General features: G+C 39.5%; 10 protein-coding genes across 24 annotated transcripts; 3 read left to right on the forward strand and 7 right to left on the reverse strand.

Annotated features, from left to right (window-relative positions):
* Nucleotides 1-6,543: 6,543 nt before the first annotated feature.
* LOC146332465 (SH3 and multiple ankyrin repeat domains protein 2-like) lies at nt 6,544-325,359 on the forward strand. The gene is made up of 23 exons (XM_084717344.1): nt 6,544-6,726; nt 26,963-27,033; nt 97,411-97,638; nt 110,637-110,840; nt 114,247-114,318; nt 119,013-119,121; nt 130,759-130,910; nt 132,032-132,199; nt 136,560-136,676; nt 145,051-145,128; nt 165,806-165,872; nt 204,016-204,436; nt 220,656-220,795; nt 223,608-223,721; nt 235,508-235,589; nt 244,671-244,753; nt 253,511-253,635; nt 290,025-290,160; nt 292,197-292,277; nt 297,836-297,948; nt 299,156-299,261; nt 301,272-303,777; nt 323,012-325,359. The coding sequence occupies exons 2-23, from the start codon at nt 27,022-27,024 to the stop codon at nt 323,538-323,540; spliced, it is 5,643 nt and encodes a 1,880-aa protein (XP_084573470.1). The 5' UTR covers nt 6,544-6,726; nt 26,963-27,021; the 3' UTR covers nt 323,541-325,359.
* A 12,980-nt stretch (nt 325,360-338,339) lies between these two features.
* cttn (cortactin) lies at nt 338,340-360,479 on the reverse strand. Of its 3 annotated transcripts, XM_084718224.1 has the most exons (16): nt 360,319-360,478; nt 357,745-357,848; nt 357,561-357,634; nt 357,339-357,468; nt 356,269-356,379; nt 355,601-355,655; nt 352,280-352,390; nt 351,240-351,350; nt 348,220-348,330; nt 345,272-345,382; nt 343,160-343,215; nt 342,016-342,085; nt 341,660-341,916; nt 340,667-340,799; nt 339,837-339,905; nt 338,340-339,186 (listed from the first exon to the last, which is right to left on the reverse strand). In XM_084718224.1, exons 2-16 carry the CDS (start codon nt 357,829-357,831, stop codon nt 339,050-339,052), a joined length of 1,623 nt encoding a protein of 540 aa, XP_084574350.1. In that variant the 5' UTR covers nt 357,832-357,848; nt 360,319-360,478; the 3' UTR covers nt 338,340-339,049. The 3 variants fall into 3 exon arrangements, with proteins under 3 accessions (XP_084574350.1, XP_084574368.1, XP_084574358.1); XM_084718242.1 differs by lacking the exon at nt 352,280-352,390 and having other exon boundaries at nt 360,319-360,479; XM_084718232.1 differs by lacking the exon at nt 345,272-345,382 and having other exon boundaries at nt 360,319-360,476.
* Nucleotides 360,480-362,951: 2,472 nt separating this feature from the next.
* On the reverse strand, nt 362,952-418,597 carry ppfia1 (PTPRF interacting protein alpha 1). Of its 11 annotated transcripts, none has more exons than XM_084717632.1 (32): nt 417,480-418,597; nt 414,197-414,466; nt 397,741-397,842; nt 396,740-396,904; nt 395,909-395,983; nt 393,333-393,434; nt 391,465-391,698; nt 391,165-391,311; nt 389,852-389,986; nt 386,110-386,193; nt 385,117-385,248; nt 384,824-384,886; nt 384,548-384,627; nt 383,591-383,741; nt 382,330-382,553; nt 382,009-382,240; nt 377,452-377,481; nt 376,364-376,488; nt 375,572-375,744; nt 375,364-375,457; nt 374,892-374,903; nt 373,528-373,609; nt 372,516-372,716; nt 372,096-372,158; nt 370,367-370,393; nt 368,612-368,787; nt 368,278-368,375; nt 367,932-368,107; nt 366,412-366,480; nt 366,123-366,291; nt 365,828-365,892; nt 362,952-364,512 (listed from the first exon to the last, which is right to left on the reverse strand). In XM_084717632.1, exons 2-31 carry the CDS (start codon nt 414,464-414,466, stop codon nt 365,837-365,839), a joined length of 3,747 nt encoding a protein of 1,248 aa, XP_084573758.1. In that variant the 5' UTR covers nt 417,480-418,597; the 3' UTR covers nt 362,952-364,512; nt 365,828-365,836. The 11 variants fall into 11 exon arrangements, with proteins under 11 accessions (XP_084573758.1, XP_084573676.1, XP_084573593.1 ...); XM_084717550.1 differs by having other exon boundaries at nt 362,952-364,534; XM_084717467.1 differs by lacking the exon at nt 365,828-365,892.
* A 3,382-nt stretch (nt 418,598-421,979) lies between these two features.
* On the reverse strand, nt 421,980-431,739 carry LOC146332468 (CUB and zona pellucida-like domain-containing protein 1). The gene is made up of 6 exons (XM_084718372.1): nt 431,581-431,739; nt 425,482-425,675; nt 424,955-425,355; nt 424,317-424,416; nt 422,664-422,856; nt 421,980-422,581 (listed from the first exon to the last, which is right to left on the reverse strand). Exons 1-6 carry the CDS (start codon nt 431,642-431,644, stop codon nt 422,445-422,447), a joined length of 1,089 nt encoding a protein of 362 aa, XP_084574498.1. The 5' UTR covers nt 431,645-431,739; the 3' UTR covers nt 421,980-422,444.
* Nucleotides 431,740-436,930: 5,191 nt separating this feature from the next.
* LOC146332469 (uncharacterized) lies at nt 436,931-483,492 on the reverse strand. Of its 2 annotated transcripts, none has more exons than XM_084718284.1 (14): nt 483,304-483,492; nt 482,235-482,446; nt 481,882-482,019; nt 481,380-481,518; nt 480,233-481,289; nt 479,924-480,065; nt 479,694-479,837; nt 479,558-479,611; nt 479,319-479,377; nt 479,021-479,211; nt 477,423-477,823; nt 477,008-477,107; nt 475,662-475,863; nt 436,931-437,716 (listed from the first exon to the last, which is right to left on the reverse strand). In XM_084718284.1, exons 1-14 carry the CDS (start codon nt 483,424-483,426, stop codon nt 437,580-437,582), a joined length of 3,099 nt encoding a protein of 1,032 aa, XP_084574410.1. In that variant the 5' UTR covers nt 483,427-483,492; the 3' UTR covers nt 436,931-437,579. The 2 variants fall into 2 exon arrangements, with proteins under 2 accessions (XP_084574410.1, XP_084574381.1); XM_084718255.1 differs by lacking the exon at nt 436,931-437,716 and adding an exon at nt 474,511-475,537 and having other exon boundaries at nt 483,304-483,491.
* LOC146332470 (uncharacterized) lies at nt 461,850-471,944 on the forward strand. The gene is made up of 14 exons (XM_084722996.1): nt 461,850-461,993; nt 462,959-463,170; nt 463,320-463,457; nt 463,713-463,851; nt 463,942-464,156; nt 464,234-464,415; nt 464,896-465,037; nt 465,136-465,279; nt 466,295-466,353; nt 466,965-467,155; nt 468,632-469,032; nt 469,404-469,503; nt 470,200-470,386; nt 470,473-471,944. Exons 1-14 carry the CDS (start codon nt 461,871-461,873, stop codon nt 470,607-470,609), a joined length of 2,370 nt encoding a protein of 789 aa, XP_084579122.1. The 5' UTR covers nt 461,850-461,870; the 3' UTR covers nt 470,610-471,944.
* Nucleotides 483,493-491,734: 8,242 nt separating the features above from the next.
* LOC146332471 (uncharacterized) lies at nt 491,735-500,562 on the reverse strand. The gene is made up of 13 exons (XM_084718478.1): nt 500,328-500,562; nt 499,280-499,470; nt 498,954-499,118; nt 498,518-498,653; nt 497,556-497,886; nt 497,307-497,451; nt 496,747-496,890; nt 496,004-496,062; nt 495,409-495,596; nt 494,344-494,738; nt 494,162-494,258; nt 493,811-493,991; nt 491,735-493,252 (listed from the first exon to the last, which is right to left on the reverse strand). Exons 1-13 carry the CDS (start codon nt 500,478-500,480, stop codon nt 493,116-493,118), a joined length of 2,322 nt encoding a protein of 773 aa, XP_084574604.1. The 5' UTR covers nt 500,481-500,562; the 3' UTR covers nt 491,735-493,115.
* A 1,929-nt stretch (nt 500,563-502,491) lies between these two features.
* On the reverse strand, nt 502,492-515,380 carry LOC146332472 (uncharacterized). Its single transcript, XM_084718590.1, has 13 exons — nt 515,226-515,380; nt 512,768-512,958; nt 512,531-512,695; nt 511,759-511,897; nt 510,508-511,612; nt 510,262-510,406; nt 508,931-509,074; nt 508,524-508,582; nt 508,230-508,417; nt 506,209-506,603; nt 506,024-506,120; nt 504,288-504,468; nt 502,492-502,953 (listed from the first exon to the last, which is right to left on the reverse strand). The coding sequence occupies exons 1-13, from the start codon at nt 515,361-515,363 to the stop codon at nt 502,817-502,819; spliced, it is 3,084 nt and encodes a 1,027-aa protein (XP_084574716.1). The 5' UTR covers nt 515,364-515,380; the 3' UTR covers nt 502,492-502,816.
* Nucleotides 515,381-527,550: 12,170 nt separating this feature from the next.
* LOC146332473 (uncharacterized) lies at nt 527,551-540,690 on the reverse strand. Its single transcript, XM_084718714.1, has 14 exons — nt 540,555-540,690; nt 538,366-538,568; nt 534,851-534,988; nt 533,907-534,024; nt 533,565-533,751; nt 532,152-532,293; nt 531,857-532,012; nt 531,486-531,541; nt 530,648-530,823; nt 529,297-529,697; nt 529,083-529,179; nt 528,207-528,435; nt 528,042-528,077; nt 527,551-527,948 (listed from the first exon to the last, which is right to left on the reverse strand). Exons 1-14 carry the CDS (start codon nt 540,678-540,680, stop codon nt 527,776-527,778), a joined length of 2,238 nt encoding a protein of 745 aa, XP_084574840.1. The 5' UTR covers nt 540,681-540,690; the 3' UTR covers nt 527,551-527,775.
* A 1,204-nt stretch (nt 540,691-541,894) lies between these two features.
* On the forward strand, nt 541,895-557,939 carry arfgap2 (ADP-ribosylation factor GTPase activating protein 2). 2 transcript variants are annotated; one of them, XM_084718836.1, is made up of 17 exons: nt 541,895-542,046; nt 546,072-546,190; nt 546,439-546,511; nt 546,645-546,776; nt 549,056-549,136; nt 549,600-549,705; nt 551,153-551,206; nt 552,154-552,195; nt 553,054-553,106; nt 554,252-554,388; nt 554,482-554,613; nt 554,807-554,935; nt 555,062-555,214; nt 555,341-555,467; nt 555,605-555,692; nt 556,436-556,560; nt 556,669-557,939. In XM_084718836.1, the coding sequence occupies exons 1-17, from the start codon at nt 541,975-541,977 to the stop codon at nt 556,687-556,689; spliced, it is 1,644 nt and encodes a 547-aa protein (XP_084574962.1). In that variant the 5' UTR covers nt 541,895-541,974; the 3' UTR covers nt 556,690-557,939. The 2 variants fall into 2 exon arrangements, with proteins under 2 accessions (XP_084574962.1, XP_084575048.1); XM_084718922.1 differs by lacking the exon at nt 552,154-552,195.
* Nucleotides 557,940-559,632: the final 1,693 nt, after the last annotated feature.

Consider the following 559,632-nt stretch of genomic DNA (forward strand, 5'->3'; position numbering starts at 1 on the left):
TTCCCAAACAGCTGTCAGACATTCAGATGAATTTCTCATATGATTGAAATTTTGGTCAGCAGTTGTCAGGCTAGCGGTAGTTCATTATGCTCTTTTATTTTTGATAATACAGGGAAACACAGGGACACAGCTCCACCCAGAAAAATCAGACAGTGTACATGCAGCTTAGGAGGAGAGGTAATAAACTACAGAAAACACCTCTGTATCATCTCTCTTTTCATTGCAGGTAACCAACTTGAGAAAAGTATTGGATCTATACTTCACATTATACTGTTATATTTATATATATATACATATATTATGTTTCAGTGTGTTTAATTGATTTTCTGTCTGGTTCCTTGTGGATATGTGATACTACTGATTATTTGTGCATAATGGATTTGATGGTGATACCTTGTTAAAACTGAACTATGTGCAGCCTCACTTCATTGGCTGCACCTGTGATGATTATCCAGTGCTGGTCTTGATTGACTGGCAGCTGAAACCAGCCTGACCACACATGTGAGCTGCCATTTGTTTTAACACACCCTGAGAAAGAGGTTTATTACTTTTTACGTTTTAAAACTTTTGTAAAGCAATGCTCCTTTGTATTTTATGAGTATGACTTCACAAGTCTCACCCCCGCTTCTCTTTTTTTTTTTTTTTGGTGGCGTGAAGATGTGAAAGTGGAAAGCTCAGGTATGTAAGTCTGGTGGAAATGTGGTGCAGAAGTCATGCATGCTCACTCTGACGACTGAATTCTGAGCAGAGAAATAATAGCTATAAATTCATAATTAGACTCATTTTCCTGTAAAGAGTTTTTCTTTCAAATAAGTTTATGACTGCAGCAAATTATGACATATTATGACAAGTTTTAATAAGAAATAGTTGTGTGGTTAAATTTAACTTCTGCGCAGTTAGCAGAGTTCAACGTGAATGTTTTTTCTTTTCTTCAGAAATTTACTTGCCTGGAATCAATTTTTATTTGCCCCTGTATAATGTTTTATTTATTAGCGGTCATCAAATTAAAAAAAAAAAAAGTTAATCGTCATGTTAAATTTAGGGCTGTAACATGTATAAAATGTCAGAAAACAGCGAAAAATGTCTAAAACTCAAAGATATTCAGTTTAATATGATGATGAATGAAGAAAAATGGGAAATCTCCATATTTTAGAGGTTGACAACAGCGTTTTCTGCTATTTTGCAGTAAAAATGACTCAGAACTGATCAGGCCATCGTGGGGACTAGTTGTTGCCTTTTATAACTGATGTTTTGTTTTTTCTTTACTGAAGCAGAAATGTTAGAGATCTAGCAAACCTCCACCAAACATCATCCATAGCAGGTGACTTTAGCCGCTGCCAGTGTCATTAACAATAGTCACGTTTGTGAGAGACGTGCTGACGTCTCAAAATCAGTGTTGTAATGTTGGGTTAATTCCAAAATATGTCTCATCACTGTTTGTTCTGGTTACAGTTTGCTGATTAAATGTTTAGTTTTTACCTTAAATGCCTTTCATTGTTCCCTCTGCCAAAAGAGGTCACGCTCCCAGACATGATTGTTTGTTATTCATCAGGATATTTCCAAAAACTTATTAACAGATTTCAACAAAAATGTGACTGTTAGTCCATTGGCTGAGGAACAAGTGATTTGTGTTTGGTGTGGGTCCAGGAACGTTTCAAAGGATTTATTTGAGAGAGACCTTTTTGAACAGTTTCATGAAGTGCTTGAATTAAAAAATATCTGGCACACGTATCCCATGGTTCACCGAGCCGAGCCGGATCCACATGCAGATTAAACATTATGACAGATTTTGGGGATTGTGCAGCCAGGGTGGAGGAAGAGAAGTTCTGTCTGACTGTTTGTTTCAGTGGTACATTTAAGACTCAGAAACACTGTGTGGGGACACAAAGTCTCATTTTCTTTCACTTTACAGCTTCTCCAGCTCGATGATATCACACGTTTGTGCTTTTAGCCTGTTTAGACTTATTTACATGGCTCTTACTGGACTTCTGAATAATTAATTTAACTTTTTGGACAAGTCCTTAGAGGAATAGTTTGATCAATTTGGGAAATACACTTATTTATGGAAGCCTGGGACTGACATATACTTAAATATAATTTAATGCAGTTATCTCAAGACCACAAGTTATTTATGATCTTAGGATAACACAATTCATTTTCTTATGATCACCACACACACACAGTTCAGACAGTGTGCATGTGCACATGAACGTGGCTCCAAGCTAAAGATCTACAGTGATGATTCAGGCTAAAAACATGCTGGATGGATAATGCTGAGCCTATCTGGTCAGGGACAGTTTCACCATCTCCCCCTTGTGTCAAGTCTTTATGCTAAGCTAAGCTAAGCTAACTGCCTCCTACTGTAGCTCTAGCTCCACACTTAAACCACAAACATGAGAGTGGTGTTGATTTTATCATCAAAAAACTTAATTAGTGTGTATTTCCCAAAATGTTTAGCTATTGCTTTAAATTAAAGGTATTGAACTTATTTTGCAAAAAAAAAAAAACTATCAGCCACAATCTCTTACTTCTTCAGAACATTTTATATTGTTGACTGGAGATGGATTTTGAGTGTCATCCATGGGTGTGGCACGATGCCTTGGTAACGCCCCCTACAACGCAGCCCTGGCAGCACATTTCACCGACATGCATGAAAATCGGTAGCCATATGCATCATGTCTACACGTCCATATAAGAGCCAGAGCCTAAAGCCAGCAGAGTACAGTCAGCCGGGCTTTGTGATACCCGCAATGTTTTGGCAGAGCTGGAGGTTGGAAAGGTGGACGTGTGGTTTGGGATCTTTTCTCTAAATCACATATACACAGCTCTGATCTTTTTGTTGCTACTGTGTGAATACTCGCTGTGGAGACAAAAATGGCATCGCTCACACTCTGCTACCTGAGATTTTGGCTCTGGATGTCTGATATGTTGCTGCTGTCGGCGGACAGAAATAAAAACGAGTGTGTGCACACACTCCTATCAGACCCTGGAGTTCACACGTTGGCTCGCCCCTGGGGTAGAGCCAGGCTGTTGGTCTGGCTCCCTGCCACTGTTGCCATGATCAACATCATCCCGTTCCAGCTTGTAGCGTGGTTGTCATGGTAATGACCATTTATTTGCAGGGGGCACTCCAGTCTCCAATATTTCCGGGACACACACACACACAGGCAGTGAGAGGAAGTGAAGGTGAGACAGAGAGGAGGAGGAGGAGGAGGAGGGGAGTTGCCAGACAGACAATTTGCTCAAAGGGCAGGTAGATGAATCAGTCTCACATCTCCCATCTCAGGGTCAGCCCATTCCACATCACAGTAATAACCAAACGGGAGCACAGATATCAATCATTTAGTGTTGTTGACGGTTCTTCTTTTTCTCCCTCAAACCTCAGTTTTCTCTCTGAACTGTGAAACATACAAAGATATTTGGCTTCCAGACAACTCAAATGACTTGAAACAGTAAAGAGAATCTCATTGGAAGAGACAGCGAGCCAGACCTTTTCTTTTCACGATAAATGATAACTTAACTAACTACTGAGTCACATGTTGGATCCACGTGCTCCTGGGATGGTCCCATTTCCAGAGCTGGAGAATTGTTCTGACATCAGCGTGCTCAGGAGTTTTTAGGTTGTAACCTAGAGACAACATGGATGCTACAGAGCAGTCCCTCCAGGACGCTGTGATGTTGCAATCGTGACATTTAATGCAAATCCAACAAATCTCAGTGAATCCTGCACGACCTTGCAATTTTGCAGAATCACCGCAACTTTTCCGCAAATTTGACCAATCGTTGTAGATTCCTACAACCTCCAAAAAATATTTTACTTTTTTTGTGGAGTAAAGCCAAAAAGAGCCCAAAAAGCCAGTGAAATCCTGGAAGGGTCAGGATGTTGAGCTTGATGTTGACTGTCATGAGCCTCCCAGTGAAGATTCATGTTGCTGAAACACTTCAGTGTGATCCCTTTCATTTAGGGATCTAAGCAGCGTTGCACACTGCAGATCCTTATTGTTTTTGTTCTGATAATTATTCTTTCTTTATTTTTCTGTGTTAAAAGTATCTGTGCAGTAAAAATTGTAAGACAAAAATTGGCAAGTGGGTTGCAAATTTCAAAAAACACAATTTTGACACTTTTGGCACTTGTTGACCTCAAGGTGGTGCTACAACAATCAAGTTTACATTTTTGCAATTATCTTGAAAATTGACATTGACTCGAAATTATTTCACCAGTTTAATCTCTACATTCATCAGCATCTTTGCTCACTGACTTTTTCTCAAATTAATCAAAATCCTATTTTAACAAACTCAATTTAGACTGTCAGGCCAATTGTTCCAAAAATAAGTCCGATCATCTACAGACTCTGCTGATCTAAAGTTATCAAAGGAATTTTGATAATCAGTTTGAAATTCATTAACTAATTCTTTTTTAAAGAAAGCAATTTTCTAAAATTTGCAAGAATTAATCTAACATGTAATGCATTTTACCCTTTTCCCCAAATACAAAAAAGTTTCTATGTCATAATTGGCTGCATGAATTTTGCAAATGAAGATTTGATAAAATCTGGAGTGGTCTCTTAGTTCTTTCCAGAGCAGTACAAGTCTTTTTACAGTCTGATGTAGAGATATATCTCTGTAAGGTGTTGCCATTTCATAGTTTGTCCCCTGAAGAGCAGTGGACAGGTTCGTTTCCAGCCGTGTTAGCAGGACACTGATTGGATTGTTAAAGTTGGTCCACACTCCCACGTTCTCCTCAGGGATGAATTCTAATAACTTTAGTGACCCACAGCTGTTCCTCTAGTTGTTGTTGAGGGCAGTGATGGCAGAAGACACAAAGGTCTAACTATAGTGTGCTTTTTTTTGGTTACAGATCAGAGATCAGCTGAACAGAGTGGAGTGAAGCAGGGATTCAGGGGGTGGTCGTGTGCTGCGGTGAGTCTGATGCATGTGGTGGCAGGAGAGAGTTAATTTAGAGACGTTGTGTGTGATTATGAGGAGTTTGTTCGTGTTGGTGACGGTGAGCGCGGCGGAGATGAGTTCTGTGGTGTTCCTGTACAGGAGGAGCAGAAGGTGGGGTGTGACTGACGGTGCCCTGAGTTTCTGGATGGCAGACAGCCTCTGTTGGCAGCATTCAGGGAAAGCTGAGCTTATTGTTTGGTGATTCCAAGGTATTTAAACATCTCAATCATCTAACAGATAATTCAGATGTAACAGTGGAAGGAACTGGGTTTACTGTAGGCTTCAGTGAGGACTTCCTTAGTCCTCCATTTTATTGCACTCATTGTGGAGAATTTAGCAGTTGCTCCGTGCAGCTGACGTCAGCAGTTGGTCCTTTTTATGTTTGAAAACTTGTCACCATTCACTTAAATTGTTTAGGAGATTCTGAATGTTATTTTCCTGTGAAACTCTGGCAGTGACTCAAAAAATGAACTCAAAAAAAAAACTTAACCTTCATTCGGCATGAGGGTGAGAAGATAATGAATGAATTGTCATTTTTGGGTGATCTGTCACTTTAAGATGGACAATATATATTTGCAGTTACATATGAACAAGAATATTGTTACATTTTTACTGCAAAACTTTTGACCCACCTGAGTGTTACATCTGTCCCGACTGACAAAGTCAAATTAGGCTGTAGTGGAAGTGTTCCACATTTATACAAAATAACACCTGTACTGATCGAGCACATGTAAGACTGATAAACACTGAATATTGGTGTCTGTCAGTAACGTTATCTTTTAAAATGACATTTACCTGAGCATTGTTACTTTTGTCCCAGCTCTCCCCTAATGTACTCCACGTTAAAGCCTGGAAAGTCTGATCATGTTAACCTAATACTTTAATGATATGTAAGCCTGTGGTATTCTTAGCTTCTTTGGCTGCCATCAATCTTTAATGAAGCCTAAATTAAGACACTGAAAATCTTTTATTTCCTCAGAGTTGTCTTTTATCCGGAGCTTTTAAACCTGAAGTCACATCCAGCTTTTAGCTGCTGCAGCTGGAAGTGAAGATGTTTTATTAAACTGCAGCAGCTTCTATGTATTTCTTCTATTTATAACCACCATCATGTACTGATAATGAACAGCTTGGTGTCGACTCTGACTCTGAATTTTTCAGATTCCGTTTTTTAACCAAAAAAAAAAAAAATCCTCCTGGATGTGCACCTTCAGCCACATTTCTGCTTCTGGCCTGAGGTGACAAAAATGACAAAGACCTCCGCAGGCAGGCAGGCAGGCAGGCAGGCAGGCAGGCAGGCACACATCCACCTGCCTGCCGTACGGCGTTTGCATGGTGTCCCTCCTCCTCCTCCTCCTCCTCCTCCTCTCCTCCTCCCTGCTCTCCCCTCCTGTGTGTCGGTGTCAGGCAGGAGGCTGTGATGAGCTGCTGCTGCTGCTGCTGCTGCTCGCTGTCTGTCGCCTCAGATTGAGTTTCAGCGCGGCAGCAGTCGGGTTTCTCTCCGGGAGATCAGGTTTTTTAAAACGCTCCTCTCTGCCTCCTCTTCCTCCTCCTCCTCCTCCCCTGCAGCTCGTCCCTGCCCGGCTCCTGTCCGCTCCGCTCCGCGCACGGAGCCGCACTTTGACTGGAAGTTTTCCCCGGTGGAGGAGAGCTGCTCCGCCGGAGAGTCGGAGGCATGAAGCGGCGATAGGAGCAAATAACCGAGAGAAGAAGAGAGAAAGAGGACAGAGAGGAGAAGGAATAAAACAGTCTGACTGAACAAGAACAGGGACGACGTCCAAGGTAAGCCTATTTTTACTTTTTATATCTCCCTGATACACAAAATACTGCAGTAGATCTTCTAAAAATACTGCAAGGACTCTTCTCTGAGACTTGAAAGTGAGTTTTTGGTCCACCTCTTCCTACTTTTCTGTTTTAACCCTTCAAAGGTGGACTGCTGTGCAGTTTGACACTGAACATGATGTTGAGTAAAGCCAACCTCATTTCTAAAGAAATTTGTTTTTGAGGCACCATTTTAATAAAGGTTTTATAATGGTTTAATTAATGGCTAATAAACAAATTTAAGCAATCATCAATCAAACTAGGAAAAGTATCAGTTACAATCAATCCAAATGGCCAAACCTTTTTCATTACTTCTTCCAGCTCTCAAAAATGGAGATAAAAGCAGATTGGTTTGATGTTTTCCAGCCCAGTATTTGCTCAGAATCGACCCAAATATAGTCTAAAATAAACAATACAAATGAATTCATAAATGATAGCAATAGTACTGTGGTTCATAACTATTTTCCAATATAACATAATTATAAAACATCAATTGAAGTGTTCACAAGTGGCCTAAAACACATTAAATTGCAGTGCAGCTATAAACTAATTTCTTTAGCTCAAAGACCAAAAATAATAGGTTTGATCTAACTTTGCCAACTGCAACAAACCTTTAGAGTCTGTCAGATAAGTCTGCTCCAGATACACGGGCATGAAGATGGAGAAAGAGAAACATGCTATCAAGAAGCTAAAGAAATAATGTTTTTGTAATTTTGCAAACGGCTTATGTTATAATGAAAGTACAGATGTGATATCTTCTCTCAGCAGAATGAATTAAAGTGATAAAGTTGCACAGAGTGACTGGATGTGTTCACATAATGAAGAGATTTCTAAATTCATTTCTAATATACTTAAGTTTTTAATGTATTTAAAAAACAGCCTCATGGTAAACCAGCATAAATTCTCTCCACCCGCCCAAACCCGTTTTAACCCGCACAGTCCAACCCAAAACAGTGGAACCCCCCCCCCCCCCAATCTGTCGACACTGGATCAAAGTTAAAATATTCTAAAGCTCCAATCAGTGAACCGTGTTGGTCTGCGGAACCCAGTTTGAAAACCATGGGTTTATAACTAAGGAAAGTTGGGTACCACTTTACAATTAGACTACACTTCGAGAGAACTGAACAATTTATCAAAATTTTATCAAAATCACAGAATGGTCTACAGCAATTTTCGAATTGTAGGATGTGCAGTATTTGTTAAAGGTGAAATGTGAGTCAGAATACCATTTTAAATGTAATATTGTGGTGCTGCAGAGGCGTCCCAGTTAACAGTTTAGTTCAGGCCCCTGAAAAAAAACCCAAAAACACCACAATCATTATAATGTGTTTTTCACTGGAAATGAGAATAATGATGTAAAAATGATCCTTTACTGTAAAATCACAAATCATATCGCAGTTGTAACATCAGTCAAAATGATTATGATAAGATATTTCTTCAAAATCTTTCAGCCCTTCTTATAAATTATTCTTAAATGGTTCATAATGAGGTTATTAAATACCTTGTAAGTGCTTTATAAATCATTATTTATGCACCTGCTACCTGGTACATAAACACTTTCCCAGGGTTCTTGACTTCTCACCCAGTTCATAGAGTTTAAGCATTAGCATTAGCTTATATCAGCCAGCTACAGTTATGAAATCAGCTTGTGAGAGTCGTCATTTTAATCCACAAGAATCAGCTAGAAATGAGAAGCACCTTCTTCAAGGGATCACAGACCTCGTCTTTCAACAATTGCTCCCAGCTTTGATGTCAAATCTGCCACCGTTTTCACCGTAAACTGCATAAATGCAGTGCGAGAATAGAAAGCTTGGCAGGGGTCGCAACAGTAACTAAGGTAGGCGGGGCTTAGCGAAGGCTCAGTTGACCCCTCGACATGCAGTTCAATATCTGAATGCCTGGCGAGGAGTTTTTTGTGTGTCTGTAGACGTGCAGTTGTTACTGTTGTTATTGGACAGAGACAGCGGGGGACAGTTTTATCTCGGGCTAACCCTCCTGTGGACGTCAGAATTGGACGTCATAAAAACGTTCTTTCAGGCCCCACAGGGGACGTCTTCTCAACGTACGACAAGATGTTTAAAAGACATCTTCTGGTTGTTTCTTTGCTCAGTGCGAGGGTTGGCTGTTGTGATTGATTGTGATCATTGATTGACAATGAAGACTTTATTATTTTCAAACCTAAAAATAAATTTTAAAAAATACTCAGAGGGAATTCCTTCCTCTCAAATTGGGCATCGATGCTCTAATGTGCTTCTATTGTGGGCGTTCTTGGCATGAAAAAGTTTGGGAACCCCTGTTACAAACTAATAAGAAGAACAGGTCTTAATTGTCAGGTTCTTGCTGGCTGGCAGGTCATCAACAGTGAAATTATTATTAAATTTGTTTATAATGGCTAATGAGTTTCACACCAGTGGGTCATAAACCAGGAGGGGCTCATGCTGAGGCAGGGGCGAAATGTGAAAGAGAGAAAAGATGGAATAATAACTTTTTTTCACAGAAGACATTTTTAAAGCACAGGTGTGGCTAATATCAGTGTTAATGGCTGCATTGTGACGCAGTAATTGCAGGAGCAGAGGCAGCGTTAACGTTATTCTCTGCACCTGATTGGTCAGAGTGTCTGCTGTGAAAAGGGTCTGTGAATCTGCATCACGAAGATGAAGAGAGCAGTTTGGCAGAAGTTTAATTTTAATTTCATTTTCTTAACAGAAACTTGAAGGCTGAAAAGAAACATGGGCTGCAAGGTCACAGGTTTCTCTCTTTGTGATAACAGCTGGTAACTTAATTAAAAATCCATGTGAGATGAATACAGTCAGTTTTACAATATTACACCTGTCTCCAGTTAATCCAGTTAATGGTTAATCTATTGTTAATAAATGGGTTTTGGTCCAGAAACTCTGCAGCAGAATTAAAACTGTAGATAAACTTTGAATAACTTGGAGAACCCCCCCCCCCCCACCACCACCACCACCACCAAATTTGTATTTCATAAATTGATATTTGTCATTATTTGGGTGCTTGAATATTAAATAGATGCAGTTGAAAATATTACATTATTAAGTAACCTACAGAAGAAACCTACAGTTAACCCACAGAAGAAAAGTAAATCACTTAATTTGACTCAAAATCTATTAAAATAAGTTGCTTTGAAATTTTGAGTTTTCTTAACTTTCTCCTTTTTACAGTCTGCACTAAAATGTTTTCAAATTTCATCAACTAAAATACGTGTCACAGCCTACGTCTTCGACTCGACGCCTTTCTCTCTAAATTTTTCTGGTTTCTAGCCTCGTTCTATAGGTGCCAAATCCAAAAAAAGAAACGTGTCTGAGAATTTATAGTTGCAGCTCCAGACGGACTTCTCTTTCTGTTTTGGGGCCAAAATGTCTCTTTTGAAAGTACAGGTTGCAGACCAATGGACTAAACTGTCTGAAAATGATCAGCAGATTAATTGACATTGAAAATTATTGCTAATTGCAGTCGTACCGTGCAGCACTTTTCCACGAGTCAAACGGTCAGTCGGTCCGTTGGAGTCATCTTCCTGATTTGATGAGCTGGTGATAAATCCGGTGTCCTGCCGGAGGAGGATGAACACCAGCCAAAAGGATTTTTCACAACCTGGCAACTCAAAAGGTGTTCTAATTAATGGCTAATAACTGACATATATAGCACTATCTGCTACATTAAAAATGTCTCCTTTATGACGCAGTCCACAGTGACTCAGACTGTGTCCTCAGTGACACCGAGCTGCTCTGTCAGATTCTTCTGTACCTGATCAGGAGCCAATTTGAGCACTTTTCTTTTTTTAATATAGAAAATAATTTTAAAGGAGGATATGACAATGTTGAAAGTCCTCTGGGAGACAGAAATGTCAGGTTTTTAAACAGATGTGGATGTGTTTTTTTTTATACTGATCAACCATTAACGTTAAAACTTATAAAGCCCTTATAAACGGTGCCTCATTAAAAAGAGACAAAGAAGCACTTTGAACGGTTTGGTGTTCGGGTTTGCATTTCTGTTCTTTCTAAGCGTCTTTCTGCTTCACCTCTGTGTGGCAGAGGTGCATCTTTGAGAAATATTTCCAGTTCTAGAAGCTCGGTGATGTGGCGATGCGCTGCCATCAAATGGAAATCGTAGTTACGAGTTGGAAAGTTAAGCTTGTGACATTTGAGCTTCCAGAGAAGTTCCAGTTTAAGAAGTTGTGAATAACACAAGAGGGGGGAGTTCATATTGACTCTTCTTGTGAATACGGTAAACACAACCCCATTTGAAGGCAGCGATACTCGCAGGGCGATTTGGAAACTTCTGTAGCTGACTAGCTAACACGAGCCAGCTTTTATCACTTGTCAGTGAAAATGTCTCTCTCCATAGCTCTCTGTGCTGCAGTATTTTGTTGCCAGGAATGTTCATCTTTCATTTAACAAAAGTTATTCAGGAGGAAAAAGATTTCTGAGCTGGAAAACATGCTAAAGGCCTAATTATACTATCAAAAACTGACTCAAATGAAGTGTTTTCTGACCGTGTCTGAAAGCAAAAGTGTTTAAAGGTGTTGGGAAGAGTAACACTTGAAGCCAGGGGGTCAAGTTGACGTGAAAGATGCCACTCATCACAATCTTCACTGTAGATCCTTAACTGAGAGCCATGTTCATGTGTGCATGCACACTGTCTGAACTGTGGTCTGAACTGTGGTGTGACGGTGTGCGCACACACGTGAACGGCATGTTGAGGCTTTTGGAGACTTGGATTGCAGCAAGATTCTGCAACACAGTCATCCTGTGAAACTCCAACAAGAGTGGACTGAAAAACTGGGGTGAATTATCCCTTTAAAGTGGCTTCATATCAGTTTGCACGTCAAAATTTTGAACTCTGTGTTAAAAAAAAATTCAGATTTACTTCAGCCAGAAGATCCTTTGGTATTATTTGAGATTTTGACACTTTACATCCCCAAAAAAGACACACACACACACACACACACACACACACACACACACACACACACACACACACACACAGCTTCCTGCTCATCCCACCATCATTTCATCAGTTTTTTTTTACACCTCTCCTCCCCTCCCTCTCTGACTCACTCACTGTGAGGCCTCACGTCACGTCTCTCCACTCATTCATAAAAACGTTCTGTGTGACTGTTGTTGTATTTAACTGTGTTCTTACTTACGTACAGTACGACGCATCACATCTCACATTGTTCCCAAATTTAGACTGATTGTACAGGTGTGTTTTTCAATGACTCAGTGTTTTTTTTTTGTAGAGCATCTGTGTTGGGAACATAAATTAATTTCGGGCACATTAGAGCTCAGCACCTGTTCCATCAAAGGTCTCGACTTGTTGAGTCAGTCTGCTTTGTGTCAGACTGGTCGCTGAAAAGCAATTTTGCCAGTGATATTTCGAGGTTTAGATTAGTCTGGTTCACACGGTAACAGAACACTCTGGACTTGTTGGTTTCACGAAGTAAATGAGATTTCTCTTTGGTTCCTGTCTAACGGAGCTGTTTCATCAGGCTTGCGTCTTGAGTTTCCAGGTTTTAACATCCCTTAACTGATTATTTGATGCGGTGATGAACTCTGTTCAGCTGTCACTAGTAGTTCTTTCCACTAACAAATCTTTTGGTCTGAGAACTATGTGGAAATGAGGGCTGAACAGTTTATCAAAATGGCAACAAGGTCTACTGTCTACAAAGTCTACTGTCATTTTCAAATCGTAGGAGGTGCAATATTTGATAAAACCCTGTTTTTGTCAGACTCATGAAAACATCTTTGTAGGGCTGCAACTAATGATTATTTTCATGATCAATTAATCATCATTTCTATCATAAATCAATCAGTTGTTTGGGCCAGAAAATGTCAAAAAGTCAAAAAGTGTTTCCCAAAGTCCGAGAGATGACGTCCTCAAATGTCTTGTTTTGTCCACAATTCAAAGATATTCAGTTTACTGTCAGAGAGGAGTAACAGAAACCAGAAAATATTCACAGCTGAGGAGCTGAAATCAGAGACTTTGGACAAACTGATTAATCAATTATCAAAACAGTTGCCAAGTAATTTAATAGTTGGCAACTAATTGATTAATCAACAAATTATTGCAGTTCTGTATTGTTTGATCACCGTATGAATCAGACTTTTCACTGTTTTTCGGTGAAAATGAGAAGTAAAAATTATCATTCCCTCTAATGTTCTAATCATTTTCTAATCCTCTAATCATATCACATTTGCAATATCAGGAAAAATAATCACACACTGATATTCAAAATTGTTCCGCCCTAATGGAAATAGTGAAAAAGACACCATCATAATCTCCTAGAGTCCAGGGTGATGTCTTCAGATTGATTTTTTTTTGTCCAAGCAACAGCCCAAATCCCAAAAGAATCAATTTGTAATCGTATAAAACTTCTAACATGAAGAGCTTTAACTCTGTATGGATGTGAAATGATTGCTGCTGTCGGCTCAGGATGAAAAAATGGTGTAGAGACACTGTAACAGGATCTTGTTTCAGGGTTAATAAATTACAAAAATCAACAAAGACAGAGTTCGGGTTAGTAGTTAGTTTCCTTTTTGTCTTTTTTCCTGAGTGTGAGTCTGCATGGGGTCTTTTATTTTGAAAATTGACCAGATTCTCTATGGTGTTCCTGTGTGTGACTTCCTGTCTGCTCGATCTGGTCTGTGCAGACGGATGCAGCATCTGTTGAAACCAGACTCTGTGTGTATTCTGTATTCTGAGAGCTGCTGCTGGGATGTTCTGCTCTGCTGATGGTGGAACAACAAGCAGTTATCATTGTATTTTGACCAGTCATGTTGTATTATTTGAATCAAACGAGACGGAGATCAGGGAGTCATCTGCATAGAAACAGCTGCTGATGCCTCACTTATTATATATTTTACCTAATAGTCTCACATAAATTGCAAAGTGAGGATGATGCAGTCCTAATACCACTCTGAACGGTTATATCACACAGAAAACACGCTAACACGCTATGGATAGCTGGCCAAATGCACACAATGTGATGGATACGAAGATACCATGACAACCGTGAAACTGTGAGAACTGTGATAGGTCAGTTTCAGTAAATATGAATATGATTATTAAGGCTGCAACTGACTGTTTTAAAATAACAAGCATTGTGTAGAATATCTGAGCAGAGCACGCATTTTAAATGTCAATATCACAGTCGATCACATTCATTCATTCAATTGTAGGAAGCCAAAATAATGATCAACATTAATATTTGATTAGTTGCTCCGCCCTACAGGACAGAGCACAGTCCTGTAAATGACATGATATCAGATCAGAGCATAGACTTGTACTCCCGATATTTGATGCAGTATTTTGGGCAGTATCAGAGGTATTTCTGATACTGCTCAGAACAACCTCACTCAATTCCCTCATTTGAGGGGCTGGAACCAGCAAAGGTTTGGCATTTTTTATTGGTAAATGTCTTAAATGGTTGATCAATCAATTATCAAGCTTGTTTTCACTTCATTTTCAGCAGATCTAATCGATTACTCAACTTCTGATTATCTATTGTTATCTCTGCAGCTGAAATCTTTACTGGGCAGAAATTCTTCCATGTCAACAAAGCATCTGATTTTTAATTTAAAATGAAATAATATTGAAATGGAATGTAAAATATAAAGAAAGAAAAGAACTTTTCACAGTGTTTCCTTCTGGATCACCCTGAGTTGCCCTGTTGTCCCAGAACTCAACAATTTCACTCATGTTTAGAACTCAAATAAAGGCAGACAGATGCCATAAATCCATCAAAAATTGGAATTTTGATACTGAGAAGTGCAGAAAAACCTCAGGACTCGGGCAGAAATAGCTGTTGGGTTTGGTTGAGACCTGTTTTCTGAGGCAGTGCTGGGATTTCATGAAACCATATCATTTCAGCTGCTGCTTCTCATCTGTGACATCCAACCTGAGCCACCGAGGACTGGCATTTGCTGTTGGCTAATTTCCGTAAATGTCAGGTGTAAGCATATAGGTGGGTGGACCAGCTCGTTTACCTCGAGATGTTTAATTAATGCTTAACGGTTCTGCAGCCTGCACCTGCTGCCTCCTTCCAGTGTTAAAGTATGTGTGTCGTGCATCAGTTTTCTCTCCTGCCTTTTGAGAAAAGATTTTCCAGGAATATTAATTTGGATCACTGTCCACTTCCTCCCCCAGCGTCTTTGTGTTTACCGGACGCTGCAGGAGCCGATTCATGCTCAGCTGAGCTGCTCAGCTCACTGATGTGGAAATGGTCTTGTGTAGCGATGGTTATCTGAATGAGGTCAGGGGTCGGGGGAGTAACTCCTCAGCTGTTTCTGTTCCTCACTTCCATTTATTACACTTCAAATTGAGTGTGTGTTTCAGGAAGGCACTGACCTGGACACTGAGACTGAATGAATCCGCTGCAAATGTTGAACCTGATGAACTTCTTTTTGCAGCTGAAGTTTTGTGTCTTATCTCTGTGCTGATCTCTTTCCTTCCTCTCTGCATCTTAAACAAATCAGTTCAGTCAACCAGCAGGAGACATTAAGTCTAGACCAGTAACTTGATAAAAACCTTGGAACGTCCTGAAATACATATTACAGGAGAATAAAATGCCTGAGCAAATAATATAGGTTGTAAAGATGCTTAAATAAACTAATAAATAGTGTTTGCAAGATTTCATTCAGAGTCTTACGATATTATCTGATCTGTGGTTGACTCAGGCACGATTTAATCTTCTTTTGGTTTTGGCTTTTTACCATCAATTGGTTTCACTTATGCCAATATTAAGGCAACTTTAACTAACTTACAGTCAGAACTAAGATGATCTCTAAAATGTGCACCCTGCTGTGCATTTGAGTGAATTTGAGGAGTGACTTTAAAATCCTTAACTTCAAACCAAATGGAGCCTTCATTTGAATTGAAGAGATATTTAATAGATCTTTTAATGTTTAAATATTTTCAGTAAACTGTTCACAATCTTATAAATGATTATTCACATAAATTGAACTATACTGTGCATGCTGATTATTTAAACGCTCACTGAGAATTTAAACATTTTTAATAATCATCATGAGCCTCTAATTCAAGTTTAATGTCAATAATATTTAGAAAAATGCTAAAGTGAGTGGCGTTGTCAAGATACCAAAATTTTTAACTTTGATACAGTGCTGTTATTAAAAAGTGATACTCAATACCTCTTTTAAAAAAGAAATACAAATGTCCCAGACACACAAAATAGAAAATGTTTTTCTTTCTTTAAAAAAAGACAACAGTGCTGGTTAGGGATGCATGCAATTAGTTGACTACATGATTAAACAATGCCACTTGCACTAGTCAGCACCAGAAATATTTTACTCATGCACTGTGCCAGTTAACTGCTGCTTCTATGATGTTATGCAGCTGCCTGCCACTACTGCCCGCTGCTGCTTCCTCACGCCATACGCCGTAAGCACTGGATGTTTTTATCAGCAAAGTCAGACAGATGACAGCTCGGAAAACCAGCACAGTTTGTCAGTGTTTTAATCTAGAACATGGAAATAACATTGAATGTAGACTGTGACAGAATAAACTGGTACATAATCACTTGACTGGAGAAACATGTGACCACATTCAGCACAGACCTGGACGTTAACCTGCAAGCAGAGCAGCTCCTGCTGCTGCTAGCTCTGCTAACGTTAGCCACACTGTGTAGCACGCTGCAGCTAATGTCAGCTCCAGGCTCTTTACCCACAGACTCTGTGATACTCTTTGGTATGAAAAGGTGAAGCATTTAGCGAGATGTTGTCATGTTGTGTAGGGTAATGTGTTTGTATTGCACAGCACAAAGTGTCACACATTTAAGTGGAATTTAAAATAGGATTTGGTGAGTGTAGACTGTGATTAACGGCTTCAAATGGCTCTTAATATGTGCTTTAATACACTACAGACATACAAATTCTGAAATATTTTACATTATATACATCAGACATGTCTGCAAAGTTGCAGGTGTTTGTTTTGATTAAAAATGTAATGCAAGTCTCAGGGCTGTAGTCAAATTTGTATGTTTTTAGGCCAAAAAAAGAGAAAGAAAATGAATTATTAACAAACCAGCAGCCTTTATTTTTGGAGATAAAATTCACAGAAAATACAACTAAGGTCAGTTATGACAGTTATGTAAAAAAATATGTATAAAAAGAAGAATGAAGATGTCTCAGACTTTTTTATGGTTAGTCCAGAATATCTTCAGGGGATGTGGTCGCACTGGGAGGATTTCAGCTCATGACCTCTGTACTTTTTAAAACCTCTCCTTGGCGATTAAAGCATAATTAATGCTGTTCAGATATGGGTAGGAAAATTCAAAAGGAAGGGCTGGGAAAGATTGTGGCTTTAGTTTAATATTTTAAGAAGTCAACACTGAATTTTAAACATGAGACTTTGTGACCTTTTCAATATTTAAGCAAAAGCACCATCTTTCTTCAGCCTCGTCCAAGTGTTGTAGTAGCTAAACCTGAACCACATGGAGGGGGTGCAGTCCTGGTCTCTGTGTCAAAGTCTTGTGCTTGGTCCAAATACTGCATATTTGGTGTAGACATGTTATTCTGCCACATTCATGAGCTTTTTACCGTAGTCTGTGCAGCCTGTATCTGAAATGAGTAACCATAGCAACATGGATGCAGTCAAAGCCTCTGTTACAATTTATGGCAACGCAGTAACAAGCTAACATTTTATTCAGCGTGCCTCATCTTCCAATCACCACAGGATGGCGACTGTAACACTCGAGCTGCAAGAAAAATCCAAAGATGAAAAGTAAAATATCTCAGCTACAGATTATAGGTCGGCAAAACTTTATTTTAACTCATTTCAAAACTTTGAGTTGGGCTCAAAACTCAGACATCTATTGCAGTGAGTTGCCTTGAAATTTTTATTTGAACTTTTCTTTTTGTTATTTTACACTGTTTGAGAACAGCTACAAATCATATTCACTGTTTGTCATCCACATACATACACTGTTATTAACTCTGAATCTTGCTGGCATGATGATGATCCACAAGGCTCCTGTTACTAAGTCGTGTCTAAGGTTAGTCCTATTTACTGGAGTAGTGAACAGTGTCTCCATTGCATAAGAACCTCAAGGGATGGTATGATTGTTCCAGGTATTAGTCGAACCCCCAGACATGGCCAGGAAAGTTTCAGCTTCTGAAAAAATTAAGATTCTCATTGAAAAATGCATTAAAAATTTTTAATTTGTCTTGGCAAGTGACCAAATATAATCTAATATATGAATATGTATAATACCATATAAGTGGAATAATTTCCTTTGAGGATAATCAGGAATTAATGGACTCTGCCGAGACAATAGTTCGATTCTGGCTTCCACATCGTCCATTAATTCCTGACAATAGACAGCTCATCGGGGCATTATCCCTAACTTATTACACCTGTGTGCTCGTCCTCAGTTGAAATGAAAGCATATAAGATCCCGTCTCTTCTCTGGAATGAGGGTTTTTAAAAGTCATTCTGGGAAATACCAAAGAAAAGTCCAACAACAGCTTATCATAACAAAGATAAACGTAAGAATGTCAGACAGAAAAGAAAATGAAAAACCTGCCGACGCCTCGCTCGCTACAGATTCCCCCTCAGATCTCCAGAGAGGAGAGCACGGCCTCTTTCCTGCTCCTCATTTATCTCTGAGCTGACACAGGACCAGGGAGGGGGCAACAGGAAGTGTGTGTGTGTATATGTGTGTCTGAGTGTGTGTGTATGAGAGGGAGAGAGAGAGGCAGCTTTGGATTTTGTCATCAGTGATGATCAAAGTCAAACTTGGGGACATCTGAGTCCAATCACTCCATCAGCCCTGCAGGGTTTATACAGAGAGGAGGGGAGGAGGAGGAGGTGGGGGGAGGTAAAGATGGTGGAGAGCTTTGAAAGAGAGACACAGACAAACAGAGGATGGAGTGAGGGAGGGATGACAATCTGTTGTGTTTCCAAACTTTCTCATCTCTCTCCCACTCCCTTCCTCTCCCTCCTCTCCTTTATTTTACCTCTCCTCCCTCCTCCTCGGCCTCTCCTCCCTCCTCGCCCACCCCGCCCGTCTGTGGCCTCCTCCTCCCGCTGTGACTCGCATCTGCTGGGAAAAAAAGCTGATCTTTAGTCTTGGCAGGGAATCCCCAGCATGCCCACCGCCTGCTCAGACCGGGACTGGTGACGTAGTGCTGTGCAGCGCAGGGTGGATGCCGGCTTTCAGAGCTGAGCTTCTTACCTGTATTCTTCTCTCTCGCCCAGAAAAAACAGATGGCCTTTTTCCCACAGAGCTTTATCTTCTCTGAGGGAAATAGAAAAGGAGCGTGTGATGATGATGAGCTGGTGGCAGAAACACGTGGTTGGATTTGGGTTCTGGTTGTTCTGGATTGTTTGAGTCTGTCTGTTTTCTCACTGTCCATTCTGGTCATAGTGATCCCCTTAAAGAATAGACTGTGTGAAGGAAGTGGACTCGGCTTCTGGGTATGGCTGCACAATTAATCAAAATTTTATCAAAATTACAAAATGACAAGGTAAAATGTGTCAAAACTTTTAAATTAATGAATGTCATGAGGCAGAAATGTCCTGCCCTATAAATCAGATTCTGCAGACTTAAAAAAGAACATAATTTGGCACATATTCCTGCAAAAAATCATACCATAGTCATTTTAAAATGTTTTCAATCAAAATAAGAATAATGATGTAAAAATTGGCATTATCTCTAGTAATGCAAATCATATTGTTTTTGCAATATCAGTCAAAATAATCACATTAGATGTTTTTTTAAACCTCCTTCTGGGTCTGTAAAGTGAAGCCTGTGCTGAAGTGCCTTAAATATGCATTCTTTTTAATGGCCAGAAGTCTGATGGTATGTAAGCTTATGAGAAAATTAGCCTCACTAGATTTATGTCCTCAGGAAACAGCTTCCTAATCAATTTATGGTCTCAATCACTGATTTTGCCCTCAACAAATATTGTGCCTTTTGTGATTCAAGTTTGCAGCTGGACATTTTGCGAGTTCAATAAAATTCAATTAACTGTTCAGGCCTGGTTGCTACCACTTTTACTGTCAAGTGCTACTAAGATGACATCCTCAGCTCCACACTTTCATCCAGATAAGGTCACTTCTGGCTCCGGCAAAACCAAGATGGCGACGACCATCATGTTAGACTCAAGGCTTCAAAACAGGACTCCTGAAAGCAATAGATGACGTCACAGTGGCTACGTCCACTTCTCTTATACAGTCTATGATTGAAAGACAAGTAAACCTGTCATTTATGGAGTAATCTATGTTTTTATATACATTTAAAGGATCACATAACTGAAATGTGACAGTTGCTGTTGTAGTGCCAAACCCACAGAAAAGTGTTGAATTTTTGTTTCTCGTACCCTGTTCATTCATTAATAAGGCAATATTGCTGCAATTTTTTTTCTCTTAATTTAATGTTTCACACAATGTGTGTATTTACAACGTGTAATTATCCTGCATAATTATATATATCCATATATCTCTCCATACAACCATGTATTTCCACATATCTGTATAAGTGAAAGGTGTATATATTATATAGTCTGTGTGTGTACTTTTCTAATTTAAATCTTTATTTTATCTTAATTCCACTTATCCTTTTTCTACCTGTACTTTTTGAGCTGCTGTAAAGGTGTTAACGTCTCCGATATGGAAGTATCATCCAACTCTGCAGTTTCCCTCAGCTCTTTAGAGTGTTGTAACCTTTCAGCCTCTTTTAGGGCACAGTTTTGATTTCACGTTGCATTTACTTTATATTTTTTTCTCATTGACCTTGTTTCTACAGCAGGCTGCACTTTTCAGCAGGAAAGCTGTGATAAACCCACTGAACACTAGGAAATGTTAAAAAAGACAAGCACATCCCACAGGATCAAGAAATTATCAAGCAAAGTTGAAACAGATCCGCACACCAAGAAGAAGCTCCCATTTAAAGTATTTTAATGAGGAAGAGCCTTGTGCTCCAAACGTCAGAGAAAATAAAAATCCTGTTAACAGGAGCTTCTTGGTGTGAGGATCAGTCAGTTTCATCTCAAACACATTGTACACTGCCTGCTTAGCACCGCTTGTGGGAGAAGTTTGCCTTCAGGACTTTCTGCCAAAAAGTTTCAAGCCTTTCTGCCAGAAAGGTATGGGTTAGGGGAAGGGTTAAAGCAGAAAGCCCTGAAGGCAAACTTCTCCCACATGCCTCAGCAGCAAACAACAGCTAGCTGGAGCGGAGAGCATTTAGCAGCTAAAGAGATTGTTCTCAGGAGGAAGAGACCAAAAATACAGACAGGAGAAAAGTGAAAACTCTGGACTCGTTATATTCACTACATATCAATTAAATACTAATGTTACTTCATGTATGCTGGATGTGTAAATATGTAACTGTTTGCTAACACGCAGCTTGAAAGGTTTGGTGTGTAGCCACAGTGATCCACTGGAGAGGAGCAAAAGAGAGAAAGTGAGATGAGTTTTTTTTAAATCCTACACACTGCATGTTCACAAATCCAGACACATGATGGCATAAGTACAGTACAGTACAGTACAGTACAGTACAGTACAGTAGTGTTTCGCTCAGGTCAGTCAGTGTGCATATTTCTACATGTAAAGAATTTATATTCATACATCTTTTTCTTTTTTTTAAGAGGAGTTATGCATTGAGAGCTGTTATTGTGCAGTGCACTTTGTACAGGTACTTTGTACTTTTTATAGTAACATAAAAATAAAATCAATACATTAATAAAAATGTATAATGCTAACTGGTGTTAGCATTTTGGGTTCCCTAGATGCAACCAGTAGACACCGAGAGTGACGGACAGACACGACGTGCCACTACAGAATTGCTGGAACACACAAAGCGATTGCCAGGTTTGTCTTTAGAGGGAGAGGGTCCCTGTCCACGGAGACGGCCATGTTTCTTTTGTAGCACAGGATGGAGACCCAAGCACTGGTTCTAGATATGGCTTTTTGCGTTTTTCTTGGCCAGTTTATCATTCCCTATTGAAGAAAACTTAATCCCAGTTTGACTGAGAGTTTGCTGTAGTGGTGTGTTTATGAAGTATGCCGGTACACTGGTGAACTTGACAGACAGAGCAAATCTGAGTCATTGAGTTAACCCAGAGATGTGGGTTACGGTCTTGGACAGTGGGTGACCGGAGATGATCAAAGGATGGGAAAGCAGAGCTCAGACTGAATGAAATTGCAAATGCTCTTCACCACAAATGACTACAAATGTGTATTGTTCTTCAGAACCCAGTCACAATGCAAAGCACTGTGTCGAGGCAGTTACAGGATACAAACACGGTACATTGCTAAAAAATTTGGTACAATACAACGAAAGTCAAAATGTACAGTAAACTTAAATGTGAGTTTAGTTCAGGTATCTGAATGTGCATTATATTCATGTTTGTCGCTGCCCAGTGAAACATTTGACAGGTTAATTTGATGTATAGCTGCAGCTACAGCATCTATATTAATCTACCATTTTCACTTTTAAGTGCAGTTATGCAACGAGTGCGATATGCAGAGCTGTGACTGTGGTCAGTCGTGCTTTAAAGTTCTCTCTCAGCTGCGAATGTAACTGTTTACTATAATTTATTGATGGAAATCAGTGCATTTGCTTTGGCTCCTTGCATCACCGAGGGCTCTCGGTTCCTGTTCTCTGAGTGCTCACTGCCAGCTGGGTTTTGGTCATCCCTGCTCTCCTGTGTGTTTGTGTTTGTGTGTTTCTTTTAATTGCAGCCTCACTGGAAAGGTCCTGCCTCCCTCTAGATGCATTCCGCTGCACGCTCTATTTTTTCCTGCAGATTCACCAATCACAGAGCTTCCGGCTGCCACACAGGACACCGGGGTCACCAAACCATGAAATCCTAGTTTGATTATAAATACGTCTCCACACAAAACACTCTGAAGCTGTTAAATGGGTATGCAGTCGCCATGGATACCTACTATATGATGAGTTACTGGGAAGCCCATTTGATGCCCTCCTGAGGAGCTGGTGATTCAGTGGTAGACTGGGTGCCTTCAAGATGCTGCTTTTGTTTTGCAGTTTGTCTGTAATCTGCATTTATCTATGAGTTCCAAATTTCATTTTACAATTTACACCTCAGTGATACAACAGGTGACATACGATCCATTCTTTACACTGACGTTGCCTTCATCCTTGGTGATGAAGAGTTCGTTCTGTGATGTTTCTGCACAGATGAGATCAGCTGTCAATCAAACACCACTGTGATGTGTTTTTCTTTGTAGTTTGTGTTCATTGTGTTTTTCAAGGGCTGAGAAACGGAGCAGAGATTTGCAAGTAGTGGGCGCAGTTTCCTTTGTTCACACATTGTGGGTGTCCGTGCTGCTTAAAGGGCTAGTCCACTGATTTTTTTTTTACACACGAAGATCAGTCATCAGTGCCTCTGGAGAAGCTTTAAGTCTGAAAGGTTATCAGATTTATCTCAGGTGTGGAGTTTGATTGATGTGGATGTAGATCAGGAAGGGGTTATCTATGACATTTTTAAGTTGCATATAGCTCATGGGAAGTGTAGTGATCACTGTTACAGTGTTTGAGCCATACTAGTGATTTTTTTTTTTTAGTTACTTTTTTTTTTTTGCAATTTTCACTTATTCATGCAGTTTCCAAAAAAAACACCTAAAACATTGCAACATGCATTGCAGTTTTGTTTTTTGTTTTTTTTAGAAAAGCTGTTGTGAAATCAGGCGTTTTAGGCTGCAACAATCCCCAAAAAGCCAACAAAATCCTGGAGTGACTGTGAAGATTTTTCTGTGGAAAAAATATGTCTCAACCATAAAACACCTGCGTTTAGAGTGGAGATTTTCTCTGTAAAATATGATCCAGTTTTAACAGAATCAGTGACTAGTTGGTGGTGTGTGACTTGGTACCATAAAGTGCTCATACCAGCAACACAAGTTACACAGTCCAGGACCAGGTGTACAGAGTGACAGAGGCACCATTCACTCTATTACAAGTCAGTGTAGAATCTAAATGATGATAAAGTGTTTATTTTAAGGTAAAATAGTTACATAATGTTACTTTAAATAATACACACACTCTAACAGTCTTATATCTCATAGTTTGGCTCAGACTTTAGATGATTCTCTGAACCAGATTTAACTTTGAAAGCAGTTTTCTGTGCTCATAGTTATATTTCACTTCCCCAAAGAGAAAGACCTTGCATATGTTGCCAAGAACTCCTCCCTGCACCGTTTACACCGACTGCATTCAGACAGTAAACAACAACGTCTCAAGGCCGCTGCAGAAACACTCAGTGTTGTCTCACTTCTCATAAATCTACTCAGCCCATGAGGTCACTACGTGATCTTCAGTACAAAGTGTTGCTTTTTCATAATTTGAGGGAAAGTAAATTCAGGAAATGGGACTGTACACCGCAGCAGGATTTTACTGGTCTTGGATTTATATTTAAATGTGACTTCTCTCATCAAAGGATCAGAGAGACGGGCTGTCTAATAACCAGGACATTCTGTCACATCTGCATTATTTAAAAGGACTGCGAGAGTTTTTTTTACATTAATGAGGGAATGAGCATGCAAATATTGTTTGATTTGATGCTGTTTTCTTGGCCAGCGTTCTCTTGAAAACCCCACCCGACACAAGGCTGTTTACAGGACATTTGAACATATTATCTAACATAATTTTAAAGACTTTTAAACCTGTTTGAGGTGTTTTACGTGTAGAGGTTATCTGTTGAATAATTCAGTAGATAATGTGTCACTACTTATACTGAGAAAACCAGAATCTGTCTGTCCTGAATGTGTGGCCGTCTTTACCTTCAGTTATTTCTTATTTTCATATATCAGCACGCCTCGTCGTGTATTATCGCTTACATAATATTCACTTTGCATTTCACTGAATTAAATATAAATATCATGGCTGATTGATTACATCACTGTCCTACAGTTCCTACAGTAAATGCTGTGTTTCATCTCTTCACATGTATACATACGTATACATGTATATTATTCATTTTGTAAACCTCATGTTTGCTCCTCAGTTCTTTAGTCTGCATTCATCTTCTGCTTTTTCAGCTCCCCCTCTAAATCCCATAATGCACTGTACGTTACACAGACACACACCGTGTATCATAAGTAACAGGATCACATAGTCTGCAGGTAAACTGTCATTGTTCACCCGGAGCTGCTACACAGTGCAGCTAATGTCAGCAGCAGCTCTCCTTGCAGGTTAACGTCCATGTCTGAGCTGAATGTGGGTACTAATTGCTCTGGTCGAGTGGTTATATGTCGGTTTATTCTTACACAGCCTGCATACAACCTTATATTCATTTTCTAGATCAAAATACTGACAAACCACACTGGTTTTACGAGATATCTTTGGCCCACTTTGCTGATAACAACATCTGGACCAGCTGGTCATGAGCGAGGTGAAAGCTGCAGCACTGGCCAGTGGCAGGCGGCTGCGCAGCACGCAGGAGTGAAACTAAACTACACTAACTAAACAAACCACAAGAAATTCAGTTACGACAGCCAGAGCTGATCGCAGCCATTCTACACAGTGGTCGTGATTCTACCAGCAGCACTTCGGATGCAGAGCGGAGCAGAGAGACGCTTATGGGACTAATCTATTTTTGATGGGTGCTGCAGATCGAGAGCAGATCGAGTGAGCAGGAAGTTAGAGAGAATCCGGCCAATTTTCAAAATAAAAGACCCTGCGCAGACTTGCGATCATAAAGACAAACTATGCAGAGTACTGATCCAAAATCTGAGCAAATAAACATAATAGGTGAGCAAAGCACTTCGCTGCTGAAATGCATCTGCTGCTGGTGGGGCTGCAGACGAGTGGAGTCTGAAAAACACACACATGCGCTTTAATTTTGGTGTAAAAACGATATGATGTTACAGTTGGTGAAGGTGGAACTATTTTCAACTACTTAATATACTGCTTTGTAGCTTTATCCATAAGAATATATCATAATTTATTAGTTGAATTTATATTTTATATAATGACCTGATCTGCAAAGTACATAGTAACTAATGTCAAATAAATGTAGTGGAGTAAAAAGTATAGTATTGGCGTTCAAATGTAGTGAAGTGGAAGTATAAAGTAGCATGAAATAAAGTACAAGTACCTCAAAATTGTATTTAATTGAGCTACAGCACTTGAGTAAATCTACTTAATTACTTTCCTTCGCTGAATGTATGTTGCACAGATGCACACAGTGACGACTCCTCTGCAGTCGCTGGTCCGGTGTCTCAAGATTACAAGGACGATATTCAGCTGAGGAAAGAACTGCTGATTTTTATTCCATCTTTGATCTTCAGCTGTTTACTTGTTTGTTTTTACCCCCTCCTCCTCCTCCTCCTCCTCCTCCTCCTCCTCCTCCTCCTCCTCTTCCTCCCTCCTCCCCCCTCGCCGCCCATCCTCAGAGATTCGACTGTGTGCGCAGGCAGTTGCATCAACAGCGAGATTCCCGTGAAATCACAGTCTATTGAACATAAATCTTGAATGCAGTTATTGTACAGGAAGGTCATATATTATGTATGAGCTCTAATTCTAGGTCAAAACCTCTTCATAAGTGAGATTCTGTGCCTCGGGTTATTGTGTCTTATAATTCTGTTTTAAAAAGTCTTATTTTCTGACACCTAATTTGATTATCCACAGCATTTATTTGTCATTTGGAGAGATTACAACCTTGGGGAAAACATGTGTTAGACCTAGAATGATTAAAATGTCACAATACTGGGAATTTCCTCACACAGCAGAAAGGATAGAACAGTACATAAAATAAATAACCAGTGACGTAAATGAAAATTTACAAAAGAACCCCCTCTCCCACCCACCCACCCTTGTTTCTGTGCAGGGAGCGAAGTGGGGAGGAGAACTGTTGTAGGTGGATGGTTGATGTGATTAATGCTGATGCTTTGTGTTTAACATGTTGCATAATCATAAATGGGATTTGCATGTAACAAACACTCTCACTCAGTCTCGATGTCTTTGATAAGACAAACCATATTCCTTATTTATGTCTATATTTTGACATGTTAAAGCTCAGAGACACGTGGGATTTTTCAGTAACTGTCTTATGTGGTGGTAGAGGTCTGTACTTCTCACTATAAATATTAAATATTGAAGCTGATGGCAGTGTGTAGAAGGCTCCAGTGATTTAATTTACTGTAGACATCTCTGTTTCCTCCCTCCCTCCCCCTCTCTTCTCTCCTCCCCACTCAGGGAGCCTGGGTGCAACAGTGGAACGTCCTCCTTGAGAGAGCTTCTCTCCTCTGGATGTTATGGCTGAAATGGTACGTAGGCTCAGTCAAAGGCTAAAAATATAGTTGAAATTAAGCAGGATGATGAACAAGCAGGAAGAGACATGAGTGCCTGAGTGTGCATGTCCCCTTTTTTCATGTATCACCTCAAGCTGGGCTTGAATGCTGGAAACAGGATTGACTGGAAGAAAAAAAGAAACATATCAGCTGTGAAAGATTTACTGTGACTCGGGAAAGTTCAGAGGGTGGGGCAACGTACAGAAAATATTTTGGTGCTGGAAATTCAACCTCATTCTTAGAAAAAAAAATCATCAGAAATGGATGGATGTTTGTGGATAATCCTGTCTGCAGCTAATCTCTCATACTACTGGACCCCATTATACTAATATTTTTTGTGCACATTTATGAGTGTTTGCTCACGGACCTCTTGTGGTTGCAGTGATTCACAAGTTTTTAAAAACTTTGAAAAACCTGCTGACTCTTCACTCGTCTTAACCTGCTGTTAGGAGCTGCATGTGATCAACACCTGCAAGGCTAAAATACTCTGTTTCAGGACGCATTCGGGTAGAGATGAACCTTTTTTTTTTGTCAGTACTGATCCCATTCCGATATCTGAATTTGGATATCTGTGGACACCCATACTATACCTATACCAGAGCTAATATTTTCTTGATTATTATTTTTTCTATATTATTATCTTTATTGTTATTATTATGGTTATTGTTACCGGAGGTACCAGAGATACAATTCTTCGGGACATGACAGGGACAGCATAATAAATGCTTACAAGTGCTGCAGTCTGCTGTTAAAAGCCAGAGGGAGGAGAAGAACGTCTACCAGCACTGAGCAACAACAACTACACCTGTAAGAAAGCAACATGTGCAGCTGCAGCGACAGCTCCCCTTCAACTCGTCCAAAAGGAAAAGTACTGATGCAAGGATCGATCCAGTTAACACACGGAGCGGGTGGGTTCGGATCGACTTTCTAGAAAATACCACGGGTTATGACAGACGGGTCAAGTGACAAAGCACTGGTATGAGTGTTAATGACTTCCAGAAAGCCTGCATGCAACAGTCGTCCTTCTACCTTCCTCTCCTCCCTCTGTCTCCTTCTCAGTCAAACACACACACACACACACACACACACACACACACACTGGCTGCAGCAGTGCACACAGTGGCGTGTCCAGTGCACTTTGTCAGCTCAGCTGATCGCTGCTCAAAGCACTGTGAAACACCAGGCTAAAAACTACAGTATAGACCTACAGATGTGTTTCTGTTAAAATAAACTGTTGAAACATGAAGGGGAAAAGCAGAGGATTAGAGAAAAAAGCATCAGACTTAGTGTCTGAGCAGAAATCACCTTTGCATGAATGAATTTTATTCTTGCTTATGTTTTTTTTTTTCTTGTGGTACTGAATTTGGTATTGCAAATTGTGGAAATTCATTAGTATCAGTATGGATTACTGCAGGCGCACTGCACCGGCCTCTGACTCGTTTCTCCCTCGTTGTGTCCGTCGTGTCTCGGACCTCCGCCTCTCTGACACAGAGGCAGCAGCTTCATTGCAAGCTGAACAAAACAGCAGCAGCACGACATTTTGCAAACCTTTGAAGGCCAACAAAAGAATGAGATCCAAAGATCCATCTCAGTCCTGATGCTGCGGTCGCTCAAACTGGACTGTCATTCACAATGTGACACACAACAACAACATCAAATCCATAGTGACCAAAGTCCATTAGAGCAGCTGAGCATCTCAGTGACCACCAGCCCCCACAGTCGCTCAGTTTGATTTGTCGAGTTGAGGAGTTGTGGACCACGATGTGACAGTGCAGTTTGGACGATCAGATGATGGATGTCCACTTCTCATTTTTCTGCGATGGAAAGCTGCACCACCGGTGTACATCGCATCATTACCGCAACAACCCATGCAGATAAGTTGGTCTGGACACACAAATCCATTCTGGTTTCTGATCTGAGAAACAGATCTGTCTGCAGTCTGAACAAAGCCTGAGTTATTCAAAGAAGTGTTTTTCATCACTATGAAGAGAAACAGACTTTGAGAAAATTCTCTATGATGAAACTGGTGCATTCCACAAGATCTCTTAAAGCACTTGTGCGGAGAGCCACTTAAGAACACATCTGTTCTCACAAGTGGTTCTTGCGAGATGCCCCAATGTTTCACTCCATGTTCAGAGTTCTGGCGTGGAGCCATAACAATGAGACCATGTCAGAGAAGGTTACAGAGCGCTTCTAAAAGAAGTCGCAGCTGTTCATCCTCGGTGTGAAACTGATGCCCTGTGGGCAGCTATATGAACGCTGGACGCAGCTTCTCAGTATGCACAGATAAAACTACAGACTTGACTCGCACTGACAGGATAACGAGTCATATCATTCTCTCTGTTATTAGGGAATTAAAGCAGCAGGTATCGGCTCGACGGGGAGTTTCTGAGTGGTAGAGATGTTGTTGGTATTTTGGCACTTTTGTTGTTTTGTGCAGCCGCAAATAAAATCTCACTTTATGCTCTTGTAATAAATAAGCATTTACTGAGCCTTTCTGGTTACAGGAGCATGTTTTTATGGTTTTTATATCACATTATCCAACCAATCACCAACCTTGTGTTTGTCACTGTGTGTGTGTGTGTGTGTGTGTGTGTGTGTGTGTGTGTGTGTGTGTGTGTGTGTGTGTGTGTGTGTGTGCAGCATGGTGTTTATTCACTATGCAGTCCTTAAATGTGTGTCATTTATCTCATGCAGTTCCATTGATTGTCCCCCCATCGCTCTGCCTGGCAGTGATTGGACACTTTTCTCCACTTGTCTCGTCTCCCCACTGTTCCCAGCAGCAGCGGCGGAAAAAGACAGGCAGCGCTTTAACATATTTCTCTGAGCTGCTGCCAATTTCATCCTCAATTTGTCCGCATTTTGTTTTATACAAAGTTTTTTTTTTTAGCTGTTATCTGGAAATGTTGCTATGGGATGTGCGATAACGAGAGCTTTCCTATTGTAGCAGTTTCATTGTGAGTATGATGAGTTGTTTTTCTTTTTAAATTGGACCCATTTATTCTGGACGCAGATGGCTGCTAATACGAGGGACATGAGCATGCAAAGTCTGTCAGGCAGATGACAATATGACCACTTAGAGATTTAAAAAAAATGGGACTTGGGAAGAACACTGAAGTCTGAGAATATGTGTGGGTGGTGAGGGAGGGTGAGGGGTCCAGGTTTTTCAGTGAGCGAATGAATTAGCAGCTGAGTGAACAAATTTGGCAAAGAAAACTGAGAATGAGGGCAGGAGTCTGAGGCAGAGAATAAATCAAAGACTGTGAAGGTCCTGGTACTGAATCACCATCCTCTGGGCCCAAAGTGCTGCTGGTCTCAAACTGCAGTCGGCGCAGCTCCTGATTAGGTGGCTAAATTGAAAACCAGCAGGATTCTGAGACAGGAGAGGATAACCTTGAAGAGAAAGTCAACACTCTAAAGGAAAACCAAAATCATCGCCTTCAAACTCAGGCCCTCTGAAAGTTGGAGCTTCGACGAATGCTGTAACAGAACATAGTTGATTTGTGATCTGTACTGATGAGGAAAGAAAAAATATCTATCAGTGATTATTTTGATGGATATTACAACTGTTATATGATTGGTGATATTAGAAGGAATGCTAATTTTAACATCATTATTCTCATTTTCATTTAAAACATATCATCATTATTATCATATTGTCATTTTTGTGTGATTAATTACACAATTTAACCATCATGTTGTGAAATATAGTTTTACTGCTGCAGCAGAATCCTGCATAGGTCCAGTTTTGTAAACTTGCACCCACCTGAACCTGCAAATCTCAGTTATCTCTTGGATCAAATCCAGAACCCAAACTGTTAATGTAAGTCCCGTGGCCCGACCTGCACCCTTTATTTAACTCACAACTGTCCTCTCAATTGGTGCGGCAGCTCTGCTCCTGCAGCTCTCCATTTGTTTCCTCAGCAATCATGTGCCTAGCTTGCGGCTATGCAGTTAGCAGTAAAGCAATGCTTTTCTCTGTGCTAAATTTCTCTCAAACGTGCGACTTGGCCTTCGACAATGTATCATCGAGGTATCCACCCCTGGCTATTCTTGCCTTTATGTCATCCATTTATCTGTGATATAGTCGATATCACAGACAGTGACGACGTCCCATTGTTTGGCAGGAGTCACAGCCTTTCATAATAAAATAAATCCTCACAGCTGCTTAGGTTTGAAATGACTATCAGTGGGTTTAAATGTTCAAAATACAACACAATCATTTTCATTTCTGATTTCTCCAGGGAAAAAAACATGTTATTGTGTTACATGTTTAAAGGGCTGCAACAAATGATTATTTTCATAACTGAATTATCTGCCATTTGTTTTTCTATTAATAATCAATTAATTGTTTTGTCCATAAAATGTCAGAGAATTGTGAAAAATTTGATCAGATTCTCAGATTCCAAAGTGACGTCTTCAAATTGTCTTGTCAATAAACACCTGATGAAATGTAGGTATTTGTTCCGTTTCTCGTCAGGTTACTTTGCTGTATTCTCATTTACGTTCTAAAGATCATTAGTGATTAAATTAATTTGAGTTGTGGCCCACCTGCAGGGATGAATCAATATGAAACAATGAATTGTAACAACAAAGAAAACTCGCTCTCAAACTGCGCATGTGATGCAAGACTGTCTGTAAGAGTCAGAATCGTTCAAAGAGTTTATTAATGTGAAGTTTACTGCTCACAGTTCTGTTAGTGGAAGCAGCGTACAGTAGTACAGTACACACACCAGTGCACACTGACCCACTTTTACCACATATAGGGCGTATAAATAATTCATATTCTATATGTTCCTGCCTCTGTGTGTGTGTGTGTGTGTGTGTGTGTGTGTGTGTGCATTGTGTGTGTGTGTGGGTGTGTGTGTGTGCATTGTGTGTGTGTGTGGGTGTGTGTGTGTGTGGGTGTGGTTGGCCTTTAGTTTATTCAGAGAAAATATCAATGAGGACGATTCATGAATTCAGTGAGAGGAAACATCCTGTCTGTAGGCCGGTGGTTCTTAAAAGAGCTCTTCCAAATGATTCATAGTTTAAAGTTCTGCTCTGTGTTTCTTCATGAAGCCGGATTGATTTTATTATTAATAACAATAACAATAACAATAACTCTATTCCAAAGCACTTTGACAGACAAAGCAGGAGCAGGATACACAACAATCAGCAAAATGACAAAACAGTGATGATAAACAAAAGTTAAAACTGTGGTAAAATTATAACATTAAGAAAAGGACACCAAAACATTTCAGACATGAGACAGAATAATAAAAAAAATATTTTTCGTAAGTGGCTAACAGTGTAAAAGAGAAATAATGGTTGCGGATGTATTCAAATATTTTCTAAGAAAAGTAGAGCTGCAACAGTTAATCAATTAGTAATTGATTACTAAATTAATCACCAACTATTTTGATAATGGATTAATCAGTTAAAGTAGTTTTTTTAGTTAAGTTGTGAGTTTTTTGAGAAGAAAACTTATTAAACATGAATATTTTCTGGTTTCTTTACTCGTGAACATCTTTGGATTGTGGGCAGAATAAGATTTTGTGAAACAACGATCCAACAGTTTTCACTTTTCTAACATTTTGTAGATCAAACAAGTAATCTATTAATAGAGAAAATAATCAATAAATTAATCGACAATGAAAATAATTGTTAGTTGCAGCCCTGAAGAAAAGCGGTAACGTTACATAATCTTTTCAGTCCTGGTTGACTTGGCAACTCCTGCGGTCACTTCCATCAACCACCGACAGCAGCGACACGTTTTAAACCGCTGCTCTGTGAAAAACGTAGACGAGAAGCCGGCGTGTCTGTTTACACATGAAGAGGATGAAGAGGATGAAGAGGATTCATGGCTTCGTGTTTTCTGATCAAACAGAAAGTCAGTAGACAGCATCCTCCTAACGTTTTGCTGTGAGCGGCTGTGATCTGATCTCCTGCTGAGTGTCTGCAGTAGTTCTTCACACACGTCACAGAAGAGAAGTTTACCTTGATGATGAGTTGGAGGTGAGCTTCTTCTCACATTCAGAGCCTCATGTATCCTCTCCGTTTGATTTGCACCTCTGTCTTCAGCTCGCTGTGGTTGTTGGATTCCTCCTTAAAACTGATCCACTGACAAAATTTGTTTTGGAGTTTCTGCGTCATCGGTGCTGACCAGTGCTAACAAATCCTGTGACTGCTTTACATGCTGAACACTTAAAAAATGTACAAACAAACTGTTTTAAGTTAGAGTGAATGCTGCAGAGGTGTTCTGGTCAACATGACATTTCTAGAATTCAGAAAACATCTTTGTTTAGTACAGATAATTTTTTTTTCAATGAAAATGAGAATAATGATGAAAAAATATCATTCTCTCTAATATCGTAAATCATATCGTAATTGTTAAATCAGTCAAAATAATGGCAATAATGGATTAAAGGAAGAAATAAAAACGAAAACTAAATTTAGTTAATTTATTTAGGAAGACATACAGTTACACATGACACAGATGCACATAAACACACACGAAAAATATGTGCACAGTCATAACATAACACAATAGTTGTGTATAATCAGAATAAGTGCCTCATGTAAACGCATCAGTCTTAGGAGACTGATCCGATCCAGCTGGATTCGATTTTCAATCTGGTTGAGAGCGGCGGTGTAAACCTTCAATAATCTGTTCAAAATAATATCAAGTGATCGCATAATCCAATAATTTCCCTCTCTTGGAATAAATATTAATATTTATACACATGTGGGGAAGATTGCAGTAGAAAAGAGAAGTGTTCTGTAGCTGATATGACTCCTCTGTTAGAAACCTTCAAAGAATTAAAGACACTAATATTGTTCCCAGGATGCAGTGTGGGTCCATCCTGAAAATGAGCGGGCGGAAACACTTCCTCTTCTTTGTTACTGGCAGTTGGCAAACTGGAACCATTTCTTCTTCTTCTACAAAAGTTATATTCTGATTAATGCTTCCTCGTATGTGAACACATTCTGTACTTAGCTTCATGTAAGCAGTCAAGTTGGAATTTCTAATCAGACTGATTTTAATTGAAGAAATATTACCATGTAAATATCAGTAGAGACACAGTGTCATGTATAGAATGTGTCTTGGCTGCAACTTACGATTATTTTCACTGTTGGTTAATCGGATTATATTATACAAATTAATCGATCATCAGAATAGTTGATGATAAATTTAATAATTAATAATAATCAAGGTGTGACATTTAATTTGACACTTTTTCCAATTTTGTCTATTGGACAGCGTACGTAATGTAATAAATTTGCACACGTCTCCTAGCTGAGACTCAAGACGAGGTGGGAGAGGCGGGATGAAGTTATCGTCAATCACTGATGGATGGGCTGACAGTGGTCGGTTGAAAAATTTGATGAAGTGAATGTTGAAAGTGAAGCAGCAGCGGCTAATGTTCAGTTTGCATTAGCAGAAACTAATGTAGCTCTGAGTTTAAATCAATGAGATAAAATTAAAGTATATGCATGCATCATTTTCTATTAATCCCTTGAGGAAAAGGCCTTTGCAAGGTGGACGCCACCATTAGGTACAAACTGTACTATGCCACTGTAAAAATCATAAGTATAATGATACAAATGTAATTTTCAGTCTGACTGGCTGGAGTGGTTACTGTAAGCTTTGTGTGTTTTTTATTGTTAGTGTGTAAGTTGTCTGAAACACTGTACTGCTGCTGTCTTGGCCAGGACTCCATCAAAAAGGACATTTTCATAATCTCAGTGGGTCTTACATTGTTAATTCTAATAATATTAATAACAATAAACTGTTGCAGGGGCCTGCAATAACCAAGAATTCATTAAAGTTTGGACATTAGAGTCTGTTAAACACACCACAACTGCAGTGCAAAACTGCACATGAATTCACACATTTAAATGGTGTCATGAGATAATTTGAATTTAGTCGCATAGAAGCAAGAATGTCAGCGCTTTAGCATAACCCAGAGACATGGGGCATCGCTCCCACGTTCACATGGTGGTAAATCAGAGTCTGCAGGAGCTGAGAGTGCTGAAAGTGGCCAGATAATGAGCTGAAGGTCCTTAAAGAAGCCAATTAGCCCTAATAAGCTACAGTTTCTGGCAACCCGGGGGAGAGGAAGAAGTGCGCTTATACTGTACCACACACACACACACACACACACACACACAGATTCGTGCCTCTGGGAGACGGTTGGTTGTTTGGTCCCTGGTGTCCGGGGTGACAGTTATTGATCAGGGGACGATGGCTGCTCCAGTTTGATCTCTCAGTCAGGAGGATTCATTACTCCTCTGCTGCTCCTGTTCAAGCTAATGCAGGAGGAGGAGGAGGAGGAGGAGGAGGGACAAAGTTAATTCCCAGCCACATGCACCACATCTCTGATCTGAGAGGAGTCGATGTATAAATTAAGGCCCCTTCAGTCCCTTGTTATTGACAGATGATGTTCTCACATGTAATCATTGACTGTTGAATGGTTTCAATCTAAACAGTAACAAGAAATACTGCAGGATCATGTGTGTAGCATTTCAAAATTTCCCCTGAACCCTCCAGAGGATACGCACAACGGACATGCAGTGCATCCACACTAAACCTGCCAAAGTTTTGCCGTCCATCCATATCGAGCTGGCAGTTTGCTCACCATCAGAAAATCTTCTGTTGGGCGGATAAATCTGAAAACACCGGCATCTGTTTCCATGTGTTTTGATGTGAATTTTACAGTATCACATTAGAATGTATTAATGGAAACTTGAAAATGAATTTGAATTTGAATAAACATCCTATTTTTTGCTCACTTAAGGTAATTTCAGCCTTTTGCTCCAAAGAGATTTTGCTTCTCTTTTTTTTCAATTTTCACATGCTCCTGCAACTTCGTTGCAAAAAAACACCAAAAAATAATGCAACAGTTCAATTTTTTAGAAAAGCAGCTGTGAAATCAGGCATTTTAAGCCACAACAGTCCCCCCAAAAAGTCTGTGAATCCTGGAGGGGCTGATTAATGTAGTCTGTCTGAATCCAAAGAGGTCAAAAGCAAACCACAGTTACAGTCGCAGTCACTGAATTTGTGTGCGACTGCTGAGTGAATAACAGTCGCGGATAAAAACTGCGAGGCAGCCAGAGGGAACTGTAGGATAACATGAACCTCGACAGCTGTCAGTTTGCAGTGCAGCAGCAGCTCAGGTGCAGCATCAGTCAGTTAACCCAGTGTTTGGTTTAGCACCCCCGCAAAATATCCATGTGTCTCAACACACCTGCTGCTGTCCTGATCCAGCACAGCGGAGACTACCTGTCTCTTCCTACAGGACTTCACACAACAGTTAGGGTACTTGTGCAATTAGATAAGAATCAGGCTGATATTTAATATTTTTTTTCTTCTCAGCAAATTCTAAATCCCAAGACACAAAACAAATTTATAATAATAAGTACTGTGTGCGTATCACAGAATTTCTTCCTCTGTGCTGTAGAGCTCTGTTGTCGTCCAAAAACTATTAAAAACACATCAGTGAGCCGCACTGCTGCACTGGCTGACATGTTCCTTCATCACCATGAACACACACACTGTAGTTTATTTTGACTCAGTCCCACACACACCGTCCTGCTGCCTCAAATACTCACTAGATCACCAAACATGGATGAATCCACAGCTGAAAATAGTCCCCAACTAATGCAGCATTTCCGTCTAACAGGTCCTCATACCGGAACAACGGAACAGGTTATTTTCCAGTGTTTCCCAAAATAAAATGTATGACTGTTGGAGAGTGAAGGGCGTGCTGGACCTTCACTGTCATGTGGTTAATATTGTGATTGTTGTTCTTATTAATTATTAATGATTGATCCAACGTTAACATTTTCAAGTATCCATTTAGGAAAAGACACAAAATTTGAAACTGTGTTGTGGATAAAAGAAGACATTTGAGGGCAAAATCTTGAGCTTTGGAAAACATCGATCAACACTGACCAAACAACCAAACAGCTAATTGATTAATTGAGAAAATAATCAACAGATTAATATTTCTCTTGACTGAACGTTGTTGCTCTTTATACTGTGTCACCTGATCTCCTCCTGTGTTAAACTCCTGAAAAGTACAATGCCCAGATGTTTTGTGAAATGACTGAGCCTGTTTAAAAATATGAAACTACATTTTCATAGTCATGTCTTCAGTTGGAAACTCTGGTCTGAGTGGAATTACCTGGACTCACATGGAGTATAATAACAGCATAATGGACTTAAAAATCCTATTAGAGGCCATGAAAACCAGGAAAGTGGAGGGTTAACAAGTTTCCTTGATAGCAGCTTAACACAAATAATCAGAAAAAACTGCAAAGCAAAACTGAATGGAATTAATTAATGACTGAGATCAGTATTTCTGTCAAAATAAAGGTCTGCGTGTCTCTGCAGCTGACATGGATAAAGGCCACTATTGGAGAATTTACTGTACTTATTTAGCTAATTGAATTTATTTTGCTCAGACTTGCACCGACTGTCAGATAAGCACAGTTTAATTAGTGTTGTGTTTCTGCTTTAATTATATTAATTCCTTAATGACATCCTGTGTCATGAGCTGCATGTAAATGTGGTGTTTGTTGCAGAAGCTCTGGTCAAAGCCTCACACTGATCATAAACACTTAATCTTTGATTTGAGGCTTGAAACCGGTGAAGATTGAGGTGTTTGTGTTGTGATATTGACAGACACTGATTGTGAAGGATTGTTTACAGTGTGATGGACAGATTGGAGACGACACTTTTGGATGAATGTGACAATCATGTCGACAACAACATATTCTTTCTCAAGTGTTTCAATCAGAGCGACAAAAGAAAAATGAATTTGCTGTTGTGCACACACACACACACCTGCAGCGCAATGCTCTGAGTCTGTGACGGTGTTTGAGGCAGGAATGAAAAAATTTGTTCAATTTGAATCTTCAGCACACTTATCATTCATATCCTTCAATCTGAGCAATTGGCTGATTTGTTTCCCCACAGCGAGACAAATTATAAATGTTATCAGTGATTCCTGTGTGTTCGTTGGGAGTACTTTCACGTTTTTCGTCTCTTGTTGTTTTCTGCCTCATCCCAGAATCTAATTGGGACGGCTGGTTAACAGATTAACAGGCGGCAATTGTACGTACAACACAGCCGGTGAGATAAGGCCTGATGATTGCGTTCATTTAAGGGGCTGCTACCCTCTCTGCCAGGCAGAATGGATTGTGCCTCTCCGATCAAGATTCTCGCAGCCGTTTGGAGCAGAAGAAAAGCAATTTCACACCAAAAAGTACACAGGAGCGGGAAAAGAGAGCTAACGGCAGAGGACACTGAGTGTGTTTGGTGATGTGCTGCTTATACACACACAAGAAGCACATTTTGCCCTGCTTCATCCAATCCCTGCTCTGAAATTGATAAGATAAACAGCAGCGTAGACCTCAGCATGGATATCCAAGAGATCTTTGTGGCCGCAGAGGGATGAGCTGTGACATTTGTGTAATGGAGAGCAAGTGTGGGTTTTGTGACCGATGCCATTGTGGAGTGAGATACGAGACGCAGATGTGTGAGATTCTCCGTCTTATCTGCGGCGAGATGTGGCCGAGTGGAGGCCGAGGAGGCTGAAGCTCGCGCACAAAGAGAGGAAGGTTTTATCGCTGGCCGTTATTGAAGCCTCTTTTTCCATTTGTTTGCTTAGTGCCTCGGCATCATTAGAGAGCAGGAGAAAGAGGCCGGTGCGGGCTATTGTCTGCCTGTCCAGGTGCCAGTAACAATTATTGTGTATTTGTTATGACCGCTTTGCACTGAGAGGCATTCACATAAAGGTTAGAGAAGAGCTTTATGACAGGAGGGTCAGTGACTCAGGAATCTCATTAAGTCTGCGTCTCCTCAGTGCAGGATGCAGGGGTGGAACTACCAGGGTGGCACAGGGTGCCAGCTATCACTCTGATAGATCTGAGGATCTTAAATGTATGATAGCTCTAACCTGATCTCTGTAAAAGCCCCATTTACTATTACTGTATTTTAAAATATGTGTCTTCATGAAGTGCTTCTTCGTTTTATGTTTTTTATAGTCGCTGTGGTCTAACTGTTTTTCCTGATGTATAAAATAGGGCCGTCCCTGACTAAGATTTTCTTCAGTTGAATCAGATTTGGCTGCCAGGTGCAGTGCAGTGCACCACACTAAATTCCTATTTGAGACTACATGAGTGTGTTTTACCAGTTAGACTCACATTTTTTTAATGCCTTTCTTTGTTATGTGTGATGTGAAAATATCAGATTTTCTCACAGTCAGCTAAAAGTGTGCATCCTCCTGTAGTTCAGTTATAAAATCAGTGGACCTGCAGAGCTTCTCTCCCGAGGCTGCAGCTGCTGCCCAGCATCACCTGCGCTGCTCGCTGCTCGCTGCTTTACCCCGTGAATAAAGGATTTATTTCAACCAAACTAGAGATGGTGATTGTTGAGACAGTTGAAAGAACCAGGACACTGAGTTTGAGTTAGTTTCTGTAAAGATTGAATGAAGCTGACGACGATGCAAAAACAGTCTGGTGAGTTTGGTGAGAAATATCAAACAGCTGTTTAAATGAAACATTTTACTCTTTAAAATAAGATCTCTGATGAGCCTTTCCTTAAATTTGTCAGACAGTAACAATAACCTCTGTCACCAAACAACAAGCAAACAAGCAAGCGTCACCTGTTCTGTGCGCCTCATTGGTGCTCCTGGATGAGGCGGCTGACAATCTTTCTGGAAGTCATTCATACATTAATACTCTTGTCGATCCGAACCCGCCTGCCCCGAGCCTTAACTGGGTCGATCTGCACATCACACTTTTTCTTTTGTACAAGTGGAAGCGGAGCAGTTGCTGCAGTTGCACATGTTGCTATTTTACATGTGTAGTAGTTGTTGTTCAGTGCCGGTGCAGCCTCTCCTGGTCCCGACTGCTTTGCTTTTGGCATTTTTTTCCTGCAAAATGTGTATGTAGGGTTGCCACCTTCCACTACTGGAGATACAGAACATACAGGTATTGGTTGTTTTGTTGAGGCGTGTTTTGTTTAGTAATAATTGATTGTGTGATGGATAGATTATACTGACTATATTCAAATATTTACTGTTGTTTGAATTTTTGCCCACATCTGGGAAACTGCTCTTTGGGCAAACAAGCGTGTCTAAATTTAAGATCAGTGCAAGTGCAACATACATAAGCACTCAGCAATAAATGCATTAATTCAGATTTACTTAATAAAACATCAATTTATGATCTGTTCTGCACACTTATGTTCAATGAAAGGCATGTTTAAAAAAATGTTTTTTGAAACAATTCATTGATTTCTGTTGCCACCTTTGCATATTTTTCCTCAAACCTTTAATCATGACCACGATAGTATCATGTTTCTTAGTTAAAATATGTTTATTTGGGGGCATGTTTGCGATTAAATCAGCATGTAGTTTATCTGCCTCCTATCAAAGTCTCCACGTCACCCTCTTTCCGGCCATGAATATTTCTTTAGATCCACCCCTAGTAAGTCAGTAAACATCCCACTGAGACCATGTCCACACTGAGCCAGATAATAATGAAAGCTTTTCTTGGTATTAGCCAAAAACAGAGCTGATAAAACAAATTTTAAAAACTTCAGTTATAATATGAATTTAAAAAATCTCATTGAACAAATGAGAACTAACATGATTCTGAGTCTGTGTAGCCAAATCCAAACCTATATTATAAAAGCGTCATTGCTGTGGGAAGGTAGTTGTGTTTTACAAACTGTTTAGCTTCACCTTTATCCATAATTTTCCATCTATGATATCGTATCCACAATCCTTCCATGTTTTTCTTCTCAGATGGTTTGGTTTCATGACCGTCTGTTCAGCCTGGCCTGCGAGTGTCCTACATGTTGTGTTCGTGTAGAGAACAAAAGTTTACTGAGGGCAGCGGGGCATGCAGCGGGCCAGATGGACCGTGCATTTTACAAACACCCCCGATGGAGTGCAAGGCTTGTTGCTCTTGTTCACTATGAAATGTGAATTTAGACAGATTTTTACAGATGGAACATTAGATTTTCTTTTCCCATGTAAACAGAGAAAAGATGTAAAAGTATGTCACTGAGAACAACTAAAAGAGGACTTTTGTTATACTGAACCTGCTGTCTCTCACCAGAATCACTGAGCTGTAACTGTCTGATAAAGTACAGTTTGTTTTTCTGGTTGGTTAAGTGTTTCAATGTGGATGCGATTTTTACCTGGAAATGGTGAATTAGAAGTTGTTTACACATGAGAACAACTTTTTCAGATTTAGTGAATTTAGAGTTGACTTTAAATGTCTCGTAATGACAGCGCTCACATCACAATAAAGCATCCATATAAGATCTGTATTATCTGTGCATTTCAAAAACTCCAGCAGCAAACGAGGAGCCAAACTTCCTGTGCAATATGCAGTTTTTCTTTGAAATGTGTCAGTATTCCTCATCTTCATCCATTCCTCATGCATGAGCACTGCAGCGTGTCTGTGTGCACACAGCGGGTGTGGATGGGAAAGACAGAGGAGGGAAAAAGAGAGATTAAAGTTTAGCCGTGAAGTTGTCAAGTGGCAGTAAATGTACAGTTTGCCCACGAAAACACTGCAGAAGAAGTTCAAGAGTTTCCCGTTTCTTTCTTCCCAGCTGCTGGGTGAAGTGACGGGAGAGTCTGTGGGATGAAACTGGAGCAGAGTGAGCTGATCTGGAGCGCACTCTGCTCCACATAGGTTACACAATGTAGATAAAATACATTTCCAATGCCTTTTTACGTTTACACGTGTTGTCAAAAAGATAAATGTTCTGTATACCTAAGATATAAGGATGAACAGCCGTGGATGGTGGGAGGGGTCCATTCAGAATGCCTCTGTAGGCTTCACCCCTACTTCAAATAACAATCACATCTAAAGGCAAAGGCGTTTATGGATGTTCATAATGGTCCCACTAGGAGGTCTGCTGTCTGCTTGTGGTCTCAACATAATGCATTGACCAATGGGATAATAGCACACACTTAGGGACAGTCTCTCCTCAAAGGCAAAGAAAATCAGTCACCGCTGGTAATGGCTTTATAGTTTCAGTCATTTTCAAAGCAAAAATGTTGAAACATTTGCTGTTTCCTGCTTCTTGAATGTGAGAATTTGCTGCTTTTCTTTGTCATTTATGACAGTAAATGAAGAGTGTGTGCGTTTTGGACTGTTGCTTGGACAAAAGAAGCAAACTAAAGGCTCTGAGAAATGGTGATGAACATTTTTCTCAATTTCTTTGACATTTTATAGACTTAAGAATTAACTCATTAATGGACTACTAGATGATGAAACTAATCGTTACTTGCATCCCTGTTTTCATGCATAAATTAATGGAAGTAGTGATGAAGTAGTGAAGAATTAAAAAGAAAGCTTGAGAGAGATTTTCAAGCCCCGCCTACTTTCACACCTCTACAAATGACTGTGCAAAGTGAGCCCAGTTGTCAGATTGTCTGATTTTGAAGTTACAGCCTTTTCCCAATAAACATGTTGGGAACAGAGTTTTCTGGTGTTGTTGAATAAGGGTACGTCCTTGTCCTTGTTGAAATCTGAAAAAGATGAAGGCATATTTTATTAATCCCTGAGTTGAAATTACATTCTTTTCACTCTGTTGTAATTTTTGTACATACATACAGGCTGTTCATTTCAAATAAGTACATCCCGTCCTGCACAGACAGGCACAGACAGAGAGACAGAAGCTCGAGGTTATTTGCTGGTTGGAACGGGGCTTCCTGCTTTGGCACATTTGGCCTGGTAGACATCACTGGTTGGCGCTGCGAGTGGATTTACCTAGTCTCTTGTCTGGCAAACTCCCCTCTTGGATTTAACAGTTAATTTTCAACAAAATTTCACACCTTTACTGCAAAACAAGTTCACCTGTGTAACAAACGCTAAGTGTAAAAGTCTACTTTGATAAATTGTCTTCAGAAAAACTGCTTTCTTACAGTGAACCTGTGCAGTCGGTTATGATGCTTAAATATTCTGTCAGTTTTTTCACTGTAGTTTAGTGTAGATATTTAAAAGCTGTGCTGCTCGCTCTTTAAGTGAATCATCACCTGCACTTATATTTCTTTCAGACACTTTGCACTTTTTTTTTTGACACCAAAACTGAACCTGTAATTAAATGTATTAAGAGTTCATTTACGTGCATTTTGTGGTAGTTGTGTTGCTTTAAGATTCAGAGTAACGATCACTGCGGACAGTGTAATAATATGCAGAGTTTTTATTGGATATTTGGAGCAGCTTGAGAGAATTACTGCCCTCCAAGCTGCTCCTTGCTGTCCAGTGTTTTCCATACATTGATTTTTTGTGGCGGCCCACCACAGTGTCATCACATTGGTCGCACATATTGTTTCAAAATGGGCTGCACACAGCACATTGATTCCCTCTTTGTGCCACTCGCAGTCTCCCTCTTACAAACACACTGACAACAGACGTGTTTGTGAGTAGCTCCTCCTCTCTGTGCACAATCTGAATTAAAACATGATCATGCACGAGAGGAGGGTGTAACTACACCGGTCCAATGAAAATAATGGCCACGCATCATACAGATGTCTTTTGAGTTTTATTCCATCTCTTTATCCTCCGCAGACACCGTAAAAACTAGAAAAATAAAATACATAAAAAACAGCATTTGAAAAATAAATCTCTTATTATTTTAAAGTCTCTCAACAAATGTCCAGCATTTAGACAGGCTCAACAATAGACTTGAATATCTGATATAGACAGGTCCCGACACGTTAGCATAACAACAGAAAACATATTAAATTGCCCATTCAAGTCATAAATGTTAGAAACAGATACAAAAACAAATAAATGTAAAATAACAGTTACCGTGTGCGCCTCTTGGACCATGTAGAATATTATGTTGAGGCTGTATGTACTTTCTTTTCAACCATGTTGGCGCTCTCTGTCATCATACTGCCTCAGCCCATAATGCCACGGGTGCGACCTCTGACCTATTACTCTATATCAAAAATAAACTTACATAAAGAACAATACATCCTTTTTAACCAAACAATATTTTAAAGGTGGTATATATTTAAATCATTTTTAAATTAAAGCTATCTTTTTAACACACAGCTCTTACATTTTTAATCCATTTTAATGATCATGAATTGAAACATTAATGAAATTATAACTGTTTTGGAAATGTGAAATAAACATTTCAATTGAATTTTCAATAAACATGACTCTTAGACAGTTACAGGGGGATTGTGGTTGGATTTTTCTTGCAGAGAAGACGGATGGCCAAAGTCCTGAATAGAGTGAATCTGAATGGTTACATCATGAACACCTCCACACAAACTTACCTGCACAATGCTGTTGATCAATGCTGTCGCTATATTTCATTCGTTTGAAAAAATATAAAGCAGTGGAGCTGTAAATGCAAATACCGGCCTAGCTGAGATGCCTCCTGCTCTGTATTTGCAATTTCACCATCTTCCTCCATGTTTTCTTGTCACTCTCTTCTTCTGAGGCGGTTGGTAAAAACCAGCTTCGAGGCGCATTATCGCTACTGTCACTCTCATGTCATGTGATAACAGAAGCAGTCCTGCTACTCAAAAGACATTACCTTCCAGATCATAGCAGAGTAGCTCCTGCAGTGGAAATGATATCGCCAAATCTCCACCGGTGGACGTCATATCGTATCGTATCATATCGCTCATCCCCAGGACTGTGGAAACCAGCTTCAGTTACACAGTCTGAGCTGATCAATAATTACTTTTTTTATATTTCTGTTTAGCTGCAGGTGATTTTGAGGCATCCACTCCTTGATTTTGGTTCAGCAATCATGAACCAGAATAAAGCTGTCAGGGTCATTAGAGATGACAAACTCATCTGTCATCTGTGTAAAAGTGACCTGATCAGTTACATTTTTGCATTATTTGACCCCATAGAAGCATATAAAGAGACAAGTGCTATTTTATGTAGAATATAGAATATAGAATGAATATGTATCAATAAATCAATATTTTCAGCATGACTCTGAATTTACTGCAGAAAATTATTATTGAAAGCATTTCAGATAACAACACGTCTTTCCCATTTTAAACTTTTTCTTTGCATTTTCATGGCATTTAAGTTTAAAGCTGACACTGATGCTGAGTCGTTGTGTCTTTTGGGTGTGACTCTGCCCGCTGTGACATCATGGGCATATCTTCTATAAGATCCAGACAGATCAAGATAGAGGAGAGAAATCCTCTCCAACAAAATGTCAGTTTTCTCTCTTCTCACCTCTTTATAGTTGTTTACCTGAAACGACTTGTTGGTGTCGGTGGCGATGCTTTAACTCTCTGTGAGCTCCACTTCACCACAGGAGGCTCCTGGCTGCTGTCCTCTCCTCACATCACTCTGGGTCTAATGTGAATTTGTATGAAATTCCATCTGTCGTGTTATAATCATCCATAAACCGGAGTCACAGTCTCTGAGGCGACCAACACACCTGAGCACACCTCGTGCAGCCCTGAACACAAGGCGGCATCTGTTGTTTTCTTGACCTTATGTACTGAAACTTGTGAACACCTACAAACACACACACACACACACACACACACACACACACACACACTCACAAAATGTGAGGAAGAATGAGTAATGAGAGCCCACCAAGCCTTTAGTTAATTAATTGTCATGCATTTGCTTCTCGGGGAAATAAGTGTTCAGTCACTCGCCGAGCGCAGAGGATTACTAAGAGAGAGGAGAGAGTGACAGAGCAGATAAAAAGAGGAGAGAAAGAGAGAAGGATGGCCTATTACGCTCCATTTAGACTCTTCTCAATTTGGAGGAACTCCACTGTGTGTTGGCCTCTTTACACCGTCTCATCTGCAGAGACGTGAGCGATGTGAAAAGAAGGCAGGGCAGAGGGATGACAGTATGATGAGTCAGGGAAGCAAAGAGGAAACTTCAGTGAGGCGGAGGCCCATTTGGGTGGAGTCATGTCTGCATGGTTAATAATACGATTATAAACACACTGAAAGCATGAAGAGAGTGGTATTCATGCCAAGTCCAATTCTGGCTTAACAATGTCCCAAAATATTACAGTATTAATTAATCAATATATGATTTATGGATGCATGGAAAGAAAAATAAATAGAAAAAATAAATCCAGCAACTACCAAAATGAGAACAGCTCAATACAGTGTGGGAAAATCCTTGGTATACTCTATAAATATCACATATCTATAGAAAATCTGTTCTAGTATCTTTACACAATGTAGAGAGTATACACAAGAACACACTATACTAAAGTTTAAAAGTATATAAGGGTAAAATATACAAGGACAGGCTATATAAATTTTTAAAAAAAATATACATATAAGTGGTATACAAGAACACACTCTACAAAAAAACTAAACAAAGAAATAGGATTATAAAATAATAATAAACTTTATGTCATACAAAACATGCAGTTCAATGTGCTTTAAAACAAGGAATAAAAACAGGGAATACAATACAATATATATATATATACTACTAAACTAATCAACTAATAACTGCCAACTAATAACAGCATGAAAGGGCAATTAAAAGTGACCTGTGGGAAAAAGTCTCAACTATGCTAACGTATCCTTTGTACTACAGACAGACTTGGTTGAAAAGGCGTGTCTGTTTAAAAATCTCCACAGAGCCTCTCTGATATGTTCGGGTAGGCAGTTGTATAATTTTGGAGCGTAGCTGAAAAAAAGCTGCATCTCTAATTTTCTTTTTGTTGGGGTTTTGGATATCCAGAGAGCTGGTAGTAGAGGATCTGAGAGTTCGTGAGGGAAAAGACAACAGTGAGGTAGAGTGGGAGTGGAGACGAGACATGCAAATTAGCTAGTAGCAGTACAAGATGTGCAATTAACCATGACCATGGTACTGAGGGTACAAACCAGAAACAGAGCAAAACAAAGTTTGGTTGAATGTTCAATTTATCATTGTGGCTCAGACGTAGAGGGGATCGTCCACTAATCTGGAGTTCGGTGGTTTAATACCTGACTCCTCCAGGCTGCATGTCGAAGTATCTTTGGGCAAAATGTTAAACTGTGGTCGCTGCAGCGCTGAGTGTGTGTGTCAACTCTACTGCTGCAACTAACCAGTGTTTTCGGTATTGATTAACCCAGTTATTCAAACGTTTTCTGGCATGCCCCCCTTTCAGAGGCTGCAAAAAAGTTTGATGCTCTGTCATTTGTCCTGCAGGGCTGAACGTGTCATATTTTCCCGTTATGAAGGTGAACACTGTGTAAATAATTGGGTGTGTGACATCACTTGTCGGGACTGAATGAATGTTGGCATCATGTCTCTCTGAAAACTTGACTTTGCTTCTTGATCTCTTGATTCTGTCTGTGAGGTTCAGGAGAACATTTAAAACCAGAAAATAAAGCCACAAATCTGAAAAAGCAAAACATTATCATAACAGCTAGATAAGACATCACAAGGTCAAGAAGCAAATAATCAATCACAAATCACTCCATCGATTTTGGAGGGGGCAACTTGTTTGTTACTGAGGAACTGGTCGTGCATTGTGATTATTAGAAAGACCTGAAAGCAGAGTAGTGTTAGCTTATCTTTTCTCCTGCAGTGCATAGTCCTGATTTGAAGATGTTCTGTTACTTTGTTTACTATTTGTTTTGTTATATTGAGGTGGTGCTTCTGCATTGTACCTTTCATAAGACAGTCAAGACGCAGACAGAAAAGGGAAGGACATGCAGCAAAGGTTCTAGGCGTCTTAATCACTCTGTCATCACGACGCCCCGAGATACTCTGGGTTTTACTCATCAGTCTGATCCACATGACCTACAATCCTCATTAAAGGCAATGTGCTTTTAAAATAAACTGGAGTCAAAGTATACACTAATACCATCCTGTTCAAAAGGACTGAAAATGTTGATATTGGACAATTCTGTGTGTTCAATGGAACACAAATTGTTAAAGTCAGGAGAAAGTTATTGTTAACCTTAAAGAAAAGTGAATATTAGCTGCAGGTCTCTCACACACCCATCGTCCTCTAGGACCTCCACACTCTGAAGTCACGTTCATTTAAATCATAACAGAGGTGATCTCAGGGTACTTTTCATATACAGTACATCTAGAGTATATTTGTATAGTGTTTTTTATAAAGACCCAACAATTCCCATCATGAGCAAGCACTGGAGCGACAGTGGCGAGGAAAACCTTTCCATTAAAAAAGTAATAAACAGTAGCACAATACAAGCTCCATATCAAGATTTAGTAAATAAAGTAAAGTAATAAAGTGAAAAAAAGCTCATGTCCCACGCCCGACAAGTTTTTATCAGTCTTTAATGATGGTGGAATTTTAGTGAAATCATGCACATCAGTAAACTCTTGTTTGTTTGTTTTCTCTACAGAAATCATAAGCTGCGATCGTATAATCGCTTCTGTGAGTGCAAGAGAGTGTCAGTATGTGATGCCTTAATCTACAGCTCGTCTGCAGCTAATCTCAAATAGCACTGGACAGATCATAGCATAGTTTTTTGGGCACATTTATGACTGTATGCTGAAGGACCTCTGAGATTCAGAATTCTTTTAAAAAATACATATATATGTTTTTATGGCCAGAAGCATTATATTTGCAGGTTGTCATTTTCTTGTGAATGTGATATCTCAGTTGTGGTGGCATTGCAGTAGGTGCTTCATGAGCTGTTGCCTGGTGGGTATCCTCTTCATGGTGCGGCCTAGTTGGTGTAGCATTGGCCACATGTATTGAGGCTGTGAGTCCTCTGCAGCAGCTGTGGGTTTGACTCCCGCCTACTGCGTGTCATTCCTGCACTCCCCATTTTCCTCCCCACATATTTTTTTCCAGTTCCCCAGGTCCCACCTGCAGTGGCTCTATGCCTGCCCCACAGTCTGAGAACCACCTAATTAATGGGATGAGAATGCATACAGATGAAGAGCCCTAACAATAAGCTTAATCAAAGAGGGAAGCATTAATTTTACTCTGTCTTCTGTCTCATAAAAGGCACAAAGCACACTCAGGCCGCACTACATCCTGAGGTGGAACAAGACATTATTTGTGTGCTGCAGATTCATCCTGAACAGGCGTATAAATACTGGGGGAAAACTTGGCAGGTCATCTGGGTCGCCAACACACACAGTATGCCGTAAAAATAATCATCTGGGCAGTATTATGAATGTGCAAAAAGTAGTTGATTGCACCTTTATACTTCAACCAAAAAATGACTACTGGAATTAATTTTTCATGCCCTGCATGAAGGAGCAAAGAGGAAATTAACCTGATGTCATTTCACATGTTCTGCAGCTGCAAACGGCTGAAAATCTTCCACTTTCCCATCAGCTGGAGCTCTCCTAAAATGATTCAGTATTTATGAGCTTCAGGGGAGTCACATCAGATGCTTTTCATTCTCTCATTGAAGGACTTCATGTTTTATACAATAGGTTTTAAAAGAGGCTAAAGACAGCGCTCATATCAGTTCAACCAAAAAGTTGGGATGTTAAAATCACAACAGTTAAAGCAGATTCAACTGATCCTCATGAATTCTTCATTTCATCCAATCAAAACAACTTTTCTGCAAATTTGACCAATCATTGTAGTGTTCCTGCGCAAACATCATACATGTACGTCTATAAACTGACTCAGTTTATACTACTCAAAAATATGCTGTGGACATTTCTGTAGAATGATACTTCATTTAAAATGGAAGCATGACACATATTTTACATTTAGCACATATTGCAATTTGTGATGTCAATAAAATTTCCATCAATCAGTCCCTCCAGGATTTCACAGGCTGTTTTGGGGATATTTGTAGCCTAAAATACTTGATTTCACAGCAACTTTTCTAAAAAATAAGAAAAAATAAGAAAATTGCAATACATCTTGCAATGTTTGTGTGAAATTGTGGGAGCAAGTGAAAATTGCAAAAGAAAGTTGCGATTTTATGTAACATATTTCATTACAATCATAATCAATCTGTTTCAGGGAGAACAAAACTACATTTTATTGTGTGTGTTGTAAGTAACCTCATCAAAAAGGCTCAGAAGTACAGAAACTGTATGAAAATATGCTTTATTTCTAGATGAAGTGCACAGAGTGTTGATAAATGTCAATAACTGTGACAAACTTTCTGTTCTTTTCACCACCTGTGACAAAATAAAAAAAATATTAATGCAAAAAACTAGTGAATAATAAAATAAAACATTGACTGGGTTCACTGAGACCAACATGTATGATGTCAGTTTTTTTTTTTTTTTTTGAACATTGCAAGGCTGCACAGAATACATGAGGATCGGTTAAATATACGGCAACATCACAACTTCCTGAAGGGACTGATTAATGGTTCAGTCGTAATATAAATGGTATTTTTTTCTAGATTTTGGTACCAAAAGGATCAATTGCAGGCATCGTTTGACTGGAGAGGTTTCGATACCACTGGGTTGTATAATCCATACCTTTAAAGTACTGAGTGCCGATACCCGGCCTAATCCTGAGCCTATTTGGTAAGGTTCCTTAGGACAGTCAGAACAGAGTGCGCTCTTATTGTCACTGGAAGAAGTTGCTTTTGACTTTTAATGCATGGCACCAAAATAAAAATGCAACTTTTATTCCCCAGCAGTTTCATTGCAAAACAACATCTAAAACATTGTAACATACATTTTTTTTTTAGAAAAGCTGCTCTGAGATTTTAGGCCACAAGATCCCAGAAAAAAAGCCTGTGGACTCCTGGAGGAAATGTCATATTTAAGATATTTCTGTTGAGATGTACTGTAATAAACTTCCCAAACTGCTCAGACCAGTAATTAGTGTCTCCATGTATTTTGCTACAATACATCAGTTACAACATTGAACACAGTGGGACATATTTGTGGGACTGCTGGAGAGTGGAGTGGCAGACGGAGCGCGCTCGGCCCACAGACCCTTCCTCCCTCTTGGCCAAATCTCTCAGTGAGCCTCTGAGGAGTCACGTGAATCGTTTACAGCCAGTTTCTGTATCATACTGAAATATTACCTGGCCGTGACATTTGGCAAAATAGAGAACAAGCTCAAATGGTGCATTTATTCAAACTGTCAAGACTGTATTTGAATGTAATCTGATATCCTGAGAGCAGACCAGTGGGTTGCATAATATAATATGAATATATTACAGGCTAATAGTCTGCTTCATTTTTTCCAATAATGTTGTGTCAGGAGGTGTCATGGATGTTGGCACTTCTGTTCTGAAATCAAGGGCGCGATTCACATCTGGGACGCCACCTCATCAGATCCCACTTTACTCTCTAAGTAGAAGCCAATCTGTGAACAGGCTGCTCATTAATCTGAGTTGAACCTGTTTAAGATAGAGAGAGAAGCTTCAGGGTCCAGACACAAACAGTTTGAGGGGAGCAGTGACCAGGAGTAATGAGGCAGAAGAACAGCGCGCCGCTCGCTGCTCGTCCTGACAGCACAGAATAGGATCCACTATCTAGATAACGCGGCTCGGCCGAGGCTGTCACTCACAACACAAGGGGTGTGTGTGAGTGTGTGTGTGTGTGTCTGAAAACTCTGCAGCACACATATGGACATGTCCGTGGCTGCATGCCCATTTGTGAGAGTGCAATGTGTCCAAAGGCGCTGCTGTCTGCAGACCTTATTTGTCACAGCTCATGTGTCACAAAGGGAACGGGAGACTCTCCCATATGTTTCTCATGTCTGTGGAAACTATCAACCCTCCTCTTATTCTACACTCTGATCACGTATTAGAATAAACTCTCTGATTCATCAGTGTAGTGCTTTAATGATTAGCTGATTAGTTGATCAACAGAAAAATCAAATGAAATAACTGATGAATCGTTTTATTTATCAAGGAAAATCCACATATTTCCTGTTTCCAGTAGGATTTCCTTCTATTCTTTGGTTTATATCACTGTACACTGAACATAAAGTCGCTTGAAGATGTTACATGAAGCGACTCCAAAATTGTGATCTGCATTTGTGACTATTTTCATTTTATAAACTGCATGATTTATTGATGAAGAGATCGATGGAAGAGATGAAATCGATAAAGAAGGTAATCGGTAGTTGCAGCCCAACATCCTGGGAGTGAAACAGAATAGAAAATATAATATGTGACACAGTGGTTTGCACCTCTGGTCCTCACCAGAACAACAAACGTAGAGGACGTCTCTGTGCAAGCACCTCCTTACGACCCATAACTTTATTTATTGTTAGGCGGCGACCTCTAGTGGCCGTAGTAATTATGTACACACACACACTTATGTCACAAACATAACATTACTGACACTATGTACACAAGTACATGTCAAAATGTCAAACCATGATCTTTTTGTAAAACTAACCAAGTAGTCTTGGTGCCTGAACATAACCAGACTGTAACTGTTGACATTAACCACGAAGGTCTGGTTCACCTGTCGCTGGTCATTTTGTGTATGTATGACATTTTGGGGATGGACTTATGTTGTTTTGGGAACGATGTTTTGTAAATTGTCACATGTCATTTTGGGAATGTGATGTGTTGTTTTGTTACATTTGTGATAACAAATTTATCGACTGCTCTTTAGATTATATTTGCTATATTCAGTTATCTTACACAACAGTTTTGTGTAGGATTGTCTGTCATTCTTGTCTTGTGTTTTCCTCTTCTCCTGTCTCCTGTCTTTATCACCAAAAGTCATCACTGAATTGATATTGAAGTACAAAAATACAGTATTTTGGTAAAATCTTTCTGCACCTCCTCCTCTTTATCCAGAACAGTTGATAAAACTGGCAGATTAAGAAAAGAAGAGACTTAAAACTGCTTCAAAACAGTTTTGGCATTTTGTATTAATTGGACAGTTCACAATACAGCATGAAAAGGAGAACTGGGAGAAAAGGGAGGGATGATGTCCAACAAAGATCCTGATCCAAATTCAATCGAAGGATACTGCAATTATGTAGTGTGCATCTTAGACCACAACACCTCTGGTTGGCATAATTTTGTCAGGAAATGTTAAATTAACACAGAAAACTACACAACAAGGCGACAATAAAAGGGGTAACACATACAGTATCACTTAAAAACATCACCAATGGACTGAGAGAATGACTCTAAGGAGGACAGATTTACATAAAAAAAGACTTGATATCAAAAGCTACTTGAGATTTTGGTGGTCTTCTCCTCTTCCTGCTGCCCGAAAACAAACTGCTGGAGTGTAACTGAGACCTTAAACTGCCAAAAAGGTGTGAATTTGTGTGTGTGAGTATCTATCTGTGTGTGCTCTTTGATGGACTGGCAGCCTGTCCACAGTGTCCTCCTGCATTCAGTGTCTGATAGGATAAGCTCTGGCTCCTGTGCATGAGAATAAGTGGATAAAGAAAATCAGTGGGTAAATATATTCCACTGAATGGTATCAAACGCTCCATCTGTAAAACACAAAAGAATCCCACGTCAAATAAGATGTAATGTAACAATACACTGATACAAAGGAGGTAATTTCTAAACTCGTTTGGTCACACGGTGACCTCAGGAAATCCTTTAATAATTTCCACAGTCCCGCTGACTTTGCCTCCTCCTCTGAGCCTGCTTCAGTCTAATCTTTTGAGCGTTCTGCAGACCCGCTGAATTTTTGAACCTCTCCCAACTCCCAGAAATGACGTTAGAAGAGAAATCTCACCCAGATGGTTTAAAAAGTCCATCAACAGACATGTGGAAGAATCAAAATATCCACACACTCCTAATCCCATTTCAGATGCGGTTGGGATTAAAAGTCCTGGCAGTGACAATCGTAAAGCAACCAGAAGTCCTCACATAATGAGGTTTCCATATTTGCATAATGTTGATGACATGGTTAATTGTGGACACAAACAGAAATGTTTTTCTTTAACATAGAGTCAATAATAGTCATTTTTGACCAGCTCAAAATATACAGTTGCATATATAGGCGCCTGAGCAGTGGAGCAAATGGAGTAAATGCATCAGGGGAGCAAAGTTTGCTACCCAACTTTTTCTTTTTAAAAATAGTTATCATCACACAGTCACTACGCTGTGTCTCCTGGCTATCAATTATGGTTTGTGCATCTCTTTAATATGCATCTTGATACATTTTCAACAATACGATGCATCTTAGCAATTTTTAAATAGCTAACAATTCAGTATGATATGATTCAGCCCAGTCACAATGCAATACGATACAATGCAATGTGTGAATCTTAATTCTATTTTGCTATATTTGTTTGGTACTATTAGTTGCAAGCCGAAATCATGATAGTTTGACTAAATCCAGTAACAGGAGAGAAATGAGAATCTGTGGACAAACTTTAAAACGGTTTAAAATGCATTTTTGCAGTAAGATGATCTGCTGCTCTGTTTCATATGAAAAGTGCTGTAGTTATTGAATTTGACCGTGTAGAGGAAGTGGGGTGTGGAGGAAAAGTGATGCTACATGTTACCTGCTCTCCCAGTGACATCTCTGTGGGTCAGGAGACTCGTGGCTCTCTACTCTGTTATAAAACCTTAACTTATTCCACACTTGTGTGTTATGAATGTTTGGTGGTGCAACATCAGTTCTTTCACTGTCTGTTTTGAGGAAATGAAGAGAAGGAACAGCAGTCCAGAGAAAGCGGTGCAGGCAGAGGCAGTGGGAGAGAGAAAAAGGAAAGTTCCTTGATGCTAAAAATGAAACATACGCACGTCATAATGAGATGTATCGATACACTTGTGCTGCATCAATTTTTTTCCAATTCACGTTCAACTTTTTACCGATACAGGCCATCTGAATCCATGCACTCACATCTTACACGTTAAGGCCTGATGTATCGAATGCTTGAGTGAATCTTCACACCCCTGCTATATATATTTTGATTTTATCATTCTGGATGTGGTGGAGGGTAAACTTTACATGGGGGCGGCGGTCCTCCCTCAGGAAAAAAAAGTGAATTTCCTGCATTTCTCCTCCACCTAACCTCTTGGATTAAGTTACAAACCAGCTACCTGCAGTGCTCATCGTCTTTTATGATTAAGTTACAGCTTTTGAGCCGCGTTTTGACACAACCAAAGATGTTCAGTTGAGCAAGCATATGCTTTTAAAGGCGTGGGATGCAATGTAATATACATGTTCACTATCTAATTCTGTGTCCCAGGAGAAGGAGAAGTAGACTTTGTTATATTGTATGAATTTTTTATGCTCTGTTTCTCTATTTGTCCTTTGGCTAAATGAATCAGCAGAGCTTCACAGACGAGATCAACACAGATGTATCCAGGCTTTCCTTTATTATACTCTGTGAGTAATTATACAATGTAACTGATGACTGATCTGATGTTTCTCATTTGTGACTCAGTTTAATATTGTCACTGTTCCTGCTCTGGTTGGTTAGGTAACATTTGACAGAATATTTAGTCCAGACACTTTATATGCAGTGCAGTTGAATAAATATACCATCAGAACTTAACTTTGAATGTTCTTTATCACACTGACACTTCCTTAAAGGTCATGTTGTAGAAATACTTTATTACTAAGACCTGAGAAACATGCATCATGTATTCCAAATGTAAAAATGTGTTTAATTGATTACACAAACAGATTCAGTCAGAATTCAGTCTGAAGTTTTACAGACTGCTGAAGGCCGAACAGGAGAGAAGTAAAATTAAGGCACTTTGCAGCCGACCAGCTAACCAAGGACGAGCTTCCCTGAATAAAACATGTAATAAAATGAAAAGCTGTCCACAGACAACCAGAAAACTCTTCAGAGTGTTTGAAGATTTCAATTGGACTCACAAATCTTTGTTTAAAATATGATCGGTCTATAATCCTTCAGGCTTTGTTTGTTTGTTAGTTGTGCACCAATGTTCAAAAGTTTGGACTCACTATCCACAAAAGCTTGATTCGGCTGAGAGGACTTCTCTGTATTTTAAAATGGTCTTCCATCTTCTTAGCCTGCAGGAAGTCTTCCTTACAAATTGATGTTGATGCAAAAAAGAAGATGCAAACAAGTTTTGTACAAGGAGAACAAAACACTGTACAATACTTAAACCAGACTGACAGTTGAAAGAGCGGAACGAGACAAAGATTCCTCTGAGCAACAGTTCAGTCAGAATATGAGAAATCACCAGTCATTGGTAAAAGAAACTGGAAGCTTAGCATCAAAATTTGTGCAGATTTAAATGGAAACAGCTGCACATTTCAGTCTCAAGTGCACAATAATGCCTCTAGCAAGCAGATGTTTTGCTTTAGCAAAGCTAGTCCTAAAGCAATATTATTTAAGATTTGGTATTTTCTGCAATCACAAATGTCTTGGGGCAGCGCTAAGCCCAAGATGCAGCAATGTTGCTGCTGTAAAATAGTGTCAAGGGGGAACTTGTTTTGGTGGAACGTTTGCATGTTTGGAAGCATTAATGTGACTACATTACTGGTAATAGCTGTTTGCTTGTTAGCGTCCCAGGCACTAATTTGAGATTTTTTTTGTTGTTTCCTGGGCACTTTGAGAATGTAGACATTGACACCATGTTGCCTAGTTGAAGCCAGTGATGAATGGCAGGACTTACACCTGCAGTTTGCATCCGGTGAGTCAGACCAGTCTAGCACTGCTGAATATTGTTTTGGTGCCAGTAGTTCCACTTTTGTCTTTCACAGCAGCCCTCTGTCAGTGCAGAGGGGGTGTTTTCATGTCAAAAATGATGTCAATACATACCCTCTGTACACAGTTTGCTTTTTTGAAGTTGAAAGGACAACGCAAAACAGAAAACTGTCACCACAAGATGGATCTGAGTACCTCTTGTGTCAATAAGTGTCAGGCTGAGATGAATGGCATCGTTCATTGTCAGTTTTGTATGGAATCTTTCTCTGAATAGAATCGATGTGGGGGCGTTTGTGTGTTTTTGGGGGCGTCTGCAGCTGTTCTGACCTAAAAAAAAAAAAAGAAAGAAAGAAATCTTTCTTGCTTCAGTTGTGTTCACAGATGATTTATGTCCTTTTGTACTGGAGGCAGCACTGTTGTGCTCCAGGCCAACAGTTGCACCGACTGACCGCAGAGTGACTCGATAATTCAGGTTGTCTGTTCGGGTCGTCGCTCCTGGGTATACTGATGTGATGTGCTAGAGGATGTACTTGTTGTGTGTTTTGCTTCAGTGACACCATCCTTATTCTGCCTCCCAATGACAACACCCGACTGAAAAATCATTCTGTTCGAACATGATGAACATACGGTTTTGGGACCTCCACTTACTGACTTCTTGTTCTCTTCTTGTTTAAAATGTTGTTGAAAGATGTCTAAGTCCCTGGTTTCAGCTGGTGGAAATGATGTTTTTGTGTTGGTGCTCTGATCGATCCATTAAAGCAGATATGACCAAGTCCTCATGTATTCAAGCTGGCTGATTTGATGGGAAGAGAAACATTTGTGACCCAGGACTTATGTAACACAGATTGAGACTCAAATCAAATTTATATTGCCTGGCAGAACATACAAAGAACAAAGGCAAGACAGCTTTATTTGTGTATCACATTTCATATGCTGGGTCGATTCAAAGAACAGACAAGAGATACAAAAGATAAAAGATTTACGAAGTGAAATACAACAGTTGAAATCAAGTAAAATAAAAGATAAAGGAACACAACAAACACACAGTTGTAAATGCACATTGTTTTTCTTCAGTTTTCTTCTCCCATGTTCTTCCTTTTTCTACTTTTGATCTGACATCAGATCTCGCTGCCAAAAGATGAATTATCTTGTGCAATTTTAGGCCGTCACAGACGAATGACGACTTTCGTGAATAAAACGTCGTGGCTTCACAACAGTGTCACACTATGACAGAGATTCAAAGACCACCGTTCTCATGTTCTTGTGATCAATGACAGCCTGGGACAAAATTCTGACAGTAAATTTAGGATCACTAACTATGCAGCTCTGTTACTGCAGCTATGACCTATGTCTACTAACCAGCCAACAGGAATGCACAAACATGCATTTACATTCCATTTTTGCATGTGTATTATACTACAAATACTCAACGTTACCTCAAGCTCACTTTGCAAAATTGGTGTCTGATGTTGGCATCTTTTCTCTCGCCATGACAGAATCTACATCCTCCTCCTCCTCATCTTTGGAATTATTTTTTTCATACACATAAACACCACAATTACAAGAGTTCCAGGCTTTTAGAGGTAAGGCCATGTAAACTTTGGTGGCACCCAGGCCAGATGCCAGGGCTGCAAAGTAGCTTCATTTGAGTAGCAGCTCAAATAAAACATCAAATAGTTCTATTATAAGTCTATAGGAAAAACTCAGTAACACCAAGTCCACCAGACTCCATCACACACAGATAACCCACAGGCCCACTTTCCTTTGAGGGGAAGGTTTGTCAGTAACACACAGTTACAGTAAGGCTGTGACTCATCATATAAAACTATAATAACTATAACTATAATGAGGTGAGCTTCTCTCGATGGACTCACTGGATGCCATCTTGGACGCCATCTGCATTCACTATCTTGTTCACTGTAATATATCTATGCTGTGAATGTGTTAAAGTATTTAGGTCCCTTACTGAAGCAAAAGTACTAATACCACCCACACTACAAGTAAAAGTTCTGCATTCTAAACCTCACTAAAGTAAACGTGCATATATATTACACATAACTGTCCAAATCCCTGTTGATTTTTATATTTTAATAGGCCTACATTTTCCATTTAGGACAAGTAAGTTTGGCTGTCTGATCCAAATCTTAACCTATCATTTTGCTGATGATTATTTGGCAGATAAACCTAGTAACCCCTTTAAAAAAGAAGGAAAAAAAGAATGACGAGCCATTCTTTTGAACGGCTCTCAGAAAGGTTCAGAGCCATAAGATCATTAATTGTCATCAATGTGAGACATGTTTCAGGTTAGAGGAACAGCAGAGTTTTGGGAGTAGAAGTGAATAAAATTATTAGATATGTGTCATGTAGTCCTGGGTATCTAAAGACCTCTAGAGACCTGAGGTATACATACAGTATGTCCCATTAGACTGGTGGAGACGTCCCTGATTATCTAGGTGATGTTAGTGTCCTTACTTGCTTTCTTTTTAAGTTTGTCATTTGGACTTGAATGCATCTTTATTGTTGTATAGTTTCACTCATTCTACCGTCCCTCTGCTTCAGTTTCAGTTTAAAAATTAAACTGTTGCAATAACTCTCATGTGCAGCTCATGATTTGAATAATTTCATGCTATGAGTGAAGTACTCATCCTTTTTAAATGTTTTGAGGTGTCCTAAAATTAACTGTAAGTGCTCCATTCTCTTGCTGTATGACCCTTATCATTTTAATGTTAATGTTTAACTACAAAAATTCATCAGCAGCTTTAGTGTAGATTAATCTTTTGCATGGCTGTGAGGGGTTGATGGATATTACTTTGGAGATCATTTTAATATACCATGTTAGTCAGCATGGTTTGTTAAAGGAGTGGGCAGGTGGTAAAAGCAGTGTGACTGAACAATAACCAAACATGTGAAGAGATGCAGCTCACTGCTGAACAATGTCCAGGGGATTCTGATGCAGAGAGAACATAACAGAAACTGGGCAAAGAAAAAAGAGAAAAAACAAGCCCTGTTCTTTTGAGAGCCACGACTCATCTGTTTGTTTGGCCCGCTCTGGGCATGCCTGCTGCGCAGTATTTGTATCTTTACCTCGCAGGCATTCGGCTGACACCCGCATCCAAAGCAAATAACGAGCGGTGAAAGAGCCAGAGGTCCAGCGCCATGACAATATTCTGTGACCCCGCAATGAGCCTCTGCAGGAGATGAGCAACTTTTTAAGCTACCAACGCAAAGTGAAGCCAAAACCTGAGCGTGATGAGGTAGAGATGAAACTGAGCTCTCATAAATCAATAACTCTGGTTTGCATGTTGCCTTCACATGCACAAGCAGCTTGTTTTATGACCTCTGGATAAAATACCTACCGGCTCCTGTTCTGTTTTCTTTACACACAGCGTGTGAGGTAATTTAACAACTTCAGCTGTTGTTCTCGCACATCCTGTCGTAAAGGTTTGGTCTTTTTAATTTTACATAAGGTATCACGATTACTCACCGCTAGTGTCGTTGATGCGAGTTTGGTAAATGGAACATCTCCCAGCCAGCTGTGAAAACTGCAAGACAAGACTGAAAGTATTTAAGACCAAGTTTTACACTTTTATACAACTTTGTAGTGCAACTTGGACACAGAGACTAATTAACGGACAGCAAATCAGCTCTCAGCAGCTTCCTGCCGTCTCTGTGCTTCAGCTCTGCCCTGACTTGTCCCTGGTTCCTGAGTCTCAGCAGCTGTCTGTCTGCTCTGTACATCAGCTCTGACAAGGTCCACTCCACACTTGCATTAGTGAAGAAATATTACTTTTCCCCACCGGTGATGCTGAGAACTTCATGCTGCAAATGCATGCTCACGCTGCCATATTGCTCAGTTGTTACTGTTTGCTTGGCAATGTGTCTTTGCAAATTGTAGGGGTGAAGCTTCTGAAGGAGTACTGAAGGGAGGGGTGGGTTTGCTTGGCTGTTGTGTTCAAATATCAACTGTCTTTCTCCAAAATAACTACTGGCTAACTATTGACACCCACTTTTCCTGCAGGGACTGGAAGTGCTGGACATTGATGCAACTCATAGGAAATATGGCTCTTATTAAAACACCGTCATTCTCAAACTACACGTACTGATAAAATGTGGTAAAGTACCATCTTCAACTGTACTCTACTGAGCTACTTTTCTAGTATTACTATACAGTCCCAAAGTCCATTTTCTGATTTTTGTTTCAATCTCAAGCAAATCACTCATTATAGACACTGTAACACTATAAAATATAAGCAGAAAAATCAATATAGGAAGAAAAAAATATATTTGGACAGATTTGGACATGTCAGTCCTATCAGCAATGATCTAAATGGGAAAAAATAAAATAATACAAAGAAGTCAAAATGTTTGTGTTAGAAAGTTGTTCAGACAACATTTATTCTGCCTCTGGATTTGTTATCTAACCAGCTTTGGTCCTCCTGCTTCCACTTTGTGACATTAGTGTGTTTCACACAGACTCACACGCCTGCCCTCCTGGGGCTGTTGAACCTTCTTCTTCACTGGCAGCCTCAATTTCCTGCAAGAGTGTTTATTAAAACACTCGAAGCATGTGCTACGTTTGCTTCATAGCAACAAGCAAGGAGGCACACGGAGGAACCACGTCATACCTTCTTATCTATCTAATTTTACTTCTAGTCTAGGTTGAAAAACTGTATTCAAAGTTTGGATTATGTGGCCCAACTTTAAAAGTGAGCCGAACATCTATAATTCTAACAATCTAAAGACATGCTGTAGACCTGCTGAGTCATTTCATACCAAAAAACAAAGTCAAGGCAGTTTTATTTGTATAGCACCAAATCATAATAGAAGTTTTCTGTGGGCACTTTTCATATAAAGCAGGTCCAGACCATACCCTTAATAATATTATTTACAGACACCCAGCAAGAGTTGGATTGATGGCAATCAGAGAAACAACTTATTTTAGATTTGATTTGATTTATTTGATTTTCATTTATTTATTTCAAACATTAAGATATAAACACTTGTGTTAAACACTGCTTTTATTTGATGTCTGATAATAAATAAAATAATTAGTGCAGGGGCAAGTAAAAATAGACTTGGGGCAAGTAGATTTCTGACCCTGAAAAAAACACTGATGTTGAAATCCTACATTGAGAATTAGAGACATACAGTAAAATTAAGAAAGAAAAAAGAGACTAATTAACTTGCGTGACCCCCACCAATTTAAAAAAAAAAGTCAGATTTCATGTCACAACTCTCACAAAGCTTTCCGAAAATTCCACAAGAGGGGGACATTCATATAGATGATTCTCGAGAACGCGATAAACACAACCCCAGTGAAGGCAGCAACAGACTTTGTTCAAGCTTCAGCTTCAGTTTGAACCGCATGCTCATTTCTGAATGTTGTAGTACTCTTACATTGTGTTTCTACCCATCCAGGTATGAAAACACAACGTACTGCATTAGTATTCTGAGTGAAACTTGGACAGCGCAGACTTTAGTGAGAATGTCAGCGTCAGCTTTAACGGCGTTCATCCACCACTTTCCAAGCTTCTTCTCTGCGGATCAAAGTGTGGTCAGATGAGCTCAAACGGCCGTCACTTAGTTTCACAGGTGATTTTATACAATCACTCGGCCCACGCCGAAGCACACGCTACCCACACATGTATCTATTGAGGCCTCATTTTCAGGGCACGTTGGATTGTTTCGCCTCACTGTGGCTCCATATAGTTTCTCATGAATATTCAGCGTGCACAGACAGGCCCCAGATGTAAGCATCAGGCAGAACTGGGCCACGTGTGTATAATTGAAGAATTCCATTAAACTTTAAACTTGGATGGCATTCCTGAATGGAACGTCCTGATGAGCGTATCCATGCTTTTATCAGTATTTATGAGTTTAATGGTGCAGTTGGTTTGAAACAATAATTATTCTACACTGAAAAAAATCTCAAACGATGTTCGACGCACTCAGATGTAAAAGTCACACTAATACACTTTTGTCTTGATCACAGTTCGGCCGGTTCAGATTAGGATTGCTGTTAATCAGCGACGACGTTTACACACAGAATATTCAGTTTTTCATCCTCATTCCGCAAACGCTAACATTCATACTAAGCTGTTTACACGGTTAATGAAGATGAATATTCCACCAATATTCCAGTTTACATGCAGCCGTGCATAATCTGATTAATGTAATGATGTCCTATGGCTACACCCTACAGAGGAATTTCCCTCCTTTACAAACTGTAGTTATAAACAGGCAAAAGACTGTTTGTCACAAGGTAAAACACCAGTGGAGACACATGACAGAAAGAACTTTATTGTCATTGTGCTCAGAGAACAATGAAAATCTTAATATTCTTATTGCGCTGTGTACATTTCGAAAGAACGCTGCTAAAATCCAAATAATATTGTCCTCTCCCACATCTCTGCATCTAAAAAAGCTACATTTGGACAGAGATGCATGATAAATATCAGAGATTGTCGATGATGGGAAATTTATATTATTATTTATTACTCTGACAGTGAAATTAGAGTTGATAACTAATGGCAATTATGATATCTGATTTGAGAGATTATGTCAAAACACTTCATTTCAGTTCTTATGCAGAATGCCCTTTAACAGTGGTTTTCAAACTGAGGTCTGGGGACCAACAGTGGTCTGTGAGTTGGTCCCCAGCAAACGAAGGACTGGAATATTTTCATTTTCATCACATTTTGATCACTTTTTTGGAAGCTGGAACAACACGGGAAGAAAGATTATTGAAGGACTCTGAAGACTTTATTATCCTTGTGCCCAAAAATAAAAAAAAAATACTCAGATGGGATTCCTTAAGACAAAATCCTCTCAAAGTGGTCACCATTTTTGTGGTGATCCTTAACATGAAAAAGTTTGGGAACTCCTGTTCTATAAAAACCAAAGTAAATTTTTTTTACAGGAAAAATACTAATTTCACTGTTTCGGATTGATTAAACAGAATATGTGTCTCACATGACCTGTATCAAATTCAGAATATTGTCATATTCAGAATAATGGCGGAAAACCAGCATGCATGTAAACACAGTCACTGTCTTTTCATTGTCTGCTGCCTCTGACCTTTTTGAGTAAACAGCATTATTGACTGCAAACCGTTCGCCATCATGACCCAGTAATGTGTCTGCAGACCTTTAGGCTGCACTGCTGTATGTGGCCATGCATTCAGTACTCTTCCTCTTCCCGACATGCACTATGCTCCACTTGCTTGTGTGTTTGCACCACAGTCTCTGAGGGAATAGGAAGCTATTATATCTCTGCTGCTCCTCTCTTGTGCAGTTTGCTTTGCGCTTCCAACACAAACCAGAATGAGCTGAGATCTCCAACATGTGCTGCAATGTAACTGCGTGCACAGTCCATTATTTATGTATCTCTAGTCCTCTTAGCTCTAAATGACTATTAATGGCAGATTTTCAGAGACTTTAAATAGAAACTATTCTTATTATCTCACTCTGACATTCACAGAGAAACGGTTATCAGTGTGCATTGTCACTGTCATATGATTTAACAAAACAAAAGAGGGAAAAAAAAAGTTGTTTTGCAGAGTGTGGTGGAGACACCAGTGGGATCTTCATGAATAAAACCTGGATTGTAGAGTTTAGCTGTAAGCCTGGCTTCACCAGCCAAATCATACAATGCTTCATGCAGAGGAGCTGAATGGCTTCGTGATTACTGCTGTCAAGCTGCCTGTCACTCACACGCTGCCGCCGTCACAGCCATTTCAATTAAGGAACGAGCAAATGAAGGTAGTTAGGATAATGATTTACGTATACAATATATGGGGCGTATGAGGTTCATGTTTTAAAATAACATCATTGTTTGAGAACAGGTGCCTTCATTTATATAATTCAGGCTCCACATTGTTGAAGTTACAGTTCAAATCAGTTGTATAAGTGTGTCATTCTGATTAGCTGGTTTTTGAGAAATACATGTGCAGTATATGCACAGACATACAGGCACACACTGATTCAGCTGTGAAGGTTATAATGTGGCATTGTCCATCTAATGTACATGCTGAGACTTGTAAAACACACACTAAGTCCCAGGACTTGTCAGTCTCTTGCTTTTCACTCCCTTGACAGTTTCCTCCATCAACAGATGGATTTAATCGTAGTTTAGCTTTTGAATTTATGCTTAAACCACCTATCTGCTGTCACAGACATCTGTGGTTTTGTTTTGTTTTTTCCTTGGTTGAGACCAAATGAACAGACCAGAAGAGCAAAACTAAACACCTTTTAGGTCTTTTACACTGTTTTAAATGTGTACTGTTCTCTCTTTTACACACCTAGTGAAGTTTAAACCCTGCAGGCAGACATCAGATCACACAAATCTCCTACTCTCTAAGCATGAAAAACTTTTCCTCTGTCATAAATGGGAGCTTAACGTTCCTGCTCAGCCCTCAGGCCCAAATGCACAGAAAGCGATGATTGACGTACATCATTTGATGTTCCTATAGAACACTGCAGGCATCAGATCTGAAATGCCAACGATACAGAAACAGCAGTATTTTAGTAGAATGTCACCATTTATATGTAGTAGCCTCCTCATAATCTTCTGTAGTAACAGAGAAGACATCAGTTGCACAAAAGGACCCCCAACACACACACACACACACACACACACACACACACACACACACACACACACACACACAACAGAACCACAGGAGCTGCATTCTGGCCCTGACGTTACATCACTGACCGTCTCCTCTCCTCCTGTCTCCTCGCAGTCGCTACAGAACATTTTTAGATTTACCTCGGCATCAGAGCTAACTCTTCAAAATATCTGGATTTGGTCCTGACTGATGAGACGTTTCACAGCAGTGCGTCCTCACAGGGGGCAGTGGAGCTGGACCAGCGTGCAGCCTGGGTATGGCTCAGCTGTGCTGTCTTAGAATGAACTCCAAGCAGGTACTGCAGCTGCAAAAAAGAACAGCTTTGGTTGTTGCGTCCTCAATTGAAACAAGCTCAAGGAGACACATCATTAAGGCTTTTGATCACTGTTCTGCAGTTTAAAACAATAGATGTTTTCAGTGCATTCAGGGACTTTACATTCATTATAAAAATTATTAACAATAACAATGATTCGTTTATCAAAAGATGTGAATATTATACTAATATTAATGCTACTAGTACTGCTACTACTAATATATTTTTTATTTATTTAGCTCTTTTTAAAACACAGTTACAAAGTGTTTCACTTGGGAGATAATACAGACACACAAATACAAATATACCTACATACATATAAATCAATGTACATACACGCGCATACATATGTATGATGTATAAATGTAGATTCAAGTGGACAACTTAAGCAAGGATCTAGTTGGGAGAGAACAACATGAGTAAGTTATTTTATTATTATTTCAGTCTATCAAGTGCAAAGCTGTTCATGAAAGAACTGGGTCTCTGAAGGAGATACTCTGAAGATCAGAACTTGTTCCATCACCAGGAAACTACAGAAGTGAAGCTAGCGGTCCTGTTGTGGTGGTTGTGTCATGCACATGTGAGGAGGCCTGCCTGTAAGGAGCAGCAGTAGTCACTGAGTGATATTAGGAGAGCCTGAACCAGGAGTTGTGCTGTATGTTCAGTCAGGTAGGGTCTGACCTTCCTGATGTTGTACGGGAAAAACGGCACGACCAAAGAATCAAGGCTACTTGGACCTTGAAGGTTAGTTGGTCGTCAAATTTTCGGGAAAACTTTGTAGGTGTGAGCTGAGTTGATTCCAGCTGGATATTGATCTCTTGTTGTATAGAGGGACTGGATGGGATGACAAGGATCTCAGTCTTGGAGAGTTTAAGTTCTTTCATCCATGTGGAGATATCAACAAGGCATGACGAGATCCGAGCAGAGACTGTGGTCTCCGGAGGGAACGACGGGAAAGGCTGGGTATCATCAGCGTAGCAAGGATATGAGAAACCATGGGAGTGGATTATTGCACCAAGTGAGGTTGTGCATATTGAGAAGAGGAGGGAGCTGAGCGCCAACCCCTGAGGAACCCCTGTAGATAAAGATACTCTAAAATATCTCCCTGAGAGGAAAGACATAAACCAGTGGAGGGCAGATCAGGAGATAGCGATCTCACTGAGTGTGAAGAGGAGGATTCGGTGGTTAACTGTGTCAAAGGCAGCCGACAGATTTAGCAGCAGTAGAGCTGAGGACTGACCAGCAGCTCTGGCTGAACGCAGTGATTCTGTTACCAACAGGAGTTCACTCTCAGTAGAGTGACCCTGCTTAAAGCCAAACTGCGTTTTGGGTTGAGTGTAGGTTTTTTGGGCAACAGGATGACCTGAGTTTGCCTAAATGCTGCAGAGAAAACACCCGTTGTAAGTGAGGAGTTGATGGTGTGTGTTTTGATGGTTTTAAGGAGTACCTTAGTTTTATTAGAACTGAGATGGAGGAAACTTTTACAGAAGCGAGGCAGTCATGGAAGGAGGTGATGATATTCAGATTAAGAGGTTTAACAGAGAAGTAAAGCAGCATGTCGTCGGTATAGCAGAGGTAAGAGACGCCGCTTAATATGTGACCCTGAATACAAAATAAGAGGTAAAGCCAGTAGTCAATTCATAAAGCCTAACAAATTACACACTTGAAGGCTGGTCTCCACTTATCTGAAGGCTGTTTCAGAGTCACTGCAGCTTCTATACAATTTTACAGTTGCTCAGCTGAAGGTGGTGAAAAGAGGTTCACTGCCATGTAACACTGGGCATTCACTCTCGAGTTGGCACAGCAATTATTCACTGTGAAATGAAGAGTATGCTCATTTCTTCCCTCTCTTCTTCTCTTCTCGTGCTCATACTCACAAATATGCACACAGACACACAGGCTGTGTTTTCTTTTTAAAAGCAGTCGACCATCTGTGTCCTTGTGTGCTCTGTTTCTCTCTGCTCTCTTTCTGAAGACAGAAGAGAAAGAAAACCAGCAAAGTGAGATCATAGCAGAGTGCTGGAGCGGGGTGTGAAGCCGTGCTCTCAGGTAGACACCAATCACAGTTGAGCATTTCAAAGCCCAGGACGCCGACTGTCATTTAGCCGCACTAACTAGCAGTTTATTGTCCCCACTAGACGCTTTAGTCATCCTTTTTGGACCTCAGCAGGGTGTCTCCATATCTAACTTTGACACCCACTGAGAGTGAAAGTCAGTCCCTCCATTATCTCACACACCTGATCCTTTCGCCGATCGCTCTGCCTTACAGCAAAACTCTCAAACTTTCCACACTCGTATCATTTTTCTTATCGTCACCTCGGTTTATTCTTCCCCTCTGCGCTCGACTGCTCTCCTCCCATGTCTCAGCGGGGAAATCACTCAATTCCTGTCTGATTGTGCAGGTCAGTAGGGAAGGAATTGGAGGGCATAATGGCACTGAATGACGGTGATGACATGCTGCACGGATGAAAGGGGACAAAAGCTGCCACTTGGCTCCGAGGAATACTTGTACTCGATGTCCACACATAACAGTTTATCCAGCATGAAAGCTTTCATCTGAAGGGACTGCCGGCTCCTCTGTAGTTCCAAGAATGGCAACCAGTGAATATAAAGTCAGTGTAAATGGCATAATATGAAGTTCAGAAAGCAAACGGTCACACTATTACAAATATTAGCATGGATCAACTTAGTGGCATTTACATTTGGATACTGTACTGTTGAAATGATACGTTGCTTATATTAATGATTCTACATAACATTCACCAATGACAATTTTGATACTCGTTAAAGTTACATATCAATTATGTCATTTTAACTTGAATGTCTTTCAGGTTTGGACAAAAAAAAAACAATCACAAGATGTTACTTTATCTCTGGGAAACTGTGACAAACTGTGTGGCATTTTCACAGTTTTCTAAGTAAATGAACCTTTAACCTCAGGAAGAAGCAATGACCCAAATGATATGTAAGTATGTCTGCATACGGCATATATACCTGACCTGACAGGAACAAGGAACAGTCTATATTTAGTCCATCTTTTTTAATAAAAGCAGTTGGGATTTAAAGATTATAATGCTTACAAAACACAAGCTAACTAGCTAATTAATTTACATCAATCATTATTAAGCTCGTTAGCTAGGTAACTTAATATTTGACCCATTATGTTGCTTTTACAGAAAAAGAAGAAGGTAGACTGAGGTACCCTGATGCTCAACTGTTATTGGAGCACAGAGCAAAAAGGGGTGGGACTTAGGATGGGTGAGTTGAGCTCACAGTTGAGTTTACAGTTCTCTGAGTTCCAGTGCTGTTTAGGGACACCACTATTTCTGGAATATTCAAATATAAAATATATAGGGGGAAAAAAAACTTTTCTGCTGCACACAGAAAACTGCATGGTATTTTCCCCAAAACGGAATGAAATTACCATAAAGTGGGCGTGTCTTAAAAGCAGAGACTCGGTTCAGACCCACAGGTGGGTCACAGGAGATTTTATTTGTGTGACCCAAAAAATAGAAGATTATGGAAGAAATTATGCAAATTATAGATTTACACGTGCAGGTGAACATTTAAAATTTGCATATTGTTTTACTGATAAGAAGACAAAAATGAGAGCCTGTTACTTCCACCTATTTTGTCTTATTTATGAAGTGGGCTAAACCCAGCCTACATTCAAGCAAAGAAATCTTTCAAAATTTATTGATAGGACCTATTGTGAATTGGATCATGATGGTTTGTCATTGTAAAAAAGTGGGTCCCCAGAAAAAAAGTTTGGGAAACACAGCTCAAGACTCTTCAAAAGAACCCATGTTCTTTCAGATATCCTGATATGAGACGTCAAAGGACCCCTTCGAGAATGGCAGTGCCAGTTTAGCCCAACTTTGGAGCATAATTTAGTCCCTTACTGACAAGCTTTAAAACCCTCTGAAACTGACACTAATGTCGCCTGCTGGCGTGGGCGAAGACGAGCAGTGCTGTTATTTTTCTTGATGGGACGACGGTCTCGTTTTATCTGAGGAGGGCGAGCTCTGCACATAAAGACAAACTACAGATGATCTATTCATCGAAGTCAAACCCACTCAACACAGCCATGCACTGTGTGTGTGTTACTTTTGTGTTGATTAAAGCAGCAGGTGGTAGATTAACAGAAATGATACACTGATTAATGTGTGTGTGTGTGTGTGTGTGTGTGTGTGTGTGGGCCCGTCTCTGTGTGTGACTTTGTGTTTGCCAGTAAACTGTTCAGAATGCAGTTCTTTTGATTGCAGGGCAGGGAACTTTAACAAGGTAATGGGGGGCTTTTTTACAGTTCGGTGTGTGTGTGTGTGTGTGTGTGTGTGTGTGTGTGTGTGTGTGTGTGTGTGGTAACCCTCACTCTCTTTACATTCTTTTGTACTCCTTGCATTCCTCAGTTTGTGAATGAGTTAACCACAAAAGAAGGAGATGCTCATCAAACTTTAACTGGGACCACTGAATCTGTCAGATCTGTCAGAAAGAAGATGAAACCACAGACTGAAACTGTAAACATTGTTATCAAAGTTTGGAGGTTTACTTTAAAAATGTATTCCCATTCAATTACTAATCACTTGTCAAAGGAGAAATATGTATTACACTGTATTTGCTGTTATCAGACTTTAAAGAAACATAGCAAGTTGAAATACTCTGACAACAGCTGCTGTGTCCCTGTTTGAAATGTCTATTCTAGCCTGTAACTTGTGTTTTTATTTGTCTCTTTCATGTTAATTAGAGTTCAAATTAATGCTGAATATTTGTTGAAGTAAGTAAGTGTGTTTTTGAGTTGTAAGAAATCATTAATAATCTTTTAGAAGGAGTAGATGTTTATAACTGTTAAATTGAGCAAAATGTTAATGGGGTTTGGCAGGCAGGAGAGACAGGCAGTCACTTAAACTTATCTTCCAGAGTGTGTGATTTCAGAGCAGTGGGCTTGTTTTCAGGATAACAGGCTGACCTCCTGCAGTGTTCCTGCAGCCTGCCTGAGCTTCAGTCGGGGGAGGAGGGAGGAAACTGCTTACTTCAGCCATAGATCAAATATTGCATAGAATTTCAGCCTATTTAAGATACAGTCTGTGGCTTCAACTTTTTATTTGGACTGCAGGACTACTTTAAAAAATGTAGTCAGTCACCCAACCGAAGTATCATAATATAAAAGTAATGTAACCTGATTACTTTAACTTTGATTTACTTTTAGATTACTCCTAATACAAAATACAGTGAAATTGTTTAGCCTTGTATAATTTTTTATGTTCATTGTTGATTTAGAAATTGTTTGTCCAGCTATTTCCTCCTTTGTTATGCACAAATACACATTTAGATTCATGACTTATGACCTACTAGAGGTGTGTGGTGGTGGATGTATCTGTAGAGATGCTGCAGTCTTCTGTCTGCATTTCCTTATTTTCTCATTAATTTGCCGCTTGCGATGTTTTACCTTTAAATGTGCTATTCACACTTCTGACTCACACTTGAAGTAAACTGCCATAAACTTATTGTAGGACTTGTCTTTTTACCCACACGCCGTCCCAGTTGCCAGCATCACCATCAGGAGCAGCATTATTGATCAATGGATTTCTGTGTAGCTGATGTTAGTGGTTGTTCTTACCTGTAAATGCACATTTAAATCTAATTTAAAGGCATAAAGAGCTGCGACTGTGCTTTCATTAATTTAATTAACACAATAAGAGTTTTGATAGCTAATCATCAATAATGTGGATCACTTTACTTGTGCTTCACTTATAACCAGGAACAGACAACATGTATGACATACGGTAATATAACAAGACAATATCTGGTCATACATCACAATATCAATATAATATTGATATTGTTCAGCCCTAATCTGTAACTGTAATCAAATTTACTTTTTTTATACCAAAATGATGCAGTCCATTACTCTCTGAGCCTGATTGTTAAACATGCTTAAATTTCAGTGATGCCATCATCAGCTTGGCTCTATAATTTGCCTCAATTATATGATAGTTGTTCAATCACAGTGTTCCAAGCTTTGGCTGAGCACAAATAATGAAGTGGTGAGATGTATTTAGTACCAAGGTTTTAATAACAGCTGTATTTACTGCTATTATTCCACCTCCCAGTTTGACACTCGGGGACAACGCGCTGCATGACTGGTGATCAATCATGATATATCCTACTAATTAAAAAGTCCTCATTAAAGTGCTTATTAAAAATGGATTAGGTGGTATTTTTCTCCTCTGTGGTTTTCATGTCGAAGTGGCCATGTCTCAGGGGATTTTCATTGTTCCAGAGGTAAGAAGAGGGTGTGTGAACGCTCAGCACTGTGTGTGTTTTTTTTATCATTTGGAATCAAAAGGCTATTTGATCACCATTGAGGTGTGAATGTGCCGTAGGGTGGTGACAGATGGAGGCTGATGGTGAGGTTACAAACACTTGAAGAGGAGAGTGCAGCATCCCCCAGCTGAGTGGTGTCAATCTTCAATTGATGGTTCACAAAAGCTTTAATGATGAACACGATGCACTTCAGTAGCTCCATGAGCACACTGGAAGAGGAAAACAACATAAAAACATCCAAACAGAATACTGCACTGAAGGCTTGGATCTTTCAATAATATCTCTCAGATATTTTATTGTAAACCTCAGACTGATAAGTTACTTTTTATATTTTACTACTTCCAACCTGCCTGTCCATCTAATGCTGCATTTTGCCTTCACTCATGGACAAATCCTGAGATACTTGACCTTCTTTGCTCGGGGCAGCAGCTCACGTGCAACCAACAGGGAGCAATCCACCTTTTTCCTGCAGAGAACCATGGCATCAGACTTCACACTCTTCAAACCATCCCAGTGTGTGCTTAAGGTCACGTTCTGATAAAGCCAATAAAACCACATCACCTGAAAAGAGTAGAGATGCAATTCTGAGGTTCCCAATTAGGAAACTTTGCTTTCCCTGGTGATACCTTGAGATTTTCTTCATGAATGTCATAAGCAGGATCAGGGATGAAGGGAAACCCAATACCCAATGGACACTTGTTTGACTTTGTGTCAGAGACAAAACAGATGTAGACAGGGTGAACAAACTCCCATGACCGCCCCAGCAACCCTGCAAAAGTAAAGAGCTGGTCCACTGGTCCATGGTCACCTCAATCTGAGGTTTGACGGTCAATCGGAGCCTCCAGTCCAGCATCCTGGAGCGAACACTTCCAGAGAGGCTGAGCTGTGTGATACTCCATAATTGGAGCATGCCCTCTGGTTACCACTTTTACTTGTAAACATGCAGTAATCAATATTTTTAGATCAACAGTGGATCAGAAGACTACATATGTGAAAGCTAGTGATGAAACCACAGAAATCACCCAACCCTGCATTTCCCCTCCAACCATAGCATCTGTTAGCTTGTTGCAGCTTTAAAGTCCACAACTTGATAATCCCACCGCTGCCTGCTGCCTACGAACACAGTTAGTAACTTGCTGGTGAATATTGTGAAACAGTTGCTAAAGAGCTTGTCTCTATACACAGATATGTGCATATGAATGCAGAATCTGTAGGGAAAGATTTCTGTGTCAGTAGCATTCTGGTTTCTGTTTGTAGTTTGTTTGTAGGAGTAGTATTGACCAATCATGTAAACAGTCCATGTAGACAGCAAAAGAAGCAAAATGCATTGGCCATAATGCAATCTAAGAGCCCCTTGGCTATTGTCTCACAATGATTGAACTTATTAGCTTTCTTAAACTGAATCTGCAGATACAATCTGGTCATAGATGTTGCCTCTCAGCTCCAACTTCAGCCTTGTGTCTTAAGTTGCTAACTGGTCTTTGGAACAATGTGAGGTGCACTGAAGAGAAAGTCTTGGCTTGAATATCAGTTATATCTGTGTATGTTTCCCCCAGAGACTAAATTATTGTCACATGATAGCCAATGGGTTCCATTATTGCTAAAGAGACAGATATTTCTTTGGCAGGAGTTGGTGGACACCAAACTTTGTTCAGAGCAGAATGAATATTGGACGTACATTGACTCCAGATACATGCTCATGTAACTTCATGTCTACTGGATGACAGCGGTCAATTGTTTGCCAACATGTTTGCCTGATGTGTTTGCAATTTGATGCCCCTTTCCCAGTAGCCAAAATGACAATTCTGATAGAGTTGTACAAGGTGGCATATTTAACTTAAAATGAAGAAGTAAAATGAGTGCTGTTCCAAAACCCCTGAACACACCAGGTACACCTTCACTATGTTCTCTGATTAGACCACTTCTCTGGACTTTGTATGTGTCTACAATCTTGTAATTATTGACATCTCTCCAGTTGCAGCTGTGACAGGAGGGGAAATTTACGATCAGTCTTACTGATTCATTGAGGTCTAATCAGACTCAGATCCCAAACAATAACAGAACACAACATCAACAAAACCTTGAAAGAGGATGAGTTGAATCCTTTACCTGCTGTGGTAACATATGCTGCAACATAAACCTAAATGATGTGACAATTCTTCAGATAAACAAAATAACTAAACCAAAGAGGATGACAGTTGTTTGTTACAACAAATGTTAAATGAAATTATGGTTCATTGACCCAGTGTATCACTGTTGCCAACTTACACACACTTACTTTCAAACTCATTTAAAACTCTGACAAAATTTTTAATGTCAGTGACAGTATGAAATAGAGTTATTAACAAACCATGTACCCTTATGAGCCAGATGCAACACAAATAAATGCTTTATTATCACTTCATGCTTGACTTGACCCACGTGAAACCACTCTTTTTTGTTTTCCATTGGCAAAAGTTGTGGATAGGTCCCGGTACTGTTTTTGGTATTTCCTGGGTTGAGGTTTGAAGTTACTACTGACTGATCGCAGAGAATTGTGCAACTTAAGCAACACGGAGCAGCCAGAGTCGTCTCAGTGCCTGCGCTCTGATGTAAGATTGCCCAACAGTGCTTCGTCTTGCTGACCAAAAGCCACATACCAGTAATCAAGACCACCAGCTGTTGTGTTTGTGTTGCATTGAAGATGGTATCATGGAGGTTTCAGGCAACAGTCAGCTAAGAATCTGACCTAGATTTAGGGGGTACTATTGGCAGTGGAAAACAAAAAACAAGGAAAGTGCCTGATACCAAAAGTGAGTCAAATTGAATCAAGCCGAGATGTAAAAAATAATGAAGATGAGGCGAAAGAAACACAGCTTTTCTTTTATTCAGAAGAAACCATTCAATTCTTCATAATATAACTGAGGTAAACTGAGGTCAAGTGGGACTTAATGTTTTTAACCAAAACTGTCAGAGGACAGAAAATAAATGCTCGTCTTAGTCAGACCATTCATTTGTTTTCTTTTTTGTGAATTCAATTAAATTTCCGAAAATTTTGGTTAAGGCTGTCATTTAATCATGTGGAACAGGAGTGACGCTCGTGATGTCCTCACCACAAAGGAAAAGGCACCAGCAGTCCTAACTGGCACAGCTTCCTTTGAATTCCAGTTAAACACCACATGGGTCCTTTTGCAGGGCGTAGGAGCACCTTTAAAACCTCCATCTACTCTTTTAAAGTGCTCATTAAACATCCTTTTAACTCCGGCTTTACAGATTTCACGTCTCCTAAGAAACCTGCGAACAATGCTCTGTCCTGGACTGACCTGGGAAGTCTCGGAAAGCATTTTTACAGCGACGCTTCCAATTGGAGATGATTCAGTTCCTCCGCCTACACCCTCTGTTGCTAGGCAATAGAACTTTAACCCCTTCCCCCCGTTGTGAGGGTTAAAAGGCTGCAGAGGTAACCTTTAGACAAAACGACACCACAGCATTTCAGGGACGGAGCAACAACAGGAGATTGTACATGAACAATGCAACCACCTTTGTGTTTGTTGTTTGCTTTTAGTACTAGTAATTATGTTGTTAAAGAAATATGATTGATAGAGGAAAACTGTCAAATTACAAGGACGCCGAAATATTCACAGACTGTTTAATCACAGAATTGCAAATGGAAAAAATAAAGCAACGGTTAAAATAAAGTCACATTTTGCAATATGAGCCTCACAAAACATTAATGCCGCAATACAATTGACATTCCTCTGTCAATCACCTCATAGACCCGCCCCAATTTGAGCTTTGTGACTGTGATTGGCCTGTCTGGATCAGGCCGGTGGAATTCTGTCTGACTGGAAGGGAGGTCAGACTGTTCCCAGAGTAAATAAAACACCTGAGCTCAGCAGATTCGTCTGGTTCCCAGGCTACGCAAAGATGAAGAACAAAACACTCCAGGGAAAGCGTGTATTTTCGGAACAACAGACCCTCGGAGCAGTGAACTTTTGTTTTCAGGAGAACCGGCTGTCAGACAAATGGACTTTCGGTCCAGTGGGACATTTTTCGGGACTATTGGGGTTTCTGAATAATGGACTGTCAGAACAATGGGCAGTCCCAGGAATATACCACCAAATATCACAAACAGAGTCAACGCAGGAATGCAGGAATGTTTTGCTTGATGTTATGTTTGAGGCACTCGGGGTGTATTCCATCACAGCTGATAAATAAGTCTGCGCAGTGTTAGTCAGTATTTGACTTGAATTAACTTTGACTTCTACTCAAGGCTGAAGACAGAGTTTAATCCATTCACACACGTGTGCTCATGTGTGTCACGTTTTTGAGAGACGACAAAAAAGACGTCATCGTCCAGACTCTGCAGGCCTCCTGCACACCGTCAACATACAGAGAAATGCAAAGCTTGACAGCCCTAGTTGCTAAGCTATGATTGGACATTTGCTGTTTGGAGGTGGGGCTTAGCAAAGGGTCAGTTTACATGAGTTGAGGCTGTAACTGTGAGGATGATTTACTGTCCTGATGTGGAAATCACAGTTGTTATCTGTTTTTCTTTCCTTTTTGATGGACTGACAGACTGACAGATCTGGGTCAGACTACTGTACGTTTTAACTCTGTTGTCACACAAACAGATGGATTAGATATTATTGGCCCGGCATGTGCAATTCATTTCCATTTCACAAGGTTTTTATCATCACAGGCCTGTATAGTGAGAAAAAGATATGCATCAATCATGCACCCTTAAGGCTGTTTGTCACTTTTGACATCCATCATTGACCCATCACTCACAAGCGCATGCACACACACACACACACACACACACACACACACACACACACACACACACACACATATGTGCACAGGCAGCATCAATCAAACTCAAACTGGCTTCACAGTCTGTCATTTCAGTGATACAAAAGAAGCACGAGGACCACAGAGATTATCTCTGCTGAGTGAACAAGCTCATCACTTCTGTCATCCTCGGCCTTTCGCTGCTTTCAGCTCCAGCTTCTTATTGACCTTCACGGGAATAAATGTGTTTCCCTCATCCCACTCGTTTCTCACAGAGAATATAACTGTTACTGGTAATGTAAATGACACCTGTGCTGCACAGAGGTCTAATATATGGACACATATGTCAACATTCAGACACAGAAAAGGACATATAACACATGTAATGTATGTATGACCTCGTGAAAATTTTATATAGTCCATATTGTATTAGATAATCATGTGAATACAAACCATATTACCCCTTAGATAATATCTCTAGTATGTCTGTGTCATGTTATTTGCATAGATATATTTATCAGTTATGAACTTTTACATAAATGTAGCTGAAATATAGTCATGACACTTGTTGCATAAGTTTATGTATGTAAGGCTAATCTTTTGATGGTTTTATCCATATGAATGAATGAATTACTTAATTTTTATTATGTCATGCACAAGCAGTGTGCCCGGTCCAAACAAGGTGACAAGACACCATTATTTAGAAGAGCAGACCAGAAACCAGAGTAGCAACATAAATAACAATTAATATTAAACGAAAAACCATCCTGACATTTTGTCTAAGTTTTAGAAACAAAGTTAGACTAATTATAACTTAAACCATTCAATTCTGTCATCATTACAGCACAGACTTTGAACAGACATTTCACTGAATATTGATATTCTTAACTCATCATAAAAAGGACAAAACAGAAGGAAATATGACTCATTCTTAACTTAATGCACACTAATTCACACAATTCACACCACCTGTCGTCCTACTGAGGGCTTTTCACACTGCATTCAGCCCCAAGTTAAGAGAGCAGTTAGCCCTGGGCTAAGGGAGCTGCTAGCATATAGGCGTAAAAGAGCTTTCACACTGGAACAATTCTGGCACATTATAAAGTGGGATAACCCGGTCTTTAGCCAGGACTAGCTGGCCCTACTTTAGCCCCAAGTTTGTGGGGTTATCCCCTGAAAATAGACTAAACCCAAAGCTAAAAACTGTCAGTGTGAAACAGAGTTAAAAGCTTAGAAGAAGAAGATAATCAGCCAGGTTAATGCACCTGTGTGGGTGTACAGAAGCTTTAACGCACAGCCAGAAGAAAGGCAGTGTGAATCATATAGCCCTTAATCCTGGGTTGACAGTGTGTGTGTGAAAAGGGTCTAAGTTATCCCAGGGTTAATTCTTAGTCCAGGGGTAAGTGTGAAAAACCCTCTGGATGTTTTTAAATCTGTCAACGTTCAGATTCAGAGGAAGGATTCCTGCTCTCAGCTGTGCAACTAAACACCTTTGACTTCTTGTTAAGATTGCTGTAACATCAGATTCAGGTATTCAGATTTGAATATATGTTAGTAACTTTGATTTTAACAAAATATCATCTAACCACTTTGCCTCAAATCTAACGAGTAACTTTCCTCTTATTGTGTTTATGCTGCATGATAAATATTGATATTATTGAAGGTATTGTAAATTCCTTAAAAATATCATGAATCTCTTTAACCCACAGGAAATTGCGCAATTTACTCCAAAGAAAAATCAGTTTTTTTGACACATTAAGCAAATGATTCCACAGTCTGATCATTTCCTTCATGTTCCTTCATGCCTTTATTAGTATATCATTGTGTAAACATCTGATAGTTGCACATTTACTATCACATGCTTGAGTGAACATTTTTAAGTCTAAGGATTATTGCTACAGTAAACTGAATATTGTAAATGAAGGACTCTACCGACTTTGCATGTTTTTGTCTATTTACTACAAACCATGCATGCCTGATATTCCTGCTGACCCACATCCTACAGGCAGCTGCAGGTGTTCTTTTGTTCCTGAAAAGAAGAATGAGTAGGATTTTCTTAAAAGACGGTGTCTAGACTCATGCAAAACCAATTCGACACACTAGAAGTGTGTGGTGGTGCCTGTATCTGCAGAGACGCTGCTCTCTGCCTGTGTTTTGTTTTTTGTTGTGTGACGTTCAGGTTGTTTCTGGGTGTCAGCTTTGGGCAAATTACAGCATGCAGGGTGTGAGAGTGGAACACATGAACAAACATGGAATATACTTTCTATATACTTTCTATATACAGAGACAGGACATTTGAAAGTATCAGACTGATTGTTTGTTATGTAATAGTTTTATTAACATTTATGTCAACAGTTAAATACCTGAAATTCACATAGTTTACAGATGTGTTTCGGTCTACTCATCGGCTACTGACTGGAGTCAAGATTATTATTATTTTTTTGATTTTTTTATGTTAATGAAGTATCAGGTGAGACAATATTCAATCTTTCAGTCTTGCTATCCTCGCCACTTAGCAACCATAACCACAGCACTGCTGCACTTAATCTGAAGCCTGTCATTACTGTACTGTAAAACTCAGCTAAGTGTTCAATACTCATGACGTCGCTGTGATAACTGAAGGGCTTTTCACACTTTAAATCTTTAGCCCTGAGCTAAGAATTGACCGTGGGATAACTCAGCACTTTTTCACACACATATTGTTAACCCAGGGTTAACCTCAGCCCAGTGCTTTACGATTCACACTGAACTTCTACTATCCCTGAATTGAATGTCTGTTGAAACCACTGACAGATGAAGATGGATGATGCCAAACTTGAAACCTCAAAAATAGGGAGGATTTTTAAAACTCAAAAGTTTGAGTTTTACAGACAGTGTTTCCTGCATTCAGGTGACTTTAAGAGAGTGAAAATAACAAAATGACACCGCAAAAGTACAAAGTACACTGCAAGAGCATTAATTACAATGAATTACTTCTGACTCTTGGGAAAGAATACAGAAAAAGTTGTGCCTCTAGTGTGAACTGACATGAACTCATCCATCAGTTTGGTCCTCCCTGACACTGAAAAATAAATGACGCATCAGATTTTGCAAACAAAACAAAACATGCCCCTTTCCTTTTAAACATTCCTTAAGAAAGGTCTTAGGAAGTCTGGTTTGGTGTAGCTGTGTTGTTGTCTAGTTGGAAACAGCAGACTTTTAGAGGTGTAAAGGGGTTATACTCTGCACAGTGTCAGAAACAGGTTGTTATACTGAAAAGTAAAAAAGTGTGAAAATTTGTGAGAAATCAAAATACAAGAGAATTGTGATTTAAGGGGGAAATCAGGAGAGTGCAATGATAAATCAGGAGGGTTGGCAGGTATGATGACACATCTCCACTTCCTCCCACTGTACGTAACTTAAGACAAAATATCCCAGATTCACGTGCCGCCATCTTGTTCTGCTGATGTCATTTGAAGCCAGTCTGTGGAGTAGTGATCAGGGTTGGAGCTGTGATATTGAGGTCCCGCCCACACAGCTGGTCGGCACAATGGCGAGCAGAACTCAGCTGTCAATCATGATGTGAAAACCGCTTTTTATGTCATGAATTAACTAATAAAAACTAAAAGAAAATAACATTTGAGCAATCTAAAATGACAGAAAAATAATTTCAGGTCTACTTTGATGTTTTAGTTTTATTAACCCTGAGAAGGCTGTGTTTATGACCAGTACTGCAGCCAGCCACCAGGGGGCAATGAAGATGCTTTGATTTCACTTGTGGTGAGAAGTCATGTTGTCCATTTCTATCTGCAGTCAGTGGTTGGAACACACGACTTCTGTAGGCTACTCTTACAGCCTTTTAACACAGTGCTGAGTTGATTTCCAAGAATAAGAAGGTACTCAGAACACTTTTAGCCCTCAATTATATCAACATTTATAAGAAAAATCATTATGTAATCATTGAAGTTTAATTATCCCTGCACTGTAAACACAAAGTAAGATCATTGATATTTTCAAGGCTAAACGCTGCAATAGATTTTTGGGTTTTGAGCCCAACTCTTTACTTTTCTTCATTAGATAAACTTGAAGAAACTAAAACAAAAAATATTTGAAAATTGATCACAGTGAGATGTAAACCTGATTTGTTTAGTTTTAATTAAGAATATTAAAACTTTAACATTTACGGTCACTTCAGTGAATTTACTCATTTAATACAATGTTTACTACAGTGTTTTGAGTTTCTAAAATTCAAAGCTTTAACTTTACTAAAGGGTTAGGGTTAAAAGTATTTCAACAACAGATTAGTAGTTGGTAAAACTTTCAGAACTTGAGTTTGGCTCAAAATAGTTCATTGCTTTGAAATTTTGAGGTTTATTTGTTTTGACAGTGTGCTATTTGCTATCTCAGCAAGTTGCTGCCTGTTGTTCTCATTAAAATAGCATGTTTGATTTTTACAGTTACACTCAGGACTGTCGACTTCCTGCAGCTGGAGAAACAATTTGAAAAATACTGGAAAAAGTGAGCAAATGATAAAATAGCGTGACTTGCCAAGATGTTAAGTTGAGCTGGAGCTCACCTGGAGTTCACCTCACGCTTATGAAAGTCTCTATAGACCAGCTGTCCATGCAGAGTGATATCTGAACATGAAATATGTAGCATACATTAGACAGACTGGTTTCTGGTTTGGCACAGGAACATGAGACTGTGTGTTATCACTGGATTTCTGGAGTTGCTTAGTGACACAGCTGTAATCATACCTGTTCTTCGATGTGTTGTGTCTTCTATATTTACTCCCAGAGTGCTCTTTGCAGATTGTCAACCATCTCACCTTTGGCGAAAACAGTTATTATTTGTTGGGTATCTGTTCTCTGCAGGCTTCAGCAATCTGCAGGTCTGTTCCCAGCTTTAGTACTTGACAAGTTAAGAAGTCAAGCATTAACATTTATTAAGTGAAACTGACTAAAAAGCTCCACACTTCATGGCATTAATGGATCAAGGCTGAAAAGTGCCTTTGAGTCTAATTCTGTCATGAGCAATTAAGTAGAAAGATTCAAAGCAAAAGGACTTTTTAGTACCATCAGTGGACAGGAATGGAGCTAACAGCTCGAGCAGATGTCTTCAGGCTGTTTAAATGTCAGGAGTTTAGTCAGTGTGTAAAAAGGACGATAAAACCTGAACCAATCATGGCGGGATTCTGCACCTATAGTAACGAATTTTCAGGAGCTCAGTCTGTCAGATTGTTCCCGGTGCTTGGAGGAATCCTGTTCTCTGTATCAGTGTCACAGGTAACCTTTTCCTGCAGGCTCTGGTTTAAATAACGCAGGGATCACTGGTAACACGCTGCTAACGCGACAGCGGTTGTCATTAGTCTTGTTACAGTAATTTACTGCACCTTGGTGAGTCGTATGCATAATAACAGGTATTTATCATTACAAGGAAGTGCTCTCAGATGGTTGGTTGTTAATGAGTCTGTTTAATATTCTCCTGTGATGGAGGGCTGTCTGTCTCCTCTCTGTGTGAGGTTTGGATCCCTCTGAATAGGAAAACATCTCTCAATCAACAAGCTGTGACAGAAAGAGAATCTGGGTGTTTGCCTGTCACATAAACACACACACACACATACACACACACACACACACACACAAAGACACACACATCACGCCCAACTCTTCTGTGCTGATACTTTTTCACAGAAATGTACTAGATGTCTGGTTTGAATTAAGCGTGTTTTATTCTTCTTTCACTAAACCATATCTGAACTCCTGCCTCACCCACCAGGCAACCAAATAGTAGCCTCTTTACATTGTTAGTGGGTACAATTTTAAGCTTAGCTTCTCACTTATCTTTTTTTCAAGGTTCAAGGTTATCTTTATTATTATTCCCGAGGGGACGATGTGTTGTACAGCAGCAGCAGCACCAACCACATAGCAAACCACAGATAAATACAATAATCATAATAGATAGCAGCAGGGACAAATGATTTTTTATAGCCTATTTGATCTTCATCTTGGCTCCACATGGAGCAGCTTTGCAGTGAGGTGGTTAGGATCGGCATTTCAGCATTTCAGACTGGTGTGGTGGCTGTTTCTCCTGTTTCCTGTAAATGTTTCACAATAAAAGCCTTGTCAAGAAATTAGAGAGGGCTTTTACTTTGAAAATGATGCAGGAAGTGTTTGTATTCACAGTAATGCAGTAACTTTAACTGCCAAAACAAGAGCACATCAAAGCGAGGCGCGTACTTACCTTTAAGTTAAAACTGGTTTACAGCAGATAAGTGTGTCCTTCCATCAGGTAGTGTTTATGTGCCTGTTTAAAATGTGAAACAGAGGTCATTATTCTAATATAATCTGGATCTCATTCCAGTTTGGTGTTTGTGCTAAAAAATGATCTGTTTTTTTGTAAGACAGCATTGGAATAAGTGCATGGCAGACTGATGTAGCGTTCCAGTCTAATGTTGTGTCTTGGAACCAGATCAGCGAGTGTTGGAGACGTGTCATTGTTTTGAATCTGATAATAATCTGATAATCTGATTACTTTAGTAGTTCTGAAAAGTCATGGTGTCAGAATGTGAAAGTGCAGTGCAGTGGTGAGTCCAGGGAGAACGTTGCAGTGGATCTGAAGCTCTATTGTACAGTCTTGCTATTGCTTCTGTAATTTCTTTTGTGGTGAGGGATCAGATTAGGAGACAGTCAGATATTGTTGAAAGAATTATTGTGTGCAGATGTGTGTCAGAGACAGTATGAGTAAGTTATGGTCTGATCTCGCTATAAACATACAGTTGAGCTTCTTCGTACAATTATGAATGTGATTTCGAGAGACATGAATGGAGGAATACTCAATTTGATATTTGTAGGTTTCTGTGATGGTTAGTGTTTGACTTGCAAAATGAATCAAGAGCGAAAGTTAAACCACGCCTCCTTTTTGCCTTTAGTTTGGACTTTCGCCCTTGGCAACACAGGCCAACGAGTTCATTTGCTATCTTGCAGATGTGGCAAAAATCGCAACTGCGCTGGTGTAAGAAAGCAAATGCACTTGCGCCACTGGTGCATTGGCTTTGTGCCAGGTGTAAGATAAGGCCTTGAATGTTTGTAAAACATTAACAAATGTGTACATGCATCAACTGTACAGTGTTTATTAAATTAGCATAAGTTGCTATGTCATTGTCTCCTTACTGTATCAATCCAACAAATTTATTGGCAACTTCACATCAGTGTTTCTGACACTGAGGTCAGCCTCTGAAGTAAAAGAGTGACTCTCTTAATGGCAACGTGTGCTCGATTTTATTCAAAGAGCCATTAAAACGCTGCTCATTGCAGCTTTAATGTAACTTAATGTACTATATTGAATGTATTTATTCTGCTCTAATGGCCTCCAGCACTAATTCCATGTGTTAGTTTTACAGGTGTTCACATCGCCCAAACCCATTCCTGTCACGGACATTTACACTAGAAAGAACATTGCTTTTCTCTACCTCTCTCCCTTCTTTTCTCTCTCTCTCTCTGTCTCTCTCTCTCTCTCATGCACTCATACACTCGACTCATGCAAATCAAAGCAAATTACTGTGTTCATTACTGAACTCTGCATACTCTCTTAGGTACCTAAAGACTTAGAAAGTCTCTGAGAAAGTCTTTTCATCTTTTCAATTACACCACTGAATGAAATCAGGGAAAAATGAATATAGGGATGACAAAAAATGGCCTTTTTACAATGAACAAGGCTGTGTGTGTGTGTATGTGTGTGTAGAGTGGTAAAAAAAAAAATCCAACAAAAGAACCAGTCACACTCTCCTTCTTCCTCTTTCTCTCCATCTCACACACACTTTCACACGTTTACTTTCATAGAAGCAGCCAGAGAAAGTGAAGTTGCTTAAAGCCAGAGAGTTTGTTGTGGCTCCGGAGAAGTTCTCTTGATTTGACGGTGTTGCCACCTCAGGTCCAGTTTTACGATGGTGTAAAAACATGCACCACATCCTCAGTTTCATATTTTAGCCAACTTCAGGATGGCAGGTTCAGGCCGCACAGACTGCGTGTCCTCATCTATTTTGGTTCATGCATGTGCCGCAGTTTGACGTGCAAAAGCGCTGGTCGGTGGTGAATATAGATCAGCGGGTGTGGTGATTATAAAATAATCTCTCAGCCAGTCACATAGCTCTGAAACAGCTGAGCCAATCATGGCTCAACATGATAATGATAGTTTAACAAACAGAAAGCTTTACCTCAGAAAACAGCTCCTAATCATTCAGAGGGTCCCGACATGAACACACATCACCACAAATCTGCACCCAAACACAGATAATAACCAGAGAATTTTAGCAAGAAATTTATGCCCTACATGGTCACAAAGTTTAATAATTAATGTCACACAACAGCATTTGTACTGAAATATGCTTCAAGGATAAAACCAGATATCTCCTTCATATAAAAGCAGAATAAAGTTACAATGGACCCGTCTGTTGTGTGTACAGGTCTGTATGGTTACATGACAGCAGCCTGGTGTTTTCAGGCGATTCACTCTGGTGTGCCTCTTTTCAGACACTCCTAACTGCCTTTAGGTTCTGCAAGGATTTCATGAACTGAAGGAGAAGCTTTTCATACAGCGTAAGGCCCAAATCACACAGAACGCTTCTGGCAGGTTGCAAAATACAAGGGATTGCCTTTTGTTGAAGGTTTTGTTTTTAAAAAATAAAAGAGCAACAAGGCCCTTTTTTAATTGTTGTGAGGCAACTACCAAATCAGCTGCCCTTTGTGATTTTGCTGTGAATTAAACTTAAATTTTGATTAGCTTAACTTCCTAGTTAGTAGATAGTAAGCTGCCTAAACGTTTGCATTAAAAATGGACAGATGGTGGACACGCGCTCTGGCTCTGATTGAGAAGCTGTTTTCAAATACTAAACTGGACTTAGGGAAACAGAGACATGGACAGCTTGTCCACGGAGATGTTGGCACTTAGCTAACGTTAGTTTAAAACAAATCATGAACGGTACGTTGACAATTATTAACACAGTTTAAATAAATGAATGGAAACAACTCACCCAAAATATCAAGTAGTGCACTAATTTGGCTCCAGGCTTCTGTAATCTGATCAAATCCTGGTACCTACAGTTGCTAAATTCATACAGCTCTGGGTATCCAGCAACAGCCACCACTACTTTGTCCTGTTATTTCCAAGTGTCTGTAAGTGTTGTCCACAGAAGGCTTAGCTAACATTCTGATTGGAGATTGAGGAAAAAAGGACGTCAACAAAGTGAAGTGTATTTATGTTTGTCCTGCTCAAACTAATTTAATTAATGAGAATTGGAAATGAAATGTTAAAATCTTTTTCATTTGATGAGACACAAGTGTTCTAGTTCTGCATGGTCAAATCCAACCATCCGTAACATTATCTCTTTTTTTGTGTGTGTCAGATAACAACAATCATTTTATGTCCTCTTATGTTCTTTTCATTGCTGCTGCAGACCCACACTGTAGCCACTGGTTTACCTCCATTAATTAAAGATGCACCCAGAAAGTCATTTTGTCCTGGAAGAGCGCCGGCACACATTAGAAACCTGATAGATGTCACAGCGTCCTGCTGCAGATTCAGGTTAATGAGGCTGATCTGTCGAAGTTGCTGGAATGGTGCAATCTCCTGAAAACTGTCAGTCAGTCAGAAATATGAATGTCATCAGCCCCAAAAAATCAGCCTGAGATTGCATCAGACCTTTCAGCTCATGGGTAGCTTTTCCCTGAAATCTATAATGATGTTACAACTCGGTGACCACTCAAAAATATTCTGTTTTCATTTTGTCATGTTTTGTTTTCCCCCATTTAAAAAGACTTTTTATTCACATTTTTAGCTCAAGTTGCACAGATGTAACTTACACCAATCAGGCATAACATTATGACCACCTGCATAATATTGTGTTGGTCCCCCTTTTGCTGCCAAAACAGTCCTGACCCGTCGAGGCATGGACCCCTGAAGGTGTGCTGTGGTATCTGACACAAAGATGTTAGCAGCAGATCCTTAAAGTCCTGTAAGTTGCGAGGTGGGGCCTCCATGGATCGGACTTGTTTATCCAGCACATCCTACAAATGCTTGGATTGAGATCTGGGGAATTTGGAGGCCGAATCAACACCTCAAACTCGTTGTCATGCTCCTCAAACCGTTTGTGAACCATTTTTGCTCTGTAGCATGGAGCATTATCCTGCTGAAAGAGGCCACAGCCATCAGGGAATACAGTTTCCATGAAAGGGTGTACATGGTCTGTAAGAATGCTTAGGTAGTTGATACGTGTCAAAGTAACATCCACATGGATGGCAGGACCCAAGGTTTCCCATAGTGCATCCTGGTGCCATGTGTTCCCCAGGTAAGCGACGCACACACAGCCGGCCATCCACATGATGTAAAAGAAAACATGATTCATCAGACCAGACCACCTTCTTCCATTGCTCTGTGGTCCAGTTCTGACGCTCACGTGCTCATTGTTGGAGCTTTCGGTGGTGCACAGGGGTCAGCATGGACACCCTGACTGGTCTGCAGCTCCATACACAACAAACTGTGATGCACTGTGTAGTCTGACACCTTTCTATCAGAACCAGCATTAACTTCTTCAACAGTTTGAGCAACAGTAGCTCATATCGGACCAGCCTTCACTCCCCATGTGCATCAGTGAGCTTCAGCCTCCCATCACCGTGTCGCCGGTTCACCACTGTTCCTTCCTTGGACCACTTTTAATAGATACTGACCACTGCAGACCGGGAACACCACACAAGAGCTGCAGTTGTGGAGATGCTCTGATCCAGTCGTCTGCCATCACAATTTAACCCTTGTCAAACTCACTCAAATCCTTACACTTTCTCATTTTTCCTTCTTCTAACACGTCAACTTTGAGGACAAAATGTTCACTTGCTGCCTGATATATTCCACCCACTAACAGGTGCCATGATGAAGAGATAATCAGTGTTATTCACGTCACCTGTCAGTGGTCATAATGTTATGCCTGATCGGTGTATGTGCCAAGTTATCAAAAAGTCACACCTAATTAAAAAATATATAAAAATAAAAATTAACTCAAATACTATTAAGCTTTGGCCGTTGCATGAATGACCGCCGTTTATGGTTTTCCATGCAGTAGCATGTCTTCAGGCTGGGTCTTTAGTGTTGTTGTTGAAAATGAATTGGCTATGAATGAATTAGCATGCTAATCAGCTGATTATTATCACTTTGTGTGACAAGAAGAAATTATTTTTGTCTTTGATTGGCTTTTTTTTGCCGCTGGTGAAACGCAGCATTAGGATTTATGATCACATATGGAAGTTCAGCCCGTGTACGTGTCTCTGTCTGTGTGTGTGTGTGTGTGTGTGTGTGTGTGTGTGTGTGTGTATAAAGAATTTGTCTCATTAATGTAAATTTCCCCTGACAATGCACCGCTTCATAATTACAGTTTTCAAATGTGTGTGCTGTGAGTGTGTTTGGATTGGTGGTGTGTAATGATTATGTTGTGGACTTACGTGATTTTGGGGTAATATGTATGTTGATGTCAAGTCTTAATTTGATCTTGTGATGAAAAGATTCAATATGTGTCGGCTAGTTTAGGTGCAAAATAAGTCAAGTCATATCTGCAAGCCCAGTGAGCTGTGATGCCTGTCAAACATAAAAGCAGCTGTAAGAAAGGACAAAAGTGAAAAGAACAGGAGGCTTTTTTATAAACAGTCACAGGCCACAGATGACCCCCTTCGTGCAGAAATGTAGCAGTTCAGTTGGCTTCAGCATCGACGTTGCCCTCAGTGGTGTAACAGCGATGCAGCAGACACCGTTAGGATAGAGAGCTGGATAAAACAAAAGGTAGACCTCTACTTTCCAGTGCAATAGCTGAATAGTGCAGGCATGGTACAAAATGACCTCACACTAATTGCAACAGAAATTCTTTCAACTCTCCTTGTCTCATAAGTCACCCAGTCTTCAGAATTTGGACAGAACTGAATTTTGAGGGGGTTTGATTTTTGCTTGTCAAAATGAACCAACCTCCCAGTGATTAAATTTTTTATTAAAGGTAGACATCAACTCTGTCAGATGGAAAATCTGATGTCTTACAGACACGACAACATGTTGCATTTATCATTTTACTGCCACAGTCACAGTGAGCAGCCCATAATTTTTTCAAGTTGCTCAGAGTTTTTCAGCCTCTCAAATATGGAGTGAGATTTTCCACTTTTCTCATTTTATTTTCTCGTTTTATTATCATATCAAACTGAATATCTTTGGGTGTCTGACGAAATGAGACATTTAAAGACATCAATTTGAATTGGGAGAACTGGGATGGACTTTTTCTTTCTTTTTTTTTTTTTACTTTTTTGACATTTAAAGTTGCAACTTTTTAAAATAACGTGTGACTGTTCTTAACAAAAGCAAAAAACTGGGCTCATTAGCCTGCTAATAAGATGATGATAAACAATGCAATATCCATAAAGTTGTTCAATTAAATTATTATATCAGGAGATAAAAAAGTGGTAACAGGGTTAAAAAAAAAAAAAAAAAAAACATCTCAGAAACACGTAGAACATTTTCATGGAGCAAACTTTTATGAGTATGAAACGTTTATCAGTTTTTCTGTTGTAATTTGCATGAGGTTCATCTCTTTTTTCTTCACAACTCTACTAAAATGGCATTTTTGGTTGGATCATGGTAGGACAGGGTTTCTTCAACTTATCACACCACCTCAGAAAATATTGAGCTCTCCAAATACTGCTAAGTGTTTCAGCGCCGTTTGGTGCAAGCGGGTTTAGTGAAGACCTCACTGGCTCTTCTTAAAGTAGCCGCTGGCTCTCATGCTCAGTTTATTGTCGTCCACTTCATTTTCAACACGGCGGCTCAAAATGTTCTCCTCTTGAGCTGCACTCCCCAGTCTGTAGCTACGATTGCAGTTTTTCTGAAGCAGCCATTTTACTTCTCTTTATTTGACCTCTGCTTATTGTCTCACCTTCACAGTTTAGCTTGTAACCAGCAGATGGATGACGTATTCACACGCTACGTTCATGACTACACAGCAGGCTGAAACTGAAACATTTCACTAATCTGATATTTTATAGATTTTCATTAGAAATGTTGTAGTATTTTAAGGCTTTCAGTAAAAATGACAGTGTGAGTGTAAACTATCAGCAACATGTGCAACAGCTGTTGGTTGCCATAGACACTAAAGTGTTTTCATCTTTATATGAGCTCATAGAAAATGATAATCAAGTTCATTTAAGGATCAATCATTCATCATTGCAGTAAATTGCTAATCTATTTGTTTACATTCTATTTCAGCACATCTGAATACTTAATGTGTTTCTGCAGCTCACTGTAAGAACATATACACACAGAGACACACATGTTGGCACGTACACACTCCATATGACACTCTTTAGTAACTAGTTTGCATTTATAATTGACCACATGCTGATTGGAAAAACATGGAAGGAAATTACACCAATTACAGTATGAAGTCCTCAGCAGGAGGCCAAAATGAAAATGTGCAAAAAGCTCCAATAAACCAGAGCTGATGTGAAAACTGGCAATTTTCTAAATGTCTTATTATAACAAGTCACACACTCAGTTTTTATCTTACTCACTTATTTATTTATTTATTTTTATCCGTTTTGAGACATTTCTTTGTCACACTCGAGGAAAACGCAGTGAAATCTGTCTTTATTGTCAGGAGAAACAGCACAGTAAATCCCACAACAGAAAGCAATCTGTGGAAAGAAAAGCTGATAGAAATGAAACCGTTATCTGTTGTCATCAGAAAACATTTTCATCAGCAGCGTCCAGGTATCTGGGACGATGCCGTGACACGGGGGCAAGCCGCTCTGCTAATGGACATATATACAGCGGGATGAGTGTCACCGGTTGGGCGCAGGGACACACACTCACTCATTTCAACTGGCCCTGCAGCTGAAATGTCTCATCTGTCCTCTGTTGGCTTTTCTGATTGAAGAGTGTCTCCTTCATCAAACCAAACACTTCAGTGTTCTCTCACTGAACAGTAAAGAATGGATCGGCTCTTCTCGTTCAGTCCTGATGAAAAGAAGTGATCACGTCGGTGGTGTTGCAGAGACTGTCAATAATCCAAATGTGTCCAAACAGCAGAGGTCAAGTGTCAAACCAGACATCTGTTATTGAAAGAAACTAGAAGGAAACTCAGAGCGCAGACTCAGGCCTGCAGTCCACATTCTTTTATTATCTGCATATCTGCAAGAGCAAACTTCCCGGTTAATATTATTCCTCATCAGTAAAGTTTGAACATTTTTCCTCAATATCTCTGATGGAGCTTATTTATGACAATTCAGGACAGTGATTTGCACGATATGTGTGTATGTATGTTTTTAATAATCACACCTCAGTTTTGCAGCAGACATACAAATATGTACCCTGTTCCTGCTGAGTGGCTGAAGCTGAGAGGGGGTGGGCTTTGCTGGATGAATGATCTTTGGGAAAACTAAGTTGTTGGAAGTGGTGTTGGTGGGCCACTAGGGGGCAGCCTTCCCTTCTTCGTAAACAATGAGCAAGCTGCGCCTGCAAACACGAGCAGTTTTGATCACGTCCTCAGTCCAGTCAGTACGTTTACTAGTTTGCAGCCATAGACGCTGCCAATTGCTCTGAAATGGTCTTGATCCTGTCATGAATCTGTACAACTTAAGTCTACCAGTGGGATGTGGATTCTGATGTATCATATACGCAACAAACAGACGTTTTGGTTATTTTGGTGCCAGTAAAACCTTTAATTCAACATTTGCAGCTTGATAACTGGTCTGGATGACTGGGGGAGACTGCTACTTCTGTTGCCAACATGCATGCATAGCTTTTTGATGACATCGTTGCAGTTTGCACGTAATGAGTGAGCTGCACTTGCAGTTTGGCAATGGAAGTATGGCGAACCACAACAGCTTGTGAATGGGTGCTGCAAACACGAGCAGTTTTAATCGCATCCTTAGTCCAGTCAACATGTTTAATAGCTTGGAGCCATAGACACCACCGATTGCTCTGAAATGGTTGTGACCCTGTTGTAATCTGGTAGAACTTGAGTCAGTGGAATATTAATTCTGATAACAGTGCATGCAACAACTGATATTTTGGTGATTTTGGTGACGGTAAACCGTCTAATTCAATGTTTGTAGCTTGGATGACTGAGAGAGACTGCGACTTCTGCTGCCGAAATGCGCACACAGCCTTTTGATGATGTCGGCTGTAAAATGGTCTATTAATCCCAGTGCCTCAGTGCAGTGATGGGGACGATGTGCTTTAGGAGATGCTGTCCTTCAGATGAGACGTTAAACTGAGGTCCTGACTCACTGTGGTCATCAAAGATCCCATGGCACTTATAGCAAAGAGTCAAGGGCTCCCAGGTGTCCTGGCAAAATTCCCAACCTTGCTGTCTCCATCTGGCTGACTAATCATCCCCCAGTGTAACTGATTCAGTGTTTCCCTCCCTCTCCACATTAAGCTGATGGATAGACAGCATGAAAAGCCTGTATTTATAGTTAAAGTTATGTCAAATTAAAAATGTTTCACCGGTGCAGGGCCGCAACAAACAGTTACTGCAATTATCAATTAATCAGACCGTTATGTTCTTATTCAATCAATTTATTGTTTGTTGCTATTTACTTTACTTCATATTCTTATTTTTCAGACCAACAGTCCAAAACCATTTTACTATGACACAAAACAGAGAAAAGCAGTAAATCTTCACATTGGAAAAGCAGGAACAAGTTAATGTTTTGGATTTCTTCCTGAAAAATGATGCAGCTGATCCTGAAAATCTGACCACTCATACAGTTCTGATCTTGCATCTCTTGCTCTCTCTGTTCTTCTTTGTCTTGGTTCAAACCTAAACAATTATTTTTTAGTTTTCATAAAATACACTTCCTCTTTTTCTTTGGCTCACAGAATCTAGGGCAGCAATATCACAGGTCGGGGTTGCGTGTTTGGATGTCCGATGGCTGTTGTTGTAGTCTGAGTGGCTGGCTCTTGTTGTTCCTGATCCAACAGGGAGGGGGAGGTGTGAGTGGAAGTGAGCAGTTATTTGCACTTGAATCACTAAGTCACACCCACCTCAGTGCAATCAAATCCCTGAGCGGTTTGATCAAAATTCTCTCCAAACGAGGCATCACTCAGAGTGGGAGTGGGATGACCTACTGCTTCCTGAAGTATTTTTCTTTTACTGATACTCTGAATGTTCATCAGCTTCGACACAGCAGAAAACAAGAGTCTGTTGTATTATTTCATATTGATGAAAGTTGATGTTGTAGCCAGCTTCAATCGTTTCATCTCAAACTGTCAACTGTCAGAACAAATTCAGAACAGTTTGTCACTGGGAACAAATATTCAAACAAGCAGAAAGTAAAATGGTGAATGTTTAATCACATTTATAAATAGAATATTTAGCTTTAGCTCCCCGTCTCACAGAAACTTAATTTGAAGCTTAAAGTAATTGGATGCTTGTTAGTGTAATGATCCCTGGTAGTCGTAGTTGACTTCTCACCTTCAGTCCACTAGTCTTGCACAGCCAGCCCGCTCATTTCTTTAAACCAATCACAAACATCTTGGGCGACCCAAGATGGCCATGGTGCTGCTGCAAGATAGTGTCGAAGGGAGACTTTTTTAAATGGAACATTTGCACGACAGGATGAGAGCGCTGGTATTAAAATAACTACATCACTGCAAAAGAAAAAAGAAACAGCTGTTTACACTCGTACCATTAGTGTCCCAGGTGCTAATTTGCTGTTTTCAGTGTGTAGGCTGCAGCTGGAGGTTTTTGTTTCACAGGGTCCAAGTTGTGAAACTGCTCCAACTCACTGTCTCTGCAGTATATGAACAGGATTTTTAGGGTGTTTCCACAACTGCATGTTTTAGTGTGGTTAAATAAGGCTCTGGTTTGTTTTCCCCCTTGTTGTAATTTGTTTTGGGCAGGTGTGACCACTAAATCAACCACACCGAGACCCTTGAAAAGAGTCTGGTCCCAATTGAACTGTGGTTCATACGTGGTGGAAACACAATCCGACCTCGATCCAGCCCAGCTACCAGGTGTTTGAGCTTCCTTGGTTTAACATGCTGACAGTTAGCATGTATGTACATGTTCACTATTCTCTCTGTCTTTCTGCTCAGTCGTCGGAAGGCAGCACAAAGTGTGAAGCATTCTAATTTCTATAAGATGTTTCCTCAAAGTGCGTTTGGCATTCTGCTGCTAAAGTTTTGTTGGTATATCGCCCAGATAATTACCATGGTTATGAGCAAATGTCAGCTCAGTCACTGCATATTAATATTTCCACAGAAATATGCCGTTCTTGTTTCCGCCCCAGACACATCTGACCAATAAGCAGAGTGAGCATTCTTGTTTGTAGTGATGCATTTTAGGTCGCTTGGATTTTTCTCTGTGTGGAAAAAAAAGGAAAAGAAAACGTTTCACAAACTCATCAAATAAATCAATCTATAGGTGTGATAAAGCCTACAGAATCATAGACACATTGTGCAGTTATTTTCCATTTCAATCCGAAGTGTATCACATTTCAGTCACCATAAATGTCTGACCCTGACTACACTGACTTATATCTGTGCAGTTTGTCACTAGAGTTGTTTTTTCACTTTCCTTTATTGAAGTGACAGATGTCTGTTTACTCCCCTAAAATCTGAGATTGAGATTTAAACATAACATAAAAACATAAAAAAATTAAGAGTTAACTTGTTAGAAATGTTGCAGACTCAATGTAAGGCAAATAATAGAGTAACGCCAGCTTAACATTAAAGTTCTCTTTTGTCAGATAACTTTGTTTTGTCCACAGACATTCACAGTCAAACTTTAATCAGGCCTGAAAAGTTGAGCTTGAAAAGGCCAAAGCCCGACAAATTTCTGTCCAAACCCGACCCAAACCCAGTCCTCATTAGTATATTTCAGCCCAAACCCAATTACCACCTGACATTTTTCTTAACAAGCTTCCCTCTATGTACCAAACAGTAAGAGTCAGCAGAGACTACTACAACTGATAATAATAATATTAATGATAATAATAATAATAATAATACAGTCCAAACCCGATGTAAGCCCAAAAAGTATGTGAGACCCGACCCAACCCCATCGGGTCCCTTTGGGTTCGGCCACAGATCTCAAGCTCTAATTCACAAACACATCACCTCAGTGAAAATCCTCCACTGCTTTGAGGATTACCTATGATCCTTTGCTATTACTCCTCAGTACAAGTACTTGCTACATGTTGTTCCATGTAGTGGGATTTAACTGCTCATTTAACCTTTTAACTGTGTGACACAGGCAGAGAAACCTGAAACCTGCAGTGCAGAGCAGACTTTAGCATGATCAACCACTGCCAGCTAGCTAACAAACATAAACGTATATATGATGCTAACCACACTGACCGCTCTGATATGTCTGCTAGTTGCCAGTTTTGGTGATAACAGAATAGTCTGGGTCTAACCGAGCGAGATGTACAGCTGAATTTCCGATGTTTCCTCTAATGCTAACACTCGCCATCTTGGTGCTCTTTCAAAGATCAACCTAACACAAGCAGCGGTGGCAGGCGGGGCTCGAAGCCAGATTCAGAATTTCTAGACCTAATGTGCTCCCAGCCCCATGCCAGAGTTTTGAAAAACTTTTTTTTGTGTGTGTGTGGGAGTAACATGTTAAACAAAATACTAATTATAGCAGAGTATTTTTACATACTTTAAAACATGTCTGGAGGGGAACTTCAAGATGTTCTAACTGACATTTCTGTCTTAAAGGTCAAACATCTGCAGGCACATGTTCAATTAGTGAATTCCTGCTCACTAACCTCGAATAAAGTGGATTTTAAGATATAAATAATTAGATATTCAGGTTATTTTAAATGTCTTAATTCTCTCCAGGTCACTCATGAGAGCACTGCCACAAACGGTGACTGATGAGAAGTTACGTGTTTAATTTTCCGATCCATAAATCATGCTGACGCCTCGGCTTAATGAAGTCACTTGGCCCGCTGCCTTTAGGGGAGAAGGGCCGTAGGTCAGGTTGTGCGGTTGCTTGCAGGTGCAGTTTTCAGCCTCCTGAAGTTATTTTACTCACACGGAGTGTAACGTTAATGAAGTGAAACCTTTTGTGAAGATTTGCAGTCACATGAATTCCTGTGGGAGTTTCCTGCAGGCTGCACAGAGCGCAGAATGGATGAGGATAAACTAACAAACTAACAAGCTCCATCTTTAGGGGCTCTCTAAAGCCATAAAAGGTCTTATGGGAGTGTAGGAATTCTTAAATTTTAATGCCTGCTTTCTCTACACTCTTAGAAATAAGGGTTCCAAAAGGGTTCTTCCTTCCAGAAAGCTTATTGGCAACTATTTTTATATAATTAAGCATTTATTTTGAGCAAAAATGACAAATATTTTGTAGTTCCAGCTTCTCTAAAGTGTGTATTTGGCATATGTGCGCTCTTAGAAATAAAGGTTTCGAAAAGTTCTTCCTGAAGGGCAGATGTTCTACCCAGAGCCATTTGCTTCTGAAGAACCCTATTGAAAGGGTTTGTCAAGGGTTCTTTGTAAGACTAAGAGTTCCATTAAGAACCCATTTTATCCACCTTTTCCTTTTTCAGGAGAAAGTGTTCTTTCAGGATTGATGGAATCAAATTTTTTGTACCATTATTTTGAAAGATTCTTGGTAGAACCCCCAAATGGGTTCCAGATAAAACCCTTGGAATATAAAATAGTTCTCCATAGAATAAAAAGGTTCCCCATAGAAACATTGACTGTGTTCTTGATAAAACTTTTGGAATATAAAAAGGATCTCTATAGAACCCACTGAGTGTTCTAGATAAAACCTCCTCAGGGCCCTTTTCCACCAAATAAGCTTTGGTTCTTGAACTGGTTCTGTTCAAGATCCTTGAAACTTTGATGCTATTTAGTGGACCAGCCAGCATTTCCCCCAGTTTTAAGTGGAACCATTCTAATGAAGGATGGCATCACCAGAGAACGTTGCAGAATGAGGAACAACCTGTAGAACATGACACACCTATTTCGGTTCCCAAAGAGAACCTGCCATTTTTTGGTTCCAGTTCCAGAGTTATTTTTGGTGGAAATGCTGAGAACAGTTCAAAATTGAGTGCTTGAACTGTAACAAGGATGGTTCCATGTTGGTTGTTATAGATAGAATCCATAGAATATGAAAAGGTTCTTGGTAGAACCTCCTTGGCAGGTTCTAGATAAACCTCTTGGAATATAAAAAGGATCTTGGTAAAAAAAAACAAAAAAAAACCTGGATCGGTTCCAGATTAAACCCTTTTCATATGAAAAGGTTCACCAGAGAACCCTGATTGTGTTCTAGGTAAAACCTTTGGAATACAAAAAGATTCTCGGTGTGTTCTGCATAAAATCCATGGAATAGCAAATGTTTCTCCGTAGAACCCCCTGAATGTGTTCTAGATAAAACTCTAAAGTTCTTGATAGAATCCCCTTGGTGGGTTCTGGACAGAATCCTTGGTATACCAAAAGGTTCTCCATAGAAACCCTGATCTCCTGGGTGAGTTATTGTCAGCACCCTTAGAAGGTGGAAAGGTTCCTGATAGAGGGGAGGAACCATTACGCCATAGAAGGGTTCCCTGTAGAACCTCTCACAGGGAGTTCTGAGTGGAACGTTTCATAGATGGTTCTATGTATAACCCTTAAAGCTGGGTTCTAGGAAGGTTCCTTTATAAAAGATTTGAACAGCAACTAAGAAATGTTCTCTTATGAAGACAAGCCGTAGAACCCTTATTGGTTCTAGTAAGCACCTTTATTAGTAAGAGTGTAATGACCAGTCTGTGTGTCTCTGACCTTTTTGTCCCTCCCTGTCTGTCCCAGCTGAATCCGCCGGGCCTGCTGAGTATGCCCCGGAGCCCCACCTCCAGTGAGGATGAGATGGCCCAGAGCTTTTCCGACTACTCAGACGACTGTGCCTCCGACAGCTCCCGCGAAGAGACCATTTACGAAACCATAAGGGCCACGGCCGAGCCATCACAGAGCCGCATGGACGACATTCACACCAACTCGATGGTCGTCCGCGTCCTCATCCCCGACCTGCAGCAGACGGTGAATATCTGAAGGATGAGCGCTGAAATGTGGAGAAATTAACATGCGTGTGAGAGTGCATTTGCGTGGGAGTCGATAAGGAATATGAAGCAGATTTGTTTTTCAGTATTGACATCTGAGTATTGATTATCCATCCTTCTTGTTGAGATCCACTGGAGAATTAATGATGGTGTGTCTGACACCTCATTTACTGTGCAAGAGCTGTTTTTGGAAGCTGGTCCAGAGTAAACTCAAGTACATCACATATTGTTTATGTAGAGCTGGAGAGGCACTCACACTGCAGGGTCCTCTGTGTTCTTTCAGCTGTGGGTTAGAATCACTCAGCATGCATTAAACAAACAGTTATATTTTAAAAAATGTCCATAAAGTGAAGGCGAGTGTGAACTCTCAGGAGTGATATGTAGAAAAACTGAGCACAGCAATCCAAATAGTGAGTTGGAGCCATAGACTGTAGGTTATAATCCCGTTTAATATACAATCTGTGGTTGAAAAGAATTATTTCCCTGTGAAGCTCTGCAGGCTGCAGGAGCTCTGCAGGAGCGCAGGACCACACTATATCGCAAACTGACAATAACATGTGAGAATGAGGCTGCCTAAAAATGCCTGACTTCATGGCGGCTTTCCTCAAAAACTGTGATGCTCTTTAACAAAAAAGTCTCTTCGGAGCTTTTCACACTACACTTAGCCCCAGGCTAAGAGAGCTGTTAGCTCTAGGCTAAAAGAGCTTTCACACAAGCCTGGAACACAACATTCTACAACGTTCAAATCAGTTGTTGTACCAACCAACATTTAACCCAGGGCTAGTAGAAAAGCAGTGTGAATGATATGGTCCTGACCTTAGCATAGCCCCAGGTGTGTGAAAAGGGCCTAAGCCACCCCAGGGTTAAGTCTTAGCCCTAGGGTTAAGGATAGCCCTGGGCTAAGAATGTGCAGTGTGAGAAGCTCTTTCATGTAACAGTCCTTTCCATAATGTCATCAAACACTCAGAATAACAACCTGAGACTGTCAGAGTCAAAAACAAGCAGTTTTAGTGGATTCACTTTGACAGGTGCAGCTGCTCAGGAGGATTCCACTGCAGCCTGTCTTGCAGCTGCAGCGGTCTTGCTTAGTACTGGACTTTTTAAAAACTTTTTGGGAGTTTTAGAAGTTGCTGTTCCCATTAGTCACTTATGCACAAAAACATGAAAAAGTAGGTTTCAGGTTTGACAATACAGAAGTTTTAATCTTAAAGATGAGCCTGCTCATAAGTTGGCCCAACATTTTTCCTGGTATTATAACTTGTCTTTTATGTTGTAATAGGTCCTCAACCCTTCTATACATGTATAGATAAAGTGGCAAAATGTACCTTTTAAGTAAATGAATGCTTTTAGTGTGCATATAAGCTGCCTGCTTCTCAAACTGTCTGATGTGCTTTTGCAGAAATCTTCCACTCGTTTCCATTTTAATGTAAAATGTTTGACTGTAATGAGCTGGACTCACGTGGTGTCTTTCCTGCTAATAACACGCCGCGGTGTGTGAACATTGAGTGGGCGACATGCAGGGGGTTGATATATACTGTAGACTTGTGCGTGGGTGAAAGTGTGTGCTTACAGGGGTGTTTGCATCATTGTGATTCCGTATTCAGAGGAACGTGTGATTGTAAATTGTTGTGGGGTAGACATGAGATTTTGTAGATCTTGTAAATGATTGAGGACGGGGACAGAGAGTTGTGTGGGCGCAGCACGGTTCAATACTGAACAATATAAGTCTGTATTGATCAGTTATATATGTCAAGATCAGCTCCGGCCTTCAGAGCACTAAAGCTGCCTGTGTAGAGTTGATGTTTTAGTGCAGTTTATAACAGATGAGAGGATGATAACATGTGGAGGCCCAGAGGAAAAAAGTCAATGATTGATGTAACACGTTATAATTGTCCCCCCGTTTCCCATTAACATGTAAATGCATGGCAGGCAGATGAACAGCAGAAAGCTAACAATGCATAATGAATGTTAATCATAGGCCCAGACCTCATACCTACATAAACAGTGTGACAGAAAAACAACAATGATACCAGGATATCATATTTCTGTACACTGTAGATTCTCAAACTGTGGTATGTGTACCACCGGTGGTACGCAAGCTCCCTCTAGTGGAGAAAAGAAAAGTCCGAAATATTTTTTAGAAATGAAATAAATTAATTTAAAAGCACATGCTATCAAAATAGTACAAACATTTGAATTAAAATGCAGAAAATATGAGGTGATTGAAATGTAATTTAAGCTAATGGCAAAACTCTACCATGTGCACCGTCTTACAGGGAGGCTCCATCTTCAACAGTTCAGACAGAATCACACAACCACTCCTTCTGTTCTTACCTGTCAAAATAAAAGCCCCAGACTGTGTCACTGCTGCTTGATCAGTGTGGTGCTGATGTGATTGGTTGCTTTCAAACACAGTTTTGTTGCAGGTTTCGGGGAAATTACAGTACATTACTGATCACGTATCACATAAGTGTTAAAATGATGGTACATATACGATAATTATCGTTCATCTGGCACCACTGTTGTTAATCAGTGATCAGTATTGTTCTGTAGAAAAAATCTAAGAAATAAGGAGTTGATGAGTGTCCTTTAAGTTTGCCTCCATAAAATTGGACAAACCCTGACATATACTAATGTATATCTGACATCTGTCTTTTTTCTGCAGTTAAGACACTTTATTTTTCTGTTTTTGTGATTTGTCTTTATGTAAATAACTAAATCTGTAGTGAAACAGAGCTGATTCTCTGTTTTGATAGCTGTTTTTTGCTTAATATGTGACCTTTTACTACAAGTGGAGAGAAGTAGAAAACAGGTCAGTTTTAGCTCCACTTCGTACAGTACTTTACACTGTTTACAAGGTTCACTAATAGAATTTAGGTCAGCTCAATTTATGTGAATTATTCACGTTAAAATACCCTAAGCTGCTGGCAGTCTTTCAAGTTACCAGACCTAAACCAAAGTTCATTCAAGTTGGTGTTTTATGGTAGGATCACTTGTTTTCACAGTAAAATAACACTTTTTTTTTTTTTTTAACCATGAAATATCTCTGACTAACCTGTGATGAATTGATTGCCATGATGTACGCGTAGTGACTGGCTGGATCCCTCAGTTTATCATTTTCATCCTCACTGCAGATGGCCTTAAGACACAGATCTCTTCTTTTACTGTCCTGTCCAAGACAGGGATTTGACTTATGCCTGCTCTCAGTAATAGATTTATGTCATTGTCACCACTTTCACTGCTAGAAAGGTGGTCATTTAATAAAACTGGGCTGTCTAAATGGTCAAAAGATGCAAATATTTCTGAACCTGGAGCTACAGGACCAGTGAAAGTATAGAAAAGGGGCTGTGGTGTTCCCTTTTGCTCAAAAGGAAGAAAACCTACAACAGTCAGAATGCACTAAGCTTCACCAAACCTCTAAACACTCCAGCTGGTGAGTGAGGTACTGACAGCTGAGTGGTGCCTGGAAGAGAAAAAATGGTGGCCTGTCACAAACGTTCTCCTATTACAGCCGAACAGTCACTAAAATATGTTTCAGAAAAAAGAGAAATAGGCAATGTAGTAACAGAGTCTTTATTCAGATACGGTTAGAGCGGCTTAGGCTGATGGTTTGATCTGAGTTTCATGAGTCGCCCCCTGCTGTGGAGGCGGGCACATAAGATCAGATCAGATAAGATGTACATTCATTCATCTCATGTAGGGGAAATTCAATCTGACACAGCAGCACAAGGGAAAATTTAGCAGCACAGGGAGAGATTTAGTAAAAATAAAATAGAATAAAAAATAAAACAGCAATACTACATGTGATAAATACAACCCCCATTGGGTAAAACAGAAATAAAAACAGAATGCAACGATTTTCAAATCCTTTTTGACTTGTATTCACTTGAACACTATAGAAAGACAAGATATTTCTAATAATAATATAATATATTTAATATTAGATATAGTCCAACTGTTTAAGAACATTTACCAACACAAAACTGCAGGATTTTAGGGATGTCACAACCCCGAGCTCATCTGAGATGGACTGACACAAAGTGGAAGAATGTCCTGTGGTCTGAATCATGGACGTCGTGTCCTCTGGGCTAAAGAGAATAAGGACCATCCCGCAAACTTCAAAAGACAGCAGCTGTGATGATATGGGGGTGTGTTAGTGCCCATGGCATTATGGGTAACTGTCACATCTGTCAAGGCCCATTAATGCTGAAATGTTCATACAGGTTTTGGAGTGACATCCAGGTGAGGCACAAAATACAACAACAGAGACCCCAGACTGTTGAGAACCTGAAGTCTTATATCAAAACTTCAACAAGTGTTGTTAAAAGAAAAGCTGATGTATCACAGTGATTAAAATGCTCATGTCACAACTTTTTAAGAATTGGGGTTGCAGAAATCTTTGTATATTCGTGTGCAATGTTTCTAAAATAAACATACAGCACAGAATCTTTTTGTAAATAAAACTGCAGTATCTGTGGTGGTGACATTTTAATCTGTGTGGCTTCAAGTCTCAGTCAGTGGAGTAAAAATGTAGAATCTGTAGTTCAGACAGCCCTACAGCCAGCAAAGGTCTGCTGGATGACATAGAAAATGAGCAGGGAGCTCTGGTTACCGGTTATGTTACAAAGCTGTTTGAAAATCAGAAGATTTTCCCTTTAATTATTCCAACTTTTTCTCTGAGCCTCAGTGAGCTAATAAACTAAAATTAAAAAAGGCATCTGAAAAGTCACGTAGATTAACAAGAAAAACGTAATACACTGAAAACAGATGCTTTATTTGATCTGCTTTAAACCCTGATATTTAATACATCAAGCCTGGAATTCAACTGTGGATATGAACACAGCTTTAACAGTGGATTTTTTTTAACATATTTTATTAATTTTAACTGTGGGAATTATGAATGTTTTATTTACATAGCAGCACTATGCATTCACCATCTGCACATTGCTGCTGTTAATGAAGCCCCAGGTGTGTTGTACTTACAGTATGGGAGAACAATGTGGCTCATTGTTCCTCTTAAACAGCTGCAGAATGACCGCTGCAGCTTTCGGGAGCAGCACATCGTCGTATGCTGCATGTCCACTGATCATACATCCTGTATGCTGCAGCTGTCAATGGATATTCCTTTACTGTCTTTCCCACAGAAGGTTTGGACATAAAGGTTTATCATCAAAGAGCAGCGGTGCCCGACTGTAGCTCCCTGTGGATGAGCAGCTGGAGGTGCTGCCAGAGTCCGTACAGTAGCTTCATCTCGGGCAGCTAATGCAGCTTTGTACTGTAGCTCTCCGTTTGATGTGTGTGTCCCTGGGGACGGAGGACAGTTCCAGATAGCTTTACACTGGATGTCCGTGACAGTACAGTGAGTTAGAGCTTCTCCCCATCATGTGTTGGCAGAACAAAACAGGAGGGCAGGAGAAGGAGGAGGAGGAAACAGGAGGTTGGCATGGAGGCTGCTGGCAGAGCTCTGCCTTCAGCAGGCACCTGATGCCCCTGTCTCCTAGGTGTCCATCCTTCATCTTGACTCTTCATCATTCACTTTTTGTCCATCTTGGGTTTCTATTTCAATCTTCTTTTATCCTAAAGTGACCAGATTTCTGAGATAAAACCCAGGGATATTTCCAGTTCATCATAAATCACAAATTTCAGTGTCAGTCAATGTTGAGGCACATCTAGTCAGAGTTTTCACCATCTGGAAAGCTTGTTTAGTTTTTGTAAAGTTATAGTTAAAAAAAGGGACGGAGTCATCGACCCAGAGTTCAAACTGGAGTCCGGTCAAATGACCAAACAGCTTTTCCTTTTATTTCCTTCTTTTATTTTGAAGGTGCATTAGTTTAGTTTGACAGTTCCTTCAGTTCCATCCATTTCACTTGACATAAGCACTTGGTGTTAGCCATTAGCTGTTAGTTAGCCAGCCAGTGTAAATGGCCTTGTGGGTAATTAATAAACTGTTAAAATGTATTAACAGGCAACCATTGCAGTGCTGCTAAAGCTGGAGTGATATGACAGGACCTTCTAGACTTAGTCAATAATTTGGTTGCTGAGTTAGTAACAGAAGAAGAGTTGAGCTGCTACAGCGAGAAGCCTCACATTCAGAAGTCAGCCTTGGCCCGGCCCCGCTCTGCCCGCTCTTTCTTGCCTCATAAACGTTATTTCACTTTGCAGCCTGTTTTAGTGCACAGTAAAAAAAACAACAAAAAAACAAACAAACAAACAAAAAACAAACAAACAAACAAAAAAAATCAGGGATGTTTGTAGGGAAGCACATCTTTTCATTTGTGTTATAAAATTTCATCCTTCTTAGGAAAACACAGGAACTGTTACATACAGCTGTTAGCAGCTGCTCCAGACCACTTTAGAGCCACTTTGCAAAAGCACTTTGTAACTTCCTGAATGTTGATCTTAACACAATGAAGGAACACTGTGTGTGTGTGTGTGTGTGTGTGTGTGTGTGTGTGTGTGTGTGTGTGTGTGTGTGTTCCAGTGGGGTTGGATCCTCAAGGTACGATGTTGACCCAGAGATGAACTCGTGACCCTTTGATGTAATTAGCTCACTGGTTATAACTGCAGCATAGTGTGTGTGTGTGTGTGTGTTCACATGTGCACTAAGCTGTCTCACATGTATGCACTAATGCTCCTGATTCCACATTCATCACTGAGCACTCAGCGGTGCCACTTGATCACATGATCGAGTCACACAGTCCACTTAGAAATCAAACTCGGCTGAATAATTCAGACACACAGAGACACACAGAGACAAGCAGCACGTGCACGAGAACCCCACCTCTGATATACAACTGCAAGGGACAAAAGTACAGTCAGAACATTTGTTTTATTAAAAGGAGATCATAATCTGCTGGTAGTTTTGCCTCTTTTTATCTGATATAATGTTAAGTGAAACTGACTTTTGCTCTTAATTTCTGTACAATCTGTGTTAGACATTTTAGGAAACACACATACTCGCACACTTGCACTCCATATCACACCTGGTATTAAAACGTGATGTGAAATGTGTCATACAGGTGTTGTGCGCTGTGTTCATCTGTGCAGCTGATCTGCTGTTAACAAGGCAGATAATTTATCTAAAGACGCCGGTGCTTCAACACACCAGGACAAACTGACACAAGATTGTTTCATACAAAAGAAGGAATAACTTCATGTAGCACATTTGCCAAACTTACAAGAGGGGACAAATAATTATGATTGATAATTAGTCATTCACATTTTTGCAGGTTGATTGTGCTGATTGATACATAAGACATGAAAAATATGAAAACTTCATATCATGATTATTAGGGGTGCAATGGATCACGAAATTCACAGTTCAGATCATATCAGGGTTTGGAGTCACAGATTGGATCATTTTCCAGATGGACAAAAAAAGACAAAAAAAAAGGTGGGATTGGAGAGAAATTTTCTTAAAAGTGCACCTGGCTGGGATCGCTCTCTGTCTGCAGTATTTATGCATATGTATATATATATATACATACATCAGCTCAGACTGCTCACAACTCAAATTACTAGGATTACAACATAGTTTTTTGCATCTGTATATATAGTGCAGTTACAGTTTCAGTTACTAACATCAGTGCTTACACACTGAACACTGTAAATTATGTAAATTCTCTGATTGTCTATTGAAGAATTATTAAATCATCTTTCTGTCTCTACTGGGCTTTGCCCTATTATCACGCATAGAATGTTTAACTTAAAAGATAACTAAAATTCATACTGTTCATGAACACATCTCCCCAGGCATGAATTAGGTTTCACCTCCATCTCAATCAATTATCTCCTGCATATAATATGAGGCATTTTGCAAATATTTGTCCAATAACTAGAGGGACATAACACCTCATCATATCAGGGACAGTACCAGTAGATCCTCGATATGGTCCGTTTATAAGGATAATACTCATCTATTCAGCTTCACCTGGGGAGCTCCCTTTGTTTTTTATTTCGAAGAAACGTATTTACATCTTGAGGAGTTTGAAAACTAATGTTCTTTCCACCGTATGTGATCCGGAGCCTGGCAGGGAACTGCAAACTGTACTGGATTCCCTCTGAACGGAGCCTCTGTTTGACGCATCACGTGCTTTTCTCTGGCGTTGCACTTCAACAGAAAAGTCGGAAAAAAAAACTTCACCTGCCTGTTTTCGTACAGCACCTTTCCCTTTTCCTGCGCAGTTTTTTATCAAACGGACCTTGTCACTGAAGTTTAAAAACTTCATAATCAAAGGTCTGTGGGAATGAAGTAGGGCTCATAGATTTTGCTGGACCGCCCAGAATGCGCTGCGCTCCTTCGATCCGTACAGGTGTGGGGAAATTCTCGGCTCCGAGGACGTCGGGGAGCCGCCTCTCCAGGAAAACCTCAGCGTCCTTCCCTTCTGCGTGTTCCGGGAGGCCGATGAGGCGCAGGTTGGAGCGGCGTGAACGGTTCTCCATGTCGTCATTCTTCTCAGTGAGCGATGTCACGTTGGCTTCCAGGTCGGTAACCTCAGATGTGAGCTGTATTGTAGCGTCCTCTGTTTCACTTATGCGGCTTTCAGCTGCGGTTAGCCGCCTTGAATGCGTCTAAATCCTCTCGGATGTGTGTGATGCCGTCGATAACTTCCTTATGCCTCGCCAGACTTTCTGCCTTGAGAGAATTGATGGTCAGAAGTAAGTTACATCATCCTGCCGTTGATCGCGTGCTTCTTGTTGGGTGGTTTGATCAGAGTGTGGCCTTGTCACCAGCTAGCCTGGTCAATGTTAGCTTGTGTTTTGTTGCTAGCCGGCGTCCACCTTGTTACTGGTGGTTTAAAGTTGAACAGACTTTCAGTTTTTGCTCTTGTTGACATTTTCTTTTCTTTTCCCTCTCGAGGTAACTCTGGTCCGCTTTTTCGTTCGTTTGTGTGCGATTCAGGACTTACACAGGGTGTATATTGTAGTACTAGTCAGAGACTCAAGGAAAATGTCTGCCAAACTCGCCGCCATAACCGGAAGTCCCCGGCGGCCTGTTTTTCTAATCATTTCATTTTGGTGTCAGCTGTGCGGTGCATGTTGCTGTTACTGGTCGTTTTAAAGATTTTACTTCTTTCTTTCACTTCTGACATTATGTTATATTATGTCTCAATGTGGTGGGCAGGGCCTGGCTTGATAATCTTGCCCTGGAGTCTGGAGCTGGCTTTTTTCATGGCTGACCTACACACTGAACAAGCTACCGTATGTGTCCTGTTGGGAGTGAGAACAGGCTGAAACTCCAAATTAAAACTCATGTATATGTGTTTGTGTACATTTACAAATCAGAGATGCACATTGTTGATTATAGCGAGCTTTTAAAGTGTTTAGAAGAAAGTTTTGACAGTTTTAGACTGGCTGTTTACTCTTGCTTCCAGTTTTTATGCTAAATTAATGATGTTCTGGCTTCTGCTCTGTATGAATTGACTAGTGCTACTGATCATCTCCTCTCAGCTCTTGGCAAGAAAGTGAACGATGAGTTTCCCAGAGTGTCAAACTATTTCTTTCACTTTTTTTCTGATCCCATTCTGAACTTGTTATAATGAGCCTTGAGATTAAAATTGGTGGCAGCTGTAACAATGGTTCTCTCTTTCACACAAGCCAACACTACAAAAACATCTCGGGCAATGAGAACGAGCTAAAAAAAAAAAAGAAAAAAATCATAGAAAAAGACACATGTAGGGGGTGGTAATGTTTCTTCTTCCCCACATGCTTTTCTGTGTCCTTGTCTCCTCTGCAATCTTCAAATTGTCCTCCTCAAATAAGCTTTTTTTCTCACTTTATTTCACCCATCTCCCCTCTCATTCCATGCCAGTACACAGCTCTTACATCCAGATGGAGACACCATCTTTTCAGAGCTCGTTTTGCTAATGACTCAAAGATTGGACACAATGGCAGACTGAGGTTAGACAAGCAAGCTACTTCTCCAAGGACTGTTGCTTTGGATTCTTGGACCACGATTGGAGAGCTTGAGGGAGATACCACTGTCTCTCATGGTTTTCCATGGTTTCCATGGTGATACACTGAGCCACAGCGGCCATCATGTCTAAACTGGAAACAAATGTTCTTTCTGAAACAACCTGAAAGCAAAGTTCTTTTTCATTTTGATGCTTGTAATTGTGACCATTCCAATTACGCAATTACCTAAAATAGAATAAATAGATAATCTGGAGGAGCTAGAAAGTGTTGCAGGGGAGAGGAACGTCTGGAATACCCTGCTTAGTCTGCTGCCGCCATGACCCAACCCCGGGTAAATAGAAGAAGATGGATGGATTGATGGATGGATGGATGGATGCTGTCACTTGGAGTTGCTGGGTCCCCATAAATACTGTTATCCAATCCCAGCTCTAAAAAAGTTAGGACAGTGCATAAAACATAAATAAAAACAGAAAGCAATGATTTACAAATACTTTTTGACTTGTATTTGATTGAATACAGTACAAAGACAAGATATTTAATGTTTAAACTGATAAACTTACACTTACTCTGGATTATTTCTAAACCCAGGATCTGTGATGGTATCAGTGTGAGTTAGTGCCCATGGCATCATGGGTAACTGTCACATTTGTTAATCTTTTTCAGAGACGTCTCCTTCGTAGTAAAAGAGTTCAGGTACTAGACTGACCTCCCTGCAGTCCAGACCTGTATCCTATTGTGGTGCATTATGAAGCACAAAATACGACAACAGAGACCCCGGACTGTTGAGCAGCTGAAGTCGAATATCAAGAAAGAATGAGAAAGAATTTCACTTTGAAAACTTCAAGAATTAGTGTCCACAGTTCACAAACACTGACAGTGTTGTTAAAAGAAAAGTTGATGTATCACAGTGGGAAACATGATCCTGTCGCAACTTTTTTGGAACTTGTTGCAGAGATCTAATTCAGAATGAGTGTATATTTATAAAAAAACAATGAAGCTAATCAGTTTGAACATTAAATATCTTGTCTTTGTACTGCATTCAATTGCATATAGGTCAAAAAGTTTTTGCAAATCATTGCATTCAGTTTTTATTTACATCTTAGTGAATGTTGCAACTCTTTTGGAATTGAAGTTGTAAAAAGACCTGCTCTGTAAGGCCCTTGAGAAATAATTTTATCCTATTTAAATAAATGGGCAAGCACATACAAATATTATGGAAAGTTATTTCATTGCTATTTTCTAATCTATCTAGGCCAAAATAACAAAACGTGACCTTTAGTTTCCAATTTACACTCTTAATGTCTATAGCCTGCTTAGTGTATAATTTTAACATTTTCCATTTAAACAAAATAAAACATTATGTGCCAACTTTTAAAACATTTTATAACCAATTAATTAGCCAATTAATTGTATTGCAGAAATGTTTTTTAAAAAAATGAAGCAAACAGTACTTAACAGTAGTTATTCACATGTTTTGAATGCTGTAAACAAATCTAATCTTGGAATAAAGAACAAATTATCAACATTTATAAATAAAACATCTTATTCCTGTGATTCCTCAGCACCAGCAACTATCTACAATCTATCAGCAACAGGAAAAAGTTGTGAGCATCAGTGACTCTGCAAAAACTTGTGTAGACTGGTGAATTAATCAATAATACACATTTAAGAATAAAATAAAGAGTAATTAATATTTTTCATTTCTATTTTTGATTATCTGCAGAGTATCGACCTGAAAACAAAACTATATCTGTGAGTGATTATCCCTGTTCATACTCTTATCTGTATGATGGATCCTCCAGGATACAAACATTCAGTGCCTGACTGTCGAAGTTGTGAAAATGTAATTTTTGTTTTTTTTGTTTTTAATGAGAAGGCATAAAATTATCCTTAAAAATATAAAAATAGCAACACTTACATCACAGCCAGTGTCTTTGTTTACACATGCCGCCATTTGGGGGTTTTGATAGAAATGATGAGCAGCCGCCCTTCAGTGTTTCACGTTATGTAAAGTTCAATCATTTAAGGATTAAGCATTTGTAGATACTGCAAGAAGTGACATCACAATAAGCAAATGTACCTGTCAGTTGTCCATTAGGGAATACAGTACCAAGGTGGTTTACAGACTTTCCTGATGGACGGATAGCTTTACTTGTTGCTAAAGCAGTTAACCGCTAACGTTCCACACATGCAACACATTATCACAGCTTCATACACATTGTTTAAGTTGAACTCACATGGAAGGCTGAGGAGGCAGCAATAATGCGAGTGGATGGAAATCTGCCACTGTAATAAACCAGCAGGAGGAACGAAGGCCATATCAGTCCAAACAGGCCTGCCAGATGCCAGACATCTGTTTCTGTATACTGTACCTTCAACCCTTCATCTTCCTCTCCTCTCCTCTTCTGTGCCCGCTCCACGCCAGGCAGGAGGATTATGGGTAGGCAGAGTTCACAGACTGCTCATCCCTTCAGCCTTTATCACAGACGCAGGGTTGCTATCGCCGGCTGAGCAGCACATCCAGCTGTAAACACTCACAGACACTTCGTGAATGCCACGGCACAGCGCCCATAATCCTCTCTGATTCAGACCAGGCCATGAGTCCTGCATTGTGTGTTTTTTAACTCCGGGGAAGCTGAAGACCAGAGGGCGGAGGGGTCGTGTCAATTACATCCTCAGCGGGCGGAGTGGTCCTGTTTAGCATGTTGCACAGAAACAATAAAACAATAAAAATCTTGGCTTTGCTGCAGGGTTTATTTGCAGTAACTGGGACGGGGTTTGTCTTGTTGAAGCACCAGTTTCGATGTGTCTGATCTGGTTTGATTGGGCTCCATTGTTCTGCGATTCTATTCAGATCCTCTCATCACTCTCACGTCTCAGCCTGTTAGCATCTGTCAGTCTAAAGTTGGTCATAAACGGCTGTCACAAGTTGATAACGTTACGGTGTTTTGGTCCATGATGAATGGTTCATTTGAGTTGATTGTTGTGACTGCAGGCCAACACTTCAGTCATCAATGTGCAATCAATTTGTCTCTCACACACTTCCTGTTTCTCTTCCACCAGAAATGCATGCGGTTCAACCCAGATGCGACGGTCTGGGTTGCCAAGCAGCGGATCCTGTGTACGCTCAATCAGAGCCTGAAAGACGTCCTCAACTATGGGCTTTTCCAGCCAGCCAGCAACGGGAGGGACGGCAAGTTCCTGGATGAAGAGCGCATCCTCCGGGAGTACCCCCAGCCAATCAGCAAGGGTGTTCCATCTTTGGAGGTAAAGCATAAACTAAATTAGGAGGCATGTCAGTTCTTTGAAAAACTTATTTTACTGTAAACTTGCAAAAACACGTAAACACCATTCTTAAAATAAATAAACCAACAGCAGTTAGGTTGATATTTCTGAGTGCATGATCAAAACAATGTGATTTAAGAGAATTAATCATTGAGATATCTTATCAAAACAGTCTAACACCAGTTTCATGTTCATTGAAGTACAACAAACAAAAAAGATTTATAAAAATAAAACAGAGATATCTGAAACCTTAAAATATATCAAATTAATCAATATGTTGAGCTGAAATATTCTCTAATTTTAAAATCCCCCATTAAAAGATGCAGAGCCTGAAAAATGACAAAGGATTGAGGATTGAAAGAGAAAATCTATTTAAGTAAATAAATCATACTAAAATAATAAGTTATGTCAGCATCTAATGACATCTGAATCTGTGTAAATCCTGCAGTGTGAAATGTTTCCAGCCTCTGAACTCATGTTTTGGTTCAGTGGCACCTTTTTTAAAAAGCCTGAAAAAAGCAGATTGAAATTTTTTGTGGGTGGAGTGTTTCACTGTGTTCTGGGGGATGGGTCTAATTCCTGGTGTTTGAGACTGCAAGCACTTGTACATTACTTTATGTTAATGCATCAGGGGTCAAACCCAACACAAGGTCTGAAAGCCTGTCATCCCAAAAACAAACACCCATTGCTCTGAAAATCCCCCCTGCAGTTGTCAGTTCAGTTCCTGCTGGCTCTGTCCATGGTGCTGAACTGACAGGGGTTTTACCCTGAATGACAGGCTTTCTTGTCTTACCCCAAATACCAGATAAGCTGCTGCTTTTCCTCCTAGAAAGTTGTTTTATGTGTTAAGGTGACCGTAGCCCTACATGTTCGATCTGCCCCCACCACTGAACACTTTAGATCCAGGCTAAAACCCACTTGTTTTCGCTTAGTTTCTAAAGGGCCTTTCTCACTGCATTTAGCCCCGGGTTAGGAGAATCATTAGTCCTAGGCTAAAGGAGCTGTTAGCCTAAGGCTAAAAGAGCTTTCACACCGGCACAATCCTGGAACAATCCAAAGTGGGTTAACCCTGAAGGGGCCTTCACGTGATAAGAAACACTTTTCTTTGGTCGTGTCTGGAAAGGAAGCCTTGATTTGTGAAACTCTCCTGAGATTCCTTCATTGCGACATTGCACAAATGTTAAAATGATCACTCTCACGAGATCTTCCGCAGGGCTGGGGTTCCCTTCAAGACTCGACCATGAGACTCTCTGTCCTCTGCTTGTGTCATTTCAACACATCTTTTCTGCCTGCGTCGTCACATACAGCCGTTATCTCATTGGTTGTGCTTTGAAAGGTCAGCAACAAACGAGGTCAGAGTTCAAATAATTAACTTTTTGCACAGCGGTAAGCGGCAGACTTGACTGATGTGCCATGCTGAGGGTAGCGGAGCCATTCAGTCGGGCACCACCGCTCTCTCTATAGGAAACAATGGGACAGCCAGTGCAAAGGGTTTTTACTGGTGATCATGTGTTGGGGTCGTTACTTTAGCCTAGGGCTAGCTGACCCTGCTCCTGAGAAGAGTTATCCCCCAAGTTTGCAGGATTATCCCCTGAAAATCAGCTAAACCCAGTCCTAAAAGCTGCCAGTGTGAAACAGGGCTAAAAGATGGAGAACAAAACTACAACAAACCTCCGTTAACATGCAGACAATATTCCAGTTTCACCCTTATTCTGAAAAAGACAGTATTCCTACAAAGCTGTTTACAAGCCTAATGAAAATGAATATTCCTCTGATATTACTGTTTACAGCTGTGCGTACTCTGATTATGTATGCTTCATTCAGGCAAAATAGTGTTTTAAATTTTGCACCAGTTGCAGACTTGTTTAAAGGGATAGTTCACCCAAAAATGAAAATTTAGTCCTAATCTACTCACCCTCATGCTGATTGACGGTCAGGGTCTGCTGTAGTTTAAAAGCGTTGCAGAATCTCCCAAACAGTGTAAGTGAATGGTGACTAGTTTTCAAAACAACCAGAATATGCAAATGCACACCGTCACACCCAGTTCAGTTGGTGTGGGGGTGTGAATGTAACTCCAAGCTAAGGAGCTACAGTGAAGATTTAGATGGTGTAAATGATGTATTTGTAGTCAACTTGGCATGTTGGGGCTTTAGGAGACTTGGATTACACCCGGCAAGCAAGTTTTTATGTTGTTTTGAAAACTGGTCTGCGACACTGTTTTCCTGTGAAACTCCAGCAGTGTTTCGTGGACTAAAAAACTAAACCTGACCTTCAGTCAGCATGAGGTTGAGTAGATAATGACGGGATTTTCATTTTTGGGTGAACTATCTCTTTAACAGTGTGACCTCAGCCTCTCTCTTTCATTCATTTAAACACCGTCTTGAAAAGGTCAGCATCCTGACATTTGTGCATATCCAAAAACATGTTATTTAAAATAAAATGTTTTAAATAATGTTTGAAAGTCAGTGTGTTTCTCCCTCCGACCACAAATATGACATTTTCTTTTTTGCACATATCTCTACTCCAGTCCTGCAGACTGTTGCCTCTTTGGTTTGTTTACAACACAGAGATCTTTATCAAATTCAGAATATTGCCGTAGTCTGAATATTGGTGGAAAACTCGTGTGCATGTAAACGCAGCCAGTGATCCATTGATGAGTGGGAGAAGAGCGGATGAGTTGATGGATTGCAGGCGTGCAGGCTGAGAAAGGTGGCTCGTTAATTGACAGCAGGTGAACAGTGAGTGACAGGACAGGAAGAACACAACAGAGGACGAACAGAGAGCGCGTTGATTAAGGTCAGGGTTGTGCCCATTTTGGTAAGTGGGATATTTGGTCTGAGAGAAGAAATAAGTTTGCATCTGTGATATGATGGTCTGTTACATCACTTATCGTCATATCATCGTCATGAGGAAATCTGTTATCATAATTTCTATCGTTCCACTGTTCTGCACGCTGTGACCGTTAAACTTTAAGAAGAAGAATTGTCTGTGAAAGAGAAAACGTGTTAAAGTAAATCAGAAATGATCAACCACAAATTAAGATATTGACAAAGACTCTGAAACTGCATCCTTCAAAGAAAAGACATGATGTTATTTCATATTTCACACAGCCTGACAGTACAGGTTGTACAAAACTAATAAAATGTGGCATCAATAAGGAGGAAGACACATCTTAGATTTGATCCCCTCGTGATCCTCTTTCACGAGGAACAGTTGCTTTCAAGATGCACTCAGAGGTGTCAAGTAAACAACTCCTGACAGAGGGGGAAGGTTTTCAGTCCCCACATGTATTCTGTTATTGGAACAGAGATTTAATAGAAGCCTTGCTGGACCCAGTGTTTTGTTTTGGACCTTTGTGTTTTTTAATAATTTGTCTTTCACTCAACAGTTCCGCTACAAGAGCCGAGTCTACAGGCAGCCCAACGTGGACGAGAAGCAGATCGCCAAACTTCATACAAAGGTGAGATCACATGGTCGCAGTTTTCTCTTCTAAATGGCAAAAACTGAATTTAGATGTAAGACTCGTTTGCGGCCAATGTTTGGGGTTCTTAAGAGCACATTGGCTCACAGAGAGTGCACATGATTTATAACACGAACACAAGTGCCAACTTTGACTGTGAGCAGAAACGGGTTATGCAAATGTGGCAATCAGTGAACACATCATCAAGGAATGTTTACTCCAACTTGATTTTGGCCTTAAAACAAAGAGCATGTATTATTTCCTGTGTCATCCAGATTTTACACATAAAAACATACTGAAAAAAATCTATATGCTGGAAGTCGGTTACTCTGTGCCAGAGGATTTTTTTCCTGGAAGGACCTTTTCAACACCGAGTGTTTAGAACAGCAAATAAAAGCTTTTATAAAGTGGGTAAAAGCAGCTGAATCACTCTTTTGTTCGCGATCACTGATAGATTCTGCCTTTTCCCGCACATAGTGGGTAATAATGCCAGCCTGGAGACACTGTGGAGCTCGCATGAGCAGCTGAACAGACAAAGAAATTCAAGAAAAAAGTGTCACAGTAGCGCCCACCTCAGTCTGACTGCCGACTGGCCTGGAAGTGCAGTGTGAAAACACCACAGTTTTATGGCAAAGGTACGGAAGCCCTGCAGGCATGTGAGAAAAAAAGAAGTCTACTGATCCATTTTCTAAGTCTAATCCAAACTGATTTCTCTTGTGTCTCTTTTTTTGTAACTGAAGGAGAGGTGATTAAAAATTTTGCCAGGATAATCTTTAAGGTTTTTTTTTTCATATGTGAAACAGGTGTTGGGTCCACATTAAGTAAAAGAGAGGAGGAAGGTTTTTTTTATTTTACATTTTGAAAATAAAGTCAAAATGTCAAACTGTCATTATTTGTGCCAGGCACAAGAGAAGATAACTGATAGCTGGAATTAAAAAAATGTATTGTAGCTTCATTCTCAAAATGTTCATGTGATGATAAAGGAAATCTGTAAGTCTGCATGCTGCTCAGAAGGGGTCTCTTCTTTCCCTGCCAGCCCCAACAGCAGGCTCCTCCTCTGCTCCGTCTCTTCCCACCCACATGAACTGAAGTAAATCTCTACAGTAATTTTTTAGCCTCTTTATCGTTGTGTAAGGCTGAGTCTGGGCTGATGTCCCATAGCTACTGTAATCCTGTAGAGCAGCCAAAGCATAAGTGTCTCTGGCAGCTCTCTGTTAGCAGCACACTGGGAAACTGTCTGACAGCTGCTCTAATTCTACATCTGAATGCAGGGAAGAGGACAGGAGAGGGAACACAGAGAAATAAAAAAAAAGACACATCTTATAAGCATGAAACAGATGAACACACACAGAAAATACACATTTACACTCTTTGCAAATGTCATTAGTCAAAAAACGTCTTCTATAATCAACATTTATTTCCAGTTTAGAGTCATGTTTTTTTTCCTCGTCTCTTGGCCTGACCCTACTTTTTGGAGCTAATCCTGTTTGCCATGCAGTCTGCTGCTCTGTGGTTGGCTGGAGCTCACGCTGAGACAGCCAATCAACCACCAGCTTCACAACCTGTTTCAGCAAGGACAGAGAGAGAGAAAGAGAGAGAGAGAGAGGGCACCATCCTCCAGACTCTGATTCACCAGGCCTGCAGACACACACACTCACACAGGGGACATATCAGCTACATTAAATAAAACATTGCATGAAAACACAGGGCCGCGTACACGAACCCTCGACATTTCCAGCAGTGACTCATGGTTGATATCTAAACAGCAACGCTTCATATCTGTGGTCAGACCTGCTTGGTTTAACTCGGTCAATTAACTTTATTTAAGATTTTATTTTTAACATTTTTATATAAATGAGTAATTTTTGATTAAAAATAAAACTTTATTTCTAAGCTTTGAAAAAGTTATCAGTTATGCCCCAAAGCTCTGGAACATACTACCTATAGATATCAGAGAAGACAGCTCGCTAAATATTTTTAAAAGAAAAAAAAAACACTCTACTTTAGCCTTTAACTGTCTCAGATTTAAAGGGATTGTTCACCCCAAAATGAAATTTCAGTCATTATCTACTCCCCGTCATGCTAATTGAGGGTTGGATTTAGTTTTTTACTCCACTAAACACTGCTGGAGTTTCACAGGAAAACTGTGTTGCAGAATCTCCTGAACAATGGAAGTGAATGGTGACCAGTTTTCACAAACTGAATCACAAGATACCCTTTAAAGCCTTTTTAACACGTGATTAATGGTTGGTTAGGTTTTTAAACAGAAATTACTTGGGTAGGTTTAGGATAAGGCCATGATTAGCAAACAGTGTCTGTAATGTTGCCATGGGAACTTACATGTGTTGAGTTGATGTTGAAGAAAATCACTTTTTCCCGTTTACTTTAGGTCATATTCAGACATTAAATTTTACACAGCAGATCATCCACACACTAAAAGAAGGATGAATCCAGCTGCACTGGATGATGTTTTTATGATGATCCTGCAGTTTGTTGCTTTTAATAGAACACCATTTAGAAAATTCATCAGTCCGTTGGTATTTACCACAGATAACCTAAATGCACCACTTGAGTATCATGTTTATGTTCTGAGAGCTCTACAACGTGCACTTGTTCCTGGCAGTGACTCATCATGTTAAACAGTAATGTTAGCTTAATAATCAGACTGAATTACCATTTCTGTTTTTGCTTCATTATGCAGTCTGTCATCATGCTCATGTCGGCTGTTTACTTTGGGAGGTGTTGTTATTTTGTCCTGACCAATTTAGCAGCGACTGACGAAGATTTGGGCTGAGATTCAGAAGTCTGGAATCCGGCTGGTGATAACAATAAAGAGACTCTTAGCAGGAATCTCTCAAGCTGATATTTTGACAGGCTGCTCCCTGCAGAGCTGAAGGTTGGAGCTTGGTCTAATCACCACCTCTAGGTCCAACCCCAACCCAAAACTGTCCTCTTTGACAACAGGGTATACAGTACTGAGGTGGTTTTCTTCCTGGGTTTGTCTGCTGGCACCCCTGGGCTGAGTCAGCCTCATGGTGACCATGATCAGACCAGGACCAAACACAGCCTCCGAGGCCAACAAGGGAGTACAGTACCAAGTTGATTTATAAAGTTTCCTGGTGGACACACAGCTTTAGTTGTTGTAAAAGTAGTTAATCGCTAACTTTAGTGATGTTAGCTCGTTAGTTTGGTTAGCTGTGCCGCTACTTGACTCAGCTAATGGCAATACAGTCATAGACAGTAGCAGAGGTGGCAGTAAGTCAACATCAGGTATCAAGCAAGTCCCAAGTTAATGTAGTGAAAATCAAGTAAACCACGTTATCGTTCAGGTTAAGTGAGTCACAAGTCAAGTCATATAAACTTCTGATGACCTGCCCCATTTTCCAAATTAAAATCAATGAAAAGACAACAGTCATGAAAAATTGAGTTTTACTTGCAACATTAATAATCCCACCCCTACCCCACTCCCACAAAAATGCTCCTGCCTCCTTCCATTCTGTTCCCATCAATCCAGAGTCTGTGTGTCTGTTTCCTGCCCTGTCTCAGTCCCATGGTCTACAGTGAAACCGACTGCCATCCTGCAGGATTCCCCAAAAAATGTCATCCTCTGCTGCGCATGCTTTGGTTGAAAAAAAAAAAACAAGATGGAAACCCTCACAGTGCCAAACTTGTGGCTTCAAAACGGTAGTCCACAACCACTTTATTCACTTATTCTGCTGTCTATGACTAAAGTCAGCACCAGTTAAACTCTATAAATCACCTCAGTATTGATTTCCCTGTAAGTCTTGGAGGTATGTTTGTGGTCACGTTTACTGTGAGGCTGCTGACCCTGGTCCTGCTGCCCACTAATGACTGCAGTTGGCGATTAGCTACTTTAGCAACAAGTAAAGCTATCTATCTATCAGGACACTCTATAATTCACCTCAGTACTGTACTCCCTATCACTGAGAGTTCAAGCTGAACATTTGTTTGTTTTTAAAAGACTGCTAGTGAGCAAAAATCTCGTGAATGAGTACCGTTCAGCTGAATAAGGAGAGGAAAAACTAAAATCATAGCAAGAAATAAATGTCATGTTCTTCTGTGTATTGGCTGATACTCAATTTTCAACTTGGATTTGAGTTGGGATCAAGGGAGAACACGATGTGATCAGGACATCCCTGCCTTAAGTGTACTCCCACCCTCAAGTCCCTGCCTTTTTACTCCTCCTCATTTATTCTTGTGCCTTTTCTTCTCAGTCTATTCTTTTATTGCTTCCCATTGTCTTTTTCTTCTTCTGCTATCTCATTCTTCTTTCCTCATTTTCTCCTCTCCTTCGGGGAGCTGCTCTCTTATCTATTTTTATCATGCGGCCTGGAAAGAAAGCAGACGGGAACAGAACAGAAATCAGCAGCCATTCCACTCCCCACAATCGCCACACTGTCATGTCCCCTCCTGTGCTTCTCGGTTTCAGTTGCCTTTTATTCTACATTATGTTCCTCCATCTTTAACAGTAAATCTCCCTCGGTTTCACGCTGTATTCCTAAACGCTTCCACTTTTCACCCTCGGTTATGTTTGACCCTCTACACCTTTCTCTATCTCCACTTCTATTTCCGTCTTTTTACAGCTCTATCCTGACTTTTTCTCTCTCACACCCACCACCATTTGTTCTTTCTTCTCGCTGTAATAGCTCTTTTCTGTTCTCTGGTTTGTGCAGGCCAATCTGAGGAAGTTCATGGACCTCATCCAACATAATCAGGTGGACAAAGTGGCCAAGTTCTTGGACAGAGGCTTCGATCCCAACTACCATGACAGTGAGACTGGAGGTAAGGATGTACTCTGCATACAAGCACAAACAACAAGCACATTAGACAAAGACTTCGGACTTAAACAGAATTTCAATGGTGCTTTTTTTGGAGTTCCAAAGAATAAAGAGACTATGTTTAAATGTGACTTTGTACTTGTGCATATGCCTGCAGGCACATAAGCCGAAAATAGCCAAGCTTGCCATTTTTATGCTATTATCTCAAGATCTTGAGCTAATTATTTTGTTGTCTTGAGAAAACAAGCTTTGTTATCTTGAGTTAATGAAATAATCGACCTGTTATCACAAGGAAAACTTCCTCTTATTCTTCATAATGTTTATCAGAGACCAGGATTGCCACGCCAGCATGCGTAGACGGCGTTTTGACTGTAGCAACTGATTTAAGTTGCAAATGTCAGATCAAGGAGACCTCATTTTTGATCAACATCAGACTTCAATCAAGGTCTACCACGGGCGGAAACTTTATTTTGTCTTTCTGTTAGAGATAAAATTCAGATCAGTCTCGTTATTTAAGAAAAAGACCAACTGCAACTTCACAGGCAGATGCAATGCAGCGATCGTTTTTTAGTGATAAATTAGTCTTTTGTTTTCTCGAGATAATGATAGAAATTATTCTGTTATCACAAGAAAAGGAGCTTTGTTATCTCGAGATAAGGAAATAATTAACTTGCGATCTCAAGATGAAATAAAAATTGCAAGCACGGCTGTTCTTGGCTTCCATACGCATGCATTCTTCCTACTGCAGGATTCTCTTCAAAACAGGCATCTGCATTTGTAACTGAGGGCCATTAGAAACACAAACCCTGGAGAAAGAGTAAGCTACTTAGATCCTCCAGAGGCCTGTTTCCCAATCAATAATCTCGATTTATGTGAGGTGATTGGCCCAGTCACAGTCTTAGCAAATGTCATTAATCATTCTGAAGACAATTTCCACACAGTGTGGCCACTTGTTGCTTCCTGCTCAGGCTTGGTTGACTCTCAGGATAGATTCATGTATAGAATTACTTGTACAGTATGTAGGTTAACAGGTAATGAGAGACAGGTGGATGTAATTTGCTGAGGCAGCAATTAGGTGTTCAGGTGTCCCCTTAGAGGTTGTAGAGGTCTTCATTTGTCAAAAAATCTTTGGACCCAACCTGAAACAGATCAGGTCAGGTCAGGTCAACTCACACACATAAATAAGGGAAACCAAATCTGCATAGACCCGAGGATAATTAGATCTGATCCACAATGTGTGCAACCCAAACTGAAGAGGAAACACCAGGAGTGGCAGCAGGATGATGCTCCATCAGATAACAGCAGCTGCAGTGATACATGCCATTTCTCCAGCATGTCAGTTTGCACTCTCCATCTGCCTCAAATACCATATTTTTCCAGGAAGTTTTTCCTCACCATTGTCACCTTAGTGTTCGGTCTGTGTAAATAATAATACAGAGAGTAGACTATGGTCTCTACCTGCTCTGTATGAAAAGTCCCTGAGAGCTAGAATGATTTGGCCCTATATAAGAATAAAGTAAAGTGACTTGACTTCACCTTGTGAGGCAGCTAATAATGCAAGAATCAATCTTCTCAGGCTTTAACTTGTGCACTTGGGGCTGAATCAGTGGTTTGGACCAATCAGCTACAGGTGTGTTTTAGGTTTGACACAGGAAGAAGCGACTCTGTTCAGGAACAACAATGGCAGCTCCTAAAGCAGTCAGCGTAGATGCTGCTGTGTAGCATCAGTTACACAAGAACTGGAGAGTACTTTCTCAATGAAAGAAGAAGAAGGCTTTTCTCAAAATTAAAGATGTTTTCACTCTTCTCCCGAATGGCTTCGGCGAGAATTTGACAATGTCAGTATTTTTTGAAAGCCCCTGCAACAGTTTTCAAAGACGACTGATCATGTAGTTTCTGTGTAACCAAACGGCAACTTCTGGGGCTGGAAAAACTGAGGAGCCAAAAACTGCAGTTCCCCAAATGGCCACTGGAGGCTGGCTCCAAAAATTAGTTAATCTCCATAGTGCAACGTGTCCAACTTTACAGCAGAAATAAACTTGTTTGCAATCTCTATTCCAAATGAATGAATGGGGTGAATTTTTATATAACTCACTCATGTAAATTTTATTATGGCTTAAAGTTATTCATAATTAATGGTGTGGCCACTTGAATGACAGGTGGGTGGCATCAAAGATGGCTAGTCGCTAACAGCCCACCTTGGCTCCACCCACACTCCAACTCTTTGCCCATTCTTGGACTAGCTGGGAGTCAGGAGGACGCAGCCATGACGGCGATGGCCAGAGACAACCATACTGAGCTTCACAGTGGCTCTTTAGAAAATTAGGGGTGACATAACAGAGACTGTGTCCATCTTTTATTCAGTCTATGTGTATAACAAACCAACTGGTGCTTCAGGTTAAACCAGATGGGAACCTTTAGGGCCTTCTAGGCCTTCAGAGAAAGCCCGAACATATCAGCATTTCAAATGTTATATTTAAATATAATCTATTTGATTTCTTTCATGTAATTATTTGGCTATTCTCTTCTAATTCTAATTTTAACCTAATTTTCTATCAAGTTTGCCTCAGAAATGAAAGGGTTACTGTCCTGAAAACACTGAAATAGAGTTATCCAATCAGATTTTGTTGTTGTTGTCTCTAGGCAGTCTGGGTAAGTTTTGACTGTACTGAAGTCCCAGCTCTAACGGTTCGCTTTGCCACTGTCCGGAACAATACAACAGCAATGAAGCATTAAAATCATTGCTGAAATAGTCTCTGTGAAAACTGTTGACAGGAGGTCAGTGGATTAATTGGAATAGAACAACCGACCAGAACTGCGACAGCTAACTCAACTCTACTCTAACTAACTTGGCATGGTACCAAAAATGTGAAAGTTTGTGATTTGGGTAAATTGCCACTTCAGTACAACACTTTTGTAGTTAACAGCCTGTTTAAATTCCAGCCTTAGTTGATGCTGCTGCTACAGTAAAGTGTACTATAACAGAGAGAGCAGTTTGGTCTCGGTGCCAAATGTAAAAAGGCTGCTAAATACCTCTGACGTGCAGAGGTTCAAAAACGTACCAAGCAGCCAGCAACTGGAGCATGTTGCCCTCTGGGCAGCAGCAAAGGATTTTGTTTGTTCTGAGTATCTTCCACGTGTGAACATTGGAGTTGTGTACCAGGCGTTCCTGAGAGGAAATCTGTGTGTTCAGTCAGCCTGCTGCTTACAGAGTAAATAGAGTTACTGTAGCCAAAGACCTGGCGCCATGTTTGCACACACAACCACACAGTGCACAGAGTAATGAGCTGTGTCCTAATGTCAGTGTGTTCTCAACACAGCTCACAAATGTTCCATAAAGTCAAAGTGAGCAGGTGTTTCATGCAATGCTATGCTTGAGAGAGTTGACAGTCCTCACAGGCCCAATTGGAGGCAGAGAGTCCTGTCAGGGGGAAGAGTCCAACCTGGCAAGAATGATAACATATTATCTCCCATCATGCTCATCCACTCACTCGCACACTTGACTTGATTTGCTGTGGAGCTTCAGGAGGAACATGTGCATCTTTGTCAACAGTACCGCTAATAGACTGAAAAGGACTCCACTCACAAAACATGTGGAGTGTAGAGGACGAGAAGCGACACTCTCATTTTCGGTGGCATAAAACTGAGAGCTCATGTTTTCTGTGGTTTTCCAGAGGTTTTTTGATAATTATGGGACAGCAAGCTGAAGTGGAATTTGTTAAGGAAGGTTTCAGGGAGATGTATTTACAGTGAATGAGGGAAAATGTAAATATGTAAAATGAGTCTTAAAATCATAACATGCCCTTATTCTTCAGGTGAAGGGCTCATTGCATGGGTCAAACAGTCTTAGTAAAAAATCCAAAATGCAAGGTTCCTTCAAAAACACCAAGGCACACTGTAAAGTTTGTGTAAAGTTAAAATGCCTTTATTTTACATGGCAAAAAGAGTTAAAAAATGACCAGTGTGTATCGACCAACACAGGTCTTCATCAGGTGATCAGCCATAAATTGTGTCTATATCTGATAGAAAATTCAAAATACACGAAAATTGGTAAATGCCACAAGTTTGTTAGTTATTAGAACAAATCTGTTGGTTCTTGCATGAGGACCAATGGTTCTTATTTACAGGTGATATATTCATGAATATTATATTTATATTGTGCCATATTCTGCCAACAAATTAAACTCATCTTTCAAACCTTCAGGTGGCGAATGTTAAATACTGTAAAGCCAGACTTTGAATGGAATACCACTTGAATTGTGTCTGCTCATCCCGTCATATTGGCTTCTGGTTGAGTATCGTGCTCAGTGGAAACAAGAGTCAGTGATCTAAAGGATTGACAGGAAGCTCTCAAGGCACCGTAGTCACACACCGCAGAACGACGAGCAGGGAGTCGGGTTAAGAGCTTCTGGAGTGCTCGTGTTACTGAGGCACCGAGAACCAGCAGGCACACGGGGACACTAATCAGTCAGAGAGGACTTATGAAGAGCACTCAGTGAGACAGGAAGGCTCGCCGTTTTATCTTACGAACAAAGGAATCATCCTCTATGATGAGGGTCTTTTTAATACGGCACTGTTTTCCTCACTGTATTGGCAGAGGGGATTATGGGATTTCAAAATAACTTTTAGCAATCATCTAAAGCAGCCTGTATTTAAAATCCCATTACAATAACATGGTAACCAGTGCTGGTTAACCTGAGTATTAACGGTGGCAATTATGTTTATTTATGACCATTTAATGAATATGTCAGGGGTGTCTCAGCAGTGCAGGTGCTCTCAACACAACCAGCGCTGAGTGGAGAAATTGGCCAGAAAAAAACAGGCCTATTGAGGCAAATAAAGGTGGAGCTGAGAGCAGAAAAGGTTATTAAGCAGAGAATTGAGGTTATCTTAATGGGCTTTGAGAGCTATTGTTAAATGAATGCGTTATTGCTGATGGAGAGAGGCGTCTCTGCGGATTAAGAGTCTTGTTACTCAGCTCGTTCTAACTATTGATTTCAGCCGTCCAGCAGCAGCTCTCCATGTGATTAACAAAAGAAAATATAAACACTCCTCTTCTTCTTCTTCCTGTTGCTCACGTCTGCACACTGTCAGAGAAATCAGGGCTCCTTTTCATCCCTTTTGAAGAGACCACTTGCTTCCACTCGTACTCTGAGAAATAACTTCCACACACACTTGAAAAATTGCCCAAGATAATCTATCACTGCAAACATGGAGACCTGATTTCCTTTGGTAAATGTTCAGTTTATCTCAATTTCACCACTCTGTGCTCTGTTGCTGTCAATCTCCTCACATCCAGAGGACTTTTTCCAAAAAAAAAAAAGGCAATATACAAACACACTAATTACGCACACACAAGAGGTTGCATGTTCTCTCAAAGTAAAGGACTTGGCAGAGAAAATAAGGTCACTTAATTCACTTTTTACTTGAACAGACAAAATGTATGGGAGACTGATTTCAGACAGCTGCATTAATCAGATAATGAAGAGCTGAACTCAATAAAATGCAGAGCCCTGATCCAGGCCAGCATGCTACAGATCTCTGTCCTGCCTGGAGGTTTCCTCTGGACTTTAAAGTTCCCATGAAACAGCGAGCAGAGTGCTTATTGCTTACATGTCCTGTAAAAACAGGCAGCTAGGGAGGGCGTTTACGGTACGCCCCACGCCATGCAGCTAAAGCGGTTCATTGATGTAATGCGAGAAGGGAGAGCAGCTCATATTAGCTTACTCTCTCTGGTCTGAGCCCTCCCAGTGAACATGTGACCTACCACAATCGCTGAGACTGATGGAGGCCAGGTTGTTCAGGGAATCCAGTACCAAGGTGGTTTTCTTACTGGTCACAGCTAATAAACTAACAGCAGTTAGCGGTTAGCTAAGTAACTTTAGCAACAAATTAAGCTGCCTCTCCATCAGGAGACTCTGTAAATGACCTTGGTATTCCCTCTCGGTCATGGGGAATGTGTTCGTCCCGGTGACTGGCCGTGTTCACAGGGAGGCTGCTGAGCCCGCTTCTGTTGCCACTAACAACAGCTCACAGTTATGGTATGTTAGGACTGCTGGTGACAAAGCATCAGGCTACATGTCATTTTTAATTGAAGGTGGCATCATGAAACTGACATCTGACAACTGTTTTCAGCTGCAAATGATACAGTGACACATCAACCAATCATATGTCTCCCTGTGATACTGTGGAAACAACAGAAGAAACACTCATTATTGCACTTAGCCGGTTTAATTAATGAGACAGATTAGATATTAGAAAAGACAGCTGGAGTGAAGACAGGAAAGGGGGAGAGAGGGTGGGGTGATGTCATGCAGCAAAGGTCTGCAGGCGGGAATCAAACCCACAGCCGCTGCAGAGAACTCACAGCCTCTGCACGTCTCCAGTTTTATTTAATCCTTCCCTTTTTTTCTTACCATGACATCAACAAAAAGTTGCAGCTTGATGATCCATGGCCCACATTTTGCAGTTTTGTAGCTGTGACGATTACAGTTACAGTTACTTCAGCTACTTTTGCAAGAAGTAACCTAAAGCCATCTGTCCATCAGGAAACTATAATTAAATACCCGAGACTTGAAGCTGAGCAGCTGGAGGACATCAGAGGGGAAGCCAGAAAATCTTTTCTTCATAAAATATGATCCAGTTTCACCAAAATCAGTGAGTTAAGTTATAAAGCTGTGTGAGGCTGCCAGAAACACTGCAGTCTGCCATGGTGAAAGAATAGATTCTCTTTCCATGCTCCGCTGTGTCATAAGTGAGAAAGCATTTCATTTGATGCACATTTAGGGTACGCGCTGCAGTGCATGATGAGTCATCAGCAGTTTTTAATTGTTTTCCAGAAAAAGACAAACTTTAAAATAGCATTAAAAATACCCAACAATGCCAACAAAATGACTTTTTATGTTATTATCAGGAGGGACACAGATGTATAGGTGATACGTAACAAAAGACATATGTAATAAAAACACTTAAACATTGATTTTGACTTCATGGGAACTTTTAAACATCTCACTCACTCGAACACTGAACGTGCAAACTCCCTGGATGATAGAAATCAAATCCACAAGGAAAAAAATCACATCAAGCGGCTGTGACTAAAAACATTTGAGATCGATACAAACCACATAAATCAAAGATGGCGCAGGACGCCGTCTTGGTCACTGACTGGAGGAGAGAGCTCTGTGCTATAAAACTGAAATTATAGAGATTAGAAACAGTTAAAACTTGTTTACATCTTCCAGCTCCACTGCAGGCTGTTTGATTGATGCTGCCGCCGCTGCTGATACTTGATTGTCAGAACAAGTCATTTTTCTTGCATCACAGAAGACAAAAATGAACAAGACAAAAGAACAAATTTAAGACAAGAAACATTTAAATGTTAAAATACATTAACAAATAGAAGATGATAATCAAGGCCCTTTAATGTAGGCTACATTTGATCTGGGATTAAACTCCATATTTAGTTTTAGGATTAACTTGTGTACAAAAGAGTTCTTCAGTCTGACCGTGTTTAAGGTGTCGTCATGAACAAAATGATTATTGGGTCTGTGATTATGCAAGATGAAGCGCCAGATAACACATAAACTGACGCATTTGGGTAAGTGGACAATTATATATGAATATCCTATGTGCTACACTGTTATGGCTTAAAGGTCAGTATGCATACTAAAACGTGTTTGTGTTGTTGATGGGCACTATTGTCCTACAATGAAGTGCATAAAGGATTTGAAAGAGCTGCTCATAGCTGGAAATTAGATTGTGAATAGTGATGAGACAGAAAAACAACACAAATAGGACACATTCAGTCTTAAAGCTGAGGTTTAATTGACATCAAATCTGTGATTATTACTCAGATAAGCATGTTTATTTCTCATATACTGTCTATAAAAACAGTATCCTGTGAAACATTTCTGTAGGCTAGAGTGCATATTGAAATGAGGACACATCGATTGTCTCCGAGTGGCTTGTTTTGATGACCTCATTTAGATTGAGACATGTCTAATGATGTCTTAATCAAAGCAAAGTTTTAATACTCTCATTAGTTGTGACAGACGATTGACCTGATTTTATCAGCCTTCTTCACATCAGTGCAAATGAGGTAACAGCAACCTGAACACCGCCGTGTAAAGACGAGCTGTCAAATCCTAAATAAAGAGCAGAGTCGTGTGTCAAGTGTTCTTATTTTTTTCTGTTATATGCTGGTTCTTTATCATCCGCGCCCGGCAGGCCACAGCCTCGACTCGAGGCCGACCTCATTCATTTTCACACTTTATTTGAAATCTGGAGCGTGCACCTTTTGCTGATTTTGGGAGGTCAGTCCAGTGTCATTCAAACTTGAATGCCGACCACTTAACCACAACAAAGAGACTAAAAATGAGTGTCGGGCCTCCTTTCAGTCCACGACCTCAAAATAGATCTCCTTTATGAAAGACATCATGCAGCTGTGAGTCAAGTTTAGAAATTCAGCAATGATCCAAGAACAAACTTCATCCGTAACGGATCATTTGTTCACATTGGATAGATTCTGTCGCTCTGCTCCTCCCAGTGAGCGTTGGATAAATACTTGTATCATATAATATGCATGGGCACAAACAACTGGCAGACAGTAAATGTAGATCAGTTCCTGTCTGGCGTTAAAACTCAAGCAGCACTTCAAACAGGAAGCTAGACGTGCTCGGCCCCTCCCCACCATAGACCCATTTTTGTCATTTTTATGGGAGGATGGGGGATCTTTAGGGGGAGACAGCACGTCAGCACATAGAAGTGGTTTACATCATCTGAAACCTGAACATTAGTTTGAGATGCAGCTCAGCACTGCGTGTAAAGTTTTTCTGGTCATAAATCTCTGTGGAAAGTGGAAAGTCTGAAGTGTTTGAGGGTCTTAGAACATTATGATGGTCAGTCCCATGGTTATCTATCAGGTCTCAATAGGATTTTGTGCAATAAGTCAAGAATCATAAAAATGGTCAAAATCCCTCCAGACTGACACATTAAGACACAGAGAATTAAAGAACAACAGGGGATTTTTAGGAAACTTTTAACATTTGGAGAAAAAGAATAAGACTTTTCAGTGATTGGATGGTGAATACTTCCGTTCTGGCGATTGCTCAGAAACCCCCTTATTGTCGATATCCACAGGAAAGCAGTTCATCCTCTGAATGCTCCAAGTCTCATGAGGCTGTCATTATCCTAGAGGTCCCTATAGGTCATTTTCTTCAGTGACGTCAAGTTTCAAAAAGTGATCTCTCTACAATGAAATGGTTACTATGGAGACTAACATCATCACATGAATGCAGTTGGGCTCATTGAATCCACAAGAGTCTCAGCTTTCATGATATTCCAGCAGTGTTAATGGGCCCTAGTGTGCAAGAATTTTGAAATAGAACAAGACACACACATTTTACTGCATGCAAAAATCTGCTTTTTTTTTTTTTTTTTTTTTGCCCAAACCTGCAGGTAATTAGCATGAAGAGGGCATGTGGGTACCCACAGAATCCATTTTCATTCAGATATTTTGAGGTGAGACATCAAGGGACTCCTTTGAAAATGGCCAATCTAGCTTTCCCCTCACCAAAACGTAGCCTACGTTTATAGCGTTATTTAGCCAATGTCCTGACAAACTAACATGACAGCGTTCACACCAACAGACTCAAAGGGTCTTCCAGTTTCACATGATACTAGTGTCACTCTGCCTTTAAAACTGAGCCTGCTACAGCATCTGAAAAACCATAAAGTTGTCAGAGGACAAGTGTGTCCCCTCAGAGTTTATTAATGCCGTAGATAAGGCTGTGAGCACTTGGTGCCCTGCACCCAGCGTGTGATGCATGCTGGTTGAGTTTTAATGCCAGACAATAAATGCAAATCATTTCCTGTCTGGCATTAAAACTCAAGCACCAAATAGCAGTTTAATGCAATGGGGCCATTAGGTTAAAAAAAAATATGTATTTATGAGGACGGGGAGGAGGGTAATACTCTGAGAAAAAGCTCAGCATTTCAGAAATTACAGGAGTGAATTTCCAAGATAAAAGCTTTGATATTCTCTGAGAGTAAATCCAGACATTTTAACAAAAAATAAAATTGAGAAATAAAATAAAAATTCACAAAAACACAAACTCACAAAAACATTGTAGCGATGTGGAATTCCAAATTATTTCCCAGAATAAGCCCTTTCTTCTCCGTTCTTTTTAAAAAAATATGTATGTATTGATTAGAAATTTACAAGATATTCTGTCAGAGTAAAGCAGTAAATTTCTGAGAAAGATACAGAATATGTTTTTCTTATAAATTTAGGACTTTAATCTTGGAAATTATGAATTCATTATTTTTTACAGAATATTACCCACTTTCCTTGGCTCAGTTTTTATTTATCTCTTTCTTTCTTTATTTATTTATTTATAACACTGTTGTTAAACACCTTCATCTTTACACCACCAAAAACAGCTGATGTTTTGCTATATTTTGACGTGACTTTGATTTTGACTTGAATGACTGGTTGTATCTACTCAGCCTGTGATGCACGTGTACGTAGCAGCTGCAAAGAATCCAGTCAGTGCAGATCAGATCTTTAATGACATGTAAATATATTTCTTGGGTAATATTCCAAGAAAAAAACTACAAGTTGAGATTATAATAGTGAATTTAAAAGAAAATAAAGCTTGGATAATCTCTCTGAGATTTTTTGATTAAGAAAACTGAGAAATTCACAAACTAACAAAACAAGTGAAGCAGTGTGGTTCAGTGACAAGAAACCCAGTTTTGTTTTGTTTTTTTTTTTGTTTTTTTTTTGAGTTTTTCTCATACATACAGAATTTTTTTTCTTAGAAATTTAGGACTTTTATCTTGGGAATTGTAAGGTTTTTTTTAAGAATATTACCCCCATTTCATTGGCTCCATTTTTATTAACTAATTTATTTATATATTTATTGTAACACCCTCAACTTTACATCACCAAAATCATGCTGTCATTTCTTCTGTATTTTGACTTTGTCTTGAATGGTTGTGTTCACACCTCTACGCCTACTAAAATCTCACACCTGCATGTTTCAGTTTACTCTCATTCTCTCACAGACTCTGGATCAGTCTGGATGGTAAATAGAAACACCAGTGAGGACCTTTACTGGTCTGGAGTCTGGTTTCGGTGGTGCTTCTTGCTACTTTGCTGATTCTTATTTCACCCTGCAAAAAAATCTGAAACAAGCCTGGCTTACCTGGTCAACTTATTGTATAATGTTGTCTCCAGGTGCAAACTGTGGTTATAGTCTGTGTCATGTGACTTAAGCTGTACTTTACCTGTAATTGCTCAGTTTGAAGTTAAACCAAGCAAATAGAAAAATGCAGGCAGACTTTCCCAGGTGGTTTATACCAAAGAAGACAAACTGTGTCATCACATCTTCAGTCTCAGTCCCTGGAGTCGTGTGCCACACTGCTGCTTCTTTGGGTACATTCACATCACTGTTTTAGTTGTAGGATGTTACTGAGATTTTTAGTTTATATTATGGAAGTAACACTTTTAAAAGCAAAGCTGCTGGATATATTTAAAACATGAACATGCCTGGTTGCTGCTGGGTTTCTTGCCCTTTATTTGCTCTCCATTACAGATTACATTCATAAAAAGCACTCTGTCTCCGACTTCTTTTCCCAGAGAGCCCGCTGACATTTGCAGCTCACCTGGACAATGTGGTGGAGATCATCAAGGTGCTGAAGAACGGAGGAGCCCACCTGGACTTCAGAGCCAAAGACGGCATGACCGCCCTCCACAAAGCTGCGCGCTCCAAGAACCAGGTCACACTCATGGTAATAGAACCTGCTCTCCGCTATTTTCAGCTTTTTGCACCCACTTGCATGTGTATTTCTTAGAGTTGTACTCACAATCCAAGCCTGACATTTTCCACATCACGCTCAGTGATCTTTTTGCATCACAAGCAGCGTCAGTTTTTTGATGTATGCAGGTCTGTCAATTAACAGTACAAAGAGATGATGAAGCTTCTAGTAAAGACGAGAGGGGACAAGACTTTAGATGTCTCTCTGAGGAGCGAATACAAGCAAAATCTGTTTTATCTTTTAATCCATTTTACAGAGCACTTTTAGTAATAAAAAATTTAATAGTTGTAGGTTTTTTTTCCATTCAATTATCATGTTTAAACTTTTGTCAGCTTTGATATTTTAATCACTTGTACTTTATCTTTCATGACAGAATAAAACACTTTGTAACATTTCTTTTAAAAAAGACCTTAAGAACTTTAGAAATAAAGTTTATTATAATGATGAAGATATGATGACGATTATCATCATATCTGAATGAAATGAATAGTTTTGTTGGGGTTGTGTGAGGTACTTTTTTATAGTCAGTGTATTACCTACAGTAGATGGTGGTTGACACACTCCCTGTTTGGAGAAGCAGCAGGAGAACTGGTGGACAATGTGGACAACAAACATATCAAACAAACAAACATATTTTAGATATAAAAAAGATCAATATCAGTTGACACAAGATAAAGAACCATTTACAGGAAAGACAAACCGCTAATTTTAGCTACACAGATAAACTGCTAATTTAAACTACACAGGCCAACTGCTAATGTTACCAACACAGACCAACCAGTAACATTATCTGAACAGGTCAACCACTAACTGAAGCTACAGAGGCCAAACACTAATTTAAGTGACATAGACCAACCACTATACCTAAACCAACCGCTAATCAGACCCACTGCTTACTTAACTACCCTGAAATCCCATTAGCTAGCTAACCTGTCAATGCTACTATTAATACAAATTTCAGGGCTGCAGGTGGTGCTGCTGGTGACCAGGATGGTGTGTTAGAAAGGAAGTGTCTGTCAGTTAACTTGAAGTTTGAGTGTGAATACATTATTCAACAAAGTACATTTCAATGTGTGTAATTCGTTCGTCCTCAGACCCTGCTGGAGTTGGGAGCGTCACCGGACTACAAGGACAGCCGCGGTCTGACCCCTCTGTATCACAGCGTGGTGGTGGGAGGCGACCCCGGCTGCTGCGAGCTCCTGCTCAACCACCACGCCTTCGTCTGCTGCCAGGACGAGAACGGCTGGCACGAAGTCCACCAGGTAAACACACATGCACACCAGCTGATCCAGCTGGTGCAAACACACACATGAGCACAGAGGGATTTTTTTGGCTGTTTGTTATGTGCGACAGCTTGTGTTGGGAAAGCATTACTAAAGCACACACAGACACACACAGCCTTCCCCGGCTGTGGGCGACTGTCTTGGCAGCTGTTACCCGTCGATGTAGATAAAGCCATTTAAGGAGAGCCACCCTGCAGCAGTGACAAACTATGAACGTCCACACACCGTGTTGTGTGTGTGTGTGTGTGTGTGTGTGCATATGTGTGTTTGGGCCATCAGCTTTATCAGATTGCTTATATCTCTCGCTCTCGCTCTTGCTGTCAAGTTGCAAAATCTCTGCCTTCCCCGATCCATCCCGATTCAGACATGATAACAATCAGCTGTCAGGCAGGACAGTGAACAACACAGCAGCTGCTGGCTGCTTCAAGGTTGTGTTCACATTCATTCAGAAAATCCTGGAAATTTTAGTAACCTCCTGATCCTTTTCATCCAACAGTAATTAACACAACATGGACTTAAAACCCACTATAACAATAAAAGCTAAATATTAAAATTCATGACTTCATTAATAACTTTGTGTTCTCTGCCTCCCAGCTCTTCTGAATAAAATCACTTTTACTGATCTTCTCACTACATCTAAGAATGCTTGACATTACAGACGGAAAACACGTCATCTGAACTAGGAGGGTTGGCGATATGGCAAAAAGATCACATAACAATTTTTTCTTTAGCATGATCACAATCATTTTATCATGATTCTGTTTCATGTTTCAATCTGTGTGCAATTAAATATTTTTAGAACTAGAGCAAATGGTTGGATGCCCCAGACTACTTGCCTGTTTTAAAAAAAAAAAAATCATACTCCTGACATCAAAACACTGAGTGAAGATTAAAGAGTTGAACTAAAATAATTCACTGATGACAAAAAACATTATTAAGAGGAAAGCCATTTTAGTCAATTCTAAATAAATATATACATGAATAAATACATAAACACTTTTATTTATTCTAGGTGCTTTTACTTCCTGATGGCACATTTATTTATTTCCTGTTCTTATATCAGTCCCTTCAGGAAGTTGTGATGTTGCGATGGCAACAGGTCACGCAAATTCAACCAATCCCTGTGACTTCTGAGTGACCTCGCGATTTTGTCTAAACTCCACAGCTTTTCTGCAAATTGGACCAATCACCACCGCTCCCCATGAGTTCTATCCGTAACAGCAGTCCCCCGTGCAAACATCATACATGTACGTCTCAATGGACAAATATGAGCTCCAAAATGATTTTACCTTTTTGTGGAATATGCCCCAGACGCAAATAAAGTAGATTTTGTCAGAGTTCTTTGCAATCATGATCATTATGGTAAGGTTACTTAGAACTTTTAATGAATTATACAAAGAAAAGCAGCTTTCTTTTGCAATTTTCACCTGCTGCTGCAATTTAATTGCAAAAAAATGGCTAAAAACATTGCAACATGCATCACAATCTTTTAGAAAAGCTGCTGTGAAATCAGATATTTTAGGCCGCAACAATCCCACTGTGCTATATGCATATGCAGAACAGCACTGAATATATGAGTGTGTGGGAGTTTGCCTTTAGGGCTTTCTGACAGAAAGCATCACCTGCCCGGTCCTCGGGTGAATGAGTGTTCCTCACAGCCATATTTATTTATTTGTGTTTATTTAATATTGACTAGAATGACTTTCCATAAATGTTTTATTTGTTTTACGTCATTTATCAAGCAACAAGACTAAAACCCCATTTACCTTTGGATTTAAAATGTTTTTTGGTAATCAGAACACAGGCGGACAGCTGAGGCACATCGCCATTCATACCCGTGTTTATCATGTGTGTCCAGTTACATCTCGTATTCAGATTTCATTACCGCCTACATCACTTCCTCTAGGAACGACTACCAGTATTGTTGCTTTCAGCGTGTCTGTTTGGAGTGGAATGACTGTTTGACCCCCAGAAATTCAGTCTGTAACGTTCTTGAGAACTGCTCATCCGATCGACTTAACACTCAACACTGCACTCCCTTGGGTGCTCAGCAACACACCCGCCAAGTGTGAAGTCGATCGGATGAATGGTTCTCGAGATACGTGAAGGACAGTCATATACACATGCAAACAGAAACCACTTTCACACATACACTACATTTATCTAGACACTACTCGGAGGAGCTGTATGTGTGAACACAAATGTCCACATTAGTTGGCCCAAACTTCACCCTGTCAGCTCCTGTGTCCAAAGTCAGGGTGACCACGTGTGAAAAGAGCAGGACAGGGTCTGGAGCGAGTGAGCGGGCGCGTTGACGATGTTCCAGTGTGTAGCTGCTTTGGTGCTTATCTGTTTGCCTGTATATCGCTTTACACTCTGTCACTGATCATTTTGTTTTCATTAAAGGGAACGTTCACTCAAAAATGAAAATTCAGCCATTATCTCCTCACCCTCATGCCAGTTGAAGGTCTGGTTTAGTTTTTAGACTTTTCTTAATATAATATGTGTGCTGGAGTTTCACAGGAAGACGGCGTTGTAGAATCTGGTGTAATCTAAGTCTCCTAAAGCCCTGACTAGCCAAGTTGACTTGAAAGACGTCATTTACACCATGTTTTTAGACTAAATCTTCACTGTAGATCCTTCAGCTTAGAGCCACGTTCACGTTCACACACCGTCTGAACTGGGTGTGTGTGGTGTGATGGTGTGCATGTGCAAGTGAACAGCACAACAGGGCTTTAGGAGAGTTGGATTACACCAGATGAGCAGTAGGGGGGCATTTTATGGCATTTTTCCATTTGAAAACTGGTCACTATTCACTGCAATTGTTTGGGAGATTCTGCAACACTGTTTTCCTGTGAAACTAAAAAACTAGACCTGACCTTTATTCAGAATGAGGGTGAACTGTCTCTTTAAGTCTATCTACTGATCAGTTTAAGTCTACATAAGTCTCTCATGTTTTAATGCCCGTCTTCATCATCTGTGATGTGACAACATCAGATTAGTCAGAAAGTGAAAGTGTGTGTCCTGCAAATCCCAGCACAGCACGAAGTGTCTTTCCTGCCAAGCAGGCAGACTGGAGTCTTGCTACCCTCCGTGTCTATCACTCTTCTCTGCTTCCATTGCAGTTTTTTAATTTTGAGATGTGGTTCATTTTGATATCAGCGCAAAGAGCAGTCATCCTTACAGATTAGTCCTTGTCCTCCTGCACACTCTGCAAGCACCAGCTCTTGCCTGAACCATACGGACAAGGGACAATCTCTGAATGTATGCTGCATGTATGCAAGAGCACATTTGGACAATATTCCAACTTCACACTCATGTGAAAACGGCTAGAGAGACACAGAAAGACAGACTTCTTTCCTGTGTAGTTTGATGATGCTGCTACAGCATCACCTATGGGTCAAATGGCACCAGATCTGTCATGATCACTCAGAAACTTAAACATTTCCTCCAAAGGTGGTTGCAATAGCACAAAGCATCCAAGAGATGTGACTTTGTTTGTAATATAAGTTCTGCCCACAGCATTTGAGCAAACTTTGAGGTCAGCTGTAGTAAAACTGTGTGGAATATCAAAAAGCAACTTTTTTTCAGCCTGATCCAGAGATGTTTTGTACCAAAGCTGGTGACACTTGCTCAACTGTCAGTTGAAAAAACATTCAGCAGTAGACATTTGAATGCAATTTCAAATCTTTGAACCAGCTGAGGTGAGATTAATGGAACAGTAAAAACAGACTTCTAAAATAAAGCATTCAAATACATTCAGCCTAATGTTTCCTGGCTGTGCAAATGCTTTTCTAACCAAATTTAATTCTTCTGCTCACTTTTTTCCCCCTGTGGCCTGCTTGGGTTGATAAGCAGCTATTTGGGTTTTTGTCATTCCCTCACAAATTTCTGTCTCTGAAATAAGCGACAGTTTAAATTGGCCATTTCAAAATAATCCCTCCTTGCACCAAACAGCAAAGTCCCGTCTGTCGCCACCACGACCCCAAACATTAACGCTGTTTAAAGAGGAAATTGGTTCATAAAAGCAGTAATTTCTTGCTCAGCATCTGCTTGTAATTGTTTTAATTTACACTCTGCTGTTGGTGAATTCAATTGTGCAGTTGTTTCTTTAAGTTTTCACTCTGCACACACTCATCTATCCCCCCCATCTTTTGATGGGTGGGTTCAAACTGAGGTAACAGCTGCTTCATCTTGATGTTATCTCCTCTGCAGCACACTGACATCTAGTGTTAAAGGCCGCTCACTGCAACTACTGTCTAGTGGAAATGATAAAGGCTTTACTTGACGGTGAACTAATATAATATGTGTGTGTGCGTGTGTGTGTGTGTGTGTGCAGGCTTGCCGGCACGGCCATGTGCAGCACCTGGAGCATCTGCTGTTCTACGGAGCAGACATGAGCGCCCAGAACGCCTCGGGAAACACTGCTCTACACATCTGTGCCCTATACAACCAGGTGAGCTGGCAGAGAGTGTGTGGGTTTCTGTACTTGATGAGTATAGATGTGCGTGTGTGTGTGTTTGTGTGTGTGTGTGTGTGTGTAATGTGAATGAGAGCACATACCACTATTGGATTGACCTGCTACTATTTTAAGACAGTTAAGCCAGTTCTGTCAAATCTGTTGTAGAAAGTGGGAGAAATGTGGAGCAACATACTGTCCTGCATGTAGCCTGTAAAAGGGGTGGATGTGTGAGGCCAGAGATTCTCAGTGAGGGGGGGCTCTGATTACAAAGCATTAAAGGGATAGTTCAGATTATTTAATGTGGGATTGTATGAGGTACTTATCCATGGTCAGTGTATTAACTTCAGTAGATTCTCCCAGTTTGGAGGCAGCTAAGACATGTGGACAGCGCCAGCAGCAACAGATATTTTAGCCACATAAAAATATCAATATCAGTGCAAGTGCACACTATGTTTAGAATATTTTCACCACTTTACTTTGCTACCAGACAGACTTTTTTGGTGGGAAACTGCTGTTATATAAACCAAATATCACTCACCAAACTCCATGCGTCAAACCAGTAATTTTATCTGGCAGAACACAGGAGTTGCTGAACTGCAGCTCCCTCAATCTGTCAGCTAGTTTGTGTTACTGTGTGACTTTGGTGTTTTAAAAGGATCATTCAGATTCACTGAAGCCACTCACCGACATAAACACCCTAACCAACTGAGGCCGCGGTAGACCAGTGACTCATTTGTTCTGTGAGGTAAAATTACTGATTTTACCCCTGGAGTTTGGTTGGTTTGGAGAGAATGATATTTGGCTTATAAAACAGTGCTTTCCTGTCAGAAATGGCAAGCAGTGAAAACATTCTAAATATAGTGTACATTTAAACTGATATTGATTTTTTTAGATGGACCTTTTAGATGGCTAAAATATATTTTGTTCTCCTGTCCACAGAAGTACATTGCTCAGCGTCTGTGCTGGTTCTCCTCTCTGCTTCTCCATCCAGCATCTACTGTAGCTCATACACTGACTATCACTACCTCATACAACTATCCCTTTAACATTATTTTCTTATATAGATTTCATGATGAAGATTAGTCCCAAACGGTCGACTCTGTGTCAGCATTGGTCTTGTAATGTTTAGGGTTAATTAAAACAATAGATGGTGGGTTTTCAAACCTACCTCAGGACATTCAGCCTTTTCAAAATTACAGGTGTTAAACCTCCCGTGGACCTCAGTCCGGACCAAAAAGCCAGACTTTGGTCTGGTGAAAAGTGGTGGTCTCAGTCCGGATCAAACTGAACCATGGCTCAGTTTGTTTCCAGTGTGAAAACATTTTTTGGATGGTTCAGACTTTCGGCGCAGTTGCAGGAAATTACGACAGGATATCATCAGAGCTGGAAGAAATAAAAAAAAACAACTCACCAAAACAAAATGAGCCATGGAGCAGATGGGGACAGGAAGAGACCAGATGTTTAATTTATATCTGGTCTGACGACTTCATAAAGAGTCAAGTGGAAAAAAAACCTGTTGTGTGGTAGGAGAGCTATAATAATATTAGTGTGACAACAATGTGAATCTGAACTGTAAACAGGCCTACATCAGACACACGCCCGTCTGCAAACCAATCAAATATAGGGAGACGCTGCCCATGTAGGTGATGAGGACGAGACGTACATATGACATGTCAACAGTGTCTCAAAAAAAAACAGAACCTTAGTTTGGACCTTGGTCCAGACTTTTAGTTAGATTACAGCTCAAAAATCATGTTTAACTGTGCAGTACCTCTTCAAAATGTTACTCTGTCATATGCTTTTAGCGCAAGGATTTAAAAGTATTTGTTTGGTTTGTAGTTAATTTGATTATTTCCTATGAAAAATGTTTTTACTTATGATGTACTGTAGGTATTATCTTGATTTAGACTTCGATGGTTGCACATGGAGCTGGAGCTAAATGGTATCTCAGTATCTGCTTGATACTGGTGCTTTCACAAAATATGAACAGAATGAGATTTTTGATAAATAATCATCAAAATGTGATATAATAACTAAGTGGGTCAAGACAAATAGCTCTAGCTCAGCTCTAGTTGCATTCATCCAGCTGGTTGCAGCCACGGCGTACAGGTGGGATGAGGACTGTTTCTTCAGTGACACACCTGAGTCTGTTTGATTCCTCTGTACCTGAAGAAGAACCCATTTTGCCTGTAAATGTTGTATTTTTCTGAATGTAATAAAGAAAACATTTCAAAGGGAGCAGATGCTTTGTAAATCCGGAACATCTGGAACATCCTGTTAGATCACTCAGAACTGACACGAGGACCTTTAATACTCTGTGCTCACCTTCACTCTGTATGCTGACGCGTGTTTGCTGCTGTTACTGCTGCTGACTCCACATCATTCAGTTCTGCTCTGTTTGAACACACCCTGCAGGGTCTTTGTTCCTTTTTCCCATGGGATGAATTATTTTAAATTCTGCTTGCACTTTATTTATCATGCTCATGTATTTGATGCTTTAATGCTGGGCTCCTGCAGATTGGAGAATTCCCAGAAGTATATACATACCACCAAGTCACTGTCTTCCTCTAATAGCAAATTATAGTTAGAACTATGTGACCGTTTCCTGACACAGCCTCGGGTAACAGCTAATTTACAATTTTGACAGGAAAAGTAAACATCTTAAATATACTTAACTCGTATAGATACAAATTTATCCAAAATAGTTTTCTGTTAATACACATGACAATGTTTTTTCTTACATTTCTATTTCTGATGCATTTCTCAACCAAATATTTATCGTTTTCAACCTAAATTCAACCATTAAGATTCAACTGAGATGTACATATATATTGTGATATAGACTCTTAAAGCCCTAAAGTGTGGTGATTGATGAGAGGTTCTGTGGCTTAGATGTTGTATTTGAAAACATTGTGAGTTTTGTTTCGTCAGCGTTGAGAAAGTTTTAACTCACACAGGGACAAGATGGCGTATGGTATTAAAAACAAGTTGTGTCTGACAGAGAGCCAGGTTAAGCTTAGATGCAGAGCTGTATATTACAGTATCATCAGCATAAAAGTGAACATTTGCATGAAAGCCATTTTGATCAAGACTGTTGATATGTAATGAATAGTAGTGGTCCCAGGACTGATCTCTGGAACACGCTCTTGGTGTTACCTTCAGCCTCCATGCACAGAGATCTGTAGTCTCCTCTGATGATTGCTTCCAACAGCTGCAATTACTGTCAACACACTATTTCTTAGAGTCTGTAAAGGACTGAAATCAAGACTTGATGATGCACTGGTGTGATATGTCCTAGTATTTATATTAATAGGAATACAATAATACAGTAATATTTATCATTCACAGTGCACAAGAAAAACCAAAACAGACTAAAAGTCTATAATTGCATTGTTATGCAGTTTTCTTGTTGATTTAATGACGGCGACACAATAAAAATAAGTCTGTGACACATTTTGTGTGGTAACTAGAGATGTTCCAATACCGTTTTTTCCTTCCTGATACTGATTCTAAAACCTGAATTTTGCATACCTGCCAATACTGAGTACAAATCTGATACCAGTGCATTCAAAAAATATATTTATTATTACTTTTATTATCATTTAACAGCTGTAGGTTACTAACCCTGTATGGATGTGAATGCTGTCATTGTTATTTCCACTGACTGAGACTAAACATGAACAAGTACATACGGACAATGAATGCCATAGAACTTAAGACTTTGCCATCCTGGGAAAAAAAAATACATACAAGACGCTGCTAGGAAATAGTAGTGTTCCATTTTGGGGTTCATATATTGCCTGGTATCAGATCAGTGCATAGAATCATGTACTTGCCAATTGCTAATAGCACATATTTGGTTTTATCTGAGCCATGTAAAGATAACGGTATCAGAGCAGCCTTCATCACAACTCTAAGTCTGGGAAACACTGCTGCTGATAAATCTGTCAAAGGTGCAAAGCTTCCATTGAATAATCATCTTGGGGTCTTTGTGGTTTTGTTTGTTTATTTTCCATTTAAAATGTCTTAATATATATAAGGCTGGTGATATTCTCTATATTTCTAATTGTCAATAAATCCCATGTGTAAACACCAACAACAATAAATTGATCACACTAACAAGTATTGTCTGCGTATCCAAAGACTGATATATCACTATTATTATTTATTTTTATACAATAAAACACAATTGTGTCTTTTTTAAGTATGGTTTGCTAAAAACTACAGTGAGCAGCTGTTGTCGAAATGTCTGAGTCTTACCCACAGACTGGGCAGAGAAGTGAGAAAGCATTGAGAGACGGAAGAGACCAACACATTGTTTGCTTTTGTCTTCTCATAGGATTTTGTTGACAATAAGAAAATACAGAATAACTCCAGCCTTATTCCTTAACTGAATGTGTAGAAAATAAAAGAACCGTCTCAAAGACCACTTCACTTAAATCTGTCAGTATATCCTCTAGCTAAAGGTCAGCGGCAGCCTCTAACCCTTGTTTGTACGGCCAGCCATCTGAGACCATTTAACACTTTGCCCTTGGAGCGTGGCCAGTTAAGCTGAGAATCAAAAACAGCCCACTGGTGCATTTGAATCAAAGGAAACATTTAGTCCCACTTAAGAAAGATAATTCTGTTTCTATAGAAGAGGAGCCACGTGCTTCTGACCTTTTCTGAAATTGCCTTTCCATTTCTTGGTTGCACAGCATGTTGTGGAGAAGGTCGGAAGTGTGAAATGCTGCTTCTCTGTCAGTGCATGGAGCTGTGGGAAGGTTGATTCTTAAAGGATAAGGCTGGACTTATTGTATTGTTTCCCCTATTATCACCATATAGCATTAAAAGAAACTCTGTCTGTTAGTCAGTTACTTGCTACAATTAGATTTGAAGCATTGATGAAATTGTGAAAACATTAAAATAAACGAGAGGGTTGAAGCCATCCATGGGTGTCTCAATGGAATACCAAGGGGGCTTATGTCAAGTCAGATTTCATTTATATAGTCTGAAATCACAAATCACAATTTGCCTCAGGAGGCTTTTCAATCCGTCCTTACAGCCTTGAATCAGGGGAGGAAAAACTACCCCCAAAAAACCCTTACAACAGAGAAAAAAAGGATTAGACTCACAGAGAAGAAGTCCCTCTCCCTGGACAGAAAGACATGCAAGAGATGTCATGTGTACACAGTTTACCAACAAAAACACATGCAAACATACAGAGATCTAGATACTAAACTGTCTGTGAAAAATGTGGATCCGTACCACATTTGCTTATGCAGAATTATGCTGTGAACTGGATGCAGAAGTTCTCCCTTCTTTTCTCGGAGCAGTTCCATCGTTTAGAGGAGTCTGTATCACCTCTAATGGCACCCATTCCTCCTGTTCCTCAAACAAATTAATAAGATGTTATTCCCCATCCAGAAGTCTCACCATTTCCACCAGCTGACAGTTTAACTGACTTGACCAGCTGCTATGAGCTGATTGGCTTTTGAAACGGAAGCAGAGGAATGAGATAAATCAGATTTTGGATACACAAACGATACTCATTAGCAGGATTAATTCAGTGTTGGTTTTGGTCTTTTCCTTGGACTTGTTGATGACAATAAAAATCTAGAATATCCCTCGATCTTATCATTTAAAGCTGCAGAGCTGAGGCACTGTAGACGATAATGATGGCTGCATCTGTGAAACAGAGGGGGTTGATGTAACCTGGATTATTCTGTTATTAGGTTGTTATATTGTAGGTCATAAATATGTATGAGCTCTCACTCCTGCCTGGTAGATGGAGTACTCTGAGCAAATAATTCCAGAGGCTATAATTTATGTCATGAGGAACCACATGGACCCCAGGAAGGCTAGTTGTTAAAGGATCCTGCAAATGGGGAAGTCAGATCAGTAGTGTTGGGACAAAAATTGAGCTCTATGCCATAGAGGAATAAAATATATCAGGCTTTCAGTACACAGAAACTTGTAGGATTGGTAGGATCAATTCAGGAAATCAGGAAATGTTGGGTTTTCATTGGTAGAAACTGAACATGTCTTCGAACAGCTGAAAGTGACCAAAACAGTAAAATAAAGCAGATGCCTAAAAGTAAAAACATCGATGAAGGAGAGAAACTGAATGTCAAACCACAGAGTTTCAGTTAGGAGCTACAAAAGTACTGATAGCTGAATACACAGATACCTTTCAAAGCCTCTATCATTCCTGCACACACGATGCTTTCTGGCACAAATCAGAAAAAAATGAAAAGAAGGAAGGCAAACTCATTTACTGGAGATGGGAAAGGAGACAATCACCTATTTTTCGCATTTACTTTTCACTCCTAATTGTGATCAAGTTAGCTAAAATAGTTTTAACATCCTGTTTGGTTTTTTCGAAATAAAGCTTGCTGACTAACATTTCAGGTGAGGACCACAGTCAACAAAACTACTTTGGTAGGTTTAGAAAACATGATGATTTGGGTTAAAAACAATGTAACTGTTACTGCCCACATACTTCCAGGCATCCTTTATGTTGGCATGCATGTAAAACTATACATCTACTAGAGCAACCAATCCCAAAATGAAATGCTGTGACCTACCCAAATCTTTAATCACAACCCTGATCAACACAAGAGATTAAATACAGTGTTTCCATGTATAGGCTATTTTTTACTTCATAAACAGAATATTTTTTCTTTAATGTTTAAATATGGCAATGCAGTGCAAATTTTTATTCCATCCACATACATGTAAGAATTTGTAACCTTGCAAAGCTTGCAAGCTTGTAACAATAACAAACACGGCGATACGTGATGAAGTAGTAATGTAGGAAAAGACACAAAAGTGATCTGTGCGGTTAACGATGAACTCATTTCCAGTACTTGAGGATTATTTAAACTTCTTTGTCGCTTGAAATATTGGCAACACTGCCCCCATAAAACTCTGTTTTGTCTGAATCCATCAACTTTTACAAAATGTGCACAAATACGGACAAAATGAGTTCTGAGCATCATCGCCCCCTGCTGGTACTGGACCTTTATGCACTTTTCACGATTAGACAAGGCAAAATATGAGACTGACACAGTATCTTCAAGTGGATCGGCAGGTCTGTTACACACTTTGGCGTGAGGCCGGACTGTGTTTTTTTTTTAGTATTTTCACAGGATTTGTGGATGATAATACAAATATACAGTAGAATATCCCGAGTCTTATGATTTAAAGCTGCAGAGCTGAAGCATTGAAGACAATAATGATGGCTGCATCTGTGAAACAGAGGGGGTTGATGTAGCCTGGATTATCCTGTTATTAAGTTGTTATACTGTACGTCATAAATATGCATGAGCTCTCACTCCTCTCTGATAGATGGAGTACTCCAGATTCCAGTGCAGAATGTTGCATAAAAACATAGAAAGCTAAAAACTTCTGGCGAGAATCCTCCTCCTCTCTACTTCCACTGTCATCTTCTCCATCAGTGATCTTCACTCACTAACACAACATGAAACGCACAAGAGAAATCCATTTGAAGCTGAAGTTTCCTCTCATGTCCAGGCTGCAAACATCCTGGATTATCCTCAGCATTGTGGACATGATAAATCTGACCTCTCTCACACTTTACCCTCTGTCTCTCCAGTCCTTATATTTCCTTTTTTTGCCCTGGTTCTAATTATATCCTAAAAGCTAAAATGCCTCTGCCTCAATTCATATCTCTGATGTGTCACACATTTCCATTTTGAAGCTTCATTATACAGTAAACGCAGCTTCTATAGAAAGCGAAATGTCGTGGGATTGCCACACTCCAGATGGAAACGTCCACGAGTAAAAATAACACGTCTTAAAATAAGATGTCTAAATGTCTAATGGCAGAAATATTTGTAATGCCAGCAGCACTGTACAGATGATGGTTGTGTATCAGGATCTGTGAGCGATTTTCCAACTCTCAATAGCTTATTGTGGATCTAAAAAAAGTATTTATATTCATGTGTGTGTGCACAGTACATGCGTGGTTGAGCACTTTGTGGGCGATTTGTGCAGTAGATTCAAACCCCTCAGCACTCTCCATCTCTCTGTTCTTCTCTCTATCTATCTCTCTCGCTCTCACTCCCTCTTTCTCTCTGAGTGGAGCAATAGATACACACTTAACAGCGAGTGAAGCTCCAGTCCTCATATAGGTAGTAGATGTTCTGTTTTCCTTTGCCTGTGTCAGTGCTGGGATGTTTAGCCACACTGACCATCAGTGCTGCTCTGCTCACTTCTTATGCTTTTGGAAAATTTCTGCTAATGTCATTGGAATCTTCTTCTAATCTGCCTTTTTCCTCAAAAAGTAGGAGAATTAAAGGATCTCAGTGTTGTTTTACACATTTTCTGAGCTTTATTTAATATTTTTTCTCCTTTCTTCCCTCAGGATAACTGTGCCAGAGTGCTGCTTGTTCGTGGAGCTGACAAAGAAGTAAAGAACTACAACAGCCAGAGTCCATTTCAGGTAGAGTGAAAAAAACCCCCCAAACACTCCTCTTCTTCTTCACTGCCTTTTTTAATGTGTAAAGCGATTATAGAAGATTGATTTCTGCTTTCAGTGTAGGGAAAACATTTTTAGTAGCAGGCACATTTTCTTCGTCTCATTTGTTACCATGGCAACAGTGCAAAATGGTCAAGGTCAGTTGCAACCAGGGATTGCAAATGTCTTGCTGGCCAACATAAGATTCCTTTCAGATAAACAGCGTTTAGAGCAGAACCAAAAGCGAGCATCAAACCTTGACAGCGTCTGTTTGGTCATTTAGTTTCTTTACACATTGAAAACACAGTGTGTTATCTGCTGCATGTCTAACTTTCAGGAACTGAAAAACAGCTCAAGATACAATTTTGAGTTTATCCAACTTGTCCTGGAAGAGTTTTATAATGGATGAGCATGTAATCCTTCAGTTTAGTAAACAGACACAGACCTCCAGCAGGCTTCAGCTTCGTTCCACCGTCCTGAGCTTGGAAAAAAGAAAGTCTTCTCCTGCTCTGCTCCCTGGATTTACTTCTCTACAATCTAGGCCCCTTGGAAATTTAAAGCCAAGTTAAAAGTCCATGCAACTGCCTTACTTGAGCTGGATTTAGTCTCTTCCTTAGTGTATTTGATATTTGTATTCCCTGTCTGCTGTTTTTATTTCTATTTAAACTGTACTGGGGTTTTGGGCAGGTCTCCCTCTGAAAAGAGATTTCAATCTCAAGGGACTCCTGGTTAAATAAAGGTTAGATTTACTTCAGTTAAACAGTATTTAGAGGACAACCAAGAGCAAACATTAAACTTCAACATTGTCCGTTCAGTCATTTAGATGCTTTACATACTTGAAACGCAGTGTGTGTGCTAAACATCGACTTTGAGGAAAAACAGGTCTAGATGCAATTTTGATTTGAAAGGGTTTTGTAGATGAGAGCTTGTAGAAAAACTTGCAGTGTAACGTATTGCATAATAGCGCTGACATTTGTACCATGAAAAATCAATAAAGATGTTCAAAAAAAGGAGAGCTTGTAGGAAGAGTGTGTACTCTTAATGTAATCTTTTCTATTTTAAGTTCCCATGAAGACAAAATAGATCTTTAAGTGTTTTTATCAAATATGTTTTTGGCTTTATGTTACATATATGCCAGTATCTGGTCTAACAATGACAAAAGTTGATTTGTAGATATTCTCGGGTATGTTTATTTGTGTTTTAGAGTTTTTCTTTTACTAGAAAGTGATTAAAAACTGTTGACTCATCCTGCACTCGAGGGCAAACACTAAATTTGCATCCAACGAAATGCTTTCTCGCTCATGACTATTACTACTAAGTAGTATTAAAACTTCTCCAGTCAAAAGTTACCTGCATTCAATCCTTTTGGTACTCAGATCTAGAGGAACCTTCAAAAGAAGGTATCCAGTGAAGTAATCAGTTGGGTCACTTTAAGGGTACTGGGATTGGTTCTGGTATTGTTATTTTTTAAAGACGGGGCATACACTACATTTACGTCCAATAAAAAACACTTTCTTGCTTGCTTATGATGCAGCGGAACATGGAAAGAGAATCCATGAAGTCACCGGAGCGGAATGGAATGTTTCAGGCAGCCTGACCTCACTGTACAAAAACACAATTTTAGAATTTTAGTCACTGATTTGGGTGAAACTGGATCATTTTTTAATGGAGATAATATTTTCTGGTTTTCCATGATGTCCTCCAGATGCTCAGCTAGCTGTTAGCTGACAACAGAACCGGGCTCAGCCTCGTCCCAGTTAACACAGCCTCCAAGACAGTCAGGAAAAACTGTACTGAGGTCGCTGGCAGAGGTTCCTTGGTGAAAAATAACTTTACTTATTGCTAAAGTAACTCAGTGAATGATTAAATGCTGTTAGCTTGGTTAGCAAAGACTTAGCCCCACGTGCTGGGAGCCAAAATTAGCAAGAAAACTACCTCACTACTGTAGTTTTAGTCCAGTCATGTTCACTGGGAGCTCTCAGCCCGAGAAGAGTGCGCTAATAGGACTATTCTCCATCCTATCGTTACAGCCAGGGACTGCTTTAGCTGCATGGTCGGGGGACGTACTGCAAAATCCTATTGGCTGCTCTAAATATCAATCATGTATCCATGATACATCCCTCTCTGACTGCCTGTTTAAAGTAAACGTGTAATCAATAATCTCTCCATCAGCCATTCATGGGAACTTTAAACTGTAACTGGTGAAACAAGAAGAGAAAGTTTGAGAAAATATCCAAAATTGCTGTTGATTTCATGTGAAACGTAGCAAGTTAAAGAAAACAATAATGCTGTTATTATCAATCAATCAATCAATGATTTCATGTTATTTCAGATTTATATTATTTATAAAAGTGAGGCACTGTCATACCAGCAGACCTAAAATTTTAGCGTGTGTGATTATATGAGCTGGTATTCCATGTATGCTTCTGCATGTTGACTTGTATGTTTGTGTTGGTAATGGTTGATGCGTGTGCGCTTCAGCCGCTCATCCATCCCTGGGAAAAAGCCCCAGCAGCGCTAAGAGCTGCCTAGCTGGAATGATTGACTCATAACCTACGCCTGAGTTACAAAAGAGCCTTATTCAGGCGGGCGTTTATGAAAGGCAGTCCCACAGGGCCCTCGACTGTCCTCCACAGCCACTCCAGTGGAGCGCTTCATTAGCCAGAGCGCTTCATGAAGGGAGTGAGCCCGGGCCGAACGCGGATCACATCAGGGTGTTAGTCAGCATTTGAACGCTCACCTGTGGTGCTCGGTGTGCAGCCGTGGCCCAGATTTAGCTCTCCCGTGTTGATGTGTGGTGCAGGGGTGGTACAGTGGTGGGTTCGAACCTGCCTGTTGGTTGGGGCCCTTCTGTGTGGAGTTTGCATGTTCTTCCTGCATGGTGGTCTGGATCCTCCCACAGGACAAAGACATGCAGGTTAATTGGCGCTGTGATTGACTGGCAATCGGTCGAGGAACCCGCCTCTCGCCCACTGTAGGGTGGGACTGGCTCCATGTACAGTATAACGAACGGACAGATGGATGCATGGATGGATGGATGGATGGATGATTCGTGCAGCTTTATTTCTCTCTGCATGATGTTTCTCTTTTATTTGAGTCCATTGCAGCATCCAGGATCAATAATCTGCTCTGTTGCATGATGGATTTGAAAAGACGAACTTTCTTCAAGTGAGGCTGTACTCTTAAATATCACTTAACACTATAGATTTAAAGGGAAAATTCACCATTTTAATGTGGATGTTAAGTAATTGAAGTCCGGCAAAATCAATAAATGCCTCAGTTTGTTCCTGGTGTTGTTGCTAAAGAACTACAGGCTATTTTAGCTCATATTTCCAGCCAGGGGGCCCGTTAGATGAGTATTTTTGTCATTTAACGCCATGTTTTGGCCAGCAAAGTAATAGTTATTGGCTAGGGTTGTGATACATGGCAATTTTGGGCGTGGGAGTCAGAAGCTCAGTGCATGTAGCAACACTGAGGAATTTATTGCTTAAATTGGCTACTTTTCCCATCAACACTTACTGGACATCCACTTAAAAAGTGGTGACTTTTCCCTTTAAAGAAAAATCTGCATATGAACTATTCAGTAGATTCCTGATTATATTACTGTTGTGTTATTTGATTGAAGAGATGGATGACAAATTGGATAAATTTGTGTGCACACTAGTATCCCAGTTTTGAATCTAAACCTGGTTTGGATCATGTTTGAGACATGACATTTACATGGAACATGAGAAACATTGTTATTCTGTATGTATGATCATAACTGTATTGAGGTTTCTGATTGTTCGTGGGAGTTCAGGCATGTCACTGACTCCCAGACACCCAGCAAATATTTCTGTTCTGTAATGACAAAGTTGGTTGGTGTTACAAAAAAATGCCTGGGTGTGTTGCTTCAGGTAGTGCGAGACTTGGAGAATCTCTGACAAGAAGCACTGAAGCTCTTCTGGAGGCTCATGGGACTCTTTTCCACCAGATTAGCTCTGGTTCTCCAAGTGGTTCCATTCTAGGAATTCCCTGGAATTATGGTGCTATCTAGTGAACCAGCCTGCGTTTCAACTAGTTTTGAATAGAACCATTGAGATCAAGGAAGTCGTCAACAGAAAGCGCTGCACAATGCACAATGACGTATAGAATATCCCAAAGAATACCTTCACTGTTGGTGAAAATGCTCAGAAAAGTTAAAAATTCTTGAACCGGAATGGGGTCGGTTCCATGTTGGTGGAAAAGAGCCCATGGTGACTTGACAACTATATGCTGATTTTCTTTCTTTTTAAAGATATTTTTTGGACCTTTTTGTCTTTATTAGCAGATAATATTACTGACTAGTCCAACAAGAAGAAAACCAGTCTGCCATTTGTCTGTCAGCCTTTTATTTCACCAACCTCTGCAACGGCGAAAAGCCAGTCCCACATTTATCCTTGACCAGCAGCCTCTTACTCGGTCACTCTCTCTTTGTCTCTTCTTTGCTTCTTAACCTCGATGTCTGTAACTTACTTCTTCATTCCTCTGGGCACGCTGCATCTGCTGCATAGTGCTGCATCTGTCCTCCACACAGCTTCATGCCCCAAAAGCAACGTTTCAGAGTGTTTTGTCCACCTGATTATGTTGACCCTTCTCAGATTTTGTTGATTTAGTAATTTTTCCTTGATTTTGGGGCTTCTACCATGGATAGAAGCTAAATAGATAGATAAATATCTCTTGTAATGATCAAATCTGCACAGGGTCTTTTATTTTGAAAATTTACAAAATTCTCTACGCTGTTTCTGCCACTGACTTGTGGCCCACTTGATCTGCTCTGTGCAGCTTGACACAGCTTCTGTCAAAAACAGATGGAATCACAATCCTTGCGTAGAATAGCCATGAGCAGCTCTTGTGGTCGTGGTGTAGCCATGACCAGTAAAATCAATTTATGTTGCTTGTTTGCCCAGCTACTTTTCTGGAATGACACCAGCGCCACGCCCCAAACGCAGTCCAAAGCTCCTGTGTTAGCCAACACTGCCCCAGTGCTCTGAGCTCCAATTCCAGGCAGTACCGCTAACTGAGATAATAGCTATTAGCTACATTTAGCAGAAGTGTACTTCATTGTCCATCAGGAAACTCTGCAAGTCACAGAGAGCTGAGGTGTTACCCATTTGTCCCAACGTGGCCACCAAAGAAAACGGGCATACGAGATGCAGAGTGGGAATGACATAGTCAGCGTTCAGTCTGTTTTCTTGAAGCTGTTGTTTTAAGGTAGAATAGTCACATATATACATGCTGCTTTAAGGCAAACACTTTGCTTGAAATGATTAAGTTAAACACCAGAATTTTGTATAAAAATGCCAGAACATATACACTACAGTGCAATCTTACCATAGCTTTAGAGAAAAGCAGAATATTTTTTTTATCAGTTGATAACAGTAACAGGAACACCATCAGAATTCCTGACTAATGGGTTCCTTCTGCAGCCAACATTTTGTTCTGGCTTTGAACGAACATACAGGCAGAAATCTGTTGTAAAAGAGACAAACAGCAGTTCTTGTACTGACAGCAGAACAACAAGCAGCCACTAGACATGCTGTGGACTCTCACTTGTTTTCGAGTGGAGAAACTCGCTCTCTTGCTCTTACTATCTTTATCACTGTTGCACTCTCCACCTACACATGGAGCCAAGAGCTGAATCCAACAAGTTTATGCTTGTTTTCTGAGCGGCCGGCCTTCCTGGATATGTAAGAAAATCAGTAACTGAAGCCGAGGTCGGAGGCAGAAAGAAAGAAGGATTAGTGCATCAAAGACAAACTACAAATTACAACACGTGATCTACTTCACTACATAACTCGGCAGGAATCCAGTGAATCTCATTCTTTAAAGTGCCAGAGTACGTTAGGATGGACATTTATACACAATACAGCCAAAAATATGTGGACATGCAAACATTTCACCCATGTGTGATTCTGGAACATGTCATTCCAAAAATGGTTTGTCTGGTTTCAGGCTTTTTACCAGCTTTTATAAGCTGGCTGCAGGAGATTTGCACCCACTCAGATACAAGAGCATCACTGAGGTTCAGCACTGATGTTGGGTGATCAGGTCGAGCTCCAATTAACCCCAAAGGTGTTAAATGGGGCTGAGGTCAAGGATCTCTCTTTTGCACACGTAATGGGGGAAACTATTTCTTTATAGAGCAGCTTTTTCCACAGGAGTGTTTAAAAGGCCAAGCAAAAACTGTTGTCACAGAGTTTTAAGAGCTCTGTTGTCTAAAATATCTACTGTATGCTGCTGCATTATGATTTCCCAAACCAAGAAAAGCAAGCCCAAGTACAAAGGTGTGTGGACAGAAGTTTCCACTTTTGGCCATGTATAGTTATTAGCCCCATTTTTTGAGCTTTGACATGGGGAATCATAGAGGGACTGTCTGAGTTTTTTGAAGTGAGGTTGTATGAGTCAGTGTATTAACTACAGTAGATGGTGATTGACACGTCCCAGTTTGGAAAAGTGACAGGAGTACTGATGTAGGGAATTTAGCAATGCACTGCTGTGGAGAGGGTCAGTAGCAAAATAAATCTTAGACACCTAAAAAAAATCAGGCGTTTTATTGTTTTTTCAATGCGTTTTATCACCGGACTCCTTTTGATAAAATCAATAGTTTTACCTCACAGAGCTGGTCTACTGCTGCCTCGAACTGTTAGTTTGTTTGTGTCTGTGTGACTCCTGTTTAAAGCTGGCGTGCAGGACTTTTACATATAAATAAATGTCCATTACATTCGAGTCCTTGACAAGCAGCTTCAAACAGTGCTGATTAAGGCCATCTTCAACAGGTAAATCTGCCTGTATTTTGCAGTATACCAGAGTTTTTAAATCTGGTGTCTGTGGTGACATGCCTGTGCTGATGCACTGTATGACAACCAGAAATGATTGGTTTGCCAGAGCTGAAGGGGAAAGCAACCATAGCAATGGATTAGGCTACAGCAAGTAGGAGTTGGATAGAGCCCATGGCAGAAAAGCCTAACAAGCATCCAAGAAAAGTTTCTGATGCTCCAGATAAAAAAGAAACTCTGCATTCAGAGAAAAAGTTACAGTCAAAAAGCGATCAACTGCAAAAGCAAACACAGATAAGTTTTCTTCGTTAGAGATCGCCGAAAGAAGGGACTGAGGGCAGATACAGATGCTGCATTACTGTGTTTGTACTGGGGGGGCAGATGCTTGTCTCGTGTCCTTTAATTTTCTCTAGTTTTCAAAAGTCTGCAGGACAGATGCTGCAGAAAAAAATGTGAGGAGCGTAGTCACAAACTACCCAGATTTAGGCGGAATATGATGGAAACTAACACAGAGTGGGAAACTGTAACTATATGAAGCTAGATACAGATAGCACTAGTAACATGTCCCACATTGTCCTACATGAACACTTTCTTTGTCCCACATTTAGTTTGTTGGGATCTGGTCACTAGCTAGCTTCAGGTTGATATTTTTAAAATAACTGGAGTAGGCTATGTAGCCATCACATTTATCCTACCTAAATAATAATAATTATTAGGATTATTTTATTAGAACAATGGAACTTTCTCTTTATTTTGTAATTATTCTTTAACAAAAGCCTGGGACTTCGCTGAGCTTTGTCTAACATCACAAGCACACGTCAACAGTGTTTGTCTAGTTACTTAAACTGCCAGAAGAGGGAAACAAAAGTTCCCACTGCAGGTTTTCCACACCAAAGTGGGGATGTGTTGACCGCCGTTTACGGACTATGGAGAAGTAACTGAGAAGTCACTAAAACAGCAGGGAGTATAAATACTTTTTGTTTACTATATGGCCAAAAGTGTATGGACAACCATGTCCACACAAAAAAGGTCAGAAACTACAGACAGGTTTCACACCTGGCCTTTCTGTCTAGGATATGAGATGTGATTGTCTTAAACCAAGTGTCTGAGAACAACCTGTATGACCCGAATCAGTCTGGCTTTAAGCAGGGTCACTCTGCCGTGAGTGCACGCAGTGTTGTTAGATCTGTCAGCTGCCTTTGACACAGTGAGCCTGGTATCTCAGGATCTGCCCTCTGCTGGTTCAGATCAGGGAAATATTTTGGAGTTTCTTGCAGGGGAAAAGTGTCTAAACTACGCAGATTGTCCACAGGGGTTCCTCAAGGGTCAGTGCTCAGCCCTCTTCTATTCTCAGTATATACCACCTCACTCAGTGCAATAATCCACTCCCCTGGCTTCTCAGACCTTTGCTATGGTGACCCACCTAACTCTACTCCTAGAACTCAGGTTTTAGGTAAAGACTAAAGACTCAGTTCTGTCATGAAGACCTCTGCACTTGATTGACTGCAAAAAAAGCATGCATCCTATGCATGGACTCTCACACTGCCTGTAGTGATGTACTGATGTTGTTCTCTCATGACTAGATCTTTGCTTGTGTTGAATCAGCTCTCTGATGTACATTGCTTTGGATACAAGTGTCTGCTAAATGAAACTGTAAATTGCAGTTTCATCTATATATGCAAGTGTTAGCGTACTGTAGTACAAGGTATTTGCAGTGGGTCATTACATTTTTCCATTAAGGTTTTGCTAATAGGGGAATCCCCTTTTATAAACTGTGTGGCTCTTTATGTGTGCCTGTGTTTTTACCAAGTCGGACGTTCTGTGAAGAGAGTGGGCTTTCTGCGTGCTCGTTGATTGAGGGAACTGCTTGAAAACACCATCATTAGGAGCCAAATTAACAACAGTAAAGTGCAAATGCTAATAAACCGTGATTGCCACAGCTGAATGAGGCATGCGTACGCCGCGCTGCTGCGTGTGCTCTTAATTAGGACACTGTGTGGGTGTGCGGCCATGCCATTTGATAATATCATGTGTCAGTTCAGTCTCTGGCAGTGTGTGTGTGTGTGTGTGTGTGTGTGTGTGTGTGTGTGTGTGTGTGTGTGTGTGTGTGTGTGTGTGCTACAGCTTAGCCAGATAACCATTGTTGCATTCAACAAAAGGAAAAGAATCTGAAGCATGGAAAACTCCCATCATCCTCTCTGAGTGTCCCATTCTCTTGATAGAGGGCTTTCAAAGAGATAAAAATTCATTTTCTTTATTTAACAATCCCCTTTAACAATCGGTCACATCCGCTCCACTTCCTCAAACTCTTCTTCGGCATTTGCATCTCCCCGATCTCACCTCTGTGCTCTTTTAAGCTTTTCATCCTCTTTATAATACCTAATTTCATTTACCTTCCTTCCTTTCACTCCATTTTCAGTTCCCTGTTCTTTATATCTGTTCTGCACTTTCTTCTCTGCGGTTCTTCTAATCTTATTCCTCTCTCCACTCCTCATTATATTCATTGTCTATTTTCTACTTCCTTCCTCCCCCTTTGTATCCTGCCCTCTTTGCCCCCACACATTCTCTTGTTCTACCCATCGCCCTTGGCACACACTATAAGTCAGACATGATTTCCCCCTCTGCTTCTCTCTCTGCCTTATTATTCAGAGTCATGTGCTGCAAATTACAGCCACCAGTGACGTGTCGTGTAGTGCAGAATGCCAAAGTGTTGTCAAAGTACTCAAATGTGCACGTCAGATTATTCCAGAGGCGCACATGTCATCTGGCCGAAGCAAAAACAGACATTTTGTCATGTAATTATTTTCTGTGCATAAATACTTCTGTTGATGCTAATGGAGTCATCTTGCTTAAACCCAGAATAAACAGCTAAGTTTTGGTGCCATAGCAACAACTGCTGGTCACAGCAGCCCAAGAGATGCTAGCAGGGAGACCTCCATCTCCATCCCCCCATTCCCAGTCCCTCAGTGGGAGTTATTAACAGCAACAGCACCTGAAAGTAATAGAAAATGATTTAACGGGGGCACATATGCAAAAACATGTCACTACAAAGATTCTGAAGCTGATGTTTTTAGTTTGTTCCATGCAAAATTACCAAAATTTGCATCATCCTTAAAATCAGTTGTTGAAGCTGCACTAATCAATATTGTTTTTTTTGCCAGTGGGTCAGATTAGTTTGCATAATGTGAAAGGGGTCACTCATAGTGACAAACCCACAGAGAACACAGTCCCCCTTTGGCAGTTTATTGCCTTTTAGTTCTCTGTTTTGCTGTTATGGCAACTTTACCCTTAAAAACTGGTCTGACTGCTTTTATAAACCTCATCTGCAGCAGCAGGCAGCTTTTTTTTTCCAGCAAAAAGCTGTGAGAAATCCACTGTACACTTCCAGCCAGTGGCTGTGTGGTGAACATAATGGAGCATTTGGCAGTTAAAGAGTCAGATATTTCCCCCAAGAGTTGGTCAAGACCAAAACAAATCGAAAAGGAGAGTGAATATTTGACTAATCAGGTGGCCACAGACTTCAGAAAAGGCACCAAATGGATGTTTCTCTGTGTCTGCTGGATGGATGGATGGATGGATGTCTGCTTGCTAACATATTTATACATAAATATACAAATATTTTTACCCTGCCTTAAAATGTCCAAAACAGTCAATTAGATATTTTGATCAATCCAGCCGAGTAAATTCACAGATACAAATTAGTGTGGAATTTCTCCATTCATTGTCCCTTTACAAGGGGTGTTCTCAACTAGTATGTCTATTGCATCTGGATGCAGTTTGACAGACCTACAACCAATCAGAGCAACGAAACGTGGGATTTAATGCTAGGTGACATCTGCATGTTGGGTTGGTGTTTGATCTGTTTTCAAGCAGAAAAAAAGTGGCAGCCCAGTTGCAAACTTTCTTGTGATACAGCTAAACAGACATTTGTGCTGAAACCTTTTTTTGTACATGTTTGAAAATAATGTCTTCATCTTAAAAACTCAGTGGAGAAAGTTGAGGATATCTGTGTGTAAGGACTTTTTAGTAATAACTGAATGTAACCCAGACTGACTCAGTGGGCATTATGAAGGAGAATACAATAACTCTGGCACCCTCAGTCTCTCAGTACTGGAGTCTGATTACCTTGTAAAGTTTGTAATTGATGGGTAATGCACTCTATTTCAATCGCAACACGCAGCTCCTCTGCCTCAGCAGGACCCCTGGCTCTCTTCCCCTCCTTCCTGTCTTGGACTTTTGTTCTTTATTGATTGTTGATTGATTTTTCCTTGGTTGTGATCTGGCCGACTTGTTGCCTCTGCTGATGTTCCACACGGCTGCACGTTCCCACTTTGTGTTATACACAACCATTTGTCTCCATGACGACCAGGGCAGAACAGGAAAGAAGTGATGTGGGGGCGGTGATGGTGGTGATGGTGGTAGGCCGTGGAATGATAATGAGGGATGAATTGGAACTGTGTTTCCTGTTGCTTATTGGTTACCTGGTCTGACATTATATTTCCTTACCAATTAAAATTAAAATCAAGCTTGAGGCGAGCGCCCTCTGCTGGCCTCTGTCCCCTCTCCTGCTCTGCTTCTTTAACTCCGGTTTCCTCTGAGTGCCTGGAAGGAAAAGTGCAAGTGGGCCACAGCTGAATCAGTGCAGAGAGGCGAAGAGAAATCAAATGATATAATGGGATTGGATGATAAGCATGCACTCCTGCTGAAATGCCTGATTAAAATCCTGCACCCAAAGGTCCATGCTTCAGTGAACTCCTCATTCCAGCAGCACCGTGACTGCCAGTGACTTCATGTGGAGCTCATTGCTTCCTGTCCACTGCTGTTTAGTGAGAAATGCTCTCATGTCCCTGCAGAGCCAAATTCAGAGCCAAGTACAGTTCTGTCATGATGTTTTAGTGATGTATTTCTCACTATGTTGACAGGAAATCAGTCACACGTTAAAATACTCATGTAGAGTTGAATGAAAACTGAAGTGACATACATCTATCAGTTGTGTTGTAACAAAGCAACACTAAGTATGCCATCTCTTTTGAAGACTGCACTCCATCTTTGGTTTACTTCCATTCTTAGGGCTCATAAACGGCTTTTTTAAAAAACTACTTTTTTAACCTGTATTTGGAATCACAGCAGTGTACACAGTCATCTTTAGTTATATAACCAATCAGTGCCTTTTAAAGCAGCGTTATGCAAGATTTGTTTTGGTTGGTTGCGCTTTGGTGCACCTACAGTTTCTAAGTGCAGTTCACTTGTACACCACTGTTGTAATGATTTCATTACTTATTAGCAAAAACTAGTGAGTCGACAACTTTGCTAACACAGCCAAACATCAAACAAGTGCAACAGTACAAGACACTCAAACATTTAACCTGTCCAGCAGCCTCTCGTTCTGTCACTTTCTTTTTCTCTTCTTTGCTTCTTCCCTCCACCTGCCCTAGGTCGGAAAAACCTCCTCCTCCAACACTCCCCAGTCCATATAATGGACTAATAGGCTGCACAGCTAATTAAGCTAACTAGATAAAGCTACAGTTAACAACCATTAGTGGTTACTTTAGCAACACGCAAAGCTATCTGTCCACCAGAAAACTATAAATCACTGAGAGTTGAGGCAGAGCTAGTCTCCAGACGATCAGAGATCTTGCTGCCTGTGATTTGTAAATGCAAAATAGTTGCTTGAACAGTGGCGAGAACAGGCTAGCTAAAGCCATCTGTCCATCAGGAAACTATAAATCACTAAGTATTGAGGTATAGTCTTCAGATGATCAGAGATCTCGTTGCCTGCCACTTGTCTGGGGATTTCTAAATGCAAAATACAGAACAGAGAACAGCTGCTGACAAACCTACACCCACATTTTTTTCAAGGACGCACCTTTCGCTTTCTCCCAATTCTCTTCAGAGGTAGGTACAGGACTTCTCTGCCCCGATATGAAGGACCGTCCTTAAGACCGGTGATTGGTTCTGTTCTTTTTTTTTTTCTTTAATTGTTTCGGGGCTATTCCTCATTAGCATTTCCTGCAGGATCCCACCTGCCTCCTCATCCAACACTTTCCCACCAAATTCCCAGTCCATATAGAGTCAGCTGATAGGACTACTAGCTGCACAGCTAATTAAGTTAACTAGCTAAAAACAGCTACAATTAGCAGCAATTAGCATTTACTTTAGTGATAGGTAAAGCTATCTGTCCATCAGGAAACTTTAAATCACTGAGAGTTGAGGCAAAGTTAGTTTCTAGACAATCAGAGATATTTTCAACAACCAGTCAACTGGGGATTTTGCAAAATAGTTGTTTGAACAGTGGCGAGAACAGCTGCTGACAAATGTACACCCACATTTTTTCTAGGACACTTCATACTGGACACAACACTCTCCCTCCATTCTCCTCAGTGGTAGGCACACAACGTCTCCACCCCAATATGAAGCACTGCCTTAAAGACTTCTATTTAAAAAACTCTCTAATTGTTTCCACCCAGTTTTAGCAACAAAAGCTGTGAGATTCTCCTCAGGCTCTATTAAGTGAACTGGTGTCACATTGTGGAGTGGTTCTGACAGAGGCACCGTTCACCCTATTAAAGTCAGTGTAGCATCAATATCATTTTGAAGCTGTTATTTTAAGGTAAAATAGTTTGCTACTGATGCTTTAAAATTGTCTGACAGGCTATCATTTCCCCAATTTTGTGACAAACCAATCAGTAGCATCTGAGATAATCAGTGAACTACTGCTAATTTAAAGCAGGACTCATCACTATTCTTGATCCATAATAATCCCTTTTATATTAAAAGAGGAATCCACCAGATTTTTAAGAGAAATCCTGCGTTACAGCTGGAGATGAAGGATTTACAAGAAGTGGACATTTAACAAATGGGAAGTGTCTAATGATAGATGCTGTTGCATTATAGAAATCGTAGGATCCAGTGTTTGACTTTGACTTTTGCGAGTCTCCCAGCTTAATGGAAGTGCAGTACCAAATCCCCTCTAACACTGAAGAAAATCTTTGGTGCAACTTGTCTTTTATCAGTCAATTAATTGCTGAGCTCGGGTCCAGTGAGGCAAGAAACGCAAGCAGTCAGGCGGTCAGACAGGCTGTAAACAAGCCAATCAAACTTAGAACACCAAGGTGACCGGTAGAACTGTTGCACCTGTTTTTAGAGTTGTCACCCCGTTCAGTGATGAGTGCAGTTTATGAAAATATAACCCATGCAGGCATTTCATGAGGATGCCACCTGGTCGCCTCCCTGGGGAGGTGTGCCAGGTATGTCCAGCTGGGAGGAGGCGATGGGGCAAACCAAAGACTAGGTGTAGGGATTATATCTCCAGCCTGGCCTGGGAGTGCCTTGGGATCCCCCAGTCAGAGCTGGTTAATATGTGCGGGGAAAGCCTGGAACTGTTACCTCCACGACCTGACTTCAGATTAGCGGTTGAAGATGACTGGATGGACGGACCAATTGTAATGTCATTTTAATAACAGAGCCTCGACTTACTGTTCTTTGTGCAACTTCAAATGTCAAACAAAGCTTGAAGTTGTTGCATCATTTTCGAACTGCACCTACATGTAGTTTTTTGGAACAAAATTATCTTTGGTATCATTGTTTCCAGCTGGAGCTCAGTAATGTGGTGTTAGTTCTTTGTGGGTCCTTGCCATTGGATTGGTCCAAACAAAGTGGATCTGGTGAATTAAGTGTTGACTTGCTGAGAATGAATAATGTTAAGACTTTTTAATCTATGGATTTGGGGGAAAGTATCTAGTATTTTCAAGTCAAGAGGCTGAAGTCCAAGTGAAGTCATCAATCATTGTTGTAAAAGTCCAGGTTGAGTTGCAAGTCTTTTTTGATTTTGTCAAGTTGAGTCTAATAGCATCAAATTTGTTTCTTGAGTCCAAATCTTGTGACTCAGTCTCACACCTCTAGTCACTGAAATGCTGTTGGAAACAAAAATTTTGTGTAAGATATGTAAAGAAAAGAAAATCAATTGTAACTGGTTTTAACCAGGCTACACCTTAACATCTTTAGACCTCTGAATCAACAGGATAGACTTGTGTGCCTTTCCAAAAGACTGCTGTCTTACTGCCACAAAACCATGACTATTAAGTCTTTAGTGCAGCGTTTTTTTTAAAGTGCAGACGCGCAGTCAAATGGCGGCTCCCGAACGTGACATGGAATGAATGCATTACATTTTCATCATCCACCGTCCATTTCAATTCTTTGACTTTAAATAGCCTACATTTCATACACGACTCAGCTAGTGCGTCAAACTGTGACCCCCCAAGAAGCGTCAGTGGGTGGTGGACAAATCAGCAGTTTAATGTGGAAGTGAGATGTAAAAGCCACCACGAGAAATACGCTGAGGAGAAAAGAAGGTTTCATGAAAAAATGGATCACCTCTCACTTTGTTAGACTTTGCTGGAATGGAAAATGTACTTAATTAAAATACAAGTAAATTCTAATTTGAAAATGCAAAAGCACATTCTATACTACCTGATAATAGGTAGCCTCAATATGGGTCTGACCCCTCAAGATATCTTGGCGGTAGGAAATTCAGGGCTTCATGCTGGGTAGTTTCAGGCAATCCTGACCAGAAAAACAGCTGCCGTCTATGCTAGCTTTACATTTTTTGTTAGGCGGTGACCCCTAGTGGCTGTAATAATTATGACCAGAGCAGTATAAATAGCGAGAAAACCTTCACATGGAATGGATCAAAGACAGGAATTTAACCCAGAAGACTGGCATTTGTGAAACCAGAAGTCAGCGTCAGCTTATTTAAAGTATTAATTTACTTATTTATGTTTCTGAGTTACGTCACTTCACACCAAACACCAAATGAGTTGCATTTAGCCAAAGACTGTGATTAGGTCTCTACAGTTTCTCTTCTGTTTAAACCCAGAGATAAAAAATTTGTCCTATTTGAGAATACAATAACATATTCAGTGATGAATTTCAAATACACAGACCTGTGCAGGTCGGGGCATACAGCAAATGTGGCCCGGATGCTAAACAGTTGACATGGCTCCGAGTTCTCATGTGTTATGGACACTGCACGATGATGTTTCATGTCACCTTGTGTGTCCAGCAGATGGTGCACATATGAACACATATAAATTATACATTTTGTTTCAGTATATCATTTTTAGACAAAACCTCACACATTTCACAATATGACTTCATCGAGGTCTTCAGGCTTTAATGAGCAGATTTGAGCTGGATTTGGTAAACCAGCCAGGAAGAGCACATTAAAGAATAAAACACATGATTTCCTGTTGCCTGTAGGTGGCACTATGACTCAGAATGAGTTTTATAAACTAGGTGCCTTCAGGTAGGAACCAGGCATCTATCGAACATGAAAAGTTTGACGCTGCAGTTTAACAAAGATGAAAATAATTCACGGTATTTCATCCTCAAAGTCTGAAAGCTTTTCTTCACAGATTTTATCCTGTTGTGGTCAATCCACTAGTTGGTCACAAATCAGCGTAGATGGCGCACACCAATTCTGAAATTGTCAATGGTAGAGTTTGTTAAAATACAATACATGGAAATCCTCCAAAATGACCACTAAATGAAAAATGTCCTACTTCCTGTTGGTTTCAGGCAATGGCTTCAAAATGCTTTTTTCTATGTCTGAGCATGATACATATGGCTACTGATTTTCGGTGCATGTTGGTGAAAAGTGCTACCCGGGCCGTGTTCTCAGAGGCGTGGCCGGGCCATTTCGCCATGCCAATCCCACGATGTTTAAATTTTATGCCAACTTTGATGAGTTTTTGTGCATGTGTAGCTCCTCAAGAATGTGGTCATTGCATGACATCATGATGACAATAAGAACAATAATAATGATAATAATGAGTGTTATTTTACATCTTTTACGTCTTATTTTTTCCAGCAAAATACAAATGACAAAATACTCAAAAGTTATTTTAAATACATTTAACAGATATACTGTCTATCTCTACCAATCACAAATACTACTAGAAGTTCATGGTTTTCGTGTGTGACCCTCCCTAATTGATTTCCTGTTAGGTGTACAACACACGAATAACACAGAGATTCAGCATGCTGTGTCTTTAAGGTTCAGTGAAGTTCAGATTGTAATGAAACGCAAACTGTTACCACTTTACCAAATGCTTCAAACATCTTACAATTATATTTAGGCCACAGTTGAATTGACAGCTTCATCTGTCACTCTGTCACTTCTTCCTGTCGTGTTACTCGATCCCATCCAGTAAGCCTGTACTGGGATCCGGGTTCCTCTGGGAGAATGGCCTGTCATAGATGTGTCACACTCAGTGGGAGATCCTCCGAGTGAGTGGGAGATCGAGGCGGCATTCATCATGAAACATACATCCCCTCCTCCATCGCGCTCACAGGAAACATCACATTTTCTTCCATGAAGAAGCACAAGATTACATCTATTGACACACAGTTTAGTTCAAAGTAAGCATATTTCTTTTTTCAGGGTAAAAAAATTCTTGAATATATTGTATATTAATGCGGCGTGTTGAAAAATTCAAGAGGATCCGCGCTGGTGCAAAACATCTTCGTTAGAGAGTCCCAAGTGTTTTTTTCTGGTCGGAAGTGCTGTGTTTTTATTTATATGAGGAAAAGGTCAACTGTGGAGGGCGGGAGCAGGATTACTACTCTTCAGCCAACTCTGCTTTAATAATACACCTTCATCACTCTCCTCTTCATCTCTCACTTCCTCCTGAATATTTGTTCTCCAGGAATCAGAGCAGGCATGCTTATATAATGCTGCTGGGTTTCCCTTGAGGTGTGTGTGCACACGCGTGTGTGCGTGTGTGTGCATGTCAGTGGAAAATGGACCTGACTATTTTTACGTCGATGATCCTGACTCGAGGCGTACTGTAAGTCCTGTAACACCCCACGAGCTCCGCGCCTGCAGAAACAAACGACTGTACAGCAGCAAGACAACAGGCAGCGTGATCTGGGTCACTGACAGTGTAACAACCTCTACAGCCAGCAGCTACACAAGGAAACCCCTCTACTGCCCCCTGGTGGACACACACAGAACATACTGCTCTGTGTGATGTGGCCAGTTGATCAGAAATTCACAAGTAAAATCCCTTTAATTTGGCCAAATGAAGATAAAGAGTTCAGGAAATTACCAATTAATTATCAACCTCGTGTTCAACAGTCAGACATTTATTCAATACCAAATATTCAAAGTAGATATAAGATACTGGAAATAATACAATCAAATATGCCTTTTATGGGTCAAAAATTAATCTAGATGGAGAGCTGCAAGCCATAAATAATGGTTGATTTTATATAATATTATCCTTGGTCACATTCATATACAATGACAGAAATAAAAAATGAAATAAAATCATTTGAAATAAATCAATAATGACAATGGTAATAGACATACAAAAATAATTATATAAAAAACAAAAAGAAAACAAAAAAAGCTAATGATTGGGCTGTAACACTGAATTTACTGTACAGCTCAGGATGCCTCAGAATGGATCACACATTCAAATAACTGAAACTTTCAACTGTAGATTAAATGACCAGACAAACACAAAACCTCACAAAACAGTTCAATACAATAGTTGAAAAAAAAACAATTCAGAGAGGCTCTGATTTGAACCCTTTAGGCTGCAGTTTGTTGTACTGGATTGCATAATGTTGTACAAATATTTTCCTGCTGTATAAATGTGATGTAATGTGATGCACAAAATATTGAAAACACCACGGATTAAAGCCTCAATTTTTACAGCTGAAGAAGCAGCAAGAAAGATTTAAAGTAAGATTGTGTTTCTTTATTTTTCCATGTTTTTAAAGCTGATTTTTTTTTTTTATCATGATATGATATTATATCGATTCTTTGGACAATGATATGATGTTTGCCAATGTCACAAACTCTGCTTTGATATGATTTCGATTTGATTCAATTCAGGGGTCTGCGATTGATGTCATAAAATTTATATAATCTCAGCAAAAGCAACTAGATTCAATATTCATATTATATTCCAGATAAAGTTGTATCTTAAAGATGATCATATGGATCGATATTTTTACTTTGCATCGATAATATTGGATCGTTGAACACTGACTCTATATATTGATCCAGATCGATGTATCGTAACGGTGAATCCTGTCGTAGCCGTTCCTCACCTCTTTGGCTTCTGACCCCTTAAAATTAGGCAAAATCTATGTGTAACCTTTTCATAACCATTTCAGTTTAAGAGGTACATCATCTTTTATGCCTTTTTTCCAAATTTCTACACTGTAAAAACAAAAAAGTTGAGAAACTCAAGATTTCAAGGCAATGGACTACAATAGATTTTTTAGATTCTTTTGCTGATATAATTTACTTTTCTTCTTTAGATAAACTGAATTTTAGAAACTTTTTTTTAAGATTCTAAAACTGAAAGATTCAAGTTTATCTAAAGAAGAAAAGTAAATTATCTCAACTAAGATTATAGGTCAGCAATTTTTTTTTTTCAAAACATAAGAGTTGGGTTGGAATCAAAACTCAGAAATCTATTGTGGTGGCGTTGCCTTGAAATTTTAAGTTGTCTCAACTATTTTATTCTTTTTACAGTGTATTTTAATGAACTTCTCCCAGACTGTTGAGCCAAGTGGTCAATTCAGAGGTCTGTCACTCTACTTTTTTTAGTATAATACCCATCATTGTGACCTGTACACTGAGGTTGGTGCCCCTCTCTCTCTCTCTCTCTCTCTCTCCCTCCCTCTCTCTCTCTCTCTCTCTCTCTCTCTCTCTCTCTCTCTCTCTCTCTCTCTCTCTCTCTCTCTCTCTGTACAGCATGAAAGACACCATGTTTTATTTATTTATAAAGCTCTCATTGGTCCTTTATTTTCTCATATTCCTTCAATGCTTTCTTTTAATGTGGGCTCTTACCAAACTCGGTCAAGTGATTAGATTACACTGCAGGTGTCGACTGTTTTTACTGAATTTGGAAAATCCATGTTTTCATATTGTGCACCTGCAGCATGGAACGACACACAGGACAATTTAAAGCTTTTCTCATTTTTATCCATAGAGCAATTTAAATCTTCCAGGTGTTCCTGTTTTAGCTGATTTTTGTGTCTTGGAGCTCTTATTTTATTTTTTGCTAGGCTACATTGTAAGTTCAGTTAATATGAAAAATCAGTTAACATTCATATCTCCACACGGCTTCGTTTGACTGTGACCAAAATCAACACAGATGTTCTGTGGATGGTAGATATCAAGTTTTTTGAATGCTGTTCAGATCGGCCAAAGATTAGTCCACAGTGATGTTATAATGTCATGTCAGTCTGACGCACGCTACTTCAAATAAACTGTAACCGTTTGTTTTCATGTGTTAACTAATGAATAATGCAACATCCCCATTGCTGCAGTCTCCAGTCTGTCCCGCCTCCGTAACAACTTTCATTTCCTCCTCAAACATACAACAAACATGTGACTCTGCATGTGCGCTCTGTGCACACGCCATCATGCCATGTGTGAATCATGACTTGTACACGTGTGTGTGCGCGTGTCACAGATAGATTTCTGTCTGCAGATGATTAAAGCCATGAAGATTGGATTTTTTTTCCAAGTTCAAACTCTGAGTGTTTGGAGAAAACTACTCTCATTATTGTGATTAAGCAGCTTTTTGCTTTCATTTCAGTATTAACAAATTAAACTCGGCTACTTTTGGAAACATCACCTGTATTTCCTTATAAGGTATTCTGCAGGAAACCAGAGTGTATTTTTATTTAAATGATCTGTTACTGCAAGAAGCTATTTCTGTAAAATGCACGCTTGTAGAGTATTTTTTATGCCCTTTTGTGCTTCCTAATTTTTTTACATACCACCATCTGGAAGAATTTATAAAGATGTTTATTTCTTCTTTATCTGTTTCTCTCTGCAGGTGGCCATTATAGCTGGAAACTTCGAGCTCGCTGAACTCATCAAGAACCACAAAGAAACAGATATAGGTAAGCGGCAGAGCAGCAGCTCCTTCTTTTCTTCTCCTCCATCCGTCCACCTTTTCTTCAGCCACCCAGCGTGCGTTCCTGAATGTCTCTCAGGATACATTTCAAATCCCCCCGTGGTTTGATCCGCCTAAATGACCTCACGGTATAATCCCCGCGGTGGGATTTACAAGCGCGTTGCCAAGAGGATGAAAGTTTATGTTTACACCAGGACAATCCCGGGCCGATTAGGCCAGGGAGAAATGATCAATGCCTCAGCCAGCGGAGGCTTTGGTTTTAGTGGGAACCGATTGGTCGGTCTCCAGAGGCATCCACTGGTCTGTGCAGTTCTGTGTGATTAAGTCTGTGGATGGATTTAACCGTTCTTCTCTTGATAGTGATTGTTTTTACACAGTATAATGCTCAGTTTCATGAATTTTGTGGAGGCTTTAGGAAAAAAACATAAGTTCTTTTTGTGTGTGTGTCAGATTGAGGGTCATGACCCTGCTGTCTTTCAACGACAGCTCTTTGGAGTTAAAAAATCTGAGTTAGTCTAAGTGATACCAAATTGACAGAGCCACAAACATGGCTAAATTTAAGATTTGAACTTTTACTGTTTTGTTTTACATGCACTCTTGCAAATGAGATTAAAATGAAAAATTGAATATGCTATTGTATTGATACTGGTATCTTTAGCTGTGTGGAGTTTGCAGATTCTCCCAGTGCCTGCTTGGGTTTCCTCCTCAGTGCTCAGTGGGCAGCCACTGCTCATGTGTGTCAAATGCAGACACTGAATCTGGCTGTATAGGTGTACCCTGTATAATTGTATATGTCCCAGTAAAGTTGTTCTTTACCTTTTATAATGATAGACAAGATGACAGCTCCCTAACATTGAAGCCAAAGGATCTGGAGCACCGCCTGGGCACTGAAGTTAATCTGCAGATGATAAAACCTATCATTCTGATTAATGGGTGGGAAATAGTGTGTCTCCTAAGTAAGAGAGATGCTGTGTGTGCATTTACACACAAGGCACAGCAGCATGAGACATTAGTGTGCACATGGAAACAAAACTGAAAGCAACCTCTCTAATCATTAAAGCAAATAGTTAATGAAAACAGTCATACATCAATAACAAAATCACCTGGAAAGCTTGTGCTGCTAGACATAATAGTGCAACTTACAAGGACCGGTACAGAAAATACCATGTTTGGGTTGGTGAGGGGTGGATGAATAATGTATGCATGTGGATTTGTATGAACTCAGAGGCCGTCCACACATCGCCGCTGTCTACAATATAGACAAATCCAGCGACATGCTGGAGGTTTTGCTGTGGTGGCATTTCCTTACAGTATGAACATGAATGAATGTGAGGCATCATAAGAAGTTTACAGTTTTCTTCTTTGTTCCTTAAAGTCTTGAATACCTGATGAAAAATGTGACTTTGTATATTTTTCAATATGTTTTACAAAGTTCTTCATCTCTAAAATGCTGTGGAGGTGGTGCGTTTTTTTTTCTGACTGTTGTGACAACCAACGTCCAAGCAACGTCTTTTGATAGTGACAGCTGAAGATATGACAGGAAAAGGGGGTAGAGAGAGAGGGGGGGTGACATGCAGCGAATGGGCCGCTGGCGGGAGTCAAACTGACGGCCGCTGCAGAGGGTCGACAGCCTCAGTACATGGGGCGCATGCTCCACCAGCTGAGCTACAGGGACGCCCCACTACTATGTAAAACCTGAAGAACATTAATAGCGGCATCCTAAAAGGAACCTTCATCAGTTACTGAGGGTCGCTGTTTAACACTGTCAATCCAGTTATCCAGACATGGTGTCCAGAAGGGAATCCCAGACCTGCGAGATCTTGCAGCAGTAAATAATTTAACAAAACCTTAAAAAATCTTGCAACAGTCAAGCAAATTTTATGTTTCCTTCTAGACACAACCAGCACACACAGGGAGTGACTGACAACCTCCCACTGCTGTAATGGTGGTGCTGCTAGGTGGCATAATACAGCGATGGAGGAAGGCCTCCATCGCTGTATTATGAAATGGCGCACGAAGCTAACTTCTGTGTCAGAGGTTCTGCATCATGCAGCCCATAGAGCGAGCGCAGCAGAGACTTTCTGTAGCCAAGCAGCTAGCTTCTGGTTTAGCCCTCTGCTAACTTTAATGTGGATAACTGGACTTCTAGACTTTTTAAATATTATTGGAATGAATGAATGAATCAAATTCTGATTCTGTGATTGTGAAGCCCAAGTCACGATTGACATCTGAGCCCTGCTCGTGATTGAGTCGGCCGGGTATATGGGCGGGACCTCGATACCGCGGCCCCACAGGGATATTTTGGCTTCATTTTACTACAGTGAGAGGAAGTGGAGACATGTCATCCATCTTTATTTACAGGTTGCAGGTTTACACAGGCAGAATTTGGAAACTTTGGGCTTTCAAACAATGTGTCAACTTGTTGTTGAAGGGTGAGTGAGAATTCAAGCAGCTGCAATCCCAAATAAGTTAACAGATGACCCTCTCAGCCTGGATTTTGTCCACAGGGTTAATTTTGTTCAAATGCAACATGGTGCCTGTGTATGTGTGCACTGTATGAGAGTTATTTCTCTCTGCATCTGTGTGTGTGAGAGGAACGAGAGGGAGGTGAGAAGACGAGAAAGATTTCTCACCAACATACGAAAATGAAGAAAAAAGATTTTTGAACAAATTCCATGTTTTTTTTCCTTCTTTCTATTTATTACCTTCGTTGCTTAGTTGCCACTTCGTCATTTGTTAGTTCTAGAGATGCAGATCATCGAAGGCAACAGATTTAAGTCCTAATAGAGAGACAGTTTATGTTTCAAAGCAAATAACCACAAATCATCTCAATCCTCTCTGACCGCTGCTCACAGCTGTTGTGTCGATGTTGTCCAGGTGTGTCGATGGTTTAGAGAAAATACAAAATGTCTCCAGTCAGCTGAAATGAACACAGAGGCTCACCCAGGCCTGCGGAGCAGTTTGTGGTGCACAGCGATGGCTCGGGGATTACGGGGCCTCAGAGAAAATGAGAAAAGATGAACAAACAAATGAATCTATAAAGGAGGACAGAGAAAGATTGAGGGAGAAATGAATGAAGAGAGAGAGAGAGAAATCTAATCTAATCTAAAGATGTAATCCTGCAGTTGTTGCCCGCTCTCGTGGACGCCACCCACCAGCGGGCGGCCTCACATGGAGGCGACCTGGTGAAGGGCTAAATGGGACACGGCGGCGGTACAGGATTACCCCCAAAAAAGCCTTGTTGCCGTCCACATCTGGAACACACCCCCACCTCCCTCCTCCTTTCATTCACACCGTTCCAAGTGCTTGGCTGCAGCTGTGAGCGGTAGCCCGGATTAGTGAAAGGTGATCAGGTAGTTTGGACGTCTTTGTTCCGTCTCCGTCCCCTGTGAGCCGTCGGTACTGTGGATTTGGGGATGGGACATCTTTGCTTCCGGATTCTCGATTGGCCACCATGGGTTCAGGCTGCTGCAAAGGTGGGTGTCCCCGAACCCACCCGTCCTAACCGCTACCCCACCCCTCTGTACTCCCATCAACCCTCTACCCAAGTCCCTCGACTCACCACCCCACCTCAAACACACATGCTCACACACTGGCCCAGGCCTTCTGGCTGGAGACAGCTTGTGTCCTGTTGAGCCTCTTGCTGTGTATATGCAGATTTAGTGTGTTTTAATGTTGATCGTGGGCTGACTGTGTGTGTGTGTGCGCCTGTGCGTGTGTGTAATATGGTCTAAACACCATAAGCCCCGTGGCTTTCACAGTTTCTCTTGTCCGGATGATGTAACAGTTCAGCCTCACAAATCTTCTGTTTTATTACGTCATTCTTTTTATATTTCACCTCATTGTCCAGGCTGGACGACTGACTGTGCAAAATTGAAATGGCCCCCAGACCTCCAAACCCCCAGGGGCCATGAAAAGGTTATATTTTAGATGTGATTTAAAATATGAAGCACTGAAGCAAAGTACCACTCGGAATGAAACAAAGGAGGAATTAAAGTTGAGATGAAATGAAAAATGCCTTTTTTAGCCCTTTTACATCACATCCCCAGTCAACTATTTAACAACACAAGACCTTTCTTTTCTTTCTTCCTGTTAAACAAAATATGGCATGTGCTTATGCAGGTCTTCAATCAACCAATCGATTTTAACCAATAATATCATGACATCACCCATCAATCAGTCTTCAGCTTTTAGCCACACAGAGCTAAGAGCTGCATGGCATGTCAGGTTGTGAATAGGGCTGCAACTAATGATTATTTTCTTTGACCTTTAATCTGTCAATTATTTTCTAGATTAATCGATTAATTAATGTGCGTCCGTGTGCTCCACGTTTTTGGACCCATTTTTTAAGTGACAAGCTTCTCTGCTGCGTCATCATGACAAGGTCAACTAGGCTAACTAACTTTTTAGCTAACTCAAAGATAATGTTTGTTTTCTTTAGCTAATGTTAGCTAGCAAACAATGCCACTAAACAACTTTTTAGATAATTGTAGATAGCAAACAAAGTAATGTTTTGTTTATTTTTTATCTAATGTTATCTAGGAAACAGTGTCACTTCTTGTCAACTGTTTAGTTAATCTTAGATAGCATCCTGTTTGGTCCGTAAAATGGTGAAATGTGAAAAATGTTGATCAGTGTTTTCTCAAGTCCAAGATGATGTTCTCAGAAACCAGAATATATTAAATATTTACATTTAGCTAGAATCAGATAATTTAGACGTTTTTCCTCAAAAAATGACCCAAACCAATTAATCTAATGGTGGTGAGAAGACACCAGTACTTAAGTAGAAGCACTGTTGCATTGCCTCTTTGTGATTAATTGTATTGTGATTGTCCTAATTGTATATAAGGTAGGAGAGGCAACATTACTGCCACAAAATGTACTGATATATCCTAAACATATTCTTTTTAAATCTAATGATACATGTGTGTTAAAGATGATCTGGACTGCTTTAAGTATTTTCTTCCTGTAATTCTGTTTATTTTGACGTTTTCCAGCAAAATTCTTTCCATGCATGAGATTTTGCCCGTCTGTTATTGTCAGATCTCCTTCCTCCTCCCATCTGTTGTTTTGTATATTTTGTCGAGTAAGCTTTCATATTGTGGAGACTCATACATTCGGGAGATGAACCCCCCCCCCCGGTCAATCGCCCACTGTAAAATATATTCGGGCATTGACTTTCTGTTGCTCAGAGGTCAGCTGAGGTCAGTTTGTGCTCCTGAGGAGCTGCTGCTGACAGGACGACTGGTCCAGCACTCAGTTGTCACCGACCAAATCCAAGTCCTCTTTGCACCCGGGGTAAAATAGTTAATGTGTCTATTTACACCCGCATGGCTAAACCAAACTAAACTGCGCCTGAAAACTGAAAATAATTATTTAAAAAGATGTTTAATTACCTCCTCTCTGCATGGACTTTTGTCCCACTTTATGGCTGACCAGGAAGCTGGGTGTAAACAGCTGATCAGCTGCCATGTGACTATTCTCACCTGTGTGCAAATAGACATTCCATTAAAAAATGTGTGTCTCTTTGTATTAATTTATTTGTTCATGTATTTGAACAATAAAACAACCAGTCAGGATTTGCTAGCACCAAACTTACCAATCAAATCGACTCAAACAAGGGTCATCCAGGTTCTGCGGTCCTGGTTCTACGGTCCTGGTTCTCCCAGTCCTCTCTGCTCTGCTCAGCCTTGTATATTTTTTTTCCAGTTCTGAGTCAGACATAGCTGAGTAGAGCAGATGTAATGCACAATCATTTTGATCATCTATTAAACATTTATGAAACAAAATGACAAATATCTGCTCAAACATGAGGACTTGTCCCTTTATTGGTACTTTTATTCAATCAAAAATGAAAATTATCATTATTTACAGTAGAGCTGCAATAATTAATCAAATATTGCTTGATTATCAAATTAACTGCCAGGTATTTTGATAATTGATGAATTGGTTTAAGTAATTTTTTAAAAAGGAAAATGTCAGCTCTGATTTCAGCTTATGTGAATATTTTCTGTTTCTTTACTCCTCTCTGACAGTAAACTGATTATCTTTTTCTTTTTCCACTATTTTCTGACATTTTGACTGATTAATCGACTAAGAAAATGTTAGTCTCAGTATCATAAATCTGCCACGGTCTTACTGACTCACAGTGAATAGACCCCACAGTTCACCCTCCTCTCAGCTCCCTAGTGTGCAGCTCTGTATATCATCCATAACCTGCTGTGCACACAACAGAGTCAATCCCACATTGATCTCAATTATTGTATTAAGGACACAATGGATTCAGCCACCGAATGCACACAGAATATGATCATACTCATCCCTGTGTCTTCTTGTATACGGACTGTAATCGTCAGCGTGCAGGAACAGAAGGTGTCAGATCACAGTTACAGATCCAGTTTGGATCATCAGCAGTTTGCTGCATGTGCTGCACGCTGCTGCACAACCTCTCCGTCCACAGAGCGAATTATTTCAATCAAAGCTTCAGATTTTGTTTTTCAATCAACAGAAGGTGCAGACAATAATCTGCCCGTCACGTCTGGCTGGACAGCGTGTACGGATGCTAGACTGCAGTGACAAACACAGAGGTGGTGCCTGATGAAGGTGGGTTAAGTGCAGGAGAGGGAGCAGCAGCAATGAGCACCAGAGCTGCACATTATTATCATCATTAATTTGCTGGTTATGAGTTACCCCGACACTCAGAGGCTCTTAATCAATCAGTCAATTATTTCATCCTCTCGCTCAGAGTTCACTCCAAGAGAAGAGACGACTCTCCTGACTTCAGTTTCAAGTGTTTCAGTGTCTCTATAATGTCCAGATTGACTCCTGTGCAGAGACAAAGACAGACAAAGCTGCGAAATAGGACACAATGTGATTGGTGGAGCAGAAATAAAGGCTTCTTAAAGGGCAATGACACCATTTACTGACTGTATGTAGCCTGACATTGTCTGTGTGAGTGTGTGTGTGTGTGTGACCTATATACTGTAGTTAATAGTCAGTCATTCAAAGGGCTGTGCATTGACACGTGTTTCCATGGAGTCAAATATAGTACAGGACACTGAAGACACCGAAGACTGTCAGGTAACCACGTCCACACTGACAGTCACACTGGTGGTAGTAGAAGTAATTAGCCTGACTAACACTGAATTTTTGAGGTTATTGTCTGTATTTAAGTAAAAAAAAAAAACGCTCTCATATCTGTTTTTCATAAAAGCATTAGCAAGTATCTCATATAATTTAAATATCCTCTTTTGAATGGTTGTGAGAAGTACGCTTTAAAAAGTGAGTATAGCTTCAAATTTTTTCCAGCATAAAATATTAAATTTGTCACATATACATGTTTTATTTAGCTGATAACTTAGTTTGAGTTGATCAGAATGAAAAACAACAAAACTCAGTAATATATCAATTTTTAACAAACATTTCTTCTTTAAAAGCAGAGAACAGTACTGAATCTGCCCGCTTGTTTTGCTGCCAGGGGAAGAAACAGTTTGCTAAGAATATCTGAGTTACTTGATGAGTCTTATTTTTGCTCTGTGTTATTAGCAACAGTTAATTACTTTATCATTATTTGCACAAAAATGAAATTGAACATATAGCTTGTCCTCAGCTTATTCAGTGATCGTAACTAAATTCAGTGCCTGAACCTAAAATCACAAAGTATATGTGTCTGAACTTCAGACATTTCCAGTGAAGTGATGAAGTCTGTCATAACCAGGTGAACAGATGAACAGATGATGGTAAAAAAAAAGTTGTTCATTGTTACTGACTTACATGAATAAGCTACTAACACTCAAAAAATATTAAGGTAAAACTTTGCATGGATATTTCTGAGTAGAATAGAAAAAAACTAAAGATGTTAGAATAATGTGACTTTACGATTTAACAAAGCCGTTTCATTAAAAATAAGTTGTCTCTATTTAATTCTTCAGGGAAAACCTGTAATGGAATTGTGAAATAAAGAAATACTGATGCTTCTATACAGGGTCAGACTGAGAAAAAAATATTGGCCTTTAGACGTTGTTTCATTTTTGATCGTCCTGGACAGATGTCATGCCAAAAAGTGTACATGTGCCAAATATTGTTTCTCATAGTTTATATATGTGTACAGTCACTTTTATCCGGAACAAACAGTCAGAACTTTATGTCCGCTGTGTTTCTTGTCACTGAAAAACGTGAATCGCAATTGTGGCCAATTTTGTCATGGATTTTCTCTATTTTTTCTGCTGAAGGTCCGCTATGTGGACGGCCCCTCTGGCGTTTGCCAGAAGTGCCAGATTGCCAGTCCGAGCCTGCGTCCATGTAGGGCTGACTCAAATGCGTCGAGACTTCTACATGGTAACTGACATCCAAATCAGTATTCTTCTTCTAGATACTGATAAGAAGCAAAAAATGAAGCTTCTCTTTGGTGTTTAATTGGCCTTGAAACCTGAGCACATAAAAACCAGGTGTGTGCACGTGATACAAGCGCACAGAAACTGTATCATTGTCACCAGGGAGCGCTTCTGCTCCACGTGCCCAGATGTGGTCCTGTGAACACGGGGCTGTGATGAGAGCGTGCTCGACCCTCCCTGTGGGCTTGAAACCGCTCAACGCTCGCTCGCTCGTCAAGTTGACTTTTCAGACTTCAGGGGGCGGGGATGGAATAAATACCAGCTCTGAATGGTTTGAATGGTTAATCATATGTTTTAGCCTTCACAGTCACCCGATTCCAACCCGACCACCATCATCAAAAATGTCAGATTATAGAAAATCTTTTCAAAGAAAAGATGTACACTTATCTGTCACTCATCTGTACGATAAGTAGAGCCTGACTGAAATGTCGCCTGGTCAATGAGCTTTTTATTTTATTTTTCTTCATTTTCTTCATTTCTACACTTGGCTCACAATGTTTCGGTGCAGAAACCACAAAGAATAGGACAGTTTTCATTCCAGCTCAAATATTCACTACATCACCGCTAATCTGTGAACATATCTCCTCTAAAATCAGTGTCGCTATCAAATATGCCATATTGTTCAGGCTCTAATAACAAGTACATCTCACATTGTGATGGTTTTGTTTGATATTTCCTTAATAAACACACACACAGTGTACATAAATAAATAGTGCAGCCAACTATCCTGCATAATAAGGAAAACATTTATACATCCACATATTTCTCTTCAACATCCTCTCCGTCTTTTTCATTAATTCACAACACATTTCCATTTTTAGACATATAGACTTTCACGAGCAGCAATGAAGATGATAATATTCAAACTCTGCAGCTGAACATGAGTCTGGGTCACAGCAGAGCCAAACCACAAGACAACAATAATGGAAACAAAACAAACATTTAAACTACTAATGCAGCAGTGAGTTAATTCCAAAATATGTTTCTGAAAAAGGTCATTTAGTTTCTTTACAATTGACGCTAAAATGGGACACACACACACACACACACACACACACACACATATACACAGTATTATGAATGAGTGTATGGTGAGGATGTGTGTGGTAGATATGTGTTGTATTTGTCCTCTCGTACAGCAGTAAGCCTGTGTAAGAATGATTGACAGATGGGTGTATTAGACCACCCGCTGCCAGCGTGTGATAATCCCACAGGGAGTATGTATTGACCAGACACACACACTCCCATATGACACATTCACGCACACACCCGAGCCACTTTCACCCTCGTTTGCTGCTGGATTTACAGTTTAGAAGACGCTCTCTGTTTCATTCAAATCTGCACCTGAATACAATCCAACTCCTGCCAGAGCCACCAAAAAATAACTTAAAAAATCCTTCCAAAAAAACCCCAAAAAACTAAAAAAAAAATCCAGCGCTGGCTGACACACAGCAGGATCTCTGCTGCAGGAAAACAGACATCTACCTGTCAGCTGGAGGAAAGTCGTGCAGGGCAGAGGGGACGGCATGTTTATGCATCAGGGCTTATTTTTATTCACACACACTGAAATCGTGGTTAAAAAGAAACAAAACCACAGATGTTTAAAAGAATAAATCAATTAGAAAAGCATAATTCTCTCTCGAAATATCCTACAGTGTATTTGCATAACTGAAATCAGTTTGATGCTTCTTAATAACATTGTTTATCCTTTGCTGTATGAATTTAACTCTACTGAGAGCCATATATTTAATAGTAGATGCAAAATGAATCATCCCATGAATAAATGCACAATATATAACTGTGAAATCAAAACCAAATACACCTTTAAAACTCAGATGATTGTTATGAAATGTTTTTATACTTTTCATTTTATTCCTGCTCATTTTAATTTAATCCCAGCAGTTTATTTTAAGTGATTTCACTTCCAGGTGCTGCCACTCCCACATAATATTTCACATGCATGCATCTGCAGCCTTTTTAAGGTTTCAAGAAAGTTTTCTTAAGTTCATGTTGTCATGACCTTTTTGTTTTAGATATGAGAGTGCTGTTGATCTTCTTATCAAATTTTCAGCAAAAGAAGTGAATAAGTGTATGTTTAAAATGTCCAACTATTCCTTTAAATATTATCAGTCGAAGGTCAGGTTTAGTTTTTTAGTTCACAAAACACTGTTTCACAGGAGAACAACTTTGCAAAAAGTCTTATTTGGACCTTTATAACCTTTATTTAATCTATTAACTAACATCTACTAATCACAACATTTGTTTTTCCAAAGGCTGATGATTAAATATTTATATCATGAGCTGAAATAAAAAAAATAAATAAAGCTTTCTAGATGACTAATAATTAAACAAAAATCTATCTTATATTATCACCAATAGTCACAATTTATCAAGCAAAAAATGCAAAACAGTCCTCTGTTGAAAAGTGACAGTTACCTGTTTTTTTTCCCTCCATTTCATGTCATCTTAAATTGAAGCTTTTTAGGTTGTGGACAGATTTTGTGGACTTAAAGGGCCATGTATAGGATTGAGAGCAAGGTGGGCAATTATTTTTAGGTCCTAATAATTGCCAAATCTCTAATAATGAAACAGTCAGAGGTGTTCACTTCTAGTTCTGGTCACCCTTTTTGAACTGCTGTACGATGAATTGTTGGCTAATATTTTGTTGGTAATCTCCAAAACTTGATGTTTTACAGTGAACCATGCAGGCCGCACAAGGGTTGCAACGATAGTAGCAGCAACAGTAAAAGAAGAACAACATAAAGAACATAAATATACAGCAGGATACAGTTCATTATCATTACCAATGATCACAGCCCTGACCCCTTTCAAAATAAAGGTCTGATAACAGTTTAATAGTAAGCAGAATGCTTTGAGTGTGCCCCGGGGCTGCCTTTTGGCCAAATCTGATTTAGAGGCATTTAGCTTTGTCTCACTCTCCTTCCAAATGTGGAGGAGAAGCGGCATGAAAATCCCCAAAAACCACGAAAGGCCGCATTCAGAACTATTATTTAGCTTGTCCACAAAATGACAGTGTAACATGCCATACTGTATGGAAAAGGAGCTGCACCCTCTGTAGATAAAAACAGCTTCTTGTAGATATTCTTATTTTCAGGTGATTTTACTCTAATGAAACCTTACTTATGAATATTTTATTCCATTTTGGTCATATTCTGCCAATAAATCCCCATAAATCTGACACACTGGACCTTATAAATATGTTGTTAGTACAAAAGAATGAAGTCTAGATTTTTTCTTCTTCCACTACAACAAAGTGGTTTTATCTGTATATTTGATGAAGGCTACATGTTCATTTATTCATCATTGTCAAATGTTCTTTTTTCTTAAACAAGATTCCTACTGTGATGTGTGTAACATCCACACACACCCTGAAATCTGTGCTATATTCGGCTGATTGTAGCAGCAGCGTCCTCAGGAAGGAGGACAAATTGACTCTTCAACATCCTGTTAGCGAGGAAGCAAAACTTCATTCACACTGAGGCTGATTTATTTATATTTTACATCAACGCATGATGCACTGCAACTTTTGTAGTTTCTCACATCCTCAGCTGCTGCAACACATCACGTACATGAAGCGCTTTGTCCTCGCGGAACGTAAATTATTCTGAGAACATGAGGTGGAAATTAGCATACGGCCCTGAGGGGAGCATTATTTCAATGCGTGACAAACAGCTAAACTCCTCATTAGTATTGATTGGTGATATAATTAGATTCAACCGTGAGCTGCAGTTACTGATAAACATGCTTCAGTAGCAACAGAAAATTACCTGCATCTCAAAAGTGTGTGTGTGTATGTGTGTGCATGTGTGTGTGTGTGTGTGTGTGTGTGTGTGTGTGTGTGTGTGTGTGTGTGTGTGTGTGTGTGTGTGCATGTATGTGTGTTGTGGTGTCAGATCCTGTGCATTCCTTCACAGACAATAACAACATACTTTACAGACCAATAACATATATCTGTGCTACTTATTTCAGACAGTATTTCACAAAATATACCATGCAGATGGTCCAAAGTCCCCTAAAAAACACAGTCCAGCTAATACCAAGAGTTTGTGGACATGCCTGTGTGTGTATGTGCTTTTGTTCACTTTTCATCATGTCAGTTCCGTCCTGCACAGAGCAGCTCCATAGATACACAGTTTTCCCAGTTTGCTGTGGAGGAACTTGACTGGGCTGCACAGGGCCGTGACCTCAACCCCATCCAACACCTCTGGGATGAATTGCAACATTGAATGCAAGCTAAGCACTTTGGCCCACCATCAGAGTTGAACCTTACCAGTGGGCGATTTTAGGGGGGATGAGAGGCGATGTTATCCCCTCGTTAGCAAAAAGACCAAAATGCTTTCCCCTTTTTAACCTGCCGTCTCTCCTCTCCATCCCCGAGAAGCAGAGAGAGAGTGCAGGGGCAGAGGAGTTGTTTCATCAAGGCAAGGCAAATTTATTCTTATGGGGCCGAAAAATGCCTGATATCACAGCAGCTTTTCTGAAAAATTGCAATGCATGTGGCGATGTGTTGCAAGGTCGTGCAGAAGGATTGGTTGAATTAGCGTGGATTGCTGTGATCGCAACATTGCAGCTTCCTGGAGGGACTGTATAATTGACCTGTTCAAATTAGATTACTGGTTAAAGATATGCATAAATAGGGGAGTGGCTACTTTGAATGACAGGTAGGTGCCGTCACTCGGTAGCCGCTTCAATCGGCCACTTCAGTTCCCCTTGTGGTCCAACTCTTGGGTTACCTGAGAGCCAGAGCCACCACACTGAGCTTCATAATGGCTCTTCAGAAACCTTTGAGTGATGTCTCAGAGGCTCTGTCCATTATTTATTATATAGTCCACAATTGTAAAGAGGATGGTGATGATTGTGTGGCAGGGCTGGAAAATCCCTGCAGTATGTTAAACCTCCAGTGCACAGACTGACACATGAAGAATGGAGGCTGTTAGAGCAGCAGATTAATGCCCATGATTCTGGAATATGTTCAGTAATCACATACTGTATGTGTTAGCGTGTCTGTATACCTTTTGGCCATCTGGTGAAATCCGTTGACTGACATATAAACCTGTAGGTGTGAGGTTTGTCAGCTTTCAAAAATAAAGCATTTTTCAGGAAAACCTTTGATTAACAAATAAGATTTAGATTTATTTTAGTCTTAAAATATTGATAGCCCTTTTTTGTATTTTCTCTCTTATTTTTACCAGTTTGTATGAAGTGGCAGTGCACACACAGTATGGAAATACTCATGAAGAAAATCTGCTCTCATCACTGCATTATTGCATTCTTTATGACAACATATGCTTTGCATGTAGCCATCTGGTATGTTGCCCTTCAGTGGGGTCAGCTCTTGGATGAATTTGTATCAGTGTGTCACCATGCTGTGAAGTTGTAGTGTGAAAGAAAGAGGACGGAGGAAATAGAGACGCCAAGCTTTAACAAGCCTTCATTAGGCAGGACAGAGCGGAACCAGATGGCTTCACACAACAGCCGAGCATGAAATCAAACACGGTGGAGGCAGGATGAGGGCAGAGGAATCTACGTTACATCATACAGCAGGCAGGTGTGTAAGTGTACAGTAGCTTTAATGATGTATGGGGCCGCCCCCCTCGGAGTTGCTTAGCAACAACAAGGATTTGTTTCTTGAGGAAGCTGCTCACCAGTCCATCGTTCGCTCAGAGTCATTTTTTTCCTTTGTCCCCCGTTTCCCAACAACAGGCCGATCTTCAGCGCATGGTCACTTCCTGAAAGCAAATAGAATAAATCTAAAATTTCCGTCATCAACTACTAATCCCATCAGCCTCAGCTTCATACTCAGAACCGGTTCAACCAAACCTAAAAGACGTTTGTCTTGTGTAAAATGTGTTTAAGAACATAAATCACCAGTTCATCTCAGTTTGAATCACATGATAATTCATGAATAAATTAATAACAGTAAAATAGACCTTATGTAATTATAATACTTCTCATATTACTACATATTCATTCAAAAACCTGCCTTCTGATTTCATCTATGAGCCAGACGATCAGCTCCAGATGGGCGTGGTCTGAAGTATCGAAAGTATTGTAACCTTTGTGTGCATAGATGAGAGCAGATTTTATCTTCTAGTGTGATATGTTTTATATTTTTATAGAAGACATCAGTTGCCACATCAGTTACGGAGTATGTTGTCAAATCTCATGAATGTGTTGCTGAGACAGAGACACAAAGTTAATTTTCTCCCGATTTGTCCGTTTGAAGATGCCATTTAGTGTCACAGTGTTCAGATGATATGTGGCTTTTGAAAAATGGCTCCAATATTTACTTCAGTGACTGTGAGTTGAAATAATTGGTTTTAATCTGTGCTCAAGTTCATTTCTCCCATCGGAGCAAATAGACTGGAGTGAATAAACCAGCTCAGAGCACCAGGGGAGTGTTGGTGTTTACAACCGCTAGCACAGGAGCTTTGGACTGCTGGGGAGAGGTGGGGAACGCTGGCAGGGAGCAGCGCTGGACTGGGCACCAGAACTGGAGCTGGGAAAGCTGACAACAGAACAGCACTCAGAAGCCAGTGAACACGGTCAGACGGGGACTGAAAACAGCCCCCCAAGACCAACAGAGACCAGTTTGATGACGGAATACAGCACAGAGGTGATTTACAGCAGCTCCAACCACGACTCTGACTCTGACGACTAAGACACAGCAGGCAGAGTGAGTGAATGAGGAGTGAGAGGGAGGTCAGGCACAAGTCACCGCCTGTCTCTGGAAGCCTGAACAAGGTTATGGTGGGATCAGACCTGAGGTGCAGACTGGACAATACAGTGACTCACTATCACCTCCTGAGATGCAAAAGTGGTTTTATGAGACAGGATGAGCCAAAACTAGCTGGTTAGCATGCTAACTTCAGTAGATATCTCTGCAGTACAAGACATAGATGTTTTTCTTTTGGCTTTTTTGGTAACACTTCATTTTCCAGGTCCCATAATTTCATGGTAAATAGGTAGTAATTAAAATGTAATATATTTGAAATTACCCACAGATTACCTCTAAATTACCTCCAGATTTCATGGTTAATTATGTGATAATTAGGGAGTACTGTTTTCATGTTGTGGGTGGTAATTACAAAACAATGATACGGACGAAATTTCATGGTAAGTATGTGATCATTTGCAAGGATCTTTTTCATGCAAATTAGCAGATACTCACCATGACATCTGGGGATCATTTGGATTTAATTTGTGGGTAATTTCTAAGAAATATTACTTTGTAATTGCCACCTATTTACCATTAAATTATGGGACCTGGCAATTGAAGCATAATCTTTTTTTTAATATTTTGGGCAGTGAGAGTGGGAGGATGACATGCAGCAAAGGGCTGTAGGTGGGAGTCGAACCCGCAGCTGCTGCAGAGGACTCACAGCCTCTGTACATGGAGTGAATGCTTTACCAAGTGGGCTACGAGGCCACCAATGCATAGATGTCTTTGATATGATGTCAAAACTTTTGTTTTCTTCACATTCTGTTGATAATTTCAGCACATTCTTGAATGTTTTGAACTAAAATGATTACATATAGCACCTTTAAACACAGGTGGTTTTGATGCAGTTCACATTCTCCTCCAGTTCTTTGCACAGTTTCACTTGTTTAAAGTATTTGAAAATATTAATTTATTGTTTATAACCTATAGATTTGTGGAGCATCTTACAAACATCCATGCAACCAATGCATAGTCTTCTCTTTCTGCTTTTACGTTTGGTGGAATGGAATTTATATTTACACTGGGTTTGCATCACATCTTTATTTGCATTTGCTCGTTTTGAAGAGAGGTGTGTGTGTGTGTGTGTGTGTGTGTGTGTGTGTGTGTGTGTGTGTGTGTGTGTGTGTGTGTCTTGGGGTTTTCAATCTGCACAGTCAGTTGTTATTTTCCTCTGTTCTTTTCATGTTTTATTAATTTTATATGTGCAAATGAATCGACTCTAAACACCTGAGGCTGTGACTGTAAATGAGATTCACATGACTGAATGTTGTTTTATCACTCCAACAGGACAATTTCTGATATCACTTTATAAAGGGAGAAGCTTTTAAATGAAGCTGTTTGTTCCTCTGTGAAACATTTTTCCATTTCAGTAAAAGTTTTTGTAGTTTTTTTCCGCTCATTCTTTTGACAGAGAAAAAGCCTCTGAGGCAGCGTTTAGTCCACCGCCGGAGCCCAAACTCTCCGCTGAAACCACACAAATTTAAATCAGTGAGCAGTTACTGCCATTAAGTTAAAAAATATTGAATAAATATTGAGTGATTGAACCATTAAACAACGAAAATCAAACTGATTTGCAGTCCACAGTCTGTTTTTCTGTCAGAGACGAATCTCCATCCTCTGTGCAGAGCTAATGACCAACATGTGATATCTGATGAAGACCAGCGTGTTCTTCCACCGCAGGTTGAACTTAAAGACTTGACACTGACACCTGTGGTCATCAATGATCTGCTGCCTTGACAGAGTGTGTGAGTCTGCCTGCTAACAGAGATTCTACTGAAGGTCTTTGGTCCTGCTGTTAAAGATGACGTGAAGCCGGTTCAGCGTGTGTGAGATGAAGGAGCAGCTGAAGCCTCAGGAACTCATCTGCTCATTAATTTGATCACGAGGTTTTGCAAGTTTTTCATTTTACTTTCAGTCTCTTATTCATATTCAACATGTTCTCACTCCCATCGTGTCAAATACAGCAGCTCGTTAAGAGGAAGAATGTGTATTTTTGAATTTGGAGTGAGCTGTCCCTTTAAGGTGGTTAGGTCAGGTTCATGCACCAAAACCTGGTTCGGTTTAGGAAAAGTGGTTTGGCTTCAAATAAGAACTCAGCACTGACTCTTGGTTTCCCACAGGACATGAACCCTGGTCTCCTGATTGTAGTTTGAATTTTGTTAACTAATTGTTTTCAACATAGTTTTAGTCAACGACATATTTGTAACATACAAAAATGAGATGATAACTAAATAAAACTAATTTAGACTGATTATCAAGTTACTGAAAAATATTAAACTAGTTTTTTTTACAGTTGGGTGATAAATGAAAGGAAAAAAACAATATTAAGTGTAGGATGTTGTTCAGTTCTCTCTGGCATTGATTCTCCAAGTCTGTGGAACTCTGAAAATGTAGAAATTCTTGGAAAAGATGACAACTTTAAAGAGTGTGCGGATGTGTAAACATGTGAGTTATTAGCTGGAATATTCACTTACGGATAATTTTATGGTGTTATGTCGTATCAAGCAAATATCACACAGAACCATCGAGATGTGATTGTACTTGTCAACATAAAGGCGAGTGTGATAAATTAGAGTAAAACCCAACACCAAGTGTCTCAGTGAGGTGTTGTTCCACCACAGCAGCTTCAGTGCTTCTCACACAGATGTTCACTGATGTGTTGACATGTGCTGACTGAAGGCCACAGCGTATGATTCACGTCATCTTCATACTCATCAAAGCATTCAGTGACCCCCCTGTTCTGAATGGAAACATCTGCACTTCTTCTGTTTCTACACATATTTATTCAGGGATTTTCCTTTTTTATTAAAGTCTGACTGATGCATTAGCTGGCAAATTATCATTGGATCATTACAGATGCATTGTATCATTTGTGCTTTCATTATGTTTGTGACTGAACAAGAAGGAATAGCAGTATATAAATGCAGTTCATGAAATGTCACATTTAGACCTTGAAGACAAGGTGCTGTAGTTAAAGGGAAAATTCACCATTTGTCCAGTCAGTGTTGATGGTAAATGCAGTCAGTTGAAGCAGTTAATTCCTCTGCTGCTATACTGAGCAAGAAAACTGAGTTCTCCTGCTTGCAGAGCCGTGCAGCAGTGCCTGTGTACCAGGATGCATTGAGCATCGAATTATCTGACAAAAATCCTCATCTAGCCCCATGGTTACCCAGAGGAGGAGATTAAAAAATCCAAGATGAAATCGCCTGTAGTTCTTTGGTGACCACCGTACACACTTGGAAGGGGAGGGTGAGGTGAGCTGGTTGCAATCTGCAAGGTCTCGGCTTGATGCCACTAAATGCCTCTACATGTTTTGTCCAGCAGGTTTGACTCAGTTTGTCTTCGTCCCAATAACCACAGAATAACTATCCTGTGAGACTTCCTGCACTGCATGGAAGCATCTGCATTTTCTCTGCTCGTTCCTTTCGGATCATCCGTAAGCAGTGATCTCAACTACAACAAAAAGCCAAAACTTTTATATCAACCTTCTCCTAATACCTGCACATCTACTACCACTGTGTCAGTTACACTGGGGACGCTGCTGGGGACATGTCCCCACCACTTTCTGAACTGGGCAGTTTTGTCCACATCACTTTTAAAAGCCATAATTTGTTAAAAATGTTCTGAAAAAATGGGTCACCCTGGTAGCTCGGCTGGTTGAGGGTGAGTCCTCAGCAGCAGCTGTGGGTTCGATTCCAAACTGCCCTTTGCTGCACTGGTGGACTCTGGTGGACTCTGGTGGGAGGGTGAAGGGGACGATCATCTCCATGATCTGAAAAGCATGATAAAGTGTGCTCTTGTAGCACTATTAGTTTTACTACAGAGAAACACTCCTTAATTATTCCAATCAAACACCTTCGATAAAGTGATAACACTAATAGTTCTGTAAAATATAAGTTGTAAATCCTCTCAATACTTGGCTTGAAATAGTGAAAATGCATATATGACATCAAAGTTTAGTTTCTCATTGAGCATCCACAAAGATCTGAATGAAAATAAATGTTCATAATTATCAGAAAGACATTTTTTCAAGACTGTGTTGGTGTGTCAGCTCACGTTTGATTGGCAGCTGCTTCTGGCCTCCAAACACAGAAGCTAAGTAATGTCCTGCTGTGGACCGCTGTCAACGCAGGCAGCAGCAAAACCTGTTTTAGCACCTGAACAAAGGACCACCTGAAGAGATCAATATGGGTTTAAGTGTATGCTATATTTAGAACATGTGGCCACTTCACTTACAGCATTTTCCAAAGAAGAAGTCAAGCTGCTGTCTCTGCTCTCTTTATAGCCACCAGACTCCATGGACAGAAACAGTGTTTTTATGTCAGAGGACACAGGAGCTGCAGGAGTTTGTGTCTCTTAGCTACTTTGTTTGTTTGTTTGGTGTTTTAACACGTTTGTTCAGGTCTGAACTAACATTACTTGCTGCCGATCGAGGCAGCGGTAGACCAGCGACTCCAGTGCCCTGCTTGGAAAAATGACTGTTTTTTCAATGGAGTTTGGTGGATATGAAGAGAGCACAGACGGTGGCTCCAGTTTGTCATCGGTAAAGCAGGGAAGGTTCCAAATGTAGCGTACAGATATTGAATTTGGCCTGGGTTAAATCACTGTTTGAGGAGATATAAGGTTGAGCTGGCTCAGACTCAGAGAGCAGCAGCAGCAGGAGAAGAGACGTTTTGTTGCACCCACATAGAAACTGACATGGATTTTTTATGATAGGTTTGTGGAATTACTTCAACATAAAATCTTGAGTTCAGCCACGTCCAATTCAAACCCAAGACAGGAAATTGTAGAAAAACTTAGATGACAGTATTTCACATTTGGATTAAATCTGATTTCTAATAGTTGTATTTGCTTACTGTTATACACATCAGAGCCTAAATGACAGGGTTAGAAGACTACAGTGGATTTGGGTTTACAGAGGCTTTAAAGTGGTAAATAACCTAAACGGAAAAGAAATGATGCATGTACAGTAAAATTGGGGTTAAAAATAACTTTGTCCTCCACCCCTTTACAAACCAAAGTGACACCGTTGTCTCCTGTTAGAGTTACTACGAGCACCACCACATGGATCACACTCCTCCTTGTGCTGCTTCTCCACTGTGCAGTTGTGCAGCGCAGCGTCTCCCTCATGGGGGGGGGGGGGGGGGGGGGGGAGGGGAGGTGTGTAAGGGGCGGGGTAATGGAAGTCGTATGAGTGTGTGTGTGTGTGTGTGTGTGTGAGCAGAGGGGGTCGTGCTGGCTCAGGGAGCTGCTGGTAGTGAAGGTGTGAGCGGGATCATGTGCGCTGTGCGCGGCTGCAGCTCCTCTCCGCAGAGCCGCTGTCCGTGGTGCTGAGAGGGAACTAAAAACTCTGTGATATGAACGAACTGTGAGGACGAGGAGGAGTAGCAAAGGAGAGAAAATGAAGTCGATCATCAATGCCTTAAAAAAAGAAGGTAAGCAGCTCCATCCTCTTTGCTTTTTACACTTTTTAAATCAGGCGCTTTGGTTCGGACGCGCAGCAGCTCCAGCGACAACTTCAGGTGGATTTACAGCCGCTTCATGAGGAAAAGTCCACATGCATCCTCATCTCTTTGTTAAAAGTGCTTCATTTGCATTGAAACAGCGCTTCATTAGAGGTATTTTTATCGTAGGCTGGAGGTAGGTCGGCGCGTATTTAGGTTACAAGATTAATCTGCGAGTTGTGTCTTTTTTTGTTCGGACGGGAAAGAAAAAGGAGGCTGCGGCGCAGGACTGGACTAGTTTTCGTGTCAGATGAAAAATGGGACTCCAAGGTGGAGAAAACACCCACAGACATGATGAGTGTGTTCCTGCTCCCCTTTACCCAAACAGACCCTAAACAGCCCATCCATCTGCCCGTGTGTGAAACCGTGTTGGTGTTTGACGCTTTGATTCAGCCCAAGATATTTTCTCAATGAGGAGAGGAGGAGAGCAGCGGGGAGAGGAGCCTGCAGGAGGGGGGAGAGGAGCCTGCAGGAGGGGGGAGAGGGGCCTGCAGGAGGGGGGAGAGGGGCCAAAAGACCTGGAGTCTGTAGGAATGAAGATATACTGACATATGACAGCTTTTCATGGACACTTCTACAGCTGATTCTGCTTTTATTATAGTTCTTATCAATATTTTCCTGACAGTAAAACCCTGATTAGCACCAGTAAGTAGGATTTATTGGGTTAATGGAGCTGTTGGATTGTATTAAACTGGTAACTCACTGTTGTTACCAGGGTTGGAAGGGTTACTTTAAAAATGTATTCTGATACAGTTACTAATTAAAACATGTAGTCAGTAATCCAATCCAAGTATCACAATATTAAAGTGAAGTAACTTGATTCCTTTGTTACTCTAGGATTACCTCAATATAAAATATAGTGAGTTTGTTCAGCCTGATATTGTGTTTTTAGAGCTGCAACTAACAATTATTTTCCTGTTTTATTTGATTAATCTGTTGATTATTTTCTTAATGGATTACTTGTTTGGTTTATTAAAAATCAAAAAATGGTGAAAAATGCTGATCAGAGTCCAAGATGTCGTCCTCAGATGTCTTGTTTTGTCCACAATTCAAAAATATTCAGTTGGACAGGAGTAAAGAAACCAGAAAATATTCACATTTAAGAAAAAAATACTTGAAACCATCAATCAGTTATCAGAATTGAAACAGACTGATACAGACTATTTAAAATAGTTGATAAATAACAGATTAATTGTTGCAGCTCAAAGTGTTTTGTGTTTGTTGTTGATTTATTATTTTGTCCAGTTGTTTCTTTCTTTGTGGTGTGAAATGTATTTGATTTAATTGGTTGATTTAAAGACAAAAGTGAATCATTTTTCCACTAGAGGCCATGATAATGAATTGGCAGCTGTGTGTGCACTGTTCATGGGAGGATACCATTTCTCTTCTTAGTAATCCCCATTTTTACTGAATGGATCTGTAATCTGATTACATCTTTTTCATCTGTAACTGTAATGAAACATAGTGACCTTTTTTTTTGTATCTAGATTACATAAGCCCGTTACATGTAATCTGTTACTCCCCAAGCCTGCCAATAAGTAGGATCTGTTGTGTTAATGGAGCTGTTGCAGTGGATTGCATTATACCGGCAGCTCAGTTGTTACCTGGAGTGAAATGTGTGTAAATGTGTGTAAAGGCTGCAGGTTTGTACCAACGTGCAGCTGGGAAATGAAAGATTTATGGTGTCAGTGAAGCTTCCAGTGGTAGAATGTAAAATCTATCTTATAAAGACGGTAGAGCTGCGATTGAACAATCGATTGAATCACCATCTATTTTGATAATCAATTAATCGGTTTGAGTATTTTTTTAAAGAAAAATGTCAAAATTCTCTCATTTCATGTTCTTGAATGTGAATATTTTCTGATTTCTTTACTTCTCACTGACAGTAAATTGAATATTTTTAGGTTGTGGACAAAAAAACTTTTGAGAATGTCATCTTGGGATTATATGGACCAAACAACTAATCAATTAATCAAGAAAATAAGCAACAGATTAGTTATAACAGTTGCAGCCCTAAAGGCAAGGGATCAATACTTTTAGTTTTGTGTGTCAAAATGCACAATATCTTCTATTCTTCAGCAGAATAGAACAGAATAAAATAGCAAATATAGCAAATGGCAAACTCTCATTTGTGGCTGTGGTCTGTAGAAATGAAATGGACTTGACTGTTGTTGGTCTGTCAGGTTCTGGAACACTAATGTAAAATCATTCTTTTTGTAAAGTTGAAACTCGTGTTCAACTGTCCGTCTGTACCTGTAATATTTTCGGTGTTTCAGAACTTCAGTGCTTTAGGCTCACTGAACACTCCCTGTCAGATCTGATCTCTTCAGCTCTGCACGCTCAAATTTCTTGCAGCTTTTTTACTGATGGAGTGATTCAAACACAGTGACTGAAAGGTTTCACCGAACATGACAGAAACCTGGAGGTGACATAAAACTGTTCATGCAGTTTATGTCACTGTGATTAGGACCACATGTTTTTTCTCTAAATTTTTATCTCAGTTTCAGGGCAGGCAGTAAAAGGTTTGGTTCCTTCTTGCTAAATTTATTTAAAACATGTTCCTCTCCTCCTTGAAAACATTGGTGCTGAGCGGGGCAGGGGGCTTCCTGACTAGCACTCCAGCTGACTGGAGGGTTGCAATCTTCTCTAGAGAGAAATCAGTAACTATTCAGCTAAAGTCAAAATAAAAACATAAAATTAAATGTGAAATCCTACCCTTCAGTATTTTCTTACGTGATAAACACGACAGAAGCTATAAATACTCCGTAGTGAGCCGTAAATTGAGGTCCACAGAACTTATGAATCATCACCATTTTGCGTCACAGCTGACAGTGTAGTTTCACATGGCTGTAATTTACCCATCTGTCATCTCACAGGCAAAGCATCGCATCGTGGGACTTTCAGAAAACGTAAGGAAGAGCTCACTTTGGACGCTTTTTGCTCCATTGTCAGAATTCTTATGTGGACCAACTGTATTTCCCAATTCCCAATTCATGTACTGAAATAAGAGGTTATAATTTGTCTGAGTGGAGAAAAGAATTCAGTATAATCAACATATAGAGAATTGAACGCCTCTGGCCTCTGGCTGCTCTGAAAACAGGATGAATTTCATTCAGTTCAGCTTTAAAACTCTTTTTAAACCGTGTCAGAACATAAAGGCTCAGTGCAGGTTCTCTTCAGTAGGAACTTTAGCTACACTTAGTTTATGTTACAGTTAATGAATAATATCAAGCTAGACGTTGTGGACTGTTTCGTCTTCCTGACCACTCAGCTACAACAGCAGCCACATGCAACTGATTTTATTCACTTAAATTAAAAAGCTCCATCTGATGGAAATTTTAAATACTACATTTTCCTCCTAAGTTCATCATTTTTAATTTGCTGGATATGATGAGAGGAGACGATGTCCTGCAACCTGAACAACAGGTTGTTCTTGATAGCGGCTACATTTACATGCACAATAATTTTCCATTATAATTCAGAATAAGGCAATATTTTGAATTTGATACAGGTCATCGTTTTTTTTTTATTCTGAATCCAGCATTATCTGATGAATAATTTTGGGCTGAAAAATTAATTATTCTTTAAGCCTCTATGTATTTTGAAATATATGTAGTTTATGAAATGTTTTGGTTTTCTTTACTTTTTCAACATTTCTAAACTTCAAAAATATGTTAAAAGCCTTCAGTAACTAAAACTAACATTACCTACTGATAACATAGGTGTAAAAATGTGCTATTATAAAATTATTATAAAATATTTTTTTTAATGAAAATGTTGGCACTTTAAAGTTGACTCCCAGATTTCCATCAGCTCAGTTAGATTTTTTACAAAATTCTGATTTAATCAGGCATTAAAAGGGTCAGCTATACCCTAAGGACCCCTGTCTCACTTCCTGGTTTAAAAAAGTTGTGAATACTGCTCAGATACTGGTAAACTTTATATTTTCTGAGAAATTCATTCAGTAATATTTCGATCACATCTCACCTGTAACATATCGACTCTGTAGTCCTTCTAAATCAAAGCTAAATAAGAATTATGGTTTAAAAAAGTGTATATTGATTAACATTAAGGAAACTCTAAATAAATAAAATGGCTGCTCACTACGACTCTGCTGTGAAATGAAAAACATTTTGTCAACTGAAGTATGCATCAACATTTAATAAAAAAATAAATCAGGACAAGTTTGGCCTATTTCAAGGCTTAATAACCAAGAGTTTATCTTTTAAAATATGTTTTGCAGCATCATTGAAGAGTAAAAATCAAAAAGCCCTGAAAATACAGTTTTTTCCCAATTCTCAAGAATTCCTGACAACTAATGTACTTATTTATGTGTCTAACCAGGTAGTTTTTTTGCTGAAACTTAATCAAACTTGGCCATTTCACAAAGTTAAGAATGTATTTATTATTGTCACCATGATGACAGAGGTTTCTGAACAAGCTTTACTTTAACAGTTAACCAGACGTTACATACGTGTTAACCTTGATGTCATGACTGACTCTTGTTGGAAAGAGTCAGAGCCAGTCAGCACATGTGGTGTGTAATGACACATATAATTAGCTTTTTGACTCAGCCGCTGTCTGTAGTTCTCGTTCTAATTATTTTAAGCATGTTTGTTATTTACAGTCAGGACAGCTGACGTCACGTGTGTGAGCAGGAGAAATGACTGTAAAAAATAAAAACTGTCTGAAAACTGTGAGAGCAGCTTTTGTTTCACAGTTGTTGAGGTTTCAGTTCGGAGCTGCAGCTCAGCTGAAGTTAACCTGACTTTGATGAAGTTCTCTCTTCTCTCTCCTCCCTGCAGAGTTTGTCCTCCATTCACCATCTCGTCCAAATTTAGAGTTTTTTTGCTCTGCTCTTTTTCCATTTTCTGCCTAAGCTGCAGCTTAAATTAGCAAAGAAAGGGGGCGCCCCGGTGGCCTAGAGGTTAAGCTGCTTACTGCGGCATCCTCGGTTCACCTCTGACCGGGGACCACGTTCCTCACGCCCCCCCCCCCCCCCCCTTCGTCCTCCAGTTTGTGTGTGTTGCACTGTGGTGCCTCTGTGCTGCTTTCTGGCTGCCAGTATTTAAAAAATCCTCATCATGTGTGAGGCGTCTTGTCTTTGTAGGTTCTCAGAAATTTTAGGATCTGTTCCCAGGTTAAGGAAAATGTAAACTGGGGTAAACAGTTATCAGTCAGCCTGGTTTGTGTTTGAACTGATCTGCAGAAGAAGAATCAACTGAATCTCTGCAAGAGGTTTCCCCAAAATCAAAAGTCAGAGCTGCCACGATCATCAAATTTTAGTCTTTGATTCATTGTCATACACGTAAATGCAATTTTTTTTTTATGGAGAAAGAATAGAAAATACTTAATTGTCTACCCTTTGTGTGCAAAAGGCAGAAGTTTGTCATGTGCAGAAAATCTCATATCTGCAATTAAACGATTTAATTGTTTTATTTTCTGTTCATTTCAAGCCACTTAAAACATTTCTGTTTGCTTTTTACGCCTTGTGAACAAAGGTTTCACAGGCATGAAGAGTAACTTAAATAAACAATAATAATCAATTGTACATATTTCTACACACCTTTTTTACATTTTCCTATTTTCTTCTAATTGTCCCATTTCTGTTAATTTCATCCAGATGTTTTTATAGTAGTGATTTTGGAAACTATTATAACACAACCTGCCAGTAGACTTTAAAGGAGTCCAAGCAAGTTGCAATAATTGCAAAGTTTTGACGACCAGTTGGAAGATTAAAATAATGATGTTCATGCTAAGGTGTTTGTGAGATTACTACGAAAATGAAAACTTGGGTGGAATTTGCAGCCCCCTGGGTGATTTTGGTGAATTTTTGTCTTGCAGTTTTTGTTGCACAAATACTTTTAGTGGAGAAAAATAAGAAAGACTAACAATCAGAACAGGTGAATGATTGCGGTCAGCTCAAATAATCAGGCGATTATATAATAATTGTGACAGGCCTAGTTCTAAATATACTGACTTGATTTTATTTTCTGATCAGTGTTCCATAGTGGCACAAACTGGACTGTTGAAAGACAAACAGCATTTGAACTGTTAGCATAATGTCAACCCCATCATGCAGCTCAGTGACTCTCTGACCTCTGACATGCATTCTGTGTTTCCAGAGCATTTAATTATATAGATTCCACTGATTGCTTTTCCAAGCGTTACATAAGATGCTTGGCTTGTTTTGCCCCCCCCCCCCCATTTTACTTTATAATGAATTTGTGTCAGTGATTGTGTGCAGGACACTCAGAGAAAGAGAAAGAGCTGAAGTTAAACCTCACTCCAGCAGCTTGGAGGCCACACGCACCTCAGGGACTCGTGCAGATAGCCTGGTAGCTCCGAGATGTGCTAGCTCATTAGATGTTAGCACCTCTTCTCTTCATCAACACGTCTGCTGCAGACACACAGAGAGAGAAAGGTCTGAGATATTAGTCTAGGGAAGTGATAATGACTCAGTGAATCCTCTCTCAGATGTTCAGACTGCCAGGAAGCAAACAGCAGGAAGCTGCAGCACAGCGACCGGGGCGGCCATGCTAACCCAGTGCAGCTGTATTAATCAGCTTATAATCAGGAGATGCTTATTGGAATGGCTGCAGGCCCTGTTCTGCTCTCCCTGCACTGTTGTAATTGCGAGGAGGAGAGCCAGTGATGGCAGTTTGTAGGCTTGTCATTTCACAGTGTAATGGAGGAATGTATCCACGGGGAAATCAAGGCCAACCTCCATTACTGGTCCAGTCCAACCGACAGTGCAGTGCAGGCAGCGAGGGCCAGAGGAACTCGGCTCTGCTTATGCAGCCCTGATAATCATGCTAATGATGGTCTGAGAGAGAGCAGCGTGCAGCCAATCACCAATCTCAGTTCGATATTCGAGTGCGTCTGAGCTGCTGTACATGTCCGGGATAGACAGATATATCCGTCCTGTATTGATTTTAGCCGTCTCGTGTTGGAGTGGGACCCTCACAGTCAGAGAAAAATAGATTGGATTTTGATGGATTGATTAAAAAATGACAAGACGTGTGCAATAACACCAGAAGGTGCAGAAAGAGGACATAGATAGATGGATACACGTGCATGTTCATGTGTACATAGTCTCCTGGCAAGTCTGACGTCACTGAGAGAAAAAATAGCACCCCAGAATGAGAAGGTAAAGCTATTTATATGACTTCTGCATCTCCTTGGCTGTGCTGCACAGATGCTGGTATGTGCTTTGTTTTCCAGCACAGCACACTCATGCTTTATGCAAAGGGTTAACTGCACAGCCCTTTAAAAGGGATAGTTCAGATTATATGTAGTAGGCTAGAATCGGCACTCAGTGTATTATCTACAGTTGGCACACCTGCACCTTAAATAAATAACTAAATAAATGTAGGTTAAGTGCACACTATATTTACGATCTGAGGGGAAACTGCCTTTATTTAAGCCAAATATAATTCTCTGCAAACTAACCAAACTCCAGAGGCAAAATCAGCAATTTTATCGCGCAGAACACAGGAGTTGCAGTTTTCTGCTGCCTCTATCTGTTAGTTGTGTTACTGCATGAAAAAGGACAGTTCAAATTGATCAAAGTCACACAATAACACAAACAAAGTAAGAGATCATGGCAACGGTAGACCAGCAACTTCCATGGTCTGTAAGCTTAAATGACTGATTTTGCCTACGGAGTTTGGTTGACTTGGAGAGAAAGATATTTGACTCATAAAACAGTGGTTTTCCTGTCTGAAAAGTCTGTCTGACAGCAAGATAAAGTGGTCAAAATATTCTAAGTAAAGTGTACACTTGAGGTGATACTGTGATACTTTTTTGTGGCTAAAATACCTTTTTGTTGCTGACTCCATCCTTCATTGCTTAGCTTCCATGCTGGTGCCCCTCTTTGCTTTTCTTAACTGGGGACATACTGACCAGCATCTACTTTAGGTAAAACACCGGCTGTTGAGATGTGCAACACATCCTCCAGCCCCTGTCTTTTCTCATTGGCTGTAGCTTTTCTATAGCTTCCCAACCCGTCCCCTAGACAATCAGATATTAAATCTGCTTGCATCTTTGACTGGCTCACACATTTTCACTCACAATAGCGTGCACGGATTTGCCTCTTATCTGGGTTTTTTATTTTTGTTGTTAAGGTGAAAATCAGGACTAAAATCCTGCAGTGTGAACTTGGCTTTTTACACACACTTCAATTTGGCTCTGTTATAACTATCAGCTCAGAGGCAGACATTCTGTAGTCGTACATATTCAGGACGGCTGTGGCTCAGGAAGTAGAGTGATTTTCCAGTAATCAGAAGGTTGGAGGTTCAATCTTGGGCAAGATACTCAACCCCAAATAGCTCCAGATGGCTGTCCCATCCAGGAAGTGCCGTATCACTCCTGATGAGGAGGCCGCATGGCTTCCTGACCGATCAGTTTATGAATGTGTACGAAATGGACCAGTTTATCATTCCATTTCTATTCTATTTAGTTCATGCTTTAACATTTATTTTATTCACTTTGTGATGTAGGAAGGAATGTTTGCCTGAACACTTAAAGAACTGGAGCTCATGTTTTTTTCTCATGACGGAGGAGGAAACTGCTGCCATGTAATGAAAGTCTTTATGTTAACAGAGAGTGGTGGTGGCAGTGAGCAGGTCTTCAGTGCAGAGCCTCTTCACCAGCAGTGGAAACTTGTAAGAGAAGATAGAAGCAGCCCAAACTGAGTAATCCCAGTTCTCCTGTTCTCCACTTTGACTAGTGCCTTCCAGGCAGAAAATGTTCATGTTCATGTTCCCATGAATGATGCTTCACTGGTCAGTACATGTACTAATTAAAGTGTGAATAAGTGCTTCTAAGAATAAAATACAACAATTGCAAGACACACAGTCACCCCTTTTATCATGCTAATTGTACAGTACATGCTCAGCTAGTGGAAACTAACAAGCATCATTGTGCCAGCAGTCTTATGGATACAATACAGAATTATTAATCTTCACATTTTCAGATTGATTGCTCACATACAGTTTGTTCATTACAGTTGCAAATGTAGGATTGTGTCACAGTTAAATTTAATGTAATAATAATAATAATAATAATAATAATAATAATAATATTAAATAGTGATTATGTGTGTTTCATAAAGTAAAACTGAATATAGAGGTCACATAAGACTTAACTGAAAAAGTTTCATATTGTGGACATTCAGTCAGTGAAACAGGACTGGTCAGTAGTGGATACAACTTTATTATTAGAAGCATTAAAAGATTTAAAGATGCTAATATTGTTCCCAGGATATGATGTGGGTCCATCTTGAAAATTGGCAAGCAGAAAGACTTCTTCTTCTTTGTTTACTCGTAGTTGACAAACCAGAGCCACTTCTTCTTCTTCTGTTAGATTTCTGTTAGAGTCTCTTCCAGTGTTTCCACAAGGGACGTTTATTCTGACCTGGCTGTTAATCTGACTAGTTGTGGAATATTAGGGTCCATTAAAATGTAGCAAGTCTGAGCTTTGTCTCTCTAAAGCAGTGTTTCCCAAACTTTTGTCCCAGGAGCCACTTTCTAAGGCTTAATTTCTGCATAAATGAATGTTCTTCAGCATTTTACTTCAATTTCTGCATCACCTTATATTATCTTGACTAGAGCTGCAAAGATTAATGGACTATTAAATTAAACGCCAAACAATTCTGATAATCAATTTAACAGTTTTAATCATTTTTAAAGAAAGAAAAAGTCAAAATTCTCTGATTTCAGCTTCATAAATGTGAATATTTTCTGGTTTCTTTACTCCGCTCTGACAGTAAACTGAATATCTGGACAAAACAAGACACACCATGTTGGACTTTGGGAAACACTGATCAATATTTTCAGACATTTTATGGACCAAACAAGTCATTGATTATTAGAGAAATTATTGCCAGGTTGATCAGTAGTTGAAAAATAGGTCCAAGCATGTGAAAAGTGGAAAAACTATTGCCAGATTGGTATTTTTCACCATGTCTCACCAACAACTGATCGATCAATCATGAATATAATGAACAGATCGATCTGCAATATATTATTTGCAGCCTTAATCTTGATGCAATTTATTGCAAACATATACAAATGTTAAATAATTTATAAATGAGAAATAAATACATTTAGATTGAGTTAACAGGACATCTCATTGGTGTTATTTCCTCTACAGAACATTTTAAATTACTGAATTATAAGAACATAATAAAAACACAAACAATTAAATTTCTTCCATAGTCTTTTTACTTATTTGTCGACCCAAATCAATTCTCCTGTGAGCCACTTGTGGATCCCGACCCAGTTTTTGGGAATGACTGATCTAAAGGGCGAAGACTGTGGGCGTGGGTGTGAGGCTGGGAGGTAACGTTGAATGTTAACTACATTTTGTCACATTAAATCAAATATTACTGATTATATAGAGTTACAGCAGCACAAGGACAGAACAGATACAGATAAACAGAGAAACTGAAAGACAACAGATAATGAAAAGAGAAACTATACATGAGCAATCAGACACAAAACACAAAGTTACAAGGAATAACTGCACTGGACATACAGAACCCACAACTGCAGAACTGCATCAGAGCAGAATGACATAGTGCTGAGATTAGAAGCAGTAAAGTCAGTAGTAATAAATGTGATATAGTACCGTCAGCTAGAACAGTGTTCACCAGAGTATCATAGTATACGGTGAAATGCAGTGATATAGTAATGAAGCTAATCAACAGTACAGCAGTAAAGCTCAGAATAAGATATATAGTATAAAATGAGGAAAGTATTTTACAAGGTACAATGGAATAATTAATAATACATAGAATAATAATAATGATAGTAGCACTAAAACTAATTGTAATAATAAAAATAATTTATAAGTGTACTGCACCATATAATATTGTATTATCGTGCGCAGTATTTGCAAATCAAGTCCAACGAGGACGATGGGAAGGGAGAGTGTGCATGTCTCAGGTGTCCTCATGCTTACGCTGATGTAAGTTGATGAAGAATCGTCTTCCATCTTCACCATAAACCATGAATCAAGAATCATGAGAGCTTGTTTTAAAGAATTCACAGCATCACAGCAGCAAAGGCAGCTTTTATTCTGACTGTAAGTGTTGAACAGCTTTGACATTAAGAACTTTTAACAAACAAAGACCACGGCTTCATGTGGTATAAAAGGTGGACTGTTCGAATTGGCAGGAGGGTTCAGGACAGACAGGATGAGGGTTGTGTACGGGTCGTGTACGAGGGGATGATAGTGGTCGAGGAGAGCAAAGAAGGGGGTTTCATGGGGGGATGGTGAGGTTCGTGGCTAGAAACTAGAGTGGCTAGAAACCTGCAGGTTAAGATTCAGGGTGGGGCACATCTCTGTTAGCTTCCTGCTTCATCATCCCCCCCTCTGGTCCCCATAACAGAAGAAGCATTACTTATTCTATCCGGGGGGGCCGAGATTGAAGCCTGGGACTTTCTCGTTGTGGGGCCATGGTGCTGATCTCTGAGCTGCCGTTCTGCACTCTGAAAAGGGTTTAGGGGAAGTGTTGTGAGAACTGAGACTAGGCTTAGACACGCTTACACAGGTACGTACAAGTGTTTGAATTAGAAGCTCACAGGTGATTGAATTTGTGAACCTCTTGTTAGATTTGTACATTAAGTTGTACAAACTGATTGTTTCATAATGTGACACGCTGAGATTTGGGTAGTTTTAACACCAGAAAAGATTAGTTTAGGTTAAACTTTATTGTCTTTGGCTTCACCAACATGACAAGACAGACACCAAACAGGACAATTAACCATATGAAAAAAAAATAATTAATCAGTTTAATCTCAGGCAAGTCAAGTGCAGTTCATTAGCATTTTGAACTCTATTATAAAGAGTGTTTAAAAAAATAAATGTACACATTCAGCAAGGGGTGAGGTGAGTGTGTTAGTCCTGTTCAACTGACTATGTGTTAAAAGTTTAATGATTTAAGTGCACAACTGACTGTGTATTTATTTAAAAATGATTGCAAATGATTTCTTCTAAATGTTTTTGGTGACTTGTGGCTGTCTAAAGTAAAATTCCTGAAGTGAGCAGTTTTAAATGGGACGGATCACTTGTGATATCAAGTGCTTTCTTTTCGACATTCAGTACACGCCCACTGCTTAGTTGCATTTGTAGTTTCCCTGTGATTTTGCTCGACTTTCTTCCTTTACACTTGAAGTCCACGTGTCCATTTGTGCCACACAAACATGTTAAAGGACCAGATTCTTGTACACCCTTTCAAGAATATACAGGCTCACCCCAAAACTCATTAAGCTCCCTGAGTAAGGATAACCTCTGTGTAGATTTTTAAACTGTAATCTATTTGAAAAAAGATAGCAGACTCCCGCACACTGTCTCGCTTTCTAGTGATTTATTGAATATCCGACGTTTTGGTCCAAACGACCAGACCGAAACGTCGGATATTCAATAAATCACTAGAAAGCGAAACAGTGTGCGGGAGTCTGCTATCTTTTTTCAAATTAAATTATTCCTCTGACGCACCTGTCTGACATTTCAGGTGTGCAGAGACCTTCTCAACATTGCTTAAACTGTAATCTATAAAATTAAGATGACTGTACATATAAGTTCCTATCCTATTTTAAACAACTAAGCTTTTCAGCAAGGTTACCCATAATTGTTAGGGGTTGATGTGAATCTGGGATGAACTGCTCGCTGGATATGATAATTTCTTTGGTTTTGCTGGTGTTTATCTCAAGAGCTCTTGACCGACACCAGTTCTGGAGGGACACTGCATGATTAAAATACAGACTTTCCCCTGCAACGTCCCCTTAACGTAAGAGGCTGATGAGAGCCGTATCATCCGCATATTTAGGTAACCTGAAATTGGAACACTTCGCACTAAAAAAAACCCAGCAGTATCACATTTTTGTTGCTGGTTCTTGCCCTCACTTCACCTGTGGAGATGTCAGCCTGCTGTAGTACACTAAATTATATATTTTTTTCCAGAGTGTCTGTCTAACTTTGGCCAACTCAGCCTGATTAAAGACTGTAATTCACAGTTACTATGAAGGCTAACAGCAAGCACACTGGTTCAAGAGTCCATCTGGAGTTGATTTCAGTTGGATTTCTAAGGGACATGTTTTAAGAGTGTGTACTACATGCTGTTGCATGTTGACAGACTGATTTGGAGATCAATAACAGACTCCCACAAAGTATTGCAACTAATAGATTTTAAAACAGACCTGTGTTTTGTGCAGCTCCCTATAAATCTCCACAAGAGAGACAATAGAGTGCAGCAGCACTTTGAAAGATTTCTAGTGTTCTTGACTTCTTTGATTCTGAGCTTTTAAGCCGGTTTGTATTATAGCCATGTGCAGCAGTCGTTCAGTAACAGAGGTCTAACAGGCAGCACTGTACTGCAATTACAGTCCTGATGCTGTAAGGACTAAAAGAATAACTGGTTTCTCCACAGTTGCACTTTTCCTCTGGTTCAGTCACAGTGACAAATGGTTTCGTTGTTGTTAGAAAAACTAACAAATCATTCTGTGACTCTGATCCAAGGTCAGTGTGACATTTCCTCTAATGGTGGTTGAGAGTTCAGGGTTAGTGGTCCTCTATCATCCGTGAAGGGCAGCCTCACACACAGACTGGAGCTCTGCTGTGGAGGTCTGTGGAGAGAACTGTCTCCACTGACATAAGGCTATTTTGCGCTGCTGGTGCCAGATTGTTTTTCACTTTGTCGAATTAATGAATTAACTTGTGCGATGCAGCTCAAAGTGTTTCACAGTTCAGCAGCAAGTTTCAAACCAGGAACTGGCACAGGGAGACAAGGAGAATTTATTTATTCATCTTAATAAGTTATTAAACGCAGGTGAACAGAATGAAGGTGTGGAGTTTTAGCTTCTTTTCCAACTCGTTCCAGTCACTTGGAGCTGCTTATTGGATACTATTGAAGCTTCGTGCCAGGGAAGTCAGGGCAGTGTTCAGGGAGGGACTACATGTGTACAGGATGGTGTCGTCAGCATGCACATGGATGCGAGAGCTGCCTGCAGCGTTGTTTATGTAGATCCTCAATAGGGTTGGCTCTAGAATGGACCCCTGAGGAACACCCTTGGACATGGACTCGTCTTTCTGTCCCTGTCTTATTTTGGATGGTGGGTAATTTTGCAATGGCTGTTTCCGGTAGGCCAGTATAGAAAGTGATAACTAGAGAGAAAAGCATCTTGCTGGCTCTGTGGAGGTTTTACCTTCACTTTTTTTGCTTTAATGACAAAAGGCAGTTTTTGGTCAAGTGTAAACGGGTCATGGCCAAACTATAGAACAAACACTTTAGACTATTGGAATCCATTTCTGCAATGATAGGTCGCACAAACAGCACAGCTGCATGTGCAGTTCTGAATGTTTGTGCTTGCCATGTTTTTATCTTTTCTTTATCTGCATGTTCTTTTCTCTTGAGTTTGGACTTAAACAGATCCTTTCATTTCTGCTGCCAAGTAAATACCTTCAGTGCTTCAACTGCAACTACAACTTAATAAAGTTTTCTCTGACTTTAGTCCCTTGAAATGCTTCTATTAGAACTTCTTTCCTACAACCAACATTTTAAGATATTTTTCCTGTTTCCAATATGTCAACTCCAAAAAAAAAAAAAAAAAAACTTACATTTTGGAGGGAATTCAGATGCAAAGTTATTGCCAGATATTTTTGAGCACCACTGATGCTGCCAAAGACAAATGCTGGAGAAATCGTGGAGTCAATCACTTCCACATTTTCTGTTCGTGCTCTAAACTGGGAGGACGTATATCGAGCTCTTACAGAAAATATTCCACGCTGACATCCCTCAAGACCCACAGATCACCTTATTAGGGGGTAAAAACCTGAAGGCAGAGAGAAGAGCTGCAAATTATTTATTACAGATACTAACTGGAGCAATGAAATGTTTTACAGTTAACTGGTTAAATCCTGAGCCACCCACGTATGATTTGTGGACCCAAAGGATCTGGGATATGTATGAGATGGAGAAGATAACCTTCTCTGTGAGGTTACAGAAGAAGAGATGGAATTCTGTAATGAGTTTATACATGAAGTTATAACTTTATTATTAGAGTGATAACCTCATCCATTAACCCCAAGAAAACAGATATGTGGATGTTGAGTTATTTTATTTGTAATGAATCTAATTACTTATTATCTTTGTTTTGTTTTTGTTTTTTTTGAGGGGCCCTGCAGCTCTGCTAGTTTCTTCTTCTTCATCTTCTTCTTCCTCTTTTTCTTCTTCCTACATGGAAATCTGCCTTCCCATCTATGAAAATAAACCAAACATTGATCCAGTCTTATGCTAATATTCCTGGCGCTACAGTAACCGTCTTCAGTTTAAAAATTCATTAAAAAGCAGTACGTGCTATCACTTTCACCAAAATGTAGCCCCAATCGGGCATAAATGTTCACATGCTTTGAGTTGGCAGGAATGATGAAATCCATCAGTCTGTTTTTCTCAAAAACTGTAAAACTAATTAAACCTCTAAATCTCCTCCCACGGGTTTTGCTCAATTGACACCAAACTCGCTTCACAGCATCTTCAGACCGTCCAGCCAGATTTTTTTTGATTTATCAAATATTGAACCCACAGTGCATCAGAGTGTTTTACTGTAAACAGCTACTGCAAATCTCACTTAATACGTCTCCAATGTTCATGAAAATAAATGCCAAAAAAAATATGAAGTCATAGTAGATGTACTTTGGCAAATTTCAGAATTTTATCTCAAAAACCGACTTACTTTTTTTTAAAACCATTTTGAATTCATGTACACTATTGATGTCGATGGATAACGAAGACGTCAGTTTGTCACTTATGGAGCAATCAGTCCTTTTAAAAATTAAATTACAGATGTCTTCATGTGAATTTTGTCCTGATAAGTGAAATCTGCCTTTACACCTGTATGAACCTTTCAGCATTAATGGGGCCTTGACAGATGTGACAGTTACCCATGATGCCATGGACAGATGCTGTCTGTTGAAGTTAGTGCTGGTAACAATCTGGATGGACACGACGTCCATGATTTGTGAAAACAATCTGAAACGTGGACTTTTCCACTTTGCTTCCATCCATCTCTTGTCTTTGCACTGTATTCAATATTCAATACAAGTCAGAAGATTTTTTCAAATCATTGTTTGTTTATGTTTTACACAGCGTCCCAACTTTTTGGAATTGGGGTTGTTTATTTTCTATTCTTATGGCCCGGACAGTTCTGCTGACAGACCCTCATGTATTTCTCATTTGTCTTCCTCCTTCTTCATCCTCCTCAAAATCTCTGGCCTTGACTCAGCTTTAGTTCATGTTTAGTTTTATATTATTTTACTACTTCAATTTTTGGACTAAGCACAAATCCTGGGGGGGCAGGGCCTTCTCCATCGCTACTCCCACCCTCTGGACCTCACTCCCCAAAGCCATCTGAGACTCAGGACTCACCTGTTCAACACTGCTTTTAATCATTGACAGTTTCGTCTCCTCATTCCTCGCTTGTTTGTTTTTGTCTTTTTGTTGTTTGCTATATTGTTGTATGTTGTTTCTTCCTTTCTCTTTTCTTTTTTTGTCAAGCGTCTTTGAGAACTTTGAAAAGTGCTATATAATGAATTATTATTATTATAATTATTTATTTGATTTATGTTTTATTTATCCATATATTATAATTCCATTATACACAACTGTAATGATTTGATTTCACAGAAAATAAAAAGAAAGTTCCAAACAAAAAAAAAGAAAGCAAGCAGATTTAAATTTTGGAAGTCTGGAAGCCCCTTTCTCTTATTTTTGAAATTACTGCTCCAACTAACTTTCACACTAAAAGTTATATCATTTCAGTCACCATCTAAAAAATAAACAAAGAGATCAGAAACAAGTAAAGTTTCTGAGTCTACTGAGAGAATTAAATGCTAAGATTCAGAAGATGAATAAAAAATTCTTCTGGCAAAATTGAATATTCTTCTTCACTCTTATACATGCCAATTTGGATTTGCAGTAGACTTCAATATTGGCTTTAATTATTTGGCCACTGTGTAGGAGATCAGATAGATCTAACTATTAAAGCAGACAGCATGTTAGGGTTATAACTGAGATTTATTTATTCACACTTAAGTCTGAGATTAAGTTACTCCTACTGTTTGATTTATTGTAAGCTTTTTTGTACACATATGTACTTTATATCAGTGTGCTTTGTTTCTTTAATAATTATTTCCTTATTGAAAGTAATTAAATTCATTGATACTATGTGAAGCTGATTCCATACATGTCTGGATGTACATACATACATACATATTTTTTCAGTGGGTTGTATATTATTGTTCATTAGTATTTGTTGTGTTTTCTCAGAATTTGATCTGCCTTTGCTTGAAGAATAAATGAATAGATTTATTTCACCAGAAGATGGAGTGCCTGTTTTTTTTATTGGTTGTCTGGATTCCTTAATATTAAGCACGACTGCCTGGATCTTGTTGTGTTGCAGCATGAACTGAACCGTCTTTCTTCCACAGTGCCTTTCCGCGAGGCTCCAGCCTACTCCAAACGCCGCCGGGGTCCAGCTTCTGGCAGCGGAAACGATCAGTCGCCCTCCTCGCTATCAGCGCCACGGGTCCTCCTGCGCTCCAACAGCGACAACAACCTAACGGGCAGTCAGTACCAGCAGCAGCACGGCTCTCCTGGCAACTGGGGCCCCCACCTGCAGCAGCACCAACACGCCCAGCCCCACCTGCACAGGGCCCCCCAGCAGGGTCACTCGCAGCCTGGCTCCTCAGCATTACACCGCAGCCTGTCACCCCAGCTGCTCCAGCAGATGCCCAGCGGCAGCCCCAATGGCAACGTGGTGGTCCGGACCATGGGGAGGGGGGCGAGGAGCCGGTCACCCTCCCTCAGCCGGCTGGGGGAGGAGGCCCGACGGGCACAGAGGCAGCCCAGGTGAGTCTCTGCAATGTGCTGGAGAGAGTGTGTGTGTGTGTGTGTGTGTGTGTGTGTGTGTGTGTGTGTGTGTGTGAGTGTGAGTGTGAAGGCGTGACAGTGTGAAATACACACTCTGTCCTCGTCTGTCCACTGAGTTTTTATTTTTTATTTTTTATTTTCACGAGATCCAGACAGTCTATCCTGCAGGTCAGAGGTGAAAACATGACTCACAAATATTTTCCTGTCAATATTTTGCTGGCTCAGCTGAGATATGGTCTGGACTGTCTGTACATTTAAGATGTCATCACTGTCACCACCATTCAGTACCTGCGTGTCCAAAGAAGTTCTGCTCTGGACAAAATCTCAAACCACCTTCAAACCTCCCGACCTTATGTTAAGACTTTGGGGAGAAATCAGATTACAGTAAATGGACTTACATTTATGTAGTGCTTTTCTAGCCGATTGACAACTCAAAGCACTTTTACAACTATATGTCATGGACACTTTGACATGCAGACAGGAGGAGTCGGGTACTGAACCACCAATCTTCTGATTAGTGGATGACCTGCTGTCCCTCCGGAGCCACAGCCACCACAATGGCATGAAAAAGCTTTCTCTGATATTGTGCATAACTTGATTTCTCTGATTAACCTGGTTAATTAAAAGAGAACTGCAACATTTTACACATCAGAATTAGGAATGCACGATAATATCTGCACGTTGTTGGTAAAGTTAGGGGGAAAAAATGTGCTTATATCAGCAATCTGCCAAAGCAAGTTGGGAAACATCAGCATATTGAATATTGGCCAAAATCCAATATGATGCATCCCTAATCAAAATGTGTTTTCAGGTGTTGACGAGTACTACGGCGCATGTCAGTGTTGGTTGGGGCTGATTACTACCCAGTCAGTCTGGTCTTGTTTTAATGTAATTTTTCAATGCAGTGACAACCCAAACTAAAGTCCTTTCACCTCTGTTGAATTGTGTTAGAGGCAGAAAACTCAGAAACATTAAAATATGTTTATTTTTTCAGGTTGTCCATTTGTCCCTTGTTGACCATTTCCAAATGCTTCCACTTGGACTTTGATTAGAATTGAAAATAACACATTAAATTTTGGTGGTCAGAGGTCACTGTTACCTCTCCAAACATGTTCTTGGCCATAACTCAAGAATTCATACGCTCATTATGACAAAAGATATTTTATATCCAAAAGGCAAAAGGTCACTGTCACTGTGACATCATAATATTCTGCAGAAACACCCGTCTTATATAATGTCATAACTCAGGAACAGATTGTGACCATATTTCACTGGACTGGTGACACTAATCGTTGGTTCCCACCTGAGACTGGGACTGTTGCAGAGATCGTCTGTGCTGTCGGTTTGAAGATGTGTTTGAAACATCCTTATTTCAGAATTTGTAGCTTCTTCACAGTGACATATTTGAAGCATTGTCTTCTGTCACTACGAGACATACAGCTGAACAATAAGGTTAACAAAGTCAAGTCAAATAAATATTATTTATATCCCGACTGTATTTACCTCGAGAGGCGTCGCACTCTGAACAGCAAACGACATTAATGGTCAGAATGGTAGAAAACTCAGGAGGAACAGTCTGCTCTGTCCCCTCTGGAAGAGGGCTTTAGTGTTGTGAGTCCAGTTTTTGATTGATTTGGACCCTGAGGTGCTTGTGTGAGTCCACCTTCTCCTCTCCCTCCTCTTCCTCTGCCAGTCCACCAGCAGCTCATTGGTTTCTGCTGATATTTAGCTTCAGATGATCACTGTCAATCATCGTCATCATCAGTCCTCTGTCCTCCTCTGTGAGTGAAGACAGCGTGTTTCTCACTGGAAATTATTCACTGGAATCATACATATAGTACACAGTATAGTGACAACTTCCATTTTATCAAAAAAAAAAACCCACTTAATATCTTTCATTAAATTCCTTCAGTCTTTAGACGAGGCAGGTTTATTTCTATAGCACCATTCAGACACAAGGCAGTTCAAGAGCACAGAAATACATTAAAATAAAATGTTAAAAGAACATTAAAATTTCATTTGAGATCATGAAAACAAAAGCTAAAAGCAAACAATAAAATAGTTAAAATATTACAGAAATTGCATTTAACAAATATATATTACTCCATATATTTAATGAGACTGGACAGACATGGATGTAAACACTGACACTTGACAGGTTTCCAGTGGCCATGAGGTGATTATTATATTTTGTTGAATGTTGAGTAAGTTATTTTCAAAATGTGATACCTCACATATTACTAGTTACTCTCATTTTAAGTAATAATATTATTGTCTGTGTAGAGTAGTGTGTCATACCAGTGTTTCTCAAACTTTGTCCCCCAAATATTCAGCACATTTATGTGTATACGTTTTATTTGTTGCCATATTTCATCCATGCACATAATTTGCTCACTGTGCTGCAAACTCATATTGTATAAAATCAATATATCAAGATAAAGAACATGCCAAAACATAAGCATCCTAAACAGGATCGATAACCGTATTTTTTTTAAAATGAGAATTAAAAAAGTAAAAGAAGAAAAAAGAGAAAGAAAAGTCAAACAAACAAAAAATAACGGTAAAGAAAAAAATCATAACAATGATAATTACAATCACAACATGACAAAATATTATCCCTGTCCTTATTACTACCATCATCACCATGATAAACAGCGTCACCAATAATAATAACAATGATCATAACAACAACAACAGCACCAATAACAATAATAATCAAAACAATAGCTAAATTTGTTAAAGTAATGATCCAAAATGTAAAGCCTGGCTGGCAAATGATTCCAAATGGGAAAAGGCAGAAAGACAGAAACCAAATATGGTCTGAAAAATCTACAGAGAATCTCACATATGAGTCGGGAAAGTTTTGGAATAAATGTGTAGGACGCCTCGACACAGTAAATATAAAATGTAAATGCAGACCAACATTGAGTTTGTTTGCATGTTTGTTCTTATCATTTGGGTGAACTCAGCCTTTAACAGAGACAGTCTTGATGAGATGGTGTGTGTTGAGACGTCTCAGTGTGTTTCCTCCTCAGAGCTCAGGCAGCGCAGCTACAGTAAGTCTCCATTTACTGTAAATACTCTATACGTGCCGTCCCACCATCCCCCATACGAGATGATGTATGACGGGTTCCTCCGGGAAACATGCCATCAAAAAGACTCTGGCTTCCTACAGTAACCACAGCAACGGTTGCTATGACTGCCTGCAGACACTTTGCAAACCCATTCAAGTTTGTATGTATGTGGTATGCATGCATATATGTACCTGCTTTAAGGATGCTAATTCCAACTTTGTGTGTATGTGTGTGTGTGTGCGTGTGTATGTGTGTGTGTGTGTGTGTGTGTGTGTGTGTGTGTGTGTGTGTGTGTGTGTGTGTGCGTGTGCATGTGTGTGTGTGTGTGTGTGTGTGTGTGTGATTCCACCTCCACCTGCTATACTGCACCATACCATCACACCTGCATGTATATCTGTGTATCTGTGTGTATTTCTGCTCTGTCAGGAACATGTGGTTCGGTGGAGGATTAAAGTGTGACGGCCGTTTATCTTGCAGCGATGTAACTGTCAATCCCGATTAAGACACATGCTCTCTGGCCTCTACCTCCTCCTCCTCCTCCTCTTCCTCCCCCTTCCTACTCCTCCTCCTCCTCCTCCTCCTCCTCCTCTTCCTTGGCAGATGGACACATTTGGAAGCACTCTGCTGCACCAACACTACCCACACTCTGTAGCTCAGCCTCTGTCCAACGTTGAGTTGAGAGGAGAGGAGAGGAGAGGAGAGGAGAGGAGAGGAGAGGAGAGGAGAGGAGAGGAGAGGAGAGGAGGTTCTTTGTACATTATAGAAAAGATGAAGCAGTAGAATTAAGAGCAGGATGAAGAGCAGTTAAAGGAGGAGGAGGAGGAGTGAATAAAAGCGCAGAATGAGGGGTTTAGAGTGAGGGTGGAGGGGACGGAGGGGAAGACAAGTGAAGGAGGAGATGAAAGAAGGGCCAGAGAGACGGGGGAGGACAGTTGCCTTCTCTTCAGCAGGAACATGAACATCACTATCGTGTCTTTTGACATTCTTCAGTGTAAAAAAAAAAAGAAAAAACTTGGGGGGGCTTGTCGAGAGAAAGAGAGTTTTATTGTTGACAGAAGAGATGTTTTTGTGAACTGACAGAATCTTGTAGAGTGAAACATGTCTTTGAATTTCTCGTGTTACATCTGAGAAACTTCACAGTCTTCACATGTCCTGAGCTGCTGTTTCATTGGTTTTAGATATAATCTGATTCTGCAGCTTCCAGCTTTGATTTGACAGCCGACACTGTAATATGTGTCATGACCTGAGCTCCATCAGCAAATCCTTACAGGCACCTGTAACCACTTGATGGTGATCAGTTTGTCAAGATGTCCATCAGTGGACATTTAAGTTTTCATTTATCATTGTTTTTGTAGGTCTAAAGTGATTCTTGCATTCCTCAATTGTAAAAATATGTAAATCAAAAAATGTTTGGATAGGATTGCTTCCTGGACTCACACTACATTTGTTTGAGGTGCTCTTTGGATAGTGACACGTGAACTCAAAAATCACTAAAAACTCCAAGGCATGCTCCTTTAAAACATCATGCTGTGACATTAAAGGCATCTTAACTGTTTTAACCCTCTGTGGGTCGACGATGTTGATCCCGTTTGATTGTTAAATATACATTTACCAGCTGTTTGAAGAAACAACTGAACATTTTATTACATTAAAGTTTGTATTTTTGAGTAAGATTTAAGATTGAGGTCCAGTAGGAACCAGTGGGCTCTGGGCTCAGAGCCACAGACGGTGTGGAGAAGTCAGAATGTACTCATTGCCTCATTTTTGCCTTTTCAGAGGATTTATTGATACTAAGAAAAGACATGCATTGCACATTTGCAGTAGATACTGCATAATGACAGCTGTTTCAAATGATATCAACCTATTGATTGGCTGTTATCAAATATTATCACTTCAGTTTTAATGTTCTGTAAGGAAAAAACTGAACCTACCAGTCAGCCAGAAGTTTGTTGAGACAGAACTTCTAACATAATCAGTGTTGACTTTTGGTTTTACATGGGACACAAACAGCTGTCTCCTGGGTAAAAGTCCTTAGCTTAGCCCAACCTTAACTTTAGCTGTCATGTACTCCACTTCCTCCCGGTGTAAGGTGAGCTGGACTCTGTCTGTAGTGGATCTGGATTCATTTTGAACCTCTGTGGTCATCCAGCTCACTTATCAATGATAATGACCTACTTAGACAATTAGGAATTAGAGTAGGGCTATAATACCTCAAATCTATACTTCCAATGACAACCAATAAAGCCCATTTAATGGGCTGATAACACTTGAAGCATAAAGACATAATGCCTCTTTAAAGGGCGTTCAGGACATTTACTGAGACCTACTTCTGTGTGCTCAACTCCTGAGGCGGCGTGGACGTCTATACCTCACCACTGTCACCTCAGTGCTGGCTCTTGGTGGGAACTCTGCCCTATAAAGGACAAAGACAGTAACTTCTTCTTTTTTTGTCAAAAAAAAAGTGTTATAATCATTTTTGTGACATCAAAGACTTCCTTTGTCATGTGGACAAGTATTGTCTCTCAGCTCTGTTGTATTCTGGAGAAAATTTGGGGTTGTAATTACAGTAACTGCAAAAAGCCGTAGAGAAGCCACTGTAACTTCAGTTATGGTATTCTAACGTGAAATATATGCAAGAAAATTCAAAGAAATATGTGAATTACATGAAGTATACTACTATATATAACAACAGTATAGAAAAGCATTAAAAAATAAAACTCACAGACTCACCACTGCAACCACAATGATCCCAGGTGTGAAAATGCATTAAAATTAAAATAAAATTAAATCAATCTGTGTCAAATTTATCGGAAATGTGTTTTGATGGTATTTAATATTTTTTCCATTGCAGCATATTGTCTTTTATATTTAAAATTCCATTTTTATTTTATTACAATATAAGTATTAGAACATTCAGATTATCAGGAACATCCCAAAAACATTGAAATAATTTGATTCAAAAAGTTACTTGGAACATCACAGGTGTACCGTAATATAATAATAAATGTAAATAAATAATGATAATAAGAATAATGTAAATAATAACAGTAAAAGGTGCAATTTCATTTTAAATCATTATCTGTCTATGGATTTGATCATATTTGTCATTATTCTGCTTTTTAAATCTGAAGTGATCTGATAAAATGGAAGTTTCTGCAAAGGCAGAATACAGGAACTTCCAAATAAGGTCAAAGGTCAAATCAGAGGTCAGGGTTAATATATAGAAAGAATAACCTGATATAAAGCTATAAAACTGCCACTTATCCAATTATCTGCCTACAACTATTTTGATTCAACAACAAGAAAAGTTTAAAGTCGTTTTTTCAGTTCTGTGTTCAGTTCTTTGTCTCTTTGTAGGAGAGAACCGTTCAACAGTCAATGTAAATAATTTTATAAAGAAAAAATCAACTCTTGCTTTACATGAAAAGTGCTTTGTGATATCTTCTGTTCTATATAAATACAGTTGACTTGATTGAATAAAATTCTTTGAGTATCATGTATATTTAATAAATGCTGCTCAGGACACGTTTCAGTGGACATGACCTTGTTATAAACCGGTTAAGATGGCAGATTATGTCGTCCCTCACGCTCCGTGTCCAATAAGTGTGAAGTTTAGCTGTCAGAGCTTGTCCAGGCGTTCCCACCCTGCTTCCCTTTAACGCCTTCAATTCCACTGCTTTCCCTCTTTGCTTCTGCTTCCTTCGACTTGGCTTGATCTTCCTCTTCCTCCTCTCCTACCAATAATCCCCCCCCCACATCCAACCTCCACCCACACACACATGACAGCATCTCTGTGGCTTCCCCGTGCTCCCACTTGACATCTCATTTGTTAGAAGCCAACTCACATTCACATGCGAACCCACACTCGCTCACACATACTTACACACACACAAACAAGCACACACACGGTGACAGCTGTCAGTCAGCCCCAGGGTGTCATGGCAACAGCTTCCCAGCTCAGTGTGGTGAGAAATGAGATGTGTCCAGTGTCAGGACAGACAGATCTGGAGATGATGAGATGCAGGCTGGCAGTAATTTGACTTTTAACAGTGAAAAATCTGCTGATGAACGCTCGCTGCTAAACACTGTTGTTTTCAGTCTGAACAGAAACAGTCACGGAAAATGATAGAGACACACGAACCTGCAGGTCAGAGGTGTATATATGATTCACACATACACATATTTTACTGTTAATATTTTGCTGCTGAGTTGCAGCACGGCTGTGATCGGTTTCAGGGGCCGTTATAGAAACCATCACCAGCTCTGTAGGTCTGAAGAAATTCAAGGGTAATATTACAAACAAAATAAGATTACACCACAAAGAAGATTTCCTCTGTGAGTTTGACACGATTATAAAATTCCCCCGATTGATTTGATCCTGTCAAAAAGCAATATACACAAAACAATAACACGAGGCAATAAACACCAATTCAATAGAGTATGGAACATGACAAACTGCAAATAAAAATCATTAAAAGTTTAAATAAGATGTATCACAAACAGGATAAAACAATTAACATATTTCCATAGTGGTTTAACAAGGCATTTTATTCACTCTGCTTCCTGAATTTATATGTATGATGTACAGATTATATATGAATTAAGTATTTTGTAATCAGCATCAGATTGTGAAGCTTCATTTGCATCATCTGTGTGAGACTTAATTTCTTTTTTAAGTAAGTAAGATGTCTAAGTAAGTAAATTTGATGTTTAAGTAATTCAGTGTTTTGAATGAGTCTCACTCAGCTTTCTGCTTTAGTGATGGCAAGATACCTTTTTTTTGGTGATAACAACTTGAAATTGCCGCATTAACTTGCTCTTTTCATTTCAGTAAAAGTTTGTCTGTTAGGTTTTTCTCAGTATTCTATATCTGACGTCATGACCTCCACATCTTTTCCAGATTTTTTCCCCTAAAGTTCAGCTGCCAACCAAGTCTAATGGAAGACAAGTTATATTTTGTGATCAAATTATGTGTTATGTCAGATATAAAATGCTTCACCTTACTTGGTTTAACTGTATTTTTTAACTTTTAGTAAACTCACTGAAACAAACCAGCTGTTGTTAAGTTAGGTTAACTTTAAGTCATGCTAATATTAGCATTTATTATAATTATATTTAATAAACTTAAATGACACACTAAGATCACAATAAAAAAAACATTTTTTCCTGAAACCACACAATTATGTTGTGAAGGAGCAGTCTTTTACCTTTAAAGTGATAGTTCACCCAAAAATGAAATTTCACTCAATATTTACTCACCCCTGTGCTGATGTGAGGATGGATGAAAATCGATGACCAGTTTTAAAATGTAAAAAAAAGAACACACACAAAAAAACCACAAAATGTCACCATACTGCTCGTGTGGTGTAATCCAAGTGTCCGTAAGCCGCGACATTAAAATTTGACCCAAGAAGACGACATTTACACCATGTTTTCAGCCTAAATGTCAACTGTAGCCTCTCAGACCTGATGTGTTACTTGAACTTGCTAACTTGATTTGAAAAAACATAATATATTTGTGTTACCATTTGAAGCATTTTTTAAAAGTTGGTCCAACAGTTCACTTTTTTCGGGGTGAACATATTATCTGAATCTGCTTTTTGCATTTACACCTGGTATTATAGGTAAATTGTGCAATATTATTGAATACAAACAAAGTTAAGTTTAAGTCAGAGTTGAAGATGCACTGTGTAACGTGTTGCATGTATGTGATTCCTGGAAGCTGCGACGTTTCCTCGTTAGCAGTGTTCTTTCACTGCAGTAGGTTTGGGGTTGGGTTGGCTGTGATGGTACGGATTTTTTCTGACTGCGGTAAAACAGCAAGGTATTCCCATGGGATGGCGTTTTTACTGCAGCTCAATAATTGACTTTATTGAAGCATAGTGTCATAAGCTCAGCGTACCTCCATTAAGGAATAGAGGTGTGCGTAGTGTTTGTGTGCAGCGTGTAAGTGAGCGGCAGAATGAAAGTTAAGCTGAGCAGAAATCTAAATTTAGCAGTTAGTTGTCAGTGTGGCAGTGAATGTACAGTTCAGGTTACAGGTCTGTTGTTTCCCAACTGTTAGAAAAGTGACAGGGTTAGGCTAACATTAAGCTAATGCTAACACCAGCGTTGTACCTTTACAGTGAAGCTTTGTTATCCAGTCGTGAGCTGCAGTGTCGGAGATGTAGTAAAATAAATCCATAATGATAAGTCCAACACTGATTTTTTTTGTCTGTGGTCACTTATCCACTAGCATGTTGTTAGCCACCCACTGGCAATCTCATGATGCATTTGGTTGAGTGTCGATCAATCAGAGGATGTGTTCCTGACTTGTGACAGCTCTGCTTTCGGTAATGAGCTCAACCTCTGCAGTAGGCTTGACATGATCGTGGTAATGCTGTTATCGTCACAGCCTTCGGAGAACATAGTGGAACATTTAGCTGCCTAAGAGCCAGATAGTCCTCTTAGTTCAGGACAAAACAGAAGTAAACCAGAAGAAAACTATCATGTGACATTTAAAAACTGAATCTGATGTGGTCTGGACTCATGCATTAACATGTTTTTCCTGAGCCAGATCAGATCCAGATTATATGTTAATACCAGGTGCTTATCTGTGCAAGCATGACACCATCACAGTGGCTTTAGGTAGATTGTACACTGTAAAAACTGTAAATGTTGATTGTTCTGCCTGTGTGTCTGCACTGTAATGTTCCCTCTCTCCTCCTCCTCTCTCTTCTCGTTCCCTCTCTCTCCTTGTCTCGGGTGATCATCCAATAATAGCACAAATTATGCACAGCTGGTATTAATCAACACTGTCTAATTAGCACCTCAAAGCCACCTGGGTAATTGCCAAAAAAAAGGAAGCATGAGGGAAAAACATGGCTGCTGGTTTCTGCAGCTCAGCTGGTACCTGCTGATGTTGTAGGCCGGATTCAGTTTGATGCGAATGTGAAGTGGCTTCGTGGGAAATTATGTTTCTCCCACATTGTTATACCAACGAGTCCACATTTAAAACCGGTCCTCTGCAGCCATGATGACGACATGCTCTGTGTGCACAAAAAACAAAAAAAAACAAAAAAAACAAAAAAAAAACTTGTGGAGCAAAAAGTTGCTGCATGACTGAGACTTCTGGTAAAATCCCTGAAAGATGATTTTGTGAAGTGCTGTGAGGCGTGATGCACTTTACTGATCATGTTGAACACACATTAGTGTGTGAAAACAGTTTTGTCAAGTCTGAGAAAATAATGCTGATGATGTCAGAGTGATGTCATCAGGCTTAATCTTTCTTGGACTTGAACGCTACAACTACACACTGTAAAAAAAAAAAAAAAACAGCTGAGACACTCAAAATTTCAAAGCAATGTGCTACAATAGATTTTTGAGCCCAACTCAAACTCTTAAGTTTTGAAATAAAGGTTAAAAAGTTTTGCTAACCTATGATTTATAGTTGAGATCACTTACTTTTCTTCTTTGGTTAAATGTCTTAGAGTTTTAGAAAAAAAAAACAAATAGTTTTAATTGAAAAAATTAAAATGTCTTACTTTTACTTCAGTGAATTTACTCATATGTTTTTAAATACAATGTTTTGAGTTTCTAAAATTCAAAGCTTTAATTTTATCTAAAGAAGAAAAGTAAATTATCTCAACCAAAGATCAGTAGTTGGTAAAACTTTTTCAGAACTTAAGAATTTATTTGGGCTCAAAACTCAAAAATCTATTGCAGACTGTTGCCTTGAAACTTTGACTTGTCTCAACTTTTTTTTTTTTTTTTTTACAAGCGCTTGTAACAAGAGTAACAAAGCTGTTTACTTTGTGAAGCAGCTGGATTCATGAGATCATGAGATCGTGAGAGTCCATCTTGCCAGGTTTCAGGCTGTGCACTTGTGACTGAACCACTGTGGTTCAGACCACAGTTTCTAAAGACGTGAGCACAGATGCTGCTGGCATCAGTTAAATTGGAACTGGAGAGTTTCTGCTTTGAAAGAAGACCTTGTTTTTCTTGATGGAGAAAAACGTTTTCACTCTTTTCCTGATTATCATCAGCAAGAGTGTGACTATGTCTTGTAGCTTGTTGATTGGTTAGTTGATTAGCTGGAATTAGCCCTGTGATAGATGGTGACCAACAGATGGTTCACCCAATCGCCGGCCAAATGTTTTTTGAAAGTGCCTTCCCTTTTCCAAATAGTTTCTACGGACAACTTCTCACGATTCCTTGTAACAAACCATCTGGTGCGTTTGGTCTCAAACTTGCAGGGTCAGTTTCTAGATTAGGGCTCAGCAAACTGCAGCTTCAGAGCTGTTTTCCTGTCTGCTGTGGCTCTGACAAAACATTATATAGAAATGAATAAATCATGAAATAATGAAATTATTTTCTCAACATTTTAATTTTCATGTCTCATTGCCGTAGGCCTAAGGTGATTCATACATCCTTTAACTGTCTACAGCTTCGTGCCATTTCCTCTAAATTTTGCAGGTTGCTGGTCTTGAGTGTCCTGAAGCTAACTATGGATGCCATAAATGGTTGTTAACCCCTGGTCTATACAGTTACCCAAGATTTATGAAATTCTTGTGAGATTATTACGCTTTGTTTCCTCATTGTGAACCTTGTATATTGTGACAATGCTGTGGTTAATATCTGAGGAGGTTTTAGAGCAGATCTCTTGGTTAAAGTTAAGAAAAGATAATGCTATGTGGCTATCAAGGGTTAGCATCCAGACACAACCAGCTTTCAGCATGAAGTTTGAAAGATGAGGGCAGATTGACACTATTAGGTTGCATTATGGGAAATGTAGGATACACTGTTGTGTTTTTATTATCTTGACACATACTAGAGACTAAATCTCTTGCCTCTTCTGCATCAAACTTGTTTTGATTCCCTCAACTTATTGCAAACGAGTGCAACTTTAATACACATGTTATTACAATGCAACACGAGACAAGTGTTGAGTTTCTGTGATCAGCTTTTTGAGTTTATCTCAACTTTGCCCCAAAAGCTTTTGAAATTTAATATCAATAGTTGGGCAGATGCTTGAGGGTTATATAATATCCACTTCTAAAAAAATTATTTGCTTTTGTTTGTTCTTGTTTTTAAATTTTTAGTTGCCTCTTGAAATGATGGATGTCCTCATGAGACCCCTGTGTCGTCTTTCTGCCACCACAACATTGATTTTTGCAGTTCTTTAATAGTGGCATGATTCAATTACTTCTAATCAATAATGATCACCATCAGTTTGATGGGGCCAATATCAGCCACATAATCTGTTTATAGTGTTAGAGCTGAATGTGATATTTTAAATTGTTATTGGAAGGTGAGTTTTCCTCATGTGCTTTCGAGGCTGTTGAACGTGAATTCTACCTTCTGCCTGTTTTTACTTCTATGTTTTTGGTCACTGGTTTGACCATAAGACCCTGCAGAATGAAAGGAAGGTCTATAATGTGATATAAACACGTTCATAAGACTAATGCATACAAGGCTATATGAAACTATTAAATGCTCTATAAAGTTTTTGCAAATGAATAGAGAATAAAGAGTTTTATAAATCCTTATACACGTATTATAACATTGTTTTGTCATATATAACAGTTTTTCTGAGTAGCAACAAGGGAACCACAACTTAATTTCATTATACAGTCTTGTATTTTAAGATGATAAATAAATCCTTTTTGTATTTTAATGTCTTATGACTGTACTTATAATGTATTATAGACGTTACCTTCATAGAAAGTGTTAACAAAAAGTTCAAATAAAAGTTTAATGCTGTTATACTTCACTAAATGAAATAAAACATTGCTGACATGATGAAAAGTCTTGTTAAGAATCAAAAATACACCAAACTTGTACTTAAAATATTTGGAATTGGAATGGAGCCCACTCTGACTGACATGCCAGCCATCAAAGAGAGCAACACCAGAACTTTTTTAGTAGTTGTGTGTTAGGATCCTACAGTGTTGTACACGGAGTAAATGACTGTGTTACAGTATTACACTACTGCACGTCACGCTGGTACACAGAGTATTACTCAGAGTGCACAGTTGCAGTTTTGTCCGTGGCTTTCCCTTGGAAAACGTGTGAGCAGCCTCACTAGGTATTGAATGGGGTTAGCTCTCCAAAGGCCCGTGAAGGTTTGAGGAGGAGCGCAGTCTGCAGGACAAGGTGACCCACTTACTGAAAAAACCATTTCCTTCCTCTCTCTCAATCCCTCGCTCTCGCTCTCCATTTCCTCCTTTCTCTTTAATCTCCTCGTTTTTCCTGCGCTGTGGTTTTTATCTCTGACTCTTCTTCACTCCTTCTGTCTCTCTGCATCATTCAAACGGTGTCCGTGTGCTCGACGTCAAAAGAACATGGGTGAAAACTTTTTTTTTTTTTAGTTTCTATAATTTAAGATCATACTTAAGTCCCTGTGGCTCGACCTCATATATCTGACATGAAGATTTGAAGACATATTTGTGTGTGCAGCCATTTAGCTTTATGTTTCTGAGTCATTTAACGATTCAGACACACACACCATGGCACATGACCCCAGGCACACCCTCTACCCCGTTCTTCATCTTCACTCTGGGCATAAATACAGATCTCTGGCCTGGAAAAATCCGTGTTATGGCAGGAGTTTTGTCCCCTCTGCCAGAGCATCGCTCAACCAAACACACCGGTAACCGTCACGTGTGTAGGTATGTGTAGATAAATATTTCATGTCTATCATGTAGTTATATTCAGCACAACGTTAATGTTTTTTTCCTCCTGCGCCGTCGGCAAGTGGGTCAGAAATTTATTTGCCCAAAGTCAGTTTTTATTTGCCCCTGTACAAATATTTGCGAATTCTTATACTTATACTTACTTATATATTGCTGGTTATCAGATAACAACAACTACAGTTAACCGAAGGTTGCAATCTCTATAAAGTGTCAGAAAATAGAGAATAATGTCCATCCCGGTTTCTCAAAGTCCAAGGTGATGCTTTAAATATCTCATTTTGTTAGATGAAAACACAAACAACACAAAAATATTCAGTTTAATATGATAATAATCAGAGAAAGCCAGGAAATCTCCATATCTGAGAGACTGAAAACAGCATTTTCAGACATCTATCATACACTGCTACTGATTTCTTTCTTAAAAACATGACTATTAGACTGATTAACATCTTCAGTGATGTATTGACTGTAAGATGTACTTGTGTTTTTAGTCAGAATGTAAACTTCATACTTCTGCTCTGTGATGGCTCTTGTTTTTTCAGTCTATCCCTCCTTCTGTTGTAGTAAGTGTTGTTCTGGTAGTTGACCACTAAGTGGCGCTACATCATCATGTCAGGTACATCAACCAGCACCACTGTCCTCCTCTCTGTGGTCACATCTCACCTCCATGGATCTTCATTTATTAATTTAAAGGTGCAATCTGCAGCTTTTTCCTAAAGAAAACAATGTATAGACTCATATAAACATAAGAAGCTTGTATTTCCTGATTTTTTTCACCAACATTTCACCAACCCAGAACGTTGGTATTTGACATCCTGATGCATTTAGGAACAGCTCGGTCAAATCTTACTGACTCTTCCTTTAAATCCACAGAAAACACATGATAACAGTAAAGACACGACTAAATTCATGAAGAAACCTTCATGGCTAAAACAAGGTAAAGTTAAGTATGTTATCTGGTAAAGGTGCATTAATTAGCAGTGAGACAAATAAATATATAATAAGGGGAATTAAAACATTAAAAACTATAGGAATTACACTCAATCAGATTTGCAATTAAACCCTGGAACCCTGTATCAGTGGTATTAATGAGAACATCTTATGAGGGGAGATTTTTTTATCCAGGTTTTGGACAGGTAAAACCGCTGCCATCATTCCAAGACAGCAAGACTGAGAGATATGGGAGGAGCTTTTGTAAAATCACATTTTAAATAAAAAATATACAATTGCTGAAAGGATGGAGGATGAGGGAGTGTCGGAAATCACTTGTCTTTTTACATCTGTACAAATGCAGCCAGGATCCGTTCAGATGTAAGAGTCAGAGTGTCTCTGGAGGACCTGGTGGTTCGAATTTCACACTGATTCTCCTCTAGCATATATTTTTTGCATCATAATTTTGTTATACTTTTCTAATACTAAGCCAAGTCCCAGATCGCTCCCTGTGTGGTCTTTTGAGTGTCGTGTCTCCTACCCAGAAACCACTGCAGCTCTGTGGGTCACAGCCTGCCCACATTTTGCCCCACTTACTACCGCAAGACACGTGCGTGCTGGGCCTCTGAATATCTCCTCTGCATAATTGGTTTGTGTGTATGTCTCTGTGTGTGTGTGTGTGTGTGTGTGTGTGTGTGTGTGTGTGTGTGTGTGTGTGTGTGTGTGTGTGTATGCAGGAGTTGAACAAAGTGACAGCCCCTGTTGTTAATGCTAATTTGGGGAAGCTCATAATGTTCCTTTCATGCATTTTTCAGACATGCCAGATCTTTGCAAGTTTTCACAAATTATTAAACGGTTTAAAAACTTCCATTATGTCCTTATGGTTTATTGACTAGCAGCCTTTTAGCTCAGGTTGTGAAGATTTTAGGGAAGTGAAACAGTTTAAGATGATCTAGGAAATGACATCACAGTGAGCAAAATACCAGTGTAAATACCAAAAAATGAAATAACTTATAGAGCGTTAAGAAATGTTTTGTTCATGTTTCTACATTCAGAATCGTTTTAGACCAATCTTTTTGTTTCTTTGGGAACATTTTCAGAAAAACATATCTGATTTTTGTTATTTTCTTTATTTATGACGCAATTTCAATAAATTTATCCATTTTTGTCATTGACATGGATGGATTACTGAACGGGTCCAAGGTGTCAGGTGGCCCCTGGACCAGAGTGTCTGTTTGACATGACTGTCAATGACAGTTTACACAAAACGACTATGAAGACACAAAGCAACATAAAACAACTAGAAATGGACACAAAAGTATCTCAAAGAGAGACAAAATGATTACAAAGAGACAGTCTCTTTTAATCTGGGTGTGCTCCTATCACAGAGGGGTGGGGGAGCCTTTAACATGTCTGCGTCCAGGAGACCATTTCTCATAATCTGTCTATATAAATTAGATTTTTTAAATTGTGCTTGAACCCCAGTCCTGACCCGTGGTGTGTTTTTCTTGTCTCTGTCAGTCCCAGCAGTCACGGCGAGGCAGTAGGCCCCAGGAGGAAGCTGTACAGTGCAGTTCCAGGGAGACATTTTGTGGTGGTTCGTCCTTACACGGCTCAGGCAGAGGGAGAGATCAACCTCTACAAGGGCGACAGGGTCAAAGGTGAGACTGTCGGAGGAGAACCGGAGTTGCTTTTGTTGGTTTGGTTCATTTGTTGTTTGTTTGTTTGTTAATCACTGGGGGGGTCCACAGTCCTCAGTCCAGTGTCCTGACCTCCAGGACAGACAGTGTTGTTCAAGTGCCAGTATGTCAGCAGGCCTTCCATACTGCATAACCCTGCATCCCAACCAGTAGTGGAAGAAGTACTCATCTTTCAGATCTTTAAGTTAAAGTAACAATTTATTATGTAGAATGGATAATTTCAGAACAATATGAATCATATACATTATATTATCTACTTATGAATACTGATGCATTCATGTGTAGGCATCCTTTAAAGATGGGGTACAATTTTAACTACTTCATATACTGTACTTTTTAAAGTTTATATAACTACTACTAGTACTATTTTATATTCTGTTTGTTGATTTGACTTTGCATTAATAACGTGAATCTAAAGGGTAACTTGTAGCACTTGAATAATTGTACTTCGTAGCATTCCAGCATTAACCTCAAGTTTCCTTCTCTTGGAGTATGAATGAGTATGATGAATACCAAAATCAAAAAGTAAAAAGGCTCTGATTGGTTTCTTGCCTTCGTTTCATGACTGTGTCTGAAAATGAGAAACTGAAAATCAAACAGCTCATTAACATATCTGATGAAAATGACTCCCTCGACTCTACAGGCTGTAAATACAGATGCAGACGAATAACATCCTCCTCATCTGCAGACATTAAGAGTTACACTGCAGGTCTGTCAACAGGAGTCAGCTCAGGTCAGGAAGTACAGCGGCTGAAAACCTGATGGAGTCTCAGATTTAAATATTTTAATCAAAGTAAACATCCTGCACAGAGGCTTCGATGAAGAACTGAAACAAGAAGATGCAGAGTGAATATGATGCTGTCAGTGTGGAATAATGTGGTTTATAGCTACTTCAAGGACCAGTGTGTAGGATTCAGTTACATCTAGCTGTGAGTTTGCTGTATGAAACCAGCTCACATCACCCTCCCCTTCCAAGCGTGCAGAAGAACCTGACAAAACTTGCAAACAACATAAACGGCGGCCCTCTTTATAGCCAGTGTTTGGTTTGTCCATTCTGACATCCTCAGAGATACAATGGTTTTCCCAGAGTCAGAAACTAATAAATGCCTTTGGACAAACCTTTTTAATGTATTTGATGTAGTCTGTAGTTATATCAAACAGCAGTATGAGTCTGTATTTACTCAATTCAGGATTTTAGCAAAACTAAGCAAGTAAGCATCTTTGTTTAAGCTTTGTCTGAAGGGAGGCCCTCAGTCTCAGACCCCTGATCTAAGGTGACAAAAACACAATCATTCTTATTTCCAGGTGATTATACACTAATGAAAACAAACTTAAGAATACTATATCCTGGATCTTAAAGGCCAAAATGCACTAAAGGCATCTGACGCTCATGTTTTGAAGAACACACATTGTTCTAAATGGCAGAACATGCCCTGAAAGCATCTTGACAAGCGTCTATCTGTCTTGACGCTCACACTTTTTTTGAGCTTTTTTCTGCAGCTGCAGTTTGTGTTTGAGGAGAGTAAAATGGAATAAAAAAAGGCATGAACATGAAGAGCTGACCCACAGCGGAAAGCGAGGGAGGGAGAAGGAGAGAGCGTGTGATTATGGATAGATGTTCTGACTTTGATATCAAAACTTTTTTATGGTCATGAATCATAATGTTACCATACACTTTTGTGGTGTGTGATTTTTTTACTCCAAGTCTGATTTATGTACTTTTAAATACTTAATTACTTCATGCCGATTAGTGAGGAAGGAGAGAAAGGCAGGAGAGAAGGGAGAGGAGGCGTCAACTGATATAAAAACTTTTTTGATGATAAATCCTGATGTTCCTGTACAGTTCTGTGGTTTACACACTGCAGACTAAAATAACTGTCTCAGTAACAAACAGACAGACGTGAATATTGTGCACTATTTAGTCATCATATAGACTGATCTGAAAAAAGGTTGAGGATTTTCCCCTCAGAGGACAATATTTTATTAATAACAAACTATTAACAATAATATCACTAAAGAAATAAATAGATACATATAAATAGTGACCTTTTCCTAAAATACTGCTGGTTCTGTTGTGTTGGAATTTTAAATCTGGAGCCTATTTAACGCACATCAGTTAAAGCCTTTAGTGTGTTTTGGCCTTTAAGTACGAAAAATGGGACAACTGGATGTTAAGGAGTTAAAAGAATTGGATTGAAACAAACTGTGACCATTAAAAAGGTTTTCTTGAGTTTTGGTGGGACAATGCAAACAGAATCTTTGTTAAAATGAAATGGCTTTTAAAGCAAATCTTTACCGACAAACAAACTAATTTAGGATTTCTCAGGAAGAACAAGTTTTTGAGACTGCGAGCTTGTCAACGTGTGCAGGTTTCAGCTGAGACTTCTTGCAGTTCAAACTGTTAATTAATGATATTTATGAGTTTTGATTTAGTTTAAAATGGATCTCATTTATCAGCTCCATGATGAATATTGCTGTATTCTTGTACAACACTTACTGTAATAGCTTGTTATGTTTATAATATCCTTTACCTACTATTCTGGATGTTCAATTTTCATATATTGTTGAAGACTTTGTAAAAGCAGAAACCTTTAGTTTAGTATTGTACTACTTTCTATTCAAATGTGGCATTTAAAGTGTTTTAAATGATCTCTGAGGATGAGCTGTTCTATTCTTTCGCTTTGTGCTCTGAAACTGATGTCATTTTTCACTCTCTTCTCACCTCTTTCCCACCTCCCCCTCCTCCTCTCCTCTCTCTGTCCCCTCGGTCCAGTTCTGAGCATCGGAGAGGGGGGTTTCTGGGAGGGCAGCGCCCGCGGCCAGGTGGGCTGGTTTCCAGCCGACTGCGTGGAGGAGATTCCGGCCAAGGCCGCCGACGAGAGGAGCTGTAAGTCTAACCACTCGGGGTTGCGTGGTGGTTGGAGGTGGGACGTTGACTTATGTAGGACATGTGCTGTCTGCCGTCACCCAGTTTAGTGGAGAGAGCGGGGACACAAAGAACAGAAACGGAGGCTAAATGCTGCAGGTTCCTGAGGCAGCGTGACAGCACGTGGCTGCTTTTTCTCCCGTCCATGAGCTGCATGTGTCTCCGCTCCTGTGTCTGCTCGTCTCCCAGTCTCTTTCCATCTCCCCAGGCTGTGGCGCACAAAGCTAAGCGCTACATTGGTGTGCTAACTCAGCTGTGCTCTGATGTCCTCTGGGTGCAGGCTAATGAACATATCACGCCATGCTCCGTCCCCCATAAACAGCACATTTCTCCTCGTCCTTGCAGTCTCTCCTCTCGCTGTAAGCAAACGTCTCTGAGTGCTGTCAGTGTGTCTGTGAAGGTTTTAGAAAAGGCCTGTCCTCTGTCTTCCTTCTGTCTGTCCTGCTCTCGTCCTTGTTCTCCCTTGTTCCAACCTTTTTTTAGTGATTAAATTTGTATTAGAATATGAATCAGAGAGATGCAGACATACAATCAGAAACACAGCAGTCAATAAAAGTAATAAAACTCTATATTATATATAAGGACTGGTCTGTACCACCCAACAATAAAATAACAGACCCACCAAAAGCCAACAAGTCGCTATTAAAATGCAAACACATATACATGCTAACGTACAACTGGACCTACATAATGTACATACATACTGTACACTCTTAGAAATAAGGGTTACAAAAGGATTCTTGCTGAAAGGCTGAGGTTCTACCCAGAACCAGTTGCATCTTGCTCTTTGTAAGACCAAACGTTCTATTAAGAACACTTTTCATCCAAAGAACCCCCCAGGGATTTCAACAACAATCCTTGTGGAACTCTTTTGTTAAAGGTTTGTCCTGTTCTTCGTACCATAATTTAAAATAGGTTAAATACGTTAAAGATAAAACTTTTGGAATATAAAAAGGTTCTCGATAGAACCCCCTGCCGATGTGTCTCCATCCTTCTTCATGTCCTTGCAATTTATTACTTTGCTTTTAATACATTAGAGGAGAATTACTGATTATTTTTATTTTCTGTAACTGCGTGCAACATCAAGACTGATATCAGCCAAAATGGATAGAACAAGAACACATAGAAAAGACGATTCCTCGGTGTCTCCATCAGTGTGTATTAAGCACAACAGACATGACAAGACATAAAAGACAAAACAGTTTGAAAAATGACAAACAAGACATACCAGATGAAAAAGACATAACACAGCAAGACGAAAAAGATGTAACACAATGGAACAAGACAAAAAACGACGTAACAGACATGAGACAAAAATACGTAACAAGATGAAAAACAGATAAGCACATAACAAAGAGAAAATGATGTATAAAAAGTAACAAGACAAAAAACAAACAAGACAAAAACATAATAAGATGCCAAACCAACAGGACAAAAACAATGTACCAACAACATACCAAAAAAGATGTACCAAGGTTTAAAAAATGATGTAAAAGACATAACAAGACCCAAAGGTCATAACAAGACTGAAACTGATGTAACATGATGAAAAAGATGCAACTAGACAAAAAAACAATGTAAAAGACATAAGACAAAAAAGATGTCACATGATGAAAAACAACATAAAATATGTAACAAGGAGAAAATTAGCGTAAAAGATGCAACAAGACAGAAAACACACAAAAAGACAAAAAACCCACAAGACAAACAAGACTCAACACTAAAAGCTACTTAAAGATGTAACAAACTGAAAGCAATGTACCAAAACAAAAAAAGACGTTAAAAGATGCCTGAGGACGTTGACTTTTTACTTTTATACTTTGAGAGGACTGTGTAGTCTTTTTCTACACAAGTATCTGTACTTCTACTCAAGTACTGAATGTGTGGACTTTTGCCACCTCTGCCACCAGAACGAGTCCACTGGCAGTCGGAGATAAGTTTTCTCTAGAATATAACGATATTATTTGGAGACGATTTGTCTCGTTCCCCGAGTGATAAGGTGAGCCCAGAAGTCTTCATGAATGTCCTCAAATGCAAGAAGAAATAAAAAGCATAACTTTCTCAGATGAGTACAGGCCCTTGTCCCCAAATATGTTACCAGAAGAATGTTGTGTTCCACCATCTTTTTCATCCTCTGGTTTTCTGTTCTCTGACAGTGTTTAATTATTGACATTATCACAAAGCACAGTGTTGCTGGAGTCAACTCCCCACACCCACCCGCCCGCCCGCTCTCTCTTAGTCTTCCCTGCTCTGAGGAGTGTGTCAGCGATGATGGAGGCAGATGGGGAGCAACTTGTTCTCCTCTCCCTCTCGCTGTTCGCCTTCTTCTGGGTGGCTTATTTTAAAGCCTAACCCAGGGCCATTGGCACGGGGAGCTCTGCTCACACTGCGCGGCATCCAAATTGCCCCCAGGTCTGCCTGCGAAGAAAGCCTGTCAGAAAATGGGAGCACAGTATGGTGGCTCGCAGAGACCCATTCAAAGGCGGCCCCAGCCAAGGCCAGGGGCCATGCATGTGTGTGTGTGCTGCAATTAGACGGGCGGTGAACAGCCTGAATAGAGTCTATGAACAGTTGTGGCTGATTGGGGAAAAACGGGCGACTGAGAAATACATTTTTTGCCAAAATTATGATTACCATGTGAGCGATGAATGTAGAAGGTTGAAGTGAGTCAAAGTACAAGCTTTTATCCATCCATTGTCCAGCTGTCTATACATCACGTTCACCTTTAAAGGAGCAGTTTCACATTTTGAAAATACGCTTGTTGGTTTTCTTACCAATAATTAGATGACAAGATGGCTTTCCATTAAAAGAATAGTTTGGATTTTTTTGAAGGATGTTTGTGTGATGTACATAGTCATAGTTGTTGTATTATCTTTAGTAATTTAGTTTTGTTTTGCACAGTTAAATAAAATACACAAACAAATAAAGGTGACAAACAATATACAGTAATATCTGACATTTACAGGCAAGGTTAAGATGATCAGAAGAGTAGATACTGTATCTTCTCCCTCTCTCATATGTGAAATGTGCAAACTATCAGTGTATATGTGCATTTTACCCCCCCCCCACACACACACACACACACACAGATTAAACTTAAACACCTTTAGCTTCTAATCACACTAATTCAATAGATGCAGCAGAATTAAACCCTGCTTACACGTGCTTTGTTAGGGTTCAAGTTGGGACCCTTGAGAGCACTTGAGGAGCACACACACACACACACACAGACACACACACACACACACAGATCAGAGAGAGAGAGAGAGAGAGAGAGAGAAAGAGAGATCAGTGGTTAATCAGGTATAGTTGTGTCAGGGGGCTGCAGCCTCCCAGACCAGAGGGCAAACACTGCAGATTTATTTTAATGCTTTTCAGAGTGAACCTTTACTGAGGTCACATACAGCCTGACTGCAGCTGTTGGTTTCCATCTCAGTATTTTTATGCAATTTATGATAGAAAGATCAATCAAATCTCCTCAGTGTTTCAAGACATGGCAGCTTGAAATTATGTGGAAATTATTGTAGAAGAACATAAATATTTGTCAGCCTGATTCACAAATTATGATCAATGGCAGACTGAGGCCACCTGACAGCAGCTGACTAATGGAGGCTCATTCTTTTGTTGAAAGGACGCTCCACCGATTCAACATTACACTCCTATTACTGCATGAAAAAGTGGATTTTAAGCCCAATAAATACCCGCAAACTGTTTCAGTACGAATTTTGTTGAACCCCTACCTCATAATGATAACATTTCATTTGAAATGTCCAGCCACCTTCTGGAGCAAAAGTTGGCCCACAGCAAGTACCTGAGACTTCAGATGAGGCTGGAAATGTCTTTTTGACACCTCTTAGTCTATGAGTCTGCGATCAAAAGAGACATTTTTGGTCAAAAGATTTAGAGGAAAAGGCACCGAGCCACAGGCGCAGGCTATGACGCGTATGTTAGCTGACAAAATATTAAAACTTTTTAAAATTTTGGTGCACAGGCTACATATTTATTTACAGTTGGTGAATGTAAGGATCACCTCACTTTGTAAACAAAGTGTTTGAGATGACTAAATTCTTCATAAACTCCAACATCTGTGAACAGACTCAGATGTGTAATGCCCCTTTAAAAAGCAGTGAAGTATTAAACATGAATGTCATTAACTAGAAGCAGGTTTGCTGTTAAGTTCTGCCTGCAGAAACTGTTTCGTGAGTCCTTGTCACCATCTGATGTTTCTGGAAAAACAAGCTCATGACTGCCTCACCACAGTGGCAGGAAACATCATGAAATACATTTCTACTGAGTTTTAAAGCCAACTGCATGAAAATGTTGCTTTATTGTACATCATACGTCATCAAAACACCACCAGCGTTTACATCTGACACTGCTGATGGATGCTCTGCAGATACTTCAGTGATCACAAAACAGGGTCTTTTTTTTAATTATTTAGACTTTACATAATTTCTCAGTTAAGTTTTCAATTCTAACTCATTAAATTCTAATTTACTTATCAACATCAATGTGTGAATGCTGTTTCAATGGTTTCTGCACATTGTCAGGGATAAAATTCACGCTGAAGCCATTTATTCTTTCTTCTGTTGGCCTAAAAGTATCTATTTTAACATGTTGGGTCTAAAAAGACTGGGAGAAGCTCATAAAATGACATGTGAAATGACCACGGGTTTCTAAAATTCACACAGACAAACAAAAACAGACAACATGAGTCCCAGTGGTAGCTGCAGCCCTCTGTGCACAAATGAATGTACTGTACATCATCTGTGCACAGCTGTTTGTATAATTAAAAACAACACTGACTAATTAACCTGATTTTAGAGAAATGCCTGTTAAAAACAAGTCACATGTCACTTGTTATATGGTCCCATAAATGATGTATCATTGTGATATCTGCAGACGGATCGTTTTTCAACACACTGTTCTTTTATTAGATCATGTAAACAGTGTCAGTTGGTGGAGGTTATCTCATACTATGCACATATTTAGACTGTGTATTTAGGTAAATGACGCCTCTAACCAACCGGAAACAGGAGAGATGCAGTAACAAACAGATCTATCTGTTCTTTAATTAACTCATCACCCTGAAGCATCTTACTAATGTACAGAACACACAAAGGACGGAGATACACTTTACCTTCTCATTGTTTACTGAGAGAGTTTATGATATTTATATACAGTACATTTTACAGAGGATGGTGTCATTCTTATTATACCCCCAAAACATGTGACCATCACCTTCACATCTGGCACAAAGGGCACAATAGCAGGAACATCAGCTCATAAATGTCATCAGTATTGTAGGTGTTGGTGAGCAGTTGTTTTTTGTTTTTGTGATGCACCGTGTTTGTTAAATCACACCATGCAGGCTGTATTTACCGAGCATCAAAAGGCCTCAGCTGGCCTCCGGGCGGGTAATTATTTTAGTAATTGGATGCTGCTGCTGATCTGATGGGACTCTAAGAGATGATATAGAGCCATTTTCAACATGCTGAAATAACACGACTGTTTGAAAAGTCCACGGTTGTGAGGTAATACATTATCTCTTTTTACTTCACTCACAAATTCCATAATGGCCTTTTAAGTTGTCTTATTTTTAATTTATTTACAATAAAACAAACACACACACTAGATATAAAGCACCCAGTACCTTTACGCAAAGTAACAAAAAGAAACTCAGTGGATTCATATACAGCAGGGGTTCCCAAACTTTTCCATACCTAAACGCAGGGGACCCTCTTTTGCAAGATGTCTTTGAAAACCAAGTGAACTATTCTTTGGCCTCTGTAGGGAGCCTTTGTTTCAAGTGACACTGAAGTTCAGACGTTTTAAACACTAATTTTAGAGGGTGTCGAGGTTGAGAACCTAAGTTTGGCATCCACAGCCATTCTTACGTGCAGTAAACCCATACTTTATGTATGCTGCATCATATTTATGAGTTTTACTCGGCCAGGAGTTCTTCAGGTTTTTTGCAGCTGGGCTGTTGGTCCACTATTGAGGTTTTTTCCTTTTGTGCTCAGATATGGTCTTTACTGCTAATTTCTCTCCTGATATGTCTTCTAACACATGAAAAACATCTGATGGACGTGTTAACAAGGTTAAAAACATGATTTTCTGTGGACAGGATCTTTAAATGGTTTAGCATTTTTCTTATGCCACCCTGAGACCCCCCTGGAGGCCCCCAAGCACTCGCTTTGGAAAATTACTGACATACAGAACTCCCAAGAACAGTCCACAACTGCCAGTCCACAGTGATTTCAGATAAAACAGTTCAATTAAAATATTTCACGTTGTATTTTCACATGAGTTGCATAGTAAAATTGTGGTGAAATAGACCCTCCTGTTCTTCTGCTCTCTGTGTACTGTGTATGTACTCCATCGCCTCCATTTACCCATTACCTGCACACTACAGGTTACACATGACAACATTATATTTCACCTGAGCACCTGGGGCCCATTTGGTCTGTTTGGTGATCCAGCTGTGGCCTTTTACAGAGTAAAACATTAAAAATGGTATGAGACAGTTAAAAGTTAAACATGTAGTCTACAGCTACAGTGTTCTCTGTGTGAGAGCAACCAGAGGTTCATGAAGGTGTTCTAACTGACCAGTAGGGAGTTCCAGCCATTTAACCTCTTGTGGGCTCATTAACATTAACATCAACATTAACTCAACGTCTCTGAGGGTGTTAATGACCTCACAAGAGGTTAAAGGCCTGGAACTCTGACATTAGACGGTTTGAGCTGAAGAGGCCTTCAGGATGATGAAAGGATGAAATGTCTTCAAGAACCTCAAGCAAAGTCCTTCTTGAATATCATGACCTGGATGACTGAGAATCTTCACAGACATCAGCTGCAGCTCCATGAGGCTACACACAAGATAAACACTAAATTTGTGGGAACCAAATATCAGTGGAATTCATCCACTACTGAAATTCTACATTGTTCACTTGTATCACCGCATCTGAATTATTTTGTAGATGTATCGAGCAGCACCTACAAAAACTCCCTACAACCATTGCACATGTTGGCCATCGAGAACACACTTAAGATTTGTTTTTAAGATCAAATGCATCAAAATTCATGGGTCTGGTGGAATTTAAGACTGCACAAACAACATATAAAGCGAGAATTACTTTACTTCCTGACAACACAGAAAACAGATTCACAAGCATGTGTTTGAATCTGGGGTGATTTTGCAGAATACTCTGTGGCAAGAAATTAAACAAAGTAAAAATATCAGATGGTTTAAAAAGATGTACAAAGAAGTTATTGTTGAGAAGTACAGAAATGAAGAAGGGGAATGTAAAGCACATTAATGGTGATACTGTGGTTATCGGCTCTTTTCTCTATTGTTGATTATGGAGAGTGTTGATTAGGTATGACGAGGGCAGACATAGTGGTGTAATTGTAGTGATGCAGTGGAGAGTGGATTAATGTAACTGATTGATTATTGATGGATTACTAAAAAGATAGTGGAAGGGCCTGACAAGCATCTTACATTATATACTCCTTTTTGGACGTCCATCCATCCATCTTCTACCTCTTGTCCAAAGATGGAGGTAACAGTTCCAGCAGGAACCCCAGACTTCACTTTCCCTGGCCACGTTAACCAGCTCTGACTGGGGGATCCCGAGGCGTTCCCAGGCCAGGATGGAGATTTAATCCCTCCACCTAGTCCTCGGTCTGCCCCGTGGCCTCCTCCCAACTGGATGTGCCTGGAACACCTCCCTGGGGAGGCGACCGGGTGGCATCCTTACAAGATGCCCGAACCGTCTCAACTGGCTCCTTTCTACACAAAGGAACAGCAGCTCTCCTCTGATTCTCTCACGGGTGACTGAGCTTCTCATCATATCCCTGAGGGAGATGCCAGCCACCCTCCTGAGAAAACCCATTTTGGCTGCTTGTATCTGCAGCTATGTTCTTTGGGGTCGTGAGGCTTCCTTCATGACCACAGGGGAGAGTAGGAACGAAGATTGACTGGTAGATTGAGAGCTTTGCTTTCCGGCTGAGCTCTTTTTGTCACAGCGGTACAGTAAAGTGAGCACAACACCCTGCTCTGATTTTCTGCCCCATCTCATGTTCCATTGTCCCCTCACAAGAGAATTCCCTCACTTGGGGTTTTTGGAAATGAAATGTTAATTTATGTTGTTCATCAGGTTTCAGGTTGGACTGACACCATGACAGGCCAATACTGTCATCTTCAGAGCCACACCAGTGTCTCTAAAAATAAATAAACATAGTAAAAATAAAAAAAAAAATCTGTCAAAATCAACTGCAAATACAGTTGAGACATACTGTGACTGGTCAGAGATTGTTGATTGATTACAGAGAAACAGCTCCCAGTATGATGGTAAATCACATCATCTGAGCAAAACAAAACTCAACATCCATCACACTGCCAGTGGCAGTTGATACAGCTGTGCAATACAGCTGTTTCACTGGAGGTAATGATTGATGTTGTTTCAGAAAGAGGCTGGACAGTAACGTCCCGTTTGTCGAATAAACGTCACGTCAGTTCCTCCGTCTCATTCTCGCCTCTCTCCCTCGCGTTGTCAGGTGAGACATGAGTGAAGGAGGGAAAAATGAAGAGCTGTAAGGAGCTCAGGGAGGCCGAAGCAGAATCCACTGCTGCTCACACACACACACACACACACACACACACACACACACACACACACACACACACACACACAGACCATGCATGCACCATCTCTATTGATCTGTGACCATAGAAACCAGCTGGTCGCAGTCTGACAGCAGTTGCTATGGAGTGTGACTCTGTTGTGGATATACTATCCCCTCTCTCTGTCTTCATACATCCTCCTTATTTTTTTTTCTTACATGCATCAACCCTCCTCCCCACACACCGTCCATCTTTTTTCTGGAAAAACAAAGCTGTAACCCATTTTTCATCTCCACCAGTCGATTGTCTCCTCCTCCTCACTCCTCCTCCTTCCTCCTCCTCCTCCGATCTGACACTGTGGACGTAGAATCGGGGGGGGGGGAGAAAAAAAAATGTTCCTGCAAAGATGACAAGATCTAAGCCGGATCAGAGGAGATGGAGTTTCTGTGAAAGTGTGACAGCTGGTGTGAGAGAGTCTGTGAAGGAAGGGAAGAGAGAGAGAGGAAGAAAAGGGGGGAGGAGACGGTGCTGAATCGGACAAATAGATGAGACGGGCTGAGACAGCAGGGATCTTCTCTCTGCAGGTCCTGTGTGTTTAAAAAGCAACTTTATTTTTGAAAATCTGATCTTTTCTGACATGTCTTTCTTTAGTCTGTGAGAATATATAGTTTAATTTTACTTTTTAAGTGAAATTGTGGGCAGATGAAGGAGGACTACAGCCAAAAGAAAAGAGAGAAAAAAATAGAATGTTTTAAGAATCTCATTAACCTGAATGACACCAACATCTGTTAAATATGTGCTGGAATTCAAGGTCTTTTGCTTCTGTTTTCACCTTCTACATATTCACAATGTTACAAACACCTTTACAGTTGTAGGTTAAATGGTCAGGCCTCTTATTTCTCCATTTATTAGCCAATATTGCCACCCTCTGGATCTCTGCTTAAATACTCATCTCAATGTATATTGATTAATGTTTAATCAGGGCCTTAATTGACACAGTGTTGGCAATTCATACTTCTCTCAGTTCATTGGACCTCATGCATGAATCGTTTGTATGCACAGATTTGATCTTTTTCATGTGAACAGTGCCTTCAAACACTCGTAAGCCAGTATGCACAAAAGCCAACTCAGGTTTTATGCTGTGAAATATTAATAATGAAAAGGACAAAGTAATTTGCTTAATGAAAACACATAATTAAAAGAAATGTTCATTTAACGATTTTAAATCCTTACACTTAGAGATGAATAAGTTACTGAGACAGATTCTACCTGGAGCCTCAGTTTAGATCAGAGAGTCTAATCCTCCTCATCTGCGGGTTCTCACCGCTGTCAGTTTCCTTCCAGAGAGAGTTTCTTGATGGGTCTGACGTCCAGGCTGCACCTGCTGCACCTCCATTACAGAGAAACCTCTTGAAATCACTATAATGAAGCTCCAGTGTGCTCCTCTATGTCTGTTAAAAGTTTCCATTTTCTTTTTTTCTTTGCTTGTCTTCTTTTTTCTGAGTTTAACGCCACCTGTCAGATGGTTTGTTGCTTTATGGTTTGCATGCATCACTTGACTCTGCTGCCTTCATATGGATTTATTGTGGTGTTTCCATATGCTAATTGCAAACTTTCTGGCATCCAGTGGAGTAGTTGCACAGCAGACAAGCATACATTCCACTTTGCTACTGTGCATGCACATTAACTGTCACTGTTACTGGGACACTTAATGGAACAGAGCCGTCGTTACTGTTATTAAGTCCACTTGTGTTTTTCCTGCTGTCAAAATGTCTTTTGTGCAGCCAGTCCCTTTCCGATCAGATGTGATTCATCGATATACAGATTTGGCTGTCAGCACACATTTAATGATTCCCACATAGGATTTTCATATTTTCCTCCTACTGCTGTGTTTAAGAACAAATATAAGAGAAGAGTAAGAAAACATTTATGCATGAGGCTCATTGTTTTGGTTTTTCTGTACAATAACCTATATATGATACACAATAAATTTATGGCATCCACAAGTGCATGAGTGTCTTTTAGGGTCTGATGTAAAGTTCATCATCAGAGGGTGCATGCGACGACTCTGTGACTTGTGACTGCGCAGACTCGTCTGCAGACCTCTGCATGCAGCCACTACAGATAGCGATCAACTGCGCATGTGTGGAACGCATTCCTCCAAGTGGACCCAGAAAGACTGTAATAGAGACCTTTTTTTAAAATGGGCTTCCATTCAAATCATCCAGCAGCAGGAGGCTTTTTTCAGCTAAAAACCTCTGATAAACCTGCTGTATGCTGCCTGCGCAGCACCGAACGGCAGAAAGACAAGAAAGTAAGCATCTAGCTGGTGAAGAAAATGGGACAGATATTTTTACCTGGGACAAAATAACAGAAGTAAAAGGACAGTGAATATTGGACATACACTGCTCAAGAAACACAACTGCAAATGAACACGAACGTCGCTCTGTGTCAGCCAGATTTTTAAAAAGGAGATTGTTAACTAAGATGTTAGCCATTAACGACTTTTTAAAGTCATATGACAGATTTTATTTCACTTTTTTTTTTCTCAAGTGGTCAAAAATATCTGTTACTGTGCAGCTTTGAAATCAGCTAATTTGCAAGTATAAACAGAATTATTGTACTATATTAATACAGTTGACTTTGAGTGAGAGCCTTAATCCTTAAAGCTACAGCTGTGTACGAGGGGCAGACTTGATTTTGCTGCAAGAGAGACACATTGACACTGTCTTCACCAGGACAAAAGACAAAACATCAGTCATTTGTGTGAATGTCTAAAACAACATTATGATTCTCTCCTGTCAGGAGCAAAGGTGAAGGTCATGTGACTTTGTTATATCACTGACAAATCTCTCAGCTCTAAGACATTAGTATTAGTATTTGCACAATATTAAATTGTGTAAAAACAAGTATAACTTCTCCTTTAGGTATAATTTTCCCTAAAAGACTCTTTAACATGATATAAAGTTCAAATGTTGTCACGTCAGTGGAGAAGCAGCATTTTTACTGACCAATACTTGTCCACAGTAAAGCTCCGAACAGCAGTGTTTGATTAGCAAACAGTTGGTATTGATTACAAATTGGATTTGAATATTGATCTCATTCTGTTGTGTTTTGGCAGATTCCCGGGCGGACCGAGCTGACAGACGGAAGCTCTTCAGACATTACACTGTGGGCTCCTATGACAGCTTCGATGCCTCCAGGTGAGACTCCACACACACGCTCAGATCATATATACAGACTGTATATTCATGTGCATGGATATATGATAGTAAAACAACGATCTTTAAAGCTGGTAAATGATTTTCTTTAAGTTTCAGGAGGTTGTTTGTTGTTTAAATCTTTCCAGTCTCTCTGTGGAATGAAATCTACATGCAAATACAAAATCTGCAGACTGATCGACTGTTTATCTTTGCATCAAGCTGTTTGGTTTTCGATCTTCAGCTTCTGATGGAAATGTTTCCTCTGTTCTTGAGGGAAAAAAAGGGAAAAGCCATAGTAGGACAAGAGGGTTTAAGATGCGATCGTGTCCTTTCAGTTAAGTGAAAAGTCCTGTCTAATGACTCCTGACGTTGAATCCCAAGGTCTTCACCGTCTTCTGCTCTTAAGTTATTCTGCTCCACTCCTCTCTTCTCTACTGTCAGATCCACTTCAATACAAGCTTCATTAGAAATGAAGATAGATGTTTGCTCCTCTGTTTGTGTGTGAGTGTGAGAGCTGAGATACATAGCGCTCGGTGTGTACAATCTCCATCGTGAACAAATCCTATTTAGAAAAATCAATCTCAGGTGAGCTGGATGTCCTTGCAGGAGCATGAATATGGATCAGCTCTGGTTGCGTTTGCTCGCACCAGGTCAGCGGTCCGACATCGTGAGGCATGCCGCGGTTTGCAGAACATGTGCAGTGGCTTTAACCCCTGCATGGAAGCAACCAACGATGCATGCTGAGGATGAGGTTAATGTGACCTTCCTCTTCCTGTCCTGCAGGTAGAGATCGTGCTGCAGAACCCCAGAGAACTCAAGTACTTTTCTTGCATAGAGCTGACCCAGCTGGAGCTGAAAACTGAAAAAAATGTAGAAAAACTTAAAATGATCAGACACCTAAGTCTAAAATAAACTGACAGTTACATTCAGCTTCACATGGAAAATAATAATGTATAAAATAAAATAAAATAAAAATAATAAAAAAAAAATGCATAAATATTAGCAGCAAAATGTAATGAAAGTTTTAAAGTACTGCTTTGCTACTTTTGACTGATTATATATATATGACACCATTAGATTATTAATACTGAAGCATCAGTGTGTAAGTAGCATGTTGGAGGTGGAGCTGGTCTGAACTGCTCTACATACAGTGTATAAACACCAGATACATCTGAGGGGTCGAGGTGATTAACGGCAGAGAAAAGAAGAAAAAACAAAGTTCTGATGCACAAGTCTGCCTTAAATTTTTATATTTTTTCTCTAATCTTTGCTTTTTGAGGGAGATTTTATTATTATACATTTTATTATTTGAATTGTGACTCTGATGACTGATTACTTTTTGTAAGAAGCCAAAAAGACTGAAAACCACTGATTTAGCCTTTAACAATATGTTGTTTTTTAAAATCGTGTTATATCGCCCATGGTGTAAAATCTTCATGTTGAAAGTAACTAAAGATGTCAAACAAATGTAATGGAGTAGAAAGCAGAGTAGAAATATAAAGTAGAAATAAATTAACCCTTTTTTGTGTCTGAGGAGCCACTTTAATATATTTGTCAGTATTGATTTAAGTCCATGTCAGGGTCCTTTTTCAAACCTGACATGCTGACAGTCTTTCATCAACTAATGGAAATCTCTAACAACGTGCTGATGGAATCCTATAGACTGCAGGTTTGGTCTGTACATGATTAAATATCTTCGTTAGGATCAAGAATAGCTGACATCCTCAAATTGAATTGGAAAGATTTATAGTGTACACAGTGGCTTTTTTGTCAGTTTTAAATGACCAAACTGTTCACTGTACACGTCCAGACAAAATGTCAGGCCCGTGCAGTAATATATAAAATGTGGAGCTGTGTGTGGCGATAAGGCCATGAAGGACAGTGTGACATTTCCGTCATTACTCTGCTGGATTTCCTCTGGCAGGACTTGCTGAACATGCTGGAAGGTGCTTTTCCAGTAAGTGTCCAATATGGGTCAAGGTGAGCCATCTCTGCCATCTCTCAGCCGGCTGGTTGGCCGAATGCGCCTAAAGACCCATGTGACTTCAGAGATCCAGGGGAAATCTCAGCTGGAAATGAAACTCGAACCTGGATATAGAGTGAGAGATATAGATTCTGTTCTCCCTAATGGAGAAAACTGTGCCACAACCAATATTTTTCTCGACATCTGATATTGGAATGTCACTTTGTGCATTTCTTTTGGAAAGCTGACTTTTCCGAGGCACTCACATCAAGTCCTTTCTTCTCTCTTTAAAGATTCATTATTGTTTTTTAACTGGCAGAGGGTGCCGTTACATTTTGCATGAGGCAGGAACTCCCCTGCTCTGTGTGTTTATGGGCTGGAAGAAGGTGCCAAACAGCGGTTTGATCTCGGCTCAAATTAAAAAGGAAAGATGAACTGAGCCGTGAGTGGCACCAAAATATTGTTGACAGTCTCAGGAGATCAAAAGAAGAATTCACATACGTTTACAGCAGATATGTCTGGAAAATGATCCTCCCACAGGATTAGGGTTACCACAGTCATCTTACTAGATAATTGCAAAGAACAGGACCAGAGCCATTATTTGAAAAATATTGATTCTTCTCCGATTTGTGAGAAACTTTTGCTGGGAAATACTGATCCATTCTTGTTGGCATTGATGATAAAAGTAGTATAATGTAAATATATTTGTGTAAAATACATTTTGGATATACATTGTGTAAGAGCTTGGGCTTGGAAGGTTGGTTCAACGCCGGTTGAACCAGCAGGTTAAATCTGGGCTGGGAAAGTGAGAGAGCACTTGACCCAGACTCTATGACCCCAACGGCTGAGCTGCTCAGGTCAGACTGTGGTTGTACTGGGAAGCTTACTGGTGTAACCTTTTGTAAAGATTGGCAAACAATATTTGCGCATATCCAAAAACCTATTGATACCCAAAACTTTCATAATGTTTAAAAGTTAGTGTTTCTCCAGGAATGGGGATTTTGTTTTGTGCTTGCATCTCTACCCCAGCATCGCAAATGTTAGTTAGTGGCTACTGCAGTAAAAAGTCTATAATGCCTCAGTGACAGTTCATTGTGGGCTTAAATAAATTATAACTGTGCTGAGATGTTATTTCCAACACAGTCAGAAGAAGTTTAGAGACAAACACAAAAAATGTTATTAAAAAAACCCCAAAAAAGATCTCATTAGAACAAGAAAGTTTTCTTGTTAAAACACAGTTTTTAGTTGTAAAAATAAACATAGCAGTTTTTTAAATAGTGGCTTCGATGTGTTGTAAAAGTCAAAGTGTTTGTCACTGACTCTTCGATGCTGCATGTCCTGATGATGGTGTGAGACTAAAAGCTTGACTTGACAATTAAAAGTTTCACACTGAGACAGTGTGCAGCAGGAGCTCTCTTCTTCTTTTCCATTAGTCTTCAAATCTGACTTGCGGACAGACAGTCCGTCCCTGCTGACCGAGGCTGCAGCCGGGGTGAGGAGCAGAGGGAGGGAAGCCAGATGTGGATTTTCGTACATGATGCATCAGCTCTCTGCTGTCTAGGATAAAACGCTGATGATGCCGGTGCCCGAGGAGTCGTTGTAGAGTCACAAATGAATGCATGAGCTGGTGACTGAGAGAACTCTGCAGCATTCAGAGTGTGCCATTGAGAGGTTAGAAGCCCTCGTCCGCAATGACAGATAGATCACTGTGCATCATTTTCTCTACCAGCCATCAGTCATGCGGCATAAGAGCTTGTTGACTGTCAAACCACCCTTGAGCCAGACCTCCAAACTCCAATAAAAAGTTTCACATGGACATCAGGAGATGAATGTCTGACAAACAAACCAGAGCCAGCTTGATACAGAGCGTTTTTTTACGGCACGTCATCAATCCAGAGGTCAGCCATGTTGAAGGTACTGAATATAAACAACGCAACCAAACTCCCAACTGCTCCTGATTGCTCAGAATGGTCAATTTTGGTCAAACAAATATAAGCTTGTAAGAATAACAAACTAGTTTCTCATCAGTTGACTTGCAAATACTTTTCAACCTCTATTCTATTAAATACAGTTCAAAGACGAGATATTTAGTCCGGGGTCTCTGTTGTGGTATTTTGTGCTTCATAATGTACCACATATTTTCAATGGGAGACAGGTCTGGACTGCAGGCAGGTCAGTCTAGTACCTGAACTCTTTTACTACGAAGACACACTGTTGGAACACGTCCACAATGTGTCTTGGATGGCAGCATATGTCGATCCAAATCCTGTATGAACCTTTCAGAATTAATGGGTCCTTCACAGATGTGACAGTTACCCATGATGCCATGGACAGATCCTTTCTTTTGAAGTTAGCGCTGGTAACAATCTGGATGGTCCTTTTCCTCTTTAGCCCGGAGGACACGACGTCCATGATTTGTGAAAACAGTCTGAAGTGTGGACTCTTCTGTCCATCTCAGATGAGCTCGGGTCCAGAGAAGTCTGCAGTGTTTCTGGATGTTGTTGATATCTGTCTTTCTCTTTGCATGGTAGAGTCTGAACTTGCATTTGTAGATGCAGAGACAAACTGTGTTTACTGACAACGGTTTTCCAAAGTGTTCCTGAGTCCATGTAGTATCCTTTATACAATGATGAGGGTTTTGTAATGCAGTGCTGCCTGAGGGGTCAAAGGTCACAGACATTCAGTGTTGGTTTTCAGTCTCGCTCCTTACCTGCAGAGATGTTCAGAACGTTGTTCTTAATAAACAGTTGGACTATTTGCAGTTTTTCACGCAGTATTGAACCTCACCCCATCCATGCTTGTGAACCACCGAGCCTTTCCAGGACGCCCCTTTAATACCCAATCATGGTCCTGTCACCTGTTACCAACTCATCTGTTTACCTGTTGAATGTTCCAAACAGATTTTTGAGTATTTCACAACTTTCCCAGTCTCTTGTTGCTCGTGTCCCAACTTTTTTGGAACATGTTACAGGTATCAAATTCATAATGAGTGTGTATTTACAAAAACAAGTAATGTCTATCAGTTTGAACATTGAATATCTTCTCTTTTAACTGTATTTAATTGAATACAAGTTGAAAAAGATTTACAAATCATTGCATTCTGTTTTTACTTTGCAACATTTTTGGAATTGGGATTGTAAAAATACAAGTAGTTATTTACTGTTTCAATGCTCTGATGTCATTTTGCATTGAAAGATTGAAGAAAAAATATTTGTCTGTAATATCAGTATTGGCATCAGTCCCTAAAATCCAGCATCAGTTGGGCCATAAAACAAACGGCCGTTGCATTGCATACAGCAGCTCTCCTCCAGACTATAAATACACTGTGGCCTCCCACGGCGGAGCCCAGATTGAGGCGGCGTGCTCCCTGGGGGAAGCTTGCACTTCATCCCGTACAGCCTGTCGAGCAGCATGTCCCACATCCTGCATGCTCCACTTTGTTTTGATAAAGCCGCCTCACACTGTCGTCCCCCTCTCAGCACTTGTTGAACAAGATGACACCTCCGATAAACTGTCTGCAGGCTGCGGCGCGTTCGCTGACCTATCGAAGCTGCCACCGTGTCAGTTTTGGGTGATCAAGGTGTGATTACCTGTGGACGCCCACTGTGAGCCGGAGGGTGTGTGTGAGTGTGTGTGTGTGTAGGGAATGCTGGGAGATAACCTTCAGTGTGTCAGCAGTGCGGGCCTCCTTCCTCTCTAGACAGATTGCGTTGCTAAGGGAACTGTTGCTAGGATGGCAGTCGCACCTCTCTCTCCGTCTTTATTCTCCCCTCTCTCTGTCATCCCACGTGTCTCTTCAGTGTAATCCCCCCCCACCACTCGATATAATCTGAATGATGCACCCTCACTGCAAACACCTCAGGCTGGAGGAGAAAACTTGGCCTTTAAGTTGCACCTCAGCTCTGCTTCACAACCCAGATGACTGTGATCAGTCTCCCTACACCAGCACAGCCATGATTACTGCAGGAAATGAGAGCTGGAACGTACCATTTTATGCATATTCTAGAGAATGGGGGAATAAAACTGCTCCTGGTTATAACGCACAGGATTGTGAGCTGAAGGGAAGATGTCAGATTAGACAGCTGACTGCTGAGTCAAACTTGAAGAGGTTCTTGTCATTTTGGAGTAATCCTCCTCTTGTAGTGGAGAAGCTGCATCACCATATGGAGGATTCCTCACATACACAACTGCAGCAGCAACAGTGTAGGTCAGGATTAACAACCACAGCTGCTGTTACAGTTAGTCAAAGGGAGAAAATGGGAGACATAATGTCAGCTGCATGTTTTTAATCTGTGCATTTAAGGCTGCTGACTGCAGGGCCGGTCTGTCTCTGCTGTTGATTAATGAGGAAAGAAACATGGAGGATCAACCTGCGAGCACTTTCATACACCTGAAATAAGTTATTAACTCTCTCTAGATAGATTTTGTACTCAAAAAGACTGGAATTCTAGTTACAAATAGCAATGGCAAGGTTCACCATGCAGATGACTGTCCTGGCGCCCCAGATAGCCTACCCAGGGTCCCAAGGGCCCCATATTCTGTCACGTTCTCATTCCCAACTCGAAATACAGCAGCTTGGTCAAACTAAGACACTGTAAATACACTTCTAGTCCGACTATAATGACTCTGTCGTTATAGTTTCTTTGAGAAATATTTTATAAAGTTTTGGATGGACAGGACAAAGTGAAGTGACCTTTTCAATTCAAACTCAAAGTCATATGTGGTATAAAAGAAGTAATCAGTGCAGTGAAATTATAAGTTCCCTATGCCTCTCTACTGGTGCGATCAATTATTCTATGTACAGATATAAAAATATACTAGAAACTAAGTTTAATAAATAAAAATAAGAAAGGATAAGAACAAGATGACAAACAGACAATGTGATGATCAGCTGTGCTAAAATAGTATAAAACACTGCAGTATAGTGTTGGACGATACGAGAATTTCTAGTTTCGACACAATATCTTGAAAAATATTGATAATTGCTACCATTTTTTGATACCACGGGGAAAACCTGACTCAACATTGAGGGTATAACATTTACATTTTTTATTAAAAGATAAATATAACGAGGCAGAGGAGGCGGGACTCTGTGTGCAGCCTTGTGTGTGTGTTCACTCGCTGTCAGTTACGAGAGAAAAGAAGAACGTGCAGCTGGTACCAGAGTATCAATACTGCAAAAAAAAAAAGATAATTAAAAGCATTTCAAATATTCAGTACTTATATTTATTGATATATTGGTATTTTTGACAACACTAGTGCAGTATAAAACATTATGTGCAGTGTAATTTTCATCATGGTAACAATATTCAGGTGGCCTTTGTTGTCATAGTCAGGTATGTTTATTTGTAACAATAACAAATATGTGGTTAATATTGTGGTTAGTTATATGTCACAAAACTACTTGGTTATGTTTATGAAAAGATCATGGTTTGGGTTAAAAAATGGACGTCACTTGTGAAAGGCAAGGCGAGTTTATTAGTCGAGCACATTTCAACAACTAGACAATTCAAAGTTCTTTACATAAAACATAAAAAGCACCAAGAAACGTGTAAAAGAGACATAAAAGAAATATAAAAAATACTTTTCAACAACAATTAAAAGAGTTTAATGGAAAATAAAAATAAGATAAAGGAGAAACTTCTTCAGGCTTGATTTTAAAGAACTGAGAGTTGCAGCAGACCTTATTTGATGGAAGTTAACTTAAGTTAAAAGAAGTCAAAGTTGACTTTTGGTTTCACTCTGGACATGAACCCCAGTCTCCTGAGTGAAAGTTATGTTATATATAATATTCCTATTTTCCATATTTCCTCTTGCTTATATTTTTATATTTTCATTGATGCCTCTTTATATTTTTTGCTGTCTGCTTTGCGGCTGTAACACTGAAAATGTCCACGTTATGGGACTAATAAAGAAATCTGACTTTGACGGTACATAAAAACGTAACTCTAGAAGGATCTATACAGCGTCATATTCTGAAGCATATTGGTCTCACTGACCAAGCTGCCATATTTGATGTAGACTGAGACTGAGAAGGTGTTCATTGTGTTCATTTGGTTAATTGATTACCAATATTTTTCCCCTCAAGCAAATCTGACCACACAAATGAGCAATCTATAGTTGTTTTGTTCCCTCTTGAAAAATGATGTACTTTTTTGTAAGTTTGGTGAGTTTTTAGAATGAAAGTTGTTGTTTTAAGGTGAAAGTTTAATGTTGTTTTACAAAAGAAAGAAATTCGATTGATCAAAGAACAGAAGTGACAGATGCCACAGACTTATTAATTATCAATCAGTCAATAAACTGATCAGGCAGTTAAGTTAACAGACGTCGGGTCATATGACACCCCGCCGTCACCCTTTTCTGGTCACACACCCGCTCCCCCCTCATTCTCTCTCTCTCTCTCTCTCTGCCACACACACACACACACACACACACCCTCCCCACCAGCAGCCAGTCGGTTCTGTAGCTGTGATTGCACATTGCGGAGCAGCACCGCACACCTCGAGACATCATCATCCTCACACACACACACACACACACACACACACACACACAGACACACACCGACACTCTGCTGCTGCTCCCTCCCTCACACTCTCTCCCTCCACCCGGCGAGCTGCAGCCTCTCTCCCCGCCTCATCATGAGCCATTAGCGGCTAACACCACCAGCCTCATGTCGCTTCTCCTCGACGGCGCAGCCGAGCCCGCGTCTCCGCGCCGGAGAGGCGGCTGACCGGCGGCGGCGGCGGAGCAGCAGCAGGAGGGGAGGAGAGGGGAGAGGAGGGAGTCGCTGTCGTCGCCCCCCCCCCCCTTTTTTTTTTTTTTTTTGGGTCGTCTCTCTTCTGGAGATGCTGTCGCCAGGCTGCCGGGGCCGCTGTCATACCGTTTGATAGAGACAGAGGCCGGCGAGAGGAGGAGGAGGAGGAGGAGGCGGAGGAGGAGGAGGAGGAGGAGGGGGTGGTGGTGGTGGTGGGGTGGGGTCGGGGTTGCCCTGCCCTGCCCTGGCCGGACTAGCTCTCCTCCAGCAGCATGAACCTCCACTCGGGCAGGGCGTCCGTGGCCATGCTGCGGATGATGGGCTGTGCTAACGGGCGCTCTGCTCGGCATCTCCTCCACAGTGACTGCGTGGTGGACGAGAAGACGGTGGTGCTCCAGAAGAAGGAGAATGAGGGCTTCGGCTTCGTCCTGCGAGGGGCTAAAGGTACCAACATTTACACACTTTTATCTTTTTTGTGTATTTGTCTTTTTCCGTCATCCCCCAAACATTAACATCAGTCTATTTTAACCACACAAACTGCACTGAAACAACCAAAATTCACCTTTGCATACATGCAAAATGTGCATTTTTGTGCGGTTTGACTCATCTGAGATCAGTCTGCTCTGTTGTGTGTGTGAGAGAATGCATGAAGCCCCCCCCTCCAAGAACAACATGCAAATAAGTTGTGTTATTAAAAATGCATGTGAAAGCAACTTTATTGTGACCTTTAGTGAAGCCCTGTGCACATACCCACACAGCAGGAGTATCAGATGTGATGGCATGTGCTGTTGTCAGGAGTGCCAGCTGATGGTAAACTATGGCTGCAGCTGATATCGATCAATCTGTTGATTAGTTCTCCAAAATGTGGTAAAAATTATTTTGACAGATATTGTCACTGCGATACGATAAATTACAATTTTCATTTTTACTGACAAAAAGCTATTAGAAAACTTGAAATTGGCCATATTGCAATTTCGAGACTATTTAGAATACTTGTGCAGCTCTACTGTTGATCCTTTTCTCAATTAATTGATTAGTTGTTTGCTCCATAAAATGTTCCAGAATGGTGAAAAACCGTTTCCAAAAGTCCGAGGTGACGTCCACGATCCAAAGATATTCACTTTACTGCCACGGAAGACTAAAGAAACCAGAAAATATTAACATTTTACATGCTGAAGTGAGAGAATGTGGACACTTTTGTCTTAAAAAAAAAAAGGTTCAATCTCTATATTTTTGGGTTATTCTGTGATATACAATATATATCTGATACAAATGCATTCTCAAAAATAACATATTCTAAATTCTCAAAGAATGTAAACATAATGATGACCTTAGAGAATATTATGCATTGCTGTAGATTAAACTACCCCAAGGTAGTTAAAATTAGCACAAACTTGAACATCTACAGCAGTAAAATGCAAAAAAACAAAAAAAGCCATTAATGAAGTAGTGATATTAATGAAAAAAACATCAGACATGATAATAATACACTGACAGGGAACATTTTACTACACTCAATGAGTACTTAAATTAAATTTTACAATAATGCTCTCATACTTTTACCTTAGTAAGGTTTAGTTGGACAGGACAGTATGGACAAAATCAAATATCACAATATTTTTGACCAAATACCTTACAATCATTTTGTGGGAATGAAGATTAGTGCTTTCAAAAATATGAACACAACGAGATTTTTCATAAATAATCATCAATAATGTGGATGTAATGACTCTGGGACTAAAATCAAATAATAGAAGATCAGGAACAATCTGATTGGTTCAGAACATGACGTCACTTTACTGTAAAGGATCCTTTAAAACCAGACAGCATATATGACATATCATTATATAACAATATCTGAAAACTAAGACGACATCTAGACTCATATCATGATATCGATATAATATTGATATTATTGCCCAGGGCTGATCATAAAAGGATGAAAAACTGTACAAGGTGACGTCTTATTTTGTCCACAGTGCAAAGATATTCAAATTTACTGTCACAGAGGAGTAATTAACCAGAAAATATTCATATTTCAGTGGCTAAAGTTGGAGAACTGGGAAATTTTTTTGACTCAAAATAATAAATCAATGAATCGTTTCAGCTTTAGTCAGAAAAGTAATGATTATTTTCATTACCAATGAAGTTTACTGTCATCAACAGCTGATGAAAATTAGGTTGCAACTAATGATTATTTTCATTATTGATATTGATTATCAATAATTAGTTGTTTGGTCCATAAAGTGTTAGAAAATGATGAAAACTATTTGAAGTGACGTCCTCAAATGTCTTGCTTTGTCCTCAATGTAAATTTATTCATTTCACCATCATAAAGCAAGAAAGACACCAGAAAATGTTCACATTTGAGAAGCATTTTAGAAAATTTTGACATTTTTTTCTTAAAAAAAAAAAAAAGACTCAAAATAATTAACTGTCAATTAACTTATTAGTCAATTCATAATTGATTAGTTTGAAAAGAAATCAGAAAATATTTACACTTGCTGAAGCTAAAATAAGAGAATTTGGACATTTTTTCTTAAAAAAAAAAGACTCAAATCCATTAATCAGTTATCAAAAGATTCAGTGATTAATTTAATCGTTTATTCGTGATCGATTAATTGTTCCAATTCTAAAAGAAACCAGAAAATATTCACATTTGAGAAGTTTAAGAACTGATTAATCAATGATCAATTAGATTTATTTCATAGTTGACAACAAATCGATGAATCTTTGCAGCTCTTTAGTAAACCTACTCAAACTTGTCCACATTTTTACCTCAATGTGTCTGACAGATGTTTTCCAGCGACTGACTGAACATCTGTAATATGACATCACTAGTTATTCGAGGAAAGTTGTGAAGAAATCCTCGTATTAAAGAACAAATCTGTGTTGGTTTGTGTGTTTTTGGCGACGACCTGCCCTTGTTTACCTCTTCCCACCACATCAGGAGTTGTTGTGATGTGAGTGGCCTATCCAGGCAGTTTGATATTTCACCAGGCCGTGAGATTGGCTCTAAAAATAGCCAGCTTGAGCTGCTGCGTCGGTTTCTATGACGATTCTCGCCATGTCATAATCCACGTTGCATTCCACAACTGTGCGGTGCCGTTCGATTGGTCTACGCCATGGTTACTGTCGAGAGGTAAATTTAGTATATTCATCATGCGGCCGCTTTTTAAGACACACACGAGGAGGGGAGAGAGGGAGAGAAGAGGGGGAGGCAGAGAGAGGGAGTGACACGGAGGGAGAGGAAAAGAGGGATTTGGCTTGAAAAACAAGAGGAATGTTCTAGTCATTCTGACACACTCTGCTATCACCCCGGGGAACTGACCCAGCCGAGCTTATCCTGCACGGGGGTGAACACACACACACACACACACACACACACACACACACACACACACACACACACACACACACACACGAGCACGCAACCACGCACTGATGCTCGAGCTGTCACATAAGCTTACATCCTCTTTTTTTTTTGCTCTGCGCGTTTCTGCTGTTTTTCCCTGCTCTCCATCCATCCCTCCTTCTTCTCTCCCGTCCTCCTCCCCTGTCCACATCTCTCTGTCACACACGCAGGCAGACACCTAAAGAAACAGTCATCACAATCATGTAAATACCCTCATGAAAGCCCCTCGTACGCGCTCGTGGACTGTGTCTTCCAGTAGGAGGATGAGTTATAGGAAGTGTCACTTGTCACCACCGGTTTCTCCCAGCCGCAGTATTTTTTTAACCTCCCCGAGAGCAAAGAGGGAGAGAGGGAGGGCTGGAGCCATGTGTGGGGAGGATGGAGTGATACTACAGTACAGGCACTTTTAAAGAGAACCACATTACAAAGTTCAGTAACAAAAATTATGCATTTGTGCCTGTTTGTATGCACATGCACTCCAAAACATTATCTTTCTCTTGCATGATGGTTTAAAGTGCAGCACTACTGTGCCCTCCAGCATAAATAACCATATTTTTTTGTCATGGTCTCCATTATTTTTCTCATTTCTCCTGCTTAAATGTAAATATCTTCTGGTTTCTTTACTCCTCTGTGACAGTAAACTGAATATCTTTGGGTTGTGGACAAAACAAGACATTCGCTACCATCACCTTGGATGAAAAATGAAAATAATCGTTATTTGCAGCCCTAAATCTTTTTAAACATCGGGTATGCCTCAGTACTTTTTTGAGGGGATAGTTTACATAATTTAAAATAGGATTGTATGAAGTACCTGTGGTAGATGGCAGTCAACACACCACCAGTTCAGAGAAGCAGCAGGAGAACTGTTATAGGAAGCTAAGTAATGTACTGCTGTGGACAGTGTTAGCAGCAAAACACATTTTAACCACTTTAAAAAAGGCCCATCTAAAAAACTAAATATAATGTTAAGTGTGCAATATATTTCAAATATTTTGCCTTGCTGTCAGACTGCCTTTGCCGTTGGAAAACTGCTGTTATAGAAGCCACATATCGCTCTTTCTAAACCAACCAAACTCCATTGGCAAAATCAGTAATTTTACCTCACAGAACATAGGAGTTGATGGTCTTTCGCTGCCTCGATCTGTTCATTTGTTTGTATTATTGTGTGACTTTGGTGAGATGAAATTAACAAAAAAAACAGAAGTCACACAATAACACAAACAAAATCACCAGTCAAGGCAGCGCTAGACCAGCAACTTCTGTGGTCTGTGAGGAAAAACTGATGATTCTGCCAATGAAGTCTGGTTGGTTTTGAGAGAGTGATATTTGACTTGTATAACTGGATTTTCCTTTTTGCAAAATCAGTAATTTTACCTCACAGAAAACGTAAGCTTCTGATCTACTGCTGCATCAATTTGTTCATTTGTTTGTGTTATTCTGTGGCTCTGGGGAATCTGAACTAAACTTTTAAAACACCAACTAACCAATCGAAGCAGCACTAGACCAGCAATTCCTGTGTTCTGCAAGGTAAAATTACACTGGTACTCTGGCTGCTTCTCTAAACTTGGGTCGTGTCAACCGCCATCGACTGTTGATAATACACTGACTATGGATAAGTACCTCATACAACCCCACTTCAAATAATCTAAGCTATCCCTTAAAGTATCAGATGAAATGCAGCTGAAGTGCACAGCATTAAACCACTTTGTCAGACTCTTAGTCTTGTTTGCTTATTCTTTCATCAGATAAATCACTATTTTGAAAATTTTAGATCATTCTGGGTTTTTTAGGCTGCGTTGGTTGAGACAAAATTATTTATATTATTTTGCTAAACAATGTTTTTTGTTGGAAAATGTGTGAGATTTTTAAAAATGTATTATTTTAGTATTTGTTACACAAACCAAGGTTAAAGACTGTCAAATGATACCAGCTCTAAAGAATAAACTGTCTGTTCACTCATGCTCTCCTTTTCATGTTCTGTCCTTCATCAGATACCCTAAACAGAAGTAAACGGATGTTTAACTGTGCACAGACTCTTAAATATCTCATGAAAAATCCTGCAGAGTGCAGAAAACATCACTCCCCTCCTGACACCACGGTCTTCCTTTCAATACATGATATTTGTTCTGTAGGAACACTCTGAGAAACGTGTGTTTAAAGTAAAGATCGATGTGATCTGCTGTGTCCTGATGAGTTTCTATGTTAAATCTAGCTTGGCTTAGCTTAGCTCAAAGACAGGAAGCAGTAGGAAGCTGTTAGCCTCCGTCAAAGGTCGACAACAATAAACGTAATCTTTAGAAATGCCAAAGCTTTCATATTAACACATCCTGTCTTGTTGTCTTGTTCGTTGGTCACTAATACTTTCAAAAGTCACCTTTTGTTCCACTGTGACAGTTAACCGGCCCGTCCCACTCTGAGGTCAGGAGTGCTGAGATGCTAATCGGCTCCAGCTGCTGTTGGTCAGCAGATAAATCCAAAAGCTAAAGCTGCAGAATTCTCACTTTGTTGCAATGAGAAAAGTGTTCAGGCATGAATTATTCCAGATGGTTTTTACCATCTAACCTCGTAACTGAATCATGGACGTATTAAGAGTCACGCTACAGAAAGAGGCTAGGTTAGCTATTGTGTTGCGTATCTATATTGGTTCATTAACAATACAACAGTGTGTAATTCATCTTTAATTAACTGAACAGGATATATTAGAGTTAGTATTGGATTTTATTTAGATCTAACTGCCAGCAGGTCCCAAATGGGAACTCAGTCTCTAACTCTGAATTACTATTAAAACTCAGCTCAACTCTATTTATGTAGCACATTTCATACATGCACACGGCCATGTTGAAATGACACAGGCAAAAAAAATAAAAATAAAAATGAGCAAAAATAAATACAATTTTGCAAGACCAAAAATTACAACTATAAAATGATCAGAATCAATAAATAAAAGTCAGTAGAATAACAAAAAGAAACTAAACACCAAAGATGCAAGTAATTTTAAAACAGTTAAAACTTAAAATGAAGGCTATAAAAGCCAGATTAAAAAATTATAGATCTTTACTTTCTTTACTTTGAAAAACACAGAGAGCATGTTACCATCCAGAGGCAGTGAGTTCCTTAATTTAAGGTTTAAAAACTCAAGATGGTCTCACTGGTTCTTTTATGGGACACATAAGGAACATTTAAAAGAAACACAGTGAAGTACCTCAGTGATCTGACGGGAACATAAAATAAGAGAAGATCTCTGATGTAGAGAGGAACAAGGTCATTTAAAGCTTCATAAACGAGTGAATTAACTTTAAAAATGAATTCTAAAATATGCAGGTAGCTGGTGTAGTGTGAAGCAGGAGGTAATGTGATCGGTTTTCCTCGTTTTGGTTCAGACTCTGAATGAGCTGCAGTTTTTTTATTGTAATCCAGTACAAAGGGATAGAAAATACACAATAGTCTAAATAGCTTGAAATAAAGGTGTGAGTATTTCAGAATCTTGCTAATTAACATTTAAATCAGACTTTAAAATCACTCCCAAGAATGTGATGTTAGTTTTAATCTTTTAAGCACTGAGTGCAGTTTGTCTCCTGCTGCTTAGAGTCCAACTAAACAAAATCTAATTTTTCCTTTACATTTTCTATCACCTACTTAAAAATTTTTTACCCAACCATTTATTTCAATAAAACTGGGAATGTTTCCTGCTCTTGTAAACGGTCTCTGCAGTATTACATGGTTAGAACTTTTCTTAAAACTATTTCTATTTCTGCACTTCTTAAATATGCCAGATATGAGGTGAAAAGATGAATTTTCATACAGATTATCAAGCACTTGAACTGCCAGGTGTTTTGAACGGCATTCGGCGAGATGTTCAGTGTGACTGACGTTCATGCAATATAATAAACAAACCGAGTTATCCCTCTTAGCTCATGAGTGCTAACTACACTAACGAGGGTTCTGAAATGTGGAACAACTTTTTTGCCGACACTAGATATCACATAAAAGCCCAAGATTATGTCATATTTAGTTACTGTGAGTTTTGCATTCACCGCTTCTAAGCAGAAGGCAGACGTTAAAGTTACCTTGGAGCCTTAAGCCAGAGATATACTTGCTTTTAACCACACATTTGCATCCATTCGCATCATGGCTGCCTCGAGTACTCGTGGTTCATTTGGATCGATGTTTAAATTCGTCCTCAGAATTAAATGATACGTACACAAACACAAACGTGTGGTTAAACAGCAAGTGTGTCTCTGGCCTCGATGGACAAGGCCTCTCTTTCTCCAGGCAGCTGCGTCTCTGTCTCAGAGCTAACGTTGCTCTTCGTCTGCGGTGTCTGCTGCTGTCTGTGTACGCATCCATTTGGTAGTATAATCCAGGCTTCACCCGGACTCACCCTGGGTTCTGCCATCTTCACAGAGTGAATGAGATTTATTAGAATGATTGCTCACTCTGCACCTACTTCTGGGGACAGAAATGTCCACAGAAGTACACTGCACACTGACAAAAGACAAATAGAAAAACAATCTGATGATTGAAATCTTTGACTTTCAAGTTGCAGAACTATAAAAATTTAAATATCAATTGGCCGACTTGTGTAATGTCATCAATTACACCTGTGTTTGGTTATAAATCTGAACTGTCCTGTCATTGTTTCACTTTCTCATCTGACAGTGTCTCACGTTTTGTGTGCATTATTGTATTGTTTACCATGACTCTGATACCCTTTTCTGATTGGCCGGCAGGTGTGCGTTAAACCTGTTTAATGCACACGTAGTTTGGCTCAACTTTAATCACCGTTCGAAATTCATCTGCTACCCAACTTGTAACCATAGCAACGAAGCTCACTTGTTATCAACTGCAGCAGCCAGCTGAGTCAGCAACTCGATAAACTAACGACCAGGAAGAAAAACACGCCTGTGGTTCATTTTAACATTTTTTTTCGATGTGTTTGGAGAATACAAGTATATAGAAGAATGGGACGCAGCAGAGGAGAGAGAAATGGGGAAGAAAAGAAAAAGAAACAAGTGAAAAAGAACACAAGGAACTGACACCTGAAGCGCTTCAAACAGAGGAAGTCAAGAATGAAAGTGGCCAAGAAAAAAAGGCAACAGAATGAGCAGTTAATATACTGAAACGATACCTTGCATTAATTTTATGCCTCGGTTCAGTCCAGGCTGGCGGCGAGTACAGTGTGGCAAGTTTAATGAGCAGTAGAGCTGGTATTAACTGCCATATCTCACATTTCAATATAATAAGTGATACAGAGTTCAAGTCAAGCCATGCTGTCTTTAAAGTCGTGTTGAAACACAACAGGAAAACCAGGTGTCAGTTCCTTGTGCTGTTCTTTCCGTTCTTCTCCATTTCTCTCTCCTCTGCTGCATCCCATTCTTTGAAATTGTTGTATTCTCCAAATAGATGGAAAGAAAAGTTAAAATCAACCCTCACCTCGTTGTAATTCATACTGTGACTAACCACTTGGTTGTAAAAGGGACTAGAATTATTCCTTGTCATGACAACAGTAAGCTCTTGCTTCATAACTTTCTGTTTTTTAGTGCAGAACTTTTAGCAAAAAAATCTGCAAATGCTTTTATTTCATATTGTTGGCAAATCACCATGGTGTCAGCGGGATAATCAACTTGTAGGTGTGTGTTAAACGGTTTGAGATCACTTTGTGTCGGGTGGTTGTTCGTCCTTTATGCACACCTACTTGTTCATTATCCCTTACATGTAGGTTTTCAGGTTTTTGTGATTCATTTTGTTTCTCTAACCCTCTCCTCCTCTGTTTCTTCACCGTGCAGCGGATACGCCCATCGAGGAGTTTACTCCCACACCTGCCTTCCCCGCCCTGCAGTATCTGGAGTCGGTGGATGAAGGAGGAGTGGCATGGCAGGCGGGGCTCAGGACGGGGGACTTCCTCATCGAGGTAAGAGCTGCTTCATTTCTGGTGTTTGTTGTATCTGCATGTGCAGGTTGGTTGCAGAACCTGGTCCAGTTTGGTCAGGAGAAACGAAGAGTTCTAAGATTTCTGCTTTTGCAATAACTTAAGGAAAACTCCTTGTGCTTATTGACTCTGATTACATGTTGGCTTTGGTTTCTGGTTCCAGTTGTTGTGGTTGGGTTCTGTCTTTGCTGTCATGGTTGCTTACATGTTGGCCATCTAGGATGCTGAACTCACTCTGATGTTGCAGTATGTGATCAAGATTTTATCATAATACTCAGGTGCATTTGAAGATTTTATTTGAAACCGCTTCAGCAGCTCTTTACTGTGAAATTGTCGGTTTGCATGCAATTAGAGCAACAGCTGATTCCTGCCACTTCTGATTGGGACGGTGACTCGTAGATAGAGGAAAACATTTTGGACACATCGTCATGAGATGAGCAGAGTGCAGAGGGAGTCTTGAGGCCTGCGTTTAGTGCTGCTGAGGCTCGTCTACATGCACTAGCATGAGCAACTGACTCCAAAAATCAGCCTTACAACGTAGCGTGTTAGTGCAAACTACTTCCACTTCCCCCTCCCGACTATAGACCCATTTCTGTCTTTTTTAGGAGGGTGGGGAGGATCTTTGCAGGAAGATAACAGGTCAACAGTATCTGCCACATAGAAGTGGTGTACATCATCTGAAAGCTGGGAACCTGAAGATTACTTTGAGATGAAGTGTATAAAGGCTCAGGACATTATGATTGAAGTACATGATGACTATTCCCATGATGCTCTACCATGTTTGTTAAGTTGTTGCAGCAGTTTTAGGGTTGAAACCATTTATTAAAATGTAACCACTTTTGACTATTCAAGAATTGTTAAAAATGGTTTCAAATCCCTCCAGAATACCACATTTAGAGACCAAGATGTGGAGGAATGTCACAGAAAAATTCAGGCTGTGATCTGGTATCAAAAAGTTTTGCGTTGGCGAGCGCTTCTGTTCTGTGGCTTGTTCAGACAGCCCCTGGTTGTCAGTGCACATAGGAAAGTTATCCATCCTCTGACTGCTCCAGGTCTCTGGTTTGTGGTTGTGAAGTTTCACGAGGCTGTGGTTATCATGGAGGTCGCTATAGGTCATTTTATACAGTGAGGTCAAGTTTCAAAAATGTTCTCACACCAATGAAGTGGCTACTATCAGGACTAACATAATCACATATGAATACAGTTGGGCTCATAAATTTCCATTCAGACCCAGTTTATACACTTCCAATACTGTTCAGGGACCCCAGAATGCAGAAGTATGCAGCAAGATTCAAACAGAGTAATGTAGTTACATTGTATGCAAGAGACTGCATGGGATTAGCATTAGCATGTCTGTAAAGGGGGGCTCTTAGGTGCCCATAGAACACATTTTCATTCAGATATTTTGAGCTGAGAGGTCAAGGGACCCCCGTAGCCAGCACGGAGCGTTATTTAGCCAACTACCCGACAAGCTTGCAAGTCGTGGTTTTGTAATAATCGATTCCTGAGCCCGCTACTGCCTCTGAGCGAGAGTAATGTCGGCTTGGGACGTAGATCTCCCTGCAGAGTCGAAGAGATTAATGTGGTTGATTAAGGAATGTGGTACGTTTTAGATTTAACAGACCACAGGATGTTAACTGTATATCAAAGTGCAGAGAGCGGAGAGTTGGCAGTGAGGTCCAGTTTTCCGGCTCTCGCTGTTCATTGAGCGGGTCGGTGACGGCTGCAATGAAAAGACTGACTTGCATGTTTTGGTTCTAATCTATATTTATTTTTGGGGCCGATGCCAACACAGCATTAATGCAATGGTCCCTCAAAAGTGGTTAATACTTTTAGCAAACATATAAACTAAACTGATATTCTAGTATATATTTGATTGGTTAATTGGTGGTTACAGTCGGTGCAGTATAACAGTGGGGGGATGAGAGGAGGAGTTTTAAAGAAGAAATCAGTGTTTATCTTGTCTCTATTTGTCGATGTCAGTCTGCTGTGTCTGAAAATAATATTGTCATCATCGTGTGTGTGTGTGTGTGTGTGTGTGTGTGTGTGTGTGTGTGTGTGTGTGTGTGTGTGTGTGTGTGAGATCTCCTTTACTTTAATCGTACTGATGAATTGGATTTGTGTTCAAATGAGAACTACATTATTGTTTAATTAAGTGGTTTCATTTTTCATCTGGTAATTCACTTGTTCAGTTTATTAGACTTCAGCACCAGGATCTGTCCGCAGTATCAGTTTGCTCTCCACGTTACTGTATTGATCTTAAGGTTGTAAATGATGCTATTTCTACTTGGACTGAAAACAGCTTGTGTAAAAGTTTGATTTTCCAGTAAGAGCCGTCTGTCTGAGGATTTTGGTGGGAACTGGAGCTACATACCACGGTGATTCTGTGTATTTAGTGTTGATTTCTAAATGTTTGGTTATGTTGTACATAAGGAAAATGACTTATTATAGCGCTATGTATCTTCTAGAATGTGCACTAGCTGGAGGGAAGATAAATAGTGTTACACCACTCTTTGACTTCCTGGCTCCTGTCTGCCTGTTAACCACTGGGAATGTACCCCTGTAACAGCCACCCACAGCACTGCGTGTCATGGTGTCGTCAGGCTGGACTTGGCTTTCCGCTCATTTCTATGAAAAACCAGTAAAGATACGTTTGCTTCTTCCTTTGATCACTTCTGACCAAATTATTTTCATCTCGTCTGAATCTCTGCTCCCCGAGATTCCTCAGGCCTGATCGCTCTGAGGGGGATTAGCTTAGCTTTAAGAATTACAAATGGCTGCTGGTAGGACAACACACACACACACAACAACAGTTTATTGAGGCATCTCGCTTAATGCTTCAGTGATGCTGAAATAGAAGCTGACACTAACCTCTTGAAATTCTTTATAGAGGTCGGTGTCTGTTCTGCTCGACTAAATTTGTTGTGTTAGTACACTGTAAGACATTTCAAGTTGGTTTAACTCAGAAGTGCACGTTCACCCGCTGCCTTAAAGATGCAATTTAACTTAAGTTTAAGATTAAATTTGTCAAGTGTGTGTTAATATTAAGTCCATAAAGTTGATTTAACCACAGTGTGAGTTCAAACTAAAAGAAAACCCATCTGACTTGGTTGAACAAACACACATTCCAGCATTATTGTAACTCACATTTTCCAATTAAAACAACTTAACTACATTTATACATAGACTGTCTCCACTGGTGTGAGAAGTCCTTTCTTGTTTACTAGAAAACGTTTCTCTCAAACTCAAAAGCTGCAGGAACTGTTTTTTTCTCTCTAGTTCCCGTCTCAATCCAAGTTCAGTCAACACATCAGATCTGACAAACACACATTCTATACATTCTATACATTCAGCAACAACACATTCCTTACTTGTCCATTATCAAATCATTAGATGCAGCATAAAATGTTGAGTGTTTCTTCATGCAGTTTATTGTGTTTGGTGTTCTTTTCTGTATTTGAGGAGATCTGTCTGAGGTCTAAGAGGTCAAAGAGATCCTTAACTCGCAGGTTTTTGAAGATTGTATTTTGTTACTCAGAAAGTCCATGCATTATACTGTGACATAATGTAGGATCACCGTTTGTGACCAAAACAAGAAAATACAGTTGGTTATTTTAAACAAAATAACCATTTTTCATCAAGAGAGTTGGCTGCCCCGAGCATGGGTGTTAGCTGCAGCTAGGTTGCCGTGACGACAGATATAAACACATACATAACTGTATGTTCGGCAGGACATATAACATCACATTAAACACAGTGACACAACTGCTTTTTATATTACATCCTTTTTTTAGCTAATGTTACAAGAATTAGAAACTGGACTCAACAACAAGACAACAATAAATCCATTTTCTTGGTCAGTAATAACACATCAGTCGCTGTCGTTTTCCTGCTCATTTATAATGTTCACCGCACCATCTTTTTGGTTGGCGTTGAGAGAGATTAGGGGATCAACGTGGGAGGGATGCAGGCTTGCCGGCTGTCAGGTGACTGTGTTCTCTGCCAGGGAGAAACCCTGCTTGGTTGGGGTGCTGGGGGCAGAAATGGCCAGGTAGCTTTTGGAAAGCTTCTCTAGAATAAAACAGGATAAAACAGTCCTGGTCATGTGCCCACCACTCCACTGGGTTTTCTATCGTAAGGATGTGGGGTGTCTGACAGTAATCCTGTAGCTCATCTGCACTGTTGTTGGCCTGTTTTTTCTTTGTGCTTTGATAATGCGGTCCAAACAGCTGTCCAGTCTGGCCTTTGTCTCCTCACTGTTGTCTCCAGTGTCAGTCTCAATATCATCTTCACCTGCAGCGAAAATTAGACACAGAATTCTGTCTTAACTATTTAACTGCTTAGATACATTTATTTGAGCAACTATAATTAGCTTTTTAGTAATTTTCCAAGGGTCCCCACTTATTTCACTGTAGAGGAGGTGAAGGAGGGAGGTTTTACTGCTCAAGCACTTCTTTGTGTTTAACCTTGAAGTAAAAGAATGGGATGTTTCAGTGGGTGAACCTGTGATGGCACCCAGACACTGTGTCCTGAGAACAAAATACAAACTGCTTCTCAAGGTCTCTGATGAAGTCTCAGACCCACAAACACTCACAAGGTCATACAAGAATACTTTACAAGTGGAGTCCAGGTTTATGGGGACCGGAGACCTGATCTTACACCTGCGTGTAAGGACGCTGATGTCTAAGGAGGACATGAGGAAGTTTTTACAGAATACATGAGTAAATATGACATTTAGGTATACATGAAAAAACATTTCCACACAACATGATCCAGTTAGACTACAGAATTTTGATTATCTTTACTGCTGTTAGTTAGCTCACGTTGTTCGTAGTTATGAGATCTTGCCTCATGGTGTCTTTGAAGGACTGAATAACCCCCCTGATCCAATAAGATTTTATTGATACCAATGTTATTGTTGATTCTGCTTATCGATCTGATTCATTACTGATTCATGTGGATGCTCTCTGTGGAAACTGTAGGTTTATACAGGTTTTCAGTGTCAACAACATAAATCTTATTATGAGTCCTTCAACCTTAGTGGGGCACTGTAGGATTGAGGCATTTGCATAATACCCATGATGCATTGCTGAGGGTTTAAGTTTAATGTTTTATGTTCCAAAATACAAAATGTTTTGCTGTTACTTTCTGTTTAGAAAACGGTGGTTTATGTTGGTCCTTGTCCATTTTGTGCCACTTTAGAGACGTTTTCTTTGACACCATGAGTGAGAGGTCTTGTGCATTTCACCGTTCCAGCTGGAGTTTCTGAGAAGAGCCTGGGATTGCTGGCCTCAGTGTATGATCAGCACTGTATGAAGTGAAACCGGTACTTTGTCATGTTTTAAATTTAGCATAGAAGGTATACGTAGTGGTATGCACTGGGCAGAAGTATGTGAATATGTGCAAAATAAATGTGAATCACTAAACAAAATCAAAAGTTTAATTTCTTAATGATCCCGTAGGAATCATATTTTTGGAACTGGTTTAACTTTAGATCCAGTTCTACATGCCCATTCCTAGTTCTTTTAGCTCCTGAAACGTTAATACATAACCATTCGTGCAGAGAACAGAGAAAAGGTCCTAAACAACTACCCTGCAGAACCCCACATTTCATCAGAATGATAACTCTCACAAAGTGATGATGGTAGCAAGGATTGATGCATAAGGAACCAGAAGGAGCTTCAGCTGTCCACCACCATGAAGGAGTGCTGTATTTGGTTGTTGGGGAGTGGAGAAGTGTGAATGAATGTTGGTGAGCTACACCTCCAGGATGGTCAAACTCAAACAAAGCCACAGCAGCGATCCTCTGAAGTTACTGTACTGCAGTGTGAGGTCAGAATAAAACCCACAGTGATTGAAATCAGCGCGGTGATACTGTGCTCACACTCATTAGAGAATAGGAGCTGTGGCTGGCTAAACTGCAGCAGCTAGAGGCTGTGCAGCTGTGAATGTGTCAAACATTTTCAATCCCTCCGATGCGTTTTGTAAACACGTTCGTTCTCGATGCATCTCCAGTTTTGACTTCAGACGGAAGCGGACTGATTAGATGATTAAAGGGGTCAACAGAATATTGAGATAAAACAAATGAGAGATGAGGAGTGAGGGGTGCTGAAGCTGAGCTGCTGCAGACACACATACAGTTTGCTCTCCTCATTTGATGCTCCATTTAGCAGAAACACAAAATAAACCCATCCCCGGCGCCGCGCTGCCTGCGCACAGACACGCAGTCGTTATGGAGTCATATAAGAACAGGGGAAAAAAAAGTGCACGCTCAAAATAGACAATGTGCTTTTTCCTCTGACTTTTTTTTTCCTCAGCAGCTGAGATGTGATTTGTAATATGCGAGGACACAACAATGACTGAAATCCCTACAATTATAGTCAACACATGACATTTCTCCTAATATATGAGCAAAGCATAATATTTGTCAAGTATTTCAGTGAGTGGACCAGCTCAGATTAGTAAGATAGAAGATGATTTCAAGTAAAAATGTGTCTTCAGTATGGAGGCATTTGGAAAATAACCCCGAGAGATCAAATAATGCAACTGCTTACGCAACATGATGTAATTTTCATTTGTGCGGGCTTCCTAGAAATCTGGACAAACACAGGAAATCTGTCTTTAAGTGTAGAGGATTTGGTTAATTTCAAAATATCTCAAGTGTCAAACAAAAATATCAAATACAGACTTTTCCTTGTTCAATCTATCCAACACTTGTCGTTTTAACTAGGACCAGTGTCTGTTTAAGATGTTCTTTTTTTTTGATAGTCCAAAATGATGAATTGTACAATATACAAGTTTCGGATGGTAAACAGAACCGGGTAGCATTGTAGTGGATGAGAGAAGGACAGTAAGATTAGTGAGGCCGGCAGAGAATTCTGTCGATGGTAACAGTAGACAGCAGTGCCATACAAAGTCAAAATATTATAACTTTTTACTGTATTAACGTTATCTGAGATAGCTCTCTCACACAAGGAGAAAACATGGCCAGTCTGGACAAAAAGAAGCTGATCATTTTGGTGCAACAACAAAAAAATGTACCAAGATGTTACAAGAAAGGCTGACATCAGTATATCAACCATATGTAGAGAAAGCAGGATTTTATAGCTACGTACATTGCCGTAATAAATCCGTAACGATAAATCCAACACTGAATGTCTTCTGTGATTGCTTGTTGTTAGCATGTTGTTAGCCATCCACTGGCAATCCCATGATGCTTCCGCTTGAATCTGTTGACCAATCAGAGGCTAGGTTGTGTTCCTGGCATGTGTGTGACAGCGGTGATCCATAAGTGTATTAATAGATCCATACGCTGACCTTAAACACATCCCACAATAGAATAACATGAGATTGACCCTTCAGAATCAAACTTGTGGTGATGATGGTAATGAGCTCACTCCTGCAGCTGGTGTCATGTGACTGTGGTGATGCAGTAATCATTTCAGTCATATGCGAAAGACAATTAAGGATTCATTGGTGTGCCATTTTATGTTGATTCATAACAAATTTAACTTTTATTAAGTTGCTGAATATTCTGTCATCCCAACTTCAAATGAAAAATTTAACTTGAACATGCTGATGATGTGAATGACTGAACTGTAACTTCAGTTGTGTACGGTGCAACCAGAACTGTCCTAGATCTGAGGCGCGGTGCACAAAAGCAGTTTGCAAGAAAAATGCTTAAAGACCGACTGCAAACGGTGGCAGCATCACGCTTCAGAAATGATTGACACTTGCAAATTGCAGATAAAGTTGCAAGTCTAGCAGGCTCTGGCCTTCACGTGCACGTGTCACAAATGCAGTATTTGTTACGATCAGTAAAATGTGTCAAAATAAACCAAAAGAAATGATCTCAGGTTGCAAATCTCAGCTCGCATGTTTCAGATTGTGTGAAACGTGCCACAGATTTACATCCATCACAGAGGCTGAATGAAGAGCAGACATATAGACCATTGAATTCTCTTTATTATTTCTGAATGAACCAAACAGAAAAAAACAGCTATAAGTGGTCTAAATAAAGTCTATATTTGGTTCTTGACACAAGTACTCGAGCAGCTGCTGCTGCTCTAATAAACAGTGAAAAACAAACGAGGCGCTCTGTGCCTCAGCCGTCTATGACCGAGCCAAGATGGATTCAAAAGGAAAAGAGGATGATTACAAAAGATAACTACAAACTAAATGCGTGTCGGTTGGAGCAGTTGTTCATTCTGTCCTGTAGTTATATTACAGTGGAGATGCGGTTGCCATGGCAGCCGGTTGGCTCTAGTATATAATCCCTTTACAGTCCCACCAGCTGACCTGCTGTATTCAGCTGCTAAACAGATTTCCAGATGTTTCTGTTATTCTTCTCCGACAGGTGAACTGTCCATCTGCATGTGTCCATCACACGTGATGGACGAGAATTTGGACATTACTTATTTGGATGATGTATTTTCCTCAAACACATACAGAATATCATCACCATGAGCCTGATTCTTTATCGATTCCTTGATTTATTCCTGGTCAGTTTTTTGTGTGGGAAATAAAGTAGGCATCCACACATTTTCACACAGGTTGGCTGTTGCCTGAGAACTGCAGCGTCAGTCTGTCATTGTCATCACTGAAAATGGATGAAATGAAAGAATGTTTGGACAGCATTATGTTTTCTTAGTCAAAGAAATAATCTGCCAAGCCTGCCTGTGTGATGCTAATCAGGGCTGCACAATTAATCGCAATATTATAGAAAATGCAATATGGCAAAGTGCAGTATCCAAATGGCAAAACCACATAGCAATTTTTTTGGAAAACGTGAGAAAACAGCATTATAATGACGAACAGCAGGGCTGCAACTAATGATTATCTTCAGTGTTTTATTTTAATGATAAAACAGAGCAGATAATGTTGTTGTAGTGGGATCATGAAGTTAGCAGACTGCTGAGTAAATGTTTCCTGATTATTTTACCTTGTAACAGCACTGTTTGTGTATATTTACACATTTACTCCTGAGAGTCTCATTGTCTTTTTCTTGGCTGCTCGTTGTTATTAATGCTGGAACAACACACTTATCTACCGATTCTCTACTATCACGATACTTGGGTGCCGATTCACTATGTGTTGCTATTTGATAGAACTGTTTATTGCAATTTTGTTATTTTTTTAACACAAGATGATGGGAAAAAGTTGAATCACACTTGTAGAGACTGTTTATCGTGATTCATATTTCCAAAAATAATACACATCACATGTCAGTCAGTTTCTGAGTTTTATTTCAGCAGCATCGTTGCTGTACTGCATATAAAACTGGTAAAAATGGTGCAATACTTTTTGATGAAAGAATACATTTATCTGTTCCCGTTCATCCAGTAGTAAGAATTTAAATATATACATATGTTCTCTCCTGCCGTGCGGTGCTTCCATGGTCATGACTCATTCTTGTCACAGGTTTTAAGCAGCGGAGATGCAGGAGCTTGACGTCATCGTTCTGCTGTCAGAAAAACATGCCGACATCGATAAAATAAATTGCCCAGAGGTATACAATCGGACAATTTGGAACTGATTCTAGTTGAGGATCGATTCCCATCCATATTCTCTTCTCCTTTAAAACACATTATATTAAGTGGAACAATCTTACGGATGGTTACAGATAGATTTTGATTGATTTTCAGATGGGTTGAAGGACAGGAACAAAGACTAAGAGACACACATAAATGGAAAAAAGCCAGTGACATTTTCAAAAGATTGTGTTTTTAACAGAGTAGACTGATATCTTTTATATCATACTGCTATTTATTTCAAAGTACCTGACCAAGAAGTTCTAGTGGAGGTGTGTGTGCGTGTGTGTGTTTAAACATCTGTTTTTGTGTCTGCATGAGTGCACATGTGCCCTGTCTTCCTCCTACTGTACATTAGCAGAACATATCCATTTGCATGCATGATTTAGGGCTTGGCTAAGCATCAATCTTTCATCGCCTCTTACAGCTTGGCATGAGGATGCACGCATGCATTTTGTGCACTCGTACACAAGCACTCAAATCATTTGCCTAAATGTGTTTAAGTGGGTGCTTGTCGTACTAGTCCCCATCAATAACCGGCACGCTCCGCAGTCTGAGGCTCATATCAATACAGCTTGTTGACTTTGAGTAAGTGAGACGAGTCAATGAGGGGGAGCCTTGTGCTGCGGTGGCACGTGACAAAGAAGGGAAAGGAGTGGCTATTGATGTTGTGATCACCTGTTTGCTGCACTTGGAGGGCCAGAAGTGAGGAAATGACAGGGTCAGAGGTGATTCTGGTGACACAGACTCCTCTCCTCTCTCTTTGTCCTCTTGGCCAGTGAAGTGTGTGCTGTAGTGGTGCACACACGCAGCCAGAGCTGTTCCCCGTGGCCACAGGAGGTGGTCGGTCATCATAATTGCGTGGTGTCCTTTGGGATCATCTCAGCGCTGCTGATTAAGCCGAAGGCCGAGTTCATCATAGGACACGGTGGCTCATTTTCTCTGCCTTCGTGGTTCACATACCCAGTGTTTTTTGTTCAAGTTGCAGAGATTTGGAGTTGCTTTCAGTGTTTAGGATCATTTCTGCACTTACAAATTGGTCTTTAGTCTCAAGGTGCGTCTGTCATCTGTCTGTCTTCAGAGAAATTCTCGTGTCTGCACCAAAACCTCTTTATTTGTTGTCAGATTTGAGTGAGATTTAAATTCTAAATGCTGCAGCTGACTGTCTGTGTGCAGCCTGAACTGATGATAAAGACAGATTAAAAGAAACATTTTTGACAGATACAGTTAAAGAAACTCACTTCTGCTGGCCTTCCAAATAATTTGATGTTTGTTTCCCATTTGTTCCCGTGCATTCATCACTCTGTGGTAACTTCTGTGATTATATCTGATGAGGATATAATGTGTGTGCAGCTGTTGCAAGCTGTCTCCCATTTCTCCAAATGCAGATGACGAAATCCATTTTGCTTTTAAGAAGCAAGAGAACAAGTTAGAAAACTTTGACTATTGTGGGTAAATGGAAGAAAAATTAAGGAGCTGGTGGAGGGGCGTAATATTCCAAGAAAAAAAATCTGAATTTACAAAATTAAAGTCATAAATTTACTATGTCTATGGTGTGATTAGATTGATCCAACCTGGCAAAGCAAAGCAATGTGGTCCCTTGACCAAAAAATCTACTAATTTTCCAATTTTTTCTCATGAATTTATTACTTTATAATCTCAGAGAATATGCATTTTTTTCTCGTAAATTTATGACTTTAATCTTGGAAATTGTAAGTTTTTTCTTGGAATATTACTCTGCTCAGACTGCTCAGAATTTTTTTTTTAACATACAATGGCCCTAATACATTGCCGTACTCTTTTGAGAGTAAGAAAACAGATATATATTGAAATTCGCAGTGAAATAAGGCCCCAAATTGATGTGACGACCAGTTTAGTTTCCCTGACAGAGGGAGAGTCAGTCAGCTTTGGTGGAACACTTTCAGTTTTCAGTATTGACCCCATTTCCTGGTCAGAGAACAACATGAACTGTCCCAGAGATCCACAGTCCCCTGGAGTTTTCATGCTTTTCTCCCGCTGCTCTCAATCATTTGAAAAGGGCTAAATTACCTCTTGAAAAGGTTGGATCCATTTCACAGCTTGAAGTAATACTTCATCTGCTTCATTTTCTTTGTCTGTGGATGTGAAAAAAAAAACTTTTTAGACTTTGACCAAAATAATAAACCAGTGGTGTCACTATGGGGATGCTGCGCTGGTCAATTAAAACCTTACTGAGGCCAGAATTTTTAAGGCTGACATTGATGTTGATATTTGAGAGACTAAAAGAATAAAAAAAAGTATATCAGCCGACAGCTGGTATTAACATTTTGTAAAGAATCCTTTACCAAGGTATGTATTGTGTACTGTACAGTGTACTAGGAGATTTTAAAATTAAAAATCTAAAAATGAGCTTAAACTGAATCATACATTTCTCAACAGAGCAGAATCTTAAACTCATCAGTAAGTTGTCAGTGTGGCAGTAAATGTACTGTTCAGGTTACAGTGTGTCCGTTTATAAATGCTGCAAGACCAAGAAAAGTCTCATCTGTTGTTTCCTGCAAAGGTTAATGTTAAAATAAGATAAGATAAACTTTTATAAGTGCCACAAGCTAATGCTAACGCTACCATTGCACCTTTACAATGTCTGAGCGACCACACCAGACACTTTGAAATCCAGCCTTGAACTACAGCGTCTTTATTTAGACTTTGTAAATGTGTGAATGTCTTCTGTAGTTATTTCTCAAGTATTCTGCAGTGAGCTATCCACTGGTAATCCCACAGTGCCTTGGGTTGAGTCTGTCGACCAATCAGAGGCTGTGTTGACTTTTGAGTGACAGCGTTGATCCTTAGATATATTAATAAATCCATGTGCTGATCTCAGCTGAATTGCACATTGTCACCTCACAAATGATCCTTAGCTGAGTACAGACACTGGCTTTCACAGAGCAGCCAAAAGTTTCATTTAGGCCTTTTGGCAGGTAATTCACAGCCTTATCATTAATTATTTGCTGCTGATGGCAACATCTGACATCTAAACCTGCGAAAACAACAGTCGCCTTCTAGAAATGAAAAACCTGTGTCCACCTAAATGTTTTGCACGACGCTGTTTGCTAACAAACAGGAGCAAAGAGAGACAAAAGATGCAATAAGACGTTTGTTGGAGCGACTCTGGACGTCAGCCATGTTGATGTATCCATCTGGCTCCATCATTGACCATTCCATGAACTCCAACAGAGGGATGCTGCACACTAACTGCTCTCCCAAAGTTAAAAATATTCCCGTGTCCTCAGATTACCTCCCAGCAGCTCACGGTAGATGTTCAAAACTCTGCTACGAACCAAGTGGAGCTCCAGAGCATCGACAACAAGCAGGAGGATGTTTGGGCACTTCAGGGAGCGATTAGGTGTCTTTGTAAAAGAGAGCAGTTGTCAAAAAGCTGCTGTGTGAGACACAATTATGTAGTGAATGTATTACCGCCCTGCTAACTGTACATGGCATGCATAAAAAGTTCTGCACACTATTATGTGTATGCTTCCTGTTTGTGTGTCTGTGTGCAAGAGTGTGTGTGTGTGTGTGTGTGTGTGTGTGTGTGTGTGTGTGTGTGTGTGTGTGTGTGTGTGTGTGTGTGCATTGTAGGTAGATGGAGTAAAGCACTTACTTTCTTATATAACACACAACTTTGGCCAAGAGAAGGATGTGTGACCAGTGTAACATGCAAATGCATCTGCCTCCCTGTGCCCCCAGGTGTGTGTGTGTGTGTGTGTGTGTGTGTGTGTGTGTGTGTGTGTGTGTGTGTGTGTGTGTGTGTGTGTGTGTGTGTGTGTGCATGCGTGCATGCGTGCGTGCGCGCACTTGTCCTTCTGTCAGATCTCTGCCTCCCTGCATCTCTCTGAGGGCTGCAACACAGCACACAACTGTCAGTTGTGCAGTGAACTAGCACAGGCCGTCCTCACTGTTTCTTTCTCCAAAAGCTCTTAAAGAAAGAGGAGGGAGGGCTGAGCTCTCTTCTCTTTCTCATCGCCGTGCAGCAGCAGCAGCAGCAGCAGCTCACTGACTCTGCCTCTGAAAGAAAAACATCCAAAGTCTCATATCCCAGCCGCTGTGTGCACGCTTTGATTTCTGGAATAAAAGGCTTTTCTGTTCGTGTTCAGGCCCAGCTATGATGTTTTTCCCCGGGATAACATTATAAGCATATATGACGTCAAACAAGAAGAGATTATAGTCTTCAGCACTGTAGAGCTGAAATATTCAATTAATCGCCAACTATTTTAATAATATATTAATTATTTTGTCATTTTCAAGAAACAAAAGAGAATATCTTTGGGTTGTGGACAATAATAATAATTTGAGGACATTACAACATTTTAAACCATTTTATGGACCAAACAACTGACTGACTGATGGAGAAAATGATCGACAGATTAACTGATAAAGAAATTAGCAAAGTATTTTAATGCAGGAATGTATTAATCTGAGGGATGTTTTTACAATGTTAAATTGGGCAGCAACTAACAGTTTCATTGTCAATTAATCTGTGGATTATTTTCTTGATTAATTGACTAACCCTGTCGATTAACGCTGTCACAGCTGTGTCAGTTGAAAAATAGGGCTACAGACGTACAACCAAGTCTTTCCTGTAACCACTATTTTCATTATTGATTAATCTGTCCATCATTTTCTCCACTGATCGATTAGTCGTTTGGTCCAGGAAATGTTGATCAGCGTTTCTCAAAGCTCAAGATGACGTCCTCAGATGTCTTGCTTTGTCCACAACCCAAAGACATTGGGTTTACTGTCACAGAGGAGTAATGAGGCTTTGGGTTTTTGACTGTTGGTTGGACAAAAAAAAACAATTAGAAGACGTCACTTCAGGGTCTGAGAAACCGTGATGAGCACAATTAATCAGTTAAACATGAAACTGATCATCAGATTAATCAATAATGAAAATAATCCGTAGTTGCAGCCTTAATGAGCAAAGATCTCCCAATGTACACGTGTGCTTTCAGAGCATTCATAAACTGGAGGAGATCTAACTTCTATCCTCTAAAGTCAAACTTCTGTATCTGATTTATTGTCACACACTGAAGTGATGTTCATGATTAAAAAGTAAAATGTACCTGTGCTCTATTCAAAAGCTGCTCTCCTCATAGATCCGGACAAAATATGCAGAAATATACCTCTTTAAATGTCACTTTGTCATCCTGAAGGCAGAAAGCTTTAAAATGCAGTTAAATATAGACGAGAGAAGCTGCTGTTTGAGTCCAGGGACACAAGCAGACTGTCAAACGTCTGTTTTCCCGCTCTGGGTTTGGTTTCTGTCTGACCTGGTTTTTAGATTCACATTCCAGGTTGCATCATATGTTTTTTCATGTGGACAGAATCATCTTACATGAAATGAGTAATTGAATACTTACCTTGGTTTCGTGCTGGCATTAGGTCATCTGTGTCTGTGCTGCTGGTTGGATTACAGGCATTATTGCCCTTGACCCAGTTCAGCTTGAGTCAGCAGCCAGTTTGGCAGGTGGCAGCGAGGCTGACCACAGGGTTAGAGGGCCGACTGTGATGGCAGCTCGCTGGCTTATTAAAGAAATACAGAGTTCCCCTGTTGATTTTTACCAACATTTGACATTTTACTGTTGAAACAGTGAGGACGGCCTTTTATGAGGGGTGTCACGATTCTCCAAATAGTCTTTGAAGTGTCAGGCGGTGTGGGGCTGAGCAAGATACCGATATTATATCATATCATGATATGAGACTAGATATCGTGATAGATTTTGGATATTGTTTTATCATGATATGGTATAAGTGTTATCTTTTTCCTGGTTTTATTTGCTTTTTAAATCCGCATTCCTGATGATAAATTATCAAAAAATGTCACTGGGTTAATATTTCGTGAAAGCACTGATAGTTGTCCCTATAATATTGTTGTAATATTGAAGTATTTGGTAAAAACTTCAGCCAATTCCACCCCTTAGAGTGCACAACATGATAATTACTGATAACGACCGATGTGAAACTTCAGTATCGTGACAGGTTTTTCAGCTGCATCACCCAAGTCTGGGTGGAGAGGAAAAAAAATACTGTGATTTGATTTTGCTCATTTGGATCTATTTTTAATTTATTATTGAAATTGTGGCGCCCCTAGTTGCTACAAGAGCAAATGTTTAAAATGTCTTATGTGAATAAAAATGCAAGTAAAATTACAATAGCAGACGTTGATTGACCGCGTTGTGTTTTTTGCATCATCTCTGTCCATCGGTTGCGGCGTGTAACACACGACTGTCAGTCACTACAGTTACACTTTATCTAGCTGGCTGCTGGGAACCTCATTAACATTCTCATTAACGGCAAACAGAGTCTGCAAACATCTGGTGGCACGTTGCTGCAGTAGATCAGTCTAGAAGGAAGAATAAAGAGCATGATGCAAGTTCGCTTAAAAGAAAGCGATTTCATTGACTAAGGGGATGAGGACAGGTTGATTTTATGACAGCCAATAGTCCTGCCGACTTGAGATGTGCTGCTGTACTTTTTTAGTTTTCTTTGTAACATACATTTTTTTCATTATTGGCTGTAGATGTCAGTGTTCATTGTTGTGTAATAAAATGATGTTACACCTCTGTCTAAGGAGGGAAGAGCTGCAACATAAGAGAAGGTGTTGTTCCCTTCATGGTCCACGAATCAGATCTCAAGACTGGAAAAGTGCAGCTGACTCATTTATTACAAAATGTGTCATAAGAGAAAGTGCTGGCAATATTCTATATTTTTGTTATTGTTCGCAAAAACCCCATGAAAAGGCCAAAACAAACAATACTGTACTGTTTATGTAATATTTAAAGCCTGATATATCTTCTTCCTCTGTGCCATAGAGCTGCACTGTTGTCCAAAAACTATTAAACACACATCAGCGAGCCGCGGCGAGGAAGGTTTATTTATACAGCATGTTTCAGGCACAGAGGTAGATTCAAGGTGCTGGACAGAGAATTAGAAACAAGACAATGACTAAAAAATGACTCAAACCAATGAATCAATTATCAAAATAGTTGGCAACTAATTAATTAATTAATTAACGGACAGGAGAGGGTAGGATGTGCTTGTATAGGTATGTACAGGTGATCAGCTGGTGTCTTCTACTTCCTGAACTTCAGTTTTAAACTGTGACGAAGTGCATAACAAGGTTTGAGAATAACCACTGTAGCGTCGGTCAGCTTTATTTGATCAGACAAACGGGATCCTTCAAGAATCTATAATGACTTTATTGATCAGAATTTTAGTGTCCACTCCAGAAAGTCTTGTCACGGTGCAGACGTCCGACTCAAAGTCACGCTGCGGTCAGACGCCGACTGTCACCGACCATCTCTGACAACAAAATAAAAGTCCCTACATTATGACTCATCATGTGGCGACTCAAAGTTTCCAGTCATCCTGAGACCTTGCGTCGCATATGAAGAAGTTGCCTGCAGCTATTACATTTCCTGTTTTCAGAGTTTCGATGAAAACCCACAGAGGAAGTGTCTCAGTAAATATAATATAATGCTGTGGGAGTGATAAAGTAGACTTAAAATCACATCGAGGAAAGATAATAGAGAAGAAAGTGTTCAGAACTTCCCTTCGGCTCAATGCGGCTCAGACAGATGGCCTGTGTGTCGCTGTGTGTGTGTGTCATTTACATACACGTGTGTGTGTATTTACACTGCATCTGCATTAGTACATTTGTGTTTAGTGTGCGTTTTGTGTCCAGGTGTGTGATTCTAAAGGACCACCTGCAGTCACTGTACACTTGTGCTGTTTATCGCCCCTGTTGCATCCGCAGTGTTTTTTACAAAAAGGTCCATCTAACAGACTGTTTTTGTGTCATTTAAATAAATATCTGCCATCTTTCTTTATCCATGAGGATTGTCTCATTTTTATAAACAAAAACTAAGATGATGTATTCAGTGTTGGGTAAGTTACTTACAAAATATAATATATTAAATATCATGACACAGTGCAAAACAGAAATATAAACAGAGTGCATGGTTTGCAAATACAAAGACAAGATACTCAATGTTCAAACTTTTCTTTTAACACTCAGTCAGTGTTTGTGAACTGAGACACTAACTGTCGAAGTTTTAAAGTGAAATTCTTTCTCATTCTTTCTTGATATACGACTCCAGCTGCTCAACAGTTCGGGGTCTCTGTTGTTGTATTCTGTGCTTCATAATGCACCACACGTTTTCAATGGGAGACAGGAGACTGCAGGCGGGTCAGTCTAGTACTTGAACTCTTTTACTACGAAAACACGTTGCTGGAACACGTCCACAGTGTGTCTTTGCGCCTTATTTTGTTGATTAATTAATCCTGTCACAGTCGAATTAGTTGAACAGTCACTTCTTTCTTGTAATGATTATTTTCGTTATCAATTAATCTGTCAATCATCAGTTTTGTCCATAAACTGTCAGGAAATGTTAAAAAAGAAATAAATAAAAAATGACTAGTGTTTCCCAAAACCCAAGACGACGTCCTCGGAAAGAAACCATAAAAAATACTCACATTTAAGAATCAGAGAATAATAATCTGCAGTTAATTTTATAATCAATAAATCTAGTTAAGTTAGCTGTTTTATGTTTCATAACACACAGTTTACTTTGTGTTTGTGTTGTGTCTGTTCACAACATGGGAGTTTATGTTAATTGTCATTTTTGTGCAGGTTTATAGTTTGATCCATTCGTGAGCTGCTGTTTAGTCTCTCAATATGAATTCAGCTCCCTCAACCAAAATCCTATTAGCAACATGTTATATTACTTTGTTACTGCTAAAAGTAATATATCACTGTAATGGGTATTGATTCAAATTTAGTGTTAATATTGATCCATTCATAAAGCTACTGATGAAGTTTGGTCCATCCTTCATTTGAGAACTTTGAGTGAGTTATTAGTTACATGTTTCATGCATGTTTCCTTTAGTTGTTGAGAAGTTATACAGTGTTTTGTGCAGAGTGGATGTAATGACTGTGTGTAATCTGAAAGTTGCTGCTTGCAGTGACAAACCCACGGAGAATTATCACCTGACTCTGTTCAGGTTTACTCAAACAGCTCATATCAGCCTGCCCAGCACCGAAGAACACACAACAAAACAGGGAACTACCTGGTGCAGAAAGTGGAACATTTATCAGCTAAAGAAACAGATGTTTGTCTCAGGAGTCGGTGGAGACAAAAACAGAGCTGAGAGGAGAGTAAATATTGTACTTACATTCGTCAGGTGGCCAGAAACTCCCAGTGAATGTTGATGTCTGCAGGATGTGTACATAAACTACTGTTTTCTCACACGATCAGCTGTGATAATATGTCAGTGTCTTGTTTACAGCTCCGCTGCCTCCAAATGGCAAAAAATCAATTATTGACCATTTCTGAAATGTCAAAAAATAAAATCAGTGGGTGTTTCCACCGACTACCTTTATATGATGTATCATCTTATCCTCTATATAACAGAATGATTTTTTCCATGTGTAGCCTGTTGGGTTTTTGTCGGACTGTTTTCTGTCTGACATGACATGTGTCATGCCTCAGCCAGGTCAAGTTTATGTTTGTCCAACACCGGGTATTGATTTTTGTCGTGGGAACCCGGGAAGGCTTGACGGAGAGCTGCGCCGCTGCTACGGGCCTCAGATGTGGAGAGAATGAAGAAAGCCCTCCATCATCATCAGTCCCCCTCAGCTATTTACTCACTCCCCACCTCGACACTGATCAGTACGTCTTAGTGAGAGTCAGGATTCTCTCTCACATGCAGCTGTGTGTTCACAAACCCCTACAAGTCAACGCACATACGCATCGACACGCAGTGAAATCACATGACATTCAGTCTTAAAATAACACGGAGTGGAAGCGTCGTTTCCTATAAATAATTTATTTATAGGTACAGCGCACAAAGAGCAGCGTGCCTGAGCCCACGGTGCTCAGAGAGATGCTTTTTATTTTTAAAACAACCACAACACAGCCCACTGTCAAAATGTGGCATGAGACTCGAACCTTTTAAGATGGCTGCACGGGGAGAAGAAGAACGAAATGGGGGTGAAATTCTGGCGAAGACGTCCATTGACAAAAAGATAGTCATTTTCAAATTAAGTCCCCGTTTAATGATGAATGGTATGATCCAACTCCCCCCCCACCAGCCCCCCCACCAAACACTGATAACATTCTCAGCACCACTCCCACCTCCAGCGGTATCACACAGCAACTGTCGCTTAGCAACCGGGAACATGTTGTGCCTGACTGTGTACACAGTGATAATGCAGCTTTTAAGAGTAAAGCTGAGCAGAGACTCGGGAGACAGGCAGTCTGAGCTGTAGTTTGCTGGAGAATGGAGGACATCAGGACAGAGACGAGGGACGAGGCTGGAGATGGAGGGCTGCAGGGCGGAAGAGCCGACCGCAGCCCGGTGGTGACGAGACTGAATCAGTGTCTGCGGACTGGGACAGGCCATGAAGAGGCCAACCTGAGTCTGAGTCTTAGTTTAGTCCACCTTCAGGGTGAAGTGAGAGTTGATTTTTCTGCAGATGAAGAACTTTGGTTTTTAGGAAGTTGATGGCTTGATAATCATAAAATTATCAATACAGTTACTTTCACTTCATTCATCCATAGTGTGTTCACCACTTCCTGCTTTGTTTCGCTCTAACCAATCAGTAGCTAGTAACATATCCTGCTGCAGCAAACCTGACGAAAACAGCTTCACCACTCTGATTCACACCTGTCGCCGTTTCTGTAAACTCTGTAAACAGACATATGCATATGAACGCAGAGTCTTTTGGCAAGAGACAAGATTTTGGTATTGAGGCGTTCTGGTTTCTATTTGTAGTCTTTTTGTAGTCTGACCAATCATGTCACTGCTGGCTTTGGTTGCGGGTAAACTGTGCATGCGGAGAGCAAAAGAGACGGAACAGACTGACCGAAATGCAATCTCAGATAACGTCGACAATGATCTGATGACAACTTAATAATCAATCAATCAATCAATCAATCAGACTTTATTTATATAGCACTTTTCAAATGGACACAATGCAACACAAAGTGCTTCACACAATAAAACAATAACGCAGTACACCCCCCACCCCCAACACACACACACAGCAATGACTTTGTAATTAATAAAGACTAAAAATAAGAATGTCACTCATTAAAATGGGAACCGAGGAGACGCCATCATAACTGAGGAAACACCAGAGGCAGGATAAAAACTCAGAACAGAAAATAAAATAAAATCAATCAGTAAATAAATAAGTAAATAAATAAGTCAGTGTTAATAAAATGTATCTGCATTCCTTTGCAGATCAGCTGAAATGTTTTCTGGAGCCACAATCAATGTTTGCATCTCAAGTTGCCGATCAGACTGTAAACGATGACCGGCAAAAGGTAGAGAAAGTTTTGGCCTGGATATCGTTTATTTTTTTATCTGCTGGTCACACAGGAAGAACAAAACATTGGTTGTTGCCCCAAGAGGCTGAATCATCATCAGACAATATTTGTGGCCATGTTTTTTCTAACTCTGGCACAGGAAGATGATATCTCCATCTCCATGATTTGTCAATGAGCACAATGAATATTAATTGTCATGCCCATATGGGAAAGAGGACCAGCAGAATCTGTTCTTCAACTTTTAATTTCCACACTTAACTCAAATCAGAGTGACTTAATTTGTCTAATGAGCTGACATTTGAAATGAGCAGGGAACTGTTCTAACTTGGGTGATATAGAGGTTATGAGACAGTTGATTCCAGATGCTCCCGTCCACCAAAAGCTGTTTCTAGTTTGAAGCTGTCACTTCAGCAGCACATAAAGATTCTCAAGTGCTAATTCACTCACTCTTTTGAGCATCCAGTCATGCTAACAGCTTTGGTTTTAGGTGCTAAAATACTTTGAGATAACAACTTCTGATCCTGTGCAGAGGTGAATAAAAAGCCTTTATTCTCATTGTACAGAATACCTCAAAGTTATCAGAGCTGCTCCTGATCAGTGCAGAGAAAAAGAGCCAAGGAAACACAACAAAAACAAAACAACCTCAGAAAAACATCCACAGTTGACACAGGTACTAAAATACAACCTCTGAAGTGAATACAATGTGATTTTTCTTTAGCGTAAGTGTTTTATTGCACAAGAATTTGCAGTAGTATGAATGTCATCATTGTTCCAGAACAAATGTAATAACTGCAGTAGATCCAGTAGTGAGCTGAAGTGACTTGTGAACTTCTCAGCACTGAAAATTTAAACTTGGAAAAATGCAGCAATGACTTGTTTGTCCACAAAAAATGTCACCAGCAGTCAGAATATTCCAATGAACACACTGTCAACAGTTTTCATCAGGACTATTTCTGTGATAGAGATATGTTCCAGTCCTGTGAGGCCTGTCCATTATCCAACTGGAACTGGAACTGGGATTTTTTTTTTTTTTTTCCGGACTGCAAATGGACTTCATCCATATAAAAATGTTCCTCTCATTCACCCACACAGAAGCGAGTTACCATGCAAGTCGCGAGCCAATTTGGACACTTCGACATGTGGACAGCAGAATTATTAGAGTTTTGTATTTTTCATTAGTCTTTATTTTTATGTAGTTTTTAATTTTTGTTTTCAATTCAGTTTAGTTTCAGTTAAAATCAGTTAGTTTCTAGATTCACTCATTCATTTTAGTTTTTGTTTAAAAATATTTAGTGTTAATGAAGCTTTTATTAATTTTGATATTAGTTGTATTTATTTTTCTTTACTAAAACATGGGGTTATTTGTCACAGCAAAGCAGCTCAGAATGGATGTTACACTACAAACACAACACTTTCTGAAAGTTTTGCCTCACCCAGCAAACACACGACAAACCCATTACAAACACAACAAATAGTAACATTTGCATTTTGGAACATAAAATAGCAAACTTAAACTTTCTGCAGTGCATCATGGGAAATTAAACAAATGCGGGCCATCTTTAAGCCTGAATTAGCTGCTGAATGCCACAAGCCAGAAACCTACAGCTCCCCACAATGACTGAAGGACACCATTACGCAAACTACACAAGCTTTCCAGACTGAACTTCATTTTCAGCCTTGTGTCATCTTATTACTACTACTACTACAACAATTACCACTACTAGTACTACTACTACTGCGAATGATAATAATAACGATATAGATAAATAATAAATCATTAACATAAAAAAATAGAGGACTGGGATCTGTATAGTATCAGCAGATATCCAAACTCGGATATTAGATTGAAACTGAAAAAAAGAGGATCGGTACGTGTCTACTGAATAACAAATTGACAAATTTAAACTTTGTGCAATGCATCATGGAAAGTCAGGCAAAACCTACAGCTCCCCACAATGACTGAAGGACACCATTATACAAACTACACAAGCTTTCCAGACTGAACTTTTCAGCGTCATGTAATGACAATAATGACTATAAGACTATAACTAAAGACATTTTCTGTATTTTTTTTATTTTAACTTAGATAGTTATTCTGTTTGTGACAGTTTATTTGAGGGCTGTGTGTTATTCATAGACCAGAAGTTCATTCACATCCACTCTATTGACATGGAGGCAGAAATCTCAAGAGACATACAGTATGTCAAAACTTTGGCACAAAGCCAAACAAACCATCTCAGTATCACCAGGTGGAACGGATAAAATATGTCCCTGTAATCTGGGTGAACTGACCCTTTAACTAGTAATTGTACAGTAAGCCCAAAGAAATCAGACCCAGAGATTTAAGACAGGAGCAGCCTGTAGATGTGTCTGCGTCCTGCAGGCTGGTGTGTCAGGGTGAGTGGGTGTGAGCTCGGGGCGTGATGCAGACGTGGGCTTGTGCCTGTCGACTGTTTGGATCTGTGCCAGTGGGGCAGAGTGGTAGTTAACGCTCTCAACTATCCATTAGTGTCCTCCTCTGTGCTGCATGAGAGGCTTATCTATTTCTGTGTGGCCATTGGCTGACGAGTCTGTCTCGTGACTTCTGTTCGGTGACCTGGACCCAAACACTGAGCCGACAGATTCGACGACAGACGACGCTTCAGTCAGTCTGTCCGTGTCGCTGGACTGCAAGTCACACACCGTGTTTGTCGGAGTGTGTTTGAAGAGAGGGAACTGAGAATGAGTGAGCCTGACCTTGTGTGTTTGTGTGTTTGTGTGTGTTTCCAGGAACCTTTATCCTGTATGGGTGGAGCTGGTTTGAAGCAGGCCACCACTGAAGGAATTAAGGACTGCATGCAGAGTGTGTGTGTGTGTGTGTGTGTGTGTGTGTGTGTGTGTGTGTGTGTGTGTGTGTGTGTGTGTGTGTGTGTGTGCGCCCTAGCATGTGCTCTCATCGTCAGTTTGATATGCAGCCACATGATTCATCAGAGTCAAGACTCCTCTAAGTAGGACTCTGAGTCATCAGAATAAAACTCTTGTCTCCATCTTCCCTGCCTCCTCCCCTCCTCCATCCTGTTTCAATCCTTTACTTTATTCTTCTTTATGTTTTCCTGTGTGTGTGTTTCTCTTTCTTACACACACAGTTTCTGTCTGTATATTTCTGTATTTAATGAGCCTGCTTTGATGTACTCCAGCTTCCTACAAGGGGAAAACACACACGCACAGAATTCAGAGAGCTCTCACCCAGCCCCCCAGTCTTAGATGCAGATCAGCTCCATGTTTCAGATGCTGATGAATGCTGCTCCTTTTATGTGTGGGTGAAGGTATGCAGCCATACACAGGTACATCTACACGCCTGTGTGTGTGTGTGGTTGTGTCGATGTTTCATTGCATTTCATTGCTTCTTTTTTTTTTTTTACTGCACAAGAAAGAAAAGTCATTGTCATTTTAATTCATTGTTAAATGTGTTTTATTTCTCTTTCATCTCTGATTGGCAAGTCAAAAGACTCCAGATGTTGCGGCTAAATTTGGTTGAAAAGTGACGTCTAGGCTGCGTATTGCGACGGCATTTAAATGAGAAGGGATGCACTGATCCGATTCGCTGGATCGGGGTGATACTGACCTTTTTAAGCGGATTGGTTATCAGTGGTGCGACTGATCCACATCAAACACAGTTTCTTCATCAAGCTCATTATAAAATTCATTGTTTCAGCATTTAAATCCATTAACAGTCACAGTGAGTCTCCAGCTCATCTCTTAGCGCCACAGCAATCCTCGACCTCGTCATCGTACAGGGATGTTAGGATTTTATTTATATCAATATTGATAATGCTTATCAATACCGATACTTGATTGATGACTGATTTCATCATCAGTGAATCTGTCGACCATCTTCTCCATGAATTGATGAGTTGTTTTTATCCAGAAAATGGTGAAAAATGTTAATCGCCATTTCTCACAGCTCAAGGCAGTGTTGGTCTGAAGGTTAGAGAAGGTCGCCGCTTCAGCTCCTCTGACCACCGGGAGAAATCTTAGGTGCCCTCAACCCCAACCACTCCTCTGGGCTCTGGGCAGCTTCCAGGTGTGAATGTGGTTTGGGCGTTCTTGGCAAAGAAAGCATTTCTCTCATGAATGAACTCTCCTTGAATGAATGAAGGTTAAAAAGGTGACGTCCTCAGATGTCTTGTTTTTCACATTTGAGAAGCTGAAGTCATAGATTTTTAATGACCCAAAATCATTAACAGTTTATTAAAATGGTTGACATCAAAAATAGGTGACAACTGATCGATTATTTTCAATTAAATTCATTAGGCTTTATTGACATTTCGATGTTGCAGATCTATAGTCAGAACTCGTATTGATACCTAAAGCTTCAACAGTTAATTCATTATTACCTTTTGCAGAAATAAGTTAAATGGTTTCCTGAGTTTCCTGTGTATGAGGGCTGTGGTCAACAAATGTATACCTGAATATACACTTGCATACAAATTTGGGTTAACATAAATTAGATGTGCTTAAAATGGATGCTTACCAGGTTTTGAGTTAATAATGATAGAGATAAAGTGTGTTACCTTGACTTGATGAGGTCGACACAGTCGCATTTTTAGTGTGCACCATGGTTACGCAATGTCAAACTGAATCGTCTGATGCTGACAGCTTCGTCATCATTAGGGGATCTTCAGGAATTTTAAGACATCAGCTATGATATAATGAATCAACTCAGGATGGGAATCACTTCGTACCTCATGATTTGATTCGATTCCGATTCAGAGGGCTACGATTCAATGATTTTAGGGACTTTAATTCACGGTTGGATTGTATTTATCTACGGCTGCTCACGTTCAGCCATCTTCAACAAAACTCAAGAAGTCCAGTTTAGAATTAAACATGATGTTACATTCAGGGGCAGGAATATTTTTGTCTGATTTGATTCAGAATCTGAATGAATAGAAAAAGGTTTTCAGTCTCTTACTCCAGTTTTCTTGCTGAAATCCTGAAATGGTCTGCAACCTTTTTATTAATAAAAAAATAATTTCATTAATCATCCAGTTAATCAGTTTGAATGAACTGCTGATAACTCTAGCGTGTGCGCACTGTAAACTGTCCTGTGCTGCAGTCCTCACAGATGAGTTCCGCCTTTTTCGTTCCGTCAACATCAAGTTATTTGACATTTATAAAATCGATTGATGACATTTATGAATTGATTCAGAGTCTTCCATGTACACATCATGATGCATCAAAGAGTTTTTACCTCTTGAATTAATGTTACATAAATACAAATAGCAGTATTTTTCCAGCGGTGTATCTATATCTCAGGACCGACCAGTCAGGAATCAGTGCCAGTTTAGTACCGGGTCTCGATACCCTTCCCTGTTACTATATATAAAAATCACCCCTCTAAGTTCAAGTCGGTATGAAAACAGATTTTAAATTTGTGATAAACAGAGCAGTGATGTCTGATCAGGATCTTTACATGTTCTACACACTCTGTGGATAAATTTGGCTCCATGAAAGAACATCGGTTGGATCAGAATGTGAGAGTTTCATAAAATCCGTCTCCTCTCAGCGTACTGAGCTGTGTAACCTGTGCCCACATCTGCTTTCCAGTGACTCACAATAAAAGTGACAGCATTAATCATACGTTCAACCTGATTCACGATTAGCTGAGAAGGACGAGGCGTCAGATCAGAAAACACTCGCACTGGTCATTTAGTTTGGAGGACTTGTTGGTTTTCTTCCACCACAGAGATCTGCTTGGATTATGAAGTGAGATCACGAGCTGCCGTCTGCCGCAGCTTCCCCTCCACATGCTTTTATAGCTCGGCGCGCTCTGGTAGAGGATGGAGGTGACGTTGAGCTCTCACGCCCCAGATTTTTCTAACCCTCGCTGCCTCTCCACCTCGTTGTCCCATTTCTGTCACCTTTTCCATAAAGGTTCGTTGCTCTCTCAGTGTTCATTTTCCTTTGCTGACATTATCTTTTGTGCACATTCAGCCATTCGAGCCTGGCTGACATTCATCCTTAATGTTTTCTTTTTCATGAACTCAATTTTTCACCTTGAAACTTCCAGAAGGTTCGTATCTGCTCAGCAATACAAGAGTCATATAGATTAAATTCACGTGTATAAATGTTGCGTTTAATGGCTTCTGAAAACAGGAAACCTGTAGCTTTTGTTTGAGTTGTCATCCAGTGTTCCTCTCTGCTATAAAAGACCCCTGATTTAATTTGGGAGTACAGCAGGTTCCTGTTTGAATCACAGGTTTGACCTTTAAGAGCGAAAATGTCTCATATCTTTTAATTTTTTTAAAACAAGCTCACCATCATACCTCCTCCTTTCCAATACCACACAATCCCTGAGTGAGTATTTTTGTTACACCCAACACAACGACAGCAAAAAGAAGGATGTTACCACAAGTTTCATTCAGTCAGTGAGGTATTACAGTTTTACAGCTGGATATAGAGTTTGATAGAAACTTTGAAATTCATTTCTGTGTACAGTTTGAGTTATATGTTAAAGGGATAGTTCAGATAATTTGAAGTGTAGCTGTATGAGGTATCTCGCCAAGTTTAAAGCGTGTCGGCAGTCTAACAAGGATAAAACCAAGACTAATTAAAATTCTTTACATTTTTACTCTTAGACTATACATAAAGACAAACAAGAGCAGTAGTAGGCTATATGGCTACAAAACAAAAAGTTATTTCAGTCACTTATTTCTCTTTTTTTGTGCATGGCTTTGTTGAATACTCTATTCTGATTGGTTAATGACAGCATTCTAAGGTCGAAAGTGTTATTTCTTTACAGCAGACTGTTGCTATAAAGAACAGACCGTTCCTATGGACACTGTTCTGATCTGATAAAAAAAAAAAATACTATTTTGTGTTAGATTATTGGTATTTTTTGGTACAAAACCATGTAACAAGCAGATTGATGTACAGTCAGCAGGCCACTAATGTGAAGGCCATTACATCATTTTAAAATGAATATTTTGTGTGTTTGTGTCTTTTCTGTGTCCCTTCAGGATGATTCATGACCCCTTTCCCTTTCCAAGATCCCGTATTTCACAACAACGACCTGCTCACTGTACATTATTCCTGACATTCTTTCCTTACATAACACAGGATTGTATAATGAAATGTGAGTTGTAGTCCCTTTATGCTACTTATAAATCTAAAATGACATAAATAGATAAATAAACAAGTCATAAATACTTTTTACAGTGGAGCCAATTGGGAGTTTTAGAGGAAAGGCACGCACAATGAAGACACAGCACATATAATTTGTGTTTCGCAAATCTAGGATTCCCTTCTAGACACAACTCTTAAAAAAAGGCAATCTAAAAATTCTATGCCAGTTTAAGTTTACACTATATTAAGAATATTTTCACTGCTTTCCCTTGCTGTCAAACAACCTTTTCTGATGGGAAACTGCTGTTATATAAGCCAAACACAGCGCTCTGTTGTTCAACCAAACTCCATTGATAAAATCAGTAATTTTACTTAATAAAGGACAGGAGTTGTTGGTCTACAGCTGCCTTGATCGGTCAGCTTGTTTGTGTTATTGTGTGACTTTGGTGTTTTAAAAAGTTGGTTTGGATTCACCGACGCCACACAATAACACAAACAAACTGATTGATCCAGGCAGCAGTCGACCACAACACACTTGTTCTGTGAAGTAAAATGACTGATTTCACCAACGGAGTCTAGTTGTGTGAGAAAGCAATATTTGTCTTATACAGTGGCGGGTTCCAGTTTCAGTGATGTAAAATAATGAAAATATTCTTAATGAATTGTACACTTAAACTGATATTGATTTTTTAGGCGGCTAAAATATGTTTTGTTTCTGTTTCTGTGCTGGTTCTCCTTTCTGCTCCTGTGAACTGGGGTCATAATACACTGACTATTGAGTCAGTCTTCATACAACCCCACTTCAAACAATCCAAACTATCCCTTTAGTGCTCGTATCTGTATTTATATTGGTGAAAAGAGATCAGCTGACCTCTGTCTGCGGCCCCGTTAACCCGTCCCTGCTCTGACAGGCTGGATTACCAGCGTGTCGTTTTAGCACGCGTCTGCATTGGTCAGATTATAATTGATTAATCAGATTAGCGACTGTCAGTGAACGCGGCATGAGATGAGATTGAGTGATCGGACAGATTCAGGGCTGCCTCTGTGCAGCTAAATGGGCTGGATGATACTTAATGTTGTGGAACTATTATAATGGTTATGATAATGATAATGGCTTTTGAATAGGCCCTTCTGCCTGATCTGACAGACGGACGGCTCTCACATACATATCGCATTGGAGACCTGATTTCCTTGTGTGTTTTGCATCTATATGTGTGTGTGTGTGTCTGTGTGTGTGTTTGTGTACTATTGATTAAACCGTTAATGTTCAGCCATAAAGCTGCTGCTTCACTGCTGTTTTTCTTCCTTGCACTTATTGGTTCAGGACCGTTTTAGCCTTTATGGCCTTCAGGCTTCATCCATCTTTTTCATTTTTTTTTTACTCGCTCACTGATTCAATAACTCACACACTGTGTAACCCATCTGTGTGTCAGTGTTCGATGGCCGTGTTCACACCAGCGTCAATGACTGTGGAAACTGATCAATACCACTTAATCGTCGGCATGTAACTGATAGCTGACGTATTGATTTGCCCCCTGACGCCATCGTCTGACCAGTTAGTTAGTTACAGACGCACAGCGGAGCTCCAGTAAGGTGAATTGTTTCTTTTTTTCTTTCAATTCAATATTATTAATAGTTAAAATGGTAAATGGACTGCATTAATATGGTGCCTATCTGCCTTAATGGACAAAGTGCTTTACATTACACATTACACACGTCTCTTATTCGCACACACAAGGGCACCAGCCTGTCCATCAGGAGCTACGTCGAGTTCAGCGTCTTGGACAAGGACACTTTGACCGATGGACAGATGGACAGATATTTATTGAGGTCTTTACCAGCAAATATGTTTTCTTTCATCTGGAGAACAAGATTTTTAGGTCAGAACAACAAAATACAGTTTTACAAGCCAACAAAGTCCCAGTGAATGACTGCTCAATCTCTCGTCTCTCACAGTAAACATCAACATCACCAACACCAACATCGCTGCCCCTTGTGACGTTATTTTACATGAAGTGTTTTACCAGCGACTCCTGATGCTCTTTAACCTGACATACCAGATGGTTCCTGACACAGAACCATCTGGGAAGCCGTCCATAGGAACTGTTTGGAAAGAGGCGGGTGCATCAGGTGATTGGATGAACCATCTGTCACATCTAACTTAAACGAATCAGACACAAATGGATAGCTTGGAGCATGGCGACACAGATTCTCGCGTGATCTCGCGAATCTGGCTGCCTCACAATTTAAGATGCTTTTATCAACCAGGAAGAAAAAGGATGAGCAAGTTCTGTTGCTCATGTCACTACATCCTGGTACGAAAACACAGAGGGATCATAGCTTCAGCAGCTAACGTGAGCGTTTGGAAGGAGAAAGTCATGGCGTCACTTGACCAACATGACCGTTGTCTAGTCTTTCACTGAATTTCAACAGTTTTCCGACAAACTGCGACTTTCTTGACCTTTAAAAATATCTTTTAAATTGACAGACATCATGTGTGTAATTCATGGGACAGTTCAAGAGGGATTAAAAAAGTATTTGTGTCTCTCAGTTGACTGTTGTTCAGATTTGAGCGTGGTGGTCCAGTGGAAGGGGAGGGATGTGTCAGCAGGACCAGCCATTGTCTTGTGTGTTTCATGTTTGGGATTCAAATGTGGAAGTTTGATGCTGTGATATCAGGTGATGGGAGGATGGTAACCTCTGTGTTTTCTCAAAGATGCTCTTTGGTGACAGGTGGCTGAATATTAGGCCATTTAGTTTAAACCTCCATGTAATGTGCTTTGGCTATACAGATAAGTTATGTTATCTTTTTGCTGTCTCTTCGCTTTTTGCTTTTTCTTGCACATTCTATATCAAACCTGCTTACTCTTTATTTTTCTATTGATGCTGTTTTAACCGACAGTACTTGCCTTAATCTTTGTTCATATTTTTATCACTGTGTCTGGTGTGATGCACCAACATGCCACAGCAGATTCAGTGTAAGTGAAAACCTACTTGGCAATGAAACCATTTCTTATTTCTGATTCTGAGTTTTGAAGTTTAGACGGTCAGCTCTTCCTCAACATTAACAAGATGAAGGAGCTAATCTCTGAAACCTGCAATAAACTCACCTCATCTCATTTCCTCATTTCTATCAGCGGTCAGCCGGTGGAGACAGTGGAGAGTTTCATGTACCTCGGCATCATCCTGGACAATAAAAAGAGCCGTTGCAAATTCATAGAAGACTGACCACAGCACATGACCCCTGCTGGTCCCTCAACCAATGTTTCACCCCCCTCTGGCTGCACATACGGCCTACTAATCTTCAAAAAAAAAACTTGCTTCATGAGAAGCTTTGTGCCGTCAGCTGGCGCTGCTTTAAATAGCCTCAGCACACTATAATTGTGTTTATGTAATGTTCCTATTGTTTATAACTTGTTTTGAATATTTTTTCTGGGTACAGACTGTGAGAACAAATTTCATCTACAGAGAAGATTAAAGACTGAATGGGAATCAGAATCATGTAGTTCACATAAAGCATCTCTGAACTGAAGTCAGCTGAACTCTGCAGTGTTATTATTACAACACAAAGGTGATTTCAAAGTGCTTTACACACTTTATCTGCATTTGTTAAACTTTAAAAAGGTCCATCTAGTAGCTGGATCTGGAGCTTCTCCTCACATCACAGGCTCTTCATTAACAGATGGAGTTGTAATGGAACTGTAGTTAAAATTGTGTGGAAATATTTAAATTTCTGGGCCGCCCTGGTAGCTCAGTTGGTAGAGTGTTTGCCCCATGTGCTGAGTTCTCTGCAGAGACCGTGGGTTTGATTCCGGTCTGCTGCCTGCTGCTCGTAGCTAAAGACTTTATATAGACAAGTTGTGTAGTCTGGCTGACTTTACACTGTGAAACTTTAAAGCAACTAGTTGCAGGTTGCAAGTTGCATGAAACTTTTTAATTTTTTTTCCACTTTACAGTTACAACAGTTATGTTAAGTCTCATGCAACATGATTTAACAGTTCATTTCACTAAATTTAGCGAGCTGGTATCGTTATTTCATGAATAATAACTGTTTTCTGACAGATTATATCAAGTGGGAAATGTCATCATTACTACATATATATCTTTGTAGCTCAGCTTTTTAAGTTTTTACTGTGAAACAAAAAGACAAACAAAATGACAGATATTGAATTGCGACATGATTACTGGGAATGAAGGTTTTTGCATCACAATCTTCATTTTCACTGGAAAATAAAATTAAAATAGTGATGATGTGACATTTGTTGGGGTCTGTACCAAACATGTTGTCTGGAGAACAGTATTTATAGGTCAGGGCATCTCTGCAGCACCACAGTACTTTATTATAATGCTACACACGTTTTACCTTCATCAAAAAACTGCAGCTTCTGTGATTTGAATATTACAGTTTTGATAATATTTCAATTAACTGTGCAGCCTTAGTTTTTATATTATCCTCCTACAAAATGAAAACTGAATGTCTGAGGACAAATCTAAATGTGACACAATGAAAATGTAATAAAATGTGAAGAAATTAATTTAAGAAATAAGTAGAGAGACAGTGAAGATGAATATTCTTCACAGTTTGAGATATGAACTCAACCCCTGAAGATGAATCTGCTCTCAGTTTTTTTTTTCTTCCTTGATCCTTGTAAGACTCGTCTCTCGTCCTTGTGCGGTCTCTCCAAAATCAGTCTTACAACAAATCCAAACAGGATTTTCACTATGATTTTGGCAGAAGAAAATATTTGTGTGTGTGTGTGTGTGTGTGTGTGTGTGTGTGTGTGTGTGTGTGTGTGTGTGTGTGTGTGAGATCACATGAGCGTGTGTGTGTCCATCCTTCAAGCGTAGTTACATAATAGGGTGGAAAGACAGAGCGGATTACATAAGGCTACCCCTATAGTGAACTAGTGTACTTGTCTGAACGTGTGTGTGTTTGTGTGTGTGTGTGTGTGTGTGTGTGTGTGTGTGTGTGTGTGTACTGGAGTGTATCAGCAAGCCTCCGTGTGTGTGATGGAGCACGACAGAGGGAACACGAGGTCACGCTCAAACAGCTGTTGGAGCATTTCTCTCTAATTACCAAAATGTCCGCCCCTCGTGACGCGTTTGTTAGATTAAAACCACGACAGAGGGAGTAAAGTCTTCCTCTCCGTGTGTCTAAATCCCTCCGTCTCCTGACGCTTCACCTCGCCGCTGTCGCTCCGTCGTCCGTCTGCATTCAGCCCTCGGCCGCCATCCATCATCCCGCTCTGTCGCTGCAGGCCGGTCCCTCTTTCATCCCTCCATGTGACCCCTCCTCTGCTGTTTGTCTGGAGGGAGAGAGGAGGGGCGGAGCAGACCGGGGAGGAGATGAGAGGAGCGGCGCAGCAGCACGGCTCATATTAAATTAGACGAGCAGTAATGAGATTAAAAACCATCCACGTGGGCACACATGTACATGTTTGAAAGAGAAAGTATCAAGTGTGTGTGTGTGTTTATCTGCACGGCCAAAAATCTGATACGAGCGTGGGGGTGTGTGGCGTTTTGGGTCCCAGTCACATTCAGATGTTAATACACGAGCTGGTCCTACACACACACACACACACACACACACCCCTCGCCTTTAATTATAACTGGATTGTCACTGAATTTTCTGCAGCAGGATTTTTTTTGGCCACAAACCAACTTGTTCTGATTGTCTTTGAAGACTGGCTGTGAGGGCAGCGGCCGCAGCTCCGTCTCCTGCCGCCAACATGAATACTGCAATTATGAAGATTGGCAGCAGGACAGGAAGAAAGAGCGAACACCCAACCAACCGCCGCCCTATCTGCATATCCACGCTCAGGCTCAAAACTGAATTTTTCTGCCTTTTCCTTGAAGTCTTGTTAGCGACGTGAGACGCTATCTGCAGGATGAATCGAAGGAAGAATCTTCACTGTGAAGATTAAACTGTTAAAGTCAGACTTTTCACCACGAGAGACCAAAAGAAAAAGTGTCCCCAATGACCTGAACTAGTGCTGTCCAACCAGCAGTCCAACAGACATAATCAGCTTATTACCACAATGAAGAAAAGCATCAAAGCTGGAACTATGTTTCTCATTTTTGCTTGAAAAGTGACAAACGATTCATCTGATTAGTTTTCTGTTCATTTCATCTCAATATACATTAGAGCTGCAATGATGAATCAATTATTAATCAACCATTAAATGACTCACCAACTGCTTTGGTAGTCGATTAATCACTTTGAGTCACATTTTAAGGAAAAAAAAGCACAAATTCTCTGGATTGAACTTCTTAAATGTGAATATTTTCTGGTTTCTTTGCTCCTCTTATGACAGTAAACTGAATATCTTTGAGTTGTGGGGAACATTTTAGGACGTCATCTCAAGCATTATTTTTCATATTGATATTCTAGTAGTCAGAGGATATCATCTGGTACAGACACGGGTACTCAGAGACACCAGCAGTATTAATGTCTCCTCCAGTGTTGTTGTCAGTAGGTGATATGAGAAGGGATCCTTCTCCATCCTCTGGTATCAGAGAGAGTTCAGGAGCAGAGAGGTTGTTCAGTTGAACGTGTTTGTCTCGTCTGACTCATTGATCCTGTATCTGACTGAGGTTTGTGACTATTAGAATCTATGGGCCTGAAATATCAGTGGGCTCTGTGCTGTGATAAATCCATGGCGCTGTCCGCGGTGCTGAAGTAGCAGATGGATTACAGCTTTTTCTTTGAGTCCGCACTTTGTCTTAAAAAATAGGGATAGGGATAGTTGACCCAAAAAATGAAAATTCAGTCATTTTCTACTCACCCTCATGCCAACTGACAGTTGGGTTTAGCTTTTTAGTCCACAAAACACTGCTGCAGTTTAACAGGAAAACAGTGTCGCAGAATCTCTCAAACGGAAGTGATTGGTGACCAGTTTTCAAACATAAAAAACAATCAATTCCTCCATACCACTCATCTGGTGTAATCCTAAAGTCTCCTAAAGCCCCAACATGAAGTTCACTTGCGTGCGCACACCATCACATCACACACAAGTTCAGACAGTGTGCACACACATGTGAATGGAGCTCCAAGCTAAAGATCTACAGTGAAGTTTTAGTCTAAAAACATGGTGTAAATGACATCTTTCAAGTCAACTTGGCATGTTGGGGCTTAAGGATCTTGGATTACACCAGACAAGCAGTATGGAGGCATTTTATGTTTTTATTCTGTTGTTTTTTTTACATTTGAAAACCATTCATTTAAATTGGATATTCTGCAACACTGTTTTCCTGTGAAACTCCAGCAGTGTTTTGTGGACTGAAAAACTAAACCTGACCTTCAATCGACATGAAGGTGAGTAGACTTTGGGTGAACTATCCCTTAAATGAGTCAGTTAACGAGTGTTAAAAATAAATAAATGACCAACAGGTTGCTGTTGTTCAGCAGCTCTACATGTATGATGCGACATTTGTCCCGCCCTCCTCCACAGTGATTGGACGGCTGGGTAAAAAGTGACGAGGTCAGCATTTTACCCAAAGTTGAACATTTGTCTACTGTCTGCAATCAGAAGAACGCCGCACTCAGCGCAGAATAGATACGTAGAACCTTGTGCTGCTGCATTTGTAGTGCAGTGTAATAACCCCTTAAGAGCTCTGCTGCTTGGACTGGATTTCTCCAGGTGACATGTCTTTGTTTGGTGATGCTAAAAGCAGGTGGGACATGCAGGGTCAATTTGGGACAGGAAGCAGATGTTTCATGTCTGTTCCATGTTGAAATGAAAGTGAAGTGAAATCTGTTCTGATAGAACCCGTCAGATGATCTTGATGGTGTCAAGTTGTTCCACCCAACAGGTGTAACAAAGCTAAAAGGACAGTGAGTGAGATGTCAATCAAGAAGAAGTCTGACCTGTGTGAGGGGACCAGAGGTGTGCAGGGACACAATGCTCAAATACAGTTAGTAATAATGCATCATTTGTAATTGGGACACTTTTTCATATTGAAGTATAATGTTAGTCCCTCCCTTTTCTCTGTGGTTGGTCAGCTTCTTGCCACATCATGTGTCAGTCACTTTGATGAGTCGACTATCTGGAAATAGCACCAGTCCCAGCATGAAGCCACCACAGGCTTCAAGTGACAGTCTGCTGCACATTCTGCTGCTTTCCACCACTGTTGTTTTCATATTGACATTAAAGTTACAGGTTGTACATTTGGTTCTCAGAGATGGTTTTGTTGCCGCTGTCTTCTGTAAACATTGACAGCAAGTCTGTGTTGTGAAATGCACGATCAAACTCAAAGGAACGGACATTTTTTTTCCTCTGCTGACACCGATTATACACGTCACATTACACAGCAGGCTGAGAAGTTTGTTCCCAGCCATTAATGGCTCTCCTGTTGTGTGTTTTGGCAGGTAAACCAGGAGAATGTGGTGAAGGTGGGCCACAGACAGGTGGTCAACATGATCCGCCAGGGAGGCAACCGGCTCCTGATCAAGGTGGTGACAGTGAGCCGGAATCTGGACCCCGAGGACACCGCACGCAAAAAAGGTACAACAACCTGTAGCAGAGTGAGATATCCCATCAAAAACCTCCGATCTGATATCCAATACCGGCCAAAATCACTGGATCGGACACTGAGGGGAAAAAAGTAGAATCCGATCTGATCCATTAGTCCAGACCTGAGCAAATCATTAATGCTCCTGAGTGTTTGCTGATAGAGAAATATTGTTAAATGAGATATTCTTTTCAGGACATAGAATATCAGCAAATTGCAACATGCAATCCCTCAGACAGACATACATACAATAAAATTTGAATTGTAGTTTTAATTGGTATGACACAACAGGAAAAAAATAATTTAGCAGCCCAGATTATCTTATATTTTTGACATCATGTTGCGTGCTGCGTAAAGAGATGTGTCACAGTAACACAGATGAGCACCATGTGTCATGTGAACAGTAGCGTGAACGTGAGTGAGACCTGTCAGCATCCTGTCATCACATCATCTCTGTGGAGTTATTTTAAACTGAAGCAAGAAAAAAGAAACAGAGCCAAGTGCAATTTATACATATATTGACTTTATTTTAATTTCATTTTCAGTGTTTAAATGATGCTGACCATTTAAAAAATGGGGCTAAAATGTTTGTGTGTGTGAAAAAGTTGAGCTAAAAAGAATGTTTTATTATAAGCTTAGTTGTTTAGGAGATGGAAATACATGATGTCTGATTGGTATTCAAGGTTGCCGTATTGGTATTCGGCATGAAAAAGTGGTATTGAGTCATCCCTGGTAAAAATAACTGATCATGATGTTTGGTGTAATCATACATGGATTAGAAAATAAAATAATATTGAGGAGCTTGAGGCGTGGAGCAGCAGGACACAGCTGTATTACACCCTGTGTGTAATAAAATGGTGTGAAAAACCTTCTGCTGTATGGATGTGCTAACAGTTGTCCCTCCTGTATTAAAATACCAAAGACTGCAGTAAAGCAGCGTGCTGACTGATGATGTGTTATGTAATAAAATCCCTCAGAGGCAGCAAGAAACCTGACTTACTCCATGTTCACAATGCAAACAAAAATAACACGGCACCAGAAGTTGACATGCGCCGCTGCTGAATGTCAGAAGTCAGCTGTGGCTAACAGACTTTGTTAGGTGTTAGAAACCATTAAACGATTCAAAACCCCAAACTGTCACTGTCCAGGATGATAGGAGGCGTTACAACGTTCCAAATTGCGTACTACTCTTTTTACTTTTCATACATACTTCATCATGATATTGCACCTTGAACTTTGACCCTCTTGTGCAGACATCCATTGCAGTCTGTGCTCATTTGACAGCTCAGTCAGTGCGTTGTATCATCCACTGTGCCGACGTTTGTGGGTCAGAATAACCAGAAAAGCATGCATACTGCATACTACTATATAAGAATCTTAGCTCAGAAGATTCAAGAATAAACTGAAATTATCAACAGATTGTGAAGAAATAACTGTATCATAACTGTGTATCATTCTGTAGAGATATCTACTGAAGTTAGCATGCTAACCAGCTAGCCCTGTTTTATAATAGTGCGTCACTTTAGCGTCCGCTCTGCACTCAGCCCAACAACAGCGAGGTGGTTTTCTTGCTGGGTTTGGCTCCTGGCTCCCCAGAGGTGATCACACCAGAACTCCCACTCAGGCCATCAGAGGTGGACGCTGGCTGATGTCTGACCTCCCTTGGACTCCTCTCCTGAACCCACCGTGTCTTCGTCATCCCTGGAGTCAGAGTCCTGGTTGGAGCCACTGTAAATGACCCTGCTACTGTATTCCCTGTGGTCAAACCGGCCTCTGTCAGTCTCTGAGGCTGCTTTTGGGCCTGATCCAGCTGTGTTTACCGAGAGGCTACTGACCCTGGTTCAGCATTCTATCAGCATTCCCACCACCTCTCGCCAGCGGTCTAAAGCGATGTAAACAACAACAGAAGAAGAACAGAAGAGGAAGATATGGTCATTTTAAGCAAACAAAAGCAAAATTCTAGTCTATGAGAAAATATAAAGCCTGTATAAAAGAGAATGACGTGTGTGTATCTGTCTGTGTCCCTCAGCTCCTCCACCACCAAAGAGAGCCCCCACCACAGCCCTGTCTATGCGCTCCAAGTCGATGACCTCTGAACTGGAGGAACTCGGTAAGAACGTCCTGGTTCGACTTGAACCCACGATGTCATTAGAAGTCTGAGTCTAACAACACTTCTCTTCTCTGTTCCTCTTTCTTATCTCATTGATTGTTTAATCTCTCAATAGTGGATAAAGGTAAGCAGTTAATGCTGCATAACCTTTTGCCATCCATTTCGCTTAACTGCAACATCCATCGGCTCCCACCGGCTGAATGAAGCTTTTGTTCCGGCTAATGCAATTTAAGTTCCCATCATTTGATTATTTTGTTTTAATTTGACTCTTAGATAAAGAAGTTTTGTTCTTTTTTTTTTTTGCTTTTCCTCTGTCCTCATCTCCTGTCCTCCTTTGCCATTATGCATGAAGGACTCTTGCTTCTAAAGACCCACACACCCATGAGCTGTCGCTGTGGCTACAAGGCGCAAATAAGTCGATAATATAACATTAGTGTGAAAGACTCATCTCTGTTTTTTCTCGCGTCTTTTATGTGTGTGATGAGGAGCACTTCAGAGGATCCTCTGTGTGTTGCGTTAAAAGTGCTGTGCCGTCCTAATGCCTCCTGACAGAGAGGGCAGTCAGCGTTTCTGAGACACATGAGCACAAAGAGACACATAGGTGCTGAACAGTCCTGAGAGAGGAAGGAAGGATAGCGAGAGAGGGGACAGGAGGCATGAGGCAGCATGGAAGGGAGGAAGTATGTGAGATAGAAAGGAAAATTCCCCCTGAAGGTTCATTTTTCACTTTGTAAACACGTATCGATTTATTATGAAGTTATTTAATATGCTAAAGTTGTAATCCTTGAGAGCCCTGGCTGATTTTGGCAACATCCACGGTTGCCATAGTAACAGCAAGTGCAGTTTAATACTACAGCCAACTCTCTTGAGCAGCTACTTCAGAAGTCAAAAATACAACAGAAGTGAAACTGAAACTATCTGTTTACAGTGCAGTCAAACGGACTTGCTCAAAAAAGAGTCAGTCAATAATAATTTCAGGTTTGATCAGAACAGCAGGACGCAACAAAAAGATCTGGTTACCTGGCTGAGAATATTGGAGGGCTGCAGCTCTTCATCTAACCGATCACTGTGGCTGCCCCTCATCTTCCATTACTCATTTGCAATAATTAAAAATGTTTGGTAAAAATGTCCAAAATGACTGCGGTCTGGAGGTGGAAAACAGTCACGTGGCGTTTCTTTGTGGCTGCTTCACAATTAAAACCACCTCATGTTCCAACAGTTAAATGTTCTGAGTGTGAGGAAGCAGCAGTGGAATCTTCCCGATGCTCTTGGTCAGAGATACAGCAGGATATGAATACTATAATATTTTCAAGATAATCTTGTAGTTCATGTGTTTAATTTTTTTAATATTTGAAATGAAACAAACCCATGGTCATATTTGTTTGTCATGTCCTGCAGACTGGAAGTGGAGTGGAGTTATATTGACTGAAAAGGGAGCTTAAACTTTATTTTTTGCTATTGCATTTATAATAAAGATTTAGATGTTATAATAAAAGCTTTGAGAGTGTGGAAAAATTTTGGCTTAGGTACGTTGAAAGTGCTTGAATTTTCCTCTTAATAAGATACCCTGTAAAGGGTTTGTTCAACTAGACGTAGTTCATCATGAGATAAAATTGGACTGGATTATTTGCATATATCATTTTCCTGCAAAGCCCTCATGCTTACAGTGGAAATCTGACTCTACTGTGGAAATAGTGGATCAATTTGTTTGTATTAGCTAACATTAGCCACAATAAGCTACTGGTCATACCAGACCGAGTAGCAAAATCCTTCAGATAATTTGAACTGAACAACAGAGCATTTTGTTGCTTTTTCAACTTTTCATCAGTAAGAGGAAGACAGTTTTCATTCCTCTTTCAAATTTTACAAAGGCTACGTTTAAAGCCACGTTGTGAATCTTCATCGTGTAAAACTTTACACGATGAAGATTCACTGGTTTAAATTAAATTAAATTAATTAAGTATAAGTTGGAAACATTTGAGTTTTGAACAACAAGCAACGTACAGCTCAGGCTGTGAGAACTTTTTATGGACACTTCTCTCTATGTTGTATTAATATATAGTTTGAATGGTTAATAAAGAATAAAAAAAGATGAATCAATCATAGCACCATCATTAGTTGCAGCTTGATTAGTGCAGTACACAGTTCTGGATCAATCATCAGTAATTGCAGCTTTGTGGCCTGTGTCAAAGGTGTGCAGAGAGCAGGCAGAGAGATGAAAGGTGAATGAATAAATAAATGACAGGAGAGGGAGTCCACTCATATTGCAGAAAAATGCTGACAGAAAAAACTCCTCTGGTCAGCATGATTTTTATAGAGCTGCTTATTTGACACATTCTGCATTTCATTCTTTACTTTATGCATTTATAGTAGTGTTAGTATTGCGTGGTGGTGTTGTTAGGTCTAAAGTGCATTAGTGCTTCAAGTTAAATTATGGGATGCACACAACATATGCGTTAGCTGCAGAAGGACAAATTTATATGGATGAAAAGGCACTTTTTGCACATTTTTTTGCAGCTATAAAATATGCTGATATTCTCCAACTCATTTTGGCTGATTGCTGGTGCCAGTGCATATTTTTCCACCTTAGTTGTAGAGAACATAAACTATTAGTCCATTAATTGATTATATAATTATAATCGATTCATCTTTTTATCAATTTTTCAAGCAAAAATGTCAAACATTTGATGGTTCCAGCTTCTTAAATGTGAGGATTTGCTGCTTTTGTCTTTTATGACCGTAAATGAGAAGTGTTTGGGTTTTGGACTGTTTGTTGGACAAAAGAACAGTTTTGAAGAATCACCTTGGGCTCTGGAAAATAATGATGAGCATTTGTCACTTTCGTTTTTTTGGCATTTGACCAATCCTGAAAATAATTAGCAGATTAATCAATAATGAAAATAATTGTAAACTACTGGTGACAGGTTTTTTCACTGGTCACAGGACTAATTTCCATTGTGGCCCTTGTTGTAATTAGATAGCATTATTTTTATTGTCAATTAATCTGTTGATCATTTTCTCAATTAACTGACACAATGTTGTCAGTTGAAAAAAACAAAAAACAAAACGTGGAGCACACGGATGTATGTACACACAATCACACACAATCACACACAATCTCACACAATCTCACACAATCTCACAGCGTCCTTTGGGCCTATTTTTTTTAAGTAATTTCCATTAGTGATCAGTCTGTTAAGCATTTTCTCAGTTAATCACTTAGTTGTATGGTCCACAATAGGTGAAAAATATTGATCCGTGTTTCAGAAAAGTCCAAGATGATGTCCTCAAATGAAGTCAAAGATATTCAGTTTACTCTCACAGAGAAGCAGTAGAGAAACCAGAAAATACTCACATTTAAGAAGCTGAAATCAGAGAAGTTGATTTTTTTCTTAAAAATGACTCAAAGTGATTATTAAAATAGTTGTTTATTAATTAATTATCAATAAATTATCAATTCATTGATTAGTTGTTGCAGCTCTAATATACTTGTGCATAAAAATAATAAAATATGGCTTTAGCTGCATAAAAGCAAATTCAACATCAATATATTCAAAATACAACATGACAGATGCTGAGCAATCACTGCAAAAAGCAACTCTGCTGTCTGTTTTTGACACGTTAGAAAAACTCCACACTGCAGACAAACTCGTGTAATTCAAGCGTTGTTTTATCAGCCTGTCATATCGGCAGAAATATTCATTTCAGGCCGATACTGATATTTTAAAGCCTGTATTAAGGGAATGTCGATGACATGCCGATGTTATCATAGATCCCTACACGAGTAAATTTTGTTCATCTTGGGAGAAGGATTGAGTCTGTTTTTGTGCTTTAAAGACTCAGAAATCTCTTTCTGTCGCCCCTTTAAGCAACTCTAAGGAAAAAGAAAGGTGGTAAGTTACAGTAGGCATGTTTAAATCTGATCCAGTATTTCCAATGATTGGTTTATGTCACGTACCTTCCCCCCCCCCCCCCCCCCCACTGTGATTAACTGGCACTGTTGTTACATGTTGACGATTTATTTTAATATTTCTAGAAGAATTTTATTTGACTTTCAGTGCAACCAAACAGTGTTGCCTGTAGCGTATTTGCATGATTTTACAATGTGTTTTTGCAGACAGCAGTAACGTGTTCTAAATGTTGTTGGTGCATGGTTTAATGTTGTAGTGATGTAGAATAGAAAGATGTTTGTTCACAACCACAGATTATTGTTTCTTCTTCTTTTTGGCAGTTTAGATGTTGCACCATGTGGATGCTGAGTCGTCCCATTATTCACTTTTGATTAAAAGATGTAGTCCACCTCAGAGTGCCTCCTAAACCCCTCACACAGGCATTTACAGGAGCGAGCCCACAGTATTTACTTTCTGGAGGAATTTCAAGCTTCAGATGCAAAACGAACATAGCAACAGACCTTTAATGAGGAATTACAGAACATTTTGTGTATCTTTGTGTGTATGTGTGTGTTTGTGCATATGTAAGAATGCAAAACAAAACACTGTTTGCTGCAAGTCAATGTTTGTTCAGTTTACCTGACCTAAAAACGTTTGCTGTCATGTCTCTTCTCTTCATGTGTGCCTCTTTTTTCCCTCTTGTGTTGCAGGCTTGTGTGTGTCACTCTGTGTGTGTGTGTGTGTGAGAGAGAGAGAGAGGAGGGGGAGGTTTATTCCAGGAAATGTTTCACTCACAGATAGGTTTCCAGGGCAACTGTGTTGCATGTTGTCTGATATGCTGTAGCTGCAATCCAGTTGGGAGGCAGATCGGAGTGAGAGGAAATGTGCATTTTTATCTGTTCTGTGTGTGTTTTGTGTGTTTGTGTTTTAGCTCTAACTGTAGTTAAGGTCATTGACGCTCCTTTCCTCCACTTTCCTCCCCTCCCCACCTCTCCCTTTTCCCACTCCTCTCCTCTGTGTGTAGATGCGCAGAAGAAGAGGATTGTATTCCAAGTCACTCTAAGTAATCACTCCCCCCTAATGCATGGAAGCTTTCTACATCCTAACAGAGCTAGTCAGGGAGGTGACACAGTCAGGAGGCTAGATGAGGGCTAGCATGTAGCTTCTCTGAGCGAAACCCTTCAGGTGGACTCTATCTGATGGCATCATCACACACCAGAGGGAAGTTCAGTTCTGCCAAATTTGCCGTTGACACCTTTCCCACATCGCAGGCTCAAAAAAGATAAGAGTGAGAAAGCAAACGGCAAACTTGACAGACTTCACATTCATTGCTCATTTTTACATTTTTAATGAGAGAACAACCCTGAGAGTTGGATGATGCTGCTGAGTCGGCTGTTTGGAAAGAGCTTGCACGGCTTGCAAGGCTGGACACACCCGACACATTTCATCAAAGTCCCCCTGTGCCCAACCCCTCCCCACACACAAACTATTTGTTTCAGTGTTTTTTTGTTTCAGTTTCATCTGCAGTTCAGTGTGGACACACAGGGGAGAGTCACTGTGAATGATTAGCTTGCATTTGGCCCATAAGAACTGTACTAAGGCTTTGCAAGTGAAGTCATGCCCCAACGTCGTTTTTGTCGCTCATTTCGGCCTCGTCTTGTCTTGCAGACAAAGTTGAAGAGATGACACACGCCCAGAAGACGTCGCCTGTCGATATGAAGATCGCCACAATCAAACCACGCCCATCCAGTCGCTGTTTGGTTACGCAAGCTGATATGAATGTGAGTGAGCAGAACTCAATTGACAGTGAAAAATATGTGGAATGGTGGAACACATTTAAATCACGGTTAAAAGAGACCTGTTATGCTTTCCCTTATTTTCTAATTTCTAATTCCTATAAGACAAGAGCTTTGGTTTCAGCCTGCTCTGAATGCAAGCTTTCCAACATTTATTTTTCTGTGTGGTCGTCTGCTCTGAGCATAGCACACCCACAAAGTACAAGGACATGTCCATCCACACACTCAGTTTATCGTTTTGTACCGAGGTGCTTTACTACGTCTCTGACCAGGACTCTGTAATATTTTATGGAGAAAATAATCTCTGGTTTTCCATCTGACATCCTCTGGCTGCTCTGCCTCAACTTTTTGTGATTTACGGAGGAGACAGATGGTTTTACTTCTTTCAAAAGTAACAGCTAACTGCTGCTAACTGTAGTTGCTGTTACCTAGTTACCTCAGTTAGCTGTGCAGCGAGTGGTCCTATGAGTTGACTCAGCTTGGATTCAGAGCTTGCAAAACCAGGAGTGTTGGAGGTTACATCACTAGGATGACCACCAGGGTGAGGAGGTCTTCAGGCCCAGGCTGGCGGGAAGGGAGCAAATTTGCTAAGTGCAGCTACAGTTAGCAGTAGTTATCAGTTACTTCAGCAATAAGTCAAGCTATTTGTTCAACAAAAACTCCATAAATCACAGAGAGTTCAGGTAGAGAAGCCAGAGGATATCAGAGGGAAAACCAGAAAATATTTTTTGTCCTTAGTAAATTTGTTCCTGTCCTGCCAGCCCGTGCCTGAAAACCTCCTCCTCCCTGTATTAATGCGAGTGGTGTAAAGTTAAGTTGTTTTTGTAACTTTGCTGTCATATGCTGCCAAACTGCCCTAGTGGAGTCCTGGAATAAAAATATAGAACTGTAAATGAGCGTATTAGGTCCCCTTTAAATAATTAGTTTTTAAAAAATTTGATTCATTACACAGAGTATACAACAGTCAGTGTTTATGGGTGTATTTGTGTGCCACCTCCACAAATCTAGTCCTTCCTCCTACAACCTCCTACAATTCTATGAATTTTATACAGTCATACAGTTCGTTTTATAGCTTATTTTAATGATAGATATTTGAAACTAAATGTTGTTAGTGTTGCTCTCCACAGCCAGCAGAGAGCCAATTAAAGATGTTTGTCTCTGGGTGTATCATTAACAACATTCTGGTTTGCAGTCCATGTATCACGACCGCCAGGGAGTAGCAGTGGTGCCACCCACTGTGCCAGGGGCCTTCCTGGGGGTGCCTGAGAAGGGCACCATGAAAAAGCAAAAGTCCATAGGTATGAATCCGTCAGTGTGTGTGTTTCTGTGTGTGTCAGTGTGTGTCAGCTTGAGTTGTGAACTGCACGTCCAGTAGCCTACCTTGTGCTTTTAGCTTGTCGTAATATTCTGTTAATGCTCAGAGGACTTGCTCTGTGTGCTCAAGCAATATTAAAGCTAATTATAGATAAATTAGAATGATCCAGTCAGCAAAGTGTGCTTTCAGGCGATAATATTGGAGGTCATTAAGCATATGCTGAAACCTCATTCTCACTGCCGAACTAGAGGGACGTCATGCAGGCTAATGTTACTCACAGCTCTTTTGATTTGCAATGCCATCATTATTATGACAAAAAATTGATGCCTTTTTCACAATAACTGCAATGGAAGCACTTTTAGCATGTTCTGCTTTGATGACACTCTGGGAAAATGTGACACATGGGAAATGCTCTCCTCTGAGAATTAGGAGTGTCACTCATTGACTAAGTGCCCCTGAGCAAGATGCTTCCTCACCCCAACTTTCAGTTAAAAAAAACAAGCGTCCTCTGCAAACCTTTCCTGGTTAGATGAATTCCTGAATGCCAGCTACAAGCTAAATAGCCATCTATCCACCTCTAAATACATAGATACTTCTAGAGGGCTGCTTTACATCTGAATGCCTCTCCATGTCTGAGCAACAAAATATGCACTGCAAGCCATTTTGAACCTTTAACTGACAATTTTATCCAACACTTTTTAATGTGCACTGCTCTACAATTACTCCATGGCTACCAGGGCAGCTGCTGGTCATCTTGGTGCCCTAATCATAATTGCTTTGTGGTGGCCAAAAAAGCAAATATTTGATTGTTTAGTCTTGATAAAACATAATAGATCACAATAGATCAATTTGAAAACCTATATGATGAAGCAGTTATGTATAGCTTGTATTGCCTACAGTGGTCTAATGGTGCCTGTTGTAATTATACGTCATCTTAAGTACTACATACATACATACATACATACATACATACATACATACTAAATGGTGGATGATATTCGTGCTTTTTTTATTATTTTAAAAGGTCATGGTAAGTTATATAAAAAATATAGATAATCTGTAGATATTAACAACAATTTATCCCAAAAGCAGTATCTCAAAATAATGACGTACATAACCAAGTATTTCAGAATAATAAATATCTCAAAATATTGAGTTATTATCTCAAAATCAAGGGAAATTTTATGCAAATTATAAGTAATGGCTTAGTATATAAGTCCTTTTGGGAAGGTTTCTCATTATTCTGCGATATAACCCAAAAATTTCATTATTATTATTAAATGACTCATTATGATGACTCACAGGATCTTCTTCTTTTTTTTTTGAAATTGGCTTCTACAGATACAGACAATTCAGAAACAAGTGTATAACAGATCTGTGTCTTACTGCCAACAGAGACTCCAGTCTGCAGTGTTTTTCATACACTTCACTTATATACCATTGAATTGTAGAGGAACATTAGGCTTTGTGATCTAAGAAAGTTTGACACTTTTGTCCATACTCACATGTTCTATCTGCTGCGAATTAATCAATTGATATATAGTTTATAATTTATGGTTAGGCTGTTTTGGTGCCCCCTACACCACTGTCAGCACCCTGTGCAGAGCATATGATGTACGTATACACAGCAACGGCATTGATAGAAATAGATAAATACATTTTAATTCAGCACTCAGCCTTTTGTATAAATGCTTATTCTTGTCCTTATTTCCATTTCCAAGAATTATGTTGGTTCTGTTGGGTAATTGGTCAAAATAACTCCCCAGAAAAGTCCCACGTGGTGCAGAAAATATCTCATAGTTTGCTATTTTTATCTATATGCCCTTTCACAAATTTCAGGAATCCCCAGCTTGAATAAATAAAGGTTAAAAATTTATCTCACATCAACAATTGAGACATTTCCTGTGGAAGGAGGAGGCCTGCAGGAAACAAAAAATAGGGATGTCTGCCCGAGGTCCTCACATAAGTTTTCTTTCTGCTCCATTCCTCCAAGGTACATCGGAGGATGAGAAACAGGGATTCCTCACACCTCCCCTACTCAAGTTCTCCCGCAGCCTCTCTATGCCTGACACCTCAGAGGACATCCCTCCTCCCCCAGCCATTTCACCCCCATCGCCACCTGCCTACAACTCAGCTGCAGGTCCTACACCCAAGAGCTACGGCACGACACGACCCAGCTTCACCCAGAACTCACCCAATGCAGTGACGACCATTAGCCGAACCACCGACGTTGGTACGTTAAGGCGTGGTTATTTCCGCCAGAGCTCAGAGCAGTTTGAGAGCACACGCACTAGAGGGCGTACGCCAGTGCCGGAGAACCCTTACTCCGAGGTGGGCAATAAGACTCTGTATGTGCCAGCGAAACCAGCTCGAAGGAAGGGCATGCTAGTAAAGCAGTCCAATGTTGAGGACAGTCCTGAGAAAACATGTCACATGCCATCAAGCCCCTCAGGCCCGGTTTCCATGCCAACTACGCCTGTAGAACGAACGTGCTCCTCCATCCCCATCCCCACTATCATCGTTAAGGAGCCCTCCACCAGCAGCAGTGGCAAGAGCAGCCAGGGTAGCAGTATGGAGATTGAGCCCACCACCCCTGAACACCCACCTCTCACGCCCACTGTTGGTGGAAGCGGAGGTTTGCGTCCAGAAGACCCTCTTTCTCTAAGCAACCCCTTTGCGGCAGCTATTGCCGGGGCAGTACGGGACCGGGAGAAGAGGCTAGAGGCAAAAAAGCACTCCATTGCCTTCCAGTCAATAGACATGGGGGATGATGACTTCAGTAGTCCCACGCCAACCCCTCGTCTTCGCCAGTCAAAGTCCATCGATGAAGGCATGTTCAGTAGCGACGAGCGGCTTCGAAGGATATTGGCTCCCCCTCCTGCAGCACAACTTGGGCCCCCTGTTGGGGGTGGTAGTGGCAACATGACAGATTTCAACACTCCAGAGCCCACAGTGGTGCGGGAGCCTCTAAACACAAGAACAGGCCAGTGTCCCAACCTGGACAGTCCTGTTAGTCTCCCTTCCACTCCTCCTAAGAGCCACTACAGGGCCAATGGGACCTACCTCCATCCTGTCACCGGCAAGCCCTTGGACCCTAATTCTCCACTAGCTCTGGCCCTGGCAGCTCGTGACCGGGCCATGAAGGAGCAACAGAACCATCCTCAAAATCAGCCACAAAATCCTCCTCAGGTTCAGCAAACACCCAAGCACGAAGCCCAGTCCCTTCCAATTCAGCCAAGCCACAAACCAGACCTCAACCAACCGCTGTTTATTGACACCAAACTCCGCTCCGGGATCGAGACGAGTTTTGCTGCAATCTCCACTGCAACCATGGGGCGACCTGGCCGAGGTGGCCTGCGGAGGCAGATGACGGAGCAGAAGTATGAGTCTGATGGAGCACGGGAAGAACGGCAGCATCAAGCAGTTGAGGAGAGGAAAAGTGCACCAGCGGATGTGGCAGACACATCGCAGCCCAAGTCGGCTGGGCTGCTGATGGTCCACACCACCACAGACACAAACAAGGTGAACAACCAAGACGTTGAGGGGCAGGACAGCAACAGGCCATCTGAGCTGAAAGACCCCAACCAACCCGATCCTCTCAAAGCTCCAACACTGTCCGCCAATCCCCCGCCAGCCTCGTCACGGAGGAGGAGCATTCCCTTAGGCGAATCCATGGAAGAACCAGTAAAGCTACCTTTCCGTATCCCCCCTCCCCCTCTGGCCTCAGTTGACATTGATGAGGATTTTGACTTCTCAGAGCCCCTCCCCCCACCACTGGAGTTTGCCAACAGTATTGACATTCCTGATGACCAGGCTAGTGCCATTGCAGAAATGCTTCAGCAACAGAGACGGAATGGGGGACCTCCTCTACCCCCATACCACGCTCACGCCCCTCCACCTGTCACTGATCAACACAAGAGGGTGGCAAACAGCATGCCGCCCTCATATCCTCCTCCGCCACCCGACCCAGAGTCTGGAGTGGGTGACTCGGGCATCGAAGAGGTAGACAGCCGCAGTAGCGGGGATCCTCAGCACATGGAGACCACCAGCACCGTTTCCAGTATCTCCACCCTGTCATCAGAGGGAGGCTTCTGTGACAGCACTCTGGAGAGCCTCTATGCCACAGCAGATGGTCACGCCTTCCTGGTGGACCGGCCCCCTGTGCCACCCAAACCCAAGGGCAAGTCCGTCATCAACAGAACATCGCTTTATCACGACGCTCTCATTGAAGAGCCCCCGGAGTCCTATGGGTCACCACCTCAGGCCCCTCCCCCTCCCCCTTCATCCTCTGAACCTCCTAGGACTCCTACTCAAAGGACATCCAAGCTGTGGGGCGATCAGCCCCCTGAGCTGCGCAGTCCCCCATCCACGCCAGACAACAAGAACACCGTCATCACCGAGCTGAGCTCCATTCTGCAGCAAATAAATCGCGACAGGCCAACCAAGCCAGGAGAAAGCCTCGACTCCCCCACGGGGACCAGGGGGACCTTCGGAACAAGGTATGTGATAAGTCAGTCGTGAATGACTCAGGGTTTCCAAAGTCTTTTTTCTATGTGAGTGTAGTAATGCACCATGCTTTCCATGACCTGAATAAGCCCTGTCTGCTGCAGTCCAAGATATTCCCTCATCTTACAGTGTATCATTTATTCCAGCGGTTTGGGAGAGTTGAAAGCGTTTCCTACAACTTTCAGAGATGCTGGGGGTGTTACAGGATTGGTTCAACCAATTTACAACAAAACACTTTTACACTTACACTTTTGTTTTGTGGTATCCATCACAAATGAAGCCCTTAACAGTTTTCATAGGGACGATGAACTGGTCCACTGCTTACTCATCACTGATTATACTTTTCACTTCAGATATGATTCCAACACTTGAATTTGGATGTCTGCCAATACTGATACCATATCAATACAGAAGCAGTTCACATCTAGTCAGAGTTTTTACCATCTGGAAAGCTTGTTTCACGTTCATGTTTTTAAATTTGGACTTGTCGTCCTCCGACCATTGTGGAGCAATGAGTGTGAGAGACAATGCCCTCATTTCTCATCATACACTACTGAATAGCGTTGGTATTTTGTGTTCCAAAATTCAAATGTTTTGTTTGTATCTGTAATGTGTTTGTTCAGAACATGGTGGTTTTATGTTGGTTATTGTCATTTTTGTGCTCGTTTACATATTAAACCATTAGTTAGGCAGCTACATTTCTTCACCCTGGCAGTATTTTGCAGTTGTGTTTCGGGGTTGGTGTCTCCTGCATTGAATGATAATATAGTTTTGATGTGAAGACTGCTTTTTGGCTCTCAGTTAGTAAGACTGAGGAATCTGGATTGGTACATGGATCATGTTGCATGTTATTATCAGTATCAGCCTCCCCTTCTGATATTGGATCTGTCCCAACTCCACTTACAAGTTTGGTTTTGTGTGGACAGTTTTGTCTGTTGTACCTGTCGACTCCATGTGATGATGTGAGGGTTGTACTACGAAGGAAGCTCAACACAGCCAGGCTTTGTTTTGCATGAACTGGCTCGCCAAAACCTTAAACCCCAGTCAGAGATAACAGTGGTTATCAACTTTCTTTGTTGTCCCAGGCTTTCTTCTTTAGACTCTGTGCATTCACATATAACGGGCTGTTTGGTGCGTCATTTGACTCTTTTTCCACACAAAATGGAGTGATGGTTTGACGCCAGCTTCAGTCAGCAGGAACAAGCTGTTATAACGGAGAGTCATAAAAAATATATCACGACAAAAATCAAAATAAGGCAAGACAGGAATGCAAATAAGGCAAGACAGGAATGCTGGCAGAAAATTACTAATTTACTTACATTGCTATTAATGCCTGCCATTTATTTCTGATATGACAGCTGCATATTAAACAATTAAATTTGGTACAGCATTTTGATACTGTCAAATCAGGATCAAACATAAAAAACATCATTCAAATTGCCTGCAGCTTGTTGTTTTATTGTTTTGGATGTTCTGCTGTGTAAATATCAAAGTGAAACGGGGAAAAAAATATTTTCCTCATCACCAACAGAGAATTCCATGACAACATGATGCATACCTTGGGCTGCTGTAATTACATTACACAGCTTTGTTCGGTGACATCGCTAATGTAAAACTCAACAGGATGGTGTATATAATGTCTTTCCTCAGCTGGGAATCTATATCGCTCATAAAGAACATCATCAGGAAAAGAATTAGTGAAAGAGCAGTGCATTTTACAGCCGATTTAACCTGAAACCCATCCAACCTGCTTCAGATCAGGTTATGAGGTCAGTAGTCTGACTCACTGGATGCACATGACCGGTATAAGTGCTGTCATTGGTCGCTTGTTCCAGGTGGCATCGTGGTGTCCGCTATGTATGTTTTCAAAGTCCCCGGGAAACAAGAACAACCTCCGAGCTGCACGGAGGTATGGTGTGGACATAAACAAGCTAACAGCTGTTAGCTTTTCTTTTGCAGTGATGTAGTTATTTTGATTCCAGAGCTTGCTTCCCAACATGCAAATCTTCCAAAGAAAGTTCCCTCTCGACACTATTTTGCAGCAGCCCCGTCGCTGCATCCTGGACTTAGCTCTGCCCAAGATGTTTGTGATTGGCTTAAAGAAATGCAAACAAAGAGTTTTTTTCCTGATGGCTGAATGTGTATGTGTGGAGCCAGAGTTCAGAGTTCAGCATAAGTTACCATGGTGATCTTGCCAGGTTAAAAGAAAGCCACTTTCGGCTTTAGACTCGACATTCCTCGCTAACCCATAAATCTCACCTAGTAGTACAGCTTCAGGTGTGTCTTGTTGATTACGTCTTTGGTGCACGTAACAAGCAATCAAAGGTGAAGAGATCTAGGGCATCACTACCCAGCTGGTTATTTTGAGTCATGTGTGAAGTATTAAAAGGGACAGAAAGTGTTTGTATGTCACTGTGAAGGTTATAGAAGCACAGTCAACACAAGGTTCTTCAAAGGCTTCATAGTGTTGTGGCTTGCACAAATTCTGTTCTATTCAGCACCTGCCAGCAGTTACAGACTTTAGTAGTCACAATATTTGGCAGAGGCAGTAAAGAACAGTGTTGAAACAAGCTTTTACTTTATTGTGTTAGCAGATCATGAGATTTGTGTATCATGGGGTCATGATCTGTAGGTAACCTACAGTTTACGTTCTTAACATGAAGATCTGATGAAAGACTCACTGTGGGGGAATTAAATCCTCTGTTTATAAAGTGACATATTTGCAGGCATCATTCAGCTCATCCTTTCACTTTTTTATCTGTTTGACATTTATTTGCACTGTTTCCTGTCACATTTATCAACTAAATGTTATGGATGGAAGCACAAAACACCAGCTGAAATTGATAACAGTCACTATAGGCAATAAACATGAGCGCGAAATCTGTTTACTTGTAGATAGATATGGCACATTTGGTATAACAAGATTGATTTCCTGCTTTGCCATGTTTGAGATTGTTCAGGGCACGCAGGAGTCAAATTTGCAGTAACTGGGACAACGTTTTGATGGACCCTGCACCTGAACCAGCTCAGCTCATGGTTTTTTAAACTCACATCTCCCGTGTATGAGAGGGAAATAAAAAGCACAATAAATAATTCACTGCTCACATGCATTTTGTATGAATGGTCCCATCGCTCATCAGAGAGGTGTAGAGAGCTGAGGGAAAGAGTTGATTCCTCTGGGCGTTTGTGTCTTCTTATCTAATAAACACTGTCAGATCAACACAGTGACGTCCATTTGTGGTAATTACAGTGAGATGCCCAGCAGCTGCTCGGGTCCGGCCTTGTGTACCCCCCTCCTTCACGCTTCATGCCACACACTATCATGTTATCCTCATTTTCATCCTCTGCTGTTCAAAGTCATGTCTGTTGACCTTTACACCTTGTACTCATTTCATTTTCAGCTCACGCCTCTCCATCTCCATCTCCATCTCCTGTAGCTCCTTCACCTCTTCTTTCTTCATGCCCTCTGTGTCTCCCATCTCCACAGGTAGGTTCCATCGGCTGCTGAGCTGTTTCCGCTTTTATGTATTAATTTCTCTCCATCGCTGCCGTGCCATGTGGGTTTGGTGTCTGCCTGCCAGTCTGTGTGTTGACACATTCTCGTGAACACTCAAGAAAAATAGAAACTTCATACTTGAACTATATGCTGCTCCTATCGAGTAGATATAATTAGGAGCACTTTGCTGCATAAAGTGGCATAGCAGTGAGGAAAAATGGAAACTGCTGTTGCTCATTTCAGTATTTAAAGGAGCTTGGTCACTTAAGTTTTTAGCAGTGGGATTATATGAGGTACAGTCTGAGTGTTAACCAGTTTGGAGAAGCAGCAGGTGTATCGGTGTGGGAAGCAAAGCAGTGTTCTGCTGTGGACAGGGTCAGCAGCAAAATGTATTTTAGACAAAAAATCAATATCACTTAAAGTAGACTAATCGGTAATCTGCAATGCTCGGAATCGGACCGGTTTTCGCGTGACTGGCCTTGACCGGTGACAGGCCGGTCAGCGCCACAAATCCGGTTCTGTGCCGGTCATTGTCACACACATGTTCTGCACGATGGTCACGTCATGCACGCAGCAGACAAACTGACCATGACGTCAACACAGTGCTGATAACAGTTACACACTCAGACGCTTGCTTGCATGAAGTTGGTGTCAGAGACAGATTCCAAGAACAGGATAAAGAGAAGACAGACAGTCTACAACGAGACAGAGCAGCTGACAATGTCGCAGAACAGCCTTAAAATCTCTAGCTCTTCAGGCTAATGCTAGCAAGCTAGCAGCAGACTGCTGTTCACAGAGGGACAGTTAAAATCTCACCTCCTGTTCTGGCTGAAGAATAAACAACCTGTGTTGATGCGTCTCCTCAAACATTTTCTCATCCAGACTCGTTTAACTTCTGTGTTTGTTTTTCTCACGGCAAAGTTTTACTGCACCGCATTAGTCTCCGGTTTGTTTACATCTGCTTCCACAGGAGATCACGTGAAATTGCGTCCCGCGAAATCCCGCGAGATTATCTCGCGAGATCACGTTCACCCAATTCATAATCTTAATATAAAATTATATTAAGGCCTGGTTGTAATCTGGATGATTTTAGAGAAAGTATTAAATGAATATTTAATAGTCAGTGTCTTATTATGAACATATATACAAGAAAAGTTGCAAAAATGTTTGTGAATGCTGTCATTTACAGTTCTCAGAAAAACTGAAAATCGGAATCGGCTAAGAAAATTGAAATCGGTGCAAGTCTGACTTAAAGTGTGCAGTATATTTAGAATAATTTAATGACTTTATCTGGCTGTCAGACTGCCTTTTCTGATGGGAAATTATGTTATAGAAGCTAAATATCACTCTCTCCAAAGCAACCATACATCCAGCCCTCTCCCTATTTCTTCCCAGGATCACAATTCTCCTGCATTTTTTAGGTTTCACACATGTTTTCCTTTTCATTAACACAAACTGCTCCTGCCATTTGCTGCTTGTCCCCTATGTGCGTTTTCAAAGTCCACGCTGAAAACAGCAAGTTAGCCCCTACAACGCTAATAATATGAATGTAAACAAGCTAACAGCAGTTACCTTTTCTTTTGCAGTGATGTAGTCATTTTAATGCCAGAGATCGCCTCCGAACTTGCAAATGTTCCACCAAAACAAGTTCCCGCTCGACACTATTTTGCACCGTGGCTGCATCCTGTTCTTAGCGCTGCCCAAGACATTTGTGATGAGTTTAAAGAAATGCAAACAACGTGTTTTAGGTCTGCCAGGGCGTCTGGCTATGCAAGACTACACCAAACCCGACTTCCTAAGAAGAATTCCCCTCTGTTAAGTTTCTTAAGGAAAGGGACATGCATTTTGTCAAATCTGCCCCATCAATTTTCTTTAAAAGGTAGAAGCAAAAAATAAATGAATGAAAGAAAAGTGATTGTATTTTGTTTTCTTTCCAGAGAATTGAAAGTGAAATTAATAGTGCTGAACATGAAAATGCTGTTGCAGCATTATTCTTTAAAAGTTATGCTTTAAATGCTTTAAACAAAGTCTCAAAATCCAGCCTATATTTGAGGTCTTGACGTTGGCAAGTATGACCAAACCCCCTCAGGAAAAACAGTAATTTTACCTCACAGATTACAAAATTCACTTCAGTGAATCCAAACTAACCCCCAAAGTCATGAAACAACACAGCAAACTAACTGATTTAGACAGCACTGGACCAGAAACTCCCATGTTCTGCGAGGAAAAATGACCATTTTTATTAAAGGAGTCTGGTGGCTTCAGAGAGAGTTATATTTGGTTTCTATAATAGATAGAATAGTGTAGACTGGAACTGATAATGCTTTTTTTAGATGGGCCTTTTTTTCAGCTGGCCATGTTGCTGCTGACCCTGTCCTCAGCAATAGATCATTTCGCTTCCTAGTTGTACCTCTTACAGCTTTACTTAAAATAATCAGCACTGTGCCTTTAACATAATCCTAGATATGATACTGAATTCATTTTAATGCGGCCGTATGTTAAGATGTTAAGAACCACTTGCAGAATGAATTATACACAATGCATAATGAATCACCTTATATAATGACCTCATTACCATGGCGTTATGTTTAATCTCATGGTGGTTATAGTGTGACATTAGGCATCTTCTGCCCATAAAACAAAGAGTTATCCAGTTGTCTCTTTGTGCTGTTAGTGTTTTTATGACGTTAAGGTATCAGGTGCATGAAGCTGGCCGCCTCTCAAAGTAAACTGTTTATTCCCCCCAAGCCATGCATTTGAAATGATTTCCTGCGCTGAGAGGATTGTTTTATTCAGTGAGGTTTCTTATAGCTTCCAAAAAGCAGACATCATTATGAACTTTTTGTTGCCATTTTAAGTTCACGTGACTCATGTCAGATTTATTGCCAACATGAGCTGTGATTTGGGAAAAATCTTTTACGTCATCTTCCTAGTCACAATTACAAGAGGGATGTGTTGATTAATTTTTCAGTTTCAAGTTTTTCCCTCTTGGCCTTTTGAATTGCATAAGAATGTGTCAACAAAGGCAGCGAAGTGCTGCTTTGAATTCACACACGTCAACAGAACAGAGCAGCACAAGGCGAGGCCAACATTACAGCTGCGATGACGTTATGATAAAGACCGCTGGTGCATACTGTTTGTACCGTAGGAGCTGTCAGGGCTGGATTGTCATGTGATCTTTTGAATAAAGCTGGATAACATGGGCGGGTAACGTGATCCGGGCAGCAGGACTGTTTACCACGTTGTCTTGTGGTGTGAGAGCGACGTGGCGGTACTGCACCTCTGAGCTGGTTCGCCAACCGCCTCAGAAGAAGAGAGGGACAAAAAAACATGAATGAGAAGAAACTAAAAGGGACGAGGCTTTTATTCTGAAACTATTTTAGTTTTACTGTTTTGAAGCTTTTCACTGTTTTTCAGTTTTTTTTAGTGTTGTCTTATAATGCAGCTGTTTTTGCTTTTTTTTTAGGAAGTTCCAAATAGAAGAAAAAATGAATTTAAACAATTTTGTGATTTAACAAAGAAAACAGTTACTGCATCATGATATACACCATTACCATGATATGAAATTACATATACTGTGATGTGAAGATTTAATACATATCGCCCACCCCTACAGACGGTGTACAGCACATTTTATACTCAAGGAAAACGTGGTATACTTTACATGGACCATGTGGTGGCCACGGGCCCTGCAGTTACTGGAAGACGATATCAGTAGATGATTTTTTTTTCTTTACTTTCAAGTATGAGTTTGACGGACCAGTGATCCTGTGAACACGTTCTACAGAAACTGCATTAAAGGATGGTGGATTAAATTTCCCAATGACTGCTGAAGCTACATTCTCAGGTTTTAGTTCCAGTTTTTTTGCAGTTCGTGATTTGATTTGTTGCTTTCATGCGGCGTTAAGAAGAGGCATTTAGAAATCTCAGACTCGGTCTCAGACACCCAGAGACGACATTTTAGGACATTTTCAAAACTTTACCCTGCTGTCAGACAACTCTGTCCAAAACAACCAGACTCCTTAAGGAAAAACAGTCATTCAACCTCACAGAGCATGGAAGGTGCTCATCTATCAGTGCCTTGATTGATTAGTTTGATTGTGACATTGTGAATCCACTGCAAAGCACTAAAGTCACACAGTAACACAGTCAAACTAATCAGTCCAGACCAGCAGCTTCTGTGTTCTGAGACATGAAACTGCTGTTTCTGCTTAAGGAGTTCGGCTGCTTTGGAGAGATTGATATTGGACTGACAGTTTCCTGGTCTGACAGAAAGGTAAAGTGATGAAAACATTCTAAATATAGCATAAACTAGGACTGGGCAGTATCTACTTTGTCATACCTTCATACCTACCTAACAGTTCACCGAGGTAAACAGTGTATGATGGTGTTTGTGTAAAAAACAAACAAACAAAATCATGCTTAATAGACACACAATTGTGTGTGTCCAATATGCAATTAGCCTACTTAGGGTTGTTTTTTTAACACTTTTGGCACATAGAATAATGAATAGATAGAAAATAATCATCTTCTTTGATAGATTCTTGCAGGAGGACTCGATTACACGTTGCCTCAATGGACAGTGACTCGTCAGTCATGTGGAAAATAAACTGCTTTTGTATTGGAAGAAATCATCTTATGATAAAGTTAAATGTGGAAATATATTTGTGATTTCCAAGCTAGGCAGTAATTGATTACCTAGGAGGTTTCTGAATACCCTCGTATACCACCCAAGCCTAGCATACAATTAAACTGATACTGATTTCTTATGTTTCTCCAAACTGGGACCATGTCACCCATCATCTACTGAAGGTAATACACTGAACCTCATACAACCCCACTACAAAAATCCCTTCAAGGCATCTTGTGTTATAGACTTCATGAAAAAAAATGTCTGTTTTGTTTAATTTTTCCTGCTGACCCAGATTGACTTGATGTCATGGCTGCCTTTTTATCTGTGTGTAGTTTGGAGGAACGTTGACTGGTCTGATTAGCTCAGTTCACTTCATGAATCAAACAACCAGATGTCATCCTGCCCCGATGTGACTGCAGCATTCAGCCGTCACTCCTAAAGCGGCACCGAACATCCTGCTGAAATCGCTCAGTTGCTTGTAATCTGGTCTTTTCGATTGTTGCTCTGAGGGGTTTGTGTACGTGTTTCTCGTGTCAGATGGAGTTTAAACCCTACTCACTCGTCTGCCACCGGGGTCTCTGATTATCTGCCTCCGTGCTCGGAGGGGGTTTTCATGTCGTAGTTTTGCGGAGAGAGGGTTGCCAGGCACCACAAAAGAAGATAAGGTTGTAGGCAGCTAAGACAGGGAGCACCTCGTCATACGAGGAGGCCTGCGGAGGGTAAAGGTGGTCCTGCTTCTGAGAACGTCAAACAGATGGCAACAGAGATGCACAGAAGATGGCCTAGATTCACACATGCTCTTCCCCTCTTCCTCTCCCTCCCTCCATCCTTGTGCATAATCTCCTGCTCTTCCTCTCTCATGTTTTCACCCTTTCCTCCTCGGTATGTTGGAATCATCCTCGGCACCAGCGTTAACATCAGATTTTCTCCTTTGGACATTTGTGGGGTTTTTTCTCTCTTCTTCTTTTTTTTTTTTATCTCTGTTTCTTAGCCTCCCAGATTAAATGTGCGTTGGTTGTGCCTGTGGACGAAAGGGTTGCTTAGCAACCAGCTGATGAGAGCAGCCTTGAGGCCTGCAGTGATGTCAGTCTGAGTCGGGGGAGGGGTGTGTGTTTGTGCGTGTGTGTGCATGTGTGTATGAGAGACGGAGCAAGAGGATGGCAGGCCTAACCCTCAGCAGAGTTCAACATCATCTCACGCAGGTCACGTGCCGCGCTGCTTTAGTAGGCCACCGTTATGTAACCCAGCACAGCCGAGTCAGTTTCTGTGTGTATGTGTGTGTGTGTGTGTGTGTGTGTGTGTGTGTGTGAGTGTGTGCGTTCAAGCTTCTATAAATAAAGGCAGCGTGTGCATGCATGCCAATGAATGCGACCCTGTATGCGTGAGCCGGTGTGTGCTAGAAAGAAGCAGGGAGTCATGCGATGTGTGGGCGTGGCGAAGGCGAGGTCTCCCACCACAGATATCAATAGCTCTGCATCACTTTCCTCCCAACATGCTCAGCTGATGGAGAGTGAGCCGAGCCGAGCCAAACCAAGCGTTGTTCCAGCGCTGAAATGAAGGCCAGCGAGCGACACGTGCTAACATTACTTATGCGTGTGTGTGTGGCGAGGGGGGACTGGACTATGTGACTGCATTTGTGGTAGATTTGGAGAATGTGTCTGTTTGTTTCTAGTCTGTTACTTTCACAGAACGCAGCTCGTACCTGAATGGTTTAAAGGAGTAATGTATGAGAATTTAGTTTAAAGGCACAGTTCACTCCAATATCAAAAGTACATATCTGTCCCCTGGCCTGCAGTGCTTTTTATCCATTCAGATTTTTTTGATGTGAGTTGCAGAGTTTTGAAGATATCAGCTGTCTGCCTTCTCTCCAATATAATGGAATTAGATGGCATCAACAAAATTCAACACCACTGTCTCTTTCCAGAAAACACAACCCCATTACTCAAAATAATCCACAGACCTTGTTGTGACAACTTTCGTGTAAGAACTACTTTCTTTCTTCAGTAGAATCTGCTGGAACTACATTAGAATCTATAATTACTTTCTTTTCTATTAGAAATGGATGAGAGGCTCGTGCCTGTGACAGTGCAGGGTGCAAACGGCAATGGCGCCCTCCTCGGCTGAACTGTAACCTCTCATCTGCACTTCCTTCTGCGCAGCGATACAGTTGGTGGGTGTAATTCGGTAGAAAGAAAGTAGTTCTTACATGGAGCTGCTCACAACAAGGCACACAAAGACACACTGGTTTTGCAAGCTGTATGTATTTTTTGATGTTTTTGGCACCACAAGCCGAGTGCCATTTAGTGCTGTTATATTGGAGAGAAGACAGATGTCTCTGCAGACGATATCTCCAAAACTCTGCAAATCACAACAAAAATATCTAGATGGATGAAAAGCAGAACAGGCCAGGGGGAAATATGTATTTTTGATTCAACAAATTCAACAGAATGTGAAGAAATAATAGTTCTGATGTTATATCAAAGTGTTATATCTACTGAAGTTAGCATGCTAACTAGCTACCTTCAGCCCATCCTGTCTCTTAATACCACTTTGGACCACAAGAGGTGATAGTCTGATAGTGTGGCTCAGGCCTTCCCCTGTAGTTTCAGCTGAAAGGTGTGCACAAGCAACAAGTTTGCTACATTACACAAGTTCTTGTAGCTTATTTAGTCTAAAAAATGAACCAAGTAAACTGACATAATGTCAAGAACCTTTTTTTGTTATTAAACAGAAAATGATTAAATAGTGCGCCTTCTAAATTCAAATTTCTCCCTGTTACTGAATTAAAATGAGCTTCATTTCCTTGTTAACTCATGGTAATGCTGGTTGAGTGGATTCTTCACATCCAGACTGAAATATCTCTGCAACTTTGAGATGTATCTCAAAGTATGTATGAAATGTTGACATTAATGGTTTCCAGAGGATGAGATCCACTGACTTCAGTGGCACTCTGACTTTTCATCACAAAAGTTTTTGCTTACAAACTAACTACAGTGTTGACCATGATAATAATCAACTGCTAAATGTTAGCATGGTCACTATGAGCAGGTCAGCTGTGTTAGCATTTAGCTTTAAGTACAGCTTCACAGAGATGCTTATGTGGCTGTGGACTCTCACCCCGTGTCTCGACTGCAAGCAGATCAGATGTAGGAATGAAACGATTACAGCATTAATATCGTGTTTGATTACCACACTTTGAAAGATTCATAGTAAATACTGTCCAGCATCAACCGAAGTTAGCAACATATCCAGACTCAGGCTCAGGAGCATTGTGGGTTTGTTTTGTGTCAGTGAAATTGCCAAGGACATGATTCTGCCTCAGATCACTACCATGATAATACTGATAACTGTCCTAATTTTGGACAAATCGTGACATGAATTTTTCATACCGTTTCTTCTTTAATCAGACACGTTTTTTACTTGTGCTCATGCAACTGATAAAGCTGTGTTTTAATCCATGCAGTTGACCACATCAGCTCCATGCAGGCTTGCCTGTCAGATGCGTCTCACAGGCATAACCGTGACCTGAAGCATTAAGAGCCCTTTTCCACACACAGAGCTGGTCTGGCTCGACTCAGTTTGACTCGACCTGTCAGCCCAGCCACTTGAAGGTGTGTCTTTAACTGAAGATGAGCTCGAGGAGCCTCAAGTCAAGTGGCTGTAAAATAGTGGAAAAACCATTCATATATGTCACACTGTTTCTTTCAATTCTCCACAATAAAAGTCCCCTGGTGTTTTGTTATGTAAATGCTTTTATTATGAAGTAGCACAAACAGGAAATGTTTTCATTCATCAGCAGTAACTTAACAGAAGGCCGACACAGCTGAAAGCGAATATGAAACAGCAGATACCTGAAAGTACAAACAGCGACACAGGACAAACACTACATTTCAAAAGATAAAGATTCTGTTAGAAGCTACAAAAGTACTGAGAGCTGAACATAAGGAGACTTTAAGAAACTTCTTTCTCTCTGCTCTCCTGCACACACATTAGCTCAGTATCACAATACTCACTTGGTCAAGAGGGAGAAAGGAGGGCCGTCACAGGTTGGCCACGGCCGGCGAGATGTCACCTCAGCCCGCTTGGAGGAGGGTCATACTTGCTTTGGCCCCTCTTTAGAGTAGGTCCATCCCAGGCGTGTCTCAGTGCAGCTCGGTGCACTGAAAATGATAATGGAAATGTAATTCAGCACGGTATGGTTTGGCTCGGCGCAGCCAAAAGCACCGGTGGAAAAAGCCCATTATTTACACTGCCAAGTCTATTTTTCAACAATTCACATGTAAATGTGAGGAAAATGCCCAAAAAATGCACAGAATAAATACATATAATATCCATGTTTTTATAAATCTCAGTGAATTAAAGTATATCTTTAACAGCAGGATTCATATAATGGAGACTGCTGCAAAAAAACAAGGATAAGGTAATGTGTCAAACATGCCTGCTTTACCGTCTTTTTAAGTGTAATTTAAGAATGACTGAAGTGTCAATTACATCTGTGTGTGTTGATGGAAAAATAGATCAGGAATACTCACACATTACAGGAAAATTGCACACTACACAGAAAGTTTGGCTGCATGTTGCTTTGAAATCATAATACATCCATGTTTAAAATGACGTAGCATTGACAGTCGGTTCAGTGTTGTGTGAATGCTGTTGTGATGTTTGTTGTCTAGACACAGGGTTAGTTCTGGTTTTGTGTGTTTATGATGAACAGATTTGCTGTCACCAACTTGCATGTGCCTTCATCCACCGTCAGCTGCAGGCGTGGAGCACACGTTTGTTTTTAATGCCATTAAAGGTGCAACTTGTCACTGAATGAATGATGACTGGATCATTTCCAGGCCCGTGTGGATATGAGTGACGCTTTTTAAATGATGATTGTGTGTAAACACAGTTTGCAATGAATGAAAATTATATGCACAGACACTCTGAGAGAAATTCATGGCATACCATTGTCCTCTTTTGTTATATGTGACTCCTGGTAGCTGCAAGAAATGGTAATAAGGTCAGAGAAGCTAAACGAGGCTCTGTGCTAATTAGTCTAATAGGCAATTACATACTTTTCACATCAATTTGACTCCTGTAACAAAAAGTATTTAATAGATGATAAAATACCAGGATACCAATTAGACAAGTGCTTGACAGATCTCAGGTTAAGTATTTTTAAGCATCTGTGCTGATTGTTTTGAATCAGAGTCGGAGCGTTGTTGTCCGGTCTGATAAAAATCAAATTAAAATGTTGTGACCTGGGAGCCGGAGTCGTATTTTAAAAGTGGTGTGCAGCAGTGGAAACAGTTACGTTCCTCCATGCATTCTCCTCTTTCATCTCATGTGTGTCTTTTGCGTGTGTCTCTACATGTTTTTTTTTTTTTTATTACATGTCCTCCGTCTCCATCTCATCCATCCAACACGACCTCCTGTGGAGAAGCTGGTGTTGAAAAGTGAAGACTGTAAGTTTTTTTTTCTCTTCCCTGAGCGGCCTGTGGCGGCTTGGTGAAGGCAGCACTTTAACAATGGCCCAGTTCCATTTTGGCAGAGCGACCCCTTTAGTCCCCTTCACTTCCCCTCGGGCTGTTCCATATGTTACAAGTAGGAAAAAGCGATATCTAGGCTACACGTAGAACCTCGCAATTGGTTGGGGAAAAAGTCAGTGAGAGAGCGAGGAGGTCAGATTTTTCTGCCCTCGGCTCTGTTTTGGCACAATTTTTCTGCTGACGATTAAATCAATATATCAGGAGGAAGCTCAACAGGGAACAAAAATCCTCAGGGGAAGTTGAAGGAAGGTGTGATCATCCTGCATGGATTGGTGTGTGTGTGTGTGTGCGTGTGTGTGTGTGTGTGTGTGTGTGTGTGTGTGTGTGTGTGTGTGTGTGTGTGTGTGTGTGTTGTGGTGGGGAGAGGGGTCCTTGTGTGTCACTGCTCCAAATATCAGCACATCCATCACTCCATCTGGAGCGGCAGGTATCACATGAGGGTGTGTACACACACACGCACGCACACACACACGCACACACACACGCACACACACACACACACACACACACACACACACACACACACACACACACACACACGCACACACACACACACGCACACACACACACTCAGTCTGTGTTTGTGCTTGTCGTGTTGGACTTGTTTTTGATTCGTTGGGGCCTGTTCTTGGCTCGTGTTCAACCCTCCTGTTAGCTCGTTGTTTTAGCTTTGATAACTCAGTTGTTTTTCTACATTTTTCTGATTGTCAACAAATTCCAACAATGTGTCAGTCCGTCTGTCGGTACTTTCTGACTTCCTGTTTGTGTTTCTCAGCTCCAAGCACATCGGTTCCTACTGAAGACATAAATAATGAAAACAGGCTCACAAATATTTACTATATTTTTCATCAGTAAATTCTGTAGTTGCTCGATCATAGCAAAAATCACAATCACATTTTTTTTGGTCAATATTGAACCAGCTGCTTATTTATTACATTCATTGAACGTAAAAAAAAATTGGAACAATAAATTTCCTTCAACTTTAAAAGTGACTTTCAGGATGACTCGTCTGCAGATGTCTTCAGGTTTGTTCAGTTGTCGCTCCATGCAGGGCATCAAATGTGAAATTTATCCACGTCTGTTCCTCTCATATGTCGGCATTTCTGCACATGCTAGTCGACTTTCCAGATAGATTTGCCAGATTCCGGATTAATCTGTATTTGGTGCTGTAGGTGAGTGTTTGTGGCAGCAGGACGGTGAACTGGTGAGCTTCACTAATGTGTTTTAATAGCTTATTTTGCTTTTTAGGTTGGTTTTGTTGTAATTTTTTGTCACTAAGAAAGACTCTAGAATATCACCAGCCTTTTAAAAGATTAAGTTTAAAGATAAATAATTTTTTCAGTCTAGATTTGGTGTAAACCTTTTTTATTTAGGTGAAATGTAAATAATGTCTCTTTGCTGATGATGTCAGTTTCTCTGAGGGAAAATGGCTACTTTAATATTCTATTATTCTGTTCCCCCGCATAGTGTAAAGGCTATTAATAGGTTAGAGTAACCTTCCCCTCCCCATGCAGTCATACACACCCATCCATTAAGAACCAGTGGGTGGACTGAGCGCTGCAGGCGTCCCTCTGGCTGCAGAACACTCAGCATGCAGCGGCTTTTTCTCAACCTGGACGCCTGCACTCAGTCTTTGTTACCGCGGCTACAGAAATAATTTCACATGAATGTAATAAGCCATTAAACATATTAACAACTGAGAGTTCTGCTTTAGCCTGGACGGTCCTTTAAATGCTGCACATTTGAAACAAGGCTGTGAAAGCTTCATTTGGTCAAAGAAATATTAGACTTCTTTCAGATACGTTTTGTTAGAATAAAAATGTAAAAGATATTCATTGGGATTTGTTGAATTGGCGTGACTGAAGTACAGACTGAAATATAATTTAATATCCGGAAATATATAATGACTTTACCCCCAAACAAGACAGTTTCAAGTCATAAAATCTCACCAAGATCAAGCCACTGAGTTTGAAGCCCTTGAATTAAATGTGGGAAGATTGTTTTTATATTTTTTATAAAAATCTTCTGTTCTTCTGTAACCTAACAACCTAATCGCTATTATTTACTGTTAATCCTGTGCCTTTATTGAAGAGATAATTTGGGTTATTTTAAGTGGGATTGAAAGGGGTACTTTTCCATAGTCAGTGCATCACCTACAGTAGCTGATGGTTGATTTTCACCACTTTATCTTGGTGTCAGACAGCCTTTTCCAACAGGAAATCGCTGATATATAAGCCAAATGTCATTCTCTCCAAAGCAACCAAACTCCATTGGCAAAAACAGTAATTTTATCTTGCAGAACACAGGAGTTTCTGGTCTACTGCTGCCTCGATCTGTTAGTTTTAGTTATTGTGTGACTTGAGTGCTTTAAAGGGTTAATTCAGATTCACAAAAGTTACACAATAAGACAAACTAACTAATCGAGGCAGTGGCAGACCAACAACTCCCATGTTCTGTGAGATAAGATTAGTGTTTTTGCCAGTGGAGTGTGGTTGCTGTGCAGAGAGTGATGTTTGGCTGATATAATTTTAGTTTCTGTCAGAAAAGTCTGTCTGACAGCGAGGTAAAGTGCTGAAAATATCTAAATACAGGGTGCACTTAAATTGACATAGATTTTTTTTTTAGGTGGCAGAAATATAAATATAAGATTTGCTGCTGACCCCGTCCACAGCAGGACACTTCTTAGCTTCCTACACCAGGACTCCTGCTGCTTCTCCAAACTGGAGGCATGTCGACTGTAAGCAACACACTGACTTTAGATAAATACCTCATACAACCCTGCTTTAAAAACCCCAAACTATCCCTTTAAATCAACGGGTAAATAGAAAACAAGTTAGCTAGTTGACATTTTTGATATTAATCCGCAGTACAGTACAGTACAACAATACAAATATTTATTATGATAATGACCAAGCTAGTAATTAATAAATTGCATATATCTTTATATGTACAGTTTAAAAACAGTTTGTTTTTTTTTTTAAAAAGTGAATTTGGAAGTGATAGCAGCACCAGAACCTGAAGTTCTGTTGGTGGAGTGATTCCCTTTCCCGAATCACAAATTGTGCTTTCAAGGAAAAAAATGACATTAATGTAGACATGAATCAGAGTACAAGACATGACTGCTAATACAGAACTGCTCATAATAAATACCAACATATGTACATTAAAGAATATCAGAGAAGTGATGTTAATGTAACTAAACTGTCTGTTTAGAGATTAAAAGGCTGTGGCCTGGTTTAACACTCAGCATGTAGCTGCATCTGCTGCTGCAGCTTTGGTGAAAACGTTATTCCTGTGCTGCCACCTACTGTTCACTGTGTAGCATTACAGTATGAACTCCTTGATGTGAAGATCAAATCAAATCAATGACCTACTCCTCCTTCCCCCTCCAACATCTCCTGACAATTTAAAGCTGCTCTGATCAATAAGTTTAGATTAACTATGGATAAAATGATTGTAATGTAAAAAAAGGCACACCCATAATGACAAACGCAGAGAAATATTAATACCCTAGCTGATATCCACGGGATCAGGCCTCAGGATTACACCACGTCAGCCTAGTAAATCTTGCGACTCACTTGTTAAAAAAAAAAAAAAAAAAAGGAATAAAATACACTTTTTTAAATCCAGAGCTGTTGATGGAAGTAACTAAGGAGTGAGGTATCTGGCTTCCTTCTCATCTCTGTCGAAACCTGGACATGTGCAGAATTGATGAGACACTTGTGAGAAAATTGTGGAGGGCAAAGACAAAGTTTATGAGCTGAAGCACAAGTGAGCATTCCAGTTATCCTGCAAACAGGAGTTCAGCTGGGTGTCAGAACTCCAGTTATATGTGGCACAGTTTGCTGCACAGTTTGACAGCGAGGCGGATAAAACAGGGTTGATAAATTGACTGCATTTTATACAGCAATTTTTATCGTTTGTCGACCACTCAAAGTGCTTTACAACTGCATGTCACATTCACCCATTCACACACACATTCGCACATCAGTGGAACCGCCATCGGCTGCAGTTTGAAGTTCAGTATCTTGCCTGAGGACACTTCTACGCGCAGCACATCAAGTTTCTGAAAAAAGCCTCACTTGAGTGCCACTTGAGTGAGTCAGCAGCAAAATAATAATTCAATAACCACTTCCAACCACGAGTGAAAAAAATTATTAACACTGAACCCTGACAGATGCACGTTACAGTTTGCAGTTGATGAATGTTGGAAGCTACGATATAACCACACACAGCACTTCCATCATGATCAGCGCTCTCTGATCACGGAGTTTTAAAGAGACCCTAGACCCACAGAAATAGAGCCGACCCACATCTAACTGACTGCTTAAAACATGGATCTAAACCCGTACATGTCCCCGTTTGGGTCTCAGGTCCAAGGATTTGGCTGGACCTGTTAAAACCGCTAGTACGTAGGAAACTCTTTGCTAACTTGTTGCTGTTAACCTTTTAAGGTAATATGTGGAATCTGCATCTGGATGTGTTGTTCAAGAGGCCAAAAAGATCAACTAATGCAGGTTTTAAAAAATGCAATCAGCGTTTTATTCGTATGATTACCTTTCTAGAAGAAAATGAAAGTTTCTGCAAGTGATGAATTTAAACTGACATCTATATTCCAGTTAGAAAGTCAGTCAAAAACATTTAATATCAGTGGTGTGAAACACAGCGTGTGGAAGGCTTCAGTCAGGCCGATGGATGACTTTGCAAAGTATAAAAACCTGCAGAGCAGTCATTAATTCCAGGCCAGAATACAGTCTGAATACTTATTAATTACTTAATACTTAGATACTAATTGTAACTATATATATAACTTAAACATATAATACTATAATAATAATAAAAGTAGTTGTATTACTATGATATTTAATATTGTGTAAAATATTATTGATTAATAATAATAAATAATCAGACTTCTTTCTTACAACAGTTTTGGTGGAACCTGTTGTGTGGTGATTCCAGATGCACATCTGGAAAATTTAAAGAATTTCCAGATCTATCTGTTTTTTTTAATCATAAGGAGGTAAAATGCTGTAATGTAGTTCAGTTCTCTGTAGTTGTAGCTCCTCTGTGATCTGTGTATCGTAATGCACATATAATGACAGCAGATTGACTGAATGTGGAAAAATTGAGACACTTTTAAAATTGTACTTATTTTTCATCCCAGTGTTAATCATCAGTTTTGTAAACAGACACTTCATCAACTGGGAACATTTTCAGAATGTACTTCTTATCACTAAGGGAGAAATTTGGAGGTGTTGTTATTTATAGGTTATTATGCAATGGTTTTACTGGTCCGGCCCACTTGAGATGAAATCAGGCTGTATGTGCCCCATGAATTAAAATGACACATCCCTGCTTTAAATAGTATCCAGGGGACACGGTTGACAAATGTAAGGTCACTGGACTCATGGTTTGTTGTCTTTGGGTTAAAACAGGTAAAACATTCTCTCCAGATCTGTACGATCGTCTTGAGTTACTTCACTGTCCAGTTTTTGCTCGTCTGTCATCATCATCACCTCTGTCCGCCTCTGACTGACCTGTCGTCTCCTCCCTGTCCCTCTCAGGCCTCCCACAGAAGACTCAGGAATGCGGAACAACGCTGCCGCCGCTGCTGCCCTCACCTCCACCCCTCCCAGCAGCCTCCCATCCCAGACGCATCCCTGCAGCCCGCCGGACTCCGCCTCTTCCCTCACCCCCTGCTCCTCACTGCCGCCCTCCGTGTCACCCACCCTCACCGACGTCTTCGGCCTGCCCACCCCGCCCATGGGCAGCGGCGGCGGCTACAGCCTGAGCTCCTCGTGCGGCGGCAGCGGGAGCTCGCGCTCCCCGTCGCCGCTCACGCTGATGCAGGCGGTGGCGGCCTCGGGCAAGCCCTTTGCCTCCAAACCCATGGAGCTGTGGAGCAAGCATGATGTGGCGGACTGGCTGGAGAGCCTGAACCTGGGGGAGCACAGGGACGCTTTCCTGGACAATGAGATCGAGGGCGCCCACCTGCCCTCGCTGCAGAAAGAGGACCTGATAGACCTGGGCGTGACGAGGGTGGGCCACCGCATGAACATCGAGAGGGCCCTCAAGCTGCTGCAGGACAGATAAGCCCCGAGGAGACGGGGTGGCGAGGAGACGCGTGGAGTCCGGTCCGAGGAGAGGGAGGTGTTACCGATCACTTTTACCAATCTCTTCATCAGACATAATCTCAAGTCGTGGAACTGGGTAGAAGTTTTGTCCAAGCTGATGCTGCCTCTTGCTGTTTTTGTCCTCTCTCATCCTCCGTCGCCCTCATCTCAGTGCTCCGGTCTTGTCCGCCCTCTTCCTCCTTCCCACCGCCCCGAGCATCAGGGGATCATGGGATGTCAGGCGGAACTGCAGGGCGAGAGAGAAGAGAATAGCTGCTATGTCACATCATGGAGAGAGAAAGCAGAGGAGTCCAGTACGAAGGACTGACCAGAAAACAAGAAACTCTGGAGTCGCGTGAACTCAAACACTGGAAAAAAATCCTTGTCTGGAAGTTTATTTCACATAAAGACTCGTGCTCACCCAACTGCTTTGGAATACTAAAGACTTTTTCCATACACCCCGGTGTGGGTGCATGAAAACCAGCTGAGCTGGTCGTTGCTCCTTTTCTATCTTTGCTAGAGTTTGTTCAGAGAATAATATTTCTTCACTAGAGTCCTACCGGAGTTATATTTCTGGGTGCATCTAAGGTTGTAGAGAAAAATTTGAGATAGACTCCATTTTTTTGCTTTTCACCTGTTTGTGTCAAAATAAGAACATAAGCTGACATGTTTAAATGAATATTAAACCATATCTCATGTCCGTGCACACACAGACACATACACACACTTTATGCACAGTGCCACACACACACACACACACACACACACACACACACAAACACACTGACAAACGAACACACACCCTTCACACACCCTCAGCATGTGTACACACACCGATACTACGATGGCCTTCTTCTCCTGAGAGAGAGCAAAGCGTGGAGAGAGGTGGTCACCAGAGGAGGAGCTGCGCTGTAGCCAGTCCACACCCGCCCGGTGTCCACCTCATCATACGAGGAAGACAGAGGCAAGGACACGAGGTACAAGACGGACAGACAAACACTGGATCTTCTCACCTTCGAATGGTTTTACCAGCTTGTCTGTCTGTAAAGGGCGTCCTCGTCCCTCCTGGATTTTCCCTCTAGTGTTGTGTGTATGTGTGTGTGTGTGTGTGTGTGTGTGTGTGTGTGTGTGCGTGTGCGTGTGTGTGTGTGTGTCAATGGTTGACCCAAAATATCATTAAGGCCAGTTTAGTTATTTCCTCTATAGGACACAGTGTAGGTGAACTAGAGCTGATCTTTACTTTTGTATTTTACTTTCCTTCATGACGTCGGAGCTCCTTCACTTCACCATTAGCAGGTCAACACTTCACGTGGTCCCACAGTGACGCTAATGTATCAAACACCCTGTGTGTGTGTGTGTGTGTGGTAGAAGTTGAGGTTTTAGAGAGAGCGTTTTCAGATAAAGGAATAATCCAACATTTTGGGAAGTAAACTTATTGGCATTCTTGATGCCAGTTCTTTATATGTGACGCTGAAGCCTGGAGACAATTAGCTTAGCATAAAAGACGCTGAGAAAACAACTAGCCCGGCTGAGCAAAGTTTAAAAACAACATCTGCCTCCCAGCATCTTTAAAAGCTCCCAAATTAACATGTTATATTTCCTCTAGAGCTGAACAGTTCATGGGACTTTTATCAAAATCACAATCTGGCAATTTTCAAATCGCAGGCAGCACAGTAATTTGTAAAAGGGAAATGTGAGTTAAAAAATAATTTTAAATTGAATGTTGTGATACTGCAGAGATGTCCTGGCCTACAGACTGTATTTAAACTACAGCTGCAACGATTTATCAATTATTAATCGACTATAGAGTTAATCACCAACTATTTTCATAATTGATTTTTAGTAATTTTTAAATAAAAAATGTCCAAATTCTCTGATTTCAATTTCTCTAATGTGAATATTTTCTTGTTTATTTGCTCCTTCCTCCTTACAGTAATCACATTCTCTGACTTAGTATAGACCAAACAACTAACTGATTAATCAAGAACATAACTGAGTCAGATCAAATTATTAGTTGTGGCCCTAATTCTAACATTTAGGACACGCAGAACTCTGTTTCTGTCATTTAAACTATGATGAGTAAGAAACTAGAAAGAATCAGATTAATAACCAGAGTTTTCACACTGAGATTTGAGCCTCAAAAGATGAGTGAATTGTTGGTTTTGCTGAGATCAGCAGTTTTCTATTGACAGGTTTTGTTATTTACAGATGACACCTGACTTGTTTCGGCTCACGGATCCACTTTGAAGCGCGACGGCTGAGCTGTTAAACTTAACATTAATTTATTAAGGTATCGTGAACGCTCAGGTTCAGGCAAGGTCACAAAATAATTCAGAGACAAAACAACGTGTAAAAAAAAATTGGATGCATAATAAAACTTGTAATCCAAAAACACATCAACTTGCATCATCATGATAGCGTTATGAATGTGTTATGACTAGTACTGACTCATCCAATCATCGAATGACTGTAGACTTCTTTAGAGGCAGTTTATCTGTTTCCAGTCTTAATGCTAAGCTAAGCTAGTCGTCTCCTGGTTCTAGCTCCATGTATTTAGTTGAGTGTGTTATCAATCTTTTCATCAAACTGGAAAATGAATAAGTGTGTTTTCCAAAATGTCGAACAATTGAAAAGCATTTTATGGAATTTGAATCCAGTGTCGAATCCTTTTGGAGCCCTTTTTTAAAGACAAGTTACACACAACCTAACATTTAAGAACTGAAGCTCATAGGTTGATAAAAAATCAAGTTTTGCTAGAGAAATTAAGTATTTTCTATTTCACTAAATGACTACCTGAACATTTTGTACATTGTTCTTTGCTGATTAAATAGAGAACAGAGATTAAGACTCAATAAGAGATTCGTTAGCATCGCGCTAATTTGAGTTTAAATCCAACCAGATTTTAAACGAACCAAACAACATCCCGAACTGCAGCGGCTCACAATCCTGTGATTTGGACCGCAGAGTCAAAGGGAAAGTACCGTTTTAGACGGAAACAGCTTTTAGTAGCCCTCTTTTCGTAAAGAAGGCGTAAAGAGACGCAGCAGTGCGCTAACGAAGCTGTTGCAGACCGACACTGGCAGCCTCGACAGAACCAGACGGTTCGTCTTTGAGGATGAACATCTGATCTTATAATTGTACGTATGAGCAGGTTGATACTTTGTGAAATCTCATGAAATCTCACAGAAGCGTCGGCTTTTAGAGCAGATGGAGAATCTGTGGCTTCAGGGTTTTATGTTGAATTACGTGTTCACGTAAGTCCTCATGCCTCGTCCTGCCCTCTAACCACTGTGCAAAATAAAATAAGCAGAGAATAACCTGACAGAGGCGGCAGATGTTCATCAGTGTGAGCCCTGACTGAGATTAGAAAGGGATAGAAACCGTTTCTGATCTGCTGCAGATGAACTAGACTGGACTATGAGCTTCTCCAAGCTTCTCCCACATTCTTATCCGGTGTCTCCCTGCAGTTCCGGCTGCACAGACGGGATTTAAACTTTGTTATAAGGGTCCAATTTAAATCAGCATTTATAAAGCTGGACATTTATATGTGTTTGCTAGCAACGATTACAGGCTGGTGAGAAGTAGAAGTACAGTATGTGTTGAAATGTGTGTATATAAGAGTGTTTAACAGGATAAAAATGTCTATTTGATTATATGTATAGCTCTATTAAAAGGTTTAGAGTAAAAGAAAAAAAGAAATTCTATGAAGGTTGATCTATAGTTGCCAGAGCTGACCTGAGGACCAGCGCCGTGGTCTCATTCGCCCCATCATCCTGCAGAGGATGCCTTAAATAGCTCACAGTTCCCTTCCTCCACTATCTGCACCACCGTCGGTTGTCTGTAGAGAAAACGAGCTCGTGTTTTATCTCGAAGTAGATTCTTTCAGAGCACGCCTCACGTGTGCTTCGATATGTGCTCGACAGTAACCCAACGTCTGGAAATATATATCGTTTTAGAGCAACTCTCACCCTTGTTTGGTTTCATATCACCCTCCGCAGCTTCATGTAGGTGCAGCTTTTTAAAAGGAGACAGATGAAACATACACAAGCTCTGTGTTCTGTGAACATTAGCCGTACGGAGGCTGGCACGGGACAATGCTGCTATAATCCTGTTCCTGTTTGAACATGTAACTTATTTTAAAACAAACAGCGACGTGTCGGCGGGGGCAGAAAAGCACAGTATTTTTAAAGATTTGTATAGAGTTCTATGAAATTTTATAGAGGTTATCTGAACAAAACCTGTTCAACACTGACGCCTGGATTGCCAAAAAAAAGAAAAACACAGAAATACTATATAGATAAAAACGTGGATATTATTAGACTTATGGGTTATGTAAGAAGCAATATTTATTCTGAATGAATCTCCTTGGTTGTGTTTTATTTTCCCATTTTAAAGTTACATATCATGATGCGATCACTTGTCAGTGTTTTAATAAAGTGTTGCCTAAAGTAGATACATACATACGGAAGCCGAGAACGGCCAAACTTACAATTATTATTTTACTGCCGGTATCTCGAGATCACGTTAATTATTTTGTTATCTCAAAATAATTCTTGTTTTCTCCTAATATTGGGTTAAGCATTTCATTATCTTGAGGTAACAATTCTTGTTTTCTCATGATAGCAGGTTAATTAAACTTGTTATCTCGAGATAAGACAAATCTTTTTTCTTGTTCGAAATGATAAAAAAAATCTTTCTTCCTGTGATACTGGGCTAATTTATATCTATCTCAAGATAATACAATTGTTACTTTTTGTCATGTTTACATGTTAATTATGTTTTCTCATGATAATGGGTTCATTATTTCATTATCTCGAGATAATAAAGTTTTTGTTTTCCCGTGATGATGGGTTGATGTATCTTATCTCGATAATACAGTTCTACTTTTTTCATGACGACCAGTTGATTATTTCATCGTCTCAAGATAACAGTTTCTCAGTTGCTAGTGATAATGAAGTTTTATTTTATCTCAAGATAGTACGATTCTCATTTTGTCTCATTATAGGTTGATTATTTTTGCTATCTCAAGATAACAACGTTAATTTTCTGGTGAGGTTGGGTTAATTTATCTCTTTATCTGGAGATAATATGATTGTTGTTTTCTCATGATAACAGCTGAATTATTTTTCTCGATAACAAAGTTTGTTTTCTCCTGATGATGAGTTAAACAGCACTCACTTTCTTGTGATATCAGGTTGATTATTTTTGTATCTCAACATAAAATTCTCATTTTCCTGTGATAATGGTTTGATTTATCTTACATTTATATTACAATTCTACTTTTCTCATGATAACCAGTTGATCATGTCATTATCTCAAGATAATTCTCAGTTGCTGGTCATAGTCTGTTAATTATGTTGTTATCTCGAGATAACAGTTCTCGTTTTCTTGTGACAACAGGTTGATTATTGTGTTATCTGGAGATAGAAATTTTAATTTGTGAATTTGTGCTCTTATATCTCGTGATAGCAAAGTTAGTGTTTTGTGATAACAGGTTCATTTAACTGGTTATTTTGAGACAATTCTTGTTTTCTCATGATAACAACTTAATCACTTTTTCATCTCGAGATAAAGAAACTAGTTCTTTATAGTAATTTTGTGTTAATTGTTTCTATTTTTGAGGTAATTCTTGCTTCCTTTAATTATTTTGTAACGTTGAGATAACAATGGTCTTTTTTTTAGTTTCTTTTTTCAAGAAAACATTTCTCATTTTCTCATAACAGTTTAGTCATTTCATTATCTCTCGATATCAGTTTGTGTTTTCTTGTGATAATGGCTTAATCATTGTGTTCTTGATAAATTGTCTTAATGTAATCATTTTCGTCTCTCTTGATGACGGGTAAATTCATTTATCATGAGATAACAGTTCTTGTTTTCTTGCGATAGCAGGTTGATTTATTTCATTATCTCGAGAAAACAAGCAAAGTAATGTGGAGATAACAGAATAATTCACTTGTGATCTTAAGACAGCAGCATTAAGACGATAATTGCAGGTACGTCCGTTCTCGGCTTCCGTAGAGACACTCTCTACTGCAGTAGTAGACTTTAGATATTTCGGCCAATCGAGTGATCACCAAACCCAGGTATCTTCTGACGAACACCATCTGCCTGACTAGACTTCTCTCATCTCCTGAAATCCCTGAGTCTAGAGTGTGTGTGTGTATAAAAAGAGCAAAAACTGTAAATTTTTTTAAAAAATATATCCGCAGGCCATCTTGGTAGGAAACTATATGAAACCTATATATATGTATACATACATAAATCCACCAAAAAGATTTAGTGGTGGCTGTTGGCTCCTTTACGTGGACCAGCAGGTCACTAAGCAGTTTTCTCTGTGGAAATGTAGAGCTGAGTAGATGTAGTAGGAATCTTTAAAGAGCATCACCAGGCCATGTTTAAGACGGGCATGGCTCACTAACCCACTTCCACTCCCCTTCAACACACTGCTCCCACCTTTATCATCGTCCAACATTTGGGTAACTGTTTCTTTTGTTTTCTTTCTTTCTTAATTAATTAATTTATTTTTTTCATGAATAGATTTTATTCTTTGATTAAGTCTTCATAGAGGCTAAGATGTTTTCGGTAATTTGTGCAGAGACTTGTGTTCATGTTTTCTATGTTGCTGTAATTTTGTGCTACTAAATCATCATAGAGTCAACTAATTACTGAAATGAAAAGAGAGAGAATTTTCCTGTAACTGCACTCTTCCTTCCCCCTGCCCCCTCAAATCCTCAAGACTTCTTGTATGGCAACCAAAATTCACTGTAAGAAATAAATATAATATTGCACTACTGTTGTATCCCTCTCATTCATTACGGCCTGCAGGCCTGATGGATCTGTATCGTTTAAAACCAGCACCCTTATAGAGTTCTTTTTTTGAAGGTTCCTCTTATATTAAACGTATAAATAGTTTTTTGTTTTTTTTTCTAGATCTGGGGACCAAAAGGATTGAACGCAGGCGTCGTTTGTCTGGAGAAGTTTTGATACTAATCAATACTTCATTATTTCAACAGATACCTGAAGGTACTGAGGTACTGAGAACCGATACGCAGCTCTACTCATCACAGACTCAGATCGTCACTTTGTGTGGACTGAAGTATTCTCATCATTTTTCAAATAACTCATTAAATCAAGTAAGAACTACTCTGATTATCGATTAATTAGTTTGAGTACTTTTTGAAGAAAAAAACTAAAATTCTCTCATTTCAGTTTCTCAAATCTGAATATTTTCTGGTTTCTTTAGTTCTCTGACAGCGAACTGAAAATCTTTGGGTTGTGGACAAAACAAGACATCAGAGGACGTCATCAGGGGCTTTAGGAAACACTGATTTTCCTTTCTCACCATTTTTTGACATTTTATAGACCAAACAACTAATCGATTAATCAAGAAAATAATCGACAGATTAATTGATGATAAAAAATAATCATTACTTGCAGCCCTAAACAAGACAATCTGAGTGAAAGGCTCATTGATATAATGTAGCAGGACTCTATGATAAGGATTGTCCACTTGTCCAGGGCAAGTAAAATGCCACACTGGGCAAGTAAATCCAGTAACTCACTTGCCCAACCAAGCAAGTGGTAAAAAAGAATTGAACCATTAAACTATTTTGATAATCTATTAATCATTAAAGTATTTTTTTAATGCAAAAATGGCAGAAATTTTTGTTTTCAGCCTCTCAAATATGGATTTTCTGAATATCTCTGGGTTTTAGACAATATGAGTTATTTAAAGAGTTTTAGATTAAACATGACAATTAACTTATAACAAATAAATTAAATAATTTGTACAGGTGCATGTCAAAATGAACAGGTCAGCGAAGAAAATTTTAAAAAGAAAACACCGATACGGAACCAGTTTCAGTGTTTCTGTTTGCTGAACTACATCCACCACCTGAATCACCGTGCAGAAGGAAGCGTGCATCTACTCATGGATGAGAGGATCGTGTTTGTGACGGTGCAGGGTGCAAACATCAATGGCGTCCTCCTCAGCTGAGCCGCCACCTCTCCTCTGCGCTTCCCTCTGCGCAGTGATACAGTTGGCGGGTGTAGAAAGAAAATAGTTCCTACATGAAACTGCTCACAACAACATTACCGATGAGTTTTTAAATTTTTTTTTTTTTTTTTTTTTTTTTTTGGCACTTTGAGACCCACAAGTCGACTGCCATCTAGAGAATGTGTGCAGTTTTGCCACCTTTAGAGAGAAGGCAGACATCTGTACAGCTGATATCTCTGATCTAGAGCACTAAAGGTAAGAGGAAAAACATGTATATTTGATTTTAGAGTGAACTGTTCCTTTAAACTGAACATGTTCATGCTTTATCTGAAATATTGTATATCAAAGATGTGAGAAAACATCCGGAGAAACTCTCTACTAAATTAAAACTTTACACCCAAGTGTTCATTTGTTGTTGTTGTTGTTGTTGTTGTTGTTGTTGTTGTTGTTGTTGTTGTTGTTTAAGCAGATAATCATTTAAAGAGTTCCAGATCGACTCCACTCTCTCTATTTTAAATAAGCTTTGAATGTTGTGTGTTCACACTGAAAAGTGACTAAATGAAGTAAACTCAAATCAGTCAGTGTGCAGATGATTCCTGAGATTTGTGACTGTTGTTGATGGACACAATGTCCCACAATGCATTGCACCAAGGAACTGGAGGAGCCGCTAACAGCTGGAAAAAATCAAAGCTAATTGTAGACGGTGGTTGAAACAGCTCCAGGAAAACTTCTGGAAAAAGTAAAAAATAAATAAAGTAAATGATAAAGAAACTGTAACATAATTGAAGTGTATAAAGTGAGTCTGTAGGTTTGGGTTTACTCGTGATGCGGATTTGGAACCAGAGTCTGAACTTCATGAATTTTCAGGTAAGAAATGAACCCGCCGTCCAGTTTATTAAGTACACTGAGCTAAAACTACTGCAGTCTAATACAACAGTCATGTAATAATCTATAATCAATTCATGGAGGTTTTAATGTTCCGTTTACACTGAAACTGATTTAGAGACGTGTTGATTCTTCGTGGTTATTTTTGGAGGTCTGGAGAGAAAAACAATATACCGAGGCCATGTTTTACTGCTAAACGAGACACAGTTTGTTCCCACGTTTATTAATTTATGAGCACAAGATAAATGTACAGATAAAACAGGCTGCTGCAGTACATTAACCCACCGTGCGTAAAGACGCGCAGAACTCATTCACCTTTAGTTTGCGCTGTGGCTCATGTTCATGGACTTTAACTCTGACATTTGCATTGTTGTAAATTAACATTGTACATGTCTGCTGGTGTCTGATTGTCTTGCAATTGTTCACAAAACTGACTGTTGTACGCGCCTCGTTACGCGCGTTGGACAGAGTGTGTGTTAAGTTCATTTTGGTGAACTGATGTAAGGTTAATTCTTTGGTCCCACAGTCGATGCACTTAGCTGTTTACTTTAAAAAATAAATAGAGAATATAATAATTACAAGGGAATGTAAAGTAGAATTGTTTGCAAAATGGCTCCACACAGAATATTACAGGTAATAATTTCACTAATGTACAATTTGTATTTATCAATAAATGTAATCATGGTAAAAACAAAGAGACATATTTTAGCAGAGTACTTGACACCAGTGCATCCTATAGAGGCCTGTCTTATACACAGAGGGATTCAGTGACAGTAATAATACATGCAGGTGCACACAGAGACTGAAATACCTCATCATAAATACTAAAATTAATGATCGAACAGGATTCACTCAGAATGTATCTGGGTGAATGTGAATCGTGGTTAAAATGTTAATATTTTCAATTAAAACTATTTAATTTTCAGGCACCAAAATGATAACAAATCAGGTTCAAGTTTGAAATACTTTTTTTTTCTCTAAAACTCAAAGATTCAAGTTTATCTAAAGTAGAACAGTGAATTATCTCAACTAAAGATTATAGGTCAGGAAATCTTTTTTTGAAAAGTGTTTCAGTGTGAATGATTCTTATATTTGCCAGCTATAAAATATGTAGCCTATACACCAAATTAAAAATAAAGGTTTCAATAATATAATATAATATAATAATACTCCACCCAGTAGACCTGTTCAGTAGTCGTCCATGTAAACAGGAGACCCTGACCTCCATCCAACATATTTGATGATCACAGATAATATCAGTATCAGTTCATCTGTCAGCTGATGAGAAACAAAACATCTAAGCAGGAATGCAGAAACACACACACACACACACACACACACACACACACACACACACACACACACAGTGTCTGTAATTACACAGTTTGTCCACCAGAGGGCACTGACAAGTTTATTTCAGCTGTAAAATGTCTTACTGCGTTCACATCCTGGTCACAAATAATGTGAAAAAATAAATCAACAAAATATTTATTTGACAGAATACACATGCTGATATATCCTGAATGTTTCAAACTCTTAAATATCATAAACTCAGACTGTTCAGACCAACACTCAGTGGTTTTAACCTTTCATGTAATTAATCTGTTTTATGTGAACAATTTTTGAATTTTGGATTATTTATCAGAACTGGGAACCAGGAGAAGCTGTTGCCAAGACAGGAGGTCCAGACGGGGATATATCATCATCATCATCATCATCATCATCATCGTCATCGTCGTGGTGAAATCCACTCCACAGAAGCATCTCTTCACTGTGGTGAGGTTTTTACTTTTCTACCTGTCAGATGATCAGTGGTGTTCAGGTGTTGCTGCTGTCCTCCAGGTTTCTGACCTTTTCTTAAATCACACGATAAACAAAAACGATGTGTGAGTTTATTGAGCCAATCAGAAACAAGATAAAATCATCTTTACAAGTCTCATCACAAATGACGAGACCATCCTGAGCTTTCAACTTTTATTCTCACTTCAGAGTCAGGAATATTTCATGTCATCTCCATTATAAGAAAATTCCCTGAATTCAAAATCATACTTATGAAAAGTGTTTTATCAGCAAAATGTAATTAATGTAAAAGTCAAACCGTCATCTTAAAATGTTACTTGAACAAATCTGTTAAACAGCTGACGTGTTACAAACATATTTTTGCATGTCGAAAAAAAAACCCATTTCAACTAGTCACAACTGATTTACACATAATTAATTAACTTAATAATTTAAATATCAGTTAATCCCTTTTTTTTTATCAGTAAAAATAAGTTACAGATGTCTACAATTAAATTTGCACGTTGAAAAAGGATTGTGGCTCGTGAGAATTTAATTTCCCATCTCAGATGTCAACAATCTCATTTCTGATCTATTCAGCATCTCAACAAACCATGTTCTATATGCTGCCCTGAGCAACATATTAATGTTGGATATCATTAAAAAATAGTCGATGATTTTTTAGTATCTAAAATTCAATTCTGACTACTACTGAACATGAAATAATGAGCTTTTACTCTTAAGATTAATCAATTCTATTAAGCTTTTGTAATCAGAGGGGAAAATGAAACGTTTAAGTTGCATGTAATGAGTGAAAGTGTAAAGAGTACATTTAGCATTTATCTCAAATATTTAAGCTCTGATCAATATCTGATTGTGGCAGCTGATTTCTTCAGTGTTTTTGAGAGCTGCTAACTTATTCAGGTTTACAGTGTAAATATCTAAAATCAACATGTCAACTATTAAGAACTTAATTAAATCAAAAATTAACTTTTTGACAGGTGATAATAGAGTCTTTAATAAGAATTCCTGTTTGTCAAAATGAAATTGAAATCTATGTTGGCTTGGACTTCTAACTAATCAAAGTGCTTGTTGACGTCTATAATTACTGATTTAAAAGGTTTTAGTTGGTATTTAATGAAACATCTCAACCTGTAAAGTAATATTAGCTGTTAGTAAATGAATCTGAGTAAAAAAAAATTAAGACTTCGTGGTGTAGAAGTATAAGATGGTATGAGACACTCAAATAGTTATACATGAAGTAAATGAACTTAACTTTTCACCACCGTCATTTTTCAAAAGAACAGCAGGATCTGAAATGTTAGTGAGATCATGGCGTCCTCCAATGACCAATCATTTTAATTTGATTGACTCGAGCTCTTCTCATATTTATCTGTAATTCATTTTGTCAGCCAGTGTTTGTTTGTTGGAGATAAAAGTATGTTAATGTTGACGGTGGTGCATTTATTCAATACATACTTATTGTACTTTACTTGAAAATTTCCATTTGAGACAAAAATATTTCCACTTCACTTTATACTTCTGCTCCACGTTTAAGTGAAACAGATAATAAAATAAATTGTTAAAGATGAAACCAGTAGTTTTCAATATTTTTGGCTTTTGACTTCCTTAAAATCAGTGTTCAGCTGTTTTCATCAACCAGAGATATATTAAACTTTTCATTTAAATAACTGTTCAAAGAGGTCAGGTTATTAAATATTTCACACAAAAAGTAAAGATGAGAGAAAAATCCAATCAATAAAAACAGATTTATGAACCAGAAATAGCTTTTATTCCTTTCCTCTGTGAAAGGAGTGTGACTGTTAGATGAGGACAAAAACTTGTTCCACCTCGAGCTACAACAGCAAAACAATAATGATAATAAATCAGAAGTATCAACAATGTAAAGGTTTTATTATGTGTCATAAGTTTTAAAAAATGTGGTACTTTTATTTAAGTGAAGGATGTGAATACTTCTGCCACCACTGGTTGACATCAGTTATTGATTTTTAATATAGAATAATTATTTTCCAGAGCAAACAAAAGACAATTATATTGATTAACAGTTTGAGGACGTTAAAATAAAAAAACAACTTCCCAAACCAGCTCATCGTTCATAGTTTATTTATTGAAACTAAAAAAAAAGAACAAGCAGGTAATGATGTGACTCAAGCAAACAGAGGTACAGATAAAAATAATGCATTTGAAAAGGTCACTTTTTTTTTTATAAAACCCCAAAGATGAATTTAATGAAAGCCCTCACTCTCTCACACACACACACACACACTCACACACCTGTTTAAGCTACACTACTGCGATCCACAGACGGTCGTCTGTTAGAAATAATTAGTGTTTGGAGAATTTACACCAAAGCCTCGTCCCTTAAACAACAGCTCGGTTTACGTCTCTACTGCTGATCAATCACTTATTTTAAAGGTCACTCACTCTGAGGTCGGCACACTGTTCGGGTCGTGATGTCAGCTGTCGTCACGCCGCCTCACGTGTGCAGATTGACACATTATGACACAAAAACACCCCGAGCACCCACAATTACACAAGTCTGGTCCACATCCAAAGAAAACCACAGTGACAGGGAACAAAAATATGTTTTCAAATCTATTATTTCTCCAAGCGTCATAAATCAGGATCTCTCTGTACACGACTCGAAGCTTCATGAAGATGATTAAAATAATACTATGAGCTGCTGTAGTTTAGCTTGTGATTTGCCACAGCGGAGATGAAGTCTCCGTCACTATGGCCCCGTTGTTCTGTGAACAATTTAAACATCAGCAAAGGAGGAAACCTGATTATTGATCGTTTATAAATCGACCTACGACTGATGCTGAAGTGTTCAGAAAGAGGAGAGGGTGTTCGACAAGAAGCTCAGTTTCCCACAGAGAAGTGCAGCTTCAGTCAGGAGGGGAATTTAAACTTCTGTGCAACACAGCAAACTTCACGCACACAGACCAAGAAGGGTTTTATCAGCTTTTTGGTCCATACTGGATGTTCCTGCACAGTATGTAGCTGTCGATATATATTACAATCCAACTTTAAACTGCTCCTGCTTACATGAAGGTTGAGCTACTGAGCAGTGAGCACCCTGAGCCCCGTGCACAAGACTCATCTGAGACTTTTCATTTCATTACTCTGGTCTTTGGTGAAACTAAAATTCCTCTCTAACCTGTGAAGAAGCAGCAAAACCTGCTCATCACCTCACAAAGCTGAACTCAAACACTGTTTCTGCAACTTCTGGCTGTGAGGCAGGAGGTTAAATCACCTCAGGTCCAACACATCCATGTTGCATTTTGTAGCTTTAACTATTACACAAGCAAAGCTTTGTGCGTTTTAAAGGGTAATTTTGGCATTTTTCAACCTGGACCTTCCTCTGTTTTGATGTTTCAGTGATGGTGAAAATAATTTGTGAAACTGGTCCAGTATTGAGGGAGAGTGCTGCAGCCAGCAAGAGCTGAACTCAACTGCAACATAACCCACGCAGTCCACTAAAGGTGCTTGTTTTTGCCACCGACAGTCTCAGATTGAAGTTTTTGTTCGTTTAAGGAAGTACATTTTGTTTAACTAGAACAAGCTGTTATATCACTCTGTTCAAAGCAGCCAGACTCCATTTATAAAAACTCTCTTTGATTTGGATTTGAATTTATTTGAACACAGCTGGAAATGATCTTAAGATTAAGTTCGATTCATAAAAGATAGTGACCATAAAAACTCTGCTTACACACCAGCGATGTATCAATCTCAAACTTAATTTAAACTGACGGCACAAATGAGGGTTTAGTCAGGAATATCCAGGGACCAGAACAGAAAAGGAAACTTTTTGGAAGACTATACTGCAGTGATAGTGGAGGAGACTGAAGCCAAACACACAGCTTGGGAACATGTTGCTATTAATTCCTCACACCTTTAACTGATGAATCCAAACACCTTGTTCATAAAACTGATAGACAGGTCAACTCAGGCACGTGTCCAAAAACTGCAAAAACCCTCCATAACCAGCAGGAAAATCACCTTTAGTCAATTCCAAATGTTGTAAGGAGATAAAACAAAGTAAGGTTTTATGAATGAGGCTCCTGTTCTACCGCTGCCTAAGTCAGTTAGTTCATTTGTTTTTTGTGATCTAAAAGGTGGAAAACTTTTGAGGCAGCGGTAAACCACAGAGGTAAAACTGCTGCTTGTACTTTGAACAGAGTGATGTAGCAGCTATTTCTGGTTAAAATGATCTCTACTCTTTCACACAAAGGTTCGTCTCTGCAGGGATCTTTTTCATAAAGCTGTCAGACATCCAGAATAACAATCTGAGTCTGTCAGTGGCAAAAACAAACAAGAACTTTCAGTGGACGGACCTGGACGTTCTGCAGTTACCCAGGATTATGTTGCAGCTCAGTTTTACTTTTGCCAGCTGCAGTGCTTTCGCTCAATACTGGATCGATTACACAAACTGTTGTATTACGCACTTTAACACCAAAACACAGGAAAATAGGGTCCAGGTTGAAAAATATGGAAGTTACCCTTAAAGCCCAGGTAATGAGCTTTATATATTCTCTTTATATTGAATTATTCTGACTCGTCCTCCCTGTCTTCTGCTGCACGCAGGGAAACAAAGTGAATCTGGACTTGGTAGACGGGGGATGGAAAAAGGAGCAAAAGAAAGCCGACGAGGAGACCTGAGGACGTCTCGCAGTGTCAAAGCACTAAAGATGGGGTGAAGAGAGAAAAGACCAAAGAGTGGAAAAGGAGAGGGGATTTCAAACGGTCTCCTTCCTCTTTTTTTTTTGCACAAGGACAGGGACACAGGTCGTCTTGGTGGGGCGTCATCATTGCCGCACCTCCACGTAGTTGGCGGGGAAGAGGCCGTAGGCGCCTCTGCACACGCCTCGCCACCAACCCTCGTCGATCATCTCGATGTTGGTGATGATGTCATCAGGGTCGAAGGAGATCTCATCATCGCCGGCTGAAACAAGAAAAGACATCGTCATTAACAGAAAACTAATCAGCCACAATTTTGATTAGTGTTGGTACTTCTGATTTAGCTGATAAAGTGTTGGACACACTTCTGATCATAGACTCTGGAGGAACAATAAAATCATTAACTCACTAAAATCATTCATATCATATTCAAATCATATTTTGTTGATAAATAATCATGTAATAAGAAGGATAACGTACAGTGAGCAGGTGACCCTTCAGGATGATTCGAGACCTCCTGCATCACCCTGAAGGGATTTATTTCACAATAATGACCTGCTCACTGTACATTATCCCTGACATAACCACTGACATACATTAGTCTTTGTCAGACAAGGAATTTGTAACGTTGCTGCCTTCAGTTTTCTGTTAAAGTGTTGTAATTTTTGTTTTGTTCAAGGGTTATAAAGGCAAAAGCTACTAATGCGGCGTCTGCTTCTGCAGAGCTGTGCAGTTTCTCCACTTTAGACTGTCGATCTGAAGGTTTCAGTGGTTAACACTACATGTAAGCACGGCATTAGGGGTTACTTTGTAGTACTAGCTGAGGTTTTACTTTTATTTTGGTTGAAAATTTAGTTGTTAAAGATGCCAGTGGGGCCAAACCTTTTCATTCTGTGTCCCAGCTTTCAGTCTCACCTGCTTGGTAGTCGTACAGAGCCACTGCCGTCACCCCGAGGTCCTCACCGTACTCGTACTGCTGGGCGTCTGCAAGAGAACGATGGTTCGTTAGTAAAGAAACTACAGACCGACTCCGTTAGGCGCAACATTCTACAGAAGTCATTCAAGTCTCTGACTCAATTCTAATCTTTTCTTTTTCTTCAGGTGTTTTTCTTGAATTTTGTATCCTGTATTTTTCTACCTGGAGTATTCATACTGTCAGTGTTGTGTTTATTAGGTACATTAAGCTAAAACTAATGCAGCCTAATACAGCAGTCCTGCAGTAAATCTTCCCTTCATGAAGGTCACCATGTTCTGTTTTTGTTCAGACTGTTGTAGAGAGCTGCAGGATCATTGTGGAGGAAGATATCTGTAGTCTGACCAGTGGTTCTATTTATTTTGCTGAGGACAGATAAAGAACTGAAACAACACCTCGTCTACAGGTGTTCATGAAGGGAGGATTGTTGTCTTACACTACATTAGTTTTTGCTTGGTGTATCTAATAAACAACTGAGTGTGTTTTAATATTTTCATGAACAGTTGGACCAAAGACAATTTCCACCTTTGTGGATAATTAAGTTTTACTTTGTGTCACTTCTGCTTTTCTGTAAACTTTTCACAGCTTTAGTCTCAAACAGGAGGCACCTCTGATCTTCTGTCAGTAGGTGTGAAGCTGAAATGATTACTGGATTGACAAAAAAACGGCTAACCTACCCCACAGTTAATCCTAATGAGTTGTGTATCAAGAATGAACGCCAAACATTTGCTTAGACGACAATACAACACTACAAATGAAACAAGAGTCTCACCTCCTGCTGCGTTCTCCTCGGGGTTCTGGTAGAGATCCTGGTCCTCCTGCTGTGCGTACTGGTTCTGTGGCTCCGCCTCATACTGCTTCTCTCCGTTCTCCTCCGCAGCATCGTACAGCACCTCCTCTGTGTTCTGAAAAAGCAAACATCACCGGTTTAACTGAGATCTCTCTCTGCAAAGAGCAATAAAAAATACTGATTTATGAGTTAACAGCTTCAGTGTTTTACTAGCTTAATGCTGCTACTGACAGTAAGAGGCTGATCAACAAACCCGACGGTAAAACAAACACTAAAGGCGACATCAGAACAAGTCACTGCCTTTTTGTTGAGGATTGTATTGGAAGTTGTTTGTTCCAACTGCAATAATGTTTGTAGTTTACTTGCAGAGGTGCAGAAGCCCAAAGATTAAAAAGTTTCTCATTTAAAAAGTGTGAATCCACAAAACAATTAATTTCCTGAATCACCTATCAAGGACACTGTTCATTCTCAGCAAGTCAACACTTCTCTCCCCACATCCACTTTGTTTGAACCAGTCCAAAAGCTTCCAGTCAAGTTACAGCAGAGAACCATGAAGAACCAACATCATGTTACTGAGCTCAAGTTAGAAAAAATTATACCAAAGACCATTTCAACAACTTCCAACCTTGTTTAACATCTGAAGGTGCATAAAGAACAGTAAGCCGAGGCTCTGTTGTTAAAAGTTCATTACATTTGTCTAAGAGAGCATTATGACATCTTTAGGACTCACAACTCAAAGATAAGGACTTGAGTGCAAAGACTTACAAAACAATACCTTAGTCACACCTCACATCCAGCAGGTGTGACCTGCTCCTCTTTTATGGACCCAATCCATTTCATCCATCCCTGCTTTGTAATATTAAAGAAAGTAAAGTCTTACAGAATAAAATTCTGTGTCTCTCCACCTGAGAAGTTGCATCTTGTAGCTTTCATTGAACAGCACAGAGAATTCCTATAAGAACCACCACGACTCACCTGGTATGAAGCAGCTGGCTGGACTGGTGGAGTGGGAGTGGGAGTGGGACTGGGAGTGGGACTGGGACTTGCAGCAGCGGGGACGGGAGAGGGGGCCTTGGCCGTCTCTTGGATTTTACGGCGCGCCTCGTCTTGCTCCAGCCTCTCCTTGGCCTGTCTGCGCGCTCGCTCCTCCTCGGCCCTCTTTCTGTCCTCCTCCTCCTTCTGCTTGGCGATGTTCTCGAAGCGAGCCTTGATGCTTCCTGTGCTGCTGCCAGCTGATGAAGTTGGAGAGCAGGAGGACAAATAAACAATGTGGTGAGTTCACATGATGCCTAAAGTTCAGAGTCAAACAGCTGATGCCGATGAATGCTCACCAGCCTCCACAGGTCTGGTTTTCTGGTAAGATGGGCTCGGCTTCTCCACCTCCTCAAAGGTCCCTGCACTCTGTCAGCCAGAGACAGACAGAAGGAACACATTAACAAAGACAAAACACTCCAGGTGACCAGGGTAAAAGTTTTAACAAGGGATGGGTAATATAAATGATTTGAGAGATATCATCTTAGATTTTGTACATCGTTATCTTGTTCTATAGCATAAGTGTTGTCGTATCCTGGTTTTAAAAACTGCCTTTCAGTAATGCAGGGATGGATTTTTCTGAACTTATCAGACTGTGGACATGGACTGCAAAAGAAGCATTATCTAATTAAATATGCACTAATTTGCACACGTTTCCAGAACAGAAATCTGTGTCTCTTACACATTTACAACCTATATCCTTAAGAGAAATCTACAGATACAGATTTCCACTCATCTGAAAGAAGAAAGATTTTGGCGATTTTTCTTCCATAAAATGACCAGTGCATGAAAAAAAGACTGCTATGTTTTTGCATGATGTGTCTGGCTGATCAGCAGCAAAAAATGTTTTGAGCCGTTTACTTTGCTGTCAGACAACATTTTGGATGGGAAACCAACATAATATGAGCCAGATATTTGTCTCACCAAAGACTCAAAACACAGGAGTTTCTGGTTGACAACTGCCTCGATCTGTTAGTTTGTGACTTTGTGACTGTGTTTTAAAGGGTCAGTTTAGATTCACCAAACAAACCAACAGGTCATGGCAGCGGTAGACCAACAGAACCTGTGTTCTGTAAGGTAAAATGACTCATTTTGCCAATGGAGTCTGGTTGGTTAAGAGAGAACGATATCTGATTTACATAACAGCAGTTTCCTGCCAGAAAAGTCTCTCTGACAGCAGGGTTAAGTGATGAAAATATTCTTAAATATTCTACTTACACTAATATCATACACTTGAACTGATACTGATTTTTTTCCAAGTATCTACAAACATGTTACTGCTGACTCTGTCCATAGCAGTATATTGATTAGCTTCACACACCAGTACTCGTGCTGCTTCTCCAAACTGGGGGTGTGTCTACTGCCATCTACTGTAGGTAACACATTGACTGTGGATCTGTACCTCATACAACCACACTGTAAATATGCACAAACTCCTTTTACCTTATCCATGCGGTCATTCTGGACACCAAATTTCCCTCCAAATCCTTTTGAATAATCTGGTAATAAATGAGAGAAAAGTGAGGGTCAGTTTCTGTTTAACATTAATGACTCAACCACAGTCAGCTTCATCAGAACTTGTTTTCCAGAGCAGACTGTAAAGTTTATTTAAGTCTCTTCATTATGTCACACTGTTAGAGACATACTGTAGATTAGAACCTTCTCTGATCTGCTAAAGTTCAGATGAAGCAGACTGCGGCTGGTTTCACAGGAACTGAGCGACTGAACTGAAAAGAGCTGCTGAGGGACTGATGAGCTCATGCAAACCTGTAGAGAGGAGAAACAAAACAAAAACTGAATGCAGACAGAGACAGGAGGACTGACAGGACAGTCTTAACGTAAGCCAGACAGACAGGTCGGGGTCAAGCAGCTATCTTGGCTCAATGTCTGCACTGAAGATCAGCCATGTGTCTGTGTGGTCACAGCAAGAGCAGGGACTGATAAAATGCACTGAGGTCAGACGACATCATGCACAAACTGAACGCAGCAGCAAACAAATAGAATCATGGCAGCAACACAAACAGCAGGGGTGGAGGGCCGAGGTGATATACAGTCTACAATAAAAGTCGAACTTCAGACCACATTAAACTGTGAACACACACTCGATAATCTCATATAATGTAGTAATGTATGGGCCACGCCACAGGAAGACCTCTACATTTCTACATCTAACTTTCCTGCTCCTTTTGGACGATATAAGCTGTATATTAAGGTGCACACTGTTTGATATCACCTGGCCCAAAATTGAAAGCTGCCTGTGTCAGGGGATGGTCTGTACAAAATAAAATTATACATAAAACAAAAGACAATATAAAAAAGAACCAAAATTTTAAACTGGCCACACCTGAGCAGCACAGAGCCGACAACAAACTGCCTCATAAGAAAATAGAGTTAGTGACTATCAACTAAAATGTTGTTTCCATCCTACGTGTGACTAATAGTTAGACTTTGTAACAAGTTACAGAGATTGTCTGAAACTGCAGCCTAACTATATGATAACAAATCTCTTATTAAAAAGGGTCAGTTCACCCAAACAACAAAAACACACATCTTCCCATTAGGCCCTGGTGACATCTGGATAGTTTATGTTTTGTCTGTCAAAGAAACATTGTGTATTATCAATCATAATATATTATGCATTTGGTACACTCAACTGGGCAATTATTATTATTTGCTCATGAATATCATGTAGTATGATTTAAAAAAAAAAAAAAAAAAACTCCAAAAGCTACTTTGAATCTCAGCTTTGATTTTCTACAAAAGAAATAGTACCAATTAAACAGCTGACTAGTTAGCATTAACAAATTAGAGACTAACCGCCGCTACAGACCATTTTTCTTGCACAAACCTACAAAATTGTAAATATTAGTTGCATATTTCTTAAGGGATTAATATTGCACCAGTGGCAGGCAATATAGTATACTATTATATGAAATTATAATGTATATACTAATATTATAACATGAATATATTAATGTTACACAAACATACTATTGTATTAACATTACATTTTATTTAATGTTGTATGACACAAATACCCTGCACCTCTGTCTCATTTTTAGAGAAACCCTGGATTAGGTCTGTGGATTGTTTTGATACAATGAAGAAAAATATTTTAGTTTGTAAAATATGGATTTTCTGTATTTTTGGACAACACAAACAAAAAGATCATGTGATGTCACCAGAAGTGAGTGAGAAAGTACAGTATTTTTTTGCACTTTGGGTGATCTGGCACAGAAATTAGCTCGTCTCCACTGTTCATGTTAATCGGTTGGTGCTGCAGAGGTGGGAGGGAAGGTGTGCAACAGTGGTGTTGGAGGGTGTAGGAGGTCGTGGGGGTTACAGACAGAAGGGGTGCGTCTGTCAGGAGAGGAAGGCGTGTCCGTCACTTAAAAGAAAACAGCCATTACTGAGGATGAGGAGGGCGGAGTGAGTTTCAAGCTAGGAGGAAGCAGTTTTTTTTTCTGGAGAAAGGGTGGGGGGTAAGGATCAGGAGGAGGGGGGGGTTTAAATGGGAGGTGGGGTAGGGTGTGGTGTTCAGGGGGGTATCTGTGCCTTTCTGGGACTCGTGCTTGGCCAGGCTCTCCTTGTGCTCATAGCCCAGGGCACACTGGTCCTGCTTCTCCACCTCTACCCCATACTGCCCTCCAAACCCACGCTTATAGTCTGCAACATAACACACACACACACAAACACACACACATACACAGACAGACAAACATAGACACACATGACAGACACAAACACACACACATATATACATAAAAATAGACAAACATACAGAGACAATGATACCCCGGGCAGGCCTGTCACTCGTGCTCAGTGATGTGAAGGAGACACATTATGGTTTTAAAAGACGACATTTGAGGGAAAAACTTTAATATCTTCATTCTTTTTCACACAATGTTGATGATAAAGATTTAAGTTACTGCTGAGCTGCTTCTCAACATGATCAAGGTTGGAGTTTAAAGCTCCTTCCCTGTCAGTAAGTCGGACTGCTTGATAAGAGAACCTTCCTGCTCCAGTCAGCTCTCTGTGTACAGCATGAATCTGTCCCTCCTCTGTACCTGGTCTTTATTTCTGGTTCATTTCTTTATCAGCTGCCTCTCAGGAGAAAAGAATGTGTGTGACATTTAGTGACTCACTGCTTTGCTGTAGATGTGGTCTTTCAAAACAAGGTCAGCTGAACGCTGAAAATGCCAAGTTGTACATATTTTAGAGCAGCCAGCTTCTGAAGTGGGGCGAGAAAATGTGTAAATACACCAGAGCTGCAACAAGTAATCTATTATTAAAATAGTTGGTGTTTAATTTAATAATCGATTAATGGGTTTGAGTAATTTTGCAAGAAAAAAAAGTCTAAATGTTCTAATTTCAGCTTCTTAAATGTGAATTTTATTTGTTTTTTTATACTTCTCTGACAGTAAACTGAATGTCTTTGGGTTATGAGAAAAACAAGACATTTTAGGACAGCTTTGGGATCAGTGATTGACATTTTTCACAATTTTCTGACATTTTAAAGCCAAGAACTATTAATTGAGAGAGAATAATTCACCAGTTACTCAACTATGAAAATAATTGTTTCTTGCAGCCCTAAAACACACATCATGCACAAAACTAGAATTATAGAATCTAAAGTTCATATGATTCAGTAATTTATGGCTCATGTCACTGGAGGACTTCCACACTGTAAACAAAAAATCGTGTAGGATATTTACATGAAGCATTTACAGGTATGTCGCTTGACATCACCTGGCTCATGAAGGCTGTTTATAATGAGGAATAGGTAGACATTAACTCTTTTATTCAAGTCGAGGGCTGCACTAACAAATAAATAAAGACAAAAATTAAAAAAAGGCAAAAAAAAAAATGGCCTGCTATACATATTTTTACAGCAGACACCTTCCTAAACGGGATTTGTCGGCATGTATCACATAGTATCACAATATTTTGCATGGGAACATGGTATTGATGCACGGACACCGAGTATAAATCTTATATTATAGAAATTATTAAAATTGCAAGTGTGAATTTAACATTTCTGTACTAAAATCATAAAATCTATAGCTTTCTCAGTTCACTAGATGTTGCTGAATTTTCTTCTGGTGAGGTCAGCACAGGTCATGGTCAGTAGGATTAGTAAGTTTTCATGACTGTTGGTCAGTCTGTTGGCTTGACAATCCCCTTCTGCTGCCATGAATATGACTGAAGTGAGACGAACAGGCTAAAAACAAATAAAGTTTTCCTCTCAGGAGATTATTTGCAGTTGAAAAAGGTGATAACTTGCAATATGTTATTGCAGTACTCAATGTGATACTTGAGTATTGTGATTATTTTGTATCGTAGGCCCTCTGATAATTCCTATCTCTAGTAAAAAAAAAAATAAATTATTGCATTTACAGGAAGTGCACAAGTAGCTACATTTCCTGGTGTGTTTAACACAAACTGAGAATTTCAATCAGACCCGAGAACGGTGGTGAAGGGAGACTTTCTCTGTTGTCTCATTTCTGCTCCAGCCGTGGTTCAAAACTCAATTTCAATTTTGGTTTCTTTCATCTTGTCACTTCATTGAAAGGACAACGGCTCTGTTTCTGCTAGTTGCAGAAGTGCAAATGTGGCGAGTTTGTAAAGCGATTGAAGCGCTGGCCATTTTAATCTCCGCTCAACTGCTGTCAGATTATGAGTTCTGGAAAGTTATAAAGTTGCAGATGAATGCAGGCCACACTGACCGCTCATCTGAAACAAAATAAAAAGGATATTTCCATATTTTTTTTAACAACAGCACTTATTGACTGTGAATGGCAGCATCAGCTAAAGACCCGGCATGCAAATCTAAATCTGAGCTGTTGGTTTCACTTCCTCTATCTCAAGCTTTTTTTTTTTTCTTTTTTTTTTTAAAAACACACAGATTGAGGAAGTTGTCAACCTTTGAAAGACCACATCCAAAGCCACAGTGAAACCACATCAGAGCTGAACTGCAGGGCTGAAGAGGAAGAGGGCTTTTACAGTGAACACACACTGTGTGCTAAACTCAAAGCAGACAACTTATAACTGCTGAAGTTTGGTGGATTTTCTCCCCATTCGAAGTTCGGGCAAAAGTCAAACAGAGGTTTTGATGTGCAACAATATGAACAAGAGAAACATGTGATTATCAGTTTCTGCTCTCTGTTGAAAACAGTAACAGCTGTTGGAATATTTAGACTCAAGTAGAGTACAAAAACCGACAAGCTTCAGCTGAAGATGATTATTGTTAAGCTGGTATTGATTTTCTCCTGCTTGTGAACATAAAACACTGAAACCATCAGCTTGGCTCATATTTGCTTTGGCATCATTAGTCTGAAAGCACTGCAGTATATCTGAACACTAAGGATACAGTGTTTATTTGAGTATGGATGCCCCACAAGTAAAACCACTGATTGGCAATTACATGCATATCCACATCTACCTGTATATTTTTTAGATGGGTCCTGCTCAAACACACTGAGAAACCAGATCAGAGACAGTACCTTTCTGGGACTCATGGAGCTGTAGTTTCTCCTGGTGATCCCATCCCAGCGCTGATTTATCTTGTCTGTCCGTCTGCACACCAAATTTGCCCCCGAAGCCTTTCACATAGTCTGCAGAGACACAGAAGAGAAGAGATTAACACCTGAACATGTTTCTGTGATGTGATTTTGTCCTCTGGTTGAATTAGATGAAGTATGAGTGATAAAATCATCACTACTGATAAACTGCATCAATGAAAAACATTGTGATAAAGTAAATTCTCTGGTAATTCCATTGAGAAACTGGTTGTAGATCAACTAACCTGATAGGAATGGCTGCTCTTGGCTAAACTTACAGGGTAATTTCCAACATTTTCCAAAAAAAAAAAAAAAAAAATGTATAGACTCAACTCATAGAAATACACTTATTATGAAACATCTCTTATGACCCACTAGAAGAGTGTGGTGGTGTTTGTATCTGCAGAGACACTACAGCCCTCTGCCCGTGTTTCCTCATTGTTTTCTTGTGCTCGGGACATTTCACCAACACAAAACATTGGTATTTGACTTCCTGAAGCGTTTATGAACAGCTTGGACAAATCCTAGTGACTCTAACATTAATTAAAAGCAAATATCCAACAAAACATTTATGCTCACTGATATAAGAAAACCTCTTCTTATTGACAAATCCCCATTATCTCACAGTAACACCACACTGCCCTTCCCTAATCTGGAGGAAATGTTCACCATCATTACAGAAACTTCCTGAAATCTGATCTTATCTCAGTTTAGGATGTTCAGGATCACAGAAACGTTTCCTATCATATCTTAGGATAGGCATTTAGTTTACTACAGAACTGTCCTAACTGAAGAATCTCCTACGTTAGGGATCCTACATTAGGATGGCCTAGACCCTGTCCTAAAGTCAGACACTGGTGAAAATTGCTGCATCATTGTTGTTAGGTTGCTATGGCAATGACAACGAAGGTGGAGAAAAACAAACACTGAAATTCAGTATTGTGACTGAAAGGTGACTCAAACCGTGTGGTGATGCTTTAAATCTTTATAAATCCTTATCCTGGGCTGATAATTGGTATTACAACTTCACCAGAAGGTGGGGGTTCCTCTCCTTCATCAACACAATTAATGCCTCAGACTCACTGAAGCTAAAATTGAAAGCTAGTCTTCTACAGTCCATTAGCCTAAAGAATGTTGTGCATGAAAACCTGGACAGACTGAGTGAGACGTCACTGTTGGGTGGTTATCAAAGACACTAGCAAAGTGCATAAAACAAGCAAAGCAGACACATCAAATCAGAAAGGTCAGACCACTGTACTTAACTATAAATCTTTAAACATTACAATTGCACTGAAAATAACAGCAGCAATAAACAAGTTTGCTGATTTTACAAAAGTCCACAATTTAAAACAATCACCAGTTTTCTGCCCAGACGTGACTGAAACATAAAATAACACAAGCACTTGAGATTTCTTTCTGTAATGACACTTCAAGTTTACAGAAGATTCAAAATCACTAAATGTCATGTTTTCATAATGCAGTGCCTCATTTTTGTGGGAGAATGTTCATTGATAGAAGAGCTCAGAATGTCTAAATGGAAAAATCAGCTCAAAAACACATACAGAGTTGGAACAGATGTATCTATGGTGTGCTGTATGTGATGCTTACTGAGCCACTTCCTGTCACTGATGCAGCTGCATGATGTAAATATTTATCAACACAACCAGCATTTGTGCGGCATTTAAACTTCTAAACAGATACATGCATTCTGCACAGGCTGTTTTATCATTAGTGCATGAAAATGGCTGGCCTTGTTATCAGAGCATATGACCTGGTTATCACAGCCCGCACCACATATGCAAACACACCCCGGTGCATTGTGGGGAATTCTTGAGGTAATCTACGCCCATATCTATAAGCTGCAGTTGGCCAATCAGGCAGTAAAAACAGTGCAGGTGTGTCAGACAAGAAGCTGCAGGTAAAGCTGCAGGTAAAGCTGCAGGTAAAGCTGCTGCGCTACGTTCAAACTGAGAGACCAGACAAGTCAGAACAGACATGAAGGGTGTGACTCATTCAGGCCCTCTGGACACATAAACTACTGATAACAGCGATCGCAACAAACAGAGAGTGATGATGACTGATGACTCGGAAAAAAACTGACTGTTTTAATAGTTAGTCTGTGTTTTTTTTACTCATGAAAACAGACTCACCTGGCTGATGTAGAAACCATTACACATAAAACAAATTAAATATTCTATATCCTGAACATTAATATAGCAGCAAACAACTATTTGCTATGTAAAGATTTAGTGGAGTAATGGCCTCCTGAGCAGAGAAAGAAGTTACACTCCCTCTGTGTGTGTGTTGTAATCTGAGCTTCTCTGTTCTTTGTTTTGGTAGCTAGTCTGCTTAGTTAGTGCATGCAGCTTTGAGGAGTGCGATACAACATATACAGCCCTCACTTTATACTTTTTTTTTAAACAGAAAATCTACATTTTTCTATTTTATTTTTGTACTCACATATGTATTAGGGCTGCAACTACCAATTATTTTCTTAATTAAAGGATTAGTTGTTTGGTCTATAAAATGTCAGAAAATGATACAAAATGTCAATCATTGCTTCCAACAGCCGTAGATGACAACGTCAAATGTCGTGTTTTGTCCACAATCCAAAGATATTCAGTTTTCTCTCATAGAGGAGTAAAGAAAACTGAAAATATTCCCATTTATTTCATATAAATTATTGAGTTTTATTTTGTTTATGTCGAGCTCAAATGTTTTATGATCATCTGCAAGGTAAAATCTCTTTTTATATTTTTATTAAGAGTCCAACTGATACCTGTGTCAATATTTGAAAGTTTAAAAAAATCAGACGACATGGCTGCAGTTTTTTTTTTTTTTTTTTTTTGCACATGCACAAAGCAGAACATTTTATATTTGGAGGATAAACTGATGACTGCTCTCTGATTTGTTTTTCATATTTCCTATGTTTTTCATGTTGCTGTGTCTGCGATGATACCCACCTTTCTGTGACTCGTGCCTCTCCGTTTTGCCCTGGTACTCAAAGCCCACAGCACTCTTGTCCACCTTGTCGGTCTCGACACCATACTTGCCGCCAAAGCCTTTGGCATAATCTGCCGGTGGCCGGAACAGAGCACAGGAGAGGAGGGGGAGACGAGGGAGAAAAAAGAAGAACAAAATTAAAGCAGGAAGAGGTGAGGCAGAGTTTACCCATCATCTCCCCATGCAACTACACTTTAGATATAAAATCAGATTTAACTCTGGTGTGAATCAATAATTTTGTTTTGTGTGTGTATTTTATTCTGTCTCTGTTTTTTAGTCTCATTGTGTAATGACACAAAAGAGCCTATTGTAATTCTGAGCATATTTTAGAGTTGGTTATCTGCCATTTAAAAAAAAAAGAAGTGAACTGGAAGAAAACCGATACCTTCACAACAAAGGGCCTGTTTAAAAGGAAAAAGTACACCAAATTTAAATATCCCACTCCCCCACAAAACCAGCTGGGTCAGGCCTTGAGCCACAGACCGGAAGGCGCTGGCAAGTCTGTGCCAATCAGCTGAAATCTGAGACGAGGAGGGAACAGGAACACATTAAAGGAGGCAGTGTTTCAGAGAGGAAATGGCCACCTACGTCCAAAAAGACTCCCAAGTTCTTAAAAGTCCTCTGAGACAGATGTACTGCATGTGTTATCTTACAAAAACTATAATAAAAGTGTATTATTTGACATTGGAGCAAACAAACGTCACATCACACATGCAACTGAGAGTTAAAATGAAAACAAAGCCGTTGTTTGCAACCTTGTATAAGCAGGCAAAGGCTGAGGAATGGAGGAAGAGGAAGAAATGCAAAATAACAGGATTTGTCAGGACCTGCGCTCACTGAGTCAGGCCAAGTTGTTAGCATGAGTGTGTGTGAGAGAGAGAGAGAGAGAGAGAGAGAGAGAGAGAGAGAGTGTGTGTGTGTGTGTGTATCCATTAGCCACATTTTCTCCATATTTCTCCGGGTTAATGGGAATGCCGCATGGCAGGAAGTCACGACAAACCTTTCTGGGACTCGTGTTTCTCGGTTTTGCCCTGGTAATCGAAGCCCACTGCGCTCTCGTCGACACGATCTGCCTGCACTCCGTATCGCCCCCCAAACCCAGTGGTGTAGTCTACACAGCAAAGCGGGGGGGCAAGGGTCAAAGGTCAGGGTGAAGCAGCATGGCAGCAGTGGTCACAAAGCAGCCCAATTCCAAATTTCCCACCAATATTTACTGACATTAAATGAAAACATTTATAAGAACATATTCACTGCTGTCATTATCACACAATCAGATTATGCTGGTCTTAAATCCGGTTCCTTTAAAGGGATAGTTCAGATTATCTGAAGTGTATGAGGTTCTTATCTATACTTAGTCTATTACCTACAGCAGATGGAGGTCGACACGCCCCCAGTTTGGAGATGCAGCAGAAGCACCACTGTAGGAAGCTAAGCAATGTGCTGCTGTGGACAGGCTAAGCAGTAAAATGTATTTTGGACACCAAAAAATGATCAATATCAGTTTAAATGTGCATTATATTTAGAATATTATCGCCACTTTACCTTGCCGTCAGACAGCCTGTTGTAACAGGTAACCACCGTTAAATAAAACAAATATCGCTCTCTCCCAACCAACCAGATATAAAATCAGTCATTTTACCACACAGAACATGGGAGTTGTTGGTCTAGTGCTGCCTTGATCCGTTAGTTTGTGTGCAGTCTGACTCATCAGATGCATACTGTGGGCATACAGGAAGTCTGCCTTTGGCTGCTTGTTTCAAGCAGCATCGTGGTGCCCACTTTCAAAGCCCCCTTCGACGCTACTTTACAGCAGCACCAGCAGAGTGTGTTAGCGTGGAGCCAGACTGTTCAAGAGTGCTGATCACTGGCTATGCAAGAACAGCTTGTCTGTGTTAACATGTGACTTCTGTAAATCTAAACTTTTATAAACACCAAACAACACAAACAAACTAAGAAATCGAGGCTGTGGTAGACCAGCAACTTCTAAGTTCTGTGAGTTAAAATGACTGATTTCACCAAAGAACTTATGTGACTTTGGAGATGGCGGTATAACAGGATGTCTGACAGTAAGGTAAAGCTTTAAAAATATTCCAAATGTAGTGTTTACTTTAAACTGATTTTGTTTTGTGTCTAAAACAAAAATTGCTGCCAACTCTGTCCACAGCAGTGCATTAATCTCTTCCATGCTGGCACTCTGCAAACTGGGGGGTATCAACTGACATCGACTGTCGAACATACACTGACAATTAATAAGCAGCTCATATAACCTCACTTCAAATAAACAAACAATCCCTTTAAGGAGTTAGACCGTGTGTTGTCCTGCTGGTGGTTTAAAAACAAAGATCTGCACTGCAGTTTGACAGTGACAGTACTGGATTGGAATTGGGCAAATGTTCAGCACTTGTGTGCAGGTACTCTGGAAGGGATGAAGGCAACACAAAGGTGATGACAGTGTGGCAGTCATGAGAATGCAGCATCAAAATACTAAAAGCTAAGAAGCCAGAGTGGACTCCCCGAGCCCTGGGGTCCCTGTTCATACTGTACACGGTGCAGTGTGTAAAGATTATGAACAGCTTTGATACATCCTCCCCAAAAGGATTATAATGCGACACTGTTTATCTGTTTATATAAGAGACAAAGTCGCCCATGCAACCTTATTTCAGAAAAAATTCTGTATGGTAGTCAACGGAAAGAGAGTTTGTGATCTCAACTGAAACGTGCCATTAATTAATGTACAAATTATATCACAAGAAAAGTTCCATGTTTAAATATTAAGTGTAAAGACAGTAAAATTATCTGTGTGAAATAACTCAGTTAACTACATCTCTCATCCCACACGATATACAGTACCAGTCAAACGTTTGGACATCTTCTTATTCAGTGTTTTATTTCTAATTTTCTGCTTTGTAGATTAAAATTGGAGACATCAAAATTATGAAATATGGAAAAAATATGGCATTATTTGTGCAAGATGATGTCATCAAATGTCTTGTTTTGCCAACAGGACAAAGATATTCAGTTTACTGTCAGAGAGGAGTAAAGAAACCAGAAAAGATTCACATTTGAAACTAAAATCAGAGAATTTTAACTTTAAAAAAAGACTCAACACAATCAATTAACAAAATAGTTTGCAATTCATTTAATTGTCCATTAATAACGGATTAATCATTGCAGCTCTTTTATTTTATAAAATTATTGATTTAGTCTGTAGTGACAAAAAACTGAATAATGTCCATCTCAGTTTCCCAGAGTTCAAGTTGATGTCTTCAAACGTCTTGCTTGAAGACCCAAACATAATTAATTTATAATGATTTAGGAAATTTCTGATTGGTGAATTACTTAATTGATAAATTATTAAAGTATTATAATTTTCTACATTTGACCAACTGATTAATCAACTTTTTTTCCAGCTCTTTGATTCCATCAGTTTTGTATCCCAAATGTTGGGTTTTTTCAAATGATTCAATATAATAAGAGAAATATTTTCTTACAAAAAAGGGCAATTAATTTAATTTAATAATCCCTTCATCAATCAATCATTGCAGCTATAGTTAGGACATAACTTCTGTGACTTTTCGCCGTGTAGTCTTTCTAATTATGTGAGTTTGATGACATACTGTGACTTTCTTAACTTGCAAATTTATCTTTTAAATTGATAAGTATCATATTTGTTCATGGCACATTTCAAAAGGAGCAAAAAATGATTTCTCTCTTACTATTCACTACCATACATATTTTCTCTGAAATAAGGTCCCACAGTGGTCCACAGGAAGGGGAGGGACTTGTCTCTTTATACCTTTACCACTGAAAGTTACAACCTTTACTTTGTTTCAGTTTAAATCCAATGTGCTGAAGCACAGAGCCAAAAACAGTAAAACATAAAACTGTCGTGTTTACAAACTGCCCTGTAATGTACAGTATCATATGCCTGGAAAACAAATACAAAACAACAGCTTAACTAGCCATTAACACAGTTTCCAAACACGGTGTGTCTGTGCAGCAGATCCTGGCAGAGCAGAGATCAAGCAACTTCTGATCAACACAACAGGAGCACATGGGGTGCAGCTGGCCGGCGGCCAGAGGCTCATCAAACTGTTTGTGCTGGAAACGTGTCTCCTGTAGGCCGTTTATTCTGCTACCAAAACATAACTGGCTGATAAAAAGGGTACAGATAGATGGTGAATTTAGAATAGTGTCCACTGAATAAGCTACTTCCGTGTCTCTGATACGATGACATAATCCTGGGATTCATTCTGACCAACTAAACTGCAGGTGATCTGCAGCTGAAAGTGATGTGCAAGAAGACAACAAGTGACTTCACCTTTCTGCGAAGCGTGTTTCTCCGTCTTTCCAGCATACTCAAACCCAACAGCTGACTGGAAAGAGAAGGGAAGAAGCAACACAATTAGTCTACTGATTTCTTGCATGTCTTAAAGGGACGTAGAGCCATTTATCCATCTAGATAGTTTTGGTGCGAGTTGCAGAGTTTTGGAGACATCAGAGTGCCGAAAAAATACATTTGAAAAATTCACCACCAGTGAGAAACGTCTGTGGAATATCCTGAGTTACTAAGTCATCAATTCTGCAAAGAAACATTGCTGCTAAATTTTTCAAATGTTCAAATATTTTATCACTTTGACCACAAGCAGAATGCCAGTTAGTCCCATTGTACTGGAGAGAAGAGCAAACAGCTGACGTCTCCAGAACTCTTTAACTCACACCAAACTATCTAAAACTGTGGATAAATAGCTCTACAGGTAAAGCCCGTATCATTGATTTTGGGGTGAACTGTACCTTTAACCCTGTATGTGCATGTTTTATCTCTGTCACAGTTATAATATTACTACATGATGATGAACATTTCCTGGAACTGTTTCAGTCCAGCTGTGTGTTATTACATTAAAAGAAGGGAACCAGCAAGTAAAACCATGTGTGAAATAAAGGAGATATTGTTGTTGCTGTTGGGTGGTGAACAGCCACAGGAAATACCCGGTCAACACGGTCAGATTGCACTCCAAACTTCCCCCCAAAGCCCTTAGAGGTGTCCGTCTGGGAGCAGTGCTTGGACAACTTGCTCTGGTAGTCGTGACCCACAGCAGACTGTGAAGAAAACACACAAAAAGACACAATTTCAGAACATGAAAAGGGGCAGCGAGGGACCATGTGAGGAGGGGAGGGGTCATGAAAAAGAGCAGCACAGCTGGAAACAGCCAGCGGTTTGAAGAGGTGGCATCTGACTCATCGGTGTGGTGTAAACAGTGCTCGGTCATCACATTCATGCTGCAGTGACCACACGGCCCAGAGAGAGAAAGGTGTGGACGGACGGAGCTGCTTGCCAGGAAAGATTATCGAGTGTGAAATGGTCACAACTGACTCAGCCTGTTCACACAAACACACTGAGGTGAACATCATTTAGTTGTTCCTGCTGATAATATTGGCTTCATAGATTTTTTTTAAAAAAGAGCCCTGTTTGAAAAAATGAAAAGCTACAAAATGGTGAATATTTTAGTAATACAAACCCCGATTTAGCAAGCTGGTTTATTTTTAGCTTCTGCTGCAGGAAAAGGCTACAACTACAGCAAAACTGGTTTCACCCCTCAAAGGAAAGAGGTGCAAGAACTACAACCAGCTACAGCTGCAACGATTAAATCGATTTTGGAATCAATTAATTGCCAAATATTTTGACAATCGATAAATCAGTTTGAGTCTTTTTTGAAGAGAAACATCAAAATTCTCTTATTTCAGTTTCTAAAATATGAAGATTTTCTGGTTTCATTCTTGACTGAATGTTTGTTATGTACAACCTTGACAGACGTGACAAAATAATTTTCTGTTGGACAAGGACATCACAACAAGATGAAACCCTGCTTGGTTAAGAAACCAGTTTTTTGAACACCTAAGACTTTGCTCTCAATTCCTACAATAAAAACACGTAACTTGTACAAGGTGAACAGACAAACATCTTTAAGGATGTCAGGCTCCTTCTTCAAATGGACCCAAAACACAAACGTTTCATCTAGTATTTCATCTGTGAGCACAGGTCTGCTCATCCTTCTTACCTTGTCCATGCGGTCCTGCTGCACTCCAAATTTTCCTCCATATCCATGTGAGGCTTTTGGCATCGTCTCCAACTCCTTCTGCTTCAGGCTGGTGTGCTCCGTCGACACCGTCTCACGCAGGTGGTGGATACTACGCAAAGGAAGGACAGAGTCAGGAGACACATTTTGGTGCTTTACACGTTAAATTCAGTACCAACAGAAAAAAATGCTTTTCTTCCTCACTCTATGTGCTCCTGATGTCCTGAGCCCGACACCGTCTTGGCCCCCCAGCGCTGCTCCTTCTCCGATACGTCATTCTAGAAAAAAATTAAAGGCAAGATCAAGAAGAGTGAAGGATGGCGCAAAACTGCATGAGCAAATAAGAACCAAAGGGGAAGTGGAGGGGCAAAGAAGAATGCAGTGGCACCTCAAAGTCGGGGTCGGTCTCCCAGTCGTCCGCTCCGTCGTCATTTACGGCCACATTGACTGACTGTCCTGCTGCTGCCTTCCACATCTTTACTGCAACACACACTGGAAAATAAAGAAGGAGAAAAAAAACAAGATTTATACAGGCAGAGTGATCCGAATTAAGTCTTTAAGGATAAATTTAACACTTTTACAAAGCTGAAGAAGGCTGTGGAGTACGGTTGAAAGCTCTGGGAACAGTCTAGTCAGTGGACCTTATTTTTAGATTATTTACAGCAGTTTTATGTCCCAAAGATTGAGATGTTTTAAATTTATCTGTAGAACAACTATCACATGTACAGCTGGAAAATTAGAAAGTTATGTTTTATAGTGTTGAGCCGACTATCCCTGGTCTAAGGACAACAGCAAGACCAATTTATCTGTCGGCCAATATTATCAGCCCATGTTGGCCTATCACAGCTAAATCAGTCCATACTGGTATCAGGATATGTGCACAGATACGAGAACTTTTTTTTAACAGAACATAATGCACTGTTTTTATTTGTTAACTTTACAGACAGCATTCTGTGTATATTCGTTCCTTTTTAAAAATTCTGATTTAATATGCACACATGATTTGCTCCATTTGTGTTTCTTAATTCATAAGTATTAAAAACAGTGGTGAAAGTTTACTGTTTCAGTGCCCTGATATCATTTTGGACAATAACATTTATTATTAAACTGTAAAATATCCTGCCTCCATCACATATCTTTGTTAACCACATTTGAGGGATCACTGCAAAAATATTTATGTATACATTCTACTTTCTGTATATTATATATTAATTGAAATTTTATCAAAACCCCAACATGGCTTTCTGCAATTTTCAGACTGCAGGAGGTGCGATATTTGTTAAAGGCAATATGTGTCTTATTATTCTTTTTTTTTTTAATTAATGAACGTGGTGAGGCATAGATGTCCTGTCCTACACCAAAATATCCAATTGCAATTATTTTGAATGATACTTTCAATACTAGAAAGAATTATTTTTTTTTAAATTTTTATTACGTTCAATGAAAAACATTAAAATGATTGTGTTGCGATTTTTGCAGGGATTTCTACCAAACAACCTTTTCTTAAGTTGCAGTCGGCCATATTGTGATTTCGGTAAAACTTTGATTAATTGTTCAGCCCTGATATGTACCAGACAGACATGCTTTGTTTCATCTGGAGAACATTTTTTTTAGGCCTGGCCATCTATGCAGCACTACAGTTTTTTCACACATTTTATTTTTTAAAAATTGCGATCTGGATATTGCACTTGGCCATATAACAGTTTCAATAATATTGAAATAATATCGGACTGCAGTTAATTGTGCAGCCCTAAATGAAACAGAGCTGCTGCAGAGCTAAAGGATGCTTGTATTAGTTTGTTTGGTTCTGGGTGATTTCCAGTGATTTGGCATCAACTGAAACAAAGACGTCCTGTACTGACCCTCACTCCTGACTCAGCACAATGTGGCCAATCAGCATCTGTGTTCAATCAGAGGGAGAGAGAGGGGGCAGAAGACGTGGCTCCAGTCACCTCAGGAGGAGACTGAACCAGTCCTCAGACCAGGAAGCAGCCTGCTGGCAAGTCCCAACTCTGAGTTACATGACAGGAGTGTGTCCCACCACACAACCAACCAGCCAACCAACCAACCAACCAACCACACCCATCTGCTTCTCACATCCAAACCCAACATTTTCAGTCTTTCTGAGGGTGAAAGGTGCAGTCAGGTGAGACTGTGAGGTGTTAAATAAAGTCGAGCAGCTGGTAGGACTGACGCTAATTAACTTCTACTGATGCGTCAACGTTATGAAGGGACACAAGTTAGCTGGTTTGACGTTAGCTTAAGTTAATGTCGGTTAGTTTGCTCCAGTCAAAGTAGGTCAGGCTACATAATTCAGGACCATCATATTCAAAGCTTTAAGTATAATTTCCTCCATTAAAACGCAGTTAATTAGACGGTTAATTAAGCGATTTGTTCTGACACAATTGTCTGCCTACGGTCTTTCATGTTATCATCACGGTTTGGAAACAGGACGTGCACCGTGTTAGCGGTTTTATCGACACACAGAGAGTTAACGTTAAGTGAGCAGCAGTAAAATTTGCGCAATTCAGCTCATAAAATAAGAATAGTGTTGTCTGTGGCTGCCCGTCTGTGGTATTTCCTGCTCCAGTTTTCCATAGCCGTGTCTAGAAGGGAACCCGGGAACCGTCAGAGATCTCGCGAGAGTGACACTTTAAACCCATATCACGATCTTTCTCTAACCCTAACAAAGTGGTTTTGTCTCTAAACCTATTCAAAAGCTAACAACGTCGTTGTCGTTGTATAATTAGTACATAATTAATTTGTACAAAGTGCGCACTGAAGAAACAAACATTTAAATCTCGCGAGAGTTTCGCAAGTCTTGGGTTCCCTTTCTACACACGTCCGTTTTCTAGTTAGCTCGTTGGCTAACAGCTAGCAGCCTTCTGAAATGATTAACTGACAGAGCGCGGCGCGCTGAGCTGTTCACAGGTAGACATTTTAACGAAGCGTTCATACTCACCGTCTGTGACAAAAGGAGCTCCAACCACAGTCTGAACTGAACTATAAAAACCCCTCCTGCTGGATGAATTTTAGTCCGTTCACACCTCCTCGGGCTCTGATGGAGAAACTGAACTAAACTGGGATCTGCTGGATCTCTTCCGGCTCTCCCAGTATCCCGTTCTCCGCCAGTGCTTACGTCACGAATGGGCGGGGGATGTAAAATGAGGTGATAATTGTAGTAGCCTAAATTTGATAAGAAACCCCTGTTATCTCCAACATACACTCCCATAGATAAAATCTGTTTTTTTCCCCCAGTTATTCTGGAAATAATTCTATAAAAGCTCTAATCCAAAGCCACATTAATACATTACCATATGTGATTTCATTTTGAAATCAGTTTGTGTTTTGGAAGAGTGTTGGTTCACAGAAGCTTAAGATGTATACATGATCTTTATAATGAAAAAGACTGAGTGTGTCTAAGTTCTATTGTACAATGTAATGGAAGAAGACATTTACCAAAAATAGAGATGGGAGACGCCTAATTTCGCCTAATTTCTCCTTTACACATTTCTCCTTTCTGATTAAAATTCTACCAAAACAAAAAAGTTATTTTACAGTCTGCCGTTTTTCTTTCAGCCTCAAATGGTTTATCTCAAAGCAGCTTTTTACAAAAAGGACCTTAAGTTCTGAAGTTTTACCTAACTGCAAATCTTTTGCTGTGTTAATTAATTTTCCCTCTTTGTGTATATATAAAAATCATTAAATTAATTGAGGTGAAAGTGAATGATGGATAAAATTTGCATTTTGCTGTGACCAATTTTTATTTATTTAATTTATCTTTTTAATTTTGGGGGGGTGTTTCGAAAACCCAAAATTCATATAAAGAAGAAACGTAAATATTAAGTAAATTGAATTATTTCAACTAAAGATTTGTATTTTATTTTTTTTTTTACTATTATTATTGTTATTATTGTTGTTATTGTTGCTATTATTTGTTATTTTTTATTTTTTTATTACTACTACAAAAAAAGGAAGAAAGTCAAATTTAAATGAAGGAAAAATCTTTAGGGAAAGAGAGAATTTAATTGTTGCGATTCCAGACATTTTTTTTTTTTTGTGACCACAAATGGCTCATTTGATATAAAGGTTGCAGACCCCTGAACCAGGCCTGTCTGACAAAAATAATGATGTGTTGTGTTGTAGGCCACTGCACTTTGCCCAGGAATAAAACATTCTTAGATCTTTCTTAATCCCGTTTCACAATGGCACCTTTTAGTCCCATGTTTAGTCCATTTTCAGGATATGACCTCATAAACTCTGAGATAACCTTGCTCTCTGTTGGAATGTGCCAGAATTGTTCTAAGAAGGTTCTAAGAAAGCTGTTAGCCTGGGAATAAGTGCAGTGTCAAAAGTCAACGTTTGTTCTTTGACTGTTCTTGATTTCTCAGGTAACAGATGAGTGGGGAAAAAAATCAGACAAATCAATTGTTTCATGTTGTTATGACCTCAGCTGTGGCTACTGAAAGTTGAATAATGTTTTCAAAATTATACAATTACACAACCATTTTAATTTATAAAAACAAATCAAACAAGTTATCTTAAAATTGACAAAATTCCACATTTTTTGTTAGACAGTTGATGCTCACTAACCTTTTTCATTTAATATTTCTCATTAATTTAGCAGATTATTTTTTACTTCAACCTGAGGGGTTTTTCTGTTGATCAGTGGCAGAAAGAAACCTTAAATTTTGACCCTTTAGTTCATTCTTCTAAGATCACAAAATGTGAAAAATTACAAGGTGGGGTTTATATACAGTAGCTACTGCAATTTCAGATAAACGTTCCTGGAAAGATCAATTAAATTTGGCTCTAATTCAAGGAAAAATAGCAGATACAATCAATGCAATTAATTTTACTTATAGGAAATTTTTCTCAGTTGTGTGCTTGTCTACAGAAGAGCCTAGCATGAGGTTAAAAAAATGAGAAGGAAGGTATTTTTATTTTGCATTTCAAGAACAAATGTGAACTTCAAGTGTTTGTCTCAGACATAAGAAAAAAATAATTAGAGGAGGAAGAAATGTTAAGTTGAAATGTTGAGAATAAAGTTCATGAGTTTGACTTAATTCCTGAAATTTCAACTTTATTCTGAAACTCAACACAAAAAAAAAAATCTCATGCCTGGTACTAATACTCTTCCACGTCTGTCTGTAGACAAATTCCACATTTTTCTTCAGCACTGACTAAAAGACTGTCTGGGTACAGCAGCGAGTAAATGGAATTGATTTATCTAAAGTGTACAGACATTGTCTCAAACTTCAATGTTCTCTATAATTAGTATTAATCAGATGAAATCTGGGAAATTATTCAGAAATTACAGGTCACTCATCACTGTAACACAGCCTGAAGGCCTGAGGCAGGTGAGATTAGATGCTCCCTATTTAACACGACAAAATGCATTCAGTCACACTCAGTATTTCTTAATTCCATTTTCTTTACTCTGTTTTTCTGTCAAAATGTCTGAGAGCAACAAGAAACCAAACACAGGACAGGAAATGTTAGGAGACTTAAAAGGACAAGCTTCAGTCTTTTTTTTCTGCAGTGGAAAATAAGTTTCAGTATTTTATTGAAAGTAAGCAATAAATAATATTGTGATAAAAATAGTTTATAAGTACTCAGACTGTACATCATTGTTACAAGATCAGAAGATTCGCCGGGAAGAGCAGGAATAAAACAACAGCAACATGATTTGCATTGTGCATAAATGACTAAATCACAAACAGAGAAAAGAAGCGTTTCTACTTTAAACTACATGAAGGGTGAAAGAAAACTCTTCGGTTCCTCGTTGTTCGCTGTGAGAACGAACGGGGGAACCCGTGTTGACGGGACAAACGTAGACGTGAGGAGCTTTGCTACATTCATAGGAGCAAACTGGGGCTTCAGCTATGAAAGTATAAGTGACCAAACACAACGTGGATGAGTGATAATAAATAAGAACAGACGACAGAGAGGAGTTAAGAAACAATAAGGCTTGATATGAAGTCTTCGTACAAAGTGTTTTTAAAAAAGGTTGGTGGGTGGATCGCACCGCCTTGAGGGTCGTCTAGTCACAGCGGGGATCGACTGAGGCCTCAGTGAAGTTGGTCCATCGAAGGAGTCGCCACACGTTCGACTCGTCTGTACGTTTCAAGTCCTCCTGTACAGGTGAGCCTGTGTGTGCGTGTTTCTCCAGAGGTGAGGGAGGTTTGTTTCTGTTAAAGGGACGAGCTGTCGGGGTGTGGCCGGGCGGGGATAAGTGGAGAAGTTTCTGCATGCAAGGTCGGCTAGAGAGAACCTCGAATTCTGTTTATACTTGCATCCGAAAGAAGCCCTCTGTTTAGTTTTCGCTACTGTTATATGGCTTAAATTCTTAAAATTCAAGAGTTTCATTTTGGTATCGCAGATATGGAAAAAAAGAAGAGAAAAGAGAGAGAAAAGGAAAACATACTGTGTGTTTCACATGATATTATCTGTCGCCACCATCACCTGGCTTGCCAGCAGTTATTTTATCGGCGATGGATGACTCACAGTGTTGAGCAGTTTGTGAAACAGTCTGACAACTCCAGCAATTTGTCTGATATTCACACATCCTTTGACCTAAGAGCTGCATTTACACAAAATCACAGGTAATAAGCTACAAAAATTACAACAGATAAAAAGGGCAGAGGATATGAATTAAGTTATATCACATATCAAAGTCACTTAAGCGTAAAATTCAATGATTAGAATTCAAATCAAAGAGGAGGAAAAAAAACATACATCTGGTCAATAGAATCAGGATTATAAAAAAGATTAGATAAAATGTCTGTTGGTAGAAATATACAAACTCCAGACAGTTGAAACATTCAGTTACATACATCTGAGAGCTGAGCTTAATACGGGCACAGTGGAGAAAAGTTTCTTTTTTTAAAAAAAGTGGGTTGATTAAGGGGATAGAGGCAAAAAGGATTACATAGTAATTCTAAAATCAATTAAAATGTCCCATTGGTTTACATAAATATCATAACAAATGTAGATAAATCTAGAAAGTTTCCTCTAGGGATACTGAGATTGGTGAGTAAGGTCTTTCTCTGTGACAAAAACAAAACATCTTTTTAGTGTCCTTGCAAGTCATTTCAGTTCATCATCCTGGTCTTGAATGCAGGGAATTCCCCTTCATCCTCTGACCAGCGGTTACCTATAGAAATAATGAGGATAAACTGAGAAGGGGAAGAGAGAGATGAACGGACACGAGAGGGGAAGCAGGACAGAAGCCAGGATGGATGGATGGGTGGGTGGGTGGATGGGTGGATGGGTGGATGGATGGGTGGATGGGTGGGTGGATGGGTGGGGTGGAGGGGAGGAACAAAAGGAAAGAGAGGAGAGGCGTACAACGTGCGTTATTAGAGCTGAGAACTGCAGAACAAGACAGCTGCTTTCTGCTTAGAAAAAGAGAGCAGTGAGCTAACAGCCATACTGAATGCTTTGAGTGCACACATGCTTCTCTTCAAGGGTGCTCCGATTGATCGGTCACTAACTGTTATTGGTCGATGAGAGGAGCCGATCAGGTGAGGAAATTAACAGCCGCAAAATAAGGGTAGATTTTTCGTTTGGTGACTAAATCTTGGAAGGTGCTCAGTCACACTGGCGGTGACATTTCTGCACCAAAATAAGTGTAATAATAAGTAATAAGTTTTAGACACATGGGGACAGGGACGTCATGGTGCCTTCAAGTGCACCTTGTAAACTCTACTCAGATGGCCACAAAGGTGATTTAAATAAGGAAAGTTTCTACTTTTTCCTCTGAAATACACAGTCCTACATCTGTCATGACTTTCATATTTTTCACCTTAGCATTTTTAATGATTAAATGATAAAATCTTAACAATATCCTACTCATGTCTACATCTGCAGAGTTAAAAAATGTATTTTAAAACATGTTATCAAATTCTTACAGGCAAAGTCGACAATTTTTGTACAGTGATCATTTTCAAGTTGTATTATATTTTATTTAAACTTTTATTTTTACATCCCTTTTAAGTGTAAAAGTATAAATAAACAGATATATTGAATACCACGTAGTAAAAATGTCTCAATATTGTACTGGACTATGATGATGATGGATCATGATATTACACAGTCAGTTATTTTATGTCATTATTTTTTATTTTATTTTGTCTAGCAATTGTACCTACACAATTCAAACATTGATTGCAAAAGAAAATGTATTAAAATTTTTTGCACATGCTTATATCATGGCTGAATACTTTCACTTTATGACAGGAAAGCAAAGCATACGGTATTACAGACTTTTTATAGTGGTGTTAACATATTTTGAGTTTTTGGTATTATTACATCCCTAATACTTAATATACAATAAACAGAAGGGTTCAAATAGACTTAATCATATCTGCAAACATTGCTTCAGCTATTGATGATCAGGCTTAAAAATCACAATCGGAGCATCCTTACTTCTCTTACTTCTCAGTCACAGTTGATGTGTGTGATCTTACCGTTGTATGTTAACAAGAGTAGGTCCTGACTGTGGCAGTGTCCAGCCTCTGTATAGACTGACTTCCTGTGTGTCCATGTTGGCAGAATCACATGCAGAGAACATGCCATTAGTGCCACAGCATCATAAACAAACAGCAGAGCAGCAAAGAAGCCATTCAAGAAGAATTAAGAGTACATGAGGAGTCTGGGCTCATTCACGACACAGCAGAGAAGTTCTACTGGAGTTAAGTAGCAGCAGTGACAAAGCATTATCACACACGTGCACACACTTCTGGCACTCTTTCCTCTGCTTACCGTCCATCGGGCTCCTCTTTGGCTGCGTGGAGGGAGATGCCGCACTGCTGCTGGTCACTCTGAAATTGGCAGGCAGGGTGTCTGACGCACCCAAGGACATCCCCCTCATGTCTTTGGGCCTGAACTTCTTTCTCCATGAGGGAGCTCGGCGGAAGTTCTTATCGTCATCCTAGTGGAAGAGGAGGGTGAAAAGATCGAGAGAGGTGTGTAAAAGAGAGGAGGATGGTTTCACAGATAATTTCTCACTCAAATTGTGTTACTGTGTGTGTTATGTGTGAATGTTTGTCACCTCTTCCATTCTCCTTTCTGTGCCAATGGCCAGTAGACTGTTGTATTCACGCTCAAGAGTTGCTCTGGCCTAGAAAAGAGACAAGAGGAGGAAAAGCACAGACTGTTACTCAATTCAAAGCTCCCATTTAATTCTAAATTAACTCTACAGACTAACCCACTTTTTAGGAGATAGCAGCAGCATCCCTCTGACTTTCATTGGCCACATCAGCCAACTGTACATCACACAATTTAGCTTCGATGGAAATACTAATCTAACCATACGAGAGAGATTGTGACATGAACTGAGCTGCGCACACAGTGACTTGAGAATCAACTCAAATCAACTTTGGGACTTGTGTGTTGTGCATGATAATGAGGGAGGGAATGACACTCATCTTGACAGACAGTTTCTTAGTGTAATTTTGCCTAAAAAAGTAACATCAAGATTGTTCACATCTGGAGGGCACGGTCTGTAAGCTGTAGCAACAACACCAAGGTGAACACACCTGCAGCTGCTATGCCATTTGTCACAAGCTTTGGTTATGATAACTTAACACAAGGCCAAAACAAAAACAAAAGAATTGCTAAATGCAACAACTGTGGTATAACAGTTCATCAAACACCTGTACACCTACCTGCACAGGTGAGTCACTACATGTAAAAGTTAATGTTAGTGCCTATTAACAATTAGCAAAGACGTTTAGATCAGTATCAGCTATCTAATGTTAGCTTGCTTCTAGCTTTGTGGCTAGAGGAGGTTAACTTGATTGGGCGGCTGAATATTTTGAACAGATGGGATGAGTTTGCTTGTCACACATGGAGCAGCTTTGCCACAACTATTACTGGTCGGCTGACTTAATCATCCACATTCAGCTGTTACCATCTGCTGGCTAACATAAACCAGAGAGAGATCACATCAGCTAAAGACAGGTTCCAGGCTTTATCAGGTTACCATTACACTGGGCTACAGTTGCTATGAGGGACGAGGTCTGTGATTCAGCAACATAGAAGCGAGTCCTTTCTTCTTTAAGCAGGACCTCAATACCTCGTCTGTACAGTAGCTGTAAGTTTATGTTACGAGGCAAAACACAATTATCAACTCTGAAGGAAAGTTTTCATTACGAGTTTGTTGATATTCCATTGCAATAGCCTGTTTAAAGTGATCTTATATCAAACATCTCATCAGTGCTGATACTGTACCCTACTAGATAAAGGACTGATGATACAGTACATTCTTTGAGTTCCTTAGATATAGATATGCACTGTTCTAAACATAGAACAGAATCAGTACAGCCATAAGAGACTTGACTTGGACTTGTGAGCATCTCTGCAACACTGACATCTCTATCACAGCCAGTCTTACCCCCTGAGGCTGGCATCACATCTTCCTCTTGAGATCTTGAGCAGCTACTCTGATGTGATTGTAATTGGTTTTTAGTCCGCAGTGAATCATTTATTTCTGTCTGAACCTCAAACATAAGACTTCATGATCGTACCTCACATGATGTTAAAAACTGCAGTAAGCGACAGGCTGTGTACCTGTGTGTTCTGCGTGGGGATCTGCAGCAGGAGGGCCAGGGCGTTGTGATCGAAGGTTTCATCCAGGGCGAGCAGCGCTCCGTGGACTCCGCTCTCATAAAGGTTTCCACTGTACTCCTTCAGCCCGATGGCCTGGACCCAGCTGATCACACGCTCATTACTCCACACCAACACATCTGAAACGACAGAACAGGACAGAAATCCAGCTTGAGTATAAAGTCATATGACATATAACACTGTGTCTTTAAGTGTAATTTAAAGAAATGATATAACTCATAAGGGTGTGCTTGTGTTACTGAATCAGTGGAATTTAGCTGTGCTTGTAAATCAGCAGAGTGTCTGTTACCTTGAACCTCGAGCTGAGTTTCGTCTCTTCTCCTCTCCAGCTCCTTCCTGTCATAGTTGAGTCTCCTCAGACACATGACTCCACACTGAAAACTGTTCCTGTTAAACACACACACAAACAGCTGTTACCTTAGCAAAAGACAGTCCCAGTTTATGTTTAACAGTTTTGGACAACAATGCTGCTCTATGGTGTAGATTATAAACTATATCAAGCTTTGGATAGACAGACAAGACTTCCTATATGACGTAAATTCATTGTTGATTATGGTCTCTTCATTGAGAATAAGAAATTGATAAAATAACACCAGAGTTACTATTTAATTGTTGTGTTTTACCTGTGGAAGCTGTCCACCATTTTGAGCTGTCCCCTCAGGTCCTTCTTGGTCAGGTGGTCGAGCATGCGGGCGTCCACCAGGGACTCCATGAAATAGGAGCGGTACTGCGGCAAACCCAGGCTGGGCAGCCACTCATTACCGATCCACTCGTGGTTCATGTCTCCATACGCCAACGTCTGTGGTCAGAGAAAAGATGGCTTAACACATATTCATGTGTGAGAAGAGTTTATTTATTTATCTATTAAAATAATTATTACTCCAGGATAGTGGAGTAATAATCTGTTGTACATTGAAGCATTTCTTTTTTTTTTTTTATCATGAATACAGTTAACCTGCTCACTTATTTCTCTGTATAATAAACAGACCATCTCTTTTTCCTGCTTACTACTAAAAATGTGTGCTGGTCAACTGTTAATATACAAATGACATTACAGTAAATATAAAGTAATTTGTCTGCTACAAGTGCTTTATTAGACTAATTAATTTCCAGTTAGATTATCTTTTATAAATACATAATATTCACAAACATTCCTCAATTTACCTTTATTTTTCCTTACATACTACTGTTTTCTGAACTTTATGGAATCAATAAGAATCTTTTATTCATCAAGAATCATTTATGGTGCTTAAAAACGCTGACTAGAAATTTATGAATCACTCAGAGGGTTTGATAAGTGGAACTATGGTCTTAATCTTGTTGTAACAGGTGACATATTGGACATAACTAAATCTAATGTCATGAAATGTCTACTGAGGATTGACTGTGTTCTAGTGAGCCTAAAATGTTAATTAACTTTCCTTAACATTTAATTGATTACAATGTTCAGAGAGGCTTTTATTGTACGAGTTATACCTCTGTGCAGTATCTGCATATCTTCTATCACTATCTGGGGTTTCAACACAGGAAACCTGAACTGCTGCACTGTAACCACAAGTCATGACAAAACAGTCACCACAGGTTTCCTGCTGAAACCTCATCCCTGCCCTTCAGCTTGACAACCACTAGATGGAAACCTCTGAACTGCTTCTAAGAAGTCAAGCAGCGATGGTGTGAATGGTACACAAAAAATACATTAAACCGAATAAAAAACAAAGAATAAAAATTATGCACTGAATTTTCAGGATTTGCAGCATGTCTGGTTATTGTTTTCTCAAAACACACAGCCTCTTTACTTGGTTTTAATTTTGCCTCTGGCCATCGTCATAGGCTTTGTGGAGCAGAGGATCTTCAGCCTGCAATGTTAAAGATCTATCAGAATCCTGTTCCCCATCTAAAGTGCAAGGTATTGCCACGTGGGGTCCGTGGTTTAAAATATAATGAAAAGGCTTGTCGTACCGTTTGCATTACTAACTTTTTTTTTCCTGCACTTCACCTTAATGGTGTTTCTAAGATGGTCATGTCCTTAAAAGTATAAAACCTCGTGTTCAGAGTTTTTTTTCCTGCAGTTGGTTTGGGCCGTGTTCTAACTACTAATCAACAAAAACCACAGTAGTAATTAGTGTTGACAGATTCTGCTGCATAAATGAACCAAACTTAAGAAGTAAAACCGCACAATTTGAACGGATCATTCCAAACATGCTCGTTGTGAACGCACCCTCAGTGAAAAGTGTTCCACAAATAAATACGGACAGAAAACTACATCTTCTCTATTAGACACTTAGAAACAATAAATACACACTAAAAGATGGTGTTGAGTATGGTAGAAATAAGAGAGTGAGCTTAGGTGGGTTTTTTGGGGGGTAATGTGTGCAAACCTGCGCCCAGCTACCCTCGTCATCCTCCTGGTGTTAGCATGGTTAGAGTGAGCATGGTGAGAAGAACAGAAAGGCGAGGGGTTAGTGAGGCAGGAGTGCTGGGTTAGAGCAGCTTCATGTGGAAAATATCAAAGTAAAATAACAACAAGCCAAACAAATTAATAGCAAGGCATCAAACAAGAAATTAAATGCTAAAAAAACAATAATTAATTTTAGGAGTGGGCAATATGAGTTACTGCTATTATGTTATTTTGTTGTTTCATATCAGTATATAAAAATATACAGTTTAAAAAACAGTATCTAGTTGATTCAATACCTTACAAACAAGATTCAAATATCCAATATTGCTATAAAGCAGACCTGCTCATTGGCCATGTTTCCACTGCAGGCTTTGGTTCAACTGAACATGCTTCTGGTACCAGGTTGGAAATTTTGCCAGGACACTAAGAAACCCCCTACTCTTTAATGACCACAGTGAGTCTGGACCTCAGTTTAAGGTCTCTCATACAGCACAGTGTCCCGTCACTGTATTATAGTATTAGTATTATTTAGGACCAGAGAGAAGAATGTCCTCGACTGACCCACCGACACCACTTCCATCATCTTCAATGCAACACAAACATACAGAAACAATGGAGGATATCCTTTCCTTTGGAGATCCTTTCAACTGCAACTAAACAGAGCACAGCACGTTTTTTGCAGACTCCAAGGCTTGTAGTTGTTTGTTTTAAAATGTCAGAAAATGATGAAAAATGCTCAGTCAGTGTTTCCCAAAGCCTAAGATGAGGGGACTAAAGAAACCACAAAATTAATTACTCAAACCGATTAATCGGCTATTAAAATAATGAGGGATTTATTTAACATCCTATTAATAATCACAGTGCCCACCAATTACTATCGCTTCAGCTTGCTTGGAACCTTAACAGGGGTGATAACAAAAAAGTACCAGGTGCTATCCACAACTTCTGCCAATTGAATCCCCTCCCCAACAAAAGAACAGGTCCAAGCAAGGCCAGTTAAGCTGAGTCAAACCAGCAGTGGAAATATGGCAATAGACTGCCCACAGCAGACAATGCAATGAGATATACTGAAGTCAGAAGATACTTTGGTGTAAACGGTAAAGCAGAATCTTTGTCACACTGTATATACCATCATATAGCCCAACCCTAATACATTGCACTGTTACAGAAGCAGCTATATTAAAAATAAATTTAAAAGGTAACAGTTAAAGGTGACAGTGGTAGGGAGCAGTCATGCTTATGTTCTCTTGTTCTTATAACACTTCAGAAATCTTGTTCTGGCTGACTCAAACACCACTTATTCAAACTTATTGAAACGCAGAAACTGCAGTAAACTTAGCAGCAGGTAACTACACATCACTAACACACGTACACACACAAAACTACTGACTAATACTAAAGCAGAAACGCACATACATTATGCAAGGTCTAAAGAAAACAAGAAAATAAGACAAGAAAATACTAACACCAACAAGGAGGAAAGAAGAACTACAAACTAGCAGAGAGAGCGAATGAGGCTTTGTTTCAAGTTGCCCAGGGAGACTCCATGCTTTCAGATTAATGACGGACTGATCAATCACACTGAAGTGTCAAATATTAATATAAGCATGCCGTGAGTGATGCTGTCCTGAAGGCAACTTGGAACGAGCCTCGACAGTCACCACAGAAGCGAGACGCCACCAGCGTCCAGCCAATCAGGGTAGACTAACCGTGGGAGGTGTGGCTGCCAAACTTTCCATTTCTTCATGTGTGACCCAAACGTTTCCTGTGGTCTGATCATTTGACACCCCCCAACCACAAGTGAGAGCAGTGTGCAAAGAGGGAAGAGTGATGAAAGGACAGACAGAGAGCGGGATGGAGAGAAGAGCAAGAAAATTTTGTTCATTTGTTGTTTGTTATCACTGTTAGCAAAAGAATTAAATCAAGGTTGATCCCATCATTAGTCCATGTTAAGTTTAGGTAGTTAAAATGTTAATGCAATAAAAGTGTCATGCTCAGTCAGATGGCAGGAATGTGTAGAGAGCAGAGAGCTAAGAGCAATCATCAAGACTTCCAGAACAAAGTATCTCAAATATTATTTGTTACAGTTTGTGTGTTTTTGTCAACACATTAACCCGACAGACAAATACCGTTCTCGAGGTCGGCGGGGCAGACGGGCTGGTGAGAGACATGATTTCCTGGATGGCGAGGCGAAGTTTGAGACGATGAAGCGGGTTGCTGATACCGATCTCCCTCTGGATCTCTGTGTCTGACAGCGCTGACATGATGGCTCCGCTCTTCACGTTGGCACGGCATGCAGCCACGTACCAGGCTGGCATGCCCACCCACAGCTGGCAAGAGGAGGGCAGAGGAGAGACATTTCCATTAGTTAACCTATTTCTATCAAAACAAGCTTTTTAAGCCTTCTTAATGCTGTTATTTAACTAAATTTAATGAATAAAATAAACATCAAATGTGAAAATATAGGTGTATTCTTCTGAGTAAATGCATATGAGTCAATACAATACATAAGACTGTAACAGGATAACAAAGTCATTCAAATTAAACTCATGTAGATTTTGCCAAAGATGAAATGTTATATTTAGATGATGCTTTGTAGGGCTGTCTGATGATACAATACATAAGAGTTATGATACTGTATATTGTACTGTACAGTATATTAGGGTGATATATTGCTTTTTGTAAAGCCAATTTTAGGAAAACAGCTAATTTTAAGTAAACTAAAATTAAAATCTGCGTCAAAGTTTACCTTTTTTATGCAATCAGGACAGTGAAGATATATAACACTGCTGTCTAACGGTTGGGAGTTTAAACAACTCAACTCAAAATGAACCACCGCCAAAAATCTTTGCATGTATCACAATATCACAATGCACTTTTTTGAGAATTAATACAGTATCACAAGACATAATATCATGATACTCAAGTATATCAATATTTTTTTTGCACCCCTAATGTTTACAGTATTCAATAAATAAATATGAACAACCATTCCAGTCACAATTCAAGACATTTTAATACGTTTAAAGGCATCTCATCAGTAAATGTGACATTTTACATCTTTTTCAGGACCAGTAGCTGCCCTGCTAATAGACATGTTAGTGGTTTGACAGGTTTTCACATCAACTGTGTCTGTCGTACCTCCAGCCAAACCACAACAGTTGGTCCGTCCCACTGGGCGAATGGCAGGCCCTGCCTGCGAGCCTCCTCCAGTAATTCATGCCTGAGACACAAAATATATATTAAAGCCGATACGCAATAAGAGTTCATCTCCCAAAAACACACTCACACACGTGTAGCCACAGACCGAAATCCACAGAGCCCATCATAAACTCCCAATATGCAATCATCAACATATGAACACAAACCCGAAGACATCAACTGACATGCATACTCAAACCAGAGAGCAGGAGTTTGAGAGAAAACAAAGAAATTGAAACCCAGGAAGACTCGAACAGAGACATGCTCATCTGGAAAACCTTAAACAGAATGTCATTATTTAAAAAAAAAAACACTCTGGACTATAGAGACCAGAAATGTTTATTAAAACCTCCTCTGTGTTTTTCAAGTGTCGACTCTTCAGGTTTAACCAGATGGATCTTTTGTTAAGCCTCTGGGAGATGACCGAGGGTCACAGCCAGGGCTTCAGGACTGAAGAACTTTATTAGTCAGTAGAGTTTTCTCCCAGAACCAGTGCTTTGAGAGTCCACTTAGAAAATTACTTTAGTATGGATGCATTCCTCTACAACTGTAGGGTTCATGACATGCACACGGGGAAGTATTTAGAGCAGGAAAACCTTTGCAACGGCTTTCTAAGTTCTGTACATCCATTTCATGCACATTCTCAGTTTGTAATGAAGGAACGATGCCATTTAGCAGAGAATCCTTGCAGGTCTCTAGGGATGATGGAAGGCAGATTTGGATTCAGGTTCTCTTAAAGTTCTTCCAATTCATTTTAAATGACACTATAAAATGAAGAATGCAGTACTTGGCCACTAGATGGGGCTGTATGCCACAGAGCATGGCTAGAGAAGAAGCCCATCCTCTGTTTGGCAGATGTGCCATCATAAAAAGATTAACAGATATGTCCAAAAGCTTAACTGACAAATTAGCTTCAGTTAAATTCTGATATTTACAGCAACACAGATTAAGCTGAAGTGCTTTATGTGCTTTTTATCAAACTTATGGACAAGAAAACTCACAAAATGCCAACTATTTGGTTAAATTCTTCCATTAACTATCTTTCCCGTAGTTGTAGTGCATAACGTCATGCTCCGATAGGAAAACTGCAAGAGGAAAATGTGTCACTCACTAAAAATCAGCACACACACATTCCTGTTAGTTAAGCTCCTCTGTGGAAAGCAGGGTAAAGAGCAGCACGGAAAAGCCATCAGACATTCGGAGGGACAGTTGTTTGGGGTCCTCAGAGTTATTGGTGAGGTCAACGTGAAGCCAAGTGTGGGAAGAAGATAAGGCAAAAGCAAAAGCAACATGAACCAACTTACCCTGTCTTTGGACTACACATGGAATGAGAAGGGGATGATAAAAAAAAAAGAAGAGGGAGGTTGGCAAAACAATAAAGAGAAAGAATGAACTGATGCTAATTTAAGACTGACATGGAAGCAAAACAATATTTACAGTGTTTGCAATACATTTTTGCGCTAAACTAAAGAATGATGGAAAGAAAACATAAAAGAGTTGTGGCAGATGACTGTGATGGAAATGACTGGGTGTGGAATGGAAGGAAGATGGAGGGAGCGTGGGTCAGATGGCAGGGAGTGAGCGTGTGAGCCAGCCCTGGACTGCAGCAGGAGTGCCAAGCCCACAGTAACACTCAGGGACGTTGACATGATTAACACGGTACACAAGTAGACATCCTGTATAGCAGCGTGGCATCCCATCATATTTAAACTTTTCTCTCAGTTTACATGAATTGTGGAGACAACAGAGGACAGGAATCTTTTATGGGACACTTACTTCTTCTGCAGCTTTCTGTTCTTCTCTGCAGGTCCTCCCAGGGTGCCCATTCCTAAACCATCTTTAGGAGAGCTCTCTGCTTCAGGAGTGCCAGCTGGGAACATAAACAAACACCTTGTTCAGCGATTTGACACAGCCACAGCAACACTGATAACATGGAACTTCACTACATTTACATAAATATATTGTAGTGTGCCTAGGGTCTGACCTTGGCTGGGGGAGTCCTTGCCAGGAATGCTGGGTCGGCCCTTCTCCTTCTTCCCAAAGAGGCGTCCAATGGAGGACTTGATGCTCTTCTTCTTGGCTGCTTTGTTGAGGGAGTCCTGGCTGCTGTTACTACTGCTGGGGTTACTACCCTGACCATCCTGCAGGCCAGCCAGACTGTGGAACCAAACGGTAAGTGATCAGAGAGAGATGAATGGTGGGCAGGGATAAAGATCAGAAGAAGTAGCGCTTCCACGCAAAGTACCTGGAACTTTTAGTCCCAGGAGCTACTTTTCACAGAACTAAAAGGTTCCTTTAGTGGGACTGAAGACCCACAAAGATTAGGCAAATCCGTCAGCTGACATATGAAAATGGTTATTTTTGCACATCATTTTTGCACGTAACTGCAACAGCATGATGTCATATAGAGCAATGGATTGACATCATCACATGTGCAACACCGGTTGCGGTTTTGAATTCATGCTGGATTTTGTCCTCAGTCTAAATGCTCAATAAGGCCTGGACTTTGTCATTGGTTCATCTTTCATATTCTTTCTTCTGTAACTTCATGTTGAGGTGTCAAAGCACAGTGAACAAAAACTAACTACTTTGCAAAGGCAGATTTTTAAAAATGGTGGCTAAGATAAAACCAATCAGAAACATTCAGCGCTGCAAGCTTTAAGAAAAGTGCTACCGCCGAGGACTGACTTTTCAGGGCTCGTTAAAATGATGTTCCTGTAGTGGAAATGCAGCTAAAGATGTAAAGATTTTTTCAGTTCAAGGGTGGAGGTCTTACCCTCGGATGTCTCTAATGTCCTCATGACTTGCAGCATGTCCTGCCTCCCTGTTTAGCCGCATGGAGCGTGGAGTGGTGGGGGGTGACGTCTCACATCGGATCGTGGCCTTGTCATCCTGAGCAGACTGCATGACAGTTAAAGACACATGTTATTCCAGTGGATCATTCCAGATTTACTCTTTACAGACCATGAGGTAAAAGATTTATTATGACCAGTCCATACATAGTGATGTGTATCAAAAGGAGACAGTTCAGTTTAAATTAATTAACTATGTAACAGGAATATAAACTGAAGCTGTACTAATGTTTTCCCAATGGCCAAATGACACAGAAACACTGTTCCCAACACTAGAGGAATTAATTCAGCAGAAAATGAAATATCACAGCAAAACAAAAGGATTAGTGACAATTTCAGGCAAAAAATGAAGGCACAAAGATTCAAACTGACCAGTTTAGATGTCTACACTTTGGAAAGAAATCCTGTTGAAGACCTTAATAGTTAGCATTATGTCCTGCTAATCTTACGTTTTGGTACTAAGTTGATTTAGGGTTCTCATCCTGTTTGTGACTACCACAGGGTATCACAACACCAATCTGACTAGTGACAAACTATTTTCTTGAGTCTTCGCTTAGTAGCTTGGGCTAAGATTTGCCAGAAAATACTGAAAAATGAATTTAAATTATGTCAATTTTCTAAAGTGTTCCTCTGAGTAACAGTCCAAAACCTGGAGATTTTGAATTTACTAATATTTAAGACAAAGTGAATTTGCAATGAATTGTTTCAGCTCACTTCTGTACAACACTGTGATGCTGCTGGTGGTGGAAAAGCCCCTTAAAGACAGCAAGATCCTCTAAAGATTTGGTTGCAACACCCTTGCATGTTCAGGAATGGGATTTTGAGTGTGTATGCAGGAGGATCAATTGGTACCAGATGGTACATGGTGGGATGGAATGGAGAATCTAAAGATTAACAATGTGGATTGCATTTGAGAGGGTGGGTGTGGGGGGTGGCTGGGGTTGGGAGATGAGGGAGTGAGGATAACAGACAGGTATCCGACAGAGCCCAGTAAAGCAGGTCTCTAGTTTACCTTCCTGCGGTGCTTGCGCAGGTCACTAGGCTGAAGCGTGGCAAAAAAGAAGAGAGGAGAAAAGCAGTTAGTGAGACGCACAAACAGACCAGCGGTGGAACCAAGCCATGCACAAACACAAGAGAGCAGGAAATAAGAACAACATACACATTTATCCATGTATACTGGCACTGACACACACACATTTACTCTCATTTACTTACCAATAATATATCACCTGATAATGAAAAATTTATTTAATTTAGCAGATAACTATTGGTTATAATATCTGGTTTTCCAGATGATGTCTAAGCATAAAAGCCAAAGTGTATTTGTGATTTCTTTATGTACTTAACTAGAAAACATAAACATTTGAAGAGTCAGAACTCTTCTTTTTTTGCTGTAATAGTTCGATTTGGTTCAGTCAGTCCTATGTAGTATTAAATCATCCATCTTTACTCACTGCATCTTAGTCTTCATACCCTAATGTGTGCATAAACTACAGGTTATATGAACTCCTCCTCATTATCAGCCATGAAAAGCCACCCCAAGTTAAGTGGTCTTACATGGTCTGATAATATGTCCATAACGATAGCCTAAGTCAGAGACACACACCAACACACACACATAAAGCAGAGAAGAGAAACTGTCAGTTTAATTGTGCAGTGAAGACGTGCACTTCTTGGGAAAATAAAGTCTGCAGGAGCACCACTGCATCAGAGTGAGAGACACTTCAAAACAACCAGGCTGAAGGTTGGGTCAGGATGGCAGGATGGGTGCAGCCTAGCAGACGGAAACTGATAAAGGAAATAAGAGGGAGAAGTGCAGACTTTTACACTGGCACTCATTTGTCAGTGGAATCCAAGCCTTGTTGAAATCTGAACAGTTGACCAAGTAGGCAGACAAGTAGCTAACAGGTTACTTTTGATTAACATCAGAGTGCTGAAATCACAGGTGACAGTGCTATGAGAGAGTTCAGTGATCTTACACACTTGGCCAAGGCAGTGTGACACCTAAATTTATGAACCGGAGCTTTTCCCGTCATATTTTCCACCGTGCATCTAGAACAGGGGGAGGATTTTTTCCCCCTCTGCATTCCTCACAGGCCTGGCATTAGCAGAGCAAATAAACCACCAGCGTGCCACATTTCTATGGGAGTTTCTCTTGCCCCCAGGAGGAAAATACCTAATCACTCATTTCCTTTCCTCAACTGACACACTGAGGCCAGCGCAGGGAAGAGATTAGTGAGCTATAAAAGAGAAACAGGAAGAGGAAATTGAGGGGGTGAGCAGCAAATTAATTTAATCATCCAAAATGTTCCTTTTTCTTCGAGAGTCTTCTTATTTAAGAATTAAAGGACATTTTTGACAAGTTTCACAGATGTTTGAAGACAGATGTGATAGTTTATTAAGGCAAGATTAGAAACAGAAATATGTTAAATCTGACATATCTGACAGACCTTTCTCAGGGATTATCTGCCAAATTAAAAGTCACGGTTCTTTCATGTCAGCCTTCCACAGCCCAAGTTCAATAAACTCCATGAACTGTTTAAATCCCTGACACTCTGCTCTGCAATCAAGCCAGTGCATGACGATTTCATTTCTTAGTCTTAACAATATGCTGGTGGAAATGGATGGTGATTTGATTTTTCTATCCGACATCTTACAATGACTAAACACCTCCAGGTACTGCTTGATCTTGACTCAATTCTTGAAATCGCAAGATCACAAATTCCTGAAAGGTCAGATTGATGAGTAACACAAGCTCCAGTGTTAACAGAAAAAAACAGAGGCATTAGGCGTTATGTTTGTGGCTTGCAGGTTAAGGGTTTGCAAGAATGCAACCCTGGGATCTGGGCCTTCAGTGAGAGAGGAGAGCCTACAGCCATCCTACAAGAAAACAGGCTGAAACAAGGCTCTGTGCAGTGGAGTAAATATTGTAAATAAAGCATAGTGCAGTGTCTGTGCCCACAGGACAACATTACAAAACACAGAATGACAAAGAAGCAGCAGCTTGTTAGACTGAGTTGACTGGAGCACCAGAGGTACACAGGTGTGCAGGAGGAGCTCACAGGTGCAGAAGGTGGGTGTGTGCACTCCACTTACTAAACCAAAACAACAATGTTTTTGTTCTGCTAGTATTAGCTATAAAAGGGAAAATCTGGTCACCAGTTAAGAGGTGTGTCCCTTCCAACTCATTGTTCAAACACTCAAATGTATCTCGTAATATTGCTACGAGACAAAGATCTGCCTGAGCGTGCACTGGCCTGTCACCTGTACCTTTGTTCATGGGGTTTTACTCTTCTTTCACACAGAGCTCAAATGAACCAGATTATTAAAATCTTATTTGAAGGTTTATGCCTTTTTGGTCTTGCTGCATGCTGTACTTAATTCATTTCACTATTTAGTCTGTCCCTTTTGAACCTACAGCTCTTTTAAACACCCACTATCCAGATGTCTGTACAAAAAGTCAGCTGACTGCATTTCACAGTATTGTCAATGTTCTAGAACAATCCTCTGAGGCTCTTTAGGGTTCAGGCCCTGAAACAGAAGCATGAAAACTCAGACCAATAACTTGAAATGACGTGCAAATGCTTCCCGAGAAACATGAGTCCAACTGGCAAATAGGTACACTGTATTTAAGGCCCAAAACTGCAATTTTGGAAAGGTCACGCTCCTCACACCGTAAGTCCTACTAACTTGAAAGTCAGTCCAGCTCAATGAGCTTTACAAAAAAGCGTCCTGAACCATGAAAGTCCATCGAGTGGATTTTTTGCTAATTTGCATAGTGTGAAAAACAATAAAATGAATTTAACTTTTTGGATTTTGTGACTTTGCACGACTTGCAGCTTTAATGTTGGCTGATTGAGCTGCTTCCTTTTGCTGAGCAGAAAAAAAGTTTTGAGCCTTCAAATTCTCTGATTATATTTGTCACCTGTTGAAAAATCCTCTATAAACCATTTCAATGATGATAAAAAGGGAAAGGTGTACAGTCTTTAGGGTAAAGAGGCTAATTATTCTTATTAATAACATAATATGACCTGATTTAGTTACATTTTGGATTCCATAAACATGCTCTCTCTGCACAATAAAATCACAATTATTCTAGAAGCAAAGTGATGCATTTAGCACACAATGTAATGCAAAAAGTTTTTAGGTGTCGTATACTTTGAGATGTCAAAAAGAAAAAAAATGAAAGAATGTGGCTGCACCCATCTGCGGAGAAAAGGAAGGGAGCTGTGGAGAGATCTACAGGTACCTGAAAGTATGGTGCACAGCTATAAGGGTGAGGACTGAAGCCAGTTGCACCATAAGGCAGGTAAGTTACTGTCTGGTGGGAGAGGGAGCTCTGCATGATGTAGGGGTCATAGCAATAGTGCTACAGGCAAGGGGGGCAGTTAAATATACATATGGTTACATACTTTCATGCATACACACAAAATATTAGTGCACTAATCACACTGACGAGAGGAGACGGCATACATACACAAAATCAAGATGAAAAAGAAAATCAGCAAGTTAAAACGTATAGAAGAACATAGATACTCTTAGATCTAAACTACAAGACGACAATAAACCATAACACCAACATAAAATATCTACAACTGTATTTCTGACTTATTAGAGTTCTGTAATGACAGAAACTAATACTAGTGTTTCCTATGGATGAGTATTAAAATGTGAGGAGATAGTTTTTTATTTTGTGTTTCAAGAATTAAGTCCAACTTTCAGAATTATTGCCAGACATAAGAAAAAAAAAACTGATCCCACCCAATATATCTGCCAACCAATATTATTGTCCTGATATTTGCCTGGCAGAGGTATATTTATACTGACAGATCAGAATGCAGGCAGCTTTCTGTGTTTATCTGAACATTTTTTTCATAAGTTTAATATGTATTTTGTTCTATATTTGTTTTTGTATATAGTTTTTTATTAATAAAAATACTGTACTGGTTCAGAAACTTGATGTAGTTTTAGGCAATTAAGTTTATCGTTGAACTGTAAAATATCCCGCCCCCATTATATGTCACAAGTGTCTGACAACCAAATTTCAGGGACCATTGCAAAAACTGTGTCTTTATGCATATATTCTGTATATTATATTTTGTATAAAGAATACTGGCTGATATATATCAATACTATTTTCTACTATTATTTCAATACCATCGTTATCATCCTCATGAAATGTTGAGTTAAAGTACCACTTTGAAATTAAATTTAAATGGTTTTAAATTTATTTTTCAATATTTTCACTTTGTTCTTGAAATACAAAATAAAAAAAACCCTTCCCCCTTTGATTTTTTCTCTTTTTTTCCTGAGTCTTAACTGAAGACATTTTAAATGAGACTTAAACGTGACATTCACTATACTTGTATGATCCACATTGGGAAACAGATATAATTTAATTTACTGGAATATTAATATTTAAACAAAAGTAAATTAGCTAAAGGCTAGTTTTCATTGGCATCTCCTTTGCTATCTAGATGCTACTAGGAGTCATAGAATAATAAAACAAATTATATAATGTGTACAATAATTTAAGGTAAGACCCCTATGAAAGTAAAGGAAGTGTTACCAAGGTCATGACACCCATCCGGTCCAGTTCTCTGTTGGGGCTGCGGGGAATGCGTCTGGGGGTGGACTGGCCAGAGCCTGGGGGTGAGCCTCCCAATGAGGAACCTGCACACAGTGACGGAGGGATAGAGCTCATTGAGCGGAAACGTCCTCCCAGGCTGTCGCCGCTGCCCACCCGGCACTCAATCTCCTCCGCCCGGATGGCTGTGCTCTCCTTCTCCTCCTGGATCATCCTGCGACAATAAAGGAAGTTAAATCACAGTCATTGGTATTTTTGATGAAAAAGATAAAGTTGTTCTTGTGGCCTTGTAGCTGCTGGTACCTAATTTCATTGTTGATGGCATCCAGTTGCTCCTGCAGCATTAAGGCGAGGGTCTGTGCGTCAGCCTGGCCAGCAGGGGACAGCAGGTCCACCGAGCTGAAAATCGTCTCTCGATCCTCCTCCAGGTCTGAAGCATCCATGTCACTCTCGAAGGCCTGGGCCACATTTGCCAGCACGTTGGCCTGCTGCATGCGCTCCCACTCCTGCTCATTCAAAGTCTGCACCTGGATGAATCAACACAGGTGTAAAACAGAGAACAGAGAACGGAGAGAAATGGAGGGAAAGATAAAGATACCAGGAGTATTCAGACAGGGAGGATAGACATTGAAAGCAGAAAAAGGATATCACAGGGAGAAAAGAATAAAAAGACAGAAAGCAGGAACGTTAGCTGGACTCTTGAACATTTGTCATTAATGCACCACACAGACACAAGTAACTGTCACCTCTCTCTCCACCACACTGACTTACATGTCGCTGATGTCCAGAGTGGAAGCAAACAGAAAGAAACGGAGAGGAGAAAATCATCAGAGAGAACTCAAATTATTAGACTGAAACAGGCAGAAGAAGGAAAAAGGCGCACAATACAAATAACACTTGTTATGAGAAGACAACACAAAAATAAAACAAAGCAACCTTTATAATAAATTCAATTATTTCAAAGTACGGATGGACAGATTTATTGGCTTAATATCGGCCAATATATGCTTTACTGATTGCAATCGGCCAACAGCTAAAAGACATTCACTGCAATTGCAAATGTCAAATTTGCGCTCACTAAATGTGGTGTTGGTTATATCTGCAGGCAGACTCAGACAATTAAAAAGGCAAAAGGTGTCATGTTTTTTAATAATAAAGATGTCTTTGATTCCAACAAACGGTAGAAAAAATAACAACAAAACAAAATAAACAAACACACAAAAAAGGGTATCAGCATCTGCTATCGGCTAATTTGTTACTTTAAATATCGTATTAGTAGGAATTTCTAAATCAGTGCATCCGGATTTCAAAGGAAGGGAGATTTTTTTAAAATTTGTTTTCAAGTAATAAAACAACTGACAGTAATTTGCCAATTTCCTGGTCAAAAGAATCAAACCTAGATAACTTCTGATAAAAGTTCAAGTTGTCAAACTGTCTATGTTTAAGTGTCAGGCTAAGTAACACGGTGTGGATCTGTAGCAGACACATATATAACATTGTCAGATTTTATTTGGAGTACTGTATATAAACAGTTAAGTCAACAGCAGATGAGCTGGGAGCTCACCTTGGACGGCTCGTCCCGGAGCGCTGCCATCCGTCCTTTCTGGGGCCGTCTCAGCACAAGAGCCCCGCCATAATGGTCTGAGTTACTGTCCATCATTGAGGAAGCCGACACTGGATACCTGAAATCCGGAGTGCTGCCCAGTCCAGACCGTCTGGAAAAACACATAAAAAACTAGAATTACTGGCTTGTGGTTCTCTGCCTCCGCCAATCAGCCAAGTTACAGTTTACATCCATGTCTGTCTAGACTCATTTAATATGTAGAGAAGACTTTGGAGGAATTTAATAAAAGGTATTAAGTGTATTTTATCACAATATTGACATGTATGATTCCAGTGAATAATTTCCAGATAGAAACATGCTGTCTCTACTTAAAGACTGTTTTTACAGAGGAGTGCAGAGGACTGATAGAGAACTGAACATTATGATGTCACAGTGAAGTTGACCTTTGACCTTTTGGAGATTAAATGCCACTTCAAAAATCACTTCAATATTCTATCCAATATGCAAAAATTTGTCATAATTACAGGCTTCCTAAACATCCTCCATGGTCAAATATAAGCATTTAGTGCACAGAGCAAAAGCAATCAGGCTCTCTGACTTATTTTATTTCTTTATCTAAAAAGAAAACTATTCAGTCAGAGAGATGTATTATACAATTAGAGCATAATTAATAATAATAAAGTAATAATAATTAATTCAAGCAGTTTGAAGCACTTTATTCAAAATCAAACCACTTTTCAAACCTTGAAAAAAATTCAATTTAAAAAAGGATTTCCAGCACCCGTAACAACACTGTAATGAGTGTATGAATTGTGGAGCTATGGGCAAAAATGTATTTTGTGGGGTCACAAACCAAACCAAAAACCAAAAATACAAAGCCTAACAAAAGTTTTAAATCAGAAAGACCCTGAGAGGTCAGAGATCGAAACTGTGAACTCGGTTAGTTAACTGGCTTACCCGTGTAGTAAGGAGTTGCTCCTGCTCCTACCCTGCTCGTTCTCTGCTCTCATGGTCTCAATCTGGATCAGGAGCTGCTCCTGTAGAGAGAACATTTACAGACATAATGATCATTTGGTGGAGATACAAAGCCTGAAACCTCTAAAGGAAAATGCCACCATTGCTAGAGTATCTAAAATAATAAGAGCAAATTTAAAGAAGACTCAGAGATTCAGGGAAAAAATCTTTATCATTTAGCTCTCATACTTATATAAAGTTATATAAACAATCTCTCACCTTCTCATGGTGAGACTCCTCAATCAGCTTCTTGGTGTGATCCAGTTCTCTTATCAGGGCATTCTGGAAAGAGACGGGAAGAAGCTGACACGCTGACAAATAAACAGTGACTGAGCTACTAACTATGCACCATCACAAATGACGTCATTACCTACTCATCATGGGATACACAGCGGAGGAACAACAACAAATATCCATTATGGCAAAGAACAGTGTCCTCAGTTAGTCTGTCTCCGTTACAGTTCTACAGATTTTCCGACTGTGCACCACTGACACATTTATGTGTTATTCACCTTATCCTCCAGAGCAGACATCCTCTCTTTGAGGTGAAGCTGGAGTCTTTCGTTGGACTCCGACAGGAGCTTGTCCACTGTCTCAGACAGACGCTTGTTGTGCTCCTCATTCATCTTCTCTCGCTGCCGTGCCTATTCAAAGAGACAAAAAACAACATTTTTAAAAGGTGCATGTCTCCGTAACAGTAAAGTCGTGCCCACGCCAAGAACAATATCTCTAACAACATTAATGATGTGAGCATCCACACTTGATGACCGACAACGTCTGTAAACAGCACACAGTGCATGTTCCAACTGTGTTGACAGTTTAGGGAACTTTACATTGATGTCGATATAAAGTTTGTGGTGATGACAGTAATGAGTTGAACCCTGCGGCAGACATCACGTGACCACGGTATTGTTCTGTTCCAGCCCTAGTTACTGCTGTATGTTGAGCAAAGAATTAGGAAGAAAACCATGAGGATATGGGTTCACAAAAATATTCAAAGACAGGAGTCAGGAGAATCCAACACTTTGTTACGAGACTTGTCGTCCTTTAAAGACAAATTTTACTTAGACTTCCTTGTTAGTCAATTAATACAATCAATCAAGACTTCAGTGACCTCATCAGTGCCAAAGACCATTTGGCAGTATGTTTCAGGTAAAATGACTTTTTAATGTGTAATTTGCTGTTTAATATTATGTTACATAAGCATTTAGCAAGTTGAAGATAATAATCTGTAAATTGGGTGGATTTTGATTTACTGCCAGTGTTTCATCATGTGAAACACACCATGTGTTTTTTTCATCAAATTGCTCTGAAAGGGATCCAAACTATACTGTTCGTCACCGCCATCGTTATAGTTATTGTGGACTATCTACTTGAGCAGGAACGATTTTTACCACAATGTATTTATACTTTCTGTTATCGTTTGTGATGTAGACAGCCCTTAAAACTGCACAGGGTAGGCCTGGTGAAGTGACAGCAGATTTCCCATCTTCCAACTTTCTCACCCTGAGCAGTTCCTGGTTCTTCTCTTCCAGCTGGGCCTCCATCTGCCTCAGTCTCTCCTCCACATTGCCGTGGCGCTCCTCGGCCTAAATATGGGGGACAAGAGATTTCCAAATGTCTTATTATGTTCAATCCTCTCAGAGCTAATGAGAGCATTTCTAAGCTAGGCTTTGATTTCCCTCTAGAGTGATTCGTAATCCATCCTAGAGAAGGACCTCAATGAGAAAACGCCTAAGTTCGGCCCCTGTTTGAGGTTTGGGGTCCTTCAAAAGGATGAGGTCACCAAAAGGAACAGCCTGGGAAGCAAGCATCTACATGTGCCATCTTACAACTAGAGGTTGAAAACCATGCACCAGCTGCATTAGGACAGGACAGCAAAGCAGCATGACCCACAGAAATACTATAACAGATATAGCAGCCAATACTTCTCATAATGCACATCTACCATAGAGTCATCTAATGATGACTGGCTTGTGAAATAACAGTTATTCAACATTTCATCAGCAATTAGGCATGTTGAAAAATGTAATCAGTACGTAACAGGAGATATTATCAGTCTACTGACTCTTAATTATCAAGTCAAGAACCAATAGGCTGGTAAACTTTTTTCTGTGGCACAGCCTGTTCCAGTTCTCAGTAGCTCTAATGGGCAGGGTCTCCCTTTAAGCAAATCAGCTGGCACTTCCTGTTTGTGTTACACACCAAACAGTAAAGTTTTCTGTGCTTGAGAGAAAAAGGAGAGGTACCAGCATGACCTTTAGATCAACACAGCTCACTAACACATAAAGCACAAATACACAGACACACAGGGACAGCCATGTCAAGGCCGGGTTTCAGGCTCAATAAGTTCTCCCAGTATTGTGAAATGTAGTCTGATACTGCACTTAACCAGGCACAGGCCGTGTAAAGGATAAACTACAACGGATATCAGAGATTATGAGAATATTTTTGATTAGAAAAAACATTAAATTTTTAGGGGTTCTGGAAACACTTCTCACTAAATACTGTCATTAGTTTCTATTGGCCTGGTTAGGTTCAGTAACAGAACACAACTAAGAGTTTTCCAAGATCCAGGAGGACAAGTTTAACTCTGTGAGTGAAGCTGATCTACCTTCTTCTGAGTCTTAGCGCCTTTCTGAGTCTTAGCGCCTTTAGAGCCACACAGAACACACTAGGGGTTTGACAAGGAGGTGGTACAGGCAGCATGAAGAGCACACAAAAACAGAGCATGACAGACAGAAAAATGAGAAAGAGGAGAAAACAGGGTATACGTTTAATGTGAGCTTTAGCACAATTAAACATGCTGTAGATTCAGCAATGGCCGCTGTCACTTCGATTTCTAGACTTGAAGACAGAACATACAGACAAACAGATGACACAGTGCGTTAGAGGAGGAATAAGACAATGAGGGATGTTGTATTTGACAGATTATCTACTTAGAGGCTGTCTGATGATGGAATAATTGTGCTACAAGCTCCTCCAAGTATGGGAGGGTGAAGAGGAGATTGGATGATTTATGTCAGTGTTCTTGGAACCGCATGGAGGCAATATTAAAGAAATACCAAGGGATTTCTTTCCACATCTGTCCATCTGCTATATAACAACTATGTGCTGTAAGCTCTAGGCAAAAGGCCCAAATGCACTGAAAGTGCCTGGCACACGTTTTCAAGTACACCTGTTGTTTTAAAGGTCAAATGCGTAAGATTTAGTGAGATATATTCATAGAAAATGGCATGTAATAATCATAGGTATGTTTTCATTAGGACATAATCACCTGAAAATAATAACTGTGCACAGAGGCTGCCATGTTGAACCGCCATGTTTCTACAGTAGTGAAGAAACTTCAAACCAAACACTGGTTTGACAGGGTCTTTCATGAGCTTCGCGGTCACTGTAGTTTCTCCTGCTCACTTGGAGGGGTGAGGCAAGCTGTATTTAGTTGATTGCAATCTACAATCTCATCACTACATGCCACTAAATCCTACACACTGGTCTTTTAAATGGCGAAAGACACGCCAAAAGTGTTACGAGGCACGTCAAATTGCCTTGACACCTCTACTCTGACCTTGGTTTGATTTTGTGGCATCAAAGCATTTGAGGCTCCCAACAAGCTGTTCGGAGGGAGTTTAAAAGAACAAACAGGGAGGTTTTTTTTTTTTCACCAAAAAGATAATAAAACAAATTGATGAGATATGTCCATATTGAGCCTGTTTTAAGGGAGTTCTTGTCCATATTTTATTTAAAATATGTCTGATAACTCTACAGATAACTGTTCTATTAAAGCAATAGAACACTAAAAGTTGTAAGTAATTGTCCTAGAATGCAGTCCCTCTCACACGTCGACTTGGGTGGGCTACCCAGATATAATACTAGCCACCAAAGTATATTTGGTGACCCATTCAAGATTTTGTTAAAAGCATTTTTTATCCATCCAAGAGGACATAGCCACCTGCAATAGATTGACTAACTTGACAATGTCTCCTCACTCTACTTCTTCCAGTTCGTTCTGGTATTGTGTGAAGGGTCTACTGTCTGACAACAGCAACAACTGCTGGTTCTGTGGTGTTGGCATTTGATATAAAGGTACTCAAATTAATATCAACCTATAGTAAATAAATGAGGGTATCTGCAATATAGGGACATTTTGCCTAAATAGTGACTTTTTCCCCAAGTCCTGCTGTTCTGTAGTGCTAGCATTACATGTCTGATGTCTACACTGCACCACAGGAGCACCAGTTGATGCTCATCAAATGAGGAACTTCAACTTCATCACTTTCAGTGCATTTGGGCTTAAACGGTCACAGTAAGTAGCAATGCATGGATGAAATATCTTAGATGTAACTGAAGTGTTGCAGAATGGGAGAAAAAAGAAATTTGTACAACAAAAACATTTTATTAAAACACTGATAGTTCAGAACTAAGGGAATGTATTTAACAGTATGGAATGTATATTATGTGAATTGTGTAAATACCTTCAGAAACTCAATTTGCATGTCACAACTTTCTTTTAACACTGATGTAACATTGGCAGAGCAGACTTGGTGTGGTCAAAATAAAAATAATTTTTATTGTGTCATTCTACTATTTTCCCTAACACTGCATAACACCAGTAGTTTTTGTATATGTCATTCTAAAACAAACTGAATTCAAAACCAACAAAATCAAATTAACAAACAAAAGTAACAAGAAAAGCAAGGAGGGAGAAACTGCAGAAGAGACAGAGACTGCATTATTCAGAAGATGTGAAAAGAGGCATCTGCTTTCTGATAAACTATATAAGACTCAGCATTCACACTTATCCTCATCTAACTTAAATTTCAGAGATGCAGTGTGAGCCAGTTCCAATACTAATAAGGTGCGAAATTGCCTGTGTAGGTTCAGCAGCAGCATGTGTTGTCCAAGACAAAGACTCAAGCTATAAATGGACAAAAACATGAGCCAAATCTCTAAAAATAGGTCCCCGTGGATATTTGGAGTAACATAAACAATGGCTTCCTCAGCAGCTTCCGCGGGGAGCTCCTGGTTGTTTCGATGTAAAGGAGCTAATCTAACAGCCCTGGTGGGTAACCTCAGGATCATAATTAAAAGCAATGCAATTATAAGTTAATTCATATCAACTCTTTTTCAGACAACAAAAACACTAGTGGAAGATTCGATCAAAGGGTTGGGTCTTTCTAAGGCCTCTGATTTTCTGATTTTAAGGTGGGTTGGGAGGTAGATGGGCCAGTGGACAGGTGCTGGTACCTTTGTGAGGGCAGCTACCCTCTGGGCTAGCTCTGCCTCCACCTCAGGCAGAGTCTCTGCCTTGCGGATGGTCTGCTGCAGCTTCTGCTCAGCCAGCTCCAGCTTCTCTTGGAGTTGCCGGTTTCTGTCCTCGGTCTACAACAAACAATCCAAAAGCAAACAGTCATTAGCAAGCGGGTTGAAGACTCATCTGTGCTACATGCGAGCCTCAAGGTTTGCTTTCAGTACCACAAGGTGAAGAGAGTGGCAAGAAATAAGACTGTAGGTCAGGGAATGGGAGAGAGGGAGACAAAGAAAGACGAGGAGAAAGGATGGGGCTGAGGGTGGGGTGGGCAGGAAGTGAGGAAGAGAGCATTCATAATGACACAAAGACAGACAAAACCCATAAGAAAAGAGGAGAGAGATGTCTCCATCTCGGCGAGTACATGTAAAGAAACAAGCCAGTGTCTTTGAGGCTTCCCATTCAATGCCTGCAGTGCTGGTCAGTGTGTGAATACAGAAGGAATTCATTAGCAGGGGTCTGAAAACTGCCAAGGAGAACTGCAGGCGATTCCTGCTGGCGGACAACTCTGAGATTAAAGCACCAAAATCAACACAACTTATAAACTCTAAGTCAGATCATAACATGTGGTTGTGTGTAGATGTCAGGATTGTGATGAAATACAGGATATTAAATGATGCAGAATGTCTGTGTCTCAGAGGGTAGAGCAGGTTGTCCACTAATCAGAGGATAGGCGGTTCAATCCCTGGCTCATCCAGTCCACGTGTTGAACCCCAAATTACCCCTGATGGTTGTTCCATCACTGTGTGAATGTGTGTGTTTGTGTGAGCCAATCAGCTAATGTGACAGGTCGTTGCTACTCAAAAATGCTTTGAGTAGTAGATAGACTACAAAAGTATTATATAAGTGCAGTCTTTTTCCCATTTACAGGTTAAAACTTGACTACATCATTCAAGTAAACTTCATGTCAAGTAAAAATCACGGACAAATCGACACAGACTTCAGTAACTCCTAGGGACAGGAGAAAGAAAAAAGACTTTCTTAAGGATTGATGATGCTGCTGAAACAAAACTGACTGACAGAACTGACTGTTTTTGAAAGTAGGACACATTTTATGCAGTCTCTAAAAGCGTATGATTCAACTTTTCCCCATGTTCTAGAGTTTAAAAAGCCCCAAAAAACTGCAATAAATTATAGTATCGAACTATCAAATCATAAGATATGTGTATCGTACCAGGTCTAGTTACTCCTAACCAGTGATCACACTCAGAGATTTTTGAAACTTTTAGTCAAAGAGCATGATGGGACCTACTTGTCTGAAGAGGGACTCCTTGTTGGCCACTTCGTTCTCCAGCTTGTCGTTGAGGTCGTGGACGGAGGTAGCCTCCCGCTGAGCTGCCAGGTAGCGCTTCTCCAGGGTGGTGATCCTCTCCTCCATGTCTTCCTTCTGAGCCATTGACTTTACATACATAACATTTTCATTAGTGGCCTCGGCAGAGCAAACAGGACACTGGATAATAGTTCAAGCAAAAAGCAACGATGACAGAATTTCACTTGAAGAGATATGAAAGTGATGCTGTGAACATTGTTCTGCAGACTCCATCATCCCTACCTCTCTCAGGTCTCTCTGTAGCCGCGTGTTCATGTCCTCAGACTTGATGAGGTCTTTTCGGGCCGTGTCCAGGTCTTCCTCCAGCTCACTGATACGTGAAACCATAGCAGCCATGCGCTCCTTCATCTGGCCCAGATCCGCTGTCTGACGTTCCACCACCTCCTGGAGCTCCCCGACCTTCCCAAACGCCGGCACTGACTCCTCCTCCTGACTGAGTGAACCATCTGATGACCGCTGTGGGTGAAGTAACACAAATGTTTAAACTGATTGACCTTTAACTGGTAATTCTACACTTTTTAAACACAAGTCCTGAGTCTAAATGACCAAAAGTGCTTGTTTTTGACTTAGACTGTAACATTACAAATTAGTTTGGGTCTGAATTAAACCTTTCATACACCAAAGTCATATGATAAAGCACACAAAATAACCAACCATGACAGCAGTAGCCAATAAAACTGAAGACATTCACAGCAAACTAAGCTTTTAAAGAAGTTTCTTCAGTGTGTATAAAATATGTGGAAAAACCTCAACCTAATACAGACAGCTCCTCAAACACCGACTTATAGGCAACAAATCACCTCTGGCAGCCAACTCTCCTGATGCCATGTCACTAAATTTTATCTAAATACATAAATTAGTCTGATCAATATGATTATATTCCCAACAACTTTGTTTCTCAGCCAATCAGCCTATATAATATGCAGGTCTCTCTGATGGTGACTTCCACGTTTGTACTTTTATATTTAACGATTTCATGACTTGACTTTTTTTATTTGATTATAATTTTATGAGATCAAATGTATTCTAGTATGATTATGTTGTGGTTTTGTTGTGTATGAAATTTTTTTTACAGAGGATTTTATTGTGTCTTGAGCAATGGTCCAAATGAATTTCCTCACATGGGACAATAAAAGTTAATCTGAAGTTGTGATGTTTATCTGTGCAAGCCACTCTCATTATTGATTTTATGTTGTTTGAGTGCACTCAAGGTTAAACTCAATCCAGGCATATCCATAACATTATAACAAAACTTCTGTGTCTGAAATACGAAAAAAAAAAGCTAGATAAATTACTATATACCTGCAATTAACATTTGGATGAAGCTTATTATGCACATAACGAGAGACTCATACAATGAATCTGAATCTTCCCACACACTGACTGTATACCTGCTCAGATTAACTGATTAACTGATGTCAGAGTTTTATTATTTTAAGCTGAAACAGACTGCAGACCAAGCTGTCAGCAGTGACCTGGACTGTTTCCAGCCCGCCCACCTCTTCCACTATTTTCATCTTGTCAGTGCATGTATGTAGATAACACAGCTAATCACTGCATGCCAGGACAAAAATTCTTCATTTTTTTTCTAAATAAATGTAAGGAAGAAAGAAATGAAAACACAAAGGTCACTGATACACAAATGTATGCATTATTAACCTGTAGAGTTCAGGACTAATAATTATTATGTTTAAACAATTTGTACTTGTATTTAATCAGATTTAAGGTCTTGAAAAATATCCACTGTCAAGGTTTGACAAAATATGTTAAGCAGACTACTCTGACACTATTACAACTTGCAAGAGACACCTCACTCCTAAACCGCAAGAATGTTCACATTAGGTATGAAGGTAATTTATCATCATAATACAACACAGGGTTGCACAATAAAAACAAACTTGAGTTACTTTACAAAGAACACATATACAGAAAATACAAATTAGAATGGAATAAAAGAATTCAATTAGGTCAGATTTTATTCATTAACCGAACAGATGTTAGACACTTGTCACACACAAGCAACTGTGGCCTCGTCTCCCACTTGGCTTTCACACACATGTAATTTCACATGTGCTGTTGAGTAACCTCACCTTGCCATTAGTGCTTGGTGTGTTTTCAGAGTTGTGGTTGACCTCGCTCGTTCCATCTGCCAGGCCTCTCTTCTGGCTGTTCTGCTCCCTGAGGTAAGCCAACTAGAGAAAACACCAGTCTGTTAACACCTTGTCCAGTCAGTCATTTGCTGGTGATAAAACAATTATCTGGTTAACCACTTACCAAAGGGCACTAAAATACTTTGCTTCCTTTTATCATTTGTGATGTTATTTTTGTCATTTCACTAAAGCAAGTAGTCTGTATGTGTATGTAAGTGTGCATGGGACAGAGACACAAAGAAGTGTAGCTAGCAGCTCAGAGTGCCCAGAGCCTTCAGTTCAAACCACAACTATTCTGGTTGCAAACTCAGATGAATAAGCTGCAGTGTATAATATACTCTGTGCCACATGGTCAAACAGCAGGAAAACAAAACAGCAAAAAGCTGCCTTGCCTTAGGAAGTAAGGTTACTAATAAAAGCAGAGAGTGGGAAGTGGTTGATTTGATGTGTGTTGGTGTGTGTGTGTGTGTGTGGTCCCGGGCTGATTCTCAGGAACAAAAGATGACCATAGCATGAAGCAGAGAGGAAAAGTAGGACACTTCCCCAAGATCCTCTGGGCCTTTTGTCAATCTTAATCCCATTCAAATCAGTTCACAGTGGACTGAAGACTCTCCGTTTCTCCTTTGCATACATGTGCACATGCGTGTACACAAGAGTCAGAGATCTCTTTCTCTTAGAGTCAGTGTGAATACTGACCGTAAAATGACACGGGCTGTACCGAATGTCTACTTTTTTTCTTTTTTTTTTAAACATTCAAAGCTTCTCTTGAGGTTTTCAAATGAAGCTCTGAATGTCTGTCATTATATTTTATGACATCATCACCAGGGTCCACAAGATTTTTTTTTGTCAACAGGCCAAATACCTAATGAATGTTCAAAATATTACCAAAAACTCATTAGATTACCATTGTGAAGCTGCACTGGGTCAAAAATTTAGAGCTGGTAATGCAAAAAAAAAAAATTGAAAATTGAAAATCAGGTGGTCTTTGCAAGCCTTTCACCAAGCTGGACAGTCTTTGTTTCTTTGTTTTATTTTCATCAGATTATCATTGTGTTTTTGTGTCTGGTCAGTGAAGAAAATCAACCAGCTACTTATTTTATTTTATATTTATATATTTTCATGTTTTGCCAGCATTTGGCTGGTGGTAATTTTGGTCCCTGGTTATCACCCTAACAAAATGTACAATAAAAAAAGCCTCAAAGAAAATCTTTAATTTGAATAAAGTGCAAAAATGATAAAAGGAGTCTTTTTTTAAGTGAATAAACTTTGTTTAATAAATGTATCTTATCAGTCTCATCAACATAACTGTAATTTATGGCACAAAAGGGTTGCTGCACACAAAGGTTAGCAGTCTAACCTTTGTGTGCAGCAACCCTTTTTTTTAACTGCAGTGAAAATATTGTTTTTGAAAGACTAGGCACCAACAAATTTGGATTGAAGCTGAATAGTTTGTAAGATTAAAGCATGTGGTGACCTTTTTTCAATAAATTATGACTTTTGGACTTAACAACACCGGAGTTACTGGAAATTTTCAGATTGCACAAGTTGGCAACAATCCTTCACAAAAACCAGCAGAATCTATTCTACAAAGAGAATAATACTATTAATATCAGTGTGCCATAATCTGCTGAAAGGGTGCAGAAACAGCAGGAACAGAATGAATTGTAACTCTTTTTTTGGCGTGTCTATTCAAAGGTCAACAGTGTAAACAAAGATTTGAACTATTTGGTAAAGCCCCCAAAATGGCTGCAATGAAAGGAATTCCACCAGGAGCAAGCTGATCTGTTGATCACTCCTGTTTTTAAAAGGCCGTCAATTTTTCTGTCAGCATCTAGTATGAGATAACAGCAGAGCACCAGCTGACTGTTTATCTGATTGTCAAAACTGCATGTCAGACCGTCTCTCCAGTCAGTTTGTGTTGGCACAGAAAAACACATTCATTCCTCCATCATGCATACAATCAGTTACAGTCACTGCATTTCACTGACACGGTGTAATACCTAATATACCTTATTTAGATTTCTGTGAAGATCAACAACCTTAAATATCTAAAATTCTTACATGAGTGCATTTGGAATATCTGACTCGCTGTTTCAAATCTAAAAATCTACCAATAACTCCATTAAACAGACTTGCAGGAGAGATATAACTAGGTCGTAGTGTGGAGAGCTTCTCAATAAAGCATAAACACTGCTCCAATAAGAGTACTTCTGTAGCTCAACAAATTATGACAACAGAGGTGACCAACAACAGCGGGAACCATCTGTTTCTGCAGTTGTATTGGCAATGTTCAGTTTGGTGTTAAATTTAAGCCTAAATGTATCAGTCACCAGGTGCACACGTGCTAAGCATGAAAAAGCTACAAATAAAACAAATGTAAACCTGGTCCACGGTTTGAATTCATTACTTTCAGCTAAAGATATTCTGACCTACAACTATTTTGGCATTGAGTTGGAGGATGCAGTAAAGTCAATTTCTATATTCAGTCATTTTCATTTCAAGTAATGTTTGCTTACTTCTTTGTGCGAGATGGTGAGCTGTTCCTCCAATGCGCTGCATCGTTCCAAGGCAACGCGAAGTCGCTCCCTCACCTATAAAAGATGTGAAACAAATATAAGAAAACCTGTTCAACTTCACAAATCTTCATGCCTCACCCATTTCTTCACCTTGCAAATGTCAAATACCTGTAATGCACATATTATCACGTACACATGCATCCACCAAACTTGCCAACCTTCTTGATTTTCTTCTTGATTCCAATTTTTCCAAGACTCCAATTTTTCATTGCCCTTTCCCCATTTCCTCCCGGCATCACAATTCTCCCATATTTCTACAAATTTATGACATTTTTTCCCCTTTCCCGTTATCAAAACCTGTTTCTGGCACTGTATGCTTTGAATAAGAACTACTACGACACTAAAAGCCTCATCAGAAGAGAGCTGCTCACTCATGCTTTGCCCTCCTCAGTGAGTGAGAGACGGAGAGAAATGGAGAGCACTACAAAGAAATGTTTGTAAATTACCCATTATTTGTGGTATTGTAATAACATTTGAAAGCTGGACTAGGTGAGGCTCAATGCTGTGGTCTTATTGTGTTCATCTAACAAGTGACAGTTGCATGTATGTCACCTGCAGGCATCTGTGTGCAAAACAACGTGTACTAATTATTTTGTTATTTTTATTCTTTTAAAGTCATCAGGATACAGAAAACAAAGTCTATGAAACTCATTTTTCCTGGAGGAAGACCCATAGACCACTATGGTCTCAAAATCCTCCCCTATTTTTGAGGTTTCTGTGCTGCTGAGTATGACACACGCTCACCTACTTCATTCACTCCTGTCAACGTACCTTCTCATCGAGGGCTTTGTGGTGTTCAAAAAGTGACTTAAGGGCTTTGAGGACTTCCACTTCACTTGACACTCCTGCTGGAGACTGAGCCTGTCTCTTCACCACTGTCATCCTCAGACTTCGCTCATGGCGAGACACCAGGCACTCCAAATGCTCCAACAGGAGCTGGACACACAAAAGACAGTGTAAACACGTTAGAAACCCATGCAAAATCATACAGGATCAACCTTGCTGCATAGAAACCTATCCTACCACAATAAAATCACTATACAGTTGTTGTTTTCAAAAGCCACTGTATGGCTTCAGTGAAACTGTGATTACTTTAGTGCTGTTGCATTGTTGTAGAACTTTTGTTTTTGCAGGAATATGTCTGTATTATGTGTTCAGGTAGACTGATAGCCATTCAAATAAACATTTCCCATTGTAATTTATGTTTTCTCCACCTTTTTCTTTGTCTACTTCTTTGCTGAAACCACATTTTTGACTCCATCTTTGGAGAATATTTTCAAATGAATGATCTTCCACGACAGACGCTTTTCACTGACCATTACTGTTGTAAAAGTAACTGTATGATGCAAAGATTGTGCAAGAGTAAACAGGTCACATTCAGAGATAGTACAGACCAGTAACACACTGGCTGAGGTATGGTCCTGCTCTTTCTCAGCACAAACAGCTGTCTGTAATGAAATTTATTGTCAGAGGTTGAAATATTTTGATGATTCAGCAATTAGCAACGCCCATGACTTGTGACAATGGTTTAGATTATAAGATATAAACTGATTTGTCAGCCAGTGTTATGGCAACCATCTATAGCCAAAACACAAACACGCAGGAATGATTCCCAGAGGAGATGCAACTAAACTTTCCTCATTAATGGTGGATAGTTGAGGTTGTGTCCTCTTTAAATGTATCATACTTGTTTGTTGCACTTTGAGAGACAGTTTGTCATAGAAGATTGATAGACAACAGAAAGTCTGTGTGTGTCAGCACATTATACGAACCCGTGTGTTGTTTCTCTCAGCCTTCAGCTCTGCAATCTCCTCCTCCTTCTCCAGAAGCTGCTCCCGGCACACGTTCACCTCCTTTGTTAGTGCAGCAAACTCCTAGAATAGAAATGTGCAAATACAGTAACATGTAACCGCTGCTCAGTTTTTTCTTCAGGCGTTGTGCTTGAGAACAAAAACTGTTGGTAATGTGTAGGCAGGAAACTTGCTTTTTTCAAGTTTCAGACTTTGATCGTGTGGGAATAAATTCTAAATCCACTACAGCAATCTAACGGTTTCTAAAAGGAATGCTGTCAGACAGCCAAGGTTACTACTGTGTCTGCAGTCTAACAGCATAAGATGTTCTGTTTTTTAAAATGTCCAGCAGCACAGCACAACACCGCCACTGCAGCCACCAACTTCAATCCTCATAACAACCTGTACCATATACAACATGTTGCTGCTATCCACCAGCTCCAATCTCATCCCTAAATAGAGCAGGTGAGGTTTAAAATAGGGCATTTCAGCACATGATAAATATGGTTAATATAAGTTTTAAATAACATTGTTTATTTGCCCAGACAAAGGTTGACAAAAGTATGCATACCATATATTTTTTACCATACCAGTAAAGTTTAGCTTTCCTCCCTGTATACAAGGCTATGGTCATGTTAACATCAGAAAAAAATTGGCGCTATCCGAAACACTATTTTGGGGCTTTAATGCCTCAGTAAGAATTACCTGCAAATACTCAATGTTTCAACGACACAAGCTATCATACTGTCCTCAAACTTCAGTTATTAATTCCTTTGTTATTATTGTCGTTATGCGCCCAGTGAGAGATGAAGACAGGAGAGGAGACATCAGCCACTCTCTATTTCATCCCCACTTCCAAAGTCTCAAACTTGATCAGTGAGTGAATGTTGAGTGAACAGGGAGGGTTAAGCTCGCACTCATCAGAGCCCCGTGGGACTGCATTTATGCATGCAGAGCAGAAACACTCACGAGAATGCTTTTCTGGACACAGAAACCTTTCTGTGTATTCATATCACATGCATGTGCTTGGTTTTTATGTGCATGGGTTTCCAGACCAATTAAACACCATAGAGGAGCTTCATTTCTAGCTTTGTATCAGTTTTTGCCTCTTTTTTGGTGCAGTCAACACACCTTCTTCCTATCTTTAAAAAGAAACACAAAACAAAAGAAACAAAAAAACAACACAATTCAAATCATAATTAGGATGTCAATTACCAAGAAATGTTATACGGTTCAAACCTTTGGAGTATTAAAGTCAGCCCTAGACAAAAATGGAGGCGAGATGACAACTACTTGCTGTCTGATAGTGCCTTAATGCCTTTGCACTTTTCAATCAGCAGTCCTATCTGATCAGATATTCTCTGGAGTTAATAAACCACACTGACTTCACACAGACTTGGTCATTAGGACAACACGTTCAATGTACCAGAGTGTAGGAAAAAATAGGTTTGATTTTAAAAAGAAAGAAGAGAAAAGAAACATAACGAAATGTCAGAGACTTCCATCAATCACCTCTAAGTCTGTGAAGAAATATGACAATATACTTTTTCTCCACTCTTAAAACAAACATGTTCTAATAAATGTCACATTACTCACAGCTCAGGTTGTGCACTAACTCACACACACACTTGCTTTTATGGATTACATGCATGGCTGAACCTGAAGAATGTGCCATCCTGATTTTTTGCCCTGCAAAAACTAGCACAGGCACCCTGAGTGGTGAGGCCTTCTTGCTACGTTTCCGTGTGTGTGTGTGTGTGTGTGTGTGTGTGTGTGTGTGTGTGTGTGTGTGTGTGCGCAGGGGCTGGGTGAGGGCTGGGGGTGGGGGGTATACTGGAACTGATCGTTCTTTTCAGTCACTACCACAACTATTCTCTCTTCCCTTCACTCCAGCCTCTGAGCTTTTCCAGCGACTGGCACAGATTCTAAAGGAGTAAGTGGGAGTTTGCTATTGGCTACGATCATGGCCTCTACTTCAGCTAGCCAATGAGACATCAGAAGAGGCAGGCCCAGGGGTAATTACAGAGTGGCTTCTTCCTACATTCCAGAGCAGCCGCTGAGGTTGAGTTGTACAGCAACCTTAAGATTTCTCCATGCCTCTATCCACCATTTATGATCTTCTTCTTTTCCCCTAACATTCCTTAACTCATCATTTACACAAAACTCATACTGAGTAAAACCAAATGGAAGCAGAAAAAGAAAAACCCTGGACCTCCCTCAGAGTGGTACATGGTTAAAACACAAAAAAAGATTTATATTGATATCCGACTCAGACTGGACCATTGAAACCAACCTAAGATACTCGCACTCAATAAATATCATGCATGTGCCCACCCACTTCACAAGCTGGGCACATGCACAACAAAATACTACAACATTAGACAAAAGAATCTAACTACATGGTGAATATTGCAAAATTGCAATAAATACAATGTCTCAATACCGTACCAGACTGTGGTAATATCTACTGTGATATTACATGGTTAATTATTTTATTTTATTTCATAAGAGGACTGCTACTGACTGTATTGTCTTTGTTTTGCAAATGAACACATGTAATTCAAACATTTACTGTCAAAGACAATTCATGGCAACTTTTTGCACATGCTTTAGTCATGGATGCAACTTTTATCTTATTTTGTATTTTACATTGAAGAATAAAAACAGAAGCACTTTTATTAAAAAACAACAAATGTTATATGAACAAAAATTGCTGCGTTTTTCCACATTTATCATGTTTTTTAACATTGTGATTAATATCGCACCCTGAGTTTTTGATATTTTTACACCCCTAATTAGATAGTCTTCTTTTTAGAATATGGAAAATGAAGCTGGCACATCCATATATGGGATAATAAACACATAATCCATAAATAAGGTGTAATTAGGGTGGATGGATGATGCCATTGTCCATTGTGGATCGGTGACAGTCATCAACCACTGTGTCCTTTACCACCATTACACTGTGCCTTCTATGTTTGAGGTAATGTATCCCAATCAGAGTTGCCATAAGGCATGTGTTTTGTTCTGTTTTTGACTTGTGGGAGAGGGGAAAAAAGAAGCAGGTGCTAGTCACTGCATTAACGTTACATCTGCATGTCCCCTTTATTATTTTCTTATTAAATCTGCCCAGTTTGGCAATGGTGTTTCTCTTTTCTTTCAGTCATACTGATATTGTTTTCATAGTTTTGCTTACCCAGCCAGTTAACTTTGTTTCAAGCTTAACACAACTAAGTTATGGACATGTGGTGCAGACAAGAAGGCCCTTTTAAGCCCAGCACGGGGATGTTGGACGCTCGCCCAGCAGGGATGGGAGAGTTGATCTGCCTGCTCCCTTCACTGGAGAGATTTCTTGGCTCAGTGAGACACTGGGAAGTGGCAGTGGTGAGCAAGTCGGCGGAGCTGGAGCAGTCAACCCCCACCCTTCCTCCAAAAAAACAACAATGTCATCATCCATCGGCGATGTTTCACTATGGACATCGTCATATGCCAACTTGGTTGACATCATCCAACTATAATGGACATCATAACATGTAGACAAGTACAGAGCAATTCAAGCAATTCAATACAACAGCCAGGAAATAAACACTGCCCTTATCTTATTATCCTCATAGGTCCCCAAATTTTAAGTTTTTATTTTGAACATTTTAAAAGAGTTGAGAAGAGTGCTGATGTGAAGCTTCAAATCTGAATGTTCATTTGTTCAGTCCATTCAACAGTTTAATCTCCAACTATGTACATAAATTCTAAATATGCAGATTGACTACAGTAGAATCATAAGCTGGTAGACATGCGACTGCAGCCGCAGGCATTCAAGCTGATCCCATTTCTCCCTGCTGCAGGGTAAACTGGTGTATGGCTCAGCAAGTGTGGATGAGCGACATGCTGGGTAGAAGTGCACTGAGCTGCTCTGTAAGCCTCAGAACAGGGGAGGAGATTAAGGGGGGTACACGATATGTGTGCCAACCTATTAAAGGAACAGTGTACCAAAACACAGAGGAGCGCACAATGGCTTTTCAGGAACAACTGTACTGCATTCAGCCTCATGAGAAAAATATCCCAGAATCTTTGAGGCACTGAGACAGAGACTGATTTCTGTATTATAATATAATTAAGAAATCTGCCTGATTGGGAATGAGTTTCTTATTAAAGAAGGAACACAGAAGCAATTTATGTGAAGAAAAATGTTGCAGACATCAGATTTTTTGTTTAATAAAGGACATTTTTTCAGTTTGCCATTTTTCTTTGTTTTTTAAATATGCTAATAAATATTGTTTTGAGTACTTATTGCTGTATCATTGTACTGTTTAGTTTTTGATATTGTTGCATCCCTTACTATTTAAAGGAGCAAAACTACAGTTTCAGTGTTTGTGCTCTTGAATTCTGATGTGTGCGACGAGAAAGCAACATGGGCAAACAATAATTCATATTTTCTGACATTTTGACAGTGCCTTACAGTTCAGATCAGTTTTTAACACTGCAAGAGAGAAACAGACTTCACTGCAGCTCTGACAACACTGCAAAATGGAGGGAGATCAGGAAATAGTGACCCTCCTCTCTGTTATGTCAATAGTAAGGACAAGAATGTAAAACAAACTCCAATGACAGCAAACTAAATGAAGCTAAATGTCATTCTGTGGGCATGTTAAAATCCATGTCATGTATACCATCCCTGCAGGCTGCTGCTGGTGCTGCTATACCACAAAACTGCAGCTGTCCTTAACTACTTAATAAATTTTGGAACCATCACAACACTTGTTCACTCAAGATTTTCATTTTAGACTTGTCTTGCTTGAAAACACCTGCACACTTTATGGATTCTCACAATTTGGCACCTATCAGAGCATGGCAGCTGATGAATAGGCTTGAGAATAAGCTCTTTTTCTTCCCCACACCAGACCATCGTCAGACTCAGTGTGCTGTACTTGGAACCAAGATCGGAACCAATAGGCCTACCTCCTACATAATGACTTTAGCCGTTCTTAAAAGCTTACAGCGTGTGCTGAAATCTGACACTGTGCAGAGGGCATCTGTTCTCCTAGAGGAGGACTCACCGTCAAAAACTAATTAGACACCACAATGGCTCCTATTCAGAGCTGCTTAGCCTGCTGCCCAAACATACAGAGAGAGAGAGAGACAGGCAGAGAGAAAAAGTCAATCTAAAGGAGGAAACCAAATGCTAGTTTGCAGCATCTCTTCCTCTCTTTACCTGAAAGACTACATCACTGTGTCCCATTCGTAAGATGTATTTTTTAACAGAAAAATGTGCATCCAAACATGTTGTCCTATATGCTCCATTTCTATGCATGTGCATGCATCAATGTCCTGGACGTCCTGTTTGCACATCTTTTGTTCCTCTTTTTCTCATAACACTCCTACTGTCAAAATTATAAAACTGAAAATGAAGTGAAACAACATTAGAGGTCATCTGAGTTCCTTCTAACCCACCTTTGTGCATATGTCTCATTCACTACTCCAGTAGTTTGCCTAATTACTATTCAGTGTAACAAAAGAAGAGTGTCATAAGCTAGCCATTCTCTTACACAGCTTGTCACGGTTGCACAGACAGATTACATAATGACAGGCCACAGTGACAACCCTATACCTCCAGACAGGAGATGGAGGTTTTTCAGTTGGGTAACATTTGCATGGCCAATGATTCTCACTTTTGACATTGGGAAACATTTGTGGTTCTTGGCATAATCTCCAAACAAAAAAAATGTAGAAAGTAAATTTCTTCTTTAAATTTATTCAGATTTAGGCTGAAATGAAGAAAAATTAGTCTTTAAAAAAATTGTTTCTGTGATTCAATGTTTTCACCCACTGTATCTTGACCAGGTATCAAGTGATGCCATTTTTTGTAAGGCTTTTGTTGTGAAGTATGTTTGTTCCAACACCGATACCAATATTAGCCTCAAAATACTGCTTAAAAGGCTGGTAATCAGCAAGCACACGTCTGTGCCCAAATCCAATGCCACATAATTTATTTACCCCCAGTGGGACCCTGCTACTTCCCAGCAGTGTCAAGTATGCAATTTTTTCCAAGGACGGTGAATTCTCTGTATTCATTCTTTGTATGTTTGTTCATGTTTTATAAAGGGTTTAACCTGAGCCAGGCCATACATAAAGCTTGGGAAAATAGCAATTTGGTTTTTACAGATTTCAATACATAAGAAACACTACTAGGAAGCTACAGATTGGTACAAAATAATAATAATAATAATCAAGCCATCTGACTGTTATCAATTCTGAACAGGGTTAGGGTTACTTAACCTTCATGGTCCTGCCAGTATCTTTTTGTATGTGCTAGAAGAAAAAGTAACCTCACATCTTGATAGATAGACAGACAGGTCTTCATCTTGAGCTGCAGGCGATGCATCAATTGATACAATGGTGTAAAGCTCATTATTTAATTTGGGACAAGTCTGTCAAGTATATACTGGTCTGTTGATACACTGAAATGGAGCGTGAGTGAAGTTCTACTAAGACGGTAATTATTTGAATTAAAATGGTGCAATGTATCAACTTCAACAGCTGCAACAACAAAGTATTTTCATCATCTAGGAATCTGTTGATCAAATTCTCAATTAATCTATTAGTTGTTTGGTCCAAAGCATGTTGGCATGTCGGTGTTTCCCAAAGCCCAAAACAATGTCCTCAAATGTCCTAAACAAGTGACAGTATACAAGAAACCTACAATATACTTTGCTGAGATTAGGAAGGTGGTCACTATGTTCAGTTCATCACACATACAACATCACACCTTCTTGCTGTGAACTGCTTCACAAAAAAATCCTATGCAGATTTAAGGAAAGTTGTTAAAGCTGCAGGAAGTCGACAGCAGAAAGCAGTTGGCTTTTGGGCCGAAGTGAACAGAGGAGCATGGCCTTCACTTCCCTGTCCTGTGTCTGTTCCCTTTTAAGTTTCTAATTCAGCTCACATTTGGCAAAAGGCAACACTTGCACTCTGTCACTTTCATGTCACTGTGTGGAACAAGCCAGTCTTTGTCCCTGTCTTACCACTGTGCACTCTCAATTCATGCCATTGTGCCACTGACCGGAGTACAGAATTTGGTCAGTGAGATCAATTGGCCCCTTCAAAATCATGAACAAAATATCACAAACAAGTGACAAATTTGACTTTTGATTTTGTTTTTAAAATACACACCAGCAAGACTGCATTTTGACTTTTGCCACACAAACAAGTCACTTTTTTGCCTACGACACCAAATGTCTATCAAACCACGGCCCCAATGGCCTCTATTTTCTTCCTCTTTTGCTTCTTACAGCAAGAGGAGTTTCTCATCTTGCACAACAGTCTAAGGCAGACGGAAAAAAGAGATTTTGTTCATTAAGCGAAGTTAATGTCTAAGGCTCAAAGAATGAAGTTCTTCCTGTCTTGACTTTCAGTTAAACTGAACTAGATCTGCAGACAAAAACTGTGCTGGTCAGTCAAATAGCCCACATGCAAGCATACAATTCTGACAGATGAGCTGAAAGTGTGAATGTCATTTTATTGTGTGCCTCTGGATTCTGGAGATTGTGGAGAGGATAAAATAGTTGATACAGTGATAATACCTTTCCAAAGTTGTAAAATTGTGTCTTGCAGTCTTATAAACCACAGTGTTGCAGTATCTGATAAGCCCTGAAACTCAAGGATCTTTGTATCACATAACATTCATTTCTCAGATACTTTTGTCCAATTTAACTTCAAACTCCAGAAGAACAAGAGCTAGATGTCCTAGATGTGCACCCCACCAAAAGAAACAGGAGAAAACCTTTTCACTACAGGAGAGTCTTTTTTTACATTATTGAGAAATCAGGTGTTACTTGGCTGGCAATGGATGTTAGTGGAGGCTAAAAAGGTAGACTTTGTACTGGGCAGTGATTCTGTTTCGAATTCAGTCAGGAGTTCATTCCACCACCAAGGGACAAGACCAGAGAACTGACAGTCATTGACTGAGAACAGCAGCCACAGGGTCCTCAGAGTGACAGACAGCCAGGGGGATACATTACTCAAACCAGCCATCTGGATTGTATTTCATCATCTCACGAGTACCTGAAGTAACAGACCCTTGTCAGTTTTTATTACAGTGCTGTTCAGGGCCTGAGCATCCAGTAAGACTGCTTTAGAACTAAACATGAACCTATTTGAACAGCAGTCTGTAGCACATGAAATCCCTAATTTACAGTTTCAGGTCCACAGTAAGTTGCTGTACTGTTGGGACAGGAATCAAGAATAGGACTGGGCGATATGGACAAAAATAAATGTCTCTGACCAAATACCTCTGTTGGTCTTACAGCAGTATTGAAGATGACTATTGGTGCTTGTACAAAATATTAACACCATGAGATTTTGATAAATAATGGTCAGTAATGTGGATATAATGACTAAGTGGGAAAAGACAAATAAAAACAGCTAGAACTGTCTGGAAAATTCAGAAATTCAGAAAATTCCATTGGAATCATATTTGCTTTTATCATTGCCGGCAGTTTTTCTGAACATTGCACTTTGCAAAACAATGACAGCTATGCTGTTGGAAAATGATTCAAGGCAAAGAGGAAGAAACGGTTTAAAGAAAGATGCCAACGCTGCTCATTGTAATGTCTGTAAGATGTTAATTTCAGGTAAGGGTGTAAAACACCAGCGATATGCTGAAACATCTTTTCTCTCAACATTGGCTGGAATTCCATGAATGCCATGATATGACACTATGCTCAAGTGCGAAATATTCTCTCATTTCACCCATTTTTAAATGGTAACAGACTGCTGCTACAGCTGGCTCTCAGGCTACAGCAAGCTCAACTAAAATTGATTACAAATCAATAAAGAATTGGACCCATCCCATTTAAACTATACACCAACACAAAATGTCCTATTATCTTAAACAAAAGCCAAAATATCTAAACAAATATCTAGAAAGTAACCTGTTCTGTCTCATTTGTCTGAATTTCATTTTCCATTTAATTCAGATGTTGGATAAACATTGCAAACAACTGCTTTCAGATAAGGATATGCCTGTATAATCATACTCCAAGACAACACCATCCTTGTGACATCACATTGTGAATACCATCAATATTATGTCAGAAAGTTATCAACATAAAAATGTCTATGACAAATGGTTGATGACACCTGTTTTATGCTCAGACGGTTACCTCAATTCACTCACACAACTTAACTGACAAATAACGGGACGCTCTGGTGTGCCAGATGATGCTATCCAAACATGGTTTTGGTTGACCCTTTTCTTTATCTACAAGGCGTGGAGTTATGAGAGGAGGTCCTGCAGTGTCACAAGCATGTGAGTGGAAACCATATGAATGAAGCAACACCAAGCACACTGCTAATTACTACCAGCTCCTTCTTTTTACTGTCTTTACAATCGTCACAGCAGTTGTAGAAAACAGCTGGAAATTCACTGCCAGCAGACACAAACACACATCCAGTGAGTGCCACTTCAAGCAAAACTGTTACAAGCCTTGGCTGACACAGAAGCACAGAAATCGACTTCACCACAACATGTGGGCCCTAAAATTGGATTACTTAAGAAATCCCGTCTGTGCACACATTAAAACTAGAGTCAGTGAGCTATCCTCAAGATTACACTGGTTGTAGGAGTGGCAGACCAATTAGGCCTGCACACAAAACATATCCATCAGTAAAGAAAACAAAAAAGAACAAATAAGTTCCATTCAGCAGGGCACCGCTGGAGTTTGAAAAAGCTGTTGACGTGTGAGCAAGCTGCCCTGGAATGTTTGTGCATTCCAGTCAAAGGGTACTCTCACCAGGAGGGAGGGAACAAGAGAAAAAATTGCACCTCCCCTTTACCTACCTACTCAGGACTGAAGACCTACACTTTTTCCAATGAAACAGCTCAAGATGGCACCAATTTCATTTCTCAGCTTCTCTCAGGGTTACTAGGAATGTATCTCTATGCAGTCAGGCTGATTCCTGTTCCAACTTTGTAATGTCTTGTTCTTGACTTTATATTCCCCTTCGTTTATGATTTCTCCAATTTTGTTTTATTTAAATACTTGAAAAGTACCATTACCACAACCATCTCATCTTACATATGCTTTAAAACATATAATATGTAACATTTTAGCATAAAAATTTAAAAAATGACTAAATGTATAGTACATATTTTGTTGAGCTATGTGTGTACATGATCTCAAACATTTCAAACCACGTTTAAACCCAAAGAAATACGTAATTTGATTTAAGGTAACAGTGCCTTTCATTTGGTCATCTGCCAATGAAGAAGAAGAAGAGTCAGTGAATGTGCCTAAATGTAACATGAATACAATACATTACTTTGTCCATGAATACGATTTCTGTCCGAGTCAAGCTGAATTTTTATTCCCGATATGATCAAACTACTGCTATTACTGATTTATGTAAGAGGTTTCAGTAAAGACAGCTTAACATTCATCACAAACGTTTAATGCTGCACTCTCTAAGGGGTCTGAAGGGCTTTCTACAAGGATATGGTGTCGCAAACAAGTTAGGAAAGGTTCTGGCATCTCTGGTGGATTCTAATGCCACTACTCCATCACACACACTGATCCTGATTATTGTAGAGTTTACCTACAGGCAGGTATGATTTAAGAATCAACATTTACTTTGTCAAACACAAAGTAGGAAAAAAAATACTCAGTCGGGACAAGCAAAAATCTAAACCACAGATAAAATGTTTGATGTGGAGAAACATGATTGTAAAGGCTAGACTACTGCATGAAGTTCATTTATATCATAAATTATTTTTTAATTTAAGTGTCAAGTTGAGTTTGCAGTTTACTATTTTTCACATAGTCTGTTTTTGTGTATTTGCAATGCATCTTGGAAACGGCTCTGCTGTAAGAAGTGCTATATAAAGAAAGATCAATTATTCATTCTTTTGTTCATTAAGCCCAACATTTATATGGTGGATATGAAAAATGCAGCAGTTTCAGGTGACTTTTTAATGCTTACAGTTAGGGGTGGGGGAAATTTCCGATTCTTAGATGCATCGCGATTCGGACGTGGACGAATCTGAATCGATTCACAAACGTCCAAATTTCGATTATTTAAATCTGTTAATTAAAGTGATACAGAAGCTTCTAAATAATATGGAACTAAGAAGCGCGGTACGCGTCATCGCCGGGACACTTTGCGACGCGCACCTGGAGCGACACGCGCACAGCGGAAAACAAACATGGCCGACCGGCAGCCACCTCGCCATGAGGTCCGAACAGCTCCTTCTAATTTAAAAGCAGCCGTGTGGAAACACTTCGGCTTCTACAACGTCGACGGCGGAAGCGAACTGGACAAGAGCCACGTTATATGTAAGCTGTGTCGAGCTAAAATAAAATACTTTGGCAACACAACAAACATGAGAAGCCGTAACTCGATTCCACCCGACGGAGGACTCGGGGAGACGGCAGGCTGCTGTTGCTGCGGCTACTAGTGGCTACTGTTGGTACTTTCCAGTTTGCACATATTTCCAATAGTTTAATAAAATATAATCGAAATGAATTCTTATTACAAATGCTCTGTTTTTAAAAATTGCAAGTGACGAATGCTTATTCAGTGAGACAAAAAGAAATGTGTTTGTGAAAAAGTGCATCAATATACATAAAGATGCATCAATAATCGTTTTATAATCGAATCGTAGCCCCTGAATCGTAATCGTAATCGAATCGGCAGGTGCCCAAAGATTCCCACCCCTACTTACAGTGCAATCATTAATTTGCTGCCACAGGCCTTTATGTTATTTTGCAAAAGAGCCCAATTAATGAGGACATCCGATCTGTGCATTCAGTGCAATTCTTAATATATTTTGCTAATAATAGTCAAAAACTGAAGATGACTAAGTTCTTTACTTGGAAGCAAACAACCTCTCAGCTGAGCGCACTCACAGGACTGATACAGACAGACATATGTCTCTACCATCCTGCTGGCATTGTTCTGACGTTGAAGCTAGTGGTTGTAAAATGTACATGCAAGGTGAATTGCAATTTATTCAAAACTACTTTGCTGGAATCAAAAATTAATATAAATCAGTAGTCAGCTGGACTATGAGTTGTCGGCTGTTTGACCGGCAACCAGTATTTATAGAAAGCATTGGGTTTGTTGAGATTTCTTGGATTCTACATACTTGTAATAGACATAATAAAACTGATACACAGACCTGCTAAATCAAGTGAAATAAAAAAAAAAGGTCACAATTTTGAAACAGTTTATTAAAAGTATAGTCTTCAGTGTACTCGTAAATGTGCATAAAATATTAATGAGGTGATCATATTCCTCAGTTACATAATACTATTAATCAATTAGCTGAATTAACTTAAAACACCCCAAAAGTTGTTTTGGATTGATAATTTAAAAGCAAACTGCACTGAAAACAAAAGAATGTTACATAGTGTATTAACACCAGATTACAGCATATAAAGTGCTTCTACTTTTTTAACAGCTGGATTTTCTTGCCTTCCAGATACAAATCCCAGGAGGCTTGGCAGACAGCCAGATAATCAGCTGAAAACACCACAGCAGCATAAGCAGCAGCGTGGATGCACACGTACAGACACATGCAGTGATGGATGCACACGTATGAAGTCAGTTGCTTTGGACTGACTGAAGTCTTCAGATACTTCTATGATGAGTAACAGCAAGAGAAAAATAATATATAGATTGGAATCTGAGATAAGGAGAGAAGTAGATTTATGGAAGTAACTGAAATGAATACCTATTACTCTAGCTTCAAAATACCAAAGATCACTCAAATAGACATATTCTAAAAGAAAAAAAATTACGTTGAGAGAATTTCTTTGTTTGTGATTAAAAATGTTTTGATTATGACAGGCCACGATTTTTCCAAAATATGTACAGTTTCATCCTTTAAAAGCACTGCAATACAGACAAGTGTGAAAAACCTAAATGTTTGTGAGAGGTTCCTCAGTCGAGAGGATTACAGCTTTAATATCTGTAGCTTTTAGCCTGAATAAATCCTTGATTCATTGTCTATAGCTTACCAGAATTGATTTGTTGGGTTCAGTAAATGACTTGACTGACTGGAGATCGTCTCCTCTGATAGACATTTTTGTTGGTGTTTTTAATATATTCTGACAGATTAAAGCTATTTCACAGAATTTTTAAATGGTTATGAAACAATCTCAGTTCATTACTGATGCCTCTATATGACCAACATAAGTTAACAAGACTATCCATGAGAAGACTGTATATGTCTGCATAGTTGTGGTAGTGTTTAGTTGTTGTTTAGTTGGCGGCACGTCCTCTGATAAGATCAGGGCTGGGTATCGGTACTCGATGCATTTATCATATCAACCAAAATAACCCAGTAATTGATCTTTTTTGTACCTAGATCTGAAATAAAAGATTATTTGAAAGGTTTAGCTTGCAGCCAATCACTGCAAGCGCTCTTTGATTTAATGCAACGGCTACCACAGCAGGTACAACCCATCTAGTCTGTGGTGCGGTGGAGTTGAGCATGGTGTATTTACCAGAGCTGGCAGTTCAGCATGTAGACATGGGTATTACATCATGGTTATCACATTAAGTAGGTAAAAAAGATATCAAACGAGGTACTCTATTGGTATCAGTGTCACTTTGAGGGTATTGGTTGGTATTAGTACTGGAATCTTCACTTTCTGAATGACACCCAGCTCTAAATAGGATGCATCAGAACAGTTTTGTAGTCACAGTCTAGATGCTCACTGGAGCTGAATATTGTGTTCATTTAATGAGTGCTGGTATACTGACCACATAAATACAATGATAACAATTAGAATACACGCTGCTGATGCTCAATAATGCAGAAGCAAAAAATATTTCTATAATATTTCTGACCAACGAGAGAACAGCTCGCTCATGCAAGGCGTTTCTTTACCATTTTTGAACCACTCATTAATGTTGCCATGTAAACACAATAAAAAAGGGGCAAAAGTATCAAGATAGTCTAATCAAAACAAAGCAAAGGAACTAAAGGTCTGAAAAAACTCAATAACTTGAATGCTAGTGATGATGACAACGCTTTACTATTTCATAGATTTATTTCACTACATTAGGTGTCAACTGAATGAATCCGAGTCCTAACACAGAGTCTGAATGTTTTGACTATGGATGTAGTTTCCCTGGCTATACAAGGCAGAGCTGCAAATAAAGGCTTTGGCATCCCACAAGTTTGTTTAACATCAGTTCTTACAAACTGATGTTCCAGGAAAGTTGGGATGCTATGAGTTAGAGCACTGTGTAATCCCCTGTGCTTTCTACTTTATATGTAGGTCCCTCACAGTCTACAGACCTCTCTGCATTCAGTGTTGTGATCTGTGATGTGTCATATTCTGAGCTGTGATCACTCACAGTCTGCATGCCTCACGGTTCCCTCATGTTCATTTAATAAAATGTGGAACAAAGCTTGAGAATAAACAGCATCTTAACAGACTACAACAACGCTTAACTGATAACCTGCCTCTTATGCATCATTAAAAACTGGAAATCTGATCCCTTTGTTTTAAATGTAAGACCATGGAGGGTAGAAACATGAGTCATTAATATAACAAAAGACCTGCAAGCAGATGGACAAAGCCAGGATCACTACTCATTCCACATTACGTTATTCAAACAGTCGAAACAGAAGGACGGCTATGACAATCTAATCACTGTAAGGGGATTACTACATATTAATTATATGCACAGTAAGGCTTAAAGATATTTTTGAAAACAACACCGCAAAGTTTTTGTCCTGCAAAATACCTTGGAATAACGCAACATCCTACATAGAAGCAGTATTTGAAATAAAAGAAACAAAACTGTTTTAACTCCTTGTAACTGTTAGAAGCCAAAATCTAAAAATGTCAACTGGGACAAAGATTGTGATTGGTCATTATGTTATTTAGTAGATTAGAGAAGTCATCAAAAAATGAACTTTGCTCATTTAAATTTAATCAAAGACTAAAATGTCTTATAGCATACCATGGTGAGTCTAATTTGCCTTTGTTCACACCCCAATGCACCCTGCAATCAGTCGACCATACAAGTCCCCAAACCATACTTGGCTCTGGTAAGACTTTCTCTACTGTGGGATCCAAAGATCGGTAAGAGCTGTCATCTAAAAGAGAGATTTACACTTTGGCTGACAGTAGGGCTGCACAATTAACCAAAATTGCAATATGGCTTACTGCAATTTCGAAATCGCAGGAGGCATAAAATTTGTTAATGGCAATACATGTGCCAAAAAACCATTTAAAATGAAATACTGTCGAGCTGCAGACATGTCCTGGCCTGGGCATCATATCCTGCAGACTTGAGAAAACATCTCTGTTCTTTCTTCGTTCCATCCTAGCTGACAGCACAGTAAGAAGCCATGCAGGAAGGGTGCTCCTTTGAGTAGGTATACGCACAATTAAGCAACTTAACAATTACACGTCGCCACCCTCGCTAGTCAGCACCAAAATTACTCGTCAACTAGACTAGTTAATATTTTATTAATGTACAATGCCAGTTAATTGTTGTGTCCAAGATGGTACACAGGAACCCACCACTTGCCAATGCTGCAGCCTTGGCAGACAGCTACCCCCTCTCCCCACGCTAATGCCTGGATAGCCTGGATGTTGTAAGCCAGGAAGGTGAAAAGTGGGACAAATGTGTCCCCTAAAACCAGTGTGCTTTGGCAGTGTTTTGATCTAGAAAATGAAAACAAGACTGCATGCAGGCTGTGTCAAAACAAACAGGCATATGACTACTTGACCAAAGCAGTGCTAGCACTGCTAACATTAGCCATACATGACAAACCAATCTGACACAATTTACCCAGATGCAGTGAATCTGCTCAATGCTATGACTCCGAAAGTTATGCTTCCACTCACCTCACGAAAGTAAATGAAATATATTGAGCCTGAATACACAGGTGAGTGCAAAATGATCGCATGCAGATTGGAGCGCAAGCATCAAAAAATGACAGAGAATTTAAAATAGGATTTGGTTAATGAAGAATGTGAATAAAGGTTTCAAATGGCTTTTAAATACACACAATATTTTTAGACAGTGTCTTCAGTATTAACAAATGGTGCTCAATTTTGACTGTTTGAGTGTTTTCTAACTTTTAGAATAGATGATAAGTCTAATTTAAAATTACTATTATTACTATTTTTTTTTTTATTTAAATGACATTACAATGGACACTTTTTCTCTTTGATTGTATAAACAACTAATGTTTTTACATTAGAATATTGATGATGTGAAATGCCAGCAGATGCTAAGATGTGAGTCTTGACCATAACAGGGCGAGACTTGACGGATATTGTCTTGTAGGACAGCTCAATAGAGGATGGCTACTTCAGCTGACAAATCTCTATCATCTCAGAACATATATCATCATATCATCCAACTCTACAGTTGGGGTTTCTTTGAAAAATACAGAAAGATCTCTCTCACTTACCTGTGGCAAAGCAGTGTTAAGTTGTCTCTGCAGTGAGTCCCTTTCATGGCTGACTTCGTGTAGTTTGCTCTGGGTCAAGCCCAGATTCTCCTGAGTCTCTCTCAGAGTGTCAAGAAGACGATCCCTCTCCTCCAGCATGGACACCATCAGTGACTCAAAGTGACCCTCTGAGTCCGACTGCAGTGGGGAGCCAGAGCCCCGACGACCGCTGCCGCCTCCCCCACCGGGCCCTTCGGCCTCGCTGATGGTTGGCATCACCTCGCACATCATCTGAGACCATAATCAGGACAAGGCAGAGTAGGGACGAAGGAGATGTTTACAGTTAGACGGGAGATGAGAATTATGGCATGAAGACAAAGGGAAAAGTAAAGTTGTCACAGGCATGCGGAGAAATGCTACATTTCAGTATTAAGACATCAATAGACCATTTTCACAATAGACATTTTGACTTATTACAGCAGGAAAAGCACAAGTGGAATAATGGCAGTAAAGATAGTGCAGTTCTGCCAAGTGTCCCAGTGGACCAGTATGCACAATACCAGAGTCCTAGAATTGACTAAATCCAATGCAGTTGTTTTTAAATCTACTGATTACACCTGTGTTTTTCCTGCTATGAGCTGTCAAAATCTCAGCTGTGAAAAAGGTCTATTGGACTAAATCCTCTGCGAGCATATTAAGGGTAAGTTCACCCAATGGATCTCTGGCAATAACAGTCAGTGAAAATACTGAAAACTCGTCAGTGAGGTCAATGGATCTCCTGTGTAATCCTGCTCTTCTTTCTGAAGGACACTTTACCATAAAATTTTCAAAAGCATTTCTTCAGTGCATTGAGAACTAGGGGTGTAAGAAAATATCAATGCACTTGAGACCTTTTGTAACTGACACTTCCTAAAAATTGCATTCAAAAATCCAAAACATTCACAACAAATCCTTTCTTGTGTGAAAGTCGCATAAGAAATTGATCTGACTCTAAAATATTACTCCTGTAAAACTTAACAAAATGAAACTTAAAATATTACTCCTGTCAAAGGAGAGTTCAGTTTGTTTTGTTGTTTGTTCAGTTTTCAGTGGGATCCTCAACCAGAGCCGGAACATGCACATGGGTTTTGATTCATTCTCCTCCTAGAAAACTATGACCATGTGCACCCAAAAAGTGTTGAACAGTAGAGAAAAGGTAATAATTTTACGGATAAAAACTACATGGGAACAATATTACCAATTGATGCCATAAAATGATCAGTAATGAGAACTATATGATTCATCACGCAGTAAGAAACATTGGAGCTTCATTGTAAATGTAAGTGGTTTTAAATCTGGCTTTAACTCCACACATTTCTAGCTCTAAAACAGTCCCCATCTTGACAGATTTGAGGAGACAGTTGGCAAGTTTAAAAGCACACCTCTGAGTTGATTTAATCAGCATACTTTGCAGATGGCAAACCACTCACCACTACAACAGCTTACTGACTAAGCAGCCAGGACAAAAAAGCTGAACCTCCTGCTAATTGTTACTAATGGCTAACTACTACTGGAATAAACAATCACAAAGAAAACAGTCTAGCCAACCTACATTAGCATGATTCAGAAAAGAAACGAGACCCTTAGATTGATCACAGGGAACTAAAAAAAGCTGTCATGTAGGGCTTTTTGCGTAATGTCACATCTAACAACAGCTGGTAAGGAAGGTCTGGGGAATTAGAACCACCCTCCACACCAAGGAGCTTAGGTCCTGTAGACAGACTGTTAGACAAAAAGCCAAGAATCATGTGAGCTGGATTTAACATACCTACAAGGGACAACAATTTACAAAGTGGAACAAGTCCAGTAGGAACTTAGTAGCAGCCAGAGCTACCCCTTCATCTTATTCTTTGCATCGCCTGAGATGCCAAAAGCCATTTGCTTTCAGAAACCACTGTGTTCGCTTCAGTGCACCAACACTCAACTGTATCTTCCAACAGAGCTGCACCATACCTGTTACATGCAAATTAACCAGACAAAAATCAATCTGCCGTCCCTAATTAACTCAAATAATGACCTGCATGTTTCAGATGATCAACAACACTATTTCTGGTGGAAGGAGCCAAACTTAACCTAATTTATCAGAAGCAAAATACAAAACCAACGCTCCATATTGAGGTCAAGCCACTCAGGCTCAACAATGTTTATGAGGGGGAGGGTCACTCAGCATCCATGAGAGGGAGTGACAGATGGTGGGTCCAGAGTAACTTAGCACAGACATCACATACATCAAAAAGTAAAGATGACGAACCACAACCTGGGAGCAGGACACTTAAAAAGACTTGTAACACCTTTAACCACTGTCACAAAAGGAACATATGTTTTTTATCTAAGAATAAAGCACATATACTTCAGCCTAAAACTGAAGTACAGTTCAATCAATGTTATCCAAAGGAGTGCTGCACTGGGTCAAAAAGTTATGTAGTGGATGTAAAAATCAGAAATCAGGTGCTTTTCAAGGATAGGGCCAGCAATTAGAGAAACAATGACTGCGTGATGTAAATCCATGCTACTGGTTGGCTGTCTAGAAAAATCTGAAGCCTAAATCCTTTATTAACTAATGGGTTTACTAATGTGTTCCACTCAGCAACTCTGAGATACATAGACCTTTAGTGGACATCTATAACAGACAGTCAGATGGACCGTCACTGTTAGGGGTGATATTATGTTTTGTGATACTGTATTGAAAGACTGAAAGAAACTACCACTTTTCACTGTCAATTAATCTGTCAATTATTTTCTTGATAGTATTGCAATATATCAAATTGTGACCCCTGTGTCTTGATATGAATTATCTGCTGAATTATCAGCACATTCTTACCAAAACACAGCCTTAGATCTTGAAGCAGGTCACTTAAATAGACTTATCTTTTTAAACACTTATTACATGTATAGGAGCATTTTTTGAGTATATCCTCACATGAGACAAAGATGATACAGGGATATCAGATAAGGAAATCTGACAGGACAGAAAAGTGAAGGGACCACCACTTGTGACTCAGTTTAAAGAGTCATTTAATTTGTGAAATTATACTTATACTCAAGTATCAAACTAATAATCGTAGCATTCTACAGTTGTGGTTCCTGTAATGGAGAATAGAGTACATGTAATTCAGATTAAACCTCAAACCACAGGACAGTTCAATCAGTGTCAATCAGTGTTATCCACACACTCAATCACATCTGAAAATATGGTTGGTCACTTCTAACATAAAACTTTAACTTGTGCTATACGTTGTTCAGTGTTCAAACAACTTTATCTCACCTTTGAATAATAACGTGATTCCAAATGCCGTTGTGATCCACGTTATTTTATGATGCCAAGTAAACGTCAACAAAGTCCAAGTACTCCAATTAATGTTACAACCTTGTCAAGCTTCACAAACATCCAGAGTCATTCAGATCATATAAATTCCATTCCGAGGCTGGGATGCATTAAGGCTGTGAAAAAAGGGATAATATCCTAAAGGCCTCAAAGCAAAACCCACATAAAGTGAGCAGGGGGCAGTATTCCAAGTTTGGCCGGCTAACTCAACGTTAGCAAGCTAGCACTAAGTAAGCTGGTGATTCGATGATTGCATATCTGGATTTGGAAGTAAAGTGTCTATCGTTGCTTATCAAAACAAACGGCCATCCTTGGAAATAAAGTTCAATAAACCGTATATAACATTTCCTAACAGGTAGACATGTGATGGTACTGTTAGGTGACGTGGAAACAGCTGTAGCCCGGCTAGCGTTAGCTAATTTGAAGCAGAGTTCTTTGGCTTGAAGTCAGTTTAAAGTCGACCGCTAGCCGACGTTAGCTACTAGCCTGCTAGGTAGCTAACACTTGCTAGTTTCATATACTAACTTAGCTAAGATAACGTCAAGTAGTTATCTAAGAATAAGCTCTATTTCGTATAAAAGTAGACAACATGATACAGTATCTCATAACTTTTTGTCTTACATTATCGAAAATACTAAAATAAGTTTTAAGAATCCTGAAATAGGTCTCCTAAGCTCTGCTGAAATGATTAATCTATCAAGTAGCGTTAGCCCAGAAGCTAACGTTAGCTTCCCGTCGACTCGTCACCACATCACTGCTCGGCTCGAAAACTTCCAGCTAACATTGAACGTTAGCGACGTTTTGGTCCGTCTGGAAAATCCAAACCACAAAAAGAAACTTATATTCCCTTCGTTTCCGCCCGAGTTTCTGCTCTCCTCTCGGTATTTCCACCCGAAAAGGTCCGTCGGTCCGGTCCTTCCCTGTCGCCACTGCCTGCCAGCCTCGGCAGTCGGGACAGCCAATGGTGGGCTCAGTGTGGCTAGTAGCACTTTTCATTAGCCTGCCCGGTAGTCCAGGGAGGAGAGGAGAGGAGAGGAGAGCAGAGCGTCCCAAGCTGGCAACAGGAGGAAAGAGAACAGCAGCAGCAACACTGTCAGTTCCTGTAGGAATACTGGGACTTCAGCATCCACACAGATCCAGTTAAAAAGTGCAGTTTGTAAAATATGGGAGGCCATTTACAATGCAATGAAAAAAATATAATGTATTTAATAATTATAATGAAAACTTTACCAAAATAATGACTTAATATCCCAAAATAAGAAGAAACTCGAAATAATGACTTAGTGTCTTAAAATAATGAGAAACTTTCTCAAATAATGATTTACTCATCTCTAAATAAAAAGAACATTTCTCAAAATAATACTTATCTCAAAATGAAGACTTAATATCTCAAAATAATAAAAAACTTTTTTTTAAATAATGAATGTCTTATTGCATAAAATGATTTAGTATTTGTAAATAATTATTTAGAGAAAGTTTCTCATTATAATGACCTACAGGATCCTATTTCTCAGAATAATACTTATATCAAAATGAATACTCAGTATCTTAAAATAATGAGAAACTTTCTCAAAATTAAGAGTTACTTATCTCAAGATAATGAAATTTCTTTTCAAAATAAAGACTTAGTATCTTAAAATAATGAGAAACAGTCTAAAAGTAATGGCTTAGTATCTCAAAGTAAAAAGAAACTTTCACTAAATAATGACAACTTAATATTTAAAAAATAATGAAATAATGTGAAAAATTTAATTAAATAATCACTTGCTTATCTCAAAATGATGAGTTAGTATCTGAGAAGTTGTTATTTTGAGAAAGAAATGGGCTTCCATGTGAATATAACATTTTGTTGTGCATTTCCAACCAGGTTTTTGTGGTGCAGTGGTGTCCCTTACTAACATGATCTTCCAAGAATCCGTCATAGTGACATTTTAAAGGGGAGACCTATTGGTAATTCTCGTTAAAAAATGATAAAAGTCTTCTAAGATGCTTAAAATGTTAGCTCTGATAGGAAAAAAAAAGGCAACAGACCTGTGAAAATCCAACAAGAACCAAACATTTTTCTTATTAAGTTGATTTTTTTTAAGTCATAGGAAGTCTGATTTTATTTTTAATTTTTTAGAAATCTTAACAGATATTTTTTTTAACCAATGGGAAAAAAATAGATCTCCAATTATATTTCTGTGAAAATCTTCTTTAAAAAACAAAACTGTTTCAGTTCCCATAGGGTTTATAAAAATGTATGAGAATCTTAAAGAGTTCTATTGGAAAAGATGAAAATCATGTAAGCTGGGATTTTTTGTCGTGGGCAAAATCAGAATTCTATCAGTTATGTATTTAAGTTCCACTGCATTGATGAAGTCAAATGAAATAATCAATTATGTATTTCATGTAGTCTATTATATACCAATACTGTAATAAAAATAAAAGGCTCAACACATAACGCCTACTAAACATCAGCTGATTTCCTGTTATATTGCAGATATCCACCCACAATAAGTTTATTTAAATAAACAATAACAAATGAACAAAATCGCTGTATAGTGTGACTGAAAACAAAATGTACTTTTTCCTCCTTGAATTAATGTTGAACTAACTTGAAAATCTGTTTTAATTCAGCTTTCTAAATCTACAAATGGCACCAGGCAAAATGTGGGAGCAGGCATGATGGCTCAGATGTGTTTATTACACTTTATTATCTTTACAAATGTTTAACCAGTTCCCTGAGTGACCTACATTCAGCTGGTGGAGATGAAGCTGCTGATAAAAAACAGCTCATGCTGAGGGGACTAATGGCAAAGAGAAAACAGTTGTGCCATCTTGTGGTGCATCAGAACAACACAACTTGTATTTATAATGCAGAAGGTGAAGTAATGTGACGTCTCATCAGGAAAATAAAAAATGTTGCATAACTGCAATTTGACAGAATTTGACCATTTTTACTCCACAGCTTAGAAGAAAGATCATTTAATATAACCTCATTACATGTATGGATTGTGAAGAACAAACGCACCATAGACTTTCTTTATTTGCTGATCCCGGGATTTTTTTTTTTTTAATATTTAAAGGGACAGTTCACCCCAGATAGTGCTGTTTATCCATCTATACTGTCTTGGTGAGAGCTGCTGAGTTTTGGAGATATCAGCTGTAGAGATGTCTGCCTTCTCTTCAGAATAATGGGACTAGATGGCACTAGTCCTCTGGGGCTCAAAGCACCAAAATACGCATTTGAAAAACTCAGCAGCAATGTCTCTTTACAGAGATCATGTCCTGGTTGCTTAGAATAATCCACAGACCCTGTTGTGAGCAGTTTTGAGTAAGAACACTTTTCTTCTTGCAGTAGAATCTATCAGAACTACTTTCTTTCTATTTTAAGACAGTGGTTTCATGTAGTTCCAGAAATAACAGACCTGCTGTAACTGACCAGAACCGAGTATTTAAAAGCCATGTAATAAATATATAACACATATATAACACAACATTACAAACACGCCATGATCTTTCCAGTAAATGTGATCATGGCAAAATGCCATCAGTCAGATGGGGCTACCAGATTTGTGTAAAGGCATTTAATTTACAAAATAAAGCCAATGCTAAAGTTAGCTTAGCTGCTTGTATACCAGACAGACATGACGTAGCACCGTGCTTTGCCTCTGCCTTACACTACCGTACCTAACCTTAACTAGGAGCGAAACAATACTGCAATGATCCTTTGCCCTTCGCTGTATAATGGAGACCATATGTGTGCCAGGTGTTTCCAGAGAGTGGAAAAAATTGCATTTGGAGTAAATGTTCCTGAATTAAGAATTAAAAAGAGACAAAGAGTTTCAGAACATGTTTGAGTTTTCACAGCAGAGATTCTGGCAATATTTGTGGGTGTTTTGGTGAGTAGAGGACAGTAAACTAAACAATTTACTTGGGATGGGTGATAACAGATGGTTTCGATCTGACACAAAGAAAAACCAGGGCCAGAATCACCGATACCAGTACTAGTATTGATACTTATTTATTGTTAAAAGCAGCTAATGTACCATCATGTAAGGGAGCAAAATGTTTGATAATTTAGTTACTATTTTATTATGTTACAACCAAACATGAGATATGTCTTTTACAATTCTCTGTTAATTACGGGCATGTTAAAACAAGTTTTTCAGGGTAAATAAAGAAATGTTAATTGTTAAAATGATCACTGCACACATGCACACATCAATAATGGATGGATGGATCCATTTTTTGGTATCAGTCCTACTGATTCTACTATTGATTCCTGAATCAAGACTTTGTATGGGGTAATATTGATACTTTTGAGATTGATTGATTTGATCTGACTTTTCAACAAGTATGACGGCAGTTAGTAGCAGGGTTAAAAAAAAATACTGAGCTCATAAATGCAAGTGCCCCAAACATCAACCTATAAAGTGGTCAAAATCAAAACATATATGTAAGAGAATGTTTGTTTATTAATGATCCATGAAGCAAGTTTATTATAATTGATATAAGTGACATGCAATGATTGCATTTGGCAGAGGAATGATTATGATTGCATACGGCTTACTGTAATATATAATTGTAAAAGCAGTTGAAGAGCTACATGGGATCCCAGAACAAGAAACACCACGACCGAACACCCTGCAGCTGCAGTATGATCATCTTTCAGTGTTAAATATAAAACCTTCTGTCAGTTTTAGTATTTGTACTGACACAGATTTTCCCTCACTTAAGTATCTTCTCTTTCAGCTTATAAAAGTATAGCTGAGGACACCTCTAAAGATGTTAATATAAAATTCATCCATTTAAACATGCACATAAGTAGATACATGACCCAATCCCTCATAGCAAATCAAAATAGCTGTATATGTTCAAATGTAATTAATACAGAATTAATATTCTGCTCACACTGCTGTCTTAACTTTCAAATTCACGCAGAGGTTGGTATCTGACCCTTGATATTTTGGTTTTGTACATGACCACTGCACAGATCATTCCAACAGCTGCAAGAAGACATCCAGCGATGAAAACCAGGTTCAGATTCAGGTTCACCACTGGAGAAAAGAGAAGCGTTATTGGAATCTGATCTGAAACAGGGCAGGTGTGCTGTTAAGAAAACGCTCCCTGCTTTCATACCTGGGCCTTCGGTTTGATCAGCTGATCTCTTCAAGCGGATGGGACCCTGGGAAATGAGATGCCTTGCGCTCTGGGTGACACCCTCTCTGTTCTCATGGTGGAGGTCACGGCCTGACCGTCTGATGCATCCCTTTGCACACCTGGAGCTGCGGTCTCCGGCGTCACACATCATGACTGAGCAGCAGATGAACACCTGAAAACAACAGGACACACCGTCATTATAGCAGCAGGCAAACCTCTGCTCCACTTTGCCTCTGCAGTGCTGTTCGACATAAATGATTCCATCTGTTTCAAGTGGTACATGTTCACTTTCAAAACTTGAGAAACAAAAATTGGTTGAATTCACCCTGTCAGAGTTTATTTGAGACATAATGTTTCAGCCACAAGAAATCTGGTGTGGCTGTTTTTATGACCCTCAAGTGTGGAACACACCCCCTCAAGATCAAAGAACAGCAAACTCCCATGGGACTTTAAAAAAAGTTGTTAAAGACCCGCCTTTTAATTTGGGGTGAATCTGTCATGTTTTATTGTATTATGATTTGTTTCTGTTGGTTTTGTTTGTCTGTTTGTTTCATCTGTTTTTGTTTAATCTGATCTTTTGTTAAGAACTTTGGGCTGCAACTTTTCATGGAATGTGCTTTATATAAAAAAGTTAGTATTATTACATGATTATAAGCATATGAGCAATCCCAAAACTTTACCTCTTACATTTATGGACATGGACACAAATGTTCCTTTTTTCATGACATTCAGCACAACTTTCAAACTAATGTATTATCTGCTGTTGTTCTCATTCTGTGGTCAATCTCACCAGAGCCGGTTGGCCCTATACGCTCACTATGCAAGTTTTGTAGGGCCCTGCCTTCCCTTTGTGTCAAAGCAAGTGAATGTTTGCAATGTTCAATACAAATTCTGAGGTCTTTGCCAATAGTATCACTTTTGAGCAACTAGGAGCACAAATCCTCTGGCCAGTCAGGTGAGCAATTAAGCTACATCTTTGCCAATCTACAATTATTATCCTTAAATAGAAAAAAAAAACAAAGAAGTAGGTGTTGATTAGTGACCTTTCTGTCTGCCTCCATCAAAGTTGAAGAACAACCCCACCGAGTGGGCAGAGATGGTACGTCCTGATATATAAAACTACTTTACTGCATCGCCTGGTAATGTGTTTCTGATATCTGACTGTTTAAGACACTATTTTGTCGAACTGAACAATTTTGAAAAATTCCGATTATTTTGACTAATATTGCAATTGGGATGTAATTTGCCGTAAGTTTTTTGACACATTTTGCCTTTCGCAAATATTGCACCTCCTGCAATTTGAAAATAGTGGAAAACCACATTGCAATTTCGATAAAATTTCAATTAATTCTGCCGCCCTACTATTTTGCTCAAAGAGATGCCTTGCTACAACCTGTGGCTTTAGATGATATATATTGCTTGACATTGTGACTTTGATGCCTGATGAACGTTCATGACCAAAACCTTGAGCCTCTGATAAAGTTAGCTCTTACTGTTTCAGGAATTCAACCTTTTCGACCACATTCAAGTGTGCACTTTAAGAATCAGATCTATTCATAGAAGCATTGAGTGATTATCATAGAGATATTTACAGTCACTTGCCCCAGTATAACAGCATAATCCATTCTTTACCTTTTCATGCAAGCCGATGAACTTGAAGGCCTTCATGCTGAACCTATACTGTCTCTTGTGACCGGAGGTATAGGCTGTAACAGTCGAGTCTATTAAACACCTAGTCATGTAAAAAAAGAGAGGAAATGTTGCTTCTGTAACTGGATGCCATTACAGGGGCAGCACAAAATATTTTTCTATCAAAGGTATTTAAATGATAAAGAAAGGACAGAGAAGCAGACATGGTCATATTGGGTTTGGAGAAGCAGCAGGAGTACCAGTGTAGCTAAACAATATAGTGCTGTGGACAGGATCAGCAGCCAAATGTCTTTTAGACAACTAAAAATATAAGAAGATTATTTGCAAATCATTGCATTCAGTTTTTTTCATTTTACACATTTTTTTTAGATTTTGGTTGTACTTGTTTACAGGTCAGTCTCACCGTGTCCAATATGGTGGCGACTTTGATATACAATCCAAAGTCTAATGCGGCGTCTCTGTATACTATACATGTCTATGACTGGGTCCACTTTCATGGAGGCCACAATGTTTCTAAAGTCGCCCAGAACAGACAAACCAAAGCGAGCTCTGTACACTCACCACTAGATGTTCATAAATACTTTGTTATGTCCTCCACTAGGGGGAGTGCTCATGCCTACCCATTTTCAATGATGCTGTAGGTTGGGTTGAAGTTTGGGTTGTCGTTTGGTGCAGCCTTGCAGGACTCCACAAACAGCCTGGTGTTGGGGACCGAAGAGGTGGCCTCTATCTGCATGTACATCATACCTCCTAAGTGATACTCAATGGGGTATGAACCAGGATCAATCATGGTTGTGAATTGGTCAGATGTGTAGAACAGAAACTGGTAGATGAACGTGCCAAAGCCTTTCTCTGTCACTGTGAAAGTCTTCCTCTGCGCCATGAAGCCCAGTGTCACGTTTCCCCGTTTTGGGTACTGGCAGTAGAACCGCATCTCCAGGAGGTGTTTCCTTGTGATCAGGTCTGCCGTGTTCTCAATTGTGGTGATTTCATTCTTGAAAATGATGTTGTTATCATCCTCCTGCAGAGTAAGAGTTTTTATATATATATGTATGTATGTATATATATATATACCAGCCCCTGTACTGCTAATTAAAAGGAAAAACATTGCTACAAGCTGAGAGAAGAACAAATGACCCTGTGTTACCTCCATCACAGTACCACAATCGGTAAGCGGGATGACAGCGACGATGTGAGATCTGTTGGAGTGTTTCGTGAAGCTGCAGTCTGCAGTGCCGGTGGAGGCACTGAGCCGCAGATGATTCTCATCGACTCCAGAGAACGAAGTTCTTTCAACCTCTACTTTCATTTTGGTGTCACTGCAGATCACATTGGTTTTCACTAGAGCAAAGATACACAGTATACTTGTGAACCATTTATACACATTATGCTGACAACCGGCTTTAAAGGGATAGTTCGGATTATGTGATGTGGGGTTGCGTCAGTAGTCCGTGAATTTACCTACAGTAGATGCCAGTCGCCATGCCTCCAATTTGGAAAAGCAGAGACAACAGCATGGAAGCAATAAACTGCGCTGGACAGGGTCAGCGGCAAAAGCTATTTTAGACACTGAAAAAAGGTCCATCTAAAGAAAGATTCATATCAGTTTAAGTCTACGCTATATTTAAAATATTTTCACTACTTTATCTTCCTATTAGACAACCTTTTCTAACAAGAAAACTGCTGTTAAAAATCAAATATTGCTCTTTCTCCAAACCAACCAAACAAATCAATCATTTTACCTCACAGAACAGGGGAGTCGCTGGTTTGCTGCTGCTTCAATCGGTTAGTTAGTTTGTGTTAATGTGTGACTTTGGTGAAACCAAACTATCCTTTAAAAAAACAGAAGTCACACAAGAACACAAACAAACTGTCCAACTAAAGCAGCAGTAGACCAGCAGCTCCTGTGCCATGTGAGGTAAAATTTCTGATTTCATACACCATGACCGTGGGTGTGTACCTCATTCAACCCCACGTCAAATAATCAGAACTTCCCTTTAAGCAATATTTAATATATGACATGAATATATTGCTTAATGCTTAATTTCATATTGATATATATTGCATGTTAGTGTTGTCTGCTATAAGTAGGACATGGAGGTAAGCAGGTGTTTATTACCAGAAGGATCTCAAGGATGACATCATCCTGATAATCTGATCAGTAATTCAGGCCTACAGGGAGATTTTCTGCCCTCTAGTGGTTAAAAATGCAGCTTTCAAGGTTCCCCTTGCACATAAAATATTCCCAGGTGAGTGTTCTACTACTATAGATTTTTTTATTATTATTAATTTATTAGCGCTGCATTAATGTGTATGTTGCATTTTACTGCTGTTTAAGGTTGAGTTCATCATAACCCTCTAGCTGACCTCGACCGTTACATTTTGACCTGACGTGATGACGTCACGCCAGAGCAGGGGAATTAATTAAATTCTCATGTTTTGAACACCTTGTTTCATACATTTTCTCACAGGAACCTTATTATGTGCTTTACCAAATTTAATATAAATGTTCAGATAGTGTTATATTGTTGTTGCCTATTTACACACTGTGTGTGTCTCTCTCCCTAGAGTCAGATGAGTCCAGATTTTCAACGAGCAGTGAGCAGTTCTGGAGAGAGATATTTGATTCTCAGATCATCAGATATGGAGACTTTGGGTTGGTTGCTTGAGTTAAAATAAGAAGCCAAAGAAACCAAGATACTAAACCTTCACACTCCAAAATCTCAAACATGCAGAATCGACTTTCTGTGAAAGAGTTCATGGACGTCTGGCCTGTTCTTCATATGCAGTCTGAGGTAATGTGGTTCAGCTCATAGTTTTGCCTTATTTGATTATTCTTGAAATAATTAATTTGTTTTTACTGTGAATGATTTATTTTTACTTTATAGATTTGTTCGCAATAAGATATTGAGTTTATGTAGTGACTTTTATGTTATAAACATTATTAGTAATGCTACAAACAACATTTAGTCATAATTAGAATATTCTATTCTAATCCTGTTCTGAATTTATTATTTTTTCACAAACCTAGAACTTACTATACTTTTTCTTTTCTTAAATGTAGCTGTATGCAGAGTTCCAACATCTACCAGAACCAGCTTAACACATTGTACACACACTCTTCAACTGATGGACAGAAGGCTTCCAAAACACGATGCACGATGAACAGGTGATTATGCATTTCACAAGTTAAATCTTTGTGTGGTTTGGTTCAAATGAGTTTTAATTCCACAATTGCTCCATTCCATAATCTGTGTTTTTGCATGTACATGTTCTGTCTCTGATTGCACCACATCACTTGTGGATTTATTTTCAGATATTGTAGTGGCTGGTTGGTTGGAACGGTTTGGCATTGGGTTTCATGAATAGACTTGTAATGGAATTTACACTATTTTTTATCTTCTTAGGAACTTCATGATATCAACACAAGTTGTACCGCTGTTCTCCCTGCCCTTCCTGTGTATCTGTGTGAGGAAGTCTTTATAGCATGTGGTTAGAAAAATCAGGCCCATTCTTTATTAATACATTCATATTTTCATTTATTTCTAAGGATAACCTAATCAACATTTCTGTAAATGCGCCAATGTTAGCCAACCAGTTAGCAGGCTAATTTTCAACTTACAACATTTTTATGACAATCAGCTGTAATCAAAATTCTATGTTCACCACACCCTTAGTTTCCATGGTTTTTCAGTGGATGTGATTAGTGAATGATCCTTTTTTCATTCTTTTAGGATGAATTTTTAAGGATGATTAGGATGAATTGGGTGAACCAGATCTTTGGGATGCATCAGTGGGACTCCGTACAGCTGTTAGCAACGATTCTATGAGTCTCACTCTGGTTCATTACCACCCTGTGAAAATCTGTCATCCTAGGTGATCAGCCTCCCCACATTGTTGATGCCTTCTTGGTAATGTTCAGTCTGATCGATGCACAACATCTCAGCTCACCAGCAGAACCATAAACTGTCACCAAGGCTGCAGACTCAAGAATGACTTGATGACACCTTTAGAACTCAAGATCTAAACAGATTTTGTGGATTCTGCAAAGGAATAGTGGACTTCAGTGGCTCACTCGGTTACAGCACGGTCCACAACATAAATATGTCGTTATCCATGTTGACTACTGTTTTGCTCATTGTGTTGAAATTGCTACTGTAGTCTACAGGGACCCACCTTTCTGGTTATGTCCGATGGCCAAAAGTATGCCACACACTACCTTCATAACTGTTAAAGGGATGGTTCATGTTATTTAAAGTGTGGTTGTATGAGATACTTACTATAGTCAGTTTATTGCCCACAGTAGATGGCAGTTTGACACGCCTCGAGTTTGGAGAAGCAGCAGGAGTACTGGTGTAGGAGAGCTAAACAGTGTACTGCTGTATACAGGGTAAGCAGCAACGTATATTTAAACCACTTAAAAGTGTTTCTCCCAACAAAAAAACCTATTTAACTTCATACAGTATTTAGAATATTTTCACTGCTTTACCTTTCTGTCAGCCAGCCTTTTCTAGCTGTTATACGAACCAAATGTATCTCTAAACGTACATTTAAACTGATACAGATTTTTGTAAGTGGCTACAATATGTTATATATTGTTGCTGACCCTGTACTCAGTAGTACATGCTATGCCTCTGTACTGCTATGCTTCTACAAAACTGGGGGCGTGTCGACATCCATCTACTGTAGGTAATACATAGACTCTCAATTGCTTTATCAGTTGTCATGTTATTAAATGTTAGCTTTATATCATTATAGATCTTTTATATTTAACTTTAATGATCCCCTTTTATTTACTATTTTATGTATTTCCTCCTTCTTGTTAATTGTATTTATTATATGGATGTTGTGTTTGAAGCACACTGAATTTCCCCTGTGTATGAAATGTGCTATGTAAATAAATTTGTGAGATGTTGAAGGTCGCAATTTCAACGTTGATTCATCTTTCAAAATCAAAACATGATTAAACGGTGATTCAACTATGATCCATGACGTTGATTCAACAGTGAAAAAAAATGTTAAAATGCCAGCTGGGAAAGGCCATATCCAGTGCCAGTGTTTGGTTTGTCTGTTCTGGGCTACTGTAGCAATGTGATGGTGCAACATGGTGGATCTGCTCCCTCTGTAGATATAAAAGGCTTATTCTGAATTAACAATAACACAACAACTCTTCTTTTCATAGTACACCAGTGAAAATGTACTCTTAGATTACATATTTATGACATATTCTGACAATAAATCCCTCTAAATGTTATAAAGTGTTTCTTTAAGTTAAACACTGAAAATACTCCACAGCAAGTGAAACCCCTGCATTCAAAACCTGGAAGAAAAAGTGGTTTCACTTGCACATAAAATATTCCCATGTGAGTATTCTACTACTATAGAGTTTTTATTATTATTAATTTATTAGAGCTGCATTAATGTGTATGTTGCATTTTACTGCTGTTTAAGGTAGAACTCATTTTAAGTACCTTATGTACTGTCTGGTAATTAAATCTGCAGGAATGCATCATATTCAGTAAGATCATAATATGTAGTTGTCTGGTTAGAATCACGTGTGTCTAGAAAGTGATGTCAGGAAAAACAGCTGCTTTCAGTTTTCTGATGATGCATTTTCCAGCTCATCCAAGACATTTTTAAAAGTCAGGTTTGTAAGATTTAGGGGGATTTATTGGCAGAATATAACAGAAATGGAATATAATTTTCACAAGACTGTTTTCATACATGTGCAGTCACCTGAAAATAAGAATCGTTACCTCAGAATGAGCCCTTTATATCTACAGAGGGAGCAGAGGTTCCATGTTGCACCACCACGTTTCTACAGTAGCCCAGAACAGACAAACCAGACACTGGTTCTAGATATGGCCTTTTGCATTTTTGTGAAATGGAAGTGTGAGGTGATTCCCCAAAGCTACCAGGGGCCCCCAAACAGTGTTATGAAGTGATGGTCTGAGTTCAGTGACAGTATCCCCACTGATATTCAAAGTAAAGCTGTCACTGTCCAGAGATCAGTGGGGAAGCTTCACCTGGGCCACGAAGTACGAACATGCACACTTCAATGTACCATTTTTTTAATTTTAAGATAAATAGTCCAACCAATCACAAGACAACAGAGTGACACAAAAAATAATATAAAGCTTCCATAATTTATTCTTTAAGTCCTCGGGAGGAAATTAAGCCTCACCTGTCCCTCTTTCATTATCATCATTTAATAAAGTTCAGTGAGGGTGAAGATTTATTATTATTTATATTTGCTTATTTTATCACATAGATTTCTATTTCTATTACATTGACTATAGCATATGTATTTTTTATTGTATGTGTTATAATAAGGAAATGTTTTTTAATAACTTGATGAATATTTATAAAATATTCTACTCTGTGTAATGTTTTATATGGGAAAAAAAAATCAATTTTAGTTGCACAAATAATAAAACTCTGTTGAAGCCCAATACTTGTTGGGTCATGTCTTGAAATACCCCAACAGGGTAAAACAACCGGCTGGGTGACTTGTGTTAACTGCCACCTGAATGTGTCGTCTGGGAAAAACTATTTGGAGCCAAGAACAATTTTACCGATACACTTTTTTTTCTTGTAGATGTGTTTGTTACAGTTTGGCATTAGACTACTGATTAAATATTAGTTAATACATTTTAATTGGTTAAATTCTTAACGGCAATTAATTGATTAATAATTAATCAACTTCCAAACCTGTTCTGCTGCAGTGTTTTGTTTTACGCCTGTATGTCATTGTTTTCATTGGTCCAGCTGCAATCAGATCACCCGATTGGCTACAAAAATGCAGATGAAAGGTTTGGATATTAATTCAAATTGCATTCAGTACTCTATTATATTTTTAAAAGTAACTAAGTACATTACATGGTGTAATGCATACTTAAGTAGAAGTAAAAGTGCAGACTTTAAAATCTACGCATAAAACTACAAGTACCCTTTAAAAACCACTTAAGTATTTGTAATTAGTTACTTTCAGCCATGAGTAAATGCATTCACTCCCAGTTGAACCTGTTGAGCTCTGATTACGTAACAGATGTGACAAAACTTATTTTTCATTTCACAGTTAACACTATAACACATGTAAATCACCAAACATGAAAATACTCAGCATAAAAGTAATTATAACAAAAGTAACTAACAGAAATATGAATTTAAAAGATGTGACAACTTCATATCTGTTACTTGACTTTCCACCTGAGTGACATGAAGGTGTCAGAGGACTCGAACTTACCGCAGTGGACTCTCAGTCCTGTCAGTCCTGTCCCCAGCAGGACCACAACAGTGAGAAAAGACATTTTCCCCTCAGACCTCAGACCGGACTCCTGTCTGCTGCCTCAGTCTGCTGGACTCCCTCAGCACTACGTGTCATCCCGCCGAAAACAGCTGAGGTGGGCGGATTGATCCCCAAACGCACTACTGATACCCTTCTATTGTTTTGAATATCGATACAACAGCATCGACCCAAAATTAAAGACGGATCCATCACATGTTTGATCACATCCTCTGCTGCTGCTGCTGTGTGCATCCGTGCACTGATCACAGTGATTGATCACCTCTTCAGTTCAGATATGAGCATATATGAAATGATTATTTACCATTAAACACTCTCTTATGTTTATGTGATTAAATCAATAACAGAGTATATGGCACACATATATTCGGTGGTAATTACAACAAATATTCAGATGCAGCACATTAATATCACACTGTCTTTTACTTATGACACTTTGCTGTGCTTTTAATGTGAAAAATATCAATATTGAATCAATATCGGTGATCCTGGTCCTGGTGTGGTGTCATATCGAAACTTAACTTTGTGCCATCGCCCATCCCTGCCAGGGTCTGCTTCTGAGGACAGGCTGCGCCCTGCGTGGTGCATTCAGGGGCTGCTCGAAAATTATATAATAAATGTCGTCACATTTACATCCAACTTTTCGCTGCAGTGAGACAATAATGATATTTAGACTGGTCGTCAGCAAAGATTATTTATTAATTCATTCCCAAATAGTTAATTCATCAGTCAGTATCCAGTATTTGGCCCTCAGGCTTGTAGAATAATGGAATAACATAATCCTAGAAAAAGTAACTGAAGATAAAACAGACATTATCAGATTACTGACACATTTAGTAAAAATAGGGATTATTACTAGGATTTCAGTTTTAGAACAAAGAACGATCTCCTACCATGCACAGTGCACACACAGCTGCTAATGCATTATCATGGCCTGTACAGAAAAAATGCTTCACTGGGTGATAAATAAACTGTGCAAAACAAAGGAAGGAACAGCTGGACAAAATAATTAACCTGACAACAAACATAAAATACTTGATCTATTATTAATCAAATATTAAATTAATCTGCATCTATTTTTTTAATAAAGAAAATTCCAAATTCTCTGATTCCAGCTGGTTTCTTTACTCCTCTCTGACAGTAAACTGAGTATCTTTGAGTTGTGGACAAAAAAGACATATGAGGACATCATCTTGGTCTTTGATCAACATTTTTCACCATTTTCAGCACATTTCATTCAGCAAAAAAACTAATCAGTTAACTGAGAAATAATCAATTGAGTAAATCGATGATAATGAAAATAAATATTAGTTGCAGCCCTAAAAACACAATATGAGGCAAAACAATGTCAACATATCTTATACTGAGGTAATCCAAAAGTAACAGAGAGTAACCAAGTTACATTATTTTAATATTGTGATACTTGGATGATGTTACTGACAGTTTAACATGTAATAGGTAACTGTATCAGATTACATTTTTAAAGTAACCCTCCTAACCCTGTTGGTGCTTTAACACAACTTTTATTGCTACACGATGTTGATATGATGTTGATATGAAGGATATTAAAGTTGCACTGAACACTGAATTAGTACTTTAACTGAGGTGCTGTGACTTTAGACCAGGGGTGTCAAACATAGGGCCCATGGACCAAAACCAGCCCACCAAAGCATCCAATCCAGCCCACTGGGTGACTTTGCAGCGTACTTGCAACCCCTTTCAGACTTTAGACAGTGCCCTCTCCCAATTTCCTCACAGGGTCACAATTCCTGGCTTTCTCCCAGTTTTTGCATCCTTTCCCCCTTTTTTTCCTTGTCGAAAATTTTGTAAAGTCTTAATCCCTTCAGTCATCATTTATGAGCCACTAGAAGTGTGTGTTGGTGGCTGAATCTGCAGTAACTCTGTTGACTGCCTGCATTTTCTTATTTCTCTCTCTGTTTTGCTGTGTGAGGGACGGTTCACCAACATAAAATGTTTGTATTTGACATCTTGATGCGTTTAGGAACAGCTCAGACAAATCCCATTCAATCTACCATCATAGGAAAGGGGCACATTTTTATAAGAGCATCTTGACATACATACACTAAAATTAATTTTTTGTTCTCAGTAAGGCTAAACGCTTGCTATTACTTTGTGTTTCCAGTTAATAAGTGTCAGTTATGGATAATCTGCAGGCATCTATTTGCCAAAAAAAAGTGTACATATAGATTTGTTTCGTTCTTTAAAAATCAGAATACTGGAAAGAAAGTTTGTGAAGCTGAAATTTTTCACTTTGGTTTCAAAATCCTCCCTATGAGGTCTCGAGGTTGGCATGTTTGCTTTGCAGAAAATTTCAGTCATTAATTCCATTTCCATTAATTCCATCCTGTGAATGTTTTCAGATTTTTTTGTTACTTCTTTATAATAAAAAGGACAAAATTTGGAGTGACTGTCATTTATAGGTTATGGTTGTTGTCTATGTGAGATAAAAAAATAAAAAATAAAATTCGACTGTATGTGGCCAATGAACTGGAATGAGTTTGACATCCCTGCTTTAAATGCTACTGGCTGCTGATTGGCCTACAATTGTTTAGTCCTGTATTTGGATGCATTTGTTTGTCTTGCTTGTGTTCAGAAATTAGCAGTCCAGTGTTTCTGTTAAAGTTTCCACATCAGCCAGAATGTTAACTGAGCACAGTCAAAAACTGTTACGCCTCCCTGACTGCTGTTGTTGGGGTGACTGAGGTCTTTTATGATTCTCTGTGTAATGGCATTGCATTAAATTATCTTTAAACTACTGTTCTTTCATGCTCTGGAATAAAAACTGTCAATTTATGTCAAAATGTTATAATTCTAAAGTTTTATTTCAGCTATAAAAAGTGTCATTTTATTGTCCTGGTAAAATATTGCATTAATTTACATTTTGCAGGGCACGGTGGTGCAGTGGTTAGCACTGCTGCCTCACAGCAGGAGGGTCCTGAGTTCGATCCCCCGGCTTGCTGGGGCGGGGCCTTCCTGTGCCGAGTTTGCATGTTCTCCCTGTGTCTGCGTGGGTTCTCTCCGGGTTATCTGGCCTCCTCCCACAGTCCAAAGACATGCATGCAGGTTAACTGGTGACTCTAAATTGCCCGTAGGTGTGAATGTGAGTGTGAGTGGTTGTCTGTCTCTATGTGTCAGTCCTGCGATGAACTGGTGACTTGTCCAGGGTGAACCCTGCCTCTCGCCCAGTGTCAGCTGGGATAGGCTCCAGCAACCCGCAACCCTCACGGAATAAGTGGTTACAGAAAATGAATGAATTAATTATAAATATTAGGCTTGTTGCATTGATACACCACAAGATGGTGTGACTGTTCTCTGTCCCACTGCAGGAACAATTGTTTTATCAGCAATTTCATCTGCAACAGCTGGATGCAGATCACTCAGCAAAATAAGACAATGTTTTTCATGTTAAAGGCATAGCATGCATTTTTTAAAATATAGACCCATACAATCATAGAGACCCTGCTCTGCCTGTTTTTCCTTATTTTCTCATGTTTTGCTGTGCACTGGACACTTTAACAACAAAAAACATCAGTATTTGATGTCCTGATTTAATTTGATTTGACATTTACATTGTGAAAAACATTGAGAACACATGCTCTTCGTACTTTGGGGAAAATTGTCCGGCTAAACTTTTCAACAGAAAAGTTTATTTCTCCTCAAGAAATTGGTGACTCCGAAGGAAACAAACAGAAAAATTTGAACTTAAGTGAAAATGAATGTGAACATCCATCCTGAATAAATAAGGATAAATGACATTCTCGGTTCAACTTATCACAGAAAACCAAAGAGTGAAAAACTCTGCTTACTGAAAGGGTGTGCAGATTTTAACAGGGAGTGAACAGCTGAACAGCAGAGTTTCTATAATATTTTTTTTATTTATATAAATTGCAGGTTTGTGCAGGTGCTGGAGATCCTTGAAAACACTTGAATTTTAATGTTTTCAAGGTCTGAAAAATGCTTGAAGTTGTAATCACCATCCATCCATCGTCCGTAACCGCTTATCCTTGACGGGTCGCGGCGGAGCTGGAGCCTCTGCCTGTAATAATGAATCAGTTTTCTATCAGTTAACTATCAGTTAAGAAAAATGCACAAAATTCACAACCCTAATAGCAGTGATGGAAAGAGTACTGGAAATCTGTACTCAAGTAGAAGTACTGTTACATTCCTAAAATATTACTTAATTTCCAGTAAAAGTACTGGTGTTAGAAATATACTTCAGTACAAGTAACATACAAAGTATTCATCTCAAAAAATACTCAGAGGATTAGTTACTTTTAACTGTTGATTTGTAAATTTTGCACGTTTTCCTGAACCATTGCTCACAACTGATTAATCATTAATAATTTATACGATACAAAACTTTTTTGTCATTTTACCCCCAAGTTTAATTCCCTTTATTCAACAAATGACTCCAACAGACAAAACAATGTCAAAATATAATAAAAATAAGAAAATAAAAGCATAATAACATCTGATTAATTGAGATGAAGAGGCGAAATTATCATTTTGTATATAAATGTCATTTTGTGTGATTTCAGTTGACGTGTCCAAATCTGATTTTGAGGACCTCAGAGCAGACAAAGTCCCGGGGTCCCCCTGAAATTTCTGGTGCCCCTCTAAGTGGGGCCCGGACCCTAGGTTGGGAACCGATGCTATAAATGGATAAATGGCACCACATGCCAAGGAAAGAAGAGGACAAAATCAAACTCATGAAAGATGTTTTTATTGATCCATCAACCGAGAGTATCATAAATGATTAAGTCAGTGTGATGAGTTTGACAGAGGAATGATAATGACTGAATCAGGCAACACACAAAAACAAGATACATGTTTGAAGTCATACTGTGATCCCTAAAAGCTGAAGCGGTTGTACAGTTGAAAAAGTGAACCTCTCGCAGCTGCAGTACCAGTTCAGGATCCTTTCAGTGCTGAAAAAACTTTCTGTCTGGTTTCTTATTTGCATAAACTCAGACTTTTTCCTCACTGAAGACACGTTAATACAATATAATATTAATCCCAGTGCCACTGTACAGCACAACACAAGAGTACAAACAGAAATGTGATTGTTTTACTATATGTTAGAGGTTATATCACCATGAGATTTTAACTGAGCTTTTCTATAGCAGTGTATTAAAGTCTATGTTCTGCAGGCTGTTTTAACTGCCCTTCCATTGTGTTTCTAAATGGCTGCTAATGCATCTTAATCAATCTTGTATACTGTTTTTAATTTTATTATACCTTAAAATTACATTTAATGCCTTCGTTTTTTTTTATTATGCCATCAAAGGTGTTTTATTTTATTTTTAATGTTATTATTGTAGACCAATCAATCAAATTTCCTGATTTTAATTTAATTGCCTGGTTTTTAATCATTGTATTTCCTGTTTTTAAACTTTTTGATTCTTAGATGTATCACAATTCACAAGTCCATGATCTGATATTCAAAACCCAGTTCTTGGCATCATCAATACCTGTAATAATTTTGTAATACGGGCTGCATGTTCCTTACAACAACTGGATGGTGAAACATAACAGACACACATGTAACTAGGCAACTTCTTTAATTGTGTTGAGGATTGCTGACTGTGAGTAGCCACAGATAGATACGGCCAGCATCCCTTCGCTTAAAAGCTTAAGATTTGGCATTGATAATCGTTTTACATCAAATCATGAGGTGCTACAAGATTCTCACCCCTTCAACATCAACATAAACTTGGACACCCAGGGTGGAAGTAATTAATTACAACTACTCACATTACTGTAATTAAGTCATTTTTTGGAGCTTGCTTCAACCATAGACTGTAAATTAATCAGGATTAAAACCTACAACTTCATGGAAACCCACATCACCACACTAGTCATCAGCATCAGATAGCTTCAGTGTAGTTATGAATTAGTATTCTGCCCACGCTGCCATCTTAACTTTCACATGCAGGCAGAGGTTTGTATTTGGCACTTGACATTTTGGTTTTGTACATGACCACTGCAGAGATCATGCCAACAGCTGCAAGAAGACATCCAGCGATGAAAACCAGGTTCAGATTCAGGTTCATCACTGCAGAAAAGAGAAGCATAATTTGAATCTGATTTCAAACAGAGCAGGTGTGCTGTTGAGAAAACACTTCCTGTTTTTATACCTGGGCCGTCGGCGTGATCGGCTGATCTCCTCAAGCGGAGGGGACCCTGGGAAATCTGGTGCATTGAAGTCTCGGTGACAGCCTCTCTCTTTTTTCTGGCTGATGCTGAGGAGTTGATGCATCCCCGCGAGCACCTGGAGTTTGGGTCTCCTTTTTTACACATCATGACTGAACAGCTGATGTACACCTGAAAACAACAGAACATGCTGTCATCATATCAGCAGACAAACCATTGTCTCTTCAAGTAGACAAACAGCAGAGTTGTAGTCAGATCCCGCGTCGAAAGACTTTCCTTTATATCTATGTTAGGATGTATTTCTGTGACCAGTGTGGTATGTTGTACGCTCCTACATGACGTGTATGGTAACAGATATATGGCTGGCAGAAAGTCTGGTGGACAAGACTCTGTCCATCGTTGGCATATTTGCATGGTCCAAAAATAAACCGGTTATGTATACTCAGACAACCCTATATAAGCTGTAACTGTTGGAGTGTTCTTGGTTGATTCCTTCTTACTCTGCATGCTGTATGATGTGGAAGAACCCGAGCTCGTATTAAACATTGTTTTCGGGTACACCTGTGTCATCTCTTCTTTCGGGATCCCACAATAATCATCATCCTAACAATCTATATTTAATTTGCATCAATAAGTTTAAATGTTTTTTGTTTTTATCAATTACTGATGTGATAAGTCTCAGGCATTGAGAGATTTGGTGGTCCTTTTTGACTGCTTGTTACAACCTGTAGCTTTTAAGATGTGCTTTTCACATCAATGCCTGACCACCGAAACACTGAGCCTCTAAAGCCCCCTTTCCATAAAAATGTCCTGGCCTGGCTAAGGCACACTTGTCTTGAGTCTAGCAGCTGTGCATTAGATAATACTTTAATAACACCTCTCAGATATATTTAGACTAACTTTCTCCACATGATCAGTCCTTCACCTGGTCATGCAAGCCGATGAACTTGAAGGCCTCCATGCTGAACCTGAACTTTCCCATGTGGCTGGACGAATGCACTTGAACAGTTTGATCCACGTTACACCTGGTCAGAGAAAAAAGAACATGGTCAGAGAAGTATATTTTTCTACTGAAGGAGTTCCAATGAAAAGGAAAAGTAAGTAAAGCATTGACTTTTACATCCAGGCAGCCATATTGCATAGGTGAGCCTCTAAGGTAAGAGGATCATCTACAAGGCGAAACACATTTAGTTTCCATCTCTACAAATATACAAATGGGAAGATGGATGGATAGATGGAGCTCAGCAAACACTGGGTGGCAGACAACCAACGATCACAAACCTCTAATATAAAAGCAAACAACAAATCTTTACAAACACATTGTTATTGCCACTAGGGGGCGCACTCATGCCTACCCATTGTCAATGATGGAATAGGTTGGCCTGAAGTTTGGGTTGTCATATGGTGCAGCTCTGCAGGACTCCACAAACAGCTCGGTGTTGTTGACTGAAGAGGTGGCATCTATCTGCATGTAAATCCTGCTCCCCAGCTCATACTCCAAAGGGTATGAATTTGGATCAATCATGGTTTGGAACTGGTTATTAGGATAGAACTCAAAGCCATAGGTGAACGTGCCGAAGCCTTTCTCCAACACTGTGACATTGTTCCTGTGTGCTTTGAAACTCTGTGTCACATTTCCCTGTTTGGCGTACACGCAGCAGAACTGCACTTCAAGCAGGTGCTTCCTGGTGATCACGTCACGGATGTTGTCAAACGTGGTGATCTCATTTGTGAATACCAGGTTGTCACCCTTTTCCTGCAGAGTAAAAGGTTATATAATCAGTTCTCATACTGCTAATGAAAAGGAAAAGCACTACCTGTATTCAGTCCTCATACTTCAATGTCACCAGGGCAATACTTTGATGAAAACTCACATTCTTCACAATAAAGCATCTTCAAGGTATTTCTGACCAGAACTGAGCTGGATTTGATCAACAGGGAAAAGTACATCAAGGGTTAGGGTAATTTCCTGTTGCCAGTAGGTGGCGCTATGAATATGACTGAATACTGTCGCGTAGATGACCTGAAGTTTTGCTTCAGCCTTTGTTTGAATGAGACACAATGGTGGACGCCTGGTCATAATCTTTCTCACATTGCAGCTGAACAATGCACAAAAATATGTTTCTGAAAACATTTTCGGTGAGACACAGGTAATGCAGTAACAGAATTTTGACTCAATCATTGTGTAGAACCTGTCCCATGTTAAACAAACAGTGGTTATTCAGTTGTACCTGCCAGAACAACTGAAAAACTATTGTTAAAATTTACCTTTCTCACGATGTCAATGGGTGAAAAATAATTTGTGTATCTGCCCTGTGATTCAGATCTGCCCTAAAATTTAATGGGTTCTTCCTTGGCCTATTCCACACGCTCCTGCCAGGTTTCATGAAAATGACAAACTGAGAGAAGAGCGCAGTGGATAATGAAACAAATGACCCTGCGGTACCTCGATCACAGTGCCACAAGCGTTGAGGGGGACGACAGCGACGACGTGGGTGCTGTTGGAGTGAGTTGTGAGGCTGCAGACGGTGTTGGAGGGGTCACTGAGCCGCAGATGAGACTCGTGGATTCCATCGAATGCAGATTTGTCTACCTCTACTGTCATTGTGGTCTCAGTGCAGATCACATTGGGTTTAGCTAAAGAAAAGATATATTTTTTCAAAACATTTTGCTGAAAACTGCATATATTTTTTAAAATACATTGTAAAATAAAACCTGTGTTAACACTATAAGTGCCAGAAGTCCATAACAACTAGAGCGTCCATAAACGATCATTTTGACCTTTCACTCTCTCATGATAAATACATAGAATACAATATAATACAAGACATTAATACATTTATTCACCACACCGTTTTAAGATTAAAATAGAATAGGAGGGTAAAAAAATGCCAAGCTGATTAACATGGTGTGAACAACACAGCTACAACTAAAACAACCGATAACAGGTGTGTTAGATTTGCAGTAGCTGTGCAAATGATCAAGCATCAACAATAGTCAGCAGCTCTGCAGCACTGAGCCACTGGTGGGCCCCCAAATTAAGTTCTGCTCGGGGCCCCATAAAGTCTCGGGTCGGCTCTGAATCGATGGTTCTAAATTTGGACTGGAAGTAAAGTTTACCCAAACTAACGTACACCAGCCATGTGTAGATGATTTTTGGCACTGAATGACATCATTTAGCATGTGATGTATTTGGTGACAACATGCAACATTCCAGTAAATTCACGTCAAAATGTTGATTTTAAAGTCACTTGCACTCACGTTTCGGCTTCACGATTTTCAGCAGAAAACACCTCATCTCTGACTGATACTTGCGAGATCTGGAAAGCATCAGTGAGCAGATTTGGTGAGACTGATTGGTTAAAATCATTACTGTTATGACATGAGCAGTGCACTCTACTTTGTTGCTTAGAGATGTATTTTACAAACACCAAACACAGAAGAACATACATATACAACACCAGAGGTGGGAGACTGCAGTCACAAATCTGAGGACTTGAGACTTGCTTAACTAAAGCTGATAAAAGACTCGACTTATTTGATATTCATGACTTTAGACTTGACTTAGACTTGAGACAGCTGACTTGAAAGGACTTGACTTTTTTCAATTAAATATCCGCATTTTCTGGGCTGACCAGCTATGGCCAAAAATGAAAAAAAAAACAACTGGATTCACAGATTTTATTGTTAATAATGATGGTAAGAGGAGACTGACTGTATGCAGCGTCACAACAGGAACACCTCAAATGAATTCTGATACAGTTACTAATTACCTGTTAAAAATGTAATCAGTAATGTAAGTATCCAAGTATCACAATATTAGAGCAAATTTTATCATGTAATCATGGATAATATATGCATTCGCTTCAGGCATGATACTGAAACAAATATACAGGAAAAATAAAACTTATTTTGAATTACATTTCAATTATCTCATTTATGTATTTAATGAATTTAATATTTTGTAGTTTTGAGAAATTATTATTGTTACTATTTCATTTTTGTTTTACATTCCTCTATTTACCACTAGAGGGAGAACTCAATTCTCTCCACAGTAACTTGGGACTCATTGGTTAAGAATTATGACTTGCTCACTGGTGTCTCACTCCCACCTCTGACACAAACTATACTAACTAAATCAAGACTAAATATACACATAATAAATTACACACTAATTCTGTCATAGAGGAAATGAAGCCTCGACTCACCCTGCTGATGATTCAGCAGCAAAGCAGACTGGGAAAAATTCTCCCAGGTCATTTGGAGAAGCCGTGTACTTAATGACAAACTCATCATTTGAGACCGCCTCCTTGCTGATGTTCAGCGGGCCCGTCATGGCGATACTGTCCAATCTGGATGAGAGATTTCCTCATTAATGCTGACATTATCTTACTTGCTGAAATACTGAGAATGTTTTGTTGCCACACTGATCACGTTGGATCTCACTTACGTTGCCATTGAAACTTGTGCTTTGACTGGAATCCTCAGTTCTTTGCCGTATTCTGCTTCAATTTCTTCACCATGTTTAGGTGTTGGGTCCACAAGCTTTGGCAAGAAGTGTCCCTCCACACATGAGGATACAGGTGGGTCCACTGGATCAATTTAAATTGCAAATGTTATAAGTAATTAATAAACAGCCAAAGTCCTTTCTGGTGGACCACCATGGGACCTTACTGCAGAAAAAATATGTATTGTAGTCAATGGAGAGAGACAAATGTTTTTTTGATTCTGCCATGAATTACACATATGATGTCTGTTCATCTAAAAGATAATTTTACAAGACAAGAAAGTCACTGTTTGTTGTGAAACTGTTAAAGTATCAGACTTAAGTAGAAAGGCTTCACACCCAGAAGGTGCATAACTGACGTCAAGACTTTCTTCCTCCAAAGAGCTAACGTTAGCCCCTGAAGCTACGGTGCCTGTGTATTTTCGTACTGGGATGGAGTCACGCGAGTTTGGATCTGCTTAGTTCTTTATCTTCACAGCTGATAAAACGCTTCAGGTAAGATAATGTTACACTGGGCAGCGATGTTGGTGCTGATGATGCATATCGTTTGAGATGAGATGCTAAACATGCTAAACTACACTAAACTATGACAATCTGAGACTTTCTTGTCTCGTAAAATTATCTTTTAAACTGATAAAGATCATATGTGCAATTTGTGGCATCTCTATACCTATAAGAACACTGCCACTTTGCTGCTGTTTATGAATCAGAACTTAATATATAGTTTTACCTGAGTCTACATTTTTCAGGAACACTAGGGAATTAAGTATTCCTTCACATGTTGAGAAAATGTTCCTACTTCCTAGGGTAAATAAGCCCTTTAAAGGACCAGTGTGTAGGATTTAGTGGCATCTGGTGGTGAGCTGGCAGGTTGTAAACAGCTCATCTCAGTTTACACTACACACTGGGTGAGTGGGAGAATTTATAGTGGCTGTAAAACTTGCATAAAATGTCAAAGGCCATATCTAGAGCCACACTGGCTTTTATGAAAAATGATTTGTCTTCTGTCTAAGCTCATGAAAAGTTGATGTTTGATTTTAAGAGGACAGAGAGTTTGGGAAACAAAATTTACAAACGAGTTAGGGTTAGGGACTCTTGGCCTTTCATGAAAGCAGCAGGGTTTCTTTTGGAATGTGATTAAGTGCAGTTTGGCTCATTAAAAATGTGGTGAGACAATTATGAAGACGAGTAAAACCTGACTTACCAGGCACCCCTATAGCTCAGTTGTTAGGGCGTATGCACCATGTATTGAGGCTGTCAGTCCTCTGCAGCGGCTGCCAGTTCGATTCCTACCTGTAGCCCATTTGCTGCATGTCATCCCCCCTCTATCTCTACCCCCTTTTCTGTCATATCTTCAGCTGTCACTATCACAATAAAGGCAAAAGCCCCAAAAAATAATCTTTAAAAAAAAAAACTGACTTACCGAGAAACATGAAGTGAAAAGGTAGTTTGCTGAGAGGAGCGGTGGTGTGTCTCCGGCCTGCGCTGCCAGTGTAAAGGGTGGTTCTAGCAGGTGGGGGTGGTGTTGTGCTTAGTGGGGCCTGTCTCTTTCTCCTGTACACCAGTGGACCAGCGACAGAACGAGACCCGTCAGCGTAGGACAGACTGATGCTACTTTGCGGGAAGTCCTCCGCCAACATCTCAAATGCAAACACTTTGCCGTTGTTCGAGACGTGACGGTAGTATAACGTGGAAGAGTCCTGAAAATGTCAACATTTAGTAGTCAAGTGAGGGAAAACATCAATCTGGCGTTGTGCATAACGTATTAAGAAACTGATTTTCTAACTAACCTGATCTAAGTAGAAGCCTGGAGGTAGGCTGCACACGCTGCATTCTTCTCCGCTGACACTTCCATATCTGGAACGAACTTCGTCACCATCAGAATCAAAGGCCATCAGCTTGTATGACCGTGGGCAGTTCTCAGGCATGCTTTAATAGACACATTAACAGTTAGTCTTTAACAGTCTTCTTCCAAAGATCCTTTATGCAAAAGGAAAAAAAACCCCCTAAGTTTCAAAGCAATATTACCATTATAAATGTGCAACTGACTTTCTTTCCCGACTCCTAGACTACCACTATAACTGTAACAGGAGAGGGACAAAAGAGCCTCATGTGGCTCCAGAGCCTCAGGCTGCTGACTCCTGGCTTAGCTGAAATGTTTCATGGTAACTTTAGGGAACTTACCGTATAAAAGGAAGGATGCCGATAGCTGGTGGTCTGTTTGGTTTTCCGGTGTCAGATCTTGTTCCCAAGTTCACCATGGTCAGTATCCTCCAAGAATTAACGCCGTTACGAGTGCTGAGCCAACAACAGTCAGAGTCCCTGGTATATGTGGAAACAACACTCTTTAAATACTCCATCTACCAGAAAAACTTTAAATATGGCTGTTGAATAAGATGATGCTCTGCAAACTTCATGTCAAGAACAGCAGCAACAACATTAATATGATTACAATAAGACGTAAAGCTCACCTGAACTGAAAAGGTTTGTCACTTGAGACATTTCTTCTGGTGATTGTTTCAGTTTCACACCATCGGCTGAAACCGGTTGGTGCACTGGTGCTGCTGTCAGTTACTCCTTTCTGCCTGTAAGATGTGTCCTCAGTGCCACAGTTACCTCTGTAACAAGACCAGGGGTAATGGTACTGACAGCTACCGTAGGTCGCCTTGGTGCGGATTTCCACCTGTGGACAAAAGATCCGATTAAGCAGTTGTGCAGTTAGAGACGGTTGCTGTACTGAAGTTAAGAACTTTTCTAATTCAGTTACATATAACTAGTTACAGGTTAGGTCACAGTGACCTTTGACCACCAAAATCTGACCAGTTCATCCCCGCATCCAAGTCTGAAGAAATTCAAAAAGGCACATCTGTTCCTGCAGGATGAGTCACTTTATTTTCATTGTGGATTAGAAAATGGTTGGGAGGCAGATTTTGCTCATGTGCCACAAGTTGAATATCATTGATGACTTGAAGCCTCTAATTACCTCTCAGAAGACATTCTAGTTTTCGAAGTCTAAGTTATGCAAAATGATTAAGGCCACATATAAGATATTTATTTCAGGTGTGCGGTTTAAAGTAAAAACATTATTCATAAAGAATGTTGCATATCATTAAAAGTTTTATCACTCACTTCGTGACTTCCATCAGGGTTTTTTCTTTTGTAGATGACAAGCATCTTTTGCCCCATGTGATGTGACGCAGACGCCAGGGTGACCAGGAGCAGCTGAAGCAGGAGCACCTGTGTGGAAGCCATGATGCCCGAAACTCACCTCTGATTCTCTCGAGATGCTCTGCCACTTCCATCCACCTGCAGCATCTTTATACACGTTTACAGGCTCGCCAGAGGAGCTGCCAGGATGAATGGTATGTACACTATGTGAAGAATAATTTACCAGCTGCAAAACTGGTTTCAGCAAACAATAGAAAAGATTATTGAAACTATGAGAACACCAGTAATTAATGTCAGGGAATTTAAATCTGGGCACAGTCACAGTGTGTAGGTTTTTCATTTTATAATACAACTGTATTTCGTACACAATTCTCATTCTAATCATTTTGAAGACAGTTTCAAACTGACGTAGTTGCATTGGCAGGTGAGTGTATAATATATAATATATATATTTATATATATATAATATTATATATATAACTATATAATATGGTGTAAACAGTCAGTCAAATGGAGAGCACTGTTCATACAGCGGGCTGCAAACTGGCTGATAGCACTCTGCCACACAAAACATAGAGTTTCAGTTTGAAGCAGAAGCACTGAGAGCTGAACATAAAGACACTTTCCTGCACACACAAGTTAACAAACTCAGCATGAGAAGACTCGCTTATTCACCGGGGAGGAAAGGAGGATTGTCACAGTTTGGCCACGGTCAGTGAGACATGACAGCATCCCGCTTGGAGGTGAGTCAGGCTTGTTTTCTGCTCACTGCAGAGTGGGTCCATCTCGGGCGCAGCTCGGCGCAATAAAAGCAGTAATGGAGAAGCAAATCAGCGTGACATGTGACCTTTTATGTCATTTTTGTCTTGTTACATCTTTAAGTCCTTTTGTCTCATGTCTTTTACACCATCTTAGTCTTGTTTCATCTTGTTGCATCTTCTTTGTCATATTTGTCCTGTCACGTCCATTATATTGTTTTTGACTTGTTTTTTCATCTTGCTTCATCTTTTATGCATTGTTTTATTATTTTAATCTTGTTACACATTTTATGTCATTTTCATCTTGTTATATATTGTTATGTTGAATTTGTCTTGAAACATCTTTCACACCATTTTTTTTTGGGTTTGGTTACACAACTCTTAGTTCAGGGGCATAGTGGAGTGAAAACCCAAGTAAACTCAGTTTATTCAGTCTATTCTCAGATCAACTGTATCAATCAATAAGGGGAAGTCTCTATATTTATCACTGTACCCCTGATTTGGTTATATGTGAACAAAACAATGGGGTTCAAATAGCCAAAAGATGGCATCAAATATCTTGGAATTAAGATCGTCTCATTGTTAGAAAAGTTATATGCAAACATAAAGACACGTGTCTACTTCAGGATGCGGACTGACTACATGACTACCTGACTCACCTCTAGATGCATAAACATACACTCAAATTGTTGTAAAAGTTGCTGAAAGTGAATAAAAAACTAGGTTAAATAAAACAGGGAGAAAAGTTGAGTTCAGTTATCAGCGAGTGAAAATGTCTGTCAGAGATTAACTACTTTGATTACATTTCAGAGCCTATATCTTTTCACTCATACAGGGTGTTACCAGTCGAACCAGTACATGAGTATGAGAGGACAAATAATGTGTTTAGTTGCACAGTAAACAACTGGGCGCAGTTATACAACAGGCTAATATTCAGTACCACTGAGACAGCTGACATTTACACACCAGTTACAGCCAAATGTTTTCATTTTCAATTTTTAAGAAAGTTTTCATTTTCAGAAATGATCTCAAGTGATGCCAAGGAAGAAGCAAAGAAAAAGGCCGCTCTGACTAGTTTGTCCTGCAGAGACTGCATGCAGAGGAGATTCGCCTGGATATCTGGTCATTTGACGCTTCACTGTTAGCAGGTAACTACAGTCAGACCTTGATCGAGGCAGTGGACCAGCACTGTCAGTTCTGAGGTGTTCAAATGGCTGATTTGCTGTCAGAAAAGGTTACAGTGGTACAGGGGAAACAGGGTTTGGTTTGGTTTAATGCATGAGGAAACATCCCTTTTCAACTTTGTGCTTATTCTTCTAGCGCATGGGTGAAACCGCTCAGTAAAAAAATAAAATAAAATGAAAATCTCCTTCAAAAACAATCCAAGGCACACTGAAAAGTTTGTACAAAATTATAATACCTTCAATTTACTTGGCAAAAAGAGTAAAAAATGACCAATGCATATCACCCAACACAGCTACAGATGAGAGGAGCCCATCTGGTTTCTTTTCTCCCACGTAATGATTCTGCCCCTTTTTGGGTGAAAACAACCTCTATAATTTGACTAGTAGTCGATACAAATTTGATACAATGTTTTTCACTGTTTAAATGCATTAAAATAAAATTATTAAAAACTCTAAAAGTGTGGCTAAAAAAAAAATACGCAGGGCCAAGAGTGTAAACCACATCACAGTCCATCACAGACCCCCTCGTCGACTGGGACACCTATAAGCCGATGAATTCAGTGGCAGGTGGGATGTACAGCCATGGTACCAAAAGTCAGATGTCTCTCTCACATGCCAGAGTGTTACTTCAGCCCAAAGGGTACTTATGTGGCCAGGAAGAGTTCAGTTATCTTTGCACAGAAACAGCGAGTAGAAATGTCCTTTCAGAGGGAGACGTTTTACTTTTGTATTTGGAGTACATTTCAGAACCTGTACCTTTTTACTTTTTCTTGAGTGTAAAAGCTGAACTAGTACTTCTACTTTTACTAGTCTTTTTTTTTTTTTACTCAAGTATCTACTTATGTAAAACCTGTGTACTTTTACTGCCTCTACTTTAAATTTAGCTCACTAATCTGCAAACTAATGGACAGCAAGAAGCAAAAGAACAAATTTTCACATTCTTATGACAGTAACTGACATTTTTCTACTCACTTTATCTTATATTCTATTAACATATTATTGTTATGCACAGAAGCTGATTTAAAGGCTACCTGAAAAACATAGCTCACAGGGTGCGACAGTCAAATCATTGTGTGAGTATTAGAGGAGGTCTGTTGTAAAATTAAATGGAATGGAACACCTGTGCATTAGGTTGATATTAACTGCAGAGACAGCTGTGATTGACAGCTGACATTTCCACACTGTTGAATGTCAAATGTCTCACATTTTTCAGAGGTTATCTCAAATGATGCCAAGGAAGTAACACAGAGGAACACACGCACTGATCCAATTAGTCTGTCCCGTTGAAGATGTTTTGAACTTACGTAGTATGGGTTGGGCTGAATTTCCTGCTGGTTGGGTGGAAATATTTTGTGTGCAAATTATGTGCACGCATAATATGAATGTTCCGCTGTTAAAGGTCTCCCTCACATTAAATCAATAACAACAGTTTGTTGATATGTGAAGTAATGTGGGATCAGTTGTCGAGTTGTTGTCTTCATTCTTAAACAATCACCAAAACCTATCTGACGTGACTCAGTCAGAAATCACGATCAAGGACGAGGTAATGTGTTAAAGTTTATTCATGTCAAGTTTACTTGTTTTTCACTGTCTGATGCATTTTGCTGTGTTTTCCAGTAAGTTCGAGCAACCAGCAGGTAGAAGGAAAGACACCATTACCTTAAATAAATTATGGATTTCTCTGGTTTGATCATTGTCAGAAACATTTAAGATAACATCAGTACACAACTCAACAAACTATATAACATAGGTATAGAGTTTTTAAACATTTTAATGCAGAAATTGGACATATTTTAACTTTAATAATATCTAGAACTAAGTGTCACTTATTATCATTACACAACACAGGCTGCACAACGAAAAGAGAGTTGTAGTTCCTTCATACACATGTACACAATATACAGTATATACAGATAATTACTTCAATTCAGAGTAGAACAAGGAAATAAAACAATATGAACAGTGATTTACATATATACTAGGAGTGTGTATCTCACTGACTGACACAATTCGATACGTATCTCGATACATGTTCAAGAATATGATATATTTTAAACTTTTTAAATGACAACGATTCGGTTCGATTCTATTCAGCTCTGTCACGATACAATACGATATGATACAATACAAGACGATGCAACGTGTGAATCTTTACATTTTGATTTGAATAATTTTACATTTGCAGAGTGCTATTAGTTGCAAAAAGACATCCTGATAGTTTTACTAAATATAGTGACAGTAGAGACAGAGAGGAGACATTACAGTGGTTTTAACATCTTATTCTCATGTGTAAATGAGATCCTGTAGCCTAAATGAGAATCTGTGAACAAACTTTCAAACTGTTTAAAATATCAGTATTTTTGCAGTAAGATGATCTGCTGCTCTGTTTCATATGAAGAGTGCTGTGGTTTTGATTAGTGTGGAGGAACAGTGAAATGTTACCTGCTCTCACAGTGACATGACGTCTCTGTGGTCAGACTCGTGGCTCTGTACTCTGTTGTCAGACATGTTTTCAATAAATGATCTGCGCAGCGTTTGTCATCTTTCTTATAAACCCAAATTTATTCTACACTTGTGTGCGACGCAGTACAATGCCATTTCTGTCGCTGTTTTCAGCGCGCCCTGTTTTGATGAAATGAAGAGGAGACACAGGAGAGGAGGAGGAGGAAGCGCTTGTTGTGTGTGATCACGGCAGCAGGCGTACAGCGAGAGCGGTGCAGGCAGAGGCAAGAGGAGAGACAACGGAGGAAAGTTACAGTGGCAGCTACCTGATGCTACAAATGAAACATATGTGCGTCCTAATGAGATGTATAGATACGCTCATGCTGCATCGATTTGTTTCCGATTCATATTCAGCTTTTAACCCGATGCACACGTATCTTACACATTAAAGTCTGATGCATCTGATGCATGAGTGAATCGTTACACCCCTAATATATACATATACACATATACACCCAGGAAATAATTCTGTGGGTCATTTTTTACGTAAAACATCCGGGATCTAAAAATGTGGTGTAAAACTGTGTCTTAAAAACTGGATAAAAATGTCAGTTCATGACAGCTTCTGGAAGATAAACACAACATTACGAACATACAGTTTATACAGCACATCTCACAGTGAGATTTATCTGAATGTGGCTCCAGAAAATGAACAAATCAGTGGTGTATCAGTAACACGGCTAATTTAAGATGTACTGCTGGACAAATTGTACAAATTGGACAGTGGAAATGAAGGGAAAAGATTTTATTTTATATAAATACTATAAATAGAAAGTGAATAAAAGATGTGTTTGCTTAATCTTAAAGCTCAGTTGGCATCGGTCACAGCCAACAGCTGCAGTGAGTCACTGTCCTGAAACGCTGCTCTTTACTTGTAAAGAACCCTCAATTATAATTGAGGTGATGACACATTGTTCCATTCTCTTTATGCCTGCATGCTAATTTAGAACAAACGCTGTCTAATTTGCAATGTATCATTTATCTATAATGTTTCGGTACTAGACCTTCATCAGGCAAACAGTTTGTCCAGTTTGTTACTGAAGCACACAGCAATGTCCCAAATAGAGACAGAAAAAATAAGGCAATGACAATAAAATGTATCCCCGACATGCCTGAATTGGCAAATACACAAATGATAAACCACATTCACAACAAATATCCAAATTACAAATAAATATTCCATGTGCAAATATTGGAAGGAGGTCGATAGGGGTCTATTTACACTGTACATTAAAAACAGCAACACTGAAACAACAGAACCCCATATCAGATACAACAAGACACATGATTCATCAAAATATGCATATATTAAATATCCTAACTGTACACATTTAATTAAGTAGGTCCCTATAAATATAAATACTAGTTACAATAAATATTAGCAGATTCCAAAATTTGTGGATAAACCTGATTTCTAGAAACATGGCATCTAAAAAGATCAATATCATCCCAAATTTTAATGATGTAAAACCCTCTACAGTAATCAATAGGGCCTCACATATCATTCAGCAGGGATGCATACATGTAAAAATGGACACAATCAGCAGGTCACATTACTAGATAAACCTGATGATATACTCATACGTATCCAGAACTGTGTGGAGCTGGACGACGAAGCCCTCAAAATATTCTTAAACCAAAAGAAAGGGACATCAAAAGTGCATTTTTTCAGAAAACATTTAGTATATACGATCACAGAAAGATTTTCAGGAGTAATTCATCATTCAAATCTTTAGGAGCCAATATCTGAAAAGTATGAATCCAGTAAAGCTCCTGCTGTTTTAGTCATGGTCACGGCGGCAGCTTCACCTGTTCAACGCCACAGAAACGTAAAGAGGAGATGTGCGTCACTAAAATGCACAGCTACGGGATAATCCTGGTCATTTCTGCGTATTGAGCTGTTTTGTTCTGTAATCCTCTGTTTAAATTTGGTGTTTTCCCCACATATGCCTGGACGCTCTCCTGCATCAGCCTCTGTGGAAACCAGTCTGTTTGTCCGTCTGTCCAGACAATATAAGGACATAATGTTACTCCTCCTCAGTGGCCAGGAGTGTACACCACTACTGAAAACCTGTACTCAAGAACAAGTACTGTTAGATTACTAAAATATTACTCAATTGTAAGAAAAAGTACTCTTCTAGTATTCTTCTAAAAAAACTACTCAGAGTATTAGTAACTTTTGAACGGTTTATGTTAAATACAGCACAAATAGCAGCATTCAGTTGAAAGAGGTTTGTGTTTCTCAGTCTGACTCTTCTCAGGAGTCATGCTCACCTCTGGGTGTGTTACATACCTTGCTGTGATACTGGGTTGACAAACAACCAGGTCACATTCCCAACTCATCGCATATCGATGATTAAGTTTGTCACAACACCCCATCAACTCATACAGATGCAGATGGTATATGTTGACATCTGACAGTGAGGCACCGGGCTTTTAATGTGACTCCAAAAGATTTATATAATGTCGTGTGCGTGATATGAGTTCTGCCATGTGACTTACGTTACAGTTTTTTCTGATCGCTTGCACAAAAATAACACACACTTAGTAAAACCTGACACTCAACAAGCAAAACCTCAGCCCAGATCTGCACAACTATCAGCACATTCTCAGCCTCACGCTTTTTGCTAAATACTAAACACGATGTTTTTGAAATAACTAAACACACATCTCTGCATTAGACACAGAAATCTAATATCATGTCACTTCTTTGCACTTTCTAAACACAACTCAATTCAAACAGTGGATCAGACACGACCATCAGGGGTACAGACACTGAGCTGCTTAACTGGAAACTCTCCAGTCAACAGGTGAGTTTTTACCTGTACCAGATTTATCAAATGTGCACCGTTGGTCGACCATGTTTTAAACTTTAGGTTGACACTGAGAGAGGCTGGACTTTTATAAAATATGCTGCACCAATTTTCTTTTAAGTGCAGGGACAATGAATGGAATGAATGAAAAAAAAAACCTGATTAATATCAGTTTATCCTACAAGTCAACACTGGAAAAATAATTTTGTATTTGTGTTTTTTCTCACAATAGTATTTAACATAAAAGTATTGTTGCAGTGTATTTATTATGTTGATTGTTTCATTCTTTAATAGTCTCTAGTCTCCAAAGTCTCTGAAACTCAGTTATTTTGGTATTAAAATCCTCCCAATTTCTGAGGTCTTAAGACCATCAGTGCTGCGAGAGCCAGATATTCATTGGTGTATTTGGAGTACAACTACCACACCTCTGTCCTAAAACAACACCCAACCATTTAGAGGCATGTAGAACAAAATGTCACTGCATTGCATTTTATCCACTGATGGGGCGAGCAAAGGGGCATTTTATCCATTTTTATCCATTGAATGTGCACTTTAGAGGGAACTTTATCATGTTTTATCCATTTGAAGGGAACTCTAGAAAGTATTTTATCATGTTTTTAGTGACTGGAGGGACAACTTTTCTACATGAATTTGTACATAAATTTTTAAATACATAAATTTCAATATACCATCAAACACTGCTATATACCCATTGGTTTTCAGATGAAAGAAGTGTTTGAGTGGTTGAAAGGTGTAATAGTAGAAATAATGTATAAATCAGTAGTGTATCAGTGACGTGGTTAATTTAAGATATACGATTGGCCAATTCAAAGAAAAGTAGAAATGAAAGGAAAATATGTGTCATTTTATTTCACAAAGTGAATAAAAGATGTGATTTCTTAATCTTTAATAAAATATCTAAGGAGTGAGCTCTGTTGCCAGGCAACAGCACAGGAAGCTGAAACACTGCATCTGGTATTTTTGGCTGTGATCAATGCCAACTAACACTTTGCCACACCTTGCTTTTTTCTGCAGGCTACCATTACTAAATAATGTACAACAGGAACACCACATTGTTTTTCTAAATACTTGAATAATTACCATGGGCAGTTTCCTCATGTAACAGTCTGGGTTTATTGCCAATTGTATTCTTCGCATGCAAGGAGCTTTTTGTGGTTGTTGTTTGATTATGAAACACCTGTTGTTGTGGTGTGAGGTTTTGGTCCTGATAGACCACAGTCTCCTGCACAGTGGTGAGTTCAGGCTGTCTGAGGGGCGTGGGCAAAATAAAATGAAAAGGGCAACAATGAAAAGGTGTGTTTGTGGTGCGGTGCCAGCGGGGTGAACATGACATGCCTGGTTGAACACTTGTAATCTCTGGTTTAGATTAAATTGTTTTGTGATTTAACTCAACTACCACACCTCTGTACTACAACTACACAGGCACGGAACAGCTTCTAGCATGGAGAGCAGCCAATATGTCACTGCATTTCATTTTATCCACTGGTGCAGTAAACCAAGAGGGCATTTTAATCCATTTTTATCCCGTGGGAGAATATTCTAGAAGGAACTTTATCATGTTTTATCCACTAAAAGAGCACTCTAGAGGCCCTTCATTGCATGTACCCACTTTTTAAAAATGTTTTTTGACATATGTTATTAAAAACAGAGGGACATAAGCTGGGATCAAACCAGGGCCGTTTAAAAATGGCAAACTATCATGACCCAATTCACAGCAGGCCTTATCAATGAATCTTGTAATGTGTATAAATTATATGAATTACAAATTATATGTGTATTAGTTATATTTCCTGTCCGAATTTTTACTGCAAGTTCTGCTTTGCATCATCTTATATTTGCTGGACGCATTTAATTGAACTATTATCATTGAACTTACAAGCAAACCTACCACACCTCTGCACAGAAATAACACAAGGAATATTTAACTATTTCATTGTTTAAAGGCACGGAGAGGCCTCATGTAAAGAATTTACCATTGCCACACCTGACAGCTCAGTGCTCCGACTACAATCGTCTCCTTTAAAAAAGTTTGCTGTTAAATTCTTAAGAAATGTGAATATTAACATCAATATTAGTAAGAAATGACAAAAAAGTCAAATCTGAAAAACAATAAAATATAGCACATGTCTCTGCTGCCTGGTCATTTGTCCAGTCCTCACAATATTACACTTTAACTTTGGCTGTACAATGTGCAGGTAACAGATATGATCCTTGTAAAAACAGGAGAAAGAACAAGACAGATGCTCCACTCAGCACAAATGAGGACGCAACAAGTGAGAGGAGTCTGTGGGAGAAACACAACAACACACTGCCACCTGCTGGCAACACTGAAGAACTCCAGCGTCTTACAGAGACGCCCTGAAGCAATAACTGACCCTCATGGCTCCTATGATAATACAGAGGGTGTAACATGATGAGGAGTGTAACAATAATTAAAACTAACCAGGGAAAAAGGAAGACAGGAAAACAGAAACAAAAGTGTTAACAAAGATTATTTTTTATTAAAGAAGTGCAAAATTAAGTTGACTTCAAATTAGGTAAAGCAAATATAATAAAAGGTTAACCTACTAAATCAAACGACATAACACACAAAAGACAAGTCTCTTTGTGAGCCAGGGAAGCTTACAAAGCACATGAGGCACCAAAAGACAGTGAGTGACTGAGCTAGCTGGGGGAGCTAGCTAAAAGACAAAAGACAACGAGCTGTCTGTCCCTGCATGACTAGACTGCAAACATGCAGACCTCAGTCTGCTGAATGGCTCACTAAACCTTTTCAGCTGCAGACTCCCTGCTTTTAACCACCAGGCCCTGACTGCAGACTGACTGCAGCTGCTGCCAATCACTGCAGGAGACCTGGGCAGAGGACAGCAACACACAGTGGCATGTAACGTTAATCACTTATTGCCAACTATTTTGATAGTCGAATAATCTGTTTGAGTAACTTTTTAAGAAGAGAAAGTCAAAAGGCTCTGATTTCAGCCTCTCAAATGTGAATATTTTCTGTTTTTTAAAAAACAAAAAAAAACAAAAACAATGTTTGAGGTTGTCATCTTCAGCTTTTGGAAACACTGATGGACATTTTTCACTATTTTCTGAAATTTTACAGACCAAACAACTGTTCACTTAATTGGGAAAATAGACAGATTAATAAACAGATTAATCGCCAGTGAAAATAAGTTATAGTTGCATCCCTATTTTACATTCAGTATTTAATCGAATTCCTACTTTATCATGTTTTATCCATTGCAAAGGTCACTCTAGAGAGCACTTCATCACATCAAACTTTTTTGTGGACCCACTTTTCAAAAATGGCAAACTATATCGACCTGGTTCCTTATCAATAAATTTTGGGAAGAGTTAATCTGTGCATAAATTAATGTTCCTGACCATTTTTACTGCATGTTCTGCTCTGCATCATCTTATATTACTGAAAACACATGTTAAATAGTTAATACATGAGAAATAAATGCATTGTACAACAATCACCTTTAATATTGAGAGAGAGAGACAAAGACAGGAAAGAGAGCAGAGAGAGAGAGGGGATGGCACGCAGCAGAGGGACACAGGCTGGGATCAAACCAGGGCCGCTGCAGAGGAGTGACTGGCTAAGTACATGGGATGTACACTTTACAAAGTGAACTATCAGGTCACCCCACAGGCCGGCATCATTATTTGTGCAACACTGCAGCAATAAGCCACTTAGTTTTTAGAGGAGATTCAAAATTCAAATAGCTGATTATCGTGATTTACTTCTTTTCCTGACCTCGCTTTATGAAAAACTCTGCTAAGGGGACGTCCTACAAGAGCAAACCAGTCACACCTGACAGCCCAGTCCTCCCACTACGATCCTCCCTCCTTTGAAACAGTATAAGTACACACATACAGAACAGAATGAGGTATAAACAAATAATATCATACCATTAGCTTTGGCTATACAATGCACATGTAACACGTCTCAGAGTGAGAACCCAGAAACAGAAATGATCCGTGTAAAAACAGGAGAAAGAACAAGACAGGTGACAGGTTCTTCAGTTCACTGCAGCTTCACTCAGTAGAAATGAGGTAGCAAAGAGTCTGCTGGAAAAGAGGAGAGTCCAGGGGAGAAAAACAACAACACACTGCCTCCGGCTGGCAACACTGAAAAACACAAGTGTATTATAAAGAAGCCTGGAAGCAATAGTCGACCCTAATGGCTCCTGTGAGAATATTCTTCTCACAGAAATAATATTCCCAAAATAAAAACATCAACAAAATCACAGGAAATGTGACGAGACATTTTGTGTACTTCACATAAACATAAGCCTACAGGCTACGGCTGCACCTTCTAGTTAATTATTGCAGTGTTGGACAAACACTGATTGTACTGATTGGTTGAGTGTGCATCCTATCTATTAAGCCAATCAGTCCTCTGCAGCGTCCCTGGTTCAATAAGTTCAGACATAGTCTGTAAGCTTATGTTTATGAGAATTTTTGCTTATAGGGCCACGTGGATAAAACACAATGAAGTGCCCTCTAGAGTGCACCTGCAATTCATAAACCATGATAAAGTGCCCTCTTAGTTTCCCCATCAGTGGATAAAATGCAGTGCAGTGACATATTGGCTGCTCTCCATGCTAGAAGCCGCTCCGTGCCTTTAAACAATTAAATAGTTAATTATTCCTTGTTATTTCTGTGCAGAGGTGTGGTAGGTTTGCTTATAAGTTCAATGATAATAATTCAATTAAATGCATCCAGCAAATATAAGATGATGCAAAGCAGAACTTGCAGTAAAAATTGGGACAGGATATATAATTTATACACATGTAATTTGTAATTCATATAATTTATGCACATTTGACAATGATCAAACCAAAGAAATCCATGGTGTGTTAACTTCTCCCTGCTGGGTTCTAGAACTTATGGAGAAACGCAGTAAAATACATCAGAGAGTGAAATGCAATTGAACTTGACACGAATAATTAATTAAAATAATTGCATTCAAAACAGTTCAACCCAACCCACAGAGGATTACAATACAGAACAACAAGAGGACAAACTGGTTGGTCAGTGCATGTTGTCCTTGTTTCCTCCTTGGCATCACTTGAGGTAATTTCTGAAAAATTTAAAACATTTGGCTTTCATCACTGTGTGAATGTCAGCTGACAATTCCAGCTGTCCAAGTTATATTAAATATTAGACTTATTAAACTGTGTCCATTTGCTTATTATACAAACAAACATGTTTGTCCTCTTATTCTCACTCAAACACACAAGAACAGGTGCCCCTCTGATGGATAAAACATGATAAACTGCCCTCTACTTTGCCATTCCAGTGGATCAAATGTAGTAAAGTGCACTCTGGTGTGCCTTTTCAAATAGTTTTGTACACAGATGTTTGTATAAATTGTTAGTTTTGTTAAAAATGTGCAAATCTATTTGTGACAACCAAGCAGACAAAGCCTTGGGGACCCCCTGTGACCTTTTTGCCACCCCCCTTACGGGGACCCATACCACAGGTTGGGAACCATTTCTCTAGAGTGCCCTTCCAATGGATAAAACATTATAAAATACTCTCTTAGTTGCCCCATCAGTGGATAAAATGCTGCTCTTCAAGGCTGTTCCGTGCCTTTAAATAATTAAAAAGGTGTGGTGGTTTTTGTACTTTAAGTCATATAGCAAAACAATTGATATCTAAGCCAGGGATTAGAAAAGTTCCACCATAAATGCACAACAATTTTTGGTATGCTGGCACCGCATGACATACACCTGGTGCCCTTTGATTTTTTTCTAAAATGCCCTCCAGCAATAAATGAACTTTCCACAGGCATTATATGAAGAGTGAGAAAAACAATGTGACCCTCCTGTTGCACATGTCCTGCCCTCATTAGCCTGCAGGTAAAAAGAAAGTCAGACAATCTGTCACCACCTCACTTTCAACTCAGGTTTTGCTTACCAGTAACCAGCAGAGTTACAGGAAACTGACTCACTGCTTCTGTTGGCTGTGACTGATGCCAACTGAGCTCACTCTTTAGATATATGTTTTTAAGATCAAGCAATCACACCTTTTATTCACTGAATTGTTTTTAAATAAAATTATTTTCCTTGATTTGTCCAGCAGTACGTCTTAAATTAGCCGTGTTACTGATACACCACTGATTTGTTCATTTTTTGGAGCCACATTCAGATAAATCTCACTGCGGGATGTGCTGTACAAACTGTATATTTTACTTGTAATATCATTTTGTTTGTAATGTTGTGTTTATTTTCCAGAAGCTGTCATGAACTGACATTTTTATCCAGTTTTTAGATCTTGGATGTTTTATCTAAAACTGACCTTAAGAATTATTTTCTGGTGAATATGTGTATATGTATATATGTAAATCACTGTACATATTGTTTTATTTTCTTGTTCTACTCTGAGTTTAATTATTTACCTGTATATACTGTATACTGTGTATGTTTGTAGACCAAAGGTAACAGCTGCTAGTTGCTGTAACTGACGGGATACATCAGAGTGAAACGCAAAATAAGTCCAACATTTCATCGTTTAAATGTCTAAAAACTCTACATGTATGTTATATGGTTTGTTGAGTTGTGTGCTTATATTATTCCAAACGTTTTTAACAATGTACAAACCAGATAAATCCTGAAACCAAACTTGACATGAATAAAACTTTAACCTCGTGCTTGATCTTCACTTCTGACTGACTTTCTGTGTTACTTCCTTGGCATCATTTTTGAAAATTTTAATTGGTAGTCATTAGTGTTTAAATGTCAGCTGTCAATCCCAGCTGTTTGACGTGTTCCTGTTGTGTGACTGTGCCTGTAAAACAAAGCATATTGTCCGTCATCCCTCTCATACTCACGCACTGGTTTGACTGGTAATGTCCTATCAGATTTAATTCAGCCTCTATGAATAATAATAGTAATCAAGTTTCCTGCTTTGCTTTTTAATCTGTCGTGTTTTTTTTATTGAAAAATGTCAGTTGTGTCATAAAAATACTACAATTTGTTATTTTGCTTCTTGCTCAGATAGCAGAGGTGGTAAAAGTACGCAGTTTTACTCATGTAGCGACTCACAAAAAAGACTCACATAAAAGTAGAAGCACTAATTAATTTTTTTACTGCAAAAAACCCTGTTGCTGTTTAACTTTTGGATTCACAACACTGTGCCGCTGTACAGCCCTACTCTGTCAACACAAACCTTACTAGACTAACTAAACTTGGGGCCCCTTCACCCAAATCACATCCTCACACCAGAAATCTCAGTGTCATCTTTGACCCAACTTTAAAATCTGACACACAACTCCGTTGTGAGAAGTTGTTTTTTTTTTTCAGTTCAGAAATATGATGAAATAAGATCAAACCAGACCTGAAACACAGAACAGAAGTATGATTCTGATGTAAAAAAGAGTTTGCAATTACTGTCAGAAAAGGGGACACAGAAAAGGTACTGGTGCTGGTTGCTATGTGCAGATGAGGCTGAGGACGAAGGTTGGAGATGGACTATTGCAAGCAAGTTATTAATAACTCTGTATGTCATATTAGTAATTCTAAACTGCTAATAATAATGTCTGTGAATTATCTTGATTTCTGGAAAGAAAACCTACTGTTAAATTTTACAAATACTTTTTTTTTTTTTTTTTGGTGCATTGAGCCCCAAACTGAGTGCCAAGAGAAAGCAGCCATCTCTGTAGCCAATATATGCAAAACTCTGAAACTCACACCAAAACTGTCTAAATAAATAAATACCACCACGGGTTAGAAAAAAATTAACCAAAAAAAGTTCTCTAACTTACAGGTTGACTTCCTGTTTGTACAGCCCACTGAATATGTGCAGTCGTGTTTCCCTCTGAGTCTTCGCCTACAAGTTCACTCAGCTCATAAAAACTCCACGGATCAAAAATTAATTACAAGAATCATAATTGACCTTGTTTGACGTCTCTTATATGGTGGTGGCTTGTGGAGGAAAATGCTTTTTGGGCTCGTGGCGAATTTTTCACTGCAATAAAAGTGGCCACTGGGAGAAAAAAAAATTTTTTGCATGTGGTTCTTCTTATGGAGGACTTGTCTAAAAAACCCTGTATGTCAGATGCACTTGTTATGAGTTAATTGAGTGACATTTATCATAAAACATTTGCCATATTTTGAAGAGTTTATCAACCAAACAACTATCACACACAACAGATTACATAAACAAGAACAAATATGATGTGGATACAATTTCTGAAATGATTTGGGGAAGAATTTGTGAACAATCGCATTGACCAAGGGAGCTATTTTCTCGATCCTTTAAAATCGACTTGAATTCCCCCGCAGAGATCAGCTCTGCCAATTTCAGATCCTTCTGTAGATTATTCCAGGATGAAGGAGCATCATAACTAAAGTCAGATTATGTAATCCCAATTACATGTAATCCATTACAACCCAACCCAGTAAATAATGAGGTTTCAAAGATGCTTCTCATCTGAAGGACAACCGGTGGTAAACAAACGTTTTAATTGTCATTACACTGGTAATTCATTTGAGCATTTTTATGACAGCAAACTAGGACTACACGATACTGACAGATATTGTAACATGATTCGCAGTTAACGGGAAACATTATTTTTGAATCACAATTTTAATTTTCACGAAATATAATATTGGGATATTGAACTTATTGTGATTCTGATAACATTTCAATTAATTGTGCAGCTCGAAATTAAACCACATTATTTTTGACATTTGTCCTGCAGTCAGTTGAAAAAAATGTGGATGTTTGCAAAATAAATGACTTTCTCACCTGCCAGTGCAACCATGTCAGTTTAAAACTGTCTTCAAAACGATTAGAATGAGAATTGTGTACAAAATACAATTGTATTATAAAATGAAAAACCCACACACTGTGACTGTGCCCAGATTTAAATTCCTTGACATTAATTACTGGTGTTCTCATAGTTTCAATAATCTTTTCTATTGTTTGCTGAAACCAGTTTTGCAGCTGGTAAATTATTCTTCACATAGTGTACATACCATTCATCCTGGCAGCTCCTCTGGCGAGCCTGTAAACGTGTATAAAGATGCTGCGGGTGGATGGAAGTGGCAGAGCATCTCGAGAGAATCAGAGGTGAGTTTCGGGCATCATGGCTTCCACACAGGTGCTCCTGCTTCAGCTGCTCCTGGTCTCCCTGGCGTCTGCGTCACATCACATGGGGCAAAAAATGAGTGTCATCTACAAAAGAAAAAACCCTGATGGAAGTCACGAAGTGAGTGATAAAACTTTTAATGATATGCAACATTCTTTATGAATAATGTGTGAATGTGTTTTCCCTTTTATGTGACAGATATTTGTCATATTCTAGAAATCACTTATCACTTCCTTATTGTCATCATTACTACCATCCCTGTTGTTATTCTATATGGGTCTGATTAATCTGATAGAACATGAAAAATTTACATTCATTTCCATTGTAGTTATCTATTAAAGATTTTTAACTTTTTTTGTACAGCATCTTTGAGTAATTTGAAAATACCTACACAAAATACAGTAGTGCTTGTTATAATTACTTAACAATGGTTGTATTGAGTCATATTTCCTTCCTGGAATAGTGACAATAAAAAAAAATCATCTATTTAATCTTTGCATAGGTTAATATACTATATTAATCTATTGATTAACTGAGCTGTGACTTTTTTCCCAAAATCATGACTTTAATAATTTTTGCTGTGTTCACAAGGAACTCATGAACTTGTTATTATGAAGTCATGAAAAGAACATCCAGTTCACAATGTCAGTATGAGCCGGGCTCTCACTCATCTCTTTAAACTTTAAACACGACCCCATTTTAATACACAATTCTGATGACAGAATTCTGCTTACAAAGGGGTTATATCTGATTCTTTTTAGGTTGTGTGCTACTGTCTGCACTCTTACAGTTTAATTTGGTTTGAATATTTATTCATTTTATGTGATAAATTGTGATAAATTATTAATGTTTGTTTATTAACCAGCCCCCGGCCTCCTGCCACCTCACTGTTTTATGATTTAAACAACGTATGCATTTCTTAAATAAAGTGTGACCTTTAGTGACACTTGTTGTTGTTATTGACCAAATGATGAAAACAAATAAACTCCCTTGTTAAAACTGATAACACTGCAGAGATGTCCTTAACTTCAGTACAGCAACCGTCTCTAACTGCACAACTGCTTAATCGGATCTTTTGTCCACAGGTGGAAATCCGCACCAAGGCGACCTACGGTAGCTGTCAGTACCATTACCCCTGGTCTTGTTACAGAGGTAACTGTGGCACTGAGGACACATCTTACAGGCAGAAAGGAGTAACTGACAGCAGCACCAGTGCACCAACTGGTTTCAGCCGATGGTGTGAAACTGAAACAATCACCAGAAGAAATGTCTCAAGTGACAAACCTTTTCAATTCAGGTGAGCTTTACGTCTTATTGTAATCATATTAATGTTGTTGCTGCTGTTCTTGACATGAAGTTTGCAGAGCATCATCTTATTCAACAGCCATATTTAAAGTTTTTCTGGTAGATGGAGTATTTAAAGAGTGTTGTTTCCACACATACCAGGGACTCTGACTGTTGTTGGCTCAGCACTCGTAACGGCGTTAATTCTTGGAGGATACTGACCATGGTGAACTTGGGAACAAGATCTGACACCGGAAAACCAAACAGACCACCAGCTATCGGCATCCTTCCTTTTATACGGTAAGTTCCCTAAAGTTACCATGAAACATTTCAGCTAAGCCAGGAGTCAGCAGCCTGAGGCTCTGGAGCCACATGAGGCTCTTTTGTCCCTCTCCTGTTACAGTTATAGTGGTAGTCTAGGAGTCGGGAAAGAAAGTCAGTTGCACATTTATAATGGTAATATTGCTTTGAAACTTAGGGTTTTTTTTTTCCTTTTGCATAAAGGATCTTTGGAAGAAGACTGTTAAAGACTAACTGTTAATGTGTCTATTAAAGCATGCCTGAGAACTGCCCACGGTCATACAAGCTGATGGCCTTTGATTCTGATGGTGACGAAGTTCGTTCCAGATATGGAAGTGTCAGCGGAGAAGAATGCAGCGTGTGCAGCCTACCTCCAGGCTTCTACTTAGATCAGGTTAGTTAGAAAATCAGTTTCTTAATACGTTATGCACAACGCCAGATTGATGTTTTCCCTCACTTGACTACTAAATGTTGACATTTTCAGGACTCTTCCACGTTATACTACCGTCACGTCTCGAACAACGGCAAAGTGTTTGCATTTGAGATGTTGGCGGAGGACTTCCCGCAAAGTAGCATCAGTCTGTCCTACGCTGACGGGTCCCGTTCTGTCGCTGGTCCACTGGTGTACAGGAGAAAGAGACAGGCCAGCCTCCTTATGATGTCCACAACCACAGCCGCAGCACCAACCACAACCACAACCACAACACCAACCACAACCACAACCACAGAACCAACCACAACCACAACCACAACACCAACCACAACTACAACCACAGCACCAACCACAACCACAACCACAACACCAACCACAACCACAACCACAGAACCAACCACAACCACAATCACAACACCAACCACAACTACAACCACAGCACCAACGACAACGACAACCACAACACCAACCACAACCACAACCACAACCACAACACCAACCACAACCACAACACCACCCCCACCTGCTAGATCAACCCCTTACACTGGCAGCGCAGGCCGGAGACACACCACCGCTCCTCTCAGCAAACTACCTTTTCACTTCATGTTTCTCGGTAAGTCAGGTTTTACTCATCTTTACACACTGGTCCTTTAAAAGGTTTTTCTCAACACTGGCTCTCCGGGTTCTCCGGCTTCCTCCCACAGTCCAAAGACATGCATGCTAGGTTAATTGGTGACTCTAAATTGCCCATAGGTGTGAATGTGAATGTGAGTGGTTGTCTGTCTATGTGTCAGCCCTGCGATGAACTGGCGACTTGTCCAGGGTGAACCCCACCTCTTGCCCAATGTCAGTTGGGATAGACTCCAGCAGCCCGCGACCCTTACGGAATAAGGAAAATATACATAAAGAAAGTATGATCTCAGTGTCCTCAGCAAATGTTTGCCATTGAAAACTAATGAAGACACCAGTGACTAAAATTGATTAAATTGATCTTTTTCACTCCAGTGGACCCACCTGTATCCTCATGTGTGGAGGGACACTTCTTGCCAAAGCTTGTGGACCCAACACCTAAACATGGTGAAGAAATTGAAGCAGAATACGGCAAAGAACTGAGGATTCCAGTCAAAGCACAAGTTTCAATGGCAACGTAAGTGAGATCCAACGTGATCAGTGTGGCAACAAAACATTCTCAGTATTTCAGCAAGTAAGATAATGTCAGCATTAATGAGGAAATCTCTCATCCAGATTGGACAGTATCGCCATGACGGGCCCGCTGAACATCAGCAAGGAGGCGGTCTCAAATGATGAGTTTGTCATTAAGTACACGGCTTCTCCAAATGACCTGGGAGAATTTTTCCCAGTCTGCTTTGCTGCTGAATCATCAGCAGGGTGAGTCGAGGCTTCATTTCCTCTATGACAGAATTAGTGTGTAATTTATTATGTGTATATTTAGTCTTGATTTAGTTAGTATAGTTTGTGTCAGAGGTGGGAGTGAGACACCAGTGAGCAAGTCATAATTCTTAACCAATGAGTCCCAAGTTACTGTGGAGAGAATCGAGCAAGTCAAGTCATTGCTCAGGTCAGACAAGTGACAAGTCAAGTCATATAAAAAATCTGATGATCTCAACACAACAAAGACCCACAGGCCCTCAATTAATCCGTCAATCACTGGTGGTACGTGAGCTCCCTCTAGTGGTAAGTGAAGGAATGTCAGAAATCATTTTTAAAAATGAAATAGTAACAATAATAATTTCTCAAAACTACAAAATATTAAATACATTAAATACATAAATGAGATAATTGAAATGTAATTCAAAATAAGTTTTATTTTTCCTGTATATTTGTTTCAGTATCATGCCTGAATGCATATATTATCCATGATTACTTGATAAAATTTGCTCTAATATTGTGATACTTGGATACTTACATTACTGATTACATTTTTAACAGGTAATTAGTAACTGTATCAGAATTCATTTGAGGTGTTCCTGTTGTGACGCTGCATACAGTCAGTCTCCTCTTACCATCATTATTAACAATAAAATCTGTGAATCCAGTTGTTTTTTTTTTCATTTTTGGCCATAGCTGGTCAGCCCAGAAAATGCGGATATGTAATTGAAAAAAGTCAAGTCCTTTCAAGTCAGCTGTCTCAAGTCTAAGTCAAGTCTAAAGTCATGAATATCAAGTAAAGTCGAGTCTTTTATCAGCTTTAGTTAAGCAAGTCTCAAGTCCTCAGATTTGTGACTGCAGTCTCCCACCTCTGGTGTTGTATATGTATGTTCTTCTGTGTTTGGTGTTTGTAAAATACATCTCTAAGCAACAAAGTAGAGTGCACTGCTCATGTCGTAACAGTAATGATTTTAACCAATCAGTCTCACCAAATCTGCTCACTGATGCTTTCCAGATCTCGCAAGTATCAGTCAGAGATGAGGTGTTTTCTGCTGAAAATCGTGAAGCCGAAACGTGAGTGCAAGTGACTTTAAAATCAACATTTTGAAGTGAATTTACTGGAATGTTGCATGTTGTCACCAAATACATCACATGCTAAATGATGTCATTCAGTGCCAAAAATCATCTACACATGGCTGGTGTACGTTAGTTTGGGTAAACTTTACTTCCAGTCCAAATTTAGAACCATCGATTCAGAGCCGACCCGAGACTTTATGGGGCCCCGAGCAGAACTTAATTTGGGGGCCCACCAGTGCCTCAGTGCTGCAGAGCTGCTGACTATTGTTGATGCTTGATCATTTGCACAGCTACTGCAAATCTAACACACCCGTTATCGGTTGTTTTAGTTGTAGCTGTGTTGTTCACACCATGTTAATCAGCTTGGCATTTTTTTACCCTCCTATTCTATTTTAATCTTAAAACGGTGTGGTGAATAAATGTATTAATGTCTTTGTCTGATATTTATCATGAGAGAGTCAAAGGTCAAAATGATCATTTATGGACGTTCTAGTTGTTATGGACTTCTGGCACTTATAGTGTTAACACAGGTTTTATTTTACAATGTATTTTAAAAAATATATGCAGTTTTCAGCTAAATGTTTTGAAAATATATATCTTTTCTTTAGCTAAACCCAATGTGATCTGCACTGAGACCACAATGACAGTAGAGGTAGACAAATCTGCATTCGATGGAATCCACGAGTCTCATCTGCGGCTCAGTGACCCCTCCAACACCGTCTGCAGCCTCACAACTCACTCCAACAGCACCCACGTCGTCGCTGTCGTCCCCCTCAATGCTTGTGGCACTGTGATCGAGGTACCGCAGGGTCATTTGTTTCATTATCCACTGCGTTCTTCTCTCAGTTTGTCTGTCAGCAGGATTATTATTACCTATGTCTCACCTAAAATGTTTTTAGAAACATGTTTTAGTGCACTGTATTGTAACATGAGAAAGATTGCGACCAGGTGGCTCCCATTGTGTGTCATGAAAACATCATCAGTCAATCATGATCGAATATGAGTCAAGATTCTTTAACTACATTGCCCATTTCTCTACTAAAATGTTTGTCAAAACATATTTAAGTGTACTTTTTAGTTGTAATACTAGAAAGATTGTGACCATATGGACGCCATTTTGTGTCCTGCTTGAAAATGAACCAAGCAACGTCACATTTTGCGTTGCTCTGACAGGTCTGGTCTCTTGGAGCCAAACCCTAAACCCCACAGGAAGTTGGCCATTTTGAAATTTGTGTGTAATTTTAGGTCTTTTTTGCCATTCCCAGGCTTTGTACTTAACAAACTGCTGCCAGTCTGAAGTCATCTACGTGACAGTATTCAGTCATACTCATAGTGCCACCTACTGGCAACAGGAAATTCTGTGTTTTGTACCTTGATGTGATTTTCTCTGTTGATCAAATCCAGCTCAGTTCTGGTCAGAAATACCTTGAAGATGCTTTATTGTGAAGAATGTGAGTTTTCATTAAAGTATTGCCCTGCTGGTGTGGTGAATTAAACAGGAGGTTAATGGAAATCCTACTACATCTACATTCCAATTAAAGTTCATGATTTGGTCTATAGTGATATACTGGAACATAACATATATTTAGTGAGTGTTCTCTAGTGTTCCTGTGCTCTTCTCTCAAATATTAGCAATGCTTTTCCTTTTTTATTTGAGTAACCGAACTCAGTTAGGCCCGCTGTAACTGCTGGTAAGCAACTCTCAGAATCTGCATTGTGATATTAATAAAGAGGCTCGTCGTCCATCTTTGAACCGCCATTTATTTCTGTACAGGAACAGATTAAATACTGGTCAGTTCTCCGGTTGGCTCGTTATAGACAGCTCTCACACAGAACACTACAAAATAACAGCATGTTATTTAGCACGAAGGCCAACTAGCTTGTTCACAAAGTGCATTATGCCATTATTTAGATATTTCATTACTTAAAAAGTACAGCAACCTGCTTATAACTTTTTCCAGTAGCATCTCTATAACTTTCAGTACATATATATTCATATAGTGAACATGCGGACAATATTTGTATCCAGTGCTGTTTTTGACAACTCACCTTGGGCACATCTCTCAAGAACTGGCAACGTTTTTACAGCCTGCCGTGGCATTTGCCTACTAGCTCTGAGAGAGGGCGCCCATGAACCAATAACAAAATTATAACTGGGTAACTACAGAGGTGCATGACTATAATTGCAGCCATAATATGCAAGTGGAATGAAATACAGTACAACTCTGTTATATTTGCAGTATGAGAACTGATTATATAACCTTTTACTCTGCAGGAAAAGGGTGACAACCTGGTTTTCACAAATGAGATCACCACCTTTGACAACATCCGTGACGTGATCACCAGGAAGCACCTGTTTGAAGTGCAGTTCTGCTGCGTATACGCCAAACAGGGAAATGTGACACAGGGCTTCAGTGTGCACAGGAACAATGTCACGGTGTTGGAGAAAGGCTTCGGCACGTTCACCTATGGCTTTGAGTTCTATCCTAATAACCAGTTCCAAACCATGATTGATCCAAATTCATACCCTTTGGAGTATGAGCTGGGGAGCAGGATTTACATGCAGATAGATGCCACTTCTTCAGTCAACAACACTGAGCTGTTTGTGGAGTCCTGCAGAGCTGCGCCATATGACAACCCAAACTCCAGGCCAACCTACTCCATCATTGACAATGGGTAGGTAAAGTGCGCCCCCTAGTGGCAATAGAGGACATAAAAATGTGTTTGTAAAGATTTGTTGTTTGCTTTTACATGAGAAGTTTATGACTGTAGATGTGAATGATTGTTTGCCACACAGTGTCTGCTGAGATAGTCTCCATCTATCCACCCAGCTACCCATTTGTGAACAGTGGATGGAGAGATGGAAACTAAATGTGTTTCACCTTGTTGATGATCCTCTAACCTGCTTTGCTTTTACTTTTCTTTTTCATTTGAACTCTTCAGTAGAATAATATTCTTCTCTGGCAATGTAATGTCATGTCATGTAAAGTATAGAGTTACAAAGTCAACATTTCATATGCTTTCTCTATTTATTTTTCTCTGACTAGGTGTACAGTGGAGCCAACTATTCAAGTACATCCCCCTGCCCACAAGAGACAATTCAGGTTCAGCATGGAGGCCTTCAAGTTCATTGGTTTTCATGACCAGGTGAAGAAATGATTATGTGGTTAGACTGGAGCAAGTTACTCTAAATGTATCTGACAGGTTTTATGAAAGTTTTATCTAATGCACATTGGGGGGAAGTGGGCAGGTGCAGAGGATTATGTAGTCCTGTGAAGCAGTCAGTGCTAGCTTTATTACTGTCACTTTGTCACATGTGTGTTGTCACAGCAATATGAATCTAGGAAAGTTGACATATATTCATCTCAGGGCTTCCTGGGCTTGTTCGCCCATAACAACATGAAAACTGAGTGTTTGGCCCACCTGCCTACCTGTGTCCTCTCTGCTCCAGCTCTGAATCTGACATTTGTAACTAAGCCAGCTCGCTGTCCTCCATACATCTCCACTTTTCATTGGTACTCAATTTACAGTTTGTAGACATTAAAGATGTGGACAACAACGCTAAACAAATCATTGCATGGACAGGGGAAAACTCAACAGTCCTCTCATTGCAGCTGTCAAACAAAAAACCTTCCTCAGCTGCTCCCCGTCATCTCACTTAATTACTCTGACGTGCTTCTTTCAAACTAACACCTGCTGTGTGTCGAGGTAAGCCCACCTAGCTAACACAGACATGCAGGACATCCATTAGGGATCCAGTGTGTCCTGACAGTATGGAGAGGGGCTACAACTCAACAATGGTTTGTCTGCTGATATAATGACAGCGTGTTCTGTTGTTTTCAGGTGTACATCAGCTGTTCAGTCATGATGTGTAAAAAAGGAGACCCAAACTCCAGGTGCTCACGGGGATGCATCAACTCCTCACCATCAACCAGAAAAAAGAGAGAGGCTGTCACCGAGACTTCAATGCACCAGGTTTCCCAGGGTCCCCTCCGCTTGAGGAGATCAGCCAATCGTGCCGACGGCCCAGGTATAAAAACAGGAAGTGTTTTCTCAACAGCACACCTGCTCTGTTTGAGATCAGATCCAAATTATACTTCTTTTTTTTTTTTCCAGTGATGAACCTGAATCTGAACCTGGTTTTCATCGCTGGATGTCTTCTCGCAGCTGTTGGCATGATCTCTGCAGTGGTCATGTACAAAGCCAAAATGTCGAGGGTCAGATACCAACCTCTGCCTACATGTGAAAGTTAAGACAGCAGCATGAAGAGACTACTAATTCTGCATGAATTACTTTTTAATATGAAGCCATTTTGATTATTCTGATATGAGAGGTTGGGTGTTCATGTAACTAACTATGTGCACATTTAAATGAATGAATATTAATGTTTCTGGTAAGATGAAGAGCTCTTTTAGCCACAGGCTTGGGTGCTCTTCAAGTCCTTCATATCTGCTGCTTAAGAGATTTAATGAACATGGTTGCTTACTATCACTGTTGATGATGTTGATGACCAGGATGGTGGTTGTATTGGGGATTTCTGTAAACTGTGTATCAATGAATATTTGAGTTTTGATGGGTGTCAATCAGGCCTGGAGTTTCATCAGTTGTGAGGCAAGGCCAGAAGAAGAGCAGACCAGACCAGACCAGAAGAAAGATTCTTAGTTTGGTTGATTTTGCCTCTTGTCAGGGTCTTTGATGAGTCAGAAGTTGCTTTCATAGATTGAGACAGCATTAAGTACACTGTGTGTTAATTCAGCAGTTTGGATGTGTCTTCATCTGTACACAGTGTGTTGGAACATCAGCTGCTTTGAATACTGGGAAAAGAAAATTCAGTCTGGATAATGCATATCTTCTCATTTCTTTTTAACTCTTCAGTGTTACTCATTACTACATGTAGGGCTTTTAGGGAAACATTTTAGTCTCTTGATTTAAAGTTGCGTATCAACTTGCTGATGAAATATTGAGAACGAATGTCTTCTTTTGAATGTCTGCATATGATGAAGTGTGGTTATGTTGGCCACTCAGGAAAATTATGTTTGTGGTGATGAGGAGGTGTGGGGTTTAGGGTGTGTGTTTTTGTCAGTGACTGTATATAAAGGTGGATGTCGCGTCTCCATTTTCTCCCTCTGTACACAAACAGACGCCATAATGTACCAAAGAGTGCCGCCATTTTGTGCAGGTGACATTTGGAGCCACAGTGCAGAGAGCTGTCAGCTCTCAGTCATGCTCATTATATGAAACCCCCTTTTTATTGCATGAAATGACTAATTCAAATCAAAGTGATGAGAAAAATTAGCACCTGAAAAAACATCAGCATGATCAGAACTGCTTAAAATATCAGAAACCATCTTTGGGTAAAACATGTAGTTTGATCTTTAGTTTAGCCCATCTAACATAGAGGAGGCAGGATTTATGACCCATACTGCAGCCAGCCACCAGGGGGCAGTCAAAATGTTTTAACTTCCCTTTAGAGGAGCTGTCATGTCGTCCATCTTTATATCAGTGATTTGTATGTGTATTTTGTGATGCTTATTATCTTGTACTCTAATCAAGGAACAATAAAGAATAAAATGGGATTTATTTGTTTATTGTCTGAGTCAGTAATGTTAGAAACTTTAACTACAAACTGGCTTTTGATGAGTCACTTACCCTGAAAGAAGCAGTAAAAATCGCCCAGCTCGTCTCTTTTCCAACATTGACTCACTGGCTCTCACAGGAGGGCAGAATTTTAGCTTGGGGCAGTAAATCACAATCAGCAGCACAATTTGAATTTATTACATACTAAGATAAAACTAAGCAAAACTTGATTGATCCCACAGTGGGAAAATTCACACTTTACAGCAGCTCAAATAGTACAGGTAGAAAAGATTGGGTAAACAATGTAATACAACTACTAGTACTACTACTAATAATAATAATAATAATAATAATAAATGTTAAATATTTGTTGCTCATATTCTATGCAGTTTATTCTACACAACTCTACTCACATTATTTATTCTCATTAATATGATGCTACACAGCATGTGTGTACTACAGTTTGTGTGCAGTTATCTTGCACAGTTATACATACAGTATTTACCCATATATCTGTCCATACTTGCAAATATCTCCATATATCTGTATAAGTAAAAGGTGTATATAGTGTTTAAAGTCTTGAGTGTATAGCTTTGACAAATTTAGTACTTTATATTTTGCATTTCTTTATTCTTCTATGTATATTTTCTCTTCTATTTTTTCTTTTTTTTTAAAAATAAGTACTCTATTTGCACTCACCCTTTTTTTCTACTTGTTCTTGTTGAGTTGCTGTAATGTGTGAATTTCCCCAGTGTGGGATCAATAAAGTTTATCTTATCCTGTCTTAAATATAGATTATAGATTAGAAAATAATATACACAGACTATATACACTATATACACCTTCCACTGTGGAAAAAATATGGCCACATGGACAGATTAAATAGATATCTATTGATAATTGTACAGGATAATTGCACACAGGTCATCATGAGAAAAAATTAAATAATACTCCCTTGTGAGTGGCTAACTGTACTGAGACATAGAGATTTGGACTGCAGAGAGTACAAGCAGCAAAGATTCATGGGATGATTCACAGTTTGAAGATATTATTGCACAGAAGGCGATTTAACAGTGGAAAAAGTAAATAAATAGGATATTGCACAGGATAATGGCAAAATATAACATGCAGTACATAATAATATGCATATATGATGTGTGGCAATAAAGGAAGATAATATGTATAAATATGGGTGAATGTGTAATAAAACTCCAGATAGAGAATGGTGCAAATCAGTTGATTATTGTGTGTAATGAGTGATGTGACACACAACAGTACTACATTACATCATGGTGTTGTTATGAAGGACCTGCAGCGCTCACCTACAGTCTCATGCAGGGGGTGAGAGCTGCTGTTCATGATTGATGTGAGTTTATCCAACACCCTCCTCTCAGCCACCTCCTCAGTGGAATCCAGAGGACAGTCCAGGACAGAGCTGCCCCTCTTAACCAGCCTGTTCAGTCTTTTCCTGCCCCTCTCAGTGCTGCCGCAGCCCCAGCAGACTATGGCAGAGAAGATAGCAGATGCTAAGTTCTAAACAGCATCCTGCACACTCCAGAGGCAACTTTGGCCCTTTTTGTACAGGACTCCTGTGCTCGTAGATCAGTTTATTGTTGAGGTGAACGCCCGGGTATTTGTTTTCTCCCATGACCTCAATAAAGGAGCCTTGAAGCAATAATCGACCTCTGCAGCTCCTATGAGAATATACTTGTCACAGAAATGATATTCCCAAAATAAAACCCGGCAAAATTGCATAAAATGTGTTGATACTGATTGGGTACCTCACATAAACATAAGCTATGGCTGCAGCGTTATGTCTCAACATAATAAAACACCTACAGAGCTGTGAGGCTCTCCCACATTTCCTTTTATAAATCTTATGACATAAAACACTATTTATAGTTTGGCTGAGATATGTGCATCCACATTGCCCAGTATGCCAGCTAAGCAATTTTTTATATTAGAGCTGCAACATTTAATTGATTAATCGATTATTAATCTATTATTAAATTAAACACCAAGTACTCTGATTACCAATGAATCAGTCTGAGTCACTTTTAAAAATAAAATTAAAGTAAAAATTCTCTGATTTCACTCTTCAGATGTGAATATTTTGAATATTTTGAACATTTTATAGACCAAACAACTAGTCGATTCATTGAGAAAATAATCAACAGATTGACTGACAATGAAAATAATTATTAGTTGCAGCCTTATTTCATATTCAATATTTAATTAAAAGGGAATGTCAGAACATTGCTTTCCATCTTGTATTTGCATCTTGAGACACTAAATAATCATCGTCTTGTTTTAAAATTATGTGTAGCTATGGGGACAACCATCATGTCCACTGTCTGAACTTGCACCCCATAATTTCAGGGGAACTATGTAACTTGTGTACTGTACATGCAGGGCCGTCCAGCTCTGACTGGTTTGTAATTTGGGATCTTTGAGTCAACACTGTAAAAGAAACAAGCTGGACGATTTTTACTGCTTCTTTCAGGGTAAGTGACTCATCAAAAGCCAGTTTGTAGTTAAAGTTTCTAACATTACTGACTCAGACAATAAACAAATAAATCCCATTTTATTCTTTATTGTTCCTTGATTAGAGTACAGGATAATAAGCATCACAAAATACACATACAAATCTCTGACATAAAGATGGACGACATGACAGCTCCTCTAAAGGGAAGTTAAAACATTTTGACTGCCCCCTGGTGGCTGGCTGCAGTATGGGTCATAAATCCTGCCTCCTCCATGTTTGGTACATTATGGCGTCTGTTTGTGTACAGAAGGAGAAAATGGAGACGCGACATCCACCTTTATATACAGTCACACCCTAAACCCCACACCTCCTCATCACCACAAACATAATTTTCCTGAGTGGCCAACATAACCACACTTCATCATATGCAGACATTCAAAAGAAGACATTCGTTCTCAATATTTCATCAGCAAGTTGATACGCAACTTTAAATCAAGAGACTAAAATGTTTCCCTAAAAGCCCTACATGTAGTAATGAGTAACACTGAAGAGTTAAAAAGAAATGAGAAGATATGCATTATCCAAACTGAATTTTCTTTTCCCAGTATTCAAAGCAGCTGATGTTCCAACACACTGTGTACAGATGAAGACACATCCAAACTGCTGAATTAACACACAGTGTACTTCATGCTGTCTCAATCTATGAAAGCAACTTCTGACTCATCAAAGACCCTGACAAGAGACAACGAATCTTTCTTCATCATTTTTTCTTCATCCTCAGAGTAGTCTGAGGGGATCTAAATGGCGTCTGTCTACAGTTTAACCTAAAAGAGCTCTTCACCTTACTAAAGAGTATTCATTCATAGAAATTTGCACAAAATTAGATACATGAACACCCAAACTCTCATATCAAAAATAATCAATAGGTTCATATATTCAGATGTGATTCATGCAGAATTAGTAGTCTCTTCATGCTGCTGTCTTAACTTTCACATGTAGGCAGAGGTTGGTATCTGACCCTCGACATTTTGGCTTTGTACATGACCACTGCAGAGATCATGCCAACAGCTGCGAGAAGACATCCAGCGATGAAAACCAGGTTCAGATTCAGGTTCAACACTGGAAAAAAAAGAGAAGCATATATGTTTGAATATATTATGAACATAATATGAATATTGAATATCTGAATTTGATCTCAAACAAAGCAGGTGTGCTGTTGAGAAAACACTCCCTGATTTTTTACCTGGGCTTCCAGTACGCTCAGCTGATCTCCTCAAGCGGAGGGGACCCTGGGAAACCTGGTGTCTTGAACTCTGGGTGACAGCCTCTCTCTTTTGGATCGAATGTCCTCTGCTGCCTGACGCTGTGGAGTTGATGCATCCCTGTGAGCACCTGGAGTTTGGATCTCCTTTTTTACACATTATGACTGAACAGCTGATGTACACCTGAAAACAACAGAACACGCTGTCATTATATCAGCAGACAAACCATTGTTGAGTTGTAGCCCCTCTCCATACTGTCAGGACACACTGGATCCCTAATGGATGTCCTGCATGTCTGTGTTAGCTAGGAGGTGGGATTACCTCGACACACAGCAGGTGTTAGTTTGAAAGAAGCACGTCAGAGTAATTAAGTGAGATGACGGGGAGCAGCTGAGGAAGGTTTTTTGTTTGACAGCTGCAATGAGAGGACTGTTGAGTTTTCCCCTGTCCATGCAATGATTTGTTTAGAGCTGTTGTCCATGTCTTTAATGTCTACAATCGGCCCATGGAGCACCAAAGGAGGAGAGCGAGCTGGCTTAGTTACGAGTGTCAGATTCAGAGCTGGAGCAGAGAGGACACAGGTGGGCATGTAGGCCAAACACTCAGTTTTCATGTTGTTATGGGCGAACAAGCCCATTATATGTCAACTTTCCTAGATTCATGTTGCTGTGACAACACACACGTGCTGGCTTGGTTTGACTCAGCGTGTCAGCCAGAACTGCATCTCCATTACAACAGGGCTACCTGCATGAAGGTGTGTGTTTCAATTTAATCGTTTTAATCTTGAGTCAGGTAACTGTTAAATGGTTGATAAATAGGTTTATGTTTCTATAAATTCTTCACAATACATGTCTGGTGTTATTTTGTTTTTTAAAAGCTTTTATTTTGAAGCAGAGGAAATGTTGGGGTTTCATCAGCAGTAAGGTAACAAGCAACAAGAGACTTTTACAAATGCCTTTCTCCCTGCTCTCCTGCACCCACATGAGTTGAGTTTCACAACACACACTTGTTTGAGGAGGAAAAAGGGGTATCATGGGCCTTTGGCCCCACCCCAGAGATGGTTGATCTTAGGCACAGCTTGGCATGGCTCGGTGCGTTGTAAGTGGTAATGGAAATACAAATCAGCACGGCAGTATTAGGCTCTGCATGGCCAAAAGTGATCAATAAAAAGCTCTATAATTAAGCTAGCACTGACTGCTTCACAGGACTGTATAATTCTCCGCACCTGCCCATCCAACAAATGTGCATTAGATAATACTTTCATAAAACCATCTCTGATACATTTAGAGTAACTTGCTCCAGTCTAACTACATAATCAATTCTTCACCTGGTCATGCAAGCCGATGAACTTGAAGGCCTCCATGCTGAACCTGAATTGTCTCTTGTGGTCGGCCAAATGCATTTGAACAGTTGGATCCACTTTACACCTAGAAAAATAAATAGAGAACACAATAAGTAAAGCTTTGACTTTTACATCCAAGTAGCAAGGCCACATTATATAGGTGAGCCTGTAAGTTAAGAAAAGATGGTGTTCTACAAAGTGAAACACATTTCGTTTCCATCTCTCCATCCACTGTTCACAAATGGGTAGCTGGGTGGATAGATGGAGACTATCTCAGCAAACACTGTGTGGCAAACAATCACTTACATCTACAGTCACAAACCTCTCATGTAAAAGCAACAAATCTTTACACACACATTTTTATGTCCTCTATTGCCACTAGGGGGCGCACTCTACCTACCCATTGTCAATGATGGAGTAGGTTGGCCTGTAGTTTGGGTTGTCATATGGCGCAGCTCTGCAGGACTCCACAAACAGCTCGGTGTTGTTGACTGAAGAGGTGGCATCTATCTGCATGTAAATCCTGCTCCCCAGCTCATACTCCAAAGGGTATGAATTTGGATCAATCATGGTTTGGAACTGGTTGTTAGGATAGAACTCAAAGTCGTAGGTGAACTTGCCGAAGCCTTTCTCCCACACTGTGATATTCTTCCTGTGCACACTGAAGCCCTGTGTCACATTTCCCTGTTTGGCGTACACGCAGCAGAACTGCACTTCAAACAGGTGCTTCCTGGTGATCAGGTCTCGGATGTTGTCAAAGGTGGTGATTTCATTCCTGAAAATCAGGTTGTCATCATCTTCCTGCAGAGTAAAAAAGTTATATATTCAGCCCTCATACTGCTAATGTAACGGAAAAACAACACAAACAAGGAAAAGCAACACCAACTAGGACACTCGGAGAGTACACACCTCCGCCAAGGCCAAAAGTCCTGTCTTCTATGATATACCAATCTGCAGCTGCAACCACCATATATGTCTGGATATGTTGTTGCTCCCCACAGTTGTACTTTGTAAACTCTTCTGTATTCCTTGTATACTAATAACTGTATTTCTCACTCTGACTCAGTTAAAATCTTTAAATTTGCAGATGACACCTCTGTGACAGATCGGATCACTTGTAATGATGAATCAGGTTACAGACCATGTGACAAATGCCTCCATCATAGTGAGCTCTATGGTTTGTGGTGATTTAGAGACTCCTTTCACCCTAATTATGATGGGTTCACACATGTGCAACAAATTCAGGTCATTTTACCATATCCACAGGTCACTGGCAGAAAATGTTCCACATTTCCAAAGGCCATTATCAATTCACATGAAAATGCCTCTGGAGGCAACAACAACAAAATGTAAAGTACAATAATCAGAGCAACCAAACATGTGACGATGCTTGGGCCCTTTTCAAGGAGAACAGAAAATGGCGTCCAACTGCTGGCAATCTTTCCAATATTACAGCTAAAAACTGCACTAATATATGTTTCTGAAAACATTTTAGGTGAGACATAGGTGATGTAGTAACAGAATCTTGGTCCATATTTGATCAGCGCTGCCTACGTTGTTAGTTTCATCTGAGTTTCAGGAGCAGATGAGAGGAGAACAAATGTATAACCAATCAAGAAGCAAATGTGTGTCGTGCCAAATCTGGACCGGTAACTCTTCTGTCAATCACTGTATGTAACTTGCAACTAGAATAAATAAATGGTTGTGATTGGCGCGATCAGATCTGTGGCTGGTGGAATTCTGCCCGAATGGACGGGGTTTCGGTCGTATCTGCGATGGCAAATGAAACATGAGCTCCGTTCCCAGGCTGGTTCCCAGGGTAGTGTTACAACTGACCTTACAATACTAATTAAAGTGAAAAATAATCTGTGTAGCAGCCCTGTGATTTAGATCTAGAATCGGGCCAATAGTTCTTCTGAAATCTTACTAACAAACAAACAAACCAGGCTGAAAACATAACCTCCTTGGCGGATAATGAAACAAATGACTGTGCAGTACCTCGATCTGAGTGCCACAGGCATTGAGGGGGATGACACCAATGATGTGGGTGCTGTTGGAGTGTCTCGTGAGGTTGCAGGCGGTGTTGCTGGGGTCATTTAGCCGCAAATGGTCCTCATGGAGCCCGGGCAATGAAGATTTCTCCACCTCTACTGTCATTGTGGACTCAGCGCAGATCACATGTGATTTCACTAGAGAAAAAACATATATTTTGAACTATAAATCCTGCATATTCTCTAAAATATACGGTATAATAAAACTTTCTTTAATACAGTAGTATATGTGTATATAGACTCACCTATCTGCTTCCGGACCTCCACCAGAACACACCTCATCTCAGACTGATAGACAGCAGACCTGGAAAGCGTCAGTAAGCACTGCTTTAACACTTAAACTGAGAGTAATACCTGTTAGGAATTTGATTAGGCTGATTTGTTATCATTACAATCATCACCGTAATAATCTGAGCAGTGCATTCTACCTTGGTGCTTGGAGATGAATTTTACAAAACACCAAACACAAAAGACTGTCACTTACTGTGAAGATCGGGTGGTGTAACGATATTGATGCTGTGTGGTTTGACCAGCAGACCTGCAAAACATGTAAAAAGTTAAATCATGGTTTTCCACACACATACTAATTCTGTCAAAAAAGAACTGAATACTCAACTCACCCTGACACTGCTTCAACAGCAAAGCAGATTGGGTAAAAATTTCCCACGTCATCTGGAGTAGGCGTCCATCTGATGACAAACTCATCATGTGTGGTCTTCTGCTTGCTGATATTCATTGGCCCGGACATGATGATACTATGTAGTCTGTATAAGAGATTTTCTTGTTAAGGCTTATGTTATATTATGAAAAACACTTCACTGTCACACTGATCGTGTCGTTTCTCACATACGTTGAGTATGAAGCTCGTGCTTTGACTCTTATCTCCACTTCTTTGTTGACCTCTGCATGAATGCGTGCACCATTTTCAGGTGTTGGGGGCAGGAGCTTTGGCAAGAAGAGTCCCTCCTGACATGAGGGTACACGTGGGTCCACTGGAGTTAAAAAAAAAAAAAAAAAAAGAAGAGATATTAAAATTGCTAATGTAACAAGTATACAATACCTACCACTTTACAATGTTCTATTGGATCAACACTTTAAAGGTTTTACAAAGTCAAAATTGTGGTTACACAATTTTGAATTTGAGTAAAACCTGACCTACCAAGAATAGAGAAGTGCAAAGGGAGTTTGCTGAGAGGAGGAGTGGTGGGATGCAGGTAATTGGACGTCGTAGGTGCTTGAGTAGTTGTGGTTGTGGTTGTGGTCCTGGGTGCAGTTGTTGTTGTACTTTGCCACCACCACCACCATGGGGTGGTGGTTGGTGTTACGGTTGTGGTCCTGGTTGCAGTTGTTGTTGTGGGTGCGGTTGTTGTTACACGGTGCCACCACCACCACCATGGGGTGGTGGTTGGTGCTGCGGTTGTGGTTGTGGGTGGAGTTGTTGTTGTGGGTGCGGTTGTTGTTACACGGTGCCACCACCACCACCATGGGGTGGTGGTTGGTGCTGCGGTTGTGGTTGTGGGTGGAGTTGTTGTTGTGGGTGCGGTTGTTGTTACACGGTGCCACCACCACCACCATGGGGTGGTGGTTGGTGCTGCGGTTGTGGTTGTGGGTGCAGTTGTTGTTGTGGGTGCGGTTGTTGTTATACGGTGCCACCACCACCACCATGGGGTGGTGGTTGGTGTTACGGTTGTGGTCCTGGGTGCAGTTGTTGTTGTACTTTGCCACCACCACCATGGGACTGTGGTCGATGCTCTGGTCATGGTTGTGGGTGCGGTTGTAGTTGTATGTTGCTGCCACCACCACCACCATGAGGCTGTGGATGCAGTTGTGGTTGGTGCTACCACTGTGGTTCTGGGAGCGGTTGTAGTTGTACGTTGCCACCACCACCACCATGAGGCTGTGGATGCAGTTGGTGTTACATATGTGGTTCTGGGTACAGCTGCTGTTGTCCCTTGCCACCACCCCCACCAAGGCCATGGATTTGCTGTGGGTGCAGCAGTCGTGTGCCAATACCACCAGCTACTAGCCGCTGGTCGGGTGGTTGCTTGGTAATAGGCTTGTCTCTTGTTCCTCACAATCAGTGGAGCCCTGTGGGATTGGGACCCATCAGCATAGCCCAGAGTGATGCTTCTTTGTGGGAAGTCCTCCACCACCATCTCCATTGCATAAACACTGCTGGCGGCAGTGGAGTAGCGGTAGTACAATGTGCAAGAGTCCTGACAATGAGAACATTTAGTAGTCAAGTGAGGGAAAGCATGAATCCAGTATTGTACATATCATATTAGGAAACTGATTTTCCAACTAACCTGATCTAAGTGGAAGGCTGAAGGTAAGTTGCACGAGCTGCATTCTACATTTCTGATAATTCCATTTCTACATCGGACTTTGTCACCATCAGCATCAAAGGCCAATAGCTTGTATGTCCGTGGGCAGTTCTCAGGCACTCTTTAATAGACACATTACGGTTAGTAACAGTCTTCTACCGAGAATCATTTACACAAAAGGATCCAATCGGCAGAGTTACAAACACGCACAATTGGAAAAACAGTTACGCAAAGCTAGTGACATGCATCCAATAGACAAAACACTGTAAAATGCCCTCTATGGTAGCCTTGCAATGGACAAAACACAATTAAGAGCCTCTAAGGTGGCCTTCTAATAGGCAAAACATGATACAGTGCCCTCTATGATGGTCTTCGGAAGGATAAAACATGATAAAGGTAGCAAAGTGCGCCATTTTCCACAGGTTCCTAAACAAAGTGATTAGAGGTTCACTGAAATATTTCATGCTAACTTTGGGGAACCTACCGTAGGAAAGGGAGAATGGAGAAATCTGGTGATGTGTTTGGTTTTCCAGTGTCAGATCTCGTTCCCAAATCCACATAGGTCAGTAGTCTCCAATTCCAAATCGAGTTGCGCGCTGGGATCCAACAACAGCTGGCTTCCCTGGTAATGTGTGGACATTACACTCTTGAAATATTAACAACTAACAACAGATACTTTTATGATAAGCAGATGCACAGCAAACACTATTGTTTGCAACTGCACAACTGTAAGCAGGGTTGTTCAATAAGATGAAGCTCGGCAAACTTCACTCAATACATACATGTTGAGACCAAGAGCAACAACATAAATATGATTTAAATAAAACTGAACCTCACCTCATTTGAAATGGTTTGTCACTTGGGACAGTTCTTCGAATGACTGTGTCAGTTTCACACCATTGTCTGTTATTTAGTGGTGCATTGAAGCTCCGGTCAATTAGACCTGTCTGGGTGAAATTTACGGTGCCACAGTTTCCAGTGTAACAAGACCAGCCGTAGTAATAGTAGTAGTGGCATCCATCAAAAGTTTGCTTGTTGTGCATTTCCACCTGTGGAAAAAAAAAACAGATTGCACAACTGAAGGTGGTTGATCGACTGAAGCTTAGAACATAAGTCTGGAGGAGATCATGCGATCACTTGTGTGTGTGAGTGACCAACAGACCTGAAGGTTGCCTGCATCTGATATCACAGATTACTATACCAATCAGCCTTTTTTGCACATTCATCACTGTATGCTGAAGGACTTCTGTGATTCATAATTTTTTGAAAAACCTTGAAAATCCTTTTCTCATGGCTCCACACCAACGGTAGTGGTGGCCAGAGGCTTTATGTTTTTGAGTAATTCCATTACCTCAAGAATGCCATGAGGGAATTTCTGCAAACTGATTGCATTTTGATATAAATTTAAAATCTCATTTAAGACAATCAAGTTTTCTTTCTTGAGACAAAAAGGGAACATTTTAAGAGCTTTAATTGGGCTCAAATTAGTCTTGGAGTAAGATGAGACAAAGGCTACTTCTCAGGAGTTGAATTTAAGAAATATGAGAAAATAGTCTTATATTGTTCTTAAATTGAGCTTACTTATGTGAGGGAGACATAGACTAGACAAAGATGATATCTTATTTTGAATTCCTCCCTTCCTCTGGGTCGGCGCAGCCTGAAAGGCCGTCATACTACTTCTTTGTACAAAAATGATCATTAGCACTAATCATGAATCACATTGGAAAGTCAGAACAAATCACAATGATTTTCTTTTAATGATGTTGTGCATCCCTTGCTGTTAAGAAATTCTCAAATTAATCAAGCATCAATGTTAATGTCAGTTGAAATAATTGCAATTGAAAATGATAAGTGATAAGAATATTAAGAATATGTCACATAACAGGGAAAACAAGTTTTCACTCACACTAAAAGTTCCATCAGGGTTTCTTCCTTTGTAGGTGAAGGTAATTTTTCCCCCAAAGTGATGTGATGCAGACGCCAGAGAGATCAGGAGCAGCTGCAGCAGGAGCACCAGCGTGGAGGCCATGATGCCCAGTACTCACCTGTGATGCTCTCCAGATTCTCTGCCACTCACGTCCACCTGCAGCATCTTTATATACCTTTACGATCTTGGCAGAGAAGCCACTAGGGTGAATGGTATGAACACTATGTGCAAGAACAACTACAGAACTGGTTTCAGTGAACAATAGAAGAGATTACTGAAAACACAAATCTGATGTCAGAGAAATTGAAACTTAAGCACAGTCACAGTTGCTTTCATTATGCAGTATATTGTTACACAACTGACATGGTTGCATTGACAGGTGAGTAAATAACTTATTTTGCAAACATCCACATTTTTTTCAACGTGGCAGGAATAACTGAGTGCAGTAAAAACATTAAACGTGGCTTTTTCACACAAAAATGCTCAGTTGAAATGGCTGATTACTACCAGTTTTGCGTCAGATGAGAAATCTTTTTGATACCTTATTACTAAGGATGTAACGATTCACTCATGCATCCGATGCACTGGACTTTAATGTCTAAGATACGAGTGCATCGGTTCAGACGGCCTGTATCGGTAAAAAACTGGACATGGATTGGAAACAAATCGATGCAGCACTAGCGTATCGATGCAACTCATGGGGATGTGCATAAGTTTCATTTTTGGCACCAGGGAGCTGCCGCTGTAACTTTCCTCCTTCTTCTCTCTCCTCTTGCCTCTGCCTGCTGCCACGCTCACAAAAAACAAGCGCTCCCTCCTCCTCCTCTCCTGTGTCTTCTCTTCATTTGCTCTAAACAGACCTTGCTGAAAACAGTGACAGAAGTAGCATTGTACCATGTCGCACCACCAAACTTTCATAACACACAAGTGTAGAATAAGTTTGGGTTTTATAAGAAAGCAGCAGCAGAGTACAGAGCCACGAGTCTGACCCACAGAGACGTCATGTCACTGTGAGAGCAGGTAACACAGAGCATCACTGTTCCTCCACACTAATCAAAACCACAGCACTCTTCATATGAAACAGAGCAGCAGATCATCTTACTGCAAAGATACTAATATTTTAAACAGTTTGAAAGTTTGTTCACAGATTCTCATTTAGGCTACGGGATCTCATTTATACACGAGACTCATAATAAGATGTTAAAACCACTGTAATGTCTCCTTCTCTCTGTCTCTGCTGTCACTATATTTAGTAAAACTATCAGAATTTCTTTTTGCAACTAATAGCACTCTGCAAATGTAGCATTAGTTGAATCAAAATGTAAAGATTCAGACATTGCATTGTCTTGTATTGCATCATATCATATGACAGAAAGAGCTGAATCGTATCAAACCGAATCATTGACATGTATCAAGCTGCATATTAAGTCAGTCTGTCAGTGAGGTACGCACCCCTACTCATTACATAACAAGAAAATAATTTCTACATCTGTCAACACAGTGCAGTGATACTGTGCAATCAAGGCGCTGTTGGTGTTTAATAAAATGCTTCTAAAGTGCCCTCTCAGATGCCCTGATGGTAGATAAGATGTGATGAAGTGCCATCTAGATCAGGGTTTAAGTTAGCCAGCATATTCCAGTAACAAATGTAGTGTGTGGCAGATAAATAATCGATAAATGTGTCAATAAGTTCTTATCAGTTTCCATCCCTGCGCTTGAATAGATCCAACTTTCACTTAAAATGAACTGTAGTAGCCTTAACTGTCTCCATCACCTCCTTAGACAAAGCAAGGCAACTTTTTTGTATAGGACTTATCAAACACCGAGAGAGATTCAAAGTAATGCAATAGAACAAAATTGAATTCCAATATAAAAAAAAAATGCTTTACTGTGGCAGAGCTCAGAAGATTTGTCCATATTTCTTCAATTCTAATTCAGATTAAATACACATGCACACTATTTCAACATCTATTTAAATTTTTCATCTGCTGGAGGTGCAAAATCCCCAAATATTTAAATCTAGTATTGAGGAGATAATGCGGGAACATCTTTAAAAAATGTAGATAGTTGCCATCAAAAGTCTCAAATTTGTTCCATTTAGTTTCTGCATTCAGGTGTGCACCACTACCAAACATGACACATGCACATGCATACAACTATATAAATACTCAAGTTACTGTAATTAAGTAGTTTTTTGGGAGTACTTTCAATTCTGTACTTTTACCTAATCATAATTGAGTTCCTGTCACAGTCTGCAGCCTGTTCCCCTCCTCTCCCAGTAAGTTTCCACTCTCTCCTCCTCTGCCTCACCCTACCTGCTGGCCACTCCTACCTGATCACCCGACTCCGTTCACCCGGCTCCACAGTTGCCGCTCATCAGCCAATCAGTCCAGTACATAAGCCTGTCCAGCTCACACACTCTTTGTCTCTGGTTTCTGTCTGCCCATGGCTGTGTGGTGTTTTCCTCCAAAGATGCTTCAGTGTGAGTTTTTCCCATCTGCTCGTCTGCTGCTGCTCAGTGACTGTTTGGGAGACGCCAGATGCAGTCCTGTGTGTGTGTGTTCACCTGTTAGCTACCCGTCAGCTCTTCGATCCCTCGCCTGGCTTCTGCTGCTTTGTCTGCCTGCTCGCCTGCTTCTGGAGCCCTTGCCCTGTCGACCTTTGCTCCTGTAAGCCCCTCTCTGACCCCTCTGCCAGTGAACCAACTGAAGTGTTTAGGTCTGAGGGTATATGTCCCCAATCTATTCCCCAAATCACAAACTCGGAGACTGTGTGTGGTCTCAGGGCCCGAAGAATGAACTGTTGCCTGTGTTTCTTCATCTGCCCAAGTTACTGTTTTGCCCTTGTGAAAAGGTCATTACCAAACGTTACTCCATGCCTGTGTGCTGCAAGTGGGTCCAATATCCACCCATTACAGTTTGGAGTTTAATTTGAATTCATGTCCAATTTAAAAACCATGACACACAGAGGGACTACACCCCAAAATGCTGCAGCAGGCGCAATTTTGGCAACACATTCTCACCCCAGCTCTGCGCATACCAACAATTTATTACGGCTCTTCAGTGTCTGGTACTGAAACAAAAGGTACCTCTTAGTGTCTGTATCTGACACGGTCAGAAAGCCTTTTTAAAACACAATTAATGCTGAAAATGGTCGCAATTTGCTTAGGTTTAGGCACTAAAACTACTTGGTTTGGTTTAGGCTAAGACCATGTTTTGGGTTACAAAAACTATAACGTCAATCACAGGACGTCACTGAAGCGACTCGTAACACAGAAGTCACATGATGCACATCACGTTATGCACCTTACAACTTTTAACTCTTCCCCTGCCAATGACAAGATATCTCATTTAAACGACAATACTTCCCCATCAATGATGAGAAATCTTGATTTGTTTTCACTGCGAGGATTTGGGGGACACTGATGCATCATCTGAAAATTTGTCACTCGAAAAAGAAGGGAACCACTGGAAATGACGAGCAGCAGAACAAGAAGATGGTGCTGGATAGCATGAAAACATCGGTGCTAACCCAGCTGCAGATCTGCAGGTCAGAGAGCATCATGACACGGCCACAGAACTGACCCCTGGACCTCCACAGCAGCGGAGGCATGGCTGAGAGTCACGCCACAGCCTGGTCAGAGAGCGCCGCAATCTGGGCACAGAGCAGGGCTGCTCGCGCTGCAGTCCCCGGACCTCTATAACAGCTGTGATGTTGATGGCACTGGCTGGAAAGTACAAACACTGGTGGGGAACGAGCTGGATCATGGGAAATAAACCCCGGACCCCGGAGAACAGAAGAGTTTGGAGTAATTTAGACTGAAGATTTGAACAGAGACCACATTTGATTGACACACAGGAAACAAGCACAATAGGCACAATAGTCAGCATCAGCTGTGTTTATAGATGTAAACTCCCGCTCATGTTTGATGAGCTTGACAGGCGATGTTGATTTAGCTCAAAAGGTCAGAACTGCTTTGTTACAGCAGCTACTGGCAGAAATTGTTTATGTTGTTGATTCTACTGTTGCAGTGTTGTATGTAATATGTAACACAAAGATGCAAATTTACTAAGAACAAACACTGAGCTGGTCAAGAAGCGTAGCCACCACTGAAGTTGAAACAATGAGCGGGAGCTCAGCCGGGGCAGATGTACTGCAGGGAGATGAGCCGATAAGAAGCAGGAGTGTAGAGCAAGAAGGATGATCGGATGATTGGAGGCAGATACTTTCTGCAGCTGTCAAACTAAGAAAATTATCTGTTTTTGTATCTGTTTGCAAAAGAGCGGCACATACGGGTGCTGTGAATGTACAAGAATCTCAACAATTTTCAGAGCAGAGGGCTGTATTACAAAGGAAGATCAACACAGCTTGGCTTTCTTTCACATGAACTTAAAACCTCAATCAGGGATGACGGGTATCATAATAAAGTTCATACCTTCTCCCAACTGTGAGCTCTGCTCAAATAAGAAAACAGGGTCTTTTCTGCACATGTATTTGAATTGCCCAGGGGTAGTGCATTTTTGGAAAACGGTATCCACAACCTCATCTAATATGCTTGATAATAAAGTGCCATATTGTTCTAAACTGCTACTATTGAATGATACTTCTTCTGTAAGTCTACCAGCAGCATAAAAAAAATGTTAGCCCTTCGTTGGCAGCTTCCTCATTCTCTGTCCTCGAACCACTATCTACAGTCTCTGTTAGACACTGCATATGTGGAGTTTTCAGTAGCAAAAATGCATAATGTTAAACAATGAACGGCAAATGCCTGGATCTCCTATACTGACAAACTGAACTGAATTATTTTCTTCTAAAATTCAATCTGCTAAGGCCAAATTGTGAGTTGTTTTGTTTTTTTCAACTGCAGATCATTTGACTCTTCCTCTGCACACGAGCAAGCCATTTAGTGCAAGATGAACAGGTTGTTATAATGGAAAAAGCAACACTGTTGGTTCATGTAAGACGAGGAAAGCTGGCAGAAATGTACTGACTTAATGAGCTTTTAATGCTGCTGTTTATTTCTAAAGGGCAACTGCACAATAAGGAATTAAACTTCACACTGTCGGTCTCACTAATAGAATATTTTCCATGATAAATAGGACTGACTCATCAGTTTTATAATCTGTGTTCTGAGCTGCAGTATCAGCAGTGCAAAACAGACGTGGCAACTGCAGCTGCTTCATGATTATTTTAGTGTTTTGATGATCTGCTGTGTAAAATTTAAAGTCTTAATATGACCTGAAGAAAACAGGGGGAAAATGACTGCACGTCCAAACTGGGGTTCCCATGACAATTCAGTTTTATTCTGTGAATTTATGAACGTACAGCTTAGCAACTTTGGATATGTAATGTTTTCCCTGTTTAGAATCCATGTAACTCATAAAGAACGTCATCAGGAAAAGATTTAGTGAAAGAGCGACGCTTTTACAGACGATTTAATCTGAAACTTTAAATTTAAACATAACCTGCTCCCGACCAGGTTATGCATTCAGCATCACTTACAATGGTGGTCTAACCAAGTTAAAAGAGAGACATTCGTGACACGGGAAAACCCTGCGTTTAGACCCAACATACCTCGTTAATCCATTAATCTCGCTTCGTAGCACAGCCCTCTGTTCAGCTGCTGGTGTGCTAAAGCTACAACACAAGTAAATGTAGACATGCTGCTGGTGGAAAGAAGAATAGAAGTAGGTCACTAAACCAAACCCATTCTGCAAAATATGAAAAACAGCCAAACCCAAACAGGTCACCATTTACTTATTTTTAGCTCTTTTGTTTTGCTTTTCTCTAGTCTTGTTTTTGTTTTTATTTGTTTTCTTTTCTTCTCTGTCACCTTTTACCTATCTGTGCCATTTAATGTTTTGGTGTTATATATTTTTATGTATTATTAGTATGTCCATATTGTCTTATTGTCTGTTATGATGTGTGTGTGCACTAATTTGCAGGGGTGGAAGTAACTAATTACAAATACTCAAATTACTGTAATTAAGTAGTTTTTTGGGGGAAGAGTTTAAAGTCTGTACTTTTACTTCCTAAGTATTCATTACATGTTATCTCCTTAGTTACTTTTAAAATTCTAGTTGAGTACTGAGTACAACTTGAATTACTATCCAAACCTTTCATCTGAATTTTATTAGCCAGTCAGGTGATCTGATCACAAACAGGCCAATGAAAACAGCGACATACAAACGAAAAACAAAACACACATTTGGAGAAACAATGTTAATGATTAATCACTAACTGATTAATTTGACCAATTAAAAATGTATTCATGGATACTTAATCGATAGTCATGGCAGTAATTGCACCTCATTTGACATTGTTTTGTTTTGTGGAGCCATTTGTTAAATAAGGAAACTTTAAATGAGAAAAAAATGGATGATGGGTTCTCACAGGATCTTGTGATCTCACAAATCGTAACTACACGTCAATCTTTCACTATTTTCCCATCTGTCCCTGATGTGAAACCATCATCTTTCCCCTAGAAGGGGTGTGTGCAAAAGAAGTCACGTTAAATCGGACAAATGTTTTATTTTTAGTCATTGCCAGTGTGTTTAAGTCTTGTGCATGAAAATTATAATAAATTATGAAATATACTTCCACATCTTTATACTTTTATTTTCATATATCTCTTTCTCTTTTATTTTTAAATAAACTCAGTTTTATGGACTGAACACCACCACCAGACCTTTAAGTGGAGGATGATGAAGGCCAGTGTCGTGCTCGCTGCTACTTCAAGATACTTTAAATTTACTGTAGCTAATAATCCTGCAAACTAACTCAGAGAAAAAACAAATAAGGACAAATTTTAGCATTTTCATGACAACATCTTACATTTTTCTTACATTTTTTTCAGTATTTCAGTGCAGGCTGACAGTTTAAGTCCAAGACAAAACAAACTGTGTCTATTCAAGTTCAAAATCAACCAGCAACTTGAACTTTCATTATGAGGTTGTTTGTGGAATTTGAACTACCTTCTTTGTCTGATTACTTCTGAGGACATGGAAAAGTTGTTGTTCAATGTTTAAAGAGACGGTTTCAGGTAACAAATCTGTCAAATAATAGATGTTCAGTCTTAAGCAAAATCTACAAGGAAGTAAATGCACATATACGTCCAACAGTGATCAAGTGTCCTTTTGCATGCAGTCACAGCTGTGAGAAACCTCCACGCCTGTTTATTTTAGAAGCAGGGTGAGGCCTGGCGATGATTGAGTTCACATGAATATCTAAGATGTCTTTCACATAATGAAAGAGAAACTAAGAGTTCATTCTAATCTCACCATCAATAGTTTGCTGTCTTTACTGATGGGCTGACAATTCAAAAACAACAGGGTGGATAAGTGGGCAAAGCAGTTGAACAAGTGTCAGAGTATGAGAGGAATGTTTTGTTTTGTTTTTTCATTTGTAGACAATTAATGATGCAATAGTGACTTTACAGAGACGAGAATGATTGACAAGCAAATCTGACAAATTTACAGAGGCACCAAACATGGTAAAATGTAAGATTTACTCTCATGATATTTTTGATATAAAATGTTTGGAATTTTCATTTGACTTGTTTTATTCTGTATGCTGTCTTGTTACAAAATAAGTCTGATGACTACACTATGATGAAACATTAACACTGGTGTTAATATTAACATTTCTTACCTTTTTTAAAAAAAATAAAAATAAAATTGCTCAACATACAGTCTACTGAAACAGAGGGGTCTTGAAAAATAAAATATGACTGAGGTAAAAATAAAAAAATGTGAGGAACCTCACCAAGTAAATATATCAAATTACCTTGCTAGCAGCAACTAAAAAGGGAACAGACACTGGATTAAATACTCTGGGAGGTTGATGGGGGGCAGGTGGAAACAACCTGAACTCAAGAGGGCAGGAAAACAGACTAAAACTCGGTTGACTCACCAAAGAAATTAATCAATTTATCACAGTCAGACATGTTTTTTATTTAATCTGGTGTTAAGCATATAGAATGCTTTTCAGTTGGGAGCTGGAAATTTTAACTGGAAAATTCCAATGTTAGATGTTGTCTCGAACGCGGCATAAATCCTACTCTCTAAGAGGTCATGAAAGTGCAGCATACAGGTAGACACTAGTCGCTGCTGCCCTCTGGTGGTCAGGAGTGTCAGTAACTCCGATCAGTGATAATGGACGCAATGATAGATAAAAATCTGACAGTTGTCTCTAAAATAATATAGCTATGTTTGCATTAAGAGGAGAATTAAAGCCGACATTGAAAAGTAATGCTTAAGTTACTTTTATAATGTGGTAAGTAATTCAATTACTTTTAGAGAGAAGTAAATAATTTCTTAATCACACTAACTTGCCCATAACTGCTCGTCAAACGCCAGTTTACAGTTGTTTTAAGTTTCTATTATACTGATTGACTCAATCAAGACCAGAATAAAGAAAATAGAAAGTTTTATTCTTTGTTTGGCTGATACATATTCATTTTCTTTTTTCAGATTTACTTTTTTTCATTGTTTCTTAAACAGGTACAAAATAAAGTGCATCACAAAATATACATTCAAACCACTGACTTAAAAAAGCCAAAACATCTTAATTGCCCCACCTGGTGGCTGGCTGCATTATACGTCATAAACCCCAGTCCTCTCCATGTTAGCAAATGGGACTTGGTGTGAACTAAAAAAGGAATATCTTGATACCTCTCAAATTTTGTACAGTGATGATCACACACCTCCTAGTATGCAGACAGACATTTAAAGAGACAGTTCACCCCACAATCCAACAAATATATTTTTCCTTGCACCTGTAGTGCTAGATATACAGTATAACATCTTGATTATTGTGGTGTGAGTTGCAGATTTTTGGAGATATCGACCATACAGATAGCTGCTTTCTCTACAATGTAATGGGACTAAAAAGAAAAAAAAAACAGTTCCATGTAAGAAAGAAGTAGTTCTTCTGGATTCTACTGCCAAAAGATAGCAGTTTCAGTAGATTTTACTGAAAGAATGAAACTGCTTACTGCTTATCTCTAATAACCAGGTCGTCATTTCTGGAAAGAAACACTGATGTTGATTTTTTTTTTTTTTATGTATTTGCCATTTAATTCCATTATATGTTGGAGAAAAGGCAGACATGTCTACAGCCAAGATCTCCAAAACTCAGCAACTCACACCAAAACTATTTAGATAAATGAATAGCACTACAGAGAAGAGGAAAAATTAATTTTCAATATTTCATCAGTAGGTTGATACTCTTCATATACTTCATATCAAGTGACTAAATGTTTCCCTAAAACCTCCACAAATAATCATGAATAACATTAAGTGTTTAAAAATAAGTTTCAAGATGTTCATTGTCCATGGTGAATTTTTTTTTATGTGATGTCATCGTTTAAACCATTTTATTCTTTTATTCCTTATATTTGTGTTAATTTATACTGACATTATGTGATGTTGTCTTTCTTTATTTATTCTTATTGTCGTATTTATTTCTATTTTTTCTTACTTACATGTTTGCTTATCTTACTGTTCTATCTTATTTTTATGTTTTAGTATTTACTTCAGTTTGAGATTCTGTCTTGCTTCTATTTGGCCTCATTATTTTGGCTTCATGTTGCCACACTGCCTCCTGAGTATCCTGCTCTTTTGCTTTGTCTGCCAAAACAAAGACACATCCAAACTGCTGAAATTACATTATTCATGCTGTCTCAATCTATGAAAGTAACTTCTAACTTGTGGACAATGATTCAAACACCAACACCCTAAAAACAGAGAAACAGGTTCAGATCAGAGGGGATCAAAATGGCTTCTCTGTCTTCAGTTTGTCTCTGAGGTCGACAGGGGTTGGTATTTAGCTTTGGACCTCCTCGATCGGTAGATCACCACCGCCACCACCAGGAGGCAGCCCACGATGAAGACGATGTTCAGGCCCAGATTCAGGTTCAGACCAGATGCTGAAATGGAGAAAACAGGCTAAAATTCAGTCACAATAACACGATATAATATATTTATATATGTCAGATCAGTGTGAATGGTTACCAACACTACTGGTCAGTGTGGTGTGTTCAACAACAAAACACACTGAAACTAAATATGAGATTTCAGTTTTTGGATTAATTTAAATCGTCCCCCTGCTGGTCAGTTTGCACACTGACTAATTAATGTACTGATCACTGACAGGTGTTTCTATTATTTTGTCCAGCTCATTTATACCAATAGACTAAATTACTGGCTCTCAAACAGGAGTCCAGGGACTGCTATTTGGGCTCGTTGGCTGAGGAAAACTTGAGAGCATCTGGACTAAATAACACAAACATCTGTCTGCATATGAATGAAATATTTTGTAAATGATTCAAATTCAGTTTCTGTTGACACATATTTCAGTCCATACAACACTTCTGTTTCAACACACACTGAACATTACAGCCTTCATGAAGGGAGGAATTATTTGTTGTATTGTTTCACCTATGTGTACCTAATAAACTGCCAACTGTGTGTATAAACACACTCACCTTGGCTGTCAGAAACTCTAGCCAGGTGCAAAGGTCCCTGGGAAATGGAGTGGCTGGAAGTCTGGGCCACAGCTGCTCTTTTGCCGCGATTTTTTCCTGAGTTGGAATTGATGCATCCCTGAGTGCACCTGGTTCCAGAAACACCAGTCTCACACAGGATGACCGAGCAGGTGATGTACACCTGCAGACATGCAAAGGTAAAGTTAGAGTAAAGTTAGTCCTAAAAAGTTTAAATTAAAACAAACCCAAATATTTCATGAATTACATATATTTCATGTATGGAAATCCATTAAAAAAGAAAAAAAAAAACATTGTAAGGCATGAATAATTATATAAAAATGGTGACTTTACCTGCTCATGAGCGCCGATGAACTCAAAAGCCTCCATTCCAAATCTGAACTGAGACTTCGAGCTGGGGTAGATCTGAACTGTTTTGTCCCTCACACACCTGAGATATTAGGAAGTTAAAATTTAGAAGCATTTCTCATAAAAATTAACTACCACACCAAAGCTTTTTCTCTGCGTACACGCACCCATGTTCGATGATGGTGTAGCGAATGCGAGAGTTGGGGTTGTCGTAGGGAGTCGCCCTGCAGGACTCCACAAACAGCTCCGTGTTGGGGATGGAGGTGGTCGCCTCGATCTGCATGAAGATCATCTGTTTGAGATTCACCTCCACCGGGTAAGTGCTGCTCTCAACTTGTTTTCTGAACCGCTGGCTCTCAAAGAATTCAAACTGGAAGGTGAAAGCACCGAAGCCCTTTTCTTCGAAGGCGTACGGGTTTTTGTGTGTGAATCCCAGAGTCAGGTTGTTTATCTTGGGATAGGCACACGAGAAGGCGATCTCCACGTCATGTTGCCTGGAAATGACTTGTGTTGTGTCAGCAGATGTGATCTCGTTCTTGAAGATGATGTTATTGTCATCCTCCTAAAAATTAAATAGAATTTAATTTAGAAAGGAAGAGATATTTGTTGCCATCCTAAATTCTAATTAGACTCACAGATATATCTGGACACAATGCAAGCCAGACTACCTCCACATGGGGTCTGGCAGATCTGATCGTATTTCGGTCACAAAGCATTTACACCTTGCATTAACATGTTTTTCCCTATTTAAATAATGTATCTGGTTACAGATACACCTTGTGTGAATGTGAATGTGAATGTAAGATACACGCTACAGAATTTTTTTTTCTTCATGTATACATAAAATTCATATCTACTCACTTACACATTCTTCTGCACTTACATAAGTTCCTTATGATCTTATGCCCCCCTTAGACTCAGTAAACTATCTCTATCTTTGGAATGATGCTAAAATGATCCTTTCCAATAATTAGACTTAAATGCCATTTTGTGACATTGTTGTCACTAATTTCTGTTTGGGAGGTTTGGGTTATTTTGTTTATATTCATCCCTCGTGACAGAATTTTTTCTATCTGTGTTGGCATTTGCAAGTGGTAAAATTTTTTTCCGGCAATCAAATAAATACGCTGAGAACATCTATTGAATCACCAAAAAGAACACAGATGTGGACAGCAGTTCAAAGATCCAGAACAGTCACATCGTACTCTGTGTTACAGTTTATGTGCTTATACCTCCACAAGGGTTCCACATGAGTTCAGCGCCATGATGGCCACCAGGTGGGTTTCGTTGGAGCGGGTTGTCACGTTGCAGGAGGGGTCTTTGAAGTCGTTCAGATGCAGGTTGTCCTCATTGCGCCTGATGAGGTAGGTCTTCTCCACTTCCACCATTATAGTTGTTTCATTGCATGTCACTGTGGCTTCTAAATATAGCGTGAGACATTTAATATATCTGCGTTTCATCGTGATGATGCAGCAAACATTTTTAGGCTTGTACACACTGTACAGTGTCAGAAACAAGTTGTGATAATGGAAAAGGGGAAATAAGTGTCAAAATTTGTCATAAATTGGGACAAACACAGGAGAAATGTATTCCCATGGAGAGGGCAATAAAAAACAGGAGTCTCCTGGGACAGTCAAGTATGCTCTGTAGTGATGTTTTTATGGTGGAACATGATCTGTTGTGTACATAGCAAACAGAAATATGAAATACTCTGGACCAAGACAGGGCCTTAGGTATGAAAACACCCTTATTCAACATAATCATGGTCTACATCACATAAATTAAAATGACATCCTTAGAGTTAAAATGTAGTCAACTGTAACTAACCATTGTGTCCAACATCAGCAACCACACAGCGCACCTCTGACTGATAGACACGGTTATACCTGGAATATAAAATGAGAAAGGAAAGAAAAGATCATTTAAATTATGTGGCCTGTTCACCAGGGATTTTTTGATGTGAAAAAACACGACGATGCCATAATAAACTCTGATTTCAATTCTGTGTTTTAGTTTCTAAGTGTAGTTTTCAAAGAATATTTGTGTTGGGCATGTTACCAACACTGATCGTCATCGTCAGCGTCATATTGATCCGGTTAACACCGGCCTGTAGACAAATGTAAACACAGGCACTGCTATTTTTCTGGATAAAAAGCATCTGAATTTGTCATGCTTTACTAATTTATGCTACATAGAATAGGAAAAATGTTGTTTTTCTCTCTACCTTACTTAATGTAGATCATAAATCCATGAATTAAAAAAATGACTAACTGTGTGGTTGAGAAATATAAATGTTTTTGTGCTTTTTATCCAGAAAAACTACAGCTCCTCCATTTACATATATTCATACGCCGTCATTTTGTGTCTAAAACTTTATAGTAGGATAATTTCATTGCAAAGAGTTGTGGCCTCACACAAAGCAGCGGTTTGTCCTTTGTTTGTTTTTTTCACAATAAAATTGCTGTGTGTGTATTATTGTAGAGAGAGGCAAGATACGGTGACAAATCGGCACTATTGTAACGAGCTGGGATGAGAATGTGCATCAACCAAATGATTTGTTTAAAACTCACCTGTCTTTTGCTTCAGAAACAAAGCAAATAGGAAAATGATCATTCACGTCATTTTCAGTTGGTGTCCATTTTATGACATATTCGCCTGTGGTGATTTTCTGCTTTGAAATGCCCTTTGGTCCGGTGACAATCAGGTCATAAATTCTACAAAACAAACAACGGTTTCATTTTACCTCAAAATAACATGATAAGTCAGTTGCATTAAATAGCACAAATATACTCTGGATATGTTTATGACAAGTGAATCTTTAACAGACCAATGTGTAGGATTTAGTGGTATCTAGTGATGAGGTTATACAATGCTACCAACTGAATACTGCTCGCCTCACCCTCCCCTTCCAAGTGTGTGAGAAACTACTTGTGGAAAAACACCAAAGGCCCTATCTAGAGTGTTCTGAGCTACTGTACTGTACTACTGAACTGTAGATTATTACAAAATTAGACAGAACAAGGAATTCATTAAAATTGTAATATTGGTGCACATTACACATGTGGTAAATATATATACATATATATATATTGCAAACTTCTGCAGTGATTTTAACACAGAATTTCCTTACGTGTTGTATTGTGCCTTGGATCTGACTTTGATTTCAAGGGTCTGGTTGACAAATGCAGGAAGATTTATTCCATTAATCGGAGTTGGTGACAAGAAAATGGGAAAGTAATCTCCGTCAACGCAGGAAGGAGCATTATGGCCGTCCACTGAAAATCAGATGAGAGAAGAGACAGACTGAAAATTGATAAAATGTTAATAGGCCTATTAGTATCAATGTTGTTAACATACATAAAAAAAAAACATACCATACCATAAACAGAAAACTGCAGAGGAAGCTTGCTTAAAGGAGCAATTGATGATCTGTAAAGTTGAGTGGTTGTTGGAACAGCTGTGGTTGTTGTTGGAGCAGGTGTGGTTGTTGTTGGAGCAGGTGTGGTTGTTGTTGGAGCAGGTGTGGTGGTTGTAGCTGACTGGTTTGAAACCATCCGTTTCTTCCTTCCCCCTGAAAGAGGCCTCTTGACTGTGTAGGATCCATCAGAGTAGGACAGCGAAATGGGTTTGTTGGGAAAGTCCTCCACCACCAGCTCAATCGGATGGTATCCATTCCGGTTACTAATTGTATACCTCAGGGAGCAGGAATTCTGACAAAAAGGAGATTTGATCACACAATTACAATGGCCAGGAAGGATTTGAACCAGAGATCCTGATGAATTTGTATGTTTATTGTCAGTCTGATGTATCAGATGTAACTAGCTAGCTAATGATTGATGTGGATTAGCTAGCTAGTATTTTGCTAACATTAGCTATCAGATGTAACTGCCTGGCTAATTAACGATGTAGGCTAGATTAGCTAGCTAGTTTTTTGCTAACCAGCAAATGATTAGCTTGTTAGATGATTAGAACTGTTATTGGATCACAGAGAAAAAAGTGGCAGGACTTAGGAAAGGTTAATTAGGTTTTTAAACAAAAGACCCTAGATTTGTGAAACTGTTGAAACAATACTGTAGTTAAGCTGTGGGTAGGTTTAGGAACAGAAAACGTTTAGGCCGAGGGAAAGATCACAGTTTGAGTTAAAATGATCACTCTCACAAGATCTTTTGCAGGTCTGGGGTTCCCTTCTAAAAACAACCTTTGATTATTTGCTGAATTTCTTTAAATTTAAGGAAATAATTATGTCATAAAGCTTTCTGTTTTAAAATACAAATAGTCTTTCCTTATAATAGTGTGCTAAAGTTTTATCATCACAGACATGTTTTAAGCCAAAGTCCTCACCTGATCGAGAGTGAAACCTCTGGTCGTGCCACACAGCCCACACTCAAATGTTCTTGTTGGTATCCTGCATCTCACCCGGTCACCATCAGGGTCAAACACGGTCATATTGAAGGATCGTGGGCAGTTCCTGGGTATCCTGTAATGTATGAATCAACTGAATCAGAAACAGCCTGTGTCTCCAAGAACGTCTGATACAATAACCAATAATATCAGCTGAAACAAGTAGACTCAAAAATTTAATTTAATTTAATTAACACTAGAACAGCCAAGGTGGCCATTTTGACCATTTTCAAATTTATATGTACAATAACTTTGTTCGATAAAAAAAAATGCTGCAAGAACCTGACTTTTACTAAAAGTGTCTGTATTTTAATTGAAAAAGTATTGTAGGCGTCCAGCAATCACTTAAAACAGAAGAGGGGATGATGGTTGTTACCTGAGAATAGGCAGCATGGTGGTGATGGGAGATCTGTTAGATTCAGCGGTATCAGATCGTGTTCCCAGGTCCACATGTGCCGTCATGTACCACCTGCCCATTGTGTTTTTGATGTTTGATACCCAGTATCCATAACCATAGTAAAGGTTGTGAGAAGTGGGGTATCTGTTCAAAGAAATATTTGAATAATAAAGACCATGTAGCAATATTTTCAACAGAACTTATTAAATGCAAGTTGAAAATGAAAGAAGTTAATAATAATGCAAATGCAGAATTTACAAAATGCAATTTGAGGTGGATTTTTCTCTTATCTAATAATATCTCACCTGATCTCAAAGGGTCGGTTGCTGCTGAGTTTTCTTTTTGTCACCACGCCGTATTGGCACCAGATCAGACCATAGGAATTCCGGGCAATAATTGTATTGGAAATAGACGTCTGGGACCCACAGTTACCAGAGGAACACCAGTAGCCATTGGCGTGGCATGTGTATGTGGTTTGCTTGTTGCGAAGTTCCACCTGCAAAGAATTATGCAAAGATTATCCAGGCAGCAATGGACACACAAGGTGCCAGCAAAAAATGTGGAACAGCGAGCTTTGGATGTCTCATTTTGCAACCAAACTTTAAATTTATCTTCATAATTTAAAAATATCATGTATTATATGAGGTTTAATAGAAAAGCTTCTTCTTATGGCACTGTTAAGTTTCACTGATGACAAGAGACTATTACATAGCTTTTTTTTTCAATCTACAAATCAAATTTAAATTTTATTGTACCTTTCATGCAGGTTAGTGCAGTTCAAAGTGCTATAATGCACATATTTTTTACAAACCTATTTTTTTTTCTATTTTCTTAGAATTTCTCTCTATATATAGATTCATTTCAAATCACATTGCTTTATCGGCATGACAACACTGATAGCGCTGCACGTACTGCCAAAGCAAAGAATTTCCTAAAATGCTAAACATATAAAAACACAATATAGCAAATCACATACTGCAAAAAATGATATGTATGTATATATATATATATATATATATATATATATATATATATATATATATATATATATATATATATATATTCACATACATACATATATAGAGTTTGCAATTCAACTTTTTGCCACTTTAATTATTGCTGAATTAATATATTTAGTGCACTGAAGTTGAACTTAATTACATCTATTTCGAAATCATTTTAAAAGTACATCATAAATATACTTTAAATTAAGCAAAAAAAAAAAAAAAGTACACATATACTCATAATAACTTTCGCATTCCTAAATTATATTTCTAATGCACTAAATTATCCTACTTTTGTAACCTGGGTATCCTCTACTGAGATTCACTTGACATCCAAACTTCAACGCACCTCATAAGTCCCATCTGGATTCCGTCCTTTTGGGCTGAAGTTCAGTGATCCTCCGTAGTACCTGTACTGATGGGTGTACCTGTAACGGCTGCTGGACCATGCAGATGCAGCAGTGACCAGAAGCAGCAGGTGCAGCAGTGTGAGAGAAGCCATCCTCCCGAGTGCCCCACCAAGAGCAAGACCTGCATCTTAAATATTCTGCTATAAGGACACGTGATATCATCTGCATCATTTACAGGAACTCTGCAGCATGAAGTGGAACTGGTTTTACATGCTTGTGTTTTGAGAGGTAACTGGAACTCATATTACTGACCTGACCTACTCTTCATTTCTGTATTTGCAGTCCACTTCTATATGCTGCACATTGTCACTGATTTACTTATTAATGTAAAATTAATGTGCAATTACAACAATTAATTGTCTTGCAGTTTTTATTCTATTGTTTACATGCAAAAAAAACATGTAACACTGTAAAATAACCCAATTAAAAAAATAAAACATAAAAACAAAATACAAACACAACACAATCAAACAACATATATAGAATAATAGAAATATAAAACCATAAAAACAAAGCTATAGCAACAGTGCAACCTTCATAGAGAAAGTGTTTTAAGCCAGGATTTAAAAACAGGCAGTGTCGGGGCCAGCCTAACGTGTAACAGCAACTCATTCCAGAGTCCTGAGGCTGCGACTGCAACAGCACCTCTGAGCTTCAGTGTGAGACCACATGGAGCGACTGACCTGAGGAACCGTGATGAGATAGAAGGTTGTAGAGGGTCAGAGAGACTGTGTTATGATTTATAAGTAAACAATAAAATAAAAGTTAATAAACCTCTGCATGCAGGGCTGCTGTTGATCCAAATCCAGCATATCGTGCTGAATCTGTCGTCACCTCAGTCTGAAGAACGTTTGGATAAACATTCTTCGTGCTCCTCCCTCTTTGCACCTGCTGACTTATAGAAAGTGGATGAGTATGTGATGAGATCTTGGAAACCTGTCCGCCAACCTCAGGTATTCTGAGCAAAATATGGATGTGATGTTATCAAGTTCAAGAGAACCGAGACGGGGGGACAGACGTTTTGTGTCTGTGTGCTCATCTCTCAGTATTTTGTATTTTGTTTCTTGTAGGCCTGTGTGTGAATTTGTGCTTTATTTTATGGTTTTGTTCATTTTCAGCTGACAGGAGTCATGTCACGCTTCTGCTGGTGAAAATCCAACGTTTCCTGATTTTGCTTCTTCACAATAAACCTTTCAGGGGGAGCTTTTATGGTAAAGAATTTATAGGAAATGGCTTGTGGTGACTCAGCTTTTTACACCTGCTTGACTCAAGATGAGCACGTATCAAGCAAGCACCCCCGATGCAAATCCTGCTGCGCTGGATTCAGCACCCTACTGGATCCTTTCTGCCAGAGAAAAAAAAAACATTTTTTCATTTTATTTTAGAAACTATTCCACAGATTCACTCCTCAAGCTGTTGTACATCGTTGTTTTATTGTTGTATTCATATTTTAAACATCTGCACACAGTCTGGAAGCATCTTATTTTTTTACTTTATACATTAATTGTACATATATTAATAAAAGTCCACCAAGTCTCTAAATTGGAAAGCCTGTGAGCTTATAAATAATTTGTTGGTTGGTTAAAGATAATCAGCTCTGCTCACAATTCTTTCGTTCTGTGCATCATGGCAATAATTTAGATATTTTTGTAATAACATGATTTATATGTGGTTTCCAGCAAAGTTTGTGGTTTTCATACCCTCTTTCTATTTCATCATTATCTATGATAACTTATACTTGATTGCTGAACTTTTGATATCCAAATATTATCAATTTTGCATTATTTAAATTTAACGACAACTTATTAAAATTAAACAACTATTCAAAAGTTTTAATTCAAATATTCAGTTTCCACTGTGTTGAGAAGCTGCTATAAATCTATACCAGAACAAAATAAATTTTGTACTTCCAACTTGGACACATTGCAAATATCATTTATGTACAATATAAACAACTTTGGACCCCACATGTAGTCACATGTAATTCAGATTTGTGATTATTTATGTGGACATACTGATATCTATTTTCATCATAGTTGCTAATCCATGAATGTGCTACAACTCTATTTCAATATGACCTCATGTAATGAATCAGACAAGGCATAAAAGTTTTATTTTATTCACTTTACTGATTTAGCTGTGGGCTGCATCAAGTGTAACATACCCCATCTTTAACTGCATTCATAAAATGATTAACTGACGCTGATTGGTGAAGATTCAAAGCCTGACTAACCTATTCTAAATCATATAAGAACAGAAAAATAAACTTCCCTGATTCACACTCTGAATTTGAGCTGTCAAACAAAATCAAAATAACATACAAAAGTCTGAAAAGAGAAAGTCTGAGCTACAAAAACATAAAAAACAAAAATGGGATCATAGCTGCAGATTTCTCCGCCTCGTTGCAGATCCCTCCTCTTTCCTGTCCTCAGTCTGTCTCAGCGCTCGGCAGCAGTTGGTATTTAGCTTTGGACCTCCTCAAGTAGTAGATGACCCCGACACATGTCAGGAGGCAGGAGGCAATGAGCATCAGGTTCACACCCAGATTCAGGCTCAGGCCAGACGCTGAAATGGAAATGCAAATAACAAGAAAGGCTAAGTCAGACAGTAATTCAAATACAGATTGATAGGCCCCATGTACAGGGGGGGGGCTGGGTTCTATGAAATTAGACACACAACATGATGTCTGACACAAGCTTTGTGTGGAAATACTTCAAAATACTTATCAGTGAAGATGCAAACTGTGCGCTGCTTAGAGGGGTAAAATGCGCTGGACTGAGGTCTGCTGCCTCATTTAGAATCTCAGACAAAATTCCCAATGCTTCCCAAAGCTTCAATTATAGTTTATCCAGAACACTTCTGGGTACTGCTTTACTTTCAGCAGTTGGCTGTGACAAAAAGTGCATCTCATTGAAAAAAGACGCCAAAATCTCCTGAAGAATCCATCCAAAGCCTGACACAAAGTGACTGAGAGCTTTTTAAGAGAGGCCTTATCACTGTTCTGAGAAACCAGGATATATAGATATTATTCATGTAATTTGCATGCAAAATAGGACTACCCAACCAGTAGACCAAAAAATAAATAAATAAATAAATAAAATTAAAAAAATCCACCAGAGGCAAACATTTCAAAAGAAACCTAATTCTGCAAAAAACAAAAAAAAAACAAAAAACATGGACCTGGCAACCCTGGGGCCTAGAATAAAAACCAGTGATTATTAATATATGCATTGTTTTTTTTTTTTTGTTGTTTTTTGGGCATTTTTGCCTTTATTGACAGGGACAGCTGAAGGTATGACAGGAAAGGGGGTTGAAGAGACAGGGGATGACACGCAGCAAATGAGCCACAGGCGGGATTCGAACCGGCAGCCGCTGCAGAGGACTAACAGCCTCAATACATGGTGCGCACGCCCTACCGACTGAGCTATAGGGGCGCCCAATATATGCATTGTTATATATAGGACTGCAACGAATTATTATTTTCATAGACGATTAATCAGTTGATTATTTTCTCGATTAGTCGATTAACAGTTATTTGCCTATAAAATGTCAGAAATTGTTGATCAATGTTTTCCAAAGCCCAAGACAACATCCTCAAATGTCTTGTTTTGCCCACAACCCAAAAATATGCAGTTTACTGACATAGAGGAGTAAAGAAACCAGAAAATATTTAGCTGAAGCTGAAATCAGACAATTTGGGCTTTTTGTGAGGTACAGCATGTCCATGAAAAATGTATGAGTAGGTTTGTTGACAGACGTCCAAGCAACTATTTTACATTTAGAAATCCCCAGATGATTGGTAAGCAGCAAGACATCTATCTGGGGGCCCTTGGCATGGAAAAGTTTGGGTACCCCTGTCCCAGCAAACATAAACTTACTGTGTGTATATACACACTCACTTCGGCTGTCAGAAGTTTTAACCAGGTGCAAAGGTCCCTGGGAAATGGAGTGGCTGGAAGTCTGAGCCGCAGCTTCTCTTCTGCTGCGATGTTTCCCTGAGTTGGATCTCATGCATCCCTGAGAGCACCTGGTTCCAGGAACACCAATCTCACACAGGATGACGGAGCATGTGACGTACACCTGCAGACACATGGAGGTAAAGTCACTGCCTCTTATGTTTTTCAACCTGGACTCTGTGTTCCAGTGTTTCTGTGTCTAAGTGGGGACAGTAATTATTGAAATTGGTCCATTATTGAGTGACACTTTCTGCAGTCGGCAGCTGTAAAACAGGCTGTAATGTAATCCTTTGGGGCAATTGCATGCCATCAAAGTACTTTAAGTAAACATGCTTATTTTTTACCACTTTTGGAAATGATCCCAACGGAGATAGACCTGTTTGTTCATAGAGTAAGATCCTTTTTGTTTAACCAGCAACAGCCATCATATCTCTTTGTTCAAATACACCAGAGTACTTTGGAAAAAAAACAGTAAGTTTTCCACACAAAACCTTGGAGTTACTGATGTGCATGTGCTTTTATCTGACTTTGGTGTAGTTCAGAATCAACAAATGTGTTAAAACACCAAAGTGTCAGAGACAAAGACAAGCACTTTCAGCCAACGTGCAATGTACATTGATGGTTCCAGCCTGTCCTCACCATAAAAACAAGTGTGTTGTTGCACTGTGCAAGCAGCTTATTTCAACCAGTATGTCCTTTTATTGTTCTGCAGCGACCCCCAGCACTAATTCACCACTAATTCATCTTGGGAGTAATTGATTGGGACTAAACAATAAAAAAGAATGTTGTCACATTTTAGTCCTGGTGCCATTCGTGTTCACATTGGCTCTTTACAAACGAACCGAGAGGAAGAAACATGCAGTTTTATGGACTGATACTTGTTGATTGGACAGTTTTGCTGCATCATCAGTGCATCATCAGGACCCATGTGGGGAAAACAAATTCCTGTGACTGACAGAGTTTTACACAGCACTTCAATGTACTTCACATGTGTATAATTAAGCTCACATGAAATAACCAGTTATAAGCATTATTCAGCAAATCGCAGCATGTTATGAATAATGACAGACAGACACAAACAGGACAAAAAGGTGTGTGTTATCAATTATAGATCACCTCCTGAACAGATTTAACAATCAACAGAACGATTAACAGTTTAGCTTTTAAAAATGTGCTAAAATCACGTCACTTCTATCATAAAATCCTGTGGTTGGTTCGTTGGCTTTCACATCACAAACGAACTGCATCAGAGTTCGCTTTTCAAGTGGACTCAGTTCAGTTGTTTGGTCCGCAGCAGGGATCAATTGACAGCTTTCACACCATCAAAAAAGACTGCAAATGGACCACAGTTCATTTTAACTGGACCAAACATAGGGAAATAGGGTCCAGGCTGAAAAATACCTAAGTTTCCCTTTAAATTTGATGATTAATGTAACGACTTTAGTACGCGCTGCAAAGCTCTTATTCAAACTGAGACAGGCAGTTTGGACAGTGACCAGGATTGTTGGAGGAATAGCTCCACTTTTAGGGAAATACACTTATTTTTCAGAGTGAGTAAATAAACATGTATGCAAATTAGCTGTTAATGACGAGGTAATAATTGAAACTCTTGGAATATAAATGACTCATAAATCATAAGAGAATCAAAAACTATTATGAACAGTTAGAAAAACTCTTACTTCAGCGTAAGCACCGATGAACTCAAAGGCCTCCATTCCAAATCTGAACTGAGCCTTTGAGCCGGGGAAAATCTGCACTGTGTTGTCCTTCACGCACCTGTGATAATACAATAATTAGAGTTGCTGTGCAGTCAATATTAAATAAGACTAAATGGATTTGGATTGTTTTCATTGCATAGATGTACCCATGTTCGATGATGGTGTAGCTGATGCGAGAGTTGGGGTTGTCGTAGGGAGTCGCCCTGCAGGACTCCACAAACAGTTCCGTGTTGGGGATGGAGGTGGTCGCCTCGATCTGCATGAAGATCATCTGTTTGAGATTCACCTCCACCGGGTAAGTGCTGCTCTCAACTTCTTGTCTGAACCGCTGGCTCTCAAAGAATTCAAACTGGAAAGTGAAAGCACCGAAGCCCTCTTCGGTGAAGGCGTACGGGTTTTTGTGCCTGTATCCCAGCGTCAGGTTGGTCTGCTTGGGGTAGACACACGAGAAGACGATCTCGACGTCATGTTGCCTGGAAATTATTTCATTTGGGTCGGCAGACGTGATCTCGTTCTTGAAGACAAGATCATCACCTTCCTCCTGAAAGACAAAAATTATAAAATAATACAACAGTTATGTAAAGAACACAGGTGTGATGCAGTTTGCAAAGCTCTGGACACTTTGTACTGGACTTGCATAATTTTTTCATAAAGTTCAGTATAGAAACTCTGTTCAGTAACACTTAAATATAAATTTAAACCACCAATTCTTTCTGATGATTTCTTTTTAACTTTTAACCAGGGGTGGAAGTAACTAATTACAAATACTCAAGTAAATACTCAAGGTTTGAAATGGGGATGGTAATGATTATTTATTTTTTAAATATTTGCTGTTAGGAATTTCACCAAGTAAAAATGTATTAATTGATATTTAATCAATAGTCTAGATATTACAACTCATTTGTTAAATGAGGAACTTAAAATGACAAAAAATATTATGAATCATTAATCAGTCGTGAGCGTTTACAGCTATCGGTTAAGGAAAAAGCACAAAATTTCTAACTAGTTTGGAATGGAGTTGGGAATGCTGCTGTTGATAATTCATTAAACATCAGTGATTACAAAGTAACTAATACTCTGAGTAGTTTTTGAGACAAGTACTTTGTACTTAGTTTAGTAGTTTACCAACACCAGTACTTTTACTTGTAATTAAGTAATATTCTAATAATGTAACAGTACATGTAGTTGAGTACAGATATTCAGTACTGTGTCCACCACTGCTTTTTACTTAATCTGAATCAAAGCCCCCAGGATGGAAGGTGTACAAAATATTAGCACCTTTTTTGTCATAACACTATATATCAATTAATTCTCCAAGTCTCAGATTTTTTTTTATAAGAGTGCCCAATTATGTAATAACCATAGTTAATGTAATACCTGCCCATATCATAATATTTTTCCTGTTAGTCGATAAAGTAATAACTGGCCAATAATGTAATCTAATTTCTGAACCAATAACGCAATAGCTTTTTGCTGGTTATTACATTATTGTCTGTGTTTAAAAATTATTTAAAAAAAGTAACACTTGGAGGTGATAACGTGATTATATATAGCCTATAAATAAACCTCATACAAAGTGATAAAAGTACAGTTTATTATTAAGTTATAGGTTAGTTTTGTTTTTTACATTTTTTAATAATGTTAATAACCAGTCAATAATGTAAAAACGTTTATTTTTAGTTTTACATTATGCACAGTCATTTCATCATTAGTTTTTATAATATAACATTATAACATTATTTTATTACATTAAGATGAAAAAATGATCATGTTATTGGCAGTTATTACATTAATGGTAGTTGTAACAAGCAGATTTGTTTTCTGACTTGTTTTCTTACATATACAGTTATTTTTGGATATAAGAATGCTGAACACACTTGAAATTACCATTTACACTCTTGCATAGATTTTCTAATATAACAAGACAAGACAGTACAATGTACTGTAACATAGACATCATATATTGCTATTTTACTCACTGTATAATTATTTTACTCTTTTAACCTGTCAGAAATATAGATATTTTGGGGCGTATGGCTCAATTAAAACAATAATATGACATACACATGAACCAGATGACTAATCTGAAAATAACTAAGGCTGTCTTGACAATAACTGATCACAAGTGAAGTAAGAGTGTGTTGTGTTGCAGGTCAGCATGTTGTACCTCCAGTGTGGTCCCACACGTGTTCAGCGACATGACAGCGATGAGGTGGGTGCTGTTGGAGTGTTTTTTGAGGCTGCAGGCAGGATCACTGAAGCCCTTCAGGTGTAAGTTCTTCTCATTGCGTCTGATGAGGTACGACTTCTCCACTTCCACTCTCATTGTGGTTGCACTGCAGTGGACAGTGGTGTCTAAACAAGAAGTACAGTGTCAGTTAGACTAGCCTGCTGTGAAAAGTAGTGCCACAGGCTTCTAGGATGATTTTAGGTTTGTGTGTAGGAAACAAAACCGACTAACCGTGGTGTCCCACATCAGCAACCACACAGCGCAGCTCTGACTGATAAACTCTGTTGTGTCTGAAACAGAACATAAAGCTGGTTATTCTTCATTCATTTACATCAAATACGTGGAAATACACATTATCTTTTGAAGACACAGCCGATAAATAAATAAATAAAGCACAGATGTAGAGCTTCAATATCTGACCAAGCTGAAAATGTTTCAATTTGTCTTTACATCTGTTAATTTCTTGGTTCTCAAACATACATATCCTTAGATATGAATTCAACTGTTTATTGGTTGTGATTATTATTCAATATTAATTTTAATATAATAATTGATACATTTTTTGAACTTGACATTATGCTTTATGACGTATGAACTAGACATATTTTATTATTTGTAAAAATTCTTTGTGAACTCACCTGTCTCTTGCTTCTAAATAAAAGCATAAGGGGAAATGGTCGTTCAGCTCATTTTCAGTGGGTGTCCATTTTATGGTAAATTCTCCTTTACCAGTGTTGTGCCTTGTAGTGCCTGCAGGTCCACTAAAATAGACGTCATGGATGCTAAAAATGGAATAAGAGTGTTTTCAGGAACTTTAATCAAGACAGACAGCAATATTAGGTAATGCTATACCGCTGAAAACAAACTAACATTCTGGACATAAAAACACAGCATAATTATATCAGAATTTTAGAGGGATAGTTTGGGTTTTCTGAGATACTTAGTTGGTGTATTATCCACAGTTCAGAGAAGCAGCAGAAATACTGGTGTAGAAAGAAAAGAAATGTACTGCAGTGGACAGGGTCAGCAGCAAAATGTATTTTAGACACCTAAATAATAATAATAATAATAATAATAATAATAATAATAATAATAAACAATATCAGTTTAAGTGTACACAGTTTCACCACTTTACTTTTCTGACAGGAAACTGTCGTTATTTAAGCCAAATATTGCTCTCTCCAAAGCCACCAGGCTCCTTTGACAAAAACAGTCATTTCACCTCACAGAACACAGGAGTTACTGGTAAACCGCTGCGTAAATCAGTTAGTTTGTTTGTTACTGCTTGACTTTGGTTACTCCACACTAACTCCTCTAACACTGAAGGCACACAATAATATAAACAAACTATTCGATCGAGGCACTGGTAGACTAACAAGTCCTGTGTTCTGCAGGGTAACATTAGAGCTGTCAAACCAGTATGGTTTACTTTGTGAGGCAACTGGATTTGCAAGATCGGGAGAACACATGCGTCTTGCAAGGCTCCAAGCTTTGTGTGAAGTGGTGCAACCAATCAGCATCCTTGGAGGGGCTACTGGCAGCTACAGGCGTGGTTGCAGGTGCACCGATAACAAGAGGCATCCATAAAAACAACTCGTGCAAAAAACAGCACTGAAGGCTTTTATAGGCTTATTTTAACAATGTTTGTTGCTCCTCTTCTGGCCAAGTCTGATGACTTTGAAAAAATTTTTTTTTAAACATTTAAGCAGACTGAGTCTGTTCAATATCATAATAGAGTCCCAATTGTAAAAACAGAGAAGAAACTATTTAAATAAGTAACGAAGTTACCCATGGTAGAATGTCAAAAATCAAGAAAAAAAATGACCAACTCAACAAATTTGGCTAACCCTAACCCTGGTGGGGCATGAAGCCATGAGTAGGATGGATCAAAACTGCATGACAGATACAACATGCCCAGTGAAATTAGTCCCTCATACACCCCAACTTCAAATTATCCAAACGTCTTTACCTGGTGTACTTCGCGGTGCCTCTGACTCTGATTTCAAGTGTGTGGTTGACAAATGCAGGTAGATTAACTCCGTTACGTGGAGTTGGAGACAGAAAAATGGGGAAATAATCACCATCAAGACATGAACTGGCGTGATGCGCATCAACTGAAGGTAAAAACAAGAAGGGAGGACATTGTGAATGAAACACGGACATAAATGAATAATTCATAATCAATTATGTCAACAAGAAATCAAAGCATTCAAACCATGAATAGAAAACTGCAGAGGAAGTTTGCTTAATGGAGCAATTGTTGACCGGTAGTGCAAGGTGGTGGTCGGCACTGCCGTTGTTGTTGTTATTGTTGTTGGTACAGTTGTGGTTGTTGTTGTTGTTGTTGTTGGTATGGTTGTGGTTGTTGTTGTTGTTGTTGGTACAGTTGTGGTTGTTGTTGTTGGTGGTGGTGGTACAGTTGTGGTTGTTGTTGTTGTTGTTGTTGGTACAGTTGTGGTTGTTGTTGTTGTTGTTGTTGGTATGGTTGTGGTTGTTGTTGTTGTTGTTGGTACAGTTGTGGTTGTTGTTGTTGGTGGTGGTGGTACAGTTGTGGTTGTTGTTGTTGTTATTGTTGTTGGTACAGTTGTGGTTGTTGTTGGTGCAGTTGTGGTTGTTGTTGGTGTTATTGTTGTTGGTACAGTTGTGGTTGTTGTTGGTGCAGTTGTGGTTGTTGTTGGTGTTATTGTTGTTGGTACAGTTGTGGTTGTTGGTGGTGCAGTTGTGGTCATGGTTGTTGTTGGTGGTGCAGTTGTGGTTGTTGTTGGTGGTGGTGCAGTTGTGGTTATGGTTGTTGTTGTTGTTGGTGCGGTTGTGGTTGTTGTTGGTGCAGTTGTTGTTGTTGGTGCGGTTGTGGTTGTTGTTGGTGGTGGTGGTGCAACTGTGGCTATTGTTGATGCTGCAGTTGTGGTTGCTGCAGTTTTAGTTGTTAGTGCAGCTGCAGTTATTGTGGTGGTTGTTGGTGCAGGTGTTGTTGTTGTTGTTGTTGTTGTTGTTGTTGTTGCATCAGTAGTTGCCATTGCTGCTTTGGTTGTGGTAGTTGTGGTTGTTGCCACCCTGAATGTTACAGTTTCAGCTGTTGGTGTTATGGCAGTTGTTGTTGCAGCTGTGGTTGTTGACGCTGTAGTTGCTGTTTCAGTCGCAGTTGTATTGGACGTTACGTCACGTCTGTGCCTTCCACCTAGAGAAAGGGGACTTTTGACTGTGTAGGATCCATCTGAGTAGGAGACAGTAACATGCTTTTTGGGGAAGTCCTCCACGATGAGTTCAAAAGCATTTGTTCCATGTGTACGAGAATAGCTGTATGACAGGGTGCAGGAATTCTGGAAGAGGAAAAAAAAACTACAATGGCTACTACAGTGTCTGAGCAAACTTCCATGATAGTCAGTCTAAGTTAACAAAAACACAACAATTCTTATTTTGGGTGATTACACACTGTAAATATGGTTTTGAAAAATGTATCTCTTACCTGATCTAAGGAGAAACCTTCAGGTTGGTAACACAAACTGCACTCTGATTTCGTGGGTGTTCCAAACCTGCACCGGATCTGGTCACCATCATGATCAAACACCGTCAGGCTATATCTCCTTGGACAGTTCTGGGTTATTCTGTGAGAAAGGAACAAGCTGAGTCAGGCAGGCATAAATCCTCTATTTCTGAATGCATCTCTGAAGGGATGCAGCTGAACCATGAGTCCTCATGCAAGAACATCTTCATATTCTTATTTTAATGTTTTAATGTTTTCATACTTTTTTCCTATGATGGGCTCACACGAACAAAATGCTCCTAGCTTCTGGAAACTGTGTAAATGATCCACCAGTGCATATTTGAGTGTCCATGCATGCATACATTTGCATAATTAACAATTTTTAATACCATAGATTAACTGCACATGACTCTACTACAGGTCTGGACTACTTAAGAACAAATCTGTTCATCGGAGTGGTTCTTGCATGAGGCCGAATGACTGTAAATAAATGAAGGGCAACATGTGTCCACTTCTTCCCATTGTACAAAAATGAAGCCAAACTATCCCAGATATGAGCGCTGCCATCGTTGGTTGGTGGCATCATTTGGAGTCTGCACAGTGGTGATCAGAGTTGGAGCCACAGTGTCGAGGTCCTGGACACACAGCTAGCTGACTCAATCACGAGCAGAGTCAACCTTGGGTGGCAAAATTCAGGTTTAAGGTGTCACTTTCAAAACAGCTCAGACAACTAATTAATTATGTAGGTCTTTACCGGAGAGGAGGAGTACTGGTAGTGGTGGGAGATCTGTTTGGTTCACCAGTGTCAGATCGAGTTCCCAGATCAATATGAGCTGTCATATCCCATCCAACTCGTCCAGCCTTTGTATTTGGGATCCAGAATCCCTGTCCGAGGTACCAATTATGGCTGGTGGGATATCTGTTTGAAAAATCTGATGTTAGCGCTACACCGAACTTATCATGACGTATGCTTGTGCCATTTATACCTCACCTGATCTCAAAGGGCTGGTTACCGTAGAGTTTTCGCTTCATCACTACCTCACGATGGCACCACGTATAAGAGTAGGAATTTTGAGACAGTGTCGTAATGGCTCTTTTGGTTTCGATGCCACAGTTCCCACCGTAACACCTGAAGTCATTCAGGGTGCAGTAAAAATTGGTTTGCTTGCTCCGAAGCTCCACCTGTCAGCAAGTCAGTGAAAACACACAGGCACACATGAAAATGAGTGCATTCATCCATTCCATCCTGAGAAAATTGACAGTTTTCCAGTTTGACCAAGCCAGACTCACCGTTTGTGCAGCTTCTGGTGTTTAAGATGAAACTGAGCTCAAGATGTTGGATATAAGAGTCAATACATGTCTTGAAACATGCTCAACATTTGATACACAGTCACTATATTTTGCAAAACAAATACCATACTGAATTACTTGCACAAGCCTGTAATTTGAACAAAATCCTTAGTTTCTCTCTCAGAAATAAATATTTGTGAATGAACATGTCAGTACCATCTGAATGAAGTCTTTGTGTCATGGTTTACAAACAAGAGGGCCAGATTGTTTAGCCATGTTGTCAGTATAACTCTACTCTAAGTATTTTCTAGTGTTTCTCATATTTACATTTCTAATTTTTTATTTTTTTCCCTTCATATACGCACTGTTTGTCAATGTGCAACAAAACCACAGATTCTCCAATATGCAGACGATACATGTATTTACCTTGCTCTGTCATAAAGCAACTTCAGTACCATACATAATCTTTGCAAGTGATGACAAATCAGTCTTTGAAAGCTGAAAGTCAAGTCAAAAAGTCAAAGGTTGGACTACTTTAACCCCCAACTCCCACCCCTCAGACAACTTCAGCTCATCTAGAGGCCTGTGCACTAAAAACACGGCACCAACAAATTCACAAGTCTCTGCACACTGGCTTCTACTGCAACAAAAAAAAAAAACTCAAAATACATTTTTGACTATTTTTTACAGGACTCTCTCTGACTTTGACCTTTGACTTTCAAAGTTTCTCATTAAGTATCAGCAAAGATCTTTCATATCTATCAGAAAATCTGGTGCAAAAACAAATTTTGGTGTTTCCAGACCATTTCTCGAGCCTGTGTGGGCGTGTCAGATCATGTTTGATTGACAGCTGCCTCAGGAGTCCCAATGCGGAAGCCAAGTAAGTAGACAGTGTTTTATAACAGGGAACTGAAGCCACCGTCTCTGCTCTCTTTACAACCATGGACAGAAGCAGTCTATTTACCCCGTAGGACACAGGAGTTGTAGGAGTTTGTGTTTGTTAGTTTGTGTTATTGATTGACTGTCCTGCATGGAAATTTTTTTTTAGTGGAGTTTTGAGGCTGTGAAGGTGGCGGCCTCAGTTCCCAGTCAGTAAAGGCTGTCTAACAACAAAGTAAAGTGGGGAAAAACTACTAAATATAGCGTGCATTTACACGGATATCAATTTCGGCCTTGTTAGATCACTGTTTATATTATAGGACTGATACAAAAGCTTCGGCTTCCTGTTGTTGAGTTGGCTCAGACTCAGAGAGCAGCTGCAGGAGAAGAGAAATTCTGTTGTTGGATTTTTTTTAGGATTGGTTTGTGAAATTAATTGCATAATTTTCAGAATAATTCTCAGAGCATAAACGATTCAAATCTAAAACAGGTACAAAAACAAAGAAACTAAATGACGATATTCAGAATGTGAATTAAGTCTCATTTCTAATACCTTTATGTGGTTATTATTATGTGTGTAAGATCCTAAATGACATGATGAGAGGACCGTTGTGGAGTTCAGGTTTCCAGAGGTTTTAAATATTCTCCATCGCCGCTGACTGAAACTTAAGCATTCTTCATTTTCCACCTTTCATTGGCATCTTTTCCTATCTGATATTTTTAAATCAATTTAATGTCTTAAAATGGCTCATATCCTTCAGTTTCAGTAATTTCTGATTATTGTTTTTTCTTTTTTGCATTACCTAAAACGCCCTGAACTGCATTAACAGGGATTCTCACTGCGGGCCTCTCCTCAGATAAAGGTTGGAAAAAAGAAACCCCTTAGTTTACTTCATTTCACTCAATTACTGAATATCTGTGGGATCATGATTGTTAGTAGTAACTTAATAATTAGGCCAGGTTAGCCTGATTTTGCTGTTTGACATAACTTCAGACTATACCAAATACATAACAAAGGTCTGTCCAAATAATGTACTTCTGAACTTTCTCTGTAACCAAATCACACACATTTAATCTATTTCCTGTGATCTCTTTTTAATAACTAATGTAGTAATGTCATATTTTTTCACCAAGCCTCCTGTAAGAAGGCCCTGCTCTCACTCTGAAAACCTCTGTGCGATACAAATAAACTGGAAAAAAAACCCCTGAAAAATATGAAAACCCCACCCATGTCCTCTCAAAATCACATTCCCTGCCTCAGTCGCCTCAGTTCAGCTTACCGCATATGTCCCATCTGAGTTCTTTCCTTTTGGGGTGAAGGTCACTGATCCACCATAATAATCATAATAATGACGAAATGCAGACACACTCGAGAGCAGAACCAGCAGCTGCAGCAGCAGCAACCGCGGGGAGGCCATGGTCCTTCAGGTGCTGCCTCCTCTCCTCTACTCACCACTGATAAACAACAGTTCTTATATACTTTATGACAAGGAAATGAGGTTTTGGGAAGTAAAGTTACTGCAAGACCATCACAAGCCAAGATCTATGCTTATTAAATTACATTACTTCTCAAAAAGACATGAAGAGTGGCCTGTTTGACCAGTCAACATGCAGAAATGCAGTGTTATGCATATTCATTTACTAAGCTTGAAAAGTACAGACTGTCCCATGATCCACGCAGCGACTGGTGAAAGAGATCTTTTAGTTATGTTGGCCTCTCAAAATACAGTATTACATTACTGCTCTGTGGTATGAAGAGGAGGAAGAAGTATCATCATCATTCATCTAATGAACGGCATTGTTGTGTGATAAAGTGAAAAACTGACAACGTCTCAGGAAGATTACTAAAAGGAAATGTTTGTTACACAAAGTTCCCAAACTATTGAGTGCAGTGTCACCGTGACTGCAAGATGCAACCAGCGGAGATTTGTAAAGTTTTGAATCACTGAAGTTCACTAAACTGTGTTAATTTAAAGGGATAGTTCACCCCAAAAATGAAAATTCCTGCAGGATTCGGCAAAAAATGAAGCCCTGGTCGCTCAGCCTGTGAAAGATGAACAGATATAACACACACACACACACACACACACACACACACACACACACACACACACACACACACGCATTCACACGAACAAATGCATGATCCCCTACAGGTTTTGTCTGACAGAGATAATTAACTTCACCTTTTTTTTCATTATTATTAGGAACATATCGTTCCTAACAAAGTACAGTTTGATGTTCTAAATTTATTGATATTCAAAAATCCACTTCAGTAAAACTTAAACAGAATAATGGGATTAACTGTTTCATACTTTTAAATCTGCACTGCAGCAGAGAAAAGGCCTGGCTGAAAGCACAGATCCATTTTACAAACAAAATCTAACTATAAAAACATTAACCATGCCATGATGCACCTCGTCACATGTGACTGGGACTTCTGTAATGGTTTCACACCCGGCGTGTTCAAATTGTATCATCTCACCTGACAGTTATGTCGACCCACACAGTGAAACTGCTGCACGAACGCTCCATCGGTACACACCAGGATCATTAAAGTTACACTAACCCACAATCTGAAACTAGGTTTGAGAAAACATTTTGATTAACTGACATAAAAATTAAGACTAGAAAAAATCCAAAAATGAAACCATTTTAACTAAGTAAAATAAAGTAAGAACATACAGCTTCTTATTGAGACTGAAAAAGTATTCAAAGTGTTGTGTTTTTGATTTAATGTTCTGAACTTTTAAAATCTTGCCCCTGACAAAAACGCTTCATAAACAACACTAAAATTCAAACTTAAACTATTAAAAAACTAAACTAAAACTACACATTTTAAAACAACAAAAACAACCCCCCCCCCCCCAAAAAAAAAAAAGAAAAACTGAAGTGACACAGTAAACCCCCTCTGGAAACTAACTGAACTGAAAACAATGAAGTGTTTTTCTTTCATATATTTCTTCAGTAACAAAACATTTTTTGACTGATCTGTGCAAATTTGCACATTAACTTTGTGCACTTCAGCTTCACAACTTCTTTTGCACAAAAAATTATTTTTTCCCTGACAAATACCCCTATATAATAAATAAAACACTAAAAATATCAGCAGAACCAATCTAAACTAAAACTAAACATTTTTAAACAGTTAAATGAAAAAGGAAACCCACTCTGGAAACTAAGTGACAAACTGAACTGAAAACAAATATTAAAAAATAAAAACTAATTAAAGATACAAAACTATGAAAACTCTGATATATAATAGAATAAATGTAAATAAAAAGTGTAATTGTTGAAATATAAATTTTACCTGAAACCTCTTGTCTTTTCCTTTCATATCTTTCTTTGGTAACAAAACATTTTTTGAATGCTCTGCAGATTTGCAGGTTAAGTTTCTGCACTTCAGCTTCACAACTTCATTAGCAGTAAGTAATGTGATTATATATTTTCACAAAAACAATCTTGCCCCTGACAAATACTCCAATATTATTAAAAAAAACAAAAAAAAAACAAAACACAAAAACTAACGCTAAAATTCATAAAACCTAAAGTAAAACATTTTTAAACAATAAGAACTAAACTGATATGAGTAAATCCACTCTGGACACTAAACTGAAGACATGCAAACTAAAGAAAAATACTGAATTATAATAACTCTGCTGTTCACTATAGAGCTTTTGTTCTTTCAGTTAAAGTGTGTTCATTTAGGACGACTGTCAGTAAATGCCACAGCAAGTGTATGACTGAAACTGCAGTGGAAAAAACCTCCACGCTGTTTACTGAAAGCAGCTGCTAATCAATGGCAGCGGTCACAGCTGAGAGGCAGGTTGTTATTATTAAGAACTGCGGCACCACTTTTGTCTAAATGAGGCTGACAGTAAGGTGCAGCCATTATGAGAATGTTGTTTTCCCAGTTGCATAAAGCTGACATGGTAGATTGCTTTCAGATTCGTCTTCCTGTAAGTCGGAGCCGATCAGTGATCTATGTGACATTCCTCCTTGGCACATTCTTGTCGTGATTCTCAGAAACAGCTCATGTTTGAAGGCGGCGCAGCTCGATGTTGATCAGGAGATGAGATATAAACAGGGCGAAGAGGAAATATATTATTATCTTTAACATTAACAGATTAACAGATTAGAAGGTCGGGTACTGAAAAAGAGATATTATAGATCTCCATCAACTGCTGCTGGTTTGTGTATATTTGCACCACTGTAACTTGTTTGTCTGATGCTTCTGCAGGACTAATAGGTGCTCCTAGAGTTACAGTCCACTGTGGGAGAGTCATGATATCAGCCACCATTACACACACCAAACACATGTGCATGCAGTCACATTGGAGGAAAATGGTGTCCATGTTATCCCTGTGAATTAGAGTCAAAGAACATATCAGCAAGAAAATAAACAGTAAGAACTATGTAAAAATATGTGCATTATACTACAATGTACACTGCCTGTCTGAAAAACCATCACACACGCTAATATTTCATTGGACTGCCTTTAGCTTTGATTTCTGTCCAGAGTTGCATTAATTTTTAAGATCTTGTATTGATGATGGAGAGTCAGACCGCTGTGTGAAGTCTTCTCCAGCACATCCCAATGATTCTCAGTGGGGTTCAGGTCCGGACTCTGGTTCAGGAAGTATGAGACATCATTTTCACACATGGATTGTCCACCACACTCTCTCACTATTTGATCCTGATGAATCCTGACATTGTCATCTTGGAATATGTCCGTGTCATCAGGGAAGAAAAAAATCCATTGATGTAAAAACCTGATCATTCAGTAAATTCAGGTAGTGAGCTGAACTCATAATGTTGCTGAACCTCGACCTGAACAACTGAAGCAACCCCAGACCATAACTCTGCCCCCACAGGCTTGTACAGTAGGCACTAGGCATGATGGGAGCATCACTTCATCCACCTCTCTTCTTACCCTGATGCCCCCATCACTCTGGAACAAACTCATCAGACCACATGACCTTTTTCCATTGAGTCCAATCTTTATGCTCTCTAGCAAACTGAAGCCTTTTTTTCTGATTATCCTCACTGATAAGTTGTTCTTACTTTAGCAGTGGGAAACAACTCGCTTCAACCATAGATTGTGTATGAAATAGGATTACAACCTATTTCATACACAATCTATGGCTTCAATTCCCTTTTTAGACTGCAGGACTCATTTTTGCTACATATTGCTCCGTAAAGTTGCAAAAATAGTATAAGAATATCAGTTTAAATGTGCAGTGTAAATGAATTAATGCCAGAGTAAATCAGAGTACTGCACAGTTGAATTATTGCCCAAAAAGTTAATATTTAGTCAGACTTAAATAAAAAAAAAAAAAAAAACAGCCCTCAGAACAAAGAAGAAAGTCAGTATTCACAGTGAAAAACAACAATTCATTACAATTAATTTATTTCAAATAATGGACAGCTGTAAAAGGACAGTATCACATCAGCAAATGCAAAATACTCTGACAAAAACAAAGACTCATTATACTGTCCAGTGCAAGGGCGTGGTAATAGAGAAAATGAAAAAAAATAACGAAATAAATTGAACACGAGACAGAGAGTATTTCTGCTGAACAGCAGCCAGGATTTGTTCTTCTAATCCAATAACAGTCTGTCATCTCCTGTGAGATCACTGTGGTACAAAGTGAAAGCATGTGGAATAACAAGAACCTCTTCTTGCTCTTAGACAAATGAACATCTCGGCTCCAAAACAAACAAACTGTGAGCTTGTAAAAAAAATAAAATAATTACTCTTCTTGTGCTGCAGATGAAGGGCAAGAAATTAATCTGAACTGAAGTTTTGTTCCTGATGAAAAACATGAAAGGAAATTCCGTAGATAAAACTGAGATTTACAATTACACTTTTCATTAGCATTTATTCTGGTATGATTCAGAGTTATTATTGTTTTGTTTAGTTTTTTTCATTATTTTTGGTTTAGTTTGAGTTAATCTCCAGAGTCTATTTCATTTCAGTTTAATTTTTATTCTTTAAAAATGTTTCATTTTAGTTTAGTTTTTGAATTATAAAATTTGTCAGGAGCAAGATTTAAGTGGTTCTGAATATGTTTCACAATTTTCAAAAGTTTCGATCATGTTTAAAGTGATATACAATTCCTGTTTGATTCCTGTTCCTGATTGTTGAGTCTCATTCCAGAATCTAAAAATCTGACTTAGTGGAAAAGAGACTCAACCACAACAACAGCACATGTTTGAATCAATCACAAATTGCACATTTAATTATAGTGTCGAAAGTAAGCTACCAAATGTAAGGCTTTATTGTTCTGCCAGAAAATTTGGCTTGCAGCAAAACCAGAAAGTGTTCAGGGACTTTTTCACTCTGTGTGAATTCTTAATTTTAAAAACAGGAAAAGATATTCTATTTTGTGTACTTTGGACTTTGTTTTCTTTTTTTGCCATGGTATCATAAGAGGTATTATATTATATATTATATACTAATACTGTATTAGTGTTCTATTACTGTTGGAACTCTAATTACAAACACAACACTTTGTGAAGGCAGTTGACTCAAAATCTCAAAATCCTTTATATTTTTATTTTATTTTAATCAGTTTGTGTTTGTTTGTTTGCCTCGCCATGAAACATAATTGTTTGCGAATGAGTTTGAGTTTTAATCATGTTAAACTGATATAAACTTGTGAATGGCCTGAACTCCTCACCAGTCAGTAGACCTGCTGAAGCCTCATGGATGAGTAGAGAAATGTCTTCAAGACCAAACTGCAAGTCCAGTGGCCTTTCACTTTCTAATATGGCCCAAAAATTGTATGTAAAAAACATAACAAGCCCCTGCAGACTTGGCTGCATGCCCCCCTCATATCTCCTATCTTTCCCAGTTTCTATCTACCTCAAACTGTAGCCAGTTATAAAGGCAAACATACAAAAAAAAATATGGATAGAGGGCAGTGGAGGTCACACATTATCTTGGTGCCAGAAGGATTGGATGAGCAGTCAGTTTTCACATGATGGAAAATAATTCTGTGAGCAGAAGTTCAGGTTTCTGGCAGACGACCTCACATGAGACGGGACATTTTGTTCCAGCTTCATCATACTTTGGCTGACAGCTACAGGTGTTACAGTAAATCATTTCCTCCTCGTGTCAGAGGATTGACATGAGGGAAGCAGGTCGCTCTTATCGTTTTTCATCATTGCTATCAAAACACTCACATCACTCATCGTGTGTGTGTGTGTGTGTGTGTGTGTGTGTGTGTGTGTGCGTGTGTGTGTGTATGCAGCTAATCTCTCATATTATCATATTATTTTGTGCAGATTTATTAATTAATTGTAAAACCTATTTTGTAGACTATTCTGTTTTGTAGTGAGTTCTGACTCCTCACTCCACTTAAGGAACCACAAGTCATCAACAACTGCTAGGCTGAAAACAAGGCTTAAAGGGATAGTTCACCCAAAAATGAAAATTAAGTCATTATCTGCTCCCCCCGACCCCCCGTCCCCCTAACCCCCCATACCCCCCTCATGCAGATTGAGGGTCTGGTTTGTCTTGTTAGTCTGCAAAAAAAAACTGCTGGAGTTTCACAGGAAAACTGTTGCAGAATCTCCCAAACAATGGAAGTGAATGGTGACCAGTTTTCAAAAAAAAAAACAAACATAAAATGTCTCCATACTGATCGTCTGGTGTAATCTGCTGTATGTCGCAGCTATGGATCTGCTTTGGTCACCATTTTTAGATCCACTAAACTATTAAACTAATTTCTATATCTATCATATTGTTGTAAAACTGCCTGAATGCTTGTAATTGTCTTAATAAATAACAAAATGTCAAATTTAAATTATAAATGTTTAAATTGAGAAGTCTGGACTTTAATCCCATTTATAGATTACTTATTAAGTTTATAGAGTTAGATAAACCCAAGACGCTCGATTACAAGACCATACCACAAATGTAAACATCACAAGCATACTTTAAAAACTTTGAGTAACATAAAATTATATATATAAATAAATAATTCTGCTGGTTGCATCTGGCAGTTGTGGTAGTATTGCAGTAGGTGCTTCACCATCTGGTTCCCGGTGAAGATCTGCACTCTGAGTCATCTCTACTAGTTACTGAATGTTTTACAAACATCTGAAAATCACCCAGGCTGCACAGAAAACCCTTTAAATTCTCTTTAAAACAGTTTCCTTTTTGTTTTGTTTGTGGTCAGTGGGGGGCGGAGTAACTCCACAGCTTGAAATGTTATCCAAATAATTTCCACCTGGCCACCAAATGAGTCTAAGTCCAGTGTAAACTGTCTTTTTAGCTCCAGTTTGGTCTCCACCGACCATCACTTTGACCATAACATTCCATTTCTTTAATTTTTTAAATAAATAAATACTGATGAAATACTGGAGCTTTAATAATAGAAAATGTGCAGTAATTAGTAGTAGTAGCAATTTGAATCTGATCTGGATCTGCAGCAAAATAGCATGAGCTGCCATGAAATGGACATTTAAATGAAGTGAGTGTAGATAAGGGACGGACAGACAGATGGACAGACAGTAAAGCATATTAAGAATTCATAACTATGGATTTAGAAGTATTTCAAGTGAGTCTGACTATTTAGATGTGTTGTACTGCTATAGTGCACCCTGCAGGTAAAATGCCATAAAATTTAACCACTGCATGTTGTTTTAAAGTGTCACAGTGGTCTACATCAATTAAACCACAACAAAAATAATATGGCAGCTGAAAGGAGCTTCTGTCAGTGAGCTTGTTAATGAGGCAATAAATCACCAGCCTGTTTCCAACCCACAGGCAGGCAGGGGAAACCCCAGAGGCGTGCAGCAGAAACTCCCCCTAGTGGTCGCTGTGAAATGACTTTTACCAAGTAAACCTGTTGTGTGCATAGATTACTAAAGAGTCAGTGGATTTGTCAGTTGATTATTTTGTTTATGAAATAGTTTGTTTGAGTTTGTATTTCACACACACAACCAGCCTTGTGTTGAAGCAGACAGGTGGATAAGATGGTAAATGATGGTACCTTTATACCTGCTGATGAAACAAAGCCTGACCCGACCCATACTGATGAATACTGATGAATGCTCCCTAATACAGTCAACACAGCGACCAGTTACAGGGAAACTGTATTGAATCTCACCAAATAGAGTTATTCCCAGAGACTGGGGTTTTTATTTGGGTCCCCAAAAAATAGAAGACTATGGAAGAAATTCTCCAATTTTAGATGACTGTGGTGAGTCTTGCTCTCTGCAGCTTGTTCTCCTGGTGAATCCAGCAATGCGTTCACACATGCTATGCAAACTGACATATTTTCATAATCAATGACATTGATGACATCAACAAATTGCCCCAGCATTAGAACTGTGTGTTAATTAGGTCCCAGCTGTGGGGACTTGAGGTGATAATATTGAATTTCCAAATGAGCACATGGTGCAGCCGTATTGATAAATGATGGGATCTGTGTGTTTTTCACAAACTGTTTGACAAAACTCAATCATGTGTGAAAACAGGAATATTGTTTATAGTTTGGGGAAATGGGTCTGTCTGTTTGTTTAATGTGTTGAGATGTTTTAGGCCCAGTTACAATGAGAAAAACTGTAAACGTGTTGTGTGGCCAAAGTGCCACCTACAGGTAAAATGGCGTCACATTTTACAATTTGCTCATTGTGTTCAAGAGGAGTATCAATTGCTGTAAAACACTCCTGCCAAATGGGGTGAAGACTGGGTGAAAAAAAGCACATAACATATTTTAAAAATGGTTCTAGGTCGAAAAGAATGTGGCCTTCACAGACGAATGTTTGAAATCAGGAAAGAGAATCACTGTATGTTTTTCCACATCTATGCTAGTGAAATTGTTTTATAAATGGCCACATGGTGGTGCTAATCTGTGCAAACCATAATAAGTTCTTTGGATTATGTCTTAATTTTCTTCCAAATGTCTCTAAAATCTGTGAAGGGATGTTTTAGAGATCATAACTACTGAACAGATAGAGAAACATGACCCTAACTAGGGTTACTAGGTAGCCCGTTTTATCCCGTGTCCCACATCTGATGTACTGAGACAGTGTCCTGAATTTTGATTGGCTCTAGCTTTAAAAAAAAAAATCAAACCACTGCAAGATGGACGCTTGATCAAATGGATGTTTAGAAAGCAGGGAAGGGTGTTAACTCTGGGCTGTTCGATGGCAATCAAACTGCAAGCATGTGGATCAAGTGCAGGTTAACTTGTCACTGTCTTTGGGTAGAATATTATGGAAACTACCACAAAGAAAAGGAAATACAACAAAGACTGGTAATGTCATGACCCAGACCACAGGTGGATGACTGAAACAGCAGAATGACTTCAGGGTTTTATTAAATGAATGAGTGTACAGGTGAGTAGAAGGTTAACAGACCTGTTATAAGAAGGTGAAGGTGAGGGGAACGAGTTGATCAGGCAGATGGGAGTGGCAGGATCAAAAGAATAGTCTATGGGCCCCTGGTGGATGAATGGAAAATGGCAATGAAGGTGCCTAAAAAAGAGGGAATGTGGTGGGATAAATGAACAGAGACAGACTGATTCTCAGAGAATTTTTTGCAAACTTTGCCAAAGTTCAGTTTCACACGGGGAGGAATATGATGTGAAGCGACACAGAGCTCGCAAGAAACACGTGATTCCAAAGAGATGCACTGATCAGTGGATGCATTCCTACTTGGCTTCTCACAGCTGGGAAACACACGCAGCAGCTCTGCTTCAGTCTCGAGAAGCTGCAGCCTTTATTCACTGACAAACTCAAACCTAACCTGTAAATTTACAGCGCCGTCTCTATACATATTCTACCAGAATGACAACTGCGCACCTTTCCCTCCGCTCAACGCACATTCACCATAACTCATAACTCATTTCACCAGCAATTCTCCCCCGCCCTCTGTGATGCTCGCTAAAGTTACACACTCATAACGAAACGCTACTCTGACCAGTCAGTAGTCTGCATGTTTGTTAACTTACCTTCATCATCGGGACTGAATCCAAAATAATTCAAAACAGGGGCAGAGGCGTTTTTCTTTTTTCTGTTTTGAAACTTTATCCCTGAGACGCCATGTTTCTTCTTCTTATGAAAGCCATGTTTGTCTGCTGTGCAGAGACTGACCCCTGGTGGTATAACCTGCACACTGCAATACAGTATCTCAGTATCAGTTAAATAAAAGGAGGAGTGCCTGTATTTATGACGGTATTGAAAATCACATAGGATTTCTTAATATCCTGGTATACTGTGATACCTTTAAACCACCCAAGCCTAATTCTTACTGAACCTCACCAGACAGATGAGGTGACAGCAGCTGAAATTAGGCAAAATAGAAATGTTTACTCTTAAAGTAAGATAGGCATTATATATATAAAAGGCAGCATCTTTTGATATTTCTGCTGTTTCTTCTCCTGAACTAAATCTGATCGTGACATGACTCCTGCAGATCAGTACAGATTCGACCTGCAAACACTTCAGTGCCTGATAATCTGTGCAGATCGTCAGCCTGAAGTGGAATCCCCTTCTTATCATATCTCCAAGTAATCAATAATCAATAATCAAATAACAATTAACTTACTACACAAAACACACCACAAACACACACGCAGAGTTGTGTTTATTATTAGAAGTTGATATAATGCATATTTTCCTGAGTATTGTTAATAAAAACCCATATAAATATACTATTTCACCATGACAGATATGGCTTTTCTGATCACAGAAAATGTTTGTTCTCATCAGTAAAAGTATAAATCCAGAGGTTAAACGGACCTGTTGTTTTTTCCAGTTATGACTGGTGGACAAAACTAAATAAAATGCTAATTTCTCATTTCCAAATCCAACTCTTCAGTTATATACATGAATATGTCTGTCCTGTATGGTCTAAAATGACTGATTACTGGAACATAATGAGCCAACACCTACTTTTGGTCTCATGCACATTCTGTACCTTGTATCTCACTCAACCAAACACACTTTGAACACCTACAGGTAATTGCTGGGAACCTGTTTGCAAACTTTTGACAGACACAATGAGGACAGGTGGCATCGAAAAAATCCTGCAAAACCAGACAAAGTACAATTTTGTTCTCATAGCAGAAGTTCCAAAACACACTCAGTGAACTTGGAGCAGTGGGTGGAGTTGTAGTTTGTTCCTTTCCATCAGATAAACAACCAAAGATAGAAACCAAAACCGATTTCAGTGCGATGCAAAGCACCGTCTTAAGATTGTTTTTAAGATTATATTCAAACAGGAAACAAAGGGCTGGAAGGATATACTATTGATGACATGCAACCTTTGCAAAAATCAATCCGGGCACGTCCTCATGCATCATCTTACACCACTCGACCACCAGGACGTCCCATCATTTTTAAAGGAGAGGTTCATAAGTTTTTAAGTCTGTTGTAAAGGATATATCAGTCCAGTATTGAACAAGACTGCTGCAGTCATCAGCCATGAAACAGGCTGCCAGCAGTGTGCAAAATACACAGTGGGGGGCGGGGTGTCCCACCTACTTAACCCCAGGAAAAGAGCGGGAACAGAGCCTTTTCATTATTCTGATTCAACTTTTTAGACATGAATCCAAAGGTAGTAAGAAATGAACTTCGCTTTCTCTTTGACTTATTTTCCCAACTTGAAGTTGAGTCCATGATTTTTATGTCAAAGAAAAATAAAACATTCAACTTTCCGGTTGTATGGAGTAACTTTCTCTGAACTATACACCCGCTGAAGAGGTCTTTACCTAAAAAAAAACTGGTATTCAATAGCAATGTGAGCAGAAACACCACAACAATATTTTTCTGTATTCATATTTGTGAATAACTATATTGCAATTTGAATAATATTCGACATAGTAAGCTTTTAAAAAACATTTTTAGTTGTGATTGCAAGTGACAATTTTTAAAAGATTTTTCCCAAGATGCCCTTTATTTCACACCATAGTTGTAATCCCTCTGGGCAACTGTTCAGCGTCAAACTACGTCGACTTAAATTGCTTGTTTTTGCCACTGACAGACTCAGATTATTATTCAGTGTCTGACAACACAATTTATCACCCTTATCAAACTAATCATTGTAAAACAAACTTTGTTCAAACTCGACAGAAACTCACCAAAAACATTGTGGTTTGTCTTTCCACTGTTCCAACAATCACCAGCTCTGGTTTTGTCTTAATAAACCCTTAAATCACCAAGTTAGAGGTGAAAATATTCTCTCTCTGTACACATCGTCTCTCCCTGCTGCTTCTCTGATGTCTGCATCAGAAAACTCTTATTTTTCTCTATTCATCCTACAAAGGCAGCCGTTTTAAAAATTAAACCTCCACAAGTGTAAGTTTAAATCAACACTGAATCACATTTTAAACTGTAGTGTTAAGTTCTGGTGCAGCATAATTAAATTTAATCTAGGTTTAGAGTAAAAACTAAACTGAGGTTTAAAGGGAGGTTTACTTTAACGGTGTGCAGTTGCCCATAAAGATTCCATTTCATGGCTGCAGCAAACTCCCTCAGTACTGGATCAATTTTAAAACTTGCTTAGTGACTTAGTCGCAAAAACACTTTTTACGTAAGAGACCCTTTATGATGCCCTCCCACGTAAATAATGGGAGACAAAATCCACAGCTACAATTCTTGTTTTATGCAAAAATACTTTCCTCAGACTGCTGAACGTTCAAATTAACGTCAGGTAAACTTTGGAATATAATTTTTTTGCAAGGAGAAGCAGGTCTGAGTATTGTATTTAGGACAGACTTTTAAAAGATGTGAACCTACCCTTTAACAAAATAAAAGAAAAAAACGACATGCTGTGTAAGATGGAGAGATGTCTCACATTGAGATCAGCTGGGTTTAGTTGTCCCAGGCTGAAACTATGAGAGATTTGCGGTCCTCTGCTCTTCTCTTCCTGGTGAAGTAACGAACGACCACAGCCAACAACACCAGTGACACCAAGAAGCCGGTGGCAAACACTATGGTGCTGATGTTGGTGCTGAGGACCTCCCTCATTCCTCCTGCTCCTCCTGCTCCTCCTGCTCCTCCTCCTGCTCCTCCTCTTCCTCCTGCTCCTCCTCTTCCTCCTGCTCCTCCTGCTCCTCCTGCTCCTCCTCCTTCTCCGCTTGATTTGGTGTCTGAAGGAACAGGTGGAGGACCCGCTGAAAGACAACAGCACAGGTACTTTTTAGTTTGATTGATAGATAGATAGATAGATAGATAGATAGATAGATAGATAGATAGATAGATAGATAGATAGATAGATAGATAGATTAGATGATGTCATTAACCTGCGATGGGCGAGTCACTCTTCTTCATCATGATGATGTCATCATCCGCGGCTGCGTTGGGAACTGGCTGCCCGACAAACAGCAGAGGACCCTGGGTGATGTAGTGGCTGACTGTCTCCTTGCCCAGTCCACGCCTGCGCCTGCGGGATGCGTCCTTCAGACAACCCTGAGAACATCTGGAGAACGGACTCCCGGGCTCACACAGGATGCAGGAACAGGTGATGTACACCTGTGAAGTGGCAGGTAATTAATAAATCTCTCTCTTTTTTTGTCTAAATAAAATGTGTTTCAACTAGGGATGTTAATGATTAATCATTAGTCAATTTATTGCTGTTAATTTAACTGATTGAAAATGTATTATTCATTAGTATAGAAATGGCAGTAATTGTGCCTCGTTAGATGTTGTTTTGTTGAAAGAAAAGACCTCAAAAAACTAGAAAAAAAAATGAAAATGACATGAAAATGAGGGGAAAGTGTGTTTTGTATCTTATAAATTATTAATGAGTAACTGATAGATTGTTTCTTGGCGTTTTTAACTATCTTTTAAGGAAAATGCACAAAATTAGCAGCCATACATTTAACTTAAAGTGCATCTGCTTTCTTTTTTTTAAAAGAATCAACCCTAAGCATGTGCAAAAAATTTATCATATTTGGTAATACTGCAAAAACATACTGCAAAATAAAAACAGTACAGCCATCACTAGTTGTCCTTTTATAAAATAAAATAAAAAAAATAGAATAAAATAATTAACCATGTAATATCATGGTATGTATTGTCACAGTACGGTATTGAGACAAAAGAATATAAAAGAATAAGCTTCTCCTTGGTGTTTTCAGGGGAAAAAGTAGCAGGTTAGTAGGTTTCATTATTCTTACCTGGTCATAGTTTCCAGTAAATTTGAAGGCTTGAACCTCAAAGTTGAATGAAGTTGGATTAGACGAGAGGACTTTGAATGTCTCATCCATCACACACCTGATGAAAAAGAATCATACAACGTCACACACACGCACATATGATCGAGGAACAGTATATGACAAGATGTTTGCTCTCACGTTCCCAAAAAAGTTCCCAGAAATCATCAGCACTGACCCGTTCTTGACGAGGTTGTAGGAGAGGGCGTTTTCAGGGTTGTCATCAGGAGTGGCTTTGCACGACTCCACAAACAGAGTCACGTTTGGCAGCTCTGACTGAGCCTGAATGCCCATATAGATGGTCTGCAGCAGCTTGACCTCCACCGGGTAGGCGCTGGGCTCCACCTTACTCGTGAAGTTGCCATCGCGGAAAATCTCAAAGGTGTAGCCGAAGCTGCCGAAGCTGGACTCGGTGAAGATGTAGTCAGACTTGTGGAGGTTGTAGTAACTGGAGATGCTGACCGTTTTAGGAAACTGGCAGGAGAAATCAATCTTCACGGTCTTCCTTCGGACTATAACCTCGGTGGGAAGCTCGAAGGAGTTGATCTCATTCTTGAAAACGATAAAGTCGCCTTTATCCTGCATTTAAGACGAACAAAAGTGGTTTAAAACACGGGAGTTCTTTTTGTTGTGTTGTGTGTTTTACAGTTAGAATATATATTTCCCATAACCATGTAAACACCTTCATTTCCACTGTAACCAATTTGATCAGTTAGAAAACAGCACAGTTTTCACAAATGTGATGAACAAAATATCCTGTAAATCATTATAATGAGAAAGTTTCTAAAAATTGTTCTTTATTCTCAAAATGAACCAGTTCTGTCCTGTAAAGAAAAGAAGCTCAGAATTTTAAGGCAGCTGCCGTCACTAGTTTTTTGGAGTTTTGAATCAAACTTAAACTCTCAAAGTTTTTAAATAAACTAAATAAAGTTTTGCCGACCTGTAATCTTTTGTTGAGATAACTTACTTTTCTTCTTCAGATAAAATTCAATCTTTAAGTTTTAGAAACTCTCCAAAAAAAATTTGAGCTGATTTGTCTTTATTTGGGTGTTTGAAAATTAAATGATTGCAGTTGGAAATATTAAATTATTAACCATTATTTGCCTCAACAAATGCAAATTACTTTTTTTGGTTTCTAAAACTCAAAGGTTCAAATTTATCCAAAGAAGAAAAGTAAAATTATCTCAACAAAACATTGTTAGTTTTCAAAACTTAAGAGTTTGAGTTGGACTTGCCTTAAGTTGCCTTGAAATGTTGACATGTTGCAATGAAAATAGAATTTACTGAAAATATCTGACTTTGCTTAATCAATCATTTTAATGTAACTGTAATCAAAAAGTACATGTAATTCTAACTATATTTAAGCTCTTATAAAAAGAGCAGCTGATCGCCTCAGTTTTTTTGAGTATTGCTGACATATTTGGGTTTACAGTGGATTATTGTGAGAAAGTTTTTTATTCTAACGACTTACAGGATCTCTTGTTTCATTACATTTGCAGTCATGTGTAATGTAAATATCTTTTCCACACCTCGAGTTTGGTGCCGCAGGTGCTGAAGGACATCGTGCCCATGATGTGAGTGCTGTTGGAGGTGAGAGAGCACGACTTGTCTCTCAGCATCAGATAGTTCACGTCGATGCCGGGCATCGAAGCCTTCTCCAGGGCCACCACCATCTTGTTGGGTGAGCACGCAACAGTGGCCTTTCCTGAAAATCAGATTCAGCATTAACTCTTCAACAAGAGGGGCAACATGGACTCTGTTACTAACTCAGACTCTACTGTGGCTCAAGCATTGTGCTTTATTTATTAGCTCTAAACTTGCATGCATTTACACCTTCATGCATCCCTTAGAGTTTTGTTCAACTTTTAAATCCTGTTCATACTAATTTGACCTTTTACTGCTTCCCCCGTTCTTCATACTCCCTCAGCTGTTTCTTTATACAAAGTTAAACCGGCGATGCAGTTTAGTTTCCAGCTTGCACCATATTTTTCATACTCTTTACATCTTTTATCTACTCGTTCATACTTTAAGCCACAAACTCCATTCAAATCTTGTACTGTTCCACATCATGCATCGTCAATTTTATTCAGCTTTCATGCTAATTAGTATATTTACCAATTTTCCAACCTTCTTCAATTCCAATTCAGCTGCTTCTTCATACAAATTAAATTCAGCAGTTCAGTTTAGCTTCAAAAGTTTAGCAAATGTTAAAATAATCCACATCTTTACTGGTATTATTCAACTTATAAATCCAGCATTGCAGTTCAGCGTCATCACAAAGCTGTTTCTTCAGAAATTGCTTTCTTTGTTCTTCATATTACATACATTGCATTTTTGAAAACGGAGGATAACTGATGATTAACAAACCTTGAGTGATAGATGCTTTGGTCACCATGACAACAACACACCTCATTTCTGATTGGCTGAATGACAAAACAGAGAAAATAAGTCTGAGTGTAAAATACAAAAAGAAGAACAACATTAACAGTGATAATAACGATAATGTCACTAACACAAGGTTTAGAATAATAACTTTTTTTATTTCCACACGTATACTTTTTAAAGCATCTAAATCTATTGGAGAAGATATTTTATTTCTAGGTAATTAGACATAAAAATAGAAATTTCAGGTATAATTAAGTTATGGATCCCTGCTGAACTCTGCTAAAATGGCACAAAGCAGTAAGCAGGACATTATAACACGTATTTTTCCTGTACATATTCATAAAACCACTCACGTTTCATTTGTCTCTGCTGTGAAGCACACTGGGACAAATCTGTACAGGTCACTCTGCTGTGGCGTCCAGCTCAGCGTCACATCAGCTTTTCCAGCTTTGCCATCGTTCAACACTTTGGTCATGTTCTGAGGTCCGCTGACCTGGAAGTCATGTATGCTTCAGAAAAAAAAAGAAGAGAAACATGAAATAATTATCCTTATTTGGCACATGAGGTGTTCTTATCTTCTATTTAATGAGCAGTAATGACGTGTTCTCAGTTTCACGTCCATAAGACAGAATTTGAAGAAGTAAATACCTTGAATGGTGCGCCTGTGCTTCGGCTTTAAACTGGAAATTCTGACCCACGGTGGCATAAAGGACGTCACCGTGTGAAGGAGTCTGAGACAGGAACATAGGCTGCACATGACCAGGCTCACAGTTTGGTATTGGAGGAAGGACTGAAACACAAAAACACAAAAGATTATTAGACAGAAAAACAGCTAATCTTCTTTTACCTTAGAGTTTTGTCAGTTTTAGTGGTTTCCAGTACTTCATGTCATAATTTCTGCAGCTTCTTTGTGTTAGATTTGGTTGGTCAGTGCTCTGTCACCATCATGTTTCGAGAAAAGGCATTAAGAAAGGAAATTATCACAATATTCATCCTGTTGGCCTGATCAGAGTAAAGCTAAGTTCAGGTCTTCTCTCATCTAAAGTCTCTTGTTTGTGTCCACACACAGGCAGCAGGTTTATTGTTTCAGTCCCCTGAGAAGACTGTGGAGGACAAACTGGTCTGAATAGTTTTCTGTAGTTAAAATAAAATTTTCAAGAAATAAAAAGAAATAAAGTCAAACTGTCAATATTAGCAACATACATAAAAAAAACCCCAATAAATTTAAGGGGAAAATATATTTATTTATTTATTTTATTTTTATTTAAGATTTTTATTTATTTATTTGTTTGTTTGTTATTCAATAGCATTTAATAATGACTTAGTATGTCAATATAATAAGAAACTTTTCAAAAATAATGACTTAATATCTCAGTACAGTGAAAACTTTCTAAAAAAAAAAATGACTTAGTATCTCAGAATAAATCTATAATAAATTGCATTACTAAATTAAATACCATGTAGACTTCATTATCAAAATGCAAAAACAAATCAAAATATTTTCCTCTTGATTTATTTTTGTTTTACCTAAGACTATTGCTGACAATTTGACATTATTAATATTTTAACTTTATTCTTTACATTTTCATTTTATTCTTAAAATGCAAATAAAAAGATTTTTCATCCTCTTAGTTTTTTCCCTTATGCTTGACCATAAAAAAGAAGAATAAAAACAGATATTGACATTATTATTGTAATATGAGTAATATTTTGAGAATACAATTACATACAGTTACAAGAAGAAAGTCTAAGACAGTAGAGAATAAAGTTGTAATATAGTAAGAAAAATGTTGGTACTGTTGGTAATATATGTAATACATACAAATTACACCTTCATGATCATAAATTTGTGACATTTTCTAAATAAAAAAACATAATTATTCTTATAATATTTTATCTTGTGACACTGTATGGCAGGTTTGACACTGTAATGTCCGTTTAAGAATGTAAACAGGTGTAAGATAAAACTGATGGAATAATTCTCTGTATCTTCTGTTTGTCTGTATCTTTGGTCAGACAGTTAGTTGTAGTTGTGTTATTCTGTGTGTTTGAATCACTCACTCTCCATCGAGAACTGCAGCTTCACTCTGCAGAGCGGTGGTGCCGTCATGTCGGACGCCCCCCGAAACTGTGAGGTTCCATCTGCGTAAGTCAAGGTGACGTTTTTCTTGGAGAAGTCCTCCAGCATCACCTCGAACACGTGGACACCGGTGCCGACTTGGCCTGTACTTCCCAGTGTGCACGCAGTCTGATAGGACATGAAGAAGAGCACAATAAAAGCTCAGTAAATCCAGATCAAATTAAACATGAGTTGCAAGAACATGGTACTGTTTCACTGTTTGATCATTACACCTCCTGTTAATGCTGAATTATAATATATTTTTTTTTTATAAAATGGAGTACCTGATCCAGAGTAACATTTGCAGGAACTGCAGCGTCTTTGCTAAAGCGACATCTCACTTTATCTCCATCTGGATCGTGTGCCAGAAGACCAAACTTTGAAAAACAGTTCTGAGGCACTCTGCGTGAAAACACAATTTAATATGTGGATTAAATACAGACTAAACTACAGAAGCCCTGAGAGACAAGTGGGGGAAAAAAATCTGCTGATCCTGAAGTTCCTTTTTTTTCCATCTGTCATCTGAAAACAGGTGAACAGTTTTTGTTGTTGTTCGTTGCTGTAATACTCATTTTTGCCACAAGCACTGGTGGAGTCATGATGCCCCAAAAATGCCACAGAAGTGCCCTCTTGGATGCCTCTTTTGTAGATAAAACATGATGATGTGCCCTAGTGTGCCCCTCCAGTGGTCAAAACATGATAAACTGCCCTAGGGTGTGTTTCTAGTGGACAAAATACAATAAAGTGTCCTCTAGGGGGTCTAGGGGGCGATGTAGCAGTTTGATCGGGACCAAAATTACAGGTTTGAAACCTCCTTCGGACCACGGTCTGGACCAAAAAGCCGAACTTTGGTCCAGTGAAAGAGGTGGTCTCAGTTTGGATCAAACTGAACCATGGTTTGGTTTGTTTCTATGGTGAAAATGTTTTTTATACACTTTACTTTACAATGCAGTTTAGTTAACTATACTATACTATAACTCTCATGTGTGTTCCAGGTTTGTGTTTGTATCAGTCTAGAACTTACATGTTATGTGTTTGAAATGAGAAAGAGTTCAAGTGCTGCTGCAGCAAGAATAAAAAATAATGATGCTGCATGTGGCAAAAATATTTTTGTCAAAACTGCACCCCTTCTCTGCTAATATGGGAGTGTTTTTTTTCTGTGTACTGACTGAAATATATGCTGTGGTGTTTGTTAATCCCAGTTTAAATAAAAAGTAAAGGTCGGTACCGTAGAGAAGACACCGTTGTGGTTACAGGACAGCTGTTGAGGGAGCTTGAGTCAGATCGAGTTCCCAGGTCCAACTCTGCATGAGACGTCCAGTTTGTCTTTCCGTTGACATTAGACACCCAGCAGCAGCCCGAGTCCCTGAAAAGAAGAAGGTGGAGTGAGTTATCACTCATAAATAAATCGATGATGCCCCCTCAGCAACCCATACAACCCACACCCCCACCATCAACAGGTTTAGGAACAGTTTCTTTAACTTTTACCTGATCCCTCCACTCACTACACACACACACACACACACACACACACACACACACACTTACTGCACAACATATAATGTTCCTCTACTTCCCTTCTTTTATCTGGAGACTCATATTCTGTTCTATATGCCAGTGGTTCCTAACCTGGGGGTCGGGACCCCTGAGGGGTCGCCAACAACAGAGTTAAGAAAGAAAAAAATATGTGTGATAAAATTGTATTAGCCTTTTTTTCTTACTAATTACTGAACATTTTCACAATTTCAGACCTATAAAAATAATTCAGATGAAATAAGTCCAAGTAATAAAATCACTCATGTCCACACTTAAGCCACGACCTGTGATGTGGAATCATGAGTAGATATTGATTGATTTTAAGAGATCAAACCTAAGACATTTGGACCTCAGTGCCTCATGTAAAATCTTTCTATTTATATTTTACGTCATTTAAATTAAATCTTATCACACTCCCAAAAACATGAGACACACCAAGTTGCACAGTTGCTTGGTAAATATTTTAAAAAATTACATCTTTATATCTGTGTACAAATACACATCCTGTATGTATATGAGCACAGTAACATACAAAATATTTTTTATTGGATAAGTTATCTAAAAGTGTGACGCAGTGATTGGTCAGTGCATTGTTTTCTTTTGTATGTAGACTATTTTTAATTTTGTACAAGGTTAATTTATCCTACTTAATTAATAATTATTAAAAAAAAACATAGATAATAATTCATAGAAATAAACATATGTTTCATGATGGAGTGTGGAGGATGAATTCAGGAGTCTCACAGAGGACAGAGGTATAATGGAGAGACAATTTCCTTTTGAGACCTTAAAGAATGAAGTAATTGTGTTTGTATGGTGTCACTCTGTGGTGCTGTGATTACTAAGATTATGGTTGGAAATGCTAATTTTAATTAGAAACTAAGATGCTATAATGTTAGTAATTAAAGTAGATATGAGAAATGGCACATCAGTGTGTGATTGTGTGTCTGTGCACGCTCGCGCTTCATGTCATCCCTGAATAAATCAGTGAAATACCCCCGGACATGACTGGTGTGTTTCACAAACTGATGGTTTGTTAAAACACATTCAAAAGTTTGGAATCACCTGTTATATTGATGTTTTTATTCTTCCCTTCTAAAACTGCTATTTTAATATTGACAAAAAAAAACAGTATAATTCAGAAACTACATTTATAATTTAGATTTTAAATAGTTCTGGCCCCCAAAAAAACATCATTTAGTGATAGAATTTGCATTTACTCTGTCCCCACAGTGGTGAAACGTGTAAATGGGCTCTAAATATTTTTGTTTTTTCTTTGGACCCTCTGCAGTCCAGTCAGCAGTCAGACTGAGCAGGTTTAAACTGATTTGTTTCTCATGTATGTTCATCTGACGCTTTGTGATCCAACAGTGCTAACCAAATACCAACCCTCAAATTCTATTGTAGAGTTTTAATAATAGCTTTGTTAAAGCAACACGACTGGTAAGTCCAGCTTGTTAGAGGCTTAATCATGCACAGATTTAAACAGGTTCCTGTTTAAACAGATTTAAACAGGTTCCAGTTTAAATCTGCACAGATTTTTATGCTGAGCTTCCAATTTATTCTAATGACTACTGATTTCTTATATTCCTATTTAACTGTTGCTCAGAGGTATTTTTTAATCTCTTTGTGCCATTTCTCCATGTGTTTTTGCAAACTCTTTGTACAGAATAACACCCATCTGTAAAAATGACCTTCTGCAACCTAAAAGCATGAAAAGAAAAGTTTCAGAATAGTTCTCTCAGCCATCTGACTGCACCGAATCAAGGTTTTGTGGCAGGCGACTCCAAACTTTTGAAAACTTGTCACAAATATGAGGAAGTGATCCCGTTGAATGCATGTGTATCTGATAACCACATTTATGGACTTCAAAGCACGTAATCCTTCGGTCTTCGGCCATTTTGGCTCATCTTACTGGGAGAGCACAGGTAAGTCGCACTGCCTAATTCTGCCCTCCAGGTGAGAGATGACTTGTCCTTAATCCTGTCACAATCATGTTATTTCGGGCCTCTTTCCTGTAATGATTACTTTCCTTATCAGCTAATCTCTCGACCATTTTAGCTATTTGGTCGAGAAAAAGGTGAAAAATGTTGATCCACATCAAACCAAAGGAACCAAATCAAAATCTCACTACACAACCCCGTTATGATGATAAATCAATCTTGTATAAGACATAATGGAGATTTACGACACCCTGATAAACTACCTGAAGCTCGAGAACAGGAACTGACATGCTGAGCAAAAAATATTTAAAATATAAGTTCACTGAGACATTGTCAAGATTTGAAAAAGTGTACATATTATAAAGTAATATGTATAATGTAAACAGCAACTAATACTGACCCTAAGAGACTAAAACCTAACTTAAACTTACAAAACTACTGAATTGTCCCAAAACATTTTTTTTTCATCAGCCTTAAACAAAGGTTGAATATAATTGAGACATATTTCAAGTGAAATACAGTTTAAATTTTATTCTGTTAGAGTTGTAACGATTAATTGATTAGTTGTCAAATCTTAAACGAACCATCACTTATTTGATAATCATTTAATCTTGTATTTTTTAAGAAAAAAAGTCTAAATTCTCTAATTCCAGCTTTTTAAATGTGAATATTTTCTAGTTTCTTGAGGGTAATCTGAAGATTTTCGGGTTGTGGGCAAAACAAGACATTTGAGGACTTCGTCTTCACCTTTGAGAAACACTGAACAACATTTGTCACCATTTTCTGACATTTAATCCACCAAACAACTAATCGGTTAATTGTTAGCTAACAATGGAAATACCTGTTAGCTGCAGCCCTTTATTGAGTGCATTTTTTGTAATGTTATTTTGAAAGATGCTTTTCAAATAAAGGTTGTAATTCTATTATCAAATGTGACTTTTACTTGCTCTGTGGTTTCATTAGTGGATGACATAATTAACTCCTGTTCAAGAAAAAATCTTTAAATATCAACCAAACACTCTGACGACAAAACAAAGGCTATTTTTGTTGTTAAAATGGCTCCATGCACTGTTCCAGGTTATAAAGTTTGCTTTACTGAAGCTGTGTATCACACTGACCAATTGTTCTCCTTATTTTCTCCCATATCATGCAGAATTTTGTGATGTAATTTTGTTTTCAGACACCAAAAACACCACTGATATCTGATATCAGCAGACCTGATGCCCAGTTGGACCGAGGATTTCCTGTAGGATGCTGGTCTCACCTCAGAGAGAAGGTGGTTTTATTGGTTTGGATGGTTGCTGCTGTGTATCCTTCAGACTGGCACCACCTTCCCTGGCCGGTGCTGTCCTGGTCTGTCTGCAGGACACCTGATTTATCCAGGTTTGTGCAGACTCCGCCCTCACAGGTGTAAGAGGACTGACCCTGACAGCTGCTTCTTCCATTCTGTCTGTGGTAAAAAGTCACCTGCAAAAACAGCATTTATATGATAAAGACAGAGTTTAAAAAAAACCTAAAGATGAGGATGAGACTACTTTGAAATGTAATCAGTTATGGATAAAAATTAGATGGCACTTTTTGTCATTTATAACATAATTCAAAATTCAGATTGCAAAAAGTGTAATCTAATCTGAATACTTTTGCATTGCTTCAAAAGCAAACATTTCAAATATTGCACCTCATAACAAAAAAATGGATGCAGCCATGATTATGTAATTCTAATTACATTTAATCTGCTTCCTGGCTGGTTGTAAAAATTCCTCAAAGTTTTGTGAAGTTGAGTCAGTAAATCTTCCTGACAGTAGGAATGGATGACATGCATGAACCCCGTACAGAGGTGTTTTTTATAAGCCTCTCCTGCACACATGGATATTTGTTGTAGTGTCTTTGTGGACCCTCCTCACAAACTGAGCAACGCTTCGTCAATACTTCCTACATAACTGCATGGTTCCTCAAGTCAGTAAAATTATGGTGTGTTCCATTTGAACTGGAAAGTCCGAATTTCTGAGTTCCCAGTTGGAAATTTCAACTGGCAGTCCCTTGAAGTCAGATACCCGAATCAGAAAGTTGAAGGAACCTCACCAACCCCAACGCCATGATGGCTGCTTCACACATCAAATGTAGTGAAAGCTGTTTATTAGGACTCGGGACTCATTAAATCAGCGTGGGCATGTTGCTATGGTGTTTGTATGCGCAAAATACCCCAGAATGCACTGTGAACATTTTTACGGGGGCACGCCAAAAACATTTGGGAACCGCTGCCCTGCTCCGACTTCTGAACTCTGAGGTAAATGGTTCACACCAAAACTTGATTTAAATTCAGTTGTACTTGAGAAAACGTGTTCACATAAACTTAAGATGTGAAGTTGAACCAACAACTCCTCAGTCACACTGACATCACAAACAAATCTGATTTCATTTTACATTTTCTCAGTTTGAAAAGTCAGTTCTACTTTTCACACTAAGAGTGTCCAGCTGCAGCTGCTCCTGCTGGACACACTTTGCTTCAGCTTTGGCACAAAGACAACAAACTGACCTCAATACTTCATCATGCTCCACTGTGTTTTCATTATAGTGAAAATAATTAACCATGACTCATCTTAAAGTGTGTTAGAGACACGCAGCAAGTTCACATCTTAATTGATTTTGAAGTGGCCTTTCTACATTCCTTGGCACCTTAAAGAATTTTATTTTGATTCATGTTCCACTAAATTAATTTCCTTCCTGCAAAAACCCAAATATATCCACACTTCAGCACAACAGGTTATCTTGAATATTAATTACATAAATTGCAATGCATCATGACATTATTAATTACCAACTTGATGCTGTAATTATGGTGCATATTACAACGATTCACACCTCGGCTGACTTCTAATCACCACAACCTCGTCTAAAACTTAATGCTCATATGCAGTAAACCTGCATGACAGCATTATTACCTGGTCACCTGATGTTACAACAACAATAAACATATTCTAACACTTTACAATGAACAGAAATAGAGACACAAACTTAGCAGAGCAAAATATTTAAAATATACACCAATGTTTACTATTGTGCAAACTTAAATAATATTAGAGGGTGAATAACATGTCATAACAACAAATTTAACAAATCACGAAATATACTCAAGTCTTTCTCACAGTTTAAAGTAAACAAGAAACTTAATTTAATGAGTTAAATGAGCGCTTTGCATTCAACTCATCATTTCAAGTGAAAAGACTTGAACTGAAGTTTAGAAGTTTAATTTACTTTAACAAATAAAATGTGTAGATTAACATAAAGTTCATGAGAAAAGATAGGCTGATTACACAAAATGATTTTCAGATTGGTTTGTCTTTCGTCCTCTGGCATACCTCCAAATTATGCTTCATTTTGTTATCCTGTTTAACAAAGTATGATACATGTGAAAATTTTAATAAGAAGGTAATAATTTAAAAAATAATGTACCTTAAATGTCCCATCTTTGTTCTTCTTTGGAGGCATGAAACTGATGCTGCCTCCATAAAAGCTGGCAGCTGAAGCGGTCGAACCCAGCAAAGCGAACAACAGCAGGAAGATTGCACCTGCCTCCATGTTGTCTCACTGAATCTGTTCGTGTGAAAGCTCGTTCAGTCAGTTTCATTCTCAGAGATGTGAGAGGCGTTTCCTCAGAATTCACCCAACAGGACGAACCAGATCTGTGCTGGACTGTAACAATTTATGATGCAGCCATTGTTGAAGTGTGCACCTGAGTCCAGAGGTATCAGCCTAATAGATGGATCTTATCAGTCATCATCAACTCCACTTTAATGCTTCAGGTGAAGCATCTATCAGCAGGTCAGAGGGTGCATATCCTTTATTAATAAGTTTTCCCAGAAAGTCTTTCTGACAGACAGCCTTTTTTAACCTTTTAACCTTTAACCTTTTTTTTACGGTCCATGTTGTGAAATGACGCAGTCTTGTTTGGTTTAAGCATCAACACTATGTTGAGAATGAGTAGAATCTACTGTTTGACCTACTTTGTGAAGACAAAAATAGGTGTTTTATGCTGACCATACACCCCTTAGGGGGCGGCAGAAATCACAGGGACAGGAACAAGACTTTGTCTGCTCTGAGGTCTTCAACATCACATTTACACACGTTAACTAAAAACACATTTTCAGGGTTTCACTTTGATCCTATTAATTGTGAAATCTCATATCCATAAATCAAAATTTTCCATTGACTCTTAAATGTCTATTCTGTCCCAAACAGACTAAAATAACATCATCAGTATGGCTGCTTATAAAACAACACAAACAGGCTAATCAGTTTTCCTATCCTCAGCTATGATTCCAAATGTTTTTTTGTTTTTTTTTTTTGTATTTTTTTTTTCTTTTGGTTCCAACCATTCACACATGTCATGCCAAAAGGTGCTGGAGGAGAAAAACTAATGATCTGTAGTCATAAACCTGAGTCTGGCTAATCTTGCCGTTTGATCCCATTAAGAGCTTAATGCTGATTGGATGGAAAGTTCAGTCCACAAGTGTTGGCTATAGAATTTAATTGGATATGAGCGAAGACTACAAGAGTGAAAATAGAGGTGTTTTTTTTTCATAAAAATTACAACACACTAATCATTTGACTTTAAAATAACATTATTACGTTTATTTACGTATGTGTATGTTATTAGAATTACTGCCATTATTAAAACATATCTAATATTTCAAATACATCTCTGTGGTAAAAATTAGCGCCGTATAATATGATAGTATAATTTTATAATGCTAGAATATTATACTGCGCTGGTGTAAAGAAGGTGTTAAAAGATATATTTCGCCTCTGTTAGGTTTGAAGCACACGACGACCCGTAGTGACGTAAGCTTATGGAAATTGTCACAGTGGCAAGATGGCTACGGAACCAAATAAGACTGAAATCCTGACCATTTTCAAAAGATTAAGATCTGTTCCTACTAACAAGGTAACCAAATAAGACGCCGACGCTGTGTGAAGTGTGTTATTCTGATCAAATGTCTCCTTGTATTAGAAGTTTGTTCGTTAGCTTTATCTGTCCGGTTAGAAGGGCATAGCTGTCTGTTAGCTGGTCGGCTAACTGTTTTCCAGCACGTAGCCGTTAGCGGTTAGCTAGGCCGAGCTACACGGTCAGACAGCAAAGACGAGCTAACTGCTGCTAGCTGCTAGCCTACCGGTAAACCAGTCAAACATAAAGGCCACGTATACGATTTGTGTATGCTGATGAAGCCAATTAGCACTTAGGCTACACTACGTTTAGGAAATGAAGGGACGATGTATTTAACAATTAAACTGGATGTATTAGAAATAAGGAAGTGAATTCAGTGAAGATAGTAATGTTAGACACATTTGAAGTGTTAACATTTGACAGTATTGAACCATATGTTGCTAATGCTAGCTGGGTCGGATATACAGTGTTGGCAGTGGTTGCTGCTTGCTTGTCAGAGTCATATGTTCAGTTTAGTCTTCATTTACAGTATATTGTGTTTGGTTTTAGTCTTTTAACCGAGCTGGTTTAAGTGAAAGCAGATGTTTAAGTGATCCTCCCACTGTTCCCGTACTGCGCTTATGCTATTCCTGGGTCTATAGTTTGGCACAATGTGAATGAAACTGGCACCTTTTTTTTCTTATTGATTGAAGTCTTTGTTTGGTAACTCAATCTTGGATGTAGGGATGCAGGGTATGGATTTTCTTTTTGCCTCTTATGGTCGATATCGATTTGACAGTTTTGTGTTTTATAGAGAAGTTACTATAACCTGTATTTGTTACACACCTGGGGAAAAGAAAGGCTAAAATGTGACGAGCAAAGATGGATAATGTAATATTTCACAGCTCTGACCAAATCTAACTGACACCAGTATTACAACAAAAATACCAAAAAGAACAATCTGACTCTTTATAGTAAAGGAAACAGTAAAACTTACAAACATACACTGGTTTTTATAGAGCACTTTAACTATGAATTCAAATTAAATGTTTTGATATAATCTGTCAAATCAGATATTATTTTCGCTGATATTAATCTGTAATGATAGGAATAATAAATATTAATATACATTTCCCATTTGTCAGTCTTGATATTTACTGTGCCTCCCTACTTTGATGTAAAGACTTACTCACTTGTCCCTCTTTCAATGTCTTTTTTAACTTAATGGAGGACAAGAGCTGTAACTAATAGGCTATGTATTGTTTTACTCTCCATATGCCAGTTAGTTTATAGATGAATCGATAATTGTTAAAATGCCAGAACGTTGAAAAATGTCCGACTTAAGCCCAAGGTGACAGCTTGTCAATTTGTAGTTCCGCCTGTCAAAACACCAAGATAACTAGTTTATTTTCCAGTTCTTTGTGTACATAACAATTCTGTCTCCCGTTTACTTTTGTTTGTTTAGCTTTGTTGTCCTTGTTCATAGCGGTTACATCTAGTGTATTTTATTCCAGTTTAAGTACATTGAGAGTAATAAAAAACGAAAGCAGCAAATCCCTTCGTTGAGAACTTGCAGTGAGAGAATATTTGGTAGTTTTGCTTGACAAAGTACTGATATGATTAATCAATTAGTTAGTTTCAGCTCTAATAGAAACAAACCAGTGTTTAGTCATAGCTGAAAATCCAGTATGTCTCAACACCACTCCATTTTCTGCTGTGAAATTAAGGTTGTTTGGTCTTTGTCCCAAAATGATTACCATTTGTGTTTCCCCTTTTCACTTCTTGTAGCAGGGTGTTTTCATGGTTTCAGTCCATGTTGTTTCCACCATTCTTGTTCCCAAATCTTTATCATTATCCACAGTTTGTTCTACCAACTCATAGTATGCTGTTATTACTGGCTGTAAGCAAATTATCACTGTAATCATCTTAACAGGTTCAGAGTTCGAACCTGTTGGCCAGCTGGGGCCTTTCTGTGTGGAGTTTACATCCTGTTCCTGTGTCTGTGTGGGTTCCCTCCAGGTGCTCTGGCTTGCTCTCACAGTCCAAAGACTTAGCCTGGGAACCAGACAAATCTGCTGATCTCAAGTTTTCATTTGCTCTGGCAGATAATTCACATTTTGTAAATTAGTCTGGCAGTGCGATGCTAAAGATGCACAGATTAATAGGTTAATTGGTGATTCTAAATCACACATAGACATGAATGTGACAGCGGTGGGTTGTTTGTCTGTATGTGTCAGTCCTGTAATGGACTGGGGGCCTGTTCAGGGGGTACCCTACCCAGGGCACAAAATTAGCACCAGCTAAAAGCCAAATGCTGGTAAACTATGCAAGTGATCATTGCTGGTAGATTTGCTTCAGTCACCAGTCAAAAGTACAACTGCAATCTCTTGAGTGGCCGATTAAAATTAGAATATTGACAAGCCAGTTCGTTGGTGGACGAAAAAAAAAAAAAAAAAAACACACAGTGGAGTACCAGTTGTTGACTCAACACCATCAGCTTCCTGTGACCCTTCAAAGGATAAGCAGTCATAGATAATGGATGGATGGATGGATCATCTTAATATATCTTAATGTTTATATAAATTGAAGTGTCTCTGTGTTGCTGGTCTTTGACACTGGTGTATTTGTTTGTCTATTCACCATCATGTTCCTCTGGTGATTTTCTTTTATTGTCTCTTGTGACTTTTGCTACAGTGATCTACAGTAGGTGCCCTGCATACTGTCAACTCCAGCAGTTTCTAAGCTGGAGGGTGCAGAGAGACATGTATGTGAGGCATGTGACCAGGGAAAAAATGTTGAATGAAACTGTCAAGTTCAATAAACAGTTTCTCAGTCAATACTTATCAAACACAGGTGTAAATGATAACATGATTGATTGCTGGATTGTACTGCAGTAATTGAATGGAGACATCAATAAAGTAATCAGTTCTGCTTTGACAAGGCAGACTGTCCACTGTAGTATGATTTATGTAGGAATGATTCAGAAAGAAGATGTGCTCTGATGCTAGCTATGCAGAGTAGACCTCAAATGATTAATCAATTATTACATTAACTGTCGCCTATTTTAATTATCGGTTTGTAGTAATTCTCTGATTTCATCTTCTTAAATGTGAATATTTTCTAATTTCTTTAGTCCATTATGACAGTAAATTGAAATTTTTTGAGTTGTGGACAAAACAAGACATTTAAGGACGCCATCTTGAAATTTGTGAAACACAGACTGATATTTTTCACCATTTTCTGACATTTTATAGACCAAACAGCTAATTGATTAATCAAGAAACTAACTGTCCGATTGATCAATGGTGAAAAAAAAATCTTAATTGCAGAGTCAAGTTAGCAAGATATATTTTGAAAGGACAACATCATGACATGTAAAGCACTATATGAACAGATTTCTGACATAAAGTAACAGGATAAACAGACGGCATGGTCGTGTTTGACTCTTGTTTTAAGGTCTAACATGACCATGTCGTGACAATAAAGGCATTGTATTTGTTTTTAAAAAAGAGTGTTGTGGTGTTTTTTGGGACTTTTGTGAGAAAACAAGCTGTTTGAACATGTCTACTTGAGCCTTTGGAATTCATATGGGTATTTTTCACCATTTTCTGGACAGATTCAAGAAAATTACTATCTCACAACCACAAATATGTGCACTAAAAGGATCAAAGTCATATGAAAGAAACACTCACTCTTTTATGTATTCCTACGCAACTTCACTACTGTGAGTGTGTGTATGAGTCTGTATGTGTATTTTAGAGCTGAAATTGACAATCAGTTAGTCTAGTTGTTTGGTTCCCAAAGCCCAAAAGAACATCCTCAAATGTCCTGTTTGGCCCACAACCAGAAACTGTTCAGTTTACTGTCACAAAGAAGTAAAGAAAAAAGAATATGTTCACATTTAAGAAGCTGGAATTTTTACTTTTTTCCCTTAAAAAATGTACTGAAATGGTTTAATCGATTCTCAAAATAGTTGAAATTATTCATTGTTTTTTGCAGTAACAGTAGATCATGATGTGCATTCTGTTTTTTTTTTTTTTTTACAGGTATGTTTTGACTGTGCAGCGAAAAACCCCAGCTGGGCCAGTATCCCCTATGGTGTGTTCTTGTGCATTGACTGCTCTGGCATCCACCGCTCCCTGGGCGTACATCTCAGCTTCATCAGGTAGATTTCTACAGCAATGATCAGAACTGTCCACAGATGTCATAGTGCGCACCTCTTTGACACTTTTATTGAGCACTTGAGCGATCTAAGAGAAAAGCACAAGTGTCACTTTAATTGCCAGGTGCGATGAGTACATTTTTGCATTGTGACTCAGAATCTGCACACCCCTGCTGCCTGTACTGCTATGATCAGGTGCACCTGCCGTGGTGGAGTGCTGACTTTCCATATTCTTCCATTTTTTCTTAAAGGTCCACCGAGTTAGACTCTAACTGGAACTGGTTTCAGCTCAGATGTATGCAGGTTGGAGGCAATGCCAACGCAGTAAGTCAGACTGACCACTGAGCTGAAGTGAATTAAAAACAAGATCTTTCATCATGTTAATGTTCTAGGAGGTGTTGTTTGGGCAGATTTCTGTGATTTGATGTAATAACTCCCTGTCTCCTTCTGTCTGAAGACCGCATTCTTCCGCCAGCATGGCTGCTCCACAAATGACACCAACGCCAAGTATAACAGCCGTGCAGCCCAGATGTACAGAGAGAAGATCCGGCAGCAAGCAAACGCTGCGTTGTCCAAATATGGCACAGATGTGAGTATCAACCAGGGCTGCGCATCGGAAAGATACGATATGTATCATGATACAGGAGTTACAATTCAATATAGTGCGATACTGTTTACTTTTTTTTTTTTTTTTTTTTTTTTTTCATCAAATTTTAGGAAAACTGTCGTCATATAAACTTTATATACAGTCAGAACAGGGAAGTAGAGCTGGGGTGATCAACTTCTCTACCAATTCAATACTATCACAATACGAAACGTGGTGCCGATTCAGTATGCATTATGAGCTTAAGCATTGCAATTCAATATAAAAATTTATTTTGATTTGTTATCTGTAACATTTGACTATGTGGAAAAGTGGAATCATAGACTTTGTATGCTGTATATCATAATTCATATTTCCAAAAACACTGCACATCATGTCGGTCAGTCTTTGGCTTTCATTTCAGCAGTGTTATTGCTAAACTGCACTGCACGTTAATTAATATAAAATAGAAATTTATGTGCTATCCTCTCATGGCATGCAGTGTCTCTTCCAATTAGCAGCTGTATTTTGAGTTTGAGTTTAGACCCTTTGAGGTTGCTGTAGCTGGTCAGTGAGGCGTATTGAAGCCAGACTAACACAATGACTTAGCAATGTGAAATTAGCAGCTAGCTAGCTTAGTTGGTTTACAGATCAGAGGAAAAATATTGCTTAAAGTCTGAGCATGAAAGTTGTTTTATGTTAAGCAGGTGAAGTAAAAATGAATCCATTTGTTAAGATAATATTACTGTGATCACAATGCTAATTTCTGTTAGCACATCAATGAGAATTCCCATTATGTGTTAGCATTGAGCTATACAAAATGAACCACTGCCACAAATCCTGGCATGTATCACAATATCACAGTACTGTGTTATGTGAATAAATACAGTGACACAAAACAGAATATCATGATACTTGATGTTTTCTTACATCCCGAGTATCAACCAAGAGGAAAACAGTTTGGGGAATAACTTATATCATGTAGCCTAAATCATGACAGACTTTCATTTTACTGGAGGCCATGTTGTTGTGTTGATTACATTTGCATACACACAAACTAAGAGTAGCATTTCCCAAATAAGACATGGGATATTCTGATATTATTTGGGTTTTATGAGCAATCTTTGGACTGTGTAAAAAGCTTAGTAGGAATATTGTCTTTTTACAGAATACAGACAAAAAACAGAATATTTTGTGCATATAAATGCAGTCAGCAGAGACTGCTGAGCTGTATCCCTGGTTTTATTGATAAAGCTACTGTACTGTTGCCTTTTCTTAGATATTAGAGCCTTGATTAATCGATGAGTCGATTGAATGAAAACTAGTTGCCAACTCTTAATAACCGATTAATCGTTTCAATCATTTTTCAAGCAAAAATGTCATGTTTTTTGTCATTTCTGACAGTAAATGAAGAGTCTTTGGATTTTGGGCTGTTGGTTGGACTAAAGAAATTTGAAGGGTCTGGGCAATTGGGATGATCATTATTCACAATTTTTTTGACATTTTATAGACTAAATGATTAATTGTAAAAAATGACCAGCAGATGAATCTATAATGTAAATAACTGTTAATTGCACCCCTCTATTATATACATCTAAACACCATGAAGCTGCACTGTGAGCTTTCGTTCTGTGGCAGTGAAAGATCCCTCATGCTTCTGTGATTTCTTCCACAAATGATTTTATTTCAGCCTGTTTTTAACTCGCAGGAGTACACACACATCATCTAACAAGAGAAATGTCATGTTATTTTAGTGAAAACAATCGCAGCCAGAGAAAAGATTCACACTTCATGAACCTGTACTTGACCCTGGAACATTCAGTACAGTCTGTGTGCAGACTGAGGTGCCTGTGTCTTTATTGGACACACACAAATACCCCCCCAACCCCCCCAATCTGTTTTATGTCTGCTAAATAAAGCACAAAAATCTGAAATAATTATGTAATACATTGGGAACACACACAGTGAGCATCACAAATTGATCAGAACTGAGGAGCTACTTGTCTGCTCGATGATAATATGTAATTATTTGGTGACTTCTAGCACGGGTCCAACACTCACGGTCAAAACAGCAGGAATTGATCAGTGTCCTATGGATCACAGGCATATTACATAAGAGTGCTTATCTTATTATCAGTGTCTGAGCTGTGTTAGCAGCTGTAGTTCAGAGTCCACAAGGAGTGTACTAATCACAGTATGAAATGATCCTCCAGTGTGACCATAATTTTTTTTTTTTATTGTTTTCTGACTGTCTCTAAGTAGAACAAACACTCTCCTTGTTGCAGCTTTGGATTGACTCTTCATCTGGAGGCACCCCTGCAGCTCCTGAGAAGAAAGAGACAGACTTTTTTGCAGAACATACACAGGTTTGTTTTGTGCAAAATCATCAACCTGCTGCCATCTTTAATATATACATCAGATACATGGCCAGGAGTGTTTTGTTTCTGTATTTTCTATATTTTTTGTTTTGTTTTTTGTGGATTGTGGATTATTTGAGGCTGTTAAGATATTTGATAGAAATTAATATACAAACAAACATTTTTTTTAAATGATGTCTTTGATACTTTAAAAAAATGTAGATAGCAATTGTAGAGATATCAAATAAAATAAAAAAAATATACCACTGTATTTGAAACTGTAAACTTCACTATTAATTGATTTAATACCAATAATAACTGTGAACAACGACAAAGATGCAGCAAAAATCTATTAAGTAAAATAAGCCTCATATATTAAAACATATTGGTGGTTTTGGTGAGCAGAAATGTTTAATGTTGAATTTGCGTTGATGAATTCTATTTGACCTAATCAGGTATTTTGTGTTTTCAGCCTGCGAATGACTGGAATATGGCCCCGCCCTCTGAGCCAGAGCAGAATGGAGCCGCTGTCACCCCACAGCTGATGGACACACCGGCTAAAGCCCAGGATGACAACCGTTAGTAAAACAAACCTATGTTTCATATATCTGCTTTACTCAATTTAAAGCAACATTATGTAAGAGTTGGTATGTGGTGCCCCCAGTTTCTTAGTGACGCTGGTAATCATTTGTCATGATCACATTGTGATCAAATGCTAGCAAGTTAACAACTTTGCTAAACATCAAGCAAGTGCAACAAAACAAGACAGCAACAATAAAAGCATTATCAGAAGTGTCTGCTGCTGCAGGAGTCCAAGGTTTTAGTGACAGGAAGATGCTTTAGTGTAGAGCTGCAACAATGAAATGACTATTAAATCACTGATCACCAACTGTTTTATAATCAATTAATCAGTTTTAGTTATTAAAAAAAAGACCAGATTCTCAGATTTCACCTTCTACAATGTGAATATTTTTTTTTTTTTTTTTTTTAGGAAAAAGACATTTGAGACCTTTATCTTTGGCTTTGGTAAACAGTGATCAACTATTTCTGACACGTTATAAATTAATTGAGAAAATAATTGATAATGAAAATAATTATTACTTGGTTCTATACGTTGATGAACGCTAGAGCATTGGTACAATCCACCCAAAAGTCCACAACATAGATACAAACTTGAAAATCTCCCCATTTGATTGGCCAAAGCCAGGTGGTTACCACCAGGATATCAGCACAGTCAGCTTTTAGCAGCAGAGCAAAATATATGTGCGTTCTTACTCCTGCACCCGTGATCGAAGGTGCTTCCCCTCGACTGAAGGTGGTGAGTAACAGTGCGGTCCTCTGTCCTCTTCAGTCTCTTCGCCTCTGTCATGATGTCCCCAGTGTTAGGGGCTGCTAAGCCCGGTTACATCGATGATGGTCCAGTAGCTCAGTTAGTAGAGCGTTTGAATTGAGGCTGTGAGTCCTCTGCTGCATGTCAGTCCCCTACTCACTCTCCCCTTTTCCTGTTTTCACTTTAGCTGTCCTCTACAAATATAAAGGCATAAATGCCCCAAAAATAATCATAATAATTCCCAGTCATTCATCCTGTTAGAAGTCAGTGCAGAATCAAATAATTTCTGAAGCTGTAATTTTAAAGTAGAATAGTTATATAATGTTGCTTTAAAGGTTCACTCTGATTTTACATATAAAAAGTCAGTTTACCTGTCAAGGAAAACTACTCAGCCTGTGAAAACATATTACATAACGTCGCCCGTGGCTCTGGAGGGAGCTTCCCCAGGTCTGAGAAAATTACCCCGAACCTGTCATAGTGATGTCATCAGGATTTCCTGACCAGAAAACAGTGTTGAGCTGAAAACACATGGGAGTTCACCAAGCGGGTAGAGTCTAAAGCTGGAGTACTGCTCTTAAATGTCACTGACTTTCAGTGGCTCTCAGGTGGATTCTGCTGTATCAGAAAGCTGTGGAATAAATGTCTGGGATATTCTGATGTGTTTTTTAAAACGTTTTTCATCTGATCCTTTGTAGAGCCCGAGGACGGACCCAGCATCGATGGTCTGAGCACATCGCCCAAAGCCATTGGTGAGTCTGTTAGCTTGATTCAGCCTCTGCCAGTAAAGGCACAAGCATTGTCCTGCTCTATCGTGACTTCAGCACTGTCATCTATAATGTCCCAGCTCATGTTTGACATGAGTGCTTATTCAGAGGACACACACTTGCCTCGGTCTTGCTGTACAGCTTCTCTCTCACAGGGATTGTTATTGTTTCACTGCAGGGACACTGACTCAACAGAGTCACTCATCCTTGAATTATTTGCAAGTGCAACATAGTAATTATCTAGACAGTGAAGAAGAAATACTCGCACACACCTTCTCTAATCCTTTTTTTCAAGTAGACATGATTGAAAACATATAATCGAATAACAGGAAGAAGCAAGCAGTGTGCTTGTTTTTCTTGTTTACTTCTCTTAATACACGTGAACATGTACTGCATCTCAATTTTATTTCCTAGGTCCTGAGAGAAAGATTATTTTTATCATTGATTATTATTAATCATTGCAGCTCTAGTGTCACAGTTGAGGAAGGCTTTGTTAAGTTGTTTTAAATGGCTTTTTCTGTCTTGTTTTCAGTAACATTTGGGCCACCAGAAATGTACTTTGGCCACCAAATTTAGGGGCATGGGAGCCAGTGCTTAAAAATAATTTATTTGTCTATCCCTGCTGTGTAAACGACACAACAGCACAATAGCAACATATCCTTATGTGTGTTTCATTCCTACTTCCCATGTGGTCCTTGCATTCTGTCGGGCTATTTTTTTAGTTTTTCCTGTATCATCCAGAGGGTGTTGTCCATCTGCCATCTACCATCTGCCTGAATCCATGGGAATGCAGCATTAGTGACCCAGCAGTGCATTCAGTAGACTAATTTGGGCTCAAACCTGCTGATGAAGAGCTTTATTTTTATGCTAAATCTGTTCCTTGTGTGTTTTTTGAATTATGATTGTGGTAACTGGTTTGTCCTGTCGTGTAGAGGACTCCATGCGTTTGTCTGAAGAAGGATGGACACCCAAAGGTGATTCGTGTGGGCTCATTAGTTGTTGTTTGCGATGGCTGGTTTATGCCTCAAACGCATGGTTGTGTTGCTTCATTGACACCTCAGCAGCCTCTCCTCTCTGCTTATCACGCAATGGAAATTCTGTAGCTCACTCAGGACAGCTTGTGATAGTTGCGTGCTATTTCTGGTGACAAGTTCTACAAGTTTCTCTTTGAAAAGGTAAAGCTCAGAGTTCTTTGTCTAAAAAAATTAATCGAGGCCAATGCATTTTGTAAAAAGAGAAGAATAATTGTCACACTGTCTGACATGCCTGCAGCTATGCAGTGTGTGGATAAGTATTTTGCTGCGAGCGTTTCAGATGTGACATGTTGACATTGTGGTGTCATGAATTGAAGGTAATGTCTCGGTGACAAATGGGCTCAAACGAGCCTAATTATAGTATTCGTCATCACTCTGGAGTCTCTGAAGGATGAATAGTTTCCTCAAGTGTCTGTAATTTTAGTTCCTCTCTGTTTTGTCAAGATGCAAATTCACCTGAAAGCAAACTGACTGACTAACATCAGCGCTATGAAAGCTTGAAAGTTTTCGTCTTGCTAGCGATTTTGTGAAACCCGGGTCAAAATGTCAGCTGTGGCTGAACTGTCTTTAATGTGTAAACAGTTTTCAAACTTAACAATAAAAGCCAGCCAAAGCCTCGTCTCTTATCAGTGCTGTATCTCTGCGATATTAACATTTTTCTGAGCTGGTGTGTTTTTCTTCCTTTGACTTAAGGCCGGCAATGTGAAAGTCATTCTTAATTGCCAGTTTGAGAAAATGAAACTTTAAAAAATGATTATCTTGAATTTTTTTAAAAACAGATTGTCTCTTTTGTTACAGATGTGAAGCCTTCCATTATTGGGAAAAAGAAGCCCATGGCTGCTAAAAAAGGGGTGAGTGTTTTTCTTTGTCTTTTTACCAAACCTAACATTATTTAAGAGATAAAGGTAAAATCTAATGGTGTGGATGTAGAAATCAGTGAGCTTAAGAATGTGTGGAATAAAATCAAGACGATATTTCTGTTTTTGCTGCATCAATTTTGATCTTTTTTTTCTTGTCCGTCATTAGTCTGACAGTGTTGTAGGATCGAATGATTTTGAAAAAATATCTAATTACAATTATTCTGACTGATATTACAATGCGATATGATTTGCAATTTTAGGGGAAAGGATAATTTTTTACATCTATCTTTTCAGGGATTTGTACTGAACAAATATGTTTTCTGAGGTCTAGAGATTGATGTGTCAGCCAAGAGAAAACCTCAAGAATATTTCATCTTACTGATCTCTCTCCTCTTCCTTCTACCCCTCTAAAAGGCTGCAAAAGCCATCATGACAGTGCATATTTGTTCAGCTCCATGCTGCTACCAATAACCAAGCACAGGCTGCTGTGGTTTAAGTTTGGACCTCTAAGAGAGAGAAAGAGAGAGAGAGAGAGAGAGAGAGGAATATGCTGCCTGCCAATAAATACATGATTGGCAATTCAGAATACTTTCACATAACTCAATTTTAATACTTAATGTACACTGTTGTTAAGAACAGTTAGATGAATAAATAATGCTACACAATAAATATGAATTCCCCTCCATACACATTCTTAAAATGATGTCTGTTACTTTTCCCTCATTCAGAAATCTAAAATTTGTGAATATGCAAATTGAGTTCATTTCACAAGTTCAGCTGCTGAAAAAACAATGTTTCCTACATCACTGAAGAGTTCATTTTCAGTTCACCCTATGTGACCTGGAGGTTTCAACCTTTCAAGTGTTAACACCACACTGTGAGTGACACACTGGTCCAACCTGTGGTGTGACAGAATCCTGCTCACATGTTGAGCTGAGGTTCAAGGTGAGCAGATGAGAGATCATGATCATTCTGCACAGTCAAACTTCACAGTCATCAAAACATGATTTTCATGGGACTTTAAATAGATAATGTGGCAAGTTACTTCCAGCCTCAATGCCGAAGTTGCACTTTAAGATTTACTCACTCACTCTAACATGGAGCTGATCAGTGTACCACATTTCCCACTGCTGCAGCTCGGAGCAAAGAAAGGTCTCGGTGCCCAGAAGGTGAGCAGCAAGAGTTTCTCTGAGGTGGAGAAACAGGCGCAGGTGGCTGAGAAGTTGAGGGAGGAGCAGGCTGCTGAGGCCAAGAAACAGGCTGAGGAGTCCATGTAAGGAACACAGAAATATGACTTTATCTTTCTGATTTCCATTCTATGCTTTGTTACTTTGTGGTCTGACGTCACTGGTTCTGTCTTTTGAAGTGTGGCCTCGATGCGTTTGGCTTACAAAGAGCTGGAGATCGACAGGAAGGTGGAGGAGAAGAAGCTCCAGAACCTGGAGGGCAAGAAGAGAGAGCAGGCCGAGAGACTGGGCATGGGCTTCGGCAACAGGAGGTAACGTCACAACACGAACATTGTTTTATTATTATCCTGAAATCAGAGTTTATGGATCAACTACCTGAGGTTTCTCTGCACAGGACCAACTTTCCCTCTCATTCAGGCCATAAGGTCGGGTGATGGGACATGTCTGATAATCACAGAAGTGTTTGTTTCATCTCTAACTGTGCGTTTGTGTTTCCTGTTTCAGTGCCGTGTCTCACTCGGTGATGTCAGAGATGCAGGTGATTGAGCAGGAAACTCCTGTGGGAGCCAAGTCTTCCTCTCGCTCCAAACTGGACCTGTTTGATGAGCCGGGTTTCACCTCTGGACCCCCAAAGTACGCATGACACGTCTCTGAAGACACCTACTTATCATCTACATCAGTTTTAATCAGTTGATTTTGTACTCTGAGATGAAGATGAAGTAGAGAAAGTTGTTATTAACACACTGTTTGATGTTTCAGATATAAGGACAACCCATTTACAGTGGGAGACAGTTTTGGATCCCGGTGGGACACTGAGGGAGGGACCGCCTCCTTCACCACCTCCTGGGCTCTTGAGAAAGAGGACCCAAAAGAGGAGGTCACCATCTCTAGTATTCAGCCAATTGGAGAGAGGTATCTTCACAGACGTTCACTCGATCTTTTGTCTTTATTACTTATTAAAATAAAATGAGGACAGTACTGTGGTGTTCACTGGCCTGGCTGCAGCTCTGATTTGTGGTGGTCTCGTGTTTTTTCCAGACTTCCCAGCAGAAGAAAAGCCGAGGTGTCGGCTCCAGTCTCGGAGTCGAGCGAGGCCAGACAGAAGTTTGCAAATGCAAAGGCGATTTCTTCGGACATGTTCTTTGGTCGGGAGAGCAGTGCAGAGGTGAGACGCCTCATCTTTCTTTTAGTTTACAACAATAACAGCAACTGTGTGTTTAAAGCAATAAATACTCCAGAGACATTTGTGAAACTGTGTACTGCTATCAGCCAGGTGTTGACTTTAGTTTATTTTTCTCTCAGTATGATGCGAAGACCAGACTGGAGAACATGTCTGGAAGCACCTCCATCAGTTCAGCTGACCTGTTTGGGGACGGCAGTGACCACAAATGTAAGACAACAGTTTATGTTTTTATTATCAGTCCTTGTCCTTGTCTGTGTTACTCAGCTCAAAGACCTCTGGGTTCTGCTGAAGACATCGATCTATATGTATATTTGTGAGCTGAAATTTAATGAATGTTTTCATAGGCCTGTAGCCTTATGCTGTGTAGCAGATAGTGATTGACGTTTCCATAGCTACTGTTAATGTTAACATATTGTATATCTCTCTCTCTGACACACACACACCTCTATTTGTCTAACACTTGGTAACTTCAAAGCAGAGGCAGTGTTTTCTCATTTCCTCTCTTTGTTCAGTTACGTCTTGTTAGACACGTTATATAAGCAGCCGATTTCTTGACACTCGCCAACAAGCCTTTCCTCCGTCTCAGCCGTCCAATGAACTTGGATGGTAGCTTGTTTTTGGCTCACAGTCGCCATTTCAAAAGTTCTCTCGTTGACTTTTGTCTCTCATGGGTTATTGTGAAATTACTGATGTAATCATAGTCATTATTAGGGCTGAATGATAATTGCAGGATGCACGATATTTGTTAAAGGCAAAATGTGTGTCAAAATACCATTTTATTTTGTTATCCTGAACATAATTTTGATGTTTTTATTGTTTATATTCTTTTCTCTAAATATTAGTCCTAAATATCAAATATTTGATGTTATCGGGGTGCGCACATTAAATCTTTGAGCAGTTTGAGAAGTTTAGGACTGGATAAGATGACTTCCTCTTCCATTTCCTCTCAGCGAGGGCGTCAGGCTTTGACAGCGTGCTCCCCTCCGGCCCGGACATCGCACAATTCAAACAAGGAGTGAAGACCGTAGCGGGCAAGATGGCTGTCCTCGCCAACGGAGTCATGAATACAATCCAGGTGAGACATCAGTCATCTTTACGCCGAGTTTCTGTAGAAACTGTGGAAGTGGTTAAACTTCTGGCTTCCTGTACACAAATATTTTCTTCTGCCTTTTTTTCATCTCAGGATCGCTACGGCTCCTACTGATCAACCCTGAGAATCCAGCACCAACCTGTGGGAAGACATACTATCTAACGCCTGTGTAGAGCCAACCAGCCTCCTCACTGACACGAGCATTTGGGCGGAGTAGACGGGACGGGACGAGACAGAGGGACGGGAAGCAGAATGGATTGCATGGGGAAAAGAAATTCTCGCCCCGTCCTCTTCTAGAGACATTTTTTTCCAGGAGTGAGACAGTATTTTCTTCTCTCATTCTCATTTGCAGACTCTTGAGTTTTATTTTCATAAAGGAAACCATCGAAGGGTGTAATCTTTTCTAAACCAAGAGTTACGTTGTAATTTACTGTCAAGAATTTTTTGGTCTTAGTTTTCAAAAGAGTTAATTCTACTATATTTTATTCCTTATACATAAATCAAAGTGTTGTTTTTGATTCATATTATCAAATACTTATTTCTTAAGTCTTTTTTTTTTGTTTTGTTTTAATGTGATATTAAAAACGTTCAGGATATATTTTGAACTTTCAGCGTTAATTTGAACAAGAAACCACCGTGTTTGCATTCAGTGTTCGATTCACTTACAGTAGAGTTTGTCCACGGGTTCTTTTTTTTTTTTTTTCATTTACACAAAGCACTGACAGCCAACTGTCTCGACAATTTCTGACGACTTGTGAGCTTGGAATTAAGCATTTCTGTCTGGGTGAAAGTATTGGAGCATCACAGTTTGATGTCCTAGCTGCTATGGTTATTTATTATCTGTCTTTTTAAAAAACGCAGTTGTTAAATCAAGAGAGACGAATACCTCTAGTTTGGTCGTGTGTTCCAACATACATAAGACACATTGCAGGGGAATTGGAGATTTTAAACAAGTTGTAAAAAGAAGACACACCAGATTGAGAGAATGAGTCGGCTTTTGATAAGACGTCAGATAGAACATGCTAAGTCCCAGCTCATAACACACTGATACTGTTTTGACTATGCATCTCCATTTTACGACCTTCGAAGGAGCTTCACTTCGATGTGTTGCAGGTTGAATCTGAAGTCTGCCTCGATGTACCTCAACTCTGAAAACACACAACGATGCGCTGCCTTTTATTCTCTCAGCAGTTTAACCTTTTATTTTGGAAGGCTGATGTCTTCGGTTTACATTTTTATCTGTTTATTATGTGAAACCACATCACAATTAGGCTGTTTGCACCTGGTACTAACATGAGTGTCCACTTGTGATCGGAGCTCTTTTCCCAGCTTTGTATGCAAATAAATACGTAGCTACATCGGCACAGTTTGGGTCAAACGGACACAAAGTTTTTTACACAAATATTTTATGCAGAACAAACTCAATTTAGTCCCAGACCACAACATCATTGGTCGCCATCAAAAGACTGATAGTAAATGAAAGACTATAAATGTTAAACTTATCATTTTAAGGTAATCATTTGCCTGTGCATTTGATTATTCCTGCTTTAAGTAATAACTTAATAATTACTTGCTCTGAAAACAGATATCTAGGACAAATAATAGCAAGTAGACATTCAAGTGTACAACTTTAATACAGTTTATTGTAAAAAACAAAATTCAAAGTAGTATAAGTAATAAATCAAATTAAGGGTTGTTCAGTTTGAGTAGCGTACAAGCGAGATTTCAAATCCAAGATGTATATTTCCCTTGGGTGCACGAATAAGAAAATTCAGGGTGCATTCTGGGACATGTAGTTTTTGGACACCATATGCTGTACAGTGCAGCACAGAATCATATTGTGCAAATTCGATTCCTTGCAGGCCACATATTTGGCCCTCGGACCTCGTGTTTGACACATGATGTAGAACATTGGCTGAATTTTACAATAACTAAATAATTAAGAAATTGTCGTAGACGTTATTTCACAAAGTTTATACATATTTTGTAACTCAGCAACTCACAAAACTTTCTCCACTGGTGACAAAGAACTGGTCTATATTGGTTGCTGTTTTCTGTTTTTGTATAATTTGACAAGTTTACCATCAATAAAATGTCTTCTTTCATAATTTCAGTATAAATGTTGAAAGCAGTTGAAACCGTGTGTTCCAGCACGTTTTAAAGCCACGGTGCAGCAACTACCAGTGTGTTTTACAAGGAAAGAAACAACTAATTAAGTAAGAATTTGTTGTAGGCAGTGTTTCACAAAGTTTATAAAGTTTCTTCTAAATCAAAAACTCTTTATTTGGAGATTTTTTGTAAGAGAGTCTGGGGACGCTGGAGACAAAGAAGTAGCCTCTATTGCTTACTGTTTACGGTATTTGTAAAATTTGACGTTTACGGTCAATAAAATGTTGTCTTCTCTCATAATTTATTGTAAATAGCGAAATCAGTTGAAACTGTTTTCAAACAACCACAAAATGTTGGAGATGTACAACAGTGTCACGACTGCCAAGTATTTTTCTTATAAGAAACAAGTCAATGTTTTGCTGTAGCAGTTTTGTAAAGTTAATTTATCCCAGTGAAGTGGAAGTCAGACAGCTGTTTTGTTTGGACTTCAGGGACATCAGTTGAGTAGGCGGTCCATCAGTGTGGACACGCTGCTGAAAGAATGCGGTCTGAGGACCATGTTAATACCAGGTGTAAACAGCCTCAAAGGTTGTGCCTATAACTGATGATGAGACTAAATGATTTGTCTTTGGGACAAGGAAACCTGTAGGGGCAGGTCACATGCAAGAATACAACAAAATCAGACTATTATGGACCTCTGTGATAAAACCAACCAGACGTATTTAGCGTGGTGTGACAGCTGACATGTATCACTCCCTCTCTCAAACCCGCAGCACCCACTCCTTTAAGTTCCCGGCAGACTTGACATTCAACAGGTTAGTGAACGGACTGTCTGAGCAGGTGAGAGGTCTGTAAACCGGTTTGTTTAAATTTTCTTTGATAGATCAGAGTGTCATATTTTTCCCAGCGTGGCCATGCCTGTGTGTGTCCCACCCACGAGAAACTCTC

This window comes from Lutjanus erythropterus, chromosome 1 (assembly GCF_056507025.1).
Source record: "Lutjanus erythropterus isolate fLutEry1 chromosome 1, fLutEry1.hap2, whole genome shotgun sequence".
NCBI classification, from domain to species: domain Eukaryota; kingdom Metazoa; phylum Chordata; class Actinopteri; order Lutjaniformes; family Lutjanidae; genus Lutjanus; species Lutjanus erythropterus.

Excerpts from the sequence above, each read along its gene's own strand:
- LOC146332472 (XM_084718590.1), bottom strand. The coding sequence starts at position 515,363 with ATGGCCTCCCCGCGGTTGCTGCTGCTGCAGCTGCTGGTTCTGCTCTCG. Across the intron at positions 511,613-511,758 it reads AAGGTTTCTCCTTAGATCAG|AATTCCTGCACCCTGTCATA; the intron begins GTAAGAGATACA and ends TTCCTCTTCCAG. Across the intron at positions 510,407-510,507 it reads TCTGCAGTTTTCTATTCATG|TTGATGCGCATCACGCCAGT; the intron begins GTTTGAATGCTT and ends TTTTACCTTCAG.
- LOC146332468 (XM_084718372.1), bottom strand. The coding sequence starts at position 431,644 with ATGTCTTTTCTCACTGTTGTGGTCCTGCTGGGGACAGGACTGACAGGA. Across the intron at positions 424,417-424,954 it reads TACAGCATCATTGAAAATGG|GTGTTTAATAGACTCGACTG; the intron begins GTAGGCATGAGC and ends TTACATGACTAG. Across the intron at positions 422,857-424,316 it reads TCATCGGCTTGCATGAAAAG|GTGTTCATCTGCTGCTCAGT; the intron begins GTAAAGAATGGA and ends TGTTGTTTTCAG.
- LOC146332465 (XM_084717344.1), top strand. Across the intron at positions 299,262-301,271 it reads GAAAAAGCAAAAGTCCATAG|GTACATCGGAGGATGAGAAA; the intron begins GTATGAATCCGT and ends CATTCCTCCAAG. Across the intron at positions 303,778-323,011 it reads AGGGGGACCTTCGGAACAAG|GCCTCCCACAGAAGACTCAG; the intron begins GTATGTGATAAG and ends TGTCCCTCTCAG.
- LOC146332469 (XM_084718284.1), bottom strand. The coding sequence starts at position 483,426 with ATGGCCTCCACGCTGGTGCTCCTGCTGCAGCTGCTCCTGATCTCTCTG. Across the intron at positions 482,447-483,303 it reads ACCCTGATGGAACTTTTAGT|GTGGAAATGCACAACAAGCA; the intron begins GTGAGTGAAAAC and ends TTTTTTCCACAG. Across the intron at positions 479,612-479,693 it reads GCTGTTGAAGCAGTGTCAGG|GTCTGCTGGTCAAACCACAC; the intron begins GTGAGTTGAGTA and ends CATGTTTTGCAG.
- LOC146332471 (XM_084718478.1), bottom strand. The coding sequence starts at position 500,480 with ATGGCTTCTCTCACACTGCTGCACCTGCTGCTTCTGGTCACTGCTGCA. Across the intron at positions 496,891-497,306 it reads TCCAAGGCACAATACAACAC|AATTTATGACCTGATTGTCA; the intron begins GTAAGGAAATTC and ends TTTGTTTTGTAG. Across the intron at positions 496,063-496,746 it reads GTTTCTGAAGCAAAAGACAG|GTATAACCGTGTCTATCAGT; the intron begins GTGAGTTTTAAA and ends TTTATATTCCAG.
- LOC146332473 (XM_084718714.1), bottom strand. The coding sequence starts at position 540,680 with ATGGAGGCAGGTGCAATCTTCCTGCTGTTGTTCGCTTTGCTGGGTTCG. Across the intron at positions 538,569-540,554 it reads ACAAAGATGGGACATTTAAG|GTGACTTTTTACCACAGACA; the intron begins GTACATTATTTT and ends CTGTTTTTGCAG. Across the intron at positions 529,698-530,647 it reads CCTGCGGCACCAAACTCGAG|GATAAAGGCGACTTTATCGT; the intron begins GTGTGGAAAAGA and ends TCTTAAATGCAG.
- cttn (XM_084718224.1), bottom strand. The coding sequence starts at position 357,831 with ATGTGGAAGGCAGCAGCAGGACAGTCAGTCAATGTGGCCGTAAATGAC. Across the intron at positions 356,380-357,338 it reads AGCAGGACCGCATGGACAAG|TCTGCTGTGGGTCACGACTA; the intron begins GTAAGAAGGATG and ends TTTTCTTCACAG. Across the intron at positions 348,331-351,239 it reads GAGGCACGAGTCACAGAAAG|ACTATGTGAAAGGCTTCGGG; the intron begins GTGGGTATCATC and ends GTGTCTCTGCAG.
- arfgap2 (XM_084718836.1), top strand. The coding sequence starts at position 541,975 with ATGGCTACGGAACCAAATAAGACTGAAATCCTGACCATTTTCAAAAGA. Across the intron at positions 546,512-546,644 it reads TTGGAGGCAATGCCAACGCA|ACCGCATTCTTCCGCCAGCA; the intron begins GTAAGTCAGACT and ends TTCTGTCTGAAG. Across the intron at positions 546,777-549,055 it reads TGTCCAAATATGGCACAGAT|CTTTGGATTGACTCTTCATC; the intron begins GTGAGTATCAAC and ends TCCTTGTTGCAG.
- LOC146332470 (XM_084722996.1), top strand. The coding sequence starts at position 461,871 with ATGGCTTCCACACAGGTGCTCCTGCTTCAGCTGCTCCTGGTCTCCCTG. Across the intron at positions 469,033-469,403 it reads TACTCCATCATTGACAATGG|GTGTACAGTGGAGCCAACTA; the intron begins GTAGGTAAAGTG and ends TTCTCTGACTAG. Across the intron at positions 469,504-470,199 it reads TCATTGGTTTTCATGACCAG|GTGTACATCAGCTGTTCAGT; the intron begins GTGAAGAAATGA and ends TGTTGTTTTCAG.
- ppfia1 (XM_084717467.1), bottom strand. The coding sequence starts at position 414,466 with ATGATGTGCGAGGTGATGCCAACCATCAGCGAGGCCGAAGGGCCCGGT. Across the intron at positions 372,159-372,515 it reads CCCCGCCGACCTCGAGAACG|ACCACAGGAAACGTTTGGGT; the intron begins GTATTTGTCTGT and ends TCAAATGATCAG. Across the intron at positions 366,292-366,411 it reads CAGAAAGGAGAATGGAAGAG|GATGACGATAAGAACTTCCG; the intron begins GTGACAAACATT and ends CTCTTCCACTAG.